This window comes from Parasteatoda tepidariorum, chromosome 11 (assembly GCF_982258835.1).
Source record: "Parasteatoda tepidariorum strain Cologne lab strain chromosome 11, Ptep-v5.0, whole genome shotgun sequence".
Classification (NCBI taxonomy): Eukaryota; Metazoa; Arthropoda; class Arachnida; order Araneae; family Theridiidae; genus Parasteatoda; species Parasteatoda tepidariorum.
In genome coordinates this window covers 56,097,068-56,673,546 of record NC_141765.1, presented here as the reverse complement: position 1 = coordinate 56,673,546, position 576,479 = coordinate 56,097,068, and the positions used below count along the sequence as shown (strand labels likewise).

Genomic DNA, 576,479 nt, shown 5'->3' with positions numbered 1-576,479 from the left:
TCAAGAAATCGGATACAGTTAGAAAAAGTACAATCTTGATCTGCTTCGATTTATGCAGGAACTGGAAACAAATGTAAAATTAGTACACTCTGTGTAGTAAACATTTTGAAGAAAAACTGCACAAATCTATTGTCTTTTCAAATATCATTTTACTCTTCATCATAATTTTTGAATCTGAACTCAGGGGGTGTAACCAAATGGGGGATACGGGGGTCGTAACTTTTCTCCTCTGTGGAGTTTTGTAGTCTCCGAAATTTTAGCAAGCATATTTTTGTAATTAAAAAGAACTTATTTTCATGCTTGCTTATATATTTCTAACAAAATACAAGAAATATTTTCTATATAATAATTTAAATGTATATAAATAATCTCCAAAAGTTCAAGTGCTGCTCAAAATGAGGACAAAAAAACTGGAAAAATTACCATCTCAGCTATTGCGAATTAAAAAATTATTTCTCGCACTTATTGTTTCGTTCTCTATAATTTAAAGCAAAAAAATTTTATTACTTAAAATATGATGGGAACAAAATTGTTTCACGTTTTTGGAATGCTATAAATTTGCATAACTAGCAACTTTTCTCAATAGTGGACAAAGCTAGAAATAAAAAAAAAAAAAAAAAAAAAAAAATTAAAAAAAAAAAAAAAAAAAAAAAAAAATTGGTCATTACTTAAAAATTAGAAGCAGAAAAGCTGGTTTTCATAGTTAACACAAGTAACTGTGCTTAAGGCAATTCAAGAGAAAAAAAATTAAGATTAACTGAGGTATTTTTGAAGGAAGATAAAAACACTAATTATAGCGATTGTAAGATATATGGTTTAGTTATCTAATCTACCTTCTTTTCCACCGCCTTTGTGAAACTTTTCTGGGCTTCAACTAGCTAAATTTAACAAAACTATGTTAAAATACTCATATTTTAAAAAACAAATTTAAATTCTTAAAAAACTGCATATCATATTATCAATATCAAAAGGTATCGTATATAATTGCATATAATTGTATTATAATAGTATTATAAGAGGTATTGTATTATAATTTAGGTTAGAAAAGACAATGACTTACGATATTTTTTGGAGTATCATTATTTTCACTCATTGTTGTAGACATTATACTGTTATTTTAATAAATCAATAAATATGGCACACCAAAAACAGAAAGTATTAGTTCCAAAAATATGACTATGTTTCTTTGTTAGATCGATAATTGTTTTCTTGCGCACTTTTTCTTCAGACTCGACTTTTTAAGAAACTTTTTTCTCTTCCTTAATAGAATTATCGTACATTAATGAATTATTCTTATATTAGGAAACAGTTTGAAGGATGTTTAATTTCCGTCAATTATGTGATCAATATTTCTTTCAGTTCCTTCCGCTGTACCGAAATAAAGTAGTTTCATAAGCAATAATATAGGCCACAAAATTTGTTTTCATTTTGATTTTATCTCATAGTGTGTCTCGTTGAAAAGTAAACAATAATACAAATGTTTGTATTTTAAAGATAACTTTATAAACGTTAATGTATCCAAATTAAAGCAGAACTCAAAGAGGGAAACAATATTAACATTTTAAGGGCTTTCAGCCTTAACCAGTTCCGGTGCAATATGTTGCCACGCAGGCAATACTCATTCAATATATATTACTACCCACTAAAAACTTGAACCGTTTCTTAAAACCATTATTTTTTAACAACCTTAACCAATTTTTAAGCAACATGGAGATCAAGTACGTTTCTTAAGAGTTCGTAGTCAACGATCACAGTTGCTTATGTTGCACAGTTGCCTATCTAAAATGTTCAATCAAAATTTGCTGAGCAGGAAAGGATCAAAGTTTGAAGAGTTTTGCATTTGCAAATAACGATTCTTCTACAGAACACCAAGCAAGAATTAAGAACCTGAAACTCTGGAAACTTAAAATTAAAAACCAAAAATGGAACATTCTGAGAACCTGAAAATTTTTACGATAAAATAAATAAATAAGCTACCAAATGTGAATCATCAAGCACTAATACATTCTTTAAGTGCTTTGAGAACACTTTTAAGAATAAGGAACTTCTTATAAAAAATACAAAAATAGTTTAGTATTTTTAATTATTTTTTATCATTTTATTAAGTCACAAAATTGTGTGTTGTAAGTTATTCAAATTTAACAAGATTTTTACCAATCTAACTTTAAATGGTAAAATTCAAAATTTGAACATATTTGGTGTTTCGTAAGAGCTTAACATTTAAACATTCTGTTTTATATATGAGTTATTCACTGCAGGCATTGAATAACTCCACTTTTTGAAATATCTTTCATCCGAACACTTGTTTCTGTCAATTTTTATCATTTCAATAAATTTCCCAAACGTCGAAACAACAAAATTTTTATTAAAAATTTATATTCTATAGGGAATAAGAAATTAACTTTATTTCACCGAATTTCTCATTTTTCTATTTTATAGAATTAGTGCAGTGAATAGTTTTTATTTAAGATTATTTTTCACGCCGGATTAGCATTTAGTACATATATTTTTTTTTTCTTTTGTAGTTCTGATATATGTGAGAGTCAAGATTCAGCGCTGCCTTTCCGCAGGCTGGTTGACCCGAGTGCTTTCGATTAGCGCCAACCACAATGCTGACATAAAATATCTCCAATGATTGACGGATCATACATTAGAATCCCCATTGCAGTTGGGCTGACCTAGGGAGGTTTTCAAGGGTTTCCTTTTCATTTAACGCAAAAGTGGATCAGCCCACGAGAGTTAGTTTGTCCCCATGCTTAACCCAAGAGTTACCTTGTCTTCTGGGTTGAATTCAAAATTACAAGATTACGGAGTTGAAACCTATAGCCGCAAACCTCAAACTGGGTCAACTGTACAAAAGAAAAATTGCATAAACTATATTTTAGTCTTTTTCACTTTATGATGATTTCAATACTTTCTAATATACATAACTTTGCTTGTAAGAAAATATTTTAGTTCCTTAAAAATGTAGAAGTGCAATAGCTTTCAATTACATTTTCTTTAAAATCAAAAGTTTGAAAAATCAGTTCTTACTCGTATTTCTTTGAGAATAATATCTAGCTGTCTATTTAGGAAAATAAATGTTTTTCATAAGAGAAATATTTTGCCTGAAGAAATTCTTTATTCTATTTTATAAAGACTAAGTTTCAATTTTCTTCCCAATGAAAGAAAGCAAGAAAACCGGAAAAAGAACGCCAAAACTAATTTTCGTTGGTAATAATATTTGAATTTGTCTGATTATTTTATTATTAAAAAAGATTTGACGGTAAGTGGTTCCTTTATTTATTCAGTCTAAATGCAAATGGAAATTTTTCAGAACTGTAATTTAGAATTACATCAAAGCACATAAGAAGATTTCTCTGCTCAGAATTCAAATTACACGTTTATAAATATTTTCTTTTAATAGTTTTTTAATCATATTTCTGTCTCTGCAAAAGCTTACCTTTTGAGTTATTGTAATATGCCGGAATTAACTCGTTTTTACAGAACTCGTGAAAAGTAATAGCTAATTTACATCTAAGACTAGTGGAAATTCTCATGTTATGTAATTTACTTCACATTTATTTTATTTCCGGAGTTGAACTGCCGAACCAATTCTGAGTTTATGACTATCAATGTACAACTTCGTAGTCTTGTAATTTTGAACCCGACCAGAAGACAAGGGAACTCCTTGACTAAGCATTGGGACAAATCCGTTTTTGTGGAAGACTTTGCGATGGAACTAACCAGTTATTTGCGTTATATGGAGAGGAAAACTTTGAAACCCTTCCACGGTTAGCCGGATGGCAAGGGATTCTAACCCATGATCCGTCTATCACTGAGGAAATATAACGTCAGCGCTGTGGTTGGGGAGAGCCGGTAACAGAATCCACCTCTGGAATTCGAACCTGCTTCTCCTCATTGGGGGGTGAACGCTCTATTGCACCGCCGCTCTATTGCACTACATATTTAAAATTTTTACACTATGTCTACTACAATACACATTTAAAATTTCTTACTCTTTCACTATAAAAACTTTTGGTGCATAGTTGCCACCATTTTTGGTGTTGAGGTGAGCTAAACTTTTTTTACAGTGCAGGCAGACATATTTTTTTTATTTGCTTTTCATTTTTATAATCTTATTTATTTATTCATTTACTTATTTTTTGTTTGTTTATTGACTGACAGCACATATTTTCATGTGCATTCAATTTAATTTATGGCTTTATAGCAAAAACATTTCATTTAAAAAACAAGCACATTTTCATTAATATATTCACACTAATTCCTTAAAAAATTATTATTTTGTAAATTTTTATTAATTTTTGGCACGGTAACTGCAGATCTGTACTTAAAAATGTATTTAGTTTACATCAATAACAAAAATGGTGGAAACTAAACTTTTTTACAGCGTGATTATTATACGTCAAAGAATATGTTTTATAAATTATTCAAATATTGTTGAGCATATTCTTCTTCCCAGAAAAATGCTAACAATTATATAAATGTACCACTATATTTCAGATTTCATTTGTGGAGAAAAAGAGTAACAAACTTAAAAGTAAGCTATTTAGTCATTAAAAAAATTTATTTGCTTTGTTGAAAAAATTCAGAATAAATTATGGAATTTCATAATTCACTGATTTTGCTTTACGTTCAAATTTGATTGTGGGAGGAAACAAAGAGAAGTTGAATGATGATTATGAGAAACACCTTCAAGTTTCAATGTTCAATTAAAGCTGTTTTGATGTTTATTGCATTCGCCTTCCTGAACTGTGACTTTTCAGATTTAAACTGTATGTTTGGTCTTTGCTCCGCTAAAATATTAATTTGCTACTCTCAATATATTTTTGTTCTCAACTCTTATAAGGATTCTAAATATGCATATTAACGGCAGCTTTTACGGAACATCATGTATATATTAAAGGCAATGTATGAAACTTTCATATTCTATCGAATATCTAGACATTTAATAGAATGCCCCTGGAACATTAAACTGAAGCATGAAGTATATTTTGTTAATAGTACATAAAGAATGCAATTGCTGGCCTTTTTTCAGAAAGAGGTTTGCAGTTACATATAGTAATCATTACTTTATAGGTTTCAGGTTTCTTTTGAGCGAAACAATGGTAGCGGGCTTAAATAAATAAAAAAGATTGAATTTCATGGTTTATCTATATATGTTAACCATGTTAAAGACTATCTATATAAGTTAACTGTGATGTAGAAAATCTTGGCATTTAATAGAACGCCTGGCCATTTAACAGATTACCCGACACTTTCAGTCAAAGTATGAAAATATACTACGCTTATAATAAAGCATGTAACTATTAGCCACTTCCCAAAAAGTGACTAGCAATTACATAAATTAAATACTACATTTCAGGCTCCTCTTGAAGAAAAAAATTGTAAGGCGCTTAAAACTAAACTAGTTACTCTCATTAAAATGTGTCTACTTTGTTACATAACTACCCAATAAATTATTGAATTTCCCGATTTACTGACTTTCTTTTATATATACAGTCGGACCTTTATTTAACGAAGTCGCCAAATCCGGATAAAAAGTTCGTTACATGGAAAATTCGTTGAGATAATTAAAATAGCAATTGTTACCCCATTGTCAAATTATTACCTACTATGAAATTTTTTCAAATGATTTTAACATTTTATCATATGAAGGTGTGGTGATTTCTTCATCATTTCCGTCTTCATATTCCTCGTCTTCCTCACAATTTATGGCTAATTGTTTTTATTTTCACACTGTCCAAAATACCCAGTTCAGTTGATGTTTCTGTGGTTGCAGTTTCAGAATCGATAAAAAGAAAACCATTAATCAGTACATCATCATTAATTTCGTGGCTCTCTCTTAGCTATACCCGCATTTTTTTAAGTTCTTCTAAAGCAGTGTTTCCCAAACTTATGACTTTTGTGTACCCTTTCTAAATTTTTCGTAACGCTGAGTACCCCTAATAAAAAAATGAATGAATTTTTTACTATAAAAAATCGCACAAAAAGTAAAAATCACAACTGGCTGTTGACACCACTAATTATTAACTGTTAACTCTGCAAAAAACATCCAATAGAAAAATACGTAATCGTAAATTTTCATGGCTAGCTTTGTTTTTAAATAAAATTTTTTGTAATTTTCGTTTGTTGCAAGATATTTCGCATAAGAACGCGTACCCCTGCTAAACTGTTCCCGTACCCTAGGGGGTATGCGTACCGCACTTTGGGAAACACTGATTTAAAGGAATGTCATCCTCGTCTTCCTCACTTTCCAAATACTCCGCGCTGACTAAGAGTCCAACTTCAGCAAAACTGTTACGAATAGTACGATTTGTAACATCATAATTCCATGCTTTTTAAATTTCTGTTATGCTTTCTCGTAAATTGATTTTTGGTAGGTTCCTGTGTGAAATGCAAATAAAAGGGGAAAGGGATTTTACCGCTTTCTCTAAAAGTTAAGTGGCTGCGAAAATCAATTCAAGGCATTTCCGTTACGTCTACGTTGAACAGCCGACACAATTTTGGGTTTACAACTACTAATGTTCAACGCCGTAGCCTTGTAATTTTGAACCAATACAGAAGACAAAGAAACTTCTAGATCAGTACCCCCAGAGGTATTGATTTGTTATGGGAACATGGAGGACTTTGCGACTCGACAGATTTAGCGTGCATCAGTAACCATTTCGACAGTCGTGCATCAGTCGAACCCACGAACTCTTGGTCATGGGCCCAGCTCCCTACGGAGAAGGCTAACAAGTTTGAAATGTTCCGAAATATTTTGGGAAATAGGGAAAGTGGATCTTTAAGAAAAGTTCGTTAAATAGAAAATTCCCTTCGCTATTTGGAAGTTATTTCTGGGAGAAATTTTCAAAATGTTCTTGATTCCTCGAAAAATTCGCACAATAGAGAAATTCGCAAAATGGAAGTTCGTTAAATAGAAGCCCGACTGTATATATGTTTCCGACAATGCATGAAAACGTGTGTACGTGTAAACGTGTATGTATGAAAACGGGTATTCTATAAAATACCTGGACATTTTATATAATTACGCTTTTAGTCAAAATATGAAAGATATTATGTTGATAGTAAATAAAATATATATTATACTAATAAAATTACTCACCCAGGCATTGGATGCAACGTTTTATTACCTAGGCATAAAATGTAACGTCAAAGCAATCTATTAAAGTGCAAATGGCAAAGTATATAAATAAAAGATTATAATAAAGATACTATTTAAAAAGACGTTCATTCCTCAAAAATACAAATGTTTTTTTTTTTTTTTTTAAATGGGACCTCTTAATAGTAGTCTCTCAATATTTTAAAAATAAAAAAGATAGCTATATGGAAAGCTTATTATCATATAAATGTTACTGACAATTTAAGAAACGCTGGCATTGTATTTAATGACATATTTCATACTTTGTTGACATGTATTTTGGCAATGTGTGGAATTTTTTATCTTTTCATACTTTGCTAGCAAGTTTTTTGACATTTTATCTAACTTCTATGTGTTCTATATAAGGTCAGATTTCAAAATTTACTGGTAACCTATATATTTGAAAATGTAACATTTCCTATTTCATATTTTCTTGTATCGCAAAATTTTATCAGAAATATAGATCTATATAAAACTTCTAAAGTCAGCATTTTTCTGATATTAGACAAAAGATTATTCTTTCCTAATATTATACAAATATACTAAATCGAAGAAAATAATAAAATTTATTTAAAGCTTAAAAACAGAACAAATGGAGCATAAAATTATAAAATATTTAGATTAATGATAACTGACTGGCCATTGGCAATTATGACTTTACACTTCAATGTCTTTTTGATTTTTTATTATCTTTCAGATTTTTGTTTTGTAAACTTGTTTATTAAAATTCCACACAAGTAATTCGATTATATTTGAATCAGTACATGCGGATTTTTCAATTTTATTTAAATGTAAGATTTTTGCCTCATCGAACACTATTTTTAAGAACGTAAGAAGCCTCTGAATTCTATAAGTCCAGAAGTAAACATATGTTTTTATGAAAATAGAAAAGAAACTTAAAAATAAATTAAAAACTTTATTAAAATAATAACACAAAATCAATTCTATATTTTCTTTACTCGAGTACACTCTAATATGAAAAGTTCAACTTACAATCTCTGAATAAATTTTTAAGAAAAAGTTATAAACTTGTTCCAGAAACACATTTATAAAGATTATTTAGAAAATTTTACATAATTTCGGGCTTCCAAATAAAAAGGGTGTTTTTCCAATGATGCTTTTCTGAGAAAACAGAATGTGAAGAAAATATTTGAAAAGAAAAAAAAAGTTAAGATGGATTATTTCCCAAGTCCTGTCAGCATCCATCCAGGATCATACATGTTCTTTTGTCTCCCACTACCATATAAACCAATCTTGTGGAATCTATGATCACCGGAATCTAAAGCAGAAATCCCATTCGAACCAATCATTCCTTCTCCTTTTTTTACAGGCTCTTTATCTGGATTTTCCAAACCTTCTCTCAAGGCATTAAAAAATTCAAAATTAATTAATGTTGAAATTCCCCATAAAGGATTCACATTTTTTGGTGAAGGACCAGCTCCATTAGAATTTGCAAAATCCTGATACAAAGGTCTTTTTCCCAAGCCAATAAACTTCCAGCCTGGATCATACTTTGGTTTGAAGTCTGATTTCTTGTTCTGGTTTTGGAGATCATAATCTTGATAAAATGATAATATATCCTTATCGTCAAAGGTAGGTTCCTTTTGAAGGGATGAACCCAAATCTTCTAAAGCGTTGAACTCCTCTTCTTTTATTTTGGTCGGATTCTGTATGTCGTAGAATGTATGAGGAAATTTATAGTCAATACCTGGAATAGAAAAGAAAATATTGTTTAAATAATTATATTTTATTCAAAGAACGAAGACTCACAGCTACAGTGTAGCCATTATTAAAGTAGGGCCCAAGTGCTTTCTTTAAAGCTATTTATACAATAGGATTTTTGATTTAAGTTTGATTTCAGTTTTTCGTCTTCGGGGATTAAAAAAAAGGCTACAAGGTCTGGGATAAAAAAAAGAGACTACAGGGTGTGGGATAAAAAAAAAAGACTACAAGGTCTAGGATAAAAAAAAAGCGTTTTTGGTGGGGGGAAAAAGTAGTCATTTCAAGTACAGAACGTAAAAATTTCAGATGCAGTTTGATATTGGATTTACATTCACAATTTCATTATAACACTTTTACAAAAAAAATAATTTCTGATCAGAGCAATACCATATTGCATACGATATTTTAAATGTAAATGTTTTACTTCAATTAATAAATTGTTTTACTCCAATTAATAAATACTATTCACTAATAAGCAATGAATTTTTTCAATGAAATCGGACAAACTTCAAATATTTTGCTGCTTCGTGAAAATTCACACACATTAAGCAAATGTAGACAAAAAAGAAGAAAAAAAAAAAGAAACATCCTGAATAGCTTATCAAATGATCGGATTTACACGAAATAGGATTCAATCCTAATGGTTGGGGTAACTTGCAATAAGCTAATTAATTAGTACAAACGATATTTTAGGTTACATAATCAGGCACAAAAACGTACTTTCTCTGAATAAACATACCTTTTTTTTCGTCAAATTTGGATTCCTTACCCTGAAAATAAAGGATCTAGCCGCAATCTGGAAAATATGGTCTGAATAGTTTAGTCAGGAAAGCGGTCCAAAATTTTGAAATAGTAAAGGAATAAAAAATTTCATATCATTTTAAAAAAGATGATTTTATATGGCAAACTACGATACTGAGAAATCGAATTTTAAACATTACACTTTCTTAAATTCGATTTCTCAAAAACTATTATATCGAATTCATTCAAATTTAAAATGGAAGCCAAATCCGTCATAAGAAAAAAGGTATGTTTATTCAGAGAAAGTCGTTTTTGTGCCTGTTTTTTTTTAATTTAAAATATCACCTGCGCTTATTAATCAGCATGTTTGAGGTCATCCCCACGTATCATATAGATTGAGTACGTCAAAATCAAAACATTAAGTTAAAAGTTTAAATTTTTCATTTTTTTTTTATTTATTTATTATTTTTCTTTAGCATTGCTGAGTGCGCCAAAAAAACGGACCACCTTGAATAACTTCTGATCTAATGATCGGATCTTCCCTTTCTGGGACTTATTTTTAATGGTTCGAGGGGGTAACTTCAAATATGCTAATTAATAAGTGAGGACGATATTTAAAGCTACGAAATCAGACAAAAAACGTACTTTCTCCGAATAAACATGCTTTTTTTCGATGGATTTGGATTTCTGAATCTAAAATATAAAGGATGAGCCGCAATCTGGAAAATTGGGTCCCAATAGTTTGATCAGGTGTGCGGTCTAAAGTTTGGACCATTTAATGTTAATTTTATTTTTTGCGTATTTCACCATATCTCGAGAGCTTTTTCAGCGAATTTAAAAAAATTTCCTCACAATAATAATTTTATGTAAAATATAACTTCTAGTAAATATTTATTTATTTTTTTATTATTTTATTTAGTAATAGTCAAAAAAATTTTGAATTGTAAGGTTAACAATTTTTTTATATTATTTTAAAGAATGCAATTTTAATAGGAAATATACAAAAATCGGTCGAATAGCTCCTGAGAAATCTTGAGTTATATGGGTGAAAAGTTTTAGAACATGAAGAGTAGTAACAAAGAGGGTGACATTAAGGGATTTCTCTTAATGTGACGAGATTTCCTCTTGATTAGTGTATAACCCCTTATCATTTTAAGTTTCCTTTAAAAAGTACAAAAACTACTTAGAAAGTTGCTTGAAACTTTTTAAATTTTTTAGATATTCAAATAAAATACTTTTCATTAGTTGCCAAATACGATTTATTACGAAATTATAAAAGGACTTTCCTAAATATTTTCAACGCATGCGCAATATAAAAGAACTACCTTGAATACTTATATCTTGCGCTGTTTTTAACGAATTTTTTTAAAACTTAAAATAAATAATTTTGTAATTAATTTTAAATTGCTCCAAAGATTTTTGCTTGGTTGTTTTGTTATATTTATAAAGTTGCAACAGAAAAACGTAAGGCATAAAAATTATTTTTTATAAAAAATGTCCATATCTCCATTAATATTTACTTTAGGCTTACGCAATTTTATGTAGTTATTAAAAATATCAAAAAAAATCTATACAAGTAACAAGCTTATTTTGGCATAGAGTGCTCCAAAGTACTTGTTTTCTTCCGTAATTTATTGTAGGTCTCACATATATTATATATATACATTATGTATGTAATTATATAATGTAATTATATATTTAATTACATAATGTATATATATATACATTATGTATGTAATTCAATAATTCAAGTTTAAACTTTTATTTGCATATATTTTCTTAGTATAATTTCTGTTTTAAAAAATTTTCAATCCAACAATTTATTTCATGAAACGTGTACATCATAATAATATATATCTGTTCTCGGAATAAAACAATATTCAACTCCTACACCATAAACAAAATTTGACTTTCAAAATTTAAAACAAAAGTATTTTTAAAGAGTTCTTCTGTTTCGTTTTCAAGGATCTCAAATTTTTCAATTTTCAAAATGGCATCCCATTTCTATTTTCTTTTCTTTAACAAATATCCAAGTATTCGATATTCGCATTGTACGTATAGTGTTGGGTTCTATTGTGGTTGTTCTATTTATGCTATGACGGGGAAAACAAGAAATCAATGAAACAAAAAAAAATCGAGATTTCCCTCAACAAACTTGCTCAAAGTTGAAGGACATTTGACGTTTTCACTTATATTTGATTTTATGGACTTAGAAAACCAAGTACTTTTTATTGATTTAAAATATTTTTCGACCTATGAAACAAAACACCTGACATGAAATTTGAAATTCAAATTACCTTGCAGATGCATAAGAATAAAAGGAAAACTGGGACGAAAATTATTTAATCCCTTTTTTATAAAAATATATTCATTTGATAACTTTTTTGTATTTACTCCTGTTCTACTAGAATAATTGCTCGAGTTTTTCATTATAATTATTATTATCTCACTTTTTTTTTCCAATTTGTGCTATGTTTTTTCCAATTTTTAGTAGATCGAAACTGGTTTTAAAGCACAAACATAAACTATGAGTAAAACAAGAGAGGGAAAGAGAGAAGAAGTCAGAGAGGCAAAGAGAGAGAAAAGGAGATAGACAGAGTGTGAATAAAAGGAGAGAGACAGAGAGTGAGAAAAAGAGAGATAAAGAAAGAGAAATATGATTAAAAAAAATCTAGCAATCATTTTAGTAGAAAGGGAGTAAATACAAAAATTTCTTTACATAAATATTTCCATAAAAAGTATTAGATAATTTTAGTACCATATTTCCTTGTTTAACTTATCTGCTAAGTAAATTGAAATTTAAATTTTAAATGGGTGTTTTGTTTTATAGGTCGAAAAGCTATTTTATCGTAATTTAATGATCTTGAAATTAATTTAGCAATATCGCAAAGCCGTCACCAATCGATTAAATTACAATAAAATAGTCATGTCTGAGCTTATTTGAATGAAATTTTGACAGTAATTACTAGAAAACATAAAACTAGCATAAAATTACGATAATTTAGACAAATAACAGTAGACAAATAACACTAAGGCACTTGATCAGCTAGACCATAACAGTAAAGTCTCTTTATGGCATACAATGACTTATCTGCGATGAGTTGCTAAGCGATTCTCAGTCCTCGTGATATGCTCTACCTTTCCTCCAAATTTGTACCAATATTTATAGAACATCCTGAGTTAAGTCGCAAAAAACAAATGAAATAGCAAACTGATTGATCATGGAGCGTTGATTGATCATAATAATTTTACTAAATAATCTTTTTGTAACACTCAGAATAATAATTAAGGGTATAATTTATTCAAAGGTTATTTTCAATTTCATTTTCGTAAAAATCAACCCAGCTTAATCATCAGCTGATTACTGATTACTGTAGCTGGGGATAAAATAATTATTAAAAAAAAGAATTATTTGTTCGTCAGAAAACAAGCTTATTTATAAATAAAAATTCAAATATGAATTAAAATAATTCTGATTTTTTTCCAAATTAAAATTCCTTCATGCCCAGATTTAAAAAAATTTTTTTTTATTTATTTATCTTTTTGTTATTTATTTTGAAAATAATTGTTCATCGTTCAGCACAGAATGAGGGACAAATAAAAGAGATTTAATCTATTCTTCAATGTATTATATTTCATGATTGTTATTTAGTATTTCAAAACTTTTGGTTTTATTTATGCTTCACAAACATTTTTATCCTTTACTTTTATTTCTGCGGAACTACATCTTCTACGTGAAATTAGACAAAAAGCTTATATTAAATGAGACTAAATTTATCAATTTAAAGAACCACTTAGGAGGAGGGTTAATTGATTGAATTATTCTAAGTGATTGATAAAACTAAAATTCGTTTTTTGCCGAATTTAAGTGATGTAGATCTTTTATCGGTCTACCGATTCGGAAACATTCGGTCGAATTAATCGGGAAATAAAATTTTATTCGAACATTTCATTGTACTGCTCAAGTTGTTTCATGAAAATAAATCTTCATTTACTAGCGTGAGAAGTATTCTTTTTTGTTGAATTAAAAAGATTTTTAAAGATATTTCAAAGGAATTTCTGTTTGACACAAGTAGTTTCGATGACTTTTGATCGTTTTTCAGTGTTGAACATTAAATATCAAATAGTACTTGGAACTTAAAGCAAATAATTTTTGACGCAATTTATTCCTTTTGCAGTATCTATCAATTAGCATTTTTTGCCAATCTTAGTAGATGTACTAGTTAAGATTGAAAAGGAATTTTAATTTTAATAAAAGTAGTAACATTTAAATTCTACCTTATAGTATTGAATGGTATATTTTCCAACATTAGACCAATTTTAGAAATTTTTTTTTCTAAAGATTAATAAAAAACAGCATATATTTTCTTAGGTAATTCTACCAATTAACTATTCAGTAGGTAATTCTACCAATTAACAATTTTTGTTTATAAACATGCTAAAAGTATATTTTCGTTTCATTTTCTCTTAACAACTTTGAAAAAGTGTCAAACTTGTTATAAGTGTTCTTATGTCAACAGAAAATAATAAAATACCATTTTTCATTATAATATCCTACTGTAATATCTACAATTTCCATTATGATGTCTAGAATATTCCATTTGTTGCTATAAATGAACAGTTTAAATAAAATGAATTATAAAAGTGATAATTATAATTATATAATATGTAATTATATTAATATATAATTATAAAATTATATTAATGATTTCCTTCACACCCAGTCACTTCACTCTCTCCGTCTCACTTCATGTTTCACTTCATACTATTTATATATGCTTTTTCACTAAAAAATATCGGATCAACATTTAACCATATTCGCATGCAAATTTACAGCAGTTTTAATATGATGTTAAATTTACACATGTTACAAATATTATTAAAAATATGACTATTATGTATACAAATGTGACAAAAAATTTTAAAAAGAATTAATTTACCTGATAATGAGCTTCAACTTGGCACTATACTACGTTTACAGTAAATTTGAATGATATTGGGGCTCTTCAAAATTTCCCACAATTTAATACATTCACACTACATTAATATAGCAGAATCATGCACAAGCATCGAAGTTACATTAAGAAGAATAGTATGGTTAAAACTACCAGGATATGGTAAAATTTACAGTGTTGATAGCTCTTGGGGAACACCAAAAATCTCGATAATTTTTACCGAAGCCCTTTGATAAAATTTGCAATATAATATGGTTTCATAATATGTGATAAAATTTGGCAAATGAGGTAAAATTTGATAATTTTATCATGCTACCTTAGCACATGGCATAAAATCTACTTATTCGATTAAATTTGCTTATCAGCTTTATATTTTTTATTAAATGTGGGGTAAAAAGAACTATAATTTTGAAAAATAGAATTTATGATAAACCTTTACAATATGGATGGAAAAGTTTCCAAATGAATGGCTTAAATACCGTATATTTTGGTTTTTAATACCAGAAGTATGTTGTTTTTTTTTTTTTTTTATGAAAAATTCTTTTATTATACAGTACAGTAATTTTAACATAAATATTTTTCCCTCTTAAATTTAGTTAAATTAGTATTTAAGTGTAACTTTTATTATCGTGTCAAGGGCATCCCGCATTTAGCAAAAACAAATCTAGTCAAAATTAATGAAATTTGTCTATGAATCTAAGTTCAGTGCCCTGGCCTTACTGAGATGAATTGTCTTATCCCGTATCACCCACATCAACTCTGAAAAAATGTATTTTTCTAGAAATCTAATCCAGGTGATTCTGGTTAACTTTATATCAAACATATTCCTCTATAACTGAGTATAATTTCTATCTGATAATCAAAAATTTCTGCTTGATTGAAATGTTTGATGTTTATAATATAAAGAACTTTGAACTGTTTAAAATTTTCTGAAAACATAAGAGAGTATTAAATCTAAGGATCCCTTGTTGATTACTCTTACTGCATGATGATAATTTTGAACAGAACATGGCTTGACTTAATATCTTACAAAATTTCAGCAATTTAAAGCAATGTTATAGTTAAGCAAAAAAAGACATATCGATTTCAATATTGCTAAAGCTTTTGGTGATAATCGATATATTGTTAAATGTCAATTTTTTTAATATCGCGCAAGGGATAATTTTTAAAAAAATTCGCAATATTTCTTGAATACCAGGTCTTATGATAAATATCGAATATAAAGATAATTATCGATATTGATAATATCGTGATTATTATCGACAACCATGAATATTGAATACAATATTATTGGCAGTGTTATCTATAACGATAATTATTGAATACAATATTAGCTTGAATGTTGATAAAATTTATTAAGGCAACAGATATATTTACCCATGTAAAAATGATTCAAATTAATTAACGGTGAAAATACAACAATAAACCCTTAAATATTAATATTTTCAGACGATGCATCGCTATATTAAAATTCCTCAATCACCAATCACTAATAATAACTATTGCTATAGCTAAAAAGAATGATAAAGATTAATTTTTTATTAAAGATTTTTTATATATAAAAATGATTTAAAAATTAATTTTTTAATAAAATTTTTTTTACATAAAAATGATTTAAAAATTAATTTTTTTAAAAAAATTAATTTTTATTAATCAAAACTTATAAATTAAATAATTTCGAATTTAAATAAAGTAGAAAATTTTGATTCTCGTATTGAATCAGGAAAATAATTTTCAGCTAAATAGAAATTAATAATTTTTCATCATATAACTAAAAAAATTAGGATTTATTCTGTAATTATTAAAAAAAACTAAGAACGACAGTGATATAAATAATGAGTTTTCAAATTTAAGAAAATGGTAATTAATATAGAAATCAGCAAAAAAAAAAAGAATAAAAAAAATTATAATAATGATAGCGATACAGATTGCGCGTTTTTAAATTTAAGAAATGTCGTGACCATTACTAGGTCTCTCAATCTCCTTCTTTTTTTCTTTCTTTTTTTTGAGGCCCAAAATTCTTTTTAGGTCTAAAAGTCTAATATTAGATACCAGTGTTCATGTTTTGTTTTATAAAAGAAAAGGCTATCAGAATAAGCATTTTACCACCAGAAGAAAATGTGTTTTTCGTACTAGCTGCTCAAAAGTTTCTCCAAATGTTCGTGAAGGTTTGTGAAGGGCTCCAAAGTTAAGTGTAGATCATATGGTGGGAAAGAAATTCCAACAAAACGCACTTTAAATGTCGACGTAAATGCATCGAAATGTATTACTGTTGTCTCATTCGTTATCCTTTACTCTATTTTTGGAATTGAATTTGAGGAAAGTATAGAGAATTGAAGCACCTCTTCTTGAAAATGTAAAACTCTCCTTCAACGAAATTCTATTCTATATTTCACACCACCTGCGTTCTCAATGATATGGAAAATTGACTTCTTGTTCACATGAAGTAATTCTTCACTATATGAAACTGAACATTAAATTGTTCTCGTAGACGACATTCAATGTAGACAGAACTTAAAAGTTGGTGATCTTTACAATTCTCAACTCTTAAGTTTTTTTTTCACTTATGAAAAAACTTTATCTATTCGTGAAATTAAATCTATTATAAAAAATAAGAAATGGTAAAAACTATATGCGTGCTATCATTTGCTTTTTATTCTCATAATATCAGTTTAAAGAGTTTTGTATAAATGATTATGGTAACTTATACTTCATATAATGTTTTAAAAAAAGTTTAAAAACATAAATTTTAATTTTTTTAAAAGCATAAATTAAAAGAAATTGGATTTCAGGTGCAAAATTCTTAAATCTAGTATTTAAAACGTCCGCAGAAAATCAAGTAAGGTATGTAACATTTAGGTCAACCGAAAACTTAAAATAACTCGGAATCTTATAACATATCTTAAGGAGTGTGTTGAAAATTTAAAATTGATAATATGGATATTCTAAAAGAAAATTAAGGCTTTCGTGTATATTCCAAGAAACCTAAATTTCACATTTTATTATAATTTTTTTTTGTTAATTTGCATTATAAACTTACGATTTTTCAACTTGATAACAAAAACTTGTTATATATTAATGTTATAAAAAATTTAAATTTAAATTTTACCCAAAAATTGAAACTTTAAATCCATATCTGGAGTTTGAAATATTTTTCAGATTGATTAAAAATATTTTTGGTTGAAAAAAAAGTTTTTATCATATTCCGTAGTGAGTTTTGTTGCGTAATGGTTCTTAATATAAGACAATCTTTTTAAAATTAGGATAAGAACATAGCAATTATTGTTACTTTCATTCTTTTTATATCTAATGTCAATGCCATCAGTGTAAATTAAAAAGGATCGGAAAGGAATTTGTGAAACTTAAATGAATAAATAAAATAAGAAAAACAGCAATGTTAGCTCCGAAAATAAAAATGCTAACAAATTTGCAAAATCTAGAAAAGGTGTCTTAATGAGATAGTACCAATAAAGTACCATGTTCTAATTGTTATAATCTTAAACCATAGCTTTCTATAGACAATTTTATGAAGAAAAAAAAGATGTATATGGAAACATAACAATTTTTCTTCACATTTGACTAAAAATAATAAATTTTAAGAACGAACCTAAACACTTTCACCATCCATGCTTATTCTGCAGATAATAGTTCAGCTTTCTCATTGTCATTTTCACATTAATGTCACATGGGTTTTAAACTGTTTTTGGTGGCATCTACAATCTCTATCGACATAATATGAGTGACGTATGTAAGGAAACTATAGCATATGAGTCCCGAAAGTAGCAGATTATTTACTTACGAATTAAATACTTTATAAAATCACAAATTGAATGACATGTTTCAATTGTTTATATATTTAGAATGAAACAATTTTATTCCCTCTTTTTTGATTTTTGGAAATATGAAAATGACGATTTAAAATACTGTCTGAAAGTAGAGGATTAGAATAAAACCATTGTTAAAATTATTGTAGTTTTCATAAATACCATATGTTTTAACGATAACTAATAATGGCGATTGTAACAGCCACTAAAACTTAATATGGGTGACGTATACATGTTAGGAAACTAAAGCATATTAGTCCCGAAAGTAACAGACAATTTACTTACGAATTAAATACTTTATAAAATCACAAATTGAATGATGTTTCAATTGATTGTATATTTAGAATGAAACAATTTTATTCCCTCTTTTTTGATTTTTGGAAATATGAAAATGACGATTTAAAATACTGTCTGAAAGTAGAGGATTAGAATAAAACCATTGTTAAAATTATTGTAGTTTTCATAAATACCATATGTTTTAACGATAACTAATAATGACGATTGTAACAGCCACTAAAACTTAATATGGGTGACGTATACATGTAAGGAAACTATAGCATATTAGTCCCGAAAGTAACAGACAATTTACTTACGAATTAAATACTTTATAAAATCACAAATTGAATGATGTTTCAATTGTTTATATATTTAGAATGAAACAATTTTATTCCCTCTTTTTTGATTTTCGGAAATATGAAAATGACGATTTAAAATACTGTCTGAAAATAGAGGATTAGAATAAAACCATTGTTAAAATTATTGTAGTTTTCATAAATACCATATGTTTTAACGATAACTAATAATGACGATTGATTGTAACAGCCATTAAAACTTAATTTAAGCTTTAGGATTTCAGAATGACAGGAAAACTTTACTGAATCAAGATTTAAAGCTTAAAGTCACTCAAATGTTTAAATCTTCCAAAAGATTAATTGTCACAAATGATTGCTACTTCATTTACATTTCAAAATGATTGTTAAACTTACTATTAAGACCACTCAAGATCTTTGAAACATGAAATGTTTGCAAAGTATCTATTTCTTTCAAAGCAGACATTTTAAATAAAAACAAAATTTGTTAGTTTAAGTTAGAAAATATCACACACATTAAGAAAAATAATAACAGAAATTCTTAATTTATAACATCATAACTTTCTAAATCCTGTGTAGCATTTCTTTGAATTTTTAAGTTAAAACTCAGAATTTAATTCATGAATTTTTTATCGTATAGATAAATAATACAGGGGATGGACAAAATAATGGAAACACTTCTATACTAATACATTTTTTTCATATTTCTCAAGAAAAACTAAAAAAAAAATCATTTTATAACTTCAGAAGTGTTTAGATTATGCGATTTCTTCTAAATAATTAATGAAGTTTAAAGCTTTTAGAGGTGGAGGGACCGACCATAAATTAGAAGCGGAAAATAGTGTTTTGTAACATCCTATGCCAATAAATGTAGTAATAAATTTGTAACTTGTAGCATTTATTTTGGTTATTGTATGAAATAATTGCACAAAATTTAGTTAGCCTAGCTAAATTATAAAAGTATAGACATTTTTATAAAAAAACTACGTTTTTTACTTATGTTTTTTTTGTTGCTATAACTATAAAAATATGTAAAAAAAATCATACGAAAATTTCAGAGCAATTTAAATCTAGTTTAAAAAAACAATTGCTTTAAAATTTAAGAAAATTTTTTTTGAAATTGCTCAAGATATACGTAATAAAAGTAGTTCTGCTATAATGCGCATGCTTGGAAAAAATTTGAAATTTTTTTTTCTTTTCATTTTGTAGAGAATTTTATTTGGCAACTAATAAAAAAATTCTAATTTGAATACATAAAAAATGTAAAAAGTTTTAAGCAATTAAGTAGTATTTGTACTTTTTGAAAGAAACTCAAAATGATAATGGGTTTTCTACAAATATTATTTTGTATCATAAAACAAAATTAAATAACAAGTGATACTGCCTTACAAAAAACGTTCATACGTAGAATCATGATTGTATGAGAAAAGAAAACAGGCAAAAGAAAAGATACTTTTATGGGCATGGTTCCCAACATGGTGTCATTTTTAATAAATCTTATTTAATAGTACAAAATGAAATTTGTACTTCGCTACAACAGGAACTATCCTTGGTCCTTGGCAGAGTTCGCCAATAAGCATCTAAACACGTATTTTACGCATCGGAAATGAGTTTTACTCCTCAAACATTTTAATGGGGTTAAAATCTTCTCATAAAATTTTATTAAAATTGCTATTGGCGGTGAGCATTTAGATGATCTTTCCAGATTGTCTTGTAAAATTTCCTCTTTTCATGCTACGAATGAAGATGTCAATTATGGCACGATTTTCAAACTTACTGCCAAATGATAAAAACAAAGAAAATTGCATAATATATTTAAATATATTCTGCGAATAATTTTTATTTAGATACTTTCGTCTAATTAATCCATAAGCAGTGAAAAAATGTTTTCTGGTGAATAATTAAATCAATACTTCTGTGTATACTTTGTTTAATTTATCTGTTAGCTATAATATAATACACACCCATAAAAGTGCGGTTGTTCACAAATGCAATCCTTGTTTTGAAATTTACTCATCTATTTTAAATTTCACTTAATCTTTTTTAGATAATGCTGGTTCTTGTTGTAGTGAAACACCAATCTGTGGTGTTTTACTCCACTTTAGTTAGTTGAATGACACCCGGTGGTTGAGTGGTAGAGCTTCGCGCTCCCGTCCCGCAGGTCCTGGATTCGATCCTCGAGCCGGGCAAGGTTGACTCTGCCTTTCATCCCTTCAGTTAATTGTTTATTGGTACAACATACATTTGCGGGCTTGTGTGCTCAATTAAGGCTTATAAACCTTTGTCAAGTAGAAGGACAGATAGCATAATACGGAGAGGAACATCACGAAGAATACAGCCAGGGTTGCGGCGGGACTCGAACCCGCCACCTCCACGCTTAACAGAACGTTTGGCAGGCGATACCGCTCGGCCAGGGAGGCCCCATCCCTTCAGTGGATCGATAAATGAGTACCAAGCATTGTTGGGAGCTAAACACTGGGGGTTTCGTGTTTGGCTGATCACTGAACCGGAACATCTGCTCCTGCACCCCAGAGGCCAAGGTCAAGAAAACTGAGATGGACACAGTAGGCCTTGGCTCTCTATGGGCTGTCACGCCACTGAGTTTGTAGTTAGTTAGTTGAATACGCTTGCGCCTGAACCTCTAGAAAACAAGGTACAGATGTTAAACCTTGTAACTTTGGTGAGGCAAGCCCACCACTCTGGTATAAAGTAGTAGTAAAGATACACAATTTTGTTTTCGGTGTATACTACTAGAGAAAAATTCAGGATTGTTTAAATTATTACTCACCAATCAAAGCATGCTGTTCTTTCGAGTAGAACTCTTTTTTTTAATAACCCTGAACTTTCAGGAATCACCTTATTATTTTTTTTTATCAAAAGCATTGGATTGCACAAAATTCATTGAAAAAACTATAAAAAGCATGTTTAAAAGAAAGTGTTACAGAATAAAATATGATGTAAATTTAAAATAGTGTAATATAAATATATAATCAAATAATTTTTAAATTGTTAAGATTTTTTTTTCTAACAACAACCCAGTTAATGAAAAAAAAATTTATTTTATGGCCAAATTATGACCTCTTTTCACATATTAGCTTTTTTAATAAGAGTTATTTTATGCCAACAATTATTAAAAAATAATTCCCACAACGATTTTGTTTCCCTACTTTTAATTGACTCAATAAAAACTCTTAACGATTCATTTTAATGAACAAAAACATTTAATTTATTACCATCTAACTCTTGCGGATTACTTGAAAAACTCGTAAGAGAATATCTTTCTCAAAGTACAGTTTTTAATTAGCCTGGAGATACCATTTGGATATGAAAAAGCCCTTAAATTATCTTGGTTCCGCTGTTTCCTAGCAATTCTAATATTAATACAAGAAGCATATCCTTCTCATTATAATTTTTTTATAAAAAATAAGGTAAAGAATATCTAAAAAAATTATACGCAAGCTTTTTTTTCTTTAGGCAACACTCAATTAGTTACCTTGAAATTTAAGAATGCATTTACTGAAATATAAAGAATGTTTCTAAATACAAAAGTGAAAGTAAATGTAAGGCAAAAGAACATTTGGAATTTTAATATAACAAAAAATAAATTGATCTTTAATACTAATACATTTCAAGTATAAACAGTGCTATGCTGCACAATGTCCACAGCTAAAATAGAAAGAGCAAAAAACACGAAATAAAAATAAAAAACACGACAAAAAAAACTATGTCACGAAATAAAAAAAACTATCAATTTTTGAAGGCCAGGATAGCCTGGTCGGTAGGGCGCTGGGTCCATGTCCGAGAGTTCGTGGGTTCGAACCCCGTCTGTCGAAGATTCCCCGTGTAGTAAATGGTGACTGATGCACGTTAAATCTGTCAAGTCGCAAAGTCCTCCATGTTCCCATAACAAATCAAAACCTCTGGGGGTACTGGATTGGAGATCGATCGTTCTCTGATTCAGGTCAAAATTACGATCTGTGGATGAATGAATGGATGTATGAATGGATCCGCCCTATAAACGGGTGTGGCAAATCTGTGTGGCAGAAGTCGAATTCTTGGCCATAGATGGCGCCACTGGAAAACAAGAACAACCGCACCCCTCTGCCTTAACAGGCATACGTCAACAACAACATCAATTTTTGAAATTCTTCGCAAAAGGCAAAATTTCACAATTTTTAATGATTGATTTTTTCCCGTAAAAAACTTCAAATAAAAATACAAATTTACTATAAATTGAATTATTTTATAAAATGCAAATTCAAATCAAGAATCAATATGCAGTTAGGGATGAGTAATTGAGCATTGAAAGGGAAGGAAATAGGAATAGGTTGGGGTTCATTTTTGATTACTTTTTAGACTAGCAGTAAATGAGGATAAAACCTACAGCAAAATTATGCTGTTGTCGCTGGTCACCTTATTTTGATCTAATAATTGAATCTTCACGTTCTTAATGGCTCAAGAGGGTGACCTCAAATATGCTAATTAATTGATGCAGATAACAATAATTACGAAATCAGATATAAAAATTTGCTTTCTCTGAATAACCATTCCCTTTTTAAGACGGAGACGGATTCAGATTTCTGACCCTTAAACTACAAAGGATAGTCGCAATCTGTGAAATATGGTTCCATTAGTTGGATCAAGAGAGAGGTCCAAAAATTGGTTCCCTTAATGTTAATTTAACTTTTTGTGAATTTTCACCATATCTCAAGAAACTTGTAAGTGAATTGAAAAATTTTTGCACGCCATTATAAAATTCGTTTATCCGAAGATAATTCTAGGAAATCTACGAAAATCACATGAAATAATATTAAGTTAATTTTATTTCAAGATTTATTAATTAAATTTGAGAAAAATATTATCATTTTTAAATATAAAGGGTTCTAAAGAAGCACTTTGAAGAAAATAAATAGGAATGAGATAAAATGTTGTACTATTCCCCACAAAACTGTAAAAAATTCCGGATCAAATTACTGTAGAAAGTACTCTCAACCTGAGTGTAGCATTCAAAAAATCCATTCTACTGTAAAATCCATTTTTATCGTAATTTTTTTTACTGTCAACTTTACAGTAATATTTAATTACAGTGATTCAGGGATTTAATAGTAAATATCACTGCAAAAATTACGAATTATTAGATTTTTTGTTTTGTAAAACTAGACGATAAAAATAGATTTTACGGTAAAAAGTAATGCCACTCTGAGTGCCGGTACTTTTTGTCAAGATTTCATCTGCAATTTTTTACAATGTATGCAAATGCACCCAAACAGCATCGGTGGATTTAAATTATTCTCGTATGCAACTTAATACCAAAAACTCTGAGAACTCCAAAAGGAATTCCAAACCACTGAATTTCCAAACCACGTTGTTAGAATAATGTGGTTCAAGCATAAAGCATATCTAGACAGAAATTTAAAAATATTTCAAATATTTAAAAGCTTACTTTTGAGATTGCCTTTGGAAAAATGCTATATAATGACTCTCAGCAGAAAGAAATTTTTTTTGTATGCATGCATTTAGGGAAACACTTATTGACATTGCTTTTTATTTGCAAAAAAAAAAAAAATGTCAAAAGTACGATTAGAATTTGCTTTGCGATACAACAAGCATCGAATTCATTCCGTACCCCCCCCCCCTTACCTCACTTTCCCTACTTTTTTATTAAGTAAGTATAAAACAAAAATAGATTTTTGGAAATAGAATCAAAAATGCTACAACTGAAAAATTAAGTGTGTCATTTTCAGATGGTAATTTTGCTTGATTAATAAAATTAGCATCATTTTAGTTTTTTCTTCCGAATTTTTAGGTAAAAAAATAATTATACATTGAATTAGAGCTTTTATTAAAAAATTATAAATTATTACTTCTAAATAAATAATTGTCTTTTTGCTAAAATTAACAATTAACAGTTAATTTTTTTTCTTATTGAAGAAAAGCTAAGGATTAATAGTGAAACTAATTGTAGCAGAAGTTTTACTAAGTCTACCATTATTTTACATTTTGTGTCGATTTTATTTTATTTATTTATTTTTATACTATTATAATTTTTTTTTTGCAGTTTAGGAGGAAATGAACGGGAAAGTACCAGAAGCAATATAGCTCTGGCATTGTATGATTTTTAGTTTTTTGAGTTTGAGTTCATAACGCAACAGCCGCTAAAAAAAGTTTTTAGAATGTTTATCCAAGTCCATTGTACGTCCGCAAATAGTTTTTTTTTTAAAGTAGATTTCTGAACAACCAGATCAGGAAGGCCAACCAGGAAAAAAATATTGATTTGGAGTGGTTGGTATTGCCCCGTACTCGCTTAATATTGCGCTATTGCTACAACGTTTTCTAAGGAGCAAAACATTTAAGAATTTGAATGATAATCAAAAACACCAAGTGATTTCAATCAATTACGCACTTATATACATAACAAGTTCGCGTTGATAACAAGTTTGATTTCATCATTAAAGCTAATTAATAAATAATTTGTTTAAGTTTAATATTAAAAAAACGATGTTACCTTTTTCCCCCCTAATACCTACACTTCCTCACGAGCAGGTCGTTGAGTTGCAAAAGCCGGGGAGTCATCCCAAAACTGTGATGGTATGTCTTCGGATAGACTTAAGTCTGATAGATAGTCTTCAATAGCACATTGTGCAGTACAAGACGATGCAAATAAAGTACTATTACACTTCCAGAAAAGTGAGTTCTACGTTGAACCATAAAATTAACCCTATCACTAATATCGTGCAAATAAGATGATTGAACCATGTTTCTGTTTTGAGATGAACCGTAGCATTGCAATCACTTTTAAGCAGGCTTAACTTGTAAGTTTCAGCTTGACACCACCAAAATTATATTATATTATGATTCAAAGTATTTCTTCACTAATAAGCAGGGCAGTCATAAATTACTTTATGGCTATGGGTAGCTAAAATTATTTTATTCAAATTAAAATAACCTTGTAAAGCAGTGATAAAAAAAAATTTGAATAAGTCACCATATCCTATTTTTAGATTTTGAAATTAAGATGTTTAACAAGAACGTAAAATGTATGGGAATTGAGCTTACAGAAACTAATCAAACCATATTTTACCCCCTTGAGTTACGTAAAACGAACGAACGTTTTGGTTTTTGATTTTAAATCTTTTTATTTATGTCAACAAATTATTTCAATAAATGATTTCTTCCATTCTAACTATAAGTTATTTGTTATAAAACAGTTTTAAAAAAGATGTAGTTTATTAAAAAATGAAGATTTTTGGTAGACCTTAAAACTATTTCATTTTTTGCAGAGAGAAAACTATTCTAGAGCAGCATGGTATTGACATTTCTGGCTTAAAAAAACAGCAACATAATTCTGGTGATAATAGCCTAAATATACGATACTTAAACCATTAATTTGGTAATTTTCCGCTTCATATGCTAATAGTTTACCGGAAATTTTGGTTTTCAAAAAATAGTTCTTATCACGCAATAAGTGAAAAATACAAATCTAAAAAGTAAATTAGGGATAAATGGTTTAATGTCATGCTCTAAGGTATAATGATAAAATTATTAAATTTTCTCACAATTACCAAGTTTTATTATTTATTATAAAACCATATTTTATTGTTAATTTTATCAAAATCATTACCAAAGTTCTTCGGTCAAAACTACTGAGTTTTTTCGTATTTCCTTAAAGCCGGAAACACGTTAAATTTTACTATATTCTGGCCGTTTTGATAAATTTTCTCAGTACTCCACTTGTCTCAAAATAAATTTAAGACCATGCATCTTCAATCGCATACATATTTCACAAATCTAGTTCATATATTTTATAAGAATTGAATACGAAAATTAAATTATGTCTGGTGCATAGTTTGAACTTCAATTTCTTTCACTGAAATTTATTGAAAACTTTAATGTATTTCTACATTTATTAAAAATACCGACTTAGTCAATTTCATTACAGAAAAGTGAGATTAATGTTAGACATTAGGAATGAAAAATATTTGTTGTTTAAATTATCCGTCTGTAATCATTCGCAACGCATTATTTGATAAAGATCCATTAAGTGCTTTATGTTAGGAATTGGGCCTTTTAAAATTTGGAAGAAATATTATCTAAGCACTAATGATGGTTTATAGAATTATTCAATGATTAATTGAAGTAGTTATAAAATGAGGGTTATTTTGAATTAAATATGCGAGCATTGACAACAAATATGTAGTTTCATTTTTAACTTCATACTACCTAAGTGAGAACATTGCTGAACATTTGAAAAATAAACAATAAATAAATAAATAATCAAAAATAAATAAATAATCATAAATAAATAAATAATCATAAATAAATAATTAATCATAAATAAATAAATAATCATTAATAAAAAAACTGGTTTTATTATTTTTCATAATTTGACTGAATTATAGTTTAAAAAAAATTTGAAAGAATCAGTTAAAACTCATCTAAATAAGAAAAAATGTATTTTATATTGACGTATGTATGAAATAAGATGCAAACTGTAAATAGTGCTTATTTTTTTAAATCGTTTTTTTAATGTTCATAATCTCGATAATAGCCTCAATTCTTATTCGATTTACTTGTAAATTTTATTTAATATCATTATATGTAAATATCAATGCATGAAATCAATACAATCTAAAAATACATAGCATAGAATACCTGGCGTTACTTTACTGTTTTACAGTACTTACTATAATTTACAGTTTTACCGAAATTACTGTACTTTACAGTTTTACAGCACTTCAATACTTAAATTGCCTTACTATTTGTCATTACTTTAATGATGCTTTAGAATTATCATATACTTTGCCTACTCAATAAATAGAAAAAGACTTTTGATTTTTTCCAATCGTCTTAGACATTTTATATAATTCTAGACATTTTATATAATGACTATGCATTCTATACTCTGACTCGGCATTCTAAAGAATACCAGATTTTGCTCATTGACATTTACATATTCTAAAAATACAGTAAAGAAATAACGCTAACCGACGGTGACCTAACTCCTGAATACACGTAGGATATTTTAATTCCATTTAAAATCTTTAAATGATTGAATATCAACCCTTGATTTTAAGGAGGTTTCAATTCAATATAACGCAAACTACATTAATGTTATCAAAAAAATCTGTAATATTAACTTTCAATAACTGCAAAATAAATTTCTCTTTTTTTCTCCAGAAAATTTGATTAAACTGTTCAAAAACTGTTTCATCAACTTAACTGTTTTTCAACTTAAGCATTCTTTATATGACTAGGCATTTTTTTGCAATTGCTATGACTAGGCATTCTGCAGAATGCCAAATTTCATACGTCAACATAGTCAATTAATATAGTTAACGTCACATGTAGGATATTTGAATTCCATTTAAAGTTTTTAAATGATTAAATATCAATTCTTGATTTTAAGGAAGTTTTATTTCAGTACAACGTAAACTGCATAAATGGTATCAAATTATTTTTTATAATATTAACTTTTAATAAGTACTGAATAAATTTCTCATTTTTTTTTTCAAAACCTTTAATTCAACTGCTTAAAAACTATATTGTTTTATGAAATTTATAATAATGCAAACACTTTTTGCATTGGAAGGGGCTTTATCTATTTTTTACTTACAAAAATGAAGAAAAAATGTGACCTCGCACTAGAAAAAAAGTTTTTTTTTAAAAAATTGAAGTTGAAATGTAAACTTTACTGTTTACATACATTAGCAGACGACAAACACTCTAAATATTCAACAATATTTGAACCACTATAAATTTAACCAAACAATTTATTAATGCTCAAGTCTATTCTACTACTATAGTTCGGCCCAGACAGTATGTAATACTTTGTTTACCAAAAATAAGGCATTATCATTCTTAAAATTCTTTAGTTTGTTGTGGTCGTTGTCATTTCATTAAGACAGCGCAACGCCTCAGTCTCTGCTTTACACATTCACTCACAAACTATTGTAGAAAAATGATTTATTATCTCAGGTAATAAATTATTCGTTGGCTTTATATACTTTATTTTATTAAATACAATATAAAGTAGAAAGCAGCAATTTTTATTTATATTTTAGCAAGTCATTTAATGAATAAAACATTTTTAAAATGCTAAGTTCAGTTTTTAAGAAAGAAAATAAGGCACATGAAATCCCTTTTGAAGTAACAAAAATTTATTTGATAAAAAAAAAATGTCTGATTTCGTTGTCACTAATTAATAGGTATATTTAAAGTCTATTCTTTCACAATTATGATTGTATGTTAGTAAGTGAAAATTCGGCAAATTGATCAAAAGTTATTTAGGTGTTCCGTCTTATTTCATTTTTATCAGGCAAATGTAAACCATTGCTTCAAAGCAACTTTTATTGTAAAAAACAATTTAGCTCTTATGCAAATTACATAAATATTTTAAACTGAACTAGTATTATTACAAGAGACTGTCTTTTTACACATTTCTGAAGACAAAAATAATCAAAGATAGCCACTTTATTTTGTCTCTGAGCTGACAGAAATAACTTACACCTGTAAGTTTTTTTAAAGAAATTTTTTTGACATGCTATAATCAAAACAATAAAAAAATGTAAAATCTATTTTTTGGTTGAAATAATTAAAAATTGTAGTAAATAGGAATGGTTTGGATTTAACGCAAACCCCAAAACGGAAAAGTTAAAGACAGTTGACGAAATAATCACAAAAGAAAAAGAGCTTTTGTTAAAACAACACGTCGCATTTCTAGGGCTGTAACAAAAACACATTGGACTGGGAAAATTAAATATATATATATATATATATATATATATATATAATATATATATATAGTATATATATATATATAATATATATATATATATATACATATACATATACATATACATATAAGTATATATATATATATATATATATATATATATATATATATATATATATATATATATATATATATATATATATATATATATATTATATATATACATATACATATATATATATATATGTATATATATATTATATATATATATATATATATATATATATATATATATATATATATATATATATATATATATATATATATATAATATATATATATATATATATATATATATATATATACTATATATATATATATATATATAATATATATATATATATATATATATATATATATATATATATATATATATATATATATATATATATATATATATATATATATATATATATATAAAATAATACAACGCTTAAATTTGGGAAAATTATATTGTGAAATCTAACTAAATATTTAACACGTCAATAAAAAGCTAATGGAAACGATTATGGTAATGTGGTAATGTAGTATATTATCCTGATTTACTTTGAGCCTGGAGAAAAGGCAGCTGATTTTGTCAATATTTTGATTAATTGGGTTTCAGTAAAAGTGTCTGAGGTAAATAAAGAAAGTAAGATCAACGTGCAGTTGATAAGAAGTTTTTCGAAGTTAATAGGGAAGTGTAGAAAATGGAGTTGCTTTCAGTAAATCCAAACTAGTGGAAAAAGTTATTAAAAGCAAAACTGTTTAACAATAACAGTTAATAAACTATTTCTAAATATATAACTTACTAATTACCATAAAAAATTCCATTTATAAAAATTTTGGAGAACATAGTTGAGTAAGCGAGTGTTTTCAATTAGAAGTTTTTATTTATTTATTTATCTATCTATCTACATCTATATACAGAGAGAGAAATTTTAGTGAAAAGAAACCGATTTTGGAAGTAACACTAAGATTTATTTTTTAATATTTATGGTGTACTTAATTAAATACTCTGTACATTTATTGTTCTTTTATAAATTAATAAAAATTATTACCAGAAACACTTCACTCATATTTTAAATAATACTTTAATTATTTACTCAATAATGTATTTAATGAATTTCTTTGTCTTAAAGTTGAGAATTAAACAATAGATATATTTAATCGTCTTGAACTCTATTTACTTTCGTTTTTTAATTAGTGTCAAAATTCGTTTCAATTGCAATCTAAAATCTTTCATACAAAGGAAATTATTACAGTTCAATTTGCTTAAATTAAATTTCCTGTTTGTAATTAGGAATAAACAAACAGTAGATAAACTGCAAAAAATGAATGAAAATATTTTAAAGTAAGTAGTTTTAATTCAACTATATAAATGAATATAATAAAATATTTACTGAACTTTATTACTCAAAAGAATTATATATTTCAACATATAAATTCAATTTCGTTTCAACTGTAATCTAACGAAATTCCTTTCGGTTAAATTATTTTTCAATTACTCTTTTAAAATGGATTCCATTTCTACGGAAATTAGGAGTTACGATGGAAGATATGTTTTTTCTAGAACAATCTGAAGTCATATATAGATTGAACCAAAAAATAAAAGTTGAATAAATGCTGAAGTTTATTTTATTTTTTAATATCTCATTAATTTCTATTTTTATTCAGAGCTAACAAAATGACAAATAAAAATTATCATTACATGTTATTGACATTATCATTAAATCACTGTCATTAAATTATTATCATTATATCATTACAGGTTATAACTAAGACAATAAATTCAAATATTTTATTATTATAAGAAATTAAAAAAAGGGGAAAGTGTCATTTTCCAAAATCAGAAGAGTATTATAACCGAAATTTAAAGAATGATATAATATAAAACATTTGAACTCAATTTAATCGAGTTTAACTTCTATAAATGTTCTTATGTTCTTAAAAGGCCTTTGTAGTAGATAAACAGAAATTTGACTGTAAAACTGAAAAGATATTTATAAAATAAATAGCGATTCTTTAATTTACTAAATTACCAACTAAATATTATTAAAATGCATAATACGCAAAGTTTATCTATTTATATGGATATGGTGTATTTATTTATAATAACTAATTAGATATTCTTACATATATGGTCATAGTATGTATAATGCACATATTAAGTCACATGTTTGGGTACATTAAAATTGAAGGGCTTTAAGCAATGTAAGGATAAACCACACGTTTGTTTTAAGATCATTTTTGGTTAAAAACAACATGATTTCCAAGTAAGCTATAAGATTTTCTGGTATATTTTGCTTTTACCTTGTGAAAATTTCGGAAACTTTTAAAGTGCCTATCAGGAAAAAATAATACGAAACAATTTGGGGTAAACATATAATTTTTGAAAAAAGTGTGGCGTAGCACTTTATTGCCTTACTTACTACAATTATGCAATAGCTGTAGAAAATATAAATTTTGGGCACAGAATTTTATTAATTATAATTAAGCAGCAAAAATTAATTTAATAACATCATAACATTTAAGTAACCTACTGAAGTTTAAATAATTATTCAAGATGTAACAATATTTTCATTTTACGAACAAGAAAGAAAAGAAACTATTTTTGTAAATCTAGTATGGTAGTAAATACACTGAGGAAAAAGTATGGTAACTACTGAAATATGGTAAAATTTACTGTATTTTTGGTCCTATGGGAATTCCAGAAAGCTCGACAATTTTTACCGAAATACTTTGGTAATTACTTTGATAAAATGAACAATAATATGTTTTATTATATGCGATGAAATTTGGTAAATGTGGTAAAGTTTGGTAATTTAATTATAATACATTAGAGAATGGCATGAAAATCATTGGTTCTCGTAAATTTACTTTTCAGTTTTGTATTTTTTACTGAATGTGTGGTAATAAGAATATTAATTTTGAAATCTAGAAATTTTGGTAAACCATTACCATATGAAAAGAAAAATAAAAAGAATTATGTTCTTTTTTCCCTGTAACGTTATTAACATATAGTACTGTCATTTTACCAGAATTTTTTTCTCCATGAACAAGTATTGAATTTGAAATGTGGTACGAACATTGGAAATATAGTACTGGCACTTAATATAATCATTGTACTATACTTTCACTGCAGATCAACCAGTATGGTCTATGTCATAAAAAGTCATTTACTCATGTTCGGTATCGTTGATGATTAAGCATTTTAAAGTAATGTTTATTAAAGCAGGATTTGGATATTTTTTTAATTAATTACATACCTTATTTTGTAACTAATTAGAGAAACTACAGCTTTTACGTCTAATTCTAAAGGTTGGTATAACAATGACTTGGCTAATTAATTTAATAAATTTTTTTGCCGATTTCCAAAATATTATAATCAATTATTTATGCACTAATGTTAATCAAACACATACTAATAACACATGTATAATCAGACACATAATTATTATAATATAAATATATAAATATATATAATTACATAAAATCAAAACAACAGGGACAATTTTAAAAAAAATGATGAGAATATATTTATTTAACGAATCTAATTTTGTCCGTCAAACAAGCTTGTATTTGTTAAGCAAGCTTGTAAAAACAATTTCACTTCTTAAAAGAGTTATTTTTTTACACATGAATGAAGCTTTAAATAATGAAAAAAATCTCAAGTTATCTTTTTTACAGTTTTGCAGATCCCATTTTCTACTTATGACTTCCTTATTTGTTGAAAGTTTTTCCGCAATTTTCTTTTCTGAATAAAGAATGAAAAAAATACTTATTTCCTATTTATTGTGTTCGTTGTATTTTTGAGTATTTTCAACAAAAATAATTATAATCGATATCTGTTAAAACCTTAATGGCACTAAACATTGCTTAATTAGAAATAATTCCATGCATTTAGAAAATGAGGGCTACATATCTTAATTTGCTATGTGTATTGACTTTCATTTAAAATGTGGTCATTTATTTAATATTTGTGATATTTTTAACTGTGAAAATGAAAAAGAGCAAGCCATAAAGGTGGTATTTATTTAAATTAAGATACAAGATGGAATTTTGAATTATTAAGTAAAAAGGGTCAAACAATAGAATTATATCATTTCCGAAACATGAAAAGTGAAAAGGATCTCTTTCATGAAATTCTTTGCAATGGAAAACAGCATTCTACACTAAGGCTAAACCTTTTTTTTTAAAAATAAATAAATAAAGATTTTAGAGCTTGTATGAAGGAAGATCATTTAAATTGAGCAACTATGTAAATACTGAAAGCTTATTTTTTAAAACAAATGATTCGATAGTTTTATTGGAATACTGAGTTGTTGGTGGATATTCATGGAAGTTTTTATTTATTTTGATAGATATGATTGATGCATTATTTTTTTTCCAATTATTTTTTTAGGATACTTATGAGATAATATTAGGTTTTTCTTTAAGGATATATGAATTCGCAAGTCGGAAAAAGTGCGTATTTTTTAATTCAAAAAATTAAAGAAAGGAATTAATGATATTTTTTTAACTGAATTTAGTATACTTTACAAGCATTAAAAATTACTTTTCTTTGTAAGTAAAAAGAAGTATTAGTCGGTGTGCTTACAAAAAGGAAGTGACGCTGCGTTTAATCACTTGATACTCTACCAATCTGGAAAGTTTTTCACAAAATTAAAGCTATTTTTTTAGAGTAATAATACAATTTTAAAAAAAACTGATTTCGAACAGAAATGGTGTGTACCTGATTAAAAACTTCACTCGCTACAAAAATGTATGAAAAGGAAATAACAGTCGACTTGCTTCAAGCTCTTAAAAACAGTCTCCCATTTTCAAGACTTTCCAAATGTAAATGAGAAGAAACATAAGTGAATTGAAATATAAAATGAAAAGTTGCCAACGAAGAAAGAAAAATATAGGTGAGAAGCATAACTGAAACAGATTTAACCCTCTCGGTCATTGTGGTTTTTCTTGTTTTATTTCTCAACTTCATTTTTCCATTTTTCGTAGGCAACTTTTCGTTTTATATTTCAAATCACTTTTGATTTTTCTCACTCATGTCTGGCAAAGTCTTGAAAACAGGCACCTGTTTTTGAGCTCTTGAAGCCTGTCGACTGTTATTTTCTATTTATATGTTTTTGAAACGAATTAAGTTTTTAATCAGGTACTATCCTACCTCTTCAGTTTCTTGGTATTATTAATAATTTAATAGGAAATTGTGGTTGTTCAAATTTTATATCTCTCGATTTTTTGCAAGATATTTCAAACTTTGGCTTTACCTCAGTACTCAAAATTTTATTTGTATATGATAATTTTTTAATATCCAAAAATATGTGCAGTAGACCAAGAAGTCGAACAAATACTCTCGAAAAAAGTAGTTTTGAGCATGTAGTAAGAGTTTGTTGAAATTGTTCGAAAATCTCCAATTTCAAAATTATAATGTGAGATCTACAAATTCAATTTTATAACGAGGCACTTTTTTAAGTGACGTAAATCTGCAATTTGAAAAATTATCACATATTCTTCAAATGCTTAGCTTTTTAAAAAAAATGCTATAAACAATATTGATTTTCAGAACTTTCCAGGCAATGAGATCTTAATTCAACACGATGTTCAAAACCTGTAGCTTAAATAGATTTAGTTAGTAATCGTAAGAAGACCTTCTAATAAGGAAGGCTTCTGATATGGCTTCTTCTTAGAGAGGAAAGTACTTTTAATACAGAATTAATTAGAATTAATATTTCAATTAAATTAATAACATATTCCAGCCAGCTATTATGTTTGAAATTTTTTTTATTTATTTCCAAAATGATATAAATGAAATAAATTTTTTTTCTATAAGTCATGGAAATATTGTATCATAAGTATGTAAATATTGTAAAAAAAGGTTGTAAATATTGTATAATAATAATAAGTATGTACTCAAGGTTTTCCGTAATGATCGCCCAGAATACGATTTTTATAATCATTATCAAACAAAAAATTATTTACATGTGGGGTTACAAATTACTATTTTACCATAGGAAAAAACACAAAACGCTATGAAAATCTGATAAATTACAGTAAAGAAGAGCAGATTTAATCAACTAGATAGGTTTTTTCGCGGAAAAAAAAAACAGAACAAATTCGAAAGATGATTCAAATTTCAACCTCCTGCCTCATGTTTCTTACATACATCATTCACTACTGTAATTTGTCAGATCTCGATAGAATTTTTTTCTTGCGTGAATATTAATTTGTGGACTCCAACGTGAATAATTTTTCGTTTTTCTTTTAGATAAGAATTCTAAGAACACACATTAAGGATAGTCTTTACGGAACATCATGCATAGTTTCAAAGCTTTTGCATTGATACTTGAAATGAAATACTAAATTTTAGGTTTGCAAGGATTGAGATCGAAATCAAGTTGACGTTGAGGTCAAAATTAAGTATAAAAATACCGAGCATCTAATACTGTGTAATATCTTGAAAGCCTACCTACTTTTCTTTTTATTACAACTATTGTGTAGTATACAAAATTAAAATTTTATCTAGTTACAATAAAATTAAGCAGTTTTTATCGATTTATAATTTGTCCAAGAAATCTGAATAGTTTTTAACAATTGCATGGGGAAAAAATTAGTAAAAATCATTCCGAAATCTCCCTTAATAATTTTTCACCCACAATAGGCAATCAATTTATGCCTTAGAATTTAGGCATTCATGTGTGTTTCGTATTTTTGATATTACATTTCACTCAAAAGACAAGTAAACTCCTGCATCCACAAGACAAATTTGCTTTTGTGGGAGAATTTTTGAGGGCGATTCCCTTTCCCTCTCAATGCTTAGAAACGAAAATCGCTTACATTAAATGCCCGACAACAACTGAACTTATTATCCAACTATTTCTGGAGACATTTAATGCCAACTCTGTGCTTTTGTAAAGTATAATGGAAACCGTTAGTAGCGTGAAAAAGTCTCTAACCAGAATATTTCGTATAACTTCTTTTATATTTTGGTGGTCAATATACATAACTTTAAAAAGATGCAGACATCTTTTGAAAGACGTTGAAGAAACTGCTCTGTATTGAAAACCCAATGTTTCCTTTTTAAGCAAATAATTTTCACTTTAAATTTCGTATTTTAAATGGTAATAAACTGGTTGAAAACTTTTAAACATTACCGTTCCTGAAACAGTAGGGATTCCGGCGAGAGTTGCCTGTGTTGGAAACATAAAGCTGTGATACAATCTCAATTTTCATTAATGTTTTATACATTTTAATCAGCATTGTAATATTAAAAAATAAATTGAGAATAATACATTTTTTTATTTTAAACATTGCATTCATAATATTAAATAATGATAATACATAAAATTAAATTGCAAAAAACTTGAGTTATGTCACTTTATCTACACGTAACAATTTTAATTTACTATTTTAAGTGAAACTAAATTGTTAGGGATTTTAAAACAAGATCTATCATTTAGAATTCTTACAAATTCAAATTCTTGAATCAAAGTAATTAAAATAATCCTTAAGCCTTCGTGGCAGTAGTTACTCGCTGACCTCATTTAAGATGATTAGCAATTTCATTGTCACAACTTATTGTCATTTTAAAGGATTAGCAACTTCGTTCGCTATGAGTTTATAAACTTGTTGCGAAATTTAAATTATTTAATTTATTATATTAGTGGCTATTAAGAACAGAATCCTGAGACAGGGAAATAAAACATTCATTTTAAGTAATTTATTGATAATACTGATAAAATTCATGATATAGAAAAGCAATTTTAAGGTTATGAGCGTTGTTCAAAATCTTAATATTTCACCCAATAATGTCCTGCCACAAAACGTGGTCTATAAATGGAAAACAAAAATTGGTGGTACATATTTCTTTCTAATTCCTGTGTTATGATTTAAAATTCACATATAAATATTTGTATTATTAATTGATGACAGATAAGACTTCCTTGTTTTCGCATTATAAATTCGATTAATAAAACATTTGTGCTACGACATTTTTCTTTTTTGCTTACAGAAATCAGATTTTTGTAATGTTACTACAACTAGCTTGATACAGCCTGCTTTTTTAGTCAAATTTTACCACTAATCTTAGATAAATTTTTTTCTGGCTGTATTGCTATATCAAAACCAAATAATGCAGTTTCTTTTCCATGAGTCTCTGCCTTTCTCTTTCTGCCTTGGAAGTCAGTTTGAGATGACCTCTTTAAAAAAAAAAGTAGCCGACAAGTACTGCCTTAAAAAAAAAAAAAAAAAAAAAAAAAAAAAAAAAAAAAGAGGCAATCTCAAACTGACATCTAGCAGCAGCGCTACACTTTTAAATAGACGCTGAGTTAATGAGTTAAGAAACTATAATATGTGTTAGGTTTGATGTTGCAAAAGGAAATTTTGGTGCACATGTTTAGATGCTATACACAACAAAAAATTTCGGCAAAAAGTAGTAAAATCCGTTTTTACTGAAACATGTAACGAAGCAAAAAATATGATATGTCATAATTTTTACAGTAATAATTATGCACCGAAAGTGGCGGTATTTAATACAATAATTTGATCCGAAACTTTCGCAGCTTATAGCTTACAAATCGATACAATTCGGAATATTTTTGATCCTAAAACAAATTTAAAACATAATGTTGAATTATAAAAAACTACAAGTACATCATAAAGCACGCAATCGAATTTGAAACTGTACAAATCGAAATCCATAGCCTAAATAAGCTGAAAGTATATTTTTCAGAAGATGAAAATCTTCGGTTGTAAGAATTTTTTAATCCGAATACCGTTTTAATCCAAATACCTTTCTAATCAAAATCTGATTTAAAGTTTCTGTTGTTCTTTTTAAAAAAAAATTTTTTTTTCACCGCTGCTTAATTTTTCTTTTTTTCTTTCTCAATTTTAATAATATGCTATCATAGCACAGCTATATAAGAGAACTTCAATAAAAACAATACTAAATAAAATTTTTGTATTGCATGACTACATAAAATTAATAATTTTATGCGAGTAATAAAGAAGCGTTTTGTTAGTTGGTGATGTTGGTTGCTTTGGTTTTTCTAAAGATATATGAAAGTTTTAATTTTCGTTGTTTCATCAATCTTTTTATTATTAACAGTGTAGTTTAGTTTAACCATCATGGTTTACATTTTTATTAAAAGGGAGCGCTTTATATTATCTGTGCCTGAAGTATGTAAGATAGTAGTTTTGCTAAAGAAGCATGAAAGTTTTAATTTTCGCTGTTTCATCAATCTTTTCGTTATTAACAGTGTAGTTTAGTTTAGACATCATGGTTTCCATTGTTACTAAAAGGGAGAGTTCTATGTTATATGTGCAAGAAATATGTCAAATCGTAGTTTTGTTAAAGAATCATGAAAAATTTAATTTTCTTTGATTCATCAATCTTTTTATTATCAACAGTATGGTTTAGTTTAACAACCATTTCGGCGAAAACGTAGTGTGTTATGTTATCTGTACAAGAAATATATAATATCGTATTTCGAATGGAATTAGGAAAAAACCTTGCAAAGCTTGTAAAGGAAAATAAATCAATGAAATCCACTAACGATTCAGAATCAGATGCTGGTTTGTTCAAAAACAAAGCGAAAGAGTACTACTGTGTGAGGGAATAGCGCAAGTGAATTTTTAAAGAAATATTTTTATATCTTTGGTAAAAATTATAAAAAGAAGAAATTTATTAAATATTCATTTTAAGTTTGAATACTAAATTGCATTATTATTAAAGCAGAATCTTGTTTTTGAGAATTTGTTGATAAAATCAGATTAAAAATGAAAATACCTTTATGATCTGAATGTTACGATTACCTAAGTAGATTCGATCCCAGTTACTTATTATCGATACTTAATTACATTCAATTACTTACAATCGGGCAATCAAAGTTTATTCATAAAACATTTAACTAATACAAATTGCTTTGTTCAAATTCATATTTTGAATGCTTGCTTGTTTTTTAGAATACATAACAAATAAAGTTTTTTTTTATTAAATTCTTATTTCGTTTGTAGAGTTTATTTGGAAGCTGTGAAATTATGTAAGTTTTTGTGTTTTGGCTCATTTCTCCAAAAAATTACATTTTAGACTTCTAAACTAAATTAATATGCTTCTTTAAGATAGGAGCGTCCCCCTCCCCTACATTTATTTTTTGACTCAACCTATAACTTATTTTATCCTTCAAAATGTTTATATACAGGTGTTCCATAATCCCTACCATTAATATATCTTTCAACGCTTTTGTCAAAGCTAAAGGAAAAGCCCACACTAATAAATATTAACAAATTAATATTAAAGGGTGAAAAAAAATGTTATGAAAATCTGACGAATCATAGCATACATTAACAATGAAGATGAAATTAAAAATATTAAAATCTGTTTGATTTCTGAAGAAAGTGAAAAGTGATTATTAGAAGCATTTTAAAGTTTCATTTGGCAATTAAACTGGTTTTAATGCTTGGAATCCCGTATTTCGCAATCAGATTTTATTAACGCTTCTTTTTTTGCTTTGTTTGTTTACTTAAATATTATACATTTTACCTTTCGTTTCTTAACCCTTAATAGCCTTACGTAAATATTATCCTTACCGTAATACCCTTACTCAAATATTCATAAAAGCGGTGAATACGGAGCACCCTGTATGCATTTAGCTAGTTATTAAAAAGAATTTTATAATTTGAAACCCATTCAATTTATTTCTAACTTAGCGTACTATTAATATTTTAAATTTTGCACTTCAAAATTTTCTCTGACGAAAACTTGGTAAGAATCAGCTACGTATCATAAATCTAGAATTAGATACATATGAAATAATTTTTGTCAATAATAATTAGTGTTATTATTTAATAACAAGATAAATTATTCTTTTTACTGCAGTTTAAATTCAAAGCATAGAATGAACTAATAAAAAGAGAATAAAGTAATATTACTTTAGCAGGAAATAATATATAATTACTTTTAAGGAAGAAATAAAGTAATACTTCAAAGGGCTTTTTAAGTAATAATAAACTTATTGACAATGTAACTTTCGAGGCTACATATTTTATGCGATTCAAAATTAATAATTATTCAATGTTCAACCAAGATTTGTAAATTAAAATATAATACAATTCTAAAGGATTCTGTTCATTTTCCGTTGGGAAAGTATAAAGATTAATTATTTCATGAAGCGCAATGATGCATAACGGTTTAAACAGATATTAAAGATTAAATTTTATTTTCCTACTATGAATTTTTGTTTTCAAACTAATATCAATTTATATCACCTAATGAATTTTATTAACAAATAGTTAGATTTGAAATTAAAAGTTGGAATTTATTTCATATTTGTTGAGCTGACTTTGAAATTAAAATCACTAACATGGTTTAAATTAAACATTACACATTATTAAAATTTGGTTATATTAGAATAAAATATAAAATATACAGTTTAAAATTAATTAATAAGATATTTTCATTGTTTGTTAATTATACTAGTTTATCCATTTTTAACTTCGAATTCCTAGTATATATTTTTTTAAACTTTTTTCCAACTTAATTTAAAAACAATAGCACAAATTTTTTTTAATCAAACTGTATTGACCTGTAATTAAATTGAGTCGATATATAAATAAGATAGAAACGACCTTAGAAAGAATAAATTGTTTCAATAAAATTTTGTCAATGTTTTTAATACATATATTTCTTCGATAAGCTTATTTTGTAAGTTGGATAAAAGTAATATTTCAAACATTTAATGTGCATTAATACTTAAAAATAAATAACAAGCAAACTTGCGCACTTTAAAATATAATAATGAAAAGTATATAATGTTTTTAATTATTTTTTTAAATTCATGTTAACATCGTTCAGGATAAAGAATATAGAAGTTACTGCGATGATTATTTAAATTGAGTGAATGCTTTTTTCAATCATTTAAAATTAAATAAGAAATCTTGAAGGTAAGTTTCAGTGATTAATTATTTAGATTTTTAAGAATTTCTTAATTTCCTGTCCTCCTTTACTAATTCTGCTTATTTATTTTTCCCTTCGAAGATTTATCCATTATGCTTACAACTATTGGAGATTATATAATATTATTTTATCCATTTCATATTGTTCATGTTATTATATACATTACTCACATATATATTTTACCAAATATACACGTTTTAAACTGAAAATGAATTTTTTCTTTGAAGATTTATCCATTATACTTTACAAGTCTTCGAGATTATATTATGCTATTTTACCCATTTCATATTATTAACAGATATATTTAGGCAAATATACAAGTTTTGAATTAAAAATAAAAATTATAACTTGGAAAAAAGTCAAAGTATAAATTATTAAAAAATTCTAATGAATTGTTATGCCAGAAATATTTCGAAACGTTTTTCTTTTAAAAAGTTAATTTTTAATGTTCATTAAAAAGTTAAATTCATTTTATTTAAGAGGAAATAATATTAATAAAATGAATATTCTCACCATAGACAAAAGCTGCTAGAAGAAGATGAATGTATAACAAATGTAGTACAACCATTGTGATCCACAGGTTGACAACTATAGCTTTGGTAAACGAAATGCAAGTTAAGAAATCATCTTTTAGATTCATACGAGCCCCCGTCTTCTATGACGTCACCTACCCTCTAACATCTGATTCGTCCCTTATTTTTCAGGTGCTCCGCTTCGGATGGTGATGCGAAAGATGAAGTAAAATACTCTCTGAAATATTATTAAAACTTTTCTGGAAAAAAAAGTATTCGCAAAGTGTTCGAATTTGCTGCGTAAAAAAAATGTTGAATATCAGATATCGGAGCAATTATGGCATCATTTTGTTAGCTTTTTAAACTGCGAGCCATTATTTTCCTGTTTATTAACAGCTTTTTGATGTTTAAATCGAATAATTTCAGAAAATGGTTTATTATAGCTTTTAGCTCTGGAGTCAATTGCAGGGGGGCCTGGGTACATGTCCCCCACAATATTTTGAAATCTCCAAAAGTCATTCATCCAAATATTTCAGACAAATGAAAAAAAAAATTCATGAATTATCATTGATTTAAATTCAACAAAATTAAAGGCTAGCTAAAAAATTTAAAAATATATAGCATAATTATCATTTGACAAATATTTAATGGATGGAAGAAAATTCTCTTGATTTTTTTTTCTAAGTGAAATTTAAGGAACTATTACAACTGAGTATTTTAACAATAAACTCTACCTAAAAAAGACAAAGGAAAAAAAACTAGTCGTTACTAAAACGAACTGTTAACTGACTATCAATAAAATTGATAGAATCGTATAAAAAATTCTTGTAATTAGTAAATAATTATTAAAATGCAGTACATTAATGTCTTTTTCGTACTAAAAATTAATAGTTTTTGTGAAAAATAAAGTAATTTAAATGACTGAAACTCGCAGATAAATTGATCAATATTGGTAATAATAGAGCTGAAATTATTTAAATTCAGAATGCTTTGTTTAAACGTAAAATACAAAATATCGCTGTATATGTAAGATTAAGTAATATTAGATTTGTATATTACAACATATTGATAAACACGATGATAGATGTTTTGAGAAACAAAAAAGTATCAAGTTGTTTTTCCAGACAAATAAAGATCCAAAATTTAAACAAAAATTCGTTAATTAAAACTTCCTCTGTTTACCAATTTAAAATTAAATGTAAGTAATATGATTTCTGCCAATTTGATGGTCTAAAAATAATGATCTAAAACTGGGAAAAAAACACAATAATATGAGCAAACGATTTTATAAATGGCACAATTTGTAATCGTTTTCTAAATTTAAAATTTTTGTGTTTGCATAAATTATTATATTTTAAGTATAAGTTGTTATTTGCATAATTTATTTATTTTATTAAATTTATTTATTGCATTAAATTTATTTATTGTATTAAATGTATTTACTATATTGTAAATAATTGGATTGCAAAGGATTTTATTTAGTGTTTGTAAGTTGCTTAAAAATTAAACGTTCGTTTCAAAATAGTTTTTAGAAAAAAAGAATTTAGAGTAAAAAAAATAGAATTCTCGCACAAGAACTTCCCCCGTTCAATGAGTTTTAATGAGGCATGGTAGTTTTTAGGACTGGCAAAGAAAGCGTGTTTAGAATTTACTGAAAAGTTTAACACCTAAGAATAAGAATCGATAATCATTTTTAGAATTTCGCAGCTGATGCAGCTCTTTAAAAAGAACAAATGTAATACATTGGTTATCCAAACATTAAAATCATTTATTCCAATCATTATTCCAAACATTAAAATAATTTTTACTCGAAACCACGTTTGCGAATTCCGTGCCTTCTTGGCACCGAATTCGCAACTGAAATTGAATTTTTTTCTAATAATTTAAGCGAATCACATTCTCAAGTACTCAATAGATATTTTTTTAAAGAAAATAATGTTTATGAACTTTTTTTACTTTTAAAATTCAAATTTAAAGCTAATTTCAGTGCCTAACGTTAAAATGCTAAACGTTAGGCACTAGTGTTAAAGTGCCTAAATTTTTTACGGACTCTTGGCTACACTTTTGACTGTTTTAGCTAGATTGCAAGTATTACAAATATTTTGGCAGGATAAAATTCAAATCAAATTGGGTTCAAATTTATTTTGAAATTTTTTAAACATCAAAAACAGTCTAATAGTTACTGAAAAAATCTGTTAGATGATCGGAATTATCTTTGTACTAAAATCCAAAAAATGTAGAGCGTAAATTTTTTTTTTATTGGTATTCAAAAATTTACCAATATTTGATTTCCTAAATTAATGAAATTTTAATGATGAATAACTGTTTCTCTTAGATCTAAATAACTGCAAATTTGAAAAACTGTTTGGAACTGTTTGGAAAATTTCACCTTTTACGCAGGAAAAAAAAATACCCGGTATTTCATGATTTCATAACCATAATTTAATAAAATGCTAAATATAATATTTTTAACTTATTTTGACCTAAATTAATACGAACTAATGAAAAAAATATGAAAAATAGGTTTGATAAAATTTTTGCATTAAAGGATTAAAGAGTAATAACAATTGTAATGTGAATGAAAAAAGAATCGCATAATTCATTAAATTTGAGTTTATAACATAAATACTTCTTCTTAAAAAAATTAGTTTCTTTTAAAAACTTTTTTATTAATAAATAAACCTATTTTCAGTTTATTACTATTTAAGAAGTTATATTAAGAGAAAGTGATTTAAGTGTGTGAATTAAGACTCTAATTCTATTGAAACTGTTATCTATAAAAGAAAGATCTTTTAAAGAAAGTGGCACTAAATTGTAGCATTTATACTCCAATTAAAAGAATTTTCTGCGGTATAATAATGCGCCTGCAGCACATTAAGTTCTACTTAATAATATAGAAAATAAAATGAAGATAGGAAATGTAATTCTAATACAAATACAGTAAAATTCGTCGAGATTCACTATATACTCTGATTAAGGACTAGTCAGAAAGAGAGAATATCTATATTTTAAATGAACTTTTTTCTTTTAAAAATTTTTAAAATCCAAATTTGAAATTGTTTAGATACTCTTGTATTAAAACCATTACGATCTCAAGTAAATATTAACTAATGTGAAACAAAATACGATGCTTATTTTAAGTAATACAACTTAAATTCGAAAGTCAAACTGAGTGTTAGTATCACCCATAACTTTTTTTAAAAATATCCTATCAACATGGCAACAACAAATCCATGATAGAACAATGAATAAATAAATAAAAATAAATTTAAGAAACTAATAATAATATGAAGTGCGTCGTAACAGTCGTTGTCTTCTCGAGCAATTGCTACCAAACATGGTTCAATGATTGAACAATTTCAATAATTACTATTCAATGATTTTTAGGTGTGGATTACAGAAATCTTTAAAATCTTTTTTTCCTACTTAAAACATTATAAAATTATATCTCAAACTATAGAAAATTAGATCTTTATCTCACTTACAAAGTAAAACAAATCATACATAATTTCTTTTTTCATCACACTGAATTTCAAGTGATGCTAAAACTAGAAAGTTTTTCCTGGCATGATAATTTTTTCGTGGTTTTTTCTATTTTTTTAAACCTATCAAAGATAACTGCATGAAATTTGAAGTGTTTGTATTGTAATTAATTTACTTTAATTCATTTTTAAGAAAATTTTAAGACATTCCTAGATTTTTTTCATATTTTTTAAAATAAGTAATGAAAAGGGAAAGTATCAGATTAAACCAAAAATATTAAAGCAGACCAGCCTTATTCAAAATGAAGCAAAAATTTCTATTTCGAATTCTAATATTTATTATAATATTTATTATAATATATATATATAATAATATCAGAAATTAGAAATATTAATGGCTTAATAATTTCAAATTTCGCATTTTTTGAAGAAAAAAAATTAATCATAGAAGATTTGAGAGAATTTAATACGTTTTGTATGGTACAGCAGTATATAAAAAGATCCAAAACAATACACGCAGCTTTAAAATAATTTCAAAAATGCATTACGATGCATTATAATTTTAAAATGTCTTAAAAGGAATTATAAATACATTTAAAAATGCATTTTAAAATCATTTTAAAAATGTGTCCTGGACTAAAGGGTGCAAGCGATAGTGCATGCGAGAGAAATAAAGAAATGAATAATACACAAGTTCTGCATGACAACACGCCTTTCCATTCATATAAGTTTTAAAAAGTGGTTTTCTATGCATATTGTTAATGATTTTGGTTGTCTACATAAATCTCTAAACATCATTATTATCGAAAATACGTTAAGTCACCTACCTGGGAGAGGTTAACAGAAATAGCTATCATAAAATTATGCTTTTGCATAATTAATATTTAATATCGTAATTATTTGTTTCAAGTTTGACATTTAAGCTGGGAACTGTATATAATATCGTAGTTATATAATACTTTAACTAGATAACTATGCAAAAAGCGATTGTTTTGAAATGGTCAATATTTTACTGTTTTATCATATTGTATAAGTTTTCAAGTTCTAACACCTATTGCAAGGTTCTAGCTGTTGCTATTTGAAGAATTATTTAGTTAGTCAAGTTTTTTTTAATCACTTTTTTAATTTTTAAGCATAATTCAGAAGCTTATTTTATTAAAAATGCTTAAATTTGTGGTAATCGAAGTATTAAATTTATTAAAAAAGCTTAAATTTGCGACAATTTAGAAATATAATTTTTATTAATAACACTTGGATTTTTGAAAATCGGGAAATATAATTTTTATTTTAAACACGTTACTGGCTTGAGCCTTGTAGAAACCTTTAAAACTTAATCATTAATTGGAAATCATAGCAAACAAATATTAAACGCATCTCATAAATTTACATTACTTAAAAAACTTCTTTTAAACAAAAATAGGATATATTATTTTCTATGAGATAATATAATTTTCAATGGAAATATTGTTTATAAATTCTTATTTATACCACTGAAATTGATTAAGATTTAGATAAATTTCAAAAGATATTTCAAGTTTTGTAAAAATTAAATGAGCTAAGATCGTTCAATTTACCCGTCAATACTTAAGATAAGTGATAGTTTCTATCATTTGTTGAGAATGAGATTTCCCGTTTCAGTGTGAGTAATTCTGATTTATTTACTAGAAAGTTTTGACAGTTTCACTACTTGGACTTACATTACACATCAGTAATATTCACTCGACATTTATGTAATTATTTAATGATACGAGCAGCTTTCGAAGATGACAGAATAAAGTTACAAAGTTAGAAATTTATCGATTCTAGTCGTTTCTCTAGGCTCTCTTTATCCAGATATTGTTTAGGACTGTGTTGTATATTTTCAGACGTTTAAAGCCTCTATATGTGTTCGGTAACAATAACTCTTATTTATATTTTTAGAAACCAATTTCATTGTTCAAGTGACAGTACTAAATGATTTAAGAATGGTTGAAGAGCAGCTTGATTATATCATGCAACACTGCTCTCAGTCATTGATCTAGATTTCTGGGAATCGTGGGCCATGTTTTCAAAAGTTTTAATAGTTTAGTTAATGTCTTTTCTAACATTCCATTCTTTCCAAATGTTTGGAGATCTGTTTTCTTTTAATTTCTGTATCTTGCATCATCAGTGGTTCTCACCTAATTCCACCACTCCTGTTTCTTATCTTTCTTGGTCAAAACTCTTTTCTTCTGGCGAGCAACTTGTTTGAAATTTTCTTTTGCATCTGCGTGTTTCCCCCTTTTATTTTCTGTTTCAATTCGACGCTGAAATCGGCTTTTCATTTTAGGACAGAAATCATAGAATGCCCATCTCTTTGCCATTGATGGTGCTTTTTAAACGTTGTTAACCTTTATTCATAATTTAGTAGTTTAATTCATAAGTTTTAAATAAATACGTTAAAATACTAGATGACGAGAAATTTAAAAATAAGGAATACTCACCATCGCTTTTTGTTACTAAATAATCTCTAAATATATATTTTAAAATGTATGCTTGTTATAGAATAACATAATGAAAAAAAAATAGTTAACAGATAAGAAGTATTACCATGTAAGTTAAAAAATGAAATAAATCAAAAACTAAATAAAAGTTAAATTTAGAAGAAACTTTGCTATAGAAACAAATATAGGTGAGATATGGTTTTCTTTTAAATATTTTTTCTGGTATTTTGAACATAAAATTAAAAAATAAAAAATAATGTCATTTCCTTTATACAATAAGTATTTAAACACGCAAAAATACGTTTAGAAATTTAACTCTCTTGTTTTACAACTTATTAAATGCAATAATGCGTCTTTATTATGATAGATAATCGGATTAAGGTGATGGAATAAAATGCACATTGTTGTCTAGAACAATTTTTTAACAATTTTAATTTTTTAACTCAATGTGAGAAATATTTTTAGCATTTTCTGTTTAAATCATTTTAACAAAGTAAAAGTTATTAAGAAAAAAAAAACTATGGAGCTGTTGACAATTTATGTCACGCTTGGATGAGAGGAAGGGAATAACAAAAACTATGACAACTTTAATTTTGGTTAAAATAAAAATAGATAAAATATTTTTTTATTATCAAAAGATATAATATTTTATATTGCTTAAATTTTTTTTCTTCATCAAAATGAGTATGCATGATATCATTACTATAGTAATGCTCACAAATGACATTAAAACATAAAGTTAAAAGTTTGAAAAATATCTATATATACATTTGATATATTATTTAGAAATGTATTTTGTTTCTGAACTGCTGGTATATCTTTATACAATCTAGCGTGACGTGTGTGCAAGGGGGTATAGTGAAGTGTGACACTGTGACAAAAGGGAAGAGAAGTGTCTAAAATATTGAAAAAGAAAGGTGACACCATTATTTTATAAATAGCCCCTATGCCATAAATTGGGTAAAAGATGGAAATAAGCTTTCTCTTATGTGGGACTACTAAGTTAAGCTACAACGGGCTTAATTGAATCTAGCATGTATTTTAGAAAACAGTTTACTGGGAATATGTTAGTACAGTTTGTTTTTTAGTAGTATTTAATATTCCCCCTTCTATTATCATACCAGTTTCACTCGTTTTGTCATAGATTCAAACGGGTTTTTATAGTTTTCGACATATTCTTCATTATTATACCATTCTTAAATCTATGAATAAATTATAAGTTAATATGATCTATGAATTATTATCTAAGTATTATAATCTAATTATAATTATAAACTATGAATAAATTATAAGTCCATCTTTTGATGAAAACATTTTGTTTAATTCTGGCCTAATATTTTTTATGCTGGTCGCTGCATAATGAATAGTTCTCTTTAAAAGGAACTAGTAGTCCTAAACGCTTTTGTGCGAAAAAAAACTTACAAAGCCCTTATAAGATTTTTAAAAATGTCTCATGTTTCTCTCTGGACTTTCTGGAAAAAGCACTTGAAACAATACAACTTAATTTTTATTAAATTTATACTCTTATTATCATACAAGCACAAATACATATGTCTCTAGATGAAGAATATATAAAAATTAATATATCTGCAGATGAAGAATATGGTACAGAACTTTTAAGACAAGTCTTGTCTGAAGGCTTTGAATTATTTTGGAATATATGTACAGGGCGTTTCTAAATTAACTCAAAAAAGGAGTTTTAATAGAAATCACGGGTTTTTAATTAAAAATCGGGATTTTTTTAAATTTCTTCATTCATAAGTTGTACTACAATATAGAGTTTATGTATGGAATTGCCTTTCGGGGAAACGGATTCCAAAATTTTGTCGAAAGTTTCAACAACCGTTTTGCATATATAGAACTAAATTTCGTTAATACCTCACTTAATTTCCTTCTTTAATGCAAAGGTGGTTATGGATTTGTTAGCATAAACATTTGAGTTAGAAAGAAAAAACTAAAGAAAAAAGATTCTATGGTGGTTCCTGGACAAGGCTGGCCCATTCTGACCACCAAAGTGGGAAATAACACAACCGGAGAAGATTTAAAATTGCTTAAATTATTTCTCGATATTTAAAACTCGTTGTTCCTTCAGCGATCAATTTTTGATAACCATAAACTGTGATCCTGTTATTTTTTATAATGATTTATTGCACGAATGGCTTAAAATTCAAAATGGGGAAAGTAAAGATTATTTAAAGCTTAAATAAATTCATAATATAATAACATAATATAATATAATAACATAATATAAAATATTACATAAGAACTAATACAGTAACATATAATTAATGACTAACGTTTGTAGTAAGTTGTTTAAATTTTTGACAATACAATGCTGACAATAGATCCTCAGCGAATTCTTTTTACAAAATGTTTTAAAGTTTTGGGATCAATTATGGTAGTGCCATTAACATTTTCGGTTAAGCAACTTAATACTCAGTTCATTTTATTTTTAGATTTTTGAAATAAATCTTTGTTTTTTATGAAAATGACAAAGATAATCTTTTTGTGAAAAATATACTTTTTTCAACTGTGAAAAAAAAAAAAATAAAACCTCCATATCCATTTTTAGTCCATTTAAAAAAAAAAAAAAAAAAAAAAAAAAAATTTCAACGAAAAAGACTTACTGTGCTGAATAACTCATCTAAAACTATAAAGTGTGTGAAACAATTAATAATAATAAAAAACTGGAGTGAAAAATATATTAAAATATTACTTTTTTCAACTGAAAAAAAAAAAATAAATAAAACCTCCATATCCATTTTTAGTCCATATATGATCCATTTTTAGTTCATATATGATTTAAAATTTCATTATATAAATCGAAAATAGGTCGTTATATCTCGAATGCCCAAAAGAAGGCATCCCTTGTCACAAATGTATCGTTCTGATATATACGGTCATAATAATAATAAAAGATTTCATCATGGAGCAATTTTACCCCATCTATAACATTCGCATTAGTTTCAATTTTTTTTTATTAACTATATTAAACAAAGTATTAACGAGTAAAATAATACTTGGAAAATTTATGCATGTTTCTATCGATTCAAAAATTTGGTTAGAAAATTACTAAACAATCATTTTTGAGTTGTTTTCTTTAAGAAGGAAAAAAAAAGTTATCCATTATCATTTTAATTTTCAGAATTTCTGCATTTCGGTAATTTATGTAGGTTGCTCCTCAATCACCGTCTTTAAAAAGTACTTTTAAAATACTTGTTAAAAATGAATAAAAAAAAGAATATACAAATTAGGGGCCGCAAATTATTGTTTCAAAATGGTCAATTGTCGAGAAAAGCGAGAATAAAAACATGAAAACCTGTTTGATTTTTTTTTTGGGGGGGGGGACGAGGAGTAAACAAAATGTGATTATAAAAAAACTCCTTCAAATTGCATCAGGCAATCCAACTGCTTTTGATGTTTAAAATACCGCCTTCTTCAATAGTGAAACGACAGATGGTGACAACTTTTTTGTTTTTGCTTCCTTAAATATTACCTAAATTTGCTTTGTCCTTGCACCAAGCTCATCAAATAAATTAAATTATTTATTAAAATCTGCTTTTATGTCTTAAATTATTCATTAAAAGTTGTTTATTAAAATTTGTAAAAATTACAATTCTTGGAAAAACTCGGTTCAGTTTTAAAATGATCGTATAAAATATCCGTTAATTAATTTATTATTTTTTTTGTTGTTATTTTTTATTTATTTTATTTTTTAGTGTATTTATATTTTACCCATTTCGCTTATCAGCTTTGATGTTCTCATTTGCCTATAATTATTTCGTAAAGGCGTAATTGTTTTTTTAAACTTCCTAAATTATCCTAAATGCTCCATTTCTGGCGCATTTAGGAAAGACGAATACCGAAAAAGATCTAAAAAGCATTTACAAAAATAAATGTAAAATAAACTGTAGGATTACTTAAGAAGAAATTGCAGAATGGGGTGAAAAGAGTAAAATTATTGAAAGGTGAGAGATATTTTGTTGAATGAAAAGAAATAAATAAATCAGACAAAAATTTTTGTTAATGCATGTGCCAATAAAATACAATATATGTTTCAGTTTAATAATATTGTTTAATTCATTGTTTATTATTTAAAAAAATAAAAAAAATTTAAAAAACTAGAATTACACACGCATCATTTAAATCACTTTTGAAAAAAAAATTCAACATCTTGTTTATCCATGATCCCATCGTCATCAACCGATTTTTGTTTTTTTATTAAATTAATGAAATCATTTTTAAAAGTAATTATTAGATAATTTAGAAGGATAAATAATTTATTTATAAATGTGATATTAAAAGTTTCTAAAAAATATAAATAAATATAAAGCAATATGTATAATTTTAATCCTGTAAGTGACCTTGGCCGAATGTGAGTTTGAACTAAAATCCAGTTGCTTTCTCTCACAACAAACTAACTTCTCGTTATGTTTAAAATGGAAAAAGATTCTCAGTAGGGAAATTTAGTATGCATATTACACAAATAACTATATGGATAGATAATAAACAGTGCAAAATAAATAAACAAAAAAGGAAATAAATAAAAAATAAAATAAATCATGATAATTTTTATTAAAATTCGTTTCATGATAATATGCCCTGGTGAATCAATATTGATTACTTACTCTGGTTTCTGATTTCCTTATTTTTATTATCTGAAGAAAATAACACTCTTGATTTTTCGTTTTAAGTGTTAGTTAAGCATTGAAATTAGTTTTATGTTTTAGTTTAGAAGTGCTAAATATAATTTACTGTAATTCCATAATTATTCGAAATCCGAGAGTCAAAAGTTTTAAGCATACAATTGCATTTCGTAAACTGCGGTGGTCTCTTTTTTTTTTTTTTTTTGTTGCACGTTTTGGAAATTTTCGTTTTGTTCTGGTTTTCAATGACATACGATATACGCTATATCTGCATTCATTAATAACAGAAATGTGGATCCTCACTCAATCATTACATACAAGAGTCAAAAAGAGATAAAAATTCAATACTCTAGCATCAATGTATTTTGTTTTCATTTTATTTTTATTGAATAATAGCATAATAGCAAGTAAAAACGAATCTTTCAAAGTAATTCTAGTGATCATTACGATGTGTACACAAAGATGGCGACACTAGCATTTTCTGGATGTTAATTAGGAAAATTTTTTGTTTACTTTAAAAGATTTAACTTACTGTGATTTAATAAAATTTATTTATGTTTTATTATCAAAACATTAATCTTTATTTAATTAATCGTGAATAAAATTAAAAAAGAAAATTTCGAAACAGGAACAATGTTACTAGATCTTCTTGATAAGCTCTAAAGGCGTTTTTAGATGATACTTTTATAGTTCTTTTTTTTATTAACTTTCGATTGAGAATTTTTCATTCATAAATATGTGTTGCTACGATTTTGTCTTAGAAATAGGTCTTTCTCTTCTTGTCATATTGACAACTGCTTTTATTTTGTTTGGAATCAAATATGACTTGTGGACTATTTTGACAGCGCCAGAGGTAGGAAACTAATTTTGCAAAACAAATATAAAAAAAAGTTCCTAAATTACGTGAACTGTTGCGTAATCATTAGTACCGTACTCTAAAATGTTTTTTTTTTTTTTTTTTTTACACCTGTTGATAAGATTCGTGTGTTTTGAATTTGTTTTAATTTAATCTTCGAGCACGATGCATCTTTTATTTTCTAGATGCAGATTGTTACGAAACTCGCAACTATCTGTTTTAAGAAACTTTCAAAATAGGCAATATTTTAAGGTTCTTTTTGATAATTTTTTCCTGTTTTCTATTGTGCGATAATGTTTTAATAAGTTTTAATATAAAATCCATCGAAGCATCATGAATTATTTTTATTGGCTATTCGAAGTGTGATAACTGATTAAATATATATTGTTATAAAATTAAATTTTTAATTTCAATTCTTTTAAAGGTACAAAAATTTTTAAAAAAATTATGTTAACTTCGTGTAAGCAATTATGATTATTTTATGATTTCTAAATGATTATTTTATGATATCTACTATCCTCGCCCTCCCTCTAAGTAAAAGCTTAATAGTATGAAAATGAAAATTAATAAGTTTTCAAGTAACATCTACTGTGGTTTTTATTTTACATTATTTGTTTACATTATTGGTGGCAATTTTTAAAAAAAATTTTGTTATTGTTTAAAAAAAATTTTTGTTTATATTTTATTTTGTTTCAAGAAACTATTGGTATAAATTATTTTCTTTAATTTTACGATTTATATTTTCATTCAATAAATTTGTCCACTTATTCAATCCCTAATTTGTATAATTTTATTTAAGTAATTTGAAATAACTAAATGAAAATACTGTATATTCCTGGTGTATAAGACAATCCTCTATTTTTAATTACATGATAGCAAATTTCTGGTATATCAGGTGTATACATTGACTACTGAAAATATTTATGAAATACTCTGAAATATACTGATTTATATTTGTTATATACTCTTGAATAAATTATATTAACTTTCTTTATTCTAAATTTTATTGAACACCATTCAAAGAATTTTTTTCTACAAAAAAAAAACAAAAAAAACCTCTGTTTGTAAAAATAATTGTATATAACTTATTAGAAATAGTTTTTAAAGTTTGGAATATAATCTCATGTATATCTCATTCTTTATAATGAATTAATATTTCGAGATCAACCTTTTAACTTTATTACCTGTGTATAAGTCGACCCCTGATTTTCATAAAATTTTGGGAGTTTTAAACATTGACATATACAATGGGATATAGGGTTGTTTACAAATACTTGTACTTATAGAAATATTAAATTTAATTGGTAATTGCATGGTATATATTTTTTATTGCATACCATGTATACCTGTATCTACTTTACTTGTTATATATTTTTATATATTTATTTTTACTATATTTATGTATAAATGACCATGTAAAGCTAGGCACAGGGGTGCTAGAGGTTCATGATTAATTTTTCAGGTTACTACTTCCAATTTATTTTAACGCCTAAGCGCTTCAGCCAATACTACTAAAATTGTGATGTTTACAATAAAACACGTTCTTTCATTTTAACTTTATTTTAATCTGTTTAATTTTTGAAGAACAAAAATTTTGGAAGATTTTACAAGCATGCTACAATGTTACCCGATAAATAACAAAGTAATACTTAACACAAATTTAGCCAAATAGGGACTAACGCTCAAAACATAGCACACCTCACAGTTTATTTGTGTTGTGATGTTAATATTTGGTAAATTTATTTTCTCATCACCTTTTAAAATTTATAAATAACAGAAAACTCATATGAATGATAAAATTATTCGTAAATTTTATTACAAATCGCAATAATAAAACTTCCCAGAATATCAAGCTTGTACCAACATTCCCTCATAAATGTATCATAAGTGGAGGAATGCAATAAAAGTTTTCTATATTTCTTCCAGTTTTAGGATGCAAGCTTGTTTTTAGTTACATTTAGTCACTTATCCATAATATTTATCTGTTTCATAAAAGGTAAATATTTAGCTATAGCAAAATATTTTTATTAATAATAAAATATGATTTTGAAACAGTATCATTTCTACTTCCATTTTATTTAAACAGTTAGTAATTTAGATTTTTATTAATACATATCTTTTTTTTTTCTTATTATTTTTTGCTCACTTTTGTAGGTTGTGCAACTATTTATATAGGCTCACCAAGGATTGTACTTGACATCCTTACAGATCTTCACATCACTGTCTAAATCTCTAATTTGTTAGACTTCATGGGTTGTCTCAGGTCTCCAATTTTTAAGGGAGGCAGAATTAAAATAAATTGGTTTTACTAGTTCTCAAAAAATCCTCAAATTTAAAAAAATTGAAAAGATTAATTCCATTGCTAAATCTTTGCAAAATGATTAATGTTTACTATTTGTTGGCTTGTTTTTAACCTAGCTTAGTTTAAATTGATGGTAAATTTTTATATTTATATGAAATATTAGGGACATTTTTTAAAAATATTTATAAATATTGAGGGGATGACTTGATCTCCCATCAACAACACTCATGTTAGAGTTGTAAGATTTTAAGTTCAAATCACAACTTTCATGAACAGTAGAACACAATTATTGGTGGAACTTTTTTTTACAAAATATATGTTTTTTTAACTTTGTTAAATTTTTTTATTTGTTTATTTTTTTGAGGAGGAGCTTGAGTTGAGATTATTAGTTTATGCCTTGGTTCATTAATCCTCTGGTATAAAATCACATTTTAGGCTACATTATTCTTCACTTATTAAATAGGGAAGGGTTTCCCAAGCTTAGAAGATTTAAATTGTCTCATGGCATCCCAGTCATAAAACATTTGTCTGCTGTATAACATTCTATACATATAATTGGTAAGATTGTGGGATAGAAACTATTGAAGTAAGTGGTAAGAATGCAAAGATAGTTAACACAACTCGTATTTAAATCCAGTCAAGTGTTTTCATTGTAATTGATTAGAAGGTATTAATCATAATCAAGAATGTGCAACCATTTTTGGGCTGTGGGCCACAAAACCAATAAAATACAGTGTTAGCAGCCAACAATAACTCAATGCTGTAATTATAAAAAATATAGGTAATATTTAGATTCTGTTTGAAAGAAATATGAATAAGTTACAAATGTATAATTAATCTTTTACTTCCATGCAAATAATAAAAATAATTAATTTTAATGCATTTAATTAAACATACTTATTAGATTACAAAGCAAATTAAATTAAAATTATAGGTATACAACAAAAAAGGTAACTTAAATTTATCCTGAAAATAACATTCACTATTAATTAGAAATTGAAATCTGTTACTAATACAGTATCAGATTAATGTTATGACTAGCTAGAATTTTGAAATTTAAAATTATTTAATTTTTATCTTTGCAAATCTGTAAGTAATTGCATTTTATTATAAATTTTGAATCCATTCCATCAATCAAACTTTCATAATGAAATAGTTAATTCTGATACTTTGAGAAAGACTCTGAACTAGATCAATAACTTTTTACTTTTATATATTTTTTTAATAATTCAGACAGTTCAGGAACATAGTTAAAAGTCTTTGTGGGCCATTTTTGTCTTGCAGGCTATAGGCTCTGCATCCCTACCATTATATTATATAATATATGTGTTTATAATTATGAAAAAACAGTAAATGAAGAAAGATTTCAATCTTTCTCGAACAGGTTGTGAACTCATTTAATGCCATGAGAATTGAAAACATTTTGGTTAACAATCTTGTTACTTTTACCTTTTAAATAGCAACAAATTATTAAAAGATTAATATTATATTTGAAACCTCACAGCTACTTTCATCGTACTCCTTGCTGTTTCAGGGTGCCAGGGCAAATCTTTTAGAAATCTCTATGGATGCATGGGGATTACATATTCTCTCATATGGTTTTATTTCTATAATAATTTTTATATCTATACAGAGTGTTGTGAATTATTTTCTTTCTTGACTCTTCCTTTTTAAAAATTAAAAAAAAATCTTGTTTTTTTAGGTTGATATTGAATCTGAGAATCATGGGGGAACTCTTGTTGCACAGGTTCTTAAGGTATATACTTAATTTTGTTTATCAATAAAACACATCATATTTGTTATATTGAAAATTTTCTTTTTTTTTTTTATGAAATACTTGACTTTTTAATTTTCTTGGATTTTAAATTTTTTTTTAAATAGTTACTAAAAAAATATAACATTGAGCATATGTTTTCAGAATTAATTTTTCTTTATCAATTTTTTTGGGTTCACCAGTTTTGAAATTTTTTTTTTAAATATCTCTAATAAACATTAACTTACTAACTCAGTGGCACGGCAGCAAATAGAGGGCCAAGGCCTACTGTGCCCATCTTAGTTTTCTTGACCTTGGGCTCAGAGGTGCAAGAGCAGATGTTCTGGGTAAGTGGTCAGCCAAACGCGGAACCCCCAGTGTTTAGTTCCCAAGCATGCTTGGTATTCATTTATCAACCCACTGAAGGGATGAAAGGCTGAATCAACCTTGCCCGGCCCAAGGATCAAACCGAGGACCTGTGGCATGGGAGCACGAAGCACTACCGCTCAGCCACCGGGTGTCCTAATAAATATTAGATAAAATAAAATCTATAAATCAATACTAGGACTGGGCTATAAATCGATATATCGCGACATATCGATTTAACGCCTATATCGGCAAACCGATACAGCAACTTTCATTCCAAGCGATGCATCAGAAATCTGATTTAAGCCGTCGAGTGAAGAAGACGATGTAGCGATACACGCAAGGACTTTCTCTTACGTTCCGATGCCAACTCACGCTGTGGAAGACGATATTGTTTCGTTATGTTGAGACGGCCTTGACTGATGAGCGGTAGAATCAGAATCACTTTTGAGACCTTATATCGTTATATCACATGTTCGTTTTCGCACCTTCGCGATTTGAAATCGTTTCTTGTAGATTATTTTCTATGGGATTAACTTCGTGATCGCCGTCGTAACCTTGTTCTGAACGCAATCTATTATTGAAAAGAATTTATAAAGAAAAGTTTCTTCATTAATTAGGTAAGTTTTTTATTTATTTTCTGACAAAACTTTTTTTATATTTTTAAATGTGAAAATTATCGGAAATCTAATTTAAGGCACCCATAAGGAATTAAATTACAAAGTAAATAAATTTGTTAGGTTATTTTTTTACTTTCTTTTAATTTATTAAAAACCTTTCGGATAAAACTTCTAATAATTTAATGGGCTTCTATTACTGATCTTAAATTTATAAATCTTGAGTTGTTTTTATTTTTAGAAATAAAGTTAAAACAAAACTTATTTTTTGGACATAAGTCAATAAACTTTATTTGTTCAAAAGAATTTGAAAAGTTTGCGAATTTTATTCATTTTTTTTATTTTTTTTTATCAATTACTACTTCGTTTTATTAGAGAGTAAAATCATGATTTTTTTTTAATTTTCGTTTTATATTATTAGTTAATTAGCTAAATATATTACCGAATATCACAATTCTTTTTTTATTTTTAAGAATTTAATTAAGAAACTTTGCCTTACTTTGTTTTTCGTTCATAATTCGGTCATTATTTAATTTAATTTAATTATTTATATGAAATAATAATAAAAATAGTGTTTAAGAAGCATTTTTTTTTCTTAAATTTATTTAGCTCTTTGCTTTAAGCATACAAATAATTTTTTAACAAACTTATTTTTTAAATTTTGTTCCTATGCTGTTAGGTAAATATATTGATAAATTTCACTTTTATTTATTTTTTTATTTTTAAACTAAGAAATCTTTTGTTATTTGCGTGATCATTTTTAGAAAATATAACAAAACTTGTGTTTACTTCTTCATTAAGAATTTGAACATTACGATCGAACTTAATAATTCTGTAATTATTTACGCATAATAGTACAAGCAAATATTGATTTGTTAAAAAAAGTTTCTTTTTTTTAAAAAAAAAAATATATTTTTAACACTTTGTTTTAAGTGCATAATGAATTTCTTAACAAACTTTTTTTTTTAATTTTTTAAATTTTCTTTCAATAATTTCAGCTAGATATCTTTATAAAATTCCCTTTTTATTTTTAAACTGAGAAATCTTTCAGAGATCGAAAATTTTAAGAAATTATTACAAGTCTTATGTTTACTTTTTAGTTTAAAATTCGAACATTTTTAATTTTAAACTTCAACTTTTAGTCAATCTAACTTTTATTTTAATTAAAATATATTTTGAAATTTTAAAATCAGCTTTTGTTTAATAACAATATTTTTTTTCATTAAGGGTGTTTTAGGGGTTAACTTAAATTAAGACTGCTTATACCTTATAAACGATAAAGAAGTGCAAATATTTCATTCTGTATCTACACACATTTTTTCAATAAATATTTTAAGTAAGATTTGTACATCTTAGTCAATTTATTTAATATCTTTCTTTAGCAAAACATATATATTTTCAAATTTATAAATTGATTTAAATCAATATGCGTATGAAGTCTTGATAAAAATCTGACTTTTTGTGCCTTAAAGTAAATGAAATTCAAAAATACTATATCGCGATACATCGCTATATCGCGATGCAAAACTGACGATATATCACGATATATAATTTCTAATATCGCCCAGTCCTAATCAATACCTAATCACCTACATGTCTACCCATTACAATGACGATAGGGGTTACTGTACTTTGTGATACCTGTATTTAACAAATTCATTTAAGAAATACAAATTGTAATTTTATGACAATATTGTGGAGTATATATGGGAGAAATTCATTGTTTTAAAAGTCATGGGACATTCAATTGTTTTGTTGTATCATATATTTAAGATTTTTAGTTCTTTAAATTGTACCTCATTATTCAGCCAGCTATTTTCATTAACTGTATTAATAGATTATATTAGTCGAGAAAATTTCTGAGAGGTTAAGATGTGCCTTTCAGTTTTTCCTATGGAATCTAACTTTATTGCAGGAAAAGTTTCATTTGTTGCTTAACCAATTGATGCCGAAGTCACAATTTGTCAATTATATGCATTTGCATTGTTATGAATTCAACAGACTTGCTTGAAAACTTTTTATTTGATTTGAGAAAAAAAAAGTGCATTAGAGTTATAAATTAAAATTAGAGATATAAATTAAAAATTTTTTCCCTTCAAAAATCCTTTCTTTAATTTAACACTTTACACTAACACCTTGTATCCTAGTAAAACTGACAATAATTTAAATATTTATTTTATTGTACTGAAACATTAGGAATATTTATTGTTTTAAATTTATATTTTATTTGTTTTAGAGCCATGGAGTTTCACACATTTTTACTTTGATTGGAGGACATATCTCACCTATCCTTATTGCTGCTGAGAAATTGGGGATTAAGGTCATAGATACGAGACATGAGGTTAATAACATTATTTTCTAGCTCTCAAAATTTTATTTCTCTAACTTCACTTTTAAAGCCAATAAATTTTTTTATCATCTGCTTAGAATAATAATTGTAGGAAATGATAAATGTTAAACCTTTTAGCATTATCCTAAACTTTTTAAAACTTTAAACTAATGGATTTCTTGCACCAAGAAACAGTTTTCCTAATGTAATTTAGAGGAAAAGTAGTGCAAAGCATAAAAACTTCAGCAATATTTTTCCTGGAGGCTGAAGACCTAGGGAATTTAATTTTTTAATTTTTGGCTTCACCAAATACGAAATAAGATTTAAAAGTATGTTAGATATAAAAAATGTGTTTGAGAAAGTATTGAAGTATAAAGACATTTAGGAACTTATTTGAACTGATTCAATAGTTTAACTATATATATATATATATAATTAGTTTAAACATTCTTTGTACAATCTTAACATCTTGACTTTTTCATAGACCCATTAAAAGCAGCAGTATTTGCTGCTTCTGCTAAGTTGGCTTGTGTGCTTGGCTTGATTCGTCAGCATTCAGGGTCTTATTATTGCACGGGACTGGGCTGTGCTCCCTTTCTGATAGGGCACTAAATACTCGTGATAAAAAATATGAAAAGTATTTTTTCATTCTTTCTGTACTTATCAGTTAATATTTGAGATGCATTTTGCTACATTTTGAGAAACATTATTTGTGTGATTTATTAATAATTACATTAATAATTAACTGAAATCTTTCATTTTCCATGCTTATGACATATTTATGTGAACAATGTGATTAGTATTCACTGTTCTTATATACTTTCAAGAAATACCATTAGTATTTTATACAAGATTTTCAATTTAAAAACTCTTTATTGTACAAACTCTTTATTGTTAAAAAAGTAATAATTTAAAAAATTATATAGATTTTACTTACATTTCGGATTTTTTTACGTTTAAAAATAGTGACATTTTTAATTGAGGTCTTTTAACTTCGAAAACGAAAAATAGTACAGTAGAGAACCAATTATCCGGGATGCTCGGGACCATCGCTATCCCGGATATCTGAATTTCCCGGTTTTCTGGATCGACCAAAAAGTGTCGTTAATCGATGTTTTATCGAACCCGAAGTACAAGGAAAAAGTGTAATGCATAAAGTAAGAGAAAAAAGAAAGGTACTCCTAACTTTAAAAAGAAAAAAAAATGGTAGATATATAACATTTAAAAGAATAAAAAAAATTGCAAGTTTAGACAAGAAAATCAAGTTTAAAAAATACAAAATTCACATATTTATTTTTTAAAAATAATTACAATTCCTAAATTAAATAATATAAACAAAACCAATGATTAAATAACGCAATATATATCATACCTAATTATACCGGAGGAAACGATAAAATAAAAGGAAAACTTATTAATCTAAATAAAAACACTTGAAAATTATCGAACCAAAACGATAGTTAAAAAAGGCACTAGCATAAATATTAAAACCCGGAACAAGGCAAGATCAACGGAATTCAAAAAAAAAAAAAAAAAAAAAAAAAAACCTAGTGATAAAATTTATGAATAAAAGGAATTAATTTATTGAGTGCGAAGTTTATCGTGAAAAGAAAAAAAATCAAGCGTAGTGGAATCAGAAAAACAAAACTGCAATCTGCTTCATAAAATAATCCTATGTTTAGATTAATAAACAATTCTCCTTTTATTTTATTTTTTTGTTGATAAAAACAAGATTTTTTATTACAGCAGATGTGATTCCACACCAAGAAAAACTTGCAATTGATACCGCACTTCCAAAGAATGAGAATTTATTCAAAAGAAAAAGATTTTATTTTTATTAGTCGATGTCAAATAAATATATTTTTCTCTTTTCTTTTTCTGCTCACTGATATGCATGCAATGCATTTCCCCCCCCCTCGTAAATCAAGCAGAAAACGAAATCAGCATGCCACACCCTTGAGTTTGATTGACGGCCTAAAGGAAAAAATAAAACAATCCTCTCTTCCCTGCCTTCAAGGTCACGGAGGAAATGATGTTTCTCTGGGTAAACGGGGAAATTTTTTTTCCCCTTCCTTAAATTTTCCTCTCTTCAACTTCAAGGATGAGTTCAATTTCTGCTTTTTTCATTCTAGTTCAAAATGGCGGGAAAATCGAGCAAAATTTTCCCCGGTTTTCTGGTTTCCCGGTTTTCTGGATACCGGATAAATGGTTCTCTACTGTACATTCTTTTAAAGAGAGTCCTGAACTGAAGTTCTGATCCTGGGCCCAAGTTTACCACAGCTCTCATCTACTTCTAAATAGTATTAACATTTTATTAAATTTGTTTAAAAGAGCTCTTTTAATTGTTTTAGTTTATCTAATTAAATTGTCATCATACATATACAGTAAAACTACGCACACTGGCCAGTGAATTAATGATGACCTTAGATTAATGTTTTTTGGTTCTCCTTTTGCAAGGATAACAGCCCATATTCACAAGAACATCAATTCTATAGAATATCATTCTAATTAGTTTGAAGAGAAGAGTGATGTTGAATGAGCCTTTCCAACATGTTCCGAACTTTTTTTTAGATTAAGATCCGGATAGTTGCGATTTCCAAAAAAGGTGTTGGAAGTCAGATTGATGTTCATTGAACCAATTTTGTACACTTCTGGCATGATGTGCAGTTGCATTATTGCATTATTAAGATGTATCCTTCACCTTTGCAGCAAAAATGTAACATTGCAACACGAACTTGATTTGCCATTGTGTCCAGATGTTGCATGGCTTTTTGTTTCCCCTTGAGAAATACCAAGGCACCACTACCATACCAACATAACATGTTTGACGTCATGATAGTCCCCCAGACCCTTGAACAGTGCGAACAAGGCAAGAGAAAATATCTCAAGTTTCAAATTCATTGACCAGTGCGTGTAGTAAAAAACTCTTGCAATCAGATTAAACACAATTTACGGTTCACAAAAAAATTTAAAAATTGCCGTATCAAATTTTTTTTATCCAGTACATTTTATTAACTAAATATTTTTGCTCATGCAAGTTTTAAACTTTTATGTGTGCCATCACTGAATTATAGACTATAATTTTGAAAATCTTATTAAAGATATTTTAAATGTTGTTGCTTTACCAATTCTGAAAGCTCATAGTAGTTATTGTTTTTATATCAGGTTACATGTGTTTTTGCTGCTGATGCATTTTCTCGCCTTTCGGGGAAAATGGGAGTGGCTGCTGTTACTGCTGGGCCTGGTATGCTTGCAAATAATTAGTTTTTATTTATTGTTTTTTTTTTACTTTATTGTATTTAATATTGCAAATAATATTTTACATCTTTTTAAAGAAATTTATAACAGTGGCATTTCATTTTAAAACCAGTTGAATCTAGATTTTTAACTAAAATGTTTCAGTTTTATTCCAGTTCTTGAACCACTTTAATGGATTCTGATTATAAAAATAACTTTTATTCTTTTAGTCAAATGTTTGGATCAAATATATTTTATTAATTTCTCCTTATTAAATCCTGAAAATGTGTTGAACTGATTTTGGAACAAAAGCCTTCAAATGAAGTTTCAGTGTCATTCCTAAATAATAAACCTTTTTAGGTGTGACAAATACTATAACTGCTCTAAAAAATGCCCAGATGGCTGAAACACCATTACTTTTGCTAGGAGGAGCTGCAGCAACTTTATTAAAAGTGAGTGTGTTGGTAGATTAAATTTTATGTTTTATATTCTCAACTACTGTTTTCATTTAAAAATATGGTTTATTAAATAGGGTCGTGGTGCCTTACAAGATATTGACCAGATTAGTTTAGTGAAATCTATTTGTAAATATCATAAATCTGTAACTTCTTTGAGGCAGATAGTTCCTGTTTTACGTGAAGCTATGAAAGAAGCTGTATCCAATACTCCAGGTATATTGAGTTTTTTTTGAAATTATTTTTCTGACCTATATTCTTAAATATTTTTTTAAATTAGGTATTTGTTTGAATTGATTGCTTAAACAAAATATTGTTACTGATTTTGCTTTACAGTTAAGTACATTTGTATCTAAAATTTTATTATTTCATGTTTTAATAGTTCTATGAAAAGAAAAATATAAAACAGTAACCATGCTATAAAAGAGTTAAATATATAAATTTTAACTTTTTCTAAGCTATGTTGTATTTTGTTTAAGTTATTTCCCTTTCCCTTAAAGTGTGTGTATTCTAAAAACAATGAATAAAAAAAAATGTGATAATTGTTTAAATCTGGTTTGTATTTGATTTAAAATTAATATATATTATAATCCAATTCAAGCCATTCCAAAAAAAGAAAGCTACATACTATTAATATCAATTTAATTTCTAAACTTCAATATTTATTATTATATGTCATACCTTAAATCTATATAAATTTTCTTTAAGGGCCAGTATTTGTAGAACTTCCTTTAAATGTTCTTTATCCGTATAAAGTTGTTATGCAGGAAATGCAAATTAAAGAAAATCCTAAAGGATTTGTTCAAAACATCACAAGTATGTAAGTATCTGAATCAGTTTTAATTTATTTCAATCTATGATGCATCTATTTCATATTTTTAGTTTAGTGCACAGAATTGATTTAGGTCTTTTTTATAATATTCAAGATATTCTCCTTCTTCATTGACTTTGCAGCCCTAGGTGGCCCTTGGCCTTGCGTAGTTTTCTCCAGACATCATTTATTGCAGTAGTCTTCAAGTTTTTGATTTATAAAATGATCATGTATATTTTAGACTGCCTTTAGGAAGAGCAAGTACTCATAAGCTTAGCCAAAAAATAATTTTTGTATTACTTTTCCCTTTTTATATGTATTATGTGTCTAGAACAAGTGACATGAATTTAGAGTTTTTGTCTTTTGTTTATTATATCTTTTAAAGATACAATATAGTGCTAATTTAAAAGACATAGAAATAATAAAGTTAGGCTATAATATTAATAAAGGTAGGTAATAATAATAATAAGGCTAGGTAATAATAATAAAGGATGATTCTGGCATTCAATTAAGTTATGGTATACTTGATATAATATGGTGTAACAACTTTTGTAAATGATTTTAATATTAAATTAATGATTATTGAGTTTGAAATTTTGTCCTACCTTTATTTTGGAAAGAAATTATTTTTGTGAAAATAGCCAGTGTGGTCACTAGCTCTGGAGAAACCTGGAATTCTCAAGATATATGAAAATACTACAATAAAACTTGAAATTATCATTGAAATTTAATCTGAACTCTATGGAAATTTTAACAATTGACAGTTTTGTTAATCATCTTCATTTTTCTGAATATGACATTACTATATTTACACACAACTATATCATCGCTATATCTCAATATGTTATTAGGCACTTTCATGTGACCAATCTCATAAAATTTATCCAGTCACATTTTAATCTTTCTCTTCATTAGTCCTATTTTAACAAAGTCAGTTCTTAACATTTTAAAAGATCATGTTTTTGTTTAATGTAAAAATTTTAGATATGAAACAATGATAAATTTTAGTTTTAAAAATCAACTATTTTAATGTAAATCTTCTCTTTTTCTATATTAGATATTAATATGTAATGCACATAGATACATTTATAAACTTTTAAATTACTTTTTAAATTATTTTGATTTAAATCATGACGATTTCCAAAACTTTTCTAATTTTACTCTGCAAATCTGAAGAATTTGGTTTTGTCTGGAGAGTGTCCAATTTGATAGTTTACATCATATCATTTGTTATTTAATTGAATTTATATATATATATATATATATATATATATATATATATATATATATATATATATATATATATATATATATATATATAAAGAGCGAGATTTATGTGTCTGTATTTTATATGCATGGTGTAGCACTCTAACACAGAAGCGCCGCCTCTTAGCGACAGCAGCTAGCTCTTAGCGACTCATCCCCTGGAGATTTGTTGGAGATGTACCACACAGTGAGTCTGGTGGAACAACCTGCCTCATAACGGCCTTGCTACAATACTCAATTAAAACAGTTTTAACTTTAATTGTATTATCCTTTAACAACCCCTAGACACCACCTTACACCAACATTATATTCAATATAAATATTTAATATACATATATATATATATATGTAAATATATATATATATATATATATATATATATATAAAGTTCAAAATGACGATAAAACAAAGGAAAATTACAGACATATGAAAAAAGGTTGGAAAGAAAAATAATAATTTTAAAAAAAAATAACAAACAACTGGGGGGGAAAAAAGGATAAATTGTTTTTTAAAAATCCGGAAAATAAAAGATATAATTTTTTCATCAGCCCACACGACTATATATTTATGTTATATATATATATATATATATATATATATATATATATATATATATATATATATATATATTATATATATATATATATATATATATATAAAATAAAAAGCTTCAACTAATCTTTTTATGTTATTCCTTTATCTCAATATTTTCTTAATTTATTATTCTAAACTAAACGCTCTTTCTCACACTTTCTTGTTCACATCCTGTCTTTTAATCTATATTTGGCTTCAAGTTATGAATTAATTAACATTTTTGATATTTCTCCTTATTTGAACCATGAAAATGACTTTTTCCCTCACCTATTTATAGACCAATTATAATTATTAAGTTTTCCCTTATTCCCTAAAATGAAACATTTTACAGATTTATTTTGCAGGATTTTCCCTAACTTTTATGGAGGAGTGAATAGATTTTGGGTCACTTCTATTAAAAACATAAATAAAAATAAATAAAAAAAAAACTATTTCGACTCAATTTCATGGTTCTCTTCAGGTTGTCTCCCTTTAAATATATATATATATATATATATATATATATATATATATATATATATATATATATATATATATATATATATATATTCATATATATATATATATAAATCCTATAATGCCTAAATATTATCAATATAAAAATAATGGATTTTCATATCAGTTATAAGTAATAAACCACTATATATCCATAAATGAACATGAGTTTTAGTATTTTACATATTTATATTTGTATAAATGAAATGTTTGTTTTTTTAATTTAAGAGGTAATTTGTAATCAAAGATCATGACCTTTTTTTTTTAATAAATACCTCATCTGATTATAAATTTTTTCTGAGCAGAAGTTTTGAATAAATATTTTCTTCTTCTTCAGCACGACAGCCTCTTATAGGCCTTGGCTGCCTCAACCACGCGTAGCCTCCAACGCCTCCTATCCATGGCGACTTTTTTCCAGTTGTTAATTTTCTAGATGTATCAAATGTGTTACTTTTTAGAGCATGTTGTGTTTATTTTAAGAAAACTTTTTCCATCATTATTTTATTATCTTAATGTCAATATTATCTTTCTGAAAGTTTTTATTGTGCATTCTTAGGTTTTTAAAAACATACCTACGCTATCAATTTGCTGGAGCTTTTGACGAACAAGATACTTCTCCTCTACCTGTAAGTTATCCTAAAGCATCTGATAACGATAGTAAGTACCAGTCATATTTTACATTTGTTATTGATATAAAATTTATTTTTCAAGCCCTTTTTTACTTTACAAAACATAGTAATTTTTAGTAAGATTTCTTTTAAATATTATTAAAGTATAAGTAATAAATTTTGTAGTAAGTTAGAGTATTTATGATTAGTTCAAATAATTTAAAATTCTGTTGTAAATTAAAATTATTACTCATCATATTAATGTATGGTGTAAAACTTAATTATAGACCAATTTAAATGAAAATAGTTGTTCAGTACTACTAAGTTGCACATGCAAAATATTACCTATATTTTAAAGTAAGGAGTTGATTGCATTTCAGCTCGAGAATCACGGACTTGTACAATTTAATTTTAGCTTTTTCCATCATAATTTGTATTTTTTTCTCCTTTAATTTCCATTCCATATAACTTACATATGAATCATTCCTTGATATTTTTACAGTTGAATAACAAGCACAATTTAATAATTTTGCAATTTATATAGGTGATTAAGTTATAAAATTGTCATAGTATAACCAAAATGTTATGTTCATATTATTATGTTCACCAAAATGTAATCCTAAATTACACAATCTAACTAAATGTTGTTTATAAAGATATCTTATACATTTTCATTGACTTTGAGGATATTTCAATGTACTCTTTAATGTATATTTATTTCGCTGACTTTTATTTTTTATCACTTAACCAAAAAATTCCTCGTAGACACGGTTAGTATAATAAAATGGAAAATAATGTGAAAAGCTCAAATAAAACAATCAAAAAAGCCAGACATGGTTGGTTGGTCTTTAAACTATATAGTTGTGCTTTATATTTTATTTTTTTAACCTTAAACTCCAGCAAAAGAGAGATCCTCCTTTTTTTCATACTGAAAGTATAAGAATGCCGTAAAATTCTAAAAAGTACATTGAGCACAATGTTTTGTGAAAGGGGGTTATTAACCTATCTACATCTTCAATTCTAGTGAAGTAAAGCAAAACTGTTTATTTCTTTATTTATATTCATTCATTGTAATTCATAGGAAGAAAATGAAAAAAGCTGATCAAAATGAGCATTATGGAACCATTAAAAATATTTATGTTTGTTTCTTTAGATCACTTTGTTCTAGCAATACATTTGATCCATCTTTTTCAAACTGAATTACAATGATTAAAATAGCATGAAATGTATTCTTTGTGAGAAATGAAAAAAAAATATATTGTGAACATAACCTTTAAATTAATTTAAAAAAAGTAACTTCAAAATAAAAGCTCTAGTCAGTTGTCGCAAAACTTTATTGAGAATGGTAATATAAAAAATGCATGTTTAAGATTGCGTTTGAATAGTTTTCATAACACAAAAAGCAACAACAAAGATACTCTTGGTCTAGTAGAAAAGGGTATATTTTTCTATGAGTCATTGACATATTCTTGTAAAAATACCTTGTTTTGTTATTATGCTATGTATTTTGCATATTGTTTACGAATAAAGTATATTTGAAAGCTTTGATGATGATCTGTAAAACTTGCTTTTGTGTAATATCGAATATTCTTTTTCTCATGGGTTAAATTATGGAAGAAAAAAAAAAGAATATATTTTAATTTACCAATGTATAAATATTTGTTGCCATTTTTATAGTATAAGTACTTCAGTTAAATGTTGTTTAATTATTATACAGTCAATAAATGTATGGAACTAATTGCAAAATCTGAACGACCTTTAATCTTACTTGGAAGTCAAGCAATGATTCCACCAACTTTGTCTACATCATTGAAAGAGTCTTTAGAAGTAAGTTTCATTTTATAATAAGTACAATTTCTATCATAGTGTAGTTCATAGACAGTTATAGTATTTTTTTCAACTGTTGTTGTATAAGCATACATTGTGATTAAATTTTTAAAAGTTGCTTAAATAATTTTTAATTATGTTATTTATGTAATACAAAAATATTTGCTTTTAATCTTGAACTTAGTTTGTGGTAGGAATTTAAGTTTTCCTGCTATTTGAACAAATTTTTTGCTAACGTTACTCAATGAAAAGATTTGAATAATTTTTTTCTCTGTATATATATATACATATAGAAAATTTAAGATAATTTTTAAAGACAAATCTTTAAAACTAAGATACAAAAGAATTTAAATGATATTTGTAAGGAAATATTTATTGTCGTTTTATGTTAACCAGTATTTTTATGTAAGGTGCATATTTAGCATCACCTAACAGCCTTTAAGATTTCAGCTCAACAGTTGTAATATCTAAATATGTTTCCTTTTGCTTGGAAATTTTTTTTTCTTCAATTCATCCAGCTTTTACAACATTGTTCTAAAATTTTTTTTTATTATAGTTAACTGTGTAGTGTTATATCAGTTAATTATGTCAGTTATCTAGTTTTCCTCTTATATCAGTTAATTGTGTAGTCTTATATCAGTTAATTGTCAGTTATCTAGTTTATCTCTTATTATATCAGTTAATTGTGTAGTCTTATATCAGTTAATTGTCAGTTATCTAGTTTATCTCTTATTATATCAGTTAAATGTGTAGTATAATATATTAATTTGATACTTTTTTGGTAACTTACATCAGAATAGTAATGTTTATTGACAATGACCAACATTAGTAGTTTATTAAGTTAAAGAATAGATAGGTTTTTGAATGTTTCACAGTTGGGCCTTGAAAATTTTTTCTTCGGAGAAAACTACCAATAAACAAATTTTTTCTTCATAATGCTGTTTTAAAGACAGATTCAAATTTCCAATTTAATTATAGGGCAAGCCTATACATTTTGCTAAAGAAACTGCGACAATAGTGCTTAAAAAATATAATCTTTATCAAAGCATCTATCCCTAAACTATCGAACGACTGAACTGTAAAATTAATTATTGTTTATTATATATGCAATTTTAAAATCAAAACTTAATTCAATAACATAGATTCATTTTGGTAAAAGTTAGTTGCGTTAAAATAAAATAATACTTCACTTTTTATGTCACTGCTTATATTGTTAACTGTATTTGTAAAATAATAATAATCTGATTTGTATGAGTGGGCAATTTCTATCAACTGTTCACTGTAATCATGAACAGATATGTCGTATTTTTGATGACTAACTGCGACAAATGGAGTGGTACTAAGCTGTAAATAATGTTCTGAGAATCTGAAATAAAAAGTTATATTCATTTTGAAATAATACATCCAGGCATGTTTTAGAAGAAAAAAAATATTTTACTGAGTGTAATTAACAGGATTTTTAAGTTGTTTAAACATCATTGACAATTTTCCTCAAATTGTAAATACAGAAATTGAGTGAAATGTGTTTTTTGCTCATGCTGAAAATTTACTGTTAGTCAATATTGCAAATAATGAGAAATACTTTCAAAAAATGGGTGTACAAGAATTTAGAAAGTAAAACTATCAGCCTCTGGATGAAAAACTATGAGATGCATGACATCTAAAATAAATTTTCATGCTATTGATTAAACTAAAATAGTTTTATTAGGTAATTTCTTGTTGTATTATCTCTCCCAGTGGAACTATATGAGGATGATATAATATCATTTAATAATTCAGATTTTTATATAATATACATACATATACTAAGTTTAATCATCAGAAGCTTTATGAAATATGATAAATGTGTCAAACTGCTTAAAGAAGCCCCAAAAAGGAAACCACTTTTATTTTAAACACATCTAGTTTCTGCTTAAATGACCCTCTATCTTTATCACAATTGTACAGATTCAGTACAAAAATAACAGTACACAGTTACAAAAAAGAATCATCATATATTTTTTGAAATATTTATATCCAACACTTTTTATAGAAACTATTCCACATCTATAAAATGATTATGATTTAAGCTCTAATATATATAAATTTCATTTTTACTTTCTTGGATTTTGATGTATTTAATAATTTAATTAGATGAATAATGAGAAGACTTAATTTTGATTGTTATTGAAATATTGATCTGGTATTGAAAATGATAAAATGTAACAACAGAATTAATTTTAAAGCAATGCATTTCTAAAATAAAGAATCAAACGAGATGAACTTAGCTTTTTATTTTACTGAAAAGTTTTTATAAATCACAAACATTGTGATATTCTCCATGTTATAACTCTATTGCATTTAATTGAGTAAAATCAGTGCAATTTTGAAAGTTTTATCTAATACATTGATTACATGTCACATAAATTTTTTTTTTCGAAGCACCTGAATATCCCATGCTTTCTTGGTGGAATGTCTCGTGGCTTACTTGGACATAAAGGAAATCTACATATGAGACAGAAAAGAAGAGAAGCTCTAAAAGAAGCAGATTTAGTAATTTTAGCAGGTGTGCTCTTTGAGTGTCAAAATTTAATTATATAAAAACTTTAGACACATTTATGATATTGTATGTATATTTGTGCATCACTTATCTTATGTCATCTTGTAGATTATAAGTTAAGCATTTTTACAACACATTTTTAATAATAAATGGTGTGAGTTATACATTTTATATGATATTACATTTTAATGACGAATATACATTTTCAATCGTAAAATGCATTTTTAATAGTAAGAATTAGCATTTAAATATTTATTATCTCTTTTTCAATGCAACAAAATGTCCTACAAAAGTTAAACTTGTTTTGTAAATTATCATATAAAGCAAACAGTATAAGTTTTTTAAGTAACATGACTGTGAAAGAAGTTGTAAAGTGTATGCAAATCATTATATTTTATTATCATTTACGGTAAAAATTGTACTTCTCAGTTTTACTTTTCTTATTTTGAACATTAACTAAAGAATCAAAAATTGTTACATAATATAAATAAATTTTTAAAAAAATCTGTCATTTTTCTTTTTGAAAAAATGTTTTGGTACTTTTAAGTTCAAGATTGTGAACAAAGGACCAAAATAAACTTTGGCACTACTTCTGAACTGCGATCTTATTAACAATTAGCGTTTCTAAATTCGAGTATAATTCTATAATAGTTTTGTAACTAATGTTTCTCTTGAAGCAGGAGAATTCTGAATTATAATAAATATAAAATAAACTATGAAATTTTGCTTCAAAATATTAAGATTATCAAACTGTTGCAAAAATTTTGTGAAATATATATGGCAAAATTCTTCTATTAAAAGTTTTGTACGCAAGTTTTTTTTTTCATAAAAAGCCATGCTCTACTGAAAATTGATGTTTTGCAATTAATATCAAAATTATTTTCAGTAAATTGTCTTAAAATATTCAGATTTATGACTAACTAATTTAAAAATCGTTTTAAGCCATTTATATGTTAATCATATACAAAATAGGATATAATGAATCTCCCACTAGTGCTAATGTAACAGAAGAAACAAGATTATTTTATAATATTTGTTAATACTTGATTTTTTTTTTAAAGTTTTTGTAAACAATATGTCATTTCTTTACTGAATTGGACTGTCTTTATTTCTTTTAAAGTAATAGAGCTGTTAAAATCTGCTTGAGAAGTTTCAACTTTGGTTTAATAATATGCACTAATAAAACATAATTCAATATTTATTGATTCATTCCCTTAGTTGGAACTAAATTTTAAACATAACTATAGAAAATCTATTGACATTTTAGAAGGCTTATTTTCTAATTTTTTTTCTGAAATGTTATTATCAAGTTAACATTCATGTTAAACATAATATAGTTAGTATGTGTGTTAAGTTACTGAAAAGTATTGTTTATTTTTTTGTAGGTACTGTCTGTGATTTCCGACTATCATATGGAAGAGTCCTTAGTTCTAAATCAAAAATTATTTCTGTAAATAGAGATGCTCAACAATTAAAGAAGGTATTCTTTTTTTTTTTTTTTTACTTGGAATTATTTTTTTATTCATTAAAGAAATTCTGCTAGCCTTTCCTTTGTAGAAATTACTTCATTGTATTTCATGCTTATTCAAATAGAAGTTATAATTAAATTTTGCAATAAAAATTAAATAAAAAGTGTTTATGAAATTCATGCAAATTTTTAAAATATTTTAGAATTCTGGTGTGTTTTGGAATCCTGATGTAGCAATTCAAGGTAGTGCTCCTGAATTTTTAATAAAACTTGCATCTAAATATTCTTGGGGATCAGCTCAAAATTCTTGGATTTCTAAACTCCGAGAAAGAGATGAAGCTACTGAAAGGCAGAATGAGTATGTTTTTTTTCCAATACTGTTTATATTGTTATAACAGAGAGTTTAATATTGACATGGCCATCCATAGTAGCTCCACAACCATCCATCCACACCATGATGTTATTTAAGCTTAATCAGTTTAATGAAAAAAGAGGCATATCAAAAGTTAATATTTTAGTATGTTATTAGCTTGTTCACATAAAGTATCATAGCTCCAATAATTAAAAACAGTGTTTTAAATTAGTGTTAATTGACAATTTAAAATCAAATTAAGAATTTACTTTTCCTCCCAGAGTACCTTGTTTTCTGATAGTTTAATAATAGTTCTTAATTTTTTTTTGCTGCTTGATAATCAAGTGTATTGTTATGCAACTGCATATGAAAGCCTTAACAGTTTTGCTACAGTGGAAATTTAACAAAGTTTTGATTAATAAGTAAAAGAAATATTTAGCTGCTCACATTAGCCCCTTTTTCACACTAGCCCCTTTTCCACACTAGCCCCCTTTCCCCTATATATTTTTTTTCTGGAATAAAAATTTGTTTGCAATCTATAATGAGATAGTAATCATCTCTTTAAATGTCTCAAGCCACATACTTTTGATTTTTTTTAAAATTAAATCTAAGCATTGGGCTAAAAACAATCTCCTATTCTTAAGAAATTTAATAGACTGGTAAAATTTTGTTATCAACATAGATCTTTAAAAGCGGCTCAGGTTTTAGGCACTTAAATAATAACAGTTGCATACCATCTGTGGCATAAATTTAGCAAATGTTTAAAACACATAGTTTTGCAAATATAACTTTTAAAATGAAAAAATTAGTCTCACTATATATCTTTCTATATTTTTAGCTAATTTTCTTTAATATTGTTTCAAATTGTATCATTAGGACTGTTTTCCAAATCATTTTCCTATTATTACAGGGAAAAAATAGTTCAATCTGACTCTAAATATCTGGATCCTATTTATCTTATAAACCAGTTAGAAGAGGTTTTGCCTGATAATACAATCCTTGTTGCTGATGGGGGAGATTTTGTTGCTACGGCTTCATACATATTAAGGTTGTCTGGTACCCGTTTTGATCTTTTCGTTAAAATTATATTGATTAATTATTAGTTATGATCATGATTTATATGAAAATATATGTATTGAACTTTTTTCTGTAGTTAATGTAAAATTCCTATTAAAAAGTTAAGCACTCAACAAAAGGAAATTATTTATAATTCAAGTGCTTTAAAACATAAATGAAATCTTTAAACGATATTAATTTTCTTATTTAGTTTGTTATTGTATTATTTTTTAAATTAGTTAATACTCCTATAATGGTATCACTAGAAAAGGAAGTTGTTATGGCTGAATTTTTAAAATTAAAAGCCACTGTTATCCTTTAAAAATCAACAACTGTGCTTTGAAGTTTTTTTTAAAAAAAATTTTGACTTTCAGCAGAAACAAGAAAAATGAATGTGAACAATTTTTTAAAATCTTATTTTCGTTTTTTTATATTTTGAAATATAGACCTCGTGGTCCTTTGAAATGGCTTGATCCTGGTGCATTTGGGACTTTAGGAGTAGGTGCTGGCTTTGCTTTAGGAGCTAAAGCATGTAACCCTGATTCAAATGTTGTCATTCTTTATGGTGATGGTTCTTGTGGATACAGTATTGTTGAATATGATACCTTTGCTCGTCACAAGGTACAAATTATTTTAAATCATTCCTTTTAATCATCCTTCTTACTAAAAATGATAATTTAGAGAAAATTTTGTTAAAAACTTCTGTAACTTATTTTACGAATCTTTTTATATTAACTTATAAAACAATCTTAAAGCTAGGATTTTGTTTTTAAAAGAAAATTTTTTATAACATTTTATAAACAGAAATAAGCTGAAAAAAGAACTGAATTAATGTATATGTCAAGTCCAAAAGTATAAATAAATAAATGTATAAGAATATTTTAAAATGCCTCTTTTGTGCTCTCCTATAACACATGTTGCTCTTCTCTTCTTTTTTATACTTAAAACTAACTAAATTGAGTGTCTTTTTTTCAGTTATCATGTAAATTTAGTAAACTTCAAATCAAAAACTGTGAAGCCCACTTTTTAGAATTAGCATTTCTTGAAAATAGAAACACCAACTCTTATTAAAAAAAATTTCCATTGCACACATTATAATATATTTCATTAAAAGGATGTAAATAAACATCTGATGAAAATGCTTATATTTTTGAAAAGTAATAGTGGCCTATTTTAAGCATGTTTTCTTTAATTAATTGTGTGTAGTATTAAAAAGTTTTGATGAACAAAATATACAAATCTTTCAAAGAATAATTGCCTTTCAACATTTATTTTTGCATTAATACAAAAAAAAAATCATACAGTTTACAAAACTTATACACTCATTTTGTTACAAAATTAGTTCACTATCTTGTCTCTAAACATCATTAGGTTCATATCAAAAGCTAAGAAGTTTTAAGTCCCAAACTTTCAATTTAGCATAAAACTTACTGTCTTTATGTCTAGAATCATGAACTATTTTCAAGTTTTTAAGATTTTTTTAATTAACTTGTTTTTCATAATTATATCAAATTTTTATTATGTTAATTTGGCAAAGTTTAATGTGCAGTGTCTCAAACTTTATTTTACTTTTTTAAGTTCAACATATTGAATAACCCTTTTCAAACAATTTTACAGATTTATCTAGCTGCCTTATTGTAATAAGGACACATTTTAGTCTTATTGGTTTTCATTTTGCTCCTTAACTATCATTTTTAAATTAATGTTTAATAAAAAGTTTACTTAAGTTTACTTAGAACTTAAAAAGTTTCATTTTGATGTCTCATTAATCAAAAAATGAGTTTTATGCCTTTTTTTTAAATAAAAAAATCTTAAGTTAATATTTGAACAAATTTCTTTGCCAGTTGCTCACATTAAAGTTATATAGTCCCCCACCCATTGGGGCATAAATCCTTCAATATAATCAATCTGGTTTTGATAAATGTTTTCAAATTATTTAATAACAAGAATAAAACTATATTAATTTGTACTAAAAATATTCCATTTTATCATAAAATATACTAGCCAGACAATAAAATTTTCTAATTACTGACACTTCTTATGTTAAGACACTAAACACAGATAATTTAATATGAATTAAAAATGTATAGAATAACTAAAATATGAAGTTCTATTGTTACCCACTAATAACTCTCATGGCTAAATTTAATATAGTAAACTTAATAACTCATGCTGTACCACATGGTACCCTAATATTAGACCAGTAACTACAAAAACACTACTGCACATGGTGGCAAAAAAAATTAATTACTACAAATTTAGATGACACTGTTTACTGAAAACTTAGAACACTTTTAATAAATTATATTATCATTACACGTGCGTATGAAAGATTACTAACACTTAAATTGTATAGTAGAATGCGAATATCGAATTCTCTAGAATAATAATCATTTTTAAATATAGTTGAAAAAATTAATTAAATAAGATGATATAGAAGGAGACTGAAACACGAAAAATATACTCACAACATTTATTGAGCTGCTCAAATATCAAAGGGAATAAATCCTTCAAAAAATAATTTAAAATAGGTCAAAATTTATAACATGGTGAAGCCAGATGAAACAAACTTCTGTAAAAGAAGTAGGGAGAAAAATTGCAAATGGATCGAAAGCGATCCTTGTTTTGTCAAAAACTCTAAAATATTGCACCATCTTCATCAACATACAGTAAGGCTGGAATCATCAGCCTGGGGACAAAAACAGACTGCCAAAAAAACCACATTCTTCATATTTTTTTTTTTTTTTTTTGCATTGCCACACTAGGAATCAAAAGGAGAGGTCTGCTAATGCAATTTATTTACTGCTGATCTTTAACCCCTCGCTGATGTGATATATCCTCCGAATGGGTGGGCACTCTTCTGTCTTCATGCAGCCTTAATCCACATGTATAGCTCAGTGCTTATGTGACATAATTGAGGCTTTTAAAGCATGTTACAATGAGTTGTAACACCCACCTTGCAACTTGTTGAGGACTCACAACCAAAATTACAATTATTTGATTTATTTTATAAAACTTGTAATGTTCTTTTAGTATGCTTGGAAGAAAATATTTAATAATTGAGACTTTTATTTGTTATAGTTACCTATTGCAGCAATAGTTGGAAATGATGCTTGCTGGACTCAAATAGCTAGGGAACAAGTGCCTCGTTTTAAAAGTGATGTAGCATGCAATTTATCAGTAAGTAACAGTTTTTTTTAAAAATAAATCAAATTACTTTAGATGCAGTTACTCTTAAGCATGCTAAATTGTTGATATTAAAAAGTTTTTCCTTATTTGTTGAATTTTATTAAATTTGCAATTATTTCATAGAAATATAAAATGAAAAAAAAATGTGTACAGATAAATGAAATAAAATTTTAGAAATATAAGTAATTTTTACGTTTAAGTAACTTTCTCAGGTCAATATATGCTAGCACATAAATATGGAGTGATTCTATGAGCTTTATCATTTGAAATTCTTATAATTTGTTAATACTTTATTTAAATTTGGTCAAGTAATTTTCTCTTTTTGTCTCCACTTTTTTATTTTGTGTTATAGTTAGATAGTTAAAGAGTTTTTCTGCCATTTTTATCCTTTTTCCTTTTAGTACACAGACTATCATAAAGTGGTTGAACCATTTGGTGCCAAAGGATTCTTGTTATCAGGTGAAAATAAAAGCACAATAAAAGATACAATTAAGACTGCTTTGCAACTGACTGAAAAGGGTCAAAGTGTTTTAATAAATGTATTGATTGGCAAAACAAATTTTAGAGATGGTAGTATTTCTGTGTAAATGTTTTTCTGTTCAAATCAAAGTTGTGAAGAAATTGAAAATCTATGGCGATTGTCTCTGTGATTTTTTTGAATTATGTTATCTTTTAGAATTTTTATTTCAGTTATATTTATAGAACTGCAATTTACTTTTAGCCCTTTGAGTTGTGCCAATGAAAATGTTAAAAATAAATTTTCCGGTTATCAAAGTGCCATTTTTATAAAAAAAAAATTTACTTTTCACTCAGAAAGATGTAAGTTTCAACACCAATACAATGAAGTAAAATTTGAAAGACTGCCATAAAAACTGATTAGTTTATTGCAGCTACTGGTATTTACACTAAATATATTTTGAGAAGATTTTAAATACATTTTTCTCTAAATTTATAATTTAGCACTTATTAATTTTTGTTATTCTATGAAAACAAACCATAGTAATATTAATGCTTTAAAATTTTATAGTAATTACACTATTGTGTGTAAGGAGCATTGTTTTACAGCTTGTTATTACAATTGCATTTAAATTGTTCAATCAGCAAAAACAGTTCTAAAAGAAAAGAAAAAATTTTATTCATCCATTGAAAAATTTTTTTTTTTTGAAAAAATATGTGTGACATGACTCATAGTGTTATTTAATATTTTATTATAGTGTCATTTGGATTTACTTACCTGCATAAATTATATTACTTTATTTTGTTTTTTGCAATCTTCATGGTGATAATTTAGTAAACTGAATTAATTATTTATGAAGTTAAATTAATTGTATTTTTTTATTTTATATTTTTAATGCAACTTTTGTAGTTGTTTAATGAGATGTACATTAAATTGACTTATACTATAGTAAATTGAGTTATAACGATGTTCACATAAATGATGTATTCCTTGTAATATTTTGAATGGTTATGAATAAGCTCTTACATTGTTCTGTACTTTCTGTTATCCTTTTTTTGAAGAAGAAAAAAACTATGTAACATTAAATTGCATTATTTAATACAGTTTTGTTTCTTAGTTTACTATTCTTTTTACAAATATCATTATTTATACTAGTTTAAGTACAAAATTTTAGCTTACTTTGTACAAATTAGAAATCGTAATCTCCTTTTAAAAAGATCCATTTGCAACAATTAGTTACGCATTATGTTAGATCATTTTCTTTGAATGTCTTACTTTTTTTGTTGCAATGACATAATTGATAGTTTTCGTTAATTATGTTTAATTTCAAATTTTCGTTTTAATACTACGATACATAAATTATTCATGGTTTTGAACTTTATTTTAATTCTATTAATAGGCAATATGAAAATCTTGTATGAAAGATATTTATTTATTCAGTAACTGTACTTAAATACAGTTCTAACTAATACAGACATTCACATGTACTTATAGTCACAAGAAATTTTTTTAAAATTTAATAAACTGTATAGTTATATTTTTAATTCTACTTATTTCAGCAAGGCACAGTGTAGGATAATTAAACTTTTGTGGAGCAAATTTGTGAGAAATTTAGATATACTTTTCTCTATAATAGTCAATGTTCAAAAAAGTGAGAAACAATATGCAGTACTTTAAAGGTTTTTGTAATATTTTTATATACACTAAAGAATTACATAAAACTTATAAAATTTTCATGTCAAGAGGTTTTCTATATAAATACAATTCAATAATGGCAGCATATATCATTATCACTTTAACAGTCAATTTTCATAAAACTTTAGTTTTTGCATTGAGTTTTTTAAATTTGTATAGTTCTAACTCAGTGCAACATAGCATTACATAGATGTCCGAAGGGAGTCACTTTTCAGCCTTCCAGATTTTGCATCACTTATGGCTCCCCAAAGATCAAACACAAAATCATCTGTAAATCCAAATGCTTCCAAATCTGAGCTGTCTATTGCAGTAACAAATTCATGAGGATTACCTTTCTCACGACCAAGATCCCAAATTTGAGTAGCTGCAAAGAATATAAGTAAATTTAAAAAACATGAACTTAAGTATTTTTTATAATAATTTTTGTTTAATATAATTTATTGTTTAACATAACTATTAAACACATCAAAACCTGTTTGATTGCCAATGGAAATAGAGATAGCTCGAAAAGTGATAAGCCGAAGTATTCATCAGGTAATTAAACTGGGTATGCTGTTTTTAATCTTGCCTTCTTCAATAATGATTTACCAAATTTTCAAAATCTTTTATTTATTTCTCACTTCATTATTTATTTGGAAATACTACTTATTTGGAATATACACTTTTTAAACTTCGTTTTTAGAAGGATTCTGATAATAGTATATATTAAAGGTGATAGTATAAACTATTATTTGAGTTTTGAAACCAGACACAAAAATGTATTTTTTCAGAATAAACATTCCTTTTTTTTTTCAAAAGATTTGGATGCTTGATTTTTTTTAAATATGGGGGTAGTCAAGATCTAGCAGATATGAATTCGATTAAGCATCTTATGTTAATTTCACTTTTACCTATTTTTCCTTGTCTTAGAAGATTTTAAGTGAATCGAAGAAATTTTGTAACATTTATAAAACTAGTTTTTCTAAAGATAAGTATAAATACGTGCAAAAATAATTTTTAATAATAATTTATTATTTTATTTAGTAATGTTCAAGAAATTATGAATTCTAAGATATGGTAAATTTTATATCATTTTAAAATTTGCGTGCGTTTTTTAAAAATAATGACCAAGTTCTAATAGTTCTTGAGAAATACATATTTAAAAATCTGAACTTTGTTCTAGTTTGTTGCTAAACTTTTAAATTCAGAAACTGTTTGATCGATTTGACTATAATTTTGTATTTTAAATAATTGTGTTTTTATTCTTTTAAATCATACAGAAAAAAATTTGTATTGATATATATTGTAATTACTGATGTTTTTTAATACTCATGATCAATATTTTTAGAGTGAAAATTTATTGTGTATGATTTAAAAGAAAAGCTTATATATTTCTCATAGTGTATTGAGAAATGCAATATAAATTTATTTATTTTTGAAGTAAGCAAATTATCTGAATGTTATTTATAGGAAATAGATCTAGCATGTTTTTTGTACATTTAATATTAATTTTTAATCTAAGTTGTCTGTTACAATTATAAATTAATAAATGAAAGGCAAAAAGTTTACCAAGTTCAGAATCATTGATTCCCATAAAGGATTCTAAGAGACTGTTGATTTTTTCAACTGCAGCTTGTACGACATCATTGGGCTAAATAATAAATTTAACAGTTTAACATATGAAACTGTAAAAGCACCTAATGTTGCAGACAATCATTATTAGAATAGTGTATAATCATTATATTACTGTCAAGAAAACAAATCCAATAAATACTCTGAAAAATTATTATATAAAATTTTAGCCTTTGAAAAAGTCATATCATAAATGTCACATCTTATATTTTTATACAAAATCATTACTACTTTTTTTATGTTTTTTTTTTTTTAGAAATAAAATATTGAAATTGCACAAAATCATTATAGGAAAAGAGCTAAATATCAATATCTTAAATGCACACTCACACACATATTAACATCTTATTACAAAGAGATTTCTTAGTGAATATTCATGAAAGCGACAAATAGTACAACTACTGAGAATGATAGATTAAGATAAATGCATATCTTATTAATTAACTTTTCAACTTAGCTAAATAAATTTATTTTTTGAATTTATGAATCAAAATATAACTTATTAATAATTCATTGTTCAACCAACTATGGGCTTATTAATGTTCAAATGTGAAAAATTAAGTTTGTGATAATCTAAATAATCTAGTTATAATCTAAATAATTTTCATTCATTTGATTAATATTTTAACTCATATAATTATAAATAGTTAATAAATTTCAAAAATTTATAATTGTGTGCGTAAAAGTATACTGGATAACACTATAAAATACTAGATAAATTTCATAAATCGAAAAGAAAAAAAAAACCTTTAACCTACCGTACTTAACTTTTAAATAAGTAGACAGATTCCATAAATTTTTTTGACTACAACTTCTGCAAAAAAAAAATTCTGTTCCGACTCAACAGCCAGATGAATTTCATTTTGGGGGTGCTGCATGGGTAAGTACTTTAAATACATTTTTTTCAAAACTAGTGTTTTCATTCTTAAATTTGTAGTGGAATAATACTCTACGTTTTAAATAGAAAAAAAAGAGGTAACTTTAAAGCTTATTTAATTATACAAATTTTCAACTTTCACGTTAAGAAACATCAATGTAGCCTTCTTCCACATTTTCTTAGACATTGTCAATTTTTAGTGATTTGTTCACATATAAACGAAAATATTTTTACTCACTGCTTTTTCAATAGTTGCTGGACCTTTAGCTCGAAGTCGTAATGTTTCTTTGCCTGTTCCAAACCCTCCCTTTTTGTTGCTTCCTCCAGACACTGTTCCACTTCTTGGTCCGATATGAGCTATTTTTATACACAAAAAAGAAATGTACTTAGTAGTAATACAAAATCCAATATTTTAATATTGTTTAAAATTTTAATTCATCTTTATTTTGGAATATTTAAGTTAAAATATTCTAAAGTAAAAGTGCTATTTTGTTGATTAAAATGTATTCGTTTTAACCGTGAAAACTAAAGCCATTTTGTATAGAAGAAAATCACAAAAGCCTTTTTTTTTTCGAAATTCAAACTGCTGATAAAAAGTTTTCACTGTTCATGTTTTTACTAAGCATTTTTTAGTCAAATTGAAAAATATTGTGGATTTTTAATTTTTAAAAATAAATACTATAATGCAAATTTTTGTTTTAAATTCAAAAGTGTGCAGCTTCAGACATTTAGTAACAGTAAAATAATTATACATGAAATGTTAATATTGGGCCTCCTAGAATCTACATGAAGACTATAACTTTTAATAACTAATTCACATATTTACAGTTTTAAACTCAATTAGGTTTCATGTAGATTCTTAGTTAGATTAAGGTTTTCATGTAGGTTCTAGGAGACCTAACTGTTAAATTTAATTTTTTTAAATACAATTTTGTTACTGCTTCTTTACATTCTAAATTTTACATCTTCGAACTTGAAAACTAATTTTTGTGTACTAGTTCATAAAGTTCGTTTCGTAAATAAGAGACACTCTGATTTAAAATTGAGAAATATTTATTACATTACCACTTCTTATTTAGCAGATTATAGCAAACGTATAACTTAGGTTCTTACCCCCAAAATCGGGAGATTAACTTTCCCTTGCTTCCACTGACTTTCAAATCAGTAAAAAAAAATTTTAATTTGCGAAATTTGAAATTTCAGGTCCATATCGTGTGACCTAAATAGTTTTCAATTAAAAAACACAGTGAGAGCTTTTTGTCGAATTAAAATTTGTATTTCGGAAAAAAGTTTTTCATAATGCACTCATATTGAGTAGTTCTTACTTTGCTTGAATAAACAAAGGCAGTAATAGCGAGCGAATTACTTACAGAATCCTGCTCTCAATGGTTCAATTAATCGAAGTGTAAAATTAGCTCCTTTGGAGATATCTTTTAATTGTTTGGCCACTTCAAAATGTCGACAACCAACCATCGAAACACCGTTTATTTTTTCAATATGATCTCCAACCTGAAATATAAAAAACGAAAGAAAGATTAAAGCGCTGGAAGACGCAGCAAAGAGAGAGAAAGGGAAAAAAAAAAGTTTTTATGAACTTTTTAAAACTTTTAGGCTTGACGTTATTAAAACTTTTTGATTAGTACAGAATAACTTTTGAAAAATTTTGGTTTCGCTGGGCCATATTATAGTACAAATTAACCCTTCTAAAACTTGATTACTCGATGTTATGTTTCAAGCTAAATTGAAACATGGTTCATTTTAACAATGCAATGCAGAAAGTCGGTATTATGGTTCTAAGATACCGATATTATGGTTCAACGTTGATCCGATTTATTTAAGAGTGTAGAACCAAAATTGAACATTTTAAGAACATGGAACCCCTTAGAAAATGAACAATTGAAAATAAGTTCTTAACTTTTTAAGGATTTTGAAAACAGTTTTATAAATCAAGTACTTTTTAAGGATTCCGAAAACGCTTACGTATCCTATAATAAACAGATTTTCACGCATGAAATCCTCAGGGTTAGAGGAAAGCATAAAAAATGAGGTAATTTATTAATTAGGATTAATTACGTTACGGAATCATATAAAAACACGCTTTAACAATTAATTTTTCTGCAATTTTCTTCGAACGTCGCAATAGTTTGATGTGAAAAAGTGAGAATCTGAGCCATCATCAACAACAAAGCACGAATATGTTCGAAATAAACCGAAGGCTTATGGCGGACAATTTTCAATAAATTCTAGACTTTTTTTTTCCGACTTTCAAAAAATTTCTTGTGAAAATTTTAAAATTGGTTGTTGCATAAGTGTTTTTCCCATATTGAATCCGTAATCCGATTTCCGAAGGATTTAATCACTTATTTGCGAAACGAGAATAAATACGGAGACGTACCTAGAAGTTGTAGCGTATCTACCACTACAAAATTACAACTACAATTCACTAGTATATAAGACATGTTAACTCGACTCTATGTCGGGGTACCTTTTCATAGATGAAGGTTGACATGGTCTGTAACTACTCTCCCCACATTGGTGACCCGGACGTGATGTGAACACGCCTACCTTGGCAAAAAAAACGCCCACTTTGATCTGGATACGCCTACATCGGCAGTAACGCCTACTTCGTTGGATGGTCCACATTGAACAGTTGACTTGCTACTTGTGACTGCATCATTATCCACCTCCTTACGCAGTTGCTACTCAGTCTCATCTCGATCACACACAACGCCGGCTTGCATATACTCGACTGCTAACGGCAACAGAGGAGCGACTACGACCGTGAAGTTAATACACCTCTCACATTCAGCACTCAAAAAATACAGTGATCTTAATACAGCTCTCCCGGCTTCGCACAAAACAGCAATGAATCAACTAGTGGCATCCATTCATCGAATTCTATCATAGCTATAATTCTGGTGGGGGAGTACTGTAGCGTATCTACCACTACAAAATTACAACTACAATTCACTAGTATATAAGACATGTTAACTCGACTCTATGTCGGGGTACCTTTTCATAGATGAAGGTTGACATGGTCTGTAACTACTCTCCCCACAGAAGTTTCTTCATTTGAGAATCGATTCTGCACCAATGTTTCATTCTCACATAGAATATAGATTTAAAATATTTTTTTTTAAATAATTATTATTTGTCGAATCAATTATGATTGTAAAACAATATCAAACCCATAATGAAGACATTTTGCTTTTAAATCTTTAATTTCAAATGTATTTTAGTTAAGTGAAAGCTATCTTTATTCTTTAGGTCAATTGAGAGCTTTCTTTACATTAATCATGATCGTTATAGATTAAAATAACCATTATCTTCAGCGGAATAAATCATTTATATTCTGGAATTCTAATCCATCGTGTCACCAGGTAAAGTATTAGAAAAATATTCCGCAACGAAGCGTTAAGTGCTGAAGCGCATCTTTAGTATCGTATGATTAGTCGATTTGTATGCATTCCAGCGAAAAAACAATTGGTATTTTTCGAGAGCTTACGTTACAGAGTTAATATATTTCAAAGCAATTTAATTTTTACTATTGTCGTATAATAAAGTATTATGAAAATTCCGCAAATTTTTCTAGTGTCAGTGAATTTACAAAACTAATTTAAATATTTTATAGTGATAAGAACGCCATTGAAAAAAATATTGTGAAAGAAGTTTTCATTGCTTTGAGAAAGTGAGGATTTTTAATATAGATGACTTATTATATGAAATTTTATTTATTTTATAGATAAGAAACTAAAATATGCGACATCATTTATTGCATGTGTTTGGGATGCGAAAAGAAAAATTATTTTGAAATTAATTGCGTAGTTGCAAATTAAAACTGATGCTTCAAATACAGTGCTTTATTTTCAAATTTATACATTAATAAGTGATTCTATTTTAATTAAATAAATGATTTAATATAATAAATGATTCTATTTTAATTTAATAAACTCCTGGCACAAATTTTTAATGATTTTTTTTATTAGGCAAATTGATGCAAAATTATCTAACTGCTGAGAAAAAAAATTTCGCAAAATTTATTTAAATATTTCTGATCAACAAAAAATCAGAAAGTTATTAAAAATAGTTCTGTGAAGGAAAATTTTTTATTTCCATAAGAAAATGATAGCTTTTTTTTTTTTTTTTTTTTTTTTTTACAAAAGTATAAAATAGGGATTTTAAAGATAAAAATTGAAATATACCAATTCATTTAGTGCACTAGCCACATTTGTTTCTGTTGGTGGAGAATAGCCGTTGGTCACAAAATCACCTTAACATTCATGATTCCCCTGGCCCACAACAGGCTGTAGCGGGAATATTTTATTTTGCATGTGTTCTAGTTTTGTTTAGTTTATATTTAATTTTGCAGCTAAAAATTAAGATTGATGCTTCAAAAGAAGAGTTTAATGATCAAATTTATGCATTCACTTTTTTACTTGTTTAAAATTTTGAATTTTGCACATTTAAAATAATAAATAATAATAAACACTTCTACATTAGTTTAAATTCGGACGAAAAATCTTTATTAAATTTTATGCCCACTTTTCTTACTGAGCTGAATAACTCAATTCGTAAAACTAGTTTATTTTCGAGTGATAAAAAATTATTGCGCCATTAAAAATCTTGTGAAAGAAAGGTTTTTATCTTTCTGAGAAATTGATGGTTTTTAATACAGATGACATAAAATAGGGAGTTTTATTTGTTTTATAGATAAACAAGAAAAATACGACATCATTTATTCCACGAACTACATGTATTTGGGTTGGGGGATTTATTTTATTTTGTATTTTAATTCCGTTGAGTTGCAAATTAAAAGGGATGCTTCCAATTAAATGTTTCACGCTTAATATTTCAGTTCAATATATTCAATTTATTTAAATTTTTGCAAATTTAAAATGGTAACTGGTTCCATTTAAATTTTGAACGCGAAATTTTAATGTTTTATGATTAACATAGAAGATTGTGTTCGTTTTTATAACTTTAATGCAATTCGCGATTTCTACTTCCATTGATTTAAATAATGTTTATAATTTTGTATATTTATGTATAATCGACATTTTATTAAGATCATAAAATATATATATTTTCTTTAAATTGAAAGTTTCAAATATTTTAAGAAGAAAGGTACATACTATTTACCAAAACTATTGTTCTCTTAAAGTATTTTAAGTGCTAAAAATAAAAACAACAAAAAATTGCTTTTGTAGATTATATCTGATAAATTTTTATCATCATTTTTATTTAAAAATGTAGTGTATGAGTTAAATATGTGATATTGTCTGGTTTTCGAAAGTCAACTTGGATGTCAATTTAAACACCATCACTTTGTTTTTATCCTAACTACTTATAATAATCATTCGGTGGTTAGTTAAAACTTTCAAATACACTTTAAGTTTTTAAATTTTAATAATAAGTTTATACTATTATAATTAAATAATGAGTTTATAATATTTAAAGCTATCAATTTTTTTTGTTCATGATTTAAAAATGTAGAAATATTTTTTTGCTGTTTGTAAGTTTTTTGCGAAGCTAAATGCTGTCGCTTTGTTTTTCAATCAATAATCCTAAGTGCCTTTGACAGTATTTTTTCTTTATTTAAAAATACAAATGTATTTGAAACCAGTACAATTTTTTACCAGCCTATACTGACATAGCCTTTTTTGCTCAAATAACTAATATAGTTTAACATTCTCAAAGTCGCGTAAAATTAAAATTTGAAAAAGAAGACTATACCTGAATAAATCCAAGTTGGTGTATTAAACTACCCTCTTTGACTCTTTTAATAAAAGCATATCCAGCTCCATTATCTGTTATTGTTAGTCCTAGTGCATCTTCATTTTTGGTAATTTCCACTTCTTTTGCTTGTCCCTTACGATGTACAAATATGAAATCATCTAAACCTATTTGTCCACCAAGCAGTTTTGACATGTCCACTTTATGTGTATTCAGAGTGCAAAATAGAATCTAAAATAAAAAAAAGAAATTTTATTTAATATTGCTACTGATATTCAATATTCATGAATGCTGAATTATTTTATTATTAGGTTGGGGAGCATTACATTGAATTGAAATCTTACAATTTCTATCCAAAAAATGACTGAGTGACGCTTCACTTTTAGGATAACATATCTGATTTGATATGTTGTTGTTGTTGTTTCTAATGCAACTTGCCACACGGGCAAGCCTGCTTGCTGAAACCGAGCAAATTTAAGGCAGAGTGTGCGTTTCTTGTTTCTCAGTGGCGCCATCTATTGCCAAGAATTCGACTTCTGCCACACCATATGTCGCACCCGTTTATAGGGCGGATCCATTCATACATCCATTCATTCATCCACAGATCGTAATTTTGACCTGAATCAGAGAACAATCTATCTCGAATCCAGTACCCCCAGAGGTATTGATTTGTAAAGGGAACATGGAGGACTTTTGCGACTCGACAGATTTAACGTGCATCACTCACTTTACTACACGGGGAGTCTTCGGCCGGCTGGGTTCGAACCCACGAACTCTCGGACATGGGCCCAGCGTCCTACCGACCAGGCTATCCCGGCCATCTGATTTGATATAGATAATAAAATGCAGAATTTAAGTATCAAAGGAAAGTATCGATACTCGGCATAGTAAAAGTATTAAAAGTAAAGAATCAATACCATCGATTCTATCGAGACAAAGTATCGATGCTCCTCTATACTTCATAGTATCGACACCAAATTTCAACTTATATGATTTAGTTTATTGAATGTGAAAATAATATTTTAATTATATTGATATTCAATTGTGTTTTAGTATACCTGATTTATAAGCAACTGCCATTGTCAAATTAAGTAATAGTTCAAACTAAATATCTCTTAAAAAACTTGAATTTAGCTTATTGTTGTGCCATCAGGAGTATGTAGTGGTCAGAAAGCTGACTTCACTTCAGAAAGGTCCTGGTTTCGAATCCCGTTCTTTCGTTCTCTATACTATCTGTCCTTACTGTAGGAACAACGTTAGCCTACCTAATATTGAGCCCCTGATGGAGTGGCCAACAAATCTGCCCTACTGATGCCTGAATAACGTGTCTCAATCGGATGGGTAATGGGAGAAAAAGAATTTTTTTTTCACTGTTTGGATAAGTCAGAATTCGAGTACTGAATTGGAGGATGAATTAATGTTATCAACTACACTAAACTTAAAAACAAGAGAAATGGAAAATTATTAAAAGTTATTGTCGAATCTTTCCTTGGTATTGTTTCTATGTAGATAGTTTATAACAGGGGTTTCCAACTGGCTGCCCGGGGGCCGTATCCGGCCCGCGAAGTCTTTTTTTTGTGGCCCACGAACTAAAATATATTAGTTGTCATTTTTTTGCGGACAATTTTCGTAAAAAATCTACATGGGTTTAAAATACTTTTCTCGTTAATAAAAACCTAATTTCTTCGTTTCTGTGAAATTTAACATACCAACGGTACAAAGAAATTTATTTTTCAGGTTTTGCATCCAAGAAAATATTTATTCAAATACAAAAATAATCGTGTACGTTGCTCTTTATTAACATTTTTTTTTTTTTTTTTTTTTTTTTTTTTTTTTTGTATTTTGTGATTATAATTAGCATGTGCGCATCAGAAAATTTCTCGAAGAAATTCTCCGATTTAACTTTTTGAAACCACTCATTTTTGACGAAAATATTTACAAACACATTTGTAAATTTTAAATTTAAAATGAAAAAATATCTATTCTCTGGTAGTTGCAACAGTCAAACCTCAATTTTCTCATAGAATATTTTGTGTGCTACTATGTTATGTAAGTTTGAATACCTTAACAATTAGATATCTGTTGCACATTAATTGTTTAATACATAGGTGCACATTAAAGTTATTGTAGCCCGAATTTTTATCATTTATTTAATATTTTTAAAAATATTATTATTAACAATTAAATATTTTTAAAAATCTACTTCTTATTTTAATTTGTAATTCAATACTTTTGTTTTGTACAACTGGGTAAAACTCTGACAGTAATATTTAATGTTCCTTCAAACATAAAAGAGTCCTACAAATAATTTTGATAAAGTTGCGGCCCGCCATTTGATTTGTGTTTTTAATTGTGACCCCGGCCTCATGTAAGTTGGAAACCCCTGGTTTATAATATGGCGGAATTTCAACTAAATAACAGGTAAATGTATGAAAAAATCTTTTTTTTGGGAGGGAAATCGCCGCGTCTTTCACCAAAAACAATCTCAAGAAACACTGTCTACTACAATTTAAAAATGCGACTTATAATTATAAAACAACATAAAATAACCGCGAACAATGAACTTTATTTTACATATAGCTAGTTTCAAATTCCTTTTTTTTATGTCTATAAAAGATATTTGTTATAGTTTTCATTAACTTTCAAGGAAATCCATTACATTGACCTCTTCAAAATTCTGTGAGTAATACCGCCTTTTTTAAAAAGTTCACACAACATCTCGCCTCAAACAGATAATGAATAGTCGCTATTGCATTCCGTACATCAGTTTATTCCGTCCTTGTCATTAATTTAAAATAAAAATGAAATAAATTACCAAATTCGATGGTCGGTGCGATAATAGAACTATTTTATTTTCGAAACTCATATACACGGTCATTAAACTTTAAAAAACTTAAAAACCAGTCAATTTCATCGGCTATTATTGAAAAAGTTTGAACTTTAATTTCACAAAATTCAATCATATTACAGTCCAACAATCGTTTCCGGTTCTTTTTTATATTCCCGACTGTTTTAATTCACTTTTCATTCTTTTTCAATATTTTCCCGCTGTTTGAAGAATCGCCCACTCAGTAATTATGCAGTTTTTCGCAGCTAATAGTAATCGTGAGAACTATTTTCTCCAACATTTTTTGTTTTTATTTATATGAATCAAATGAAACTATTATTTACTTTTCATTGTAATGATTTATATTTAATATAAAATTTAATTAATTAATTAAGAACTGTTTTATTTTCATTACATATCTTAAATGTATATTTAAAAATTAATTTTTTAATGTCAAAATGCTAATTATGAATGATTCTTGATATACCGACAAACTACAGAAATAAAAGGATGTAGTTAAAAAAAGCAGATTTTTTAATCTTCCAATAAGTTAATTAATACAGAATTTTAATGAGCTAGAAATTTAGTTAAAAAGTGGGTAGATGTATCTGTTTAAAAACGAATCAATAAATCATCAGTGAATTAGTGAGTAATAGTTAAATCAAATAAATCCCTGAAAAGCACATTTTTTAATTGAACTTGATCTGCTTCTTAATTTTTTTACAGCTACATACCCTATAATATTATTAAATAATTTTAAAAAATATGCTATTAAAATGAAACTAGTTATAAAAACAAACAAAACAAGTAAAAACATTCCAAATATATCAGCTCAATCAGAAAATATACATTCCTCAAAATTGATAGTTTTTAATTGGCTTTACAACCTTTTCCTACTACTTTAATTCTCGTTAATTTAATGTATTGCAATGGAAAATATAACGAAACAGTTTTCTGAAAAAATAAATAAAAAAGGAAACAGATATTTTGAATTTTGCTTGGATTTACTTTTTAATTTGCATACTTTTTTAATCAATTATTAAAGTCATATAAATTTTTCCAGTTTAATTTTTCAATCTTGAAAAATTTTTAATCTATAATTTAAGTTAGAACTTAAATCTTTGAAAAAGATTTTTAAACATGATAAAAAAAAAAATAAGGATACATATTTTAACATTGATTGAATTTACTCTAATAATAACAATAACAATAAAAACAATAACTTCTAATAATTGTAATATTTACAATTATTAGAACTCTCTTTAACCCGAGGACTGTGTGTTGCGCAAAACCCACAGATTTTTGGGAAGAGAAGTAATAAATGTAAATATATAATATAGATGAATGGAACATATTTGTACTATGTTATTATCAAAAAAATTACGAGTTTTACGATCGATACAAATTTTTCAAACAGCAAGCTTTTCGATAGTTACAAAGAAAATATCGATCGATACCAAATGAGACTGTCGAAAAAAATATCGATATTATGATAGTATTGATACTTTTTCAATGTCTTTCGGTAAGGATCTAAAAACGTAAAATAATTTCATATTTTTTCTCCTCTTTCCAACAAACTGTGTACTAAAGAATGACTTAACAATTTATCTATTAATAAATGTTTTTAACTAACATATATTCTAATCTAATATTTTTTTAAAATATTTTTTAAAATTTTTATTAATGCTTTTTTTTAAAATTTGTATTAATGATTCGTAATAAAACTAAAATATGTTTTGAGTTCCTGTTGCGTGACTGTAAAGTTTAAAAAATTCTCCTTAAACCTTTCATCAAACTACAATTGATAACGGATTAAATTTTTTTTACCGACCTAATATTTTAATTTCTAACTAAACTAAACTCAACGGCGCAACAGCCCATGGAGGGCCAAGGACTACTGTGCCTAATTCAAATTTCGTGACCTTAGGCTCTGAGGTGTGGGAGTAGATGTTTCAGTTGGGTGGTCAGCCAAATGCGGAACCCCCTGCGTTTAGTCCCATAGCACGCTTGGTACCGATTTTATCGACCCATTGAAGGGATGAAAGGCTGAGTCAACATTGCCCGGTCCGTGAATTGAACTCCAGACCTACGGTATAAGAGCGCGAGGCGCTACCACTCAGTCACTGGGCCTTTATTAATTTATTTTATAAGATTAAATGTCATAAACTTCATTGATAAGATTAAATATCATAAACATATCAATTAACACTATCTATAATGATTCACTTTAATTTTACGCCGGATGATTTCCTATTTAGTTTTCTGTTACAACAATTGAAAAAGTCTTATCTTAATGCGATCTAGTTAGAACAATTACTTATGAATTCCAGTTAAAAGCATTTCTCAAATTTTATTTTTACCTTTATATACCTCACCTTTTTGTTACTAATTTTTTTATTTCTCACTGAAAATTTTTAATTTAATTAGAATATCTGTTAAATTGTTTATAGTTCAAATTTCAAAATGAGTTGTTGTTTTAAGCGTTTTTTAGTGTAAATTTGAAGACTAAATTCGTGCAAAATTAACTCTGAAATTTTAAATTGGAAATTTGTTAATTAATTCTCTTTAAATTTTTTTAAATAAAGGATTTTAAAGAGAGTATTTTTATAAACATTTTCTTTGCCTGGTTTTAGATTGAGAGCCCAAAATCCGAATCCGCCGGGGAAATTTTGCCAATTTTCGTAACCTAAACATCATCTGCACTAATTAATTAGATCATTTTCTTTTTATCCGCTAAGTTTACATTTTAGAACGTCAAATTCTAATCATTGGATGTTTTTTTTTTCTTGCACGCAGTAGCTACACACAATCGAATCATATAACAATAAAAAAAAAATCGTTTTTGAAAAGCTTCTTATTGACTTAATGATGCCTCCAATACGACCCTTGAAAAACACATGCATCTTTCGGTTTATTTAGTCTTCTGCATTGAATATTCTTAAAAATATAATGCTGTGTATAATACCCAAATTTAGATCAAATAGAAACAGAATTATGTAACGATTAACTGTATGAAGTGATATAGATAATAAGAATCATTGAATAACTTAGAAAGCTTACTTAAACATAAAGTATAAAATCATAGAAAGAGATCACTTCAAACAATAGGTTATGCGATCTAGTTCTTGTTACTAGATTCTTTAAAAAACTCGTTTATTGTTCTGATGTAAGAAAACGCGTTCCTGAATATTACAAAAGAGGTCACATTCGTGAAATACGAAGAGAATAGCTACAAAGATGAGCATTTATAGACCTAAAGAAAATACAATCATCAGAAGACGGTATCTTACATTTTCTTCCCACACATACTGCAAGAATAACTTGCTTGCTAGCATCTAAGTATATCTGTTCTCTTAATATGTTTCATTGAATATGCATTTTGAGTTGGAATAAGTGAGATCATTTTAAGAAGGCCTAGACCTTGAAGACCTCTTAGAAGTGGTTGACCTTTCAAAAAAACAATAGTCCTGACTAGTCATACTTCCTTGAAAATTATTTCCTTATAAATGCGAGAAAGTCAGGACATGATGTCATGTTTGGATTTGAGAAAAAAAATGATCAGTAAAAGGTGGTTTATCAGGCCAAGGAAATATTCAACATGTGAATACAAAGAATCGATATAAGTTTTCTTGGTTTTCTCTTTGTTATAAAAATCAGCATTTCTTCAACTAGCTGAAATTTCATCATTTTAGCTTCATTTTTTCACAATTTTGTAGTATTAAGGTGTGTAGTATTAAGGTTTTTTAGGCAACATTTACATGTGAATTATATAACAGAAAATTAAAAAAAACTCAGTGATAGGTTATGTCAGAGTGACTTAATGCAATGGGCATTTGTTAAGAAGGCCATATCACGAGAGAAACTTTTCGTCGCAAATTCACTTTCACTTTTATAGGTGATTTAAAGTTTAAAGTGCAGAAAAAGTGAATTCAGACAAACCTAGAATAAGCCATGAAGTTTCAAATACTGAAAAGAAAATTTTAAAATATCAAAATGAAAATAGATTATGAGAGCATAATTTAGGATTACGTAATTAGGGGTCTGTCCAGACATTTTGTGAAAGGTCCGGTTTTTGTCAAAATGTGAAAAAATTACTCACATTCTTTCAACCAGGGGCCTGCTTTTATGAATTTGTGCAAATAGGGTCCTGTTATTGCAAAAAACTTTTTCAATGAGTTTTTAAATTGTAAATAGATACAAGATTATACTCAATACTGTAAAATTAAAATTAAAAAAAATTAAATTTTCAGAAATAAACAGCAATTGCTGTTTCTAAATTAGAGATGCAACATACAAATATTTGGTATTTAGCCTATACTGCTGAACGCAGAATATTCATTTCGGACGAATAATGGAAGAAGCGTCTGCCGAAGACAAAAACTTAATTCGTTTACATCCATCTTTCTTTCTTTTTTCTCCCTGGGAAAGGTTTATTCGATTAACAAAACAGTAATAAAGATAAACAAATTTGTGAAGGGTCCGATTAAAAGAAAAATCATTTCGTGAAGGGTCCGTTTTTAAGTTAAAATATTTTTTGAAGGGTCCGTTTTTATGAAAAGATATTTTGTGAAGGGTCCGTTAACGGACTTAAATTTCTTCTAAACAGACCCCTGGTAATGGAGAAGTTCTCTTCCAATAGTTTGTTTGCATTTTAAAATTTTGAAGAAAAAAAATTTCAGCAATTTCAATTTGGTGTCTTAATCAAAGTTTGCTTGAACTCGATTTTTCTTTCTTTCAAATTTTTAAATTAGTCACGGAGATGAAAGAATTTGCACAGAAAAATTTATCCCTTGGTATGGCGTCCTCTTAGAAGTTTTGGTGCGTGGTATTAAGGTTCAAGGATGCTTAAATTCTTCTTAAAGCATTTTCGTGTAAGATTTTTTAAATACTTTTCTAAATGATCTCTCTAAACTAAGTAACATATAAAATATTGCTAGAAATGTGACTTGGAATTGGTAAAAATTGAACCAAAATACGAGAAAGAATTAGCTTTAGCATAAACAAATTACTTCTAGTCGCTACTTCAAATATTTTCTTCTTTTTTTTCAAAAAAAAAAAAAAAAAAATACGTAATAAAAAATTCATGTTAAAAAAGGATTTAAATAAACATATGTTTGAATAAATTCGAGGAACGGCTCTGGTCATTCAAAACTAAAAAGTGCGTTCAAGGCTAATTTAGAAAGTAAGTCGTAGAAAGGATTTAGAAACAACCACAAGTTTGGAAACACTGAAAGTTAATAAAGCTGAATAAATAGAGAAAAATGTAGTATAATCTGAGGAATCCTTTTTGTGTGACATGCTGCTTGCATTTTTATAAAAAAGAAGGTCATGAATCGAAAAGAAACAAAGATTTATCATAATTCGCGTGGCTATTGTAAAAATAAAAAGTACAGTACAAATTCGCGCAACATTTCGATTAATATTTTAATATCAACCATTCGTTGAAGAGAACTCAAAATCTCAGTTTGCAATGTTTTCAAAATTCGTCCTTATTTTCGTGGCTCTTATAAAAATGGAAATAAAACAAAATATTGTAATATTTTTGTAGAAAATATTATTAAAGAAAGCATGCAAACGTAATTAATTTTTTTTTCTTTTTTATTACACCCTGATTCACGTTGACATTAGTAGTTCGAATTCGAAACATTTAAGCCACCTTAGATTAAATGCGTTTCATACAAACTTCATTAATCTTCTCAAACTTTAAGTATTTAAAATACATAGCAAGTTTGCACAAATTAGAAAAATGAAATATAAAAACTTCAAAATGTTTCTAGAGTAACCGAAAATCGTCCACTGAGAAATAAAATACGGACAAAACTAGCAGAATATGAAAAAAGTTACAGTGTTTTTGCCTTGATGGGAACATCAAAAAGTTTAGTCATTTTTATCGAAACGATTTGGTAATGATTTTGGCAAAATTAATGAAAAAACATAGTTTTATAATCTGTGACAAAATTTGTTAATTTTATTATGATACCTCAGAGCATGACATGCATAAACACAATTTGTTCGGTTGAATTTACTTTTCAGCTTTGTATTTTTTACTAAATGTGTGGTAAGAAGAACTATAATTTTGAAAACCATAATTTTCTATTAACCGTTCACCAAATGAACGAAAATATTATTACCATATAAATGGTTTAAATACCTCATATTAAGGTTTTATTAATCAGAATTATAGTTTTTTACCAGAAATGACATTATCATATAGTACCGTAATTTAGCAGAATTTTTTTCTCCATTTACAATTAACAATAATCAATTTGTATGTAGAATTAATTTAAGTATCTTTTTCGTGAAGAATAATACTTATGCTTCTATGAAATTTTATTGACGGCTTAAGAGTTTTATTTATCTTAGTTTTTGTAAACTTCATAAAAATTTTATAAACTTTGACTGTATCTTTTTCATCTGAAATGTCAAAATTTTTTATACCTTTTTTCCATGTTAAAATTGATAAGAGAACACAGAATTAAATTATATACAGCATTAATTTTTTTAAAGATAAAAGTTTGAAGATTTAATAAATGTAAAATTAAGTAGAAAAATAAGTGAATATCTGGAAGAAAGGCGTGAAAATTTTACTGTATTTTTGTATTTACACAAATTTTAAGTTCAATTTTAAGTTTAAATTTTAAGTTAAATAATTTAGAATTAAGAAACATCGAATGTGATTTTTTTTTTAATTTTTTAACAAAAGTATATTAAAAACAAAATGGAAATGACTCAAGAGTTCGAGCGAGGAATAAAATACAAAAATGAGATTATTTAACACATTTCTAGTCATGATTAGAGCGAATAGAAGAATGTCTTTTAACGTCAAAGACTTGTGTCTATCATTGTTTTTTGATGATGACATAGTCACTGCTGAATAATCAGTCAAAAGCAGGTCATTTTCGGCGAAAATCATTTGATAATGAACAGCTCATCAAAGATATGCCTTCAAAACAACAACAAGTAGTGTTCAAAACAAAGCAGAACACAAAACTTTATTGCTATTTTCATTAAAAGAGTTTTTGGAAAACACGTATAAAATTAAAAGAAAAGCTATCATGAGGTGGAAAAAAACAAGTATTAGGCCACGTGAAGAACACAAAACAGACTAATGACGTATTGCTTACAATGTTTCAATACTCACTTTAAAACTTTTAACTGTCTTTCAATATTGGTAACCAACAAAGAATTTAAAAACACAATGATTTCTTTTTTGATATTGTAACAAGAATTTCACTCGAAACATAGCTTTTTACATAGATACAATACATAGTATCGGTACGCAGATGCACGTACTTGTACCAGCACTTACAGAGAAATTAGTTAATCATAATGAACGTTTTATAACGCTAACGTTTTTAAAGCATAAAATGGTGATACTTTTTTTTAATGCGATTTAAAAACAAGACCATGTTTCCTCTAAATTTGAACCATAATCGTATATCAATTTTGGTCATGGTAAATTTGCTTGATATCGATTAATTTAGCAACTTATAAACTGTTAGAAATTTTAGAGTATAATATGTCAAGTTTGCTGCAACCCATTATGGTACTAAGGTTTACCATATTATTATATTTCTACATATTGATTAAGCTATACTATGGTTCCGCTTTAAAGGAAGCATGGTTCAACTTAACACCTTAATAAAAGTTGAAAAAATTGAGAACCACATTATAGCTTAAAGTACAGATAATATAGTTCAATGTAGAAACGATTTTTCTAAGGAGTGTTATACGGTTGCATCAAATTTGTTGGTTATTATAATTCAACTTGCTTTAATATTTTTAACAGGGTAGCATCCCATACTGAGAAAAAAAGTATGATCAAAACTACCAGAATATGGTAACATTTACCGTGTTTCTGTCTTTATGGGAACACTAAATAAGTTCGGTAATTTTTACCGAAGCACTTTGGTAATGATTTTGGGTTTTTTTCTCTCCGCGAAATCTGAAAATTTGTTTTTGAAATTGATAAGGCGGTACACTCGATGGATCCTTTACTAGATGCTAATGCTATCTAGCAGAAAAATCGAAAACACGGAATTAACCAAAATACAACCATATACAAGAAGGCATTTAGTTACTGTTAAATAAATAAAAAAAATTATTAAAAATTTTCAAAATTAAAAAAAAAAACTTTTAACAAAAAATTGTTTCTTAGTTTCATTGTATACTCCATTGCAATCATCCCCATTGCAAAACTTTATATTCTGAATCGTTGAATTAATGGTTAAGCATAATGTGTAAAAAAACTGTCAAGGCAAGACTTCATTTTAATTTCTCTTATTTATAGACTTGCGTGAAGGACAATAACAATATGGATACAAATCATATGGCTTTAAAAATGGTCGATGACCCCATAAAGTAGCTTCTAAAGAGGTTTCCGACAACAAATAAAAAAGAAACATAAATGTACGGCATAAAAATTCCGATTCTAAGAGCAATTGAAATCTAACAGTAACGGAAACAACGAGAAAGCCATTAAATTAGAAATAGGGAAAAAACCAAACAAAAATGAAAATTTCTAGGAACTATTTCCTGTTCTGGACTTCAGGATTTGTTTGATTCAGCAACAACTTCCGTTCTGAACGCTTCATTTTTTTTTTCCATGTGCCTTGTGTTATGAGCATGCATATGCTTCCATTTAGGTAAAATTATACTGGTTTGATACATAATCAATTTTATTCAAAATGGATAAAACTTAAAACATTTTAGATATTCGATTGCATAATGAACTCTGAGAAGGAAAAAAATGATTTTAAAGGAATAAAGAGTACATATTGTGTTATGACTATGTATTTGCTTTCATTAAAGTAAAATTGTACTGGTTTGATGCATTGTTAATCTCATTCAAAATGGATTAAACTTTAAACATTTTAGATATTCGATTGCATAAGAAACTCTATATAAGGAAGAAGCAAAAATTCTAATTTGAAGGAAACAAAAAAATGTTTACCTATAAAATTAAATCAAACTGAAGTTTAGATTTGATGTTCTTTGCTTCACACAAAATTTGTGATGTGAGGTTTTAATTATGTAAAATATTTGGTGGCAAAGGAAAATATGAATAAGAACCAAATGACATGATTTTAAATTATTAAAAATGCAATGAAGACATACGTTTTTTTTTTTTAAAAAAAAAAGGAAATCTACATTAAATTAACCTGTTATTGTAAGAACTTTAATTATAAAGTAAAAGTGATAAAATAATTTATCTCAATTCTAAACTGAGGGATTTGTATTGTAAATAATTTTAAACATTTCGATCTTGTTAGATACCTCTTTGAGATAGTGAGATTTGGAAATATGTTCAGTTCCATGTTTAGTTAGTATAGGAAAAACATATAATCTGGATTATAATGTTAAATAAATACCAATAAGTGATTCGTAATTTTAACATTAAAATTGTCCTGATGGTTTAATAAACCATTTCATTCAAAATGTTAGATTTAGAATTTAAATCACTTAAAACATTAAATATGGTAAAGAAGTAATGAAAAAACAATATGATTATACATGATTAAATAAAAACATAATTTATTGAAAAAATTACGCATTTAAAAATAAATTTAACTATATTTTTTGTATAATTTTTTGAAGTCATCAGTAAACTTATTTATCAAATGTATGCATTCTATATTTTGATTGATAAATAATTTCTATATCAACTTCTTACTTTTGAGAAATATATTTTTTTCTTATGCAAAATAAGAGTTATTGAGTATACAAGGATGCTATTTTTGTAAACTTGAAAAAGAACTGTACTTTTATAAATGTTATTATTGAAAACATAAAAAATTTGAAAGTTGAAATTAAATTTTTTAATCTTAAATTAACTAATTAAAATTAACTAACTTTAAGAGCTTTGAAACTATAGTTATGATAAGTTAGAAAGCATTTTTCATAATCATTTTCAGTCATATTGAGACTAAAACTGAAATTGAATTTAAAATTTTAAAACAGAAGTAATTGTTGAAATTATAAATTGTTGTTATAAATAATACTCATTTTACCTTAAGATCAATCTTTTACTTACACGCATAGCACTTATTATCCATGAACGGAATAAATCAGTTGGATTTAAAACCATTAAAATACAATTTGTGATGACATATGCTACGTGTATTTTAACAAAACTGAATATAAAAGCGCTATTCTAAAAAAAAAGTGCCACAAATACATTTTATATTTTCCATATAGCTCTTATTCTATAATACTTTTCATACGTTTAATTCTACTAATTACATTTTGTTTGATTATAAATATTTTATTTGCAATCAAACATTTAAAATTATCAGTATAACTTCTAGATTAAAATATTTCTTACAATGAAATAGTTTTGCTTACATATCTTCTGCAAATACTTTGAACAAATATTTAAGTTTTTAAATGGAATTTTGTTGTGTTTTTTTTTCCAATTATTTTTTTCAAATTCTATGAAGAAAGCTTTAAAAGCTCGCAAATCACAGTAGAAGGAGCAATACGAATACTTTATTTTAATCTTCTCACAAAATCAATAAACTTAATTAGTACTAAATATTTTCAATACTTTCTAATAAAAGACAAATCAGTATATAAAAAAATACTATTTGTATTATTTCACCAAAATGTAAACAATATTCGGTAATTTTATTGCAAGAATTATATTTATTCAGCTTCTCATGATACAATAAAAGAACGTCAATTTGAAAAACGCATTAGTTTTAAAATAATAATCTCATACAAATTTCTTTTACATAAAACAACATGAAGATTTTTAGTCTAGACATTTTTACTAATTCATTTCGGGTAATTAGGTTATGTATTTCTTTTCGAACCATTTGAAACACCCTAACTTAAAAAGTAAAATTTTTCGTGTATAAATATTTCGCCATTTGTACTACAAACTACATGTTCAGGAATCGAAAACAAAAACGAAAATATAGGGGATTATGTTGTACCCTGAACTGATTTTGATTTTTTTTTTTTTTTTTTTTTTTTGCATACAAAGCGTAATATTTCAAATTACTTAAAAATTTTGAGAGAAATATATTATACATTAGCTTATTAATGCAAATATTTTTTAAAGATTACACTGCTAGGCCTTTCAGGAAAAAAATATTTTTTTGAAACAAAAAAAATCATTTCAAGATACAGCAAACATTGCTTCGTAGCTTAAGTCCACCAAGATACGAGGTTTTTTAATTCGATAAATTGTGCAATTACTTAAAATAAAAAAATTTTGTAAAGTTTCATTCTTTTCTTAAAAAAAAGAATAAAAAATATAATTTTTTAGAAGTGAAATATAAAAATACAAAACTTTTTATCAATAATTAGACAGAGTGATAAAAATGTGGAGTTACATGAAACTTATATAAAAAGATCCATCAATATTCATCGAATTAAATAACCCTTATGCATCTTTATTTATTTTACATGACAATTTTATTACACGGAAAGTACTTTATTATATGCACGATAATTTGTCACTGATATTAACCCTAGATTAATAGGAAAATGCATGTTATGTTGCTCCAATTAAAAAAAGAACAGGTATGCGATATGCTTTTAATGTATATCGCATACCTGTTCTTTTTTAGTCAATACCTATATTAACTATAAACACCAAAAACTAAGTGAATTGAAGTGACACAGTGGTTAAGGTACTAAACTGTCATTACAAAGAGCCGGACTCTATCCCCGGTGGTGACTTGAAACCCACCTAGTTGCAGATACCTCAGTACCGGCTTGTTGAAAAGTTACAGCTCCCGGTGGTCAATACTGACCACATTGGCACCATTATGCCGTTGACCTAGACATTGTGGAGTCTTAAAACCCCCACTATTCACTTGGCAATAAACTGATTGCTACAGAAGCCCTTTGAAACCAAAACATACTACCGAGTTATCAGTTAATAAAATGTTTAAGTTCATTAAACTACAAATTCTTTAATATATCGAACAGAGTCGTAGTGACTCAGAGGATAGAGTGATCGCCTCCAATGAGGTGAGTTGGGTTCGAATCCCAGCGATGGTTGGTCGATACGAATTCCGCACCCGGCTCGCGCCGACCACAGTGCTGATGTAAAATATCCTGAGTGGTCGATGAATCATGGGGTAGAGTCCCTCTGCCGTCAGTCTAACCGTGGTATTCCTCTTCATGTAACGCAAATGTGGCTTAGTTCCATCAAAAAAGTCTTCTAAGAAGGAAATTTCTCCCAATACTTGATCCAGAAAATCCCTTGTCTTCCGGATTGGGTTCAAAATTTCAAAGCTACACAGTTAAACATTAGTAGTCGTAAACCCAAAATTGGGTCGGTTGTTCAACTAAGGTTATAAAATAAAATTTTAAAAAAATGTAAAATAAAATATAAAATAAAATATGAAATATAAGATAAAACATAAAATAAAATATTTTCAATAAGAGCCGTGGTGGCTCAGGGGATAGAATGTTCGCCTCCCAATGAGGTGACCCAGGTTTGAATCCCATATGGTAGCTGGTTATTCATATTTTGCTCCCAGTTCGAGCCCTCCACAGTGCATAGGTTAGAAATTTCGTGCTGCCCCGTTAACCGTGAAAAGTTTTCGTGGTTTTTCCTTCCATGTAACGCAAAGGCGGGTTAGTTTTCAGGAAAGTTTTTAAGGAAAGCTAGTTTGCTTCGATGATTGATCTAGGAGTTCCCTTTTCTTCTTGGTTGGATTTAAAATCATAAGGCTACGGAGTTGAAAATTGATAGTCGTAAACTTAGAATTAAGGAAGGTCCTACGAACCATCTTTGGCCCTATACACGATAACGACAACTGGAGGAAAAGATATAATTTTGAAATATATAGGATCTTTGATGGAGATGATATCATTAAATCTATTAAATTAAGTAGAATGAGATGGGCCAGGCATGTAGTGAGAATGAGCCCAGAACGAATAGCATTGCTAACGAACGAACGAACGAACAGCATCTCTAATACAACCCCCTCCAATAAAAGGCCAAGAGGAAGGCCCAAAAAGAGATGGAAGGACTGTGTAGATGAGGATTTTGCCATCCTAAAAGTAAAGAACTGGAAAACAATTGCTGGGAGAAGGGCAGAACGGGAAAAGCTTCTGAGGAAGGCCCAGGCTCACAAAGGGCTGTCGTGCCAATGCTGATGAAACTCAGAATTGTGTCAGCTTTTCAATGCCGGTTATAAAATAAAATATCTCGAACAACGTAATTTACTTAAAAACATTTTAATGTTTGGGTTCCTAATTAAAAATATTAAAACAATTCGGTAAAAATTAGCTGCTTTATTTTCTTATTAATTTTAATCATTTTTAGTATTAAAGAATGTACACACATATTCGCAGATATGTGCGTAGATACATTTATAATAAAAACGATTAATCCGATAACGATAATACCGCGGGATTTTAAAATATTTGAAAACATAGGACTTAAAATTAAGTTTAGTAATTCATTTTTAAAATTTTTTTAAACCAGTTTATGTGGTTATTACAACAAAAAAAAAATTCGAAAGTTATTTTTCTTGCTTGGAGATCTGAAATAATTTCTTTATCTCTTATAACAATTGTTATCACATATTTTATTTAACAATTCTTTTTAAGGCAGAAAGAAGAGAAAAAATCGAAGTACATAATGATGACCTCACCAGCATTAGGTATTTGTTGGTTTGTGCTTGCAGATAATAGTGAAATAAAGATAAGAAAAAAATGTTTTTTTCTTCTTCTATGAACTTTAATATGAAAGAAAACGAGGGTTCAGTGCCTTATCTTTCAATTCAATCAAAGTCAAGGTCACATTTTCTTCCCAAACTAATACAACAGACTAAATAAATAAATAAAATGAACATTTAGCATATACAGGTATTTTTATTGGAAGTAAAATAAATGAAACAATTGAAACGTTTTTCCGACATCATTATAATAAAGGAAATGGGAGGGACACTAGAGAAAATAGTTTTTTTTATTTTATTTATTTTTTATTTTTATACGGAGCAAAAGAATTCTAACATGCAAGTTACAATTACAAATTACAAAAACTACAAAGCTTCATTGTATGATGTTAAAGACAGGATTAAGCAGGATAAAGGCAGGATGCAATAATTATATTCAAAAAGAAAAATCTATCTCATTGGAACTAATAATAGTCTTGTCTTTGTTCATTAAATCTATTTAACTCTCCGTAACGGATGGAACTTGTAGACAGTTATTTAGAATATTTTTCCAAAAAAATTTTTTATGATGAAAAACTTTTTTCGATTCATGACCTTGTATTTTTTTAACATACTTTTTAACCCTAGCACTTTTTTTCTGGATTTTTATAAAAATCATTATTTGTAATTTGTATTAGTGTACATAATCATAGAGCTTTTAAAATACAAATATCAAAAATTCGTTGTTAATATTCATACATATTCTGAATATTGCAAAAAAATCTGCATCAAATTACAGTATAAAATACCGGCATTTTAGGTGCATTATCTGTAAAATTCATTTTTACCGTAAAATGTTATTTTGTAATGTTTATTTAATTGGAGTGATTCGGTGACTTTACGTTAATTATTACATTAAAAAGGTTTTTTGTTCTGTACCATGTTCCTGTAAAAAGGGATTTTGTAATAAAAGATACCGGTACCTAGAGTATTGCTACTCTTTACCGTATTTTTTTTACAGCTTATATAATGTCATTATTTAAATTATGGGACAACTCAACTGAAAAATATGCAATTAACCTTACTTCATCTTAATGCAAGTCCTATTTTAAATCTAGTACACTTCCAGCTTCCTTTTGCCCTTAAACAAAGGGAAAAGACATGGAAGAAAAAAACAAAACAAATTAAAGCTCAGAGAGTTTGTGCGTAATTCACCAAAATAATTTAATAAATAATAAACATTAATTATTTACTGAACTAACCATTAATATTGGCCAGGATAGCCTGGTTAGAAGGGCGTTGGACCCATGTCCAAGAGGTCGCGAGTCCGATCCCTGCCCTTCCGAAGACTCCCCGTGAAGTGAATTGTGACTGATGCACGTTGTTTCTGTCGGGTTACATAGCCCTCCATGTTCCCTCAACAAATCAGTCCTCTGAGGGTACTGAATTGGAGATTGATCGTTCTCTGGTTCATGTCAAAATTACGATCTGTGGACGAATGAATGGATGTAAGAATGAATTCACCCTGTAAAGGGGCTATGATGTATGTGTGTGACAGAAGTCGAATTTGATGCCATAGATGGCGCCACTTTGAAACTAGAAAACTAGAACACACTCCCCTTTGCCTTAATGGCATATGACAACAACAACCCTTAATCATGTTGACTACACATATTTTTTATACATTTTCATTATTAATTATTTTAAACACCAGCTCTAAAAACCCAATGTAGTTCTTTCGCGCAATCTATCTTTGTGAAGCAGGGGAGATTGTTTTTAATGATAACTACAATTAAATCGATAATGATAATAATTGCGCTTAAATAAAATTTCGGTAAGGTTTTTATGAACAAAATCATAATTGACGTAATCATTTCTCATTAATGATTGAAGAACTAGAAAAATGTAAGAATTTTAATTATAATAAAAAAAATAAATAAATAAAGAATCAGAAAAATTTACTTTTGCTAAAATAAATTGTGAAGCCTTGAAAAGTTGCCGTACTTCGTCAGACTTATTTTGACAGCTTACGGATAACAATACTCCGTTAAGAACAATACTCAAGTTCCTTGACGCAAGTAGCGCTCAACTTGCTCAGTCAAATACACAACTGTACACTGTAGTACTGCTTTAGTACAAATTCCTGGAATCGTAGCGAGCGTATCTTCTCCCGATCTTCCAAGTGCGAGACCTGTTACTTAACACCAAGGACCGCGGGAACAGGAAGACAAAGGGGGCTTTAGCCCCTCATGTCATTTAAATGAAGGGACACAGCCCCTTTTAAGATTAAAATTTTTCACTCAATATTTATGTAACTAAAATTACAATAAAAAAGTAGATATTGTTTTTGTGTCTGAATTCAAAAAGGGAATTTTTCTATTTCAAGCGAGCTTTAATATTTTCTTGGTTCAATTCAAATACATTTTTCATTCATTTAGTTTTTATAAAGGACAAGTTAGCTTTCAATAAGTTTTCCCTACTAAAAAATAAATGGACCAAAAAGTTCATAGAAATCAAAAATACCCATATTTTAAAATGAAAAAAAAAAAGTCGAAAAGAAACAATTTTTCAGCTAGCAATAATGGGCTTCAAATGTTTTTAACTTGTATCTTTAAAGTTCAATTTTAAATATGAAAACAATTTACAGCCCAAATATTATTCGAATTATACATTGAGAAAAAAATTCTGGTAAAACTGCCATACTATATGATAATAACATTTTTAATAAAAAAGCATAATTCTGGGTGGTGGGACCCATAATTCTAGTTTCAAAAGCCAAAATAAACAGTATTTAAACCCTTCATCTGGTAATTTTTCCATTTGTATGGTAACGGTTCACCAGAAAATTTGGTTTTCTCAATAATAGTTCTCTTTAACACGCATGCAGCGAAAGATACAAAACTGAAAAGTAAATTTGACCGAATAAATGAATTTTACGCTATGCTCTAATGTATCGTGATAAAATTACCAAATTTTATCACATTTACCAAAGCTTATCACATATTATAAAACCATATTCTATTGTTAATTTTACCAAAATCATTAGCAAAGTGCTTCAATAAAAATTACCAAGCTTTTTGGTGTTCCTTAGAGCCAGAAACAAAGTAAAATTTTTCTTATTCTAGTAGTTATAACCATGCTTTTTTTTTCTCCGAGTAGTAATTTATTTTCATTTTGCTTCTTTAATTTTTTGACATCTGAAAATGCTAGATACAATAGGTTGTTCCAAAACGTTGTTAAAAGTTCTTTATTTGTATTAAAAACATCATTACATTTAATTTTAATAATTAATGAAATTTGTTAACATTTATGCAGATACTTTTTTTTATGGAAATTGTAAACAAATTATTTCTGAATCGAGTTTTGAATTATGATACATCATTTGAATAAATTACTGAACCATTTTTTATGAATACGAAAACATTCACCTTTGATATTTTTATATCCTTGCTTATCATTTGGAAAACAACGATAAAACTTACTCTAAATGTTTATTCAGTTTCTACCTCTGCGCTTGAAATTGCGATAAGACAAAACAAATTTTACTAACAAACTTTATATAAATGCTTATAATAATTCTTGAGAAAATAATTACGAGATTTGATTTTGTTATCAGGTGTATCGAGATCAAATAAAAAATTTGCTTAATGAGACTCAATTTAAGCAAAGTTTTAAATTGTCTTTGAAATCAGCTGTGTTTTCAAAAAATTCTAGCATAATTGCAGCTGTATTTTAATATGAGTTCTATATCAGTTTGCGTTCTAAAAAAATTGACCAAACATCACGATTAATAAGATTACAAAAAAAAAAATTGATTTTTAAATTAACTACCGTAAAGAAATAGTAAATCATCATGCTGTTTTTCCTGAATTACAAAATATTTTTATGAAAATAAATGGGAAATAAAAAAAGTCATCAAATTCATTTGCTAAATAAAAATGCTTACGTAAACTCTTGTTGCAATAATGTTAAATTATCTTTATAACAAGTCATAAGTAATAAATATACATTACCCCATAGCAGTTACATAATATTAACTGCAAGAATATGGTACTGCAAACTTATATTGTAATTAATCATTAATATTCTTTGAAAATAAAAATATTTAGAGAGGTATCTAAGGATAAGCAAATACCTTCTTAACACGGGAATAGTGAAGACTGTAAAAAACACAATAATTTACTTATTTTTATGGTAGTTCAGTTAAAAATCTAAATTTATTTATCTTTTTATATCTACTAACCGCGAAGATTGGAGCCGAGGTACTTCACAGTAAGGCACACTGATCACCTGGCCTCCGCGAGAATAAAAAACGCTATTTTAAAATACTGTAACTTGAAAATGTCATTTCTCGCTTACCAATGCAAAAAGCGTTACATCTTTTAATGAGATTAAAATTATACGTTGAGCATAATTTTAAATGTTTAGTGCGCAAAATGAAAAACTAAACGCCTTAATAACATTTGATCTAACTAACGGATTATCACGTACTTAGATACGAACGAAAGATTTACCATACATGTAATTCGGGAAAATGGTATTTTAAATTACGAGATCAAACAAAAAAGAAAAAATTGAAATTTACTTGAATCAATCAGCACTGTTAGAATTTTCATCCTAATTATGGTAAAATAGCCGGCAGCAGTTTTTCCATCCAATTAACAATTAATTAGTTTACGGTAAAAAAGATCTTTTACCTTTAAGGTTTTCAAATCCTTCACAACTAGTATAGTTATTAAAGCATAAATACAAAACTATACGTTTTTTTTAACCATTTACAACTAGCGTGTTTTCAAAACCATAAAAAAGAAATATAACTGGACATTGGAGCTAGACTTTTCGTTAAGTAATGAGCATTAGAGAGTTCTGTCCCCCGTTCTGTCTCTCAGGAGACTGGCAGATTAACCCTCTCGGCTATAATATGCACTCAGCTGAAAGGAGCTAAGTAGCTTCATTAGGTGGGCTTAGTTGGGGCGATAAAAATCTGGTTGTTTAACCGTATTAGGTGAAAGCAGTTAATAAACAGTTTTTCTCACAGCTAACAGTTTGAACACCATTTTATTTACGGTTATTTGGCTGTTTTGTTTGAATATGGTAAAATAACAATTAAATCAATTGTTATTTAACCATTTTTTTCTGCGAAATTTCTAACAGTGAAACAGTCAAGACAATTAACTTATTAGCTAGAAATTTATCTATCTATCTATCTATATATATATATATATATATATATATATATATATATATATATATATATATATATATATATATATATATATATATATATATATATATATATATATATATATATATATATATATATATATATATATATATATATATATATATATATATATATATATATATATATATATATATATATATATATATATATATATATATATATATATTAAAAAAACTACTTTATTTAGTTTTCTGTTTTCATAGTTTGACAACCAAATTTACATGCTACAATTTTTTACACTACTCGCATTTTATTACTTTTGAAACTTACAAGCAGAACAAGCAGAGAATTTACACAGAGAGTGAAGGATGGAGTTAAGTGATGTGTATAACCACACATAAGAGTTTACTTTTTTTTTCCTCGTTTATATTTACATTTCCAACTGAATGCCTCAGAGGGAAATATTTTTTTCGTAAGGTCTCGATATTTCTATTGTTTCTGAAAGAAATCATTTCTATTATACGAGCGAGTAAAACCTAGGTCGTTGTCAAACAAATTCGATGAATTGCACAAAAAGAAAGAAAAATCCCTCTTTGACCTTTTCAAATTACAGCAGCTCTTTGGCAAACAAGGAAACTGGTTCACTGGTGATTGTAATAACGTTAAAAAGAGATATCTCGTGAAGTGAATCTTTTCAAACAATTATTTTTACATGATTGGTAGACATTTATTACGAAAGCAAGGTCACGCAGCATAGGTGTGTACCGCAAATGGTCATTTCTATTCGAGAATCTAGTTCGATGTTATATTCATCGAAGTTTCATATCCATTATAACTGATTTTCTAGCTTGACCACTCTTCAAAGAATGACGTTTATTTCCGGCAAGGATTTTCCATTAAATGCTCGTAAAAGGTGAAAAAAATCGAATGCGGCAGTTCAAATATAATACGGCCAACGGGTTTTTTTCCATCAGTAGATCGACCTTGTTGAAGGTTTACTTCATTTCACAATTTCATGGATGAACGCTCGATAAGCCCATCAAAAGCGTTGGAGTCACACGAGCGCAGCGTTGCGCTTAACAGTAGTTAGATGTAAAATCACATGCATTGAAATCTCTCTTTCAAAACAATGGTAATTTTATTTAATTATAAAAGTTTATTTATTACAGAATTGATTAGGAAAATATTTTGCAGTTTTAATGAGGCTGATTCGTCGCACACCATTTTAAAAAATGTTCTTCGTGTTGGCCAGTGTTGTATTTCCACATATGTACTTAAGCATGTTGCAGCATACGATGCAAATAGAGACTAACTCAAGACTCTGAAATTGTTGTTTGAAATTGCTTATACTTTTGTTACAACCTTTGCAACTTTTACAACAAAGTACAGTTTAAATAACTTTTCATGTGTATACCACGTTATCTGGATATTTCGGGCTGGATTTGGAATCCTTCAAAGCTTCTGAGTTGGTTCTGAAATCTAACTCCATGCATACATTTGTGTACTTAAAATGTGAACTAAAACCATAATTTTTTCCCCTTTTATAACTGATTCAATTTCTCAAATTTAATTGCTACTACCTCTATTGTTTTTCATAACTATAAAATTAAGTGACAAATTAACAATACTATTTAATGCAAAATTATTAATTTTACTGCGAATTTCTATTAATTATTGGGTAATTTTCAGTTATATGACTTTTCTTTACACTTCGATTTACATTGGTCCCATGAAAGACTCATAAACGGTGCTTTACTGTATATATTCGTGCAATAAATGAGAAGTTGACAATAACCGAAATGTTTAAATCCAGTCATGATACTTTTAATTCATAAATATTTTCTATTTTTGCATAGAACAATATTTTTCTGATCAAAAATTTAATTTTGTTCTGTAGTTAAATAGTATCTCTGTATTATCTTGTAATAGTAGCTCCGTTATAAATTATCTTGTTATTCTGCCGAAAGGAAACGAAAACGTCGTAAACATACGTCTATGTAAAAGAGAAAAAAATTTAAAAACTCCGAGGATTAAAAATAAACACATTATACAAATAACAAGAATACAATCTCTTATTATGGTTGATTTTTCAATAGAAAAATTATAAAAAAATAAGCTATTTAATTTTGAGTTATTATACTTAATTTTGCGTAGTTTAATGAGTTATTTAATTTTGAATTGAGTTATTTGCATCTTGATTTTTTCATTCAAAATTGAGTAGTTGAAAAATATGTAAATTTTTTTATAGCTTTATGAGTGCGTTACATCACTTAGTACCAGAGATATAACGAAAAATGCAAAAAAGCGAAAATAACATTTAGGGATTGAATAATGACATTCGACGGTACTTCTGACTAAATTGTAATTTTTGGGGAAAATATAATAATGAAATAAGAATCAACGTTTACAATTTAATATTTTGAAATTTATCATTATTATATTTTCCAAAAAAAAAAGTTTAAATTGTTATAATCAGTTATGAAATAATATTATCGAGAAATATTAAATTTTAATTTATTTTAATTAAAAAATTTTCATATCATATTATAATTACACTAAAATTCATTATAATTGCTGAAGAATCATTAAATTCTGAAAAAAAACCTTTTTTTTTTATTTGACAATAACTTCGTCAAAAAACATGTTTTTTTGGAATTTTTTTTTAAAAATGAAAGCTAAAAGTCCAAATTTTTTAATGGTATAATAAAAATTAACAATATCTAACCTCTTTGTGTTCGTACATCGCGTCAAACTTTACAAAAAATTAATACAATTTTCTATGATTGTTTAGAGTGTAATTGCACATAGTTTCAAAATATATTAATTAAAAACAATTAAGATACATAAAAGTAGAGATTTTAAGTTTCAAAATGAGCTAAAGCAGAAGCATTTCTGATCTTTTTTAAAGAAGTTATGACACTTTGAATTTTGCCATTTTTTTATAAGTTTCTAGGTATACTGATACTTTTGAGCGGTACTGTATGTCCATTTTCTTTAAAAATGAATATTGGATCACCATATGCCACATTATGAGGATTAATAAGTTTTGACAAATCAATAACATGGAAAATTGGTTCACCCTGAGAGTATTAGACGGCGAAGATGGGTCGCGTTGAAGAAAAACCGTTTCTGCACTGAGAAAAAATAAAAGCATGTTTAAAACAACTAGAATATGGCAAAATTTACGGTGCTTCTGGCTCTATGGAAACACCAAAAAGCTCGGTAAATTTTACCAAAGCTCTTTGGTGATAATTTTGGTAAAATTAACAATAAAATATGCTTTGATAATAAGCGATAAAATTTGGTAAATGGGGTACTTTTATCATGAGATCTTAGAGCATTATATAAAAAAATATTTATTCAGCAAAATTTATTTTTCAGTTTTGTATTTTTTACTGAATGTGTGGTAATAAGAACTAATATTTAGAAAACCATAATTCCCGGTTAATCATTAATCATATGAACGGAAAAATTATATAACAAATGGTTTAAATATAGCATATTTTGGTTTATTCCCCTGAATTATAATTTTTTTTTTTTTTTTTTTTTTGACGAGGAATGGTATTACTATTCTTCAGTACGGTAAGTTTACGAGAATTTTTTTTTATCTTCTCTGTTCCCGCAAAAAATTGTTTCTTCCCAGAATCAGCTTTCATGGACATAAGCGTAATATCTTAGGTCGATTCTTCAAACTAATATTGCATTCAGTACGTAAAATCTTATTAGTAAAAAATTAAAAGTTATTCCAGATGTAACCTTTGATTATTTTGCATACTGTACATAAAACAGATACACACGATTTTTTTATACAAAAAAAAAAAAAAAAAAAAAAAATATGAAACACATGTCAATTCACAAGATGCAGCACATGTAACAACTAAAAAAACTTTATTTCTGTTGCTTCGTGTAAAAGCAACGTATTTTAGCTATCTTATTTCTTTCCTATTTTATTACGTACCAAAGTTATGAAAAAAAAATTCTCATACATCATAAACTAAATAGAAAGTCCCATAAATTTATCTGAAAAAGATTTGGGCAATTACATGACACGCGCTGAACAATCAGACATTATTCTTTGTTAGACAGCGAAGGTTTTTATAAATATGAATACAACTATTTTTATCAATTCACATTTTGTACAAAGATATTTCAGGCATAAATAAGTCTTGAAAAATGTTTTTTTTCTTCTTTTTTTTTAGCAGTTAATTTACACGCGTCATGTGCGGAACTTAACAGTAAAATTACTCTCGCATTTAAATTTTAAATCTGAAAAAATATATAGAGAGAAAATGTTTGCAAATGAAACAAGAAAAGATCATATAAAAAAGTTTCACAATAACAGAGATAGTTAAAGAAAATTTATTTTAACAAAAGCATGATAAAATAAGTTCTTGAGAATTGAAATAAGCAATTAGAAACGAGAACTAGTTAAAAGATTCTCTATTCTGCTAATCATCATAATTTCGTCAAGGATCCATTATTATCAATAGGTAACGAATGAATTTTTTTACTTTAGAATATAAATTTAAAATCTGAAAAAAATTTTACAGAAATTGTTTTCAAATTAGTTTTAAAAAAATAATATCAATAAAGAAGCTTCGTGAATACTAGAAACAGTTTAAGAAATTCCATTAAAACAATTTCCAGGACACAAAGGCTCGATAAAAAAATTTCCCTGGAATTAAAATATATTATTAAATTAGCCAGTTAAAAGATTCTACATTCTACAATCATCATAATTATGTTATTATTACACCAAGTCATTTTTAACAATGGGTAACGAATGAATTGTTACTCTTGCATTCAAATTTAAAATCTGGCAAAAATGTATAGAAAAGGTTTTCAAATTAGTAAAAGAAAGAAAGAAAGAAAAGAAAAAAAGAATAGTATTAAAGAAGTTAGTGAATATTAGAAACAGTTTATGAAATTTCATTAAAACAATTTCATGGATTTGAAGACAAGATAAAAGAGATTCCCTAAATTAAATAGGTTATTAGATGAGCTAGTTAAAATATTCTCTATTCTACTAATCATCATAACTTTGTCATTAGGACACATATTGAAGCCACTAAATACAAACGTCACAGTTGAAATCTTCATGTAGATTAATGAAAAAAGTCACGTTTGTTGATAATATATGATAAAGTTATAGTAAGGCCGGAAATAGGCCTCGCAAAGAATATTCTAGAACAAAAATTCCGCCACGCCGTAACAGTTATTGTTCTTTAACAAAAGCTTTAGGCGTTGCCAGTTTTTTTTTTACATCCGACCAGCAAATCATGTTTCTGCTTCTATAAGCACCCAGTGACCGTATGTGAAGAACCCTAAATCCAAAAAACATTTTTGCGAAAGATTATTTGTTATTGGATATTACCGCGCGAATTTATGTTTTACAAGACTTTAGCCTCATTTTGAAATATCAGTTTTATACGCCTTTCTTTCACAAAAATTTATCTTGCTATTGTGTAAAGGATATGATATTTATTGGTCTAGTTGTCAACCGGCTATTCATAAAAATATTTTCCAGTGGCTGAGATTACCTCGATTCGATAAAAATAAAGCCCTTGTGCATTTCTCAGAAAAATCTTTTCAACGTTGAATTCATTTTATTCACACTTTCAGTTTGAATTTTGAAATAATGAACGGAAATTTCTGCCAATTGTGCATAATATGCCACAACGATGAACATAAATTTTGCAAATTTTTAAGCTTATGAATATAATTTAATAAGTTGATTTACTGGACTTTATTGAATAATTTAATAATACTGGACCTTCGAAAAAAAAAGCTTTTACTTTCAGAAAACGTTTTATAATTATTTCTGAATTGAATTATGAGAGTCAACTTGACGCAAACAGGTAAAAATGATAGAAATACGAAGCTTGTTAATATAAGTACTATAATTTTTAATAAGGTAGTTAATTGATTTGCAAATCAATAATTTGTGTAAAACGGTACAACAAGATTCAATTACATTTTTCATTATCTTCAAGAAGGACAGTAAAAAAAATTTATAATGAAACTCTAAATGAACGATACAAAAAAAAGATTGGTTAAAAATAAATAAATAGCGCAATTAATTTATTTTTAGCATTATTAATCCTTTATTTATATATAGAAAGTTGGTTATCAAAATATAGAGCAAAAATGAAGACCAGGGGTAAAAAACGTCCATGAAAATTGATTTGAAAGAAAGGAATTTTAAAGTTTGAAAATTTTCTTTATATTGAAGTCGTAAAAATATGAATGTCTGAAGCGCTTATTTACATCCGCCAAAATTGTAAGGAAAAAAATTTAAAAATATATATAAATAAAGAAAAAGAAATACAATTTTTGACGTTGAGAAAGAATAAAATATGAAAATCTGATTGGAAAAAAACCATTTTAGAATCAAAATTCATCCCCAATCATTATTCTTCCCGTCCTCTTCTCACTATACTTTTTTTCGTTTTTCTTGTCCACGCGTTTCCACGCAGACACCGCTTATCCACGCAGGTGCCGTTTTTCCCTAGCACGGCCCATCTTCAATGTGTAATAACTCTCGGGGAGAGTTACGTTATACATTTGGTCTTCCACGTTATACATTTAGTCAAACATAGTAATCTTTAAAATGCGCAAGATGACGATCTAATAGTCATTTTTGTTAAAATTGTCATAAATTGCTACAAATATATCTGATTATCAAATGGAGAGAATTACAGTTAATAAAATGATTATAATCATGATTATAAGTTATCAACTTCTTATAATCATGACGACAAGTAATCAAAATATTGATAACAACTGCATTGATAGGGATTACAAGTAACCATATGACCTATATTACAAATATTCATAAGTAATCAAAATATCGCGATTACGCTTAAACTGATCGCTTATCATTACAATAATTAGACGTATATTTAATAAAATTTTGTCTACATTTTTTCCAATATAACATAAAATATAATTTTTTGTCGAAATGAACATTCTCCGCCAATATCTTAAATCACAATGATAAGTAATCAACGTTATTATACGTGTATATTTATTACCGTGATAACATGTAAGCGTAGTTAGTAATCACGCAATCAGGTAATTGATTATAATGTAGTAATTGTCAGTAATCAGTTACGATTACAATCAAATTAATTAAACGACACTTTACTCTTGACTGGAGATACAACATCTGTAATAAAAAATAACAGATATTTAGTGCTATATTTTTAGAGCTTTTATCCTCTAGTAAAATGTTACAAACAATATAATGCATCTTGTTACATCCCTTAAGCATTAGATTGCTAACGCACACGTAATGAAACGTAACTAATGATTCTAGTTGTTTTTTTTCTTTCTGAAATTCATTCTCAGAAACTTAAAAATTCGTATTAACAAATTTTAGAAATAACAAAGTAAAGGATTTATAACCAGTTGATAGTTTCTAAAAATAATGGTACGGATTGCTTAACACTGTACTTATTATCTACTTTTGTTTAAAGTTTCCTTTGTTGCTGGAAAAGACTTCATAAAATTCAAGGGCATGCAAATCTTGTTTTATTTTGCAATATAAGGAAGTCTGAAAAGTAAAAAAAAAAAAAAAAAAAAGTTAACTTTTCAATTTTTTTCCCACTATCTAATATAAAGGTCATTTTCGAAACAAGCATGCATAGTTTAAAAACAGTATTGATAAAATTATATAAATATCTTCAAAGAAAAAAAATACTCTTCCAAAATGTTACTGGGATGTATTGGCAATGTTATTGGATAATATTATTTACTTTAAAAGAATAATATTCAATCGGCGTAAAAAGCAATATATAGATTACTCCTTTTGTTTTATATGGTTTTTTCTAGTAATTAGTCCAATTTCTGTAAATTAATCTAATATTTTTAGGTTAAAAAATCCCTCGCAAAAAAAGGTTCGTATATTCAGAGAAAGTATGTTTTTATGTCTGATTTCATATCTTAAGATAACGTTTGCATAAATCAATAACCATATCTAAGGTTAACCTTTATAAGCAATAAGATTATATGACAATCCGATCAAAAGTTATTTAGATTTTTATTTTTTTATTTTTCGCTTTGTACACCAAGGCGACTATGTGAATGTCAATATTAAATGAAAAAAAAAGTATCTTATATAGATTTTGGATTTTTATGGTAATATAGATAAGGATAAACATCCCTTTCTACTACTGAAAAAAACTAAATATTTCTCATAAACTACTGCATAATCTGAAATATTTCAAAATAGTTCTCTTACAAATTTAAATTACTAAATAGATATTAATATGTAGTTTGGACAATTAAAAATAATCAACATAAACATTTTAGAGAATTTTTTCGAGACTTAATTTTCAAAAAACAACAAGTCAAAATATAAAAATTTTAGTAAATCTTTTGATAAACTTTACCTTAGTTCGCTTGCAACTATTTAGAATATTGTAAAAGTTTTAAAAAGTAGAGTCTTAAAATTCCCCTTAGAAATTGAAAATTGATTTCTAGTCAGTAACGAATTTTAAGAATGAAATGGAAATATTTGTCAGAATCAAAGTGAGAAAAAAGAGGTTTTAAGTTCATTGTCAGCATCAGTTTGAATGAGATCAGAGAAATGTTAAAATAAATAAAAAATTAATTACTGTCCGAATCTGTAATTACTTGATAAAAAAAATACCAGACAATGGCTTTAAAATGAATATAATTCTTGGAAAAGTTTTTCATTAGGCCAATGAACTGAAAATACAAATTTAACTGGGAATTTAATTTTTCTTAATAAAAGAAAAATGAAAATAGTTTTTTCCCACATTGAGGAGTTGAACAGTTGATCAAAAATTATTCAATAATAATTCATTTTTTCTAGAGCTTTTGAAATATGTGAAAAAATAATTAAAATAATTTATCAGTATTTACAGTAAGAATGATTATAAGTTTCTTACTTATAAAAGCAATTCTGAAGCATATAAATGTTAAACGAAGGAAAATATTGAGACATTGGTTTCTAAAATCATTGTAAAAATATTATACTGAAATAGTTTTTGTATTCTTAACATTAATGAAAAATCAGGTAATTATACCTCATTCATGTTATTTTCCTCTAACTTTAAACCCTAACATAAAGCAAAAACCTTCCTCCAACATCTCATTGCGGGCCAGGAGTTTATGGAAGTTAATTTCGTGACCAATGACATGTTGTGCAATGTGCTCAGCACTGAGCAATGGTAGCCTTTATTTCCCAGACAAGCTTGTGCCCATCGGTCTGAAGCTGGGTGGAGTTTAAGCCGCAACTTGGAATCGAATTCTACTTTTTCACAATAAAGACAGTCCAGTACCTTAACCACTGACCCATTGCGGCTCAAATTTTGTTCCATATTTCACACTATTTTTCATTTGCTTTCTTTAAAATACTTTACTTTTCATAAGTAATTTTTAATTTATGATTTATGGTATTTTAAACACAAATATGTATTAAAAAAATAAAAAGAAATATTCTTTGAGTTGAATAATATTTTTAGGCAGATATATTTCAAATACATAAATTTAATTCAAAGAGCTTATATATTAGAAATAAATTTTCCAAAAATTCGTTCTAATAACCCATACATTTGTGAGAAAAATGTTCTTAATGCTAAAAAACTTAAAATAGAAAATTCACATCCTGGTCATTTTTGAGTCATACATGGGTCAGAGTAAAATGTATTATTTTTAAATATGTGATGCAAATTTGAATTGCTAACAATTTATATGATGGAAAAAGAAACGTTATAATTTCTTTTTTTGTTAGGGTATTAAATGAAACATAATAATTTCTTAATTCCATAAAAGCTTCTTTTTACGATTTGAGCATTTTTCTATAATCAAATGTCTTGTCCGATATCTTTAAAATATTTTATCAAATTGAATATTTTTTTTATCTGATACGATTCTTAAAGTAAATCATAAATAAATAGTTTAAAGTGAATATCACTAACAACACATAAAAAATGCATTTGCCGACTGTTATGGGTGGGAAAAATTTGACGAAAACTGCATTTTAAACGTGCTCAGAAAGTGGAGAAATAATCTCCTTTCTACATGACTGACTTAAAGAGTTGAAAGAGAGTGAAAAGGAATAATGAAAGAAAAACAGAATAAATGGTAACAAGAAAATAGGGGCATTAGCCGATCAGCTTTGCTTAAATCGTTAGGAAAGAAGGAAGAAAAAACAATCCGGTTCTTCTCCAGTATCATCTCTTGAAGTAGAACGTCTTCCTCATTTTCCACAAGAGTTGAATGATACTTTTTAGAAAGATTTCCTGTATTATTTTCATGAAGGTTTCACGTATTACCATCATAAAGGTTATGTATTGTGAATCCACCAAAGTTTCATGTTTTATATTAAGATTCTTTCTCATTGAAGGATTTCGGATGAACCTACGCATCGCAAATGATTTCATGAACATATAAAAAGATGTATCATTGTTATGTTTTAAAATGTTTAAGATGATTCAATAAGTCTTTGGGATGTTTTGAAGGGTAAAATGTCTGCATTTTTACACCCATAAGCGAAAATTGCATTGATGTGTCAATGATGAAACGATGCTGGGATTAAAAAAAATTATGATACATGTTTCTAATATATTAGAGACGTTACAAACTTTTGTTACATTTCCTCATCGTTGATTACTTTTAGAAACATACATAGCTGTATGTTCCAATGGTGAAACGATGTAGTAATTAAAACTATAAGAGCTATTAAATAAATGCCTTGCATATATTTACAGATTAAATGGTATTGAATAGCATTTTGAAAAGGTTAAAAATCCTTTTAATTAAAACGCTTGTAATATTCATGCTTTGAAATATTGATATGATTTAAAAACATACTTGAAGCAGTCTTTTTTGTTATATAAAAGCGAAAGTTTCGTTACTACAGAAGAATATTAGTTTCTGAGACATTTGAAACACATAGAAATAAATGTAACTATTTAAAACGCTTTATTATTTCACCTGTATGCAGGAATAAGCATTTTTTAAAATCTGCTTTTTTTTAAATGCAATTAGGATTTAATAATAATAATGTTAAAAGTCAGAAAATAAATAATATATTCTTAAGTAAATATATTCTAACAATTTTCTAATACTATCAAGACTTCAAAGACATATACTTATACAATACAATTAGTTTTATGTTCTTCTAATTGTTTTCCAGGCATGCATAATTAAGCTTCAATTAAAATTAAATTAATTTAATATAATAAACTAAAAACATTTTCCAAACATTCTTTATCTATGAAAGTTATATCTTCCAATCGTCATTAAAAGTATCATTATTATATTATCTGAATCTACCTTTTAATTAAAGTTTGTATGAACTGATTGAAATGTAGTGTTTTGAGAATGTATGAAAAAAAGTTTACTTAATATAGATGCTTTTGCTTAAAGAAAAAAAAACTTTTTGCGAACAAAAATAAGAATTGAACAACTTTTTAGGTCATGTTTATCATCCTGAATACGATTTTTGTTAATCATTCTTCACTGCTTGTAAGCTCATTATGCATTCCAATCATTTAAATTTTGTTCCGAAATAAATAATTAAACACTCTTAATATGCATTAAATCAGTAGTAAACCTTGATCTAAATTTAAAAAGAAGTTTTAGTAGAAAATGTCAGTAGAAAAACGAATATCTCATATTTTTTTTTTATAACTTAAAGGAAAATAAAACAATAAAATTAATTAAAGAAAAATCTAAAACGGGATATAGCGGATAATGTATGAAGCAATGATTTTCAACACGTTTACGTAAATCATTTATAAGCGAGTTTTGATGTCCTCGGAATTTAAAAATGTGAGCTATGCAACTAAACACTTTAAATTAGAAGCAACTTTTTTATATTTTGGGGTAGTGGGGATATGAATTTGATAACATTACATAGAAATTTATGAAAAAAATGTATTTCTAAGCATTTTGCAAACATAATTTTTTTCAGTAGTTGATACCTAATAAGTATAAGTATTGTATTCACAAAATTTTTTCGAACGTTGAACCATAACACTAGTGCCTTGAACTATCATATCGTGCAAAATTTGCTGCAACCATAATACGGTATCATATTCAAGTTGAACGATAAGATCGTGTAATCAAGCTTAAAAAAGATAAATTTGAATAATTATGTCTTTTAACTTGGCGTCGTATTTAGAATGGAGCAATTTTGATTACTTGATTTTGATTAATGAGCGAAAAGTTGGGAAAATAATTTTCCTTTATCCTGCATATCTTTTTGGGGTTTTTTAAGCCGAGTCTTTTTATCTGCTATCATGCTTTAACAGTTACTTTTCTTTCAGTATAATAACTTTCCATCTGCTTACTATTAGACATGCCTCACTTGCCTCGAACACCTGGTATATTATTTATTTATACAACGTATCCTTTAAAGGTGGTGAAAAATTTGCAATCGTCATTAAATATTTTTGAGATGACAGTGTACATTGTTTCATAGCAGTCTTTCACTCTTTACGTATTTTATTTTTTATTAACGTTCGCTAAATATTCTTAAAAAGCTATATTTTCAACAACGACTGTTTACATATAAAAATAAGATTACATTATAGATCTCAAAAGACTCACATATCTTAATTTTCATAGTTTTTGAATTATTTTACATGTAAATCAAAATTTTCTGAAGAGTTGCATGAAGTAAAATATTTTATTTGTAAAGAAATTAAATATAAAACTGTTTCTTCAAGTTAGAAAAAAAACGACATGGTCATGACTTAGCATAAGTTTCTAATATTTTCTGAAATTAAGAAATAAGTATGAAACTAAGTGGAATTTTAATTGTAAATTAAATATATTTTTTGCAATTGATTTTCAATGCTCATTGCTTTGCAAATATTTCTAATACCTTGTGGAAATAGCTGATAACTGCAATTAAATATTAAATATATTTTTGGAATTTCTTTACTTATATTACTCTACAAAAGATTCCATTTTCTACAGGAAATAGTAGATTTGAAAATCATAAGAATTTTTAAAGTAGTAAAATAGGAATATAAAAACTGGTGAATAAAATTTCTTATAGAACATTTGCTTCGTTATTTTTTTTTCGGTAATTCAACATTTGGATTGCTTTTATTCATCTCATTAAACATCTTTTTGTGTGAGTAAAAAACGCAACAGTAAATAACTCATTCGGTCAAAAAAATAATTCTTTAGAAAACAAAACATTCTATTATAATTAAAATAAAATGTATTGCTTAATTTCATCGACAAAAAATGACTAGCACAGCAAATTTTATATTCGAGTGCACAGTTTTTGTTGGTTATTTTTCTCATTGAAGTAGAAAATCGAAAGTATTGCAGATTTTCCCAATACTTTTGATTTTACTATCTCAATCAAAATATTAACATATTTACCTTCAAACTTTTTAAATAATGAAAACTTGATAATTAAATGATACTTTAAAAATTAATTTGAAATACACGTGGCCCCGAGTTTTAAAAATATTGACAGGTGAACAACTATCAATAGCTAAAGAAAGAAATGCAATACCCGACATGTTTTCTTCTATAATGCATGAGAAAAAGTATTTATGGTTTCAAAAAAGCAAAAAATTATAATGAATTGCAGTCAAGAAGCAGTAAATATTTAATTTTGTATTATAAATTGGGATATTTTGATTCAAACATACATTTTTTAATATTTTTATTCAATGCTATTAGTAATTTTATTCCTAAATTTTCCTATTACATTATTACAAGTTGTAAAATGAATGTATAACAACTTAATATCAGTTCTTAACAAGAGTTCAGCTTTGGCAGTTTTTTTTTCCATTCTTACAATGCGAAATAAATTCACGTGAGCATAAAATTATTTTGACTCTCAAAATGCGAAGAATGATTAAAAATAGAGGGCAAATTCAGAACAAAAAAAATAAGAAAATATTTCAATTTTTGTTATGGTCACTTTCTGAACTATATGCGGTCCAATTATTGCAAACATAATCAATTTACATTTAGTGATGGAGAAAAATACATAGAAATATGCAGTCCAGTAAGAAATTTAATTTCATGTATACAAAGATATTAAACAACTTGGAAAAAAAATTCACGTTGAAAATTTCGATGTTAAATCTGGAAATTATGATTTTAATAGAAATTTGACATTCTGTGGAGACCAATAATAAAAGAATCCTAAAGAAAGTTTCAAAATTTTTCTGAAGAGGAAAAAATTCTGAAACCTTTATAAATATTTAAAAAAAAGTTACATAACATAAATAATCCCTAAAATGAATAATAGTAATAATAATAATTACATGTTGCGTGCTATATCGCTGCTTCAAAACTAAAACGACACATCTGCAGGCATAATACGTTTGCAGATGTGTCGTTTTAGTTTTGAACCAGCGATATGTATGAAAAAACTGAAATATTTAGCTACAAGTCTAAATTCAAAAATACTTTAATGTACTTAATTTAATTGCTAATATCAAAAGGAGCAAGTTCACTTATTATTTTTTTTTACATAGTAATTACTTTAATGTTTATAAATGTTACTGGACTTAGAAAAATGGTGAAACTAAAGCTTTTATTCAAAAATTTATGCTATTTACTCATATTTAATGAGCGTCTCTTGGCACGCAACAGTTTTATGACATGCTCAACTGAATATTTTGCAACAAACTTATTTTCTTAGTAAAATTTCGCTTTATAAGTTGTTTAAAGCAATGCCAAATTGTACAGAGAGATAATAGTTGTGTTTATTCGTCAGAAAATTTAATCAAACTATTTAAATAAAAATATTCCTTTAATAACGCAATTTTGACATTCAAAAGTCTTTCCCTATTTTTGTAGATGAAGTTTCCCATTTACAAAAAATAATTGATGAATACTTTTTTCATAATGAATAAGAATTGAAAAACAATAAATATCTAATTCCGAATTACAAAGAAAGAGATTTTGATTTGTAAATTCATTGAATATATAAAGAATATATATTGAATATATTGAATTTATTAAATGAGTTTCTTGTAATGAAAAAATTATTATCTCATTCACACATTATCTGACAAAGCTGTTATTAACACATATGAAATTTAAAAAAAAATTTTAACGCCAGGTTTTATCCATAATTTTTTCCGAATTCAATTTATGTGCGTATATGCTCATTTAAGGTTTGATAATTTCAAATTATCTGGATTTTCTTCGTTATCAGTGAAAAAAAAGTTATAAGCATGTTGTTATGAATGTATGTTTCAAATTACATTTTAAAATATGCGTGATTTTATTTAAACAAGAATAGTAATTATGAATAATAATTATAACTAAGAAATAATACTTAGTTTGGAAAGATTAATGAAGTTCATTTGATTTATTATACATTATACATTCAATAAATTTCTTATAATGAAATAATAATTTTATTCCCGCATTTTTTGATTAAATATATATATTTCAAAAATTTTATCTAAAACTATTTAATGTAAGTTTTTATTAATAGTCTCTTTTTAAGCTAAGTTTGTTATTCCGATAAACTGATTTATGTTTTGATAACTTCCAAAATTTCCGGATTTTCTCTATTATCAGTCGAAATAATACGTCATGAGCCTGTTAAAATGATAATGGGTAAATAATATTGAGAAAACTGATAATTAATTTGGAAATATAAATGGAGTTATTTTGATTCCTGAGTGTATTTAATACGCATATATGCATTCAATGAATTTATTATAATGGAATTATAATTTTATTCCGGCATTTTTTGATTAAATATACATATTTTAAATTTTTTATCTAAAACGATTTAATGCAAGTTTTTATTAATAGTCTCTTTTTAAGCTAAGTTTGTTATTCCGATAAACTGATTTATGTTTTGATAACTTCCAAAATTTCCGGATTTTCTCTATTATCAGTCGAAATAATACGTCATGAGCCTGTTAAAATGATAATGAGTAAATAATATTGAGAAAACTGATAATTAATTTGGAAATATAAAGGGAGTTATTTCGATTCCTGAGTGTATTTAATACGCATATATACATTCAATGAATTTATTATAATGGAATTATAATTTTATTCAGGCATTTTTTGATTAAATATACATATTTTAAAATTTTTATCTAAAACGATTTAATGTAAGTTTTTATTAATAGTCTCTTTTTAAGCTAAGTTTGTTATTCCGATAAACTGATTTATGTTTTGATAACTTCCAAAATTTCCGGATTTTCTCTATTATCAGTCGAAATAATACGTCATGAGCCTGTTAAAATGATGATGGGTAAATAATATTGAGAAAACTGATAATTAATTTGGAAATATAAATGGAGTTATTTTGATTTCTGAGTGTATTTAATACGCATATATACTTTCAATGAATTTATTATAATGGAATTATAATTTTATTCCGTCATTTTTTGATTAAATATACATATTTTAAAATTTTTATCTAAAACGATTTAATGCAAGTTTTTATTAATAGTTTATTATTAATCTAAGTTCGTTAATCTGATTGAAAATTTCCGGATTTTCTCTATTATCAATCGAAATAATATGTTACGAGCCTGTTCATATGAGATTGTGTAAATAAGATTGAGAATACTAAAATTTGAGATAATTTTATAAGAATGGTATTTTTAGTAAAGCGAAAACTCAAAAACGTTTAGCACTTCTAAATCACTTGTAAATCATTAATTTATTATCATACGATTTGTAAACTTCTCATTTATTCAGGGAATGCTATTTTCAGTGTGATAAGTGGCTAATAACTATTTTTCCAAACATGGCAAACTTTTTTTTGTCATTTATTGAAGTTAAAGAAGGGAACTGTACAAACTTTTTGTGAAGGATCCTGTTTTTGTGAATTAGGAAAAAATCTACCCATAGTTTTGTGAATCTTAAATTAGGATTAAAGTACTTTCAGCCAGATTCCTATTCTTATGAATGTATGAAATTTAAAAGCCCTGATTTTGTGGGGACAGGAAAACCTATTTTTGTGATTTTATAAGAAATCCTGAAAACCATTTGCATTCCAGGAAGTTGAAGCTTTTAAGTTGTAAATAAATACAAGATGATATCTGACACTGTAAAATTATAATAAAAACAAGAATGTAAAAATATATTCAATATTTCCAAAAATAAATTTCAATTGCTTATACACTGGACTAAAAAGCACCATTTAGACGAGTTTTAAACACGTCAAAATCCAATTAATGACGTCATCATCTTCTTTTTTTAAACGGAAGATTTTTGTGAAAAGTCTGTTTTTAAAATAAAAAAATATTGTAAAGGGTCCATTTAAAAAAAAAAAATTCTGAAGACTCCGTTAAAGGGTCCAAATTTCTCCTAAGCAGAACCATGCTTAATTTTACAGACATAAATCTGAAATTTCAAGAAAGTTATAAAAACAAAATAAAATTAAAATTCATAAATATTTTTTACAACGGTTTTTCCCAGATATACAGCACAGTTACAAAGTATTTCGTGCAAATCGTCAGCTAAGTGGAGCATGATGTTACAATGCGTGAGCTATTTAACACCATTGCTGTCTGATGAGTTATATTTACATTAAGGTAGTTTTGCACTCGTGTGCACGCAAGTAAATTATAATTCACGCGTCCCTTAACCTAGCAATAATCACACAGCATTAGAAGTCTAATCACACAGCATTAGAAGCTATTGCATATAACTCGCTTAAAATTGCACATTACATTATTGTTTCTTTAAAATCTGCAAAAATTCTTTTAATTGTATTGAAAATACCACGCCACTTTTGAGAAAAAACGTTATGACTTGCTGCAACATATATGTCGTAAGATTTTAACCTTAACAAGTTAACAAATTTTGCCACTGTTAAATGAACAGAAGGTGGTAACATTTATTGATAAAAAAAACATTAAAATTGGGAGTAAATAAAATTTTAAAAAAGCAGAGCTTGTAGTTACAATTCTGGTGCATTTGAAAGCCTAAACAATTTTGCAGTTAAATAAGACAAAAACATTTTAAATAACAATTGCTATATAATTGTAATATAAACGCTTATTAAGCGTTGAAAAATTTAAACCATTGTAAATAACTTTTAACGTTCCTTATCTCTTCTTTGAAAATCATAGAAAATCTGAAATAAAATCAGAAATGTAATATGCTTTATTTTAATTAAATTAAATGTTATATTTAATCATTAAATCATAAGAAAACATAAGAAATGTATTTCATTGACTATGTGTGAGATAATAATGTCGACGATTATTCAAACCGCTAACGAATATAAAATATTGGTAACGAAACTAACGAAGTAAACTGGTAAAGAAAAGAAGGATATTAAAATGAAGAAAAAATTGTACGAAATTTGAAAGAAGTATTAAGATAGAAGAATAAAAAAGGAAAAGTAGAAAGAATATTGATAAAACGTCAAATGTCATTCTAACGTAATGAATCTGATACATTGGATTCAGCAATTACTCAAGCACTGTGAAAATTATTGAAATTTGAAACCATTTCCGTGGCTTCAATGTAAGAACAACCTATTTTAAAATCGTGAAAACTACGTTTTTCAATTCACAGAAAATTATTAGAATGAATGTTTTCTCGTTCATTACAATGAAATAATTATTGTTACAAAATCAGATTTTAATTATTTATTATTTTTAATTTAATTTGTTTTATATTTTAATAATCAGATTAATTAGACCCCCTATTAGATAAGATCATTCTAAAATATAATGAAGTATCATAATTAAGACGTTGGGCTCTCTCTCTGATAAAAGTTAGCACAATTTTAATCAATTACGTAATATTTCATAAAATATTGACATTGGAGTTGCTAAGTTAAACTGCAGTTCTTAATGCTTATGTGATTTCTCATGTGGGTTTGATTTGGTTCGGTTTCTTATTTTAATAATCACAATTATAAACTGCACTGTAAAAAATTCCGATCAAATTATGATACAAAGTACCGGCACTTTGGGTGCATCATCTGTAAAATCCATTTTACCGTAAAATCTATTTTTACCGTAAAATATTATACCTTGATTTTTACAGTTATATTTATTTAATAAGAGTGATTCAGTGATTTTACTGTAAAAATTATGGCGTAACAGATTTTTTGTTCAGTAACATGTTCCGGATTCAGTAACATGTTCCGGATGATAAAAAGTACCGGCGCGCTAAATGCCGGTACTTTTTACTATAATTTGATCGGGAAGTTTCTCAGCGTAACTCATAGCAAAAGGTCATTTTGAAACTAAGTTAAGATTTAAAATGTACGTTGGGTTTCCATTCTAATGAAGTTAACACATTACTAGTAAATTATTTTACCTTATGTAAAAATCCGTTCTAGAGTTTAGCCACACATTTTATTTTATTATAAATTATTGCTTTTAAATTTTCCTTTAATTTAGTTCGTTTTTTTTTATTTTAATGGTCACAAATATTAACTAGCTCATTGCAAATGATCATTCTAAAGCTAAGTCAACCGTGATGAGAGGAAACTAATTAACGCTTTTTCTGAAAAAAATTTATATATAATTGTACTTTAGGATAGTTTTCGTGATTTGCATGGGTAAAAAGAAAAAAAGATTTTTTTTTCTCTATTTCCTGTTGTTGGGCGTTTATATTTTGCGTGTGATGCAGTAGAAGCTTAGTTTCTAGTTATGAATCTGAACCGGACGCCCAATGAGGTCAAAAATGCGTGTCCCAAAAAGTAGATGTTATGTTTAAGTTTAGAGGCATATCCACAATTCTCACAACTAAGATGACCCTGTTAAGAATGTGTTTTCACTAAAGTATCTGAATTAAGAATACAATAAGTGAAAATGAAAAATAAACACGTGCTTGGTGCATTGTTTTTAACCGCATTACAAATGACTTAGAATCGGACGTTTATGAGAAATGAGATCAAGGAAAGTATGCAAAGTGATTCTTTATTGTTTTTAAATTAAGAGAAAGTATGGGTCAAAATTTGAAAGCAGGTGAGCTTGGATATCAATATTCACGATTTTGGCTTACATTATTACGAAATAGGAGTGGCAACGGACTGTTTAAAAGTTTACTAACCTTGATAGGTTTGCTCTCAACACAGAAATATAATTTAGAAACATCAGAGCACAGTGTATAAAAAACCGTCACTCAGGGTGCCGGTACTTTTTACCGTAAAATCCATTTTTACCGGAACATGTTACGGAACAAAATATCTTATATACCATAATTTTACATTAATAATTACCACAAAATCACTGAATTCCTCTAGTTAAATAAATATTCATGCGAAAATTACGATATAATATTTTACGGTGAAATTGGATTTTACGAATGATGCACCCAAAGTACTTTATACTTGAATATGATCCAGAATTTTCAACATTGAAGTAATATTTTAGTGAGTTTAGAGACATCAGCTTGAAATATAACAATAGCGTGAAAGTGTAATAAGAAACTCAATATCTCATTAAAAATCATATTATTTAATGGCCTCACAGAAAAATAAATTTAATTCTAAAACACACTTGCACTCTAATACATCATGTTTTTAATCATAAACTTTGGCGCATTTTTCTGAAGTTTCTCGGTACAGTCTTCTATTAAACTTTTCAATACTTATAAGGAAAATTTAATATTTAATTATGTGTCGTAATTTCAGAGATTCATCTGTCATAATTTTATAGATTCATCTGTTGTAATTTTATACCCTTAGCCTCGTAATTGCGTATAAGCGTTTGAAGAATGTATCTCGCATTAAATATGAAATAAGGCGATAAAAATTCAAAGGATTATTTAGAAAATTTTCCGGACGTTCCAGACAGCAGAGCCGCTTGAAGTTAATTTTAGCATTGAAAATTGTAAGCCTAATTTCTAGTCTCATATAAATGAAATAGGTAGGAGGCAGTAGTCACAACATCTCTAAAGACCCCTAACACACAAAAAAAAAATAGAATTAAAAAATAAGATTTATTTAGATATCTTTAAACTATTATTAAAGGTGAACTATTAAATGCGAAATTCCTTACTCAAGAACCATGAATACTGTGAGTGTAAAGTATAAAAATAAAATGATTGTGTAAATTTTTAAAAAAGAAAATAGACAAAATGTTAAGTTATTTTGTTTTTTGAAATGAATTAAGGAAAAAAAATCAAATTTATTTCAGTAATTTATTTATTTCAATTACATAAAATGATAGTGTAAATTTTTTTAAAAGAAAGATAGACAAAAAATGTAAAAATATTTATTTTTAGGAATAAAAGTAGGAAAAAAAAATGATGCTTATTTCAATAATATAAGTAAAAATTCTAGGGCTCTAAATGTTTAATTTTTCTTATGTCTTCATAATAAGAGGTATTAAAAGGGCCCCGTAAAAGTTAAAATATATATACTGAAGACGGCCTTCACGACAAATCCTGCATATTTAACTCTGATTTATTTTCTAAGAAAAAAATTATTATTATCGTTGAAGAAAATAAAATTATTTATGTATATTTTCTTAAACCTCGTGTTAACCTTAACGGTTCTGTGTTTCACAGTTTTATTTATCACAAATGAGAGTTCTATGAGAAAAGGAGGATAAAAGTGAAATTTTAGCAGAAAAATTTCTGGAAATTAATTTAAAAATTAAAAAAAAAAACAATTTTGCAGGGTTTCTTTTATAAACAACAGAGCAGACTAAAGATTTATACGGAGTACATAGTTTTTTATATAGCATTGCTTCTAAGTTTCCAAATAATATATTCTAAAAGTACAATTTTTATGGTTCAATAATAAAAAAAAATATTTGTAATTATGTTATCAAGGTAATTGAACCACGAATTAAAATATTTTAGTTAACAATATCATATTTAGATTCATAATTTTTGAGGTAGTTGCTTTAAAAATTTCTATTTTTTTGTAATTTATTTAATCAGTTAGTATAAAAAAGTAATTCCTACGACATGCGTTTCCCTTAAAGAAAAATATGTACCCTTATAAAATATATTCAATTCCTTCATCGGTGAGATTTAAACTGAGTTTTAGATTTATTAAGAAAAGCAAAAATACTTATTCAGGTTATTGAAATATTATTTTTTATCCCTTTCAGAACCACAAAGTAGTCATTTGACTATACAAGCAGCGGCATTGCGAACGTTATTTAATAAAATTCAGTTAACTAAACCTATCATGGAAAGTAAAACAAATGAGAAAGAATGAATGAGGAAGATATTCATCGAGTCAAGCAGCCCATCAGCAATTTTATTAACATCGAATATTCTGTGCCTGTTTTGTTTTTCTTCTTTTTATTTGCATGAAAAAGCAAAAATTTTTAAAACCTTTTCTTTTCGTATAAATTAATTTAATTTAAAAACAAGTTTTTTGGCCAGTTAGAAAAATTTAACAAAAGCAATTTATAGGGTGTTCCGTAAAGATTCCCTTTAATATGTATTTTTTTTAGTCCTTATAAAAATAAAAACAAAAAAGTAATAAATTTGGGGATTGCAATTTAATGTTTCAACGAGAAAGAAACATAACGCTATTGAAATCTGCAAGTCATAAAACAGAAAGGCGAATGTAATAAACAACACAAGTTTGAAGAATCGGAGGAATTAAAAGACTATTTTTAGAAGCACTTTTAAGTTTCAATCTCCAATTACCCAATTGGTCTTTCCGAAGCAACCTGTATATAATAAATTTCAAAAAAAAATTTATTTTACTTATTGTTTTTCTAGCTTTTCTTTCCTTTTCTAATACGTGTTTAGTGCATTTCTAAGCAAAACATCAATTATAAAGATTCGTAATTAAGGATATCCGTAATAGAATCAGCTTCAAAGATTAATAGATGCAGTTATTTCAATTTAGTTTAATTTTTTATTACAATCAATTTTTCAAAGGAGTTCCTTGAATTATTGAATGATTGTAATTTACTTGGAAATTTTAACTTGTCTTGCAAGTTTACTTGTCCCGTTTTTGACTGAAAAAAAAAAACTAATATTGCCAGAATGATGATCCCACCGGTTTTCCTTGCCCAATTCTACTTCCGTGTCGTCCGATTTAATGTTTTCTTCACGAAATGTAGGGCTATTGGACAAGCAAAAAAGTAAGAAAATGACTTGATTTATTATTACATGCAGGTCAAAAAATTTAGGTACATCGTTAGCAATAATGACAGTAAAACAGAAAAAAACAATTTGAAACTCATTTCCTTTGAAAAGAAATAAATGAACCTTTAAATTGCACACTTCTTTTAAAAAGAAAATATAGCGAAAACAAAAGGGTGCCAACATCGACTAGGCTTAAAGTTATTTGTCATTCGGACTTAAAATTTAATAAAAATTTATATTTGTGAAAATAAATTCAAAAGTACACATTTTTGTTCATGGTCTGTTAATATATTTTTTATAGAAGTTCCTTATTTATTTTTGCAAAGTTCTAAATTTGAATATAAGCAATAGAAACTAAAACTATTTAATAACCAGTTGTCCGTCCATTAAAAATCTACAACTGTGAAATGTTAACAATTTTATAACAGATTTATTTTACATGCCATTATATTTATTTCATATATTTTCATTGAATTTATCCAATAAATGAAAAGAAAATTTTTGGCAAAATTTATTTTCAATTTCACAATTTTTTTAAAGAGTTCAAAACAGTTTTGGAATTAAGAATAAAAGTACAAATAGTTATATTTTCATACATCCATTCCATACACTTTAATTTTTCATTAATAAGTTCAAGGAATCTGCTATGAATGAAAGAAAATTAAATTTATATTCTTGATTCTTATATTTTTCATAGGCTGTTCGTTCAAGTTATAACTGAATATTTAGTCCCAACATTTTATTTTACTTCAGCACTTTGATGACATTCAAATTAGGAGGCATAACAAAAGTGTGTATTAAAAACCCACTGAGAAAAAAAAAGTATTGTCAAAACTACCAGAATGTGATAAAATTTCCTCCATTTCTGACTCTATGGGAACACCGAGCAGCTCTTATTATTGTTTCCGAAGAGTTTCGGTTATGATTTTGGTAAATTTAACAATAAAATATGGTTTTAAAACGCGTGATAAAAGTTGGTAAATGTGGTTAAATTTGGTAATTTTATCATGATACCTAAGAGCATGGCATAAAATCATTTATTCAGTTAAATTTATTTTTCATTTTTGTATTTTGTACTAGATGTGTGGTAATAAGAACTATAATTTTGATAATCAGAATTTCCGGTAAACCGTTACCATATGAATAGAAAAATTAACAAATGAATGGTTTAAATACCGCGTAATTTGAATTTTACAACCAGAATTATGCTTGCTTGTTTTTTTTTAAATTTATTTTTTATCAGAAATGTCATTACACGGTACTTTTACCAGAATTTTTTTCTCCGTGCATCGTGATCAATTGATAACCTATCAAATTGCTAAATTAATTGCCATATTCGTTTATATTGAAATCGTTTATAATGAAATTCGTTATTCCCTTGCCTTTGATGTTATGTAGAGAAATACACGAAGAAATATAATATAATTAACTTATAAGAAATATACATATATTAATGTATAAAAATATATATTAACTTATCTGACATACAATTAAGTTTCTTTGAAATTCACTTATATCATAAATTGTAGCTTCTGTCAATAAATTATTAATTTAAAATTAAAATCAAGGAACAAAAAGAAAAATTCTGGAACATTACGCAATTAGCTTAAAACTTGCACGACATCTAAATGAGAGAAAGATGCAAACAATAGATATAAAATGCTTGAAAAATCAGTATTGACGAAGTACGTCTGGAAAAAATATAGAACAGCTGAGAGATTATGTTCATTAAGTTTATAAAAATTAATATACTCATTATACACTACAAAATATGTCTGCCTAATAATATGATCATTAATTAAAAATAATTAATAAGATAACTAAAATTTACAACCATCTATAATTAGGGAAAAAATAAGCATTTATAAACATGAAACTATATAATATAAATTACATAATGCATAGCTTGAATAGCTTTGCTCCAACAACGCATAACAACGTTGCTCTTTGCTCTCACTTCGCATAACAACTTAACATATAGCTAAATAATATATAGCTATACAATATATAGATATGACATATAGCTACGTAGGATATATTGAGATTACCGCGGCAAAAATTTAAGTGTAATCTGCGAACTTCTCTACACCTTCGAACTTTTAGTGAGTATGTGTGATAGAACCGCTCTTCCATTATTTTTTTTTTGTATTTAAGGTATAATTTTTGATTTTATAAAAAAAAAAAATTTTTTTTACTTACATCAGATACAGGAAAATCGTAACACTCTGATATTTTCTGGTATAGCTCCTTAATATTAGTGAATCCAGATATTATTCCTGTTGGACTTCCTTGCGCTTGTTGACAATGGAAAACCAATTTTGGTTTATGAACTGGAAGTTCACGTACTTGTTCAGGACTCACCGGACTATGTTGTCCATTTTGATGATAATTATTAGGTGTATTAGATCGCTCCGGAGTACTTGGAGAGTTCGGAGATGAAGATCCTGAGCCATTTGTGTGATTATTGCTTCTAAACTCTTCTTTCTTTTTTCTTGCACTAAATAGCGGCATGATGAAAACTTTTTGTAAGTGAGACTAGAAAACGTATAACTTTATCATGGAATTAATCATGCTATTAGTAAATTAATAAGAATAATGATGCATATCGTTTTCACATTTTAATTCTAAATATTCAATTTTTAAAAGAGTAGATAAATAATTGAATAAATATATTTATCTAAGTAAGTGCTACAGTAATGACGTAGAACAAAATATAATTTTCACAATAACTTAACCAATCAACCAAACTAAATGATTTCAAACGATAATTTGAAAGTTCTTTAACAATCGTTTTCTTTTACTTCCGATCGAAATCTATTTTTTCATCAATCAGTTTTGAGTAGCGATCAAATCCGTATCCCTCGAGGAAATTTTCAACACATCTAATAAATAGATATTGAATAAAATATTTATTCACTATTCACAGTCACAGAGAAAGTATTCCACGCATCTCAGGTATTCGAATAAAAAACTAGCTGATAGGCAAGTAGAGGTAAATAGTAGATATTCTCGTACGCAAAACGAATCAAATCGTGAAATAAGAGCGGAACCAATATGTTCCGAGACCTCGTGTTTTCATCAGCCGCGCCGTTGAAGGCACATGTAAGCAAAGAAAAGCGCCAAACGATATGTTTCGATGTGTCCAAACTTTTTCGTTCTGATGCTGATCCGCAAAGGAAGCGGTCATCTCATTCAACGGTCCGTGAAGAGCAACCACCTGATAGTGTCTGTTTAGGAATAGGAAAGAGAAGTCTCTTCTGATTGGTTGTTCGGTTTCACAGGTGACACAGCAAGTTATCTATCTTTTCGTCTGGTTGCGGTGTGTAAAAAAGAAAAAAATAATAATTGTTTAAGCGTTTATCATGCTATTTTTTTTCGGAAAAATAAAATAGTGTTCGTAACTCCTACAATGATATGACATGTATTTGGAAATCGGTACTCAACAATACAAATTTCGTTCAGGTCAACTTGCGTGAGTCCTTATAGACTTTTCCAGGGACAAGAGCTATTACACGCTCTATTGCAGTGGTCTAGTCTAGGCAGCAGTTACATTTATAAACTTTTTCCACATTAAAAATCGTTTTTAATCAACATATAGCAAGAAAATCAAATTTTATTATGGATATAAATATTTTTTACAGGAGCTTAAATCCGATTCTCGTTTTTCGAGAACTTAAAAGGAAAAGCATATTAGCAATAAGCAATAAAAATTTTGAGACTTCCTACTAACTACCACAATTTCTTAAGAAAAGAAATCTAGTATCTTAACGTTGTTACTAGTTATCCTTTTTGTGTGTGTGTCATAGTGCTCTAAAGATTAAAAGAAAGAAATTAAAATACTTTATTTCATATAAAACATCGAACTCTTCACGCTTTCACATTAAAGTAAGTCAGACGTACCCGAGAGCAAAAATTTGCTTTTCTTATCACAAGAAAATGGGATTTTTTTTGCTGATAAATATATTTTAATACTTTCACTGTTATAGTTATAAAATCTTCATATTATACTGTTGTTCAATAAAAGTCAAAGTTTACTTCAAACGTTTGACTTTTTAATACTTATGAGTATTTTAAATTGCAATAAATATCGTCATTTGTTTAATAATAATATATCTTTCGATACACAACAATTCTACTTGATAAAAATGACAGAAAAAAAGCATACATTTGTGTCAGTATATTTAAATAATCAAGTGAAATAATATGTTTCCAGATACTTAAATAATATGTTCCCTCAAAGCAAAATAAGTAGAGAACTTCTAAACTTTTTTTTTTTTAAGAAATCAGCTATTTTTAACACAATTTAGTTTAAAATAAAAATATAATGAAAAAAAAATTAAATTTCAACTTGCTTTCAGTGAAACTGCTCAAGGTGTTTACACCAGCATTAAAGTTTTTGTATAAGTGGAATTTTGTACACTAATACCAAAAGATGTAAATAAGTACTTATACACATAAAAATATTCATAAAAAATAAATGCCTCATAATTTGAAATAAAATTTATAGCTCATTGAAGAAAATTAATTTGTATTTTTTATAAGTACAGTATTTTTATTTTATTTAAATGATTGAAAATTTCTCATGCTCCACAAAGTATAGCATGAGGTTTACATAAGTAAGTAGAAAACAAAAACAAGAAAATTTACAAATTTGCATTCAAAACAAAATTCCGCAAGGAAGCAAAACTTTCGATACTTTTGATCAGTTCTGAAAAAACAGGAGGTCGACAAATAGAATGACGCCTCAAATCAGTCTTTAATTTAATTCGGGCACTCGCATACAGATTGCAATGAAGAAGAATGTGCTCAGCATCTTCATCATCATAAATACAGTATTAAATACAGTATTAAATACAGTATTTCCAGCTGAAATTTTAAAAAAATTACAGTTCAAAATAAACAATAATATTAGTTATCCTTTTTTACATGAGTATTCTTTTATTTAATTTTCATTCCAGTTGATTTTTGCTTATTTATATTATCTTCTAACAGGTAGTTAAAAGAGAGGTTAACGTGAAAACTGTGGGCTACTGCGAGCAACTGGAATTATTCTGTTATTGAACGCTCAAAATTATGAAGTTTTGAAGGTTTTAATGGTAAAAAAGTAAATTCTTTATTTGCTTTTTAATTGCAACTTTCGACAACTTTTAATAATAGGAAAATATTAACTATTATTGTTATTAAATATTTTAATATTCATATTTCCTTTGCCTTTTATTTTTAATTAACGGATAATGAGCTTAAATAAACTCACACATCTCCTCACCGAGAAAAAATTCCGGTAAAACTACTGTGCTGTATGGTAAAGATATTTATGGTAAAAAAAAAACATAATTTTGTTTAAAAAAACAGAAAGAAAAAAAACAAAATGTAAGGTACTTAAATCACTCATCTGGTAATTTTACCGTTCATATGGAAATTCAGATTTGCAAAATATTTCAAAATAATAATTAAAAAAAAAATTCAAAAATATTTTCCACGATAACTTCCCTCGTACCCATAAATTAGCTGCCCCTAACTTTGCACCAATATCAAGTGTAAAAACATTATTAGTGCATTAAACATTAGTAATGAGTAAATTTAGTAACAGCAAATTAGTAAAGAAACACGTTGTTTTTTTCTGCCAATCAATCTAGTGACATAATAACATATGGTGGAACAAGGTGACAGATTTGACTGATACTTTGTTGTAATGTAAACAAGATGTTTTAACACATCTGAAAACCACTCAGCCGATAACTCATCACTTCTTCCAGTTTGGAGACGCCATAAGAAAAAGACAGTTTCATTTATTTATTTTTTTATCGAATGTTATTTTTATTTTTATTTGAATTTATTCTTAACAAGTAATTCCGTATTAAAAAAGGGTTACTAAAAAAAAGCCTTCACTGATAGAAATTTTCGGAGAGTTTTGAACCATAATATGGGTCAGTGCAATTTCAAAAATGTGCTAAGTTGAACCATATTATTGTACCTTTTAAACTTGATTACGCGAATGTTCAGCTTGAAAAAAAAACATGGTTCAATTTAAAAAATCGTTAAAGTTGCAGAAAATATAGAACATATTAAGGATCAAGTCAGCGATATTATCGTTCAACGATGAATCGATTTATCTGTAAGTGCAGATAAAGTTTGCAAACAAACCGTGTAGCTGGAAAAAGTTTGTAAGCATGCTACGTAAAAAGGAATTGCACAAAACATTTGAGTCTTAAAAATACTTAGAAAGTAAAATACTGAATTTTATATTTCTTCCAAATATGTAGAAAGTAAGGTACCGTTGAAAATTTTATGTTTGAAGTATAAGAATACATTTAATATATGAAGAACATAGAGAAAAGCACCAAGTGATAATCCAAAAAAGTTTAAACTTTTAAGTTATATGGACAGCTGTATTTATAGTACTAATTTTTTTCTGCCGGGTCATTAAATAAGATATTTTTCAATGTGTAAATGTGTGTTGTAGACAAATTCCTGATATTGCTACATTTTAAAAAGCTGATGTTCTCAAATTCACGAAAATGTCTCATAGAATCTCTTAAGCTCCTCACATATCATCTTCACATATCATCTCATAAAATTATTTCATATCAATGAAATAATTTTATGAGAAGCAATATGGTGGCTCAAAGGATAGAGAGCTCGCCTTCCAATGAGGTGACCCTGGTTCGAATCCTAGCGACGGCTGGTCGATAAGAATTCAGCACCCAGTTCACACCTACCGCAGTACTGACGTAAAATATCCTCAATGGTAGGCGGATCATGAGCTAGAGTCTCCTTGCCGTGAGGCTATCTATGGGATATTTTCGTGGTTTTCTTCTCCGTTGAAAGCAAACGCTGGTTAGCTCCATTATTAAGTCCTTCACTCAGGCAAATTTCTTTCAATACTTATCTAGGAGTTCCCTTGTTTTCTGAATTGGGTTCAAAATTTCAAGGCTTCAAGATTTCAAGGAGTTGAAAATTGGTAGTCATAAACTCAAAATTAGGTCGGCTGCTCAAAGACGATTATAAAACTACATAAAGCGAAGCAATTAAGAAAAAATTAAAAGAAATGAATTGCGTATATGGTACATTCTTTGAAAATTTCATACTGATGTCACAAAAATTAAAGTTTTTTTATGATTCTTAATGGAAATATAGTTGGCGACTTTTTCCATCCTTTTTTTAAAATTACGTAATTTTGACACCTGGTTTTTAAAATTTCAGAAAGGTACACATCCGAATTGGTTCCTTTTTCAGAGCTTCAATTGTAATTCAACAAGTAAGTCCTTCCATGTCATTCAGTGAAATTTGAACGGCATTATTTAAATAATAAGCTAATCTGATTTTAGGACCCACTATCAAAATGACGAAATAATATTATTGGTCATGATTTGTACTTTTAAAATACTAAGATGAACAAAATCATTCAAGTATGAAATAGTTAATTTTGTAAAATTTTAAAAAAGTAAATGATTTTCAGATTAAATTTAAAAATGTTATAGTGATATTCCGAACGGACATGAAAACTTTTCTAAAAAAATGCAGTAAAAAAGTTTTGTTGTTAAGGCAAAATCTAAACAGTGTCTGTAAGTTTTTAAAATTTTTTAGAAAACCACATTCATCATATTAAGAAATTAGAAATAATTAAAAATTGCAATTAAAAATAATTCTGATAACAAAAAATTATCAAAATCATAAAAATGATAAATTTTCGTTACGCACTATTAGAATTCTTATTCTAAAATTACGGTAAAATGACCAGCAGTCAGCCCATCCTATTAACCTTAAAGTTTACGTTTAGGAACATTCTTTTACCTTTACGGTTTTGATACCATTTACAACTGGCACTGGAAACTATCAGTAAAAACTGTGCGATTTTGTAATTATTTACATCTAGCATGGTTTCAAAGGTTAAAAATATATAAAAAATTTATCTGGACATTGGAGTTAGGTTGTAGTTGAGCTGTGTTTTGTCAAATAAACAATAGAATATGTTCTTAAGTAGTTTTTCTGGTAGTTTCATCTATCGTGAGAGATGGGAAATACTAGAGTTTGTTGTGTTAGGCAGCTCTGTGGTGCTGCCATCTGTGCATGGATGAAAATTTCGTATTTTAAAAGTCCATGGTCACCAATTGGGAAATGCAGGATACTGGAAGCTCATGCATGTGTTGAAGATATGTTGTGGTGTCAACGCTGGGATTCGAACCCCGTTCAGCCGGTCATGAGATTGAAAGATTAGCCCTCTTTGCTATAATATGTACCCAGCTGCTAGAACTATGAGTAGCTTCATTAGGTGGACCTTATTAGATGAAAACAGTCAATAAACGATTTTTCATATAGTTAACAGCTTGAATATCCTCTTTTTAATGATTATTTGACTATTTTAGTTGAATATGATAAAATAAAAATTAAATAAATTGTTATTTAACCAATTTTCCTAGAAATTTTAAACTGTGTACTGTGAACTACGCATAAGATTGCAACTACCATACATGTACTGGATAGAAATATTTTTCAATTTACCTCAATTTAAATAAACGAATCAAGCATTATCATCAGTTTCTAGAAGTTTCGCAAGTAAGCTGCTTAGGCATCTTAAGAAGTTATTGAATTTGCGGCATTAGCCAACTTCTTTAAGTATATAAGATTCATCGAACTCAAAGTCTTACCTCAGTATTTATATATCGGCCGAGATGGTTCTGCCGAATAGCAGCAATAGACGTTGGATTCAAATATGTAGTTCCTGGCTCACACTGGACACAGAACTGACTTAAAAAAGGCAACAGTTGTAGATGATTCGTGGGTTAGAATTCCCTAACCATTGGTTTAAGAGTAGGAAGTTTTTATGATTCCGCTCACTATGAAACAAATGCAAATTAGTTTAATCAAAAAGTACCAAAAAGTGAAGGCAAATTTGCTCCAATGATATCATTACTCCCAAGAGTTTCTTTGTCTTCTACGTTGGGTTCAAAATTACAAGGCTACGGATCTGAACATTGTTAGCCACGAACCCTAAATAGGTCGATTGTTCAACGTTGTTTCAAAAATAAAGTATTTATTTATCTGATCTATTTATATCTAGTGTTTGACAAAGAAGTGAAAAAAATCAATCTTATTCTCCAACAAAATAAAGTTCAATGTGTATAGTCGCTAACCTGGAGTCTAAATAAAACTCGAAAACACAAAACAGCAGTTTCTGAAAAGAAGGTTCTGAGAAGCATTTTTGGTGGTATGAAAGATAATGATCTTTGGGGAAGAAATTTTAACGCAGAAATCGATAGAATTTTTAAAAAGCCCGATATCATCAAGACTATAATTCCAGACTATGAGACCAGTTTATTCGTTTAAGATTAAAAGAATGAACTGGTCTGTTCACATTACCAGAGTAAATAAGAAAAGGTCCAGTAAAGAAAATTTTTACATCAATTCTTAGATCTTCACTAATCGAAAAACAGGAAGGCCAAAATAATGATAGCTCGATTCTGTGAAATCAGATTTTAAAGTAATTGAGATAAAAGACAGGCAGTCCAGGTTAAAAACTTGGTTGTCCTGGAGGAATCTTTAACTAAAGGCCTTAGCCCACCTTGAGCTGTCGTGCCAAATATGATGATAATGATGATGTATATGATGATAATGATGATGTATGTATGTATATCATTTAAATTTTTATTGTTTTAAAACGCTTCCCTGTAAAACTTAGATAATTTGCAAATCAGTTTACTTAAAGTAGCATGCTTGCATAACGAGTTTTAGAGATTTTCATTTTTGAGAGGTGTCGACATAATTTCGTATTCAACACAAAAGAGCACTACAACATTTTGAAGAATGTAATTATTTTTAACGTTGCATTTAAATTTAAAAACTTCAGAAAAATTGCCTTCTATTTTTCTATAAGCTAATTTAAACGATGGAAACAACCGTTAAACATAAAAGAAAACCACTCATTAAAAAACTATTTATTATTGTACAAATTTCCTTTGAGTTAAATTTACATCAGTGAATAAAAAATTCTAAATTCTAATTTAAAATAGATACATTAAAATACATTGACACTGTTAGCATTAATTATTTAAAAAAGAAATGCTTTATTTCTATTTGTCTCATGTAATTTCGATCCATCAGTTTCTCTTGACTAACCTTCAAAAAGAATAAAATAGTCTTCTTAGTTCTCTCAAGTAGAAAGAACGACTCAGAGAATAACATTTCTTCCGCATAGTTTGTTTTGTCTTTTAATTAGCTTTGTGCTTGAAAAGAATGTGAGTGCATAGTTTTGAGATTATATGAAAGAAAACAGATTGAATCTCGTTAATTATTGAAAAATGTAACGAGTTTATACTTATTCGTTTTTTTAAACAATTAGAGAGCAAGCCATTCAATAAAAAAAATATAATTTATTGGTAGTAGTAGAGCGCAATACTGATTAACCACTTAAAGGCGTGGCACGCCCGTCAAGATGCTTTGGTCACAAAGTCGTCAGCAACTAGTTGCACATGTCGGCAGACAATTATCAGAGATATTTACCGGTTCAAATCCCAGCAATGGCTGGTCGATACGAATTCTGCACCCGGCTTGCACCGACCTCAGTGCTGACGTAAAATATCCTCAGTAGTGGACGGATACTGGGTTCGAGTCCTCATGCCGTCAGTCTAACCATAGAGGGTTTTTCGTGGTGGGGGATCCTCTCCATGTAATGCAAATTAGGTTCAGTGACAGCAAATTTAGTGGGCAATGATCCAAAAAAGCGTAGGTTCCCAACCTTTTTTGGATCATTGCCCACTTTGCAAAACAGATGCTTTTCGATTTTCCTTGAATAAAAGCTTTTTTTGAGTTGCTTAACACTTTTAATTATATGAAAATGAAATTTTCATCCTGCTCTAAATAATTAAAATAATTATTCAAAGTATTCATATCAAACTTAATTTGGCAATTTTCCTGAAAGTATTTCATGTTTGAAAGTGTTCGCATAAAATACGTTCAATATATTACCTTGAAATTTAAACTAAATAAAGCAAAGAAAAAAAGAAAGAAACGCAAATAAAGCTCAAATGAAAGTACAGATATGGGCATACTATAGTTTCGATTCTATAAACAAGAACCTTCCTCACAAGTACTACAGAGGAAGGTTCCTCAGCGTCAAACACTGAGGAAGGTAAGAAAACGCTTAAACAAATTAGTATACAAATTGTAAACTATCGTACCACAACGATGAATATAAAGGAAACAATTTGATAAAAAATTCACAAATGATAGTTTGTATTTTAAAAAGCAAGAGAAAAATTGCCTCAGATTTTTAGAGCTTTTGTATATAGAACAGCAAGCAATTTTAGATGAAAATTACATGGCACTATTGAATTGCAATTAATATTTTTATATTCTTTGAACTGCAACATTCATAGCTGTTAAAAATGTAAAAGATATTTCCAAATAAGAAATATATTAATTTCAAAATACTTATTATTTATAATAATTTCTTCTGAAAGTTGCTGCCTCCAGAAATTCCGTGCTCTGGAGGCTGTGGCACATACATCGGGAACCTAGATTACAGTTTCAATCAACTCTTAAACATAGTCATTGCAATAAACTTAAATTCTAACCTTGTGAACCAACACTGTATAAATAATTTTAATTATTAATGAATAACATGGCATCGGAAAAGTATTTTCCAACGTTTTAATAATGAAGCACTCATTCCTTGTGTGAGTTAATCAAAAAAGTTCTAAAGGTCCTTACAACAAACATATTTTAAACGAACTCTTAGAAGCAATTCAAACACAAACTCTCAATAACTCTTATTATATCATGTATAATATCTCAATAACTCTTAATATCTCAAGTTTTAATGAAATGATTAGCCCTTTTAATGTTTTTAGTAGTGAGACTAAAGTGAAAACTAGATTATAAAATTCATTCCTTGGGTCAAAATTTACTCCTTGGGTTAAAACTAAAACAAGAAACAATTTACTTTTTTTAACAGTTTAAGTCTGGTTATAATTGCATTTTTGAAAAGTATTAAGTTTTTACATTTTGTTTTTAGAAAAGTCCATAAGAATATATATCTTGTTTTTCGATACTGCAATCTTGGAGGATCTCATCATAATGTTTTATTCTTTAGGGGAAATTTTGAAAATAGATTAGAAAAAACAATTATCCCTCAAAGTTATTTTATCAAAAATGTATGATTTATTCTAATATATTTAGATTTGACATAACTCAAAATTCTTTCATGAACAACATAAATCGATTTATAATTCGTCGCTGAAAATCATGAATCATAATAGCTTTATTTTGATGATCATTCGACACGCAACATGGGGATTAGTATCCTTTCATTAAATATCTATTAATTGTAGTTATTTGAATGAAACAGTTATTAAGGTACACAAATATCTTCAGAGACAACATTGAAATTTTTTTAATTTGGATTTATGTGTGTATCATATACTAAAACATGATATAAATACAACGAAACAAAATAAATAAATAAGTAAAATGGAGAAAACGCCAAAAAAAAAGACCAAAATTCTACTTTTTTTTTCAAAATCACATAACTTTGCTCAAATTTATAATTTTTTATTATTATTGCTATATAATGCTAACAAAAACTCAAATTTGGGAATAGACAAAGCATTAGACAAAATATGAATATTTATATACTTCACACTTTATATCAAAGCTTGTGAAAAGAAATGCAATTAATTATTTTTATTTCAACTGTAAAAATACAAAATAGTAGTTTAATTAACTGTAGTTAATAGTAGTTTAAATAGTAGTTAATAGTAGTTTAATTATCTGTCCTGAGTTCGTCAATCGTAAAGGAAAAGTGTTATATCATGACAACGCGAGATCACATACATCTTTGGGGCCGGTCAAAAATTATTGGAGCTTGGATGGGATGTGTTGCCGCTACCACCATACTCCTCTGACCTTGCGTCGACAGACTTCCCATTGTTTCGCTCTCCTCAAAACTTCTTGCGAGGAATAACGTTAAATTCAGCTGATGCTTTATCCAGTTTTCGCGAATAAAGTTAGGCTTTTTTTATGTACGAAGAATTACGAAGCTCACCGAACAATGGCAAGAGGTCATAGAATAAAAAGGAATATATATCATTGATTAACCTTTATATAAATATGTGATTTTAAAAAATGTGAAAAAATATGTAATGAATTTTTACTCAACCCAATATAGACATGCGTGGTATATATAAACGGAACTCATATGTTAAGGATAGAACCCACAAAAAAAATAAGTTAAGATGTATGCTCTTTTTATGATTCCTCAATTTACAGAAGAGTGCGATAGTTAGTGTATTTTTATAACTTCTGTCAGCTTTTGGCTGTTGGTGCATTTAACTTAAAAAGGATGCATAAGAAAATATGCTGTATTGAAAACATTAGACTGTTTTAAAAGAATGAGTCAAATATCGGAACAAACAGCCATTGTACCAGATTTTTATTTTATTATTATTTTTTTAAAAATGAAACTGGCCCGCAATTGCATTATATAGTAAAAGCGAAAATCTTCCATTGCTAGCCCGACGAATATTGGACTATAAAGGCATAATCAATATGGATGGCCTGCTGCCTCAAATATATGAATCGCATTTGCCATTGCTAGGATTCGAACCTGGGTGCTATAACCACTGACCCATTTATGTATTTTATGGTCCTATACTCATTCGCACTATATGGAATAAAACTTCAAACTACACATTTATCCCCCCGACAATAAATCTATTCATATTTAAAATAATTTTAATTTCTTAACTGAAAGACAGCATATTTTTCACTCAGAAAATTCTACAAAATATCTAAGTTTACTCTTTAGAAATATGTGTAGAATTTTCTTCGAACAATTTATGAAGCCAGAAGACTTTAATAGTTTTCTGAATTAAAAGCTGAAATCAGTTAATTCGAAATTATTTTTTATAAAGCACATGCTCTCAATCTTATTTATAAATAAAAGCGTAGATACAATTGTTCTAGCTATATTAACTTTAATTAAATGCTTCATTTAACAAATCAATTTCCTTGGGAATGAAAATAGAATATCGAAAATTAAATAATGATTATTTTTATCTGATTGAATAAAAAAGTATTTCATAAGCTATTGAAAATAAATGTTTTTAATACTCGTTCTATTGTTAATATTTAATAGCATATATAAGCATAATTGAAGATAATACAGTCGAATTAAGCTAAAGAAAAAATAGCCATACCCAGTTATTCAAAATAATAAGCCGAGACTCATTGGGAATCGTTCATAGGAATCTCTGGTTGCATTTATTTATTTTAAATTTTCATCTGAGACAAAACAAGTTTCAATAAATTACATCTTGTTATATTGAATTTAAATGTCGACTTCGGACTCTAATTTGACTATATTATAAGGAGTATTATAAATTTTTTTGTCACAATCAATTAAGAGTTTGTGTTTGAAACTTAATAGCTTTTAATAAGATCCCCCCATTTCCAAATCAGTTAATAATCTCGATAATACTGGAATGTATTGTTCGCTCGAAAAAATGTGATCGCGTGGAAAAAGTTTATTATTTCCGATCAAGGGCATAAAGAATGAAGTCCTACAACTGATATGTAAAAATATCTCATAAAGCTACCGAGAAATGTCGAAAACATTTTCACTTTTTTTTCCATAAAAATATATGGTAGATTCGGAAGTGTGGTAAAAGTTCATTGAGATCTACAGAATATCATACAGTTCCGCATTGCAAGCCGACTATTAGAAATTTCGGAGCGTAGTAAACCTTAATATCGTTTAAATTTGGTGAAACCTTAATATGGTGCTTAGTTGACCATTTTACAGTACATTTTTTTTTTTTTTAAACTTCATTACCTGTTACTATTATTCAACTTTAAAGGGAATATGGTTCTGTTTAGTATCTTTGTAATGTAACAGCAAATTTGCATCGTATTTAAAGTTAACGTTGGACCATTATTTCTGAAAGTGTATTTTAATTTTTGAAATGAACTTTAGTCATTTTCCTTTATAATGGAAAACTAGATATAAGTTACTTGTTAATTTCAAACATTTTTCGCGATCAAGGTATTTCGTACTGACCAACTTTAATGTATATTTCTAGAATACCTATCAAAAATCAGTTAAAAGAAGCATATATGATACGGTCTCAAATTAAGCGAGAGAGAAAAAAAAACAGTACACTATTGAAGAGAGATAGGGACTGAAAACTGTTCGATTGCTGTAAGGAAACAGAGAGAAGTTGAAAGGCGACTGTTTGAAACACCTCCAAGTTTCATTAGTAAATTTTGATGCTTTTCATCCCGTTGAAATAATAAGCACATAAAAAAGGCTCAGTTTTTAGATTGACGCTAAAAAACAACAGATAAGTGATGTTTATCTTTCTGATCAGCGATGCGGTCACTGCATTGTAGACAATGCCGTTACAATTGTTTACGCTATCTTAAAGAATTTAATTTTAAATAGCAAAATACAATATTTGAGCTAAATTAGTCGAATGATTTTTGAGTTACGAAATTTTAAATACGTCATTAACATTCTTTAAACTGATGTAAAAATTTTCATACGTTACAATTCAAAGTTTTTTTAAATATTATCAAATAAAATAATAAAAAATAATTTTGTGTATAAATTTTTGGATTCGATCAAAAAGTTCCTGATATGTGGTTGTTATAGTTCATTTTACGTCGCACTAGAGCTGCACAATGGGCTATTGGCGACGGTCTGGGAAACATCCCTGAGGATGATCCGAAGACATGCCATCACAATTTTGATCCTCTGCAGAGGGGATGGCAACCCCGCTTCGGTAGCCCGACGACCTGCATGCGAAGTCGAGCACTTTACGGTAGAACAGTTTAACGAGGACCAATACCGCACACCCTCGATCCCTACGCAAACTAATCTAAGTGGTCACCCACCCGCACATTAACCGCTGCCAGTGATCTGCTGGGAACCGTGACTTAACGATCAATCCATTGCGGGACCTGGATATGTGGGGAAATAAATACCCAATAAGTAATTAACTTTCGACCGCTCTCCTGACTAAACTATTTGCACCATATTTCACAAATTAATAAATGTATCCTTATTACATGATTTGGATCTTTGCCCCACAATATCGGAGATAGGTAGAAATATAGAAGATATAGTCCCTATAGTTTAGAAAGAACTTTTATTTTAACTTAATGCACATTTTTCAATATCGCCAAGAATAATGGTGCAAATTAAAATGTTATCCATTTTTGATAGTACTCAGCCAATTATTCATATGCAAACATTATTATTTTATATATAATGATGAAACAATTTTAAACTTTAATTTCATAATAATGTTTTTAATTTTCTTTAATAATGTCATTTTAAATTATTAATTGAAAATTTTCAGTTAATTACTTTATGAGATATAAAAATTTTAAATTTTATTTCTGAAATATAAAATAAATTTTTTTTTAAATTTTTGATTTTGGTATATCAAATTTCATAGTTTGAGATGACATAAAAATTCAATCACTGCCACTTTTTATTTAAAATTAATAAATTATTATGAAAGTATATTTTTTGCTCAAAAGCTATCTTTGAATGCAAAGATAATTTGAAAAGCGTTAATAATTCTAGAGATACAAAAAAAAAAAAAAAAAAAATTAAACAAATCAATAACAGTGGCTTAAACTTTTGATCAGTTTTCTGACTTAACTATTGGAACTATATTTCTTAAATACAGCAGACATTACAGATTGTCAGAAATTCAAGTTTTTTCTTTAAAAAAAATGAAAAAATTGGGTATGGTATGATATGGTTGCTTATGATGATTTCTTTAAGCAAGAGAGATTTAACTTTTCTACAAAAGAAAATGTAGTAAATTTTAAGCCAGTGTCAAAAAATAAACAGCTAAAGTTGACATATGCAATCTACAAGTTTCTTCCTTGACAACCTAATATAATTGTAATGAATTTTTTTTATCAATATAGAGTAAGACACCCTTTTTTAAAGTCAAAAGTCTTATGGCATTCATTTTCATTTCATAACAGAAAACAATTTTCAGTATACATAGAACTTGAGATTTTTGTTATGATTTGTTTCAAGCATAAATTTTTTGACAAAATTTGATAAACTAGCTATGTTTAATATTCTTATAATTTTTAACCAATAAATTCCATTTTTTTAATATGTACTAATTAATTTCAAATGTAACATAAGATTTTTTGACACATCAATTAAATGTGTTCTAAAGGATGTTATTTGATTAATATAACATCTTAAGATTTGATACTGAACTTGGAAGACCACACTACACCAAATGCATAAACATATTTAAAAGTGGCAGATAATTGCGGACTTATGTCCGTATAGGAGATTTTTTTTTTTTTGTACATCCTTTTTCTTAGCCATTAATTTTAAATAAAATCTACAAACCATAATCAATTTCCGAAAATTAAATATCTACATTTATACCTTTAGCATTAAAGATTGTCTCAAATTCAAGATTTATTTCGATATTTATCTTGTTCAACTGTCAAATTTCTTGTTCTCTTATATTTTATTTTTATGCATGACCCTTCACTTTCAATTATCTTATCACCCATTTCTAATTCTAGGCTTTCTTGTGTTACAAATTGTGTCTATTATTGTTATGGGTATTTGTTTCATTTCTCTTTGGAAACATCTCTAAATTGTGCTAAATGATATATTTATATTTGGATATACCATATCATTGTCTTATTTATCTTTTAATCTTTGATTTTGATTAATTTTAGTTTTCAACCCTTATTCCAAATTTGGTGATACCAATTTATCCAATTTGAAACCTCACACTTTGTGACCATTTGAACCTATTGGGTTATTGTAATCCCACAATAGCATTGTACTACCACTTTTCCTTAATGATCATATACCCCTCAATTTAATGACTATTGATCCTATTTTCGGCCTTTATTTGTTAACTTTGAAATCCATAATTGCCTGTTTTTTTCACTCAATGACTATATCCGAATACAAGTACATATACATATTTTAATCCATTATTTTAATATGTAAATAAATTTATTTACTACCATAGATTATTATTAATTTTTTAAATTGTAACATCAATATTAATTTTCTTAAATGTAACAATTTCCTATTATAGTTCAAGAAATGATTAAAACTTGTATTGTTGTCAGGAAAAGAGATTTCAGAACTCTAAATCTTTTTTCGAAAACAGAATTTTGATTGACAATGGATTCTGGTTGTAATAAAGAAACAATTTAAGTTTGACACCAAACTATCTGACACCGATCTCCGGTCATTAGAGTGCTATAGCTTGTGGGTGAAACTCTCACAGTAAAATGCACAAAACTTTGAAACATGGGAATATACCTAGACTAAAATTATTTGCTAAACTATAGCATTCAATCTTATTTTCTAAAGCAGTTAATTTGTTTACAATGAATTTTTTGTCAACATTTCATACATATTTCTTTCTCTTACATAAATATATGTGATGATTTTAAAAATTTCAGACATTTTAAATAAAATAGTTCATGTTAATTTAAATAAACAAGATACGAGTTAAAATTTTGAGTAAAGAACATAAAAATGCTAATTTTACTCTTGAATTATTTCCTTATAATAAAAAAAACTAATTTGAAACTAGTGAACCAAATTATGAAAAATTAAGATTAGATTGAAATTCCCTTATTTATGAAACTTTTCAAAGTTCTAAAAATTTGACAACAAGTTCAAATAATCAAAACTATTTAAACTGGTTTTTGTCCCTCTTTCCTGGCAAGTCACTTGTCTGATATCAGGCCTCTTAAAATGAATTAGAGAATACTCTATAATTTTATAGAAAAATTGTAAAGTAAATCCATTGTTTAAAATCCAAGTAGAAAATCTGGTTTCATTCAGACAATGCTCATAAATTTTCAACTCAATAATGATTTATGCAACAGAATTTCCTAGTAACATCTATACATGTTTTATGGTATGCATATTTAATCATTTTGCATTTCGCTTTAACATTAAAATAGGTACAATTATCCTATTAACGTTTGTTCAATAAATATTTTCAGACATTTAAAAGTAAAGCATTCCCGCAACAATCCATTGTGAGTCAGGGGGGTCATAGAGATTAAGGCTCTACAATTTTGAGACCAACGGCATGAGTGTGGAAATGTCGTCAGCACTGCGCACAAGCAGCCTTTACTTAACAGACAAACTGGCATCCATTGATGTGAAGCTGGCTGGGCTTCAAGCCGCCACCGGGTATCGAACTCCAGTTTGTCACAATGACAGTTCAGAGCTTTAACCACTAAGCCATCCCTGGACATTTTCAAACATGTAAGTTATTAAAATTGAAATCCACTTGTAATAGAACTGCAAATTTGTTCCCAATTAAGATTAATGCTTATATATGAGTATAAATATATATCATATTTTTCACACCACTTTAAGATTACACACTAAGATGTTTAATAATAAATCGTAAATTTATGTGAAGTTATTAAAGATTACCTCAAAAACAAACTAATAACAATGTAATTTTAATAAAAATTATTATACACAGATTAAAATCTTACAAAGCAGATGATATAAAAGAAACAGTCAACAAATGAGATTTTTTTAAAAAATGAATGAAAGATATACTATCAAGCTCAAACATTGTCTATGATGAAGAAACAGTACATAACAGTATAAAATTAATAAACTGTGGTTTTCAATAAAAAGAGGGGGGAAAAAATAGCATGGTAAATGAAGGCAATGGATGTTAAAATCATGTGAATAAAAAAAAAAAAATTTTTAAAATCTTATGAATGTGAAAGTAAAGCAGATATAAAAATGCAAAGAGATTATTGCCAACAAATTCTATATCATGTGAATAAATTTTGAAATAATTTTTTGTTTGTTTTGTTTTTAAGATTATTGATGAAAAACAGTTTCAAATTCCATAGTTAATGATTCAGTAAAAAAGTGGCATTTTCCAACATAAACAAATGAAGTATCCGGAAACTTATGAAGAAACATTAGATTTCAGTTTCAGGATATTTTCTTTTGCTTCTGCAAGCCTTGTTTTCAATTCATCAATTTCTTGTTTCACTTTTTTCTTAGCTGTTAATACTTTTTGTAAATCTTGAACCTTTTTCCCCTCATAATCAGTATTATGTTGTTGTTCTGGAGTACTTAGTTTAGGGTGACTTAATAATCTGTGCATTTTAACAGTAGGATCACAAAACACAAGCTCATCGTAAAATTCTGAATTTACAGGCACTGTCGTATTTTTGACATTACCATCCTTTTCCCTATCAAAAAGCTTCAGGAAGTGATAAATAGTTACGGGTCTTTCATTGCTGTCTTGAAAGAATATTTTGATCACAACTTCAAATTCTCCCCAACCAGTTTCTGTCACTCCATAGGGTGGAGCATGACAAACTCGGTTTGGATCAGCATAGCTCTCATGCAATTTAAAATGAACACGTTTTACATACACTGACATGTCCTCATGATCATAAGCTTTCAAATAAACATTCCATTGATGAGTATGTCCATCTTCCTGCCGTTTTTCACCCAAATACCAAGCAACGTTGCCGTACACAATAGGTTTTACGACTTGAACACCTTTCAATCGTCCACCGGCTTCTTGTTCAGCATTAAGCTTACTGTTTTGTCCACTAGCTTTTGCAGCTGGAGTTTTTTGATGGACAGTAAGTGGCACAGTTGGTTTACTTTCCATTGTTTTATTCTATAAAGTTAAATTTTACACTATGACTAGAGTTCATACGGTACTTCCAGTATTTGTTTACAATGAAAAATCTCGATAGATTGATTTTGCCTATTTCTGCCCAATCGGAAATCTCGCTCATCAAGGGTATTGAGGAAGTTTGAAGGTTCTTCGTTGTCCTGCTCTGCTTCAATGCTTTATTGATTAAGTTAATTCTTAAGAATAAAAGAATAGCATTTTTTATAATAAAATAACAATATTTTTCTTTCTGATTATTTTTCTTTTTCATTCACTGGTGGGCATGACGTCATGGTCCTTATTTACATTTTTGGAGCCGGAGTGCTAGTTTTGATTTTATGTTTGTAGGAAAACTCAACAGGAGACGTAAAGATTTTCCATATATATTTTTCTAATAATTTGCTGCTATGTTATTACTTTTTAAGTAAAAGCATGAAATATCGTGCGAACTAGTGAAAATATTTCTACATTTTGCACTGCGTCATTTCTTTATTATTATTTATTAAAAATTTTTTAAGTGTATCCTTTTAAATAATATTTATTATCATTTTTATGTTAAACAGGGAATTATAATTTTCTGATGAAAGTAATGATTTTGTTTTTATATGTAAATAATAAGATTTTTTAACATCGAATTCTAGGTATTAGCTATAGAGTGAATACCCATAATGATGGAGTCAAAGTTTGAAATTAAAAAAGAAAAGAAGCAAATCAATGAAGAAAAAGAATTACTTAACGACAAAGCCTTATGCTTAGGTATGATAATCTTTTTTTCATAAGATTTTAAATCGCAGATAAAAGTATTATATACAGATATGCCTCAATCATGGTAACTCTTGGATTTTGATGATTCTAAAAAGAATAGTTAAATGAAATGGAAATGCAATCTTTTTTAATGAAATGGAAATGTTACTCTCTTTAATTACGTATAAAACAAATTAAAGTGAAATTAAGTCATTAAAATATATTGCATTTTATGAAGCTTGCTTTTCATCTTCATTATTTTCCAAAATTATTATGATTGCAACGTCAATTAGCGAGAAAGTAAACATTCTTTAATAAAAATTAAACACGAAGAACCAAAAAATTCAATTTGAATATATTTATTTACAACCATATCTAATTGAGAGAGAATACTTTTTAAACCACTCCTAATGATGCGTATAAAATCGCGTGAATACGAATCTAGATGTTTGATTTTGAAATCGCATGAAAACGAATCGAAATGTTGGATTTTAAATACGACAGAATATGAATTGAGATGTTTGATTTTAAAATCGAGTTAATACGAATCGCGATGTTTGAGTTTAAAATTACGTGAATACGATTCACAATATTAAAATTTAAAGAAGTGTGAATACAAATCCTGACATTGAACATTAAAGGCACGTGAATACGAATGATTCCGTTTGATTTTTAAATCTCGCGAATTCGAATCCTGATATTTAATTTTTTAATCGTGTGAATACAAGTTGCAATGTGTAACTTTTAAGTTTCGTAAATCGTTGTTTGATATCAAAATCGTGTGAATTTGAATCTCAATATTATATTTTAAAACTGCATGAATACAAATTGTGATTTCGGATTTTTAATTTCGTGATTTCGATGTTTGATTTTAAAATTACGTAAATACGAATCGCGATCTTTGATTTTAAAATCGCTTGAAGAATCGTGATATTGAATTTTAATGAAGCGTGAATATGAATCGCGACTTTTGATTTTTGAATCACTCTTATTTGAGTCGGGATATTTGTTTTCCTTAATCCTATGGTCACTCCTGTTAATTTAAAAGAGTATCTGCAAAGTTTAAGAATTTCCATGGTTGTATTTGCTCTCTGTGTGCATGCATATTTCTGTATTATTTAACTCTGTATGTGGGAGATGGATGGGTACTTATTTTATTATTATTCTATTTATTATGCTTATTCTATGAGAGGGATGGGTTGTATGAAACTGTAGGTAAATCAAATCTGGGGGCTTGTTCAAGTGTTTTACAGTAATGTAATCTCTGAATTGAGCTAAAAAAAAAAGACAATTTAATTTTTAAAAAAAAGTATTGCCTATTCATAAACCTATTCATTAAAGTTTAAATTTAATTTTACTCATATGTATGTAAATGCAGAGTTCTTCCTAAGAATAAAAAGAGATGGGTGCTTCGTCTCAGGAAAGGGCACTTTGGGTTGTGAAAGTTAACTCACCACTGTTAAAATTTATCAAAATATGTAATGTTTTGTCATAACTGAATTTGATCCTCAATTTTTAAATTGCCTTCTTATGCTATTTTATGTGTATATTTCACAAAATAATTTTCACTCATTATCAAAATAACAAAAAGTTTGGAAGCTTTTGAAAAATAATCAAAGTCAAGCTAAAAGACATTCTCTGTGTTTGAATTCTCTTCAAAAAATTATGCTAAAAAAGGACTAATCGCTTAAAGCATTTTATTTATATTTTAAGCTGAAAATTATGATAAAATACACATTTAAAGGTGCATTTTTAGATAAAAGGTATTTGTTCAAAAAAATAATGACAACTTAAATTATTAATACTCCCTCCCCCAAATAAAAGATGTGAATATCCCTGGGGCCATATTATGCAAATTTTAACTATGCAACTAGACAACATAAGAAAAATCTTACTGAAATGAAGGAAACAAGTTAAAATTAAAATTATATAACTGTCAACCACAAAATAAATCAGAAGTGGACTTTTCATTAAAATTAATGGTTACGAAAATAATATTTTCCTGAAAAAATCGAATAAAAAGGTTGCATTTTTAAGAAATGGCGGCTTATTTTTACAAAAAGGGCAAAGAGGGTGCATTTACAGAGATTAAAGGGCAAGTGGCGCGGGCAGAGCTGGATTATACATTTCGTAGGCCCTAGGCACAGAGCCGGATTATACCTTTCGTAGGCCCTAGGCATAGCCGTTTTTGGGCCCTCCCCTCCTTCCCCCACTCCTCCCCTCTTTTCAAGATATATGCTGAAATTTTCTTGCATATTTTTCGTTTTAGACTTTTATTAATATGGATTTTAATTTACGAATTTGTTTATCGTACTTTATCTGCAATACCGACAAGTGTAATGCATAAAGTAAGAGAAAATAGAAAGGTACTCCTAACTTTAAAGAGAAAAAAAAAATGGTAGAAATATAACATTTGAAAGAATAAAAAATTTACAAGTTTAGACAAGAAAAACAAGTTTAAAAAATACAAAATTCTCATATTTATAATTTAAAAATAATTACAATTCCTAAATTAACTTATATAAACAAAACCAATGATTAAATAACGCAATATATTTCATACCTAATTAAACGGGGGGGGGGGGGGGCAATAAAATAAAAGGAAAACTTATTAATCTAAATCAAAACACTTGAAAATTATCGAACCGAAACGATAGTTAAAAAAGGCACTAGCATAAATATTAAAACCCGGAACAAGGCAAGATCAATGGAATTTAAAAAAAAAAAAACTAATGATAAAATTTAGGAATAAAAAGAATTTATTGAGTGCGAAATTTATCGTGAAAAGAAAAAAAAATCAAACGCAGTCGAATCAGAAAAACAAAACTGTTTTTCTGATTCCACTACGTTTGATTTTTTTAAAAAATTTTTTTCTCCCAAGTTTTTCGTAGGCCCCTGAATTTCGTAGGCCCTAGGCACGTGCCTAGTGTGCCTATAGGTTAATCCGGCCATGGGCGCGGGCTGCCCTTTTAAAAACGCTTAAGGAGAACACTGGTAAATACAAGTAGAAATTCTTATAGTAATTGTTTTGTTTTATGACTAGCATTGAAGAGCCGAGCCAATTTGGACTTCATTATTCAACTATCTTATAATTTTTAATCTCCATCCAGAAGACAAGGAAACTCCTGGATCAAGCATCGAGACTAACTAGCCCTTGAGGTAGAGTTTGGTGGGGACAAACTGTCATTTGCATTACATAAATAGGAAAACCACACAAATCTCCCATAGCTCGCCTGCCAAAAAGGGTATTCTAACCCATTTTCTGTCTGCCATATCAACCAATCATGACTGGGATTTGAACATGGGCCACCTTATTGAGAGGCTCAGTCCCTGAACCACTTTGATCTCTCTTATCTTAATTGTTTTTTATTTTTATGGTAAAAAATATGTTATTTTCAACAAAGTATTTTAAGTTTTCCTTAAACATAAAGAATACTCAAATTTCATTTGCCTAATGCCTAAGTTTTAAATTTATTTGAAAAATTTGTCATAAAAAATTTTGTTTGGGTCAGATATTTATCTGTTAAAAACTTGATTTTATTTCTATTATGTTACAAATTTGGGCAGATTTTTTAGATTAAGTAAAGATAAAATTTTTAGATTAAGTGCTTTTACCAATAATTATCTGATCTCAATGTATAATTTTTTTAATTGATTCTCAATCTTTGTAGTTATTAACTATATTCAGAAGAGCAGACTATGTCTGACTGTGCGAATAAGGCTTTAGAGGATATTCAGGCAGCTATTGGGCAGTTATTTTTGGTGTAAAACAATTCCTACTAAATATTGTGTTCAAAAATGTGTTGCTTTTTGTCGAATTTTCTTGTTAAAAATACACTACCGGTCAAAAGTTTGCGAAAATTTTTAAATCTGCAAAGAAAAGGCCTAAATTCAAATGTTCATAGAACTGAGAAAAATCATTCAAATGGCATGAAAATTTGATATGTTCTGAAGTGAACCCTCTACTGTTAGTTACATATGATCAAATTGCAATACTTTGTTTTTTGCGAACTGAATCCAGCTTTTCATCACGGATTGTTTTTATGGTGAAAAAAGTTGTTAAGTTTGAACACTTGCCAAACTTGCAAAAAATATTTTTTGTACTTTCTGTTAATAGAAAATAGTTATTTGAACAGTTCTATGTAAGCCCTCAAAATTTCAAATCGATTCGATTTTTTTTGACGAAGTTATAGAATTTTGAAAAACATGTGTACTTCTCTCGATTTTTGAGCATTCCACATATGCAGTCTTCTGGTCTATACATCTTCTATCAAAGAACTTTTTAATTTTTATGTTTCTATATTTTCAAATAATTAATATTTATCATAAAACAAATACTCTTATTCATTATTGTAATTATTATTGTTTATATTTATTGTTTATATTTATTGCTTACCTGTATTAGTTTTGTTGTGATATTTTTACTTTATATTAAATTAAATTAAAAAGTTATAACAATAATTTCATAAATAATTCTAAAAAAATAATAACAATAGTATAAAAAATTTGCATTTTTATTAAACTATTTTATTTACAACAGGTCAAATATTTAACATATTCTTATTCGTATTTTGTAATTAAATAAATTAACATTTAAATCTTAGATTCCTCGAACCATCCACCTTTTGCTTTTATTATAGCCTTACATATGCATAGCATTCGTTCTAATAAACCATTAATCACTTCAAGTGATATAGAATTCCATTCCTGTTGTAAAATGTCCCATAACTGACTTCGATTCAAATATCAGAGCATCGTTTGCAAGAACAAACAAATTTTAGATGAAATGTGACATCTATGAGATATTGTTTTAATTATATTCATAATAAGTTCCTTGTAGTAACAATAATTACAATAATAAATAAGAATATTTGTTTTATAATCAATATTAATTATTTGAAAATATAGAAAACATTAAATTTAAAAAGTTCTTTGGTCGAAGATGTATAGACCAAAGGACCGCAAATGTGGAATGCTTAAAAATCGAGAAAAGTACACATGTTTTTCAAAATTCTATAACTTCGTCAAAAAAAATTAAATCGATTTGAAATTTTGAGGACTTACATAGAACTGTTCAAATAACTATTTTCTATTAACAGAAAGTACAAAAAAATTTTTTTGCAAGTTTGGCAAGTGTTCAAACTTAACAACTTTTTTCACCATAGAAACAACTCATGATGAAAAGGTGGATTCAGTTCGCAAAAAACAAAGTATTGCAATTTGATCATATGTAACTAACTGTAAAGAGTTCACATTAGAACATATCAAATTTTCATGCCATTTGAATGATTTTTCGCAGTTCTATGAACATTTGAATTTAGAACTTTTTTTTGTAGATTTCAAAATTTTCGCAAACTTTTGACCGGTAGTGTATATATATATCAATTTGTGTATTTTTTAGTTTGAATTCCTTAAATTTATAAGTCTGAACTTAAATTTAATTCAAATAATTATTTATTATTATTTCAATATAATTTGAGTTCTATAATTTTATTACACACATGCTCATTTATTCAAGAATTGTGTAAATTCTAAGGAATTTTTTTCTTACATAAACTTTATTTTAAAAAACTTATTGTACTAATATTGTACTAAAAAAAAAACTAACACTTTGGATGAACTTTTGATCCAAAAAGAAGCTTTTTTTAAAATTATTTTTTGAAGTACATGACATGGTATTTATTCTAGGATAAAAACTGGGTTCTGAGGAATTGACCTAACAAATTTTCAGAAGTTTGTTCGAAATTTTTATTTTAAATTACAAAGAATTAATGAGAACATTTTTTTTCATTAAAAATAAAGTCTGAGCTTGTCAGAATTCATTGAACTAGAACTTTTGTCAAATCTCTTTAAAAATTTAAAATTTATTCTGTCTTTGAATAAATATCCGTCAGAATGTTTTGAAATCATTCACTTCATTTAAATTAAAATTTAGATTAGCTGCAGTCAATACACAGATATTTCCAGTTTGCCTTAGTTATATTCCTGCAGATTATTTAATTTTTTATGTTGAGATTTTAAGATTCATTTGACAGTTGAGGAAGCCCTACTTATATAAATAGTCAGTTTTTTCCTACCTCTTTACGTTAAATGATTTTATTAGCTTTAAAAAAATTTCATTAATTTTCTTTTTCTTTCAATAAATAAAATCTAAGCTTAATACTATTAATCCTTTGTTTCATTTTAGTTTAGATTTACCATTTTTCTTTTTCTGTGGATTTCTCTCAATGTAGCTTAAGGGTTTTCATTTGAAGCAATGTTAAAGATGTTTAAAAAAAAAATGGTGGTAGTGCTTGAAGGGATTACTTTGTATGAAAAGATACTAAATTAGTAATGAGCATGATAAGAGAAAGCTTGTTGAGCAACAAAAAAAAATGTATGGGGAAGATGAATTTGCAAATGATAATATTGCCGAGCAATTGAAAAACTTCGTTTTTCAATCTGGATTTTAAAAAAAACAGCTTGACAACTATTTTCTTTCCATTTCTAATGCTACGAGTGCTAGAATAGATTTTTAGAAAAATGATAAAATAGAATAAGTTTTAGAACTTTTTTTTGTAATATATAGTTTATGTATAATGCAGCGTGGTCATGTGCAATATGTAGCATTGTATATAAAAATGTCAAATGTATAAAAATCTCAATTTTGAATTTCTTTTCTCTTACGTTTTTCATCTATTGAACAGCAGAATATTGAATTGAAATTTTTTATTCCAATTATCATTTGCTAGTTCAATTAAAAAGATAAAATTTCTAAGAATGCATTTGATGGCATTTTGATTTATGCTTATTTAATAATGACCAGGCAGAATTAATGAATGTTTTAAAGCAAAAATGTTACAAGTGTAACAAACAAATATTAAGTAAAAAGGAATTATGAATAGATCTTATGTGTAAATATATGTATAAAAACTATTTTGCATCTTTGTCATGTATATTTTGTTAAAGAGTTTTAGCAGATGATAATTACTGAGAGTTAGCAGTTTTATTTTCTTAAAATTTATCTTTATTATTTTTATAGTAATAATTTATATTTACTAGTTGACATTTTATGGATAACTATAATAATTTTTCTAAACATTTTTATTATAGTGTGGCACTGTTTCTTGAAAATATTGTGTATGGAAAACAGATTTTTTACACTTAACTATTATTGGTTATTTAGCAGTTTGATTGAAATTTGTAGTGAAAAATAAGTAGTGCTAGTTTTGAAATTCAGTGCCTTTTGTGTGGGCCAATACATATACATCTTCTATTTATTTGTGTATTATGAAACACAGTTTCAGCATGGAATATGTTTTTAATGTAATGCATTTCTTTTGTAACCATCAGGTTTCTTATGTTATTTTTAGTGGAATTTTCTAATGCTTGTTTGAGGAAAACTCTGAGTTCTGTTAACTTTGAGATGTATAAAGGAAATACTGTGAACCAGAAGTGTAGACGCATTCTTGTAAGTTATTTTGAATTGTCAAACTGGACGGTCAGATTCTTGGAAATAATTATATTATATCTTTTTGTTTATAATTATAATACATTTATAGTTCTATACTCTAAATTAATTTGTGAATTAAGTACTTAGTTTATACATGAGATTGATATTATAGCATGTTTTTCAAATACATTTATAATTTAGCTTCTCATTTTTGTTTTTCATACGTTTCATGTAAAATCAAAGTTAGGGTTTAAAAATATTTGGAATTTTATATTCAGTGATACATGTATTAGTTAGTGCCTTCTAACAGAAATAACATATAAAATCATCATCAACCGAATATGTTATCAGCATATGATCATCAAATAAGAATAGTCCAACTGTCGACTGATTGTAAGACACTCTTTTTAGTAGATAACGCAAATCAAGCATCACTGACAGTAGTCAGTGTGTTGGTGAATGACCACTTTGATCCGCCTGTGAAAGTAACCAAAGGTGTGTGGTATCGGTTTTTGCTAAAATATTCTACCATAAAGTGCTCAACTAAACGTCTACAGTTCCTCTGGCTAGCAAGGTGAAGGAGACATCCTCTCTGAAAATTTATAATCGTATGTCTTTGGATTAACCTCAGGGTTGTTTTCCAGATTGACGTCAATAGTCCATTGTGCATCTTTAGTGTGATGTAAATAAATTTGTCCTTCTACTAAAATAAGAATAAAATACTAACATTTTACATTATGATAATAGTACATTGTATCTGTTCTGTTGTTAAGCAGGTACTTAAATACATTTTTCAATGCCAATTCACTTTTTGTTAAAATATCTAAATTTTGCTGATTATATTTCTCCTCAGCAGTATTTTTAGCACTTCTTAAGGACATTTATAATGCAGTTTTTCATAATTAATTTTTAAAACTTAATAATTTTTGATTTAAAAATGTTATTTTTATTCAGATTGTTGTTTTCTTTAATACTAACTGTCTGTGATATATTTCTTAATTACTAACTATCTGTGATGCTGTGATTGTGTAAACATTTTGTCAAAGAGCCATCTATTTGGAATTTTTTTTTTATCATGTAATGGAGCAAAGTTTAGTAAAAATTTTCTTGAATTTCCACACATATGGCAAATTTTTTCTATTCTTGCTAAGCCACAGACTTGTCTAAAGAGAAATTTTCCTGGGTGCTGCAGAAAGATCCCTTGCGAATAGCAGGTGCAATAGAAAATGTTTAAAATTCTGTCTAAGTAAATTTTAGGAAAATATTTTCATGAAGGGTTGAAAATACTTTTATCAGAGATATTAAAGCTTTTCCCACCACTAGTGAGTTCCGCACCTGCTTCTCACTAGTGGTAGAAATAGAAAACCTTACAAAAGAAAACAATTCTGTTTTTGTAAACAACATATATGACAGCACGTCTTTCAATGTTGCATCTTTCATAATTGTCATCAACGTTTTTTTTTCCTCTTTAAGCAAGCTTTTTTTTTATTAAATCCTTAAAATGCATAACAGTTCAGTTAATACTCATTTTCCAATGAATAATGAATAAAATTATGATTATTGAACCTGCATAAGTAAATTTAAAACATAACATAGAACACTTAGTTTGCTGACATGAGGTGTACTCTTTTAACCTTTCTATTCTAACCAACTTAAAACTCTGTTTGTTTTAGCTTTTCATAGTTCATGTGAGAAAAGAATTTTCATTCAAAAATTTACATTTACACTTTCATGCTTATGACAGCTTACACTTGAAATTTCAATTCTTAGTTGCCAACTCAAAAGAGAAAAATGGACTTTCTTTGTTGCTGAGTAAGAGAAATGCATATACAGATGCATTTTCAGGAATCGTAATAAATGAATATATATAATATTAAAATGAAATATTGATAGAGTATCTTATTTCTTATTCCACTGTCATTGTGGTAAAACCCTGAAAATTTCTTTAGTGACTAATTAGAAGTCTCATGTTGAAGTTGAAGATTTGGAACATCAGAAATTATTTAAAAAAAAACTAAATGTAATTTCCGCTTCAGCTTTTTATTTTTATCACACTTATTATATTAGAAGTGATAATTATCTATTAAAATATTTACATAGTTTATTACAAATATACCTATTGCTGTGTTATTTATTTTTAAACTGTCAAAATACAGCATCTACTCTTTTTTAAAAAATTATTTAGAGATTTATTTATTTTAAAATAATGCTTGCAATTTTTTTTTAATGCTGCCTAAATTATTTATATTTAAACATTTACAGATTTCATTATTATCTGACTTTTTAACATTTTTATTCCATTCATAATTTATCCTTATCCCTAAAGTTATTTTTCTTTCACTGTTGTCTTTTCAACAACTCTTTTAATGTGGTTATTGAGGCAGAATAAGCGTTTTAGCTAACTAAGAAGCAACAAGAAGAAAAAAATTCTAATAATTTTTAATTAGATCACAAGCATAAATATATATATACAAAAATACTCTTCACAAATATATGAAAATTTAAAGGTCTACTCAAGGTCTGAGAAAATGTTTTTACATTGTTATAGTTTTAAAAACAATCCCTATGCACAAAAAGTCTTGATACAGTACAATTTTTTTCTGTGTTCTTAGCACAGTTTTTTTATTTATTATTATTTTTAAATAAAATGTTACTTTCTTTGAATAAAATTACTAACTGACTGAGTGTCTGTTGCACCTAAAGATGTCCTTTCACCTCGTGTTTTTAAAACAAAAAAAGTTTTCATCTTCGTTATTCAAGAAGGATGCTATGTATTGAGAAGAAATTTTGCTATAACTTTATGCAATTGTAAAATACTTGATTGATTAAAGTGCTATTAAGATGTATGCAACTATGATGAATCAAAACTTTTTTACTACCAGGTTTTAAATTAGACTTTTAGCAAAAATTTATTACTGTAGAATGGTTAAGGAGACGAAAACAATTTTTACAGCAAATTCGTGTGACAGGGCATAAATTTTATTTCCAGCGTTTTTGATTTTAAACCTTTAAACAGAAGAAAACTAATTAAAAATTACATCAATATGTTTCAAAATCTATTAGGAATAAAAATGAAAAAAAAATTTTTTTTAAATGTTCATTATTAGATGTAATCATTTGTTGAATCCAAGGATGAAATTAGTAAAGAACAGTAAAAGGGAATAGCAGTGTTTGAAATTTTTTAATATTAAAATCAAAAGCTCTGGGGAAAAAATTTATGTGCCGTCACATGAATTCACTGCCAGCATAGTGTTTTAAGCTCAAATGTTTTCTTGTTATAAATTTTTCAAATAAGTTAACGTAATTTAGAACATCCTGTATCTGTAATAACTAAAGTGGGTGTCACTTAGGTTGCTTCAACTGATCATCTGATGTATTCTGGAACCAACTATGATCGAAGCATGTTTCAAGTCACCTCTTCTGTGTAAGTTTTTTATGTAAAGCTTTGGTTACTTGACGCACGGTGGCTGAGCGGTAGCGCTTCGCGCTGTCGTGCCACAGGTCCCTGGTTCTATCCTCGAGCCGGGCGAGGTTGACTCAGCCGTTCATCCATTCAGTGGGTCGATAAATCAGTACCAAGCATGCTTGGGAACTAAACACTGGGGGTTTCACGTTTGGCTGACCACCTAACCGGAACATCTGCTCCTGCACCCCAGAGCCCAAAGGTCAAGAAAACTGAGATGGGCACAGTAGACCTTGGCCCTCTTTGGGCTGTCGCGCCGCTGAGTTTTAGTTTTTGGTTACTTAGTTACTTATTAAAAGTATCTTAGAGAAATTGCATTATACTTACTAATCCTTTTTGTACCCTTGAGCTCATATGTCCGACCACATATATCTCCAAAATGTCTTGTTTTCTCATGCTTTCAATATCAATCAACCTGCCTTTCATTTTAGATGGTTTCAAAATTATTTGTTTGTAGGAAATTGACTTTCAGAGAGCAAAATGCTGTATTTTTTATTAAAACTTTTTTTTTTTCAATTCGTTCAGTGTCTTAGCAGATTTACTTACTCTTACTACTTAAACATATTATGACCTCTATTTAACTAATAATTAACTTCCTTAACCTAATGCAACAAGTATGAAAAGCTAGTTTTCATCTCCTGTAAGAACATGTAATGTTGAATCTGTTAAAGAAACTTGCTGTTGCATGGAATATATAAATCCCCTAATGAGGTCCTACCCTAATGTAGTTTTACTTTATAAAACTTTGAACTTTCCTACTGACTCTAAATTATTATTATCATTCAGTAATGTAGTCTGTATTCCAGTTTTTTAAAAAATTTATTTTTGCTTTTGCTGTTTGTTTTCAAAGCTAACTAAATTCATACAAATAAATGAATAAGTTGCACATTATATGTTCTAGAAATTCATTTCAATATATGCTCACTGCTTTTTTGGACCAAACATTTTTTGAAGATTTCAGAATAATTAAAAAGACTAAGTAATGCTCATTCTTAACATGATGATGTTAACAGGTTTTCACATTTGTCTTAAAACTTCTTCGAAGAAATTGATCTGGTCTTGAAGTTAAACCCTTGGAAAAAACATGCTTTATTACAAAGCTTACTAAAATTAAAATAGACCAAGTTCTTACATATATTGTACAGCTTATCATGATTTAAATATATATATATACAGTCAGACCTCGATATAAGGTCACCCTAAGGGACGTCGCAAAAGTGACCTTCTAAGCGGGGTGACCTTTTAACCAATTCATTGACAGTTCGTAAATAAGCACGTAAATAGTACACATTATGACTTTTTAAAAATGGTATTACAAGCGAAAACGATAAATTAAATATTTAAGTCAATAAATTTTAACAGAATTAGTAAAGAATTAACGAAAGTTAGATTTCTTTTAAAAAATGTACTTAAAGTAAAGCAAATTTCCTCAAAGTGTACATACATACATTACATCTTACCTTATTTAAAATAATCATTCATGCAGGTCTGTCTCGCTTTTGGTTTCATTATTCGAACAATGTTTTCTAGATTTTTTAGCTTCTCAATATGTTTCCCAGCTCCCTCATGGTTTGTAAAAAAAATTCGTATGACATTTATTGCATTGAAGGCTTCCACTTGGTTTACAGCTACAGTCTCAAGACCACTGTCCACAACTTGTGAAACAATTTCAGAAATTGTAGCTTGTTCGTTGGCTGCAACATTTTCCTAGAATTCGAGAGGGGTAATTGAATAAAAATGACCTTATATGCGATAATAATTTTTAAAACTTGACCATATATCCGATAATCTATAACAAAGAATTCCTATTCAGTGAGCCAGGACTTTGGAAAAGTGACCTTATATGCGGGGTGACCTTATATGCGGGGATGACCTTATATCGAGATCTGATTGTATACATATATATATTCTCTTCTCACCTTCCTTTATCTTTGCAAAGAAAGGAAAGAAAATGATACTGCTCATGTGAAATATTTCAGACTGTGACATCTTTTGATCTTTTCATCTGGATAATACTTGGTTATGAGGTCCCACAAGCTGATGTGCCTTAAATGCTCTCAATTTCTTCCCCCATGGAAAATTGCTTTTTACTTATTATCAATTTGGGGATTATATTCAACACAGCTGGGTCTAAAAAAAGATAACAGAAATCTAGTCATTGAGGTGTTCATATAAATGAAACATTTCTTCAGACATCTGACAGATTATCAATTGTGAATGTCAGCTCCACAGAGTCTCATGTCTTATGCATTGCTGTTTTTCTTTCTGTGCTTAGTGGGGGGTTTACTTTCAAGGAGGTATTACCATGTTTCCCATCTAGAGATAGGGAGGTGTTAGGAGGAGTAAACTTAACAATCGAACCATCTGAAAAAGTGAGGTAGGACTAAGAGCACCTATTTTGAATCATATGACTACTTGAATGTCTCTGTAAAAAGGAAAAACATACTCATTTTTCTGTAGCTACATTTAGAATTATGTATACATTGTATATCAAATGTTTTCATATTTTTTTTTATATTGGAAGAAAGTATTTTTTAAAGTTTAAATAAATATAATTGTAACTAGCTTTTGTAGATTATTTAATTTTTTCAATATCATTGCAATTATTCTAAAAAATACACACGGCATTAAACCTTGTTATTAGGGTATCCTTATATATATATATATATATATATATATATATATATATATATATATATATATATATATATATATATATATATATATATATAGTAGAAAAGAAATAAGAAAAGCTAGATCAATCATTGTCAATACCTTATTCAGAAAGTTAAGTGTATCATGGTTATTGCTAAATCTGTGTTGGTAAAAAGAATTCTTGCAGAATCATTTTAAATTTTTTCATTTTACACTAAACCTCATCACTATTTCCCTATTCCTCATCCTTTTCATCATTAGCCATTGTTCACACGCATTATGTGCTTTTTTAAACTTCATAAGCTTCTGAAGAAGAGCAAATTCTTTCCCTTTTGCAGAGTTCTGTCTATAATAATTTCAACTTTATTATTTTGATTTAAAAAGACTGGTATTTTAATAGCAGTGTCATTAATACGCTTAATTTCTTTGTTAAATAATAAAAGTTGAATAAAAGGACTGTAAAAAATCATCATAAAAACTGATTTAAAAAAACTTACCGACAATTTTAAAGAAATGAAGCCTTGTGATTTATCCTACATTACAATTTCATTTTTTTAAAATGAAATTTTAAAAAAAAATCTGTAATTATGTACTTGGTAAACTCGAAAATAAGCCTAATATAAAAACTAAATACTGCTGTATTGATTTGTTGTGTCTCCCATCCTAGAAAACATGGTAACTTTATTTATTTATTGTCTATTATAAATTAACTATTATTTTATATATAAAATTATTTGTAAATAAAGTTGTTTGTAGGATTTCAGTGTTGTTGGCTTAAGACTTTTGTTAGCATAGAAATAACTGTGAGTTAATTTGGTTTCATTTATTGTACTATAGTTTCCCTATGTTTTTATGACAAAAACAAATTTAAAGTTCATTGCAAATTTATTTTTTTTGTTGTTGTTGATCCGAGGCGCAAAATTATACCATTTTTAGAAATCAATTTTCACCAATTTGTTATCATAATTTTTAATTCTAGAACACTATATATTGCCTATGTTTTTTTTCTTAGTTGCAGTCAAAGAAATATGCTGTGCAAAATGAAATTTATAGAGCATTGGATTGAATTATTTTTAGCTCTTTCCCCCCCCCCCTTTCTTGAAATTTACCAGTATGCCAAAAAATGACCTGATTCTTTTTGTAAAATGTTGTTCTGATTTTTATTTTGAAACAATACAAGGCCCATGAATGCCAAAGGTTCACTTTAGTTTCAGCCATCATATCGTTTGTTTGTATTAAACTGAAGTCAGAAGATAATGACATTGAGAAATATTTCACTATTTGTTTTTTCTAAAGGACGGGAAAAATTTATAAAAGTTAGTCTGCATTTTAAAGGATACCATTTAAAAATTTTCATGTCTGAATTTTTATTTTTTATATTCAATTGCAGAATTTTCACTTAATATTGTTTCGAAAATCAAGAAGAAGTGTACTATGTCCCTCTTTCTTTTTATTATACTTCACTCTGTTCCTTATTGTGTTTCTCTGCTATATTTCATGTAAACTATAATTAAAAATGTGTTGTTTTATGTTTTATTTATAAATATTGAAATTTACTTATTTTTAAAAATAGACATATTTCTCAATTCAAATTTAGGGATGCTACTTGAGTGCAAGATGTTTTTTTTTATTATTTCATTAAATATTATTTTTTTTATTTGCTTCCCTTATTTTTCGAAGTACAATATTTAAATATTCTAAAAAGGGAGTTTTACTTTGTGCAACTGAAAGCAGCATTTCTTTAGAAGAGGGAAATTTTATTCATAATTATATTAGTTTTACTCAGCAAACTTCCATTGCTATGTAAAAATCTGTACTAAAGAATGTTAAAAAGTGAAACTGTGTGTTATAGGTTTACTATGTCTAATATATATTCAATAACTTTGAGATAATATCACTTAGTTTAGACCTAGTTTGCATTTGAAACTGTAGCATTATTATGAATTTAAATCACAATTGTTTTTACTATAGATTGAAAATTGCAGTTTTAAACAAAAGAACCCAGAGATTTAAATTATATGATGTGGACTATTTTGTATTGAAACCTATATTAAAATGTAAGTAATATTTTTACCTATAAAGCTTTTAAAATTATTTTTGAAATTTATACTAAATGTAGTTTCTTAAATATATAGCCTAGGCTTATTAAAAGAGTTCCCATTACGACTCTTCCATTGCAATGCCTGATACAGGAATTTTTTTTTTTTTGCTATTCCATAGATGCAATGTTATTTTAATGTAAATTAGAATGTCAGAACTGAATCGTTCATTCCAATATAGTGAACAAAATTTTGCTTAATTTTCTTTTAGGTCTAAGAAATCCCTCCAAAAGCTGGTTTATTTTCAAAACAATCATTTTTTTCATTCACAATAAAAAATTGCATTGCAAAAGTCTTGAGAAAAGGATTTAAACCACTATTTCTTGTATTATTGGTAAACAAACTTGAAACATCTGAATATTTTTATGAATGATGAACGAGTGACAGAACGAACTATTCTTACACTAGATTGTCCTAAGCATAACTTTTGGTCAAAAAGATGGTGAAATTTTGATTATTATTCATTTTTGAGAATTAGAAGCATGCAATGCATCTTCATGTGGAAACCAAAAATTTGTAAATTTCTCTGTGTGTCAAAACCTCTGTGTGTCAAGGGAATCAATAAATTCATTAAACCTATTTTTCTTGTTTGAAAACTGCATATTTTCTATCTATGTTGTAATAGGCGATTTATTTTGGAGTTAAAATGTGTGGAATTTATATTCCTGTTGATTTTATTTATTTAAATGTAATAAAAATTTCAAAATTAAGGTTTCTAATAAGCGGTGCTTGTTTCTTCGTTTGATCTTGCTGAGCTCTTTTCATTTACATCGAAATGCTCTTTTCATCAAAATGAAAATCAAAGAGTGAAGGCATTTCACACATTTGTTTTTATATATACAGGGTGTTTTATAAATTCCCGGACCCATTTTGATCTTTAATAACTCATAAAATAATGAAGATATAAACAAACTTATGGCATTTATTGATGGAATAACTCATATATTTTCCTTTTCAGGTTTGAATATCTTTACTTTTGTTAATATCGTCTGCGCATGCGGTTAATTTCAGATAATTTCATTTTCCAGTCTAAATATCATCTGCTTATTAATTGCATTTTTCTCTCCTTTGTTTTTGGCAACTATTGCAATGTTATGTTTACTTTTGATGTGTTTGTTCTATGTAGTACTTTTCTATGTGATGTTTTATTCGAGTGGATATTAAGGAGAATGCATACACCACAAGAGAATGCTCAGATTTTATGGTGATTCATAGAAACGAAATCGACAGTGCAAGCACAGAGAAATTGCAGAAGAATTTACCAAAAAGATCTTCCATCCAGAAGCAGCATTTTGCGGTGAGAAAAGAATTTTCTGGAAACTGGAAGTATCGCAGATAAGAAACGTTCCAAACGTCCCTGCGCAAGTGGTTTTGACGTTGAGCGTGTCAGACAGACATTTCTAGACAATCCTAGAAGATTTATGAGATCAGCGGCAAGAGAATTGGATATGCCAATTTCGACGGGGTACAAGGTTATTAAGAAACAATTAAGACTGTATGCATACAAAATTCAAATTGTTCAAGGTTTGGAACCGTACGATAGGCCTAGGGGGATGGCGTTTGCAACAGATATGGTAGGGAAGGATAGAAGATGCTGCTGATTTTCTGAAGCGCATAATGTTCTCTGACGAAGAATCCTTTCATGTTTCTGGCATTGTTAATTGCCGTAATGGGAATCTGAAAACCCCCATGAATACCATGAGACACAAAGGGATTCCCCAAAGGCTAATGTGTGGTGTGGACTAATGCATGACCGAGTCATTGGGCCTTTCTTTTTTACAGAAAAGACGGTTTCATTAGTCGTATACTTAGACATGTTGGAAAACTTCGTATTTCCTCAACTAGAAGAGCTTCAGCCACATGTCTTTTTGCAACAAGATGGTGCCCCACCTCATTGGGGTATCATCGTTCGTAGTTCTTTGAATGACCATTTTCCAGGAAGATGGATTGGGCGAGGAGGTCCAATTCCTTGGCCACTCAGATCACCTGATATAACGCCGCTGGACTTTTTTCTTTGGGAATTCATGAAGGACAATGTTTACAGGAGGATCGTGTCGAACATTGATGACCTAAAAGCCAGAATTACAACCGCAATAGCCTCTGTGGATGCTTGCTGCTACCTGGCGTGAAATTGACTATCGACTTGATATTCTTCATGCGACAAAGGGGGCACCCGTGGAAGTTTATTGACAAGGGTCATGAAACTTTTTGAGTCTACCTAACCATTTATGTTATTAATTTCAATCTATCTTTAATATTTTATTAGTTATTAAACATCAAAATGGGTCCAGGACTTTATAAACACCCTGTATAATGTATTATGTTTTTTCCTTTTAAATGAAATTGCATTTTGTTTTATTTGGAAATCATATCCCATTTACAGTGAAACCTGCCAAGTTGACCACCCTTGCAAGTTGGACACCTGCATAAGTTGACCTCAATTATCAAGAACGGAATTTTTCCTATATAATATAAAGAATCAAAACCTTTGTAACTTGACCACTGAAATAAGTCAATTTTATCTAGGAGTATTATGAAACTCTATTCTAAAGTCCTCATAAGTTGAATAGAAAAAAAAAATTCAGAAAATTTTCTGTCATTTTTGCAATGTATGTTAAAATTTCACTTGCTTGATGAAATATGTAAAAAGCTAATCTAAACCCTTTTAGTGAGTTGACCATTTAGGGAAACTGTAGGGGGTCAGCATTTGACCATTTCTTTCATTCAAAACATTGGGCTGATGTAAAGTCTAAACAACAGTGCCAAACAACAATGAGGGAATATTTTTGTAATAAATAGGTTTGTAAGTGTAGTAATAACAGAATAAATTTTAAAGTGTTCAAATAATTTTGTTTTGTTAAAGTTTTCAAATTACATGTTTTCGTGTTCTGATATTTTAAGAAATTATTTTTATTAAACACTTCACACGCTTAACTAACGAAATAACTTTTTTAAAAACGTTAGTTAAATATTAGAATTATAAGTAACAACTTGAAGTTCACTCAAGTTTAAACACATTTTTTAAGATATTCATTAGGCTACTTGCTAAATAAAATTTTTAAGTCAAGTAAAAAAAATTTTTTAAATATGTAGCAACATGATATAGGACACGAAAAAGTAAACAATGACCCACCCCCTCTATAAGTTGCCCACTTCTCTAACTTGACCACTAAAACATTGCACCACAAGTGGTCAACTTACACAAGTTTTACTGTATGATGTTTTGATTTGTCTCTATTTTTTGGGGGGGGGGTAATAAAGTAAATTAAATAAATAGATAATAAATAAATAGACTCTTAAATAAAAGTGTCTTGATACATTCAAATATATTACTCAACTGATTTTTTTTCCAGGTGATATTTTTGCTGACACTTTTTTGAAAAGTAAAATTGAACAGGTTAGTGGAAATCAATTTTAACTGAAATAAATCCTATTTTTAATGACCAGATTTTAAAAGCACTTTTGACATTTATACTGTCACAAAAGATAAGTAATACAGTACAGAACCCGTTATCCGGAAATCAGAAAACCGGAAAACCAAAAAACCGGAACGAAATTCGATAAATTTTCTCGCCATTTTTTTAAAAAAATTTTTTTTTCTTCATAAGATTTTACGATTTTTCTTTCTTTTTTTAACGATGTTTACCTTACCATCATTTGGGAATAATCATTAGTGTATTACTTCAGCGTTTTTTCTTATTTTTAAGATTATTTCCAAATTTTTTTTTCTTTAGTTGGGTTTAACAATAAAAAAAACGGCTTTTTGTAGCGATTCAGAAAACCGGAAAAATCAGTTATCCGGAATAGCGATGGTCCCGACCGTTCCGGATAATCGGTTCCCTACTGTACTATAACCATTAGTTATAAAAGAAAGTGACATCTCTTTTTCTTATGGGAGCATAAACAAAAATCTTTTATTATTAACAAAAGCTTCTTAATTTGTCAAATTGATAGTTTTCTTCAATATGCAAGTAAAATGACAAATAAATGTAAATTTTTTTGTATTTCAATCTTTTATTATAAAAAGAATTAAAAATTCATACAGAACTGTGATGCCAGAATTGGCATACACATATTTATTTTCTATCTTTTAAAATATCCTTCATTACTTAAGCTTATTTTTATTAATAGAATTACTTTTAAAATAAATCAAAAACTTAATCTTTTTAAGCGAACATAAAATATTTATTTCTTCTCTTCCAGATCAATGTAACGGATACTTTCTTTTTATTTCATTATTATGCAGACATATAAATTCATTGTCGCCTCTAATCGAAAACAAAAATCTATTTATAACTTTTTATTTTAATTTTCCAACGGCTAAAATGTTTCGGTTGCATGGTTATAAGAATTCACATAAATTTGTTGGCGACTCGTCATCGCCAAGGTGTTCTTTTTAACCCATGTGGATATGCTAGTTGGCTTTGTTTTTGGCTGTGATATATTATGATAAATCGCCAAATTTTGGATCTCCTACCCATACTCTTTCGCTGTCCGTTGAGAATAAATATATTTACTTGGAATTTTTAAATTGGTTAGACTGGGACCCCTTTTTGGGGGGCCTCCCAGTCTTAATTTTCTAACGGTCAGAAATGTGGTTCTGCCTTTATGATCTCTCAATAGAGAGTATTCTTATTTCATCCCTTTAAGGGATTTCCTTTTTTTTGAAGAAATGGCCATTTTATAATTTACAAATTATGCTTAATAAAATCTAAATTTACATTCAACGATTTGTACATCATTTCCTGGAAACGTTATTGTTTTTATTCATTCAATATTGGCCAAAATGAACATTCATATATACCACTATCAAATACGGCTAATGAAGGAAGCAGCAAAGCTTTTTTCATCATTATAAAAATGGTGCCTAATGACGGGGAAACGTATCCTGTAAGAATATTTACGTCCATCATGTATCATTCCTATTTGCATCCTGTTTGAAACTACAGCCGATGTCAAAATCTTCAAGATCCTGATAAAAATTTCCGAATGTCATCAGCAGCATACCAGTGCGTTTGAAAAAAAACGAGTCATCTGTGTTTCTCATAAAACTGTCTGAAATCAATTTCTACGGTGTTTCTAACATCTTCAAAAGTGTTCGGGTCTGTTTCAAAAGAATTCCAGCAAATGTGTCTGTTTCAAAAGAATTTCTTGAAAATGTGTTTCTCAAGAAAAGCTAACGGAAATGGTCAACTGTGTGTGTGTCTCTCTCCACAGTGAATTTTTTTTCTCTCTCTCTTTCATCAAAATCGGAGAGAAATTTTTTTACACAAACTGCAGTGCCTTTTTTTTTTGCAGTAAAATTTTTTTTAAATTAACACAATTAGATTATTGCATTTAGTGCTTTTCAATTTCTAACTGATTATTTTACAGATTCAGTACTTAATATTTTCAATGCATAACATTTTTTTAAAGCAATTATTTCTTATTCTCATTAAGTATTTTTGGAATTAATTTTCATTTAATATGAATATCTTATATTCTATTTATTTTAATGTTTACAATTTATTATTGCTGTTATATTTTCATTTTTAAAAATGATTATTATTTTTCTTAACTTGATATTTTAATTGGTATAACTATTTTTCATTTATATATATCTATATATAATTTTAAGTTATCTGATTATTAAATATGTCTAAACGTAAAAACAATATAAACTTTCATATTCAACCCTTTGCTGGTGATCCAACCACATCAAAGTTTTTCTTTCTTCAATTAGAAGATTATGTTAAGATTAATTCTTTAGATGAAGAACAAGCTATTGCAACTTTTAGATCTTTAATCTCAGGCAATGCTTTAAAATTTTATATTGAGGAACCTTCATTGGTTAAAATGAAAACACTGAATGAAATAAAACATAAATTTTTGGATTTTTTTAGACAAGATGATAATTCATCTATTTTTGCTTTGAATAATATTTTGTTGAAACCTCAGGAAACAATAAGATCCTTAGCTCATAGGATAAACATAACTTTCCATAAAGTGTATCCTAACTTAAATGATTCAGATGCAATTGATACTTTAAAGTACACGCATCTAATGGGAGCTCTTCCTCATGATATTAAGGTCACAATTTTGAAAGAAAATATTAAAAGTTATGAGAATGCTGTTGAAAGAGCACAACAACTTCAGAATATAGACTCGGCTATTAACAATCAATTTAAAGGTAATGATGAGATCTTAAATCTAAATTCGGAAATTTCAAATTTAAAAGAGCAGATAAACAATATTGTTTCAATTAATAATGATAATAAAAATAAATGTGATGGAAATAAGAGACAATTTCAAAACAAAAATAGAAATTTTAAATCGAAAACTTATTCGAATAGTAGTAATTATCGTAAAGCCCCTTATCATAATAACCAACATACCTTTCGGCAGAATTTTTGTGTTTTCTGTGGCAAACATGGTCACATTATGAAATTTTGTAGAGAATTTTTGAATATTTCTCAATCGGATGTGCAGATTAATCAACATAATAGAAATTTTCAATCTCGAAGGAACTTTAGAAGCAATAGATTCTACCCCAATAGAAGTTACCAAAATAATAGAGATCACTCGTATAATAATCCTAATTATAATAATGACAGTAGACAACAAACTTATCCAAATCCTAATGCCACCACTTTTAACCCCAATTTAAACTAAATTTTAGCTCAAATAAGGCTGATGCATTTGAGCTATCACCTAATATTGTGTCATCAGCTAATATTAAGTCAAGCATTAATGAAAAGAAAGATAATTTTACCCAAACAGTTAATAAAATAAAAATGCAAAATGAATGTTTTACTCAAACTAATGAATTTAATGAAATTATTGGAAATGTACACAACGAAATACCTAAACTACCCCTCATTAATGTACAACTTAAAGATTATTCTGTCCCATTTCTGATTGATTCAGGCTCTTCTCTTTCAATAATTTCTAATGAAACATTTAATAAACTTAAACATAACATTAAATATAAATATATTTCTCGTTCAGTTTCAATTAGTACTATAAACTCTAAGATTTCATTTTTAAGTTGTATTCAAATCTCATTTAAAATTAACAACAAGCTATACAAACATACACTTTTTGTTACACATTTAGATAATTCAGTTTTTGAAGGGATATTGGGATATGATTTTATGCTAATGCATAACATTCAATTGTCACCTAAGGGCAATTTTATAACAATTAATGGCGAAAAAGTACCATTAATAGGACAAAAACAATGTACGGATAATGTAGACATTGATTTTGATGGAGATATTGTGTCGGATATTTGTGGAGAGATTCATAATGTAAATAAACAAAATGTAAACAAACAAAATTTGGACACTAAACAAAATGGACAAGCTGTACTAAATCATAAAATTTTGTTGAATCCTGAAGAATATATTTATGCTAAAGTAATAGTTAAGAATCCTTTGAATACTAACGTAATTTTTGAACCAAGTATAGACTATAAAAATATTGAAATATATTCTTCAATACATAATTTAGAACAAGTTAAAAATTTTCATGGATTCTATAACAAAAAGAATAAGTACTATGTTTGTAATATTTTTCTTAAAAATAAATCTGAAGAGACTTTGCATTTAAATAAAGGACAAGCTATCAGCCAAATGTATCCTATAGATACTATCCAAGATTATGACTATTCAAAATTAAATTTAAATGATTCTATTGCCAATAATCAAGAACTAGACCAAACTAAAAGACAGGAATTTTTAAATTTAATTGTACCAACAAAAGATATTGTGGACTTAAGAAAAAGGGAATTGAAAGAAGATGATTTCCAGCTAGGTCATCTTGATGAAGCAAAACAAAAGCAATTAAAACATTTATTGTTAGAAAATTATCAAGTCTTTTCAAAATCTTTAAAGACACTCGGGCACACAGATAAAGTAATACCTGAAATTTCTTTTATTCATGATTATCCTATTCGCACTTTGCCATTTCCTGTGCCTCAAGCTCTTCAACAAGATACACTTAAGCAATTGCATGAAATGGTCGAAGCAGGATTGATCGAAAGGAGTGCAACACAGTGGTCTTGCCCAATGCTTTTGGTTAAGAAAAAGAATACTAATGACCCCAAACAAAAACAAAAATTTAGATTAGCTTTAGACTTACGATTAATTAACAGCATTGTTAAACATTCGGCTTACCCACTTCCTAAGATTCAAAATATCATTCTAAATTTATCTAATTATAAATTCTTTTCATCATATGATCTTCCTAGTGCTTTTTGGCAATTGAACCTCCCTGAAGAATACCAAAATAAACTAGCATTTACAACCCCTTGGGGAACTTTTAAAAATAAAAGATTAGTTTTTGGCTTAAAAACAGCTTCTGCAACTTTTCAGGCCCTTATGGATTCAATAATTGAGGAAACTCGACTGGAGGGAATTTTCGCGTATCAGGATGATATAGTCATTGCAAGTAATTCTTTTGAGGAAACGGTAGAAAAACTAAAGGTTCTCATTTCTGTTTTAACTAAATATAATATAACTCTTTCACCAAGTAAATGTAAATTTCACCTTCAAGAAATTGATTATTTAGGATTTAAAATATCAGAACAAAAAGTTTTACCAATTGAATCAAACATCATTAAAATTACATCTTTTCCTATTCCAAAAACTAAAAGACAACTTAAGAAATTCATTGGTGTTTGTGGATATTATAGAAATTTAATACCATGTTATGCTAAGCAAATTCAACCGCTAATTGATTTGACCTCCCCTAAAGTTAAATTCAAATGGACTCAAGAACATCAGAATGTTTTTAATTCTCTACAAGAGATATTTTTCAATAAACCATTTATAAGACTCCCACAATGGGATAAAGATTTTATTTTAAATACAGGTGGTTCAAATTTTGCTATTTCTGGTGTACTTTTACAGGAATTTGATGGTAAACTGTCTCCTGTGTCATATTTTTCCAAAACACTTAAAAATGCAGAAAGAAAGTACCCTGCCATCAAAATCGAATTAATGGCTATAGTAAAATCAGTTTTGGCTTTTAAACATTATCTGTATAATAGACATTTTATTATTTTATCTGATAGTAAACCCCTTAAACATTATAAGAAAACTTCTTCTCCCATGGACTTAACAACTAGATGGTTAATTCAGTTAAGCGAATATTCTTTTACTTTTAAGCACATTTCTGGAGTCAAAAATGTTTTAGCAGATTATTTTAGTAGATTAGAACAAGAACCTCCCCAACAGGACATATGTAGTAATCCTCAATTACTTCGAGTGAATGATGAAATATTTCCTTTTATTGAAAACTCTAATGATGATGAACAAAATTATATAAATAATACCAATGTAAACAAAGACCCCCTTTTGGAAATTTCTAATCATACATTTTTAATTGAACAAAAATTGGATAAAAATATCAAGAAAATTTATAGCAATATTGAAAACAAACAATTTACTAAATCCAATCAACATTACTTTATTGATTCTGACACTAAATTATTAATGTATGTACATATGGAAAATGATAGAGAATTTCCTGTCATTGTTGTTCCTAAATCCTTAATATCTAAAGTTCTTGCAATAATTCATCTTCCACATTTTGGAATTAAGAAAACTTACCAATTTTTAAAATGTAGATATTTTTGGTATGGTATGTATTCAGATACAGAAAATTTTGTTAAATCTTGCCCCAAATGTATGGAAAACAAACATCATAGAATACCTCACGCTCCTTTACAAAATAATTTTATTCCCAAAAGACCATCTGAATTTGTTTCTTTAGACATAGTAGGACCTTTTTCTAATCAACAATATATTTTAACTCTTATTGATCATTTCAGCAAACATTTAGAACTTTTTACATTAACAAAAATTACTACCGAAGCTGTCACTGATTGTCTTTTTGCATATATTTGCACTTATGGCAGACCTGATATGATCTTAACAGATTTAGGTACCCAATTTACATCTGAAATATTTGAATATTTTTCAAAATCATTAGGAATTAAAATGAATCACACTACTTGTGCACATCCTGCCGCTAATTCTGTTAGTGAACGGATTAATACCAGCATAAAATCAACAATAAATTCTTTAATGAAAGATGGCATAAATTTTAAAAATGCAGCAAGAATTCATAAAAACTTGTATAATGGTGCTAAGCATAGCACAACTGGATATTCACCTAATGTAATACATTTCGGTCGAAATTTATCATTAATTTTTGATACTTATAATCCCGATATTCAAGTACAACAAATAGATAAAGGTTATTATTTGGATAAAATTCTTTCAGATTTAAATAAAATGTATGATAAAACTTATGAAAATATTGCAGACGCCCAATGTAAACAAAACAAAAGTAATAATGAAAAATCGAAACTCAGATGCTTAAAACCTAATGATATTGTGTATATTAAATCAAGGGATAAATATAACAAAAAGTTTTCTGGTCCTTACAAGGTTATTAAAAAGCATACTGATGTAACATATTCAATTCAAATGTTAGATAATCATCATGGTAGGATTTTTAAAATACATATTGATAGATTATTATTAATGAATAAAAGAAAGGAACATTTAAATGATAACGATAATGTCTCTAGGAATAATGATAATTATAAATCTCATTACAATTTAAGGAATAGAATCGTTTAGAAAATTTTTTTTTGGTTTTGTGAATGAAAGATATATGATTTTTCGAGTCTTTCCTGCTGTACAGGCAGTAACATTTTGTTTACAAATATAAAGTAAAGCATTTTTTTTCCATTCATATAAATATCTTTTTATTTCAAGTGTATTTTCAATTTATATATTTACTATTTTTGCATTTCAAGTTATATATATTTTTTTAGTTTTCATATGTGATAATGAAAACAGACTTTAACAAGTTGCAATCACAGTAAAATTTTGGTGTAAAGATATTTTGTGCAGTTTAAATATGAAGAACTGTATAATTGATTAAAAGTTCAAGCAATATAAACATTTACATGAAAGAAATCGTTTACTCTAAGGACTCTTCAAATTCTTATAGTTCAATCTTTAACCCTTATGCACAATGGATGCTAACACAAAGCATTCTAGGATTAGTTGGTAAACAATGAATATTTTATAAGATATGGAATTCATAAATAATACTTGTATTTATATATTTAATTGAATTTCAACCACATGCTCACATTTAACAAGTACTATAGTGCAGTGAAAATAAATTTTGATATCTATTGATTAAACTCTATCTCATTGTTGCTGTTGTTTTGCATGGAGGCATCTGTGCGGAATGATTTATGGTGATTTTCTTTACTTAGGCGCCAGGTAATTAAATTCATTAAGTGACGTAGAGATAAGATTTTTTATTACAATGTAAATAAACATGAATAATTAATTCAATGGTAATATTTTTTTTAAATTTAGAACAACTGTAAAGATTACGTGGATTATAAGTTGTAATAATGTAACAACAAGAATTTTTATTAACAATATTGGACATGTTACTCAGTCCTAAATTTTTTTTAAACGTGAATTGAAATAAGATAATATATTTATACTTTCCTGTGCAAAAGAAAAGGGTTATTTAATACAAGTAATACACACCAAAATACTACGTTTTGATTTAAATACTTTTACTGTGAAAAGCTAATGCAACTTTTAGTGAATGTTTTTAAATGAGCTATTTAATAATTGTTTAAAATAAAGATAAGAATTCTTTCTGCTGAGTATAAATATTTAGATGAACATAATAAAATGTTCAGATTTTTTTTCATGCTGAAATATATAAGTTTGAAATAATGGAGGCAAACAAAACTGAAGTAAATTATTTTTCTCAAGAAAAGGACTTGTACGAAAAGGTAGAAATAATAATATTGTAAGTTTGCTCTTCTCTCTGAGTTGAGAGAAATTAAAAATATCCTGGCCAGGTCATGACAATGCTAAGCAAATGTAGCATTTTAAATACTCAGCAAATTTTTCATGTATAGCTCAGAACATTTACATATGATATTTAGTAACTTGAGTGTTAAAAGTATATCTTAGAACTACAACTGTATGTTCTAAAATTTTTTCGAATAATAATTTTACTTTGATATTTAATTATACATAAGTGTATATTTCATATTTTGTTCCTTGAATATATTATGTTTCAATGCATAAAAAAAAAATTTTTGTAACTTGGGAGGAGATCCAATTTAAAAAAAAAAAAAAAAAAAAAATATATATGTATATATATTTTTTTTCTGTTTCCAGCGGGGATATATGTGATGCCAGAATTGGCATACACATATTTATTTTCTATCTTTTAAAATATCCTTCATTACTTAAGCTTATTTTTATTAATAGAATTACTTTTAAAATAAATCAAAAACTTAATCTTTTTAAGCGAACATAAAATATTTATTTCTTCTCTTCCAGATCAATGTAACGGATACTTTCTTTTTATTTCATTATTATGCAGACATATAAATTCATTGTCGCCTCTAATCGAAAACAAAAATCTATTTATAACTTTTTATTTTAATTTTCCAACGGCTAAAATGTTTCGGTTGCATGGTTATAAGAATTCACATAAATTTGTTGGCGACTCGTCATCGCCAAGGTGTTCTTTTTAACCCATGTGGATATGCTAGTTGGCTTTGTTTTTGGCTGTGATATATTATGATAAATCGCCAAATTTTGGATCTCCTACCCATACTCTTTCGCTGTCCGTTGAGAATAAATATATTTACTTGGAATTTTTAAATTGGTTAGACTGGGACCCCTTTTTGGGGGGCCTCCCAGTCTTAATTTTCTAACGGTCAGAAATGTGGTTCTGCCTTTATGATCTCTCAATAGAGAGTATTCTTATTTCATCCCTTTAAGGGATTTCTTTTTTTTTGAAGAAATGGCCATTTTATAATTTACAAATTATGCTTAATAAAATCTAAATTTACATTCAACGATTTGTACATCATTTCCTGGAAACGTTATTGTTTTTATTCATTCAATATTGGCCAAAATGAACATTCATATATACCACTATCAAATACGGCTAATGAAGGAAGCAGCAAAGCTTTTTTCATCATTATAAGAACATAGTTTATTTTATAAAATGAAGTTTAAAAATAATTACTCCAGCTTGTAGTTTGAGTTATATTCAGGGCTATAACTTGTTTGATAAATGTAAAAAAAACTGGGTATTATGAATACTTCCTGCCCACCTTTTTTCGCGATACGTAAACTACCAGCTACTAGCTCTACTTATTAAGAGTTAAAGCATAAATAATTTGTGAAATTTCTTTAATTGTGTATAAGTAAATGCAGCTGTAAAAACATATCACAAGTAAATATTCTGCTAATGGGTAGCAGTTGTCAAGCTCAGTTTACTATTCCCAAGAAAAAACTTAATGTTTTTGCTAATAGTATTTTTTTAAAAATCTTTTCTGAATAAGTTGCAGCTCTTACTAATTGATGTTTTTTTCCTCAAGGAACTGAGAATAAATGGTCATACAAATTGTTGTTTCCTTAAATTAAATATATTTTTACCTTACTATTCATTCATAAGATTTAATCTTGGTATTAGTCAAGAGAAAAGGTGGCAACAGCAATAAAAATGTTCCTTAAAAAAGACTGAAAATCCATTTTAGAAATTGAGAAAATCATTAAAAACAATATTTTTAAAAATGTTTAATTATTAGTGAAAATTTTCCAGAAACAAAACTTTGTTTGCTTTTTAAATGGTTCCTTTTTTCCAAAGAATTAAAAAATATTTTAAATTTTTAGAACTATCCACAATGTTTGTCTTAACTCTTTGCTACAAATGGTATTTTAAAAGCAACAGTTTTGTTGCTTGTAAAATATAATTTGGAGACTGATTGGGGCTACCAGAACAACTTATGGTGCTGTTTTAAAAATGGAACCAATAATTACAAATTGGAATCGTTCTTTACTTTTTTATTAATTTTACCAATTTTTAATGCTGATACTGAATTCCTGTAGTTTCAAATGTGTTATATTGGTTTAAAAAAATTTCAGTTATAAACCCAATCTCCCAAGGCAGTGGTTCCCTAAGTTCTGCAAGTTACACTTTTTTTAGTTAAATTTTTCTGTAATTCTTACTCTTAAATAAAAGTGTAATTGAAATGAAACTCTTGTATCTATTATGGAACAATTGAATTCATTTGTTATGAATTTTATCAACAATAATTAGGATATTGATGCTTCCTATGAGTTGTGGCATAAACTTTGGAAATAACTATCTTAACATTAGCTAGTGTTTCTCTTTTAGAATCAAAGTTTAACTCTAGAGTTTGGAGGAAAAACTAAAAAAAGAAGCCTTGTTTCAAAGCTAAAATTTCAGTCTGGAGAAAATAATATGACATTGGATGAAAGTGTTTTACAAAAAATTTCTGAAATGCCATCAACCTCACTTGATAGTAAGTTTCTGAACAAGATACTATAATTTTCATACTAACAAATAAATAATCTTATTTGAATTTTTAATTATAATTTAATTAATTTTAATGATAATTTTTCTAAATTTTAATAATCTTATTTTTTATCTTGAGTTAGCTTTATTCATGGGAAGATAAAGATTTACTTACAGAATGAACGAATTGCGGCTTTTGCTATTTATGATTTATTAAGCATACATATGTTCACTTGGAGAAACATGCCAGTTTTTATTATTTTCACAAAATGTTTGTTACTAAGAAAAGCAAATTGTTTTAATTTGAAAAATTATAAACCAATCTTTTGGGGAGAGTAGTAAAATTATTATAAGTTTAATCGTAATTTAAAAATTGAACAAGCACTTTTGCTTAGTTTTTAAAACAAAGTTTTTTGGGATTTTCATCAAATTTATTGAATGTAAAAATATTAAAAGCAAAAACGCAGTTTTTATTGATCTTTTTGCTATAAATTAAACTATAACAGATTATCAGTGAAAAAAGATCTATCATTTGCTTTGAAAATTTGTTTACATTACTCAATGCGGTAAGTATTATGTACATATATATGTCTGTCCATTGACATCTTATTTCAATCAATTTTCTATATCATTATGATATTTGCATTGCTTAAAATAAACCTTTATCAATTCAGGCAATTTTTGGTTTTGTGATAGTGGCTTTCACAATCCCTTATTAAATAATAAATTTTAACATTTAGCTTATAAATTTTTACATTAATGTTAAACTTATATGTAATAAAAGTTACATGTATGCAATAGAAGTTAATAATGTGTAATAAAAGTTATCTTATCTGTAGTTAACTTATATGTAATTAAAGTTAAAATTCTTTAAAATATTTTTCAATAAAAGTATATTTTAGTCTAGTTCTATCATTTTAAAATGACATTTTAGTGTTCTTTTATTAAAACAAAAACTATACATTTTAATTAGTGAAATCAACTATTTTCTTTTATCAAATCATAAAAAAAAATTGTAATTACTAAGTAATTTTTGTGGTTCTATCTCAGTGAGATGCAGTTAAACTAGATACTAACTCTCGAACTTAAAATTCTGTTGAAGGGTATTTTTTAAATTTTTTTTTATTTAAAAATTGGTTTTACAAGTTTCTTAATAACTAGACTTTAGTAAATTGATATTAATTTCATTAAACAGTTATATATTGTTATTTTAGAATGCTATATAATACTCCTTTTTAAAATGAGTTTTCTTTTTCTTTGTTTAGTTAAGCCTACAGTTCTGTCCACATCTGATGATATCATTCCTCCTGTAAATAAGACTGCTTTGAGTCCAGCAGAAGTTTATAGCATCATTGATAGTATCTTTCTATATATATTTTAGAAATTATGCAAGGTGGTAAAGGAAATCACAATATACTTACTCAACTTTTAATTGATGACAGCTACAATCAGAAATTGTGTACATAAAGTGAGCTGGTTTTATCTAATTAATAAAACTTGTTACAGAACCACCTAACCTCTGAATTCTAACTTAATGTCTCTCTATGAGGGATTCAAATTCTAGGAAAAATTTAAATTGAAAAATTGTTACATAATCAATTTATGACAAAAGTATACAGTTGCTCTTTTTTGTTAAGTGTATAATATGTGAAACACTGATTCCCAACACCAGACTTACAAAATATTAAAACAAGACTTAATGTATACAAGGCCATTTTTAGGTTATTTTAAAGATAGTGTATATTTTATAAAAATTTCATTACAAGTGGATTAGTGAACAGTGTATTAACAATAAGTCAGTAATAAATAGCAATGAATTTGCTTAATGACAAATCTTTGGAAGACATTTTAGAGAATGAGTTTCTAAAAATTTTTATAAACCTATAAATTGTGTTATGGCAGTTGACAACAATTTTTAATTTTTTAAAGTACTTTTTATCAAAATGGCATACATTGAATGAAAAATACCTTTAAAATATTGTTTAAACATGTTATCTCATAATGTTCATTCATTACAAACTTAAAAGATATTTTTTCAAATCTGTGGATAAGTTGAAGAATTTTTTTATCAATCCCACAATCTGTAGCAAGTGGTGAACGTTCTTTTAGCAAATCAAAAGCTATAAAATCATATTTAAGATCAATAATGACATAAAAGAGACTTAATTCTTTGGCAATAATTTCTATTGAAAATGAAATCGCAAAAGCAATTGATTTTGAAAAGTCTATAAAACTGTTTGCGTCTTCTAAAGCACGAAAAATTAAATTTTAATGTTTATATATTTTGTAAGTCATGAAAGATTATGCTCATTAAAAATATCACTTATCTTAGATATTTATTCTAGAATACTTGAGGAGGTATTCTTATTAATTAAACTATGTCTTTGTTTTTTAAACTTGAAATTGTTATTTGTCTTCTTCATTTGTTTCTTAAATCAAAATTTAAGGTTGATATAAATTTTGTAGAAGAAATCTTAAAATTTTAAACATAAAAAGCTATTTTATAGAACGTTATAGCTATACCAGTGAGACAGTTCATGGAGAAAAATAAGTTTTAATTATTATTATTATTTATATTTAATTCAGATTCCTTTTTCAAATTGAGGTAAGGGTGTTGTTTTAAGTATCACCAGCTGCGAGAAAATTCTTCCAACACTGTATATATATATATTTCTAATAATTAAATTTTTATCCTCCATGCATATCTTTAAAATAGAGATTTATATTATTTTTAAGAGGCACCCATTCTCTTGGCAAAAAAAAGACCCTAAAATTTAGAATTCTTGGATCCTAAAGACCTGTATTCTCTGAAGTCTAGCTAAATCTATGGATTTAAAACTAAAAAAGTTTTATTATGAAAGCCTCAAAAAAATCAAGAAATTGCAAAATATATAACATTTTAATTAAGAGATATGGGTTAATCAGTTGCAAAACTTTTTAAGTTCCATCAAGATTCTTTTATAAAGTAAAAACAAATTCTGTAACAGAAGTTATTTTTACTTCATTAAAAAAAAAAAAAAAAAAAAAAAAATACAGAATTTTAGTAATTATAATTTTGTAACAGAGCCTGTCTATATAAAGTCAATAACAAAAAGTATATTAATTTAAAGAAAAGAATCAGAATGGAGCTTACTGAATTTTTCAATTGAGTGACTTATATATAATACAGTGAAACCTTCAGGAAAGACCATCTCTGTGTGGCAACCTCCACTATATATGACCATTTTTGGGAAACTCAGACTTTTTTTATAGACTTTGTGTTGAAGAAAAACCTTTTCCCACTTGGATCAAAACCTCTCCCAGCAAAATAAAGAAACAAAAAAATATAAAAAAAAAATATTAACAAATAAGTTGATTTAAATTCATTCAAAAAGTTTGTGAGTGGCTCTTATTTGGAGAGCTCTTTTTGACGATTGCTAAAAGAGATTGACAACTTCATGTTACAGTCTGATGCTATCAATGATTTAGTCAAATTAGAAAAAAAAAGTAATTTTAGAAAAAGCTAAGCATCTTAAACAGACAAATCTCATATTTTTTTTTAAAAATAAAATATTTTTTTCATGATATAAAATTAAATGCAAACTTTAACAAAAAAACATGATTGTTTATTTATTTAAAATAGTTCTATCATTCATATTTGATAAATTTATTTTTACACATAATTACATTAGCAGAGGTCATTTTTATTGACACTAAATTTTATTTGACACCAACACAAGTGATATTTCCGCACCAAGAAAATAAAGCTGAGTAAAATTTAAATTGCTTGCGAAAAATAAAGTACCTTCAATAACATTATTTAAGAACGTCCAACCTCCAATAACGACCAATTTATTGAGAAAAAAGAGTGGTTGCTCCCTAAAGGTTTCACTGTACTACTTTCTCATAATTAAGGTCTGTAGTAAAGCGTAGTTAAGGCTTCAGATTCTGAATAAACTTACTATAAAAGTTTAAAATTGAAATTTAGTCTGTTGATTTAAATTATGAAAATTTTAAATGGATTTAATATTCAAGCAATGTTTTATGCATAATTCTAAACTATTTTCTGCTTAACGAGAAAGTTTTAGAAATATTGCAATAAAAAATTATAAATAATATTATCTAGACTTAATGCATTTTTTTTCTTCAAAAAAATTAATGATTGCTGAGTATCTTCAAAGCTTAGATTCCTGTGTTGTGAAAGACTTAATTAAAATTAGTCATACCTGAAGATCTATACTCTGCTTTGGAATCTGAAATTGGAAAATTCAAAGATATTACTTATGAGACATTACAAGCATGGAAGAAGGAATCAAAGTAAAATTTACTATTTATCAGATCAGTACTATTTTTTAGAAGAAATAAGTAGAAATTTTTATTTATACAATTTTGATAACTGTAGATTTATAAATTTCTTTTTTAAATTTGTGTATTGATCCAGACTTGACTTCAACTTCATCCAGATTCATTCTTGTTTTTCTTAATCAAAACCAATATACACTGATGGAAAAAAAATCCCTACACCAAGAAAAATTTATTGTAGAGTAATGAAATTTCAGCAATGCATTTGCCGGAGTAATATATTCAATTGATTAAAGTTTCAAGATCACAGGTTAATGCAATTAAAAGAAAAATCATTTCAAACGTGAAATACTAGTATATTAATAAACAGTGTAACCACCACAATTTTGAATGTAAGCATGCAATTGGGCATGCATTGTGTTACACAGATGCTGTATGCCATCTTGTGGGTGGAGTTCCATGCCTGTTGCTCCATGCTCTGTATTGGTCAGTCAATATGGAGATAGTTAATGCTAGTTGAGGATGACGCTGAAGTTGTCACCTAATGATGTCTGATACATGCTCGATTAGTGAAGGATCTGATCTAGCTGGCCAAGACAACATGCTGACATTCTATAGACTATGTTGGGTTACAACAGCAGTATGAGGGCGAGCATTATCCTGTTGGAAAATGCCCCCTTGAGTGCTGCTTATAAATGGCAACAAAACAGTTTGAATCACCAGGTTGACATACAAATTCGCTGTCAAAGTGTGCGGAATAACAACGAAATTGCTTCCCAGACCATTACTTCAGGTGTAGGTCAAGTGTTCCCAGGCCGGAAAAAGGTCAATAGCAGGCATTCACCTGTCTTCCTTCTAACCAATATAGGGTTATCAGTAGCACCAAAGCAGAACAGACTTTCATCAGAAAGCACAATAGATCTGCGCTCTGTCTTCCAGTGAATTCTAGCTTGATACGATCGGCAGTGGTTTGGAGTAAGTGGAATACAAGCTGCAGGGCGTCTCGCTTAAAGCTGTACTTGAAGTAGCTGATATAACAGTTCGTTGTGTCACTGCAGTGCCAACTGCATTCGTATTTCTGATGCAGAGGCGGTACAGTGTGCCATAGCCATACACGGCGGTCTTGAGTAGTGCGGCGTGACAGCCCAGAACCCAGTATTCATAAAGCAGTACCTTTCCTTAATCACTGCTGCCAACAATCATGGATAGTGGATACATTTCTTCCCAGTCTTTCTGCAATATCTGGCGGGGGGGGGGGGTAATCCACCTTCACTGAGCCCCATTATACGACCGCAATCGAAGTCAGTGAACTGTTGATTATGGCTTCTTCGTCTTTTTAAATGTATTCTTAACTAACAGCAACTCACTATGTCAAAATTTAACAAAAAGTAATGCTTATGAACTGTAGAACACTTATTTAAAACAACACTGATTTGCATGTTTGCAGTGGCTCAAAACTTATGCGCCAAGTACTAAATTTGAATAGACATTATCTCTTGGTTGTATAAATAAGCCTACTAAATTCTGTTTATCTAGCACAACTCCTTCTTGGTGTTGGGATTTTTTTGCCATCAGTGTATGTTGTACACTACTTTGGCTGAGCATAATACTGTTGCTGTTAAGTTATTCTTTTTGGACAGCTATTTTTTTTCTTTTTCACAAACGTAAATGAACATTAAGATTAAGGATGTTTATTAAAGAATGAATATTGATTTTATTAATTTAGAATCATATTTGTAGAGAAACCTATTTATGTTCTTTCTCATAAAATATAAAATAAGCCGACTTTGCAAATATTTATCAGATATGACCTAAGATTTCTACATGTAGTCAGGCAGTAGTCAATTTTTAATACCACTCTATCTGTCTTCGTACAAAATAATAAGTATGAAAATTATGTACCATAGTTTTTATATTAAACTTTCTATATTCTACCAGACTTTTTTTAACCAAATATTTTAGTTCATTTTCTTTATTCTTTTAGTTTACAGTTTAGTTTTACCTTAATCATTTCCTCTTGAGTAGATCTTTTAATTATCATGATGAACTAGTTTTAAGTTATCAGGGGTCTGTCTAGGTTTTTCTGAAAGGTACCTATTTTGTGAAAATTTTGACATAATTTGTAAAAAATTAAAAATTATATTAAAAAGTCAACACAAAAACATGGTAAAAATATAGATTTATCGATTCTTAAGGAATACAAAAATAAAATTTTAAGAAGAAGTATTTTGTGAAACTACCGTTTTAACTAAAATTGAATTTGTGAAGGTACCGCTAAACGGTAGTAAATTCGGCCTGGACAGATCCCTGGTTATAATCAGTTAAATTTTTTTAAAAAGATTATAGCTCTGGGACTCATAAAATATGTTAAATTACATGCTAAAGTATCATAAATATTTATATTTCATTTTAATGTTGCAATGAGCAAGCAAAGTGATTTGAAAACAACTGTGGTGCAAGCAGTTTCAAGGGCGTAGCCCTAAATATAATTTGAATAAATATATTTGAGTTATTTTATGTCAAAGTTGAAATACTTACTTCTTGAGATGTTGTTTAAGATTTAATGTTGGGGTTAAGAAAAGTATTGTTAAAGAAAAGATTTATTGTTAGAAAGAGCTTTTATGAATTTCTGGATCCTAAGGTATATCCATAGATACTTATCAGAGGGAATGGAGGCAGCACTTTTGCATGTCTGTGAGAAAGTTATGCAAGGAATAGAGTTTTTTATATACAAGAACAGGCAGAAATTGCTGGGACCTGCAGAAGTTTTGTTGCTGAAGCAGAATTTAGACTATAGATAGATGGTGAAATGCCCGATGAAACTTCTGCGAGTACTACATCAAAACTTCTATAGCTGCAATGATAAACCTACTCCCACCTGTTCTCACATATTAAAAAAAACTTTGTCTGAACATCATTTTTCCACAGAGATGCAAACAGCTGAAACACCCTTGCCTCATTCCCATATATCAGACTTCTATGATTCCGGACAATAAGTGCTTATTCTATAGTATTACAAATTTTACAATTCCAGTGGCTTTTATGTTAAGTAGTGTCTGAAATATTGCTTTATATTTTGCAATAAATCTTTTAAGATAATTATGTTTGGTTCCATTTTATGGGCTTGCCATAAGAAACGTACTATAAATACAATATATATATATATATATATATATTCCCCTTTAAATCTCACTATAAGTTCTTTTTCAATGTATTGTGCAACTTATGAATCTCAGATGTGTTTGAATATTATGAAATACAGATACATTGATAACATTGCAGGTTTTCAGATATCATTATTCATTACCTGGAAACGAATTATCATAGTTTGTCCATTGAAAATACTAAGTTATTGTACTATATACAATTTTTGATAATCTTTGTAAACGTCAAGTACACAGACTTGAGGAAGAAAGGTATTGGTTTTATTGTTGGGTATGTTTTTAAAAATTGATTAATCAAGTAATTAACTTCTATTAAATTTGAAAAAGTTATGTTGAATTGTTATAAACTTTTAAGTAAGTTCTTTTATATTTCTGTGTTACTTAAAGTTTACATATTTTTCCTAAAATAAAAAAAATTACTGTTAATCTGAAAGTCTAATAAATTTAAAATTTTTTGAATGTTTTGTTCATAAATATACATTCGAAAAAGTACTACCATAAGAGCCAGTTTGCTGGCCAGGAGATAATTGAGGTTAAGTCTCCACAATTTCAAGACCAACAGCAGGATGGCTACAATGTGGTCAGCATTTAATATCAACCTTAGCTTCCCAGACAAGCTAATACCAATCAATCTAAAACTGGAAAAGCTTCAAGCTGTCACCTGAGTTATATATACATGTTTATTCATAATTTCCTCCGGGCAGGAATTGGACTATTGCATTGATGTATGCCGTGTGACCAAGGGTTCACACATAGAACACCTGTAATGTATGTAAGTAAAACTTGAATAGTTTCGGAATAATTTCAAATGTTTCTTTTTTTATATTAGTCTTCTTTTTTTTTACTATAATGCTTCGAAACCCTGGAGGGAATTATGAATAACCCTGTATATATCTTGATATAGTTTTTATACTTTATTTACTAAATTATTTTTTTAAAATTGAAGAAAACATAGATTTCACTTAAGTGTGTGTTTTCATGAAAAAAAAAGTTTTTTTTGGGGGGAAATTATATGAATTATAAGTTATACATCAGAGGATAATTTATATTTAATCTTGAGGCAGCCATTACATGTAACTTTCATTACAAACAATTTTGAAATAACAAAAGTTATCTGATAGTAATAGAGTTCAATTAATATTCTCAAAAACATTTAACTTTTCAATTTCTTTTCTCTTCCATGAAAAGGCTTAAATTACCTTTTATTTCCTGACAGTTCTTTTCTCTTTAAATTCTTATACCAGCAAACCAGATTTTCCCTTGAATTATATCAGTTATTGATAGTAATTTGGATAAAAAGTTAAGAACTCTGAATCTTAATATACTAAATCAACTAGTCATTAACTGGTGTTAATTGATAAAATGTTTTTGACAAATTCTAGAAGTTGATAAATTTAGTTGAAATTTTAAAAAAATTGAAATATCATAATAGGGTAATTTTTAAAAGTTTTCTTTTTATCATTATTATAAATATTCTCGTAGCAAAATTTTACTGAACATTATAAAGTATATATTTATAATTCCATAGATCCACTTCCTGAAATACCACAACCTTACAGGCAAGGCATGATGAAAAGATACCTGCTAAATAGGTAAAATACTTTTAATTTTTTATATACATTTTGTACAGTGTGCCAAAAAAGGGTCACTTTGAATAAATTTTGATCTAATGATTGGATCTTCATGTTCTAGGACTCAATCTTCATGGTTTCAGGGGGTGACCTCAAATATGGTAATTATTTAGTTGCAGATGATGTTTTAAGTTACAAGATCAGACACTAAAATGTTCTTTCTCTAAATAAGCATAAATGTTTCAGATTTTTGACTCAGAAAATATGGTCCTAACAGGAGAGTAGTCTAAAGTTTTTAACCCTTAAATGCTAATTTTACTTTTTGTGTAATTCGATATATCTCTCAAGAACTTTTTAAGCAAATTGAAAAAATTTTTAAATTATAAAATTCATTTTTCCAAATATAATTCCATGCCAAAGATAGACTTTAGTAAATATTTATTATTTTATTTAATAATAGTTTAAAAAATAATCAACACCTAACCCAAAATTTTCCTGTCATTGAAGGCTTGTTGACAGCTTCACATAGGTAATCTCATCTAAAATTAACAAAAACAGGTAAAAAAATAACTGAAATTATGATGTTATTAACAAATAAAAAATTAATGACGTATGAGATGTATTTACTGAAAGTATGAAAGCATTTACTAAGAATAGCAAACTTTACCTTAATGTAAAAGACTTATACTTATATACCCTTTAATACATTGATTCTAAAATATTTTTGATTTTAACAGTTAGTAGAAAAAGAGGGTTAGTGTAGACATTTTTACAAATTTGTCAAAAAACCATATTTAGTATAATTTTTAACTCGTGAAGTATTTTTTAAACAATAATTTTAACGTTTACCTTCATCCTGGTTTATATTTGAAATTACAAAGTTTAATTTTTTTAGAATAATCTTTAAAAAAAAGTTTGTTTTTGTTCCCACTACACTGGCTAGTGTGGACAAGCTTGATAACTTATTAAGTAATCATTTATTACAACTCAGAAAGGTATATTTAAAGCCAAAATGGAATCAATTTCAATCTTAGCCTTATATGAGAGTAAATACTGACATGTTTATTCTCAAATAAGGAAAATACTAATTTGTAATAGAGCATTTCACTATAATAAGAAAGATATATTAAATCAATACATTTGAAAATCATTAACCAATCTGCTTTATTTGAAAGCACATAACTAATTTTAAGTTGATGAAATGGTCTGAATGAGCAACACATGCATGGTGCATTGCTTAGTGATATTTTCATCCCTGGAGCAATGGAAAAACTCACTAAAGAGAAGACTGGACTATTCACTGATATTCTGTTTTATTTTGATGTATGGTAAAAAATTTTATTTAATTCAATAAAAGTGAATTAATGTAATGATTTCATGCTATATGTTTTACTTAATATTGAAACCACTAATTATAAAAACACATCATCCAACTAAATCATTCTGATTTAGAATATAAATAACATCAAATGTGTTATAACTGATAGATGTATTATATTTATAACCGGTATATGTGTTATATATATATCTGGTATTATACAGTATCTTTCTTCCATTGGAAGTTGAATGGGGTCACTGTGAATATGTCCACACAAGTCCCACCACCATGTGTTTATACTAGCTCCATGAAAACATGTTTGTTTATGCTTAAAGCTGGTAAAATATGCAAAGCAAAAGTAAATATTAAGTTTGATTACACAACTACAAATGTAAGATCTATGATATGCCTATCTACTATATCTCAAAGATGAAATTTGACTAATAGGTAAAAAAGTTATTCAAGATGTTCAATCTAGCCCCTCCTCCTCTAAGATTTACTCTGAATAAAATGTTTGCTGTTTTGTATAACTATATTTGAATATCTTGGTTTACAGTCCAATGTTTTATATCAATGATCATAATATTTGAAATAAAATAAAAATATTATTCATAAATTTATAATTATTTTGTCAATTTAATATCTGTTTAGTTTTAAAAAAATCATTATTTATGGTTTCATAATTTAATCATATTGCAATAATTACCAATTGAATGCAAATTTTCTTTATCCCGTGGGGTTAGAAAAATACCCTGTTATCTGTTTGATAAAGATGTTTCAATTATAAAAATTAAAGCTAAATGCATTTTCTTGAAAATGATCCATATGGAGTTTATAGCAGAAAATATACTATTTTTTGAGAAATTTTTTTTTCAAACTTTGATGTTCTGGTGGGTGGAGTCTAAATAAGTTTGAGCTGAAGCTTTCCTTTCAGATTATTGGTTTTATGCCAAATGGTAACTTTTTAGAGGGCAACGTCCATAAAATTTGAATTTGTGACAATTCAACTGTATAAGCTAAAGTGAATATTTTAAACATACAGATTTTAAGGAAAGTGTGTCAAATTTTTGTATCATGTTTTGTCTTTCTATGAAGGTTATATATATATATATATATATATATAACAAAAAAAGCTTCAATTAATCTTTTTATGTTATACCTTTTCTGTAAATCCTTTTCTTAATTTATTATTCAAAACAAAACGCTTTCTCACACTTTTAAATTCACATCCTGTCCTTTAATCTACTTTTGGTTCAAGTATGCATTAATTAAAAGTAAGACATTTTCCCCTTTGCTCTTTGTGGGAATCGCGCGACCTATTTAATAAACCAATATCAATTACTAAGTTTTCCCTTATTCCCTAGAATGAAACATTTTATGCAAGATTTTTGCAAGATTTTCCTTAACTTTTATTGAGGAACACAACGATTTTGTGTCCACTTTGATAACTGTTCTCTGTCTAATAATTAATAAATAAATTTCGTTTCCTTTTTCCCTGCCTAAGACCTGTTTTTTTCCTTCCACTCGGCAACGGCGTTATATATAGGGTAAACGAACCAGAGAAGGAACACTACCCAGTGAAGGAACATTTCATATATATTGATTTAAAAATAAGAATTTGAAAGTTTTTCTTTAGATTGATTGGTAACAATAGCTTACTGCCAAACAATAGGAAGTCATCAGCAATATTTTGAATTACCTGGTCAAATAGACTTCTCTGGAAAAAATTTTGAATTTGTTATTATCTCTGCAACACCTTGTTTCGTTGAAAAAATTATAAGATGAGTGTTTGTATTTATATGTTTGAAGTGGAATTAATTGCATGTAATAGTTTTATTTTTCTCACTGTGAAAAAGAGAATTCAAAATATAGTTATTGAAGTTACGTTTTATTTTTTTAAGCATCATAGCATAATAAAGTACTGAGATAAGGGGGTGTTTATTCACTAGATCACCAAACGATGAAAAACCAGTGAAGGAACAAGTGTTCCTTTACTGGTTTTTTTTCTAAGTTAATGAAAATAAAAGATAAACTTTAATTTTCGTGTACCTTTATTGATGTTCCGCATCAAAAGTATGTTAAAAATACGAAAAACAACTACTAACCAGTGAGGGAACAGGCATGTTCCTTTACTGGGTATAGATTTCCCAGTGAATGAACAATATGTGTTAATATGTTGACACTTTACTTTTCAATTCATGATTACAAAAAAAAGTTAACATTTTCCAAGTATTTGTATGTTATAATTTCAAGAATAGGCTTGTTTTTAGATATTTGTATGGCATATAAATTTGTAAAGAGCATTAAAAAATAACCAAAATTAAGTGTTCCTTCACTGGTAAGAGCTGTTCCTTCACTTGGTCTTCTTACTACTTGTTTTTTTTAACCTCCAAAACTTTAAAACATTATTATGTAAGTTCTTGACAATTTTTTTACATAATTTGCAATTAGTAACAAATATATTGACACTGTCATTTAACTAAAATTACGAATTTTGAAATTAATATGATTTTTTTAAAAGGCAAGCGAAGCTTAAGTGTTCCTTCACTGGTTAGTTTACCCTACATAGCATTCATTAATGAATTTAGTATACTGAGTTAATCATTATTTTGAAATATATGCCACAATATTTTTATGGAAATGTGATAATTTTTTTTAGATCATTCCCACAAAGGATGAAAGATAAGTTAGTGGCAGATTTAATTATTTTATGTTTGCATCTGAATCATTTTAATGTTGATGGAACACTTCTTGCTTTAAGCACTAAAATTAGCATAAAAAGGTACTTGCATCAAATTTTTTTCTATTTAGTTTGTGAACGCTGTTTCATATTCTTATTGTTTATAATTTGATAAATCTTTCATGCTTGATTTAGCCACAAATTTTATCAGGATGTTTTCTTCTTCATTCAAGATAACTTTTAAAAAAAATTTTATAATATGTTTATGCTGTTGTTTTAAAATAAAATTAATTTTTTTCTCATAATTTATGAATTTTAAAATGTATTATAGAGAAGTTATTAATTTTTTAAATTTAGTTGTATTTAAAAGGTTTCATTAAAATAAATATGAAATTTTTTTTTAAAATCCTGTCATTAGTTAATTCTAAAAAACTAACTACCACTAAGCACACAAGAAAATACAGGTTACTTCAAAAATCGATTACTACGTATTGACGTCATTTATGTGTAAGCAAGTTTTGAAAGAGAAGCAAAAAAATCCTTGCTCAATTGTTTCTACTTGAAGATTTTAGTATTACATCGAGTGGTGAAGGGTAAGAATAATAAAATATGGTATTTGTATTGCATTTTTAATTAACAATGTAAGCATTCTATTAAAAGGTTACATTAATGTACCTTAAAGCTACGATATAAGGTCTAAAACTTGTAATAAAAGGGACATTGCGTCTTTTAAGCTGAGCTTATCTTATGATGAAGATGGCAGGTTAGCCATATTTTTCTTCGCATGGTCTAAGATTATACGCTGTTAGAAATGTAGGAATCTTTTCAATAACTAAAAAGTCAATGTTCAATTTTCATGAAACAATTTTTAAAAAAATTAAAATGTATAATAAAAACAATTTACAGCAGAGAATAGGCAATTGATAGTTTTGCCCATCTAATCTCAAGAACTGTCCCATAAATAATATTAATTGTTATAATGAGGGATTGTTATAATAATGAAATGGATTATTTATAAACAATCAAAACATTAAGGTTAAATAATAGGTTACTTCCCTATTATCTTTATTTATAATAAGTGATAAACATTGATTCAAAACAGTTGCTGAAGTTTATTTTTTTGTTTAAATTGTTCAATTTGGTAGATTTAGTTTTGATAATTGTTTATATTGTTATAGATTGTAACTATGAAATTAAAATAAAATTTACTAAACTATTTCTTTTGACTTTTAAGTACCTGTGAGTTTTTTGTAAGTCTAAAAGAATAATTTTAAATTATACCCTGTTACCCACAAATTTCTATTGATTATTAAACCTTTTAACTACTTCTAAGAGTAGCCATAACTTGCAAAAAATATTGTGTGGCTTTTAAACTTCTATTATAAATAATAATTTTTTTTCTGAGAACATTTATATTTTTGTTTATTTCAAACTTTATACTACTGTGTTTCCAGTTTATAATCAACCCAAGGTTTTAAACCCTTTAGTTTGCAAGTTCCTATGTTTTCTTAAACTTTAATCTAGTATTTATCTTGCAAAAAAAATATTTTTTCACACCTTTCACTGAAAAAAAAAAATACATCAAAAATTCTGTACAATCTTGCCCAAATATAAGCTTCTGTTAAAAGATTAATGAAAATAGATGTTAATTACTTTAACAAACGTTTTTAAATTGTATTTAATTTATTTTATTTCTAAAATTGAAAAATGCTTTATTGTAAAAATTTTTTCTTTCAGATTAATAAATATAGCTTATGCTTTGGGATGCTATGTTCATTCAGTCAAAGGTAATACAAACAAGAGGTTTGAGCTTAAATTACCATTATATAAGTATGAACCTATAAGAATGAAACGAAAATAATATGTAAGACATAATTAAAATAAAAGCATAACTGAGAAAAATAATCAAAATTATTTTTCTACTTTCATCATATGACCGTAAACGTTTGCATATCAAAATTTTTTTGAAAGTACATTTATTTTGTAAATAAAGAATTTCACAAAAGGAAGGCAACTTTACTCATATTTTATTAACAAATAAAAGAAATCGCTTTGATATTAAATTAAAAAAGAAATTGTGATTTTTGAAAGATCAGGCTTTTTTTTTTTATTAAAGACATTTTTTTTTGTCATTTACAATATGAAAAAAATAAAATATATAAAAAAAATTTATATTTTGCTATCTATAAAAATGTCCTGCTTTCTTTCATTAATTTAATTTGGTTAAGAAAAAAAATTAAAATTCTATACATCTTTTAATATATAGGTTGCAGCAATTGGATAATTTCTAACTTAATGACTTACAAGTAATCAAAAGTATATAACGAAGAATATTTTAAAAAATATGCCATATTTTTTTAATGAATTATTTGTTTCTGTTGAGTGTGAAACAACGTCACAGTTTTAAATTAAGACTTTCTTCTGAAAAAAATTAAATTAAAATTCAAGTTTTGTTATACGAAAGACATTTAAATCTTTGAAAGTGGTAGAGAGCAAAAAGGTTAAAGAACAATGAAATATTGCAAAAAGTAAGTTAAAACCAGAATGAAAATAGCCAATTTAAGCATTTGTTTTCTTAATACTAAAGGAAATTATCAGCATAGGGTGTTCTGTAGTTTCTACTTTTAACGCACATTTTCAAAATTCTTGCCGCAAGTGTTTGAAGATTAGAATCTCAGCTTCATTGCAATTCATCTTGATAATGATTCTTCAGACTTTTGTAATGTTTTTTGTATTTTTTTGCTTGAATATCTTTTTGCAACCTTAACATTTATTCATTAAACTAGTGATGCAGCGGCTGTATTTATTTACACAACTCAAAGTTACGATGTGGAGTAGAAATTATTATGTTTGTTTAATGTTTACGATTAATAAACCAACCTTTATTGAAAGAAAAGCTTTCTAATTGACTTTTGTTAACAGAGGTATTTTGACTGAACAGCCGTATTTACTAAATAAGTTAAATATATACATTCAACAAAAAACATCCAGATGAGATCTGAATTAAAAAAAAGAATTTTAATTAGGTTCTAAATTTACAGTTTAATGCACATTTTCTGTACACTTTTGTTGGAATAATTTGCAAAATGTATAAAGTTTTAAAGAGTAGTAAATAATCTTTCTGAGGAACTATAAAAAATTCATTTTGATTAATTGTAGTAAACAATATGCAACTAAACATTTCAATCTTAGGTAAGTAATATTTCTTTAGCAACAAGGCATGTAGTAACAATTTAAACTTTTATTGAACAAAATGCAACAAAAAGCATTTGTGTTGGTACCAGGCTAAAATTATTGCCAAAGAACTATTACTGGACAGTGAAATACAAAGTTTTCTTACATTACATAAAAATTAACAAAATTACATTAAAAATACTCTCTGCAACCCATGCAAGGATGTATTGTTAAAGAATTAATACAGAAAAATATATATCACATATTGGTTTGTTAATGTTATTTATATGTTTTGTACATGGCAGTAACTGTTTAACATTTTTTTAAATACCTATTGTTATGACTTTTAAATTTCTCTCTTCTGTTTATTGACAACAAATATAGTTAAAAAAAATAAATGTTGACAAAGATAAATTATTTGTAATTTAAGAAATAGCTCAACAGTAATAATTATTCAATTTAAATTTTAATTAAAATTATTGCTCTTAAATGTGCATTGTGAATAGGAAACTAGTACTTTGACAATATAACAAATACATACAGAGAAATGTCTGCAAAGTTTTATCTAAATAAGTATGACAGTAAAATAAATACATAAATTGATAGAAGAAATTACATTAATATTTATTGAAATTTTTTAATTCTTAATTGATTCAAGCTAGATATAAGGTTGGGCACCCCTTTCTCAATGTATATGCAGAATTTCCTAAAACTTTGTGTACAACTATGGAGAGGATTTAGAAAATACAGTTTGGAACCATAACTAGATAAGAAAGCATAAGTGGGAAACTCCATAACGCCATAGTGAAACACACACACACAAAATAAACAAAAAATAAGGCCACAATACAGAAAAATCATCAAATGCTTTATAAAAACAAAGGAATATAATGTATGGCTCATAAGTAGGAAGAAATACAAATTGCATTTGTTGACATGGATGCACACATCTATAAGACATGGATTGGCAAATCTTTTAAAGATACTTGGAGCTTTGTTGATCATAGCAGCAAAGATTTGTGTCAGCAAGTCCACTTCAGAATTTAAATCAGGTACACAATGAGAAATCTAGACTTGCCTAACTTAAGAGTTTGCACACAGCTGCTACTTATTGATTCCCACCCTACTTTCCCATCTATACTTTCCATACACATTTTCTAAGTTATGGGAAACTCTGTATATGCAAACTAAACAGTCAAATTTGTTTAGCTTTAACTAATAAAGACTAGACCTAAAAGTATAAGGAGGATATCATCTTACTATCTAGCTGACAAGCAAATATCCAGATTACAAATTTTCATTTAGTTTACATTTTAAGACTTGAAAAAATCAACAAATACAGATGAAAACAGACATAGACTTGCGATCTTCCATGATTTGAATCAATGAATGATTTATTTTCATCCCACATCTAGTTCTCAAAACTTAAATTATAATTTAATAAAAATATCAGAATACATTGTATTGATTTTTCCAAATATATATATATATATTAACAAAAATTACTAATAGAGAAAAAAATTAATAATATAATACACAAATGAAAATAAAATTTATTTCACAGATTATTCACAGATCATTGGTTCAAATTATTAAAAACTGATTTGATGAGTGTTTTCTTCTTTTAACTTATGCTTCATACAAGTAAAAATAATTGGGTGCCAACTCAAAACTTATTTAACAGCTGAGATAATTAACTTGTTAGTGTTGAGTTAGCCATTCAGAAGCTCGCTTTAGTTTAATTTTAACTGATCAGAGCTCAGTATAATATGGACTGGAAAGTCTGTGGTGGGGAGTAATGTGGCATAACTACCACTATAAATATTAAATACCAATTCACTAGTATATAAGACATGCCAACTTGATTCTATCTTGAGGTATCTTTTGATAGATGAAGGTTGACATAGACCTTAATTATAACCTTTCAAGTCTCTAGCATTAAAATGACATGTAACATCAAAACTATTCAGCAATTGTAAGATACAAGTAGTTTTTTTCAATTTGGCACTTTTGTTTTAAGTCAGAGGGTAGAAGAAGTAAAATCTACTTGGTACACTTACCACAAAGAAAATAAACAGTCTTAAGTAGAAATATGTGTTTTTTTTTCTTAACATTAATATATGAGGGTAATTTCACAGATAAATGATATTTGTGCATTTAGGATAAAAATTTAATCTAAAGAATTTTTTTTGTTCTTATAGTGTATTTTTAAATGAATTTAAATAAGCTTATTAGGTTAGTTATATAACCTAATAAGCTTATTTATATGATATATTATTATATAACTGATTTTTTAAAAGAGACATACTTAAATTTTAATTTTGAAAAATGTTAATTACGTCTAAATAATTTCGATAAATAAGTTGCAAAACTTGTTAAAACAATAATTGTGCAATTTAAAAAAAGCTTAAAATGACCTTTAATTTAAAACTGCACGCGACTTACATCACCCTTTTTACAGTAGTTATATTTTAAAGGGATATATCATAGGCACCAAACCAAAAGTTGGTCAATTTTGCAAGTTCTAGTTCTGTATACAAGCTTATATCGATTTTAAAAGTAAGCCAAATATAAGAATTTACTCTTATAAAAGTGCTACCTTGATACAAATGTTATAGGAATTGAACGATATTGGTTTAAATATACCCCTGGACAGTGGCGTAGCGAGCTTAACTCGCGCCCGGGGCACAATACCCTTTTAGCGCCCCCCCCCCCCATTCGAAAACCATATAATATTATATGTAAAATATATATGGTTTATATATAGGCGACTTGGATTATAGCAAATTAATAAATAAATAAAGTAAAATAAATAAAGTCATAGACTCAAGCTAGGCTTTAAATTTGAGACAAAAAATGTAGTTGAGAGAACAAGACTAGATTTTGAAATGTATATGATCATCTAGAATTAGTTCAAAAGATACCTATTATTTATTTTGCATATTTATAAAGAAATATTTTAAAAACACGCAATTTTTAAACAATAAAAAAGTAAATATTTATTATCTCTAAGGAGATACATATATTTAATAATCATATGATTATAATACATTAATATAACTATTACTATGTCTAAATTTTCCGTGCTTTTGATGAAGCAAATGTATCAATAATATCATCAAAATTGATCATTTAAAATTTTTCTCTTTCCACTCTTAAAAATGCTAGGTCACTTAGGCTTTTCAAAATTAATTTTAATTTGCTGAATGAACGTTCGCAGCTAGCAATTGATACTGAGATAGTCAGGAGTATTTGAAATGCCGCTCTCAGATTTGGAAAAACATCTTCTCCATTCGAGATTGATTATAAAAGTAAGAAATTCTAATGGAGTTTTAGGTTTAATTTCTTTTCCACTGCGGAGTAACATTTTGCTGTCACATATTTTGATAAAAAGTTCTATTACATTGAAATCTGTATTATAAAATTCACCCAGATTTTTACAATTTTTTTTCAAGGTTGTTATCAACATTATCCTTGTTTAATAAATTTTCAACGTCTAGTAGAAATTCAAATTTGAAATTAAGGTCACTTAATCGTGTAAATCGTGTACACATTTCTTGGAGACGATCAAGAGTGCTTTTCATAACGCGAGAAATTTCACTTTCTGCGGAAAGACCACCATAGCCAATTCTCCAGGCACGTATTGTTGTATCCATATCCCATTTTTCACAAAGAGACTCTGCTTTTTCTATTACCTCTTTACAGAGCTTGTCTCAAATTTCGGCTAGTTCAGTCGCTAATGATTCAAGATCATGGAACACTTCTCTAAAATTCATTCTAGGATCTTGTAATCTGAGCTGCACACGATCAATCCTTGTTAAGATTTCATACCAGAAATGAAGTAAAGTTATAAAACTAAAGGTTAGTATATTTTGCAACAGAATTATAGCTTCACTTCTGTTGTCACTTGTAGTGGTAGTGTGCTCTGCTAACTTTTCTATTAGTTCTTTTATATTCTCTAGCTCATAGATGATAACGATAACTGCTTGTATTCTACCGCTCCATCGCGTTTCAGATGTGTGACCTGCCATCACGGCAGCATTATCGTAACATTGTGATCTGCAGTTTGTTAATGAAATTTCATCGTAATTTAATTTCTTTAAAATTGTATTTTCGATCGAGGCTGCATCTTTAGCATGTATTTCAATGAAACTCAAAAAATATTCTTTGATGGAAACTTTTTTATTGATAAAATCAGCATCTACATACCTAGCGACTTGGGACATTTGTTCTCGATGAGAGATATCAGGAGTTGAATCAAACAAAAGTTCATAATATTTATTTCTTTTGATATCGTTTATTAGTTGATTTCGAACTGTAAATGCCAGAAGATGAATGAATTGATTTTGAATCTGTGGTGACAAATATGAGAACAACAAATTTTTCTGTTAACAAATTTTTTCATACTCTATTCACTTAATAATAGAAGCGTCGAGTAGATGTAGTAAGTAATCTTATTTGATTTATTACTTACCAAGAATGTCTTGAACTTGAAAGGTAGTAACATAGTGAAATGTACAATATAATTTATGCTGACATTAAACTTATTTATAATATTTAATATTTAATAACATTTCATTTTTATTCTAAGCAGAGCGCGATCACAAGGACGTGAATTAAATATTGAAATATATTTAATATGAATATGAATTTAATATAATATTTAATATGAATTAGATATTAAATATTATGAATAATATTTATGAATTAACATTTATTATATTTCCCTGGCACTAATTTAAAATATATTTTCCAGAAATCAATTATAATAAAAAAAAATTATCCAGCAATTTTTTGTTTTGCGGACCATTTAGCGCCCCTTTGTGAGTAGCGCCCGGGGCATGATGCCCCCCCTTGCCCACCCCTCGCTACGCCACTGCCCCTGGATAAACAACTAGACTTACAGTTATATTTCTCTAAAAATCATGATGTGTCATCGATTGCTTTTAATGGTCCACCTCACTAACTTAAAGAATTCATGATTAAAGTTTACCATAATGACCCCCTCCCATTTTTTTCCCAATTATTTTTGCTTTTGTAACTTGGTTAGTTGCGTAATGTAGATGATATTTTAAAACTTAGGAGGTCATTAAGCATATTTTGGAAAAATATATAAATTGATTCCTGGTTAATATTTTCCTCTCAAAAATATTATTATAATAAAAATTGATAATCGTAAAACTATAATAAAATAGTAAAGTTTTCGAGTAAAATTCCATAGTGGTTGCTTTATTAGTTGCAGATATAATCCATATTATTCAAAAAAAAAACATAATAATTTAATATCTCAGAATAAAGGTAGGATAACAGATATTTTTAAACATAACTTTATACAACTTTACATTTCTTTATGCTGTTTCACAACAACACGTTTTTTTTGTGTATTATACTTTGAATACAAAAACATTAAAAGTGAAAAAGATCCATGGATACATCGATAAATCACAAAATCATGTTGTATGTATGGGGAGTTTGAAATGTCTCATAAACAAAGTGGAGGTGGTTTATTTATACATAGGCAATTTTGTAAATAGGCTAGTACGCATACAAGAATGTTTCTTCCCTATGCACTGTGTTCTTATCTAATAACATATGGGAAAATTTAAGGTATTAATAGTAATAAATTAAGTAAATATTTCAATTTGAAATGCCAATTTCTGTGAGCAGGATCATCAGCAGGGGCCACGATGCGCCCACTTAAAGCTTGGGGGGGGGGGGAATTTTTACACTAAATAAAACGAATAGTTTGGGGGGGGAATTTAGACGTTTTAAGTACATAAATAAAAGGAGCATTGTCATATTATGAGTAGAATGCAAGCAAAGTAGCACTATTTCGAACAAGCTAACATGGAAGGGGGAAGTTGTGCCCAAGACCTTGGGGGGGGGGCACTGATCATCAGAAGGTTATGAGAAAACTTTTACATTTTAAAACGAAAAGAAATTTAAATTAATAGGCAATGGAATCCCTTATAAATACTGTTATATAATGACATTAAATAAAAAATAGTACAGCTATTATGATAGTATTAAATTAAATATAAGAGATTGTCATTAGGGAAATATAGCTTTTTTTTTAACAATATATGTGAATGTTTTTTTTTTTAGTCGTGGTTAAGCAGATTTTTAAAAAAAATGTGTTATCTGAATAAAAATGAGTAGTTCAGTCATATTGCTCATTTTTATTCCGGGGAACACTATACTTTAATTTTCTCAAAAGGACCTGCATTTCGTACAAAAGCTACAATTTTAGTTTTTATCCAAGTTACTTAACAGCTTTCATATAATTGATATCATTACCATTGCATTTAGGAGTTATTCAATAATTTTTTAAAACAAAATGGCATTATGAACGAAAAATTTTTCCGAAATCAAGGTTTTACATCTATTAATTAAAAATTAAATATAATACAAAAATCTTATGTTAATAGGATTGTAATGTTCAAAAACTAGGTATTAGATATTAAACTAGGTATCAAACTAGTTGCTACACACATGTTGATTTTTTTAAAATGTAAATTAAAATAAGATGAAAAGAGTTATTGATTTCACGAGTAGCAGATTTTATAAATTTTGTTTTTGTCAATTCCATTCACACAGACTTCAGAGAAAAATTTGCTGTATCTTTCTCATTTCTGAGCTTCAGCATGCATGCTAAAATATGTTGAATAATGCATAAATAAAAACAAATATTTTTAAAAAGTTTTTGACAGTGGTGTTCCCCTATAATAAATAATATTGATAAAATATCAGTTCGATTGTCCTGAAATGATTGACACTCCTGGTTACAACCTTTCTGAAGGTCCAATTGAAATAGCTATTTTCCTCAAGGTTTAAAATTCAATCTAATAAATACAGTGAAACCTGTTTAAGAAGTTCCACTTTATGCTTTTCTATAAAGATAATTTATTATTGTCATTTTGTACCTTATTTCTTCTATATTATTTCACCTTTTGAAGAAATTTTGTTTTTAACTTTCTCTTAGCAAAAAAGTTTTTGTAGACTGCTAAGTTTTCTTTTAAAACATGGAAAATCAACAGAAGTACATAAAAGTCTATAGAAATTAAATTCATTAAAGCAAAAACTTTTAAATTCTTAAAAAAACTTTAGGCTACCTTGAAATATCCTTCACATTTTTAAAAGAGGAATTTTTTGCCTTTAATTATAAGGTGCTAGCGTATCTACTTGTCTTATGCCTACATGGTTAAAAAGTTTTACCGTTTAAGAAATTTTTCTTTCTTTTTCTATGTAGAACATCTTAAACAGATTTTACTGTATATGTTTTTAGTTCAAAATATTTAATTAAAAACTTCTTAAACATTTGGTAGTAGAGTGGATTAAAAATCTAAAGATAATGATTGTTTTTCACAAATGATTTCTAAAATTGAGTTAAAATGTATAATTTTCTCACTCCATTAAATGAGATTTCGATTGTCAAAGATAACAGTTATTGTTCAATACATGGAAATAATCTGAATATTTTTCAGTGTTTCATTTTAATCAAAGGTAGAGTAAAAGCTTACTTCATATTTTATATATTTATCTTAAAGATAACAATATCAGTTGAATTCGCACAGAAATAATAAAGTACAGTAAATAATGTTGAAAGTGAAAAAAAGTGGACTTCAAAAATTAAAAATACATGAGGATATGTATTAATAATATAATGTACTGACTCTAAAAATTTACTGTATAGCATACAGATGAGCTCAAGATAGCAACAATAAGATGTCAAGCTATATTTATTCACAGTATTACACAATATCATGGGTCATTTATTAATATTATGTGCTTCTTGGATGATTAATGTTGCACACAGTTATCCTAATAATTACTAATATTTATAAAAAATAAAAATTTATACTTTTAATTATTTATTAAAAAATTTATATTTCCATTTTCTTTTTTTTCTCATCATAAAAATAACCCACCATCCTTTTTATAAGGTTAAAAATACTAAATAATAAGACATTATTTATTACATAAACTTTTAATTAGCAAAATGTCTTAAGTTCAGAATTTCAACAAGAAAATACTTTGACTTGAGATATTACTTTAAAAGGAAAGCTATTATAAAACTTGAAATACTGTTATAGTGTGCTTTTTATATCACAATATTGGAAGAAACTATGGTAGGTTATAAAATGTTACAACACAGTTGAATATAATGCAGCTTATAACTTGACATAGATTTTATTATCTTATTTTATTATAAATTATTTGAAATAATTTTCTAGAACATCTAACTAGTGGGGATATTAATCGGCAAAAAAATAAATGTGTTAGTTTGAGAGCAAAATTCAGTTCATTTCAAAATTCTATAAATATTTATCACTTTATGGTTTCAGTAATAAAATTTTGATCATAATATTATTAAGTAACTTTCAATTACTGTTCTCATTGACAGAAGTAGTTCTAATACATCATTCAACTTTTAAAGATTTTTGCAGCCACAATTTTATTAATTCCCAAAGCATTGTGTTAACAATTTACTTTTGCAATGTGGCTCACAGGCTAGGAGATATTTAATGAAGCTGCGACACCTCTTAAATGGGTAAATGCGAAATAAATACTCTTGACTTGAAAAATACATATTTCAGAGTGCTAATATATTTTCAGAAAAAGGAAAGAATTACCATTTTTTAAAATTTGCTTATAAATATGTACTCATTAAAAATATTTTAATAAACAATTTCTATTTATTATTAAACAAGCACGTTTTGAGGTGTAGATGAAGAATAAGTTATAATACATTTGTATAAAGAAATTTTTAAATTCACAATCCCTTCAAAAATAAATCCTGGCCACCTCCCTACCATTGGCAAAGGACCACAATCCTTAAACTGTCTTACCTCTGAATTAGATATTAAACTGAATCACTGCATTTTATATTACATAATGAAAAAATGTAGAATAGTATATTTTAAGAACTATGCTAAATATTGAAGATGTGCAATAGTACTTAACTGGTAATTAGAAATCTTTTAAATATTTATTTAAAACTACTATTTTAAAATACTGAAAGTCTATTCTAATTAATAAACATGTATGCATCTATGCCTAATAGTCAACAGCTAAAAATGATATTTTAAGAATGAAAGTGCAAAAATCTGAAATTTAAATTATCTGGGCTAGTCAATACAACACTCAATGAACTATAGATATTTTAAAAATAACTAAGCATAAAATATATAATGAGTGCTAACATTTAAACAACTTATTGAATGTTTATAAATTAAGATAAAAACTATTACTTTAAAGACTATTATGAAAAACTGCTATAATTTGTTTCTTAATGTATAATAGATTTTAATTTAGAGACATGTTTTTATTACCTCTCAAGTAAATTATTGCTATAAGTATAATATGTTGTAAAAATATATGTTTATAAATATAAAGAATTTTATTATGGTAACTTTGTCTCTTAAAACAATTTTTTTTTCTCAAATAAACTACTTTTTTTAAAGATTTACAAACATGCATATCAACAATTTTACATAAAACACTTTAAAAAATAACATGAAGATAATGAAATCTATTAACAGGCATGTGATTCTTCTGCTAACTCGTGGATTTCCGCGAATCTCCAGATCGATAAATGGCGGATTTCTGTGAATTAATAATTTACATTCAGATAAAATTTTCTCCAAATTCTGACAGTCTAAAATTTAAATTTTGTTACTAGCATAAAATCTCCCAAGTTCTCATTCACGCATGATAACTTTAGTGTACAGATTTATTAGAGAAAAACGCAGAACATATGCTAGAGAGAACTCGAGACTGGGAACAAAAATTCAACAATAACTTAAATTGAAATTAATGAACTACTAAGGCAAACATAAAAGTATAAAATTGATAATCTAAAATGTAATTCGGAAATTCTAAACATTTAAACGATTATTCGCTTGAAAAAAATTGCGTTTTTTTCACATATTTTTTAAACTTATACTTTAAAGAGTAGCATTTTTGTTGCAAATTTTGATTTGCAACAGAAGAATTATTTAATCAATGTGATACATTTGCTCTATTTTTTGTTTGGAGGCAGTTAGATTGACTTAATTTTTAATATGATATTACAACATGCGAATTTCAAATTCCGAATTTTAGAAATCACTTTTCAACGCAGTCCATACCATCGTAAATTCGTGGTTTGATTTTTTTCTCACTTTTTGATGTGTTCTTTTAGCGTCAATACTATTATAAATCTTTGTGGTGTTTTGATTGTTTTCTCAGCATTTTTTGAATCCCTATATTTTTTTAATATAATATAATTAAATTAGTGCATTCATAATTACATTTTGACGCAATGATATTGTTTTTTCCATCGACTTTTTCACAGTTATAGTTACTGACATACATATAATTTTAAAAAACCTGATGTTTTCATACAGTATTACTAAGAACGAGAAATTTTGTTCGCATATTTCTGTAATTACTTTTTGATACACTCGATTTTTGTTTAAATCCCTGGGGTGATTTTATTACTTATTTTTATTGAGGCAGTTATCACTATTAATTTTCTCAGGAATTTTTTTAAATGCCCATATTATAAAGATACAGGAAATTTGAATCACATTGCTGAGTATTCACAATTTTAAGAGATAATTCTATCGTTTTTTTTTCAATAAAATTTGTATCAGTTATCATTACTGATTTTTTAAAAATCTTTATATTTTTAAGACTTTATTTATAACAAAACCTGTATCTCGAAATGTACATTTTTACCCTCTTTTTGACATGTCTGATTTGTGTGACACATCTGATTGTTCATCACATAAATCATTTTCTTTATTTAGTTGTTGATTTCAGGGTTTTTCATTTACTTATTTATTTTTTTGATGTGATGACAACTCATAAAATTAGAAAAGGGAGAAACATGTAATTTTTTTCTATGTATACCTTCTTTTATGGGTTGATGAGAAAAAAATAAGATTTATAAGATAAGAGAGAATTTTATAAGATAAGAAAAAAATAAGATTAGATAGTTCTTTTTCCTTTAATTAAAAAATTTTATAAATGTTACTTTTTTCATAAAAATGACAGTCTTATATTTCTATTCTGTGCACAAAAAAATAGTTACAAAAAAAATTGCACATTAAGAAAAAAAAATTTCAGATAATTTTTTGTCCAGCAATCACATGTCTGTATTAAGAATATCAAAAAATTGCACATTGATAAGTGTATAAAGTATAGTACTCAATGGAACATTCTCAATAGCATAGCAATAACCAACTCATTAGATTCCATCTCAAAAAACCAAGTCAGGTACTCTGGTACCAAGTCAGGTCAACTCCAATGTCCAGAGAGTCACTGCATGTTCCTTGTAATTTGAATTAATGGTTGCTTTGAGATGACCCAAAATTTTATAATTTGAGTTTTCTTTTCTTGAGTTGCCTTTAATGTTTGTCCCTCCCCCATTGATGACATTGCTCAGTTGTCTGATTTTGAGCACAGGTACCAATACGAAAATCATCCCCATAAAACTTTATAAATTAATTTAAAAATATGTAATACTTCTTAAATTGAATTTAAAAATTTTTTCTAAATTTATATATAACAATCAATCACTTTTTAGTGACCATTCAAGTCTTCATTTTAGTCGAATTGATATCAGAAATTTTATAGCAGGAGAGCCAAGTATTTCTGAGAATAGAACACTATAAAGACTGTTAAAATTAACTGATTCATTTTGTTACTTTTTTAATTGAAATACATCTTTGCTATTTTAAACAATATTTCTTTTTATGAGAGTCTAATCTTTTACAGATTATTGGGCATATACAATACTCTCCTGCTAGACTTATTTCTGTATTTTGTTAAACTAACATATAATTTGATATTGTACAATTTTCCATGAACTGTTTTAACTATAATTTATGCTTGAATTATAAAATAATCAAACACTTATTGAATATCATTACAATTTTAAAAGGAAAATATAAAAATTGATTAAAATATAACCATATTTATGAACACAACTTTCTTTTAAATAAAATGATTCATATTTATAACATTGTATATAAATAACTGCAACTTAGAATGAAAAGTAATAAATGACTAGATTTAATAAACTTAATGCAATAAATATTACTAAAACCAAAAATTTTTAGGAAATAAAAAAAGTAACCCCAGAAAATATGAGAAAGCCCAACATCAAGAACAACACTTTTAAAATCCTATCTTTTCTATTTGAAAACTCAGATGGAAGAAAGTCTTGAAAAGTAACATACAAAAATATACCAGCCGATGTACCTTGAAGCAAAGCTGATGCTATTTCTCCAGCAGTTCCAGGTGCATGACCAACTCCAATACCGATACCAACACCAAGAGGTATTGCTACACCCAAAACAATTGCAAACTTAAAATAAGTGCAAAAAGAGTATCTCAGCCTTGTTGAATTCATACCTAAAGCAGCTGCAGTCAAACACTCGTGAATAGTCATAGCTACAAATAAATGAACAGCTTTAGTTTTATTGACTTGTAGTCCTAATGTTATTCCTTCAAATACTGAATGAAAACCTGCAGCTAAAGCGACTGCAAAAAAAGTTATTCCTTTGCCACCTCGAACTAAAAGGGATATTTGGCTATGTCCTCGGCTATGATCAATGCGGTTAGTGATTGATAAATTATCACTGCTTTGATCGATTTCGTCTGAACACTTTGAGTGGTGTAATGGTTTGCACTGCATGCCATTTACTAATTCTTGTTCTTCTCTAAGACCATCTAAAATTTCTTGCAATTCACATTCTTCTAAAAGTCCTTGATTTTGTTCAAAATCATCTTGCTCATTCATTTCTCTTCTTTCCCTCAAAGTTAAAATAGTCTGTTCGATTAAAAGAACAAGAATAAACCCAACTATAACAGTACATTCTGAAACTGGAAATTTGGTGCTGCTTTCGAATTTATGAAATAATACTTGAAACACTTCTCGCACATTCGGTAAAATACTCAAAAAACACATTCCTAAAAATATTCCAAGAGCGGTACAATTAAACCAACTGATCATACGATAGCATAATTGTTTTCTACGTATTGCTCTATTTGGGGAAGTTATTTGTTGAATCTGAGAGCCCCAATATTTAGTTATAAATATAGGTGTTAAATAAGAAGTTAGAGTAAGAAAATATAGACAGAAAACAAAAGCCGCACGGTACAGTTCCAATATGAAATAATCATCCATATTTTTACATTTCAAAGGTTGCGAAACTTCTGAATGTCAAAAAATAGCTAGCAAACATGAAGTACATATTGCATTGGTTTATTTTTTGATAAATTCACCACCGTTGAAAAGCCGATACATATTTCTGATACATTAATAAAATTTATTTAAAAATAAATTATTGAGAAAAAATCGCGTTTTAAATGCACATAAACAATCGACATGCTTATAGTGATTGCAGTAAATAATTTATTTTAAAAAGAACAATACAAAAATAATACTATAAAGAAAAATGGAAAAAGCAACTATTTGGTTTCGTTTTTAATTTACTAAAGTTTGATTTGTTTTCGTTTATCTGACAGTTGCAGTTAGGATTTCTATTAATAATGGCGGCCGAGAAATCGCAAAGAGTGGTATGTTGCTCTACCTGTAGTTGTAAAAGTGTTCGAGATTTCATGTCTTATTTTTATTTGGATTGCACGCATTGGTCGAGACAGCTGTTTTTCCATTCGTTCATCCAGAAATGCACAGCGCGCGCAAAAAAAAAACGGACTACCATGATTAACTTTTGATCTAATAATCTGATCTTCACGTTGTAGGGCACAATCTTAATGGTTCGAGATTGTGACCGCAAATATGCTAATTAATTAATGCAGACAACATTTAAGTCACGAAGTAGGACACATAAACGTACTTTCTTTGAACAGACACCTTTTTTTCCCCCGACAGATTCGGATTTTTAATAAATTCTTTCTTATTTTCTAAAGATGTTTTTTTAATTTAAAAAAGGTGAAGCTTTAAAATCACAAGCACATAAAATTGTGCATAATGTGTAATAATTTTTTGAAGAACTTTTCCGAAATCTTTGATGTTGTTGTTGTTGTTGTTAATTTACGTCGCACTAAAGCTGCACAATGGGCTATTGGCGACGGTCTGGGAAACATTCCGGAGGATGATCCGAAGACATGCCATCACAATTTTGATCCTCTGCGGAGGGGATAGCACCCCCGCTTCGGTAGCCCAACGACCCCGAAATCTTTGAAAAAGTGAAAAAAGGAATTGAATACTCTAAACAATGTTTCAGGCTCGAATGTCACGCTAGAGCTAACACAATAGGCCGAAGAAAAAGATCCCCTTTCTTTCGCCGACCCTAGTCAAAACCTGTCCTAAACAGTGAGCTCACACCCCTACTTGAAATACTTATTCCTCGTTGCCATAGTCACCACCACTAGTCCAGACGAATGATTAGGGGAGTTCTTACTTTAGACAAACTATAGATCAGGTATTTTGTTTACGTTGCACTAGAGCTGCACAATGGGCTATTGGTGACGGTCTGGGAAACATCCCTGAGAATGATCCGAAGTCATACCATCGCAATGTTTGATCCCTTGCAGAGGGGATTTCATTTACAAGGCCACTTCCTCAATTTGGACATAGATCTGAAGTGGAAGGAATTTTTCGTCAAAGCCCTGTACCCATGGTACTTATAGCTCAGTGACCGACCACAGAACTTTCAACTCCATAGATTTTGCGAGCACGTACGTCGCATTTACTCAGCGGATCTTAGCGAACGAACCCTGGCCCCTCCTGACCGGAGTCCGATTCTGTAACCATTAAGCTACCACTGGCTTGATAAAATTTGAGGAAGAAAGAGAGAAGCTGGAAAATAAGTTAAATTTTTTATGCAAAGTTTAATTTAAGTTGACTTTTTTTAATATTGAGAAAAGGGCAGGGTATCTAAGATGTTTTATTACTTAAGTTGAAATGTATTATTTGGGGGAAAAGTACTAATAATTGGATACATTATGCCACGCTTTTAAAAGTAGTAGCCCTTTTTGACAATGTTCATTTGAATGTATAAATGATTGATGTTCATGTTGTTCATTTACGTCGCACTAGAGCTACGTAATGGGCTATTGACGACATTCTGGGAAACATCCCTGAGGATGATGCGAAGACATGCCATCACAATTTGGATCCTCTGCAGAGGGGGTGGCACCCCCGCTTCGGTAGCCTGACGACCTGCACACGAAGTCGAGCACTTTACAGTAGAATAGTTTAACGAGGACCAATACCGCACACCCTCGGTCCCTACGCAGGCTGATCCAAGTGGTCACCCACCCGCACATTGACTGCAGCCAGTGATGCTTGACTTCGGTGATTTGCAGGGAACCGTGTCTTAATGATCAGTCCACTGCGGGACTGAATATATAAATGAAGAACTCGTATAGTAATTGTAGCAACGATGATGTTACAAAAAATTGAATATTTCAAAAAAGTGATAACTTTTGATGAAAGTTGTATTTAAATGTGAGGAAGCTTAGATCCTTTTATGGTTTGGTTGAAAGCAATTGCGTTTTTTTCCTTCTGAAAAGTGTTAAATATTTCAAGCCTGTTATTGTAAGAAGTTTAGAACTTTCGTAGTGGTTATTTCAAAACCAGATCGTGATTTTTCAACTTTGCAAGTTCCATTTCATTCGGGGAAGCAACAAAAAGTGTAATTTCATATGAAAAGGGTGAGTCCTACTGATTTTATTTTCTTGCATATTAGAGAATAAATTAGTATTTATGATTTTAGGTTAATATGAATAAGTTAGTGTTTTAAGATTGATAATTAAAGAAAATTGATATGTTTTGAGTTCACTTTCATTGTTTACTTTCGATTTTCTAATGTCCAATTAATTTTTTTTGTTTAGTTTAAAGGTTCCTTCGTTTTCAAATACTGATTGGGTGTTTATTTTTGATTGATTTTAATTACTTTTGATTTCGATTGATTCCTTTTTTATAATAATGCCCCCCAATTAAAATTTTTCTATGGTTTTTATTTTCTAGTTTCGATTGATTGATTTTGTTTCAGTAATTATTTTTTTTGCACATTTTTTTTAATATTTTAGTTTTTTTTTTTACTGAATATCTAAATTTTTGAACAGATAAGGAATTAGATAATTCTAAGCTTTATTTTAATTCCAAATATTAATTGTTTAATAGCAAATGTATACCGGGTCCTTCCAAAATTATTCTACTGGTTTAATATGCAATTTCCCTAAAAACAATTATTTATTTAATACTATTATAAATTTTTGGCATTATTATTGCTGATTTTTCAAAATGAATTAGACTCATTAGAATAGGTGTACCTAATCGACATAATTTTAAAATATTGTAAGCCTATCTGTCCCTATTAAAGCAAATAACTGTTTGAAATTTGCATTTTTTTACAAGTGGTTTTTAGAAAGTAAAATATGGCACAGTTTTATAAATACTAGTTTCTTGTCCAAATTTATTAGTATTTTTTTATTTTATTCTGTATCATGATGTTTACTGATGTTTTAGTAAGTTACGCACTATATTTCAGCAATAAGTATGTATAGCAACAAATTAAAGCAATTGAAAATAAAAAACTTAATTTTAGATTTTGAACTTTAAACATTAATTCTTAAAATACGTTCAAGTTGGCACAGAATATTTTTAAAATAAAATTTTAAAATTAGTTATACAGGGAATATTCAATATTCGGCTCAAAATCGAATAGTTCAAGACAAAGATTACTAACATTATTTACATTTACTATAGGTGATCGCAACGCTCGAATACGCCACCTGGGGAAAAGACTGGTTCCATGGCCCTTCCACCTTCCCTCTCCTCCTCTTTTTGGTTGTATGGATGGGTGGTCTAATGTAAACAATAACAAGCGTCCTGAAACCGGAAGAAATTTAGAAAATTTCCGGTGTATCCCTCCGCTTATGTTATGACTACGAGGCGATGTGTGAACAAGCCTAATATTCTACGCAGTTTTGTTATTGTAATTTGGATTCAAATCTAAACATAATTGTACCATTCATAAGAGCTTTCTGAAATGTATTGTTTCTCAGAGGTCGTAAGGCCGAAAAAAATTTTGGAAAGATCTCATTGTGAATAATTCTTAAGGTTTGCCATGTTTTGTATTTTATGGCTACATTTCAATAAAATGTCGCCAAAAATATCTTTAAAAATATCTTTTTAAGTTAGCCTAATTAGAAAATATTCTAATGATTATAATATTAATATGATAATGCTGAAGTTTAAAGGCTGAAAGAAAGAACTCGGTACATGTGAAATACTGCAAAAGATATGATGCAATAATATGATGGCGCGTTTTTTCAATCTGCGGCGTAAAAATATATCGGAAGCAGTAACCCGGAAGTCTGGAAAGAGCAATTTTACCACTAGCGCCACCCTCCTTAGCTTTACACGATCACCCATCCATAGGACTGTACTACGATATTGGCCATCGAAATGGGCTACAGGTGGCGTAGAGCAGAACTCTTTACCTATGACAACACTTCGCATGCTTTCACCATTAGCGTGTGGAGAGTCATAGAAGAAGGAATTACATTAGTTTCTGTCTTGATTTTTATACAGATTAAAATCTTTTAAGTTGCGAAACTATATGGAACTGAAAATTAAATTAAACATAGTTCTAAAAGAAAGGATCATGAAAATTTTAAAAACATTTTCATTAATTAAAAACGAAAAATATTAAGAAAAGGAAAAATATCGTTGTACATTCCTATGGATGGTGTTTTCAATAGGAATGTTAACAATAACAATCTCGAGCTCGGCACTTACTCTAGTTCCGGTTAAAACGTTTGCAGCTGCTTATTACATGTTATTCTGATAGGCGATGTTTTCAAACGGATAATTTTGTTTTCAATTAAAGAAATAAATTTGATAATTTCTGAGCTCAAATCTGCCGTATTTGTTGTTGTTGTTAATTTACGTCGCACTAGAGCTGCACAATGGGCTATTGGCGACGGTCTGGGAAACATCCCGGAGGATGATCCAAAGACATGCCATCTAAATTTTGATCCTCTGCGAAGGGGATGGCACCCCAGCTTCGGTAGCCCGACGACCTGCGCGCGAAGTCGAGCACTTTACGGTAGCACAGTTTAACGAGGACCAATACCGCACACCCTCGGTCCCTGCGCAGACTGATCCAAGTGGTCACCCACCCGCACACTGACCGCAGCCAGTGATGCTTGACTTCGATGATCTGCTGGGAACCGTGTCTTAACGATCAGTTCACTGCGGGACCTGCCATATTTCATAAGATATTAATGTTATTATGTAATTCTGGGGAGCTTGGAGTGAAAATTTGTTTTAGTTATTTTGTTATTTATTATTAAAAAAGGTGACATGGTTTCTAGATTTTGAATATCTCGCTTTTTTGGCAGTCTTGATTTGGCCTCTTTCCATTTGTTTATTACTGTTTGTTCGTGTTGCAAGCTGTGCACCATCTTACGTTGGTGTTAACACTCTTAGTATTGTAAACACAAGTATTGTTAGCATTGTAAACATAAGTAATAAGTAATCAAATACATTGTTTGTAAGAATCTCAAAACACAATGATGCCAAATGCCTTTAAAATACAACTGAAATAGTAACCCGGAAATTTAGGCAGTCCCGAGCTTGCAGCTTTCCCTAGTGTAGAAAACACCATCCATACAATTGAAAAGAGGAGGAGAGGGAAGGGAGAAGGGCCAAAGGCATGGAACCGGTCTTTTCCCCAGATGGCGTTTTCGAGCGTTACTATCGCCTATTTCTCCAGAAGTCACATGTGACTTTACAAATGAGTCTCCGTGACTGTTGCATTTTTGTTGCTATCCGGTAACGATGCTATCTGGGTTATAATTTTTTAATAAATATTTTTTAATATGCTTGATAATTTTAATACTTAGTAAATCAAAACCTAAGAAAATATTTTAGAAATATATTTGAGATTAAATTATTCAAGACTTTCATCACGAGTATCCATAGTTTTCAAAATTCTTTATTAAAGTTCAACTTGACTGAGTTTTATTTTGAAATTTCCAATTTTTTTCTTATAGTTGAGTCAGAATATTTTTCTAATCTAGTACAGATATTTATCTTTTAATCCGTTTTTCTTAAAGACACAAACCTACCTTTCTTTCGAGTTCTTTTAATTCTTAGTACTCGAAGTTTAGATTATTATATTATCTCACTATATAGAATCTTTATAAATCTAAACACTAAATTAATTTCTGTAGCTGACTCAGTTGATCGTGTTTTACTGCATCATTTTAGAACCATAAACGTTTAGCGATGTGAAAAACAAGATACAAATGTCAGTACTTACTAAATTCACTTATTTTTTTACTTCGTTGTATAAGTCATTTTACCATACATAAACACTATGTAGGGTTAGTCATACTGCATGCTTTTAGAAGGCTATTAACTTGTTAAAGTAAGTGGGAATATAGATCCTTCATACAAAATTTGTAAAATGGTTGTGAAATTCACATTTTTCTTTAAATAAAATCACAATAACAATTTTTCAAAATAATTTTATTATAATCAAAAGAGTTTTTTTATATACGTTTTTCTTTTCAAAATAGATCAAATTTTATTTAACAAATCACACATATTGTAAAACAATATACAAACTGTTTTCTATATTTATGAATTTTTTATCAGGGCTGGAACTAAAACACATTTATCATGACAAAATATACAAAAATTATTAAGAATATCGTTGGGTAAGTAAATTGAAAAAAAAAAAATTATCAATATTTTAATATGCATTACCTTTGCGTAATTTACTTCGATAAGCATGTAAAAAGTTTTGCTTTATGATGTGAATTTATTATAGATTGAAATAGTATAATGATAATTAGAAGTTGGCAACAGCTTGGAAAAATTTTAATGGTGTTGACAAATATTTCACGAGGCTGTAAGGTTTGAACTTCACTTTAATTTTAAGAATTCATTTTGTCTGTTTAACATCTGGATACATCGAATTATCTTTACAATTTCATACATTGATATAGATGCAATTGAATAATAGTTTTTATTAGGTGGAAAATGGTTCCATTAAAAAAAATTTTTTGAATAAAAAGTTTAAAGGAAATTTTTAAATTTTTTAACAGGGTAAAGTGCTGAATATTTTTTTTATGGTTTAGGGTGCTCTTTCTGAACGAAATGAATTAAAAATGTATGCAATATTTTTTTATTGCAGTGTATTATATGTGTAGTTATCGATCATAAAAAAATCGATTAAAAATATTACAAAACAGAACTATAGATATCTTTAAAAAATGAAATAAATGTAAAAGAGGTAGCTAAAAAGGGTTTTATGTATATTTAAACATAGAAAGGTAAAAAATTCAAGTGTTCCGAATTTTACATAAAAAAATTAAAATAACATTTTGAACGGACATTAAAAATATATATATTAACAAATGGTTAAAAATAATAAATCGATTATATATAAAAGTGCAAGGATTATATGTTGCTATTTATTCATATCGTCAATTAGTTGGAGATCTAGTAATGTAAAATTAATATTCAAAAATAAATCCACGTTAAAAATCATAAATTTTTTTGAAAACCAAAATTATAGGTTATTGCTAACAACAATAAGAAAGAAACTTGCATTTTTCTCTGAGGAGACAAAAGAATTAATCTTGAACAAAATTTCTAATTATTAAATTTTCAATGATTAATGCAAGATATGATAATTAATACGTAGTTCATAGTTTATTTAAACAGAAAAAGATTTACATAAGGCATACAAGAAGATATATTCCATTTTATAATTATTCATTTAATTGCGTACAAAGCATTTTTGATTCAAGCTTTGTAATAAAATACTTTCCGAGAAAATGAAAGATACGAGACTAATTTTAAAGGAACTTATCAATTTTCATATCATGAAACTATAATTTCTAGTTGATAAACTATTATATTAAAATTTCTGTAACTTATCAATTTTATATATTCAAATTACCTTTTCCAACTGACAAATTATAAAAATGTAAGCAATTTTAGCATTTCCATAATAATAATGTATGATTTCTTGTTGACAAACTATAAAATAAAAGCAAATTACTAATTTTTATATCATTGAACTATGAATTATAAATGATACACTACCAAATCTAGTTCACAAGCTATTGAAATCAGTGTACTTATTTATTTCAATATTACTATTAAATTCGGATTGTATTTACTAAATAATAAAATGTTTGAACAGACAATACCTAGCGTAATTTTTTTATTACTATGTACACAGGGTAAGCGCAATGACCGTTCTTAATATTTATGTTTAGAATCTATATCGAAAATGTAGCAAAACAGATGCACATTTGGTATCAGAAAATAATATTTAATAATCAAAAAAGAAACATAGAAGAACGATAAAAAAATTTATGAATTACTAACGAAGAAAGTGAGATTAAAAATTGTCAAAATCTCTTTGATTACCGGAAGAGCATAAACTTATTAAGTAGCGTAAGTCCATACTTTTTTGTTTAACTTTACAGTATAGCTGCTCACTGTGAGGATTTTTTTTCAAGAAAGGTATTTTTAAGTTCGGCTGATTTCTTTTTCGAAGAAGGGAGCAGGTTTTTTTTAGTTTAATGACCAACTCTACTAATTTTGTTGAAATTTGTTTAATTATGGATAGTGAGCTTTTTTTTTTCTCAAAGGAAGGAGCTGGTCGTGTAAATTAACTTTCCGAATTTCACGGAAGTTTCACTGAGTATAAAAATCCATGTACCAAAACGAAAATTATTTAGAGGAGTTATTATTTGTTTGTTAGCCAAAGTGTTTATACAGACATCTAAACATTAAAATTCTTTTCTAAAAAATATATACAACATATTATAGAATTTTATAAAATAAATGCATTTAAGTAGAGGAATTCCTTAAAAAGGTATTATGAGCCTGTAAAGGGCTTTATAAAATATTCTAAAAGAAATAAATATAGGAAATAAATGTTAAAATAACCAAAATGAATGAAAATAACTGAGAACAGATTGACAATAGATAAAGTTGTGATAAAATTTAAAATAAAAAAATACACAGAAAAAAGTTTCAAATATTGCTTTGGAAAATAAAATTACTTCAGCAATTTGAAAAGTCCGAGTGTCTAAAAAATGACCATTCTGAATAAGAAACCAGATAATTTCTTATCTTCAAATTTTAAAATTAGTCAAAAGAGGTCACAGAAGAAACCTTAAAACATTACTTTCTGTTGCATGTTGGACCTGGGTTGAATCAACTAAAATTAGCATGGGCATCTGTTAATTTTGATTTTAGACTGCACCAGGCTTGTTGCTGCAAATGATGGGTGTTTCGAAAATATTTTTTTAATAGTTTTCAATTAGTGGCGCCACCTGTTCGAAATATTCGCAACTAATTTAGAATTTAGAGAGAAGAAATGTCTGGTTTCCTGAGCAAAACATAAAAAACTGTACATTTTTATCTCCTTCAATTTGTCTTTAATTTATAGCAGATTATCTTTAGGACAACTGGTATCTACTTATGAGAGGAACGCCACATTGATTGTCTTAAAACAAACTCGTTTTTATAAGCACATTTATATTTATCGTTTATGAAATAAGGTAAAAGGAATAGGCATATTTAAAACTCTTTTACATCTCTTTAGCCACATTTGAAATAATTAATAACATAAATTTTGTGGAACAAAATTTGCGTATGTTTGCAGAACGTAAAATTCACCTATTTTCTGCAACTTCTGCAATTTTCATCTCCGTTAAAAACAATAGGTTATTTTGAAAAAATAATAAAAAATTTATAAAAAAACCTATAAATACAACGAAAAAAAAATCTCAACGCAAACTACATTAATTATATCTGGAACGAAATCTTTCTATAATTAAGGTAAAAATTGAAAAAAAAAATGACAGTGCTCGTCAAATGTCTGAAACGCTATTTTGAGGACACAATATAAATTTTAACCCTCCAAGTGTTGAGCCTCTAGGTGAAACTGTACGAAAATTTCTCTGCAATGCTTTACTCTCTTATTGAAAAACATGTGGGATATCGGTTTTTTGATGCAGGAAAGCTTGCTGCCAAGAATTTAGAAAAAAAGCTGGAACTAACACCCAGAGAGTTAAAGATTATTTATTAAAAAACACACTGAGACATTATAGGCTGTAATTTTGTCTTGTATTTAAATTTTAGATTGTAAAATAAATTTTTTCCTTTCAATTTCTGCAATGGTTTCTTCCTGAACAAAATAACAACCTTTTCTGAACAAATCTTTTTGTCAATAAACTATATTCGATTCCAGCCCTGATGTTTTGAATTACAATAATACTGGAAAAATGAAATAAATATCATGAAACAAGTAACAAGTTTAGTATAAACATAAACGTAATTACGTTCAACATTATCACAATAAAAAGAATCGGACTAGGAACATAATGCATAAATTTTTAAGTATACTTATTTGATTAACTTTTTATCAAGATAGTAACAAAACTCACAACAGATATGAAGTAATAATATCCTCTACTCAAAATAAATTATTTTGTATGTTTTTGTTAAGCAACAAATACAGTTTTTTTTAAAAAGTACTATCTGGTATTTAGAACATTATTACCAGAAAAATATTAAAACAAATACTACACAGTTCGAAATTAAATTGATCAGACATTGGTAACAGCAATATTTTTCTAAAAATATACAAGCTATAAAATTAGAGAGAACAGCATAGTTTATGAGAAATTTAAAAAAAGGATGTGGGATGTTCCGTAGTTGTCGCCCTTTATATATTTTTAGAATTCTTATCGAGAATGAAATTAATAAATAATACACATAAACTGTCTCAAACTTATATGTAAGCTAGGAGAGCACAAAATTTGTATCTAAATCTTACGAACCATCACTGTGGAAAACGGTACTGAAAGCATCAAAATTGGTTTTGATGATGCCAGTTTCGTCTTCCTTAGTAGTGGTTGATTAGACTTCGAAAGCGTTTTTATTTTTTCGTTGCTTAAATAGCAATATGCAAGTTCTAATGTATATGCTTTTTACTTTATTTTGGGCAAAGATTCTAAAACTATACAAAAGGTGGACATTACTGAATACCCTGTATATCTACCAGAATTTTATGTCACAAAACTAAATACTTACTTAATTTAATAGTTTTCTTGGAATAAGAACTTAAAAAAAAATTGACGTTCTTTTTTTTATTCATTTATTATTATTATTGTTATTTAAAAAAAATAAACATACCATCACTTTAGATACCAATATTATATTAAAAATAGAACAATACACGCTCATTTATTGCTTATATTAAGGTTCAATTTTGCAATAAATTATTTTACTTGCTTACTAATCTAAAGTTTGAGATATTTTGTCATATACTGATTATTTTACCCTTAGCATTTGAAAGTTTTTTTTTTTAATCTACAAGCTACAACAGTAGCGTGTTGTAGCTGAATCTCTCAAGTTTTTAGGGTTAAAGTATATTAGAAATATCAGAAACAAAATGAATTTTCCCTTTTGTCATATATATATATAAAAAAAAAGAAAGATGCGTATATGCCTTAATATTCTTAATAACATATTGTTGTCTAGAAAAAAGGACACTATAAGCTTATGAAGCTTTTATGTAAAACTATTGCTGTAGAAAAGTCTAAAGACTATTACGATTAGTTTAACAACATTTTACTAACTACCATCAGTTTATTATTACTTTATCCGCGAATCTACATCATTACTAACTCTTTTGAAATGAGAAAAATTAGAATAGTAAAAGTTGGTACATATTATTTTAAGTGGTTTCACTATTTTTTTATTATTTATGTTCATAAAACTAATCATAACAATATTTTTCGAATTATATGAAAAATAAAACTTTTCTTGCCTTTGTATAAAATAAGTTTGATTATCTAAATTCTTTCACAATATTTAAATTAAGTTCTTTTAACTCTCCATAGTCGTGTGCATTTTCTTCCTTTTTCTTTTAATTGACGCCTGATATATATTTCAAATCTTTTTCAATAAAATGATTGATGAAATTAATTCAATTTTTATTGTTTATAAAGGAATATCAAATAGAAATACAAACAAAATTTGGAACTCAATTGCATCTAGAAAGACAGAAACATAATTTTTCTCTAGTATTTTAATTGAATAGTAGTTGATTATTATTTGAAGTACATAATTTAAAATAAAAATGTATTTAATGTTTCTGCGCTATTTCCCCCCCTTTTTTTAAACTACGCTCGATATAGGTCTTAAATGTTTTTCAAGAAAATGATCGATACAATTAATTCAATTTTCAATTTTCATAAAAGAATGCATTTGATTAAATGAAAATAAAAACATAATCTAAAATTCAAATAGCAACTAGTAAGATAGGAACATAATTTTTTCCCCGGCATTTTAATTGAAGAGTAATCTTTTTGATTCTTATTTGAAGTATATGGTGTAAAAAAAAATGTATTCAATGATTTTGATTAATTTTTTTTTCATTTTTCTTTTAAATACCGCTTGACACGTATCTCAAATGTTTTTCATCAAAGTGATTGACACAATTAATTAAATTTTTCAATGTTTATAAAACAATATCATGTATAAAATGAAAATAAAAACGCCATCTGGAATTCAAATGGCATCGAGAGAGATAGGAATATACTTTTTTCAGGTATTATAATTGAAAAGTAGTTGCTTTGATTCTTGTTTAAACTTAACTTTAACTTGAACCTTTAAACTTAAGAAAAAAATCTATATAATATTTAAAAAAAAAAAAAGTTGATGTAAGAAGCTTGAAATAATGATGCTTTATGATGCTTTTAAACAAATTTCAAGGATTAAATAAAAATACAAACACAATCTGAGATTCAAATGGCAATGAGGCAAATAGGAACATAATTTTTTTTCGATATTTATAATTGAACAGTAATCACTTTGATTTTTGTTTGAAATATAAATCTTAAGAGAAGAACGTCTGCGTTGTAAATCTTAAACATAGTCAATAAAATAAAAATGAATAGTAATTGTGTATTGTAAATGTATCTTAATGTATAAATAATTTTCATAATTCGGTGGCGTTTGATGTCTGGGTGAAATGTATTTTTTTTATAAATTGATGACTTTACATGATTTCCTTCATAAAATAAGATTTAGTAAACACTTTCAAGTACTAAAAATATTAAACATCATTTAGGAAATAGTAATATTTTTAAGAAATTAAAACACAGAGAAAAAAAACTCTGGTAAAATTACTGTATTGTATGACATTTCTTGTAAAAAGAAAAGAAAAAAAAAATCGTAATTTTGGTTAGTAAAACCGAAATATAATGTATTTAAACCATTAATTTGGTGACTTTTTCCGTTCATATGGCAACGGTTTACTGGAAAAACCGGTTTTTAAAATTATAAAAGTACTGGCTTTCAGTGCCAAACATTTAGTAAAAAATACAAAACTGAAAACTAAATTTAACCGAATAAAAAGTTTTTAAAAGGGAAGCTTGATAAAATTACCAAATTTTACTACATTTACCAAATTTTATCGCATGTTATAAAACCATATTCTATTGCTAATTTTATCAAAATCATTACCAAAGCGCTTCGGTAAAAATTCTCGCGATAATTGGTGTTTACATAGAATCACGGTAAATTTTACCGAATTCTGGTTATTTTGACCACACTGTTTTCTTGAATTGATTCCAGAAAGAAACAAATAACTATTCTGTCCTATTTTATATTTGTGTTGAATACGAGCATTATAAGTAACATTATAAAGAGATTATACAAAAAAAATTAATAAAAATATTAGCTTTTGTATAGCTAAATATCTCTCTTCGTAAATTGATGTTATGTTAGTTACCATACACTTATTCACATTTTTTAAACTACACAATTGAAATTTTCGTATTACTACTCTGGTTTATCATTAAAGATTGCTAACAAAAAACAACAAAAACATAAGCAGCTATTTTGAACGTTTATTAAGTTAATTTTATTGAATGTTCATTTGGTTGAAGAAAAAAACAGAATGTTTTTAATGAAGAGAGCTTTTTTACCATGCCCTATCTGTTACTTCAATTAGTTGTATAAAAAATTAGTTATTTATTCAACTGGATCCTTCAGTGAAGTAAATTTTTATTTTAACAATTCAAATCCAATCAAAATGGTCTAATGTAATCAAATTGAAATCTAAACCTTTTAGAAATTTGATATATTTCTTAGAAATATTTAGTTTCCTGAATTTTTGTTTCTTAATATGTTAAACCAGTTACCTTATCTGGTAATTAATAGATGTGATATTATTTACAAAATTTTCTTTTAAAAATTTAAATTTGCATACTATTAATAATACTAAAAGCTATATGAAGTATCTTTGTCTAAAAAATGCGAAAAAAATAAGGATTATGGCAACGGCTATGACAATTATCATTGTATTTGGCTTAAAAAGAATAAATTAAAAATAATTAATAATAATTAATAATCGTATAAAAAACATTCAAAAAGTGTTGAAGAATTATGTGTATTTAATCATTTTTAAAACTACTCTCAATATTATAGCATTTTTTAAAAAGTATTTTTAACTTCCAAATGACATCGAATTATGAAAATAACCCGTATATCAGTTTAACCTTTCCTTTAACCTTTGTGAATTAAGAAAAAAAAAACTCTCTACGCAGTTTTGTTAATTATTTAAAAGATAAAGAGAATCAGTAAAATTAAGCTAAAGAGAGCAGTTAACATTTCTTTAATTCTATTTTCAAAGGTTTAAAGAATATTATTATATTTCCATATGAACCATTTAAATTTTATATATTACTTTCATTTCATGCTATAGTCATTACTTATTTAAATTATTACTTAATAAAATACTATTTTAAATCATTACGTTAATTAGGAATATTTAAAGTTTAGGTAAGAAAAAATTGTAAATTAACTTAAAAAAATACTTCAATTATGAAATTAATACTCATTGAAGCAATTCTATCATACAACAAAAACCATTTAGACTAAATGAAAATAAGCATTTCATGAAATGCAGTTTTCTAAAATTACTAAATTCTCTAAATTACACCATCAGGATTACGCTTATGCTCAAAAATTAAACAGTTTGATATAACCATCTAAAAGCTTTTCGGTACTTAAAAGCATTTTAAATGAATAAATTGCAACATTAAAGAGCTATAAAACGACTAATTACCTAATAATTTCTGTTTCATATTAGCCCCGATTGACTCTATGTTTAAGACTGAGCATTATGAGATATATATATTTCAAAGTGATTATTGTAATAAATATTTATGAAATTTAAATACTATTCATTGTTTCTAAGCTATTGGCACAATTCATTCTAAAATCTTAAAACCCAGCCACATTTTACACAAGTCTAGAACAATTCAGGCTAGTTTCAAGATATGTTAGCAAGATTTTAACAGGTGTTTTTTTTTTTTAATAATGTGTATTCCTTGAGTGGAGAACGTATATTCAATTATCATGCATTTACAGTGGTCGGAATGTCCATTCAGTACAAAATGACAGCAAAATATTGCCTTTCTATGTCATTCTTTAACTGGTCCCATTACGATGTAACCCAGATATGGTTGATTTAAAAGGCTTTTTCAATAAAAAAGGAAGACAAGTATCGATGTTTCAACCCTATCGGAGAAACTGGTTAGTATGGCCTTCGAACATTATGTTCCACAAGCTAGTGTACTGGCTCCATTGCGCAACGAATCAAGTTGCTCATTATGATGAAAAATCAATAATGAAATCACTGTCATTATTTTAAGATGATGCGCAAAATTGTGGTTTATTTCCTAAGATATTTTCTACGCTTAAATTTAGTGTACTATTTACTGTTTTATAAGCTAATTTTTCTAAAACAACCTGACATTTTTGTTGAACTTTTTGAATGTCCTTTAATTTCATTTTGCGGCACCATTCTAAAGCCGCTTGCGTAGAATTTCTTACAGTTCTGTATGGAGGTTGGAGAAATGACGTAGTACTGACGTAAGGTCCACCTTGAGTGTGGGTTTCTAAGAACTGAGCAACTTCACTGGGTACAGGACCTATGTCCAAAAATTTAAAAAGTTTTTCCGTAGCTTGAGGTGGGTCAAGAGCTAGATCTTCGTATCGAATTAAGGTATACCTATCAGGGAACCGCTTTTGTAGTTCGCAAGCATGTTTTAGGTCATCATTAACCAGTTCACAGAAAGTTTGTGGCGATGCACACGCCTTGTACTTTCCACACCATGCAGCAATATCTTTATGCTGTCTTGAATTCATTGTACCTCTTGGATCTCTTACCAAATGGACAATTTTTAAATTCAGATCTTTGTATTCTTGTAAAAGTTTTCCTGCTTCAGAAGCAGCCATTCGAATAGTTTTTATAATTTGGACTGGTGAGTTACGACACGCTACTGCGAGGTAACAGACGTTATAACACAACATACGTGAGCTGTCTTTATGCGTGCACATTTGCCAGTATCGTTTATTTCTTCTGAATGTTAAATAATCACTGTTGAACCATGCCCATTCTGGAAATGACCCCCAATCACTATAATCACATGTAAATAAATCATGCATTAATTTCCTAGCTGAGTCCAGTTGATTATGAGCAACAACATTTCCAAAATAGTGGAGTGGTTCAAAATGATAAAATGCTCCACTATAGCTTTGGAGCAAATCACCAAGAAAGGAAGATCCACTTCTAGGATATGACAGCAGAAGAACGTGGAGTTTAGGAAGTCTTGCTGTTTTCATCCATGTTCTTAGTTCAGTTGGGCAATCTAAAAAAGACATTGGAAAAATCAATTAAGATTTGAAACATGTTTCAACATAGAGTACTGTTAGAGATTTTCGAGAGCATGCTGATCTATAATATTGCTCAACTTTACAGCAACTTTAATGTGGTGCCTACTTGAACCATATTATCATCGTTTTAAAACGTGCTTACTCAAGGGTAGGGTTCAACTTGAACCGAAACATGGCTGAATTTAATACCTCATTAAGTTTGCAACAAATTTAGACGATACTACGGTTCAAGACACCGACGACATGATTAAAGATATCAATATTTTTGTTTAACTTTGAATCGATTTTTCTGAGAGTGTAGAGGGGGACAAAAGTTCGAACGGTTAAATGTTCGCTTGAAATAAATTCGGCATTACCATAATTTACGGATGATCGTACTGATCGCGTTAAAAATTCCAATTAGATATTTCAATGTCGGGTAATTTAGCTTTAGATGCCACATATTTTCGAAATAAGTGTACTGAGTCCTGTGATGCATTTAAAATGCAACTAAGTTATTGACAAGTTAAAATGTAACTAAGTTATATGACAAACAGCACTGTTTATGATATAACAGAGTGTCCAACAGCCCATCTAACGAACGCAAAAATCAAAAGTTCTATTGTCAAATAATTTATGATATAGAATTTCATGAAGTATTCCAAGCCTTTGCAAATGCATACAAAGCTTTTGAAAGATCATAAATGCCAGAATTCACTCATGTCATTCCAGAGAAGGTTTGGTCTTTTTTAGATGCTAAACGCTTTGTTCTGGAACAACCTCCTTATTCCCCTTAAAATAAATGATCGTGGTCAATATCGATTCAAGACATATGTTACACGTTAAAAAATTGTTGCATAGATTTCAATTTCAAACAGCATCTACAATAATATAGTGAGGAGTTTTTTCAAAGAGAGAAAAACTTTCGTTGGTTTTCATTGTTAAAAGGGGGTTAAAATTTGTACTTAAGTCTGAAAAAAGAGTTTTTGTAAAAAGATCTTTTGCCAAATCTTACAAATTTACGCAAATTAATATTATTACTATCATCAAAATGGCACTTCTTTGCATACTGCGAATACTGTCCAACATTGGTGAAGACAATATCTGATTTTCTGTTAAAAGATGAATGCCCCTGCTCTCTGCTAAATGTCATGGATTATTTTAGGGATATATCGCATCGAACATTAATGGTGTAAAATACACTAATTTGTACGACTTTCGTTATTTTAAATTCAGAGGTTATGGATTTGAATTTCTATGGATATTGTGTCGTGCTGCTGGCATTAGTTTCGAGAAAACTTAAAATAATAATAATTATAAAAGCTGAAATCATGCTAACCCACTTGTTATAGTCGTTTCGCTTATAAAATTGTTTCCTTAGCTGTAAATGATAACTTACTACTTTTAAATACACCTTGAAATTTTTCACTTGCAGCTATTAGAGCATCTATTGGATACCCTCTGAAATCCAAAGCATTTATATCTTTTATCATTTAATTAATATTTATAACCGGCGTCGAACGGCTATCAATCTTCAACACCATTGACTTAATTTTGAACCTAACCCTGAAGATAAGGAAATTCCTGGGTAAAACATTGGGTCAAACTACCATTTCGAATAACTTTTGTTGGAACTGATCCGCATTTGTGTTACATAGAGGGAAAAATCACGAAAACCTCCGACAGTTAACCCTATAGTAAAAGGATTTTAATCCATGATTCACCTATCATCGATGATATTTTTACGCCAGCACTGAGGTAGGTACTAGTCGTGAGGAGAATTTGAATTGACCAGCCATTGAACGCTTAGAAATGTTTATTCGAACCTTTAGAAACTTTTTTTTTTTTTTTTGCAACGTAACGCGTTTTTGCAAATGCTAGTCTCTCCCGCATGTTCTATTTCCTAGTAACAAGCCGCACTTATACTTAAATTCGTTCCATATCATATAACAATTAATTAAAACACAATTCTGAATGTTTCAAACAACTGGTACTTTATTATTTTAAAATTCACTTTTGATCATAACAACCCCACTGGGAAAAAAAGTATGGACAAAATTTCCCGAATATGGTAAACTTTACGGTGTTTGTGGCTCTGTGGGAACACTAAAGAGCTTGTTAAGTTTTACCGAAGATGGTTGGTTGTTTCTTTTGCTGTAAATAAAAATATACTACATTTCAAAACACCTCGCAATTTCTTGTTTGAAACTGCATATGAAAACCATAGCATTAGTTACTATTTTTTATCATTTAATTTTCAAACTTTTTTGTGATGCATAACTGTGCAAGTCTCTCTTGCATGTTTCAGGTAACACGACAAAGTATAAATAACCATAATAAATAACAACAAATTGAAACTTATTTCTGAATGTTGCGATTGATTTTTAGAACATCTTTTGCCACTAAATTTTTTTAGCAAAGTAAGATCGCGCATTACTTTACATTTTACATGTCTTAATTACAAAATCGCAAATATTTTCTTTGTAAAAACCACAATTAATGTCAGTGAGGAATAGGTGAAATTAAAATAATCAAAAACCAGCTTATTTGTCAAACAAAACCTCACAGTTTTATATTTAAAAAATTGATTATTTTAAATTTCACTTTGGATCATAACGACCACGATTATTGTCAGATTTTGATAGAAGTTTTTGACCATTTTATGTGTAATTTATATAAATGTATGTAATAATGAAATGCATCAAAGATTTTGACAAGATGTAAAATAGTTATTTTCAAAAACTAATTTTTATTTTAAATTGAACATTCTTAGTGATAAAATTTTTTTTTCACTTATTTTTTTCTCTTCTAAATTTACAGTAAAAATTTATCAAAATTTCTCTTACCTTCATTGGCATTTCCGATTATTTCTTGAAACTATTTTAGACAAATTTATTACAGAATATCAAAGCAAAAAATCATGTAAACAAATGTTGCTGCTGTTTTCTTGTCTCAGCTATTGTTTGATTCTTGTAATAAATAATGAGTAAAATTTATTAGAGATCTTTTTTGGAAAAACTTACTTATCGGGTGCGGAAAACGTGGCTGGCGTCCAACATTGGAAGAAAGATAGCTAATCCCAAACAATGCAGTGCATCCCATTATTATCATTAAAATTCTATGGCCAAATTTTGATCTGTTACTTTGCAGCCAGCTAAAAGAAAAAAAAAGGCAATTTAAGTTTTCTGCAATCAAAACAAGTTTTTAGAAAAATAATGTAATAGTACTACACAATAAAAGCAATAAATAATGCTGCAGCGTGTTTTTAGATTTCTTTTTCTAGAAAAGTTACCACGCTTTCTTATTTCTGTATTACTTATATCTTATTTCAGTTTATGTTTTTAACCATAAGCATTTGCGAAGAGCTTTATTTTAAAACGATAGTTCATTTTGGTAAAAAAAAAACACATCACAATTGTTTTCAATTATTCATAACAAAGAATTGAAGCCATGTATTTTTTCTAAAGTAACATTTTCGACCAAATAACTGCAGAATTTTCACTAGATAACAACACAGTATCTTATTGCCTATATGGGAATCATGGTGTTTTTCATTTTTCATTAAAAAAGCTTTTTTTAATAATTTGAAAATGTGGCCGCAAGATTTTCATTTATATTTATAATACCGCTCATTATAATACCACAAGATTTTCATTTATATTTGTGAGATCGCTTTAAAATGTTTTGCATGGAAAGGAAACACGAGCTCATTAAAATATGCGACGCTCTGTTCTACTCAACAATTTTCAATCAAGTACTTCACTTGTTTTTTTTCCCTTTTTAAAAAAGCAGAAGAATATTTATTCATGAAATGCTAGCATAATAAAAACTAGCATTATAAAAACTTAACTCAAGTTTCTCTTTAACGTAAAAAAATAAAAATGAAATATCAAACTGAATTTATTTTTTCTTTAGAAGTTAAACATTTATATTAAATTTCTTTCCCAATTTATTTCGTCGAAGTATCCTAAAAATCCGGAGCAATTCCTTACTTTTTCTTAAGTCATACGGCTCTTATGACCTATAGGACTTCGCCAAGAGATCATGTTTTCGGTAAAAATAAATTAATTTCCCGATGTAGGTTTGCTCTATTTGATAGTTGAGATCCCCAAGAACTATACTTGTGTGTGTTATTGGAGACTGTCTGAGATTTATTCTTAGTTAGAAAACAAGATCCTAAGACAATATTGGTTCTCAGTGCAGCAATTTAGATCGGAAGGCAGATTGTTGCACCATTCACAAAACCGTACATGAATTTTTCTAGCTCTGAAACTGTTGAGAGCACAATCAGAGAAAGTACAATCAGAGAAAGTACAATCTGATAAGACATCATTGAATTACAATACATTGAATTCCAAACGAATAAAAATTCGACCCATCGAATTCCGAACGAATGGAATTCCGACCCATCGAATTTCGATCAAATCGAATTCCGACCCACGTCGTGAAAGCGAAGACTCCTACTCACTTTCCCAACTGTTTTCGTTGTTGGTCGCAATTTAAATCTGTGACAAACAAATTGGCAAACAAATTTAAATCTGTGACAAAGTATAAATGTTAAAAAAAAACATATAACTTGTTTATTATTAATGACTTAACATATTACTTCCTAAATGGTCATTCTCTAATTATTTTATTGAGGACGGCTTTTAACGCTCATGCTCATAGATAACAAGACTCTTTAGAAAATTTGGCACCATGGAAGACATTTATAATAAAACAAAGAATGTAATTGAGAAGAAAGTACACGTTCTTGGCATGCGACTCGTAACCGTTGAAGCAGAAGCGTGACGCTTTCTATCAGAATTCTTGAAGCGCATAAATCAATTAATAGGCATGTATGTAACAAGGACATAAACTGCGAAGGTCATAGGGATCAAACGATCACCTGGAGATAAGGTTTACACCATATAAAGCAGCTGCAGCCTATTTAAATCTGACAAGTCGGGAAAGCAGAACAACTCGTGCATCATAATTGCATTGTTTCAAGAATTGTTCTGCCATAAACATAGATTATAATATAATACGCTCAATAAGATCTATGTGGAATATCTTCAGAATTAAATAAAGAATCTGAAGCTTATTCTTAAACAACAGATTCTACTGTTCTGAAGTTTATTCTTAAACAACAGATTATTGTTTACATATAAACGTAAACTAGGAATAAACCCTTTATGTATATACATATATAAAGGGTTTATTCCTAGTTTACGTTTATATGTAAAGCTCTACAAATATTACCAATTTAAATGTTTCCTTTTTTTAATGATTTTACTACTTAAATACTTTCTTTCATGTTTTTATTAAACTTATTTTCCTATTTTGAGTTTTGTTGCCTAAATTTCCAGATTATTATTATTATTAAAGAGCTTTTTTTTTACAACTGGCAGCACTAAAATGTAATTTGCTAAATGTATTTTTCACCAATTATTTTGTTATATTCCCATTTTAACTCTTTTGTTCTTATGTCAAAATATAAGTTCATCTATAATCACTTTTCAAAAAGCAAACTAGGCTAATCAGGTTGTAAAAAAGAGTTCTTTTTAGTAAAAACTAGAATTTGCAATGTTTTTTGCAATTTATTTCTTTTAAATTATTATCATTGCGTATGAACTTGATTTACTTGATTTGTTTTTTTGATAATGAAATTTTTGTTATCATTATAAAAAGTTGATTTTTTATAATTCTGCTAAAAGAAATTTTGAATAAAATAGGATATATCATATCAACACTCCTTTTAATATCACATTATTTTAACAGCAATAATTCTAAGTTGAGCAAAATGAGAGAATAATTTTAACATATTTCAAACACTAGAAAATATGAATGTAGAATTTTTGAATAAAATAACAATAAGAAAAGACATTAAAGTGGTTTTAGAATAGCAGTTTACATAACTGATGTATGCTTCACTTTTTAAAAATAATAACAAGTAACAATAACAAGGTAATATACTTATCACTAAGAAACCTTGTATTATTAATTTAGTTATTTACTTTTAATGCAGTCTATCAACTAATTTTTGTTTTTCTCCCTGAAATATTCGTTATCAGAGTAAAAAGATAATTTTTTTTTTACATTTTCTTAACATAGAGTCATTTTCAAAACAAATAATTGTCAATTTCTATTTAAACAAATTATTCCTATTATATTCCAACTGAAAAATGTTATGGTAAGTAATTTTTTTGACCTATTTTTATAATTTAAAAGGTGTAGTCACTTTTAATGTTTCGCCCTTAGAAACGATTTTATTTTGTCTTTCCTAGCAGGAGATAAATTCTAATAAAGCTGTGTAACAATAGAATGTAGGGCGTGTATTATTTAATGTTTACTCACTGAATCAAGAGAGTAATTTACATTAAGTATTATCGAAAATTTCCTTAGGGATAGTTTTAAAGAGTTATTTAAAATGCATTTGTAGTTAACTTTAAAAAAAAAATTTGAACTCAATAGCTTCTAAAATACTGCATTAATTGACATGAATTTTAAAAGTCTAGTTTTGGTGAAGTTTAAATCAAAATTATTTTTATTCATATGAATTTGTCGGTCATTATAAAAAATAAGGTTATAAATAGTATACTGGTTAATAATGATATTAATGTAAATAAGTCTGATAATTTCAATCTGTAAGTAAGGGTAGAAATCGACCTTTAACATGCATTGCTGAAATAAAAAGTGAATATATTTGAATTTATTAAAAACATTAATTTATAGTTGGAAAAGTTTTCTCTGAACTATACTTTAACCTTTGAATAGTTTAGTTAGTTTTGATTTGAGGCTTAAAATGTTTGAAAAAAAAAGTGTTTTTCTTTAAACTCGGTTGTTTTTCCTTTTTTTAAGTATTTTGCAATTTAAAAGAGGTAGTTCATCATCTATTGTCAGAATTGGTAATATAATAGATCAATATAAATAAAAAGGTCCATAAAAGATTATAAGTAGAATTCAAAGTGTTTTATTTTAGTTAGTTTGCTTTTCATAAATTGATAAAGATAAGTTATTAGCCTTTTATAGGTCTATAATTAACAGACTAAGTTGATTACAGCTATAAAAATATCCCCAAATTAGCTTCTTTCAGCTTAATTTTGACGAAGAATTTTTTTGATAATTTTTTTTAGAGTTTAAATTGCAAAAGAATTTTTACTTTAATTCTAGTGCGTACCTTTTTAAGAAGAAAATGATTCAAAATAATTAAAAAGAAAAGATTGAAATTTACCTTATTTTTAACATTTTTAACAAATAAATACAAATAAATTATATAAATATTATTTAAATGTTATATCATATTATATAACACGGAAAAACTGGTAAAATTACCATACTGTTTGGTAATGACATTTCTGGTAAAAAGCAACAACATAATTCTGGTTAATAAAACGAAATGATACGGTATTTAAGCCATTCATTTAGTTATTTTTCTATTCATGTGGCAGCGGTCTACCTGATATTCTGATTTTTAAAATTATAATTCACATTACCATACATTTAGTAAAAAATACAAAATCGAAAAGAAAATTTTAACGAATAAATGGTCTTTATGCTATGCTCTAAGGTATCATGCTAAAACTACCAAATTTTACCAAATTTACCAAATTTTATCCCATATTATAAAACCATGTTTTATTTTTAAATTCACCATAATGGTTACCTAAACACTTTGGTAAAAATTACCGAGCTTTTTGGTGTTCCCGTAGAGTCAGAAACACGGTAAATTTTACCATATTCTGGTAGTTTTAATCAAATTTTTTTTCTCAGTGTGCGAAATTTTAAAATTTTTCAAATAGAAATGAATGAAATTATAAATATTTTAGGTTTCGTCATACTCAACACAGTAGTTTTAAAGAACATGTCTCTGAAAGTTATAAAGTTTAGTTTTATTTATTTTTGTTGTGAACCTTTAATGACAAAATTTAGTTAATAATAAAACCTTCTGTCTGTCTTTTAAAAGATGCCGTTTATACAGTTGCGCATTAACAGGAATAGATAAACGGAAATAGTAAAACCTCCCTCGATGAAATGAGAAGAACAGGAAATCAAATGAAAGTACTCGAGATATTAATATCGAATAGTTAGACAAGTCAATGGCCTTATGTAATAAAGCTTTCTTAAAGAAATGAATGCGTTGATTATAGTATTAGAACTACAAATGTGGAAATGATAAGTCATATTAAAATTATTAGATTTTTGTAATAAGCTTAGGCCATTTCATTAGAGTATTTTGGAAATTACGTAGTTGAAATTATTTTCGCATTTTTCTTTGGGGCTATAAAAATGTTACTTAGGTATTTTTTTTGTTGTCACTTTTGGGTCCCATTGCTCCTATTCTAAAACTGTTATTATATAAAAATTATATTGTCTGTTATTATAACTCTTATTATATGAAAGTTATGTTATATAAATATACAGTCATATAACTGTTAATAATAACTCTGAATTATATAACTTGCTGTTATATAACTGTTAAAACAGACCACAATAAATATCGCTAGTTCTCATTTCAGATCATGAAAATGAGTTTCTGAAGTGATCAAATATCAAAGTAATTTTTCTAACAAAATTATCATTTCACTTATGATTTTTTTAAAAATCATAATTATCGAAAAATTAATTAACATTTTTAAACAAATTTTCTATAAATGAAAAATAAAAATTCTAGTTCAACACTAGAAAGATTAACGATTGTAATTTTGAACTGAACCCTGAATACAAAGGAACACCCGAATCAAGCATTCGGACAAACTCGCCTTCGTGGAAGACTCTTTGATCGAATTAATCTGCATTTTCGTTACACGAAGAGGAAAACCACGTGTATCTCCCAAAGGTCCGACGGCAAGAGGATCCTAAACTATGATCCGTCTACCACTGAGGATATCTTCATAACAGCACTGTTTTCGGTGTGCAAGAATTTATTGTTCTTTCTTTTCAGGTATTAATTTAAAGATAAAAATGAGGTTGTTGTAATTTATTTATGTATTTTATGCATAGAAATAAAAAAAAACTTTTATTCCCAAATTAATAGTCTAATTTTACTTCTATTTTTATTAAAATTTAGTTTTTATACTTCGAAAAAAGAGATCTGATTGAATATTAGCCGTTAAAGATTAAGCTAATCTAACACAATAAAAAAAAAAAAACTTGTAATTCTAAAATGATTTCTGCAATTTAATATTATAAATAAAGAAAAAATTAAATATTTTGTTTTTTACAACTTTTTTAGGACATCAGTTTGCATTTTAAACCAAATGAAACTATTCTTTTTCCAGTGACGGTAGTATTTTTTGAAGTTTTAAAAAACATTTTCTTGAATTAATTAGCATATTTGAGGTCACCTCTTCAAACTATTAAGATTGAGTCCTAGAACGTGAAGATCCGATCATTAGAATAAAAGTTGCTTAGTTTCATCCGTTTATTTTGTTCAGCACTGTACATTTTTCAACTAGAGTCCATATATTCAACAAGAATCCAAATCCATATATTCATTTGCAAATTTTAATTTCACTGCTAACGATTTGAATATCGATTAAGGAATAATGCATCGAGAACTATTATGATAAATTAAAAAGCTTTTAAGCAATGAAGCTACTATTTAAACTAATAAAGATATATTCATCTGAAAAGAATAAACTTTCCCTATCTAAATCTTTGACCGGAACCTTTGAAAGAAAAATAAACAATTCTTCGATATCAGATATTTCACCTAATTTTTTAAGAAGAATTAATGTTTCTAAAGGAAATAGCAATTTCGTTACAAGCAATTTGGAGACGTCATTGAGTTGAAACATTATCTTGAAGCTTCTGTTTTCTTTGTATGCGACATGATCCTGTCTATCGAATGACAAGGAATAAAAAAAAAAAAAGAGAAAATCGAATCAAATATGATCATCAATCATCATTTCATAGGTTATGAAAGCTGAGCTCAAGTTTTCAGAGAATCTAGTTGTCAGGGTTTTATTAGTTTCAATTTATTTTTGAGAAGTTTCATGAAAAAGTTAAGGATTCTAAGAAGCTAAAAAATATTTAAACGATATAAAGATATGAATTTTTTTTTTTTTACAATTTAAAATAACGCATTACTTACGCCGAATTAAGGAAAATTAAGCTAATCATTTTGAATTATCATAAGGTAAAATGAATTAAATATATTATTTAGTTGCTGGTAGCGCTATTAATGACTATTACAACCTTTACATTATATTTAAGAAATGTGTTAAAATTAGATTTTAAAATTTACGAAACTTACAAATTATTGTTATACTATAACTTATAACGTCAGAAGTATTTCGGTACATATTTTATTTAAAAAAAAACAATTATGAAGTTCAGAATGAATATTTTTTACAATCAATTAAGAGCCGTCATTGAATTAAAACATTATCTTAGAGCTTCTGCTTTCTTTGTGGATGATATGATCCCGTCTATCGAATGACAAGGAATAAAAAGAAGGGAAAATGGAATGAAATACGATCATCAATCATCATTTCATGGGAGATGAAAGCTGAATTCAATGTGTCATGTCTACTTGTCATGGTTTTGTTAGGTTCAGTTTATATTTGAGAAGTTTCATGAAATAAGTTAAGTATTGTACACTGAGAAATAAAGTATGGTCAAAACTACCAGAATATGATAAAATTTACCGTGATTCTGACTCTACGGGAACGCCAAAAAGCTCGGTAATTTTTACCGAAGCGCTTTGGTAAAATTAACCATAAAATAAGGCTTGATGGTTTGTTATAAAATATGGTTAATGTGGTAAAATTTGGTAACTCTTTCATAATACTTAAGAGCAGGGAATAAAAACCATTTATTCTGTTAAATATATTTTTTAGTTTCGTATTTTTTTTCTAAATATGTGGTAATAATAGTCGAAAAAATTTTGAATTATAAGGTATAAAATGTTTTATATAATTTCAAAGAATTTAATTTTACATGGCAAAATTTGAGGGAAATCGCCCGAATAGTTCCTGAGGAATCGAATTTTTAAAATACGTCTTTTTTTTAAAAATTTCAATCAAAAATTATTCAGGGCAATCTATTTTTTTTTCGCACTGTATATTCTAACCAATGTGAAGTTAAAAAGATATCGAATCACCGGTATGACATTAAACATAATATAAATAATATACATATGCTTTTGAGAAATATTTGAAAGGAAGCCTCTATTGAAATTAAACCTAAGATGCAGGTGAATAAATTAATCATAAATAGAATAGCAGTCCTAGTTATTACATCTACCATCATATCAATAACCTTTCTTAATTTATGTGCATAGTTGTGACGACAGATGTCACGATATGTGAGGAAAATTAGTTAAATGTAAATAAAAGATAGAGTAGTCCTTACGATAAAAGTCTATCTATAAACGAAGTCACACTTTTCTCTGTATTTTTGACACTCTCTTCCCTTTTGTCACAAAGTAACAAATTTCACCACATTGCCACATGTCACACTATACTATAACATAAACGTATAGTGCTTGCAGTTTAGTTACAAAATGTGAAGTCAGGTTAAGATTTACAACAAAAAAACATAATTAATGGGCAATAGTAAAGTAAATATTTACATAAAAGAGTAATCTAATATAGTAGTATTTTGGAATTCGAAATGGAATTTGCATTACTTTATCATTTTCATTTCTCAATTATTGTTAGATATTAAATGAGATTGACTCATGTTACTGTTTCAAAAGTGTAAATTTTAAACCTGTAACTAGAACTAATTTAAAATTCAATTAGTATCGATTTCTTTTTATACAAAATAAAATCAATGAGAATACAAAATAAATCACTGGAGAAAATGAAGAAAATGTAGATTTTCTAGGAAAAGAGAAAATGAGGAAAAACAAATGAAATAAAATATTCAATCTTTTGATTTTTAATGTTTTTTGTTCCTTTTTGTTTTTTATCTAAAACATGGGATATTAACCTTCTTGTTAACCTCTGCCTCACCCTTGTCGCAAATTGTCCCATTTCACGTCCACACTCCATTTTTATAATATATTTGAGGCTCCGAAAAGTTATTTAATGTTTATTTGTTTGATAAAGTTAATACTTAACTTGTTGTAAGTACTTAACTTGTTATACACTGTTGTACGTATTAGCTTTGTTCATAGACATTTGTTCAATTTTAACCTTCCATCTATAATATGATGTTCAAAAATTTTATAGTTGCTCTTTAAGGAGCCTTTTAAAACATTTTTTTAATTTTGCTTATAAATTAGGTTTTTGACGCAGATAAAAAGTGTTCATTCCTGATATATGAACAATGCATTAGAGCTCTTCAACAAATATTGTTCAGAAGTTCTTATACAAATGAATTTAGTCCCGAAATGGAAGAAAATTGAAATTTTTTTGCCATTTGTTTATTTTAAGCAATTTGAAACTACAACTTGGGAAATTTTTTATATAATTTTGCGCATAGTCAGAATAGATCCGTTTTCTATTCTGCAAAATAAAATTTAAGTGCAAAACGGAAGAAAATGGCCTATTGTGGGAGCTAAGAATTCACAAGAAGTTTTTTTTTCATAATATTTTGAGGTTCACGGCCATACCATAAAAACTTCCATGAAAAAAAAAGAAACAATACTCAAATTTAAAAACAAAGGGATTTGCTCGGAAAAAAACTGGCTTTTTAAAAAATCTTTAACAGGGAAAATTTTTTGTATGATTATCATTTCCTTTTTTAAAAAAGTGTTTAGTACGGGTCTATTGTGTTATTCTGTAAAAAAGTGTTGTCTGAAATTACAATAAAAAGTGCTGGCACCCCGATTATTTTTTACTGTAAGTCCATTTACCATACCAACCTTAAAATCCCTTTACTGTAAAACCCAATTTTACCTTAAAATTTTAAACCGTAATTTTTACAGTAATACTTATTTGATTACAGTAATTCAAGGATTTTACAATAACTATGTTCTATAAGAACTACGGTATATAAGATTTTTTGTTTCACGAAGTTTTACAATAAAAGCGGATTTTACGGTTAAATGTACTGATACCCAAAGTGCCGGTACTTTTTACCGTAATTTGATCTGGAATTATTATTGCGATATCCCTTTAAAATACAAATCAAATTCTTTGTTATAAAATGCCGTTATTAATGCAGCTGGAAATTATATTTTCATTTCAAATTTCAATTTGTATGTAAAATTTTTATTTTTAAGTTTAAAAACCAACTTTTTTCTTTCCAATAAGATAAAAAATATTTACATTATATCTTAATAAGCATAGTTTCAAAAAGTTAAAAAAAATCAGTTTCTACATTTTTCACGCAATTTATATGTATAATTCGTATAATATGTATACTAAAAAATGCAAAACTGTAAAATAAAAATATTCTATAAACCTATATGCCTTTTGGGAATCATTTACTATATTTACAATTTTCAATAAATCATCAGAATAGACCTGGAAGCAGCTGGAAGGTAAAAAAAAGAGGTAACGCCTGACTGTGCCAAGACATTTTACACATGCACATTACATATTTTATTAATATATTTATTAAAAATATACATATTTAATAAAACATTTGTAATAAATATTTTTTTTATTATATGATATACTTATCGTAAAGTCAGATTTTTAAATTTTTTTTTCTCTTTACGAGTATTTCTATAATCAAGTTAAGTCATAAACTGATAAAAAATACATTACGTCGAATTTTAGTTAAGCAAAACACTTAACAGGCTTAAATTACTATTACTGAAATGTGCAAAAGGAAATCTTCTTAACAAAATCCCTTAGAAGCCTTAAACAATCATTAGTGTCTCGCCAAGAAATTTTTTTAGAAACCTTTCTACATCTTGAAGCTTTAGAATTAAAGATAAGTAAAATCTTTGACAGTGTTAAAAATATTAAACGTAAAGTTTTATTTATTTTGTATGATAATACTAATTCACTGTTTTCTCTCTTTTGAAGAGGAGTAGGATACATTTTTATCGAATAATTTAAAAATAAGACTAATTAATTAATAAAAGTGCGAATTTATTAGCATTTCAGAAAAGCTAGTTGACTTTAAGAACCAATATTCATTATACTTTAAGATTTTAGAGCTTTCTAACACATGGGTTGTAACTTGGGTTGTCGAAACTTCTAAAAAAGCAAGTAATATTGATACTTAATTTTTTGTCTAAGCACGGTTCATAACACAAACCTGCAACAAAAAAAGTGAACCGAAACTAAAATTTGATTCTGCACTGTAAAAAATTCCGGATCAATTTAGGGTAAAAAGTACTGGCACCCTGGGTGCATCTTTCGTAAGATCTATTTTTACCGTAAAATTGTTTACCATAATTTTCACAGTAACATTTACTTAATTACAGTGACTTAGTGATTTTATAGTAAATACTGCTGTAAAAATTACAGTATATCAAATTTTTGTTCCCTAAAATGTTACCGTAATTTGATCCGAAATTTTTTATTCCGGAATTTTTTCAGTGTGATAGATTTTTGAGTAGTGATTTCAGATACAATAATGAAAAAAGAAAATCCATCACGTACCATTTTTTCACAGATTGCAAATTTAAATTTAAGCGGCCACCAATCCCTCGTATTGTATTTTAAAGAAAGTGATAAACATTTAATGCCATAAAATATGCGTTTAAAATTTCCTTCTTTTCTTTGGGGCATCATATGTATTCAAAATTTTAAATATCCTTTGGTCTTCAAGAACCAGAAAATGTGTTTCACTAATCCTTTCAACATTGTTGATATTATTACTACACTATTTATCATAATATTGTTAAAATATTCTATTTGTTTAGTATAGAATTATGAAAAATCTTTTCACTTAGAAAACCTTTTTTTTATCCTTGCTTTTGATTAATTGATCAAACTTGGTTGCAGAGCTTTAATACCTGACTAACTTTGCAAGTAAAGTTCGCTTGCAGATTATTTTTTCCTATATGCTAGACTGTGTCTAAAGCAAAAAAAAAAAAAAAAAAAAAAAAAAGGGAATACCCGAGTAACTTTTCATTTAATGATTGGATTATCATGCACTTAGATCCAATCTTAATGGTTCGAAAAACTGATTTTAAATATGCTACTTTTCTAGTGCAGACGATATTTCGGGTTTCGAATCAGACATAAAAACGTATTTTTTCTGACCGTAATACCTACTTTTTAACGACAGATTCGAATCACTGGGTTGATTCGAATCATTCGTATTTTTGTTCTTCAAAATAAAAGAACCGTAATCTGGGAAATATGTTCTAAACACTTAACGCAGGAGAGCGGCCGAAGTATTTGCGTATTTCGCCATATCTCGAGAGTTTGAAGTTATATAAATATTTGTCCACTTTGATATTTAAAACTTCTACGACAATTTCTAAATAATCAATAAAAATAATAAATAAAATCCAAATAATTATTTTTTTTACATTGAATTATCTTTGGATAAACGAGTTTTACTACTGGAATAATATTTTTTTCAAATTGCGGCTACACTCTATATTTTTTAGATCAAAAATCCAAATCAATCGAAAAAAAGTATGTTAATTCAGAGAAAATATTTTGTTGTGTCTGATTTTGTACCTAAAAACATCGTTTGCTTCAGAAGAATATCATTCTTATAGTTAATACATTGAATAATCGAGATGGTATCTTAGTGCATAACGATTTGATCACCACACTGAGAAAAAGATTATGGTCGAAACTACCAGAATATAGTAAAATTTACCGTGTTTCTGGCTCTATGAGAGCACCAAAAAGCTCGGTGATTCTTACTGAAGCTCTTCGGTAATGATTTGGGTAAAATTAACAATAAAATATAGTTTATAATCTATGCTAAAATGTTAAAATTTGATAAATGTGGTGAAATTTGGCAGTTTTATCATGGTATCTTAGAGCACAGCATGAAAACCATTTATTCGGTTAAATTTAATTTTCAGTTTTGTATTTTTTACTAAATGTATGGTAACATGAACTATAATTTTAAAAATCAGAATATAACGTATACCGTAGCCACACGAATAGAAAAATAACTAAATGGTTCAAATACCGTATTCTTTCGTTTTATTAACCAGAATAATTATGTCTTTTTTTTCTTTTTCTTTTTGTTACCAGAAATGTCATTACCAAACAGTATGGTAATTTTACCAGTTTATCCATGCAATATAATATGATATAACATTTCAATAATATTTATATAATTTATTTGCATTTATTTGTTTAAAATGCTAAAAATAAGGTAAATTTCAATCTTTTCTTATTAATTATTTTGAATCATTTTCTTTCTCAGTTTTGTGATTTTTACTAAATGTAGGGTAATAAGAGGTGTAATTTTGAAAAACAGAATTCCCGGTAAACTGTTACCATACGAACAGATAAATTACCAAATGAATAGTTTAAATACAGTATATTTTGTTTTTATTACCAGAATTATAGTTTTCGTTAACCAGAAATGTCATTAAGATACAGTACGGTAATTTTACCAAAGGGTTTTTCTCAGTGCAGAATTCCGTTTTATATTTTTTGAATATGCAATGATTTATTAAATCCATTTGTTAATGTAAATGGTTTCATTAATTTCGAAACATAATTTTTTTAAATGTAAAATAAATGCTTTCAGAAGATATTTGTCATTGAGTATCGAGGCTTAGGAGGTTGTTGAATTTTGGTCACAACTATTGAAGTTAAGAGCACCTGTATTTTATTAATCTTCATTTTTTTGTAGCACAGTATAAAAATTGTTTTAAAATTAAGTTTTTGGCATTCTTTTAAATTTTTTACATTTAATGCATTAAACATTTTATTCCTTCTTTCGTACTTAATTTCATGAATATGTAATTAATTTTTTATTCTTAAGACTATAGAGGTCATAAAATTGACGCACGTGGCAAAACATACCCCTTGGAGATGACTGAAGCATTAGTGTGAATGGAATATATATCAAGTATTACATTATATTAAGTACATAATATTTTTGAAAACAAAAAAATTTTAAAACAAGAAATTTGCAAAAAGATGTTTGACGATCGCTAAAGGATAATGAGTTTGACAATTAATTTGGCTTGCATAAAAAAAAAGAAGGAAAAAAAAGAAAAAGAAAAGCATTTCTCATTCCATTTTATATAAACTAAACTACATAAAGATGACAAATAATCCTTGTAAGGGAAGAATTCATAGTTCACTAACTCTTCTTTCAGGTATCTAAACAGGCGGTATATAGCGACACTAATGAATACAAATGGCTAGAAAACTTCTCTTCTTCTTCAGTTGATGGTTAAATTACTTTCGCTTTCAAGAAATCAGGTAGAGGGATCGTGCTATAAGTGTGAAAGTGGTTTGAAGTAAAAAGAAGTAAGGGAAAAGAATGAGGGAACAAAGAAGTGACCTTCGAAATCTTCTTGAAGAAGAATAAGAAGATAGATGCTAAGATCGATTGTCGCATCCAAAATTTAGTTCTGAAGTAGAAATACATTGGGATAGTTGCTTTTCCACTTAGGTACCTAGGTAGTTGGTTGAGGACCGGTCATGATCACTTTTTTTTTTAAGTTGGTTGTAGATTTCTGAACTAGATAAGAATACAATTGAAACACTCAACTTCAAGAAAAAAAAATATTTATCTCCACCTAAATTCCGAGAAAATAATAATTGCAGAACTGGTGATTGTTACTAAGAAATGTACATATCTAAAGAAAATATCATATAAACGAAAATAATCACAATCAATTTAATTAAAATTTTTTAATTATACTTAAAAAGTTAATGCATTTTAATAGTTTATGCTACATTTTTATTGTAATTTCAGTTTTCTGTTTTTTAATTTAATTTATTATTATTTTCTGACATATTGTACTAAAGTCTCGTCAGTCGCATTGGCTAATGTTGCTTCTTAGTTCAGGTAACAAATTTTAAAAGAATCAAAAGTTTGCATCATAATTGCGACCAACTGCAACCAAGGGAAAAATCTCCTAAACAAAAGAAGAAATAAAAAAAAAGAAAGAAAGTCTTTAAAGACCGTTGGATTGTAAATTAGCCACTAGGGTTGTAACATTGGCCGCGATTTGAAGATTTTGTAGAAATTAGCAATATTTCTCCCTCCATCCTAACGGCAGGTGGTGCTACATACAGTGTAAGTATTTAAGTAATCAAAAATTAAACGAGCAATTGAATTAATTTAATAACGAAGTGCTTGTAAAGTTGCGATGTGATGTGTAAATTTTTTATTAAATTTTTGCTATTGCTATATAATTAATGCGTGTTCCAGCAACCTTCTTGTGTATAGCGCTTTTTTAATTATTTTGGGTTTTTTTCTGAACCCATTTAGTTTTTCAAACAGTTTTTCCAGCTTCAGTTCTATGAGTAAAAGCTTGTTTGGGAAGTAAAGGTGGCTAGAGCGCAATGCTGAGTGCATTGCTATTCTTATGCCCTTGGTTTCGTATTTGAGGAGCCTTAGTTCTCGTAACTCTCTTTGGAAACTACCATCTGCAGCGGAGGAGCTTCTTTTTTTTCTATTGAATATTTTTATTGTTTATTTCTGCACATTTTGGTCTCTAAAACTAAAAATAAAGGATATTTGTAAGTAACATAACTGACTTTCGTTCAAATTTTACTTAAATCATATATCTTACTTTTTTATTACTTATTATTGTTATTAGAAATTTAGATCAACTAACGTAAAACCAATAACACTCTGTTGTTGTTATTGTTTCTAATGAGACTTGGACAAGCTCAGCATGACAGCCATTTGCCTTTTGCGAATTAAGTCGGGAAGGTACGCCTCTCGTTTGGCAAGAGAGCACCTCAAAGGTAAAAGTACGTCTTGGCTCAGACGTACCTCACGAATAAATGGCAGCACCACTCATTTGTGAGGCCACTTCCTCAATTTAGACATAGACCAAAAGGGAAAGGAAATTTTTTCCTGATCGTATCCATGGTACTGCTTAGTGACCGACCACAGGACTTTCGCGTGCATTCAGTGGGTCTTAGCGGAGTCGAGGATCGAACCCAGAGTTCGAACCTCTAACCACAGGGCTATCCCAGTCCCCAATAAAATTTTTACACAGACAATCACTTTGTAAAGGTATTAAAACAGAAAAACATAGCCTAAAATATTAGGTGATAGAATTACATGATTAGGTGTGATTAGGAATGATTAGGTGATAAAATTACAGTAAATATTGCCCAACCTAATGGACGCCTTTAAAAAAAGCTTAATCTTCAAAAATAGTTAGAGTCCCAAAAGAAGTATGTATTAGCAAATTTCATTTGAGTTAAATTTTGATGTAGATAAAATATGTTTGGATGAATTTTTTGTGCGACAAATAAGTCAAAATAAAAAAAATTCCTATCAAATTATGCCAAAGAGTACAAATTATACCCTAAGTGCAGTATCCGTAAAACTCATTTTTACCCTATAATTTTATACCGTAATTTTTGCAGGGAAATTTTTATTTAATTACATTGATTCAATGTTTTTAATGTAAATATTACTGTATAAAATCATACTATATAATATATATTGTATAGTTAATAAAATCATGTTGCATATATACTGTATAGAATTGACTTATTGTTTTAATTTACAGTATAGTTAATTTCATAAAACAATTAGTCAACAAAAAAAATCGAATGGTATATTAACTCTAAGAACTAAGGGGTTCCCTTGAGTAATTCCTGAAAAACAGAGATAAGGGGAGTTTCAATTAAACAATGCATTTTAGTTAAAATTTTCTCAATCATGTTTACATTTTTTTTTCAAAGTAACAAAAAGGAGTTCGTATTTTCATTTTCTGCTTGATTATATTCCCGGTTTTGGGAGAAAAAAAAGCCACCCGAAAGATTTTATGACATTATTCTAACAAAAGCTTTTAGAATGTTTTTAGAAGAGTTTAATCTGAGTAATCGAATATATATCTAATCTAAGAATCTTGCTTATAACTCGACAATTTTTATTATCATTCTTGAAGGTTAAAAGTCTTTCAATAATTTAATTATAAATATTATGGTATAGTTTTATATATATTATTTCCTCGTAAAATGAGTTGGGTTGAGCAACTTTCTTATTCTCATTTATGGATGACAAAAAACGTAAAAAATATTAATATTTCTGTAATAATTAGTGACTCTATTTTGTAATATAAGCATATGCATTCATTTTACGGAAAATATTTTTCATTTAAATTTGCATTTAAATAATCGAGTGCAAAAGGATACTTTTTCAGAAAACAGAAGTATTCTATTCATTGTAAACAATTGAATAGAATTTGGATTGCTTAAAATAAAAAACAGAATTAACACTGTAAACAATTAAGCAATTAAGCAGAATTTGGATTGCTTTGCACAATTTTATTACAAATAGGAAATCGTCAGTGAGTTTTTTATTCTGGACATAGTTCAAAACGTTTATGTAAGAATGGATGCATTAAACAAGAAAATTAAAGAAAATGGAGAATTTGAAAAAAAGGGTGAACTATTTAAAAAAAAAACGGACATAGAATTTGTTTTCAAACTAAGTAAAAAAGTATTCGCAAAACTACAAGAACATGGTAAAATTTATCCTGTTTATAGCTCTATTAGAACATCAAAAAGCTCGGATATTTTTATGGAAGCGTTTTTGTAATGATTTTGGTAAAATTAACAAAAAAATATCGTTTTATAATACATGATAAAATTTGATAAATGTATTAAAATTTGGTAAGTGTGGTTAAATTTAGTAATTTTAGTATAACACTTTAGAGCAAACACCACAAAATCATTTATTTAGCTAAATTTACTCTTTATTACTCTTTTTCTCTTTACTCTTTACTCTTTATTTAGCTAAATTTACTCTTTAGTTTTGTATTTCTTACTAAATGTGTGGTAATAAGAAATATAATTTTGCAAACTAGAATTTCTGGTAAACCGTTACCATATGAACGGAAATACTTACCGGAACTGTTTAAATACCTTGTACTTTGGTTTTATTAACCATAATTATGTTTTTTTCTTTTTTTTTTTCACTCGAAATGTCATTATCATACAGTACGGTAATTTTACCAGAATTTTTTTCTCTGCGAGCCTTTCAAACTCTTTTATAAGTACTGTTCATTTTTCAAGAATTAATTTATGAATCCAAATAAAATTCGTTATGCTATATTATCCATTTGCATAAATTACTTAGTAGATTATTTTTTAACTTAGAATTTTTTGAAAAGATTTCAAACTTATTTTTACAAGGTTGCTGCAGGTTCTGTAAATTTATAATAATGGTAATAAGTTCATGTTGTCGGAATTACCACATTATTAGTAGAGATCTGAATACAAAGAAAAGGATCACCTGAAACTTACATCTGTGATATACTTAATGATTATACTTTATGTTTAAAAAAAGTAAGCAAAATTATCGATTAAGTTGTTAAAATCTGGGCTGAACTTTGAAAAGACGCATTATGTGCGGTGTCCATTTTCTTAAATCCTCACTCTAAGCCTTGCTCATTTTCTTAAATATATATTTTAAGTTATGCCCATTTTCTTAGACGCGTATTTTGAGCTATGTCCAGATAAAATGCCCACTGTCGAAATGCTGTATAAATTAAGAATAAAAAGATGTTGATTGTTTCAAGTTTTAATTTTTTATAACTAAAATTTTTAATAGAATGCAATAACTTTTAATAGAATACAACAACTTTTAATAGAATAATTGAAAAATAAATCAATTTTAATCAAAATCTTTTTCTTATTGCAAAACACTCTTAAAGCAGTATTTCTCTTTTCTCATATTTTAAAAAAATTTGAAAAAAAAAAATATAAATTTAAGCGGCATTGTTCGATGTTTTTAATTACTCAAAAAATAATTTTTTTTTTTAAGATTAATATTTAAATTTCTAGAATATGAAGCATGACAAAATATACCAACTTAAAAAAAAAAAAATATATTAAAATACTGAAACCTTAATCTTTAGCTTTTAAATATAGTATTTTGTAATCTAGGCATTATGAGGAAAGTAATCGCTTACATTTATTCAATATATTTAGCATTTCAAAAAAATATATGAGCTGTCGTAAAACTATTATTTAAAAAAAAAGTTGAACAGAAAGGCTTTCAGCTGAATTTAATATTTTTTGCGCATTTTTTTCAAGTTGATTTCTAGAAACGATATCGATGGTTTCTATTTATGCGAAGAGAGAAAAAAATCTACATGTTTAAAGCACTATGAGAAATTCCTGAATAAATTCTTACATGGGTAATAAAAATTGCCCAGAGAAATCGACATTACTGGCCAAAGCATCTTTAGGGTATTTTCTAGTACATCATAACCTACTGAAGATGCAGTTTCCGTCCCTAGTTAAACACCAGAATCATAAGAGATGGGCACCTTCCAATCACTTCTGCAGCAAATATTTTATGAGTTAGAAGTCTAGGATCTATTGATCGTTTTTATGGCATTGAACCCTTCGAAGGCATAAATCTTTTTATTAGAAGATAAATAAAATACGATGTCACATTCTTTGACTATCATGCTAGAACATTCATTCGACATCTCAAAATAATTTTATTCTTACGATTTATCGTTTTGAAAAATATGTTTCTAATTATTGCAGAATTATTACATTTCAATCTTTTCAACATTGTTTTCTCCTAGAGCTAAGGATGTTCATAATTTTTCAGTAAAAAACATGTTATGAGCATTTAAATTTTTGCAACTCATAACTTAATCCAGCAAAATAATTTTTTATCGAAAAAAGTGTCTTAATTTGCTCAAAAAATAAAAGTTTAAAATTGGAATTAGAAAACGATTTCAAAAAAATCCCTTTTAAAATTAAAATCTTATATATTTTTACATAAAAGAACACTATTATCACTATTAACTTTATTATCCCTAAATGCAAAAGTGTGAGCAAACTTTACACTCATATTTTTTTTAAAGAAAATTTTTAAAAACTGAAATTTCAAACCTTCACAGTTCATAATTTATAGCTGTATTTCGCCCAAAAATGTGACTCAATTTATTCACCACTTAAAATTTTGAAAAATATGTCTCTAATTATTGTAGAATTATTACATTTCAAACTTTTCATCATTATTATCTACTAGAGCTGAAGACATTCATTCTTTTTCAGTAAAAAACTTGTTAAATCAGTAAATCTAATCAATCCAATCAATCAAATTTTCGCAACTCATAATTTATTACTCAAAAATAAATTTCATCGAAAAAAGTGTTTTATATTATTCAACAATAGAAGTTCGAAATTGGAATTAAAAACGATTAGAATAAGATTTTTTTTAAAATTAAAATCTTAAAGTATATTTTCTCATTATAAAACACTATTACCACTATTAAATCTAATATCCTTAAATGCAAAAGTGTGAGAAAACTTTAAATTAGTATTTTTGTAAAAAAATATCTTTAACTGAACTTTCAAACTTTCACAGCACGTAGTTTATAGAAGTATTTTACCCAAAATTAAATCACCAAAAAAAATTTAAAATCCTGCGTTAGAAAATGATTGTTAAACGATCGTTTTAATTTTTTTTTTCTTAAAATATGTTTTTCTAAGTCAACAAATTACTTTAAAAAATTATCACTCTCAATATTATGTTCTCTTAATTCAAAAGTATTGGAAACCATTTGGCAAAAGGATTGGAAAACATTTATATTTTTCTAAAAAGAAATATCATAAAATTATCTTTCAAATCTTCACAAGTCTTAGCTTATTACGGTAGAACATTTTCCTTTTTAAAAAGTATCGTAATTTATTCAACAGTAAAACAGTGAGCTTTTTCTCAATTAAAGATACTTTTGAATGTAACAGGCATATCAAATCACTCATAAAAAATTTTAATATTAAATTTAATGTGACATTTTAATTTCCTTTCATTCATGAGGTGAAACGGACTTAACTCGAACCCGATACTGGTTCGTTTTTTATTTTATTTTATAACCGTCGTTGAACAGCAGACCCAATTTTATGGGTTTACGACTACTAATGTTCAACTCCGTGATCTTGTACTTTTGAACCCAATCCAGAAGATAAGGGAACTCCGGGATCGAGTATTAGGAGAAATTTGCCTTCGCGGAGGACTTTTTGATGGAGCTAACCCGCATTTGCGTTACATGGAGAGGAAGGCCACGAGTACCTCCCACGGTTAGCCTGACGGCAAGGGGATTCTAACCCATGATCCGTCTACCACAGAGGATATTTCACGTCAGCACTGTGGTCGGCGCAATATTGGTTCGTTATTTGAAAGTAATCATCGGTTGGGTTTATGATAAATTTTTCATTTACTTTCTTAACATTGCTTTTCGAAAGTTGTATTCTCTGTCGCCAAGGAAAATGAAAAAGCCACATTTGAAGCAAAGCGATGATTTTCACGGCATATCATCTTACTGTGAAGAATTGTCTGCCCCTTAGAACGGGCAAATAACTTAAATATTTTAATAGTTTCTAAACTTTTTTTAAAAAATTGTCAATTTGGCGATATTTTTTCTCCTCGATGAAAATTATCAAAATCACTGTCTTATTCTCAGTTTTTGCAAATTTTTATTAGCCCAACTTATGCAGCATTGGAGTAAGTTTTTAAATATTAAAAATTATTATTTTTACAGAATTGCGGCTTTTCTCCACATTGATGCTTCGAGACATTTTTAAAATAAGCATTGACAACGCTGGCTTTTGTTAGGCTAAACTTGAGATAACAGTCATGAGTAACTGTTGAAAACTCGAAACAGCTATGAAAATAGCATATTATTCGCCCAAAAGCACCATTTCATAAGACGAAGGAGCCTGCAAAAAACAGTCTTAATGCATTCAAACTAAACAAATATTCAAAACCCGATTTAGTTCAGTTATCTTAAGAAAATGTAAAAACTATTGTGGAAAAAATTTATAAATATTAAATCCGTAAATTATAATCTCAAGGATATATTTTTTAAGACCAAGGAAAAAATTAATGAAGATATAAAACCAAATATATCTTATTTATTTCGCCTATCTAATTTATATTGCCTTATTTATTTCTGGCGGGCTTTCAACTCTAAACGCGAGTACTCATTATTATATTGTACTCGTGTTTTGTTGTTAAACTATTAATATTTCATAAATTTGTAACTCCTACTATTTTACAATTTTTTTTTGTTAAATTTAAATTTTCTATGTTTTAGGGTTTTTGAGAAAACTTTTCAAGTTAGCAATTCTTTTAGTATGATTTCAATATGAGTTAAAAAAAGAAAAAAGAATTAAATAATTTTGTTAAGTCACCAAAACTATAAACCACAATTGAAAAAAAGTCAATATTAACACGAATTGAAAAAAAAAATCGAAGAATAAAACTCAAAGATAGTACAACCCCTAAATTAAATTACGCTTAACATTGGTTAAACCTTGTGATAAAATTAGGTTCCTTTCCTTATTCATAAAAGTTGCTTTATATTCATCGTAACAACTTTAGAACAAATAAAAATACTCCACAAGATAAATTTAGCCTATTTAAAGAGAATAATTATTTTGGAGACAATCCCTTTAAACGAAAATATTTCGCACACAAAGGTGATCGTCATACATACGGTTAGTAACGCATCTTTTTAGCTAAGAAATCCATTCATTACACTCATAATGTGTAATCCATTTTAACTGAGTAAATTTCGCAATTCTTTAACAGTCAAATTAAATTTCTTTTAATAAGTTTTCCAATAAAATGAGAATTCGTGAGGTATTTATCGGCTATTTAATCGGATATTTTTCAAGTTTTTGAAAATATTATGTATAAACTGCACATAAAGTTAAGAAATCAATAGTGTAAAATATTTTAGCAATTACCAAAAGAAGGAAGCAGGGGGAGTATATTGTCTGTGTATAAGTTTAACAGTTAAACGATTTTTTGGTAAAATTAATTAAACAGCTGTTAATTTTCTTAGAGACAGTAAAGATAATTTCAGCAAATATTAGGTCAACTTTCTGGGGAGTAAGCAAACTTTCAATTTCCGAGGCTTGAGATTTCTTTTTAATGAGTGACTGTGAAATTTAAATCAAGTAATTCAAGAAACAGAATTTTAATTTTTATCGTCTAATTGCATGTTCATTCAATAGCTTTTTATTAGTGTTAAAAATTATATTAATTGTGATGTTGTTGTCATTGTCGTCAGCCATTAAGGCAGAGAGGGTGAGATTGTTCTTGCTTTCCAGTGGCGCCATCTATGACCAAGGGTTTAACTCTACATTCATACGTCACAACGGTTTATAGGGAGGACCCATTTATACATCCATTCACTCGTTCACAGATCGTAATTTTGACCTGAAACAGAGAACGATCAATCTCCAATTCAGTATCTCCAGAGGTATTGATTTGTTATGGGAACCTGGAGAACTTTGTGACCTGACAGATTTAACGTGCACCAGTCACTATTTACTATACGGTGAGCCTTCGGCCAACTGGATTCGAACCCCCGTTCTTATAGACGTGAGTCCATCATCCTGCCAAAAAGGCTATCCCGGCTATTAATTTGTGATAAAATTGTTTTCCTATTATTTTATTTATAAAAAATAACAATATTGGACCAATATTTGTTCAATACTATAAATTGAAAATCAATGCAAGAAAAGTTTTTATTTGCATTAACAGTTTTTTTAAAATTATGATTGGATCGATATGTTTGAACGAATGTTTTTTGAAGCGAATAAGATGAAACTTCTTTTAACTATTTAAGTTTAAAAACCTACACTGAAAAAACAGTATGGTAAAAACTACAAGAATAAGGTAAAATCTACAATATTTTTGAAGCACCAAAATGCTGGGTAATTTTAACCGAAGCGGTTTGGTAAAGATTTTGGTAAAATTAAGACTAAATATGATTTTATAATATGTGAAAAATTTGGCAAAACTTGGTAGTTTTATCAGATACCTTAAAGCATGGCATTAAAACCATTTATTCGGTTAAATTTACTTTTCAGTTGTATATTTTTTACTATTTGTTCGAATATAAAAACAGTTACCATATGAAGCTACCGCATGAATGGTTTAAATACCGTATATTTTGGTTTTATTAACCAATACTATGGCTTTCTTTTTCTTTTTTCTTTTTTTTTACGAGGAATGTCATCATCATACATCATATGTTACGGTGGTTTTAACACAATTTTTTTCCGTTTGAGATAAAAACTGTTACTCATCTACTTTTTTAGGTATCCACGAACTTCATGGTTGCATATCGTAGAATGAAATGCAAATCAGACAAAATCAGAAATTAAAAAATTAATATATTTATGTAAAATACTGGATATTTTGCTACATTATTATAAAGTTTGTTTGAAAGGAATTTATTTTTAAATATAGGAGAAGGACTATAGCTTAACAGCCAGCTCTGAGATGCAAAACCGAAAAAATAAAAATTAAGAAAATATTATGAAAATTAAAAAGTATGAAATATGATTATGCTTATTTATTTTTAAAAAATAACATCTATTTGAAAAAAAAATTATTTTTGAGTTGAAACTTTCTTATTTTAACTGTATGGATATATTTTATATTAATATTTAAAATGATTATGTTAAAATACCCATGATACTGTTAAAGTTAAATAGAAGGAAGTTTAAGATAGTCACTTTATTGTTCCGTTCGTATATCCGTATGTGTAATAATAATAATAATAATAATAATAAAAACGTATTAAAAGTAAGAGAACATAATGTAGGACGGCACAGGAAAACACGAAATTTTGAAGTAAAATAGTTTTCACTAATAAATACAGGAATATTGCTATTATTTACATTAAATTAATGCACACTGTTAAAGCAAAATATCACAATATGAGTACTTCTTATGTAAAGGTGACATTGGAAGTATGTGCTTTGTGTTAGAATACACATTCTAATAGCCTGTTATGGAATCTACGGATGAAATTTTTAAAAGATGGGGCAGTTTGTGACATTTTGTTATGTACATGAAAAAATAAATAGCATACTGTGTAGATGTATTTTCATCTATAAAGAAAACACAAAATCAAGCAATGTAGAGTTCTCATATAACAGGCCATTAGAATATTGATGCGGCCGGGCGATTCCACGGTTTTGTTTGGGACGCTACAAATTAAATTATTTAATATGTTTGGCAAAAGCATTTTGCAAATATGTGTTTATGCCTGAAATATCTTAGTATCATATATGAATGAATAAAAATAATTTTATTAATATTAATAGAAAAATGTGTGTAAAATTATAGCTTCTAGTTGTTCCACCGCTCATCTGTATCATCCTTAAAAAGTAAACAATTTGTGATATTTTGTTAAAACATTGAATTTTTTAAAATCGATTTTGTAATATTTTGTTAAAGCATAAATGGCACACTGTTTACATAAATAAAAGAAAATTTTGTTCCAGTTTCATTTTTACAAGTTACGTTATTTCAAAATTTTTGGTTTTTTTGTGTCAACTTGTATAGTTAAGCTCAATACAGATTTCGACAATATTATAATTTAGTTTGTAATTTATTTATGCCATTTCATAGCATGCTTCCTTTCTACCGTAACTTTAATGCACCAAATAAATTAATAAATAAACAACAAATATGTTTTTAACCAATTACGTTACATGACTTCTTAATATATCAAAATTTTTTTTGTTCGTGCTATTATTTTGGAGTTGTTTTTTTTTAAGCATAAAGTAGACTGATCTTGTTAACTAAATTTAAGAATGAATTATTGAACAAATTTTCTATAACCTGAAAATCTAAATTTATATTCAACCCCTTTGCGAGACAACATACATCTGGAATATTTTTGTTGGAATCGGAGATTTTGTTAAAAATTTTGACACTTCTCTCAAATATTTAGCTTTGCGATCAATAGTAGAATAACCACTTCAGTATTCTATTTTAAACTTTATACGAATATTCTTTTAAACATGAATATTTCACAGATGTTTTCCTGCCGCCTTTTGGAAAAGTAGGAGATATTTTTTCATTTAACTTCGCAAAAATAAAAATGCAGAGCAGGAAAAGAAGTGAAAAGAAAATCAATGCAGGTAAATCTACAATCAGTTCTAAGAATCACGAAGTTCTAAGAATTCTAAGAATCACATACATGATCTGTGGAGAATAAATACGAAATAAATAAGTAGATATATGTACTGCCCTTTTTTTTATACATAGTGTTATATTGATCTTCAGGTACTATTTCGCGATAAACACACATTTTATGTTTATTTTTTCTTTTTAAAAATTATTCAATTTGAAATATCATATAAGAAATATCACTCCCAATTCTGACCTCTTGGATATTGAAAATTCTTGGATGATATGTTTTTTTTTTATTCTTTCCGAAGAATCAAGAGGGACATTTTTTTTCTATTTCAGTACAGTATCTTTTTTTTCTTTCTTTTTTTTTTAGCAAAAGTAGCATAGTAATCAATAATTTTAAGATTAAGTGGCTGTGCACTGTAAAAAAATTCTGGATCAAATTACGGTAAAAAGAACGGCACTCAGGTTGCCGTATTTTTTTTATTATGTATTCCGTTTTTACCTTAACATGTTACGAAACAAAAAAAATCTAATATCCTTACGTTTTACAGTAATAATAACAGTAAAATCTCTAAATCACTTAAATTAAATAAATATTACTGTAAAAATTACGGTATAATATATCACGTTAAAAATGCATTTTATGGTAAAAATTGATTTTATGGATAATACTCAAAGTTTATAGTAAGGTCCCACCAGAGGCCCAAAATTTAAAGCAGTGAAACTGGTTTCTGTCATTTTGTTTTAGATTTATAATAAAACATTCTATATTTTGAATAAAAATTTTACAAAAAAAGAGAAGTATATTTGATCATGTTTAGTTTAATGCACGACCTCTCGATGATGTTTTTGGTAAATTTTGCGATCATTAAGCTGAAAAATACTAAATTACTCCTTCCAATATTCTAATTTTAACGATTATTATCAGTTGCTGCTAATCACTGAAGTTGGGTCTCTCTAATTAACTACCAATGAAACATTTAAAATTTTTTGAGGTTTCTGGATTTGTAACACTATAACAAAATTAGTAAAAAGTTGAGAAAACCATTTTTCACTTTTGATTTCATTCATATGATTTTCACTTTGACCACTGACATACCATTCTTTCAAAAGTTTTCCATTTTTGATAGTTACTAAAAACATTGCAAATTCTTTAAAGCATATTTTCTTTTTCTTTCAAACGTTAATAGTTAAAATTCAAATAAAACTGTGCATATGTGTGTGCGTTTTAGGTCTTTAATAAATTTAAAAGTAAAATTTAAGAAGTATAATATGTAAAAATAGTCTTTACTGGTCAGAAAGTACTTTATTTGCAGTTAATACAAAGGTTCTTTTCTCTGCTATTATAAAAATTAAATAGTTTGATAATAAATGCATTTAAGTAATACAGGGCCATTAACATTCAACCAACATTTTTAAAAATTTTCTTTTTGAAAAATTTTTAAACTTCAAGAATCAGTGTCTTCTTTTAACAGGAATTTAATATATAAAAGAAAACTTGCATTATGATGGACGGGATATGTGATCAAGTTAGGTTAATTTGTAATAAAAGAACATAAGGTTACCCATAAGCCACGGACCCATTTACTCCTTTATACAGATCAGTCTTAAGATGTAATATATTTTTGTTTAATTGATTTTTGAAATTAATTTTGTTGCCTTCTGAATTATGAGATTCATTTTTATTTTACATTGAACCAATTTTAACGTTTTTTTTATGACGAAAGTAACAAATCAAATGGATTAGAAACTTTGTGGGTAATACTATTACATTTGTTTACTATTACTTTATTGTACTTCGGATCACCATGTGTTGTACGTTGAACTAAGGGGTGCCACAATATTCCAATAGTTTTGTTTTCAAATTATCTTTTTGAATATTTTTCATTAAATGTAATTCAGAGTGAGACATAAAAAAATTACATGACTGTGACATAAAAAATTCAATTCTACAGAAATTGATAATTTTGCCTCACACTGTAGAACAACAGAGCTATTTAATTTAATCTTAACCTCATATCTAATTAAGTTACAAAAAACGTAAAGACAATGGATTTTAAAATCAAATGACAAAGAGAAAAATAAGATTGACTCATTACTTTTAATTATACGTTGTACTAAGAGCGTTTTATACATGTGCTTATTTACAGAACTTGAAAAATGTATTTCGGAAATAAGTCAATATTTTCTCTTAACAATATCATTCAAGTTTTGCAGAAAATTACTGATAAAGTATACTTAGATAAGCGATAACGATAGCCACTGTAACTTTCAGTTCTTACTAACAGTGCCTAATTACTGCATTAGCAAAAGGTGTCTAGGCCTTGGACATATTATTATGAAAGCTTTAAAATTCCCATATGATTACTCCTTTCTTATAAGTATCTATCTGCTACTTAATAAATATTTACATGAATATATTAAAAAATAGACCAAACTTCAAATAATCACAATTAAATTTTTGCAGTAAGTTATACGGTAAAAGTTAAGCCTAAGTAAGCAAAACTGCTCTGGGAATGCGGCACCACTTATAACAACGTAATGCATTCATAGATTTTCAACCTATCCATTCCATTCATCATCCCCTTCCTTCTCGCTCCCGTGAAAATGACGGGGTGAGGTTTCGTCCTCTATTTCTCGCTCCCGTGATATTCGCGGTCTGGAGTATTCAGTAGTAACGTGCCAATAAGAATAAAACTAATTCATTTCTTTTGCCAGGAAAACATTTTATTTCTCCTTTTATATACCAGATGGCAGTACCAGGATATTTTTAAGGTAATTGTAGATAGTTTATTTTAAACTAGATTTCAGCAACCAATCAAATACGTATAACAAATACAAAAGCCAAAAAAATAGGCACTTTTATGACCGTTTTCTTGAAAATTAACCGATCGTTAAGGGGTAAGAAGGGTATATCTCAAATATACACGATTCTGGTGTTCACTTTAGTCGAGAGATCTAAGCTGCTTGTCGACTGACTGGCAAGTTCAGTGTCCTGCCAGTCCCTGATTCACCATTCTGAGACAACTTAAACTATTGGAATTTGTCATAATCCTTATAAAAAGGAAGTTTGAAAATGTTTATTTCCTAGCGGAAGGGGAATTCAATCAGAATAAAATTGAACTTCGAATGAGCAGCATCCTACTTGAATCGATGATTCCGATTTACATATATATTGGTAATTAATGAAAAATTAATTGGAAACTTAATATTTTTATGCAGTTTGTTTGTTGTAGTTGTGATAAATAAGCTTGTAATTGTGAATTGTGTAAAATCACTGCATATGGTAATTGTAACAAAGCATATACATCTATACAGTATACGACGATACTTAGCGCTTAACAAAGCATAAACATCCAATTATCTATATGGAATAATTATTTAATCTTTTAATCACTCGGGCTTGAAGCATTGTCATTTTAAATGGAGCAGAATTTTTTTTGGACACAAAAGATTTAGGAATATTTTTGAACAAACATTGAATTGTACAAAACAAACAGTTTTGATGAAAATATTGTTAGATAATGAAATGCTAAATCTTGAGGTATGTCCATGGTACAGATTGGGGTAGAATAAAAAATTTGTAGTTATTTGTAACAACAGAGATAAATTTAAGTAAAAATCTATCCTCATCAGAAAAAACAGATTTTGGAATCGTTTGAACAGAATAAGTTCGCATCCAATCAAAATATACGAAATTCGATTTTTATAAAAGGCAGATAATAAAGAATTAAATAATAATTGTGAAATTTCAAAACGTCATTTGTTCAGTTTAAGTAAAACATTCGAGAAAAAATAAGGAATTATGTATTAAGTACGATGAGATCATTTATGAATACATTCGGAATGGAATTGTTGAAAGGGTAGAAACTTAGAATATTAACACAAGGTATTTTCTCCCACATTAAGCTGCAGTACACGAACAAAAGGATTGTAGAAAGGTCAGGATAACCTTCCATGCATCTTCAAAGGGAAAGGAATAATTGTCATTAAAAGATTGTTTAGGTAGTTCTCCAAACTTAAACCTTAAATACAGATTTACTAAAAACTATTTCACTGTTCAGTTTCTGCAGTCGCTGCAGGCCTTCACCTCTTAAACTACCCTACAGAAGAAGATTTATATTCATTTAATGCCATAGAGATAGCAAAGACTATTCAAGCACACCACTATTCAAGTTCAGTTTACACAAAAAAGGCAATTTTCGCAGATATTCGCGTATATTTCCGGAAGTGGGAATCACTGAGCAAGATGAGGAATATTCAAAATTTTTGTGTATAAAAGATCCTTATCATGATCTCAGCATTACAATGTCTAAACTCTTCAATACAAAAGAGTACATACGGCGTTAAGTGCAATTCATTTTTGATGTCCGCAACAATAAGGCTGCATTTAAAGAAACATCGCAAAAGAATATGGCGAAACATGTGAAATGCTCTAGAAACTCTATATCCATGACATGATCAACAGAACTTAAGACGTACAGGATGCTTTACTTTCAAGCAAAGAGATGGTATTCATTTCGGACAAGCTATAGTGTGAATCTACGTAGATGGACGCATCAAATTCTCAGATTCTTAGCGCAAGATGGAAACAGGACAGTGGCGTAGCGAGGGGTGGGCAAGGGGGGGCATCATGCCCCGGGCGCTACTCACAAAGGGGCGCTAAATGGTCCGCAAAACAAAAAATTGCTGGATAATTTTTTTTTATTATAATTGATTTCTGGAAAATATATTTTAAATTAGTGCCAGGGAAATATAATAAATGTTAATTCATAAATATTATTCATAATATTTAATATCTAATTCATATTAAATATTATATTAAATTCATATTCATATTAAATATATTTCAATATTTAATTCACGTCCTTGTGATCGCGCTCTGCTTAGAATAAAAATGAAATGTTATTAAATATTAAATATTATAAATAAGTTTAATGTCAGCATAAATTATATTGTACATTTCACTATGTTACTACCTTTCAAGTTCAAGACATTCTTGGTAAGTAATAAATCAAATAAGATTACTTACTACATCTACTCGACGCTTCTATTATTAAGTGAATAGAGTATGAAAAAATTTGTTAACAGAAAAATTTGTTGTTCTCATATTTGTCACCACAGATTCAAAATCAATTCATTCATCTTCTGGCATTTACAGTTCGAAATCAACTAATAAACGATATCAAAAGAAATAAATATTATGAACTTTTGTTTGATTCAACTCCTGATATCTCTCATCGAGAACAAATGTCCCAAGTCGCTAGGTATGTAGATGCTGATTTTATCAATAAAAAAGTTTCCATCAAAGAATATTTTTTGAGTTTCATTGAAATACATGCTAAAGATGCAGCCTCGATCGAAAATACAATTTTAAAGAAATTAAATTACGATGAAATTTCATTAACAAACTGCAGATCACAATGTTACGATAATGCTGCCGTGATGGCAGGTCACACATCTGAAACGCGATGGAGCGGTAGAATACAAGCAGTTATCGTTATCATCTATGAGCTAGAGAATATAAAAGAACTAATAGAAAAGTTAGCAGAGCACACTACCACTACAAGTGACAACAGAAGTGAAGCTATAATTCTGTTGCAAAATATACTAACCTTTAGTTTTATAACTTTACTTCATTTCTGGTATGAAATCTTAACAAGGATTGATCGTGTGCAGCTCAGATTACAAGATCCTAGAATGAATTTTAGAGAAGTGTTCCATGATCTTGAATCATTAGCGACTGAACTAGCCGAAATTTGAGACAAGCTCTGTAAAGAGGTAATAGAAAAAGCAGAGTCTCTTTGTGAAAAATGGGATATGGATACAACAATACGTGCCTGGAGAATTGGCTATGGTGGTCTTTCCGCAGAAAGTGAAATTTCTCGCGTTATGAAAAGCACTCTTGATCGTCTCCAAGAAATGTGTACACGATTTACACGATTAAGTGACCTTAATTTCAAATTTGAATTTCTACTAGACGTTGAAAATTTATTAAACAAGGATAATGTTGATAACAACCTTGAAAAAAAATTGTAAAAATCTGGGTGAATTTTATAATACAGATTTCAATGTAATAGAACTTTTTATCAAAATATGTGACAGCAAAATGTTACTCCGCAGTGGAAAAGAAATTAAACCTAAAACTCCATTAGAATTTCTTACTTTTATAATCAATCTCGAATGGAGAAGATGTTTTTCCAAATCTGAGAGCGGCATTTCAAATACTCCTGACTATCTCAGTATCAATTGCTAGCTGCGAACGTTCATTCAGCAAATTAAAATTAATTTTGAAAAGCCTAAGTGACCTAGCATTTTTAAGAGTGGAAAGAGAAAAATTTTAAATGATCAATTTTGATGATATTATTGATACATTTGCTTCATCAAAAGCACGGAAAATTTAGACATAGTAATAGTTATATTAATGTATTATAATCATATGATTATTAAATATATGTATCTCCTTAGAGATAATAAATATTTACTTTTTTATTGTTTAAAAATTGCGTGTTTTTAAAATATTTCTTTATAAATATGCAAAATAAATAATAGGTATCTTTTGAACTAATTCTAGATGATCATATACATTTCAAAATCTAGTCTTGTTCTCTCAACTACATTTTTTGTCTCAAATTTAAAGCCTAGCTTGAGTCTATGACTTTATTTATTTTACTTTATTTATTTATTAATTTGCTATAATCCAAGTCGCCTATATATAAACCATATATATTTTACATATAATATTATATGGTTTTCGAATGGGGGGGGGGCGCTAAAAGGGTATTGTGCCCCGGGCGCGAGTTAAGCTCGCTACGCCACTGAAACAGGATAATACAGATTGCCAAGAAACGTCTCAAAAACTAAACACTTACTAACGAACACAAACTGCATAGAATACAAGTTTTTTAAAAAAAGTACCTGATTTGATTTGATTGTTCTCGAAAGAGAAATCACAAAGACCTGAATTTAAAGTCTTGCTTAAAGACTAACAATTTAATATTTTTTAAGTATAATTCAATAATTGGCAATAATGAGAAGATCAAGTTTAAGTTCCCGTCAAACATGTATCAAGAAGGTGATTTTAACGAAAATGAATTTGCATTTTAATTCATACCATATAAATTTATAAAAAAAGACAAATTAATTCTGTTTTTGTTCAGAGGGTAAGGTTTAAGTTTACATCAAAAATACGTTCAAATAGGCTTGATGAAAAATGCATTTGTACTTTAACTTAATAATTGGTGAAAATAAACTATTTTATTTTGAGAAGATAAAATAATTTCATATCAACCAACTAAGTATGCTCGAAAATACATTTAGAGTTTTTAGTTTAATAATTGTTAAAAATAAATTTTACTTTCCTTTAATTCCATTTATATTGAGAGGGTCAAGTTACCAAGTTGCCGCTTCAGACAATATTTTTGAGTTGTTGTTTTGTGCATTTAACCAACCTTTATATTCCTTTTCTTTCATTAAATTTTATCGATCTAAAACGCTTTGGTTAAGAAAAATAAACCAGTTAAAGCTATTGCGACAAAAAAAGAGACTAGCCTTCAATTTAGAAAAATGTAAAAAGAAAGAATAAAATTCAGTGTTTTTATTTGAGAAAGATTTCTTTAAACGGGCTGCGGAAAAAACTAAGAAATAAATTAAGTTTTTCTTAACTGCAAATTTTTTTTTAATCGAGAACTTTTAATGGAAACAAAAGATATTTTTTTTGCAGTGCAAATAATTTGAAAAATGTGATCGCGATCAATTCATTCATGTTATGTTTTATTCCTCAGTTTATGAGACACTCTTATAATTTATCAAGTATCGGTTAACTAATAAATAACTCAAGTTCAGCAGATGATATTGACATGACATAAACTACTGCTACTACTGTTAAGTATTGTTTCAGTTAGCATTATCAATCATGATGCAAATGGCACAACTTGACTCAAGGTTTATTTTAAAAAAATAAGCCAATGAGAAAATTTGATATAAAAAATAATCAGCCTTGTTAAAATGCATTAATGTTACGGAAATTAGTTTCAAAAGCAGCTGGATTCAAATCGAAATCAGTTGGAAATAATGTTTTCTTTTTTTTGGGGGGGGGGAGGAGAAATAAGAAAAACAACGAAAGAAAAAAGAAAAATCCTCTGTAATTCAGGTATTCGAATTCAAGTAAATGTTTTCATTATTTTTTAAAAGAACTGAGAATTCACGATTGTTTTATGATAATTTTAATTATGAAAAGAGTTTTTCTTTTGGAGTAAACTAAAAGAAAGATAGCTTTTTTTTGTATTAAAAGATAAATAAAGCAATTAGAAAAATTGTCTTTTTTAGGAAAAAAACAAAAAAAAAAACAAATGTAAATGTTTTTTTTTTAAATATTTTATGAGAAAATGGAAAATTTAAAAGTAAGATCATGGCAGTTACGAAGTAAAATCGACTAACAAAACATTTGTTTCAGTTAGAAAAATTTTGCAATTAAGGGCTCCGATCAAAAAACTATCTAAATTTTTTCAAATATATCGTATTTTCTAATTATCTAATTTTGATTCATAAAGTTTTTTCCCTAGACATGTGGATACTATTTCCTTCTTTCCCATTTCATCGTTATCATAAAACAAAAAGTTTCTTGAATTATGGATACAGCGCAATTTTTAAAAACTAAAATTATTTAGTTATTATTTGTTTATCTATTTATTTTTAAATATTACCAGCGTGAAGCCTCATAGTACCCTGCGTAGATGCCCACTTTCCCATACTCTCCAACATGACTCTCCATACTAAAATTAAAATTTCTAGTTCCATGGAATACTATTTAAAATAGGAAATAAATCCTTTCTATTTATTTCTAAGTAGAATTAAGTCTTTTAAGAAACGCTACGCTGCCTGTATATTTTCTGGTAAATAATTTCAAATACACGCTCTTTTTGTTTTAACCGATTAAATATCTTGTTTAATAAAGATGTAGGTACTATCTGATCAACTTTTTCCATTGTAATTTTTATTAAATATTTCTTAACTTTTTTTCGTCTCTCATTTTTTTAATATAATGAAATTGAAACTTAGGTAGCAGACGATTTTATTTTAAATGAATGATGTTTTTTTATTTCATAAGCGTGAACAAATTTTTGAAGAATTTTATTTTGATATATTTAGCAAGAGTGTTTTCTTTAGTTGAATGTGAATGCGAGATTTCGCAAGTTGGTGAAACATTTCATTCTCTTTTGATTAAGAATATTTTTTACTTGAATTCTTTTGATAAACGAGTTATATAAATGTGCTAGGGAGTTTTAGATTCCAGCTAGAACTACGGCAAAAACATAAATCTTAAAATTCTAACTTTCATCAAACCGATAGGTCTTTCATAATTTTTATTGTATTATAAAAGATAACAATTTACAAAAGATAACTGTTACTAATTTTATGGCAGTTTAGAAGAATTTAACTTTCGAGATCTTTTCTATTGCTTTAAAAATTAAATTAAAATGTAATGATACCATAATATTTTATTAATGCTCCAACATATTACGTTAAAGGCTATTTTTATTATGTCTAAAAATCTATGTTGAATACAATGATTATGATATCAAATTGTTCATTATAAACAAAAAAGTGCCATTTTGTTTGGAACTTGTATATTTTGTAGCTTATTTGCCTTAATTAATTGCATTCATTTATTTGCTTTTAATTTTTGTCCCATTATTCTTATTTTGTTGTATTACTTTTAATGTAATGATAATTCTAAAAAATGAAAAAAAGGTAAAAAAATCTAACCAACAAAATATAGCATATGTTTACGGTTTCTTTCAAACGATCTCAAAAATTATATTGAAACGATATTTACAATTATTTTAAAACGATATTTACAATTATTTTAAAACGATATTTAAAATTATTTTAAAACGATATTTAAAATTATTTTAAAACGATATTTAAAATTATTTTAAAACGATATTTAAAATTATTTTAAAACGATATTTAAAATTATTTTAAAACGATATTTAAAATTATTTTTCAAATGATACAGAGTTAATGAGCATACTATCACTATCTTTCTCAAATACATATCGAACAGCTAGATAAGTTGTTGACACCCATTTCCTTCAATTTATTTCCACCCTCATCTCGCTTCATGAATAAAATATCCACTATAACTACTGTCTGCTCGCGTGATATTGCCAGTTATTAAATTTCTCAATCCATCTAGAAAGAGCAAATGATTCGAAGTTGATTAAATTGGATATTCATTTATGAGTTCGACTCCTTCTCTGCTTATTTTGAAAGATCCAAAAGTGGATAAAAATGGTCTGACCGCAAATGCAATTTGATTACAAATATTGGAGAGGACTAATAGAATATATTGGAGATGGAGTGTTCGCTAGTAACTTGATTACAGTCGCCTTCTTCGAAAGCAATTTTCGATTGTAAGAGTTATTGAAAGAATTCTATTACCATATTTAATATTGAATTTTGCCAATGATTCTTTCACTTTGTTTTAGCGTCATAATTACACTGAAATATTATATGTTGCAAGCGATTCAAGCTATTGCTTAAATTTATGATTCTATAAATTATTCGAAATAACCTGATCGGATAGTTTGAAATAAGATTGGAGTAAGAATTACTTAATTATATGAAAGAATGTTATCTAAGGAAATTATTTATTAAATAAGTTGCAAGTTGGATATGATTAAACATATTAAATTAAGACATACACTTTAAATACTAAATATACTCATTATTGTTACCTTTTTTTTACCAAAATCAGTTTTTGTATTGGAATACTTATACGAACTTAATTTCTGTTTGTCTTATTGAAGAGAAACACTCACTTTAAATATTAAATAAATATTGACTTAACTTTTTAAAAAAAAGAATAAATTATTTTTTTGTATTACTTAGTAGGTCGAAACGTAAGATCTTAATGCCCAAAGAAAAAGTTGCAATAATGATTCTTTTACACTTATTTTTCTAATTTAACGAAAAAATATGCTGTTGTATTACTTATTTATTAGGTCTTTTAAAAAGTTTCTACCTTAATCAAAATATATCAATAAGAATTCAATAAAATAAGAAAGTTAAAAATCGGATTTCTATTTTCAAATATTAGGAGCCTGCCTCTCTATCGGAAAAATTCAGGAGGTTTGTTCCAAAAATAATCGACTATAACTTTTATTGGAAATATAAAAAAAATATATGTATAAAAAAAACTTGTGTTGCTGAGCTTAGCAACTATTATCCAGGGAGTGCATGATAAAATTTTATTTTCATTACTTTCATTACATTTTATTTTCATTACATTTTATTTTCATTTCCATTTCACTCACTGGAGATCGACACCACACCATTAACGCTTTGGAGCAGCATTTTTATTAAACATATTTTTCAAACTTTTTTACTTATTTTGCATTTATTTAGGTCAAAATAAGTGAAAATATTAGATTTAATGCTTTAATAATTTATGGTTATGAAATACAGTATTAAACACCAGTGTTTTTTTCTGTGTTAAAAGCAAAATCTACGAAACACGGCTCTCTTCCAAACAATATTTCTTCAAATTTGTAATTATTTAGAACTGAGAGAAACAGTTTTTCTAAGAGAAATTTCCTTAATTTACATAATAAATTATTGATAAATTTTTTAATATAAATGAGAAAAAAATTCAAACTACTTTTTTTTTGTGTTTCATATTATAGTACAAATATAATTCTGATAATCTAACGGATTTTTTTCAGTAATTATTAGACTGTTTTTTTATCATCAAAAAGTACAACAATCTATCTTTGCTTATAGTTAAGAGTGTCAGAAAAAAAATATGTAAAAGGTGCATCGGCGACCCATCTGCGTCAAAGGGTTAAATAACAAGCACGTGTAAATGTGAGTCGCGTGTTTCATTTTGGGACACAATAATAGAAAACGTTGAACAACACTAGTGTATAATATTTTGCTTAAGCCTTAAGGATTCTCAAATGGAAAAATCTCTTGAGAATAACTAAGCTTTAGAAAAAAATTGACGCAGTCACAGCAAAATAAAATCCGGCGACTCTTTTTCAAAAGTTGACCATGCACATTAGTTTAAACTTACCATTAGCTACTAAGCCCCCGCATGCGATTTTTCATGAACGACCCGCTCTCTCGTTTGGCAATTTCTTAAATAAAAAATAACAAAAACAAACATGATTCTTAATTTTTTTTCACAAATTTTAAAGGAAATTATAATTTTAATTAACTACAATCAAAGGAAACATCTCTAAAAAAGAAGAGATCAAGTCGTCTTAGGCCGCTTTATTGCGCCCCGCATCTCGAACCGTTTTTCATGTAGCCAATAAGAATTATGGTTGAATACCTTTTGAACATACAACGTATATTCTCGAAAAAACACACCCGTTTTTCTGAATAAAATTGTGTATATTTTACTTGGTTCTGATTGTCAAATGTAAATTTTATTTGATTAAGTAGACACAATATAAATTTGCATAATTGCAGTAAAGAAAATACGACAAAATTTTTTTCAAGAACCCATTCATTAATCAAGAAATTTAAACACAAACAAACTTTTAAAATAAACTTATATTTTTCAAAATTGTATTATTACTGAGTTTTAATTACTGAGACGAATTTAAATGCGCTTTTAGTTAGAGTTGTCGATTAAGATTAGCTTCGTTTAGAAAGTTCTTAAAGCAGGTAGTAAGCTACATTGGGTAGTGAAAAAAAAGCTTTTATAAACCTAACATTTACACCACCCACGTGGCAGGCTTCCACAAAGAAAATAAATCAAAATATTTAAAAAACCAGTTTCAAAATAAATTTTAAATTGAAATGTTTTTTAAAAGGGCATTATTTAGAAACGTCTTGGGTACAGCAACACCTGCAAGTTTGGCATTGACTCATAACTAATTCGTAGGTTAATTGAAGAACGTCTGGATGCAAAACGAGTTTCTGGAAACAAAATAGTATCTTTGAACAGGAAATTGAAATGCGTAAACAAAATTAATTTTTTGTTGGAGTAATGTAACTTGAAAAAATAGAAGTTAAACAGCTTCATTGAAAAATCGAAAAGTCTTAGTAAATCGGATTTTTTGAAGATAATTCTCTAACTCCATAATCTAGTTAGAGTAACTTGAAATTAGTTTTTAGCTAATCTTTGTATAATAATTAGCAAAGTTCATTTAAAAATTTACTGTTACTTGAATTGTAAAAGCAATTAAATTTTTTATTTAATGTGTTTTTACCTCTTTCATAAAAATTTAAAAAAAAATTCATAAAGAAAATGTTTATTTATACCAATTATTAAGAAAGTGCACCGAAATGTAAATTGTAAAATCTGATGACATAATCAAGAAGAGGTCGAACGAACAAAAGAAAAAACTTTTTACCTAAAATCTAAGTTGGCGAAGAAATCTGACTTTTAAAACTATTTTAATAGACATATTCTTTTGAAACATTGAAGAAAAATCGAACGAGTTGAATAAAAATTATTATTCCGAAACGATTAATGCTGATAAAATCAGTAACTATATCAATCAAAAACTTAAAATTGCTTTTTATTTTATAGTTTATCGGCATATTGTATGAAAAAAAGATCTCCAAACTTCTGCCATCCGCAATGTAGCAATCAGATCTGACATGCCAAGAATTTGGCCTGGTCACCTTTTATTTTTATTAAATTTTAAAACGAAAGCATGAGTAAATTTTACAAAATAATAATATAAAACACAAATATACAAAATGAGATTTAATATTTTAAAGGTAATTTATGATATGAAACTTTTCCTAAAAACTTAAAATAAGAAATTTGCTTACACGACTCATATATCTCGTTCATTTAGCTCAAAAAAAAATTTTGAAATCAATTCAAAATTGAGAATTTGGTGCAGATATTTCAGAATACTTCACCAGAGGGGAGGCCGTGGAAGTAGGTAGGAAAAAGCTTCAAACAGTTTAACAAAACGGTGAAAAATAAGCAGTTCTTCCTAAATTTCTAAAGCTGGGAGGTATAGTTCTTCCTGTTTTAAATTAATTTCTTGCTGACTAGGTCTTGGTTCTCAAGACTAAAGGGAGGAGTCAGCGTGGCTAGAAAATTTTGAAGACTAAAGTCATTATCTTTATAATTTCCTGTTCCTTTAAATTGCGTAAATATTTTCAGCATAAATGAAGATGTACCGTCTTTTCTTGCTACGATAAGTTGTGATTTGACTGGTTTAGCTAAACGATTTCTACGATAAATTCAGTCAGCCAGAGATTTTAGACCCCAGAAAAATTTTAGTACCAATTTCGAATATATTTTTAAGTATCAAACTTTATCACTGAATTACTGAGGAAACATATATTATTTTTTAGCTGTTAGTATTGCTTATCCTTAATCTTTTTATATTTAGTGTAGGTTCAAGTTCGTGCAGCCGAAATAGATACTCATAATTATCTTTTTTTTTTTTGATTTGAGGGTGATTATTTTGTTTGAACATAGAAGAACATTTTATTAACGTCAGTTTTTTAGAGCTGATTTGCTGATAAACAAATAAATTTTTTCAACACTAGCTGCTTTTAGAAGTTGGTTAGTTATGCAAGGCTTTTACTTATTTTAATTTTTAATCTTGTGGTTAGGGATTATTGGTTATTCGTAAACACGAGAAAAACGTTATAATTGTTAATTCTTTCAGAAACAATAATTCAAATGAAAATAAAAAACTGTAAATAAAAAAAAATCTTTTTTACTCAAACAAGACAAAAAGTTTTTTTCTCTTTCAAAAATTTATTGCAATTTTTGAGACTGTAAATAAAAATTTTTTTTACTCAAACAAGACTAACAGTTGTTTTCTCTTTAAGAAATTATCTAAAAAACTTAAGTCTAAAAAGGTATATTTGATTCATATCAATTAAAAAGTTTCAATTTTAAATATTAAATAACTTATATAACTCTTTTTGCTTTGTAAATTTGTTCTATGCATTTTCTGGAATGGCTATTTCACGTGCTTTTAAGACTTTTTTACGCAACCATTAAAATTCGAGCGTGATTTAATGAGGGAATATTATTAAGCGTCATGAAATTCGAGCTCTGAAATGTACTTACAAAGAAAGTATTATTATTCACTTGAATAAGAAAGAGAGAAAATGACCTTCAATTTTTTTTCCCAACGCAAAGTGTACCAAGTTCACTTCCTGCTACTTTAATTTCCTTTGTCCCGATGTTTTTCTTTATTATTATTTTTTGTTAATATAACAGCTGTTATTAAATAAATTCAAAGACTACCTTCGCCGTTTGAATGTTAGTAGACAATGAAATAGAAAAAAGAAAAAAAAAGATCGAGGCTTCAGAGTAAATATAGAACAGTAATGTCATTGTAGCAAATTGCGAGATACAATTTTCGATTGTTTATAGCATGATTATAAATTGTTTATAGAGCCGTAAAATTAAGTGAAAAAACTTCCAAACTTCAGAAATATCAGTTTACATTTTTTTATTATCTATTTTAACAAAGTTTAATCTTTTATAATACTTAGGTAACTTTATGAAAAATCATTTGAAGGAATTTAAGTGAGAAATAGAAAAAGTAATTTTAGGTAATCTCCTCCAATAATATGCAAAAACATTCAACAAAAATTTATCTATGTTTTCCTTTGCTTCATTTTACAGCTCTAAGTAATTTAAGTTTATTTTTAATATTTAAGTTTTAATTTTCATACGTCTTTATTTATACTATATTTACATAGTAAAAATAAAGCATGCAAAAAAAAATTTAATTTATTTTAACGCTAGTATTTAAGCTCACTTTTACGTCTTTCTAAAAATTATTTCAGATAAATTAAATTAATTTATATTTCACGAATAACTTTGAAAATTGTAACCAACAGCGGCTTTGACATACTATTATAAACTGCTACCAACTTTGGGCTTTAAACATACTATTCATAAAATTATAAATTTTTAGAAAAATAGAGAAACATTAATATTAGTGTGATGGTGACATTGTAGGCGACATGGGAGTTGTGAAACAGCATTTTCGATTCGCCATTTTAAATGCTAACGTTTAATTATGAACTTCCGATAAATAGCAATGACAGAAATTTTTTTCCTTAATTTTTATGAGGAGATATTGACCAAAATCAGAAAAGCTCAACCAGAAAGTTTTAAACGCATTTTTCTTATAACTATTTCTTTTAAAGAAACAGTTTTGAAAATATTTCAAAAACATCTTTGACTGACTGCAATCAAATTATAACTAAGGATTCTTAAATAAAACCAAAATTAAGAAAAGCTGCAACGGCACAGACGTGAGCCATTTGCAATGTAGGTTTCAGACTCGCCTTGCCTTTTTAAATCTCAGGTATTGGTAGGGGTCATTAAAAAGATCATTCCAAATTGCATATTTTTGTATTGAATAGCAATAATTCACGAAATCCAAAAGGTGAAAATACATTATCATTTATTTCTTTGTTTAAACAATTAATACAAGAGTTTAAGCTAGAAAAGCTTTTAAATGCACTTGTTTCACAATGATAGGTAAATTAATTTCACAGCTAATATCAATTCAACAATTTAATATAAATATTTAATAATACTAATAATAAATATTTAATTAATTTAGAAATACACTGTAAAAAATCCCGGCTCAAATTGCTGTAAAAAGTTCCAGTACTCAGCCTGACAGTAGTTTTTACCGTAAAATGTTATGGAATAAAAAATCTGATATACCGTAATTTTTACTGTAAAATCACTTGAAATTTGATCAATGTTACTGTAAGAAATTAAGGTATAATATTCTATGTTAAAATGGATTTTATGCATGCTGCACTCAGAAAATTTTGCAGTTTATGTTGTGAAAACAGTAGCTGTTTTCAAATTAGTTACATAACTATTAAATAGATTTGAACCCACGTAAGAAAAATCTGATAAAATTTCTGTACTTGTATGATAACTAAATTTCTGGTAAAGGGATCATAATTCTGCTAAAAAAATACCATTGAAACCATTTATTTGGTAAATATTTATTATAAACCATTTATTTGATAATTTAATAACCATAACCATAACCAGGGAACCATTCATTTCGTAATTTTTTCGCTCGATTTACCGAAAATTCTGGTTTTTAAAATTATAGTTATTATTACAGCACACAGTAAGAAATTTCTCGTAAACATGATTAAAAAACAATTTATTCAAATGTTATTTTGCCATATATAAACAAATACGTCCAATAACCATAAATGAGATGGTTCTGAAACTGTTAATTGTGAAAAAAAAACAGTTTATTAATTGCTTTCACCTAATATGGTTAAGCAACCAGAATTTTATCTCACCAACTATGCCCACCTACTAAAGCCAATTAGTTCCTTCCAGTTGGTTACATGTTATAGCAGAGTGAACTAATTTATGAGTCTCATGACCGACCGAATTTTGGTTCGAGTTCAAATGCTGACACCACAATATTTCCTCTATTCCTTTCAACGCATGAAGAGTTTTCAGCGTCTTACAGTCTCCAATTTGTGACCCTGCGCTATTAGAACACGTTACTCTCATTCAGTCATAGAAGACAGCACCAAAAAGTTACTGAACTGTCTCCAATGTCCAGTTAAATTTCTTTTTTATGGTTTTGAAACCATGTTAGTCGTATATGGTTAAAAAACCGTATAATTTTGTAATACTCTTTTTTTTAACTATAGTAGTTGCAAGCAGTTTCGCAACCATAAAGATTAAAACTGTTCTTTGCACTAAATTTCACGGTTAATTGGATGGACCGACTGCTGCCTGTTATTTTATCGCCATTTTAAAATGAAAATTCTAACAATGCTGGATATTTTGAGAAAATTCAAAATTTAAATTTAAATTTATCCGAATAAATGGTTTTAACGCCATGCTTTAATGTATCATGATAAAATTACCTAATTTTGCCACTTTTACTACCAAACACCATGCAATGAAACTATATTTTATTGTTAATTTTACCAAAAGTCATTACCAAAGCGCTTCGGTAAAAAATTACTGTGCTTTTTGGTGTTCCCATAGAGTCAGAACAACGGTACATATTACTCTTTTCTGGTAATTTTGACTATATTTTTATCTCAATGCATGCGTATCAATTTAAAATAAATATGTATTTGAAAGCAATTAGCAATTTTCAAAACTTTTATATGGGCACTTATCACTAATGTCCTAACCTTAGTAATTGCAGATATTATGACGATTTATTTCAGAAACGTAACATAAAACCATAATTTTTAACAATATTTTAAGCATTTTCTTAGATTTGATACACAATTAGTAATGCATTAAAAATATAAACATGAGACAGTAAGAAAAATATAAAAAATTATAGCAGAATAATCGGAAAACTGATCAATTGCAACTAACCTATTCTGTTATTCATGGAAGTAAAGTTAAATTTAGAATTTTTAGTATTAATGATCAAGAAAATTATATTGCAACGTCAATCACTTGGCAAACAATATGATCTGATAATCATTAAAATAATGAACAGAAGACAGAAAAGGAATAATAATAAATGTCTAAATATCATATACTTGGAATTTAGCCAATACTTCAGTAATATATAAAAATAGCTGAAGTGCCATAAAAAAGAGACAAATTTATTATTAGAAAATGAAGTTTTTATTCATGTACTAGTGATTAGTTTATGGTTCAAAATTACTATTTTAGAAGCATACCTGGATAATTTTTTTTTTCATTTTAAATTTATCGAATTATTACACGAAAGCTTGTTCAAGATTTAAACTAAATTGGTAGTTAGTTCATAAGATAATTATTAAAACTTTAAGTTTTAAATATTAGTAAAAATAATTTTTCGTTACTATAATAACGTATTATTATATTCACTAATGTGTAACACCTAATACGGGATCTGGTTAGAAAAATGTTCCAAATTTCTTCGATGAATTTCTATACATCCTAACTGTAAAAAACAATTACTGTGATATAAAACTTATATTATGTTACAAAGAGGAAGCATAAGATCTTTTAAACTTATTTTTAAACATTCAATTTTGGAGCCATAAAACTTAAACATACTAAATTCAGCATTCAAAATTGTTCTAAAATTCGATCTATTCAGAGGGATTATAAAAGGCACGAAGAGTATGAAAACTTACCATAGAAACTTGAGGTGACGAATCGCGTTGAGAGGCTGAAAAACGCATGTAGACTCTGAATTTGGAGTATACTAAAGGTGGTGGTCAGTTGAGGTTAGTTCTAAGTTAAGCGCTTGTATGCGATTCGCTCAGTGTTTTATGCATGATGGTACTTTTGCGCACTATGACCTACAAGAGCATAATCACTAAATTTAACATACTCAAGGAGGTGGGCTGAAAGCGTGGGACCCGTTGCAGAACTTCCGTATTCACCAGATCTTAATTCGTGTGATTTTTTCTATGGGGTGACCTAAATTACTAGTTTATGCAATCAATGCCTATGATCAACTGGGGATCTCATAGCGTGGATTATTGTCGCTTAGGCAGTTATCAAAAACACACATAGAATCATAGAGCGCATCCGGGAGTCGTGTTTACGTCGTTGTAAAATGTTCAATAATGTAAGCAAGCACCACTTAGAATAACTCTATTAATAATTAATGAAATAAATCTTTTTTAGTTAGAAAACTTGTAGTATCTTTTGTGGTTGTTTTCTAGCTTGACGTCAAAACCTGATGGACCTGTTTTCGTGATTTTTATCCTCTCAATATTGTTTGTGACCTCAAGTTCTATGGTAAGTTTTCATCCTCTATTGAATTTCGGACTACTCTATATACGATTCTGGTAATACTCGTAGAATGCAAATAGTGTTTTAACAGCCTTAGAATTTTGTCAAGCATTTCATAAAATACTCCAATTTAATTTTAATCGCGCTTTTCATGGGAAAAGCTACTTTACTTGGTATATATTTGTACTTTTATAAAATTTCACTTGAATAATTTTTGAAAAATGTTCAATTTCATTTTTTTTGTGCTGTGTCTTTCTATATTTGAAAAAGCTTCTTAACTCAGCAAATATTTTTACTTTCATTTAGATTTTATTAGAATAATTTTTAAAAAATATTCCATTTTATTTATTTTCTTGGGTTGTGTCTTCTTATATTGGATAAATTTAAATCTATTTTTCCCTTTGTTTTTTCATAGTCTTAATTTACGGGAGGTAAATTTTATAAATCTATAACTTTTTAAATGAATAATAAAGCTTTCGATTTAAAATGGTAAGAAACAGTTCTCTAGCCTTTTTTTCGACATTTAGCAATGGAACATACTTCAAAGTAAAATATTCATTGGAAAAGGTTAAAAGTTAAAGTTGAAGATGTAAAATTGTAACGCTTTCAAGGTCACAAGCGCGTTAAACATAATTTAATTCATCAATGAAATAGTTTTTTTAATTGTTCACGACGACTTAAATTGTGTCATTAAAATATTATCTTTTATAATTAAAAAATATAAAAATAAAAAGTGAAACAAATGTAAACAAGGGTTTTACTCATAAAAAGACTAGCACATTTTATAAAGAAAACAAAATGCCTCATAATTTCTATTTTATGGACAATAAAATGTTCTCCAACCATGGTTTGCATTTTACTATATTTCTTATTCTAAAAATATGACTGCATAATTTTCTTAAAAAAATTTGTAAGGAATAGAAACATAGCATGAATTATAACAAACTGTTTTGTTACTGGAATTTTTACTTTTTTAAAAATTTAATTTGAATAATTATTAAAAAATATTTAATATTATTTTTTGTGTTCTTTTCATATTGAAAAAGGGCTATTTAGAACATATTTTTATTTTTATAAAAATTTCACTTAAACAATTAAAAAATATGACCGTGTAATTTTCTTAAAGAAATTAATAAGGAACAGAAACATAACATGAGTTATAATAAAATGTATTTTTTTAAAGTGAAAGTTAGGATATAATTTTAATCTTTAAATCACCACTTATTCATATCTTAACTTTAATCCCATCTAAACTTCCGCCAAATGTTAAACAGTTGCCGCAAAGTTGCATTTCAGTAGGGGATTATTCATGCTTAACGGAATGGTTAATGGTGTGACCTAAGACATATGGCGGGTTTATCCGTTACTAAGAACGGCACAGTAAGTGCCTAGAAATATATTCTCTGATGGAACGTAGGGATTGCGAGATACAAAATCATGTATACAGATTAGCGTAAACTAAAATATATAAATTTGGCAATTGTATGCTTAATTTTTTTGGTTATTTAATATTAAATTAGGGAGTATATTACGAGCTTCATGCGAGTGATACAAGTGTAGAATTAAACATGTTTAACCTTTAAATAAACTGTAACCAATTTTTACTGCACTATTAAAAATAGAAACTAAAAACTCACAAAATTTTCTTCATTATTAACGAAAGAGTAATCTGGGAAATGATCCGAGTGAATGTTTCTTCGAATTGAGGAAATTGCCTCCTTCATTTGTTTGACCTTACGTAACTTAATCAAAGCTTTATGCTTAATGCAAATTATATAACTTAACATAGTTGATTTAGATATGCAACACAAAATGAAAGGAGTATGAGTGCTTAATCATTGCTAGGACTTTTATTCGAGTACTCTACCTGCTCAACTAGCTAGTGTATTAAGTCCTGTTCTGTACCGTAATGAAGAGTAAACGGTTTTAATATTAAATAAAAAATTCTTAAGAGAACTATCCGAAAGCAATGAGATAACTTTATATAAGTGAGGAAAAAGTTTCGTCAAATTTGTGAGATTTCGTTTTCATTAAAAGTCATGTGATTTGAGACGACTGTAAAAAATAACGTAATTGAGTTCAAATATTACGGAATCATTAAATAATGAGAGTTTTATTTCACAATTTATGTTTTGAACAAAATCTAATTAATACTAAGTTTATGAAATTGCAAAATACTGTTTATAAAGCTAATTTTGATCTCCAAAATATATTATTTGAAATAGCTGACAATTTATTTGTCAAATGAATTGTTAAACTATGTTTAAATTTGCTTCCTGAAATTTCGAACAGTTGATATAATAAAAATAAAAGTTTTTTTTATTCGAAGAAGTAAAATGCTAATATAAACAAAATGTTTCTCATAAAAATACCATAACTTTTAAAAATATTTCTAAAATTGGAATGAAACTGATATGAAACTGTTAAAAAAAGCACTCACTTTGAAGATGAAGACAAAAAAAAAAAACATATAGAGTAAGTTTTAATTATAAACATATCCTTACAATATTGTCACGGTATAATTAATATATAGTATAATTAGTATAATTATAGTATAATTAGTATAATTAATCAAGGTTACTGTTTGATTAATTTTTCCTTCTATTTCAATATGTTTTTATAAATATTTTATATAATGTCTATTTAAGAGAGTTCGGCCTTCACTGTAAAAAATTCCGGATCAAACATTAAGAAATGAATGAAATTTTACACGTAAGCCTCAATTATAACTAGATATAAAAGTAGTTTTCTTAAAATATTTTTAGTTTCTTGCAAAAAACTTTTAGTTAAAGCCTCATTAATCAAAGATTTACTGTTACCCTCATAGGATAAGCTACCCTCATATTGCAGCCTTTACAGTAACTGTTGACATTTACAGTAATCCCTGGAAGAAAAAGTTCTTTTCGAACAAGACGAAGAAAATGAGTTGTTTGCTCAGTCCTTTGAGTACCAATATCTTAAGAAGAAAAACAGAGCACTAAATTGTTCTCGAAAAGGACATTATGTTCATTTGATAGCACTCTTTTATAAGATAGTCTTTCATTGCCTAATCCTGATTGTTCGACTTCGAAAGAAATGTAATTGTGGACTCAAGTGATTTGATTTGTTATCCCTTTGTAATATTTGAAAACTTGCATTTTATGTTTTGGAAAAAAAAAGAAATATTTGTTTCAGTAACTTTTGAAAAAATCAAATTTACGACACATTCAGTAAGATTAAGTATAAATTCTTTTTTTACATTTTATATACTTTTTATCAGAATAAATTTTCCTGAGAACAAAAAATATGCTAATACCGCCCGTTGAATTCGTAAAAACCGAAAATATCAACAAATTTCGATTTTTTCGGTGTTGGTTTGAAAATGCTCCGAAGATAGTGAATTTTAAACTATTTTGTGAATTTCTAGTATATCCAACAAAGTGTTGAAGATCGATTTCAACAAAAAGAGATCCGATATAAAGTTGTTTGATCTGTATTTTATGTCATTAAAATAAAGTAAGGAATTAAATAAAGTAGAACACAACGAATATAAGCACAATTATGAAATTATTTAGTAAATTATAACTACATTATCTATGCTCATGTATGTTGTTGATTTAATTTAATTATAACTAAAACGTGATGTTATTTGATTTAAAAAAACAATAAATATTTTTGATTATCTCAAAGATAAAAGTGTGATCAAAACTACTAGAATATAGTAATATTAACTCGATGGAAACACCAAAAATGCTCGGTAACTTTTATAAAAGCACTTAAGTAATGATTTCGATAAAATTAACTATAAAATATAGTCTTATAACATGCGATAAAATTTGGTAAATGTGTTAAAATTTCGTAATTTTATCTTGATACCTTAGAGCATGACATAAAAATGATTTATTCGATTAAATTTATTTTTCAGTTTTGCATTTTTTACAAAATGTGTTGTAATAGGAACTATAGTTTTGAAAACCGGAATATTACGTAAACTGTTATCATATGAATTCAAAAATTACCAAATGAATGATTTAAATACCATATATTTTGGTTTTCATTAACAAAACTATTTTTTTAATAGAAATGTCATAACTATACATTTCTACAGTTCGATAATTTTAGCAGAACTTTGTGGAATTCGTAATTTTACTCATAAATTAAAAATCTAAGATGCAAAATGTACAGTGCACAAAAAACGAAAAAAAAATAAAGAAAAAAAACCCGGCCAACACTGAATATTTTTTGATCTAATGATTTTTTGAGCGCTTGATCTAAGGATCTAATTAGTTTTTGATCTTTTGATCTAATGATCTGATGATCTAGTTATTTTTCGATCTTTTGATCTAATGATCTTCACTTTCTAAAACTTATTTTCAATGGTTCGAGGGATAACCACAAATTAGCTAATTATTTAGGGCAGACAATATTTTAAGTTACGAAATCAGACACGAAAACGTATTTCCTCAGAATTAACATACCTTTTTTTAACACATTCGGATTTCTAACCCCCAACACAATATAGAAGATAGCCGTAATCTGGGAAATACCTCTAAGGGAAATACAGTTCCCATAGTTTTGTCAGAAGAGCTATCCAAATTTCGGACGCCTTGATGTTAATTTTACTTTTTGCGTGTTTGCCATATCACGAGAGCTTTCTAAGAGAATTGAAAGACTTTTGCACACAATTATAAAATTCGTTTAAAAGATAATTCCATGCAAAAAATAAATTTTGTTAAATATTTACTATTTTATTAAATAATAGTCGAAAAAAGTTTGGAATTGTCAGATATACAATTTTTTACATAATTTTTCACTAAATAAAGTAAAAATATTTACTTAAATTTATTTTTTGAATGGAATTATCTTTGGATAAACAAATTTTATAATTGAGGGTCAAAATTGCGTCTCTAAGCTTAAAAAGATCGCTTAAAAAGTGTTCGAGATATGGTGAAATACGGAAAAAGGAAAATTAACATTAAGAGGTCCGAAATGCGGATCGCTCTCCTGACCAAACTATGGGCATCATATTTCCCAGATAGCGGCTATCCCCTACATTTAGGGGGTCAAAAATCAGAATTCGTTAAAAAAAGGTCTGTTTATTCTGAGAAAGTACGTCTTTTTTGCCTGATTTCGTAACTTAAAACATTGTCTACAACTAATTAATTAGCATATTTGAGTTCCCGCCTTCGATCCATTAAGAATCAGTCCTATAACATGAAGATCCGATCATTAGATCAAAAGTTATTCAGGGTTGTCCGTTATATATATATATATATATATAAACTGCTGTTTGTAGAAAATGCAACACCATGAAAGAATCATCAGAATCAAGTGAAATTTAATGCAGAAACGACTTGTACTGATACAAATAAATGATGAAATTTTCAAAACAAAAGAAACAAATTAAGCGTCCGAAATCAGTATTTGGTGCAGCCACCACGCGCTGCAATAAGTGCTGCTATACGACGTGGCATGGAGTCAAACAGATGTTGAATATCTGCTTGAGGAAGAGAATTCCATATCGCTTGTATGCGCAACCAAAGTTCGTCTTTGGAAACTGCAGGACGCGGATCACGAGTGAGACGCCGACCAACCATATCCCACACGTGCTCAATAGGCGACATATCCGGCGAATAAGCAGGCCAAGGAAGAAGTTGCATGCGTTGTGCTGAACAGAAGTCTCTAACAGTCCGCGCAACATGTGGGCGTGCATTATCCTGCTGAAAGATAGCTCCAGGGATGCCTTGAAGGAAAGGAACGACTTCGGGCTGTAGCACTTCACGGACGTATCTGTTGCTATTGAGATTACCCTCAATTCGTATCAAATTGGATCGTCCATGATACGAAATCGCACCCCAGACCATAACTCCGGGTGTTCGACCACTATGTCGTTCAATAATACACTCAGGAAGGCAGCGTTGACCGGCATAACGTCTAACACGAACACGGCCATCATGGGTCCACAAATTGAAGCGTGATTCATCTGAAAAGGCAACTTGGTGCCAATCAGCTCGCCAGTCTCTGTGCTCAAGAGCCCACTGCCGACGCAGCCGTCGATGATCCGCCGTGAGGGGAATCCTGTATAATGGCACCCTTGCACGCAATCCACGGCGCAGCAGACGACGACGAATTGACGAAGCCGACAATTGTACACCTGTAGCAGTAGACCAATGTGCTGCCAGCTGCCTGGAGGAAGCTGTGCGATCATTCACCGCCATGCGGAGCAGGTGTCGATCATCGCGCTCTGACGTCACCTTCTGTCGTCCAGTGCCTGTTTTTCGAGTTGTTCGGTGCTCGTCGGTCCACTGCTTCCAAACTCGCATCACTATGGAACTGTTCCGCTGCATACGAGCTGCTATTGCGCGATAGGAAAATCCTCCTTCTCGAAGGCCGATTATCCTCCCTCGTTCAAACTCCGTAAGTTGCTTGAATTTCTTATTCTTCCGTCGTGGAGGCATACTCAGGTCTCACTAAACGTTTGCCACTAACAAATAATCATAGACTATTTTCAACGTCCCGCTACAGCACTTTATTTATACGCTTTCAGCATCAATTCAGAGGGCGCTGCGCGCGCCACGCACGCGCGATGGCTCTGAAACTTTATTAATTTGCATAATATCCTATAATTGACATTTGCTGCGAATTTCATTTGATTCTGATGATTCCTTCATGGTGTTGCATTTTCTACAAACAGCAGTTTATATACATATCATTCATATTTCACAACAGCTTTTAGCTTTAATTGCGGCTTGCTGCTAAATGATTATTAAACTTTAAAATCCATTTAAAATCTAAAAAAACATCAAAAATATTTCAGAAATTCAAAAAAAAAAACTTACATTAATATTAAGTTATTCAGTGAATATGTTTTCGCGAAGTTTAAAGTCATGTTTCAAAGAATACTTTCGCGTGATTAAGTCGGAATAAATTCGAGTGTCTTCAAAAACTACTTCAACATGCAAATAGTAACAGAATTTTAAACCTATTACTTACTTACAAGTTGAACAAATATTTAAAGCGGATTTTGTACTAAAAATATATTATTTCCGAGAGGATGTAGTTTTATTTTATTTTCCCCAGAAGATTAAGTTATTTAAAAATAAAAACAGTAATCGCGCAGTCATTAGTTAAAAGGTAATGAGAAATCAATTTTAAAAAGTAGAGTGCTTAATATAAAATAATAGTTTTTACTCGCGATATTGTAGATATATTTTAACTCTTTTTAATCATAAAATGATGTAAGAGAGATTTTTTTCGTATTAAGTTCGTAAGTATAAAAAAATGCATTAATTTACTTTTTAAACTAAAAGCATGAAAATAATTATGGCTGTTTTGGAGGTAAAATTATAGAGTTTTACTCGGAGAAAAAATTTATTCCATTCATTCCGCAATTCTTCTGTTCGCATGATAGCTGTAAACTGGAAAATTTTGGTTTTAAAAATTATAGTTCTTTTTAGCAGAAATTTAGTAAAAAATACATAACTGAATAGTAAATTTAACCGAATAAATGGTTTTTATACCTTGTTCCAAGGCATCATGATAAAATTACCACATTTTATCTCATTTACCAAGTTTTATCACATATTATGAAACCATATTTTATTATAACTCATACCAAAATCACTACTAAGGCACTTCGTTAAAAATTACTGAACCTTTTGGTGTTCCCATAGACTTACCTGTATTCAATGCAACTTAGGAAAATATTTTTGAATTATATATTTTTACACTTTCAAAATTGAGCCCTGCCTAGTTATTAACTTAAAAAACTAGTTTTCCTTAAAGAGTCTGTAACGTTTCTCAAAGTTTAAGGAAAACAAAATTCAAAAACAAACTCTAAAGTATTGAATGAGCTTTCGTATAAGTAGGTCAATTTACGTCAAAAAATATAATTGGTACTGCTAATGATGCATCAGTTTTCTTGTAAAAGATAGTGGAGCTCTTTAAACGAGGGTTGAGATTTCTATATTTTAATTTGTATAAATTTCTAAACTTGTACCTGAAAAATTACCTAATTAATGCATTTTCTATAATTTGAAGAAAGGTTTCTGTTCGTATGATAACGTACAGTAATTTAAAGAAAAAAAGAAAGTATAGTAATTTTTCATCTTTGTTTCAATAATGATTTTAAAGCAAGTGTTTTTAGGATATAGTAAAAAGAAAAATGTACTTTGTGCTTATGAAGAAATAAAAACCTCAATTAGAAATTTTAAAAAGAAATATGATGTGAGTAAAAAGAATTCTACTTTATATGGAAAGGGTGTGTTAAATCTTTAATTAAATCGTAAAAAAATTGAAAATATAATTAAAAATATAATATAACTCTCCATTTTTTCTTGGGGGGGGGGGGTAAAGGGTCTCCGAAGGACGAAAGAAAAGATTCAGCCTGTTTGAATTAACGCAATTTATTTCATAAACTATTTCGAATTTAGTTAAAAACATTTAACATGAAACTGTAAAAAATTTCGGATCAAATTAAGGTATAAAGTGCCGTCACTTTCGGTGCATCATCCATAAAATGCATTTTACTGTAAAAGTCATTTTAGGATTTCTACCGTAAAATATGAGATCGTAATTTTTACAGTGATATTTATTTAAGGAGAGAGATTCAGTGATTTTTACGGTATTTATTATTGTAGAAATTACGGTAAGTCAAATTTTTTATTCCGCAACATTTTCCGGTAAAAATTGATTTTGCGGTAAAAGTTCCGATACCCTGAATTACGGTACTTTTTACCGTAATTTGATCCGGAATTTTTACAGTATAGAATAATACAAAACTAAACATGCTTTTTTCATTTATTATACGATCCTTAAATTTATTTAGAAAAACAAAACATTTTTTTTTGAGGAAATCAAAATGTTGGTCTGCTGTGAAGGTAGAAAAATGTAAGGCTGCTTTAAAATAAAACAAAGTGAAATTGTAATTTAAATTGAATAGCAAATTATTAAAAAAACATTCTTATTAATTTATTGGAACATCTCATACTTTACCTAAGATACATTTAACTACGATAAGGCGACTAATATCATACAAGTGTATGAATCATAACTAGTATACAAAGCAATTAGAGAATTTTTTTTTTGAATCTCAGTTAGATCATAGGAAAAACATTAACAAACTGAATTTGTTCCAAATGAAACGTACAAACATGGCTATCTTACGACAAAATTGTAATGAAAATTCAGGCATTTGAGACATAATGGAGTTTTATAATCTTTTCTTCACAGAGCCTTGAAGACCAATGTGAGCTATGTCCATCATTGTGGATATTAGCAATCTCTTCCTCTAGCAATGTTAGAAAAATTAGAAGGTCAATGTTTAGGCCTATGTCATGTCACTGTCAGAAAAACGAAGTTCTCAATATAGAGAGTGTGACTTCTCACAGGTTTGATGCAAAGGTTAAAGTTATCAGATCAACGAAGAGCTCTAGATTCAATTATGGTCAACTTATACCATCGATGGCAACCTTTTTTATACCATTGATGGCAGTTATATCATTATGGCATATGGCAATTACACTATTATGGTTAGATACCATGATGGCCATACTTTAACCATATGTCAAATGTTTAGATGTTTATGGCATTTATGCCAAAAAGTAACGATGTTTGCATGTATCATTTCGTGTAGTTATTTTTTGATATTTTTTTTAATATTCCAGCGATGGTTGAAAACAAAACATCAATTTTTTACTATATTAATAAAAAAAACTTACTTTTTATTTACTTACTTTTTATCCGGACATATTGTAGATAAAACTAGGATTTATTAAAAGTACTGAGCATGATAAATTCATTTATTTCAAACTTACCCCATTTATGAATTTTTAACTTCCACGATTCAATAAAATTAAGCCCAGCTGATAGCAACCTCAGAAATAATGTTGAAAACAGTATAAGATGAATTCCTAAATAAATGATTCCTTAAGTCAGCCATTTTGATATTAGTAAAAAAATGTTTAATTTATGTTTACAATTACATTTTGAAAAATATCTATAATTATTGCTGTTAATCTAAATACTAAATTGCGCTAATTACCTCAGTTAAAAATTGTATGAAACAGTACTCGTAAATTATCATAGTTATTTTTCATTAAATGCAATTGTGGTTGGTCAAATAAGTCATAAGAATACATTAGATAATAATATTCGAACAAAAATTAAAATATTTTAATTAATATTTCTCATTATTTATATCTGAACGATTATATAGTATGTTTGATAATATATGCTTTAAAAGCTTGTCAAAAATTAACATAAAAAGATGTGTAATTTCGAAACCAGAAATGCATACTTGTGGGGAATATAAAAATGGTCGTAAAATATTTGATGAATCACACTGAATTTGGGATTAAAAAACATCTAAATGAGTTTATTTCTCAGATAGGAAGAAAAAGGTGAAATTTGATTATTTAAAATGCTTTTTGTTTTATCTGATAAATAAATTGGTTTTTAAGCTAATAATAGCGTCATTACTGTGTGATCGACTTCCATTCTGATTCACCAGATTTTGTGAATAACATTAAGCACTTGAATTTTTTAAAACGAATAAAAAAAATATTAAATATTTGACAATATCAATCTTGTTAAGTATAATATAAATTTTAAAATGTGCACATAGACCAAAATTTTGGTAAAATTACCGTAATGTATTGTTATGGCATTTCTAGTGAAAAAACCCATAATTCTGATTAATAAAACCAAAATATGCCGTAATTAAACCATTCATTCTGTAATTTTTCCGTTCTTATATTAATGGTTTCACCGAAATTCTAGTTTTCAATATTTTAGCTCTTATTGCCACACATTTAGTAAAAAATACAAAGCTGAAAAGTAAATTTAACCAAACAAACGGTTTTCATGCCATGCTCTAAGGTATTTCGATAAAATTACCAATTTTTTTAGATATTATGAAACTATATTTTATTGTTTATTTGATCAATATAATTACCAAAGGGCTTCGGTAAAAATTACCTAGCTCTTTGGTGTTCCCATAGAGATTCTGGTTGTTTTTACCATACTTTTTTTTCCAGTGGGATAATCTGCATTGAAATATTTCTAGTGTTTATTAAATAGGGGTAGCTAACAAAATTGAAAATTGGTATTTTGGATTGTTCTTGAGTATAGCGTACAGCATTAGTCCACTATAGCACTAATGACGCTTAATTCCAATTCCCTATATCTTTTTTTTTATCTAGATTGGAGAAATTTTTTTAAGGGGAATTTTAATGGATTGTATTTGGCCATCCGCACAAATTCCCTGTTTTGATTATCTAATTCAGCCCTTGCTATCCTCGGTAGAATTTTTTTCTATTCACATATTGTTTCAAGTTTGAATTGGAGGGATAAATCTTTCACAGACTCACCGCTCAGCGGCTCCCTAAAATATTACACAGATTGATTGAAAATCCTCTACTTGTCGCTTTCCTTCTCCGACAATAATATCTAATTCAAATACAATTCATTTTATTTTTTTTTCCATCAAAATTTGATAGAAAGAAAGAGATAGACCGAGCTGAGCTTTTTACACAAAATTTTATTCTTTCAGCTGTATTATTGCTTAGTTTCTAAAATTTTTCAATTCCTATATACATTTACGAAATGAAACTTTGAATTTTAAACTTTAGAAACACAGATTTTGTAAAAATAAACTTTTTAAAATATAATTTAAAAAAACGGTGTCCAAAATTTGAAAATATTAAATAACGGAGAAAGATTGAATGCAGAAGCAAAATTTTTAAATTCCAGGGTATTTTCAATAATCTGGTTTAACTTTAATAATTTTACTTCTATAACTTTAATAATTTACTGAACTTTTATAATTTTTTGCTTAAGAAAGGAATTCATAAATATGTTCAAAATGTTCACTAAAAATAAAACAAAGTAAGAAAATCCACAAAAATAAGGTTATTTAAAATATTATTAAAAATAAACGCTTTTTTATTTAAAAAAATAAAGTTATAATTAATATTCTTGTTGAAATAAAAAGCCTTTTTGGTGTTTAAGAAAAAGTTGCTAACACTGTGAGAAAAAACATATCTTAAAATCTATATTCTCAATTTTTTTGTCGGCAGTGTAGGCGAGCTTTTTCATAATTGCTATCGTGATTGTAGTTTTTATTAGTTCATAACATTACACATCGCATAATATAGCCAATTATGTAATTATTTATTCAGATTAAAATGCAGTTTCATTTGTAATCGAAAAGTTGCTCTCTTACAAAACAGTTAAGTTATTTTGACAAAGAAAAAAAAAGCAACTTTCCTGAACTAACTATGCAACTTTTAGCAAAAGCACTCAAATGGGTTTTAAACTATTGACCTATTTTCAGCTTTTAAATAAACATTCTTTACAAGAACAAAAACACAAAGAATTATTTTTAGATTTACAAAGAAGATATATTTCTTAACCATAAAATTATATTACTTACATTTATTGTTCTTACATTTTAAAGATGTAAAATTAAAGAATTTTTATTCAGTTACTTTTTGCATTTAATAGATTTTTTAAACTGTTTTGTTAATTTATTTAATTAATTACATTAATTTAGTGTCTCATAAAACTATACAATATCCGGTTTAAGGCAAAAAGGTTCGAATCTATTAACTGAATTATATTATTTTATTGTTTTATTAAAAAAAAATTGAAAACATGGATCCACATTTAAGAAGTAAAGGTTTTCCACAACAGCACGCTGTGGGCCAAGAGGGTCATGGAGGTTGAGGCTCCAAAATTTCATGAAAAACGCCATGATTGCTGCAATGTGGTTAGAATTGCGCACAGGCCGTCTTTACTTCCCAGACAAGCTAGTATCCATCTATATGAAGCTAGATGGGCTTCAATCCCCCTAGGGATTAAACCCAGTGACTCAACCCCTGAACCATCGTAGCTGAAATCGACATTTAATAGTAGTTTAAAAATATAAATTTTTCACAATAGTTTATTGCGAATGTATTAATTTTTCAGTATTGTTTGATTAAAATTTCGAAAAAATCTAAATATGAACCAATGAGTTCTTGATTTTTGACAGAAGGCTATTTTAAGACAGTTTTGTGCAAAAAGGTTTTGAGTGGGTTCACAACCCACTCAATATTTAAATTAAATGAAATTTTTAAATTAAATAATGTGTCTATAACACAATGCGAAGTATATATATTTCATGCTGTTTGGCCTTAAAGTGTGCATATTTGAATTTATAAGTTTGAAGTATGTTTTAAATCTTAAACAATTTTTCTCGCCAACGAAATTTCTAGTAATCAAATGACAATCGTTCAGTAAGTCAGATCAACGAATCAATCTGTAATAATTAATAAAACAGTGAACATATATACTACAAAAATATTAATAGATAGCTAAAATATCAAATTACAAATATTTCATCATATAATTTGAAAAACAAAGGCAATTGGGAACAAACTTTTTATTCTAACACAACGATATTTTTATGTAAACTAAAAGAAACAATGAATAGATCATTGAATACAAAAGAATATGCAAGCCCATAAAACGAACCGATAAACATATTTTTAAGCTTGTGAGGAAAATAGTGTAAGGAATGCGAAATTATTCCGCGTTTTTTCTTTCCTCTTCTTTTTTCAATCTCTAATAAATATCCCAGTATTATGTCTTGTCAGGAGTTTGAAAATTACGTAAAAAATGAATATATTATCTGCATGCTTGGCTATTAAATGCTCTATTTGCAACCTGATATCTCCATTATAATGTTTTATTTCTTCTTTGTGTTTTATTTTCCTCGTGCTGATAAGAAATAATGAGGATAAAATTTGAGAAAAAAATATTTTGAAAAAAAAAGAAAAAGAAAAAAAAATTCTCTTTTTTTTGCCACAATAATAGTTACGCATAAAAGAGAGTCGAAAAAATGAGTTTTTCCTCGCTGATTGCACTGTAAAATGTTCTGGATTAAATTAAGGTAAAAAGTACCGGATCTCAGGGTGCCAGTACTTTTTACCGTTAAATCCCTTTCTACCAGAACATGTTACGAAACAAAAAAATATTACATACCGTAATTTTTATTGGAATAATTACCGTGAAATCAGTGAATCACTCTAATGAAATAAATATCACTGTAAAAATTATTACGATATAATATTTTACGGTAAAAAGGAATTTTTAGGTAAAATGCATTTTACGGATGAAGGCACCTAAAGTCCTTATACTTTATACCGTAATTGAACTGGAATTTCTTACAGTGTTGCACAATACGAAAATAGTTCTTTGGGATAAAGAAAGGAAAAATTTTACCAAAATTTTCGATTTGTAATTTTCTCTTCAGACACAAATTTTTAAAAAATTTAAAATTTATTCCTTTTTGTTAGTATTTCAACAAGAGCACGAGAAAAACTGAGAGGTAGTTTTTGTTAGTGACAATCAGCGTTCACGTATTGACATGAATTTTTTTTATTTGTTTAGCGTTTATCATTTTACTTCGTCGCAGTACATCAGAAAGCTTTAAAAGGTACACATTTTACATGTAATAATGCTACAAATAAACAAAACTATATATGTAGGGGAGAGAGGGCTAGCTTGAACAGGTTTTACAAATTTGCTAAGAGAGCTTAATAATCATTATTTTGTAAGTATTTTGTAATTTTTTAATTAAAGTCTAAACGATTATTTTCTTTTTAAATGATAGGTTAGATAATTTGGATTTATAGTTTCTTAATAATGGATTTTTTTTAAAAAAGGGTTGTTTAATATAAAAGTTAATATTAGAGAATAATAAACACTTCAATTCCTACTTCAGGGCTTTCCCTTGACTATTTTAGGTTGTAGCAAATGTTACTATTTAATATTTAATTTTTGATATAATAAAGTTAATTCACAGTGATGTAGCCACATTGATAATTAAACAGCTAAACAAATCCATAAGACCTGATGTTAAAGCTAGAAAGTTTTTAAGTGATGACCAAATTAACCAAACTTAGCAAACCTTAATTGTTATTACATTAGCACAATAAATATTGGTAAAATCTAAAATTTCTACTTCTGTAAACATGTAAATATTGTTTTAGGGTTCACAACAGTTCTTTGAAAACTTTTAATAGTGGTAAGAAAAGCAAGACAAAACTCGATCATTTAATAAATTTGTGATCACCACTATAAGTTATTTTGCAAAGAAAATATGTCTACATGAGAAATGAGGGCTGATAGATTTGTAAACATTAGAGTGATATCTTAAAAAATTACTGCTGGCTTTCACTACCATCGCTACCTTCACTAAATTCACTACCATCAAAAAGCTCTTTTAATATTGATATTGTCCACTCTAACTCCACACTGTAAAAATTCCGGCATAAATTAACGGCACTTTTCAATTAGAGTGATTCAGTGTTTTTAAAAATTATGGTATGTCAGATGTTTTGCTTCGTAACATGTTCCGGAAAAAATGGATTTTACGGTAAAAAGTATCGGCATCCTGAGTGCCGGTACTTTTTTGCTAAAATTTGATCCGGATATTTTAGCAGTGCATCACTGTATGTTGTTACTAGTCCCGTGTATTCATTAGTTATTTTAAATTCATTATTCGTCAGTAGTATAGAATAAGAAACCCTAAAAATATGTGATACGCATATTTATTCATAACATAAAAATTAATGTTTTAAAAAACGGTTAATAAAACAAAATAGCATAAAGTTGCAATTACAGCAAAAACTAAGAAGCAGAAATTATTTATTGATTTGTTACATAATTATTTAGTGCTTTGATTTGAAACTACATATGAAAGTGTAACACAATTATGCTAATCTGCCATAATTTGTAGAGATGTTTTGAATAATGAATGACAGGTATATTCCATTTGTTTACTCTAACCCCTATCTCCTCTACAGTCTAAATTTTTCCTTGTTTTACCCATTAGACGCAAACAAGCCTTATTAGCAAGTGCCGGGATACAGAACGAAGATAAAATTTTTTCTTAATTTCTGCTCATCATGTCATTCTAGAGTTAGGTTGATAAAAATATGCTTAATGTATAATATGTTTAACATGTTAAATTGTATCTCCTTCAAATAAAAAAAAAACTGAGCAAAAAAAAATGATTTTAAATGCCCTTTTTTGAATAAAAACCTTATTTAAGCACGTCTTTTGAGCAAATAAGTTTCTGAAATTATATTTCTGATTTTTTAAAAATATTAATTAATATTTGTACGATTTCAAATTTACGCTTCATAATACTTAAATTTACTTCAAGCCTATTCGAGAACAATAAATGCGTATTTTATACTGTTGATAAATTTCTCGGAGTAACTAATAGAATTCTATTTTTTTCAGTCGAATACTCTTGTCCTTTAGAAAAAATTGTCCCAAAGCTATTTTTAAATAGAACGATCGTCATTCGCCTCTAAAGGAAATCTAAGAGATGTCATTAACAGGATAATATTTCCTATCACCACCAGATGCGGTTGAAGTCGGATTTTAAATGAATTTGACTTTATAATCAGATGAGTAAATTGAAATTCTGGCTTTAAAGGACAACCTGTTAACTCTGGAATGTGGAAAGGGACGAAAATTGTTCTTTCAAATAAATTTTTTTTATATACTTAAGTCTAGAAAAGCTGCATGATTTTTCTGTTTTTACTATCAATATTATGAACAGATGCGGCAATAACAATAAATAATAAATACAATAATAAGAAATTAACAAAATAAGTAAATTTTTTTGAAGTTTGAAACAAAGCACGATTTTCTTTCCGAAATGACCACATTTCTAGTTGTCACTCAGACTACGGTTGAGTGAATGCGAATTATTTCACTTTGTGCGATAAATTTTAAATAAAACTAATGCGATATCCATTATATATTTCAAGTTAATTTTTAATATGTATGAAAACTTCTTGAAACACCTTACACTGTAGCTGTATTTTTAGGAATTTTCATAAATATTTTAATGTTGCTATATATATATATATATATATATAAATGCAAGAAAACACGAAGAAAGTAGATCTGATTTCGCTACTCGCTTTAAAGTCCATTTTTTACACTGATTTTTCTTTTTATTTTATTTTATTTTCTGTTTTTACATATTATTTTTACTTATTTTTACTTTTTGTGTTCTATTTCATTTGTTGTCATCACACACTACTTTTGTAAAAATCACACTATTGTATTAATATATTTTGCTTTGGCTTTACTTACGCAATATCAGAAAGCACTCTGTTTTGCGGATATAATCGTGTGGGCTGATGAAAAGATAATATTTTTTTTCCGGTTTTTGGAAATAAAATTTCATCCTTTTTTTTTAAACTGTTGTTTGTTATTTTTTTACTTATTATTCCCCCCCCCTTTTTTTTAATATGTCTAAAATTTTTCTTTTTTTTATCTTCATTTTGAATTTATATATATATATACATAATATTTTTGTAAATAATTGACTAAACTTAAAGGAAGCAAGAAAGCAATTTATTTTAAATATTGTTTTTAAAAAAAAACATTAAATAAATAAATAAATAAAAAATGAATTCTCTATTTGCCGAAATTCTTTCACTGCCAGTTCAAGTGTTTTTCGAAGCTCGTTGTTTCAGAAAAATTAAAAAGCTACAGTTAAGTGCATAGTATTTGAGGTAAAGCTATAATTTAAAACTCTATACATAATTTTTTTTAAAAAAAATCTGAGCATTAGAACGGACAAATAACTTAAATATTTTAAAATATACTAAACATTTTTTTAAAATAAAATTGAGCGAGATGTTTCAATTTCGATGAATATTATCAAAATCAATGAATGATCCTCAAATTTTTCAAATTTTTACGATCCTAGAAAATGCAGTGTTAGAGTAACTTTTTAGATATTGAGAAATAAAATTACAGATGCTTTTTATTTCCACACGATTGTGATTTATTTTATATTGACATTTCATGCCATTTTCTGAATTAGAATCAGGGCTCATTGGCTGAAGATATGCTTATCTTAAGTTAACGATCAGGAATAACTGTTGCAAACTCACGGCAGTTAGTAAAATAACATATAATTCATAAAAAAATTAATGTCATTTCATTTGATGATTGCCTTTGAACAACAAACTATAAAATTCATGAATAATTCTAAATTTTTTTTCTGTCTAAACAATACAGCACCTTACGTACCATTCAAAAACTCTAAATGCGATTTAAAAATACTTTATTTCATGTAATTAATAAGTAACACTGTTATCTGTTTTTCTTTCTGAAAAAATAAAATAATTAAATTGATTTCTAGACGATATCAGAACTTAAAAATAATAGAACAAAAGAAATCTTATGTAATGGAAAACAATTTCCATTCGTTTTAAATATTCATTAAATTAAGAAGAACTAAATTATCGAAAAATAAATCTAATAGAATGCAGTGTTAAAATATTTCCTTAACTGCCTGCTGTTCGATTTACATAGTTAAATCTGAAAACGGACAAAAGGAAAAAAAAAGGCTTTAATTTGACATGAGTTAATCATAATTTACAAAAGCACCCAAATTGCTAAAATAAATATTTAATAATCCATCAAGGATATTGGATTTCTCTCTTGTTTTAATGAATTACTCTTTTAACCTGTCATCCATAAACTACATTTACGCTTGAAGGAGTCTTTACGTTGTAAGACTACAAAAGGAATTTAATAGCTTTTCTATTAAAGATGTACGCTTGAGATTTTTCAAGAGTCAATGTTTAGCAAAATAAAAAGCTCCGTTATTTAAACTATTAAATAAGCGAAGTAATCTAGATAAATTTATTATGAACCACATAATGATTACTGAATTTCAAAAGTGCAATTTTTAAAAAAAATATTTTTTCGTGATTTATTTTTTAAAATTTCTAAATATGCTGTAAAAACTACATAATGATTTCTAAATTGCAAAAAGGCAATTTTTTTAAGACTATTCCTGAACTATTTTTAAACATCTCTATAGATGCTGTGAAAACCACATGAGCCGGGATAGCCTGGTCGGTAGGGCGCTGGGCCCATGTCCGAGAGTTCGTGGGTTCGAACCCCACCGGCCGAAGACTCCCCGTGTAGTAAAGTGACTGATGCACGTTAAATCTGTCGAGTCGCAAAAGTCCTCCATGTTCCCATAACAAATCAATATCTCTGGGCGTACTGGATTGGAGATCGATCGTTCTCTGATTCAGGTCAAAATTACGATATGTGGAAGAATGAATGGGTCTTCCCTATAAACGGGTGCGACGTGTGGTGTGGCAGAAGTCGAATTCTTGGCCAAAGATGGCGCCACTGAAAAACAAGAAACGCACACTCTGCCTTAAATTTGCTAGGTTTCACCAAGCAGGCTTGCTAGTAGGGCAAGAGCATTAGAAACAACAACAACAAGAAAAACCACATACTGATCTCATAAATAATTGCGCGAACTACATAATGATTTCTAAATTGTAAAAAAGCGATTTTAAAAAAAAACTATTATTGATTTATTTTTAAACATTTCAATATAAGCTGTAAAAAATTTCTGTGAAAATGGTGAAAAGTATTCTCAAAGAAGTGAGAAGACTCAAGTTTCTTGTCAACAAAATTACAGAAGACATATTTTTTTCATGTACAGTTATATAAAAGACACTTTCTTCATTTTTAGACATTTCTCTCTTGGTTGTAGTTGGTCACAAATGTAATGCAAACTTTTATTTCTTTTAAAATTTTTCATCCGAGCTGGAAAAAAAGTCATGAATCAAATTTTTTATTTAAAAAAAGTCAAAAATTAGAGTTGGTCGTTAAACGCCGCTGGATTGGAAAATGGCAGTCGGGGATCGGTTCCCAATACTCAAAACTGGTACTTTTGTGGTATGGGATCTATCCCTAATGTAACGTCTCCGGTAGTTTCAAAGGCGGAAAAGACTTTATGTTTAATTAATTTATAGCGTTTCACTTACTTTAATTTTATAAATTATTGGGTACAAGTAGAAAAAGTTCTGGCAAAATTATTGTGCTGTATGGTAATAACATTTCTGGAAGAAAAAATAAATAAAACAACATAATTCTAGGAATAAAACCCAAAATATACGATATTTTAACCATTTATTTGTTATTTTTTCCGCTCATATAGTAATGATTTAGTGGAAATTCTAGTTTTCCGTGCTAAAAACTGAGTTTTTGATCGATTTTCATTTTCATTAATCATGTTTTTGAGGTTTGGATTTATCCCTTAAGTAATGTCACAAGCGGTTTCAAAGGTGGAAAAGACTTAATAATTGATATTTAATTAATAGAGTTTTATTACTTTACTTTTATAAATTACTGGATAATATTTATTTTAAAGCATTTTTATAAAAACTTTTTTGCCTTTAATTCTCAGTAATTTTTCTTGACACTCTTGATAGATATTTTCTTGCAGATTCTCTTCTAAAATTTTTTGCAGACGCGATTCAATCAAATACACTAATGCACTATAAACCACTAAAAAGTATGATCGTTAGCTATTATTGCTTCTTTATTACTAAGAAAATGATAATTAATGTATTAGGGAATTACGGTAATGTTTTTAAGAAAAGTGCTTAAGTTAGGCGTGGCCAAATCATAGCGCATTTGATGATTACACTGTGAGAATTTTCATTATAAAATTACGGTAAAATAATCGGCAGCAGTCTGTACATCCAATTAACTGTAAAGTTTACGGTAAAGAAAGTTTACCATTACGGTTTCGAAACCGCTTACAGCTGGTATGGTTAAAAAACCATGAATACAAAGCTATACGGTTTTTTAATAATTTACTATATTTGTTTCAAAGTTGCGGTTGAGTTGCTTATATCAAATAAACCATGGAATGTGATTTAAATAGTTTATCTCGTTATTTCACCTATCATAATATATGGGAAATACTGTATTTTTTGGTATTAATCAGATTTATGTTGCTGCAATCTGAGCGTGAATGAGAGCATTGTATCTTAATAGTCCAGGGTCACAAATTGAGGAGTACAGAACACTAAAAACAATTCATGTACTTTATTTTTTAACCATCGTTGAACAGCTGACCCAATATTTTGGGTTTACGACTACAAATGTTCAACTCAGTAGCCTTGTAATTTTTAACCCAATCCATAAGAGAAGGAAACTTGTGGATCAAGTATTGGGAGAAATTTGCCTTCGTGGAGGAGTTTTTGATGGAACTAACCCGCATTTGTGTTACATGGAGAGGAAAACCTCGAAAATTTTCCATGGTTAGCCTAACGCCAAGAAGAGTCTAACCCATGATCCGTCTACCTCTAAGGATATATTTTGCGCCAGCACTGTGGTTGCTGCAAGTTGGATGCGGAATTCGTATGGACCAACCATTGCTGGGATTTGAACCCGGGTCACCTCATTGAGAGGCGAACGCGCTATCCCCTCAGCCATCACAGCTTACTCTTCATACATGGAGGAAATATTGTGGTTTGAGCACTCGAACCCTATTTTAGTCATGAGTTTGACATATTGCCCTCTCAGCTATAATATGTACCTATCTGCAAGGAACCAAGTAGCTTCATTAAGTGGGTCTAGTTGGTGCGATAAAAATCTGGTTCTTCAACCGTATTAAGTAAAAATAGTTAATAGATGGTTTTTAATACCATCTTATTCATGGTTATTTGACTATTTGGTTTGAATATGGTAAAATAACAATTAAATAAATATTTATTTATTCATTTTTTCCGAGAAATTTTTAACCGTTTACAAGTGGCCACAAGTTACCGGAAGCTACAGGTTATCTTTTGTTTCTATTAACTTTATTTTATTTCTTCTTAATAGGAATTCATCTCATAAATAAGACTGATAAAGATTTGTCTCAACTTGAAGTTTTTAATCTGATTTAATTTTTAAGAAATAATTTAAACAAAGAAAATGAAAAATAATCGTTTTTTTTAAATCGATAGAGAAGTTTTATCTTTTAATTCAATCATATTTGAGATTAACTCTATAAACCTACTTTTAAAAATACGAAATAAAATACGGAAAAAAATAGAGAGGCAGACAGTAGGAAATGTTAAATCTTATTTTCATTATCTCAGCAACGTCACGTGTGAAATAAAATGAAGGCCAAGGCGATGTTGGCATCAATAGTCAGCTACCTCATTTAAATTCTTCTGCCTAGTAATTTTCTCTGGGTTTAAATTTAAAAAGTATGATCTAAGAGCATTGGCACGAAAATGAATTGCCGTTAAGTTAATGACCAACAATTTGTGGCTTTTTTTATGCCGAAGTTTTGACAGTGTATTAATGAAAAGACATTTTAACTCTCAATTTCAATGTCATATTCCAAGGTCATCAATTAAGTTTCCTCACAGTCACATAATTTTTTTTTTCAATATATTTTCAATTTGTACGTCTGCATGAGTACGTCTGCAAAATTCTTACACTTTTTTTAATTCACTCTCACCTTGCACTAAGAAAGATTTTTTTTTTCCATTTAAATAAAAAAAATTTCAGATACGGGAAGTTGTCTTCTCTTGTTTTTAGATGGTTTTATCTTTCTATTTGTTATTTATAAATCTGCAAAGCATCTGGAATATTTTTTTAAACCTAACATCAATTAGAACTAAAATAGAATTATGCTTTATTTATTTATTTTTTAAAAAAAGATTTTTTTTTTCAAATTAAGTGAATTGGGAAGTTTTTTTTTGACTCGTATTCATTTGCTTCCGTTTTTAAATATACTTATGGTTTATATTTAAAATATAATATTGGCGAAGTGATCGTGTTGCCGAAGTGATCGTGTTGGCAAAACGGTGTCTGCAATATGAAGTAATTGTTAGCGATATGAACCAACACCTCCATGAAGAGAGAAGGCCTTCGCACCATAACCATACCATAAACGAGGAATCCGATATTTAGTAGTCCGAATGTATTGACATCTTTAAAAAACTCCCACTGCGCAGTTTAGTAGTCTGAACGTTGTGAAATATTTCTTATATTTCCCCCTCAGAGCAGTTTATGTTTGTTCCTTTGAACTACTAAAGTGATCCGAGCGAAGGCCTTCTCTTTTCTAGGAGGTGTTGTGTGAACAATATCCCGTTTGTTCTATCTTGTATAAGCAATCGACATTGCATGGCCCGAGCACACTTATTAAACATTTTAGTTCATTAATTCGCACTTCTGTTGTGGCACTACAACAAGTGGGGGAAATTCTCAGTTCCCTCTTCTCCAACTATTAAAAAATTCTCTGCAAGGTTACGGAACAGAAAATAAAAAATTCCGAAATCTAGTTGTTTATGAAGGACGGTTAGCACTCTCAATAATTGAATGATTTTCAATTGGTGTATTACTTCTTCACGGAGGGAGAGATCAGAAAGGGATTTAAGAGATTAAGGGATCAGGATTAAATTTGCATAGGAGCTCATGCCCGGAAATGTCGTTGGAAGCGGCTAGGTGCTTTTCCTTATTATGACCTGTTTATAGGCACGAGAAGAAGTATTTCTTAATGGGGAATCTCCCCTAGCTGCGTATACCGACAATTCCGAGAGTAGGTTCCTATGCAGTTTTAAGCATAATGATGCGCCCTAACTCCTCTAGAAGTTTGTGTCAACATTTATGCGACCCCCTGTTACATATCACAAACTTGTACATGTCAACGAAAAATAGACTAAAAATGTCATTTAAAAAAACTGTAGCTTGGAAAGAGACAGAAACCGATTGCAGATTTCAAAAAAAGTGACACCAAACTATCCATGATCTGTTAAAAAATATTATGCAACAGAATTTTTTTTACGAGTGTTATTAAATTAATTCTGTGTTATTATTTTTCTCAACGCCAACTAGGTTTTAAAATTTTACTTATTAATGCATCAGAAAATATGTTGTGCAAACTATATATATTTTATTAACATTTAAGAAACCCAACAGATTTAGCTATTACTTACATTTAAATCAATGCAAAAACTCGAAATAAGTGGGTATACACAGATCAATAAGAATAAGTGTCGGAAAGCTATGGAGTTGAGTATAAATCGCACTTCGATCTTATACATCGCTAATTTTGATAGTTGCCTGTTTTCCTCCCTGTTATTTGTTAGAGCAGATAATGATTGTAAAAAAAAATTTAAAAAGTTTGCGTCTGTACAGCAATACTTATTAATGCATGCAAAATATGTTATTCAAACTGTCGATATTTAATTGTCAGATTTCGCCAACCAACAAATTTGGCTGGCCCAACAGATCCCAACCAAACCCAACAGATTTGGCTGTTACTTGCAGTTAAATCACTGCAAAACCTCGAATTAAGTAGGTGCACACAGATCAGTAGGAATAAATATCAGAAGAAAACAGCGTTGAGTATAAACTACACATTTATCTTATGCATCGCTTTTCAAAGCTGGTGATTGAAAATATAATAATAATAAAGCAGATACCGTAAATACATAATAAAAGCAATTCATTACAGAAGAAACTATAAATAAAAATAAAACAGATTTGAAAATACTATAAATCATGTTCAACGATGCATTTTGATATTCCATAAGTATATAATTCTATTTATGATAAATCAAAACTTAATGAATGTCTTTAATAACCTTTACATTTGTAAACAATTACTTTAACGTAACAATTGTTTTCAGAGAGGGCGAAACTAACATAAATAAAAGCATCTATACTATCAGTCGTGAAGGTTAGAAAAAATTGTTGACATCGGAATAGCACTTATTATTATTTAGAACCGCATTATCTTAAATGACTACTGTTTACTGTTTTAAAATAAATTTAAAATAATAAAAGCAGTTAAATGAATGAAAGGTCTTTAAATATGAATTGTCCATTCTTTTTTGTCTTGCAGATATAGTTAAATGTGTTTTCCTTTAGAAGAAAAATAGTCGTGATATTACCACAACGAGTTGAATTAAGTTTATTGTTAGTGATAACACTCGTAAGGTTTTTCGAGTAGTTTATTTGATATGTTGTTGTCAAATGAACTTGCAACTCAAAACAATAGCTGTTTTTTTTAAATCATTCGTTTAACTAACTGAATAAGTTTTTTTTTCTCATGGCAATTAGTCAAAGTGGGTAAAAAACTTAGTTTTTTAAAAAAATTAGGTGCCTTCGACCTTTGCTCGCTATCGTACCCCCGAAACTGCGTACGCAGTTCCTTTCAGATCACTGCGTGATCTCATCCCACTTCTTTTTAGATCTTGTTTAATATTTCAGTTTTCCGGTAAGAGTTTGTCATTTTCTTTTGCCATTAGAAATTAAAAAAAATATTTCAGTTTTACTACCTCAATACCTTTAATAGTTTATTTTAATTATATTAGAGGTTACACTCTCTGCTCGTTATTGCTGCATAATTATCGGAATTGCTGGCGCTGTTATTTTCAGATCCCTTCGCATGCTCTTTAAACGGCAAATAAATCAAGATATCAGAGATGGTTGTCCTTTGTTTTTTTAAAAAAAGAAACCACTAATTCTTACATCCAAAATGAGTTTGAAATTTAAAACAAAGTTAGAAGCATTGTTTATCATTATATATTAGAGTAAGAGAATTAAAAAAAAAAGTTATAATGCCCGTAATAAGAGTTTTCAGTAGTATAAATATTTTTTCAAACAATAAAAAAAATTCTTCAACTTTGATCCAAAATAATTCCGAAATTAATATTTTCTTGTTTGAATTAGATTAGTAGCTTCGTCTCCTGCTCACTGCTGCTCGCCAACCCTCGGAAATATTTGCGCAGTTTTTTTAAGATGTTTCGATATCTGAAAAAGCATCGCTCGTTCATTTCACCTATTCTAAAATTTAAAACAATATTTATATGTTAAACTCACTGTTGCTCGCCAACCCTCGGAAATATATGCACAGTTTTTTTCAAATATCTCGATATCTGAAAAAGCAGTGCTCGTTCATCTCACCTATTCTAAAATTTAAAACAATATTTAGATGTTAAGAAATTCGAAATATAATTATAATTTATGTGGGTTTAGGTACCAAAAAGGAATATTGAAATAAAGAAGTATTATTTCCTTTTCGTTTATTTAATCTTTTCATATCCCCGACATGAACTATGTTTAAATTATTTCATGCAACATAAAATAAAATGAAATTTACAACTACAAAAGCTCAGAATAAAAAATAAAAAAAAAATTTCAATTTAAAATCCAAGTTTAGCTTTTCAGATTTTTTTAACATAGTTTTAATGTGGTTAAGGAAACTTTTTGTTAATTTCTTTATAATTATTTAAGTTGAGCGGTATTATTTCATGAATAAAAATTTTTTTTGCTTGAGAAATCAGATCTCACCAATATTCCGAGTTAGTGGTAAAGTTATCAATAGATGGCGCTGTTAACTGAAGCAATCAATTTAACATTTTTTTCAAAAAGACCACAATTTGCCGCGACAATGCTGTGCAATTTGAGAATACATTTAAGAGGCACCCGTGCCAATAATTCAGTTGGAACGCACTAATATCTCAGTTTTTATGCCTTAATACTATTAATAGTTTTTTTAATTATATTAGAAAACATTATTTTATTGTTTTTTTCCCAATTAGTAGCATCATGCGCTGTTGAACTTTATCACTAATTATTAAATTAGAGAGAAAGAATCGGGTTTCTTAGGGAAAACGTAGCAAACCGTATATTTGTATCTCCCACCATTTTTTCTTTTCTTTTTTATTTAAATCGTAAGCCATTTTGGAGCACTCAGTAGATAGAGATACCTCAAATTCTAATGATTTAAACTACGACATTAAATTTTAAAAAGAACTGTTAAACCATTTAATAATGAATGATTTGAGTCAAAATTGCACATGAGGGGGTTTAATATATCTTTAATGAGGTCTAGGAAAGTTACTGAAGATTATGTTGGGTAGATGCCAAATTTCACTCCAATAAAATAAAAATTTAACAAAGTTCAGTCACGAAAACTGTAAGAGCTATAAATTATTCGTATTACATCGTTAACTGATATATTTATAATAAATAAGTTTTCGAAAATTTTATTGAAGCTTTTGTTAGTTAAAGTCAATTATAGATAAGGGAACATTAAATTTTCAAACCTATTTAGATACATTTTCGATAAGAATCAGACTAATGTTATTATAGTAGTATTGTATACTTAATTTTAGTGTATTTTTACCATTTGTACGTTTTTTGATTTTCAGGTAAAAATGTTTATACAATTTCGAATAAAATTATAATATTATTCGCATGATTTTTGAACTTATCATGAAAATTAATTACAATCTCTTATTGTCTAGTATAATTTAGTAGAATTAGTAGAATTTAGTAGGCATGTTTATAATGACCTATAACATTCATTAAAATTAGAGCTGTAAAATAAATTTAATTTAAATTAAGGTCAACAGAAATGTTTTATTTATAACACATATGCAGTACAAAATATTTGAACCATTGTATCTTGCATTTTTTACACATATCATGATTGATTTTCTTAAGTAGAAAAGTTTGGTTTCTATCATGGAGAAAAATGGTCTGGCAAATTTAACGTATTGTACATTAACAACGTTTCTAGTAAAAAAACAATAACATATTTTGTTTAATAAAACCAAAATATACGGTATGTAAACAATTAATGTTTAATTTTTCTGGCCACATGGTAATGGTGTACCAGAAATTCCGTTTTTCAAATTTATATTTCTGATTACCACACATTAAGTTGGAAATATAAAACTGTAAAGTAAATATAACCGAATAACTGGTTTTTATGCCATGCTCTAAGGTATCATGATAAAATTACAAAATAATACTACATTTCCTAAATTTTATAATGTATTATAAAACTATATTTTATTGTTAATTTTACTAAATTCATTACCAAAGCACTTTGGTAAAAATTTCCGGGAATTTTGGTTGTTAAATAGGAGCCAGAAAGACAGTAAATGTTACCAAATTCTGGTAGTTTTGATCAATTTTTTTTCTCAGTGTAATGTTCATTTTAACACATTTTTACAAAAACCAGTAATTTTGCATGACCACTCCCGATAAATGATTTCTTAAAGATTCCCATAAAGCCTGGAAAACGTTAAATTTTGCAATTTTCTGGTTCTTTCTACCATACTTTTTCAGTGTAGTTTCAAATCTTTTAAAAATATTGAAATAATTTATAAAGTAAGTAATAATTTAAAAATGTTTTAATATATCATTAGAAGGAAATATATTTATTTGGTTGCAAAATACTTAGATTCAATTTGGAGAAAAATATAGTTTGAAATAACTATTCAATAGTTATTGGATTATTTAATTCTCAACGCGGTTACAAGTTTTTGTAAGGAGCTTGCATATAATGAACTAAGTGCATGTTTGAGAGTTAAATTTAGCACTTAATTTTTATAACTGAAATTTGTTAATGATATTTGTTTAGGATATTATGCTTTAACATGTGATTTTATTTTTCTCAGTGTTCTAGCGTAAAACTTGCACAGAAATACGTTTAACGATATTAAATTACAGCAGGTAACAATATTTTTAATAGTGTTAGGTAGCGTAAAACAGTACCATATTTTGACTTAAAAGCCTAATTATGGTTGGAAAAAATCTTAACGATATAGAAGTTACTGCATAAAGTGGTTTTTTAAGTGCTGTGTAGTACAATTGGAACAGAGACATACTTACATTTAAGAACTTATTTTTGATTGTAGAAAATCTTAATATTATAAATTGCAGCTCGCAGCAGTATTTTAAACTGAGTTATAAAGTTTAATTTGTGCAGAAATACATTTAACTTTAAGATCCTAAACATAGTAGTTGGAAATTTTAACGTTATTAAGTTTCAACAAACAGTTTTGTTTTTTAACAGTGTATAATGGTATAACTGGAAAGGAAAGTTTAACTTAACTCAAGGACCTGATATTAGTTGCAGAAAATGTTAACAATATTGCGTTTCAACATGCAGTCATATTTTCTTAAACAAATGTTACATATTTTTGAAATCGTTTTTAAACATATTTAACATATTTTTGCCGTAATATTTTTTACAACGGAAACAAGAAAAATTAAGCAACGGAAAAGTTGAACGGAAACAAGCTTAAAAACTTGCATTTGATTAAAGTTGTAAAAATTTTTAAGATAAATTTTATGTTTCTAAATAACTTAGTATATCAACGTCTCTCATGAACCAATATTTTTGACAACAAAACAGTTTAACTAATTATGTAATTATATCTATCATATTTAGAACTATTCAAATTAATTTCTATTCCGTATTCAGTGATATTTTTACAGTTTATGTCCTTCAGAAAACTCTTTTACACATTGTCGAAAAGGAATAAGTAAATATTGTCAGCTTTTATATTTTTAAATGATTTTTTGTAATGATCAGGAAAGTGGTGTCTAAAAACGAAGTGATTAACATAAAACTATAATTAACATTGTTTACTGATCGAGTCCATTAGCAGCAATGATTATTTCAGGCATACTTGAAATGTTCAATAAAACCTTTAAGTATTAGAATAGGTTTTAGACTTAAAGTGAAATCATTAGTTGATAGCTTTTTTAAAAAGGTATGGTTTTCTCGACATCGTTTTTAAGACATTTATTTTCCTCTTTAACACTAATGAGTTTGAAAATAAGTGAGAAAATATAATTAAATACGCACGTTACAATTTCTTTTTAAAAATAATATTTTTAAAAGAAAACCTAATATTTTTTCTTATTGTGTTATTTTCCACTATTAGAAATGAGTTAAAAATTTTAAAACTAATGGGCAGAGGTCAATGAGGAATATATCTTAATATATACCAGACTTTTATATATTTTTTTAAAATTTTTTCAATAAAAATTTTTTCAATTCAAATTTAAAGGAAAACTTAAGCTCACTATATTTTTGATAAAAAAAGTTACGGTCAAGAATTTCACTAAGAAAGAATTATTTTAGTTCACAAAATACGGACTAGACTACTCTAGAATTATTTAGGAAAGTATCTACACTGTAAAAAATTTCGTACAAAATTACGGTAAAAAGTACCGGCTCTAAGGGTGCTGGTAAAAAAAGGAAAAAATAAAGGTAAAGTTTAAGGACTAAATGGAAAAGAATTATCGTGTTCATCATGTCAATCGTGTGATAAAATAAAAATCAATTTTAAGATATTTAAGAACACGTGATTAGCATAATTTATTTCAGCAGAGAGATGTTAATTCTTTTTCAGTTAAAATAGCGTATTTTTAAATAAATAATTCGCTATTGAAATAAATAATTCTTTTTGGTAAAATAAAATGTATTTTTGCATGAGAATTAGAGAGCCACTTCAAATAGCGTTTATTTATTTTTTACATTTTAAAATATGAGTATTCTTAAACATGGCATATAATGAAAAATTTTGAGGTAAAAATAATTTTATCGTAATACATAAAAATAAATAAAAAATTGAAACTTACTGAATTAAAATATTTTATAACAATTATTTTTTATCTTTCGAAATTTGTAAGTTGAAAAATATAATTAAATTAAAGTAACTTCTTATAGCCAAGACCTCTTTTCCATCTGCCAATAAATGATAACTAGAAAATGACGTCCTTTATAGGTTACAAATAACAAGAAAAGAAAATTTAAATGGATATGTGATGAGTTTATATCTTTTAAACTATTTAAACTTATCATTCAATAAATAAAAAACTACCTTAAAACCCGAATTTTAACTGCTATTTTTTTCCTAAATTTGAATCCGGTCCGGAAGATTTGTTTCTTACGTTATTATGAGATAATAAAGTTGCAATTTAGATTATTATAATTCATACAGTATTTCTTTTTTCTTTTCTTTTTGTTTTATTATATCCTCATCGGTATAAATGTAAAAAATTAAAAATATTTGTAGTTGAAAATAATATATCATGGGAAAGTTTAATCTTAATATAATATAGTTTAATCTTAATAATATAGTTTATTCTTAATATAGTTCAATCTTAATATTAAAAAAAAATCTATTTCATGAACAATCATTTTTCTTTAATATGCATCCATTCATCATATCAATTTAATATTTATCAAAGCGATTTTTAATTAAATCTGCTGTAATAATAATGCTAATTTTCATTTCAAAGGAAAATTATTTATCGCGTATTTTTATTTTTTTTTAAACAATTGAAAACTTCTCATACACCACAAAGTATATCATGAGGCTTACAGAAGTAAATAGAAAACAAAAACAAGAAAATTTACAAATTTACATTAAAAACAAAATTCCGCAAGACAGCAAGACTTTCGATACTTTTGACCAGTTCTGATAAAACAGGAGGCCAACAAATAGAAAGACGCCTCAAATCAGTCTTTAATTTAATTCGGGCACTCGCATACAGATTGCAATGAAGGAGAATGTGCTCAGCATCTTCATCAGCATCGCCGCAAGCACAAATTCCACTGGTCCCCAGATGGAAACGAAATAAATATCTCTCAAAATTTCCATGGTTTGTTAAAATTTGGTTTATCATGTATTGGAAGTACAAAAATTAGTCAAGGTTAGCAGCATTCAAACTAAACAAACTTTTGAAATTTTTTAAGAAGTATATTACTATCGGTTTTCAGTTTTTTCTTTTATTTGAAGAGATAATGAAGCCAAAAACTTAAAATATTATTTTGATTACATCGGATTAACTCAAAGTGTTTTTTCAGTTAGGGTGACAAACAATCAATATGTTACGAAAAACCCTAGGGAAATAAATTATTCATATTTTATTACTAATTTTTCAAACCAATAAGTTAGACTTTATAAAACTAAAACATAGAAAAACCATATGTAATGTTGCGCTAAAATATTCGTTTTTCATTCTAAAATATTAAATTAACTTACATAAAAAGGTTAATTTCCTGTATAAATCAGTGTGGTAACACTAAATTAGTTTGATTCAAATTATAAGTATTTTAATAACTTAATAATTTGATAAAATAGAATTGCATGATCAATTATTATACATATAGAATAATAATAGAATAATAGCATAATCAATATAGATTACATTGGATTAACTCCAAGTTTTTTTTTCTCGTTAGGATGACAAAAAATTCCTTTAATATGTCACGAAAAACCCTAGAGAAATCCAGTATATAAATTAGTGGGGTAACACTAAATTAGTTTATATCAAATTACAAGTAATATAATAACTTGATTATTTAAAAAAATAGAATTGCATAATCAATTATCAATATTAGAGTACGAATTTACGCGGAATAAAAAATATTGTAAAAAAAAGCCTAGAATTCAGAAGTAAGTCTGTAGTTTAACTATCTGTCTATTTAGTTTTCATTTAAAATCCATATCAACTATGAGTTGAGATTTCTGTTTTTCCCACTCAATAATGGTGCCCTCTAATGTTTTTCCGATGAAATGTTTTTCTAAACAAAAATTGGGTGGGGGGATTTGTGATATATACCATATGCGGCCATTTTCGAAAACATAGTGAATAACTTATATTAGTAACTTATATTACTGCTTGGGAAAAACTTTTAATAACAATTCCTATCATAATCAATGAATCTGCGAAAGAATAGCTTAAAAAGTCTGGCTTTTGATTTTAGTTATCTTCATAATTAATTAATTAAATGAAAGTAAAAGTTACTGTCACTTTTACCGCTGCTTCAGAAATTTTTCGAAGAACGTGGAACGTGCTTCTCACTGTCATAACTCAAACACTATTAGATAAAACAAGATGCAATTTCGAACATTTCTAACAATTTCGAACTTTCTTTTGAGACGTGTTTAAAGAATATTTTGATATCAAAATAGCATTGGTGTGGTCATCATTTTTTGAGTTATTTTGAGCAAAACGAAGATATTATTAGCAAAATGAAGATTTTTTTAGTGACAAATTCAGTTCAGCGAAAACTATTAAAAGAAGAATTATGATTTTTTTTAAAAACAAGCCTATTCTTGAAATTATAACTTATAAATGCTTGGAAAATGGAAACTTTTTTTTTGTAATCATGAATTTAAAATTAAAGTGTCACCATATTAACACATACTGTTCATTCACTGGGAAATCTATACCCAGTAAAGGAACATGCCTGTTCCCTCACTGGTTAGAAGTTGTTTTTCGTTTTTTTAACATACTTTTGATGCAGAACATCACTAAAGGTACAAGAAAATTAAAGTTTATCTTCTATTTTCATCAACTTAGAAAAAAAAACCAGTAAAGGAACACTTGTTTCTTCACTGGTTTTTCATCGTTTGGTGATCCAGTGAATAAACACTCCCTTATCTCAGTACTTTATTATGCTATGATGCTTAAAAAAAATAAAACGTAACTTCAATAACTATATTTTTAATTCTCTTTTTCACAGTGAGAAAAATAAAACTATTACATGCAATTAATTCCACTTCCAACATATAAATACAAACACTCACCTTATAATATTTTCAACCAAACAAGGTGTTGCAGAGATAATAACAAATTCAAAATTTTTTCCAGAGAAGTCTATTTGACCTGGGAATCCAAAGCATTGCTAGATGACTTTCGATTGTTTGGCAGTAACCTATTGTTACCAATCAATCGAAAAAAAAACTTTCAAATTCTTATTTTTAATCAATATATATGAAATGCTCCTTCACTGGGTAGTGTTCCTTCACTGGTTGGTTTACCCTATATATATTTATCTAGGCATTTTTAGAATGGACGCATAACTTAATTATTATAAAAGTTATTAAACGTTTTTAAAAATCACCAATTCAGCGATATTTTCCCTCCTAAAAGAAAATAATCAAAATGACTGCCTTATTCTCAGTTTTTACACATTTTTATGAGCTCAAATGATCCGGCATTAGAATAAGTTTCTAAATATATTATAAGTCTTTAAATATTATAAGTCTTTAAATATTATAAGTCTTTAAATAGTATAAGTCTTTAAATATATTATAAGTCTTTAAATATTATATGTCTTTAAATATATAATAATATTCTCTTAATAATATTGTAACTTTTTCCATATTTGCGTTTTGTGCCATCTTCAGAATAAACATAGAGGCTATAGATAGGCTAATCATGTCCTAACAATCATGAGTATCTGTTGTAAACTTACAACAATTATTAAAATAGCCTATTATTCACAAAAAAGCATCATTTCATATGACGATGGAGCTTTCGAAAAGTGTTGCGTGAATGTGTGATTGACTTAAGTATTACTCCTTCCTCCTTTCGATTTTTTTATTTTAATTTCCGATGAAATTATTTGTCAATTTCAATCCTTTATGAATTTTTAAACGTATGAAAGTTATTAAATTTTTTTCATGTTGGAATTTTCTAATTTAAGCGTATTTAATAAAATGATTACTTCGTTACTGATTAATTAGTGAAATGATTATTTTGTTTGAAATTAAATTGTTTCTTTAAAAACTTTTTAATGTTTTGGTTCTTCGATTTGAATTTTCGTGCAGTTTTTAATTTTATTGGCTCACGGTAATTAGCGAGTGTTAACTAGCAGGAGGTGCAGCCCCCTAGTCAATTAAAAAAGTGTAATCCATACACATCTTTCAATTACCGATGTGAATCTTTTTGTCCTTCATACAGTTCCGGTTCTGATCTTGTTATAGACGGGAATATTATTTCTTTTGTGAATAAAAGAGGTTTTGTTTTTAATCATGAACCATGAAATAGTCAGTGAAAATAAAAATTCAAGGACTTTTCAAACTTCTTCTTCAACACCTAACATAAATAATTTGAAAACTGACTTTCGACCTACCAATATATTTGCGGTTAAGATATTTTTTTATTTTTTATTTATTTATTTTTTGTGTGGTTGTGAAAATATCACAACAGTTTAAGTTAAAGTGACTTTATGTTTTTCCTGCAAGGAAGAAAATAAGATTTTACAATTTCTTCAGCACTGCAGTTTTTATGACAGTTAAAATATTAAAAACACTCTTCATTACAATGCAGAGATAATAGCTTTTAGCAACGAGTAAAACAAATGGTTATGAAACAACACTCAGAAATGATTAATTTTTATAAAAAATTTATTAAAATCTATTAAATATTTGCTACATTAACAGTTTTAGACTTAATTCGCCATTTTAGATATAGACTTATTTAACAATATTCCTTTGATCTTACTTTCGCATGTCATCAAAATTACTGCGAGGAAGAAAATAAGATTTTACAATTTCCTCAACACTGCAGTTTTTATGACAGTTAAAATATTAAAAACATTCTTCATTACAATGCAGAGATAATAAGACGAGGAGTAAAACGAATGGTTTTATGAAACAAAACTCAGAAATGATTAATTTTTATAAACAAATTATTAAAATCTATTAAATATTCGTTACATTAACAGTTTTGGACTTAATTCGCCATTTTAGATATACACTTATTTAATAATATTCCTTTGATCTTACTTTCGCATGTCATCAAAATTACTTAAAATATCTTATTGTGCTTAATTTTATTATAATTAATCGTACTTCTCCTCTTGTTGTATTCTAAGTTGTTATTATTATTTGTAAATAGCGTTAGAATTTTGCTCGGAAAAAACCTATTTCCTCCACGACATTGGGAGAAACTGGACCAAACTGAAGAAACTAAAAATGACTAATACAATATTTCTTCGTAAGAAATATTGTAAGATTAAATAAAATTTAAACAAATTAAATGCAATGTGCAGTAAAAAAATCCGAATGAAATTCCGGTAAAAAGTACCGTCACTCAGATTGCTTATACTTCTTACCGTAAAATATATTTTTACTGTAAAAATTTTACGGAACAGATAATCTGATACACTGTAATTTTTACAGTAATATTTATTTTGCTATCACCATAGTTAAATAAATATTGCTGTAATTAATTACGGCATAATAAAAATTATATACATAATAATACGCAATTATAGGCATAATAATACGGTAATAAAAATTACGGCATAAAATTTTACAATGATATGGATTTTATGGATGCTGCAATCAAGGAGCCTTTGCTTTTTACACTAATTTGATCTGGAATTTTTTACAGTGTATAGTACCAGAAAGTTAAAGGTTCTTCCCATTCTCTTAATCCTTACCGTGAACTTGGTGTTAATTTACCATTTTTTCACCCCTTCGCTAGAATATTGCTAATATTCTCTCTCGTTTTAGTTTTAAGATCAATTTTATGCCTCTGTTAAAAAATTAAGTTTAAGTCTCTAAATAAGCTACCAGTATCGAAAATAGCTGGGGCATTTACCACATATCTTGGCAAAGTGAACTTTGCTACATTGGACAAACCAAACAACCTTTAAAGTTTAGATTTGTGAAACACGATAATCCGTTATCAAGAATTTGATGAATCATCAATTGCTGCCCATTGTTGCAATCTAGGGCATAAAATCAAATTTGACTGTGCCAAAATGTTTTATAACCTAGTCACATCAGCTCATCTTGCTGCTTTGGAATCTTGTTTCATTCATATGAATGGTGATTCCCGTGTTAACGACAATGGTTTCCCCCTACCGCTCCATAACACGTGGAAATGCATTTTACCCTGATTTGCCCTTCTCGTCCACAGTATTTTTTCTTGTTCCGTTTTTCATCCTTATTTTCATTTATTTAATCTTTTTTGCACTCTTGGCTACTGCAGTTTTTCTAGTTTTGTTTTCCACTTTCATTTTGAAATTTTCGTTGGCAACTTTGTGTTTTATGTTTCATATAACCTTTGTTTCTTCTTATTTACGCCTGGAAATTCGAGGAAAATGGAGCCAATTTTTGAACACTACATGGATAAAAAAAATTCTGTTAAAATCACCATACGTGTATGGTAAGAACATTTTCGAGGAATGAAACCACAATTCTAAAAATTAAACCAAAATATACGGTATTTAAACCATTCATGTGGTAATTTTACTGCTCGTTGTTACGGGTTAAGGGTAAGTCAGCTTTTTAAAATTATAGTTCTTATTATAATAATTTACTAACAAATACAAATCTCAAAAGTAAATGTAACCAAATAAATGTTTTTTATTCCAGGCTCCAAAGTATCACGATAAAATTACCAAAATGATATTCAGAACTGTCATTTTATCTCTTATTTGGTAATTTCAACCTTTTAATGTTTTTCGTCTTTTCAGGTAGAACAATAATAATCTGCGGTTTATTTAAAATGACAGTTTATTAAAATAGTTGATAAGATTTAGATGACTGTTAATTATTTCTTATTCAAACATAATTTCTCAATTATAACAATGGTCAAAAGGGTCAAGAATGAGGGTTTTAAATGTTTATATAAAGTGTTTTAGAGATAATAAACTCAGATATACCATACTAAGGTGACTGTTTTATCCAGCTTTTATAAGGTAGTGTAATTTATTTATTTATGTACATGTGTCGGATTGGCTGGGATAACCTAGCTGGTAGGGCTTTGGGACCATGTCCAAGAGGTCGTGAGTTCGATTCCCTCAGGCCGAAGACTCCACGTGTACAAAATGATGTCTGGTGCACGCTAAATTTGCCGGGGTCACAAAGTCCTCCAAGTTCCCATAAAAAATCAATGCTTCTGGGGGTACTGCATCGGAGATAGATCTTGCTTTGGTTCAGGTCAAAATTACGATTTGCGGATGGAAGGATGATGTGTGAATGCCTCTTATCTATAAAACAGGATGCGATGCATGAATGCTATCTCCGGATCATCCTCAGGGATATTTTCCAGACCTTCGCTGATAGCCCATTGCGCAGCTCTAGTGCGACGTAAATAAAAGTACTTTGCCTTATCGTACATGTGAGGGTTTCTTTTTGAATGTTGTTCTTTTGAATGGCTTAAAAACTCTTTTCAGTTTGAAAAACAAATAGCACAATTTTGCGAAAGACAGCAAGAATATACATCGAAAGTTCAAACAGAATTCGAACCCATTCAATATACGTGCCAGAGCGGTAAGCGGAATAGCGATACTGCACGGTGAGGTTTAAGTGAAACATCCATATATTATTGGTGTCCCTCATTGCCGCGGGAGGTTGGCCTTCTGCCAAACGCTCAGATGCGTAGAGGTAGTGGGTTCAATATCTTTCTCTGTCTTTCTCTTTTTTTAAGCTATCTGTTCTGCAATTTCACAAGAGAATTGCATTTATTTGCATTAAGCACATTACCCTGTATATGTATCTAAACCAAACCTATTTACTTACTGTTACATATCTATGGTTACGTTTTGATTCGAACCCGCTACCTCCCTACCTTCATTTTACTTTTATTTCCACTATCATTAATAAGCCCTACTCAAATTAAAGAGAGGATTGCTCAAATTTGAGAAAAACATTACAAAGATGTATTTATTGCAACGTAGAAGTAGCTAGTTTGAGTTCGAATCTCACTCTGTTCCAGGCTATATGTGTGTGCTGCCTTTCTCTATCTTATGCAATTTGTATATCTACTTAAAAACGGCATATTAGTGGAGCTTTGCAATGAGCACACAAGCTTGCACACGTGTGCATAACAATAAATAAACATAAACCAATACATGTTGTTGTTGTAGTTTATTTACGTCGCACTAGAGCTACACAATGGGCTATTGGCTACTGTCTGGGAAACATCCTTGAGGATGATCCGAAGACATGCCCTCGCAATTTTATCCTCTGCGGAGGGGATGGCACCCCCGCATCAGTAGCCCGACGACCTCCACGCGAAGTCGAGCACTTTACGGTAGAACAGTTTAACGAGGACCAATGCCGCACACCCTAGGTCCCTACGCCGACTAATCCAAGTGGTCACCCACCCTCCCACTGACCACAGCTAGTGATGCTTGACTTCGGTGATCTGCTGGGAACCGTGTCTTAACGATCAGTCCACTGCGGGACATTTATTAAGTAACAGGCTATTAATTTAGTTCAGCCTTCTTCGTGTATTTATACATTGACAAATGCATAATTTTTATAATTTAAAATTTTGGTAGACGCTAACTAACAGCTTGAATAGGAAGAAGAAAAAAACTGACTCGAAACAAAATTAACAAGTGTTTGCTAAATAAAATGGAGTTAATCAAATTTAAGGTTGAAAATGAATTGGAGGCGGTACTACTTCGTGCTGTCTCTCCTATTGTGCTATCTGTCCTCTTCTACTTGACGAAGATTTATAAGCCTATTTTGAGCACACAAGCCTGAAAATTTATGTAATTGCAATAACCAATAACCAATCAAATTTAACATTTCTGCGTCATCTTACTTTATACTACAGTTAGATTTACCGGCTTTTGCATAAAATTACCTAATTTTACCACATGTACTACCAAACAGCATGGTAATAAAAATCATATTTTATTATTTATTTTACTAAAAAGACATTACCGAAGCGCTTCTGTGAAAATTACCTTGTTTTTTGGTGCTACCATAAAGTCAGAAACACTGTAAATTTGACGATATTCTGTTAGTTTTGACCATAATTTTTTCTCAGTGTAGAAACATGTCAACTTTTATCTCCATCTGCATATTTTTGAAACCAATGAAGTTTTTTAATCAAGTAATATTTTCATATTATTTGTTTCAGTTTTATACAAAATTTTAAAATCCATCTATCATGTCATTTAAATAACAGCTTTTGAATACGAAAATTTGCATGCTATTTACAATTATGAATTTAATATATACTTTGTAGTACTGTATATGTTTAGTATGTGATTAGTTAATTTAGATGCATTATTTGTTAAGGGAATTTTAATAGTTTTTTTTATATAATTATAAAATTAGCTTTTATTATTCTCATTTTCGAAAAATAGAGTTTCAATTTATTTTTTTAGAAATTTATTACATTTACTGTCCTTTCTTTTTAGCTTTAATTATAAATTATACATAAAAAATTATTAAAAATTATACATTAACCTCTTAACTTGCGTGCTCGAGTTAATTTGAGCACGCTAAACAGGCCAAACTGTGCCCACTCGAGATAATTCGAGCGGCATTGTATTTTATGCTGCTATAATTTTTCACACTCGAATATAATCGAGAATTAAAAATGCGTTTTTTCTGTGTTCTAAAGTGTGTTTTTTACAGTAAAAAAATAGATTTTTTTCGGCCGGTTTTTTTCAAAACATCTGTGCGTTAAGGGGTAAATAGCTTCGAAATTAATGCAATTATTTAAACTAGATTGCAGTTTTAAATTGTTAAAATTTGTTCTAACATTTGATATTTCTTGTTGAAAAAGATGTACTTCTATTTCTTACAGTTGTCTTGAAAAATACCTATTTCTTCGTATGAAAAAATTGCATAAAACTGATTTTTTATACTTCTCTTACATAACTTCATAAAAGATTGTCAATGAAAAATGAAATTTTGTCAATTTCAAATGATGTAGATCATTGCTTATTAGAGGTGTAGGAAAATATTTGTAATAAAAAGTTTTAATATCCTTTCGAAATAGGATTTTTAGAGTGAAGTAGTTATATGATTCAAGAACTTTTTGATTTCAAAACTACACAATAATTAAATAAATTTTAAAATACCTAGACATTTCATTATAAATAGAGCAACATAACAAGTTCGAATTGTTTATGAAGACTATAAAACAAGACAAGAATGTGATGAATTTCATTTTTAATTGTATAGAGGGAAGTTAAAAGCAAAAAAGAAAGTTAAACAATTGACGTGTTTCTTTTCATTTATATAATTTCTTTAAATACGAAGCATTTTATTGAAATGTGCTTATAAAAATATTTTATTTATAAAAATTGCTTATTTCCTTTAAAAAGCATTCCCACTAAAAATGCGGTGGTCCAGGAGGTTAAAGCTCTAAAATCTTATAAGGCATCTAGATTTGTTTTTGCTAAATTTTAAATTTTTTGAAAAAAATATGTTAGGATCTATGTTGTTCTGAGCAGTTTGACACTAAGTATAAAATAATACTAAAAACTTCCATAATTACATCATATATTCTAAAACCCAGTCATTTAAATCAGAAAATAATACTTCCTTTTTCGTAATTAGAATCGGCTGCAAACTCATTATTACTCTATTTATTTTACGTTTTCTTAATCTGTTTTTCTGAATTCAAGTTTATTCAACTGACGAGCAAGATTTCACGACTTCTAATAAACCTTGTTAGTTAAAACTCGGAAATTTGTTTGAGTACTGCATGTTCCTCAAACTTATGCTAGCATTTGGATATTAGCAAATATTTTATATTTTGGAGGGGATCATAATAAATATTTTTTTACATAAACATTCAAAAAATTAAGTTTTTTTTCAACTTAAAAAATATTTTTTATTTTTCAATTTCTTTGAGTAAGCATGGTTTTAAAAGGAGTACATATGCATGCCTATTAAAAAAATTTTCAAGTCATTAGCATGATTTTTATTGTGAGTGCGAAACATCATAGTATCTCTTCCTTCACTCAAATTTAGCCCTTAAGGAAATAAAATTTCAATTTTTTTTTTGCATCTTTTCATAAATTTTTACGGTTAAATTAAGTCTGTGCAAATGTTAAACTTCTGTAAAAAATATAGAATTCTAAGTCACATATTGAGTTATAGAAAATCAAAAAAAGTTATGCATTTATGCTTCTTCCATGAAATCGAAACTATCTAGACCCCTTGATACAAATTTTTCAAATTAGAATCAGTTTTCTGACTTACTAATTTTTATACATATATATTTTTTATTAAAACACCTGAACTAGTTTTTGAGAAAAATACCCTCTGTGTAATTATTTAGTCATACATAATGAAAACATTTCCAATTTTGAATATTATTTTAATAACTGTGTTTTTAAATACTCATACGTACTAAAGCGCATTTAATATATTGTGTCTGAAAAGTTAAACGCAAATACTATTGGCATAATTTTCGAACTTTCCTGATTAAATTATTCCTAGTTACTTAGTATTGTTCCACAAAAATGTTTTCTGTTAAAATTCTATTACAATATTATTTGTAATTTTTAATCGAAAAGGAATTGCAGTTGTTAAAATAAGCCCACTTCCTAATGGAAATCAAATTTACAACTCAGTCCTCTTACGTTAGAGTTAATTGAAGTGCATCACTGCTTTTAAAGTTACAAGCATTTTAAAAGACTTATTAATTAATGTAATTTAGTGAATACCTAATAAGAATTACGCAGAAGCCTTAAAAGTATTTTGTTATTTGACTACTGATTCTCTATAATGTTCGTAAACAGAAGATTAAACTTTAGAAATTCAGGATGAACTAAATTTTTTAAATGGTTTCTGAATTTCCAAATTATTTTAGACAGTTCTCAATAAAATTAGTATTTATTTTGAGGGAATAAGTCAAGAATTTAAATTTATTAAAATTGACATTACAATAAGAAGTTGAATAATAAAGGATTTAATTTAGAGGTAAAATAATTAAAAACGATTTTCATAATAATTTGTAGTAAAGTAATAAATGATAAAATATTTTAAAATATAACCATAGATATAATTGAAATGGGAGCACATAGAATGACGTGGAGTGTTTAAAATCCCAAGGCCTGTGATCACTGGGCAGAAAGTAGGAATTTGGCCTGCATGCGCTACAAACTATGCTGTCTGAATTTATAAATAAATAAATAGACAAAACTGTTTAGTATCAATAGCCGCTGATGCGGAGAGGTTTAGAGTCTTAAAAATCTACGCAATAAATAAACACACATGTGTTAACTGAAAAAATAAGAGACAGATTTTTTTTATAAACTATTAATTTTCTTCTTAGTCAGTAACTTTTAGAGCTATTTGTTTTGTATATTTCTTATTATATTTATTTTTTAAGGTAATTTTAATTTTTTTTGTTATGAATTGAAATTAAATATTCGGTTGAACATGTTAACCAATTTGTTATATATATATATATATATATATATATATATATATATATATATATTAATCTGTAAAAATTTTTACCTCTATTTTTGGTGGAGGTAAACTAAATACATTTTTAAGTAAGGCAGTATAGTTATCATGCAAAAATATTATATAAAATTGACAAAATAACAATTGTTTGAAAGAATTAGTGTGAATATATTACTAAAAATGTGCTCCTTTTTTAAATGAAATGTTTTTGCAATGAAGCCATAATTGAGACTAATGCGCATTGAAATATATGTTATAAGTAAACAAATAAACGAAAAACAATAAATAAATAAATAAAAATCTATTCGTAAATAAGGAGAGCGGAAGAAACACGTCTTCTCCCCTGGCGGGCGGTGTAGGGACCATATATATATATTAAACTATTACAGTGAAAATGTAAAAAAAATGAACTGTATGCTCTGTAGAAAATTGAATTTACCTTACATACAAAATGGAGGAAACTATACACCAAAATGTTTTACTTTGTTCTAAGAATGACTTAGGCAAATGTCAATTGGCAAATGTCAATATTTAGTATGCATTTATGGTAAAAATTAAATAAAATATTTTTGTTAGTTATCAGTATTTATCACTTATGCTGGCAAATGTCGAAAGATACTAATTATCTGGATAATATGGACCTAGTTGTTAAGGCATTAAGTTAAACATTAAGCTAAAGTCAGGGATAGTGCTAGTTTTAAATTTTGTTTCGCTACGTCATTTCTTTTTAAACAAATCAAAAATGTTCTGCACGCAATTATAAAATTCGTTTATCAAAAAATTATTCAATATAAAAAATAATTTTTAATAATTATTTGCATTTTTTAAAAGTTTTATTTCATAATAGACTAAAAATCTTGAGTTGTAAGGTATGCCAAGTTTTCATCTTTTTAAACTAGGCAATTTTAAATAAAATAAAATACAAAATTTAAGCTAAACAATTCTTGAGAAATGAAACTTTATGAATAAGACATTTTTAAATTTCATTAATCAGAAACTAATCGACCGATTTCATTCATATTTATAAGAAATAATTAACAGTCATATTCATATAAAACTACCGAGTTAAAAATTATTGGAAATTTATGCATCCAACAGTTCAAATTTTTTCCAAAAATTATCAAATAAAAAATTAATTATATATTAAAAATTATTTTTACATGGTTAAAGCTAATTGAGAAATGAAACTTTAGGAATATGACTTTCTGAAATTTCATTAATCAGAAATTAATCGATTCATAAGAAAGAAATAATTAACAAGATAATATTAACTGAAATAATTAACATTATAAGAAATAATTAACAATCATATTCATATAAAACTACCGAGTTAGAAATTATTGAAAATTTATACACCCAACAATTCAAATTGTTTCCAAAAATTATCAAATAAGAAATTAATTACATATAAAAAAATTTTTTTACATGGTTAAAGCTAATTTTTTTTATCTCTTTAAAATATGGCGAATTTAAAATAACATTACGGGGCCCAAATTTTTATCCTTTTCGGCTGAAAAATTTGAAACCATATTTTTTAGACCATGACTACTCAAATTTTGTTGATCAAGAATTAAAATTTATTAACTTTAAAAATTAATTTGGAGCAATCTAAATTTTTTTAATAACATTTTAAGTGAATTGAATGTAATCTTAAAGCCAGTTTACAACATAACCATAACAACATAATTAACAACATAACAATCATAAAACAGACATTATTTTTATAGACAAAACATTCGCTTTGTGACTGAAAATATTCTCGACAAAATTATGTTGGTGGAACTATGCTCTTACATTACCTTACCTTAAATTGCTTTGAGCAAATAATAACATGTTATTTAGTATAAAATAGATGAAAAGGAAAACTAAATTTTCAAGAAAATGCTTTTTGAAACATAAAAAAAATTCTACCGTTATTGAAATAGTTTTCATTTCCCTTAAAATACAAACTGATGCCCTATAAAAGTTTTAAATAACGAAATACTTCTCTTTATTATTAATATTAAATTAATATTCTGAGAATAGATTGTTAGTATTCTAGTTTTATTTAGATTATCTTCCATTTGAGGATTTTTTAGATGACATTTATTCAAATAAAAAAATCAATTGTTGTTTTTTATTTATTCAGAATCTTAAAAATTGAATTTAAATTCATATAGTTTTCTGGATTAAAGTTTAAAGAAAATAAGATCGAAATGGACTTTTTTTGAGATCAATAATATTCTAAGAAGCTTGTTGTGGAAGCATATCCTTGTTTAGACATAATAGAATCTTTTCAGGAGAAGAAATTGAAAGAAAGTAGTCTCCTATTTTGTATATTCGGTCAATAAACAGTAAACAAAATAATTATACAAAAGTTGTCCTTGTACCTTTAATAACCTTTAATCATTGAATTTTTACGTGGTAAGATGTACAGTGAGCAAAATAAAACCCTTTAATAATTTTTGATTTAATAATAGGAATTTACGTACTAGGGCTCAAACTTAATGGTTCCAGGGGGCGATTTCGAACATGCTACTTAGTTAGTGCAGACGGTATTTTAAATTACGGAATCTGGTTCAAAACCGCACCTTCTCTGAATAAACATACCTTTTTTTGTGCGAATTTACATTTCTTACCCTCAAAATATAAGAGGTAGCTACAATTTGCATAATTTGGGAATTTTTAGCCCCGAAAGTTTAGTTAGGTGAACGGTCCCCGGTATGAACCCCTTAATGTTAATTTTACTTTTTGCTTATTTTGCGATGTCTCGAAAACTTTTTAAGTGAATTGAAAAAGTTATTGTAAATAAATATCAAATTTCATTAATCCAAAATAACTCCATACAAAAAATTATTATATAAAACTTAAAATTTTTTATAATTATTTATTATTTTATTGTTATTTATTATTTTATTGTTATTTATTATTTTATTGTTATTTATTATTTTATTGTTATTTTATTATTATTCATTATTTTATCATTATTTATTATTTTACTTAATAAAAGTCAAGAAAAACTTTGAAAGTTGAAGTATATGCAATTGTATATGACAAAATACAAAATTTGAGCGAATTTAGAGGAGTAGTTCTTGAGAAATCGAATTTTAAATACACAACTTAGTATTTAAAATTTGATTTTTTTACAAGAACTATGCGACAGATTTCGGTTCAAATTTTGTAATTTTCTATTTAAAACTATATTATTTATCGAAATGTAAAAAATTTCCTACCTTACAACTCGAAATTATCATTAGATAAATAAATTTTATAATTGTGCACAAAAATTTGGTAATTCACTTAAATTTTTTAGGGATATACTGAAATACTGAAAAATTAAAATTAACATTAAGGGCTCCAAGCTTTAGACCGTTCTCCTGACCAAACTATTGGGACCATATTTCCCAGATTACAGCTACCCCATATGGTGAAAACTGAACATTTGACGAAAAATGGTATGCTTATTCGGAGAGAGTACGTTTTTGTCTTATTTCGTCTGTTGAAATTAATTAGCATATTTGAGATCACCCCATCAAAAGATTAAGTTTTAGTCCTAGCATGAGAAAATCCGATGATTAAATCAAAAGTTATTCAGAGGGACTCATTTTTTTCTGCTCATTGTACAGTAGCCAAGATATGCTTATAAATTTGTACAGACGCTAAGTAAAGTAACACAAGAAGACATAAGAACGTATTTATTTAGAAGAAGCATGCCGTATTTCAGACGGAAAACAAATTGGTTGAATAGTTTCTGATATAAAATTTGAAAAATATTTATTTTTGAATATTAATATTTATTTTGCCCAAATATTAGCTTTCGTCATTTAAAATTATATCTAGTTAAAGAGGATGTAAAATGCTCTAAACCTTACAATTCAAAATAACTTTATATTCTTTCTGAAATAAATAACAATCAAATAATGTGCAAGAAATTATTTTCTGATAATTTTTTTTTCTTCAGTAAGCATGTTTGTTAAGTTTCATAGTTTAGCGCAATTAGTTTCAAAGAGAAAGCGAAATAAGCCAAAAAAAGTAAAAATAACATTAAGGGATACGGATAATCTTGCGATGGCTGCGTTATCCGAACTAGTATACTATTTTAGATTGTGGTTTACCTCAAACTCTTGGTGACAAGAACTCCGATAGAAAAAAATCTTGGTGACAAGAACTCCGATAAAAAAAATCTTGGTGACAAGAACTCCGATAGAAAAAAATCTTGGTGACAAGAACTGCGATAGAAAAAAAATCTTGGTGACAAGAACTCCGATAGAAAAAAATCTTGGTGACAAGAACTCCGACGGAAAAAAAAGCTTACTGATTTAGACATAGCATATTTTTCTGTTTGTTTTGGCTGCTGAAATTATCGTAAAGAAATACGCATCATTAAGATAGGACCGTTTAACCTTTCAAATTGCAACATTATGCGTAAAATTCTAATTATTAGGCCAAAAGCTATTCAAAGAATACCTTTTTTTGTTTTCCCCCATTCATCATAACATTCTTGTTTTTTATTCCTATAAAAATCATTAAGTTTGGTGTTGTTACTGAGTAATTAATAATAATTAATACGACAATATTTTTTTTGAAAAGTCAAAAGGGAAAAAAATAAAAAGAGTTAAACTTTTTGAAAAAAATATTCACACAGAATAAATTAATGAATGAATTGCTTTTATTAATTAACGAATTTTTTTAATTAATTATTGAATTGTTTTAATTATTTAACTCATTAATTTGTCAAATTAAAACTTCGCGTTAACATTTTTGAGGTGGTCTCTTCGAATTCGAAACAAAACTACAATACTTCTTGATTCAGATCTTTAAGTCAAATGCACTTCTTGCAAAAAATAAGGAAACTTTAATTATAATTAATCTTCGCCTTCAGTTTCAAGAAAAATAACTCATTCTCTCTGATAATGTGACCCTGAATGCAAAATTCAATAAAGATGTCTTACTAATTATCTCAAGTAAAAGAAAATGAGTACTTTACATTTCCTTTTAATTATGTAATCAACAGTAAAACCCAGACGAATGCTCTAAATGTAAAGATGCATTTTTCAAATCTGTTTAAATTGTTGCCTCTTAATGTTCCCTCTAATGGTGTTCTTCGAAATTCTTTCTCTGGGGAAACTAAAAAAGAAAACAGTTTGAGTGGCGAGAACTGTAAACAAAGCTTGAATTTTAAACAATATATACTTCACGCTTAAAAATAATCCTCTGAAGCTAAAAATTGAAAATTTTTAAAAACGATATCACATTTTATTAAATAGTTTCCGATTTGGTTATATTCTTCTTCATAGATAAAAATCATTAAAATCTATAAATAATTCTTAATTTTTTCAAACAGGTAGTTTATTTTTAAATAATTTAAATTGATCGGAAAAAATGCGCATTGACAATTTAACTTTTTAAATAAAAAAACTCTCATTTGTCGCATTTTCAGTACTAATTATTGAATTAATTTATGTAATTTTTTTATTGATTTTAACATGCAATTCTTACGCATAAAAGTACCTTATTTAGTATGACATTCTATCTTATTATTCTCAAACGGTTCAAATAAAATTAAAGGAAAATGTAATAATAATAATAAGTAATTTGTGATAATCTTTTTTTTTCAAAATTATTTTTAAAAACAAATCTTTTAAAATATAAACAATAACGAATCCAACTTTCATCCAACCACTTGACAGAACGATCACAGCTGTATTTTTCAGATTACAGCTGAACCAATATTTTAAGAGTAAAAATCTGTAAAAGTTATGTTTCTTCAATAAAAATACGATTTAATTATCAAATTTAATTACCAGAACTTATTACTGAGCATACCTGACATTTTACCACCAATATAGTCTTACATAATATAATTTAATATATCTATTCTAGCTTTATTTAATAGTATCTTAACTAGCATGTGTGAAAAATTTTAAGGGTAAAGGCCACTGCAGGAAATTTTGAAATATTATTAAATGATGAATGATGATGATATTTTAAATGATGAATGATGCGCAATATAAACTGCTGTTTGTTGAAAATGCAACACCATGAAGGAATCATCAGAATCAAATGAAATTCGCAGCAAATGTCAATTATAGGATATTATGCAAATTAATAAAGTTTCAGAGCCATCGCGCGTGCGTGGCGCGCGCAGCGCCCTCTGAATTGATGCTGAAAGCGTATAAATAATGTGCTGTAGCGGGACGTTGAAAATAGTCTATGATTATTTGTTAGTGGCAAACGTTTAGTGAGACCTGAGTATGCCTCCACGACGGAAGAATAAGAAATTCAAGCAACTTACGGAGTTTGAACGAGGGAGGATAATCGGCCTTCGAGAAGGAGGATTTTCCTATCGCGCAATAGCAGCTCGTATGCAGCGGAACAGTTCCACAGTGATGCGAGTTTGGAAGCAGTGGACCGACGAGCACCGAACAACTCGAAAAACAGGCACTGGACGACAGAAGGTGACGTCAGAGCGCGATGATCGACACCTGCTCCGCATGGCGGTGAATGATCGCACAGCTTCCTCCAGGCAGCTGGCAGCACATTGGTCTACTGCTACAGGTGTACAATTGTCGGCTTCGTCAATTCGTCGTCGTCTGCTGCGCCGTGGATTGCGTGCAAGGGTGCCATTATACAGGATTCCCCTCACGGTGGATCATCGACGGCTGCGTCGGCAGTGGGCTCTTGAGCACAGAGACTGGCGAGCTGATTGGCACCAAGTTGTCTTTTCAGATGAATCACGCTTCAATTTGTGGACCCATGATGGCCGTGTTCGTGTTAGACGTTATGCCGGTCAACGCTGCCTTCCTGAGTGTATTATTGAACGACATAGTGGTCGAACACCCGGAGTTATGGTCTGGGGTGCGATTTCGTATCATGGACGATCCAATTTGATACGAATTGAGGGTAATCTCAATAGCAACAGATACGTCCGTGAAGTGCTACAGCCCGAAGTCGTTCCTTTCCTTCAAGGCATCCCTGGAGCTATCTTTCAGCAGGATAATGCACGCCCACATGTTGCGCGGACTGTTAGAGACTTCTGTTCAGCACAACGCATGCAACTTCTTCCTTGGCCTGCTTATTCGCCGGATATGTCGCCTATTGAGCACGTGTGGGATATGGTTGGTCGGCGTCTCACTCGTGATCCGCGTCCTGCAGTTTCCAAAGACGAACTTTGGTTGCGCATACAAGCGATATGGAATTCTCTTCCTCAAGCAGATATTCAACATCTGTTTGACTCCATGCCACGTCGTATAGCAGCACTTATTGCAGCGCGTGGTGGCTGCACCAAATACTGATTTCGGACGCTTAATTTGTTTCTTTTGTTTTGAAAATTTCATCATTTATTTGTATCAGTACAAGTCGTTTCTGCATTAAATTTCATTTGATTCTGATGATTCTTTCATGGTGTTGCATTTTCTACAAACAGCAGTTTATATATTTTTTTTTGAAGGATTCAGATTCTGGATCCATAAAATATGAGGTGTAGTCGCAACTTGAAAAATACTGTACCAATAGTTTGGTCAGGAGAGCGATTGAAAGTTCGGGCAACTTAATGTTGATTTTTCTTCTTGCGTATATCTCCATAACTTGAGAGCTTTTTAAATTAATTGAAAAATTTTTGCACACAATCATAAAATTCGTTTATCCGAACATAATTCCTTGCAAAATAAAATTTTACTGTAAATATATTTGCATTTTTGTATTATTTAATTTAATAACATTAGCAAAAATTTCGATTTGTAAGGTATTCAAACTAATACATCATTTTAAAGAATGTAATTTTAAGTGGCTAAAGAAAATTGAGCACAATCGGCCGAATAGTTCTGAGTTATCAAATTTTTAAAAAATCATATATTTAAAGTTTGATTTCTCAAAAACTACTCGTCCGATTTTGCTTAAATTTCGTCTTTTGATACTTAAAAAATTATTCAAAATCGTGTAAATATTTTTTATATCTTATTACTATTTGAAACTTTTCCAACCATTTTTAAAAATGAAAAATACTAGTACCATATGCGGCTATTTTTTCCTTATTTTGAGGGTCAAGAATCCTAATGAGTTGAAAAAAAAGACACTTTAATCAGAGGAAGTACGTTTTTCCTGATTTTCTATCTTAAAATATAGTCTGCCTTAATTAATTAGCATATTTTAGGTCAAACCTTTGAACCATTGAGAATAATTTCTGGTACGAGAAAATCTGATTATTAGATCAAAGGTTATTCAAAGTGTTTCGTTTTTTCTTTTGCTTACTGTACATAAAAATATCTAAGAATTCTCAATTTCTGCTCAGCCCCTCACCAGTAGCTACATTTTTTTTCATGACTGCCGAATTCATAACTTGAACAAATTTTCATCGATGAGCTTACAGTTTAAAATGATTATTTAAAAATTTCATGACAACAATGGCGCGCCTTTGTCCCACCATCTGTGCTAATAGGGCCCCAGCAGCACTAGCACTGAAATAAACAAAAAAAGCTAATTCCTTTAAAATATATTTATTTTATTTCAAAAAAATAATAACCAATTGTAATCAATTACAACGCTCATTCTAATGACTTATCCGTGCTTATAGACATGAAAATAATAATAGTAATAAAATAAAAATGATAAAATAGAAATGAAATAAAAATGATAAAATAATAATGAAATAAAAATGATAAAATAATAATGAAATAAAAATGACAAAATAACAATGAAATAAAAATGATAAAATAATAATGAAATAAAAATGATAAGCTAAAATAGTAAAATAAAAAATATTAAAATAAAAAAGATTGAAATAAAAGTATTAAAATAAGAAATATTAAAATAAAAAGTATTAAAATAAAAAATATTAAAATAAAAAATATTAAAATAAAAAATATTAAAATAAAAAGTATTAAAATAAAAAATATTAAAATGAAAAATATTAAAATAAAAAGTATTAAAATAAAAAATATTAAAATAAATAAAAAGCTAATAACTTCACACGCTACAATAACGCAGATAAACCTTGTGTAGATGACGAGTTATCTCGTTTCAAAAGCAAATATTCTCAGAAGACGAGTATTCTCCTCCATCACGAGGAAAGAGCTAAAATCCTATTTAATCCAAGTCCGTAAGATTATTTTATTTTATTCAATTATGTTTTTACTTCATTTAATTTTTGTTGTTAAAGGAATTTTTGGAAATGTTCTGAAAAGATGCCTCAATTTTTCTCTAAAGAAGTGAGCGATTTTTTGTAAAAATTGGTAAAGTAATCATTCGTACTTCTGAAACTATTTGAATATAAACTTAAAAAAATATTGCTATCCCAACTTTAAAAATTGCAGGCGTTACAAGCTCTGCCAAATATACTTCAAAAAAAACTTTACCAAGGGAAATCTGCACTGTTGCCGTTATCTTTTGTAAGGCTTTAAAAAAAAATTATTTTTTTGAAGTTGAGTACTTGTATCACATGGGACTTTTTTTTAGAATTCTGACTAATTAAATTTTTTCGCTCAAGAAATAAATTTCAAAATATGCTTACTTTTTTAGCTGTAAGAGTACGTAACCCCTTCCTTTTTTTAATGAATTTTATTTAATAAAGTTAAATAGTGCATGATATGAGCAATCGGAAATGACGCAGGAGAAAATAAACTAACAAGCGAAAAAAAGAGAGAAAAACTCCATAAAACGAAAAAATATTAAACAGCTGTAATCGATTCTTAAGATAAAAAAAAAGCATTTCCTTCCTGTGAGGGTAAGGAATCGTAGAAAATGTCTTGATATATATTGAGTAAAATATTATCTCATTTACGGATATTCGTTCATATCTCTATTATAGATCAAATATTAATTAGTTGTTATCTTCAAAAACTAGCGTATTCAAGAAATTAAGGAGATTTAAGTTTGTTCGATATATTCGAACAAAAACTTATACTTTTTTTTATTAAGTAAAATTAAAGTAACGTAGTGAAATGCCGTGCATCTTTTCTTTTGTTTAAGAAACACTATTTTTTTTCGGAATTTTTCAAAATTAAAGGTATTTATAAATTTCATAGCAAAACAAAAATTTTCACTTGTATCGTTTTTGCACTCTTGTATCATGTAAATGTTAAATTATGAAGATTGTACACAAAATATCATTTTAAAATAATGAAAATGTAATTTAAATATTTAAATAATTTCAATAAATTAGAACGCAAGTTTTAACAGAAAAATCAAGCTGAGTATATCAAAAGCTTTTTTATCTCCGAGTTTTATCAATTTTATATGCAAAACATTTGAAGAAAATAATTCTATGTTAATTTATAACAACTTCTTAGTAACTCTACGGTTTCTTATTTATATATATGTGTATTAATAACATATAAACCTTTTCACTATAAATCAATGAAAAAAAAAAATCAGTACCTGATTAAACACATAAAAACCAGTTTCTTCTTACTTTTTTTAATGAAGTTTAACATGAAACTAGTTTTTTTTAAAGAAAACAACACTGTAAAATATTCAAAAAATCGATTCCTTATTACATAATTTGGTAATATGCATATTCAGAAACATTGTTCAAAAGTGTTACGTTGAAATTCTTATGAATAAGAAAGATGTAGTTCATTTTGACTTGTTTTTTTAAATTTTTAATATCACAAATTGTCATTAAACTAACTGAATTGGATAAGTAAATGTTTGTTACCATATTAACTAAAAATATATACGCAATAAAAATTGTTTTTACGTGCAGTAGAAACTACATTAATAATAAAAATAGTAAATTTTCAATCAATCCCGGTTAAATATTGAACTCAAGAAGAACTATCACGCAGTTTCGAGAAAATCCCATTTAGAATTTGAAAAAGCGCATAGACACAAAAATAACGGTATATTTCTTGACTATGTAAATTTCAACTTTGTCCCCTTATAGTAATGGCCACTTATAGCATGTCCACTTATAGTTTGGTGAAATGAGTGAAAAAATATATAACGGTATTTAATCATATTTTGCATATTTTTATTTTAAACGCAATGTATGATGCTACGCTTCTTGTTACAACCTCCTACAACCAATTTCCCTAGTTCTCTCCCCTTCTAGCGTGATATCATTTAAGGACGACCCCAAGACGTGCTTTTAAATCAAGTGAGGAAAAAAAAATCAATATGGACAAAATTTCCAAGTGGTTCTCGCATATAGTCCAAACATTCGTCAATTTATTCATTAAGAAATTGATTAACATATGTAATAAAGGTTTTCTTAAATCTGACCCTATTATTGAGATAAAAGAGGCGAAATATTACTTTAACGGACCTAGTATAGATTGTCCCTTATTCACAACCCTTTATATATAAAAAGATTTACAAATATTAAAAACTGAATTCATTAATTTATAGTTATTAGGAATTTATGATTAATTTTTAAGAAAGACAAAAAACTTTATTATCATAATCCACCGAATCATTATCGAATTTAATCTGAATAATAGAGAAATTAAATTAGAAATTATTGTAATATAGATCTAGCTTCGTTAAATTTTGCTTTACCTGTGCAACTCAATATTGCCATTCAACAAAAAAAGAGCGAAAAAAGAAACGTTTTTAAATAAATTTATTTCTTTGCTTTGCTTGATTCAACCTTGATATTGTTAATCGTGACCAAATTCATATTACTGCTTGATGGAATATATTACAGAATACCTGCTGCTCTTCTTTTTTATATGAATCACCTATTTTTTTTAAGTGCACTTGCGTTATTCGCTAATTAAACATTCATTTATTTATCCAGAACTTGTTTTTTTTTGTAGTTTATTGTTTGACTTGAATCCGGTTATAAGAATTTTTCAAAAATATGATTTTATTATTGAACTAAACAAACATGAATTTCGCTGTTGATCCTGTACAGATATTACATATAGTTATTTACAAATATTTATTTACATATATTTATTTACATATATTTATTTACATACATTTATTTACATATATTTATTTGCATATATTTATTTGCATATATTTATTTGCATATATTTATTTACATATATTTATTTACATTAATATTATTAGACATTACTATAGAGTGTTTTGTAATTAGTTCCTTGTGTTTCAATAATATTTAAAATGAGCGAAATTAAGAAAGTATACTCATTAGAAGTCGGGGATTAATTTTTAGAAATAAATTAAAAAAGGTATCAAAATCTGGGACAATCATTATCGAGATCGATTAGGTTCAGCAAAATTTTACGAGGCATAATGTTTAGTAAGAAATGAAATGAAGTACAACTTTATAAACTAGGTTTTGGTGAATTTCATTCCTTCTATAATATGATCAATAATCATTCTACAATCATTCGTGAAGACTCAAGGGATAGGGCACTCGCTTACCAATGAGGTTGAATGAGATCCCAATGAGGTTCAAATCCCAGCAATGGTTAGTCCATACGAATTCCACACCTCACTTTCTCTGACCGCAGTGCTGATATAAAATATCCTCAGTGGTAGACGGATCATGGGTTAGAGTCCCCTTTCCAACAGGCTAACCTTGGGCAGTTTTGGTGGTTTTCCTCTCAATGTAACGCAAATGCGGGCTAGTTCCATCAAAAAGTTTTCCAAGAAGACAAATTTCTCCCAATATTTGATCCAGGAGTTCCCTTGTCTTCTGGATTGAGTCTGAAATTACAAGGCAACTGAGTTGAACATTGATAGTCGTGAACTTAAAATTAGGTCGGCTGTTCAGCGACAGTTATTAAAAAAAAGGATAATCATTCATCGAGCCCCAGAGGCACGGAGGATGACGCATTCACCTCCCGATGAGGTGACTAGGTTCAAATCCCAGCGATGGCTGGTTGATGCAAATTATATTCCTGACTGGCACTGGCAATAGGGCTAACGTAAAATATTTTCAGTGGTGGATGGATCATGAGTTAAAAGCGCTTGCTGTCAGACTAACCTGGGGAGGTTTTCGTGATTTTCTGCTTTATGCAACGCAAATGCGGTTAATTCCATCAAAAAATCATCCACGTTTGTTTGTCACTATACATGATTGAGGAGTTCCTTTGTCTTCTTGATTTTGTTCAAAATTACAAGGCTACAGAGTTGAACCTTGATAGTCGTAAACTCAGAATTGGGTCAGCTGTTCAGCGCCGGTTATAAAAAAAATGATCATTCGTCTTATTTTCACAACATTTTTCTTTTTAAATATCAGTTTGCGAATATATATTTTCTTCCTTTTTTAAATAAAGATTCTAAAAATATATATAAAAGGTGGTGATTTTACAGGACTTGATTATACAGCTGTAGAAATATATAAAACAATATGTTCTGCACTTTCTAGACTATCATATTTTTTATAGGTGCACACCATTTGATCTGGTTATCAAGCATTCATAAACCATTCTGGAACTTAAAAGCTTTTTTTGTGCAGATTATGTAATTGTGATTAGAATCCTTAAAACGGTATTATAAAAATCAGTTAATGAAAATGGACACGGTTAATGCGGGCTTGCATAATCAAACTTCTGGGGTATCAGGCAATTATTATGAAAGAAAAATAGGTCAGATACAGTCTTGGCACTTCTTTCCTTCGAAATGAATATTTAAGTGGCTACGTTCGAAAAGTTGGCCTTTATCCCAACGACAATAAATATAATTGATATTCGTATAAAAATTATATTACGCACCACCCTACAATTTTGTTCAAATATTCATTTTTGTTAGTTACATGCATTCGTTGTAATAATTTATTTCACATCTAGCTGTAAATAATAACTCACTTTTAGGCATGTAAGCTCCATTAAAGGACGAATAATTACTTTCCGTTTTTCAACTTTTCATTTCGTGAGTAGAAAACTTTTCATATTGAAAAAAAAAATTGTTTATTAAAATAAATGAATAAATCTCTGAGGATATTTGCAGCGGTTCAAAAGATTATTTTCTCTATTACTGTCACGAAAGGAGAATCCTCTTACGGAATAGCTTTCATTTAAAATAAATCGAAAAAAATAATGAACACTTATCTTTTCTGTTAACATTTTAAATTAAGGTTTTCTTTCTAAAGTTGAAAAAAGTAATTACTTTTACTATAGTTCATTATTAAGTAGTGTAAATAAATATTTGATGCTAATTATTTCTAATGGACGTAAATAATTCTTTTAAAAATATTGCTGATATAAAATGCTTAGATAAAATTATATATTCTATTATATGCCAATTATCTGATGTAATTTAAATATATCCAATTAAAGTAAATAATTTTAAACAAATAATTACCAATTGACATGACTATTTTTAAGTATTAATAATTTTGAAATTATTAATTATCAATTAGCACAAATAATTTCATATTAATAATTATCAAATGATATATATAGTTTTGTGTAAATTATTAATAATTAGCATAAATAGTTTGATATGAATAATTACCAATTAGCATGAATATTTTTAAATATATAGTTATAATTGACATGAATAATTTCAAATAAATATTTACCTGAATAACATAAATAATTTTTATAATTACAAATCAGCATAAATATTTGTTTTAAAAAAATACCTATTGAATGAAATAGTTTTATATAAACTATTACGAATTGTTATAAATAATTAAGTATCAGTTTTTTAATCCAAACAATTATAATATAAATAATGATCAGTTATCAAGAAAACGTTTATACAATTAATTACCAATAATTTAATGTTAATTAATTTTATATGAATAACTATCAATTGAGATAAATAATTTTGATATAAATTATTGACTAAATAATTCAATTCAAATTATTATACATAACTAATGCATAAATAATTATCAATTACAATAAGTGATTTTAACTTTTTTAATCTTATATTCATTATTCAATATACATGGGACTTTATCAGAAATGAACACTATAAAACTTGCTTTTTTTTTTTTTATATGGAGTACTGGAAAAGATAGAGTTTAAGACAGATGTTTCAAAGTTGGATATGGGCCTATTCAGAACTTTTTTTAGGATCTCTGCTCCCTACAAGGACCCCTCCTACGACCCCCATGAGAGGAACAAAAAAAATCTTACGTGATTTTTTAAAATGCTTTGTTAACAGAATTTCAACTCCCTTCTTTTAATTAAAATATAATAAAATGTGTAAAAAGTAAGCGTGACGTAGTGCATAAGCGTAGATCTTTATAGGAAACGATACGGTCTTTATAGGAAATGCATTAGATATCGAATTTTTTTTTATTTAATTAACCAAAAACTATAAAACTAAACAAGAAAAACCAATACACATCGAAAATTTGTTATAGACATTGTTAAACTTTTAAGCAAATAGATAAGAAATTCAAAAGTTGCTACACCCATACGTGCGTTATACATGAGCTCTATCATTCATCCATGTGTTCTATCTTTCTCATTTATATATGTTTCATTATATTTATTAGGATAAAATTTATTTTAATGAATTTTATCGGTTATGAAAAAATAAAAGCATAGCTTTTAGAAAAAATTTAACTGTTATTTTAACTGAAATATTACATATGCATTTTTATTAGATACTATCCAAGCAAATGATTTTTTGCATCTGATATGTCCAGTTGAAACTGGCAATAGAAATAATTAAAGCTTACGGAAACATTAAAACTTATTTGTTGATAATGACAAAGGAAATCTTCTCAATTAAGTTTAAAAATAAACTATCGATATCTATGTTTACTCTAACGCCAGTTGAGAGTAGAGTAAACATAGAACTGAACAAATTGAGCAAACATAGTAAACTGAACTATCTGAAGAAAAATTCAATTACTCAATTTTTTCTTTGTTTCTTACTTTTCCTCTACACTGTAAAAAATTCCGGATTTACGGTAAAATTTATTTGTATTGGAACATGCGACGGTACAAAAAATCTAATTATCTGTAATTTTTACAGTAATAATTACAGTAAAATCACTGAATCCTTTTAGGTAAATGGATTTTTGGGTAAAATGATTTTTATAGCCATCCCTCTTGATTTCGCACACGGAGAAAGAAAATTCTGGTAAAATTATCATTATATATGGTATTAACATTTCTGGTAAAAAAAACACCATTCTGGTAATAAAACAAATATATGGTATTTAAACCATTAATTTGACTTATCGGCTTACCGGAAATTCTGGCCTCCAAAATTATAGTTCTTATTATCACTAAAAATTAAGAAAAACTGAAAAGTAAATTTAATTGAATCAATGATTTTTATGCACAGTGCTTTCATACCCCCCGGACTTTCCCAAAGAACAGGAACATAAAATTATTTCCCTTTTATTTACTGTGGTGTATTTCTTTCTGGGTTTGCACGGCTTTCCATGGACGATAGATTAAACTGGAGCTGAAAGGCGTCATCAAGAGCAACACCAATCTCTCGCATGCAATTGTATTTTATTTTAAAGACAAGTTAAAATACTATAAAATAAAAATTATTAAATTAAAAGAATATATAATATAAACAATCAACAATTCCCCTCCCCCTCAGCCGGGCGCGGTAAAATTATCAAACGTTGATCGGTCCGCTGTGATTAAAGAAGTTGAGGAGCACTGCTCTAAGGTATGATAAAATTACCAAATTTTATCACACATTATAAAAACATATTTTATTGTTAATTTTTCCAAAACTATCACCAAGGCACTTCGGTAAAAATTATTGGGCTTTTTGATCTTGTCAAAGAGCTAGAAACACGGTAAAAGCTACCATATTTTCGAAGTTTTGCCATACTTTTTTCTCAGTGTACGATTGGTCGAAGCTCCAAGAATATCCATTTTGTAAAAAAAATAATAAATAAACAAATAAAAAAAGTATAAAAACTTATTAAAAATAAAGTTTATTATTTTTCTAGAATAAAATAATATCAATAACACTTGATTTCACCTTAATTTTACTCGCAAATGTGATGATAAACAGAAACATGTGATTCCGCTTGATCCCATTCTACAATAAAATGCCAATCCCCTAAATAAAAGTTTAAATATAAAAAAGAGAGGTTAGTCAAGCCTTCCATGTTCCCTTTATACATTGTAACATTTTATTTAATATTTTAAAACGCTCCCAAGTGTTTTAAAATATTAAAAAAAATTTATACTGTAAAAATTTCGGATCAAATTATGTCAATGAAAATTTTCACATTTAATCACTGTAACTTTTTAATGACAGTGTAATTTTGGGTGAGTAAATTAAAATGTTGATTTTTTTTAAAATTCATAACACAAAAAAAATGATCTTGGTTCTCTACTAGGGCGTATGCAATTGGGATCAAGAAGATATACTTGCAGCCTTTTGAAAATCCAATAAATTAAAAATTTAGTTTTATTTTTTCATTGTTGGTATTTTTAATTGTGTGAGATTTCTTTTATTTCAATTAATTATAGTTATATTTATTTTGAATAGTTATATTTTTATTAATAATAATATAGCATGGGATGCTGAAATTCACATAGTCAGAAACGGAACGCACGAAATTTTATTTAAAATTTAATGATATGATGAACTAATAATAAGTTTATAAAGTAATAAAATACAAGAGCTATTTGTTTGTATTTTTATTTTCATTTTGCGCTAATACTATATTTAATTCAAATAAACCGTAGTTTTAGATTATTTCTTTTATTATTTAAAATTAAAATGTTAAAAATGTAAATTTTGTACCAATCATGTACCAAAAATGTAAATTTTGTACCGCATTCAGCCACATTAAAGTAATTATTGAAATTATTTGTGAAAATTTCTCATGTACGTGCGTAGAAAGATATTTCAGAGTTATAACAATTGGTGTTTGAAATATTTTCTGGATTCTATATCTTCCTCAGGAAATGTTTGTAGTTACCATTATCATTTTTGATTGTAAAACAAAAATGTATTTTGTACATGAATAAAAATGATGAATTTTGTAGATGAATAAAAATAAACCAATGAATAAAAATAAGCCACTGAATGAAAATAAACCAGTGAGTAATTCCAATCTACCGAATGCGATTTCTCATTTTAAATTTAAAGATCGGTAAGAAGTAATTATAACTAAACTCAAAAACTTCCGGAAAATTCTAGATAAGATTTTTTTTTCTATATCCAAAATTTATTTCCCGTGATACTTTAGTTTAGTTTATGCATTTCCGTCACCTTGAACAAAATTCCGAAGATATGTTAGAACTAAAAATGGAATTTCTTATAAGGCAAAACTCCCCTGATAAGTATTAATTCCAGAATTTTTTTGCTTCATTGCATATTCCCTAAGGAATGTCTTAAAAGACGACAGATGAGAGTGGGGGTTTAATTATTAACACACCATTGAAATAGGACGTGTTAATAACTAAGCAGGTTTCGGTTTCAAACATTAAGTGTAATTTTTTTATCAATCGATTTTTTTGCATCTTAATGAATTTTAAAATATACACTAGAATTTTGCTAATTTCAAGATATTGGAAATTTATTAATTTTTTATTTTTGACCAAAAGTTTATTTCCTGTGACACTTCAGTTTATTTTATCCATTTTTGTCACTCTGAATAGAATTCCAAAGATCTGTTATAACTCAAAATGAAATTTTTTATAAGATGAAGCTCTACAGATTCTAGAATTTAATTCCAGGATTTTTTTGTTTTATGTATTTTCAAGGGAATGTCCAAAAATAGCGACAGATGAGGTTGCGGGGATCATTGAAATATTATGCGTGGATACTTCAAGTTCCGATCATTACATGTAGTTTTTTATCAATCTATTTCTTTTGTATTTTAATGAATTTAACTATATGTGCTTGAATTTCACTAATTCCAACTCATTAGGACCGTTACTGGTACGGTACACCGAAAAGTCGGATTATTCAAAATTCTTATTATAGTTCTTGTTCCTCATGAGTTTTTAATTACATAATCGAAGACAAAACTGAATCATCAAATTTTGCAACAAGGTTTTCAGCAATTATTTTTTAAATGCTTTACAAAAAATTACGGTACAAAGTATAGGCAATTTGGGTGCATTATCCGCAAAATTCATTTTTACCGTAAAATATTATACCGTAATTTTTACACTATTATTCATTTAATTAGAGTGATTTAGTGATTTTACTCAAACTTTTACAGTAAAATTTTGATGTATCAGATTCTTTATTCAGCGACATATTCTGTTAAAAATAGATTTTACGGTAAAAGTATTGGCTCTTATGGTGAAGGTACTTTTTACGGTAAAATACATACTTTTTACCGTAATTTGTTCTGGAATTTTTTACAGTATACAATAAGATGTTCATCACCTAAATAAGTGTTTAAATATAAAATAAGAGATGGTTGTACCATGTTTCCCGTATGTATTGTTACATTTTATTTAATATTTTCAAACGCTCCAAGCATTTTTAAATATTAAATAAAATGAAGCTTTTCCTCTGAGCGAAATTGAAACGATTTTATTCGGCTACGCATTATTTTCTCAAAGAATATATGAAAAATCGGAGATGTATGATAAATCGGTTTTTTGTTGTAGGAAAGCCACCAGCTATACATTTGGATAAAGCTGAGATAAATCCTTAGAGGGTTAAAATTCCTGTCCATAAATATTAAATTTTATTTAATATTTTCAAACGCTCCAAGCGTTTTTAAATATTAAATAAAATGAAGCTTTTCCTCTGAGCAAAATTGAAACGATTTTATTCGGCTATGCATTATTTTCTCAAAGAATATATGAAAAATCGGAGATATATGATAAATCTGTTTTTTGTTGTAGGAAAGCCACCAGCTATACATTTGGATAAAGCTGAGATAAATCCTTAGAGGGTTAAAAATCTTGTCCATAAATATTACATTTTATTTAATATTTTCAAACGCTCCAAGCATTTTTAAATATTAAATAAAATGAAGCTTTTCCTCTGAGCAAAATTGAAACGATTTTATTCGGCTATGCATTATTTTCTCAAAGAATATATGAAAAATCGGAGATATATGATAAATCGGTTTTTTGTTGTAGGAAAGCCACCAGCTATACATTTGGATAAAGCTGAGATAAATCCTTAGAGGGTTAAAATTCCTGTCCATAAATATTACATTTTATTTAATATTTTCAAACGCTCCAAGCATTTTTAAATATTAAATAAAATGAAGCTTTTCCTCTGAGCGAAATTGAAACGATTTTATTCCGCTATGCATTATTTTCTCAAAGAATATATGAAAAATCGGAGATATATGATAAATCGGTTTTTTGTTGTAGGAAAGCCACCAGCTATACATTTGGATAAAGCTGAGATAAATCCTTAGAGGGTTAAAATTCCCGTCCATTCATGTTTTTTTACGCCAACATTATCGATAATAAGACACTACAGTTATATTTATATATTATATTATTGGCTATTTCCATAATTGGGGTGAAAAACTTTATTTTATTGTTTTAAAATAAAGAATTCCTTAACAGTTTTATTTAATGAAAAACATTGGCAGTTAGATATTGGCAAAACAAACTCATAACAGTGTTATTAGATTCTATATTATTGATAGAACAATTTGAAAAATAGTGTCGAAAAAAATTTGTTTTATTTTGAGTAGGATTGTTTTAAACATTTTAATATTTTAATTACATTAGAAAGTATAATATAGAAATAAAGATAAATATTTCTATATTAATATTTAGGTAGAAGGTAAATGGAAAACGTCAAACATAGTAGTAATGTTTTTTCTCAACTTAACTTTGATTTTGAAAACTCTTTTAATCACTTAAAAGACGAATTCGGAGTATGTGTTTTTTTCGCAAATTTAAATTTATCAAGCATTTTAAGAATTAGTTGGCACTCTGAAAAAGAAGAATATGGTCACATTTGCCGTGTTTCTGGCTCTATGGTAACACTACGAAACTCGGCGCTTTTTACCGATATGTTTTGGTTATAGTTTGGTAAAATTAAAAATAAATTATGATTTGTATTATGAGGAAAATTTTGACAATTTTATCATACCTCAGAGTGTGGCATAAATACCATTTATTCAGTTAAATTTACTTTTCAGTTTTGTATTTTTAACTGAATGTGTGGTAACAAGAACTAAACCAGTATTTCCGATAAGCCGTTACCAAATGAACGGAAAAATTACCAAATGAATAGTTAAAATAAAGTATATTTTGATTTTATTAACCAAAGTTATGGTAAAAAGTTCTCCACGAAAGCAAATTTCTCCCAATACTTGATCCAAGAGTTCACTTGTCTTCTGGATTGGGATCAAAATTACAAGGCTACGGAGTTGAACACGAGAATTTTTTTCAGTCTCTTTTTCTTTTTTTTAAAAATTGACGGGAATCAGCGTGGTAAGTAATTGAATTTCTGCATCAGCTACCAAATATTTCAAACTTTAGCAATCTAAAAATATTGGTTTCACCTTAATTTAGAGACATTAAAAAAAAACAGGCATTTTTAACAAAACTTAATGTTTCAGCGGATGGAGCGTTTGCCTCCCAATAAGGTGAACCGGGTTCGAATTCCAGCCATGGATGGTCGATACGAATTTCGTACCCGGATTGCATCGACCACAGTGCTGACATAAAATAGTTAAATATCCTCAGGGGTAGATGGATCATGGGTTAGAGTCATCTTGCCATGAGGCTTACCGTGGGAGGTTTTTGCAGTTTTCATGAAGTGCATCTTGACTACAAAACTGGTGGCAACTACTTTACACCAAAGCGGTGTTGAACCAAAGACAGTTCCTGGCGTAGCAAAACGTAAGATTGCTGTTTTAAACTACTCTGTGTAAATTGGCTGCTACTAATTTTGGTATGCAGTAACACAAATATTTCTAATTACAGTAAGATGAGCCGTGGTGGCTCAGGGGATAGAGTGTTCTCTTTCCAATGAGGTGAACTGGGTTCGAATTCCAGAAATTCCATACGAATTCCACTCCCAGCTCGTACCGATCACAGTGCTGACGTAAAATATCCTCAGTAGTAGATGGATCATGGGTTAGAGTCCCCTTGCTGTCAGGCTAACTGGGGGAGGTTTGTGGTTTTCCTCTCCTTGTAACGCAAATGAGGGTTAGTTTCATCAAAATGTCCCCTACGAAGGCAAATTTCTCCTAATACTTTATTTACGAGTTCCCTTGTCTTCTGGATTGGGTTCAAAATCACAAGGCTACGGAGTTGAACATTAGCAGTCGTAAACCCCAAAAATATGGTCGGCTGTTCAACGATGGTTATAAGAAAAGAAAACAAAACAAAACTGAATGTTACAAATAAAGGAAGGATATTAGTAATAATAAGTTTTAAAAAATATTATGTCGATCTGAATTTTCACAATTTTAAAAATAAACCACTTTAATAATAAAATTTTAAATTGATCAATTTAACAGAAAGAACTGAACCCATTTAAAATTTACTTGGCCAATCAAGCATTTTAAAGTTAGAATATAAAATGTTTCATCTATTTTTAAAAGAGTAGAATTTATTAAAAAAAATTAGAAACTGTTGTTTTTTTTTGTCGATTCGTTTAAGTTAAAAGTAGATAACAAGAAAAGGAATTTGTAATATTTGAAGTGGTAATAAATTCGTTTAATTTCTACTACAAGAATTGATAATTTTTGAAACTAAAATCCAAATATCTTAAATGTATTTTTATTAGCAAAATCCTTCCTATTAAATTTCTCCTATCAAAATCTTATCAGTTATTACGTATACACGTAAAAGGTCATAAATCTAATAAGAATACTTAATGTTTTTACGTCTGATGTCATAGAGGAAGAAAGAGTGAGATATATTTAAAAAAAATAAACATTTTATCTTATGAAAAATATAAACAGGAGAGTTTTCAGCGTATAAAGTTCTACACTGATGCGACTCATCGCCTTTAGTAGAATAACAGAAATCTTTCTATCACAATAAACATAATAAGAAACATTTAAGTTCTGCATAAATAAAGAAGCAGTTAAAAAATTAGTTGGAAAAAATTCCATATTTAAAGTAAAAATAACTGAATTTATTTAGGAGGAAAAAAAACATTTTTAATGGGGGAAAAAGTATATATGAGTATGACATAGGCGTTGAAGATATTTGTGATAGTTAATATAACTTTGTGAAAATTAGTAGGACAACCAAGCCATACAGATTTTATGTATGAAAGTTGCAGGTTTTTAAGTAACTTAATTTTTACTTGTATAAAATTACGTGATTTCAAAATCTACTATAACTAAAACTTTCTTAAACTAACTAACTATTCCAAAAATTAAGATAAAAATAACTAGTTTCACTTATTTGTTGGATTACTTTGTTTATTTATTTAATTAAAATAGTTCATTTTCACTCTGTTTTGCATAAGTTAAAGTATTTCACCCCAAGACTTAAGAATATTTCAAATATATTAAGTTTATAACATATAAAAGTGCATCGCGGATTTTAAAAATTATAGATTTTTTCTAAGTATCTTCAGTTAAATGTTCAGTAAAATACCGAATGACTACCATTCGGCTGTCGAATAGCCAGGAAAATTTATTATTCGGCCAAAATCATCATTTGGTGAATAGCTAGTGACAATCAATTTCCATTTGTAATAGTTAGTATTCTAGCAATAAAACCATTTCTATCATATTAAATTTATCAAACATTGTTTGAAATTTATCGTAAAATGTTGCATGCGATTAGTTTTTATTTTTGATAATTATTGCGATGATGAAGGTATAATCCACAATTTCAAAAGTTTGTTATAAAAATATTTAATTATAATAAAAATCAACATTTGCTCTTTCGATGGTAAAAAGTATTATATAGAAGTATTAAATGGAGAATTTTGTGACAAATAGTTTAACATCAATCATTAATTTTAAGGAGAGTACATGCTCTTCGAATACTTTGTTTACTTCTTGAATATAAATACTTTATTTCTCCAGAATTTCGCATATAATAAAGTATTTCACCTCAAGACTTAATAGTGCTTCAAACTTATTGAGTACATATCATTTAAAAGATACAGTGTATTTTAAAAGAGTTAGATTTTTTTATTATCATAAGTTTAATGTTCATCAAAATACAGAATAATTAGCATTCCGCGGCCGAATAGTCAGGAATATTTGTTATTCAGCCAAAATTATCATCGTGAATTTCTTGTGATAATTAGTTTCCATTTGTTATTGCTGGTATTCTAATAATAAAGACATTTTTATCTTATTAATCAATCATTGTTTGAAATTTATTGTTCAAAATTGTTGGTGATTAGTTTAAATTTTTGATAATTATTATGATGTTAAAGCATAATGCACTATTTCAAAAGCTTATTATAAGAACATTTAAATACAATAAAAATCAATACTTGCTCTTTCGAAGGTATAGAGCATTATGTGGCAGGTTTTTAAACTGCAATAATTAATAGCAGAACGTGCATGACATATCTACATTTGATGTAGTAAGCTTGTTGTGTTGTTTATAAACTGCAAAAAGAAATTTTGCATTTGAAATCAAATCAGAACATTATCCCCCAATATCAAATGTAGAATGGCTTTTAATAGACTGGACTGCTTTTTATCCACAATGTAAAACCAGAAATAACTTAATTTAAGAAAAAATAATAAAAGAGTTAAAAGATAGCGAAAGAAACGCCTTCGATTGTCCAAACTATCATAAAATCGCGAAAGATGAATGTTCTAAAAGGCGTGTTTCAATTGATACTGACCTTTTTTTTCTTCTTTCTCCCAACTTCATTCATCCTTTCCATCAACCACCCCGGTGTCAGAACGCGAGATTTGTGCAGGTAACGATCCAATTTTACAGAGACACGTTTTGATATACAGTTCTCTGCTAAGCACGTGGTCTCATATTAAATAATGTTTGAATATATATTCTCGAATAGCTCTGCTAACGCATTATAAGTAGTAAAAAGAAATGGCAGTTGGGAAAACCACGCAAAAAATAACGTTGTCTTTATAATTTAAATAATTTTTATCGATGGAATTGAAAATGTTCACATCGACGACTAAATTGCTTGATATTTATGAACTCTTATTGTAAAATTGAGATTAAATTATTTAGTCCTACATTGATATATATTTATTTCGTGCATTGGAATTTAACTTTATTTTTGAAAATTTTGTTTAAATGTTTCGAGTAAATAAATAAATAAATAAAAATAGTATACTAAAACTCTTTGAATTATATAATTTAAAACTTATAAATAAATGGAATTATAGATTTAAGATTTACAGATTTAAGAGTTATTGATTTAAAAATATAGATATGAAGTATGATGGATTTTGTACTAACAATGATTTAAGGAATTTCAGCAATTTAATATTCTGAAGATAATTAAGTAGATGATAAAAAAAAACTTAAACATAATTAAACAAACATGGAATAAAAAAAAAATTTCTCCTTTTTTTATCAATATCAAATAAATGATACTTTTTGAATACGGAAAAAAATGTGAAATGAAAATATGCAAATGTTCTGGAAAGATTCATTGTATAAAATGTTTAAAGATACTGCAGGATTATCACTTACCCAGCCATGATCCTTTCTTTGGCGATGAGTCAAATCTGTACAATGAGAAGAAGATACAAAGCGGCGAGAAACTCCGCGTTCTGCGGCGAGTCTCTTTCGCCGCCGTGCTTTGAATAGTGGCTGCTACCTATGCGGTATCTGGCATTTTATAGATCGCCACATTTGGCTACTTATCACCTTTTCATCCAAAAACTTTCAATCGATTAAACGAGGTAAACTTACTCCCTTTTATCTTTTTCTTCCTCTTCGTGGAGGAATTTCACGAGGAGTATTATCACTTGGCTACAATTTGAAATGAATGGCAGATTGTTCTGTTACATTTGCCTCTCCCAATCATTTGTTGGCGAGAAATAATGAAGAATATTCAAATTTAGAGAAGAATAATAAAGTTTAACAAGAAGTAACAGCCTAAGCCTGTGAACATTCAATTTAGTTAAATGTTGTATACAACATAATAATATTCCATTTAATAAAGTGATAGGCGATAGAAAATGATCTAATTAAAAAATATCACCGATAATGTTATATCTTAAAGATAAGAATACGGAATTATTGTAATGTCAATGACTCATGTATGTTATAGTTTTTAGGATTTATTCTTATATTACTTAAATTTTATGTTTTTACACATCTTATCAGTAATAATAATTGATACGACATTTTAATTATACTACTACTAAATTTATCAAGAGAAAAATTTGAAAAATTTTTCATATCGTAATTGGACAATTTATTGATAACTATTTTCTCAAAGATGAAGTTTTAAAAATACATGTATGTATACACAGGGAAAGTATGTAATTCGGTAAGAAAAAATATCTACACTCTGAAAAACTGAAAAAAATTTAAAAAATGAAGCAAGAAAATAAATTGATAAAAAGGCAAAAAAAAAATGCAGAGAGGAAATTAAATAGATTCTTATTAAACAAAAATAGACTATTTTGAATAGAATACTTCATTTAAATACTTTAAAAAGATTCTTAATTAAACTGAAGCTGACAACTCATCTCAAAGTTTGTACTAAAGTTAATACCGAGAATTAAGCTACGAATAAAGCAACTCAATTTAGTACAAAAGCTCACTTATTTTCTTTCTTGCATTTTGCGAGTGTGTGATTTTTTTTTAAATAATAAGTGTTCTTATAATTGCTTACCTAGTGTGTGTTTTAACATGGAATTATTTTAATGTCAATGACTTACGTTAATTTTAATTTTGGAGACAGTATTTTCATTATTGGATTACGATGCTATGGTATTATAAATAAATGTCTTAAGGCAGAAGTTCCCAAAAAGCGTTCCAAGGAACTCTTGTGTTCCAAGTAAGAATCACAGGACAATTTTTTTTTTAACTAGGTAAGATTTTTGAAACCTGCAATGATATTTATATCTAAATGATAATACACTATTTATATTAAATATTTTGGTTATTTTTAAGAAATTACTTTAATAAACTCTAAGTGAAAGAAAATAGTTAATTTTAAAAATATTCATTTATTCTAATAACAATGCATTAAATAAATTATGAAGGGAATACGCATTTATATAATAACAAATTGCATTAGCATTTCTAATGGAACTTTTCAAATCAAAATAAAATAACTAAACTCAACAAAGAAATACGTTTAATCAATGGCAATTCTCAACAAAAATTCTTTTTCACGTTCTCTATAAAATTTCTTTTTCAATGGAAACCATAATTCATCTTGTTTTACTCATTTTTACTTATGTATGCACCAAAAATTTATTCAGAACTACAATAGATGCCACTCCACGCCTGGAATACCTTCAGTCTAGCATAAAATCAAATTTTAAATCCGTTAATGATAAAACTGTAAAAAAAACCATTCTTTATATTACATATTTTTACAATAATAACTAGTTTCTCTTTGGGTAATATGCTCATAATTTTCAAAATAATTAGCAGTCTCTCCTCGGCTAATATATTCTCAATTGCAAATAAACTTTATTTATAATATCTGGGTTCCGTCAAAGAAGGAACTATCATTTAGGGGGCCATTGTTGAAAACAATGAGAACCGATGACTTAAGGTATGCCAAGACAAGCCAAATTTTCATTTTATTCCCAGGATCGTTTTTGTAAAATGCTTTTTGTGGACGTTAAGATGATTTTGTGTATTGCTGTTATATTTGGAAATATCAGAAACATAACAACCAATCTGGAAACAATACTAAGAAGTATTTTGATGCAAATATCACGATCGTAAAAAATTTTTACTTAATACAATACTGCCCAAAAAACTTCATTTATTTCGTTTTGGATTTCATAAGTTAAACCTCAACAGTAATAAGGTTATTCCATAGTGACTAACGTAACATTTACAGAATTTTGACATAATTATTTATTGAAATATAAATAAGTAAATATAATATCGTCCTGTTCATGAACATTTATGATGTACACAATTAATATATTCTGGAAGAAACTAAAAGTTGCTATCTATTTACCAGTTAATAATAATTGTTTCCTTACCTTGTTGAAACATACATAACAGTTTTGGAAATATGGCAAGTAACATCGCTTTTTTTTCAACAGTATTTATCTGAGAAGCTAAAGACGTACTTGAATTGTATTAACATACTGTATCATAGTAATTTTTTGTATTAATAATTGTATAATAGTAAAGGTTATGTAATTTACTTTTTAAACTTTTTAAAAAATACGTCAAAAAATATTTTTGCTAAATTCAAACTTTAGAAAAAAAGAAAAAAAAAAGAAACTAGTTCGACTAACATAAAAAAAACCATGAGCAATTCAATCTTAGAAATAATGCATTTATTTTAAATTTTCAAAATGAAGAACAGCATATTTAGAATATTAATTCCTTAACTTTTTTTACATTTAACTCACGCAAAATAAACTTTATTTCAAGAAATTAAGTCTTCCCGTTCGAGACAGAGAAATCCATAATTATTTTCATGATGAAAATTATCCTTTTTGTCCTTTTCTGCGAATTTTTCATCAATAGTTTAGATGTTTCTGTCTCTTTTTTTTCTCTCTTTGTTTCTGTCTTCTCCATTTGTGTTATGTAGCAGTTAAAAGATCATTTTAGATATTTGTTCACCTGAATCAGAATAACATACATTTATACATCCTTAAAATAACATATACACACTGGCCGATGAATTAGAAACCTGTGTCGCACTATACAACAGCCTGGTGGCTAATTTACAATTCAGTGGCGTTTTTTAACTTGCTTTATGTTCGGAGATTTTCCTCTTTGCTACAGTTGATCGTAATTATAAGGCAAGCTTTCATTTTTTATTCCTTTTAAAATTTGTTACCTGAACTAAAAAAAAGTCCAGAATCAAGTTTTTTTTTATTTAAAAAAATGGTCAAATAGGAGAACTGGTCGTTTAAGGCATCTGGAATGGAAAATCGCGGCTCGGTGGGAATAGCATGATGTGGGACATGTTCTGTTGCTATGGAAGCGGTGCCCTGGTATTTTTCGATCAATTGGATCCCACATTGTTATATTTTTGCATCGAAGTTGACGGGTGTTTCATGAATGATAATGCAACTATGCATTGGCCACATGCTTTCCAAATTAGTTGACTGAACATAAATTTGAATTCCAATACCCTTCCTGGCCACCGCAAGCCTGGATCTTAATTCATTTTAACTGTGGTTACTATTTAAATTGTTGTTAACTGTTTAAATGTATGTTGGAAAGGCACATCCAACAACTATCTCCTTTTCCATCTAATTTTCTTAATCTTTAAGATTTCGTAGCCAGAGGGTGGTGATATTCTCTGGAGATAAATGTACTCCAAAAACCTTCAGAGTCGATGTCACACGAATGCAGGCTGTTATACATGCAAAAGGAAGTATAATAAAATATTAATTTAAGGTTTCTTATTCGTTAGACAGTGTGTGCTTAAGGAATAAAAATATAATTCTACAGTAAAATATAAATATCTTATAAAACATAATTAAAATGAGATTTTCTTAGGTACCTAATCTAAGTAACGACAGTCACAATCTAATTTATCCCATTATAGTCACGCAAACATCTCTGCTTCAAATATGATAAAATAATTTTTTTATTCATTTAATAGCTAACCATCAAAGAAATTTTTTTTCCAATGCCCGATTGACCCTCATCATTCAAGTATTAGTAGGGCATATTTTTTGACCACTCTTTCAGGGGCACCATATCAGAAAGATCAACGTTGCTGCTGCTCCCACAGAAAGGACAGATAGTACAGAGAATGAAAGAATATCCGTGTCTTGCCCGGGATTCGAACCCAGGATCTTTCTGCTGTAAGGCTCCCTGTCCACTATGGTCCTATGGTTGCCTCAAAGAAAGAATTAGAAGGTTAAAAAATTCTTAAATACTTTTTCTTGATTTTTTAAATAGACAATATAGTATTTTTATTGGCGATCACATGAATATCTACAATTGTTTTTCAACATAATTATAGTTCATGAATTTATTTAAAATTGCTAAAAAAATATTGACAAGATAAAGGATAAGGGCGTAATAAGGGTGGGTGACTCCATAATATTTATACATACAGCTGAACATAACATATTTATAAAAACCAAATTTCGTGCATTTTTAATAATGTCCCTTTGTACATACTTCTATTAATCATGCAATTATAATGATGCTTCGAAATAATCTCTTTTAATATGTACTTTTAGACTCCTTGCTGAAAGAGAAACAAAATCCACTTGATGTCACACATAAATATTTCTACGAGGAAAACACAAAAACTATTTTGAAAATTAACGAAATGCTAAGATAGAAAGCGAGATTGAAAATAGAAACTTCTTTGATTGCCGGAGAAAGCATTAAGGAGTTTTAAAGGTGAATATTAGAAACACTTTCAATTTTCATCAGATAATCAAACAAAGTACAGATGATTTCTGTTCCGCCTAACTTCAAGGGATTTGTCAGCTTTTATTAGTATCCTTGTTTTTTGCTTCGTTTAAATATTATTTTGCAACCCTTAATGCTTCCTTGACTTCGTTTTTGTCAAAGATTTTAAAAATATTTATCAAAAATTGTTATTGCAAAACACCTTAGATTTGAATATTTCGAATAGCTTTCGTGGTATAAATTTTTCACTCGCATATTTAAAAAAATATTCATCATTTTTTTAAACACTCTTTGTTAAGAATAGATTAAATACATTATAATACAAAATTTTTGTCTAAACTATTTAAGTCAATCTTTAACTTAGTGGGACAGAATCTAAGTTATGTTCCCGTTTGACTTTACCTAATAGGACTCGATCAAAACATCTTGCTTAAGAGCATACCATGATCTGCTAGCAAAGCATGAAATCATCTGTCAACGAAGTGATGAAGTAATTGTCGCCGAATGACGAAAGCTGACTCTTACGAGAGCTGCTTTGAACCAAATTCATGCAAGTCAAACAGGAATATAACCAGAGACATTATGTACACATTTCAAAGACATAATCATTCATTTTTCTACATTCTTTTATGGTTTTGGTCACCAAAAATATAGAGAAAATACGGAAAATAATTAACATTAATGAGAAGAGAAGAAGAAAAAATATTAAAGTAAAATAATTTAAAAAAATAATATTATCATTCAAGGAATTTTAACTTTATATAAGAGGTTAAAAATTAAAATTATCAATACATAATTTCCTTACTTAAATATCAGTCCAAAATTTCATAAAATTCCTACGAAACATGTGGATCTAATACTTAATTATTAACAATATTATTAAAGACAGTTTTTCTTGGATTATTATTAATAATTAACCGATATTAGAATTTATTAAGCAAAATAAAATTAAGTCTGTTGCGACTTTTGATTTCCTGCATCTTTTCAATATCATTCCCCTTTCTAAACTAATTCAAAAGATTTTCTTTTGAGTTATTATTATGATTTTAAAAATGTCCTTAATTGCGATTTTGATAATTGGGAAATTCTAATTAATTTTCGTCTTTTTAATAATTATTTTTACAATGGAAAATATATTTTTATTCAAACTGATGGAATACCACAAGGATCTAATTTTACATCTCTCTTAGCTAACTCTTTTAATTTTCAAGATTATACAATTTTGTTAAATATGTACCCCGAAGAAATAATCTTGCTTCGTAATCATGATGATAATATTAATTTTAGTTTTTTTTCAATTTGGGTATTGAAAAAGAAGAAAATACTCATATCTGCTTTGCTGATTTATACGATAAAAGAAATGACTAGTTTTTATCTAAATAAACTAATTATTTTGAATTCTAATGTTTCTAAAAACATTTATGTAAAAACCATTTCTAATCAAATGAATAGAATTAAAAGAATATATATATTGATGCATTTATTTATCATCATAAACAATAATCAGCCTTTGAATTCGACAAATCTTCAGCGTACATTAATTTAGTATTTCAAAGATAAATTTTCATACAAGTAATCTTTTTCAAACATAATAACTTTTTATCTAAATAGTTCGCAAGAACTGCCGAAATGAAATTGTACTCAATGTACCAGCAATTAAAATGGTCCCAGAAAAATAAATAAACTATCAACGATGCTAGTAGTTGCGTTCGGAAACGAGAAAATAGTTTTGGTAAAATTTAAAGAAAAACATTAAGCAAAGGTTGCCACATAAAAAGATATGAGGTTTTAGACATACGATGTAGATCTACATCAATATGCATTTAAATAATGATACTAAAGTCATGATCGGCTACACTGCACCAAACGTAATTAATATTACATACTGTGAGGAAGGTGTGCAAATTAAGTGTAACGGAAAAAGAGGAACAATTACTTTGTTATCCGTATTTACCTAAAAAAATGCAGATGGGGTTAGGAAATTATTATGGTTTGGAATTTGGAGCTTGGACGTTATTTTTTTATCTGGTTTCTATGAAAGAAAACTATTTAGAAAACTAAGATACAAAATTTTGACCTAGTTGGATGTACACTGTAAAAACTGTGGTGTACTATCTCTCCAAATTTGATGTTAAACTGCCCAAAACATTGTGTAATCACTCCCGCCCCCCATTTAATACTCAATTGAGCTCTCATATACAATTTATAGGGTGTAAATGAATCTAAAATTAGTATTATGGGAAAATTTACACCAATCACTTGCGCTTTCACACGATACGTTAAATATTTTCGTTTCTCAAAACTCCAGTGTTGGCGCACTTTAACTATCGTTTCTGGATTGTTTACATTTGAATGCAAGTTGGCGAGAGTTTGTTATGGTTTTCAATTTTGCTATATATTTATTGGTACAAAAGTTCGTCGTTGAAATATTTATGCATGTTTTAGCTGCGTAGTAAGGATATTGATATTTTCGTTTTTATGTATCTGTAAACTATATCTGTTTCATAATGTATAATATCCATCTGCTTCTGTTCTATTAAGCCTAGTTAATATTCGTCTGAAAATTCTCTCTGTATTTTTTATTTACATGTCTCCAATCGTATGTTTTATTATGTGTCCATGCGTATGCTTTATTTACAAACTAATTGTATAACCAGAATTAGTCTACATAATAAGGTATCCTAAATTGTAACTATTAATTATAACTATCATGCGTACGTAAAAATAACTTTACCAACCCGATTGTGGCTTTACGACTACTTATGTTCAACTCCGTAGCTTTGCAATTAACCCAATCCAGACAAGGGAACTCCAGGATCAAACATTGGGAGAAATTTTCCTTCGTTGAGGCCTTTTTTTGGTGGAACTAACACATACTTGTGCTACATGGTTGAGGAAAACCAAGAAAACCTCCCACTCTTAGCCAGACGGCAAGGGGACTCTAACCCATTATCCATCTACCACTAAAGATATTTTACGCCAGCACTGTGGTCAGTGCGAGCTGAGTGCAGAATTCGTATCAACCAGTCATCCCTGGGATTCGAACCAGTGTTACCTCATTCGAAGGCGAACACTATATCCCCTGAGCCACCACGTCTCATCTAACTGTAATTATAAATATTTTTGCTACTGCATACGAAAATTGGTTGTAGTCAATTTACACTAAATAGTTAAAAAGAGCAATCATGCGTTTTGGCACGCCAGGAACTGTCCTTGGTTCAACACCGCTTTGGTGTAAAGTAGTTGCCACCATTTTTGCTTCAATTTTTTATTGTAATTGAATAAATTTTTTTTGAAGATCTGTTATCTTTTGTAGATGTTTTGCAGTACAAATTAAACAACCACTTTGATCGCTTAATAATAATTTCAAAATAAATTTTCTGTCCCATTAAGATTATAATTTGTGTTTGTTGTTCTCGAAGTCTAAAAAAGGGGGAAATGTACTCGCATCAATTTTTCATTTACGGAATTACAAAGCGTGCTACATGATCCTTAATATTTGCATAAAAAGCCAATTATAGATAATTATAATATATTTTGATTTTTTTTTTCTTATTTTAAGATGATTTTGATAGGTTTTAGGTTACAAGTGCTTTTAGAACATGATTTCCCCCTAGGCACAAGCACGTGCACGACACAAATAGCAATTACTGCGGAAACTAAATTATATTTTCTGTTATAAATTGTATGGAAGTAATAGCCTAAGTGAGCTCTTTCACTTGAGAAAATTTGCATGGAACTTTCACTTCTCTAGGCATTATTTATTTACTTTTATTAAAATGTTTAAAATTGAGTTTCATAAGATTATGAACTCATCACTATTAGAGAATTTAAGAACTACTAAAAGAAAGGAAAAAGAATATGTTTGGCTGAAAAAATAACTATTTTACAAATATTTCTGTTTTAAAAATAGCGCAATAGTCAATTTTTTTTTCTTTTTATTGTTCTAAATTTACGCTCGCTTAATGCACTTTTAGTATATTAAACAAATGTAAGGTCAACATTAGCGACATAAAATCGCTGAATAAGTTTATAAACTTGAAAGTAAAATTGGCAAATTCAAGAAATTTTTTTTCGATTAATAATAAAGGAAATCGTTGAAACCGTTTTAAAGTCTTTATATAAAAAATTTTTTTAAAATTTATATATATATATATATATATATATATATATATATATATATATATATATATATATATATATATATATATATATATATATATATATATATATATATATATATATATATATATATATATATATATATATATATATATAGCTTGTGCATTTTATACTGTTATAAGAAGTGTGCAAAAAAAAAAACAAGAAAAACGGATCACCCTGAATAACTTTTGATCTAATGATCGGATTTTCGCGTTCTAGGACTCAATTTAAATAACTCAAAGGGGTGATCTCAAATAAGTTAAGACGATATTTTAAATTACGAAATCTGACGCAAAAAAGTACTTTCTCCAAATATACAATCTGAATACTTTTTTTGTTGTTGATCGATTCAGATTTCTGACCCCCAAGATATAGGGGTTAGCCGCAATCTGGGAAATATGGTCCCAATAGTTTAGCAATCTAAAGTCAGGGCAATGTAATGTTAATTTCAATTTTTGGGTATATCGCTATGTCTCGAAAACTTCTTAGCGAATTAAATTTTTTTACACCCAATTTTAAAATTCGTTTATCCAAAGATAATGCCATGCAAAAAATAACTTTAAGTAAATATTTATTATTTTTTATTATTTTATTTGTTAATGATCGAAAAAATTTTGAATCTAAGGTAAACAATTTCTTACATTCCTTTAAAGATTGTAATTTTACATGGAAAAATACAAAATTTGAGCGAAATCGGTTCAACAGTTCCTGAGAAATTGAACTTCAAAAAAGTAGATTTCTCAGCAACTATTAGACCAATTTTGCTTAAATTTTGCATTTCGCCAAGTAAAATTGCATTCTTTGAAATGATGAAAAAATATTTTATACCATACAATTAAAAATTTTTCGATCATTTATTGAAAAAAAAAAAAAGTTTGTTCTGAAAGTCGTTTTTTGCATGGAATTATATTTAGATAAACGGATTTAATAATTGTGTGCAAATTTTTTTTCATTTCGCTTAAAAAGTTCCTAAAATACGGTGAAATACGCAAAATGTAAAATTAACATTAAGGGGTCAAAACTTTGGGGTGCTCTCCTGACCAAACTATGGGGACTATATTTCTCAGATTATTGCTACCAGCTATATTTTGGGGGTCAGAAATCTGAATCAGCAGAAAAGAAAGTCTTTCTTTTTTAAATTGTCTTTTAGCACTGTACATAGTCATGTATTTTATCATAAATTACGTAAAAGTAAAAATGACAGCTAAATAAAACAGCTTTTTTCCAAATGTTACTCCATTAAGGGAGAAAATCAGAGTGACTTTTTCAGAAACTTGTTTTTTCTCTCCTTATAATATTAACAAGCGAGAAAAATTGCCTTGAAAGTTTAGACTAAAAAATTGTCTACATGGTGTTCGTAGTGTTTTGTACCAAAGAACTTAATGGTAGGGTGCAGTTATTGCATTCACAAAAATATGCTTAAAAGCATGTCTGAAATTGAAGCAGAATATTATTAAGTTATATAGATTGAACATAGACTGCTTATAATTTGAAAACAAATCTTTTCCCACAACATTCCTTTAAAATATTCGGTGATTTTTGTTAAAAAAATAAAAAAAAAATAATAAAGAAAGTAATAATAAAATAAAATAAAATTAAGTAAAAAAGAAACATTCAATTAAATTAAAATCCCTTGCAAGTTTTTCTTTGTCAAATTCCTTCTTGTATATATATGTTTATCTTTTTCAAAAATAAATAAAGAAATGAAATAAAATAAAAATAAATAAGAAAAAGCTTCTTTTAAAAAAAGAAGTATAATTTAATACACATAATATTAAAGTATGGTTTTATATTTTAACTTTTAGGCGAGATACATTTCAAAACAGTATACATTTCAAACGCGATTAATTCAAAATTTCTCTATTCAGACTATGGATTCAGAAACGCAATACTGTGGTATTTAATCAAGGATAATGGGCATGTATTATTTTTTTAAACACAGTCCATACATTATGAAATAAAATATTTAAAAAAAAAATGTAATGATTTTAAAAATGCTAGATCGCCTACATTTTACCATTAAAAAAATAAAATTTTAGTTAGACTAAACACATTTTAAGCTTTCCTCTTTTAAACTTTTTATAAATATATTATAAACTAATTGTTTGATTGTATTCACTGTTGGTAGAATCCTTTGTAATGTTTTAAAATGTAAATGTAATGTTTTAAAAGGAAAAAGTTTCCATTGCAGCCCTGATTATAGAAAAGGTTTAAACTGACAAAGATCTAAAATTACCAAAAAACGTGATTTGTCCAAAAAATGACGGATGATTTGAAAGAAAATGATGAAAGAAATGAGAAGAAGAAAAACTAAAGTAGATAGAAAAGCATGTTTTTGTTGCTTTCTGCTTAGGAAACTAGGTCCTATATTCTCATCACAAGCTTCATGGTTCGTTAAGAAATGGTGTAGCTAAATTAAAAACCCATAAACCATTCGTAACTGCTACTTAACGCAGTCATAGGGAAAAACTCACAGATTCCCAAGTAAATATTACAATTGGAATGGTCTTTGCAGCAAAAAAAAAACTTTGTCTTACAGTTTTTTTCCCATTCTGTAGCGCAATCTGTTCATAAACTTTATAACTAGCTTCGAAACTTGTGGAGAATTAATACTTAGTTTAGCTCGATGCTTAACCCGATTTAGAACGTCAAAAGATGAACACACTAAATCAGGCATTTCTACCATGTTCCTTTTTCCTTAACTATATTTTGAAAACCTGTTTTTTTAATTATTTTTTCATAGAATTAGTAAACGGCTTATTACCTTGGCCTACACTATACTTCCAAATCACGTATAATTAAGTCCTTAACTTTACTTACAATAAAACAATTAAAGAAACGTACTTGAAACTAGAAAGTTGAAAAAATGAAATATTTTTTAATGGCGTTTTATTTTTTTTCTTCCTTTAAACTTTTACTATAATCCTGAAAACAATATAATTCAGCGTTCTAAAATGAACTGAATAAAACAACTTTGGTCAAAATACAATCTGCAACCACTGAAAAGTACTCCAAGTTAAACTTAAACTTTTTCTTTTCAGTTGAAAATTCCTTTATTTTTCATCTTTTGTGGATGGTACAAAAGCATACTTAGGAAATAGAGATTGTATGAATCTTACCTAAGGAAGAAGTAATACGCCGGAAGCGGTTTAAGTGTCTATTTTCTATGAAATGGAACTCTATTTTACTTCAAAAGATTATACTTCTTTCAACTGTTCTAAAGTCAGATCTTATTTTAAAAAAAAAAAAACATAAAATAACTGGTTTTTACAAATAAATAGAAGTTTTATCTGGATGTTTAAAACTGTATTATCTTTCAAAAACCTTTAATTTTAGTGCTATTTCTTACTTTTACCAAACTGCCAGTAACTAAATTAAATTATGTTCTTGACAGTTAAAAAAAAGTTAGGGAAAAATCTGATTTTTTTTTTCTTTATACATTAATTTGTTCATTTAATATTATTTGTGAAGCAAATTGTTTGAATACATATTCTGTAAAGATTTCTTTGAGAAAGCGCAATGTTTTGTCATAGATTTCTTCAGAGTTGTTAAATTTTATCACGGCCAAAAAATATCTATCGGTTTATTTCAGACCACTTAAAAGAACTCGACTTAGACAAAAAGAAAGCTGTTTTTTATTAAATATTTTTCTAAAGGGAACATAATGTTATACAGCGGTCATGTATGTTATCTAGCAATGTATTAATCTAGTTAAAACTTTAATTCTAAATTTTTTAGGCACAATAAATTTTTAAATTTACACAATTCAACAAAATTATCGGTTTCCTTATATTTGCCAAAAAAATGTAATATTTTGAGAACAATTTTATTTACAGAAAATGCTTCATTTACAATGGGTAATCGAGTACAATTTTTGAAAAATGTTTATTTTTGAGTGATTTGAAGCTCTGTTGGAACAAATTGAAACACCTTTGTGCAAAAATATCTGGCATAGAGCCTCCTCCTATAAGATCAAAATTTGTACACTATAATATCACTATCATGAATTGCTTCAACCTTTACGTGAACTAATTTTCCGCTTAGGTTGAAGAATATTTTGGTCCAACGCGCTCCAATATTCAATTTAATACCCTCCGATTCCAATCCGGTTCCACACGCCCCTGGGCAACCACCTACAATTAATTAAAAGTATTAAAAAATGTTTTGATGTTTCTTGTAATTTTTTTTAAAGGGTGCAATAAATTAATTAATTAAACTTCTTTTGTACGAATTTTTTTTACTCTTTTTGTGAAATGTTGTGAAATGCCAAAATGGCTTCCTGGAACCAGATAATCGTTTTTAATGTATTTTTTACCTTTAATGTACTATTTCAACCAGCACTTTTTCTCCACAGATTACATTAAAAACAAGTTGCGTTATTATCAATGATTGGTTTACTTTTCTTTCCTTTTACTGAGTTAATATTATTTTTCTTGAATAATTTATTCATTATTTATTTTTCTCTTTCCAGGGGAAGTAACATGTTTCTTTTTAGATGTTGTGATAAATTTAAACTACATTAATAATAACTAAAAGGCTGACGGAGCAACGAAAATTATATTTTTTAGATTTCTTAAGCAAAATCAAGAAAAATAATTTCACCAATTTACATAAAATGATCAATGCTATGTAGCACAGCAGTGAAAGGAAAAAATAAGTACACGGGTATAAGTAAAACATTTTAGAATAGTTTTCGGTTAACGGAGGTATTCGGATTAAAGAGGTTAGGATAATTGAGGTTCTACTGCATAAGACAAATATCCATAAATTCATTTATTTACGTTTTTTTTTTCGGATCGTATGTAGTTGTGCAGTAAAAAAAAAAAAAAAAAGAAAAAAAAAAACTAAGCGAGCGGGTTAAAGTAAAACTGTTCAGTAACGTATCCGGTTAACAGAGGTTTTATGATTAAAGAGATTCGGATAATCGAGGTTCTACTGCATAAGACAAACTGATACATTAATAGAGTGTTTCTTAGATCTTAAGCTATCAATATAAACAAGATTTTTTTATTAACATACGTACTAGCATGTACCAACCTATTTGTGTAATTATGATTTAAAATATATGTTTATTTCTTCTGCTTATCATGACGCTAACCAGACTCTTATCTTCAAAAAATAATAGTTCTATGTAACCTTCTTTCTCTTTTGATAAGAACACATGATGGGCTGATTTGTTATTAAACCCGCATCTCATACTATCTTCAACTATTTCCTATTATTTATCAAGACTGTCTAAAAGAACCAAGCCCCTGGATTAGGAAAAAGACATTGATCTCAATCCAAATAACTTTGTTTTCTGTTTATTTCCTCCTACCAAGCTTATAGGCTTATATGAATCAATTCTTACATTATTACGTGCTTTCCCCTCTTCAATTTTGATCTAAAACATTGATATATTGAAATAGAAAAAAAAAAAAACATTGAAATAGAAAAAAAAGACAAATATTGAAATAGAAAAAAAAAAAAAAAAAATATAGAAATAGAAAAGAAAAAAAAACAAATATTGAAATATTGGATTATTCATAATTATTGGATTATTCATAATTGTTTTACAAGATAATTTCAGTCGGTTTAAATAAATTGATACCTTTTTTTAAAAAATTGTATAAATTATAAATTATAATAAAAAATACTAATAAATTATAATAAAAAATTATCTCTTTCTTTAAGTTACACAACTGTTTTGAAATAAAGGACATTTATAATTGCATACAATTACCAAGTTTTTCTAAATTTATCCAAGTTTTTTTATATTTTTTTTTTTTACTTTCTTCACAAATATTTATTATACTTTACAAATAATAAGTCTCTTTGGCTTAACGAGGGGTAGAAAATACATTTGACTTGCAACTTGTAATTTTTTATGCATTTTGAGTTCCGAATCAAATTATGTTAAGAAGTAACAGCACTTAAGGTGTCAGTACTTTTGACAGTAAATTCCATTTTACAGTAAGGTTTTAATGAGAAAAAAATATGTTGTAACGTAATTTTTATACAGTAATATTTACTATAAAGTCACTGAACTGTAATTTAATGAACATTACTGTAAAAATTACGGTAAAAATGAACTTTACGTTACACTCAGGGTACCAGTATCTTTTACCGTAATTCGATCCAGAATTTCTTACATTGTAAACCGGATATTTGTTTTCTTCGTTATGTGTGTAAACACAAAGTGGCCTCTAACCACTGCCCGTGTCCCTTAACATACATTTTTTGAATCTTTGTCGAAACAAAATCTGAAAAATATCTCATCAGCACAAATGTATCTTTAAATTAGAAAACAAAACACGATTTATTTTTAATATCAGATGAATCACTATTGAGCAAAGCGGGGTTAAAAAAAAACAAAATATGTTTGATCGTTGAAGGTGACGGGAATGAAAGAAAATTAATCAAAACGAAAATTATTCAAACATATTTTAATGTCTTCAACTTCCAAATTTTTGGGTGAAATAGCAATCAACTGAAAAGGTTTTTTTATCAACAAATTTGGTTAAATTATTTGGTAAAATAACTTATCTGATTTGATAAAAACTGTAATAATAGAGATTTGAAATTTAAATAACTTTTCGATACAACTGCCAGAAACTTAATAATTGAAAAGTATTTATGTTATTGATAAATATTTCTCCTGCAAGTTGTAATAGTTCCCTATTAAATCTGAATAGCTCACAATGATTGAAATGTGACCTATATATAATATGCATTCAGCATTTTGCGTGAAGGAAACACAAATAAGTACATCTTTTCTACAAAAAGGGAGAAGGTTAAAAAAAAACTGATAGATGTCTTTGTTTCTCAATATTCTAGAATTAGAATTTTACAAATCATTATCGAAAATATATTCCCCAAATATATCTCCTGTTCAAAATGTAATTTCTAGATATCTTCCGCTCGAAATATTAGTGTTATATTTGGCTCATTTGCAAGATATTTCATGACGACCAACAATTATATTTATTATTTTAGGATCTTTGTCAAAAAGGAAAAAAATAAATAAAAATGAGTTTATGTATTAAGGGGGCGCAAAGTACAATTTAAACGAAAAAGTCAATATCAAATTCTATCAAGTAAAAAAAAAAGAAAAAAAAAACAATATTAAAACATTGAAACAAGTTCGGTTGCCTGAGGATATTTGAAGGAGTTTCTGATAATTTATTTTCATTTTATCTCTGTCTCTGCCAACAATCTTACAAGTTTTGATTTTTTGCTGCCCCGCTTTTCTCAATAGTGATTCGTTGGAATTCTATTGCGTTGCAAAAAATCTCCGAGTAAATATTAATTTACGACCAATGAGCTGTATCTTTTCATAGTTTATATTTGACAAGAATTTTCTAAAAATATATATTAAGGATGGTCATTATAATACACTTAATATGCACACTGTGAACCTTGTTAGAAAGAACTGGAATACACTCAGAGGCGAGGATTTTGGCATCACTTCTTCAATACTGTGAAATCTGTAAAGTTGTCAACCCTAAGTTGACCACCGGTCCAAATTGACCTCGATTATCTCAAGAACATAATTTTATCTATATTATAAAACAGTTAAATCTTTGTAACTTGATCTCTTGTCTATGTTGTATAGTACTGAATACTGAAATTAGTCAAATTTGTCCTGGAGTGTTTTCGAATGTATTTTGACCGAGAAATTATTTTTAGGAAATGAACAATACTATTACGGTATATTTTAACATTGAATTGAATTAATAAAATAGTAAAACTGACTTACTTTGTGAGTTGATTTTACTGAAAAACTTTTAAGGACATTTATAGGAACATTTGGTTTGTAAGTATGTGTAACTGAATTAATTCAAAAATATTGAACTGTATGTAATGTCAAGTTTCCTAATGCCATGCATGCAAAGATGTGCTGATGTTATCAAATCGAAATGCGAGTTTAAGGAAATGGAAGCAACTCGAAATGTATGTTTTAGAAAATGGACACAGCTCAAAACGTGTGATTAAGAAAATGAACTCACCCAAAACTGCTTGATTAAAAAAATGGACACATTCAAAACTGTGTGATTAAGAAAATGGACACATTCTAAATTGCGTGATTAAGAAAATGTACACAGCTCAAAATGCGTGTTTAAGAACAGGGACACAACAAAAAATCCTCCTTTTCAATGTTCAACCAAAATTTAATAACTAAGTGGTTCTGGAAAATTTAGTACCACTGTTATAAATTTATAGGACCCGTGATAATCTAGTAAAAAGAACTGTTGAGTTTTAATATCGTCCTCTTCTACCTTTTCTTTAATCCATCTAGTTCTAGGTGAGGTCTTGCTCTAGATCTTGCCCCTCGTTATAGATTTACTGTAAATTACTTTATTTGTTCTGATCCTCTAATGTATATCCTCACATATTGTGCCGAAAAACTTCTGCAGAATTTTCCATTTTTCCTATTCTTAAAAGATCGGAATTTCTTTTAGCTAATGTCCATGTCTCGGATCCATAACAGAATTTGTGGAATTATACCTATATAATAAAAAATGTAAATTTAATGTTTGCATATCTATGATCTCAACAATTTTTGTAGAGTGTAATAACAATTATTTCCAGCTTATAAAGTATTAGAGTATATTTGGTCAGTAATTAATTCAATTTGTTTTTAAACTTGCTCCCAAAGAAGTTATGCCAGACACTGGTTTCAACAACTTTGGTCTCCTAAAATTGAGTTGGGCGAAATGAATCAATAAGTTAAACGAAATAAAACAAATGACTTAAACTTATTGAATCAAAAGTAATTTTTTAAAAATGATCAAATGGCCAATCAATCAGATTATTTTTTAAAACAGAAATTACTTTTATAAAAACCACTTATCGCTTTAAATTTATTTTTAAAATTTTAAGGTAGTTTAAATGCTGAAGTAAAATACGAAATTCTATTCGAAAATTTCGTTTGCCCTTCATTAGTTAAATCTGCTTACAAAAAATAAAAAAAATAAAATAGATATTTTTATTTTTAAAGAAACATATTTTTATCATTTTTTTTAAAAAATTACATGATTAAAGCGTCGTGATTCTGAATATTCTTTCATAGTTTACTCTTTCTTTCATAGAATATTCTCTCATAGTTCGAGGGAAAACTTGCAATGCTTAGGGGAAATTTTTTTTCAAACAAGCTGCCCTATGTTAGTCTGGAACGTCACAGTGAACTTTGGCATCACAGGTTTATTCACTAATTGTTACTCTATATCTACGCCATCTAGTGGCCGTATAGGTAAAATCAGTTTGTTTGATAGGTCAAAACATTTTATACCAGTAGAAATTGCCTGTATGACTGGTTCTGTAATTTAAACAACATTCTAAACGTATTAATCAATACTCTTAAATTTAATGATTCTATAAGAAATTATATTAATTTACTAAATAAGTTTTATAGAAATTGCGACAAAAGGCATTTCGACAGAGAAAAACAAAATAGTCATTGGGTAGCATTTCTTTAAAGCTATAAGTAATTTTAAAATTTTTTTCAATGTGCGGAATAATTACTCTCGATAATAAGTCTTACTACGAATCTCCGCCAAGAAAATCGGAATTTTATGGATTCTGAATAAGAAAAACTTACTAAAACATTTTAGCTGATATTATTTTCCTTTTCAAATGTAAATTTTATTGGGCAATAATTCTTTGAAACTAAAGCGTTTTAATCTAAAACTTCTACATTTCAGACCCTAAAATCATTAAGATTACTCCAATGTCCGTGCTGAGAGCCGCGATGGCTCAGGGGAAAGAGCGTTCGCCTCCCAATGAGGTGAACCGGGGTTCAATCCCGGCGAAGGCTGGTCGATATTAATTCCGCATCCGGCTTGCACTGACCACAGTGCTGACGTGAAATATTCTCAGTGGTAGACGGATCATGGGTTAGAGTCTCGTTGCCGTCAGGCTAACCGTGGGAGGTTCTAGTGGTTTTCCTCTTCATGTAACGCAAATGCGGGTAAGTTCCATCAAAAAGTCAGCCACGAAGGCAAATTTCTCCCAATACTTGATCCAGGAGTTACCTTGTCTTCTGGATTGGGTTCAAACTTACAAGGCTACGGAGTTGAACATTAGTAGTCGTAAACCCATTAGTAACTTACGAACATTAGTAGCTTTACGTGGTCAAGCATCCATTACAATTCTATATCGGAGAAATGGACAATTCTATATGGGGCCAATGTTGGCAGAATAATGGATATAAAATATTAGGTTAATCTAACAATTCTATATAGGGCCAATATCGGAAAAATATTGGTCCCTTATTGCCTTATTGAGTAAAGATTAATGAATATTGGTCCAACTAGGGGTGCAGCTAGGGGAACTTTGATCCGCTTTTGCTTCTCTTAATTATTCCAGATAATAGAAACCAGGGACTGAATTTGGAATTTCCCCCAGCAAATTATGTATATATATATATATATATAAATTTATTTTTGTTCCAGTTTTTTCTTTTTTCGTTTCACTTTTTGAAAATTAATTTATTTAATGACTTGTAAATACTGATATTTTAGTAAGATAGCAATTACAAATCGTTCAAAACTTTAATTTATTACTTAATATTCCTTATTAAAATGGGTTGCTTCCATTTCTTCCTACCAAGGTTGACAAAAATCTTTTTCTTTCTTGGTGGTGTCTTCCTTTGCGGAAGAAACTTGCCATTCCTGAATGATTATAAAAGGACAATAGAATGCTATTAAAATTTAAAAGGTTTTAGTCTCGTATTTGTTACGTTAAATGCTCACAGTACTATTCTTTAGATTTTGTAATTTATAGTTAAAATAAGCATTTAAACTTTAGTTACAATGAAAAAAGATGTCTTTAAGACAAATAACTATATTTGAATAACCAAATATTCTTCTTTGGTTGCGTAATTTGAGTGATCTCAGAATTTTAAACGTTCACTGAGCAATATCTTACAAGCAATATAACGAACATTTTTAAGCAATATGCAAAATCGTATTTTGGTTTTCTGAAATAAAAAAAAATCATATTTAAAATTAAATTATATTTTAATAGTCAACACTGATTACGCTACGCGCAATGTTTATCAATAGCTTAGATGGCAGAAATTAATACTTCCGATATTCCGAAGTTGCGAGCGCCGCGAGTTGCGATTTATAAGCCTGCTTCTTAGCAAAATCCTCCCCCCCCCCTCTCTCCTCTCCAGAAAAGTAAAAAGTCCTTATTCTCTATATTAGTTGCTGTGATCTCCATTTAGCAATCAATGGGGAACCAGTGTACATGCATTGGGAATTGCCTACATAAAATTTCCCTTGCACAGTGGATTTTTCAAAATAATTTCTTATAAATACAGGAAAGTGTGGTATTTTACAGAAATAGAAAGAAGTGATTTTTAAAAAGAAATAATAATTGAGCTGAAAAACCCACCATCACTAAATATGACTAAATCAAAAATATAGATTTAAGTCTGAAATTTATCTACTATGCGATGTTTTAAACGTCTCTTTTACTATGATGCTTTAAGTCTTGGTTAAAATATTGACGAAAATTTATGAAGTTTTTTACGTAACCTGCTAGAACTCCGTTTAAGAGGGGTGGATATTGAATATTGATTCTTTAACTCTGTGGGCAAAATTTTAATTATTTAGAGCAAGATAAACTTAAGAAAACGTTTATACTTTAAATTGTTCATACCTATTAAAAGCAAAAATGTTATCAATTTGATTATATTGCAGCAAGAATAATTAAAAGATGAGGATTTTTTTTAAAATTAAAAACTAAAATACGAGCTAACTTTTTCAAATGTCTTTAAAAAAATTAATCACCATTTTTTTTAAAAAAAAAAAGTCTCGGTTATCCTGTATTTGGAGCTGTACACAAATGATTGTGTCGGTTTATTTTTTAGAAAATAACGAATATATGTAAGAATCTAAATAACGATATATTTAGTACAACTCTTAAAATACTCTATTCTATTTTTAATACATAACGATTACAGAAAGATTTATTTTTTCAAATAAGATATTTTTATAAAATATAGATGGCGCCCTGTTCTACTTTCTGTAGTAACTTCTTAAATTTTTTTTTCTAATTTTGTTTTTCTTACATCAGGACGTTAAGTATTTCTACACTAATTTATGTCACACAGAAAATTACAAAACTTCCGCCGTCAAAACAGATTTAGCAAACAATATTTTAATTGCTAAACTTTCCAATATATTTTTAAAAAAATGCAAATTATCACTAGTTTAAAAATTTATTTGTTAGATGGCGCCATGAGCTAGTGATAAACAGAAAATTCACAAGCTTATATAACATTACATGCAGTTTTAATTTCCCCACGAATTTTGAATTTCAAATATTTACATTAGGTAAGGTAGCACTCTCCCCATTTTACCAAATTGGTAAAGGAAATTATCCAACATTCCTCTAGAAAATGTAATTAAGAATGAAATACGTTTCTTAGACTTTAAAATTATGTAATTAAGAACAAATCTTTTGCACGTGATCTGTCTTATAAGTGCTAATAATCAAAAATGTATATTAAAAAATGTACTACTTTATTGAAAGCTTAAGAAATATATATTGCTAAGTAATTGCACCATAATTAAATTTATTGATAACAATTTAGAAAACCCTGATAAAAGTGCAGGAATCTTGAATGGTAAAGTTAGAATATCTGGCCTTGACTTTCCTTTGAATAACGAAATATTTTTGAAAAAAGAAGCTTAAAATCGTTAATATTTTTCGAAGTTTAATTTTTTTAATGTATTTAAAAAAAAGTGATAATGACTTTAGGTGCTAAAAATTATATTACTTGACAGACATGCCTAAGTAAAAATTCTGATAACGCAAAGTATTTTTTACTTTTACATGCCCAACCGAGAATAAAAACATTGAATTATACATAACTATGAAATACTGATTAAGGGCGTGGTGGTGAATTAAGTGGATTGCTGAGTTCCGTTTAAAAATATAAAATTCTACTTAAAAAAAAAAAAAAATGGTCACACACTGCTGTGCTTTTGGAGATGGATAAATAATTAAGAAGGAAGAACCTTTTACATTTCAAGCATGATTTTTGTTCTTTTACTCTCTAGACATTTTATTGTAATTCGTATGTTATCATGAGCCGCTTTAAAATGAATTTATTAACTTTTTAACTAGTAAAATTGCTATTTATTTTTTCATATTTTTATTTAAGTTTATATATTATAATGGCGTTGCATATTTGAGAGCATTTTCTAACATTATATTAGTATCTGAGACTTTTTACTGCTCTTTCCATAAAGCACGTGATTTGGATTTGGCATATTATTTTCCCGCCAATATTTTGTGAACAAATTGGGTTTTATTTTCGCTCTATATTTTATAATTATAAGTAAACAAGTAGCTCTGCAATTTATTTATCAATTTATTTGGACGGTTTTAAATGACATTTTTTTCACAGAAATTTCGAGCCGAACGTAATCGGAAATTTTAATTTGTACTTATCAAAAATTTAATTATCTTTTAATAAACTTTGCAAATCAAATACATAAAATTTACAAGTAGAAAAATAGTTTTATATTAGTTAGGAAAGTATTTTATTATTTAGGAAAAATTATTTGGATATATATATTTAGTTAGGAAATTTTTTATTGTATATTTATTATTTAGGAAAAATTATTTGGATATATATATTTAGTTAGGAAATTTTTTATTGTATATTTATTATTTAGGAAAAATATTAACTGACTAAAACTAAATTTTCTTGACTGTAGAATTTTAAATAAAAAAATTGCTCTATAATTAATTAATTGATTAATTTTAATGCTTTAAAATAAAATGTTTTCTTTTTTTAAAAATAATTTCAGAGCTAATTTAACTACAAACGTCAATGTTTACTTTTACTTATACAAAAAATTTGTTGGATCAAGAAATTAAATTAGTTTTTACTAAATTTATTAATATATTAAATTTATAAGCAGATTTTTTTTTTATTTAGAAAATGTTTTTGTTTTGAAAAAATTATTTGGATATAGATATTTTTTAGGAAATTTTACATTTATTACTTAAGAAAAATATTAATCGATTAAAACTATATCTGCATGACTGAGTTTGTTTAAATTTATAATTTCATGGCCTTAATTTACAGGAGGTGTGGCTATTTATTATTATAAATATTTTATTTTAATTTTTGAAAATAAAAAGAAAACATTTTTACCATTTTTTATTTATACAATTGTTATGTTATACCATTATTTAATAAAACCATATTTAACTAATATAAAACGAAGTCTTGGTTTTTTTTGTAATTAAGCAATCGAAAGTAGTGCGCATATTATAATGTATTTTGATTCGAAAATTTATATTTTACATTTGCTAATGAAATTGGGAAAACATTCGAAATGAAAAAAGAAAAAAAGAAAGAGACATTTTTTAGGTACTCTTAAAAATTTTTTGTACGATCCTACTGTCAGCTAGGAATTTTTCTCCGAAAAGGTACCTCTCCTACCAATTAATCTTTGAGCACGTTTTCAGAGCCTGAAAATAGATCAGCTATTTACCTAAATCTCTCCTCTCAGAATATTAGGTAAACCAAACACATGGAACAACGTATTAGCAAAATTGAGAGTAGAACCTTATAAATATGGAGCTACGCAACTTTTTACTACCCACGTCATATAAAGCTGCCAAATTTTACCTTTTTTACGCAATTTATTTAATTTTTTTTTTAAAGTTTTTAAGATTAATGGATCAGCACTATGCATTAATGAAGGATTTGATAATTTATGGTTATATTTTCAAAATCAGGAAAAATAAGTTAAATTTTTTGATTGTTGCATCGCACTTATTTGCATTTCTCTTCTACTGGAAATTTTTTTTTTTAAGACAGATTCTAAACTGGCACCAAGTAACTTCACTCCTGTGCCTGCCAATCTGATGGATAGTTAGACTTCCATATAATTCGCATAATCCATAATATGATAAAAAGATCCTTCATGATCTATTAACACGCTATTAAATATAATAACTAATGAACAATTAAATACAACAGCGAAATATTTTCTACAGTTTTGTTAATGCTATAATAACAAGTTATTAAACGTAATAAATATTAAATTCTTCGAAAGTAAAAAAGAAATAAAAATATTTATTTTTTTCATCAAAAAAATTTTTTTTACCTGTTAAAAGCAACCTTCAAACTTCTAAGAGTCAGTATAGTGAATTATTATTCTTTAATAATTCAATATAGTGAATTATTATTCTTAATTTAAACAAAATATACAGTTAAATATAATTCACTTAGAGATAAAACTAACCAGATTTCCTATTTATTAATTAGAGATGTATTTGACATTTATGCTCCCTTACAGTAATGGAAGCGACATTTTAGGTTTTCGAGATTTTTTCAAATTTCTCTAGAAGTACTCGAAGAAATATTTTATAATTTTAAAGACCTTTAAGTCATGCGATTTCTTATACGAGGGTTGCTATTTATATTTCTGGCCTAATAATGAAAAAACAAATATGTAGGATCGAAATTGGTCTTATTGTTTTTCAAAATATTCTCCATGATGATCAATACACTTTTGCATGCGTTTGAACAAATTTTCAAAGTACTTTTTCCAGTCTGATTGAGGTAACTCCAAAACATGCGTTTTGAATGCATCAACCGCTTCTTCGGGGGTCGAAAATCGTTGTCCACGTAATTTATTTTTGATGTGTGGGAATAAGAAGAAGTCATTGGGTGCCAAATCAGGGCTGTACGGCGGATGACCTATCAGTTCGATCTTTCGCTCCGTCAGAAATGCCTTTGTTTGAGTCGATGTGTGAGAGCTCGCATTGTCATGATGAAGAATGATTCGCCTGTTCTTCTGCTTTTTTCGAATTTCTCCGATGACTTCTGGCAAACAAATGGTCGTGTACCATTCAGAATTGACTGTCCTGCGTTGCTCTAACGCCACTGTTGCCACATGACCGTTAATGCCGAAGAAACAGGCAATCATTTGTTTCGATGTGCTTCTTCCTCATACAAATTTTGTTGGTTTTGCCTCGTCTTGGAAGACCCATACAGTTGATTGCTGTTTTGTTTCCGGCTCATATGCATAGATCCATGATTCGTCACCTGTGTTGATGTTATACACAGCCTTTGATGTACATTGAACGTATTTTTCCAACATTTCCTTGCACCAATCGACACGAGCCTTTTTTTGAGCGTTTGTCAGATTATGTGGGATCCAACTCGAGCAAATTTTTTTTACGCTCAAATGTTCATGCAATATTTCATTGATGCTAGTCATACTAATGTCCAAAGACACCTCTATCTCACGGTATGTCACATGACGATCTTGCTTTATCAGTTCACGCACAGCATCGATCTTTTCTGGCACAACAACGGATTTTGGACGACCTGCACGGGATTCGTCCTGGATCGAACATCGACCACGATTAAATTCGTTATACCAATTTTTTACAGTGCTGTAGGATGGCGCTTTATCGCTGAATAAAGAATTAAGTTCATCGAAGCACTCTTGTCTTGACAATCCACGTCGAAAGTTATGAAAAATAATGGCACAAAAATGTTCACGATTCAATTCCATTTTTTGATAGAGAAGAACTTTTCAATTTACTGTCAACAACACAAATGAAGCTATAATGGTAAATCGTCTGCTGAATTTATGTTTAAAAATATCAAACTTTCGATTAAAACCGTCTGCGGTCGCCTAGCAACACTTACTGTTGCCAAAGCCAGAAATATAAATAGCAACCCTCGTAAGTATCTAGAAAGTTTCAAGTTTTTAGAGTTTTGAGGAACCGGCAATAAATTATGAGCAAAAAAGAGTCTTTTTTAAAAATCCTACTCCCAAAATTATAGCAAGTTGCTTGTAACTTGTATCAATTACTTTGGCTATCATATGAAATGGATGCACGAAATTAAATATACCTAGTTTAAATATTTATGAAGATATCGACATTTTTAAACTTTTTTTTCAAACGTTTTCTTACAACAATTGTAGAAATATTTTTAAAAAAATGCGAAGGATTTTTTAATTAACAACAAAAATATCCTTTTAAAATTTGCATGCGCGAAAACCTTTAAAATTTTTTTCTTCATATTTTTCTTCTGAGTCGTATACGATCACTTATGAAAAAAATCCGACTTGAATACCCTGAAAGTTTAGATAGTTTTAAGCAATTTTCTAAATTAAATTTTGGAAAAATTATCTGAATGGTCAGGAGTTTTGCACTATTAAAAAAACTTTATTAAAAAGGACACCTCATTATAGAGGATCATTGATCCCCTTTTGAAGTATGTTTTATTTCACATGTTTTCTTCTTTTACATTATCGCAATTTACTGTCTAAATAATCATTTAAATGTATTACAATATGTTATTAAATTTTGTTTCATGATGCAAAATGAAATTTGTGGTAAACACCATATCATTTAGAACTTTTTTTAAAAACGCACAAAAGCGATTTAGAAATTGCTTGAAACAGTTTAAATTTACGAAATATTCGAATCGGACTTATTTCTTACGTCACCAAATACGATTCAGAACAAAATAATGATTTTTTTTTTAAAAATAATTTCCATGCATGTGTATTATGTACAAAACATTTCTCCTTTTTGTGAAAATTCCAACAAACTAATCCATTTTCTAGAATTTTTTTATTGTAGTGTTTCATCAAGAAATAGGTATTTAATTTTTACTCTAATATACTCTAGTATGCATTATGCAAAAGCATAATGCATACTAGAGTATATTATTATCTATGACGAAAACAAACTATGACAATTTCTATAAACGATAAGATCAATATCTAGGAAATGTAATTTAAAGCAAATAAAAAGCATGTTATAAATTCACTCAGAATTATTGATTAAGGCAAGGACTGAAGCAGTAGATTCATATGAACACTTTTACTGTAAAACGAGCAAAAAGACAAACATAACGCTCTTAGTCAGCTAAAACGGCTGATTATTTTCCCTTTTTTATTTATTTAAAGCAATCAAAGCTTTAAGGAAGAAAATTAAAAAATTTACCTGTCTGATTTTTAAATATCAAAAATATAATATGTTTGTTCAGATGCTTCAGGCGTGTGATTTTCCTTAACTTCCTCCCCTTTATTCGAAAAATGGTTCAAAAAAATATTGACTTTTCTTTTTAAAATTATAAAAGAGGTAAGGATAAAAAATATATATAAAAAAAAAATCTTAAAATTAGAGCTGGTTGACACACTTTTTTTACATCCCTTTGACTCGGATGGGACACCGGTGTCATTTCTATATACATTTTTTCTGACATTTTAATTACAAGCAAAAATATATTTTGGTACTTTTTAATTCGAAAAAGCAATCTAATAGTTACTGTAAAAATCTTTTAGAAAAGCGGAATTATTTTTGTACTAAGATATAAAATCGAAACCAAGTGGTGGGAAAAATTTCCTTTCTTTTCACATTAAAAAATTTATCATCGATTGATTTTGTAAATTAAAAAAAATTTAATCATGAAGAACTGTTTCTCTTTGATCTAAATAGATCTTAGATCAAATAAGTATAAAATTTTTAAAGTTATTGTTTAGAAATTAGCCGTGTTTGGAAGATTCAATCTTTAGCACAGAAAAAAGACACCAGTGTTTCATGCTGTATTTCATAACCATAAATTTTGAAATGCTAAATAAAATATTTTTCACCTATTTTGACCTAAATTAATACAAAACAATGAAAAAAAATTAAAATATATTTAATAAAAATTCTGCGTCAAAGGGTTAGTGCATAAAAATGCCAGAAACAATCTTGAAAATGCTTGTTAACTTAATTTATCTCATATAACGTATAAACTTTTATAAACATGACTGATTTTTGTGGTGAATGCGTTCATACTTTTACGAAAAAGATAATCAAATGTATAAAAAAATACGTTAAGAGGCATATTTATCAAACCAAAAACATAGCTTTCGATGTTTTATAAATTCCAGACTTATTTAATGATTTTTTTAAAACAATGATGTAACATTAATTGATTAAAAGCTAGGTGATATATTTTGTCTAATCTGATTATTTGACGCAAGTTTATAAACTTTATTTTACAGAAGTTTATAAATTTCAAAAATATTAATGATTTTTGTGAAGAATATGACTAATAAAGACTAATGGGCGAATTTGATCACAGATATCTGTAACATTATCGCTTACTATAAATAAAAAAAAATTAAATTATATGATATGTAAAAACAGATGATTAAATTATTTTTTTCCGATAGATAATGAAAATCATTTGAATAAAAATATAATAAAAATGAATTAAACTATAAATATAATTTTTTAATAATTTAAAAATAAAACTCGAATCGTATATTGTTCAATGCTATTATTAAAATATTGTATTCTTTTATTTAAAGGAACAAAGCAATATTTGTTAAATATATTTCCTTCATTATGAAATTTTTCTTCTAAATGTCAACTTCTCTGTATTTGAAATAGCGAAATATGTGCTGGTAGGACCATTTCAAAAAGTATTGTTAGAATGTTTCAAGTTTTGCAAAATTGAAACAAGAATAGATTTAAAGACAAACATTTTTAAATTACATTCATTTGTAATTGAAATCTTTGCATTATATCAATGATTTTTTCTTGTAATTGCACAAGATTTAACATCAGATTTCTTTCTTTTAAAAAATGCTCTGACAGTATTCGGAACTTGACTTTTTTGAGAAAACATAACAGTATTATTTGGAATGCATGATTATTATAAGCTACGTGAATGTAAGCGATGGATATTCTACAAAATTATTCAATAAAAAAGTCTTTATAAAAAATTCAACTACAATGCTTCTCAAGTGTGGAATCAAACAGTAACTTTACAGTCCTTGTAACATATATACGTTTATTTAAATATTATACAAATACAAGCTTATTAAAATATATCAAGACCATTTCTACATTTTCCTTTTCATCATATCCTAATCTTAACTATTTATTTTTACAGTAAAAAATGTGGAAAAAATAACGTCTTCAAAGTTATAACCAAATTAGGTTTTATTAACCAAAATTTAAGGAAAAAAAACTGTATTATTAGAGTTCTCCAAATGTAACTAATAAACCAGTAAAACTGGCCAATTGTTGTTTAAACTTTTTACAACTAGTTAATTTTACTAGTTGCAACAAATTGTATGCTGATCAATGTGATTCTACGTGCTCCAATATTTCTAACAGTGTATTTCTATTAGGTCCTTTTGCAATTTGAAGATGTCGTGTTACTTCTTCTGCAGAATGAAACTTTGAGCACTTGAAGATTTCCAGGGATATAAAGGAAAAGAAATTTCCATGTTAACTTGCCTTGTAAATTCTTCTAAGTTCGATGAGTATACTTGAGTCACTTCAGAGTCATTATAATTTTTAATCACTGAATCAATAACTAAAAGCAAGGCCCCACTCCTCATTCCTGAAATAATTTTCTGAAAGAAAAAAAAAAAAAAACAATTTGAGCAAAAAGTAGAAGAGGCAAAACGAATTTTAGGGAAAAGGGAATAGGGAAAAGGGAAAAAAAGGGATTTTAGAGAGAAAATACCCCCGAATTCTCTCTCTTTACTAACGTTCTAGAACTGCTCACCTCTTCATCCCTCATAAGAAATTAAAGGTCAAAAATAATAATTTGTCCTACCTCTTAATATATTTTATAGCCCTGAAATTATCGAAAAATGATAAACATGGGAAAGGGGCGGTTTCCAGAAAACGGTGGGTGATTTGGAAATATAGAGGGTCATGTTTGGATTTAGGAGATCATTTTGTGGGGAAATTAGAAGCTTGGGGAGGGAGCTTGGACAAAACAAATTTTTTTTTCCTGGTCAATGTAATTTTTTTTTTGGTCACAAATGTACAGTACGCAAAAATAAGAACCTTCAATATTTTTTGGATTTTTGAATGAACAGATTTTCAAGTGCTAGGACTCAATCTAATAGTTCGAGGGATTAACCATTAATATGCTAATTAATTAGTGCAGACTTTCATTTAAATTCCCGAATCTGATGCAAAATCGTATTGTCTCTAAATAAAGAAATTTTTCGATTGATTTGGATTTCTGACCCTCAAAATATGACCCTCATGACCTTAACATGATTTCTGACCCTCATATTTGGTTTGGTCTCAATAATTTGGTCCGGAGAGCGGTCGAAATTTTGAGCCCCTTAATGTTAAATTTTACTTTTGTGTGTTTCCCCACATCTCAAAAACTTTTTAGCGATGCGAAACTTGGGTTTTTTTCGCATGCCATCATAAAATTTGTTTATTTAAAAATTGAAAAAAAAAGATTAAGAATTACATATTATTTTTTATTATTTTATTTAATGCTAATCGAAAACACTTTAATTTGCAAGGTGTTCAAGTTATTACATCATTTAAGAACGTAATTTTCGACTAAATACAGAATTTGAGTTCAATCCGTCAAATATCTTCAGAGCTATCAAATTTTAAAAAAGTCGTATAGTTAAAATTTGATTTTACAAGAACTATTCGACCGACTTCGTTCAAATTTTGTGCTTTGCCACTACAGATAATTTATAAACCACTTTTAAGTTTGATACAAATAAATAAGAATTAATGTGTTTTAATGACATAAGCCTTAACGTGTCCAAAAATTTACACAAGAAATAATTTTGATAGAAAACACAGGTTTTGCATTAAAAAGTATGTCTTTTTACTGTATCATAAATTGTACAATATTGAGTTATGTATGGAGTAGTGTTTTGTTAGCATTATTTATTGTTAAAACTTTAATGATCATTTTGCATAAACGTGACCAACTTTTGTTGATACAGCAAGTAGATTACCTCCGTGAAATAGGTTGATAAGGGCTTGTTGGGATAAACTAAAATAAAATAAATAATAATAATTGCATGACCTTGCCGGCCAGTTCTCATCACCAAAACGGGAAATTACACTACCAGTAAAGGGCTCAACAACGCTCAAAATATTGCGCAACAATAAAAAGGAGCTCCATTTTTAATTAGCCAAAATTTATTAGAAACTCAGGTTTTGCATTAAAAAGTACATCTTTTACTGTATCATAAATCATAATATCATTATACAATATTGAGTTATGTATGGAGTATGGTTTTGTTAGCGTTATTTATTGTTAAAACTTTAACGACCATTTCGCACAAAGTGACCAAATTTTGTTGATACAACTCCATTTTTAATAAGCCTAAATTGCAATCTATTTCGCTGTCTCATTCCTTTCGCTGAAATAAAATACTTATGAAGTAAAATGCTAATCTTGCTTGAAGAGATTTGAGATTTGGATATGCTTAACAAATTGCAATTCACTATGAAATAAAAATTGTAGCAACTATTATATTATAGTTTCATATATATATATCCTGTGTAATGTCGCAATATAAATTTGAAATGAATATTTTTAAGGAACTATATTAATCATATAAATATAGCTGCAATTTAGTTGTTTAGCAAACTATTCAAGCAGTTTGAAATATCATTAATATGTTAGAGTTCGAGACCCGTTTTTGAAATTTTTTTTAAATGCATACTTTTCAACTTTTTGTGTTTTTTAATTATCCAGTGTACCAATACTGTACAAATATCTTATATGTTTCAATTTTTTTCATATATATGAAAATATTCTGCTTTAATATTAACATATTTTATTTATTTGGAATAAATATATACATACTTTAATTTTTCTTCAGAAGTTTATGGCTATAGTTGTTTTTTAAAAATATTACATTTAAAATTAATTTATAAAATTAAATTTAACCTTTTTAATACAATTTCCTATATTTCAAAAAAAAAAGCAAAAGAATGAAAACAGGTTTAAAAAAAAGCTATTCGATTAGTAAAGGTTAGTAATATTAAGTTAACATTCTAAAATAACTAAATCTGATCATGTAAAAAACATTTTTATAATACAACAGCAAACATTAAGCACTTTGGTGGTGAATTAAAAATCAGCAACTTGAAGTTTTTTTTTTAATAAAGTATGTAAGTAATAAAACTGACTTTTAAAATTGCATTTAATTAAATTCAACCAAAGGAGTAAGTTCAAAAGAATATTACTTACCTTAATTAAGTTTTCTGGTTTTGTTTCTTGAAAGTTAAGTATATCCAGCACTCGCACTAGAAGCACTATATCAGCTGTTCCTAAGTCATAAGTATATTTACATGGCTGTTCTTCGCTTACTAAATCAACTGTCATAAATGATGAGCTAACAATTTTGCTTTTAAAAAGAGACGAGACGTTCCCATAACAGCCTTCTCTAATAAGAAACTCAATAACATTATAAAACGAAGCCCAACGTTTAAATATATCAGCTACAGAAATATTGATTGTGCTACAATAATTTTTAACTTCTTGAGTAAGAAACTCTTGTAAGGCGCTGCAAAATCCTATTATGTCTGTACCTGGTCCTCCACCTAAGCTAATAATATTTAAATTTTGTTTTTTAACTGTTTCTTGAAGCTGTTTACAATTTTTAAAGGCATCAAGAAATCTATTATATGTTAATTTTGTATTAAATGCAGCATAGATAGAAAAATAGGTGAGTAAATAATCAGAGTTATTAAAATTCAATTTTGTAAACTGACTTGACTTGAAAGCTGTTTTTATTTCATTGTAGGCTTTTTCTACAGCTGTATTTTCCACCTCAATTTCTTTCCGAACAATATTCAAAGCATCACTTAATAACTTTTCAATAAAAAATTCACCTGCTTTACTTTGTTCTGTACTATTTTCTCTTGCTGCTTCTGAACTTCCTTCTTTGCCATGTTCTAATTTTGAACTATCTTCTTTACCTGGTTCTGAATTTTCTTTATCTTTTGCCTCTGTTTTTGAACTAGCTTTTTCTTTCACTGAATTGTCTATATCGTCTTTAGGTTTTTTCAATTCTAATTCGTCCTTTTCTAAATCGAGAGATCTTTTTCTCTTACCAATAATTTTATCTTCACTTTTAGAGATTTCCATACTTTCTTCCTAATAAACTACCTAAAATATACAGGAAAAGATTCACTTCTCACTCTGTATTTGCTGTAAGTGAATTGATTTGCTAACTGATTCTATGAATTATCAGTTGCTGACTCAAACTAGTTTTACCATTCATAATCTATTCAATTTATTATCTTAACTTTATATTATCTAAAAGGAACAAGTTATTTTTTTTCTTTAAAAATGGCAACGAATGTATTGTACAAGCTATTTCTTTTACGATTAGATAAAGAATGATATTTCGAGATTTCTTCTTTATCTTATACTGCCAGTAATCCTGGTAACTCATGCATATGTTAATTGATATAATGTTGCTATTGAAAAGAGAAAAATAAATATATTTGAAATGTGTCTTATTTTTAGTTAGATGTTGAAAGATAAGATTAAGGTATTGTAAAAGATGTATATGATTAATAGATTCTGAGGTTACCTTTTAACTCTTGTTTTGTACCTTTAAATCTGTTTTTCCCTCTTAAAAGAAATATGTTTTTTATTAATAAATATATTTCAGTATTTCATTTTTAAAAAGTACATACTATTGCCATTTAATAAAAATCCCATTTTATTTAAAATGTTTTGGCGTTTATTTTTCATTAATGCTTAAATACGTAAGGTTTATCAGCATTTGTCTTCCATTCACGTTAAAAATTTTAAGTGCGAAAAAAGAAACAGAAAGTAGCATAATATTAAGTGAATATGCATAAAAAAATAAGTAAAGTATTTAGTTTCATGATTTATGAAAATATATTGCATAAAGGTAAAAGGGCAATTCCAAAATTTACAAATGCCATGTTTGAACACATGAAATGAATATAACTGTGCTAAAAAATATCAAACAATTCTATTAATTTTTGTTAAAGTAACTCGGGGAACCATTTACACTTATAATAATAAGTGATATGCATAAAAAAAATAAGTAAAGTATTTAGTTTCATGATTTATGAAAATATATTGCATAAAGGTAAAAGGGCAATTCCAAAATTTACAAATGCCATGTTTGAACACATGAAAGGAATATAACTGTGCTGAAAAATATCAAACAATTCTATTAATTTTTGTTAAAGTAACTCGGGGAACCATTTACACTTATAATAATAAGTGATATGCATAAAAAAATAAGTAAAGTATTTAGTTTCATGATTTATGAAAATATATTGCATAAAGGTAAAAGGGCAATTCCAAAATTTACAAATGCCATGTTTGAACACATGAAATGAATATAACTGTGCTAAAAAATATCAAACAATTCTATTAATTTTTGTTAAAGTAACTTGTGGAACCATTTACACTTATTCAGATTCTCAGTAACTTTCAAAGGCTTGCAGTTTTTTCTTTCTTTCTTTTTTTGTTTTTGAATAAAAAAATTTATTCTGGATGCTACGGAAATAACACGATACGTTACTTCCGTAATATATATTACAGGAGTAACATATATTACGCCAGTATATATGTATAATGGCCAGTTTCAAAAGAAATTTATATTCTCAAATTTAAGTAAGCTTAAATGGCACCAAGACAAGGACTACCGAGCCAAGAGGGGCACAGGGGGCTTTACCTTCTCATATTTTATAAATGAAAGGACGCAGTCAATTCTAAGATTAAAATTTTTTTCGTTAATTTAATATTCAGCTTTATATTTCCTTGGTGAAAACTGCTACCTCATCATCTTGAAAAAAATATACACGTTAAATGAGAAGTAAATAATTTACAGCTTAACAATTCCTTTTATTAGTTTTATTTAAAATCTGGTTATTAGCTTTATTTGTGATATATTTATAATTAATTGTATTTATATTATAACATATAAATATAATTAATTATAATAATTAATTTATAATTAATATAAATACATATATAATCCGGTTTCTCTCTTGATTTTCAAATAGATTAAGAACTTTTACGTTAGGGAACTATAATTTGAAAAGGAAGAGTCGTGAAAATTTTAAAAAAATAATTGTAACTATTAAATAAGAAAAATGTTAAGAGAGGGGGAAATATAACGTATTTCATTCCTATACAACTAAGAACATGGGGAGAGGGAAAGGGAGGCGTCAAGACATGGAACCGGTCTTATCCCAGATGACGTATTCCAGCGATGCGATCCCGAATAATAGTAAGCCTAATTTGTTTAACTTTGAAAACACTTAAAAATATCACTGCACTTTTAAGTCTTGTCAATTTCTTTAAGCTGTTTATATATAACTGTGGCCAAAATCAATGTAAATCAAATTTATTTAATCTAAAATCAAAGGGAAATGAGTGCTATTAGCTACCGTTTTATTTATTTTAATACGGAAGAAAAAGGAGAAAAAACATTTTATGAACAGGAGAAATTCGCATTTATGCTAATACTTGTATCGCAATTCTCAACTGTATGAAATAAGTTTGTAACACTTAATTTAATAAATTAACATCTATGTCAATAACAAATAACATTAAATATTAAAATGTTTTCAATAATACTTTATGTCATATTATTTATGTAAGAAATGAATGTAAACAAATTTATGTTTACCCCAAAGTATAGTGATAACAAGAAACAAGCTTCCTACTTCAGAGGGCGCCAGAATGGATTCTGTTGGTTTGTTATTTGAGCTCTTTTTCTCTTTAACTAACCAGGAAGCTTTATGTTTTAACAGGCGGTTTTACCTCTCTTAGCATGTAACTAGGTCATAGTTACGTGCATTAGTTAAAATGTTACGAATGAAAATGAATTCAGATGGCATATTCTCATTGAATTTTATCTCGCTATTTGTAGCATAAATTAGTATAGGGTATGTAAAATTAAAAAATTTTTTGTATATATAACTGGAAATTGGGTTTTAGAAGGTTTTTTTTTCCTGTCATATACTTTTTTAATAAAAACCATATATATATATATATATATATATATATACTCTATAACAAAAAAATCGACGCACCAAGAAGCAATCATCTGATTGCTTTGAAATTTCGTATGCATGAATGTTTTGAACAGATATAGCTGGAAGGATGTCGTCTGGGGACCTATAGTCTTTAGCGACGAATCCCGCTTCCAACTGTGTCCTGACGATCGTCGAAGACGTGTTTGGAGACGCACAGGGCAGAGGGGGGATCTTGCCTTCACTATTGCACGCCACACCGGCCCTCAACAAGGCATTATGGTCTGGGGTGCCATTCCCTTTGACAGCCGGACCCCTTTGGTTGTCATTAGAGGTACACTTACTGTACAGCGGTACGTCGACGACATCCTAAGACCTGTTTTTCTACTGTTCCTTTTGCCGCGCCCCGGACTGGTTTTTCAGCAGGACAATGCCAGGCCACATACGGCACGTGTTGCTATGAACTGTCTGCAAGCTTGTCAAACTCTTCCTTGACCTGCCAGATCACCAGATCTCTCTCCCATCGAGCATGTCTGGAATATGATGGGAAGGCGATTGCATCTGGCACGGAATGTTGATGACCTCGTTCGACAATTAGATCGAATTCAGCTGGAAATACTGCAAGAAATCATCCGGGAGCTTTATCGGTGTATGCCACCCCGTGTGGCATCTTGTATTCTGGCTAGAGGCGGGTCAACACCTTATTGAACTTGTTACTGTAACTCTGCAATAAATTATTCAATTGTTCTGAAATTTTAATCATTTACTATTCTGTACATTATCTTCCTATCCACCAATTTTCGTCTCAATCGGGCAACTCCTTCTTGGGGCGTCGATTTTTTTTGTTATATATATATATATATATATATATATATATATATATATATATATATATATATATATATATATATATATATATATATATATATATATATATATATATATGTGTGTGTGTGTGTGTGTGTGTGTGTTACGGCCGAAGTCCGGCTGCTTCGCGAAGTGGCCACGATGTTCCGGCCAAAACGCGATGTGTTCATCACGCGATGTAGGCGGCGCATCTGCAATTCAGGCGGGAATGCGCAATTTCTAATAAATTGTAGTGGTATGTTTTTTCACATACTGGGTTTTACGGTGGGACCTCAATTTTTTAATATTTGTTTTATTAAAAAGTTAATTTGCTAATATTACCCCCTTTGTTTTTGTTTTTAATTTAAAAATATAAATCTATATATAGTAAAATCTATATAATCTATATTAATCTATATATATAAATCTATATATATATAATATAAAAAATAGACAAGTTTCTAAATTAAAATTTAAAAAATTTAATTTTTTACTTTGTCTCAAATGGCCACAACCCACCGCAGTTAGCTGCGGGTACCGCAGCTAGTAATTTTTAAAGAATGAAGTTATGGTTATACAGAGCCAATAATACGTGCCAATGATTTTTTCTTCCAACTTTGGCTGATCCTCCCTTGCCACTTCGCTATCTGGCCGGCCAATTCCCGAAATCAAGAAAAGATCGGACATTGGTCAGCCAATTTACACCGTTCTTAGCTGTTTCACGATTTGGCCAGCCAATTCGCGAAGTGGCCGAATTCGGGCTTTGACCGTAATATATATATATAAACTGCTGTTTGTAGAAAATGCAACACCATGAAAGAATCATCAGAATCAAATGAAATTTAATGCAGAAACGACTTGTACTGATACAAATAAATGATGAAATTTTCAAAACAAAAGAAACAAATTAAGCGCCCGAAATCAGTATTTGGTGCAGCCACCACGCGCTGCAATAAGTGCTGCTATACGACGTGGCATGGAGTCAAACAGATGTTGAATATCTGCTTGAGAAAGAGAATTCCATATCGCTTGTATGCGCAACCAAAGTTCGTCTTTGGAAACTGCAGGACGCGGATCACGAGTGAGACGCCGACCAACCATATCCCACACGTGCTCAATAGGCGACATATCCGGCGAATAAGCAGGCCAAGGAAGAAGTTGCATGCGTTGTGCTGAACAGAAGTCTCTAACAGTCCGCGCAACATGTGGGCGTGCATTATCCTGCTGAAAGATAGCTCCAGGGATGCCTTGAAGGAAAGGAACGACTTCGGGCTGTAGCACTTCACGGACGTATCTGTTGCTATTGAGATTACCCTCAATTCGTATCAAATTGGATCGTCCATGATACGAAATCGCACCCCAGACCATAACTCCGGGTGTTCGACCACTATGTCGTTCAATAATACACTCAGGAAGGCAGCGTTGACCGGCATAACGTCTAACACGAACACGGCCATCATGGGTCCACAAATTGAAGCGTGATTCTTCTGAAAAGACAACTTGGTGCCAATCAGCTCGCCAGTCTCTGTGCTCAAGAGCCCACTGCCGACGCAGACGTCGATGATCCACCGTGAGGGGAATCCTGTATAATGGCACCCTTGCACGCAATCCACGGCGCAGCAGACGACGACGAATTGACGAAGCCGACAATTGTACACCTGTAGCAGTAGACCAATGTGCTGCCAGCTGCCTGGAGGAAGCTGTGCGATCATTCACCGCCATGCGGAGCAGGTGTCGATCATCGCGCTCTGACGTCACCTTCTGTCGTCCAGTGCCTGTTTTTCGAGTTGTTCGGTGCTCGTCGGTCCACTGCTTCCAAACTCGCATCACTGTGGAACTGTTCCGCTGCATACGAGCTGCTATTGCGCGATAGGAAAATCCTCCTTCTCGAAGGCTGATTATCCTCCCTCGTTCAAACTCCGTAAGTTGCTTGAATTTCTTATTCTTCCGTCGTGGAGGCATACTCAGGTCTCACTAAACGTTTGCCACTAACAAATAATCATAGACTATTTTCAACGTCCCGCTACAGCACTTTATTTATACGCTTTCAGCATCAATTCAGAGGGCGCTGCGCGCGCCACGCACGCGCGATGGCTCTGAAACTTTATTAATTTGCATAATATCCTATAATTGACATTTGCTGCGAATTTCATTTGATTCTGATGATTCCTTCATGGTGTTGCATTTTCTACAAACAGCAGTTTATATAAACTAGTTTCTCTTTAAGAAGAAATATTTTTGTCCCATCTAGGATCATGACTAGAGGCTAGTATGGGAAGTAATGGAGATAGTAAGAACAGATCTTAAAATTAATTATTTTATAGTTACCAATAGAAAAGAAAGTAAAATAAAAATGGAACTAGCTTAAGTTTAAAAGTACTGTCTCAGATAAATAGATTTAAGAATTTTTATTTTAATTAATGTTAAAGCTTAATAAATAATTAAATACTAATATTTCCTGTTTTAGCGGTGATTTTTCTTGAATATTAAAAGTTGTAACTGCTTAAACATTTGATTTTTGATTCAATAAATTCGATATAAACTAATTTTAACAGTCATGACCCATAAACAATTTATACAAATATATAAGGCATGGTAATTTGATTTTTATGATTGAAAATCAAATTATCAAAATGAGAAATGAGGCAAAACGAGAAAAACTTTACTTTCCGTGATTGTTATTACACTATCACTTTAAATATTGTAGAAATCTATAATTTGTAGATTTGAACATTATAGGAATTATTGGAGTTTTGTCATTGATACCACAATATAATAATATGAGAAACACATCATTTATTGAACACATGACATCAATCATAAAATAGGCTTGAATGCTGAAGCATATTATTTGTTTTATCAAAAACTGTCTCCTTCATTGTTACCACGGAATACTGTGTATCGGTGACAGCGATAAAGAAGAGTTTTTAACCATTGGTATTAATTTTTCTATCATTAGCAGCGTAAATTTCAAATTTCGCAACTTGAATTAGTAAATTTGGCTCTGGAAAAATGCTTGTATCAGTGACGGGAATTATTAAATAATGCTGATTGGTTTGATCGAGTAGAAATAGGTAAAATTTTTAAAAAAAATATAGTTTATAGTTTTTTGACTGACTCATTAGCAGTGAATGAATACTCTGTTACATATTTCTCATCATTATTTTTTTAAATTATAATCCTATAGATGGTGCTGCATTAGAATGTAAAAAAAAATTATTTGGCTGGCAAGGCTATGACCATGGCTTTGGATAGGTGTGTCCTGGAAAATGAGAAGACCTTAGCCCCTATTTAGTCTGTAGCCGTGACAATGCGCAAGACAGAACTTGGAACATTTTGAGCAAATCAGAAAGTTTATGCACAAAATTATAAAATGCGAATCCAAAGATCCAAAGATAATTTCTTACGGAAAATAACTCTCAATGATTATTTTCATCTAATAACAGTCGAAATTTTTTCAAGTTGTTAGGTGTAAAATTTTTTTGTATCATTTTAAAGAATGTAATTTTATATAGCAACAATGCGATTAAATGTATAACAATACGATAAATAAAAATACGATATAATGAATTAAAATTTTTATTCTTCAATTATATATTTTATGAAACATACATTTTATGAATAAAACCATTGTTACATTAAGTTTAACAAGTACATAGCTTATAAATCATATTAAAACACTGAGTAGCATTAATAACTGCTGTTATTAAAGAAAATATATTAAATAATTAAAATAACAGTATGATACATTAAAAATTAATCACATAAATGAGATTTTTTAAATAGTTATCACAGTCACCTAAGCATAAATACATAATTCTCAATATTTCGAGAAGAGATGATACTGTTTCCTCGGACAATTAAGCAGGTTTTAAAGATTTTGATCTCGCTTACCTCAATTGTGATTCATTATATTCCGAAAATAATATTTCCTCATATCTAAATACTAATTTGAGACTCTAATTGAACACGTTTTTTTTCTTTTATGAGGGTAGTAACTACGAATATCTAGCATATGTATTTTCGAACAGACATTCGATTACCTGCAGTAAGCTGAAAGGGACGATTTGCTTGTTAAACGTTTTATGATTATAGCTAACGTTACTGCTAAGTAAATAATCGCAAAAAACTGAAGCTGTGAGATGTTACTTGATTAAAAACTTCATTCACTTCAAAAAAATACGAATAGGAAATAGCAATCGACATGTTTCAAGCGCTCAAAAACAGGTGCCCATTTTCAAGACTTGCCAGATGTGAATGAGAAGAAGCAAAAGTGATTTAAAATATAAAACGTAAAGTTGCCAACAAAAATGGAAAAATAAAGGTGAGAAGCAAGACTAGAAAAACCCCAGTAGCCAAGTGAGAAAAAAAGATGAAAGACAGAACAAGAAAAACCACAGTGGCAGCTATGAAAAGGCAGCGAAAAAGTAAAGTCATTAACAAGGGAATCAGCATTCATATGAATAAAGCATTCCCTCGTTAAAGGTTTCTCAATATCTCTTCATAGCTCGTGGCAATGTATTTTACCCTGATTTGCTTCTCCCGGTACTGAGGTTTTTCTTGTTCTGCTTGTCATCTTTTTTCTCTCTCGGCTACTGTGATTTTTCTAGTTTTGTTTCTCTTTTTTATTTTTTCCTTTTCGTGGGCAACCTTACATTTTATATTTCAAAACACTTTTGTTTCTTTCTCATTCACGTTTGACAAGTCTTGAAAATGGGCATCTGTTTTTGAGCGCATGAAACATTTCGACTGTTATTTCCTATTTATATGTTTTTGCAGCAAATTAAGTTTTTAATCAAGAATTATCGTTACTTTTATTGTTACTTTGTTGAAAAGCATTCTATTTTTTTCAAAAATGGTTTATACCTTTTTACTGTGGTCAAGCCTTTTTGAAAAAAAGAGGTTTGAGCCGGTATTTATTTATATCAAAAATATTTTTTAAAAAAGCGAATTAAATGCTTTATAAATTAAAAAAATATAAGCCAAAGTGTGTGTTATCAAATGGTATTAACACAGGAAATTCATTTTGTTTTTGTTAAAAAAAAGTTTTTCTCAAAAATTACTCTAAGATCTAAGGTCTCTATTTTACGATGCATGTTTTTTTTTAAAATTAAGTTTATATCTTAGTACTTAAATTTAAACAATCAAAGTCGGAAAATATTTTCTTAGTAATATTTGTGTGCAAATACCTGGCATTTCTATAACCACAGTTCTTGAAATATATTTTTAGAATCTTTGTGGAAGTCAAAATAAAGACCTACACATTAAGGGTCCAATAAAGCAAGCAAAAAACTAAAATCGTTATAAATGTATCGAATATCTATGTCGAAAGGTGGGTTTAAAATGGTTAAGAACAGTTGGAAGGCTGTTTGATACATGAGGAACTATGTAATTAATATTTTCTCATATCCAATTTCCTCAGGTAATCAAATAAGTTTTGATTTTTTTGAAATTCCGACTTTCTCGTTAACGTTTTATTGTTACTTACGTTTCCTAATGTGTAAAGCTTTCTAACTTCAGATTTTTGCAAAGAGTCTAAAAATATTTATAAGGGGCAGTGATTACGGAACACCTTGTACATGACGTTTCAAATACAAATCAAACATTAAAAACAGTTTTTTTTTTATTAAAAACATTTTTTAATAAAAGATTAATTAAAATATTGCAACGAAATTTTTTATGAGTTAAAGTTACTTTACACTTACTTTTACTTTTAGTTGTTATCTGCTTACTGCTTTATCTGCTTTAGTTACTGCTTTAGTTAGTTGCTTACTGCCTTATCTGCTTACTCTGTTATCTGCTTAAGTTGTTATCTTACAGTTTTATTTGGTATCATTTTTATTTTAGTAATGTAAGAATCTATCTAAAGTAGTACTTTAGTAACCTTTTTGGTAAGAATCTATCCCCGTTTTAAAATTAAATTTATTACTGAAAGGGATTCATTATTTTATTGTTTTGTAAGGAAATGCCTTAAATTTTATAACGTTAAAACACATTAATGAACTCAAGCAATTAGTGTAACAAGTGTAAACTTCAATAATAAACCTACTTCTAATGAATTTAATTTCAGTTCCATGTTCGATTTGAATTGCAATATTAAAGATATTTGAATGCGATATGAAAATATTGCAATCTTTGTCTCTAAAATTGTTCGAAGCTCGTCATCTTTTCTCGAATTAAATATGCATATATATCATAAAAAGTGATTAAAAAGGAATTTGATTAATTCAATTAAATTCGTAGTAGAATATCACAGGCACCATTTAAAAGTAAGAAATGACTAGTGTAAGTAGTGTCAAAATAAGTATTTTTTGGTTAGATAAGCAGTTAAACATGTTTTTACATTTAAGAATAATGCATAACATTCACAGGTACAGGAAATATATAACGTTCAGTAAAACTACATGTTTAGTAAATAAATTAATATATATAAATATATAAAACCGAAAAAGGTTTATAAACGAGAAATAAATAAATACATAAATTAAATGCATTGAAATATAATGTTAGAGATTCAATTTGATATACATTTTTATGATGTATATATAGATAAATATTGTAAGATGTATACATTTACGTATACAAATCTCAAAACTTTTTACTTTATGTAATAGAGAAAAAAAAGAGTGAAAATATCACCTGCACTAATTATAACTAGCATATTTGAAGTCACCCTCGTGAACCGTTAAGATCATTAAATCATAAGTTATTCAGGGTAGTACGTTTTTTTTTATTGCGCACTGCATGGTTCATTCTACTTTTTAAAATTACTGTTATTTGAATCGCAGTTACAGGGTGAGTTTAAAGTGACTCGCTATGAAGTCTAACACCCTTTAATTTTGCAAAAACTTTTTTTCCTTTTGGTAGATGGTTATTTATATTATTTCAAATCTATTTCTATCGCTTTCGGCGATAACCCGATTAAATTATTTAAGAAATGTTTGTTGCTAGAGACGACATGCTGTTTTACTAGAAACAACAGATATCAATATGTTTTACCACTAAAAGCGATTATTTGGCTGTTTTACCAGAAACATCAGATTCATTATTTGAAAAGTATTTGATTTACAAGACGGTGAAATGCTTTTACTAGAATCTGGAATCTGGTAGAACATCAGGTAGTTTTACCCGAAACAGCAGGTATTAGGATGTTTTACCAGAAACAGTGGATTCATTATTCGAGAAGCGTTTGTCTTTCCGGACTGCAACACACTGTTTTGCCAGAAACAGCGGGTGTCATTTATTTTGTTAAAGTGTTACTTTGCTTAAGTGCCATATTCTCACGTCATTGAAGAGTTTCGCAAGAAGTATATTGATGTATCAGTTTTCAGTAATTCAAAGGTGGCCTGGAAAAACTGGAAGAATTTGAAACGAAGTGTCTACGTTCGCTTACAAAAAGCATAAAAAAAGGACAATAGAGTTTAAGAAAGGTGGCATTCCGGATTTGAACCAGAAGAATGGCCTTTCGAACGTATATTGTATTGTAGCTCCCAAAGGTTATTTTAAAAAATTATGTACAAAAAACACGTTCTGGTATTCACGAAAGATCAATATTTTGAACATTTATTTTACCACGCCTAAGTTAAAAATCAAAATAAAAGCCAGCAGCTGAACTCTGTGATATTTAATTTTAATTTAAATTCTTATCTGTTAATTTTAAGTATCATAATATTTTGATGCACACGACTTTAAACTCACCAGTGTAATGAACATATGATAGATATTTCAAAAAAATTGTTTAAAAAAATTACCTTTTAGGATTTATCATAAAATATGATAAAGTTTTGGACTTAAATATACGAAAATCATGTTCATTTAACACATTTTCTTAAGCACAAATAAAATTTAACAAATTTAACGTATTTCTAAATTCTGAACACAATACTGTTTGTTATTGGAATTCTTATTACAAAAAATCGGAGATCCTATATAATAACATATGAAGTCTTATTAAGTAATCGGTAAATAAGAAACAAAAAAGACAAAATAACTTTTTGAGGAAAGATTTCTCCTTTGTACAGTCATACTCGTTTGCATTCTTGGTACATACTTGTTACTTATTTTCCTACTTGTTTACATTTATTCGGTCGTCGTAAATTTTAATCAGTCTTGTGATCCACCTTTGAAAGTTGTATTGATCTGAAAATAAATCGAAATGCATTTTATTCTTGCTTGTATTTTATTTTCATTACATCAATTCAAATTCATTATTTTCATTACTATTGCAATGCTCGCAACATAATTAGAAGCAGCATAATTTTTAGGGAATTTAAATTGGAATCAAGTTGTAATAATTCATAAATAAATTCTTTTTTTATCACCTTATTTCTAAGAAGATATCATTGTATTATAACTGCACACTAATCGTTGATTCACTGAACTTTATTCATTAATAAGTCATATGATCGAAGATCACTAATGTTATAAAACTGTATTTTGATATTTATATCCTATAACTCAGTTAAAAGGGTTTTTTTTTTATAGAATTTTTTTTAATTGTGTCAATTCTGCTAGAAAAAGTGAGAAAATGTCATACTGGGTGTTGTTATTCACTATTAATAACTGATAGTTATGTGTAGTTTTCATTCATATAATTCTGCTTAAACTATTTTTATATTTTCATTTTTAGTTAGACAGCAGAGAACGCAGTTAAAATCAGGAGAAACATTATCTTAGGTCTTTAAATATAAACATAAAAGAGAATCTGGAACAAATAGATTTTTTTTTATAAATGAAACAAAAAGCTTTTAGGTTTGACATTAAAACTGATAAGAGAAAATTTAACGTTTGTATCCTAACCAATTACAAGCATGAACTATAAAAAGTAATAAATACAAAGTAATATTAAAGATATTAATCCTAATTTAAAAATAAATAGGTAAATTGCAAATCTCTCTTTGTGCACTGAAAGTAGGTAAAATGTAGGAAAAAGACATTTTCAAATAATTTGAGGCATTTTCTATGAAAAAAATTGAAAAAAACTATGAAGAAAAAAGAAATCCGCTGATTCGAAACAATAGGTTTGAATGATGAAGTTATAGAAATTTAAAAACAATCACTGGATGTAAAGTTTTAGAAATTTAAATGATTACTATTTTTCAGCATATTGCTTGCTGTTCACATGAAAATAGACTGCCCTACATTGAAAAAGAACCTTAATAAAAATGTTCCATAATTTATAATTTTGATTTTCAATTGTTTAATAAACTTTTGTTTAAGAACTTTTATGAAACGGGAGCAGCATTAAAAAGCTTTTGACCTGAAAATTGGTAGGTGAGCTAAAAAAAGGTTAAAACCCTATGCTTTAAACTTTCAAAATTTGCAAAATTCTAAGTGAAGCAAATTAAATTTCACTTAGCTAAGATATGTAATCGTAGCTAAGATATGTAGCGAAAGGTTTCGGAAACAACTTTTCAAAATTAAAAAATAAAGATGAATTATCCGCTATATTTAGCAAACTCTAAATTCTCTAAATATATTTTAATATTTGCATCCAATCATTCTGAAAAAGGTTTTTTTTTCTTCAGATTTTTGTTTGTTAATCGTATCAATTCTACTTGGGAAAGTTGAATAATTTTATTAATGATTATTGTTATTCACTATTAGATTACCGTAACTGATAGTCATGCAGTTTTCATGATAGTTTTTATTAATATTATTCTGTGTAAGGCTTTCACACAATGTTTTTTTAGTTTGACAGCAGTAAATCCGTAATAGCATGAGAGACATTTTCCTAGCTCTTTGAATGTAAATATAATAGAGAATGTCGAACGAATATTTTTTTCTTTATTAATGAAACAAAAATTTCAAGATTTTGATATTAAACCTGAAGAGGCAAAAATTTAATGTGCCTCCTAACCAATTTCAAGCTTAAACAATAAAAATTAATAAAAAATACAAAGCAATAGTAAAAATATTATTAAGTCTGAATTAAAAATAAGTACTTAGATTACAAATCGTTCTTTGTATACTGAAGGTAGGTAAAATATAGGAAAAAGACATTATCAGATAATTTGAGGCATTTTCTATTTCGATTTGAGGCCTTTTCTGTAATAATTGATAAAGAGCAATCTACTGATCATAAACAATAGGAATAACAGAATAATTGATAAAGCTTTGGAATTTAAAAAAAAAACAATATTAGAAGTAAAGTTTTCGAAATTCAAATGATGATAATTGACTTCAGCTCACATGAAAATACATTATTGAAGAGAATCTTTCAGTTTTTGGTTTCAGATTTTTTTCTCAAGGAATACTAAGAGAATATTTTTTATAACTTCAGAAGTGTTTAGATCAGTGATTCTCAACCATTCTTTTTGGTTGCGAAATCTTTTAACGATTTCAAAATTTGACGGCACACAATGAAAAACACTGTGTTAAATAGTTTGCGATAATAATTTTGAATGTGAAATAAAATAATATGTACTACAAAAGCACATTTATTAAGGGATTAATTATTTCTTTCGACCAATTTTTTATTAGTTAGTAACAGTTATTTATTTTTTTGCTAGTTATTAATTGTTAGTTTGCTTTCTATAACTATTAACTGTTATTTTTTATGATTTCTTGTTAACTAGTTTATTTGCTAATTATGAATTGCTAGCCTAATTTTTGTTAGTTATCCTTTGTTAGTTTGTTTTTTATATATTTGTTTTTTTTAGTTATCCTTTGTTAATTTGTTTATTTATTGCATAGCTTACTTTAATGATTAGCTGATTTAAACACTTCCATCTTATTTAATGATTGTCAGAGACAATACAATCACCGACAAAGATGTTCACGCGGTTAATATAATGTATATATGGGTCATTCTCACAAAAAGGTCATTTTTTAAGTCCCTTAGTAATAAATATTAGGAAATACAGCAGATTTCCTAATATTTTTCCTCATCATTTTTCGCAAAGTTCTAACTAACAAATCATATACATTTCTGCTAATTGTATTTAATATTTCATTCTTATTTTTTAATAAACATGGCTTCAAAATCCCCTCCGTGGACGTCCCTACGTCTGTGAAACAGAATAATTTTTAATGGCTGTTAAACAATTTAAATGTTATTTTAATGGTTTCTGTAGTTTTACCTAGTTAAATGTTTATAGTAACTTTTTATTTAATATTTTTTTTAAAAATAAATATTTTTATAAAATAAATGACAAGTAAACTTTGTCCATCAAATATGAAGTCTCCCTTCGTGGACAATTAATATAGTTCGGTAAATATGCAATAAAGGGCAGAATATGCGAAATCTCTATAAGACAGCTGCTGAGAAAGGTAACTATTCTATTTTCTAATGTTAACTATCAGTTGTTTTTGTTCTCTTTGGTGTCAAATTGGATTGTTGTGTTCAAATGGGGTTTGACAAAGTTATCACCGTATACTCCGTGGACATCATAAAGAAGGTAAGAGAGAATTATTTTATTTTTGATAGATGAATTTTAGATTGCAAAAATAGTATATTTAATAAAAAGAACTGCGCCATATTTGTAACTTTAAAATCAAAAATCAGTAAAATTAAAGAACTAGTTTTTGTCTCCTCCGTGGACATAACAAGTCCACGGATGAGAAGACACAGCCAATGGAAGAGACAATGTGTTAGATAACCATAATATAATTTTAATAATTAAAAAACTATTTTCTTTTAATTGATATTTTTTAAAATTGAACAAATGAGTTAATTTGTTTGTATTTTTAAAGAAAAACAATTAAGTTTAATTATTTTCTTATCGGAGAAGTAAATATTGGCAATTTTTCTAAATAATTTCTGTGACGTTTAACATTTTTTTTATCTTCAAATTTTAGGAAAAAAATGGCAAAACCAAAACATAAAAAAAGAAGGCAATCAAATGTTTAAATGCAAAAGAGAAGGGAGCAGAAAAAACTTAGTATGAGACAAGCTAGACAGAAATTAAAAGAAAACCCTATGTTGTTTGAAGAAAGTAAAAAATAAGAGAAATAAAAAGAGAAATAAAAAGAGCAAGAAACTTTAAGATCTGTATCAGAAAAATATTTAACAGAAAAATCGTGATTAAATGTACTTAAATTTCTAGAAATTGATAGAGCAAGCCGTTTGTGCCCAGAGAAAAAGAAACAATAACAAGAAGAAAAGAGAAAAAACAAAAACGTTATTTGGATGACGGTATGTTTAACTTGCATAAAATGTTCATAGAAGAGTACCCTCAGCACTCAACTTTCATGTGGAGTCTGAATTTTTATTTCAATAGTCTTTACATTTCAATTTATTAATATACAGTAAGAGTTACTTAAAAAATTGTACACCTAGGTTAAAAATGGATGTTTCCTTTCATAGCAGCATGATTAATCGGAAGTAGCTCTATCTCTGATAATGAAATATTTTATTATTTACTTATTAATGTTAAACTCATATCAGTTATACCCAATAATTAATGAATTAATTGACATTTTATAACATAAAATGTCTCCTCCGTTGACTATTACATCTCCTCCGTGGACAAGGCAGAATTTAAAATATTTTAAATCTTGTAAAAAATAAAATAGAAAACTTGATCATTATTATAAGGACATATAACAAAAATAAATAAAGGCATTTATGTAATTTTTATCACTTTTTTAATTACTTTAATTTAAGAAAATTTTTCAGTCTATTTATACCTTTTCATATGACCCATATATATATATATATATATATATATATATATATATATATATATATATATATATATATATATATATATATATATATATATATATATATATATATATATATATATATATATATACACTTTTCTTTAATTTAAACTTGAATCATAATAAAAAAAAGCATTATAATTTTTATTGTATCATTTCTAATATTTGGCGGCACACTAAAGTGCCGCGTCACAGTGGTTGAGAATCACTGGTTTAGATCATGCAAATTCTCACACTTATCAATAAAGTTTAAAGCCTTTGAATGTTCCGGACTGATAATAAATGTGTAACTAAAAAAAGTGTTTTTGATCATCCTACGTCGGAATGCGCTTGTATCTTGTATCGATTATATATTTAGTTATTATATAATAATTGAGCAAAATTTAATAAGCCTAGTATAAATATCTGTAGAGATTTTTTTTTTTTTAAAAATTGTCCTTCACTTTTTTTCTATAATTTTAAAAATATTAAGCTTCAACACAGATTTTGGAACAACTTTGTTGATTACATACTCCTCAAAATTTGTAATATATTACTATTTTAGACCATAGAAATTTTAAAATATTGAACTTACACTGCACTTCCCCTTGAGTTGAATTTCTTTTCTTTATTGACACTTTCACTTAAAATATTCTTATTTGTTGGGATCGTTTGAAACGTCGGGGGTATCCTTCTCTCTTTACCATTGTCTGTATCTTGTTTAGAATATTGCCTGGTTGTCCAGTTATGCCAAGTATGAATTGTTGTTCTATTATTGGCTTGCTTGTGCGAGTTTTCAAAGGCAAAAGTAGGACCTCTGTTTATCGCCGGCTTATTTTCTGAGTTTGAGTTCAATCTATCTAACCTCTTTAAGTGTGTTGTCACGTGATCCAAACTACCCATGTAGCTATAGTTTCCTTTTTGTGATAACTTAGAAAATCTATTTCCATCAGATACCTGCAAAGATATAATTTAGTCCAAATGATTTTTTTACACCAATTTTCAAAGTTTGACTTGAATTTTCAATGATTTTAAGTCAAATAGTGAAAAGTTTAAATTATATCACGCAAGACCTCCTAATTTTCGTTTCTTTTTTTGAATATGTGATGCATATTTTCTTACGTATTATATTCATTACGCATTGTACTACGCATTGGTAAAAAAAAAATAAACCAAATAGTTTTGCAGGCTTTCTTTTTATCTGTTGCAGCTGAAACATATTCAATTTCTAGCAATTTAATTCCTTCAATAGCTATTTCTAATTGAAATTATAAATAAATCTAATTTTTATAAACATGGCGACTTTTTCCACCGTATTAATTTTTGAAGTTTTAACATCATTTAATAAATATACTTAATGTTTCCTTATTCTCAGTTCTTTAAACTATATTTAAACCAGTTAAGCGTAATAATTTTTATAAAACGAATGTATGATGATTACGTAAAAATCAAATTTTCATAAATCACTTTATAACTCAGTACTTTACTAAGTACAAAGTACTTTATAACTCAGTACTTTACAAAGTACTAAGTACAAAGTACTTTATAACTCAGTGCTAGTCATGTGGGGGAGTGTTATCGACAATGTCAACCTTCATCTATGAAAACGTACTTCAACATCGAGTTAACATGTCTTATATACTAGTGAATTGGAATTAAGCAGTTGTAGTGGTAGACAAGCTACAATACTCCCTCAGCAAAATTTTATATGCGATCGAATTTGATGAATGGATGCACTAGTTAATTCATTGATAAGAAAAAACCTGATAAGAAAAACCTTATTTGAAATTGGAATTGAATTATGATAAACACGCTATTCGGGTTTTTACCAAATCGGATGAAAAATAAAGAAGATATTAAGCCACTGAGCATGGGAAATGCTGATTTGAGAAAGCGCCATTTAAAGTTTGCTAAGCTAATTCTATTTATTCATTTGTGAATGCTACTCATTCCGAGAATGTTGCTCAATTTGCATCTTTTCCTTGTTTGTAGTTGCTTCAACTCAAATTTTTAGAAAATTTTCTAAAAAGTACATACTGATTAATTCCGCCGAATTAAAATACTACTACTAATAATAATAATAAGGTTTATATTCGCATTGCTGCATTTCCTTCATTGTGCATTTGCTAGAACTTCATTGACCAGTATGATTCTTATTGATCAGTAAGCAAAGATCTTCTTTTTACTTTTAATATACAGCGTGTATTTTTCATTATTTAGTGACACAGAAAATCGACTTTTTAAATCTGTAATCGACTTTATAATTAAAACTTAAATATTTGTCACAATTTTGTTCAACATCAAAAGAAATAGTAGTGACTGAAATTTTTTTCCTCTCATGCGGACCAAGAATTATCGTTAAGCAATATAATAATTTGAATTTATCAAAGTTTGAGGCGATTGTAAACGAAACAGGTAAGAAGCTCAGCCTATCACTCGTTGTCTAATAAAGTTTCAAAAGAAAACAAAATCTAATGTAAGCAGTGCTGTATTTACTCTTATTTGTTCTTGAATATTACGAGCAGTTAAAATTCATCATATTGCCAATTTTTATCAAGTTATAACTGACTGCAGTAACATAATTTTTTGCAAAACAAAATATTTTCATATTAAAAATGGTAGATGGTGTTGAACTCCATTAGTGACGCTGCTGAAATAAATAAACATTCAATTAAACAAACAGTATTCTCTATGAATGATAAATGTTTTGCCTTTTTTGTCTTTACTAAAAAAATAATGTTTTTTTAGTAAAGACAAAAAAGGCAAAACATTTTTATTCACCTCAAAATTTAAAATTTTTTTTAATTTTATTTATTGATAGATTCTTGTCACGCTATATTGGTACATATAGCGTGAAACTTTGATAAAATTTCAAGCCAAATATTTTTATCCACCACCAAAATTTTAATTTTTTTTATCAAGTATCGATTGATACTTGTTACACTATATACATAGATATAGTACATGTAGCGTGACAAGAAATAAATTCAAGAAAGTTTCAAGTTTAATATTTTTATCTACTACCAAAATTTAAAATTTTTTTCTGTTAAATGTTGATTCAAGCATAAATTGAAACATGTGTATCGAAATTGTTCGAGTTATTCATTATTCTGTTCTCGAGAATGGTGCCTTAAGGAACATTTTCCTAACTTTTTCATTGCATAAGATTGACCATCTTATTCACCAGACTTGAAACTTTAGTCCATCTTGGAGATAAGAGTTAATGCTAGACATAAGGGCTTATCATCCCTGAAAATCTCTCTGCGTAAGAAATGGGTCATTAGTAAATAAGTTGTGGCCCCTAGCAGAAAACTTACGTGCTCGTTTAGATTTCGCATTAAGGAAAAAGTTTTCACTTAGAAAATATTTAGAACAATCTGTCTGGTAGAATTGTTTTTGCATTTAATTGAAAATTTGATAGTGATACTTAACTAAGTGTCCATAAAGTATCTTGTTAAGATGCATTTATTTTACCTGTGTAATATAACATTAAAATTAGAAAATATTTGACTTTTCATTGAAGATGTCTTTAAAAATATGAAATGTGTAAATTTAACTGAATGTGAATATTTTTTACGTTGACAAACAGTAGGGGTAAGTCAATATAAATCGACACTAAATAAAAAAGCATTGCTTGAAATATAAGTAACTTATTACCATACAATAATTGCAACTAAGATTTTGAATAAAAAATGAATTTTAAATATGAATTTAGATTTTCATACATTCCTCTAATATTTTTTTTTAAAAATTGAAAAGGGTTTTCTTGCTACCTCTGTAGTAATTACCCTTTTTCAGGGCCCAAATTCCCAACACAGGGAATTTGTTCTGGATAGAATTTGTCAATTCCTCTGAGCATCCATGAAAGATAATTTTTAATTAGTGGGTTATAACTTCAATTCTACTGCTCATTTTATGGTAATATTGAGGTATACGTATTTTTTACCTTTAAATCAATTTTTACCTGAAAATGTAGAGAACAAAAAATCTGATATACTGTAATTTTTACAGTAATGATTACCACAAAGTCACTGAATCACTCCAATTAAATAATATTACTGCAAAAATAACAGTACAATATTGTACTTTAAAAATAGATTTTACTGCCGAACTGGCGGTACTTCAGAGTGCCAAAATTTGATCCGGATTTTTTTTTTTTTTTTGCAGTGCATAAATAAGCATGTTAGATAAAAAGTTCAATATTACCTGGTAAGGGCTGTCTTTTCTTTGTGCTTCAGTTTCTTGAAAAAGGGTATTGTCAGGAATTTCTTGAAGTATTGAAGGCATTTTAGCTTTGATAATATCGCTCCTTTCTGCACTCCAAGGTAGACCATAATAATGCTGAGACAGTAAATGTTGTGGTACTGCAACAGGCTCAACGACGAATATCATAAGATAAATACCCGCCAATAGCGCCAAAATATGAAGTCCAGACATTATTCGCTGAAGATAAAATAAGCCAAGTGCCCTTGCTGATCCTAGTTTAAGGACAGTATTTTTAATAAACTTCTTGTGTTGGAATTTTGATTGGTTAGTAGGGTTAGCTCTCTGCTTCTTTTTCAGATGCTTTAAGTTTTTTACGTTAAACATGGAACTTTCTAAGAAAAGAGCGATATATTTCACGTACAACGAATCTTGCCTTGGTATCTGATTTTCTGGTATGTTTCAATGCATAAATATGGGGGGATGTGAAGAGATTTCAGATATGCCAACTTGATCCACCCTTTTGGGCAATTTTTTCTTAGTGGGGAAAAAAATTCAAAATTCAGTGGTACAAAGTTATTTTGATCCCACCACTACACATACATGAATTATAAGTTCATAAAAAGTAGCGTGACTTTGTTTCTATTATCTTGTGATAAGCCTTTTAAACCAAATATTAAAATAAGACTTTATTAAAATTTGATTTTTTTCAAGAACTATTAAACGGATTTCGCTCAAATTTTGTATTTAGCATTGCAAAATTACATTCTTTACATTGATGTAAAAAATTGTGTGCCTTACAATTATTTTTCTTCTATTATTAAATAAAATAATAAATATTTACTTAAAGTTATTTTTTGCATAGAATTATCTTTGTATAAACGAATTTACTAATTGTATGCAAAATTTTTTCTATTCTCTTAAAAAGGCCTCGAAATATGGGGAAAAACGTAAAAAGTAAAATTAACATTAAGAATTCGAAACTTTTGACAGCTCTCCTGACCGAACTATTGAGACCATATTTCCTAGATTGCGGCTACTCCTTATATTTTGGGTTTCAAATAAAGAAGGAAAGGTATGTTTATTCATAGAAAGTACGTTTTTCTTCTGATTTCGTAACTTAAGATATCGTCTGCACTAATTAATTAGCGTATTTTTTCGCAGCATACATATTTAAAATTTTCATTTATCCTTTCAAAAAAATATCCAACTTGCCGAGATTTTCATACTTTAAATTGATGAAAGTTGTTAAAATCAATGAATTAACAAATTGTAAAAATCAATGAATTCAAAAATTGAGAATAGATTGTTAGAATCAATTCTCAATTTTTGCATATTTTCAAATAATGCTACGTTAGAGTAACTGAAATCCTCAAAAATGTAATCACAAATGTTTTTCACTGTTAAAAAATTTTAGCTTCATATTGAAAGATTACGAAAGCTGCATCATTTAGATGATATAGGCAACAAATGGATAAAACATAAACCTAAGAAACATGACTAAACAGCAGTTACGTGACAGTTTTCGAAGAATAGCCTAAAAACATAAGTTAACGATTAAGGCTTTAATTTATTTTTGTAACTGTATTGTAATAATTTTATATTTAAATATTCAGCAGTTAAAGAATGTCGTTGACATAAAATAGGTAATTGTTTTGCATAGAAACTTTTGGGTAGAAATTAATTTCTATCAATGATAAATACGTAAACACATGCAGTAAATTTTAATAAAATTTAAATAATTACTACCCAACATTTAAATATTTTGCTATTAACTATTTTTTAGGTTGTAGAAGCATTGCATTAGATTATAGTACAGCGAAATAAAATATACTATATACTTACTTCTTACATGTACTAAACCATTATCAAATCTGAGATAATGCATTTTTTCATATTCAAATTAAACATTGGAAGATAACTTTAACATCCACATTCATTTTTATCACAATAAAGCTTGTTATAATTATATTTAATCAAAATTGTTATTACATATATATATAAAAAGCCTAAAATATTTTTGTTAAAACATTAGCATGAATTATTTAGTTAATGGAGTTAATTTTAGCTGTTATATACATTTAACGGATCATAGTTCATTAAGTCAGTGAGTCATGAAAAAATAAAAAATAAATAGAGAGAAAAAATGCCTTGTTTTTGTTTAGCTTTGAAAACAAGTTAAGACGGGAGACAATTTTTTAAAAAATTTGGTACTAAAAGAACTGTGAAATGACGTGTTAGGTAATAGTTTTTTTTAAAAATCAAAATATAAAAAATCAAGCACAAAAATACCTTCTGCATCGCTTTGAATTTCGGAATTCGAAAAATGTGAACTTTGAGCGAACACTACTATTTCAAGTAAGTCAAGAATTTGTAAACAAATTAAGTTAATTATTAAAGATTATTTTATCTCCAAGGGATTAAATATTTTTTCAGTACACATGTTTAAGTTTATTCTGAAATTAATTATTTTTTGAATAAAAATTCGTTTCTAAGGAATTTGCATTCATTTACATCGGATAATTAGTTAACGAAAAAAAAATAGTTTGTATTTAAATACGTTTTAATGATTTATTGACAAATTAAAAAATATGTTTTCTCGCCTTTTTAGTACAATGCTTTCAATGGTTCATTATGAGCTATTTGAAATTTTAAACTCAAAAAATTATTAGCAACAATTTAAATGGCATCAAAAGTGCAATAAAATTAATTTGTATTTCATTTATAAAAATAAATTAAAGTTTGTTCTAGCACAGTCAACGCAATGGAAAAATGTTTGCAATTAAGTATATAAAAAATAGATTTTGTTTAATTTTTTGGAGTTTACTGTTTTTCTATTTTTTAAGAGAAACTATTTAAATATGTATAATTTTGCAAAGAATATTCAGATAAGGAATATGTATTAAATTTTTTTTTGAATTTTGGATTTATCTTTTTTTTTTTGGCAAATGCTTATTAAAAAATATCACGTTATTTTATAGCAATTCACTGTTTCAAAGAGGTGTAAAATTTTTACACAGGAAGCAATACACTTCATAATTAAAAATAAATTTAAAAAATTGCAAGGAAACTTATTTAAAATGACATTTATTTGACTAAAAGATTAAATAAATAATACAATTATGTTATAGAAAAAGTTGTAACACAAAGATACGAAGATGCAAAACATAAAAATTATTTTTGTCAATAAATAGACACAGACGCACACACATTGATAATAATGAATAAAAAATAGATTGTATGCCAGGAAGTATCACCCAAACTTGAGTAGAAAAATTTGAGGAAAAATAATACTGAATATTTGTACAAAGATTTTTCACAGTTCCCCAAATGTAACGACAAGTATATTGCACTAATATTTCCAATTTCATATCTGTTATGACATATTTATGATTACATTTATATCGTTAATTAATTATTTTTGAACTGATTCCCTGGCGGAATTGTCATTCTGAAATTGCAGTAAAATAACCGGTAGCAGCCTGTCCAACCGATTAATCATAAACTTTATGGTTAGGAACATTTCTTTACCTTTGTAGTTTTGAAATCGTTTACAACTGGTATAGTTGAAAAACCGTGAATGCAAAACTGTACGGTTTTGTAAACATAACTAGCGTAATTTACAAACCATAAAAATAAAACTTAAGTGTGTGGACATTGGAACTCTGTGGGTTCTGCGCCATTTATGCTTGAATGTTGGTTTTATATTCGAATAGACTAAGATCACTGATTTAAGAATGCAAGACGCTAGAAATTTTTCATGTATTGAAGGAATGGAAGAAATATTGTACTATCCTCACTGGGATTCGAATCCCTGTGTCATGAGATTGACCAATTAGCCCTCTCAGCTGCAGTATGTATCCGGCTTAAATGGAACAAAATAGCTTCATGAGGTGGACCTAGTTGACGCGGATAGAATTCTGGTTGCTAAACCGTATTAGGTAAAAACAATCAATAAACGTTTTTTCTCTCACTTCACTGTTTGAAAATCAGCTTTTTTATGGTTACTTGACTGTTTTGGTTGAATATAGTAAAATAACAATGAAATAAATTGCTATTTAACCATTTTTACCTAGAAATTTTTAACTGTGTACTTGTTAAAAAAATATTCCACTATTGTTCTATTTTGCTAGTTCTGTCTTGTGGACATAGACAGTATCCGTTTCTCTTAAAAAGAGTCCCGTCTAGAATCTTCCCATAAAAAGAGTCCCGTCTAGATACTTCACAAATATCTATTTTTACAGTAGAAGTAATTTTCGATTAATGATTCAATGGCAAGTCAAATAAAATTTTAAATATTTCTTCATAAATCAATTAACTAATCATAAGTTTCAATGTTGAAAAATATGTGTCTCCAAATTTCCACCTTCACCAAATAAGATTTTTCCAACCCTGTCTCATTAAAAACAACAACGACATCGAGTTTTTTACAATTGAATAATTGTAATTATTTTGGATGCAAAGAAGAATCGAATATTTGGTACATATTTTTCAAAAATTCTTCATCAGACGTAAGCTTCCTGTAAATAGAGAAATATTATAATCAGTTTTTATATAACAATCATAATACATCAAAACAATTCTGATTTAATTTCATTAAAAAATTTTAAATTTTGTTTTTGGAAAAAAAAAATTTATTTTAGTGTGTTATTTGAAAATATGATAACTATAAAAAGTATTTAATTTTGGAAATAAAAGACTGTCATTATTTAGGAATTTCTAAACTTATAATAAAAGCATTCGGTACCAGAAAACAACATTACTTTGTTGAATAACCACCTTTCTTATAATACGTTTTTCAAAACAGAGTCAAGATTTTCCCAACTACCTCTGAATTTATCTCTTAAAACGTTTTCTTTTTATGTTGTTCAGGACCGTTATGTCAGGACCATGGTGTATATACGTGATTCTTCTTTCACAGCTCACGGTATCATAGATGCGACGAACCTTTTCGACTCCTGCATCCCATAATCACGTGGACGTGATTTCTATTTGGAACGTTTATTTAAATTTTTAAACAACGTTAGATGGTGGTTGTTATAATTTCAAACAATGTCACTCATAGGTTTGATTTTAAATATGATTTTTCAATTCCAAATCAATGGAGGGAGAAAAGGATAGAATGCTTATTGGTTCATGTGGGTGTAGACTTGTTTGCAGTTTGGGGTTTGCTAGATAGTATTTTATATGTTCTGGGTCAGTTTCGCAATTGTGCTTTCAAATATCTTGAAATTTTTATTACAGTATAATCAGAAATTATCAATAATAATCAATTGTGATTTTTAGCAAATTTAATTGGAGTAATGATTATATGTGAATTTTTAAATGAAATCAAGGTTAAAGGGAAAAATCCCGGCTTGCACGTACGTATACTCTCGGAGCGTGCGAGCCTGGGGAAGCGTTTCTTTATTTCTTTAGCCGCTACTGAACTTGATAAGAAACATTTGAGACCAAAAGGTATCTGTTTAAGTAAAAACTTTTTCAGATAAACTTTAAATTTATATTTATTTTCTTCACCGAAGTTGTTAAAAACAATAAGGTTGAAATTCTACATTTTTTTTTTAACAAGAAGTAGATTAATTAAAAGTAAGTAATTTTAGTATGAACTGCGTGTTTATTGTCATTCAATATACATTGTCATTTATCAATATATTCAATTTCTATTGTCATTCATTAGTATATATTCAGGTATATACTTTTTCCGCTACTTGAATTTGGGATGAATCAGGGCTATATTAAGTCAGAAATACAGTAAAATATCAATTTAGCGCCTTTAATCACTAAAATTCCAGATTGAGGGAATAACCAGCATCTAAGGGTAAGACGAAAAAAAAATTCAAATATATTTAATAAAACTCAAACTTAACCAAATTTAAATACAGATAATTAAGAATTTTATTATGTGAATAAGTAGTTCACAAATTAACCCAGGGTTAGATTATTGTTTGTTTTAAATCTCTTATACTTGCTTGTTTTTTTTTTATAAAAAAAAGTATACTCCAATCACTGTCGTAGGAAAACAGTTAATATGGAAAATAAAATTCAATACTTCTTTGATAATAACGCTTAATACTTACGATTATGCATAAAATGAAAGAGCTGATGTAGATATGTTTTTAATGTGATTTTTGTTCAGCAAATGAATAATAAGTACATTCGTATGTTTTTATTAATATGCAATTTAAAAGGATGTTCGGGCACGTAAGAATTTCTTTCGGGCATGTATATTTTTTGTATGCTCGACAGAGTATAAGCAAATTGTGAGTTTTTTGAACCCTGATGTCCACTATACACTGTTATTTATGCATACGAACTTAAATCTAATAAACTATCTTAATCTTATTTTTTTATATCTTACAATCATGGACACAATCTAGCAAGAAATACGATACTGGTTGACTAAACTTTTGGTTCAATGCTTTTTTCTTTACATATTATTTGAAAAAAAATTCAAATTATACAGAAATGTTTTTATTTGCATTTTATAAAACTGTTGTTATAATTTACAGATTTTAAAATAAGTAGACATTGAAAATCATAAAAGAACAAACAACCATTTTAAATAATCAATAAAATCTACAATGTTATTATTATTATTTTTAGAATAATTAATTGGAAAGAAAGATAAAGTTCTGGCTCAGTAAAATTACAGAATTGAGAAGAATTTCAAGTTAGAAAAATATGTAAAAATATTGATAACTCTTGGTAATCAATATTTGGAAACATTTTTAAATGAATGAGAATAGTATTCTCTGCACCTCAGCAAAGTTAGTAACTGGTAAAGATATTTTTGGAATGTTGATTTTCCCTTGAAAGTACCTAATTAAAGAAATGTGACAATATATCTTCAACTTCATTAGTGTGCCGAAATTATTGATTGAAAATGATTTCTTTTGATTCTAAAGCAATTTAGAAATAGTGTGTGCTATAAGACTATTAGCATGATTATTTCAATCAGATATGTATTTAATAACAGAATGCTCTAAAGCTAAGTAATTTTTCTCAAGCAGTGGTGCTTCTGAAATGAACTTTTTAATTTCTGAAAGATTTAGTATTTTTCCGATTCAATTTCCAAAATAACTCGATATCTAAAAGATTCAGTTTCTAAAAAATTCAGCTTCTAAAAATTTTGGTTTTAAAGATTACTCTTGTATTTAATCTCATTGTTAGAAACTGTAAAATCATATAAAGATTCATTAATTTCTTAACACCATTTTTGTAATTTTTCAAATTTTTTTTTTTCATTAAAAGAGTGCGAAATCTAGTTGTTGTATGCTATATTTACTTCTCCGTTGCTTTTGAAACAAACTGTTTCTCTTTATTTCTCTATCTAAACGTTGATTTTACGTAGGTGGATCAAATCTAAAAGAAACTTTTATAAAAGCAGCAGACGATTTTTATTCTCGTTGTCATGGCAACAATAGAACTTTATCTAGAGTTTGTTTCCCAGTGTTTAGTTTGTTGAGAGTTTTTTTTTCTCTTTTTTTTTTTTTGAGTAGCTTGAATCATGAGTGAGCGTAACGCTTCTAATGCATTTGCATAACACATGCTAATTAAATTTTTCTCAAATTACATGCTCAGTCTGGCAATGATACCCTGTAGAAGTCTCAAGTATGCAAACTACACAATTTATTTAAACAAGGCCGTGAAGAACTTGAAAATTTATCTTTTTCGTCAACCAAGAACGAGTCTTACGACACAGAAAATTGACCATGTTTGTGACTTTATTCATAATGACCGACGAATTAAATTTCGAGAAATTAGCGCTATAACAGAGACGGGTTATGAAAGTGAGCAAAACATAATTTATGGGGATTTGAAATATCGAATAATCTAAGCATGAATGGTAACTAGAATTTGGAATACAAATCAAAAGGATGCAAGAAAAGACGTTTGTGAAAGATTATTGACTCACGATGAAACAGAAGGAGATAAATAGTGGGTGCGGCACTATATCCCTGAAATAAATCGTTTTAGTATGGAATGACTTAAAAAAAAATATCTGCTTCATACAAAGCAAAATCTTGGTTATCTGCTAGTAAGATTATCGCAAATGTTTTCTAAGACTCACAAGATGTACGTCGACTTCCATCAGGAAGAACGAACAATAAATGCAAATTATTTTCATGAACGGAAAGTTGGAAAAAATGTGTAGAAGTTCGCAGAAATTATGTAGAACTATAAAATTTTTCGATTTTTTTTAAGTAGTATTTAGTTATTAAAAAAGCCTCATTTATATTTGATCCACTCTCATAAAAAGGTTTAAAATATCTTTTTGCTCGTTGTTCATAAACAAACATTTTTAGATCAAAGTTTTTATAACGGCATGATTTGCAAAAAATACACGATGTTAGGTGAATAAGTGTATCCGTGATACAAATAAGTGTATCAGATATTGATAAAGGGAACATTTAAGATAAAATGTTGCTGCTTATGCTAAATCATGTTAAAAAAAATGTTTCGTTTGCGCTCTTTTATTTTTTTAGTTAAGAAAAAATTGATACATTGATGAATGAACTGAAGTTAAATGAACTGTGGGACACTTCAAGCATCTTTTTGATCAAGGATTCCCATTTAGAGCTTCTCAAAAGTTATTGATAATTAACTTTTAAAAACAACAATATAAACTTCTCGCACAAAACAAAAACAACAAAAAATTAAAGTGTTCGATTTTTTAAGACAAAAAAAAAATTACTCACTTAAATTCACTGATCAATGAGTCAAAACCTTCTTTCAATAAATCTGGCCACCCATTGATGCTTCGCTCTTTCAAATAACGTTGATTTTCCATTCGAAGAAATTCATTGTTTTCAGTTTTATTCATAAATGATCTCATTTGTCTTGGTATTCTATAACTAGCATGAGCTGCCGATGGGCCGACATATCCCATACCATAATGGTTTCTCGGAGGAGGAATTCCATATGGGTACATATTTGTGGGTGGATAAGGACCAACTGGTGAATGAGGAAGTGGTGGCACAGGAAGTGGTGATAATGGTGATTCCATAATGACGAACATAAAGAATATTCCAAGAATTGTAGATAATACTGTTAACATTGGACTAAGATCGCTCCATATTCCTCGTAAACTGGACAGCACTGTTGTATCCCCTGCAACACGAGAAAATGTAGGACCCAAATGTATCGCGCGATTTGATCGATATGGTGAAATGAAATCTGTACTTTGAACCATTGAAAATTTCCCACCAGGTGTCACTACAAGAGGAACAAAATCGCATGAAATCGTAAATGATGTTTCTGATTAAAGCACAAAACGTGAATAAAGCACAAATAAAGATCAGAAATTGACATACTACAGTTTTGGTTCCATAAACAAGAATGTGTCTGATGCGTCTTCCTCAATGATAACTTTAAAGAAAGTTCTTGTTTATAGAATCCAAACTGTACTATGTCTACTTCAGTGCTTTATTCACCTAGTTTTTTGCTTTCATTGCCGTCGCACAAAGTATACCTTATTCTCTTTTTAGATGTTTTTGATGCTGCTCTGTAGCCTTAAATTAATTTTTCATTCACTTATTATTGTAAAGTAATTTATAATTATAGTGTCATCTGGAGAGAAATTTTAAATAGTGTACAAGATAATTCGATCTTTTTATTTAAATAAATTTCTGAATTTATATTTTATCCTTCATTAACAAATTTAAATTTAATTCTTTCTGCATAAATTTTAATGACGCAACAATCGTTTGCTTACATTGTTCTGTATGATAAAGCCTGCTACTCTGGTCTATGTACTGTATTTCTCAAATTTTTAAAAAATACGTTTTAATCAACAACAAATTAAACAATTAAATCATTGTAAAAAAATTATGTAATAAAATTTGCTGTAAAAAATTAAACTGCTGTACCGAAAACAACTGTAAACAAATAAAGTATGAGTAATTTTATCCAAAATATGTAATGAATTTGCCTTAACTGAAACGTAATATTTTATGGTGTATCAAAAATTAGAAATTTATTAAGGTTTTTAAATGTAATTTTTTTTTAAAAAAAAGATGTGTCAATAATTTTTGTACACTCATTAAATGGTAATGCACTTTCATTAAATGGTAATTAGAGCCGTAACTATAATATATCCATTTCTGTACTTAATTTGTGATTTAGTCACGTAATTTTTTGCTTTCGTCTACGCAGCACAAAGTTTACCCTGTTTCCCTCGTAGATGTTTTGATGTTGTTCTGTAGTTTTAAATTAATTTTCTGTCAATCATTTATTTAATGAAATTTATAATTACAGTGTGATCTGGAGAGAAATTTTAATTAGTGTACAACGATTAGATTTTTTATTTAAATAAATTTATCAATTTCTGAATTTCTATTTTATCCACCATTAGCAAATTTAATTCCTTCTGCATAAAATTTTAATGATGTAACAATCGTTTGCTTACAATGTTCTGCATGCTAAAGCCTAATACTTTGGTCTAAATACTGTATTATTCACTTTTTAAAAATTCTATTTCATCATCAACAAATTAAACTTTTGTAACAAAAATTTCTGTACACAAATTAAACTTCTGCAAAGAAAACAGCTGTAACAAATAAAAGTATAAATAGTTTTTTTTTTCAGAATGACTCCGAATTTTTTAAAACTAAATATTATATTTTATTGTATATCAAGAATAAAAATTAGAAACATCAGTTTATTTAGGCTTATTCAGTGTAATTTTTAAAAAAAATGTTCCATAGAAGATGTGAGAATAATTTTTGTCCGACTATTAAATGGTATAAGAGCAGAAAAATAATCGAAAAATACCCGCATTTAAAAAAATGAAAAGGAAAAAAGGCAGAAAGAGGGGAAAAAAAGGTGTCTAGGATTCTTTTAAAGGCAATAAAAACCTTTAGGCTTGCTGAATACAGTGTCACTTACTCTTCAATACAAAGGAACAAATCAAAAATAAATTCCTCTTACAAATCAAAAATAGTATTTCTTTTCCTTTCTTTTTTATAAACTATTAGTTTTGTAATTAACTTATAAAGAAACAATGAAAAGAATACCCTTCCGGATGCTACACATTAACGTGGGAATTATTATTAATAATACATACCTTACTGTGCTTCCCACACTTTTTTCACCAAGTAACGGGTACAGGTTTTTTAATCTTACATCTGACCCTCAAATCGGTTTTTGTATCTTATTAGGTCACTGCAGCTAATGAATGTTTGTTTTGAAAAAGACGATTAAATCAAACCTATTGATACTATTTTCTATCTGAGATTTCCTTCTTACTTGATTTAACAGAGGGATTGTTAACAGATGAGTTTTACTTAATATTTCCATTTAGTATACAAAGGAAAAAAATATGGTCATAACTACCAGAATATGATAAAATGTACCGTGTTTCTGGCTCTATGGGAACACCAAAAAGCTCGGTTATTTTTACCAAAGAGCTTTGGAAATGATTTTGGCGAAATTAGCATAAAATACTGTTTATAACGTGTGATAAAATTTGGTAAATGTTGAAAGATTTGGTAATTTTATCATGATACATTGGAGCATGGAATAAAAGCCATTTATTCGATTAAATTTACTTTTCAGTTTTTGATTTTATTTTAAATATGGGATAATAGGAACTATAATTTTCAAAGCTAGAATTTTAGGTTTACTATTGTCATATGAATGGAGAAATTATCAACAGAATGGTTTAAATATCACATATTTTGGCTCTATTAACCAGAATTATGAGCAGCATCCATAAAATCCATTTTGCATTATATATATATATATATATATATATATATATATATATATATATATATATATATATATATATATATATATATATATATATATATATATATATATATATATATATATATATATATATATATATATATATATATATATATATATATATATATATATATATATATATATATATATATATATATATATATATATATATATATATATAATTGCAGTGATTAAGTGCTTTTACAGTAAATATTTCTGTAAAAAATAGGGTATATTAGATATTTTCCTTCGTAAAGTTTTATAGTACAAAATGGATTTTACTGTAAAAAGTATCGGCACTTTTTTCTGTATTTAGACCTGAGATTTTTTACAGTGTATAGATATTTTTTTAATTATTAATTATTTGTGTAGTTTTGCCAAAAATTGAACCATTCCAAGCTATGATCATCATTTTATTTTTGTACTATAAAATAATAATGCATTTTGCAAATTGGCTCGTTTTAACTTTTTAATACGTTAACAATTGTATGCTTAACAGTTAATATATTCAAAACTTAAATACATGTTTGATGGTATGCGAAAATTATTATGCGAGTATTCTAAGGTCTGCAGTTCATTCATAAAATCTAATTCTATATTATGAAGAATTTAAAGTACAACGGTCATGGAATCATATTTTTAAACATAAATTTGTAGTATATTTGTTTTACAGTGATTACATTAAAGTTTTTGCACAAATATAAAGATTAGGACGCATGAAAAATAACATTTAGTCCGTTATAAAAATTAAGTTAATGTAAAAATCTGTATTCTGATTCTTTTCTATTTTTAATGAAACTGTCTCATTTATTCACAAATGATAAATATTTCATGAGATTATAATAAAATAAATAATATGACGAGCAGTTTTTTTTTTTATCTGAAGCAAGAAGAAGTATGAAAATAGATAGTTAATAAAATGTTTTCGATTCGTTAATGTACCCCTTTATACATATATAATTTACTACATGATATTTATTTAAATTTGAAACACAAACAATTTTCAACCTTTTTTTTGTTCCAGTATAGGACATGTAATTCCTCAATTTAATTGTATTATATGCCAAAATGTCCATAAAATGAAAAGATATAAAATTAAGGCCGATTAAGGCTAGGAAACAGGTGCTGTCGACTGTCATCAAGTATGACCCTAAACCATATAATCTTGATCTTGAAAACGCAGCATATATGCTTGGCAATTGCAAAAAAAGTCAATCGAATAATTATATCTTACGTAACATATTTACTTAAAATTTATATTTTACCATAAGATTATATTATATTATATTTAGTATATTTTACAATATTATATTACATTATTTAGTTTATTTTACAATATGATGTAATATTATATTTATTGTATTTTGCAATAAGATACTATAAATTATATTTATTATATTATATTTTACAATAAGATTTACATTCAGGAAAAAGAATAATTTTTGTGTTGGATTGAACAGCGACAACGAAAATATTTTAAAGACATATCGCTGTTTCAATACAGTAAAAAGTATTTGATAAGCATACAGAAGGTGAAAAGATATTTTGGAATAATTCGAGCTAAACCCTAAGTTATACTAGAAAATTAACCAGTACTCAGTTTTCTACACTCTGAGAAAAAAAAGTATGGTCAAAACAACCAGAATATGAATAAAGTTACCGTAATTCTGCCTCTATGATGGGCATTCGATAATTTCTACCGGAGCGCTTTTGTAATGATTTTGGTGAAATAAACAATAAAATATGGTTTTACAAAATGTGATAAAATTTGGTAAATGTGGTAAATTTTTTTAATTTTGTCATAATGCCTTAAAGTATGACATAGAAACCGTTTATTTGGTTAAATTTACTTTTAAGTTTTGTATTTGTTACTAAATGTGGGGTAATACGAACTATAATTTTGAAAAGTAGAAATTCCATAAAACCGTTACCGTATGAACTGAAAAATTACTAAATGATTGGTTTATAGACCGTACATTTTGGTTTTATTACCAGAGTTATGGTATGGTTTGGTTTGCTAGGCATGTTATGTCTAGGCAGTTGGGTAATTTTATCAGAATTTTTTTTTCTGCGAGCACGATAACTTTGGTTTGAATATCGAATGAATCTTGGAGAACTAATAGGATGAATGATTTCGGGGACATATTTGTGAATTTAAGTAAATTAACTTATAAGTTCATACGTTACTCACTTTTGTTGCTTTGCCCAGCCTCAATGGTTTTAGCTTTTGTGAAGAGGTAATACCATAAACTTTTGGGGAACATCAGTTCGACCATAACTCTTATCGGAGAGAATTTTTAATGAGTGTTTTACCACGAATTCATTCGAATTACCCACGTTGTGGTTACCCACGGTGTAGATCTTTGGAATTAAGAACTTAGCAAAGCAAATAAACGTTGCAAATTTAAATATGTAAAAAAAAAAAATTTTTTTTTCCTTCCAAACGATTTATTTTTTTCTAAAAATGTCACTTAGATCTTTCTTCCACTCAGTTTTTCATTTCCTCTCATATGGCGAAATGGCTATGATGATGTTGATATTTGTTTATAGTATCGAAACAGCTGCAGGTATTTCAATTGTTTTATTTGAACTTATCACGTTGTTTTTCAACGATACTTTGTAAACAAATAGTTCAGTCGTTCTTGTGCGGTTTTAGAACCTCCGCATTTCGTGTTAGATGGAGATAATCATTGATACAAGAAAGAAAGAAGGAAAAGAAAAATTCCAATTTTTTTAATTCTTATGGAGCCAACGGCTCACAATTGGGGTGGAAGTAGTTTGATTTTTTTTCTAAAAAACATCACAATAAACATTTAAGAAACTAAGTGAAATAAGGATTTGAAAGCTGAAAAAAAATTTCTTTTATTTTAAATTCCTAATCTATACGACGAGTACTTAATAAATTATTTGATAAAAGTTTTACAAGTTAATCATAACGCATTACCCATTTTAGGCCTATGTATGTTGCATAATATCATATTCTAGATAGTTTAGTGAATTTTTATAGTAAAAGTTTATCATAGTTAAAAAAATAACTTCTAAAATAACTAAGAAGAACTAATAGATTTCCCTTTTATTTATTAATTACTTTGATGCAATATTGAAAAAAAAAGCATTCCCAAGGAATGTTGGATATCTTTTACAATGGAAAGTAGCTGTTTCCCCCACACATGATGAGATCGAAAAGATTAACCCATAATTTTTATTAAAATGAAAATGTTTCGTCAGAAAAATGAAGCGAGAACGTGAGAAAGAAATGTTTAACGAGAATATTAATCAATAATTTGTGTTAAAGAATGCAGCTTTCTCATTTATTGAATTTTTTAGAATACACCGTAAATAACGAATTATTGAAAGTTATAGTTTTTTTCTGCTTTACTATACTACCACAATATTTTAGTTCTTTAATGACATAACATTTTACCAATTTAAGTAGTAAAAAAATATCATTTTGTTTTTATTGCTCTTCTTTTAATTCACGTAACTGTATTCGATGATATACAGAAATTGGCAACTGCAAGCTTTAGTCTATATTTTAACAACAAACAATATTTCATATATTTGGAATATCAAAACAATTTAATACTCAATATGCGATTTCGAGGCTAAGTTTTCTAAATATTTTTTCAGAGATAAGTCTTTGACATAAAAATGTTGCTATTAAGTTAACAATGATAGTTTTATTAAAATCATACTATTTTCTTAACATTGTCCAACTATTGATTTTTTCACCTGAGAAACCTATTTCAAATTTAATTTTGAGAGAGAATTATATAAATGTGCATAATTTTTCCGATCTTATTTCTGCGTGTAGTGAATTTCTCTCTCTATTTTTTTAAAAATAATTTAAGAATAAGCATATATGAGTCTATATTAATAAGAAACACTTTGCTAAATTTTACTATTAGTTAATTGTTAGCTTGTTAATGCATGGTTTATGAATTATTATTAAAAGTATTAAGATATTTTGCGTAATAAAGTCGATATAAATGATTTACTTACTTGTTGTCAAATTTGTATTCGATGTCTGTTCTCCATCATTATTTTTAATTTCTTCATCTTTTTTAATTTCTTCTACTTTTTTATTTTCTTCTACTTTTTCCTCGTCATTTTTTCTATGAACCGTGAGCGACACAGGCTTTGAATCAAGGCCAGAATGATTACTTATATTCCTTGGATTAAAAACACTAATCCATCTCTGAGAGGGGATCGTAATATTTCCAGCTTTCGGCCGACCATTATATACTTCTGTACCATTAAGATACACGATCTTTCCTTCAGATTTTTTTAATAAGATGTAAACAACAAACAGGCATAAACTTGATAACAACTTCATCGCGCTGTATCTGGAATAACTCTAATCGCATAAAACATGGAAAGTGGTGTCTGTATTTTAATTTAACTTCAGAGAAGGCGAGTATGAACAAATGTGAACCCAAGACCAAGTTCCGGTTAGTTTAGTGTTGAGTAGTAAAGGGCATAAGAGGTGGATTCTTATTATGACGTAATGAGACGTCACTTGCCCACTCTTTCTCCATGCTCTTATAGCGGAAATAAACAGAAGATTCTTGAGGTTAAACCACGTGGGATACGGAGCGGAGGCGCGAGAGGAAAGCATCCCGGAGGCTTATTATCTTGACAGGTGCACTTGTTAATGAATTCTTCGATGCATTTGAAGGCATTAACACGCTCCAACGCGTATATAATTATGTTATTACATTTTATTTAATGCAAAGTCTTTATTTGCATTATGTGTTTATTTAATGTATAGTCTTTATTTTAATTCTGCGTTCATTATTTAATGTATAGTTCTTCATTATTTAATGTAGAGTAGTACTTTTAATTTTTACTATCTAATACATAGTTTTTACTTTTATTTAATATCCCTTATTTAAAAATAACATTTCATTTTCAAGTAATTTTCAGTAGTTATTTTCATTCAATATTCATTGTTTACTGCATTGTCTTTAATTTCTGCCTTTCCAGTTTTTAATGAATGAGCAATCTTTTAAAGAAAACATAAATTAAATTCTGTATTCAAATAAATGAAAAAATAATCTTGAAATAAATTATAATATCATTGACTAATTTGTATCCGATTCTTTTCAGAAATTGACAAAGAAGTTATACAGAATTGTATTTGAAAGTGAATGAATTGATGTAGAATTTTTCTACAAGGAAGCTTCGTTTACACGAAATAGCATAAACCTTGAATCCCAGTAACAGTTAATAATCAGTTATTTTTACTGGAAAAAGCAGTTACTTAAAAAAATTAAGCAAGATATTAAATTTTAAGTAAATAGTATAAATAAATTAAATATTACGTAATAAATAAAATAGTCTTTATTTATATCTAAGACAATATTTAAAAAATGATATTTTAAAGAAAAAAAATATTGAAACTCTCGTATAAATAAATAACATCCATTTCATGGGTGATAAAATCACTCGTTTCTTTCTTTGTATCCAAATTTTATTTTATAGCTGGTGGTTAAAAAAATAAAGAATTATAATTGTAGGTGTAAAAAGTATTCTTTACCATTTTCCACAAAAAACCTTTAAAGTCTTCTAGTTTTTGATTATCATCGTTTATTAGAAAAATGATTAACATTCAATCAACTTAAGTATTTATAAAAAAAACAGTAAAAAAGTAAATTTAAATAACATTATGTAAAAAAATTCTATAGAATATAAGTAAAATATAAACCACTTATTTTTTTTAAGTTTGCAGTATATTTAGTTGAATTTAAATGCTAAATTTCTATTTTATTCCTGTAATTTCCTTTAGACTAAATAAAAATATAAAGAACAGTTAAGAAATATAATTAAAAATAGATTTTATTGTAAAATTAGTGTCATTACTTTTTACCGTAATTTTTCAGAATTTTTATTTTTTATTGTGCATCGATAAGAAACATTTGTTTCATGATGTTTTAAATTATGAAATCAAACGCAAAACGTACTTTATCTGCAAAAACATGCCTTTTTTAAACGGAAAAAGATTCTTGATTGTCAAAATATAAAAGAAATATGTAATATGGAAAATATGGTCCCAATAGTTTAGGAAAGAAAGTGGTCGAAAGTTTGGGCCACGTAATGTTAATTTTCCTCTTCGTATATATCACCATATATCTAAAACTATTTAAAATAATCAAATAATTTTCATACACAATTGTTGTCGTCGTCACCCATTAAGGCAGAGGGGGAGCGAATGTTCTTGTTTTCCAGTGGTGCCATCTATAGCCAAGAATTTGACTTCTGTCACACCCATACGTCACATTCGTTTATAGAGCGGACCCATTCATACATCCATTCAATCGTCCACAGATCGTAATTTTGACCGAGAATAGCCTAATTTTGACGATCAATGTCTAAATCAGTACCCCCAGAAGTATTGATTTGTTATGAGAACATGGGGAACTTTGTGACCCGACAGATTTAGCGTATACCATTCACCATTTACTACACGGGAAGTCTTCGGCCGGCTGGATTTAAACTCGCGTTCTCACAGACATGAGTCAAGCGCCCTGCCAACCAGGCCACCCCGGCATTCATACACAATTATAAAACTTATTTATCAAAAGAGAATTCCACGTAACAAAATGTCTTTTTGAGTGTTCAATATCTTCTTATTTTAATAGTAGTACAAATTTTTTTAAATTATGAGGTACTTAAATTTTTTCATGATTTTTAACAATGTAGGGAAAAGTGGGTCAGTGTAGACATCTTGAATAACTTTTTTATTTATAATTCAAATCTCTTCTGTGAGATATCGTAAACTGGCAACATTAGTATACACTTGAATGTACAGTTGCATAATCACACGGGGAACAATTTACTAGAAATTTGTAAAAAAGGTTTTTAAGATGCAAATATCTTTCAAATTATATTAACATATTTTATATTAGCTCTTATATTAACATATTTAATTTTCAGAATTTCAACTGAAGGTGATAATATGTAATAGATGATATGTTTTTTTTTTACCCATTTTAATATTAACTTTTGCTCTATATGTTTTTCAATTACTCAATATGACGCATAAACAAACATACGTTTTCGAGGGGTTAATGTAGACACATGTTGATGGCGCTTAAACATGCTTTAAGTCGATTACTTTCATTTAAAAGTTATCAACTTTAGCTTTTTTTTTTTTTCATTTTTAAATCTCAGTGATAGCAGATCGATCAAATTAAATTGAAACTTCTTGACAAGACTGACTCAAAAAGAGTTAACGACCTCCTGCAAGTTAAGTTTATTTTTTTTAATATAAAAAACAGTGTTGTACATGCATTATGTTGATAGAGTGGAAGTTGGAGTTTATGATGTTTTCTTAAGAAAAAAAGAAGGATATAGCTTTTTTAATCATGAGTCTTTCCTTTTTTTCAGAAAAAAAGCGTTTCTCAAATTTCAAGAGAAGATTGTTACCAAACTTCCCTTACTAGTGACTGCTAAAACCACAAGGACTCCATAACAATACACTTTTAAAGTTGGCAATTTTATTTTTTTGATACAATAAAAAATAATTTCAGAATATTTATTAAATTAAATATGTAGCAAATTAAAAATGGTTTTCAAATGTATTGATGCCGACCGGCCTGTGTAGGGGGCAGGGAACTGTCCTTGATTCAGAAAGGTTCTGGGTTCGAATCCCGGGCAAGGCATGGATGTTTCTTTCTCTCTCTCTCTCTGTGTTCTACGTCCTTTCTCATTTGTGTGCGTGAATGTGACCCGCCCTATAAACGGGTTTGTGGTTGTGTGAATGGTGAGGCAGGAGTCGAATTCTTGGCCATAGATGGCGCTACTGAAAAACAAGAACAATTGCACCCCCTCTGCCTTAACAAGCATACGAGAAAAAAAATGTATTGATTTGCGTTCAAGATGTCTTTAGTATAGTGAAATACTCTATCACATTTTAGTATTTCAATTAATACGTATATGTCAAAATTTATCCTCCTGTAAGATTTAGATGGTAATTAATTTAGCTTCAGATATAGCTTTCTAAGTTGTAATAGTTGACTACTTAACAAGTTATCAAGATTGACCACACTAGGCCCACAGTCTGTTCACACTAACCCCGTGTGGGACAAGTACGGAGAAAAACAACCTTTTTTAAAAATAATTATAAAAAACTTAAACAACTTTTTAAGTCTACATTTAAACATTCAAATTATTGTTAAACAAAAATACTTCAAAAGTTCAAAATTTCAATTAATTAGTTTTTTTGATAAACTAGTAAAAAATATATCCAAATTATCCCCTCTCTTAAGTTGAAATAAATGAATCCAAAATTTCAACGAAATTATTCAAAAAAATTTTAGATATTAAAATTTATAAAATGCGTCTTTTTTAGCGTTCGTTGTGAAAAGTAACATTAACATTAAGGAGCCCAAAGATTCGAACATTCTCCTGATTCTTTTGACACCATATTTTCCAAAGGGTAGCTAATCCCTTATCATGAGGGTCAAGAATTTAAATCCACTCAATATAAAGTATAATTAGAGAAAGTAAACTTTTGTATTTGATTTCGTATTTTAAAATATCGTCAGCCCCGCAGAATAATTAAACATCAATATTCATCTCGTTCGGCAAAATCCGATCTCTAGATCAAAAGTTATTAGTGTTTTCCTTTTTTAATTTTTCGCACTATACATAAATGAAATAGTAATTTGCAAGCATTTTTTATATCCATTATATTTATAATCCTAATTTATTTTCCTTTTCTTATAAAAAGAATAATTATAAAAATACTTAATGTGTTATCTAACCTTTGTATTTAACTCTTTCATTCACATGCAGCTTGTTATGTGACAAGAATTCAGTTATCCAACTGCGCGCCTATTGCCTTAGGTTTACTAATGTAGGATCAAGAATTCCACGCAATTCCCAGTAGGCCTCTTTACACTCAATATCGACCGCAAATGAGTAAGATAGACCATGACCTTGTTAGGTCATTGCCTTACAAGTTCGCCTTGCCTACATATGAAATAAGTTTATTTTTAAAAAAAAATGTACACCTTGCTTGGCCTACAGACATGCAGACTTCATTAATGAAACTATAGATACGTGTGCGTTTTTGCTACTAGTTTTGCTGAATAATAAGGGGGCAACCAGTAAACCATACATTTATCAGCAAAACCAAGAATAATTCTTAATATTTCTTAGTGAATTTCTCTTTTCTTTACTGTATATATATATATATATATATATATATATATATATATATATATATATATATATATATATATATATATATATATATATATATATATATATATATATATATATATATATATATATATATATATATATATATATATATATATATATATACAATATTCCAAAAAATTTAGATTTTTCGCGCATGTGCAGAAGTACTATTTTAAAAAACTACTAAATTCTGCATAAAAGAGCTACTTTACTTGCTCATATCTTGCGCAGTAATTTTATAATTAATTTTAAATTGCTCCAAAATCTTTGTTTAATTTTACAGCAAAAACATGTAAGGCAATTTTTTTTTTTATAAAAATGTCTAAAGCTCTATAAATATTTTAGCGAGGTTTACGAAATTTTGTGCAATTATAGCATATAATAACCATTTATTGCCACGTTTATTAGCATAGGGTGTTCAAAAACACTGTTTTCTCTTTGTTAATTATTGTCTGTTCCTCAAACCTCTAAAAGCTTTAAATGTCGTCTATAAATATGAGAAATCGCATGATCTAAACACTTCTGAAGTTATTAAGTGATTCTTGAAAAATATGAAAAAATGTATCAGTATAGAAGTGTTTAGATATTTATACATGAACCCATTAATGTATAAGTCGCTATTTTTAAGTAATATGTATTTTATTTGTTAACATTAGATGACGTGAATTTAGCTGGAAAGTTAATTAAAATCTTTTTTTCTTTGTCTAAAATGATTTTCTTCTTTTATTTGTTAATTTACATAAATTAGATGGAAAAAGTCGAAAAATTGTGAAAATTTGAAGGCTGAGGCGAATTGTTAGTAAACTGTCAAAAACTAAATTAATGTAAAATATATAAAAGAAAGCAATCTTACAATCTCAAGCTTTGAGGAAATTAAATGATAAGCCACACTTTTTTCAAGGAGAAAGTATGTATATCCAATTATTATTTCCAGATAGGCACTTTAAATGTTTCTGTAAATTTCCACTAAATATAACAGCACAAAACACTAAAACGTTTCAATGCTTACAGAGTGGCTTTTTCACCAAAAGCGCTTCTCTGAGCAATTTAAAAATGTGACTTATTATTTTGAGGACCCAGGTAGTTTGTATTTAACAAAATATGGGCTGAATACAAATCTATTTATTAATGTAAAATCAAACGAATTCAAATTCTTTTCCTGTGGCAGACTACTTTTGAGTGTGGCTAAAAAATTTAAAAGGCTACATTGTACTCCAAACACTTGAATAGTAATAGTTGAATAGAATAAAATTTAAAAGGAAAATGGTACGTACAAATAATTTATGAAGTACAGATAATATATATATATTATCTGTACAGCTGCGTACAAATAATATATATATTGCAACATATTCAGACCTTTGCATTGTAATTAAAACGAAATAACAAAAAAAGTGTCTGGAAATACGCTTGCTTTACGGTATTTAACAAAAGTTATTACCATCTTCATTGATTAATGCATAAAATAAAATTCAATTGAAATTGGTTTCAAAGATACACACAAAAAACACTTAATTATTGAATTCAATAAACTTTTCGCAAGGGAACTTGGGATACCTAGAAATCTAATTAAAATCCGTGCAAATTAGGGAATGTGGCTGGAAATACGGGAATTTCTTACATAACCAAGATGCCGAATTTTGAATAGAAAGCATATTTGATTGTGGCATAATTTTTTTAAGGAACACAGTGACAGTGAGTTTTTTATTCTGGACACAGCTCGAAATGCGTATTTACGAAAATGTACACAGCTCGAATAGCGTGTTTAAAAGAAAGAACATAGCTCGAAATGAGTGAAGAAAATGGTCACAGCTCGAAATACGTGTTTAAGAAAATGGACACAGCTTGAATAGCGTGTTTAAGATAAGGTACACAGCTCGAAGTAAGTGAAGATGGCCACAGTTCGAATAACGTGGTTAAAATAAAGAACACAGCTCGAAATGATTGAAGAAAATGGTCACAGATCGGAAAAGTGCATTTAGGAAAATGGACACAGCAGGAAATGCTCCTTATCAATGTTCAAAACAAATTTGACAACTGAAATAGGAATTGTGTTCTCTATTTTTTTAAAAAAAAATCACTTGGTTAAAAAAACTTCATTGTCTCAAAAATATGCAGATGGAAATAAAAGTCAACATGCTTCAAGCTGTCAAAAATAGACACCCATTCTCAAGATTTAATAAAAGGAATGAATAAAAAAATGAATAAAAGGAAACAAAAGTGATTTTATTTATTTATTATTATGATTTATTTTATTTTTCAAATCAAGTGCTTGAAGCATACCCACTTTCATTTCTATCTGCATATTTCTGAAGCCAATAGAGTTTTTTAATCAAGTAATATTTTACCGCTTCAGTTTCTTTAAGATTATTTATCTAATAGTAAGCATAATAATTACGGGTAACAGTCTCAGACATTAAAGTCGAATTGGTTAGGTATATTACAAATGTAACTTTTGAAGCATCTCTTTGGATTCGGTGCAGTAAATGATAAAGTGGACAGTAATAAAACTGAAAAAATAATCTAAATAATTAATGCCAATAGTTAAATAATCTAAATAATCTAAATTCGGGCAACCTCCATTTAATCTCACTATTGTTAATTCATAGGATCCGTGATAACCTTGTTAAAAGAACTGTTGACTTTTAATATATTTTCAAAAAATACTAGTCTTAAAAAAATGAACTAAATGATTTTGGCAAATGGACAACATCACACTACTAATTTATTTAGACCCATTAGTTTATTCTTTAAAAGGAAAAAGCAATTTTTGCAAGAGAAACGTAAAAAAGGAAATAAATTTCAAAATCCATTTCTTTTAAACACGCAATTTGAGCTGTGCCCAGAAAAAAAAGGTCACAGACAACATTTACCTTTATGAATATGCATAGAGAAATTTCTTCCTCATAATAGTTAAAATCAAACGAATTTTTAAGTTTTCTACATGATAAATAGAGTTCATCATTTTATTTTATTTACAAAATAGATTCATCTGTTACTTTAGCTTGTTTGCCATACTCACTAAATTCTAAAATCCCATCTTCTGTGTATAAATAAACCAGAAAGCAAACTTACTCATTCTTTAAATTGACATTTAAAAATAATTACTTTACTACTCAAGTGGAACTGGCCCATAAAAAATACTTCAGTAATTATTTATTTTACTTTTACGCATTCTTACTTTTAAGATTGATAGAATGCTGCCATAATAGATAGTGACCCGTGAAATCAGAGGGAAAGTAATAGGGAATGTAGATCATTTTTATTAATATAAAAACTTTCTTTGGTTTATTTACCTCCTACTGTTTGTTCCTAATCGTCCAATGGCATTTAATCTTTTGAATTGTTTGCTTATCCAATTTGCACTTTTCAAGACTCAAATACTATAAGATATTAGTTTTGCTTTCAAAGGTTTCCTGAACTCCATTTGCAGTTCTTTATTTATTTATTTAATTTTAATTTGTTTTTCTTGTATAAATAGTTTCAGTTTTTAAAGAGCTAGTGATTATTCCTTGCTTTTAAAGAGAAATTATGTGATAATAGTTAAAAATTATATGGGGTTAAACAAATTAATTATTTCCTTAAGCGTTTGGATCGACAATCATTTTCTTTCACATTTCAATCCACTTACATAAAAAAATTAAATAATTAACTTTATGTGAATCAAAACTGTATAATGAAAATACTTGATTCTGAATCCCGAAAACTGCTCATGGGATTTTGCGAAAAAAGAAGCATTAAATATTTAATACCAATAGATTGTAGTATTGGTCGTATTATTATAATAACTAATTATTTTTCTTTCTAATTTCAAGCTTTTAATGACACTTTCTAGGAAATAATACTATTGGAAGCTAAAGTGTTCATGTACAGCACATAAAAAAATTTAAAAAAATTAGCCACCCTAAATTACTTTTGAACTAATGACCGAATTTTCACGTCTTAGTTATCGAATTTCAAAAGAGTCAGATAATTAAAATTTAATTTCTCTGGAACTATTCTACCAATTTTGCTAAAATTTGTATTTTGTTTACATCAATGTTTGAGTACAATATAAAATTTAAGAAAATTTCCAAAGGTGCTGGCAATGTACTAGAGCTTTGTTGTTGAATATAATTCTGTTCTGAAAAATAGGTCAATAAATAGTGACAATAAATGCTGATATAGGATTTTCCCGAGCTCTAATTTTTAATTTTAATATGAATTACGAAATTAGTAAAAAAAAATGTGTATCTTGAAGAAATACCGACTCGAACAAGGACCTGATAACAATTACTCTATAAAAAACTTAATTTTTATAAAAAAAACTTTATTTTATTTTTATTTATTTACTTATTTGTCTATTCATTTTACAAATATATCCGAAAGAAAAAAAAAATGGGATAAGCAATGTTTGAAAAAATATGCGTGAAATTATTTTTAAGTAAACGCGTTTCTTAAATTGGCTTAATTTTCTTTTCTTTTTTTTTTTTTTTTTTCCTCTGTCAGTTTTAAAGGTAAGAAAACAAAAAAAGATGAGGGCAAAACTGAAAAATAAAATTAGGAATCTATAATTTTGACCAGCTACCCGATTGAAATATTGGAGCATTAATGTAAAAATTGAATCCTATCTTTAGGGTCGTAAATTCAAATCTGTTTTAAAAACTGTGTAAGATTTTCTTACAGAGGGTATGCTTTAGTGTTTGATTTTGTAAATTAATTCATAAACGTTATAAATAATTTACATATTTGATTCATGTCCTTTAAACTATTAATACAAATTCAATCGCTAAGTAGAATAAGAGTTTTATAAGGTATTATTTAATTCAATTATATTTTTTTTACATATTAGTACTTAGAATGTAATTTTCCTCAAGTCAAGTCTTAGTGTGCTTTATCACCAATAGATGGAAGCACTACGATTTAAAAGACGTGATTTTAATTTCGGAGTTGCATGTTTCAAATATGTAAAATAAGGGAAAATATTTTAAAATTAACTAGGACAATTAACTAGAAACTAGTGAAATTAACGGAGTGATATCTAAGCAAAAATTTTTTTAGGCAAGTTTGTTGTTTAGAAAACATTAGGAATAATCTAGCTTCTGTTCCTGAAAGGCACAGACTGCTCAACTTCTCATGCAAGAGATAAACTGCAGCTGAAATTAGTACTAAAATTGCAATTCAAGCTATAAAGAGTTATGATGCTTTTAATTTAAATAAAAAATTTTTATACTTAAACTTTCATTTTAAGAACTTAAATTTAACGTCTTTTATACATCTTTTTTTCGTTTTTTCTTGTCTTCGTTCTTTCTTTCTTCGCATATTTCTTTCATATTTCGTTCTTAATAGAATAATATATCTGCTTAAAAAGTATAATCAAAATTTAAGACGCAGTTTAATTTTTATGACCTTCACAGCATATGAAGATTTAACCAGAATATTTTCATTTTTAAAGTAAATATAATAAATGCGAGCAATGCATATTTTTTTTAATAAATGTTCGCTTAATTGAAATGGTTAAATTAATATTCTTACATGTTTTTAAAATCACAACTAAAATCTAAAAATTCCTTATTGTACATTCTCATAATATTCAACTGTTAAACAGTTATTATATATTTTATAAGTATTTATAATTAGTTTTATCAATTAGTTTTATGAATTGTAGAAAAATTAAAATAATAAAAGTCAATTGGCATACACTATCAAAGAATCTACCAATTAAGACAGAATAGGCTATTAGTATTTCAAAAATTAAATAATATGTTGGACAGTTTTCATAACCTAATTTGGATTTTTCTTTCCTTATTGCAATACTTTGAAAGAAGCTTGAAAACTAAATTTCAAACATATGATACACTTTAGAATATATTGAGTTCATTACAGGGATTACTTTTACACAGATAGGGATTACCTTATTGTAGTGTATATTTATTACAGGGATTAACTTTGCCGCAGATGTGACACCGGTGCCCTTTTCATTTTTTTCTGACGTTCTAATTACAAGCACAAATATATTTTGGTATTTTTTAATTATAAAGTTAAAAAAAAAAACAGTCTAATAGTTACTAAAAAGTTTGTTAGATTATCGGAATTACAATAGTACTAAAATATAAAATCCTGGAAAAAGTAGTTTGAAATTTTTTTTTTGTCATTCATATTCAAGATAATTAATTAGATTACAAGATCATTATAGATAATTAATTTTTTATGTTAAAGAAATTTCAATAATAAATAACTGTTTTTTCAGATTAAACAAAACTGCATAAATTGGAAAAATTATTGTTTGGAAGATTTTACCTTTAACGCAGAAAAAAGACACCAGTGTTTCACGCTGTACACCATAATCATATATTATTAAAATGCTAAATATAATATTTTTCACTAAATTAATACAAAATATTGAACAAATTATGAAAAATATGTTTATTAAAAATTCTGCGTCAAAAGTAAGTTCAAATTCTTATTTTGATTTCACGCATTGTAGTAACAGCGATGTATAGTGAGCATATATGGCAGTACTTTTACTTTCGTTACTTGTACCGCCGGTACAAGTAAAAAGTACGTACTTTTACTTGTACTTCGTTACTTTTTAAATTTAGTACTTTTACTTGTACTTTCGTTACTTTTTTAGGGAAAAAGTACAAGTATTTGTAACGGAAATGTCGAATGAAATCGTTACTTTTTTCTAAAACTCAGTAAGCTTTCTAAAAAATTTTAATATCTAATTATTCATAAAAATTTTATATTTCACATAAATTTTAATATCTAATTTTCTTTTTATAAAATAACATTTTATATTTATTTGAAACATTTTTCATTAATTTAAATATGTTAATTAAAAATTTTGTTAACAATGTGTGCGCATTGGATGCTTTTTTAAATAATTTAAATAACTAATTTCATATTACTATTACAAAACATTTTGACACAAGTTTTACATTTTTTAACGTTAAAGTATTAAATTATAAAAACAATGCTTTATTTAAAGGAGATGTAGAATGCATTAAAAAAAATCTAAAATATTATAATTTTTTTAATTTAGCAACAAAATATTTTTTTTGAATTATATTAAACGTAACATATATACTATTACGTAAACGTATTAGCTATTCATTTCATAAAATTTTAAAATGAAACATTTGTTTATAATTTTTGGATTTAGTATTGCACATCGTGGATAATTAGTTATTTATTTCATAAAATTTTAAAATAAAACATTTGTTCATAATTTGCACATCATTACAAATCCAAAAATTACCATTATGAAATATTTTAAAATAAAAAAAATTTATAGTTAAAAACAAAATATAATTTGTAGTTTATTGGATTTATAGGGGTTTCCTGTATATGAATGTATTTTTTTTAAATTTATTTTCTAACATAAGTTGTAATGTTTATCAAATTTGTCGAACAAGGTAATTTATTTATAAAATAAAGCTTCCGAAAATAAAAACAAAATTAAAAAAAAAATTTGTAGTTCTAATATTAACATAAATCTAAGCTCCTTTTTATATGTAAACAGATAATTTTGATTTCTGGTTTGGCTCCTGGGTATTTCAAATGTTCACTATTGCAGGAGCTTTTTAACAATCGAATTGGATTTTATTCCGTAATAATATGATTTCTACCACTTTCATCTTTTTTTTCATTTAAATAAGTTAACAAATATTTATTTTGAATTAGCAAATATAAATTTTTATTTAAATAAAAAAAGACTCTCTTTAAGTTAATATAAACTAGGGAAAGAAGAAAGAGCTGTCGTTTTCGTAAATTTTGATATTCGTTTCTCATTAATCAACTATATTGAGGTTTATTAATTATAATTGTGTACTATAAGTCGCGCCAATGATATTTTAAAGTTATAGGGACTTGCTTACTCGTAAATATTTAATCAGTTTATTTCTTTTCTTTGAACCAGTTTTCAAATTTCAGATAAAATTTCTTTTTCGTGCAAATCCATAAAAAGTTTGATATTAAAATTATATTTGATTTTAAAATTATATTATACGATTATATTATAAAATTATATTATAATATTCTTCCGAATTTAAAAATAAGTTAATGTCCATAACTTTCAAAATTAAAAATAATTAAATAAATAACAACAATTTTGCAAAAACATTAAAGAACATAGGAATATTATTCAATAAAATTTTAGGTTACTTTGAATTTTCGATTTCCCAGAAATGTACTTTTAAATCGTTACTTTTTTTGTTTAGTACTTGTACTTTTACTTGTACGTTTTACTCGTTACTTTTTAAAATAAGAACTTTTTACTTTTTACTCGTTACTTTTTTTAAAAATACTTGTACTTTTACTCGTTACTTTTTAAAAGTAACGTTGCCATATATGATAGTGAGCAAAAAAATGAGAATAAAATAAATACATAAATTGACCACCCTCAGTAACTTCCGATCTAATGATCGGATCTTCGCGTTCTAGAACTCAATCTAACGGCTTGAAGAGGTGACCTCAAATATGCTAATTAATTAGTGTTGACGATATTTTAAGTTGTGAAATCAGGCACAAACGCGTACTTTCTCTGATAAACATACCTTTTTTTCGACGGATTTGGATTTGTAACCCCGAAAATAGGGGGGGGGTAGCTTCAATCTGAGAAATATGGTCCACATAGTTTCGTCAGGAGAGTGGACCAAAATTTGGACTCCGTAATGTTAGTTTTACTTTTTGCGTATTTCGTCATATCTCGAGAACTTTCAAACAAATTGAAAAATTTTTGCCAACAATTATAAAATGCATTTATCCAAAGATAATTCCATGCAAAAAAAAATTTTGGTGAGCATTTATTACTTTTTGTTATTTAATTTTTCACTTGTCGAAAAAATTTTGAATTGTAAGGTATAAAATTTTTTATATCATTTTACAGTATCTAATTTCACATGGCAAAATACAAAATTTGAGCAAAATAGTTCGACATGCTCTTGATAAATCGAATTTTTTAACAGTCGTATTTTTAAAATTCGATTTCTCAGGAACTATTTGACCGATTATGCTCAAACTTTGTATTTCGCAATGTAGAAATGCATTCCTTAAAATGATGTGAAAATTGTATACCTTACAATTCAAAACCTTTTTTACTAGTATAAAATAAAATAATGAAAAATAATAAATACTCACTGAAATTTTTTTTGCATGGAATAAATTGTGGCTAAACGAATTTTATAATTGCGTGCAAACCATTTTCAATTCGTTTAAAAATTTCTCTAAATATGACAAAATATGCAAAAAGTAAAATTAACATGAAGGGATCCAAACTATGGAGAGCTCTTTGGACCAAACTATATAGACCATATTTTCCAGATTGCGGCTACCCCTATATTTTGGGGGTCAGAAATCCGAATTCTTCGAAAAGCAGGTTATAGAGAGAAAGTGAATGTTTGTGTCGAATTTTGTAACTTAAAATATCGTCTGCTCTGATTAACTAGCATATTTGAAGCCACCCCTCGAAACATTAAGATTGAGTGCTAGAAAGACCATTTCATCAAAAGTTATTGAAGGTGGTCTGTTTTTTATATTGTGCATTTTGTGTAGATGATCACTATAATGAAGGTATAGCTCTTATAATGTACTTTGTAAAAATTATTTTCTGGCGAATTCGAATCCAAAACTCAGAAGATGAATAAACTTTTGCCACAAACATCTAGACATATATATCTTCTTAGGAAATTATTTCAGTGAACTAATCCAGAATTGGCAATAATTAAACGGAATTCCTGGAAATGTCTCTTAGTTTCTCCGAAAGCAAGCAGAAATGTAATTAAACCAATGATTGATTATTTATCAAGGAGTTATATATGCTTGAAAATCATATGAACCTGTTGCATTGCAGAGGCTCATGATCACATTTTTATTCGTAATTTATGTTTATAAATCTGATCACTTAACTTTATTGACTGAAAGTCGCAATCATATTAAATTCGAAATTACTTATGTTTTGCCATTTTAAAACGCTTATATGTCTTTCCGAGCAGGAAAATCATTAAATATAATTTAATTCTCTTAGCAAATATTAGAGTTGGGAAAAGCTACCTTTTTTTCATATCCTGTTTAATTTGTTTAAATTGGATAAGATCAGGTACTAGCATACTTCCAGTTAATATTTAATTTACTCTCCAAAATATAGGTATTTTACATTAAATAATATTTATTTTTGTTGTTGTTGTTGTTAATTTACGTCGCTCTAGAGCTGCACAATGGGCTATTGGCGACGGTCTGGGAAACATCCCGGAGGATGATCCGAAGACATGCCATCACAATTTTGATCCTCTGCGGAGGGGATGGCACCCCCACTTCAGTAGCCCGACGACCTGCGCGCGAAGTAGAGCACTTTACGGCAGAACAGTTTAACGAGGACCAATACCGCACACCCTCGGTCCCTACGCAGACTGATCCAAGTGGTCACCCACCCGCACACTGACCGCAGCCAGTGATGCTTGACTTCTGTGATCTGCTGGGAACCGTGTCTTAACGATCAGTCCACTGCGGGACAGATTTATTTTTGGAACTAAAAGGATAATTTATTATTCAAATAAATGTTTAAGAAATTCTATTAACACAGCTGATTATTTGAAAAAGAGAAAATTTAGCGACTCGGTTTTGTTTAACTTTCCCCAATTTATGAAAAATATTCTCAAATATTACAAATTTTGATTAAAATTTCCAAAAGCATATTTCAATCAGACCTATAAGATCGTTAAATCTTGCCCATATCGCTAGTTCAAAACTAAAACGACACATCTGCAGGTATAATACGTTTGCAGATGTGTCGTTTTAGTTTTGAACCAGCGATATGTTCGGTGTGTCTAATTCTCATTTCTGTGAATCTCAACCGAATTTCTTCGGAAAACGTTCTTAAATATGCATATACTTTGGTTATTATGCAAAAATTAAAAAAGAAAAAATTATTGTAAATGTCATTGTTCTTTTTGTTTGAAAAAAATGTAATTTTCGATGCATTATGAAAGTAAAAAATTGCTCAAAATATACAGAAGGTCATTTAAGGTCATTGCTTCAGATGGATTGCATTATACTGCAGTGCAACAGAGAAATCTACGTAAGAGACAAAAAATTCAAAATTGAGATTTGAATAACTTTGGCATTTTTGTATTAATAAGATGCATATAGCAAATAAACGTGTGTGTTTTTTTTAAGAAAAAAAATATATCAGTTTTTAGAAATTTATTTTAACATTGATAGTGTTTAGCAATGGAAAGAGAATAGTTAAGTCGCTTTTCTCAAAATCTATCGTAAAGTACTTATATTTTTTTTAATAGCTCAGCAGTTAAACTATTCTAGTTTTGTACAGTTTAACGAATTTCATCTCTTTTGCTATTGGAATTTATGCATTTATTTCTATACAATACCTTGTTCTTATCAACGCTTATTTTTATTGGAGACACTGGTATAAATTTTTGTTTTAATACCTCAAGTAAACGGCAAGTTGATACTACGCAAAATGGGAGGCATTTTATTATTTTTATGTTTTGCCAGTATAATGTGCTTGCTAAAACATAACTATTTATCAACCTATTTCATTACGGTATGTTAAAAATTAAAACCCAACATTAAAAATCTTAACGGCAGACCAAATGCAAAATCACATGTAGTCAATAAAAATTAATCCCCCCCCCCGAATTACGCACTCTGGGACAAAGACACTTTTGCAAACAAAAGTAAAATTGAATTTTAATCAAATAATTCTGTTTATTTTTAATTTAATGTCATGCGAGTGAACAATTTAATTTATCATACTTAACTTTTTAACATTTGCACTTGGGTCCGCCACCTATCCATTTCGAAAACATGTAGCAATTTATTTAATTTATGTTACAAACAAATCCAAATTTTATGGAGAATCCATCAAATGGATCATGAAAATAAAACTTGCGACTTTTTGACGTTTTATTGCTCAGAAATTATTTTACCGATTTTCTTATTATCACTTAAAATTAGAATTAAAGTCTAAAAATTGTTATTTCAAATCTGAAATAAGTTAGTGAATTCTTCGCCATAGATCATTTACAGTAATTAAATGTACTTTTGACGACTTTTTGACGTTTTATTGCTTAGAAATTATTTCACCGATTTCTTTATTGTCACTTAAAATTAAAATTAAAGTCTAAAAAATGTTATTTCAAATCTTAAAAAAGTTAGTGAATTCTTCGCCATAGATCATTTACAAAAATTAAATCCACTTTCGACGACTTTTTGACGTTTTATTGCTTAGAAATTATTTCACCGATTTCCTTATTGTCACTTAAAATTAGAATTAAAGTCTAAAAAATGTTATTTCAAATCTAAAAAAAGTTAGTGAATTCCTCGCCATAGATCATTTGCAATAATTAAAACTACATCAACAATAATTATTCTTAAATTAGCTTTGATTTAATGCTCTATTATAATTTACCAGCTGTTCTGATATCTTACGATTTGTTTTAACTTTAACATTTCTCTTTGTACAGATTTTATGCGTTACATCAATGACAGCCTTAAATTTCTCTCAAATTTTATAGTTATTTTTGTAAATTGCTTTCTTGAGAGACTTTTTAAAATCCAAAAATAACATCGACTATTTTAAACGCTTAGGAAAATTTTAAAAAATTCATGATTTCTAAGCAACAAGTTTCGTATTAGACTGATCATAAAGACACGGCTCCCATAAGAACTCCGAAGTCATACGGTCAGTAAGCAGGTGGGTGACCACGACCACTTTGATCCGCCTGATTAGGGGCAGAGGGTAAGTGGTATCGGTCCTAGTTAACCTTCTACAGTTAAGTGCTCGCTTTTTCTCGCAGGTCATTGCGCTACCAAAGTGGGTGAGCGATTCCCTCTGCAGAGGATCAAAATTGTGTTGGCATGTCGTAAAATTAACCTTAGGGACATTTCCCAGACCGAAGTCCTAATACTACCACATAACTAACATTTTTTTTTTCTAATGCTCCCCAAGACAAATTTTATGATGGTTTTTCTTTGATGGACCAACATGAATATGATGGTAACCATCATGAATTTCCATCAAAAACCATCATATTTTATGATGGTACCAACAAGACTGACCATCACCTCATATTAGGAATTGGAACAAATTTATGTTGGACCAACATGAACAAAACCACCATAGCATGATGGTATTTTCCGTTAGTCCAACAAATAAATCCATCAAGAACCAACATGGTTTGATGGTAGTTTTTGATAGCCCAACCTAAAAATTAATCAGGAACCAACATATGTTGTTGGTCTCAACTTATATTCCATCTTAATTCCTGATGGTACCAACAAGACTGACCATCACCTCATATTAGGAATTGGAACAAATTTATGTTGGGCCAACATAGACAAAACCAACATAGTTTGATGGTGTTTTTCAATGGTCCAACAAAAAATCCATTAAGAACCAACATAGTTTGATGGTATTTTTTGATGGTCCGACAAAAAAATTTATCAGGAACCAACATATTTTGATGGAATTTTTCAATGGTCCAACAAAAAAAAATCCATCAAAAACCAACATGGTTTGATGGTATTTTTTGATGGTCCAACAAAAAAATTTATCAGGAACCAACATATTTTGATGGTATTTTTCAATAATCCAACAAAACAATCCATCAAAAACCAACATGGTTTGATGGTATTTTTTGATGGTCCAACACAAAAAATAATCAGGAACCAACATATTTTGTTGGTTTCCAACTTACATTCCATCAAAAACCAGCTTAATTTCTGCTGCCACCATCAAGACTGACCATCCCCCCATGTTAGAAAACCTACGTGTGTTGATGGTTTCCAACTTAATGTCACAAAAAAACCATTTTATTCTTTGGTACCATCAATATAGACCATCACTTCATATTAGAATTTGGAACAACCTATATTGAACAGATATGAGCTAATCCAACTTTGCTCCATGGTTTAACAAAACACAAATGAACGAATTCCAACAACAATCATACTAATTCTTGATGATCATACTATTCTACTAATTCTTGAAGACTAGCCATTACCCATATTTTAGCTTGTTTGTTGGTACATAAAAAACCAATATATATTGCTGTTTTCATTATGGTGAACCACTAAGTACATCGTAAACAAAATTGGCTGGTTACAACCATAACTTTTCGCCACAATCCATGTATTTTTTAATAAGCATGATTCGAACATCTTTATGTTAGTCCAATTTACATTTGAAAATAATATATAAAAAATTTTTTTTGTATGGAATACTATGTCAATATCGGCTATGATTATGTAGAAGTTTCATTATAATATTGAAATTAAATTAAGCAAAATTAAAGCTTGAGACTCTAATCATTTGGCGGACCCTAACTTACAGAAAGTTTTTTCCTACATTTAAAACAAGATAGCATTCCATAATTTATTTTTAATTTAACATTAAGATTGAAGAGGAAAAAAAATTTCCTATAGTTTATAAGTACAATTTACAAAAAATATATAATAGATTTCAAAAAATAGAATTTTGATAAATAAAGACAAACATGTAAATTGAAAACATTTATTTAAATACATTTAATACATTTATAGTACTTTTAATAATTTTTTTTACACATATAATCTACAAAAGTATTTGACATACATAAATGTTGAATTTCAATATACAATATTGATGAACTTTATTCCCATAAATTCTCGAATTATAACTGCAAAATAAAAAAATCAAATTAAAACACATTAGATAAACAAATGACAGTAGCTGTTTGCTTATTTTTATGCTGAAAATAATAACAGGTCTGCCAGCTTATACGCATTCTAAAAAATATTTTATAAAGTGGTGGACATTCAAAAATCAAAGCTTTAAAAATTTTTGTTAAATTTGCCAACAGCCTTAAAACAAAAGACCTAGAACAAAATCTCATTGCAAATGAATGAATTTATGAGAATTGGCATGGAAAATTGGCTAAAATAAATAGAAAATAATATCCTAAAACATAAACTTATGTAGCACTAGAATAAATATTTGAAAAAAAGCGTAGAAAGTTGACAGTCCTGTAATAATAATGAAAACATATAAAATAAATATAGTCCTGGGAGAAAATATTGCATAATTTTTAACACTAAAAAAACTGAACATTGCTGTATACCTTAAAAAGACTGAGGGGGTTAGTGATTAGACATCCAAAATCTTAATATAATTATTTAATAAAAATATATTATAGGCTTGATCATTGAAATTCTGTGGTATTTCATTCTAATTAGTTAATGAAAATATTTGATTAAACTAAACACTGTATTCTTAACATGTTTCTATATTGCTAAGGCATGAATGATTAAATAAGCACTTAAATTGGAACAATTTATGGAAGGTCAGAAATACTCAGCACTTTCAGTAAGTTAGTGTTTGAATGAACAAGTACAGCATCTCTTTAATTTTTTTTCAATCCTAACTTATTGGAAATTCTCTCCTAAAACCAAAAGTAAAATTGTTTTCTTTTGCCAAATGTTTACTTATTTAGTTATTAAACATTTTAACTCAAAAAAGGCCTCTGTAAGTAATGCAATCAAAAACGATTCCTGATTCGTTATGAGGCCACATGTGCTGCCTCCATTTGCTAAGGCTATTTTAGTTTTGATATCACTTACATCATACCATTCTAACACCTTTTTTTTACTGAACTAAAAAATCTTAAATATTCAGAACTAGAAAATTTTGTCAACTATTAACAATGTTTCAGTGGGTACCATTGAATTTTAACATTATAAAAATACATTATATCAAACCCACATTTTCATTCAGCTACATAAGGGCAAAATTTATAATACAGATAGTTATTGATCATGTGAAATAGTAGGATTTAATCACAAAAAATCAAATGAAAGCTAGAATGTATTGGCTTTCATAGCACAGCTATTGTAAATGAACGGCAGATGGACAAGTGTGGTATAATAAAATTATGTTTACGGAAAGTACATGTTTTTTGCGCAAAAAAAACTTTACAAATGGTACAAGTAAAGTAATAAGATGTTTTTTGGGAGTTTCAAGGAATTCTGAATGCATGAAGAATTAAATTATAAAAAAAAAGACTGTAATTGTCTATTATAGAGAAACCAAAAAAAAAAAAAAGAGAAAGGGGTTAATTTGGCTTCTTTTGTCTTTCTAGTGTTAAATTTATAAGGGAAAATTGTTTTAAGGCAAAGAAGTAATCAGTAAACAAAACAATTAGAAGTTTAACAGTAGAAAAATATGATTTCTCTCTTATTCAAAAATAAATAAATAAAATTACTACAAAATAAATTATACATTAACTATTCTTCAATAAATATTAGCAATTAGGAAAAATTATTTTCGATGGAAAAAATAAAATATAATATTTAAGCTTTTACAACTGTGTAAACCTTTAAATATTTTATACTTGTAAGCAATTGAAAACTATAATAAAAATAAACTAAATAATGAAGAATTTAAATGTAGTACCTTATTACAGTTTATTGGAATGTGTTTTAAAGAATAAAAAATTAATAATATAAAGATTTGAAGTCAATTGTCCTATTTTAAATAAGATAGAAATTTAACGGACGAAATGTAATCTTAAAACACATTTCTTAAAAGTTGTTGAATATATGAAAATAATTGGTATAATTATTGCTATTGCTTGGAAGAAAGTTAAAGATTAAACATCAATAAATTACAATTCTACATCTGTTTAATAAAACTGTTGCCCTGCATTAAAATGCCATATACAGTGAAACCTCCAGGAAAGATCACCTCTATGTAGCGATCTCTATTTACAACCACTTTAGGGAGGAAAGGTATTTTTTCCATGGACTTTAGCAGAGACCATAAAAACCTCTCCCAGCAATTAGGCAAAATCTCTGCACAAGATGAGGAAAAGGTCAAGTAAGGAAACACAATAAAATATCAAAACAAATAAGTAGTTTAAAATGTATTCTAAATATTTGCTTGGTTTTTATTTAAAGAATTATTTCTGATGATCTCTCAGATATCTACAACTTCATGTTGTAGTCAAATTGCACTAAAGACGATAATTTAGTAATCAGAGTTGAATGATTTATTTTTGATTAATCAGTAATTTTTGTTGGATTACTTTTAGTTATTTTAAGTATATAAAAAAAAGTCAATTGGAAAAAACTCAGCATCTCAAACAAACAAATCCCTTCTGATCTTTTACAGCTGATTTTTATGAAGAAAAAAAAAATTAAATGCTAACTTAAAAACATAATTTTTTATTTATTTAAAAAAACTACACCATACATAGTTGGTACATTTCGTTTCACACATAATTATATTAGAAGGGATTATTTCTATTAACGTAAAATTTTATTCACCCATCCAGTTTTCACGACATCAACACAAGGAACATTTCAATACCAAGAGAATGACAGTCTATAATTAAAATTGTTTGCGAAAAATCATGTAACTTTGAGTCGATGAAGGTAACACCACTAAGAACGACCAACCTCCATTCCCAAGTCCATTTTATCGAGGAACAGAGAATGGTCTCTCCTGAGAGGTTTTCATTGTATAATTATGTCCATTATGTGAGATGCAATTCTTACTAAGTTTGTTAATTTTTGCAAGATTAAATTTCTAACAAATTATGAAGTCTTAGAAATACAAATTCTTAAGTCCAGAACAGTAAGCCGGAAAAATGACTTCAATGCTACAAAAATTATTAGTAATAAAATAATAATGTTGTCCTAAACGAAGACTCTAACAAAAAAGCAAACGATCAGTTAACTAAATACAAAATATTCAACTAATTATCTGGTGACAAAATTGTCACTACATTCGACTTTTTCAAGAAAATTTTAAAAGACAAAATAAGTAAAGAAAACTAAAAGCAGTGGGAGTGACAACAGCAAGAAAAAATAGGACACATTAAAAATATTTATTTCCAAAAGAAATGTCAAGCGTTTGACTCAGCTTATAATTTCTTTAACAGAATTTTCTTTTTGTTTCTAATGCTACAAAAAACGCACAACATTTTTTTAAAAATCTTAGTTCAAAAATCATTTTGAATACTGAGAAACAAAAACATAATAATTCATTTCTAATAAATTATTAGAAATGAAATGAGGCTTCAGTAACGCTACAGCTTTGGCTCGAACCACTATGTGACTGTGATTTGCAATTTTTTGAAAATTTTCCAATAACTCTTAATGCTATGCAAAAACTCAAATTAATACTTATGTCAGATATCGAAATTCTGATTCACAAGTACGATGGCGACAAGAAAATTGGAAACCTTATTTTTAAACCTTAATTACTTCAGGTTTTTTTAATTTTTGTAAATAAAGTGCTTTCCAGGATCTAGTATATTTTAGAAAGTTTCGAGTTTGATATTTTTAGATACACAGAAATCACTCCAGATTATGAAATAAAAATAGTTATGAAATAAAAGTTAGACATTATAAAAAGAAGTTTACACATTTAATTGAAGAAAAATTAAAAAAGCTTCTTAATTCTAACTAAATTTTAAAATGAAAATGATTATTTTTTGCACTAACAAAACTTACCCATCCTCTCAAACAGATGAATGGAAACGAAATCCTAATGATCAACAGATTCTACGTTCAAATGTTCCTTTTAACTCATCCAAAGTAATGAACTGAAAAGAAAGTCAATTTATAGAAAAAAATAAATTGCATTTTGTTGCCCTAAATACGAAATACCTTGTTTAGAATGGAATGAACATTTTAAAAGAAATATTTATGTTTACAACAATTTTCAGCAAATTACGCTCGTATAAGGATAATAAAATGGTAATAAATAATCTTAAAATTGTAGTAAATTTTCAGTCACTTTACAGAATATAAACAAAAATGTGAATATGGGTATCGCTATCAGAACATTTGTCCTTCATACAATTGATAAAATAGCAGGAGTGAATTTAAAGTAGTTTAATTGTTAGATACTTTATCTTTAACTGCTTTACATAATATAGATGTGTGCATTGTGGATAACAAAAAAGCTCACATCAAACTATCAAAAAAGATTGGGAAAACAGAAGATCATAACAATAAAATGAAAGAAAAACAAAATTGCTTATTAATGTATAGAGCATCACTAGTGTTGTAGGATACCAGTCTTAAAATTTAGTCTCAAAAGTTACGTGCTCAGCGACTTAATTCTAAGATTCGGGACACAAAGCCTTATTGCAACACTTTGGGCTACCTAAACCCCTTTCGAATCTCAATCTCAGAAGAGATTATCTCGTGAGATTCAGTCAGACGCATAAACATATGTCTTTCCATGCGACGGAGGTTCAGGATTTTGGAACTTTGCCATATGCACCGAGTGTTTGCGTACGGCAATTGCATTCGCTTCTGAGTGACGATCTTACACCAGAGACTAAATTCAAAAGACTTTCAACAGCATTAATCACAATTATTTTATCCATCATTTTCTATGTTACAAATATCTTTAAGATAGCATCAATAAAAATTTTTTTTATTTTAATTCCCACTGTTTATGTTAAAGACCAAGGGACTGTCTAGGTTTTTCTGAGAGGTACCTGTTTCGTGAAAATTTAGATATATTTAGTGAAAATTACAAATTATATTAAAAAATCAACATAAAAATATGGATTATCATTTCGTATGAGACACAAAAACAAAATTTTAAGAAAAAGTATTTTGTGAAACTACTGTTTTTAAGTTGAATTGTTGAAGGTACCCCTGAACGGTAATAAATTTGGCTTGGACAGACCTCTGAAGACAGATAATTTTATCAATGTTTAATTAATATTTATTTTAAACAATGAATCAATTGTTTTCGAAATTGAATCTGAATAAATTAGGGAATAGATAGCGGTTAGATAGAATCTGAATAGATACCGGTTTATTTTTATGAAAAGGGGTTGATTTATTGGTATCAAAGTTCAGGCAGAGCCTTCAAAAAACGATTAGGGAGAATACTGATGGTAGATGAAATAATAATAGAATTTATGATTTGTCCCCAGCCAATTTATAGCTCGAGTTCCACATAATTTTTTAATAAACATTGCACTTTTACACGAGGTAAAGAATAAAAATAAATGGAGATTTCCGTACCATGATCTGTGGGTATAATCGCCAAGTCTTGAAATTTCCGGGCAGTGTCCCGAGAGAAACAAAAAAAAACATCACTGAAAGGGACCAACTCGAAAGGTATAACTCATAGCTAGGACTGGGCCATTAATCGATATATCGCGACATCTTGATTTAACGCCTGTATCGACAGGCCGATACAGCGACTTTCGTTCCAGGCGATGCATCAGAAATCCGATTTAAGCGTCGAGTAAAGAAGACGAACGATATAGCGATACAAGACACGCAAGGATCTCTTACGTTTCGATGACAACTCGCGCTGGGAAAGACGATGTACGTATCGTTATATTGAAACGGCCTTGATTGCTGAGCGGTAGAATCAGAATCAGTTTTGAGAACATATATCGTGATCTCACATGTTCTTTTCCGCACCTCTTACTTTTTTTTTCTTCTTTGCCGTGATTTGATCGTTTCTTGTAGATTATTTCAAACTTGGTAATCGCCGTCGTTACCTTGTTCTGAACGTAATCTATTATTGAAAAGAATATATAAAGAAGTGTTTCTGTATTAATTAGGTAAATTTTTTTTTTAAACAAAACTCTTTTTTATTTTTAAATGTGAAAATTAATTTTGATATTATATGTTTAAGTATTATTTTACATTATTAAATTTATTACAAACGGAAATCTAATTTAAGGTGCCCATAAAGAATTAAATTAAAAAGTAGTCAAATTTGTTAGGCTATTTTTTACTTTATTTTAATTTATTAAAGACTTTTTGGATAAAATAATAATTTAATGGGTTTTTATTACTGATTTTAAACTTATAAATCTTTAGTTGTTTTCATTTTTATAAATAAAATTATAACAAAACTTATTCTTCCACGACTTCTTTTTTTTAAATCATTTAGCACTTCGTTTTATTAAAGAGTATAATCATGTTTTTTAATTTTCTTTCAATATTGTCAGTTGAATATATTATCGAATATCATAATTCTTTTGTTTTTATTTTTAAGAAATTAATCCTTACTTTGTTTTTTAGTTCAGAATTCGGTAATTATTCAATTTAACTTTATTATTTATGTGAAATAATAATGACAAAAAATAGTGTTTTAAAAGTGCTTTTTTTGTGTAATTTATTTAGCACTTTGTTTTAAGCATACAAATAATTTTTCACGAACTTATTTTTTGAATTTTCTTTCTATATTGTTAGGTAAATATATTGATAAATTTCAATTTTATTTATATTTTTATTATTTATTTTTAAACTAAGAAATCTTTCGTTATTTGTGCGATCATTTTTAGAAAATATAACATTAATATCTCTCTTAAGTAAAACATATACATCAAATTCATAAATTGATTTAAATCAATCTGAGTATGAAGTTTTGATAGAAATCCGACTTTCTGCGCCTTACAAGTAAATGAATTTCAAAAATACTATATCGCGATGCAAAACTGACGATGCATCACGATATAAAATTTCTTTATCGCCCAGTCCTTGGCGAACAAAGAACACGGGGCGCGCTCAAAAGAGCAGAAAATCAGGGTCATGAATCGTGGTTGCCGGGAGAAAAGTGTTGCACCAAGCAGACTCCTCAATTCTGCTTTTAACATGTAAAGTCTATGGCGGGCTTGTCATACTTTGAATCGATTTTTCTTGTTCAAGAATCGGAGTGATCAATTAAAAAAAAATACTAATAATTTTTTCAATCTTTCCTATCCACGAAAATGTAGGTTAATTTTTTTTATCTTTATTACTTTTTGTAATATTGCCTTTGAAACACAAGTCACTTTCTACCTTTGAGTAAGGGAGGAAGGCAACTTCCACCCCCAAGTTCACTAATCTTCTCGGTGGGAGGTCTTGCCCCCTTTTGAAAATCTTTTTCTCTCTCTCTGTCCTTCTGAAGAACTGATATGGGGAACGCTTTAAAAACCGATAGCTTTCTCTTTAGTTATAAGCTTGTAATTTATTATGAAAATTATATTTGCTGATAATTCGTTCATTCTATATACATTTTATTTATTTAGTAGTAATAATTTTCTTGTTTTTATTCATTTTGAGAATGGAATTTATTTTTTAAATACATTATTCCCCTTTTTTAAACTTTGTTTCTTGTTTTTTAAAGATGTTTCAGAATTAAAAAAATTAGCTGCTGAATAAAGTGAGATTAATTAAAATCGAATAAATGACGTAAAGATCTTCCAATATGCTATAAAGCATCACAAAACCGCCGTTTTCCTTTTTTTTTAAAAAAATATATCGTACACTCATTTGTAGGTTTAAAAAAACATTTACATTAAAAAAATTTAAAAGGTTCCAATTTTTTCATTCCGTAAATAGTTTTAATTACTCCAATAGCTGGGATAGTATGTTTTTTCACGGTAAGGAAAAAAAAAATAGCTAGTACACAAGACCACGCATCATCCAGACATGAACAAGCACTTAACCCTGTTTTTAGGGCTTTAATGTAAATACACAAGAACACTAAAGTATTATGAAATTTTCATTTTAATCAGCAAATGAAGAAAAATATGAAAATACACGCATGTATTTTAAAATTCTTTAAAAAAAAAAAAGGGAAGTAAAAGAACATTAGTGGTCATAATTAATATTCACGAGAGAAAAATACAAACGGTATCAAAATATAATGAATCGATGCTTAGGAACGCAACATTGAAAATATTGAAACCAGTTTGATTGCCAGATGAAATAAAAAGAATGAGAAATGTGATTATTATAAACACCACGAAATTTCATCACGATAAATTAAAAAATTAAAATAAGCTGTAATACTTAGAGTTAAGTTACTCTTTGTTACTTCAGACAGTCAAACTGGTTTTGATGTTTTCAGACCTGATTCCTTAGTTGATTCCCTAATCGGTAATTCCTAATTAATACACTTTTTAAAACTTTTTTTCGCAATATTCTAAAAATATATATTAAGAGTAGTAATTATGCAATATCTTATGTATTTAATAATGAGAAATTTTTCGAATTCATATTAAAAGTGTATAATGTAACTTTTATTCATAATTTTTTGCTAGAACAAAGTATGTAATCAATGTGTTATTTTAATTTCTCTTCCCTGACCCTCTTTTGCCATTCATGGAGAAGAGTTTTAGTAGAAATTTCTATACTGCAAACTTTAATTAGTGTAATTATAGTTAATTAAAATATAAGAAAACTAACCGTCATTAGCATTACATAAAGAGGAAAAACACGAAAACTTCCCAGGGTTAGCCAGCATGCCATCTATATGAATATATCTCCCAGATAACCATAATTTTCTGTATTTTTGTATTTAATAAAATTTTGTAAAGTAAACTTGTCTCAATCTGTTGTTATGTTGTAAGTTTTAATGAAAACCAATAAATGCCTTTTCTTTCAAAAATTTCGTTATCGTACTTTTTTATAAATTAATTTCGATTATTTTGATAAATCTTTATATTAATTACAGTGAGCAGTCTCACAAATCTATGTACTAAAATGTAAAATAACATAGAATTGTTTTATTTTGTTATTTTTAATGATCCATCGAAATGATCTATTAGAAAAATAAATTTAAACTGTCACTTCAGCTTATTAGTCGAAAATGTTATAATTTATTTTTACGACAGAAATGATGCTATTTTTTATGAATCCTCAAAACTGAAATGAAAGAGTTACATCAATTTTCTTATAATATTACTTCTACGTTTAGAAAATTATAAAGCTTATCAAAGATAGTTTTTAAGGAATTTCTTAGAAATAAGTTATACTTTTGTAAGTTATTTATTTGTCCTTTTATTTACGACATTTACAAATAAAATGCGTTCATTACCCACTTTTACCATCATTCTTTGTTATTAGGGTTATAATAATTTTAAGTTAAAGGCCTAAAATTAAAAATGAAGTTCCTTTATTAAAGTAATCACAAGATATTACTTGATAAAAATTATTTGATAAAATATAAATACCTTTTAACAAGCAAAAGCTGATAAATAAAATATTTTCGCTTTTTAATAAGTTATGTTTTCCTTTATTCCTTTAAAATAAACTTCATATAAAACTGCGCTTTCAAAATGTGCAGTTTAATAAATTTATACTAAATAACTGCTTTAGATCAATAAGGAATTTCTTTTGTATTATTGTTAAATAATATCTTTGGCGATAAGTTTTTAAAGTAACTATAACTGAGTAGAAATAATGTAAGTAAAAATGATGAATATGAGTTTGTGGGTGAAGTTTTAAATGTATCCGAGCTAAATTATTTGAATAAGTTAAGTGATATAATCGGAATTTAGATCTGTCTTAATATGATTTAAAATTTTGTGATAATTAAATCGAATAATTTTCAATTTTGATGTTTCAATTTGTTTGTGACAAATAACAAATAACCCCGTGTTTATTTGTTAAGAATCAAATCAAAATAATAAACAATTCAAGATATAATTAGAAAAAGTGCATGTTAAATAAAATGATAAAACTATTTTGAAAATAAATAAAGTCGTTTTAGAGTTAAAAAAAATATTTTTTAAGTTTATCTTTGAAAGAGAAAAAGCATAATATAAGATGAAGAGTGAGTTTCTTCTGATATCTTTTGAAAGCTAGTTGACCCCCGCAGGTTGCAATTCCCCTTCAGTGACAGTGATTAGTTTCGGGTTACTTAACACACGCACCCCCACAAAAAATGTAGGGGAGACAGTGAAACGGGTTTTGGAGGTGCAATATATTTCGTCCCTTTTCGAACCTATCCTTACTGAAGGTTGGAATTGAAATGAAAAGGCCTCCTTAGGTATTCTTTGGCCAAGGCCCAGTCCTACTAATAGACATCCCCGGGCAAACATCTACGTGTTATTTTTAAAAACATTAACAAGTTTAAAATCTACTTGGTACCTTGGCAATTGCAGTTGGTACGACAGATCACTATACGGAACTATCCCCGATAAATTATCTAGAAGAAAAGGTACTGAAAATATAATAATTAAAAGAATAAACAATTTTATAAAAACTTACGTGATTGCAACCTAACAAACAATAAGAAGTTGAGCTGATATTTTGCTGCTCACCCCAAACGCAAAATTTGAAAAGAACACTTAAGTACCATTCACACTGCACTCCTGATTGCGATTGACGCAGGGTCGAATGTATATTGTGAGAAATTAAAGTATACTCTGGAATTTTAACAAAGCAATATAAAGTGTTTTTTTTTTAATTCATTTTCTATTAAAATGTCTTTCGGGGTTCGATCCTTGACTCAGCCAAGACCCTCCGAGAGTACATGCCATGTACAATCTCGTAAAATCGGAGGAATCGAAAGTCTTGTATTCGGTCTCTTAGCTATACCATGGGTACAGGGATATAGAGAAAGTTTATAATCTGAAAATCCTATCATTAGATCGAAAGTTATTCAGAGTTATTTTGTGTGTTTACATCACCATCAAAATACTTAAATAATAAATTTAATAAGTATTTTTTAAGTTTTTACCTACTCCTTAGCAACTTTAAAATTCAATATATTAATCATTGCAATTACTAAATATTATTTCATTTATATAATAGTTCGGGATAGCCTAGTTGGCAAGGTGCTGGACTCACGGTCGTGAGAACAGGAATTTGAATCCATCCTTCGAAGACTCCCCGTGTAATAAATGGTGACAGTTGAAAGTTAAATCTGTTGGGTCACAAAGTTCTCCATGATCTCATAACAGATTAAATCTCTGGGGTGGGGGGGGTACTGGAATTGAGATAGATCGCTCTCTGGTTCAGGTCAAAATTAGGATCCGTGAATGAATGATTGGATTTATGAATGGGTTCCGCCATATAAATGGGTGTGATGTATGGGTGTGGCAGAAGTTAAATTCTAGGCCCTAGATTGTGTGACTGGAAAACAAGAACAATCACACAGCCCTTACTTTAATGACCTACGACAACCAAAGCAATATATATAATAATTTTTATTTATTATAATAGTAAATTTCCACGCCGTTGTAAAATATTACTAGAATATGCACGATTTAAGAAAAAGTACAAATAACGGCTTTTGTTCCTCTCATTTAATCTATCACTCGTTTACTTAAATCCACGAATCGTTCTAATTTCTGTGAATACGTATAATTTTTTCTAAATTGAAGATCTACCTCAATGTTATTATATTTAATAACTATTTATTTTTAACCTTAAATAGAACTTTTATACAAATTGCAGAATTTCTAAAAAAATTTATCTTATTTAAATCCTCTAAATTTAATTATTTCTGATATGTTGCTTTACTGTTTTGTATTTTTTAAAAACGCCATAATGTTATTAATTGCAATAACCACATGTTAAATAATTTAAATCACAAGTCTTAACCTTTCAGTAACCAGACAATGCTGAAGTAGTGCACGTGTACATAAAAATTTAATCTATCACTAGTGTACCTATATGAATGAATCTTTCTTAACTTAATCCTGACATGTAGCTTTATTATTTTCTGCATTTAAACCTCACCTTTACGATATTAATTGCAGTTACTATCAATTTTTAACCTTTAGCAACATATTACTACATTTTTAGCATTTAAAAGTACAACTTTCAACCCCATTGTTAAGTATCATAAGAATATGTTCGAATATACCGCACGTGTGAATAAAACTAACGCACGTGTGAATCTTTTTTAACTTAATTAATCCTGATATATAGCCTCCTTGATTTGTGTTTCTAAAATTCACCATAATGTTTTGAATTGCAATTACCATTTATGCAAATGGTAATTAAATTGCAATTACCAAACCATGCTCATAATTTAATCTCGCAGTCGTATTCGCGATCGCAACACTCGAATACGCCATCTGGGGAGAGACCGGTTTCATGCCTTTAGCCCTTCTCCCTTCCCTCTCCTCCTCTTTTCAGTTGTATAGGAATGTACTACGATAATTTCCCTTTTCTTAATATTTTTCCTTTTTACTTAATAAAAATATTTTTTAAAATTTCTATAATACTTTTCTTTAGAACTATGTTTAATGTAGTTTTCAGTTCCATATAGTTTTTCAAGTTAAAAGATTTTAATCTATGTGAAAATCAAGAGAGAAACTAACGTACTTCCTTCCTCTATGACTTTCCACACGCTAATGGGGAAAGCATGTGAAGTGTTGCCATAGGAAAAGAGTTCTGCTCTACGCCACCTGCAGCCCATTTCGATCGCCAATACCCATATGAATAAATCTTTTTTGATCATATTAATACTAATATGTATCCTTATTGTTTTTCTGAATTTAAATTTACCTTATAGATATTAATTGCAGTTAATATAAATTTTAAACCCTTAACAACATATTACTATGATTTTTGCCATTAAAATTACAACTTTCGACCCTATCGTGAAGTTTCATAAAAATATGTTCGACTATACCGCACGTGTGAATAAAAACTTTATCTTCTTTGAATCTCTGTTAATTTAATTAATCCTGATATGTAGCCTTCTTGTTTGGTGTTTCTAATATTCTCCATAATGTTATGAATTGCAATAACCATTTATTTTAAACCCTTCGTTATAATTTCACCACATGTTTGATCATTTAAACCACAACCTTTAAGCATTCAATAAAATGCCGCGAGACGATGCTCAAATACTACACGTGCTCATAATTTCTCAGTCGTGTACCCATATGAGTGAATCTTTTTTAATCTCATCAATATTGATATGAAGCCTTATTATTTTCTGAATTTAAAATTCAAATTAATGTTATCAATTGCAGTTACTATTAATTTTTAACCTTTAACAACATATTACTACATTTTTTGCAATTAAAACCACAAATTTCTACCATATTGCAAAATATCACAAGACTATATTCGACTATAACTCACGCGAATAAAAATTTTATCTTATTTAAATTTTTCTTAATTAAGTTAAACCCGACGTGTGCCTCATTGTTTTGTGTTTCTAAATAGCAATAACCATTTATTTTTTAACTTTCATAAGAATACTTTCACCACATATTTAGTAATTTAAATAACAACTTTAAACCTTTCAGTAAAATGTCACACACAAAGCTCAAGCAGTTCACGTGCACATAAAAATTTTATGAATGAATATTTCTTAACTTTATTAGTCCTGATATAAGGTCTAATTGTTCTATATTTCTCAAATTCACCTTAATGAAAATAATTATTGCTATTATTTGCAATAACTATTTTTTACCAACAATTTCCATCATATTTCGATGGCTGTTGTTGGTTCATCATTAGTAAACATACCATGCTGATTTACCATCATAAGGGAAATACAACATATTCCATCATAATATGATGGTTATTGTAGGGCCAACATTAATATACGTAACTTGTTGGTTGACCATCATAAATATAAACCAACAATTTCCATCGTATTTTGATGGCTCTTGTTGGTCCATCAATAATAAACGTAACATGTTGGTTGACCATCATAAAGGGAATACAACATATTCCATCTTAGTATGATGGTTATTGTTGGGGCAACATTAACATACATAACATGTTGGTTGACCATCATAAATATAAACCAACAATTTCCATCATATTTTGATGGATCTTGTTGGTCCATCAATAATAAACGTTACATGTTGGTTGACCATCATAAAGGGAATACAGCACATTCCATCAAAATATGATGGTTATTGTTGGGCCAACATTAACATACATAACATGTTGGTTGACCATCATAAATATAAACCAACAATTTCCATCATATTTTGATGGTGCTGTTGGTCCATCAATAGTAAACATACCATGTTGGTTGACCATCATAAAGGGAGTACAACATATTCCATCATAATATGATGGTTATTGTTGGGCCAACATTAATATACATAACTTGTTGGTAGACCATCATAAATGTAAACCAACAATTTCCATCATATTTTGATTACTGTTGTTGGTCCATCAATAGTAAACATACCATGTTGGTTGACCATCATAAAGGGAATACAACATATTCCATCATAATATGATGGTTACTGTTGATCCATGAAAAATCCAACATTACTTGATGGTTTACCATCATAGCAATACAGCAACATTTTCCATCTTGCTATGTTGGAATTTGTTGGTCCATCAAAAACCAACAAACCATGATGGAAATTGTTGTATGATGGTGCCCATCAGAACATGTTGGACCATCAAGAATCTTGTTGAAACCAACATAAACCATCAAAATCCTTTGATGGTACCATCATAAATTTTGTCTTGGGTCACCTGGATAATGACCTAGGTCATACACGCACCTGAAGGGCAGATTTGTTGGCCACTCTTTCAGGGGCACCATATTAGGTGGTCCAACGTTGCTCCCACAGTAAGGACAGATAGTACAGAGAAGGAAAGAACATCCATGCCTTGCCCGGGATTCGAACCCAGAATCTTTCTGACGCAAGAGCAGTTCCCTAACCCCTACACAGGCCAGTCGGCTACATAGCTAACATAATGGCATTAATTAAATTGTAACGTGTTTAGTTCGTGGATACAACATTATGTATTAGAACATTTTAAGAATTATCTAAGATACTAGGTCCCACAGTGAACTGATCGTAAGACACAGTTCCCAGTAGATAACCGATGTCAAGCATAATTGACTGCGGTCAGTGAGCTGGTGGGTGTGCGTGGTATTGTTATACTGTCTACTGTAAAGAGCTCGACCGTAAGGCGTAGTTAGTAGTACCATGAGGTATGTAGTGAGGAAGCCATCCCTTCTGCAGAAGATCAAAATAGTGACGGCATATCTTCATCCTTTGGGATGTTTTCCAGATCGTCACCAATTGCTCGTTATGTAGCTCAATGCAACGTGAATAAAGTGCTACAACTATTACTGCTAAAATATTAGGCTTTCGTCTAATAAGATAAAATCTTGTTTGACGTAAATCATGGAATTGCGATGTTCAATTGATTAAATGAAATTAAAAATTATGAACCATTTTCAGAGAAAGTAATTTTATATTTTTCGATTAAAATTTAAACATATAAAAACTATTTACAACCATTTGATTAAAAGTGCTCAATGAAATAATATTGCGCCATTAATAATTTTTTTTCTTTGCTAGATCCATTATTTTTTAAGCAATAGAAATGACCTAGATCGACACACAAGGTCGCATGTTTGTACCTTGACCTTGATATCGATAAAGAATTTTGACACTTACGAGGAAATATTAGACAGGAATATTTGTAAAATCTGTGAGCTTCAAATGTGACTTTCGTGGCTTCGGTGCACTGACCTTTCTCCAATCACATTTCCGTATGGGAGACAGCAGGCTCGAATTTTGTTGTCATTCCAGAAATGTCATTTGAAACTTTCTTGTTTAATTTATTTTCAATAGCTCTTTCCTTTAAGTATTTGAACAAGGGTTTAATAGGAAAATTTAAGTAGAATAATTTTGTGCTTCATGTAAGAAATTAGAAAATGAATGTTATCTAAATCTTTAGGTTCGGGTCAAGAAGATATTTCAGAATCTCAGCTCTCTCAAGCGAACAGCTACAACAATTTGGATAAGCTGACTAGCTTATCCAAAATACAAATAATTTCAATATATAGATAAAATACCAATATATTGACAAAGTATAGCTTATCCAAATTTTGAATAATCTGACTAGCTTATTTCGGGAAAACTAGATAGGTGTGGTAGTAACTTTTCTAAAAGAATATTCGACCCTTTCAATTTAATATTCTGAAAATTGAAATCCCTGACAGAGTTTCTCTAATAAAAATAATCTTTTTTTTAAATATTGGAAAGGTAAAGGGGTCAGATTTCGAATGTTCTTCTAGAAATTTCGCTATCAGTATTTATAGTTCTCGCGAAAACCTAGACAGCTCAAAGTTGGAAAATCTAATGAGAATGCATAGCTGCATCGAAAATAGCATCAAATCAAAGTTAGAGAAACTGAAAAGCTGAGATAGTCGATAGAATATATTCCACTGCCATAAACGAAAAAAAAAAAAAAATTCGTGATCCGAAATCTTTAAGAAACTCGTTGCTCAATCGTGAATAATTTACAAGGGCTTGTAACAGAGTGGGTCTCAGGTTTAAACTTCAAAGACACTGAAAATCTTAGTGCACCACAGGGAATAGAAAACAAATTAGAGAGTTGTATAAAAGTATATTTGCGTGGAGAATAACATTAGATCCAAGTTGGAGAAACTGGTAGATTGAGATTATCAATAAATAAAATTTCTGTACTATAACTGAAAAAAATTGCATATTCATGATCCAAAATCACTGAAGATTCGTTGTGATTGAACATGAATAACACATAAGCACATATGACAGAGAAGGTATTAGGTTCGAGCCACGAAGTCAATCAGTTCTTTACAAGAGGAGAGCATATAAGTGCTTAATCGAAGTAAGACAAGCAGAAAAACCGAAATAGATTATGGTTGCTGTTTGCTTACATCGCAATAGAGCTGGACAATGGGCTATCGGTGACCGTCTAGGAAACATCCCTGACGATGATCCGAAGACGTGCCATCACAATTTCGATCCTCTACTGAGGAGATCGCTCCTCTGCTTCGGTAGCCCACCGACCTGCGCGTGAAGCCGAGCACTTCACGGTAGAACAGTATTACAAAGACAGATACCGCACATCCTCGGTCGCTTTGTAAGCTGATCAAAGAGGTCACCCACACGCACACTGACCGCAGCTAATGATGCTTGACTTCGGCGTTCTACTGGGGATTGCGTCTTAACGATCAGTCCACTGCTGGACTAAGCCCCCTTGTCTATAACTGAGAAAGTCACAGATTCGAGTTCTGAAATCACTGAAGAACCTCCGTACTTAAATACGAATGGCACACAAGCATTTAATTGCATTCTAGGCAGCTTGATCTTTTTTTTAGCTCGGAATGTCCAAGAAACAAAGATAATTGACGCAAATGGTAAAGATTGAAACAAGTTCACACCGATAAAATTAGTATTTCAAAGTAAATAACACGCACGTGACTATTTATGTAACTTATGAGATTGATATATGTTTAAATATTTAAAAACACAAATATAATTTTTTATTTCAAGCAAGCAAATATACATGCAGGATAACATATTAGTACTTCATACTACATTTCAAAATGTTAGATAAACAGTAGGCCAGCTACGGTCTTGAAAGATCGATTTGGCAACAGTCTTTAGAAGACCGATGTTTGTATAGGAAGATTTGGCTGGGGAAGAAAAAGCCGAACCTTAAAATGTTGGTGTGTTCAAGTTAGCCAAACAAGTGGCGTTTGAACCGCAGAGAAGCCTTTGGAAAGGTCTTTGACGGAAAAGTCTAGTCATCAGTTTTATAAACAAAGCAGTTATTCGATCTCGTCGCTTGGTTCCTTCAGCGGCTGCTGCTCCACCTTGCTGCTGCTTATCACCTGCAGAAAAAACACAGGTATTTAGTATATCGTCATAAATATATTTACAATATTTTGTAAAAAATGTTTGCTTTTTTAATGCACTGATCACAGTATTGATGATGAGTATAACAACAAAAAGTACCCGTTATAATACGTAATTGAATGGTTAAAAAAATATTTTCTTTCAGAAGAGTGTTTATTTCATGTCCCCATCAATAAACAATTCAAGTTTTAAAACTTCATACTTTGAGTTTTTATTTTAGACTTCAGAAATTTTGACAATTTTCTCACAGCTAGTTAAATTTAATGTTTGTGTTGCTGTTAGACAAGTGCTATTTTTAATGTTTGATCTCTCTAGTTATAAATTAAATTTTGATGGCCAGTAACATTTAAATAAAGCAACATGTTCAAAGATATCTTATGTGACTGTTGTATAAATGTTATTCTTTCAACTTCCGGCAGCTTCTAAAAAAGCTATGTAATTAGTGAAGTTCAATTACAAAAATTTCTAGATTTGATCTATAAACGTGTTATATACAATAATATACATTGAAATCTTATCTGATATATATTTAAAATAAGGTATATTTATTTGTCTGTTTATTCTTGAGGCATATTAAAATAGTATTTTATGCAAATATTTGTCACACCGCCTCTTAAGTAATCAAAATTACATTTTCCTGATAAACGATGTTAATCAGGACATCTTGGTTAGGAATCTTGATCTAGTCTTGATTAAGTCTTAATTAAAATTCTTAAAATCTTCATAAAGAAATTTTGTTAATCGTGATTAACGATATTCTTTTCGATTATTTTCTTTATAAGTTGTTTTGATTAGACATTTAAAATTATGTTCTCACCAAGTACTGTAAATACTTCGATTATTTACTGTAAAGATTTTTTTAAGTAAACAAAAATTGAAATTTTAGTTCTGCGATTTTTCTTTTTCTTTTACAAAATTGAACATAATTTTTAAAAACATATTAGTTTTTTTTTGTAGAAAATTTAACTTAAATTATATATTTTCATAACTGGACTTACAGTGGTTCTCAAAATATTTCTGGAATGTAATTCCTATGAAACCTGTTAGTTTCCTTTTCTTATCACTTAATCTGAGATTACATTAATGAGATAGAAAATTTGAAGTTTAAGCTTATTATTTTGGTTTAAAAAATGTGTATTTATTTTTTGCATGAAAACAAAATTTTTGTAATCATTAATTTTCAATGTTCTGTATGTATTTCGGATTTTTAAGCTTATTAGAGCAACAAATTAAATATAAGAGTAAAAACGTCGCAATTTCTGAAATAGATGATAATTTTTCAAATTTTGATACTAAGTTTGTATAGTTCAGACAATTCGAAAAATATTAAAAACATTTATTTGCAAATGAAAACTTCTTTAAAACGTGCTTAATGTCTATTTATTTGTTTTACATAAGCGTCTTTTATCTAACTTTATTCGAAATCTAAATTATCTGTATCACTTATATTTGTATTGAATGAATTTTATTATAGCTTTTCATGATTTAAAATAATATAATTGCTCCTTTTAGAGTAATTTTTAATGTTAACACTTATGGTATGTAATACCGATAAAATATAAATAAAGTAATATGACTTTAACAGATGAATGAGGTAATAGATATTTAGTATTTTTACCATAAATATCTTCCACAACTGAAATCTACATTTGTGATCAATTCCTTATTTTTTTTTCTTTTAAAAAAATCCTTGTTTTCTCTAAATGTCTGACATTGGTATGAAAAATGTAAAGAATAAGTACAGATTTGCTTACTTTTAATTTATTGTCGAAAATATATATAAACGGTAAAAAGCTTGATAATTCAAGGTTTAATTTACTGAAAACTTTTATTAAAAATATTTTTACTGTTATTTTCTAATTATTTAATGAAACATAAATTTAACTGTTGTTTTTAATACAAACCAGTATTATTAACTGTCTAGTTCCAGCGATTTCTCAACAAAAAATAATTATTGCAATTTCTCCTGAACTAAGAATATTTTTCATTCATAAGGATTATTTTGTTTTACTGTGATTGCTGCAAATTAGGAAAAAAAATATACCTACAGTCAAATTATTTATTAAACTATTCATTAAATTAACCTCAAATATTAAATGTGTTATCCTCTATTTTATTCGAAAGAAAATACCCCCAAATAAATTATTCGATAAATGAAATCTTTAGTCATATCATGATCTACATTCTATTAATCTTTTCAAAATCTACAGAGGTTTTATTTTAAATAAGCTCAGATTCAATGACTTCCACGAAACCTGGAGTTTTTTTCTTTTTCTTTCCTTTTTTCAAATATTGCAGTGCTAGACTTAGTTCATGACTTTATTCTCGCTTTTGCTTTTAGTACTTGAATTTTAGAATTAGAAAACATTTCCAATATAGAAAAGCAATTTACATTGCCATCCTGACTGATAGTAATTTTCAAAGATTTATACTCAAAGAATCCTTAATTAAAGCATTATTATTTTTTATTTAATAACCCGTTGAACAGACAACCCAATTCTTAGTTTATAACTATCAATGTTCAACTCCGTAGCCCTGTAATTTTGAATCTACCCAGAAGACAAGGGAGCTCCTGAATCAAACAATTTGGGACCAACTAGATTTCGCGTACGACTTTTGGATGGAACATACCCGCATTTTCGTTATACGGAGAGGAAAACCAAAATATAATATTTGGTGATTCAGAAACCCTTATAAATATTTAAGTAAATCACTAGAATTGCTTTTAACGGTGCAAGGAAATGCGTGAAACAACCAGGTATAACAGAGGACAAGACAGTAAAAAAAAAAAAAAAACTGCTGATATGAAAAACTGTTGTTTTCTAAAAAACAGTTTCTTTGCAACCTTTTTGGGAAAACATGCGTTCCACGATACTAAACCAAACATAATTTATTGCATCATTTACGTTTGTCTCGCTGACGTAAATTCGTTTTAGTTGGGAGTATTTTTATTGTTTCGGGCTCTTGCGCCATTAAATGTTGTATTCTAACTTTTTTTGGATATGAAATTGATTTGACGCTTTACTTTATTCTCTGATTATGTCACATAATCATTAATTGGAAGATTGTTACTTTATTAGGTCATTAAACTTTTGTCTTGGATAAGAATTTACTTATCACATAATTTTTATTATATATTTTTATCTTATATAAATATATATTAGCAATTGAGTTGTGAGATTAATATTCAGTTTTTAATTGTAAACTTATTAGCAATAGTGAAAGGATTACAACAGTTAAATAACACAGTGTAAAAAGTAATTTGATGCAATCTCAATAAATAATTCTTTAAAGAATGATTTTTAATAATGAACTCGGGCACCTTCCTTTCAAAGAATGTTAATAATTCATTTTTCAAAAAAATGTTTTAATATAAAAGCATTGATCAAGATCATTGACACTTACAAAACGAAGTATTTTTTTGTATTTTTTCTGCAAACTTGATATTAAAATTATCTTTAAGCATATAAAAATCCGAATATTTAACAGCAATTTAAGTTAAATATTCCGATCATTACTTGGTACTCATACATCATCCACTATGTGGGTTGGCTGTTTATTATTGATGTAAAATATGATTCTGTTTATTTACGAAAGGAAAAATATACAATTTATGATTTATTTTCGATAAATGGTGAAGCACTGAGAACTTTCTGTAGTTCCAAGGTGCAAATTAACTCTAAAGAAAAGTTAACAACCAATCATCTTTTCTCTCATCTCATCCCTAATTTGATGAAATTGTTGCAAATTGGCGCATGCTCAAATACGTAATAAATTTTCGGGTAGAAAAATATATAGTAAAAGTGCTATCCATAAACATAGTCGATATATTTGAGGGGGGGGGGTATTATGAAAACGTGCGTTTAATCAAAGAAAGTGAAAAAGAAGATAAACAATATATTGTATAGTTATCTTTAAACATTCATTAAAACGTAGTTTGACAATTTTTAGAGTTTAGAAAAGAATGATTTTTTCAGTTAACAAAACGCACCAACTTATTTTGTCATAATTTCACAAGCAATGAAATAAATTGTTTTAATTTTAGGTGATTTCTAATGTCGAATATTTCCTTAATAAGAGGAAAGGATTGATGAATTAGAGATTTTGTTTATATTAATACAAATACTTAATAAGTTAATAGCGAAATAAGTTTAAGTCTGAAACATTTTGATTTTCTTTTACATTATCAACACTCTGACACGTCAAATCAAACATGCTAGCACAATAATCTTCAAACAATGTGGCATGCTAAATATCTAAGCAAACAATAGCTCTCTTTCATTTGAATTATGCAAAGTGGAAATTTTTGTGATACTCCATCAAGTATCCTGGTTCGATCGAAAATTTAAATACTTATATTTCAGTAATCATAACAATTAAACGACCAAATATAAAATTTTCAGCTTAAATTCTCATAAATAATCCTTAAAGAAAAAGAACGTTACTCCTAATAAAGCTTCATAATAGAGGGTTAAAATATTCCGACCGCAACATGTCATCAGACTTATTATTCTTTCCTTAGTGTCATTACGAAATAATACACTTGTGCCATCAACAAGTGTCCCGTTGAAAAAGATAAGATCTAGAAATGACAACTATAACGAAGTAAATCATATTTTACTTCATCTCAGGTAGATATAGTCAGTCACCTGGAAAAGAAGAAATTATAGGGAAGTAGAAATAAATAGCACGATATGACATGATTTGCAACTTCTGAAAAAAAAACTCCACTTACCTCCGTAGAAGTTCTTATAATGGACCCATTTAGAGCAAAAGAAGTATTATAAATATACTCAAATGAGCTTACTTCTTCATGCTATTCTTGTATTGTATGACTACTTTATTCTATGATCAATAATTTGGTACAGTGTAGGCAGAATGCAATTGTCAAAAGAAGTTGAGAAAATTCTAATTTTCTCAACCTATTTATGTATTTGAATACAATTTAAGTATTTGAATTACATTATTTGGAAATAAAATTTTAATATTTGAATATTCCAGACATTGTTTAAAAAATTGTTCGTCCATCTGTGAATTTTTTATTTTGGACATAGCTCGAGATGTATGTTTGAAAAATGAATATAACTCAACATCCACGTTTGAACTCAAAATGCGCTATCACCTACATGTATTTTGTTAACATATGCATAGTTTTCACAGAGCACGGAATTTCGTTGGAAAAACATAATATGTAAAATATTGAAGAAAAAATCTTTTTTTTTTAAGAAGCGAAAATGCTTTTCAATTAAACACAATGTGGTTAATTGAAATCAACTTTGGTAGTCGAAAGTAGACATATGACCAGCAAGGATTAACGAAACTATGTCCAATTTCTTTTTCAAACGCACGTTTCTAAGTATGTCCATTTTCTTCAATGCGTAGTTAAAGGTATTTTCCCCTTTTTTAACGAGCACATCGAACTATGTCCATTCTCTAAAACACGCTTTTTGAGATCTATATTTTTTTTCCAAATGTGCTTTTCTAGTTCCAAAGTCAGTTTTCTCAAACGCCCATATAGAGTTATGGATAAGATAAAAAGATCACCGACTATATGTGAATTTATTTTAAAGATTCATTATACAAAATTTAGTTAAAGTTAGTTGAATTCATAACTTTATGTAGAAAGATAAAGCCTCAATGCGCTACAGTTTTGTAAGCAAGCAAGCAAGTCTAAAATTTTGACTCATGCATTCTGACTAATTAAATAATGTTTAACAGGGATTAAAATACTTTTTCTTACCTGTTAATGTATTGAAAAACTGTGTTTTCAAGTCTCTTGCTAATCTCACATAGTTTATCGCTTGACCAGGAGGCCAACCTAAAAAATATATTATTTTTATTAAACATGCTTAAGCACATGTAGTTAAATATATAAGTAAATAATGCTTTTGCAAACTCTTAAACCCTATTATGACAAACAATAAGTGTCAATTTTTAAGGACTGTCGCGGCATTTTCAAAATAATTAGAAAGTTAAATGATCTTTTATACTTTAATTCGTTAAACTTTGTGGCGAATTCAGAGATTTAGTATTTCGTAATCACTGCCCTTAAGTCTTTGTAAAAAATGAAGTCTGAATTATTTACACATTAAAGATAGGAAATTAATTGAAACAGTCGAATCAATCTGACGTAACGTTACAAAATTGACGAATCACTATGGAAGGAAGCGAAAGTAGAAATATCAAAATCCGATTGCTGGAGCAAAATGAAAGGATAAGAAAGACACTAGATGGCAGGCATTATCAACAAAACTTTCAAATTCCCCAAAAATTAAACTAGTATACTAGTCCAGTCCTTCTCAATAATAATTCATCAGAATTTGACATTGTTTTTTTCTTATTTTGAATTGCGAAGAATCTTATACCATTCAAATTTTTACAAGTGTGTTTAATATTAAAAACTTTAAAATAACTCAATGCAGGTTTTACTTTATTTTTAGGTCATGATTGCTTCAGAGTTTAGGGAGTTAGTAATCAGTATCTAAACTTATGAAATTTAAAATATCTTTGTTGGATTAAACTATAGATTATTTACTTTACAATACATAAAATAGCTACATTAATAAGTAAAATTGTAAACAATGCCAAACAATTGTAAACAATGTTGCGATTTCATTCGGCTCAATCAACAAATTACTATTCAGCTCCAAAGAAGTTCAATGTGAAAAATGAATTGTATATATCAGTCAACTTTTAAATTTACAAAACAGTTGCATGATTTTTTTATAGAAAAATTCGAGTTAATATTCTCATGAAAAAATTATTTTTCATAAAATAATATAAAAGTAAATTTTTTTTATTAATTTAGTAAAAGTTTTGTAAATGATATAATGCAAAACAACAGGGGAAAGATGTTTCATCAAATATTTAGTTTAGGAACTTTATAATAAATTATTTTTCTTTAATCCATTGAACTATTAGCTTCACAAAAAAGGAGGTATAGATTGTTCTATTTCTTGTTTTTTGTTTTCTCTCAATAAATAGTAATTTTTGTTATTCAAAATGCGAATCTAAGGTATAAACTATTATCAAGTGCATTTGTGAATAATTAAATGAATAATTCCAAAGGATTGAAGCGGAAAGATTTACTTGATTACATAAAAACTCTATTTGCTTCAAAAATTATAAAATTTGAAAAAGTCGACATGTTTTAAGCGCTCAAAAACAGGCGTCTATTCTCAAGACTCGCCCGATGTGAATGAGGTAATCTACAACAAAGACTTGAAGAATAAAACGTTGCCAACGTAAAAGGGGAAAATAAAAGTGAAAAACCAAAGTATGAAAATAAGCTCAGTATTTTGGAAGAATTTGCGAGTTTAGCAATAAAATTCGAAAAATAAACTCTCGGATACGGTGATTTTCAAGCTTTGATTTTTACTTTTATTCATTTTCAATTTTTAATTTTATTTAACGGATTTATCTCATTTAGTGGAGATCTCGAAAACTTGCAAATCACGAATCTGGAAACAATAATGTAAAAATGTCACCTTCAAAAAATGTGATTTATCGCTATATTACCCCAAGCTAATCATTAAGCCTATTCTCAAACATTTTCATGTTTTTAAAAGTTTTAACCATTTTTTTCGGAGGTATATATTTAAAGTATATTTTGTGTTACATGAGTTAAAAAGTTAATTTTAACTGAAGGCACTAATTTAAGTCATCCAACTCTCATTGGAAGATCGTTTCTTTTGAAAGGGAAGCCTCTGAGTCCTTTTTTTGAAAAACTTTAAAAATCGAACACTGAAAACAAAATGTTAAATTAATTTTGGAAAATTTTGAAGACCAATCTAACTCAATTTCAAAAAAATTCAAAGCACTAAATTGCGAGTTTTAGTGATTCTAGGATTATTGTGAGAGTTTACTAACTAGTTCTATGCCTACAATTTTTGCCATCCTTTAAGAATAAATTATTACATAATGTTGAAATTTTACTACTTTTTTAAACTTTTGTATGCTTAATTGAAGCGATTAAATTGTGTTTAAATTTGAGAATTTTATGCTTTTAAGACAATTCAATTGTAAAATTGTAGCGATTGTTTAGCACAGAATAATCCTACAAGTTTATCTTCTTCAAAACTCATTGGTTATCTGCTTAGAATTGCATATTCCAGTAATGTATTTTTAACTGAAATTCTTATGCATTTATGTCATTAATATTTTAATTACAAGAGTATTTAAGTAATTTGGCATGTTTGCGATTAATCAATTATAAATTGATTATTCACATTTAAAAAAATTTTCTTTTAACCCCTATAGCAAAATTCAGCTTTTTTCTGGATTACCAGGAAGTATTTGTAGCCGATGAACCATTATGCAAATTTCAATATTCAACCGCAAGAATTCCAACCTATAAAACTGCAGCTATCAATATAATCAATTTAATGATGCAAACTTACAGTAACAAACTGTAGTAGCTAGGTTAATGCCCAACCCAAAAATCATCCTTTTATCAATAGATCAGAATCTCATTAGATGAGTTTTTTTTTTTTAAATAACTATCTCTTCAGTATGCCAGACATCTTCTCATCATAACCTCAAATATTTCTTTTTTTATTTTACATATACCAATTTTATTTTTTCCCTTCGGTAGGTCAAGTGCACGAATGCTGAAACATAAAACTAAAACTGAGGAAGGGGGAAAAAGTTACCATCCAACTTTTCTCAGACAGTATACGGATCTTCTTTTGGTTCCACATCATTAATTTTTTGAATAATGCTTTACAAATTACTTTTTTATTCTACGTTTGGTTTTCGAGTCTTAGTAATTTAACTCCACTAGACTGAAAAGTCTATTTTAATGAAAATAGAAAAAGTTTTACTCATAAAAGCTATAATAAACTATGTATTCTGCGTGAGCAATTTTTTTTCAGTAGCGAAAGCAGGTTAATTTCTTTACTCGAATTTATGAAAAAAATATTAACGAAACAAAGTTTACATTGTTGGCAGAAAATAGATTTAGTAAGTTGTAAAAAAATTTGATGTACTGTTGCCATCATTTTTGGTGTTGAGGTAAATTAAAATTTTTTACGGTGCATGTAGTAGGATTTTTTATTTACTTTTTCACTGTTTTAGTTTTATTTATTAATTTTTTGTTTGTTCATTGACAACACATTGTCGTGCGCATTAGAATCAATTTAATGACTTAAAAAACAAGTACATTTTTATTAATATATTTACACTTATTCTTTCAGACATTTATTATTTTATTAATTTCCTGTATTTTTTAACGATAGCAGCTGTACTTCTGTACTTAATGTAATTTAGTTTATCTCAACACAAAATTAGTGGAAACTGTACAACATTTTTTACAATGTAGAGAAATGTATGTTTTAAAGGACGGGAATCATTGTATGATTTTTATTTCTGAGGTTGCGTAATTTTTACCTTATTAATAGGGTGATCTAAAATAACATAGTCAAAGTAAAAGTTAAAGCAGGCTAACAAAAATCTCAAAGGAGCGTGGAGTCGTAAGTGATATCAAAGTGGGCTGATTGTATGGCCATCACGTTCACTAGATTTGTCTCCAATAGTTTTTTTTTATCCTATAAAATTTCTAAAAGGATTTAATTGCAAAATGGATAGTCATCATAAGAGGACATCATAAGAAGACTTAGGGAGAATTATTGCGGCAGCAGGCTGAATCGGAAATACACATGGTTTACTTGAAAGGATTCGCAATCTATATCAAATTCTCTGACGCCTAGCTAAAAACTTAACTTAAACATGTTATATTTGTAGAAATACGAGATAAATAAAATTATGTAGAATAATTTTTTTTTTTGTTTTTCTTGTATATTAAGCATAATTTATTAATTCTTCTAACGGTTCCAGATAGCATTTGCTGCTCATGCTCCTATGTGATTTTTTTCCTTTGTCCTTGTTTTGTCTATCATTCTGACAATGTTATTTTAAATTACCCTGTATATGCAAATTTTAAAACTTCTATTTAAACTATAAATTAGCAGCACAAGATAGAAATTCACACTCATTACGCTAATAGAAAATGCACAATTAAGTAATGCAAACCAATTTCATCCATAAGATAAAATAGATATAAAACCCAAATTATAACATAATCTATGTTATAATTACCAAATTTTCTTATTATAAATTGAAATATATTTTATAAAAATTTAGATCTAGTTATTGAGACTGCTTTATTAATCATATATTTAGAAACAGATGCCTAGTTTCTTTGTATAAATATAATTTTACTTCAAAACAATCTTTTTTATCGCATTTGATATATATGGAAATAAACCTGAAACTGCATTTTAAGTTTAGAGAGATTTTATAACAAATGATTGGGTTTAAAAATTCATAGGGTTATTTTGAACTTAAAAAGTTCCAGCCAATAGCATCAAATTTATAGGAAAAAAATAGCTTTTGATTTTGTAACTAAGTAATGAATATAAACTAACAATAATTTTATGATTTGAAAATTGTAAACTAGTTTTACATAATGTTCGACATACTTCTTGCCTAAATTGAATACGTTATAGCCGCATTTTAAAATTATTATTGCAGGGAAACTGTTTCAATTTTTAAAGATAGTTAGACATGAACTTTACAGAGTTAAAAACAAATAAACGAGAGTTCTGCAGATAAAGTTACCCTAATTTTCTTTAACTTGTCCGTATTAATTTCCCTTCCCATTTGGTTTTGCAGTTGATTTAGTTAGTAATTTTGTTTTAGTTACTGTGAATATTTATTGTTATTTAAGTTAGTGCAGAATAGCCACTAAACCTTAGTCAGTCCATTTATTTCATATGATATAAACTTCATGATACATTTCATGAAATTTCACTTTTGACGCGAAACTTTCAGTCAAGTAGTTAAGAAAAGTGATATTAAATTTTATAAATTTTGTATTTAAAATAGATTTCAACTGAATTTAAATAAAAAAATTTAAAATACCACAAATTAAACTTTAAACGCTATAATATTTAGGTCTGCAAGGCTTAAAATTGTTTCCATGCGTATATATAACGAACTTCTAATTCCGTTTAACTTCTTCCTTACTCTCAATTAGGGTCCCACTCCATAAGAGAAAAGTAATTACTGGCCGGTTGGAGATTGCGCAGTAGTGATCTCTGTTGACGGTATATAGATGGGCCGAAAGCAGTGCAAAATCTCTCTATTGCTTCATAGCAAAGCCGCCATTTGTCCCTTTCTTTCAAAATTGGCTGTACGGTTATCTTTTTGAGATCGTTTATTCAAATATTTAGCGAATTTCTCTTCGGAAAAATAAAAAATTCAAAAATTATTTTCAAATTTTATTTTATTTATTTTTTTGTTCAATAGATAGTAATATTAAATTCATGTACCTAAATATACATCCTGAATGAAAAGTTGCAAGGTTAATGAGTTATAAGTTGTAAAAAATGAGTCATTCTTTCTTTTCGCTATATCAGTTTTAAAATCAGACATTCAGTTTGAATTCAGTATATTTTTTCAATATACTATGGAAACCCGCAAGGAAAAGATTTGTAAATTTAATCGCTTATTGTAATCTTACTGTTTAATTGTTCGTGCTTGCATTCGCGCCGTAATGTTCAAAATGAGGCAGCAATTTTTTCTACTGTTATCGGAATATTTCGCTTGTAGTATGTTTTTTTTTGCATTCTTTTTTTTTGTATTCATTTTGAACATTTCTTGGATGTATATCGTATTCAGACTTTCAGGTTTTGTACAGTATTCAGTATAATTTACACGATTCAAAAGTAGTTAACGTTTTTTAATATTCCACATGCTAACATTTTTTGGCACATAAATAATTAAAATGCTAATGAGTTCTTTATTATAATTTTTCTCGGTGGTCAGTAAAAAGTAATATCTTTCTAAACATTAAGCAATGTTTCAGCAACTATTATCATTATTATGAATGAAAAAAAAGAACATAAATTTAAAAGTTGTGCATATATATTAAATTGCTTTGCGAACTACTAGCGCCATATTTCCCCTACAGGTGACTTTCAGAACTACATTTTTGCCAGAGATTTGTTTTTATCATGTCTGCATTTGTCAACTGATAGAATTTGCCGAAACTTTTAAATTTATGTTCAGATGGCTCTGAGTAATGTTAGTAGTAAAAAATAACCTTCTGTATTTATAATAATACACGTTTTAAAAATTATCACAGTCAAAATTTTCAGTATCGCACTTTTACCTGAAAATAAAAACATACAATTGTAAAAGCTTTTTTTAGCAACATTGTTTTTAAAGTATTTTACGTTTCACTTAACGTAATTTTAATCATGATGGAAATGTTGAGATTATACAATACATGTTTTTTTTCTAATAAATTTTCTCCTTACAATAAATATTTTATATAACTTGCTTTTGCTAACGTTCTAGCTTAAAATTGCTAAAAAAAATATGAATTGTTAATAATTTCTTTAACTATAACACACAAATAAGTGAATTACTGATATCGCTTTTTAGAATAATCGAAAGTAGCATTTTTATAGTAACCAAAATTGTTTCATTAAAACTTCATTGTTTAAAGCCTTAAATATTCATAAATTAATATTGTTTCAAACGTAAATAGAATTAAGTAATCAATACAAACAGAATCAAAGGTACTTCGTTTTAATATATTTAACATATTTGCATAAAATTTAATTGAAATAAATTTATTGTTCTTAGAGGTATAATAAAATGTATTAATGCCAATATAAAAAAAGCATTTACGTTAATCACAGTTATTTATTTTAAATACCGTAGAAATAAAAAATTTTCTGAAATACTATGCTTTTGCTTAAATTAAAGTTGATGATTTATTTTTTATATCTTAAAATTCGTTCCTTTAAAATAATTCGACATACACAACGCTTTAGATGGATGAAAACTTCAGAAAAGTTTAAACTTAATATAAATTAAAGCATATACATATAATATATAATAAAAATCTAGTTTTTCTGAAATAGGGCTTTTGTTTAAATGAAACTTAATTATTTCTTATCTGTCAAAACTCGTCTTTTAATTGAATTTTACATACATAAAGCTGAAGATAGATGAAAACTTCAGAAAAGTTCAAACTATTAGGAGTTAAAACTTCTTCAATAAAGTGAGCTCTTATGAAGAAAAGCATTACCACTACTTTCCAATTAATAATTCTTTTTTTTAATTTTCAAACTAATATTTAGTTTTACAATTAAAAATGTCAACTTTAACAAGAATCACTACATTGAAAAATGCTGAAAGATTGTGTCAGCTTTTAAAAAATGTCTAAAGTAATTACTGTGTTTTAAGCAATAGATTTCGCAGAATATTTGTAAGTTTAGAACATACCTGAATCATAGTTAAGTCCTTGATCATCAAAGTTTAGTCCTTGATCTCCTTGTATTAAGTCCATAAATTGCATTTGTGACCACGATCTTTGCAAACAAACTACAAAAAGCACAAGACACAGCATCCAGCACGCTCTAGCCATTTTTTTTTGTGGATAAAGTAAGTCCCAACGCTAAGTAAACGAAAGTTTTAAAATCTAATTTCACTAGCACTTTTTTCTTGAAATTAAGAATCCCGCCTCTTTTAGAGAAACAAAAACCGCGCCCGAGCGATAACTCGCAGACGCGTTTCTTTAAGATGAAGAAGTGATGAAGGAAGATGCTGAGATGAGGAAGTGAGGGTTTTGTGTCCTGGATCACTTGTTATATGCAGCATCTGACTTCCTTGAGGCAATCAGGCCCAATAACACACTAACCTTCCAGAGTTAGTGAACGAAATAACTGGCCTTGTGTTTCTACAGGCATCATCAGGTGCTTTTCGCTTCTTCAGAGGCTTTTTCTCTCTTAGATATTTCGACAAATTGCAAATTTTAATTTTTAGGCCACTTTTCATTGAGATTCCAATTCTGTTTCTTCGTACTGCCGTAAGAGAGAGATATGGTTATTTATAACAGGGTTGTTCGTTATCAAACTGAAAGTATTTTATTATGCTTGAGTAGGTTGTTTATTAAATGATCACGTACTTAAACTTGGAGAAAGCCTTTTGCAAAACTTTATAAATAAATTGCGATTTAATTGAAAGATAATTCCGAAAACTATTTTAAATAAAGAAGCAACATTAGGATTCCAATTTTGTTTCTTCGTAGTACCATAAGAGACATTTATCTTTTTAAATTTTTTATTTTTTTAAATTTTGAACTATTGATTGTCCGCTATTGATCTGAAAGTATTTTATTATCATTTTAGTGAACAAAATAGCTGGTCTTGTGCTTCCATAGGCTTATCGGGTGCTTTTTGCTTCTTCAGAGGCTTTTTCTCTCTTAGATATTTTGACAAATTGCAAATTTTAATTTTTAGGCCACTTTTCATTGAGATTATAATTCTGTTTCATCGTAAGACCATAAGAGAGATATGGTTATTTTTAACAGGGATGTTCTTTATCAAACCGAAATTATGATCTTATGTTTCTGCAGGTTGTTTATTATATGATCATGTACTTTAATTTGGAGAATGTTTTTAATAAATCTTTAGAAATAAATTAGAATTTAGTTTCAGGACTATTCCGAAAATTATTAAGAAGTAACTTGTTGGAGATTTAAATTTTGTTTTTTCGTAGTACTATAAGAGATATTGTTATTTTTAACAGAGTTGTTCGTTTTCAAACCTAGTATTTTCTTATGCTTGAGTAGGTTTATTACATTATCACGTACATTAATTTGGAGAAAACCTTTTACAAAACTTTATAAATCAGAATTTAATTGAAAGATAGCTAGAAACTATTTTAAGTATGAACTTTAAAGTTTAAATCTTGTTTCTTAGTAGTACAATTAAGTTTTTTTTTCTTCTTTTAAACAGAATTGACAGCTATTGAGCAGAAAATATTTTTAGCTTCAATAAGTTTATTTCAGTGTCGCATATTTTACTTTAGAGAAAGCCTTGAAAGAACTTTATAAATAAATAAGAATTTAATTGAGAGAAAATTCCGAAACTCTTTTTTAAATCTAGAAATAACTTTGGTTTTTCAAAAAGAAGAAAAAAATAATATTTGAGGATTTGAAATTCATATATAACAAAATACGGTGAAGCAATTTAAATTTTCAAAGATGTAGTATCTTTACAAAAATGTGTTGGTTATAATTAGTGTTTATGGGGATAAATAAAAGTGTCAAAAATAAATTTTTGAACTAACTGGTAAAGAAAAAGTTGGTGTCATTTGAATTTTGATAGTTCTGCATATTATTTCGATTGCTAAATTAATGTTCACTCATGGAACTAGAGGCTCATTAATTGCCAATTTATCAAATTGAAATTCGAATAAAAAGTAACTTTCAATCTTTCTAATGCAAATTTATGTTTACCTTTAAGGATATGAAATGTAAAGTATCTTTTACCATTAAAAATTGCTTTTCCAGGAATCGCAATTTAGATAAATTTGAAATTTTCGAACTTAAACGCAAGCAATGTCATTAAAAAGTATTACTAAATTACTTTAACATGGTTATATGTTGTATTAAAAGCAAATATTTAGTTTGAAAAAAAAATCTCTTCGTAAAGAACTATGAAAAAATAACCTTTATTTAATATGTGTACCTTTCTCAAAAATGTACCGTTTTAAATTTTTTTTCTTACATAAGTCTAATGCTCTCTTTTGTTACTGTGTTGTAAAATTCTCAGTTTATCGAGGCTATAAAATTTGATTGGAAGTTTTATCATAGTTAAAAACTACCTATTTATAAGAAATACAATATATTATGAGCAATAAGAAAACCATTGACGAAATAATGTATGAATGAAAAGAAAAAAGCTATGAGAAAAGAGATTTTTCTGGTCATGAACTGCTCAAAAAATAGGCATTTTGTGTAGACTTAAGTATTTCAGCTAACAACCGATGGAACTTATTTCGCATTTTATAGAATGTCTCCTAAAGACTGAAAGTTTTAAAAGAATATTTAAGAAAATAGATCCCCAAGAATTTCAGCCACTTTTCAAATTATCTAGGGTGCTTATAATCCAACAGAAACTCAGCCGAATAAAAATAGTTTCCATCGTTTCCTGACCGCTACATGCAGATTTTATTGCAATTTTCTTACCAAATGGTATTTATCGTCGAGCATAATTTCGATCGTTTGCCTACAAGACTAACAGACGCATATCTAAAATGAAGAGAAAAAGAATTGAAAACTACTTATTTAAAAGGACTTAAAAGAAAAATGTAAATTCTCTTTTTGTCGTACCTAAAACGAAAAACAATAGAAGCGCACTTTCGGTAATGCCTCTACAATTATTTTAAATTCCCCCGACTACTTCAAAAGCAATGAACTTCATTTTTTCATGTTTCAGGTGAGATTAAAAATATTTTTTCTTTTTTTATGTAGTCTACTCGGCATTTTGAAACTTGGCATTTAAAAACGTATTTAAAAATGTGGCATTTTAAAACTTGGCATTTAAAAACGTATTTAAAAATGCGGCATTTTGAAACTTATATTTTTCTACGCTTCTATTAGACCTTGAAAATTAAAGCTAAAAAAGCTTTTTTTTCGCGTTATTAATAAAGAATATTTTAATTTAATGATTCTTTTTTCTATTTAAATATGATACATTGCAAAGTTTAGTAATCTACATTGTGTCTATAATACAAAATTTTAACTATGACTGAAAATTGACGCGATTTTCAGGCATAAGACATTCAGTATATTAAAAGACAGAGTACATAAGAGTACAAGAGTACATAAGACATTCAGTAGTGGTTTAGTAAAAATGAAATTCTTTTTTTTTCCTACTCAAATAATTAAATTCTCCGATTTTAAAAATGTTCTAAAATTAATAAGAATGGTGTGTAATAGAATAAGGATAAGATGCTTAAGAATGAAATAGATATCCATACTTAAAATTAAGTCTGACTTTATGTACCATGCATAACCTAAATCATGAACATGAACAACTAAATTACTTGTTTCATCATCCGGTATTTTTTAAGGATTATGTACCCCTTGCAAGATAACGAAAACAGGTACAAAAAATGTGGTCATTTTTTAAACAAAAATATGTAAGATTTTTTCAAAATTATTTTAGGTATGTTTTGGAAGTTAAAATATCTTTCACTCCGAATTGCTGATAAAGTGGTTAAAAAAATCAAGATAATAGATTTAAGAAGATTTTGCATAGCATTTGATGTATGTTAATCGTAATGAAAACCTTATCTTCTAGCATTTTGCAATTTGTGGGAAATTTTCATGTAAGCGTCATGAATCTAAAATAACTTTAGCGGAAAACCGTAAAGCTAGGCAAAATCTAATGAAATGGTATTCACACTTTCCCCTCAAATTTCTCACATGAGTCAAAATAGCTATATTTGTTTATATGGCTTGAATTTTCTATTTTTAGCCATTCTATAGCCATTTCATTTAGCCATGGTTTAATCTATCGCAAATGACCAAAGATATAGCTTATAAATAAATATTATAAAAATTGTTCAAATAAGAATTGATTTTACAGAATTTTGGAAATAACAACAGATGGTGTTTATTTACGTTTTACTTACATAAATTATGTACGATGTTCTGATCGAATTTTTCTTACATATGGTCTTTTATAGTCCTGATTAAAGATACGATTTTAATTCTTAGTTTCAGCCGACCAGAATGTATAGTGGTCAGGGAGCTGACCTGGGTTCGAATCCCGGACAATGCATGGATATTCTTTCATTCTCTGTACTACCTGTCCTTACTGTGGGAACAATGTTGGCCAACAAATCAGTCGCATTGATACCTGAATGACGAGTGTCAATCGGGTGGGTATTGGAAAAAAAATTCTTAGAATGGAATTATTTAAATGGACATTGTTTTAAGATATACAGCGATAGTGTTATTTGACATTCAGAAATATTTGTGGTGGGGGAATTATTGCTTTGGCAGTTTTAATTTGACTTGAACCTTTCGTCCAAATAAACAGTAATCTCAAAGCAGACACTTAGTATACGATTTCGGATGATAGTGTGCTTCCTACATCATGTCAGTTTTGCAAGTTGGATCCATGTTACTTTCAAAAAGACAACGCCAGCTGACATGAAGCGAAATCTACCATAGATTATTATGGTAACAATGGGATTAACCACCGAATAAACTGGTCATCTTAGATTTGAACCCTATAGATTGAACCTTTTATTAATTTGTTTTTCGATAATTTATTTTCATTTGTATGATTTTTGTTGATATAAGCATTTAGTGTATAAGAAATGTATAGAACATATAAAAAATAAATTTTCTTAAGTTTGGCTTAAAATTGAGAGCTAAAGAATAGTTTAAGAATTTTAACTAACACATATGTAAATATCTGTATTCAGTGACATAAAAATTGCTTATTACCTTTCTATTCTGTTTAAGAATATTTTTTTTCTTATGTATAGATGGGTAATAATCGAATACGTAATCATAAGCAAGGTATTTTTACGGGGATGTCGAATGTGAAATCTTATTGTTAAACAACCTCTGAAGTCTTCAAAAAAAATTTAATTATTGCTCAATATAACAGTAAACACATAAGGAAACAATTTCAAAAAAATGTAAATTTAGGTTTATAAAAAATGACAGATACAGCGAATTTTTTTTTTTTTTAACTTTTGCATTGGCACATTAAGGGGAAAATCCATTCACAAACTTTAATTAGCTCTTTCAGAAAGCAACTGTTTTTACTCTGAGATTCTACGAGATTTTAATTTCGAATTATTTAATACTATGCAGTACATAATTAATGTTGCGTTTTTATTGCTTACATAGGTTGATTAATTCAATGTTAAATCTTGATTAAGTTCCTTGCTGAATATGCTGCTTTTGTGAACAAAAGGTTCATTACTGCCAGGTTTATTTCCTTAAGGTACATTTTCAATCAATAAAACACAGATTTAAAAAAAATAGATAATTCGGAAAAACTTTTTTTTTTCGAACCAAGAAATCAAACCACACTACAGTTACGTGATACATTTTTAAATAAATTGTTTCAAATAAATATTTTTATAAAAAATTTGGTATTCAGAAAATTTTTGCGGTACGCACTGAATGTATAAAATTACTTAAACTGTCTTAATTCAATGCATCATTAAAAAAAATATTTTTGATATAAATTTAAATTGTTGATTTTAATAAATCATTAAGTTTAATTTTAGAAACAGCACGTGTCCTATTAATTATATAAGTTAAGGAAACAATTACTCATCGCAGTAAGAAAAAATTTTCAATTTAAACAAATACTGCAAGTTTTCTATTTTAATAAAAGTAGACTATCATAAACATTATTTAAGATTAAAAAAAAAATTGAATTTCTTTATTTTTAGCTACCTCCTTTAAAAAAGATCCACTTTCTTCAATAACAAAAAAATAAAAAATTGTATGTTAGATAAACAAGTTGTATATTTGAGTAGGATAATATTTCGTTCCATTTAGCTCCGCTGTTTTTGCAAGTTCAATCGTTCTACTTTTTTCGTGAAGAATGTCCATTTGAGAGAGAAAGCTAAAGAGCAATGACCTTTATCAAATCTTTTTTCTTTCTCTCTCGCTTTTACATAATGATAAGAAAACCATAAGCAAATCTTTTTGAATCTTCAATTGTCCTTCATGAATGCAAAGATTGCTTAATACTGCTCTCTAAATAGATCGGGGCTAGACCATAGTCTCAACATGTTATTACATAACTAGAATCACATTGAAGAGCAATCATTTGGTAATAATTGAGAATGGAAAATATCACAGTGCTCAATATGATCTAGTTTAGAGAGCGTGGAAAAGTGCATAATATCTTCCTGAATGATAATGATTATAATCGAGTGATTTGACGACTATTTGACTTTTTATTTTCTTCTATCTTTTAGGTCAATTTATATATAAAAATAGTTTTATTGCTTTTATATTTACCTCTTCACGCGATTGTGAATATAGACGTGACAGATTTATAGCCAACAGCTCTTTAATTTTAAAATTGTACTTTTCAAAAAAATGGTTATGCTTCAGAACTTTTATTGATTTAGAAGTTACACACTTGAATCATAAGAATTTGGAAATGCTACTAAATGGGATATTAGAAACTGTTTATTTTGAATTTATTTAAATAAATTTGATCGCATTTTTTATTACTGGATATATATTTATTTAGTAGAAAATAGGATCGTTTATTCTTTTGGAATCAAAAATACGCTTTTTCTCGGATGCTGAGTAATAAGTAGCAAAATTTAATGAAAGTATCAAATCATACTTATTAAGGTTACTTCAATTTTATAAAAAAATACATTATTTTTAGAAACTTATCGTTTAATGTTTTTATTATTATATTTGGTGATATATTACCTTTTCATGACGAAGGATTTATTTCATTAAATAGATTTTTTAACATTCTTCCATTTTACTAATAAATTTCAAAGAAATTTTCTAAATTTCAGTATTAAAAGGTTCCATTTTATAAATTTAATTTCGTAATTTTAGTTTATATAGAACGACAGTGTCAACAAAATGTCAGTTTTTTTTCCTCAAAATTTTTCATAATATTTATTTATATATAGTACGCAAAATAACAAACGGAACATATTAACTTTTGATCTTATGGTCGGATGCCATCTAAAAGGTTATATTTTTTTTTTACAAATGTAATTTTTTTTTTTAATTTTATTTTTTTATTTATTTATTTATTTTTTTTTAAGAATTGTGGCTCAGACTTATAACCCCCGTTTTCAAATCAGAAAATTTCGCTGTGATGGGTCATTTTTTCCCTATGAAATTATAGATAGGTATATGTTTTAACTCATAAAAATCGGAGGCTTTTTCTAAATGTAGGTAGAAAATTAATTTATTTTTATTTTTTCTTTCAATGAAATCAATATCAACTTATAACAATTTTGATATTTTTATCAAGATTTTTATTCTAATTATATCAATTTATTTTTGAAATACCGCTGAGTTTTACATGTTTTTAAATTCATTATATTTTGCATTATTTTCTTATAAACTATTTTATATTATATTTTATGAACATCAAATTCATTCAGGTTAATGTGAATAAAAAATAAAACTAATGAAGGTTATAAGTGAATAATAACTAACTAGACTTTCAACAACATCATTAACACATTATTACATTATTAATAACTATGTTGATTTATCGGATCAGTAACCTCTTTGGTTTGAAATTTGCCCTAAATATTGATTCATTAGACGTAGTATTAATGAAGAATTATTTTAGAATGATTAAATCTAGAGTTAAAATTGGACATATAATATTTTATACAGAAAAATTTAAAGATAACGTCACTGATTTATGAAAGCTGATTTTCGTGATTGTTAATAAAGATAAATTTGATCAGTTTCGGATTTATAATTATTTAAACTATCATTCTTTTCTTTTCAACAATTTCTTATTTCACTTTAGAAAAGAAATTAGGAATTTTTTTTAAATTAGGAATTTTTTTAAATTAGGAATTTTTTTTAAATTAGGAATTTTTTTTAAATTAGGAATTTTTTTTAAATTAGGAATTTTTTTGAAATTAGGAAATTTTTTTTGAAATTAGGAAATTTTTTTTGAAATTAGGAATATTTTTTTTGAAATTAGGAATTTTTTTTTGAAATTAGAAATTTTTTTTTTGAAATTAGGAATTTTTTTTTTAAATTAGGAATTTTTTTTTTTTTTAAATTATGAAATTTTTTTTTTTAAATTAGGAAATTTTTTTTAAATTAGGAAATTTGTTTAAATTAGGAAATTTTAGCAGAAAATTCTGAACTTGTTTCATTATAAACATTTTTAGGGTTTTTATCTTTATTTTCAAGCATAAGGAGAGTTCGGAAACTTTCGCTCTTCGAATGAAAAATAAATAAAACCCCAACCAGGTTCAGCAATTTTCAACATCCTCCATTTTTCAGCATGGTAATATTCAACGCTTTTCATTTTACTAACTTTTACCAATTTATTCTACATAAAACTCAATCGCCTTAAAATTGAATCAACTTGTCGCAGTGGTTTGAAATACCACATCATCAGTGAAGTTCTTAGCTTTGTGTATGGCTGTGAACAGATAAAAATCAGATGAAGCCAAATCTGGAGGGTGTTTATTTAACACATCCTTTTGGAATTGGTGCAAACAATCTTGTGATTGGTGCAAGCGATCTGTGAATGTGAGCGTAATGTAGCAACATAATCCCAGAAGTTAGTAAGTCCAGATGTTGTCCTAGATGGCTTTTTTCAGTGTCATCAGTGTTGCATTAAACATAATTCACACATTTAGGGGAATTTTTTGGGGCGAAGCACATTGATTGATTTAATAACTGGAGAAAACCTGGTAGTAAGATGCTCTTTTTAAGAACATTGGGAAGCTTACTAAATAACAGATTACTTGATGTAACAATGCCCATTACCACTAACTCCATCTTACAACGGATCACATCTTAAATGCAATACCTACTACGGCTTCTTAATGACCTTTCCTTTCTTAATTTTTTTTGTTATTTTTCTCGTTTTTAGTTTTTAATACCTTTTTGATCTTATTATCTCAAGCATTTTGTCAATATATATATTTATAGCTTCGTTTGATTTCTTACCTTCAGAATGAAATGTTAATGTTTTTCAGAGTATAGCTAATTCTAATCTAACAGAAGAACTCAATACAATAGTTAGTTAAATTTAAAAAAATTTACTCTTAACTTTAATGGAAATTTATTTTTAAATTATCTGTAAGTATAACCAACACTTTAGCATTTAAAGTAATAAGATTGCTTTCTTAATTATTACAGACTATTATTTAAGTTGAAAAATTAGACAGAAAATGCAAATTTTCTGAGTTAAGGAGAATTTTATGTTTCCAGGATACTGAAAACTTATAAATTGAGGGGAGTAGGGAAGAGATCACTGTTTAATAGGGGAGGAGGAATAAACAGAAAACAGATCTAGAAGTATCCAATAAAGCAAGCATAATTACATAACGATAGATATATTTTTCTTTTGATTGAAATAGTTTGCCCAGAAGGAAGAAAGATTTCGGTAAAATTCTGTAAATAACGAAAACAAAATTCTTCATTGAATTTTTTTTTCTCAAAACGATCATGCTATCACGCAACAGTCGATTCGGGTACCGTATTATTTACGCGCGCATTGGAGCATATTTAATTTAAACAACTAACAAATTTTCATATTTTATTTTGCTCTAAAACCATTTAAGTACAGTTTTTAACATAATTGAAAATAGGATTTAGGCTTACAGTCATCACGGAATATTTTAAAATTGGAGTTAGTTCCTTTTTAATTGTGAATTCGGTTTATATTCTTTCATACTATTATATCTATTTTTAAATAAGCGGTTAATGATAGTTCTGTGTTTATACATGACATAAATATGAAGGCCTTCTGCAATCTGAAAATTTTCACTATCGGTGGATTGCAGAATTTTACACCTGATATAAAACCAAAGGGAACATTAAGCATTTTCGTAAAAATAGCGATCTTTATTGATAATTCTTCATTATTTTCTAACTGCCTGCATGTTCCGAGAATTTAATCTCAACCACATTTTCCGCTTTAGATGGCATAATTAATGAACCTCAGAATATCAAAACTCGGGTCTACCCAGTCAATGTGGAGGAATTATGGGTTTTATCTTCGCCTACCACGTTTCAGGGCCGGGGTTCGACTTCGGGTTGCGTATTATTTATTAAGGTATTAATTTAGTTCTAAACTTTTCATCACAAATTTTTTTTTTTACATTTAAAATCATATACAGAGGAATATATCATCAGTTTTGTCAAAATATATATTCACAATTAAGTTTTAATTTTTATCCCCTAGTTTAGAGACTTGTTTTTGAATTCTTGTGAAGAAAAACCCAGACTTTGAATTCTCTTTCAAATTGAAACAGTAAAAACATGATTGTCAATATCAGTTCAATTAAGAACTCAAATTTTTAAGATGTTTTCATTTCCTATAGGAAACAGTTCCTCTGCTCCATTATTAATTGTTCCACACGTATAAGATCCGCTTACAATTTTTTCTAAAATTTCGAATTCAGGAGATTGACCACATCAGGACCAGAAGAAATCAAAAAATTTATAGTTGAATCATGTGGGTCAAATGACACTATTGCCCCTTTTTTACCCTTCTTGGGGGACACAGCAGATAAGATGTCTTGCAATGTTCCGTGACCTATTAACAGACTGTTCAAAACACTTCGTGTTTTTGGGGTCATATCATCAGAAAAAAAAATAATTGCAGTCCAATCTTGAGTAAAAGTCACGAAATCCATTCCCTTTCGGTAATGTGGATTCACCTAATTGGTATTACTGAGTCTTCGCATTAAAATTACTTTAATGAATGTCAATAAAAGCATTGTTTTATATCATTTACAAAGTGCTGAAATTCCTAAAAGGATTATCTTTGAATCATTTTAATGACATTGACATAGTTGTTAAACAAATGCGTTGAAAATACTATAATGAACTTCAATGTCACGAGCATAGTGTGAATAAGGATGCGAGTAATTTTAGAAGGCAGCTTAATTGAAGTGGCATTAGTTTCGGTTCTACTGAAGTTTGACTTATTTTTTTATATTTTACATTTATTACATTACTTGATATCTTGAATGTTTTTGTATTTAGAACATTTCTTTCATCTATGACATTACAATTACAAGAATTACAAAAATGAAAATCAATTTGAAGCTTTTATGACTGCCACATGTGATAGGTTACAATAACTAAACACAAAAATGACATGTCATAACTTATAATAAATAGACACTTGTACAGGCTACATACAACTTTATATATCGAGTTAGTAGATATTGTTTGTACAAGATAGTAGGAGTATATACTCGCCCTAAAGAACCTGTAACATATCTTAAAGAACCATACAACATATGGGTTATCCCATAGTGACTTGAGTATTATTTTCAGATTTTCTCACATGTTTATCCAAAAAAGTATAAATACCCTTGTCTCATTTTTGAACATTTATGATGCAAACAATGATTATGTATGCAACTGAAGTAAATTTTTTTTAATTTCTTAACATTCTTAAATAAATTCTCCATAACTAGTATTGTAACTAACGTCATATTTTTTGTGCAAAACTGTTACATTAGTCACAATATTAACTGAGAAAAAATAGTTCCCAATATCTGATTTAAAAAAAATTGCATATTTTTGTTTCAGTGGCAAACAATAATTGTTTTCCTCAGACATACTCAAAAATTTTATTTTATAACCTACGCTGAACAGTCTCATCAATTCTGAGTTTACAACCATCAATGTTTAACTTCGTAGCCTTGTAATCTTGAATCCAACCCAAAAGACAAAAGAACCTCTGGATCTAGCATTGAGACAAACTAATCTTCGTGGAGGACTTTTTGATGAACTAACTCGCATTTGCATTACATGGCGAGAAAAACCTACCACGGTTACTCTGAAGGTAAGGGGATTCTAACCCATGATCCGTCTACCACTTTAGAATATATTTTAAGTCAGCACTGTGAGAGTCGGGAGCAGAATTCCCACCAACGAGCCACCAGTAGGATTCCAACCTCGGCCACCTTATTGGGAGGTAAACGCTCAATCCCCTGAACCACAGTGGCTCTACTCAAAAATCAGACAGAATAATTTTTGTTTACTAATATTTTAATGAACAAAATGGCAAAAATTCTGAAAATGTTAAGTAAGTCACTATGGTTTGACTCTCATATGATGACATGAAACCAAAAAAAAGAGTAAGAATAGAATTTCAAAATGGACTTACAAGGTTATTGGGAAGGTGAATGAATGATATCAAAATCAGCATTATCTGATTTATTGATCATGCACATTGATAGCATGATCTGATTCATTGTGAAAACTCGCAGTGGGTGCTCCCGCGAGTTACTAAACCGTCCACGTGGCGAAAGTAGAACTGGTACAGCCTCGCGAGGATTTCTGAAATTTCGTTTGCGGAAACAACCATTCTCGATATGAAATCTTTAGCTGCATTTACACGCTTCCCGTATATTAACGATTTCATATGCCACAAAAAAAAATCAATAGGTTGAGGTCCGGTGAACGATGAGGCCAAGTCAAAATCCACCGTATCCAATTCGAGGTTAAAGGCTATTAAGACCAGCTAGTGGTCCAGACGTTTCGACTTCACTTTTTTTCTTCCTCTCTGTGTTAAATGCGACGCTATTATCAATGGTAAATGTTGCTCGCCTAATTGACATCTATGAAGCCTCTCATTTTGTAAAAGCAGTTAGACTCACACTAAATACAGGAAAAAACACACAATATATGAAACACAATAAAATAAAAAATACTGGAAAATTTCAAGTTAAGAACTATTAGCCGAAACTTGAAAATGTGAAGCGAAACAAAGGTACTGGAGGAAACACTCAGTGACAGGTAATAATAACTAAAGAAATACTTAATGAATTTAAATGAAATTTCATATATTGCTGATACTTGCCCCACCAACAGAACTTAACTGCTGAATCTATTTTAAATGTAATCACGTGTAATTATGTATAAATTCCAATAAAACTATAAAACTTATCTAATTTAAAAATCTTTCGAGACGTAAAAAGATTATTTTTTCAAATTTAAAAAGTAATCAAGTCAAATTTAGACGCCAAATTTTATTACCTACCTATTTTCTAAACGTCTGTAAATATTGGCAACGATATACAGAATCATTCTCTTAAATTTTTTGCTCTTTTAAACTAATAGTAAACTACAAAAAAATACAAAAAAAAAGTACAAAAGTCGTATAAATGGCATTACGTCAAAGTGATTTAGATTTTATTGCACTTAGTAAATGGTTCTACTAAGAAATGTGTGCCAGATTATATTCACTTTACGAAAATAAAAATGCACGAAGATAAAAATTACGAAAATAACGTAATGGTTTGAGAATTGAAGACTCTTGTTGAATTTTTGTAATTTGCGCTCTACTACGAATCAGTTTATAGTCAGGGAAAAATGGAGGTAGACCATCCATTTGAATATCACATAAGTTGAGGTAAACGTTGTGGTTATGAATATAAATTATGAAATTCTAGTGAAATCATTCATAGTTTTTGATTCATAAAATTTCAAAAAAAGTTTTATTTGTAAACTTTCAAACTATTCAACCGATTTCGACAAGATTTGTATTTTTTTAAAATCTAAAATGACACAGTTTAAAATGTGATAAAAAAACAGCATACTTTGCAATTCAAAAATTTTCGACCATTTTTCAATTAAATAGTAATAAATAAATTCTAAAAAAATTTCAAATGAAATTACTTCAGGAACGCTTTTATATATTACAAGCTTTTATATTTGTGTGGATAAGATTTTCGATTTGCTTGTAAAGTTTTGGTTTCTTTTGCCGCTCTTACAGAAGTTACTAGTTATTTATATTTATATAACAATATTTTCCTGTTTAAAATTCATTTATTATTATTTAAAAATTCATTTTTTATTATACAGTTAAAATATTTAGCCATTTGAAATCTGTTCCTTGAATCACTGAAATAACAATATTACTGTAAAATTACGATAATTTGATTGAATTATGGGGTTTTATTTAATTTTGTATTTATTGAAATTTTATTTTTTGGGAGAATCAGCATAGTTTACTATCAAAGACACAAGCCTCCGAAAAGTAAAACTCGATTATAAAGAGTTAGATCATGTAAACCGATATGCCATCATTTTTCTTTTTGTTAAAAAATCTAATTTTCACATTTTCTGGTAGTGTTATTTTAATTATTAGTGTATTTTGAATGAAAATAAGCAATAAATTTCGTCAAAAAATGAAATTATAAGTTTTATTGCAAACCTAAATTGTTGGTGGAGAAATTTTGAACTTAAAATATTTATTGTAAAGGATGAAAATTAAAACTTGCCTAAAGTATTAGGGCAACAATTTTTTACGATTGCCCTACATCAGAACTCGATAGATGAGATACCCGTGAGTAATGTTACCCCTTTTAAAGGCCTCTCAAACTCTCTTAATTTGACTTTAGTAAGATTGCAAAAAAAAAAGGAAAGAGCAGAATTGTTCTTAACAATGAAATTTTTTTAAAATTTCATTTAGTTTTATAGGTTTTTTTCCTTAAATTTGACTTTTATATGTTTACATGTGTCCTAATTTACATTTATATAATTATGTTTAAATTTTAATGTTAGGAATATTTTTTCAGATAATATCCTTTTTCTTTTAAATGTTTATTTAAAATACTCATAAATAAAAAAACTTCATTCTTTTTTTAATTCCAAATCGAGTTAAAATTGAGCAATTTTACTGAGTTAATTTTAACAACAAAAGTTGTTTTCAGAGATAGAGATCTAATAGCTAAAGAAAACATTTTATATCATAAGCGCTAGAAATTTCTTAAAATTAGATCGATTACAATAACTTAAGAACCATGGGTTACTTGTAGTCAATTTTTTAATTTAATATCAAGATGTTGAGCTGTATTATACTCTCTATGGTAAGTAAAATGCTCTAAATATTCCCACATATCTACAAAGAAGACAAAAATAAATTTTCAAGTTCCTCTAGTATAATACTAACCCCTCCTCTCCAATGCAATACTTGTAACTTCTCACTTTTCCTTCATCATTGCCCTTGTTTTAACCAGCATAGTATTACCTTTTTTTGGTAGCTACATTTTATGCACAATAGTCTTGTTAGAAGAAAACCATCATCCTAAAATCTTTGCTTTTCTACACGCTATTGCTATTTTAAATCTTGCATAACTTTTATGGTATTTACCATTTTATCATATTTTACTCATTTTTTGTACGTCTTTATCTATGCTGCGTTCTATAAGTATTGACCATTTTATCTGATTATTATGTATTTCATGAACATTTGACGCATGCACTTTCTAAACTGTTTTAAAACCGTGTGTTTGGCGCAGCATGTATTTTTTGGACCTTATACCATAAAATCGCAGTTTCAATTCCATAGCACAATATTAGTGAAATAAATTAAGGAAACTTTCTTTCCAACTCAAGAGTTTATAAAATTTTAACCAACGTAGCTTTATAATTTGTGAATGCATAATTACAGAAGTTAGAGTATCAAATCAATAAAAAAACTACAAAAGTAATTCTATAGTAGCATACAAAGAGTGAAACATATAAAATAGATCATGCCTGAGCTGCTTTTTTATTACAAACTTTTTGAAGTTGTATTATTATTTAGGTTTATCTGAAAGTTAATTATTTGTTTCGTAAAATAGTTCCAATTATTAGACACAGGAATGAAAATGTATTTTTAAACTTGATGGTTTGAAAACTAATGGACAATTCCAAAATAATATTGCCATTTTTGGTATTTTAATTTTTATAAAAATATGCATTGAGTGCTGGGTGTTCGTCGGATTTTCACATGAGAATTTATCTCGAACTCTAGATTTTATTGTGATATTTATCTATATAATGCAAGGCCAATATCAGTTGTAATATGTACAAAACGAATGTGGTGCAAAATTGTTTTTCCTGATTGTTTTTACATATCTTTTCTTTTTAATTGTAGTTGCAATTACATATTATGAAAGTAATATTTATTAATTCTCAGCAAATAAAATTCACTATTTTTGCAGAAAAATTTGCATATTTAATAGGTTAAAGGCATTAAAAAAACTAATTTATGATCGTTACCACATTTTTCTAACCTATTTATTTTAAGAATTTCTTTTATTAACACGTTGAATGGCACGCTAATTTTACATGACTTGCCCGTCTGGTCAAAAGGATTTTCTCAGTATGCGTTGCATATTTTGATGAAATATTATTTACAACAAAACAGTTAATTTTTGTAATCATTTGTGTAATCAAAATTTACTCGAATTACGTGTTTTTAATGATCTTGGCCTCGACGGTCACCAGTGACTCCCGTGGTGCTACGAACAAACTCAGTGCCGGTCACCGGTGACCCCCGTGGCGCTACGAACAAACTCAGTGCCGGTCACCGGTGATCCCCCATGGCATTCAACGTGTTAATTATTAATACAAATTTCTTTTAAGTATGGTTTCTAAGGTCACATACTTAATATAGCCAGAATAGAATTATTTTTTATGAATGCTTAACAATTTACTCTCATTATTTCTTTTCATCTACAATTGTACTGCCACTAATTGTAATTATTACTAACGTTAAAAAAAGAAATTATTTTCTTTTTCAAATTTATTTAAATTAATAAAAATTTTTTTCTGTACGATGCTATATTTTAGATTCAATAAGTATATGCGAGCAAGTATATACTAAGTATATACAAAGTATAAGCAGGGAAGTCTTAAAGAAGTAAAATAGTAAGCCACATTTTTAAATAATTCAGTGGAGCATTTTTGATTTAAAAAAACAAACACCGCTATTTTTGTAGCCAATAAGATATTTCCGTTCAATGAGAGATTATTTAGTTCAAAGTTCGGAACCTTTCGAAGTACCAATCTAGAAACAATACCAAGGAACAGTTTGATCTAAAAATTTACTCTTTGGAAAAAGTGTGATCTATCACATAAGCCTTCTATGTATACTATCATCTACCAAAATGTACAATCAATTCATTAAGCAGTTTTCGACAAAAATTACCCACAAAAAGTTAAAATTTATATTATACAGCAAGCGACAAAAAACACAGCATTATTGTCATTGAAATTTCTCCTGCTTTATTATATTTTTAACATCAATTCAATACTAAGATTCATCATACTAGATATATCAATCAAATTTGATTACTTTATCGTAAATTTTTTTTTTTAAAATTTAGTCTATATCTTAAAGTTGGTGCCCTTAAGTCTTTTTATTCAAAAAATAAATAAGTAAAATAAAATAATCTGTAAATATAAAGCCTCAATACAAAATATATAAGGCTAAATGCAACGTTTAGTTGGCATATTTGGCGGATAGACTGAAGAATTGTTTGAATAGGTGGAAAACAGAAATTCACTAAAAATTGGAGTTTTGGTCTTGCCTTTTTACCTGGCGAAATGTGCATTAATACCTTTGGGCTTAAAAAATAACCTGCAATAATTTTATAATATAATAGGTTTTCAGCATAATAAATTAAATTAGCTCGTATTGGATTGTCGAAGAAATTTTTTACGGGGATTAGAGAATTTTTCAGTTACTGAATAAATATTACAAATTTTTTAATATGTGACGTGTTAAAAAGCAAATAATATGATAATAATTTAATTAATAATGAAGCAAATACCGATTCTAAATTTATTAAAACCAGTAATTTTTTTTGTATAAAAATAAAATGCTCAAACAACAATTCTTCATTATAGAATTAAAAAAAACAACGATTTTACATTGCTTTGCCATGTTATGTAATATTTTTACAAATGTTTCAATTTTGAGATTTAACTAAAAATGGATTCCAGCATATTTTCTTTCATTTGAAATTCTCTTTTAATGAATTGAATTGTTGTCGCATTTCAATTCAATGCAATTTTTGATGTTTGATGTCTGCATATTTGGAATCATAGCCCCTTTTTGGCCTTTATTGCTGTTTATCGCACAGCTCAAAATCTTGTCTGCAGGATATGAAGCAATTAACAGTTAATTCTTCTGCCACTCCTAAACAAGTTGAAGAGATTTGCATCATCTGTTAATCTTTTACTCTCTTTTAATGTTCCAACTAATTCAAACTCTCAATTGTGTTTTTCTTCAAACGTCTAATATATGTAACCTGCAATTGCATTTTTTTTTTTTTTGCAAGAGAATGACATATTTGTTTCAAGGAAGCAAATTCTTTGTTATATGAAGAGTATGTTATTAACGTTCTGATAAAAAATGCCATTATAGAGGGAAATTTGATGCGGGGAGGCTTCGTTGTAGAGAATATTTACTGTTTTTACAAAAAAAAGATGTAAAAAAAAGAATGGTAAATTTGATTTTATTCGTGAAAGCTTAATTTTTAGAGAATAACTCTTGGTGGCCTAATCTGCAATATCAGGACATACCTTGAATTCTAAGAAATGCCATTAAATCTGCGTTGCTTGACCTTGCCTAAATCTCTTAGACACTCTTATTCAATTCTATTCTTGGCATTTCTTTATGGTTAAAAGGTCGAAATAAAAGAATAAGTAATCTTATTTAACTGTGATACTTTTTTGTAATAATTTTTAAGGGCATATGTCAAACGAGGCTAAAAAATCTACTTTTTTTTAGTTGTATTGCATTAAAGAAATCTCTAGACAAGCACATAGCACTTAACTTGAATTTCATTCAAGTAAAAAAAATTAATGTGTGGTATATTTCTCTTTCAAATTAACCTAAATTCTAATATTTATCATTTTACTCTTACTAAAATTATTTTTAGATTTGATGAATACATTAATTCATTAATATTTTTAAATTGTTTGCTTTTTTGATAGACTTGTCAGTCACAAATAAAATTAGAAAAGAAATCCTGTTAAATTTCAGAAAATAATTTCAATGAACTTTCCTAACTACATAAGTTTTACAGAACAAGGAATTTTAAAAATGTTTCTAAAGCAGTAAAAAAACAAGCTTATTTGCATCTAAAAGGATTTTATTTAAGTAAATATATACCGAAGAGCCATTACATTATGACCACCCTGCTAATAACATGTAGGACCACCTTTAGCCCTCAAAACTACTAGCACCCGCCATGGCATTGATTCCACAAGGTGCTGATAAGTAGTTTGAGGTATCTGGTACCAAGCTCTCACCAATTGGTCCTGCTATTCCCTCACATTGCGAGGGGGTAGCGTGGCAGCATGAATTTGGTATTCCAAGCAGGACCACAAATGTTCTATTGGATAAAGGTCAGGTGAATTTGGGGGCCAAGACCTGACTTGAAAGTCACTGGAATGTTCCTCGACGATACGACCCTTATGACATGGTGCATTATCCTGTTGGTAAACACCATCCCCCGCAGGAAAAACTGTTGCCATGAATGGGTGAACCTCGTCTGCAACTATATTCAAGTAGCTAACAGACGTCAGGGATTGTTCTATGAGGATTATGGGTCCTAATGTGCCCCATGAAAACATTGCTCCTGGGCGAGAAACCATTAAAATCTGGGCGAGACCATTGTTATAGATGGAGGGTGGTTATAATGTAATGGCTCTTCGGTGTATAGCCAAAGAAAAAGAGGAAAAAAATCAAATTATCTTATATATTTATAAGTGTAAAAATTCCAAATATATTTTCTTTTAAACAGCGAGAATTTTTTGGAAATTTAGAGTATCATTTGTATAATCTGAGAGTAAGAGCAACTCCCACCTTCTCATAAAAAAAGTAAAATAAAATACTGCATAACTTGCATGCAAAAATGCATTGATATTCTAATTAGTTCCTTACTTAGAGAGTTCTGTACTCTTTCTCCATCTTTTTAATTTTTGAAACAAATGAATTTTTATTTAAAAGTATATTACTAGCTTTTTGGGATTATTCATTTAACAGGTGTTTAATAGGAATAATGGACAAAATAGAAATTATCTCCTTAAATAACTTCTGTTCTTGTAATCAGACTTGGGCCAATATTAAGGGTTCAATTACGTGACCTCAAAATAGTGCAAAGTATTAATTTTTATAAACAGACATAAAAATGTACTTACTCTAAACAAACATGCCTTTTTCGTGATGGATTCAGCTTTTTTACCATTGAATATAGAGGTGGTTAACTGTGGAAAATATGGTCCAAATAGTTTCTACAAGAAAGCTGTCTGTCAAAAATTAAGGCCCTTTAATACTTATTTAGCCTTATCGCTTGAACGTTTCCAGCAAATCGAAAAATTTTACGCACAATTGTAAAATTCCTTTCTCCAAAGATAATTCAATATAAAAAAATAATTCACAGTAATTTTTTATTTTATTTAATAAAGAGTTCAAAGAAAATTGAATAGTAAGATGGATAAATTTATACATGGTAGTAATTTGTTTTAAATGATAAAATGCAGAATCTGAGCAAAATCGTCGGAATAGATTGAGTTATAAAATTTCAAAAATTACTTTTTTTTTTTTAAATTAATTTCTCAAGAATCGCTCAACCAATTTCGTTTAAATTCTGCATTTTGTCATTAGATCTTGCAGAGTGGTGTAATAAGGAAGATAAAATGGCGTGAACGTTTGCGTACCTTATAATTCAAACTTTTTCGACTCTTATGAAATAATAAAAAATAAACTATTAAAATACTTTAATATAATTCCTTAGGATAAAATAAGTTTATAAATCTCTTACGAAATGCAAAACTTGTTGAAATGCACCTGGTTCGAAGAGCACCTGGATAAGATTACTATACTTCCTGAGCCACAAAACTTCCCGGACTTAAACCTAATCAAGAATCTGTGGTACCAACTCGATCGGGATGTTCATGCCATGGTTCATTAACCTCGCAACCTAGTGCAGCTGGCCACAGCACTAGAGTCGGCATGACTCAACATTACAGTGAAAACCTTCAAAATTCCAATCTGCTGTCTACCTGCCCGCCTCGCAGAGGTTCTTCTGCGAATCGGTGGTAATTCTGGCTTTTGATAGGTTGTCACATTAACATGAGTATACTGTTTATAAGATTGTTCTTGGTATTATGCCGTTATACCGAAAAAAATGAAAGCAATGTTGAGTTTGGGTGAGTGGTATTTTCCATTTGCTTACTTAAGTGCAACAACAAGCAAATATTAATGAAGCAAATTGAAATGAAGATATTAAGTAAGCAAATATTAATGAAAATATTTGCTTTTTATATATAATTTTAACTTATATTGTTGCTTTTAATATATAATTAACTTAAATTAATTATATACTAATTAAATCAAGAAAATAAAATTAAGAAAAATGAAATTTTTTAGATACTATGCCACATTACAGAAACTATGGGAATACATTAAGCAAAAATCTATCAAAATAGTAGTTTATTGTAAAAAGTAATTATTTACTTTTTTAAATGAATTGTGAAATAAGGAATATTTAACTAATTTATGTAAAGGAAATCAAATGTAAGTATTCACATATAGGATGCATCGATGTGCTTTTAACGCTATTATTGGACAAATATCGTACTAGTATACCATACAATACCGTACAACGCCGTAAGCAAATATCTAATTAAATATGGAATTAAAAACCATCTCTTACATAATATCTCAAATCACTTTCAAGGGGTGGTATTTCTCAACACATTCTTCTTTATTTTTTCTTCTCTTCTCGTGGCTGATCGTGATTCCTTATTTTGTGAATGGACACACGAACAACGGGAAAATGTTTTTAGTTTCAAGTTGAAGACGACGCTGTTCACGGACATTGCCCCAAAGGTATCCGCAAAGGGTCATCCATTTGACTCGATGACCGAATTTTAAGATAGGAGCTGTCTTTAGAACGTGCGACTTCAAATGGGTTAGGGCTTCTAACACTGCATTGGGAAGACGAACGAGCACTCCCTATTTTGTATTTGATGAACCGAAAGAAAAAAGATACATAATTAACCCAATATAAAATCCATAACCAGTGATTATAACTGAGACTTCTTTTCCGATTGCCTTTCTTCGAAATCTTTTATCTCACTTCGTATATTTAGAACTACCCAACACGGCAATGAAAGATGGACCTTTCGATTATTGTCATCGAGGTATAATTAACTTTAAGAACTATGAACAGCTCTTTTGTATTTTATTTACTATTGTTTTATTTGGAAATACTTCTTCTTATGCATTAAAATTACTGAAAGACAGCATTTTTGTTTACCATGATAGATTTGGTACCAGAGATATTTCAATCCCGAAAGTTTTTTTCTAAACTGTTTCTAAATATTGCTATTTCTGTCTTTTTTTATGAAAGAGGTGCGGAACGTTTTAAAGGGATATTTCTATGCTTAGCTTATAAAATTTTTTGGGGGACATTTTCTAAATTGTTTAGCTTAATTTTGAAAGCTATGACAACTTAGAGGAATTTATATTGATAAATAGGTACTATACAATTATGTAAACGTATGTAAAAAGAAGAAAGTGCGAAAATTATTTGAGTCCCAAATGTCAACATAAAATCTTCGTTTTCTTTTTAAACGCATAATACGAATACAGATTCAAGCATCAGTATTTTTTTAGAGTGTTTGATACAATAAAAAAATTTTTGTAAGCATTTTTATTGCAAAATTATACATTTTGATGTACTACTCAAATCACAACAAAAAATTTTATAGTTAGTATTTCATCAAAATACTGCTTAAAAATAGCAACAATTATTATATAAAGCTTAAGTAGTTATCAAACTAAATAAACAGTACAGTTGAAAAAAAATACGACACGGAATTTAACAGAAAAAATATTTATTTAAACTAACGCAATATTGCCTATTGTTATATCTGGAAAAACTGTTTTTTAAACTAAATTTGAATACCAAATAGCAAACATAGATTTTGTTTTGAATAGTAGACAAATATATTTTTTTCGGAATTTTTATGTTTAAGGTGTAATGTCCCCTTAAGGAGTTTGGGGCCGTTCTAGTTGCGGAGAAATAAAGATGCTTTGGTTCATTAAATGAATAATCTCAACTTGATAAACTTGACAAAAATATTAAAATTTAATTTGCTTTAAAAATTATATAAAATTATAATATTGGAGAAAGTTGGCGTTCGGAGCGCCTATAGGTGTCTATTCTCAAGACTCACCAGACTTGAACAACTAGTGAGCTTTGAAAGACTTTTTTTTAAAACTGATGAAAACCAAATGACCTCTAGCTTTGTTCCATATAGCTTATGTTAGTTCTTCTTTTTTGGATATTGTACAGCGTTTTTGAAACAACAGTAATTCTTAAGTTAAGAGGAGAGAACAAATTTTTCAGGAATATATGCATAAGGTTCCAGAAATACATTTATATAATTTTTAATGAGTCGGTTTTTGTAAAAATGGCACATTACTTTCCTGCAGAAAAAAAAATCTAAATTTGATAAAAATAAAATATTTAAAATTATGAAAACTGTCTTAAAACAATCATGGATGTTCAAAAAATTAGACACTAATAATTTAAATATTAGGATAAGATTTTTTTTGTCTTTCTTACAAAATTTCTGAGAAGGAATCTAGTTGAAATGCGTTTCAAAAATAATAATATATGAGGATTTAATTTTATCCTCGGAAACTTTTATTTAAGATTATTTTGAAACAAAATTTAAGCAAAATGGTTTCTAATGGTATCCAAAAATACCATGTAAATCTTATAACTGTAAAAAAAATCTTACACACTGAATTCCAAATAAAGTACATTCTATTTAATACCATAAAAAGTACTTTTGTACACTTTCAATTGAAGAAAAACGTGGCATTATAAATAGGGGAAAGAATGATATTTCTAAATTGTTCAGCAGATTGGTTTTTAAAAGCGTACATGATTAAGACAAAATAGAAGTTTCATGAGTTTATTAGTAATAATTCCGGAAATGTCTATCAGTAAACTATCAGTCTATCTATCGCAAACTATCGGTAAAAGTACAGGAGTAGTACTAGAAACAATATTAAGGAAAATTTTATGCAGAACTGTCACCTTAGGGAAAAATAATAGTGTCCTAATTCAAACTTTTCAGTTTATTCTCTTTTAATTTCGATATAAATATATTTTTAAGATTGTAAGTGCTCATGAAAAAAAAAATATGTGACACTATGAAACAAACTTCTGAATGACTATAAATTTTTTCTTCCTATTTTAGAAGTACTTATGTATGGAGATGGTAGTTGAGACTAATTACTTTTGCGTTTATTTTATACGAAATAAAAATAAAATACTGTTTCATAATTTTCTTTTTCGGAAAACTGACTAATTTAAATATAAGTTTTTAATAGGAAAAGTTTTTGGTTCAAATAGATTATTGGCTGCACATTGAGAGTAATACAATAGCAAACTATTATTTTTCTTAACTACTACCGCTAAATCTTTTTAGTTCTGCATCTTTCTGGAAAAACTGACGGATGTTTCTATTCGTTAAATTTGTAGACCGATAATAATCGGCTTAGTAAGTAGTTCCTTGAATGGTGTAAATAACTGTCTAAATGAAAGATTAAACAAATCTGGGAAAATGGCAGTAAATATATTGTTTAATTCTTTCCAAAGTCGTTCCAAAGTAATTCTTTTAAAAATAGGTAGTCGGGTCACATATCAACTGCGATTAAAGAAAAAGACTAATGAATTCGATTAAAGAGATTCCGTATCAAAATATTTAAAAAGAAATGACGGATTTTCAGAAATAAGAGTTGAAAACAGTTTGATATGGTAATTTTCGGTATTTTCAACTAAGTAGGACATTTCTATCTTCAATTAGTAAATGATTTTGATTATTGAAATTTATTTTCTTTTTCACAATCTTGTCTGTTTTCATATTCTCTAGAGGGTTTTTATTACGTACAAAAACGTCATTAAAGTTGTATTTTAAAAGTTTGGTAAACATTATAGTATTTGAGTTTAGAATTGACTTCTAAAGCTTTTTAAGGAATATAGATTTTTTTAAATCAAAATATAATGCAATGAAGTTAGAAAGATAAAAAAAGCCTGTGTATCAAGTGTTAAATTATAAACTCGGGGAAAATCGGTTCAAAATTCATAAGAATACTAATAAAAATAACTGAATTTGTTGATTGTTAGTCGCTAACACAAATTAACTAATCTCTTAGGAATATTTTAACCTTTTTTCATTTATTCATTAACCTTTCTTCAGGTAAACATGGGTGTCACCTCTGTGATGTAGCCAAGTGATATTTTTTATTTTTAAGTCAGACTTAGTTAACAGCACCCTTTGACCAGAATACTTTAAGTTTACATTGTCATTTACGTTTGATCAGTGCAACAGTATCTAGTCTGCCTTTTTAAAAACTGTTTTTTAACAACATTATACTCTCACAGGTTACATTTTTCGACACAAATTACTCTTGAGAACTCATTTTTTTTCTAAAATGTATCAAGCTTTTGAGTATTTTGTTCTTTTAAATTTAGTAATTGGAACAGCGGCAATTGGCAATTTTATAATTGGCAGCTTTCATTTTCTCTAAATTTTTAATAGCATTAAGTTCTTTGTTGATAATTGTGTCCTTTTATTTTCACGTTTAGTTTTGTAGTTTCAGTAAGGTTTTATTATTTCAACATGCATTCAACAAATATTTTAATAAATATAATAATTCCTTTTATTTTTTAACTTTGAGAGGGCTGTTTCCTACAGTTTTTAAGGTTTGGATAGTTTTTTACAATTTTGCATAACAAGCCAAAATGTTAGAAATTTAATTTTTTCAAATAAAACTTTAAAAAAAAACATATCACACAAAATTTCAAGTAATTTTTCAGATGATTTGATGACATTTAGTTCTAGCATATAAAATGAAATTATAAAATGCATTTTTGATATTAACAGTTTTGTACAACATTTCTGACATATATATTGATTACTTCATATTACAAAATGAAATATAAGAGAAAAAGTAAGTTAATTGCTCTAATTAATTTGAGCAACTATTCTTTTTCTCATACCAGACAAATTTAGATTATAATAATAGCACGCAATATTTTCAAACAAGAAAATAAAACAAAAATAATTAAACTAAATTATTTTTTATAAAACTTCTTTTGCTTTACTAGTTAAAAAGAGAAATTGATCTAAAATGGGAAAATAGACTATCTTCCTTAATTAAATACTTTAACCTCTTTTTTTGGCTTTGTAATTCATCATGTTCTACCCATACTTCCCTTTATATTAAAACATTGTATATTGCAGAATTTTGTTGCTAAAAGCTAAATTGTCCATAACTGCTTCTTTTTGCCTAGCCAGGTATGCGATGTTCCAATTAATACTATTTAACCCAGATTTCACTCCAAGTTCAAGATTCTGAAATTATCAACCCTCTCGAAGAGCGAGAGTAACACGCTCTATTCACAGACTTCGCTAAATGAGAGAAACTCGCAGGTTATATACCTTTAACCTCTTTAGAGTACATAAGTTTCTCTTCCAGTGCAATTCCGTTGTCACATTAGATAGTTTCGTAAGGAATGCGATTTTGGAATCTAACCTTATTTTATTATTGTTTACAGAAATATTAATTACTTCTTTCTTGTTGGTTGCCTTTATAGCTAAAAATATTGAAAAACATTTGTTCCTACGAGCTCAAATTCCTGGTAATGGCATTCTGATTACCTAATTATAGGAAAACAATTTGCTATTTAGTGCATTTTCTATGAGGAAAAGTGATTAATTAGGGTACATATTGGTTTTTGTAGACTGCTAACATACATTTTAGTTTACATATCGTTTTTTTCGTGGTTCATTCTATTTTTAGTAATTTTCATTTCAAAATAATTTGAATAATATTAATTAATTTACAGTAACAATGAAGTGTTCTTGATTCCATTAGTTTTGTAAGATACTTTCTTTGTTTTTAATCCATTGGCACGATGGTATATATATATATATATATATATATATATATATATATATATATATATATATATATATATATATATATATATATATATATATATATATATATATATATATATATAATATTTTGGTATTTTTTAATTATAAAAAACTGTCTAATAGCTACTAAAAAATCTGTTATGCTATCGGGATTATATTTAGTCTAAAATATAAAATCCAAAGAATGTAGTTAGAAATTATTATTTTCTTCATATTCAAAAATTTATCAATATTTGATTTTGTAAAGTAATAAATGTTAGTTAATAAATGTTTCTCTTAGATCTAAACAACTGATCTAAATAAGTGCATATTTGAAAAAAAATATTGCTTGGAAGTGAGCCGCATTTGGAAAAGTTTACCTTTTAACGTAGAAAAAGATACCAGTGTTTCATGCTGTATTCCTTAACCATAAATTTTAAAAATGCTAAATATAATATTTTAAAATTATTTTGACCTTAATACTAAATAAAGAAAAATATGTACCTATAGTAAAAGTTTTGCGTCAAATGGTTACTTATAGTCTGAATGGCACTCGACTTGAATGCATATGCGATTCCGACCATGAAAAGCACAGACATAGCCTTAATAAATGTATACTATACTAATGCACAACTGAGCCACAATGGCTCAGTGGTTAAGACACTGAGCTGCCATTATGTTGGACTGGGGTTCAATCTCAAGTGGCGGTTTGGAGCCCACTCATCTTTCGAGCTATGGGTACCAGATTTTGTGGGAAGTAAAAGCGGTCTTAGGACATTGCTGATCACATTGCCACAATCGTGCTTTTTTTCTTTGCAAATTGTAGAGCCTTAACCTCCATGACTCCCAGGCCCACAACGGGATGTTGTAGGAATGCTTTAATTTAATTACACAACTAGCTTGTTAATTTTATTGTTCCTTTAGCTTACTAAAAGTATGAAGTAACTCAACATGACGTCGCGTCAGTTCAAGTTAAGAAAGTTTGGTTTAGTTTTAGCTTTGTATGTTTCTTAGAATAATTAATGACATAACTCTGCCATTTTAGTTACTTTGAGGAAAAAAATCTATATGAAGAAAAGAGAAAGCTATTAAAAAAATTACTGGTAGTGATCCTGGTCCTCAGTGTCTATTATGGTGCATAATTTTGGAAACAGAAAGACCAGCTGAATTTTGCTATGTAATTTTAAAAGAAGTTTTATTAAGCTTTAAACTATAAACTTTCGGATTTATTTTCTTTACCGCACATCTTTCAATATTATTTGATTCTTGCTCGGTTTACTTCATTTAGGTTTCTCATGTACAAAGGTACAAAATTTAATGAAGCAAACACATTTTGCAACAAAACATGGGGTCAGAAAAGCATAAAGGGATGGACAAAAGACGTTAGGAATATGATGGGTAATTTAAATTAAACATTGAAGTATTTTGAAAGTGTACCAACACATTAAAAGTAATTTATCCTCACATTTTTATTTTTCATCTGGTATCATTTAAGAACTATTGCAAAAACAAATTAATAACAATATAATTTATTTATTTATAAAATGGCATCTGAATGAATGTGCCAATGTTTTTAGAGCATATTTGTTAACTAAGCACATAGTTCATTTACTCATTAGCCTTATAATACCAGCACAAAACTATTTTAATGGGAGAAAAACTTTTTTGAAGTTATTATTTTTTGCTTACTTTAAAGCTAATTGAAATTTGCAGTGTTTTGATCGTAATTTAAAATTATTTAGTTTGAAGTACCTTGAAAAATGTACACAAAAGCTTTCTTAAATTAAGTTATTTAAATCAAAAATAGTTGGATGTTATCAGGGCCATTACCAACAAAGAGTCAAAGCTATTAATAAATTTTATTTCTCCTTACTAGGATGTTTATAAATGTGTGAACCTACACTTATTCTTTTTTCCCTGCGAAATATTTCACTACAAATAATTTTTTATAAGATCTTCATTTGCATTTTTTAGTGATTTTTAAAATTCATTTTTTTTAAGTTAGAAAGCTCTCAAAGCAACTGAACACTTGTTCAAAAGCTTGCTTCCGTACCATTGAATTACTAAAACTACTAATAATTTTCATAAATCATAAAGTTATTTTTTCAAAATGGAAAAGGGTTTTCTAATATGTATACATAATAAAATTTATTTTTAACGCATATATTTTCTAATATAACGCATATATTAGTTTGTAGAACTAATAAATGAATTAGTAATAAATGGATAGTTTTCTAACACATATATTAGTTTGCAGAAAATGTATCTAAGACATATTTTCAGAAAAATAACAAAAATATTTAAAGAATATTTTATATCAGTATAATGTTTTGGATTTAGTTTATAAGATATGTTGCTGTAAGTAAAATAAAAACTGAACTTATTTTTTAAATTTAGTAGAAAGGTATAAACTTATCGGAAACTCTGACTTTTGCAAGAATTTAATTCACGTATGCATTGTAAAAATTACAAAATTACTCACACAAAAGCGCGCTTAATTCAGTGGTGCGTAATTCAGTGCACTTGTACATTGTGTTCACTGTTCAAATATTACGATTACGTGCTTAAACTTGACAAATCTTTCATTTTTCTAGTGATTACCGAGTCTATTCAACCTTAGCTTATTGTTGAACCTGACATCTTTAAATGCACATTAGTAGATGAGAAAACAAGTAAAGTGACATGAAGCAACAGTTTCCAATATAAAAGTTTAAGTTTGAGCTATTAGAACTTTTTTTTAAAAATAAGTCCATTTGTTATTTTAACCTGAAGCAATCGTAAAAAGAGCGAAAGCTGTTCCTCTAAACTCTTACAGGTCGTGGGAATAGGAAAAGTTTCTGGTTTAAAAATAATTTATTTTCTTTACTTTTTTTGCCCAAATTAAGTAACAGAAAAGGTTAATGCCACGTTGTAATTTAAAAGATGTAGTCCATGGGAGTACATTTTAAATATTTTATTCATGCATAGAAAAATTACTTAAGGCTAGGATTATTCTTTAAAATGAGTTTTTTTTTAAGTGTTTTTGCTAGAAATTAAATTGTGGACTAGTTATGCATGTACAAGTTGCCTTGTGATGTTAAAAGTTAAGCCACGTTCTTCTCTAGATAATTCCTCAAAATTCTACTTCTGATTTTTAAGTTAAAGTTTGAAAGCTAAGTATATGTCACAATTTTACAGATTGATTATTTAGAGGTACACAATTCCGAAATTAATTTTTTGTTTTTTCTCTTTTTTTTTGTTATTCTCTTATAATGTTACAAGTTTAGCCCCGGCAAACACTATTATAACTTGACATTCTAAAGCAAATTCATTTTATTATTAGTAGTCTGCCAGGCTTTTCTCCATGCAACTCAAAAATTTTTTCATCATTTTTTGACTAATTTGCCCTCGTCTGCGCGGTGTAAGGCGCCATACTAAAGAGTGACAGTTTCAACAAAAAAAAAAAAAAAAAATGAACGAAAGACATTAAAATGTAGTCTTCGTGGTGCAAATCTGTTAGATATTTTTTTAAAATGTTCCTTGTAAAGTAAAGCTTAGAAAGAGTTCTATTTTCATAATCGGACATTATATTATATTAAAAAAATTACAGCTATATAACACCATTTTCAAGATTGGTACTTGTAAAAAAAATAAAGAAAGGGAAAAAGTAACATTCCTCCTAAAAAATTGATTTTTGGGGTGCAAATTTGTAAGACTAGTTTTTAGTGTCCGTAATTACATAAAAACTTGAACAAACTTATCTCTATACTAGTTAAGGTTCAATTCCTGTATTTGAAACAGTTTACAACCTAAATTCGAAAAGGACAATCATATATGTCAAAAATACTGATTTTGCGGAGCATATTTGTGAAAATGTTTTAATAATTGTCCTTTCTCATGAGAACTTTTCCCAAGTTTTTCTCTCTCTCTCTCTCTCTCTCTATATATATATATATATATATATATAAACGTTTCTCACCATATTTTAAAACTCTCTTGTAAATTTGAGCAGTAAATTCTAAACTATTTGGATTAGGGGGAATCTTTTCTTTTATATTTGAAGTTTGAATTACAGTTACTTTAGTTTTAAATAATGCAGACTATTGAATAAATTTTCAATGCGCAATATTTTAATTCCATTTTATTTATGATTTTTTTTTCAAATTCATTTAAATTAAATTTTAATAGCGCGATATTGTATCAAAATAGCAGCACTCTTTCTCATCTATGCATCGTTAGTTGTATTTAGAATATAATCTTTGTTACTTAAAAGACCTCTATCCTCTCCATCCTGGATTTTAGGTAAAATTTTTAATTTGTGTTTTCTTGATATTTTTTGTACTTAACAAACTTTTGATTGTACAGTATCAGTAGACAGAGCAATACCTTTCAAAAATAGGAGAAAATAAAGGGGTAGTTTTAATAGATTAGGTGAAATAGCGCTTATAGAACATCTATTAATTTTCCCTCAAAACTTAAAATTCCCTCAAAACAAAACAGTAAGTAATATGAAACTACACGTTTCTAAGTTTTTAGATTTTTTAAAATCTAGATTTATTAAGTTTTAAACTGATAAAAACTACTTTGGACGATGCTAAAAAATTTTTTAAACATTAATTACATAAGAACAAACATACTTATCAAAAATCTGAATAAGCAACTGTTTGCTATTTAACTACCTATCAAAAAGGGTGGATTGCTGAATTCTATTGGTATAATTTTGTATTTTTGCAAGTGTCAAAAGATGCTGCCAAATAGAGTAATGTCCATCATTAGTTTATTTCGTGAAAATTAAATGATGAGGTTTAAATAAGTACTTAGAACTTTCGTACCCCGTCTCTTCCCCTTCGACAATTTAATTCGCTTGGGAGATGAAGGGACTTATAAAAGTTTGATATTCATAAGATTTTATGATAAAGATTCGTCATTAGCCAAATAGGAATAGAATCCCATCTGATTCTTCTAAGACCATTGTCAACAAAGTAGTTCATTCCAATGATAAACCTATTTTTGAAGAATCATTATTATGCTAATTTATCACTCCTTAATCGTCGCTTTTATAGGATGTATTAAATGTCCCCTAAAGTCATCATAAATTCCTTACATCTCTTCAATCCAGGATATATTATTAACTGTTCATTTGAAACATGGGAAATAAACGAGAAGGAAATCATATCTTCGTGAGAAAGATAAGAAGTTTAGCACGCATCGTCTTGCTGTTCCATGGTTTCATGCATGGAATGAATATTTGAGAATATCTATTAATCAGATATCGGTCAATTTTATTAGTTATTCATCATCTAAGGTAACGGTAAAATCTCCCGTTTGAATGAGCAAAAATATTCAACTTTTACGCTGTTGTTTAATCGTTGTCGATGTATTTAGATTGTTTTTCTCAAGAGCTTAATTTCGAATCAAATGATTTTTCTCATATTAAGGTTTCAAAAAGCAGATTTCTATTGAAATCGCGATAATGTGCGATAGATATGAGATTGGCAAAGAATCAGATGCAGTTAATAGCAAATTAAATATATTTAGTGAATTGGTCTAACACCTTGGAGTGTAAAAATCTGAATTTTTTCCTTAGAAATTTTTTTAAAGACTAACATTTGCCAGAATGGCAAACTTTTCTGTAGACTCGGAATTTACAAGAATTGAAAAAATCTCAAAATGATTACGTGTCCCACCAGACATTTCAGTCTACAAAATACAGGCCAGAGAGAAAAACATGCATAGTTAGGAATATTAATGAAAATGTGCATTAATGAAAGCATATTAATGAAAATATATCAATGTACTTATCATACTGTACTACATGAAAAATGTACTTTCGATGAAAGTATGTGCTTCTTTTATACTTTTTAGCGAAAATATCGAATCTGAAATTATGAATTAAAGTTTTATATTGGTGACTTTGCGTATCCCTATATTTTGAGGTTGTATAAGAAAGTTGATTCCAGTAGTTTTGGTATAGAAGAGTACACGAAAGTCTAGAGCTCTTAATAATTTATTTCAAGTTTTGCCCGTTTCGCTATATCATGAGAAATCCAGTGAAACTAGAGCTTTTTGCACTCAATTATAAAATGTATTAATAAAAAGTTAATTTTACGTACAAAATAATTTTTAACTATTTATTTTGTTTAATAATAATCGAAAACATGTTTGAATTTCATGTTTATTAAAATTTTTATAATAAATGTGAAATCCTAAATGACAAAGTACGAAATCGGCTGAATGGTTCTGAACTTTAAAATTTAAAAAAAGCGTATATTTAAAAATTTGATTTCTTGAAAATTTTCGATCGATTTTGTCAAAAAAAAAAATTAAAAAAGAGACATACGGTTTTCCGCGTTCTGCTTAGAAAACGAGATAAGTTTTTTTATTCAAAGTTTCAAAATTAACTGTAAAGTTTGTTAACATCTTATTTATTTTATGACCTTTGTTGAACAGACGACCCAGTTTTGGGTTTAAGACTGCTAATGTTCAACTATGTAGCCTTGTAATTTTGTGCCCAATCCAGAAGACAGGGGAACTCCTGGATCAAGTATTGGGAGAATTTGCCTTCTTGGAGGACTTTTTGATGGAATTAACCCACGTTTGCGTTACATGGAGAGGAAAACCGCGAGAACATCCAATGGTAAGCCAGACGGCAAGGGGACTTTGAGTCATGATCCTTCTACCGCTGAGGATATTTCACGTCAGCACTGTGGTCTGTGCAAGCTGGATGCGGAATTCGTATCGACCAGTCATCGCTGTGATTCAAACCCGGTTCAATTCATTGGAAGGCGACAGCTCTATCCCCTGAGCCATCGTGGCTCTTTGTAAACATTTTGGAAAGAACTATAAAAACAATTTTCCAAAGTAGTAACCATTTTCAACAAGAGCATAGTACTGTCTAAGGACAAAATTAACACAAGCTCATGCAAATATTTTTGCTAAAATGGTCAGTCAGGCAGGCAACAAGAAACTTGATTGTATATCTGTTTCAGTCATCAGCGCCCTCTGTTGACATACTTTGCATCAAATTTTAAAATTTGGTGAAAATAAAACACGCCGTTCTTCCGAAGATATTAGAAGCGAACCATATTTATATCTTCAGTTTTTCTTTCATTTTTTTTAAAAATTCTTTATTGTCTATCATTTTTTGAATGTCTCATTGATTAGATTGAATGCTTTAAAAAAAATTTTTAGTATGAGAGAATGTACTCAGAGCTAAAAAAAACTTTCATTTAATGACTAATAAAAATATAGCTTAAAGTTCAATTAGCATTATTTTTTTTCAGGGAAATGTCATCATCAAACCTATACTCTATGCTTATTATAGCAGCCATTCTGTGCATTTGCCCAGCGAATAAGACAAAGAGCAAGACTCAAAAGTCCACCGAAAATGGAACTTTAGCAACTTATCGAAATTCATGTTTACGTCTTCAAAATATTGCTAAGTGGATGACAGTATTGTTCAAACTGAAAAGTGCTTGGGTTAACACAACAACAAAAATTATGCTTGAAAATCCTCTACTAGGTTCAAATGCTCGAAGTAAGAGAATGTTTTATATCTTTAAATTTTTTTAGCAACTTTTAATGTTTTTAGCAACAAAGCTTTCTTAACAAACCTTCAACAGTTACAAGAAGCTAGTCTGTTAAAAATTATTAATAACATTAGATAAACATTAAAATTGTATTTCATCATAAAAATATAAGACAAGACACGATTTCGATAATTTTTTTTAAAAGATATCATTTCTTCACTTTTTTGAATGTCAGAAACAAAGATAGATTACAGCTGTAACTAACTAGTGATAATGATAAAATAGTAATCTATCTTGCAACAAAGATTAAATGTTATCATAATCTACGATTAGTATTTTAATCGTGATTACAAAATAATTATAATTCTAAGTGAATGCGACCAACAAATTTGAATGATTACCAGTAATACTACATAAAATAAGTCCTTCTATGATCTATCCTTTTCCCTTTTGTATGTGCTTCAGCTTTTGTTTGAAAAACTATTTAATGTCTTGAACTTCATGCTTTAAATTTAACTCAATCCAATTACATTGATCAAACTCACTATGCTGAGTTTTTGCGGATTTTCTTTTCTTTATTTAAACCAAAAGGGAGTAAAAAAAACTTGCTTAGGTGTGAAGTTGCAGAATGTAAATGATCTAAGTTTTCCTATTGTATTCATATTTATTTGGGTAATATAAGGGTAAGTTTATAGCTCAAGTTAGCTTTTTTCATATGCAGAAATAAAAATATATAAAATGTTTATCATTTATTTAATCATAAACTGAAAATAAAATTAAGAAGTCGGAAGGCATATAAAATTCGAAACATTTGATATTATTTAAAAGGTTTACAAATACGCATACCAACTCTGTATAGCGAAAAAATACAATTCAGTGATGTTCTCACTTAAAAAAGTTTATTTAAATTCTAATCATAGCATATTTGTTTAAAAATTTCTTTTCTGAAATAATTGTCCCCGATGTATTTTCAAAGAATAATTCTATTTTAGACAAATATGGGTTTTTCGATTTTCTCCTAACTTCCCCTGTTATTTTTTTTTTCTTCCTTTAAGATAAAATCCTTGCACTGTAAAAAAGTTGCTGTATTTTTTACAGCACTGGTGTAACGGTAAAGAAAGCATTTTTTGCTTTGAAATGTACATTGTTTTTAGTCACGTGCGTCAGATAACCAATCTGTCGAATGAAATAGTTTGCCGCCATTTTCCTTTGTTTCTTAAAGCATTCGATATGCTTAGTTCGATTTTTTTACATAATATTAATTAACTCTGATATTATGGTTGTGGTGCGAGTTGAAAATCTATTGCAATCTTTTGAAGTTAAAGGAATTCTGTGGTTTTGAAGCAAAATATTAAATTACAAATCTGGAAAACTTAAAAAAGAACATCTGTTATTTGAATAGTGCAATAAGAAGAACATGCGAAAGAATAAATTTATCAATTGTGCAAGAAAATTGTACAGATTATAAAGTGAGTTTTTATTTTCATCAATATTTTTTTAAATATTGTGTTAAATTCAGTATTTATATTTACGATGAGTTAAATAAAACTTTAAACTTTCAAAATGATTAAATTTATTTGGAAAAAAATGTGATTAAATAAAAAAACGTTTTCTCTATTTTAATTACAATAATATGTGTTAATGTGAGGAATAAGATTTGAAAGTATTTTATATTTCTATTATATACGCTTATTTTTATTAATTTTGTGTTATAACTTGTTCTTAGATTTTATTTTTAGATTTCTTTCTTAAATATAGATCTTCGCCATATTCTAATTGCAAAGTTTCGAGCTTGAACTCTGTTCTTAATAATTTGTCTTTCATATTACGTATAAGGTATTAGATATATATATCCTATCATCTTCGATATTCAACGATATTTGTCATCGTTACTTGCTTCAAAAATATAAGCTTATTTTTTATGCTGTCTCGTTAGTTAAACTATATAAACATATCTCATTTTCAATATGTAGTTCTTTTATATGTGGAAAGTACAAAGGCTCCACTTTGTAAAGGAGCAGAAAAATTTCACACTAAAATTTTGATAAAGTAGACCCCAATTTACTGGTATTATTGTGAGTTGTTTAGTTTTGGAATATGTATATATAGCATAAAAAGCTTCTATTAATCTTTTTGTTATCCTAATTAATTATTCTAATCGAAATACTTTCTCACACTTTTAAAAGCCACATCCTGTCCTTAAATCTATTTTTGGTACAAGTATGCATTTAATTAAAAGCAGGACACTTTTCCCTTTAATCTTCGTGGGAATCACTCGACCTATTTCATAAACCAATAGTAATTTCTAAGATTTCCCTCTTTTCCCTAAATAGAGACATTTACGGATTTTACTTTGCAAGATTTTCCCTAACATATACCCGAGGAGCGCAACTTTTCGTGTACACTTTCATGACTGCTCTGTCTTATAATTAATAAATTTTGCACCGTCCTTCCCTGCCTAAGACCTGTTTTAATCCTTCCACTCGGCAACGGCGTTATATATATATAATATATATATTCCAATTTTAAATTATTAAATGCTCTCCCGTTATGGTGATACGAAATAAAAATAGTGTTAAATGGGGAACTTATTAATAATTTTAATAACGAAAAACAAAATTGTCTGGCATTTTAAAAGAAAATAATAAGTATTGCTCAATACTTGGTCTTTTGGAAAAAGTGGAGTTTGATATTCCTACTACCCAGAAAATGCAATTTTATTCTTCGGTTATCAAAGTAGCATCCATTGCTTTTCCAATATAATTATCTTTATTTCGAGTTACTATTGTAACCGATTTTAAAAGTGAATTCATAAGAAATAAAACATGTTTGATTGCCTGATGCAGCTTTTGTATGCTTCTTGTAACCGCATTTTAATTACTCACTGTTTCATCCGGTAATTAAACATGCTTGATGTTTTCAGTTTCGCTTTGCTCTGTTGTGATCAGTTAGACTTTGCGTTCTCCTTGTTCTTATTTTAGGACCCATTATATGCATAATTTTTTCCGTTGCTTTCTGATAAGGATTTTTAAAAATATTTTTTAAGGATGGTCCTCACGGAACACCTTGTGTATTAAGACAGGTTAAAGTCCCAACTTCATTTAAATCAAAAAATAAAATGTTTTGTTTTAAAAAATCTATTCTTAAAATTTACAAACATTTTAAACAGGTTTGTAAACATTTTTATCAGAGAACATTTTTGTGATTTGCTTGATAACTGTGAAAAAATACTTATAATCAGCAATATATTAGTTTATGAAGTCAAATAAAAACAATAGCATTTAGATTCAGCTGAACATTTTGATTGTATAAATTTTTTTTAATTAATTACCCATTTAATTTTTTAATCGCTAGTTAAACATGCTGGGCTAGTAAGTAATGATAAATTATTACCGCTTTATAGTGTTATTATCAGATAAATGGAATTTACCTTAGATAAAAATAACTTGTTCATATCTATTAGAAAAATAATTTCATTTTTTCTAAATTTTTCTGATTAAATTATTCAGCAATCTATTATAAACAATTGTATGCAATTAGATTTTCGGATTATATCACTATTGATATGTGTAAATATTAATAAATTATATTTGCTAATAACTTTATATTTACTTCACTTGTGTCTTTCTTTACACAATTATAGACATGACATTATTAATGCTTATATCAATTAATTTGATTACTTCTTTTTATGTATATAACTCTAAAAGTTTAACAATATAGTTTTATATAAGCTATAAAAAAACCATATGTGTTTTACAGCAAAACTTGCTGCCAGCAGCAGATATAAAATTTACCACGTTGCTATATTGAACAATGCTGTAAAACTTTTGTAGACTGATGCAAGTTTCACAACTTGCTGTTACTGACAGTGCACAGCACTGTCTAAGTATAAAATAAGTTATGAAATAATATATATAGTTATAAATGGTCAGAGAATTGGTTCTCCCTTATGAACTCACCGCTTCGCTGCTCCACATTAATTCTGCTGATTTAATAACAATGCTCTACTTCAAAGACTCGCTACACGATATAGTAAAATCATAACGTTGGAAATACGTTTATCTGTCTCTAGTCAGTAACAAATTTTATAAAATTTATTTCAGAAATGCGAAATATTCCGAACTTGCCAAGCATTCGTAATATGAAAGGAATGGAAGCAGAATGTTCGTCTTTGCAAAACCTTCAAATAACACTCAGAGGTTACGTTCATTTTCAAGCCCAACTACTGCAACTGAAAGCAGTATTTGGAAATATAATTTTACAAAGAGCTCTTAATACAATGAACGAGAGCGTAGCTTTAAAGGTAAATATTTTAAATTTTAAAGTATACAAGTAAATAGCATTTGAGTAAGATAAAATCAAGCGAATGTTTAAATTTAAAATTTTCAAATTATACAGTGTTTAGTTCGAACGAATTAAGAGTGTTCAACAAGTGATAGAAAACTTAAGCATCTTCTTTCAGATTGTATACAAAACTCGGCAAGAATGTCATTTTTAAAATTATCATTTTTGAAAACACTAAATATTAAATTAAAAACAAAATAACAACACTGCGAAAGGATTTCTTTTAAATTTAAAATTATAAAATGCTCTCCCGTCATGGTGATACGAAATAAAAATAGAGTTAAATGGGGAACTTAATAATATAATGACAAAAAAAAAAAAAATAATAAGTCTACAATTTTAAAATAAAAAAAATAAGTAAAATGTTTGATTGTTCAATGCTTGGTTTTTTAGAAAAAGTTGGGTTTGATATTCCTATTACCCTTCTTTTAATGATATTCCTATGTGAGGTTTGATATTCCTATTATATATCTTTAAATTACAAAGATGAGTTCAAGAAGTATCTTCACTAAATATAATATGGTAACTTTTATTTTAACCACTTTAAAGTTATACTTCAAAATTCAACTTAAAATATTCAAATCAAATTTTTTTTTTTCTGAGTAAGCCCAGAAATTCAAAAATTTTACGCTTAGGCTTTTTTTTCTTCTTATTTCTTCTCGTTTTTTTAATGAATTTATCTTTTTCCACATGAAACGTTTTTAATATATTCTTTTTATATCGTTATTCTGTTTATACATGCACAATGAGCAAAAAAAAAAAAAAAAAAAAGAAAAAAAAAAAAAGAAAAAAAAAAAAGATACCTGAATAATATTTGATTTAGTGATAGATTTTAACGTACTAGGACTCCATAATTCGAGATGGTGACCTCAAATATGCTAATTAGTTAGTGCTGACGATATTTTAAGTTACAAAATCAGACACAAAAATGTACTTTCTCTGAATAATTTTAGTTTTTTTTTTCTTCCAACAAGTTATAATTCCTGAATCCCAAAATATGGGGAGCAGTCGCAATTTAAGAAGTACGGTCCCAATAGTTTGGACCGGAGATCGGTCGAAAATTAGGATCTTTAACGTTAATTTTACTTTTAGCGTATTTCACCATATCTCGAACTTTTTAAGCGAATTAAAAAGTGTTTTGCACACAATTATAAAATATATTTATTAGAAGATAATTCTAAGCAAAAAATAATTTTAAAGGATTATATATTTTTTAGTATTTAATTTACTAAGTAGCCGACCGGCTTGTGTACTGGCCTTGCATCAGAAAGGTTCTGGGCTCGAATCCTGGGCAAGGCATGGATGTACTTTCTTTCTCTGTACTATCTGTCCTTATTGTGGGAGCAACGTTGGCCCACCTAATATGGTGCCCTGAAAGAGTTGTTAACAAATCTGCCCTTCAGATGCCTGTATGACCTAGGTCATTCTCCAGGTGGGCATTGGAAAAAAAAATTTACTAAGGATCGAAAAAGTTTTAAACTGTAAGGTGTACAAATTTTTACATTGTTTCAAAGAATGCAATTTTATATTGCAAAATACAAACTTTGATCAAAATCAGTTTACCAGAAAAATCCAATTTTAAATATCTGACTTTTATAAAATTCGATTTCTCGGGAACTATTCGACCGATTTCGTTCGAATTTTGTGCTCACCATATAAAAATTACATTATTTAGAATGATGTAAACTTCTGTGTACTTTAAAAATTGTTTCAGCTATTATTAAATAAAATCATAAATAATTATTAAAAATTCTTTTTTTGCATGGAGTTATATTTGGACAAATGAATTTAATAATTGAGAATCAAAAATTTGCTTAAAAAGTTTTTGAGATATGGCGAAATACGAAAAAAGTAAAAATAACGTTAAGGGGTCCAAACTTTTCGCTCTCCTGACCAAACTATTGGGATCATATTTCCCAGATCGCAGCTACCCATTATATTTTGGGAGTCAGGAATCATAGTTCGTCGAAATAAAGTATGTTTATTCAGAGAAGGTATGTTTTTGGATATGTTTTGGTATCTTAAAATATCGTCTGCACTGATTAATTAGCATGTGTGAGGTCACACCCTCGAACCATTAAGTTCTGGTATGTGAAAATCCGATCATTAGATCAGAAGTTATTCAGGGTGTTTTGCTTATTCAGGGTAGGTATCAGTACATTTTTCTTTTCGTCTTTTGATATTTTAGGATTAAATATTTATTTCAAGCTTAAATGAAAACTGCTGGTTATATAATTTGGCGAAAACAGTTTAGAGTTGTCAGATACATTAAACTTTAATTTCTTAAGTATGAAATAATTATTAACAAATACATACGCACATGAAAAGTTTTTTTTCAAAAAACTATTTTTGCTATATTCTATTTGGAGATGAGCACAGTGGTTATTGGTTAAGGTACTGAATTGTCATTGTAAAGACTGAGGTTCCATCTCTGGAATGACCTAAAGCCTCCCAACTTCAGATCTATAGGTGCTAGCGATCGATGGGTACTGAAAAGTAAAGGGGCCGGTCTGTGTACAGTGCGCGAAAAACAAAATCGACCACCCCGCATAATTTTTGACCTAATAATTGGAAATTCACGTTGGTCAGGAGACCGGTCCAAAGTTTTGACCCCCTTAATGTAAATTTTACTTATTGCGTTTTTCGCCATATCACGAGAACTTGTTAAGCAAATAAAAAAAGAAAAACTGCCCCCAGTTATAAAATTCGTTTGTCTAAAAATTAATTCTAAGCAAAAAAATAAATTTTAGCGAATATTTCTCTTATTTAAGAATATTTTGAATTGTAAGGTGCAGAATTTTTGACATCATTTCAAAGTATCGAATTTTACATGGCAAAATACAAAATTCGAGCAAAACCGGTTAAATAGTTCATGAGAAATCAAATTTTAAAAATAAGACTGTTTTAACATTCGATTTCTCAGAAACCATTGCGCTCAAATTTTGTATTTTGCCATATAAAATTAGATACTTTAAAATGATTTAAAAAATTGTATACCTTACAATTCAAAAATTTTTTGCGTTATTAAATAAAATAATAAATATTTGCAAAAATGTATTTTGTGCAGGGAAGTATCATTGGATAAACGAATTTTTTAATTGGGTGCAAAATTTTTATATATATATATAAATTTTTAAACAATAAATCACAAAGTTGTTGTATATTGAATTAAAATTTATATCTTAAATCACCTAATCATAAAAGTGACAAATTAGTAGTAGTTAGAAAACCCACCATATGAGTTAATCTATTATAACAATAGATTGCAAGTTTTGAGAGCAAGTTTGATAAAAATATATTTTAGTGAAAGCAGCCTTTCACATCCAATAATGTCCTGCCGATACATAGAAAATGAAGTAATATTTGGGGTTAATATTGCAGTTTAAGACAGCGTATAACTTTATTACAACTTCCAAGTAAAACCCTTTCATATTCTCAATTTTGCGGAAAAAGTATCAGATAGATTAGAACTACAAATGTCATGACTGATTTTATTTTTACTTTAACTTAATATCTAAACTTCCTAAGAAAAAAATGTACGATAAAAATGTTTTTACACTTTTGCTGATGTATTGAGTTTTACATGAACAGTGCGCAAAAAAGAAAGAAAGAAAAAAAGGACGAACACTATGAATAAATTTTGATTTATGTATGTAACTCGGATTGTACTAAAACTAAATCTTAATCGTTCGAGGCCCTAACTTTAAATATTCTAATTAATAAGCGCAGACGATAATGTAAGTAACGAAATTAGACACTAAGTTGAACTTTTTTTTATTTAAAATACTTTTGGTTCAAAGGAATATGGATTCTGGACCCATAAAATATGAGTGGAGGTAGCCGCGATCGAGAAAATATGGTCTCAATAGTTAAATTCAAAGAGCAGTCAAACGTTTGACCCTCTTAATATCTCATATCAACTGATTAAATAAGAGTTTCAGTTCATATCTAGATGTATATTTATGTAAATTATATCTCGATAGGCTTATGCATATTTTTTAACTATCAGAGCCATCATTAAGGACATCGTATTTTCCTTCTTGAGGTTTCCTTCCATATTTTGATGGTCAAAAATCAAGATGTGTTAAATAAAAGGCATATTTATTTTGATTTAGTAGGTTTTTGTGTAGATTTTATAACTGAGCACTTAGTATTAATTAATTGGCAAGTTTAAAGTTAACACTTCAAATCACTAAGATTGGCATTGAGCGAGTCAAAATTCGATCATTCGAAAGTAAGCTACACAGGTTGATATATTTTTTTTTCTTGTTTTTTTTTTTACTCATTGTATATTACACCAATTTTTCATTTCTATTCGGGAAAACTTTTATTTTAAAATAGATAAAAACTTGATTTCCAAAGCAACTTTATGAACATTTCGTTTTATATCCATCCTAGTTTATTAAATTTTATAAAAAATTTATTAAAAAATGTTTTGTAAAATCAAAGTAATTGTAAATGCCAGTAATAATTTTTTTATTGAATGAAAATATTGAAATTTTGAAAAAATACTGCTTATCCATGAAAAAAATTTTTTTTTTATTGAATACATTTATCTTATTAGGTACTTCTGTTTTTCGTACTACTATTTACCAAACAAATTACTATTTGAAACATTTATCCAAATTTAAATGTATTCTATCTCTCGAGTAAGATTTCTGAAAATAAATCAAGGGGGTTTTGAAACTTAGACTCGAATAATAACTAATTTATTGATGAAATAAACTAAGATGTGTAGAAGTAAATTAAAACTTATGACAAGATTCCTCGATAGCATGGTGCGAAATAATTTGATACTCAATTACCATTTAATTCTTAATTTTGCATAATAATTTTTTTTTTAAACATGAGTTTGATAGTCTCATTTTTTTTTCCAGAGCCAAATCAAAAGTTTTGACCTGTTAAATAAAACTGCTTCAAGTGCCCTAGAAAGGTTGAAAGAATTGAATAAATTCTCAAGTTATGCAATAAGCAATGATGATGCAATTTCTAAAAGTGCTATTAACAATATTCGTAATGCACCAAAGTTACTTTCATATTTTCAAGCACAAACTAATGATATATTTGAAAATTTGCTAAATGTTACCAGGACATCTAATTCACTAAAACAAACTCAAAATCTTATGAAGACAGGGGATTTATTTAAAAGTCTTGGCAGGTCTTTAGATAATTTCTTCTTTCATTAGCTCAATTGATTGAGTGGGTAGTAGTACCATTATGGCTAATGAATGTAAGAACTGTGCTTTACATAAGTTTTTAATTCATCAGGATGCTAATTAGTTTAGAAATTTTTTAAGTGGTAGATGAAATCTCAAATGGATGGAATTGTGAGAATTTAAAAAAAATAAAAGTAAATTAAAATGTTTTTGCAACTTTAAACGAATATATTGCGCCATATATTAAAATAATTTATAGCGATGATGTGAACTTAATGTATTGCAAGTACGCAATATAATAAACTTGCACGTGTTTATATATCTCATCAAAATACATAGTTTTATGAATTATGAGCTTGTGGACAGTTAACTTTCCAGGAATTTGAGAATTTATATAGCTTGTTCTTGATATTAGAAACAAATGAACCATAATACTTTAATCATGGATTAAAAATTGAAAATCAACATTAGATTGGAATGCTGGAAAGTTTACCTTTCAAAACTAGTCAAAATTTTACTTAAAATCAGAAAATTATCATTGTACTTGAATTATTAAGAATATACATATTGAGTTTAGTATAAGAAGTTAAAAGATAACAAAAAAATATTCTATACAATTATACATACATTTTGATTTTTTGGAGTACTGTTTAAAAATAATAATTTAAAAGTGAAAATTTTCCGAGAAATGTCAAACAAATTTGCAATTTCTGAGCAAGTATTATAATGTTGTTTCTTTTGATTTTTGTTTATTCATCTTTCAATTGAATTCAAATTATTACCTAATAGTTTGTTACATGTGTTTGTTGTATTTTAAAGTAATTTTTTTACTGTCTTAACTCTATAAGGACATAATAAAAATACATTTTAAGAACATTCCAGTATTGTTATCTTTTCAGAAATCATTCGTTTAACTAATTTATTGCTTGCATTCTTCGAGATAAATAAATTAGCAAGAAAATGTTAGGTTTATAAAAAAAAAAGTGAAAACTTTTATTGGTTTTGTAACTTTAGGGTCAGCATTTTAAATAATCAGCTTATATAATTTCGATCGTAAGTAAAAAATATAATAAATTTAAAAAAAATTTAGTCATTAGGTTACTTCAAGGATGTATGTAGTTCCCAGAGATTAAGTTTTTTCAGAATCAGTCTTAAGTACTGTTTGATAAACTAGCCTGGATTACATACAACTTTCCTCGTTCGGCATATTAGAGCTAGTTTTGATTGTTGTGCAAACAAACTCAACTCTGATCGGGAAATAGATTATTAACAGAAGTTTTTTTATGACTTCTAATTTTATCAAACAGTACTCCATTAATGATTCTTTATGGACAATGATTATAGGGAGTAAAGAGAAAGAGGGGAAAAGCGTTGTGCAAAATATTCTTTACAAATAAATAAAACTAAAAGCAAAAACATATTTGCAAAATAAATGGCTTAAAAATACTTAATCTTAACAGATCTTTCAAATTTTGAAAAACTAAACATGGTAAGACATAGTTTTTTTTTTTTTTACTACATTGCTTAAGGATTGCTATATGCTTAAGGATTTCCTTGAGGTAGGGTATATCTAAAAATTACACAAAATTCCGAAACAGTAAAGACATACATTTATTTATCAAATGTACACCAGGACAAAACTTTCCAGAAAATAAAAATTGGAATTTTTGTGAAACTTGAGCAATATCAATCAACTACAAGTATACATATATTTATAAAAATAAATAAAATAGTATAATATACATAGAAGTTACAAACAGCATATCGAAGCAATGTCTTTGGTACATCATAGAAAGATAAATATTTTTAAAAGGTTGGAGATGGTTAGAAAATTTCTTAACTATTTTGCTATTAATTCATACGCAAAATAACTTGCATCAAATATCATGAAATTTCATTAAAACAATTTTTCTGGTTTATTTTAAAAAATTGCTTTTAAACTATGACACTTTTTTTTAAATTTAAGTATTAATTTGTTAATATGGAATAACTTTCTGAGGGAAAGGATATTCTATAAAATAATTTTATCATAAATATAAGAAATTTTTTTATGATTCATGATTTTTCGAAGTGTGACAATTTTGATATTTTATATTTTCTTCAATAACAATTAATAATTTCAATCTTGCCAATTTCTAGTTATAATTAATATTAAAGAACAAATAAAATGCAGATAATGATCTTAATTAGTTTAAACTATTATGAAAAGTTTTAATTTTTAAAGCAACTGGATTCAAAGCTACTTTGCTAACTATTATTTCAAAGGATATGCAATCCAAATTATTGCAACAAAAAATTGACAGGAATAACAGCTTAACAGTTATAAAACCAAAAGTCTAAATTTTTGATGACACCAGTAGTTTTGAGACTATAATTATAGTAAAAAGAATATTAAAAAAAGGTGACTAATAAATATTTTGTAAATTGAATATCATTTTTTTATGATATTAAAGAGTAAAATTATATATACACATATACATATTTTGAAAGAGATATTGTGAAACCTAACTTTAGTACAGAGTGTATCAAACTCTTTTTCTCAATATGATTTTAAAGCACTATAGAAACACCTAGAATGTTTCTTTTTTCTTAAAAAAAAACTTACTGTCAGGGTTAGCAAAAGATTTGATACTTTTTAATATTTTCATAAATGCTTTTGCAGAATACTGATTTATCTTATGGCAAGTAAATATTTTTGCTTAATAGAATTTTAATAATTGAGGTAAGAGTTTAAGAATTTATAGAAAAAGCATATTAAATAATTAAATTAAATAAGTAATTAAAGAAATTAAATTTACATACTTTAAAAATTCTTTAATATATTTTTCACAGAGGAATGAATCTAAGTATTTGCTTTCTTTTGGTAAAATATGAGTACCTCAACCTATTAATGTTTTCCTTTATTTTTGCCTCAGATTTTAAATTAGAATGAGTACAGAGTAACGATTGTTCTTGGCACAGTAGAGCTACTTAAATCTCCTGTACCAACAAATTCTACATTCAACAAACTATTTGTTAAACATATTTTTTTTTAATTACATAGTTCTATTTTAACAAAACAAAATCATTTATTAACACTAGAGATTTTTATATTATCAGTAAAATGTGATATTATATTTAAATGGAATTAAAAATAATTAAATTAGGAAATATTGACATTAACAAAATAATGATTTTTCAGAAAACTAAACAATTGTAATTATGTTGACTTGAAGTAAATTTTTTGAAAAAAAAAAAAAAAAACTTTGTACCAATGAACTGATAATAAAAGGACATAAAAGTATATTTTTAAATATTTAAATTATGCCAATCAACCATCAGCTATTCAATTAAAACCAATAAAGAATTGAGACACACTCAAAATAATTTATTTTCACTTTGATTATACTCATCTTATGACATTATTTTAAATTAAAGTGATAATTCTATTGTAAGATTCCTCTTTTCCTTATAAAAATAATTTCATGATTATTTAGACCATTAGTAACTTTAAAATCTCTCCAAAAATTCTAATAATATAAAATGAAATTATCTTGAATGAGTATTTAAGAGTTAGAAAATTATTTGAAGTCTTTTAAATGATCTTCTACTTAACCCACCTCAAATTTTTTAACCTTTTTTCAAATTTTGTCCCTGAAAAAAAATTGCAATATTAAGTAAAAATATCTTGGGGGAAAATTCTCACACAGAAAAAATTTTGAAGAATAAAATGTAATGCAGAGCAAAATAGTGTGGATCAGATTTTCTAAAGGAAAAAATAACATTTATACTATAGCATTTCATAAGAAATGGAGAGCAGATAACTAGCAAAGAAGATAATTTTAAAATAATTAAAAGTTAAGAACATATTGTTTAAGATGAAAAATTTTGTACAATTTTGTTAAGTCACTATTCCTGTAGCGTAAAATACATATTGCAGTTTTTTTTTCATACATATTTGAAGTTTACATAATGAGGTTGTAAATAAAAAAAATTCTATTCTAATTATCATAACTAAAAATCTCTTTGGTAAAAATTGCAATTTGCTGACTTTAATTATTAAATTTAACCCTTTATCTGAAGTTACTTGAGCAAATAAAAATTTTCTTGCTAAGCACACTAATTTTATGGAAAAACATAGGAAAAAAATCAGTTTTGGTGCAGGAAAGCAAACTAGTTTTATCTCAAACTTAGTTTGGGGTTGGTTAAAAAGTTGAATCGTCGACCTCAGAAGAATAATATATAAGTATATTAAAATGGAAAATAACACTAAGGTTAAAAATATTCAAAGAATATCAAAATCAATAATACTAATCAATTATGCACTTTGATATTTACTTTTCACTTTGGCAAATTGTGAAACATAAATATCCTGGAATGTCAGTATCCCAATCACTCATAGAAGTGGAATGTTAAATACTTGATTAAATTCTGCAGAACTAAATTAAATAAGGAAGAACTTTGTCTCTAAAATCAGTTCTAAGATAATCTAATTTTTTGAAATTCTACTTAACACATTTTTTAAAAATTTTAGCATCTTATAGAAAGTATATTAAGCATGTACAATTCAAAATCACATAAGGAAAACACAATGAATCATAAATGCAAGTCACATATGCATAATATTTGATTGTTTTATAAATAAACTGACAACAATGGCAAAATTACCTTAATAAAATTTTAAGCTCCTCACAATATCTAAAGTGGTTGAAAAATAACGGAGCATGTAGAATTTGTCTGATTTCGCCATCACTTAATAACTTCAGAATTATTGTGTTTTATATATAGGTTGGAATTATTTAATTGGTCAAAATAATTGTAAATATAATTTATTAAATAAAAAATCAGATGCTAACGCATGAAGTTTGATACCAATTTAAACATTTTTGAAAAACCTCCAATTAAAAGGGAAAAGATGGTATTCATGAAATGAAGAAAAATTAAGTCTATTTAATATCAAAACATAGAGAAATTTTTTTAAGGTTTTTAAAATAGGGTACTCAATGTTTACTTAATAATTTTTGAAACATCGTAATCATGTTTTTTTTTTTTAGTCCTAGTAAACTGTCTAAATTGTTATAGAAATAAAGCCTCAAAATATCCACACAAGTCGAGACTCTGATAAGTCCTAAGAATAGATTTTTTTCGGAAAATAGGTCTTTAATTTAAAGAAATATTGCTCAAAAAAATCTATTTCTTATGCATAAGACTTTGTAATTGATCGCAACCATGAATATTTTACTTGTAAAAGGAAGAGATTTGTTTATTTTGAATGTTAAAGAGTCTGAAAACAGACTTACAGATATGAGACTTTATATTGTATTTGCAATTATTTTGAGCACTTCAATTAAAAAGTTTGATAATTAACAAAGTATTACTAATAATATTACAAAGTATAGTACCCTCAAAGTGTTACTACACAACTTTGGACTACTCTTAATACTTAGAAACTGTCACCAAGCAAGAATTGTTTCGCATTTTTTTTTTTACTGAGCTAACCATACTTTTAAAATATAAATGCAAAGGTTTAAAACAAATAGAAAATGCATGCATTCAAATCTTGACAAAAACGAAGCTTGTTTATATAAATTCACATGCAAGTAAAATTGTGTAATAAATTCGGCACATCTATAAATTCAGTTGTGCAAGTTGCAAATAATAGCAAAATGCATTACTTTACACCAGTAAGCATTACAAAAGTAGCATTTTCAACACATGCTGGCAGACTTTTGCAATTGAAAATTATCAGACAAAAGTCTTAATTCATTCACATGTTTCTCAAAAATTTTTTTTTTCCATTTAAAAATGTTACAATAGACTTGACTTAAAATACAAGGGTTGGTTAATTAGAATCTGTACTTTTGTTCTAATTGTCTGCAGGTTTGCAGTAGAACTCTATATCCTCAATCACCAAGAAAGTAGTAGTGTTTGCTTCCCTCGGTAAGTTTTAGCATTGTAATCAGATTACTTGTAAAGTAAACAAGATTATGCCACTCTGTTTGCAACAAAAAAGTACATTCAACAGTTTTCTGTGGTCTAAAGATGTAGCAGAATTTTAAATGCAATGAAAGATTTATAAACAATATAGGTATAATGTTTAACAATAACAAAGTGTTAAAAAGATTGGATATATCTTTTTCGTTAAGTATTAAACATCTCTATTATCTTAAATAATTAACAGGAATTAAGTGGAACTCTTAAAAATAAGTGCTGAAATTTAAGTTTAAAAATATGTAAGGGTCTGTTGTTTATATAGAAATTACTGTATTTTTCGGCAAAAGCACCGTGGCGCTATCAAATCGTGAATTGTCACTAGGAATCTCTATTTAGCTCAAAATGTTCTTTATAAAAATGTTACTACATGTGCTACGAAATGTGATAACAGCTAAAGACTAAAGCCCATAAAAAATAAAGGGCAAAAACTGCATATTTATTACAATTGGTACTGCGCAAAACTGCACAGTAACAATTGGTAGTTCTGAACATGGTCAATTAGCGACTATGAATTAAAAAGCCAAATTAAATCCTCTGCGGTAAGCATACCGGCGATAAGTAGACACGCTTAATAGAATCCTTGAAAAATATTACATAAATAGTTGTAATAACAAGACTTAATCCTATAAAATTGTTAATGCATTTAATATTTTAGATTCTTGCACTATTTGTGCCACTTGAATTATCTATCTTTTATAAGTTAAATATTGTGTTAATATACCTTGTCATTATTTTCCTCACAAAACTTTGAAAAATATATGCCACTTTGAATATAATAATCAGTTTAGCAACAAAAAATTTTGAATACATCTTTATTGGAAACTGTAAATGTAGATAAAGTTAAATTATTTTTAAACAAAAGAGCTACAGATTTTTTTATTAGTTTTCCAGCGACAAAAACAATGCAGCTAAGCACAGAGTATTGAAAATTATTCTGAGCTTTAAATTCCATTAGATAATTCCCTAAATTTTTAAAATTATAACATAAAACAGTTAATTTCAAATTTTCACAGAAACGGTTCATAAAATTGATTTCCTTTAATTAAATAGTTTGATAGTACTTATCTATCTAATCTAAAAAACATTAAACACCAAACAAAGTGAAAGATTAAAATATTTCTCTCAATATTTATTCATAGTGCCAATATACCTTTGTGTAGGAAGTAAATGATTGATAAAAAAATTTATAACCTCAGATTGTAATACTGAAATTGATTACTATTTCTTACAATTTATTCACTTCATTGCATCATGAATTTAAGCAGAAACAAATCCATTTTAGTTCTTAAAGTTAAATTTTAATAAATTAAATTTTTAAACTGAATTCTAGAAAATAACAACTTAAAAATTCAATAAAATAGTTTAACAATCTCGATATTTTTTATTTCTCCAGTAATAATATTTCTAGTTTCACTATATGTTTCATCTAAAAATATGGTCTGATTTCCAAACTTTAAAATGTCTCTTAATTTTATTACTTCATTAAATTACCAAAGTTAAGAAAGTTGAATTGAAATACTAACTCTACTTTTATATTTAAACGTTTCATAGTGTTTTTCAACAAAATATCATTTGAAATACTATAATAAAGTTTCAGATATTTTTCAACAATGAAGTTACATCCAGTAAACAAGTTTTTTTTGGTGGTATCATATGCGCAGACTATCAGAAAGAACATCAATAGGGAATAATACAAATTAGTATTGAATGGAAATAGGATGAACCTACCTTACATTGTGAAGAAGAAATTTTGGTTTCATAGAATTACGCACCTTACTGCAAATTAATTACTACAATTGCAAAACTTCACGAGTCGGGTTTTAAATACTATCTCACCTATTCTATTCTCCAGATCTGGCCCTTACAATTTCAATTGTTTTACAGATATGCCTCCAGGGACAGAAATTTAGCAGAATAATCATAGCAATTGAAGATTTTGATTGTTTTATAAATGCATTAAAATATTGAGAGGCTTTTTAATTAAATATATAAGTTTCTAAAAAGACATTTCATTTTGCAAAATTTTTTTTACTGGCCAATCTGGGAGCTTTTTTTAACCCATAAGTTATAACATAACAAATAGCAAACGATGAACAACAATATTATAAAGAAAACATTCAATTAATTTAGGGCCATATATTCTACTAATGAAACATTACCCAAGTATTGTAACATAAGTCTTGTACAGATTTCAGCTTCGTGCACATTCAGACCACATAAGTAAAATTACATAATATAGTTTTCCAGGTGTTGCCTTGTTAGGTAATAGCTAACTGAGGGGATAATACTAAATACCACTAGAAGCAAAGAAATTCATGACAGTTATCACATATATTATTGGAAGAAAATAAGATACTAATCAACTTATGATAATAGATTAAAAATACATATTACATATAAGCTCACACACGAATACATGATTGTTCGTATATTTAAATTTAGAAAACTTGCTTACACTTAATTGCAAATAAAAAAAAAGAAAACTCTAATACCATGCTACTTAAATCTTTGCTGTAATGATTAATGCAATGCTCAGACACAAAACATTTATTCAACACATGCAAAATTCAATATGAAAATTTTGTGTAGTTAATTTAGTTGCATACCATATATTCAAATATGCCATAAACATAAAGAAAAATATTTTTTAGTATTACTGAAACTAATTATTTTATAAAATAAAATGGTTGATTTTTATTTACTTTGATTCATATAAATTAGTTTGATTTCTCATTTTGCGTCACTAATTTAAGAACTAAACAAAGACTGTAAAATGGGGAATCCATACATTTATAAATTTTAATCCTATTGACTTAACAATTACAACATTAGGATTAAGATTTATACAAAATTTATTAATATGTAATTAAATTTTAAAGTTCTAAATTCAATCCATGCAGAATCAATATTGAAAGCCCACAAAAGCAAACTGACAATTAAAAGTATGGCAGTTTGCTTATTTCTATAAATATAAGTTCGTACACATTGCTCACATAAGGCTCTGAAATATTTTTGATTACTTGTGAGCAATATAAATATGAAAAGGACTTAAACACAGAATATATAGTTTCCTAGCTCATATCAATGATGATTTTGTTAACTGGAAATTTTTCATCATTTGTTATGAACAACTTTGTATAGTTATACAATTGCACATTACAATAAATAAATACTTTTGCATTTTGTAACGATATCTTAAATGTAAAAAATTTATAAAATTTCAAAGTTATCACAAGAAATTTAAAAAATCCTTTGGACTTTATGCTATTCGCTCACATGTAGATTTTTCACAACAACAACACACATTCCAGCACGTCCATCTTCAAGCTCTTTAATCTAGAAAAAAAGATATTTCTCTTAATTTTCTATATAATAAAAGATTAAATAAAAATTCTCTACAAAAAGTGAAACAAATAACACAGCCGGTAGATACCCCAGAATTTCAGGAAATTCCATTGTACTCCGAGAACTCTGCAAAGATATCAATTTTACTGAAAAATAAAAACCCCAACAGCTAATTTTCACCCATTTCTACCGATGACGTCACCACATCTGAGATTTCTGTTCGCTTTCTTCTCCCAATGGTAAACCATGTTTTCACACTCAGTGTTCTAGCCGTTGCATGACTTCACTTAACCTGTACATCTAGAACTGGTTGAGTGATGTCACCTCCATAGCTGCGGCCAGTGTAAGAAATGTTTTTTTCTTCCTCCAAGAATAGTTTATCTTAAGCATACAGAGTGCACTCTTTTGTTTGCCTGATGCTAATCCTAGTTGCCGATCAGAGTTTGGATCACGTCTTCTAAAAAACAGTTACAGATGTTTTGGAAAGAATATTCAGTAGAATGGCTGGTATTTACTTGTTTCACTAAGTCATCACATCAAGTATATTATAATATTTACTTATGCAATTTTTCGTTTGTACATGGAAGTCGAAATGACTATTTAAGGCATGTGGAAGAATTACTCCATCAAACGAATGGAGCTGCCTCCATCTCCAGTAAAAGCGTTAAAGACATGTTTTGGGGTACTACAAAAGAAAGCTAAAATGCAATTTGAGTAAAGACTCTTTTTGTGAATTTTTTAATTCAACATGATTTGCTGTTATCTGTTATGGACCAAGGAGGTCCATTGTTAGCTCATGTCCCCATATTTGGCTATTACCGTTAAATTTAAATATGTTAGAAGAAAAAGCACAGAAAGATGCAAAAGATTAGCTAAAACTTACTTTAGCAACAGACGGCCGCAATTCATCTAGTGACAAACTTTTTCCTCTTGTAGTAACATTCTTTGATGATACTAGTGGGGAAATTAAGACCTTTTTCTCCCTCCCAAAGTTGGACAAGGATGATACAGGTGAAAATATTTTTTTACGCATTGAAAGTGTATTATGGAAAAATTAGTGTTCCATGTAAACATTATATTGCCTGTTGCATTGAAAATGTTTCAGTGAGGCTTAGACAGCAGGAGTGGGATCATTTATCAAGAAAATGAATCTTAATGCTATCATTCATAGCTAGCTGTACTTGCCACTTAATCCATCTAGCTCAGTGGTTTCCAACTGGCGGCCCGCAAACTAAAATATATTAGTTGTAATTTTTTTGCAGACAATTTTCGTAAAAAATCTATATGGGATTAAAATACTTTTCTCGTTAATAAAAACCAAATTTCTTCGTTTCCGTGAAATTTATCGAACTAATGGTGCAAAAAAAATTATTTCTCAGGTTTTGTATCCAAGAAAATAATTACTCAAATACAGAAATAGTCGTATATGTTGCTTTTATCTATTTTATTTTTTTGTATTGTATCAGAAATTCTCCGATTTAACTTTTTGAAACCACTCATTTTGGACGAAAATATTTACACACACATTTGTAAATATCTATTCTCATGTGGTTGCAGCAGACAAACCTCAATTTTGTGTGCTACTATGTAAGTTTTAATACCAACCTTTTTAAAGTTTTATAACTTAACAATTAGATATCTGTTGCACATTAATTGTTTAATACATGGGTGCACATTAAAGTTATTGTAACCCGAATTTTTTAATATGCAATTAAATGTTTTTAAAAATCTGCTTCTTATTTTAATTTGTAATTCAATACTTTTGTTTTGTACAACTTGGTAAAAATCAGACAGTAATATTTAGTGTTCCTTCAAACATAAAAGAGTCCTATATAAAATTTTGAAAAAGTTGCGGCCCCCAGCCTCGTGTAAGTTGCAAGCCCCTGATCTAGCTGCTAAACATGCTACAAAAAAATTATTTTTGATTTTGAAAGTTTTTTGATCGATGAATACTACTTATTGGCAATTTTATTTATCAATTAGAAAATTCTATATTAAAGCACATTCTTTTTTTAAAAAAAAAATTCCCCTGTCCACTGAGGTTTATAAACAATGTGAAGTTGCTGATATAACAATTCATGAAGAAGCGAAATTTACTTTGTTGGAATAATTTTTCTCCGTGTTCTATTATAGAGGAACAAAACTTTGTGTGTGTGCTAGCAATTTTCTTTATTAGGTTGTCATCCATGAGTATTAATGGATCTTTCATAAAATTTTAAAAAATATATCCGAGAACTTTCTAAAATATCTTGAAACTATTAGAAAAGAGGCTGTTTAACTGTTAATGCAATACAAAGTTCTCTTTAATTTTTTAAAGCACCTGAAAACAACAAATTTCCTTCCACTCTCCAGAGAGATGAAAGTAAATTCCCAGAGTAAAATTGAAAAAAAAATTTATCAGAAAGATTTAAATTAGAGCATTTAAAAAAAAAAAAATTATACACTTACACAAAAAGGAACTTTCATTAATTTGGCAGAAAAAATTTTGTTCGATAAATATTCATTACTTTTTCGTGCTTTAAAGGACTATGTCTATTAATTTTAAAACTACAAAAAATAAATAAAAATCATTAACTATCACAGGATAAATGTGAATTGACTTATGATTATTTTAATACAAAAAATCCTTGTTTCATAGAAAGTAAAAATTATTAAAATAGCAATAATAACAAGGAATCGTTGATAATACCACTAGATAAGTTTTTTAAGTTAGCCAACAATTGTAATGTGTAAGAATAGAGAGAAACATCACAAGCAGTGAATTTTTATGTGATCATAGCTAGGTGATTCTCCAAAATCTTAACGATTTCAAATCCCGAATACTTAAAACTGAATGTGCTTATAACTGAATTCGAAAAAACTATACTCATTCTTTATAAGGCACTTAACATGAGAAAAATAAAGGAATCTCCTTTTATCAATGTTGGCTTAGAAAATTCCAGGACAATAGAAATACATTTTGTTTTAAATATTATTTCTGCTACAAAGTTCTAAAGACAGATTTAGGTTTAAGAAAGTTCTTCAACTAGAATCATTACACTATTACACATAACATGTATTAGTTTTTAAAGAATGTTTTCTCGTATAATAGACATGCTGTGCATGAGAGTGATAGCAGAAAATGTTGTATGCCTTAATTCAGAGTTTCAAATCTATTATAAGAATGACAGGTGAATCTGATCTTTAAAGCACTTTATCAACCCAATAGAATGGTGAGAATATACAGGGTTCCTATGAGCAAGACTAAAAATTTTCTCTCTTTCCTTTAAATTAAAGAAAAATTTCTTGTGTCACGAAAGTGACATGAAAATCTTAGGACAAATTTTAAATGATACAATATGGTGAGTTAAAAGATTAAACAGTTTTAAAAAACTATATTATTTTACACCTTAAAGTATACAGCTAATTAATATACTTTAAATGTTTGAATGTCGGTGTAAACATTTTTAATAAATTAAATAATAAGAATTTAGGACAGGCTAGAAGAGTGACATATAGATAATTTCAATATATTTTTTAAGAAATTTTAAATGAATAATCTTTTTTAAATGCATGGAAATACATAGGAAAAAATTATGTCTTAAAAGTAACTTTTTATCTCAAGCCAATTTTGTGATATTTTGTTAGAGCATTATAGTGTTGAGTTTTTGGAGAATCACCCACATACAAAACTGCCCATTGCTTGTATTTCAAGAACTTAACAAAGGGAATTGCAAATTCTTCTCAGAACTCCTGGTTTTTCCAGGATTCTAAAGAGAGTGGTAACCATCTACAACAAAATGTATTGAAATTCCTTCATAGATTCCCTGAGACTCATAAGAGTCTGAATCATCAACATACTTATTTTTGTGTCACATACATTTATATTATCCATATAAGTCTTCATTAAGAAAAGTTTTAACAACAGTAAAACAAATAAATTTATAAAGACTGATACTTTTTCAGGAAAATTTCAGTTGCAATAAGGTCTTGTAAAATATATATCTATATACATTTTCTTTCTAATTGTACTTTTATTAGTACTCTAGTTTTAATGTTCTCCAGTTTCTTAGAGCTAGAGTTTACTTGAGTCAATTAATTTCAAACTTCTAAATGTTCATCTGTGGTGTAAGCGGCAAGAAATTTACATACACATCACCCAACCATGGCTAAGCCCCTAGCCCCATTTTTAGGGCTCTATCGTTTAATGGCTATAGTAGGAATGCCAAGCAATTTTGACCAATTGCAGACAACTCGAATATCACCTGACTCTTCTTTTCAAACATCTTCATACCAACGAGAGGACTCATTTGCATAGATGGTATCAAGGACAGAGATGACATCTGAACAAGTAAATATTGACACTGTTGGAAAGCTTTAATATGCACCCAGGTCTTTTATTTATGGAATATTTTTTACTATTTTATAAAATGTAATCCATGTATTGATACAAAATATACAAAGATGTTTTTTAACCCTTAAGTTTTTATTTTTACTCAGGGTATGTCATTTTTCAGAAATCTGTATTTCTTCTTTTAATTGTTTCTGACATTAACTAATCATTTAATATGAAATAGAGAGCAAAGGAGAAGTCTCATTGCTTTCTGCTTTAAATACTAATTATAATTCAGGTATGACAAATTGCAAAAAAAAAAAATAAATAAGAATAATGTAAAAATCTATCCTTAAACAATTGCACTTTAGTACATTGCTTAAACTGAGCTTAAATTTTTGGAAAAAGTTATCGTGAAACCTGGTCATACATAAGATAATTTGTTTCAAAGAAAAATGAATCTCGTACAGTGCTCTAATCTGATTGGTGCCCCTAAGAAAAATTATGCTGGTAAAGAGAAATTCTTGCACTTAAAATTTTGATTTAATTATAAAAAATAGTAGAATTCAGGTCTGAAGAAATATTACAATACTAAATTAAATTACAAAATCAAACATAAAAAGTATTTCCTGTGAATAAATATACCTTATTTTTCAGATTTTAATTCTTGAGTCTTAAATGTTATGCTTTGGAAAATAAAAATGATACTAACATTTTAGTCAGGAAACTAAGCTTAAATTTTGGCCTTCTTATAATTTATTTCATTTTTTATATATAAATTTGCTCACCTCAGTATAACCAAGAGAAAATTATATTAATTATTTAAGTAAGATCGAATAATTTTTACATGATACATAGCATTGGAACAACCATTTTTTCATATCAACTAATAGTTAACAAACAAAATTCTTTTAACTTCTAAACTATTAAAAAGTAAAATTTATGATTTAGACTTATTTATGCAAAAAAATTGTCTTAACTTCAAAATTATTAGTTTAAACAATTTGGTCTCATCATATAAAATACATAGGAAATGTCAATACAATGTCAGATGTGTAAATAAGAACTAGTCGAAAAATTAAACTTACAAAATCCTTGTAACTTCTGAATTATTAGTCTTATCAACTTGAGTTTGGTAGGTAGGTAGGTACTTTATTTATGTTGCACTAGAGCTGCACAATGGGCTATTGGTGACAGTTTGGAAAACAACTCTGAGGATGATCCGACCTGCACCTGAACTAGAACACTTTACAGTGATACTATTGATATTGTGCACCCTCAGTCCTTACGCAGGCTGATCAAAGTGGTCACCCACTCAATTACTAATAGCAACCAGTGATGCTTGTGGAAAGCATGTATTTAATTTAAGATCAATTTACTGCTAGGCAACTTGAGTTTGGCCACATTGGATACAAAGTAAAAATTGCATAAGAAAGAATTCCTCACTAGTCTAGATAGCAAACTTTTCTCTATAAAAGTTTAAGATCATAGCTCAATCTCACCTTTGGAAAGGGAGAAATTACAGATATCTTAAACTGCAACTCATAAAATACCCAGCTTTTTCCTAATTATTTCTGCATACAACTTGTTAGAAATAAGACAGAAAAATTATTAGCAATGTTTCTCAACAAAAAGGTATGCAGTATAATTATAGAAATTTAAAGTAAGAGAAATTATGAATCATAGGAATATATAATAAGCCTAATATTTCAAATACATTACTTCTTCCCATTCATTCGTTTGGGGATCATAAGCTTCAACTATTTTCAAATATGATTGTCCATCATAGCCTCCAACTGCTATTAAACGATCACCAAGAACACCAACACCAATGGCATCACGTCCTATTTTCATTGGAGCCACTAATGTCCACGTGTCAGTTCTGGGATCATACCTAAATTTTATTGAAAAATCTAAGTGTTATTGTACTTAATCAAATTCCAAGAAAAACAACTTTTCATCATTATGTACAAGCACATAAACTATGGTTACAAAAAAAATTACAAGCCACCCTGTAATTAGAATTTTTACATATTTATGCTCCAATTTTCATAAAAGAAGATTATGTATTTTTGAAATGAGCAAAAATTTTAATTGGCTGAAACATTGAAAAAAATAGTATTAATCAAAAATATGAAACATATATTTCTGAAATGAAATAAATGATAAAATTTTTTCATAAGAGAATAGAGGAAGGAATTATTATATAAAAAACAATAAAAACTTAACTATTTATATTTCAATTTTTAAACAACCTTTCTAAAATAATTAATATTGCTGGATAAAATATAACAACAATTTCAATAAATAAATTTTTTAAACATAACTTTTGTCTTTTAAATTACCTTTCAACGCATTCAAATCTTGAAACACCTGGATTTAAAATAGGAGCATCATGACCACCTAAAGCAAACAGATAGTTGTTTATAACACCCACTCCAGCACCACCTCGTCTGATAGACATAGGTGCACAAAAAGTCCATTTATTTCGATGTGGATCAAAGCATTCAACAGATCGTAGACAAGAACTACCATCTCTGCCACCTACAGCATACAACCTATGCATACATTAATAACATTTAATATTATTTTTGGATATACCAATGTTTTCAACAGAATTACTGAAATATCTCACATAAACGCAACACATAATACCAATAAATATTAAATTGGCAGAAACCTTAAAACGTTTTAAGGCAAATAATGTTAAATTCTGGATTATAAAAAAATTATTTCTTTTCTGAAAATTGAAAGAAAAACATAAGACTTTTTTTAGATTTTCAATACTGTTAAGAATAAAATAAAAAGTAATTTTACCTCTCTCAAAAATAATGTATCATGTATTAACCAATTTAAAAAAAATTTTTTTTTTGAAAGATCTGATTAGATATTTAAGTCTATACTATATAGTAACAATATTTTCAATTATATCATTAAGATATTAAACTTTATTAAGTTATTAAACATACTTTTTAATTATGTAATTATTTTTTGCTATGTAATAGATAACTAATGAAACATTTTAAAAAATTTATAGTCATAGCATATTATTTTTCTTCCAAAATGTTGTTATTGTTTTAAAAGTATATATTTGATTATTGTGGTGCGTCCCAAGTCCTAAAAATTAGTTTAAAATATGATATTGAAAAATTAATAAGAATGGAAAAATTTTATAATATAAATTTAATCATTTTTTCATCTAAGACAATTTTACATAAAAATAGATTTTATAATTGATACATTTATATTGTCAGAAAATAAGTTCTTTACATTGTTTAAATTTTTACATAATTCATGAATATACAAATTGTAAGCCAGTTATGTAAAAATCTAACATCTATTGCCATAATATTTAGGTAGAACAGTTATTGATTCAATTCACTTCAACTAATTATTATTTCTAACAGCTGTTAAATTATTGTTCTGCCTCTGAAACTTTAGTTTTAAGGACTCAAAATATACCAGATGTAAAAAAGAAGAAAGAAAAAAGATGTGCTTCAATTTTTGAAAGAAAATTTAATCCCTTTTCAAGTAGCTTAAGAGGTGATCAAAAATAATGTTCATTAGAAACACTCTTTAAAAAATGCTGTATCATAATAAAAAGGCAAAAGAGAGACAAAAAAAAAAAAATTCTCATTTCTTAAAATATAATTTTAAGGTTGAAAATCACAGCATTTTTTGTTACCAGCTATCTGTCTCCCCATACTAGAAAAAATGGAGTAAATTTTGAAGCATGAAAAATATTGCTAAGTTGATATTTCAACTGTTAGGCAATAAATTTCCGTCTAAAAAAAGTGGGTATAAACTAAACTCAGTGGTGCGACAGCCCATAGAGGGCCAAAGCCTACTGTGCCCATCTGTTTTCTTGACCTTGGGCTCTGGGATGCAGGAGCAGATGTTTCGGTCGGGTGGTCAGGCGAACCCCCAGTGTTTAGTTCCCAAGCTTGCTTGGTACTCATTTATCAACCCACTGAAGGGATGAAAGGCTGAGTCAACCTTGCCTGGCCCGAGGATCGAACCCAGGACTCAGCCTTTCATCCCTGTAGTGGGTCAATAAATGAGTACCAAGCAAGTTTGGGAACTAAACACTGGGGGTTTCGCGATCGGCTGACCACCTAACCGAAACATCTGCTCTTGCACCCTAGAGCCCAAGGTCAAGAATACTGAGATGGGCACAGTAGGCATTGGCTCTCTTTTAGCTTTTTTTTATTGTTATATAATAAATTGTATATACCAATGAAATGATTAGTGTATGTTTGCTATTTGAAAGAATTTGAGCATATGCATTCAGAAAAAAATTTTGGTGTGCATACTAAAAAATTATGTTCTTTTTTTAATTTAGAGGAGATAGAGCTCAGTGGATGGAACATTTATCTCCGAATGAGGTGGCCAAGGTTCAAATCCCAATGGTGGTGGGTTGATGGGAATTCTGCTCTTGACTCGAGCTAACAACAGAACTGACATAAAATATCCTCTGTAGTAAATGGGTCAGAATCCCATTGAAGTGGGACTAACCATGGGAAGTTTTAGTTGTTTTTCTCTCCATGTAACGCAAATGCAGGTTAATTCCACCAAAAAGTCCTCCATGAAGACTAGTCTGTCTTCTGGATTGAGTTCAAAATTACAAGGCTACAGAGTTGAACATAGATGGTCATAAACTCAGAATTGGGTCGGCTGTTCAAAGACGGTTGCAAAATAAAATCTCGTACACCTAGTAAAAGTCTAGTGACTAAAATTTCCTTCTAGCAGGCTAGTACAAATTTGCTAAAATGAAATTTTTTTTTTACAGAACAGTGTTTGTCTTGAAGAGCAGAATATCTTAAAAATATAGTCTAAATCTGTAAAATTTTTCTATGAAGAAACAGAAGGAAGTCATTGAAAGGGAAGACAATGATATGATGAAGGCAGTCTTAGTCAAGTACAGAGGTTGTATGGAAAGTAGATGAGTTAGAAACAATAAGTCAAAATAAAAGACATTTAAGTTTTGAAACTTTTCTTCTTTTAAATATATATTACTTTTAAAATTATATGATCGTCTTTGCTGAAAAAATAAAAAAATTTTATATTAAATAATACGAAAGCTCCAAAAAGGAATGTAAAATAATTCTCTCTTAAATATAATTCAAGAAAAGAAAATTACTTAACAAAAAAAAAGGGATACATATAAATATGGCTGTCCATTTTTAATGAAACCATAATTATTAGCATTAATTATGGAAATTGATATTATAAATTTTCAGCAGTAAATTGATGATTTATCAATAGAGATAAATATGTTTCTGTGACTGTCAATAAGTATATGTTATTTGGGAAAGAAGTAATTACCTATCGTTTAAGACAGCAACACCAGCAGTACTTCGCTGTGTGTTCAAAGGAGCAACATAGCTCCATTGTCGAGTACTAGCGTCCCATCTTTCCACGGCACTCAAATAGGTCCAGCCATCATGTCCTCCAACAGCATACATAGGACCTCCCAAAACACCAACACCTAAAAAAAGTAACATAATAATAACAAGGATAAATAAATCATAGGTGTTAAAATTTTGCTTAGAGTTTTATGTAAAGAACCTTTTTTATCCTTTGAAATAGATGTTAAGTTTTTTTAGTCCTAAAATAAATTTTTGGATTTAATTATCAATATAATGCAAATGAAAAAGGAATTGCATAATATCATTAAGGATTGAGGAGTTATTCAGATAATTTTAAAGTAAGATATTACGATAGATTAGATTATCAAACAAATTGTTTTTTTCTAAACTGAAATTTTTTATTTCTTACTTTTTGTCTAATTTAGGGAAAGTTTATTGTAGTATTTCTAAAACCTTAATTGAAATCAATAGGGGAGCACCATAAGCATCAACCAGCCTCCTATCAGAATCACAATAAACTGAATCTAGCACAGCTAAGCATGCTTTGGAAGTAGAAATTAATCTACTACTAAAACTCTAAATAATTCTAATTATTTCTACTCCCCAGCCAACAAAATAGATTCCAATCTTTATTGATGCAATAGCATTCAACGGAATTTGTTATCACAGCTTACAGTACTATTTTTATAAATCTAATTGAAATAATGAAAGTGGATATGAAGAATATTAAACTTTGTCTTGTTTGTTTAATGCATTGAATTTTGTTTGCAAAGCACACAAAAATATTATTAAGTAGCAATTGGCAAGAAGAAGAGAGCAAAGCTCCCTGGTATATAGATTTAATTTAAGAGTTGACTAATTTTCAGAAGAAAACTCATTAGTTTTTTTGAGTAATGGTACTTGTATAAAGCACCTGAATCATATTATCAATGCTTACAAACTTGCAAATTTAGTTTTCAAAATATATTGTATAAAAACACATAATTTTCCTCTAATATGTTAACAAAGAATAAGCACTTATAATATTGAAATCATCTAAGTATTTGAGTCAAATAAAAAAAAGCATAAATATTTCTAGACAGGTTAAATATTTTTAGACTATAGTTTAAAATAACAGACATATATTTTCTGTAACAAATACTTTAATAACAAGGAAAATAGCATTATTCATGATTTTGTAAAAAAATCACTAATAATACAGGTAACAGAAAAAAAAATTCATTTTAGCAAAGAATCTTTCGTTATTAAAGTAAGTTTAGTTACCAAGTCCATGTCGATGAGTTGACATAGATGGCATAGATATCCATCTTTTCAAAGCAAAATCATAACACTCAACAACATTTAATGTTTTTAAACCATCACGTCCACCAACAATATAAAGTTTATTGTCTATCATTGCTGCACCAAACTGCAGTCTTCTTGCTGTCATAGTGCCATAGTCGCACCAAGTATTACTTCTTAAATCATACTTTTCAATTCGGCAAGAGCCTGGAATATACATAACACATTTAAAAAATAATAAATAAGAATGGTTCAGAAAAGAATTTAAAAAATAAAAAAGATATTTCTTCATTTAGTAGAATCAAATAATCTGTCACTAAATGGAAACATTTGTAAAAAACTAGTATGAAAATTAAAATTCAATTCTTAAAAAATGAATTAATATTAGAAATTAATAATTAATAGAAAGAAATTCTTAGATGGACTTTGACATGAATAAACATAGTCTACACTAAAGTTGATGCACATACTTAGGTTTCTTATTTTAAGTATTATAACAATAACAAGTAAAACATGTCTTTTTTTCTTCATAAAAACCTAATTTTCATTGATATTTTGAAATTAATATAAAAAATATGTCCGTAAATAATATTGTGAGATACATACACAGAGACAGGGTGAGATGGATATATAATTATTTACATAATACAAAGATAAAGAAAAAACTTAATATTTCATTGGAGTAGCAAATTGGATAGTTCTTTATAAAATCTCATCCTGATAAAAAAATATGTATGCTTAAAAAAAGGTAAAGCAAAAAGTTTGTGCTATAATAATTCATGAATTCATGAGACTGTCACATTGCTTAATCCTTCAAAATAAGTAAACACAAAAGAATACTTCTTGATAAGCAAATACGAAAGAATATTTTTGAATACTTCTTAAGAAAACATTTTTATAAATGCAATGTTTCAAACACTGCCTAATAAATCAACTGCGTAAAGGGATGAAAATTTTAGAGTGAAACAGTTTAACCCTCTGAGTGTTAGTTTTGGCTTTTTCCACACTTTCAGGCACAGGTTTCCTGCATCAAAAAACCAGTTCCTCCATGGGATTGTATGAAAATATAGTGCATAGCAGGAAAATTTAAGTATCATTTTTCCTTGGGGCTCAACGCTTGGAGAGTTAATGTGTTTTAAAATTACAATATTTCAATTTTTATAATAAACACAATTACTAAATAAATTGTCAAAAACTTCTTGAAAAAAAGAAAAAAAAAGCACTATTTGAAAAACTTAAGTAATAAAACCAATATTCTCTTGTTAAACGTGGATGGGCAAGAGCTTGAGCAATATTTTTCATTTTATAATGAATGTTTATTTCTCTTATACAAAATAAAAAAAAAGCATTGGAGAGTATCCTTCCCCTTTTTTTATGAATGGCAACAAGCAAAGTTTTCTATATTAACCCCTTATATGTTAATAAGGGAAAAATGTGAATTTGGCTCTTATTACTAACAGCTCTTTGTGAACAATAAAAGCTAAGAAAAAAATTTTGAAAATGTAGACAAAAAAGAACAAAATAGCATAAAAAAATGCAATACAAATTCACCTTTTCCTCCATCCATGCCACCTATCATAAATAAAGAGCCAACTGTTGATTTCCGCGGCCTTGTACGAGGAGAATGCAACAAAGATCGTCTTTCTGGTAGAAGATGGTATTTCATAGCTTCGACAAATAAATTGTAACAAGTTGAATTTTCTCTAAATAGAGGATTAGTTTCGATATGATCTGCAAGAAACTATAAAAAGAATATCTTTAAAGAAGATACACTTATGGATAATCCTTTTTCAACAGACTTAGAGATAAAAAAGCGATCAAAATTAGTAAAGCTATGTCTTAAACAAAATGCTAAAAACACTTCATGAATATTTTTAATCCTAACAAAACAAAATACAATAGGCCTTTTTTAACACACATTAAATTTGACCATTGTCATCTTTTCTTATCTGTGTGATTTGAACATCTTTTATTTAAGTAATGAAATAACTTACATTTCATATATAGCAGAGTAAACATAATTATTCCCAATTCTTCCTTTCATTAAAGCAACCACCTTTAGATCAATATTTGGAACTTGGTTCGTTTGTCTCTTGGTTAGGTGATATTAGATCCAAAGTTATTTAATTATGTTGATAAGTACTGTGCTTCATAGAAAATTAAAAAAATACATAAATTAGAGGTAGTATAATTCATGTTTTAAAATTATGCTAGTTTCTACATGAAGAAACCTACAAAACATTGTGAGGATAGAAGCTATCGACAATGTCAACCTTCATCTATGAAAAGGTACCCCAACCAAGGATTGAGTTAACATGTCTTGAATACTAGGGAATTGGAATTGTATATTTGTAGCGGTAGATATAGACTACAAGATGAACAAACACACAAAGAAACACTGGGAAAAAACTAAGTAACAATTTGTTCATAAATGAAACTTCTTGCCTTGCTATTATCATGGCAGAACAATAAATAAATATATTACAAAATTTACCTATCACATACAATTATATAGTCTGTCTAAGGAAAGAACTCCCCATACCATTCATCTGGAGCAGTGACTGTGACTATAGTCGAGGTTCAGGTTAGCAAGAGAAAGGGAATCAAAGGAGAGAGAAACTCCCCTCACTGAAATGCACCGTTTCTTATAGCAGCAGACAGCCTTAGACTTTGTGGCGAGAGGAGTTCTTTTTATAAATAAGCTATATTTATTCTAACATTTATCAATATGATTCTATCTACACACAAAGTAAATGATTAAAAAATCCAAATTCAGAAGAAAACAAATTTCAACAGACTAGATACTTTAAAAAAATGTATACCTTAAAAAAATTATGGTAAACTGAATGAAAAGGCTGTTAAATAAGAGTTTATCATTTACATAATAAAAAGTTTTTAGCTCAAAAAGTCTTTTATTTAATAAGAACTACACTACTAATATTTACACAGTGTCATATTTTTAACCATATAGAATATAAATTAAAAAAATTATTGAGTCAGCAAACCTTAAAAAAGCTGTTTGGAGATTTACATCATCTAAAGTTTACAAATGCACTTAATCATTTTCATTTCAGAAAAATGTTCTAAGATGTAAGAATATATAGAGTGGTGTACCTTCTTAAATGTGCAAACAACATAATTTAGTTATATTTATTTGATATAGGATTGTTTGTCACAAATTAAGTTGTACAATTTTATCAACCATGTATTTTAAATTTTAATGAAAACTACATTGATTACCTGCGGAGATAAAAGAGGAAGTTTAATAGTTTCTAAGAGACTTGGTAGATCCTTCCTTCGGTTTGGTAAATCATAATCCACCCACATCATAAGAGACTGAAATGCTTCTTCTTCACTAGGAACATTCAGCATATCACTAGCCAATAATTTCTTAACTTCATCAGCAGTTAATAGTAAATACTCTTGATTAGGAATAACCTCCATAAAATGATCCTATAAAAATTTGATAACTAAGAATTATATATTTAATAAGTCACATGTAGCTCACTTTAATGAACTAATAATGATAATTCACATAGCCTTCAAAAATTTTAAATGTAGTCATTTAAGATTTCTTCCTTTTTTTAGAGTCGCAATACAGGTATGAAATTTTTCACTATGAAGATAGAAAAATAGACAGAATAACGCAAGAATTTAATTTCCTTCTAAGAAATCAGTGGGAAAAAAAGTATATTTGAATGTTTTCTATTGTTGATGTGTAAAACCATTATCAGCTTTAAAGACGTTCACTGAGGTGCAATATTTTTAAAGAAAAAATTATACAGTAGTATCTCATTATTGTGGACTCTACATTAACATTTCTTAGCTACACTAAATGTTTTTATTAATTTGAAATATCACAAATTCAAAGGATTCGGTATGCAAAAAATATAATTTTTTCAAACTTTTGCATATTTGAGGTCACCCCCTCGAACTAATAAGATTAAATTCCAGGATGTCAAGATCTGATCATTACATCAAAAGTTATTCAGGGTGATCTGTTGAATTTTTTTGTGCACTGTACAATGAGCAAAATAAAAAAAAATATATCACCCTGAATAACTTTCATTCTAATGATCGGATTTTTAAGTATTAAGTGTCACTCTTAATGGTTTCTTCTAATATGCTAATTAATTAGTGCCAGCTATTAATTAAGTTGCAGAATCAGACATAAAATCGCACTTTCTCTGAATAGACACAATTTTTTTTTTACATATTTTGATCTCCGACCGTCAAAATAAGGGGGGGGGGGTAGACAAAATTATGAAAAAATTGGATTAAAATTTAGGGCACTAGGAAGTTTTAAATATTTGGAATCTATCCAAAAAGATGACAAGAACTAACGCCATAGCAGGATTAGAAATTTAATATAACTAAACTCTAGTCACATAATCTACAAGAGAGAAGTACTCTGTAGCTAATCAACCAAGCTGAGAGAATAAAAAGAATGAAATAAAAACTGAAGCTATTCCTTGTTACCTTGGGTCAGAATTTTTTTTCTTTTTTAAATAGTTTAAAAGAAAAATATCTTGAAGTTTCTAGGCAACAGATTTGCTTTTAGTTGATTACCACCCAAAAAAACAAAGATTTCTTTCATTTTTATCTCCTTTAAAAATAAAATTTGAATTGATTTATAAATTAGTTATAATAAGACTCTGATCAAAATAATGATCAAGAAAGATCCATTATATTTGATGGTAAAAACTTGAATGGGCTTCAAAAAATAGGAAGGAAATAAAACGCCCATTCTTAAGACTCGCATGATATGAATGAAGAAAAAAGTGATATATAAAACAAAAATGTAAAGTTGCAATGAGAAAACATAAATAAAAGTAGAAAATAAAACTGAAAGAACCGCAGTACCCCAAAAGGGAAATAGAAAATAAAAAATTAAAAATAAAAACAAAACTAGAAAAACTTCAATAGCCTGGAAAGGCAAATAAGGGCAAAATGCATTTCCACGTTCCATGGTGGGAAACTAATATCTTCAACAAGAGAATTGGCATTCATATGAACAAAACAAGATACCTGGGTATCAAGATGAGCAGATATGGCAGGAGTGGTTAGAATTTTGGCATTATCGGGATTAAATTTATCCCCAAGAAGCAAAGAATGTGTAACAAAAGATTTATTGTATTCTTGAAAAGGTACTTATCTACCATGTTCCTTTAGTCTTTTGAGTGAGCTAAATATTTACTTCATACATTGCCATTCTCAGGGCATGATAGACGTTAATGACTAGTGACATGAATTTTTGAGTGCTCAAAAGATGTCTCCTTTTATTTACATTTTCTTATTTTTTGAAGATAATGAAATTTTTATCTTCCAGCTTTAGTTTTTGGGGATTATTCAGTAAATGACACAGTATATTAAATTAAAATATTTAATGCAGTAATAAAATTAGTTTTATGTAAGATAATGGTTATGGCTCTTAGTTTGAAAAAAAAAAACAAAATATATAATTCATCAAACTTTCTAAAAAATTTAAAGCAGTATGTTTTCATTTATTCTTTTTAATTTTATTTTGTTTCATTTATTTTTTAGCTGCTGCTAAAAAAATACATACTAAACATAACATAATAATAAGCATAATAATAACATGCAAAACATAATATATAATTCATCAAATTTTTTAAAATATTCAAAGCAGTACGTTTTCATTTATTTATTTTTATTTTTTTAACTTATTTTTTAGCTGCTGATCTGAAAAACATTTTTTAGGATGTTTAACAATACCATCTACAAGTGAAATTTAAAAAGTCGAATGAAACAATGGAATGACCCCTCTCCCCTGGAATCAAAATCAAGCAGTTATGAGTCAATTATTTCGAACAAGTTAAAGTCTCTTCCCTATTCAAAATTTTTGGAAAATATATATTTTATTCATTGATCCAAAAATATATTCTAGATATGTTTTAGTGAATAATTAAGGATATATTTCAATAGAATTTGTATTTTACCCTTTATTTAATTTATTTTTTGCTTAAATAACTAAAGTTATATGATTAAATGTATGAACTGAATACTAAGTAAAATATGAGGAAAGGTTTTCACTACCTTTCCTCATTTTTTCCGCCACACTTAACAAAATAAAAGAATAAGTTTAATTTCTAATTGTTTTAATATATTTAATTATTCTAACAGTTGTCAAGCAATTAAATGCTACGTCCAAACAGATTTCAATTATAGGGTTAATTAAATCGTTGTCACATTTCAATTGAGGACATCACATTTCAATAAAGGAAACATTAACATTCTTGTCGTTTTACTGTGAAATAAAATAACAATTTCTATGTATAAATTCTGAAAAAAGTATATTAAAACTATTTGCTTAACATATTACATCTATAAAATAATTTGTTATCCAAAAATCTCTTAACCTTTTGGTTGCGGCTAGTAAGGTGAAAAAATTCTCTTGTTACAGAGCATTTTTGCAGAAATTTTCCCCCACTTAGTCAGTGGGTGGTACCTACTTTAACCAGCTATGAATAGGAAACGTTAATTTGCGTGTCACTTTTCTAGGAGGCAAAAGTAGTAGGGCTGTTATGTACATCGTTATCATAGACATTTTGGCATAGTTATGTATACTTTGGCATTTTTTATTTGTGATGTTTAACACATTATGAGAAAAAATTAAAAAATAACTTTTAATTAATTTTACTTAATAAAGTGATGTTTCTTCTAATGCAAAGAAAACATTCATTTAAAAATGATTTAAATATTTTGCTAATTTAATACAAAATATGCATTTTATTGCATCTGAAAGATTGTTAATAGCCTATTATAAACAAATCTCTTTTAATTTTTTAAAAGAGAATAAAAAAAATATATATAAAATATTTTAATAAAATGCGCATTATAAAATGTGCATTTTATTGCATCTGAAAGATTGTTAGTAAACTTTTATAAACAAATCTCCTTCAATTTTTTCGAATAAATAAAGCATTATTTGAAGTTTTATTCTTATCCTAAAATCTTAAACACACTAATTAGTTTTTATAATTTTGAAAAGCAAATTATTAAAATTTTAAATGATGAACGTTGTATCTCTTACACGTTTTTGTAGGTATTTTAATTTGTTAAAGAAATAGCAAATGTAGATTTTGTTTTGTGAAACATTTTTTATTCATTTTACTTGCTAGTTTCCTACCCCCCCTTAGAGTAGCGTCAATAACATTCAAACAAAATTAAAATATAAATATTCTTTAATTAAAAATTTTCTAAGAACATTTTGCCTTCATTTCTGTTTTGAAAACATAAATGTTACACGCGTATATTAAATAGAAATTCATTAAGATTTTACAAGAATATTTTATAGAAATCTTATTAGAAATATAAAAAATAATTATAAAGACGCTGAAAATATTAAAGAATATGTTTGAAATAAGTTCAAAAAATAAAAAAAAACTCCATTGTTTATCTCTTTTACAGCAAAAATATTAAGCAATAAAAAATTTGCCATGATTCTATTTACCTTATATTTGAGCCCCATATTGAAAGAATAAAGATATTATTCAATTTTGTTTTGAAATATTAGCTAATTTTATAAAATAATAAATACAAAATATGTAATACTAAATAATATTAGTTATCAGTGCAATTTTGGATTGATTGGTTTTCTTTATACATTCCTTATTCTCTTTTTTTTCTAACACAAAAAGGAATATTCTTCTTAATTTCTTACTAATTTTAATTTTTTTAGAAGTAGGAAAGGTTTTGTTCAAGAAAAGTATTCCCTGAGTTATTTCACTGAGAAGTATTTCATGATTTCCATGCCCATATGAAATTTTTAAATCATCAATTATTATAAGACACATCTATACAAGTTCTATTGACACAATGATTGTAAAAAATACATTTCCTTCAGTCATGGTGTGGTCTTTCTTCAGGTGTTTGAAATAACTATTGTTAAGAATTTTAAAAATGACAGAAACCAAAATAAATAATAAGAACCCTCCCAAAACACATTCTGACTGATAACGCAACAATAAGAAGGAAATGCCACCTCGCCTGTGGAAGAGGCAGGAATGATTTTGGCTTCCTTTATCTTTTAGAGAACGTGTAACAATTTAGTTTGTGCCCAGCAAAATAAATTATGAGAAACTGTAAAACTCTCAATAGAAAAACTTCGTCGGAACTTGAAAGAAAATTTTTTCCTTGAGAACTTCAAGCAACAGGTGAGAAAGATATTTTTCTAAAACAGTTCAGTAGTTTATCACATATAAATATTCAAAAAGTAGAGATTGTTTCACTTCGACTAAACTTCCTGCTCAAGGTCACGCATTGAAAACCTTTCCATAGATGCTCCCTCATCTTTCCACAAATATTTAATTTTTTTTTCTTTTCAGTTTTTAACAGCATTTTTTTCCCAAAAAATTAATAATATAAATGTGTTTTTTTTCTTCATTTTTTTAAAAACAAGAAATCTGAAACATTTTCTTAGCGGTTTCAAAAGTTAGGTTCTACAAAATTACCAAAGAAAAAATTTACACATGTTTTCATCCTTTTGTGCACGTTAGATTTAGAGTTTCAAACGTTTGATTAAATTTTCCCTTCAACCCTATGAATATGAAACAGCATATTACTCATGTAAAAAAATAAACAATTCTTTATTTTAATAATAATTTTGTGCCATTTTAATAGAAACATAATTTAAATGCTTAGAAGATAACTATTTTAGACAGGGTAACATGAACTATTTTTGGCCTTAAAATTTTTAAAGAATAAAATTGAAATTGTGTATTTACAGTGGGAGATTGGTTAACGAACATAATCCGTTCCAAGACTAAGTTCGCTATCCGAATTGTTGATTAACCGATCATCGATTCACCATAGACTTCTAAGTGAAATCGATTAATTCGTTCTGGAGACCCTAAAAATTAAAATTTTAAAAATTTATAATTTCTTAGCAAGTTTTTAAAAAAATAATACATAGATATAGTCTTGCATATTAATCAGTCCTTTTCATTTTTTGCTTATGGGGCGTTGAAGAACATGTCCAATGTCGATTGCTTTTCTCTCTTTTTCAGGATTTTCCGGAAGTAATTAATAGCATTGTCGTTGTAAAGGTCCCCAATCCTACTGACATCAGCTGGGTTTGGGTGCCATTCTAAGACCATTGCTCTGACATCCTCCCACTTTTTCAAAAGATCTTTAATGGCAGATGTTGGAATTGGTCCTCTTTCGTCTTCCTCTTGTTCAGAAGGAGACACATTTTGCTGTGTTTCTTGGTGTTCTTCATTCAAAATTTCGTGGAGTTCTTCTGTCGTTAGTTCATCTTTATGTCCCATTATGAGCTCTTCTATGTCATCCTCGTTCACCTCCAATTCCAGATCTCTAGCAGTTGTCAAAATTTCATCCATAATTTCAGGGGTGTCTCCCTGATCACCTTCGTCTCCTTGAACGAATTATGGACACAGCTTCCGCCAAGCAGAAATCAACGGTCGCTGTGTGACTTCTGACCACGCCTTTTGAATGATACGATTAGCTTCTAGAATGTCAAATTTTTCTTTCCAAAACTATTTTAAAGTCATTGTTGAGGAGAATTGGCATGATTCAAAACACCGTCGAAACAGCGCGCGAGTGTACAATTTCTTGAAAGCCGCAATAACCTCCTGATCCATCAGCTGAATCAGAGAAGTTGTATTCGGAGGTAAAAACTGAACTGTCAGCCAGGGAAAGTCTGTCAACAAATTATCTTCAAGATCTTTTGGGTGTCCTGGTGCATTGTCCAATAGCAGCAGTGCTTTCAACGGCAAGTCATTGGTATCAAGGTAGTCCTTGATGCTCGGGGCACAAATTTTAAATAGCCATTTTTTGAAAAGATACTGCGTGACCCATGCCCTCTGATTCGATCTCCACATTACTGGTAGTTTGCTCTTAATTATGGAATTTTTTTGAATGCTCTGGGATTCTCAGAGTGGTAAACGAGAAGTGGTTTAAGCTTCATATTACCACCACTAGCGTTAGCTACCAAAAGTAACGTCAATCAGTCTTTCATAGGCTTATGCGTAGGAACACTTTTCTCATCTTTCGTGATGTAGGTACGGTTCGTCATGCGCTTCCAAAACAAACCAGTTTCATCACAATTAAATATTTGTTGTGGACGATACCCTTCTGTTTCAATGAATTCTTGAAATTTGAGACAGTACTTCTCAGCTGCTTCTTTATCTGCACTAGCAGACTCACCATGCATTAATGCATGTTTAATTCCAGACCTTCTTTTGAAATTTGTAAACCAGCCAGTGGTAGCCTTGAACTCTAAATCCTCGGATGACGAATCTGGAGTTTGTTCTTTCAATTTCTCAAAAATTTCTCTAACCTTCTCTTGAATTATAGGCATACTAGTTACATCTAGTTTCATTTCCCGTTCATTTATCCAAACTAAAAGCAACCTCTCCATTTTATCACGGATGGCACTTCTTTGCTTCGCAGATGTGATTTTCGTTACTCCTTCAGCTGCTTGAGTCTTCTTGATATCTCTCCTAGCTAATATTTTATTTTATAACCGTCGTTGAACAGGCGACCCAATTTCATGGGTTTACGACTACTTACGTTCAACTCCGTAGCCTTGTAATTTTGAACCAATCCAGAAGACAAGGAAACTCCTGGATCAGTACCCCCAGAGGTATTGATTTGTTGTGGGAACATGGAGGACTTTGAGACTCGACAGATTTAACGTGCATCAGTCACCATTTACTACACGGGGAGTCTTCGGCCGGCGAGGATCGAACCCACGACCTCTTGGATATGGGCCCAGCGCCCTACCAACCAGGCTATCCCGGCCCCCTAGCTAATATTGTGCATACTCTAGACCTGTTCAAGCCATACTGTCTCGCAACATCAGCCATTTTCTGTCTACTCTTAACTTTGGCTATCATTTCTCGCTTGGTGTTTATAGTGAGCACAGTCCTTGACACTCCATGCTTTTTGGGACCCATAATATTGCCAGATTTTCAGTTTTTTTTTATAAGGGGTTCAGAAAAGCACACACGAAAATTTTAGAGGAACAGGAACCAACTAGCATACACAATTGACAATATTTCGGCACACACTAGCACCGCACGTGTGTTATTACCACATTCAGGGTTCCCAGTGGCGACTGGCAAGTCTGCCGTCTGGAATTCGTCATTCAAAACAATGAATGGGACGGGGAATGAACGAGGGGGGGGGGGGAATCGCTCAAAACGAAATAATTTTCTGTTTTGAATGAAATCAAAACCGAAACTGATGGTCTAATTTGTATGAATATTCAATTGGAATTTTTTTTTTCAATAGAACTGTGAAGTTTAATAGGTGAGCAATATAACTCAGGGGAGATGAAAACGATTTTTAGCCTGTTTCTCATATTTAACGTATTTTTATGACAGTAGTGCGCAGGGCCGGATTAACCTATAGGCACACTAGGCATGTGTCTAGGGCCTACGAAAAACTTGGGAGAAAAAGATTTGTTGTCAAAAATAGTTTAGCTTTAAAAACAAGTGTATTTTGCACAAAATTATGAAGATACAAATAAAAATATAATATTTTACAGTAATAAATTATTTTGCAGAATCTTATGATCTAATATATTACTTTTTTTGCGATTTTTGGATTCAACGAAATCTTGTATTATGCTGTCGAATTCTAAACTACGCAAAATGTCGGATTGAATAGACATAAGTGCGAGCGATGCCAAACGATCTTGATTCATTGTTGAAAGCAAATAATTTTTTATCAATTTTAATCTGGAGAAAGATCTTTCTCCTTCTGCATTTGATCCAAGAATCGACAAATATATTCTTAATGCAATGTGAAGGTTAGGAAAAGTATTCACAAGTTTATCTTTAAGTTGAGCCTTCAACATTTCTTGTGCAGATTTATGTTCATACAAATTTGAAAATAGTAAAAATTCGTCTACAAAGTTTTCCTCTAAATCGGATGAGTAAATTTTCATCAAATTTTGCGCTTTTAGTTTAATCTCAGATTCTGACAAATTTTTGTGAACAAGAAAACCGAAATTATCGTACAAATCACTGTAAGCTTTATGCCTTTTAGTCATTTCTGAAATTAATACATCTAAAATGGCGTAATACGTTTCCATACGAAGAAAATTTTAGCATATATTTTGAAAAGAGGGGAGGAGTGGGAGAAGGAGGGGAGGGCCTATAAACGGCTGTGCCTAGGGCCTACGAAAAGTATAATCCGGCTCTGGTAGCGCGCCATCGGCATCTTTATATTTTAGTCTGCACTATTTGAAAAAATTAAGAATTAGCTTAATTTATTTGCCATGTCAGGAAATCCACTCACCCATAACTTATCAGCTGTCAGAAAATACTGATATTCATATTGAAATTGAAGTATTCAAATGTGCATTGATTTTAGTCATAATAATAATTATTAAATGACCTTTAAATTCATTATTAATTCAAGTTTCATTTAGTAATTATCAATACTAAGCATGCTTTAAACATTTTACCTTTCAGTGATCTTATTTTGTATGCAATATGATAAAAAATGTTTAATATAAATTTTTTTTTCAGCCTGAGAAGTGTTTGTTAGAATTTGTTTTGTTCATTATCCGAATGTGTGTTCGTTGTCCGAACACAACAAATCTTTTTTGAAAGTGTTCGTTATCCGAACAAAAAAATCTTCCGTGTAAGTGTTCGTTAACCGATCACCCACTGTATATGTTTTTAATAATACGACATTTTTAAAATAAATATTAAAAAATATTGTGATATATCAATATATGGAATTTTTTCAATACTATAAAGTACTTTTTAGCTTACAATACCAAATATTCAACATTACATCCAAAGCCATAGCCAGGATTTTATATCCTTTTCAAGATAGGATTTTGAAATTTTTTTTTTTGTTAATGTTAAGTTCATGCACTACATAATATATTTTATGTAATATAATGACACAATAGTGATCAGATAAAGTTCCAATTCTTGAACTTGGTGCCTAATTCTCTTCTCGGTAGCATACAATAATAAATATAGTCGGAGTTTTGATGACTTAGAAGTGGTCTTAAAAATAAAAAAAAATCTTAAAAATGGCTAATAAATGAACTTTAATAAAAAGATATTTACTTAAACAGGAATACAAAAAATAATTAAACTTCATTTACTCAATCATACTATGTAAAAATTAATATTTCTTTTAATAATTAATTACAAAATATTTCAAAGTTATAACTTTAAAATACATCAACAACATTTATATTTTTGTCTAATTTTATATTATATGATTTGTGCATAAAAAATAGTAATTGTTACCTTAAAATGCTTTGTAAGAAAATTTGCAACTTATATTTTGTCTAGTTATGAGGTAAATGAAGTTACACAAATGGACAATGGTTACCAGTTTATTGGTTTTGAACTTGGAAATTGTGAAATTCCTGGAAACAATTTCTATTGCAACACAAAGCTACATCACAAGTTTTACAAATAATTGTGGAGCGTCGATGTTCTCCTGTCCGTGAACAGTTCGCTCATCTTGGCCTTTTTTTTCTCATTCAAAGGCTTGTGTCCAGAGTTTGATGCTCGGGGTCTTTAATGTATAGATGGAGAAATCGGTTCATATTTATCCTGGCATTTCATCAGTTCTTTAATTAAATTAACTCTAAATGCCTTATGTGTCAGGGTTGACCCTGACACTAAATAAGCATTCAAAACAGATAGATCTAAAAAATGAAAATACAGTTTTTTTGTCTATTTCAAAGTTCTTCTGCTAAAAGAATAGCTATTAGATATTCTGTCACTTTTATCGACGTATCCCATATGTTCGTTGTAGTTAGCTACAATTTTTGGTTCTTCCCCAGACATTTGAGCCTCATTCGGAGAATGGATATTACTCAACATTAACATTTCTCTTTTGTCCTTCTAACATAAGGCAACTAAATCGCTAGAGATCTTAGTGATTTTTTCACCTTTTTTCCTCTTCCTTTTACTGAGTTCTTTAGGAAAAATTTTTCTGTTTTGTCTAACAGTTCCACAACAGTTTATTTTTTTCGTTTCCAGAAGATCGCAAAATAGTTCCAGTGAACAGAAAAAATTGGCCATGTACATCTTATGCCCTTTATCTTTTATACATTCTGTCATTTTGCTCACTACATAGTAGGCGCTGATACCGTAGGAGAGTCTTTGAGCTTATCTTTGCCTAAATATACGCTCATGTCAAGTTTATCAGCAACTTTGTAAATTTTTATTCCCCACTGTTTTCGCTTTTTGGGATGTACTGTCGGAAAAGTACTCTTCCTTTAAATTTTACGATCACATCATCAATTGAAAGCCCTTCTGTTGGATGCTACACAGACTTAAATGAATCGTTTAAAATTACAAATATCAATCTTAGTTTCCATAAGCAATCATAGTTTTCATCATTGTAGTGATTTTTAAATTATTGTCGGAGAAATGCAGAAATATTAATATCAGCATAAACCTATCTCTAGGCATGCACTTCCTCATAAGCGGTGTTGACACTAGTTCGTTTGTTGACCAGTAGTGTAAAATATTATCTAAGTCTACATGGCCCATCAGCATAATTATTCCCTGAAATTTCTTTATTTCACCGGGATTCGTTGGCACCCAACTTGCCTGATGATTCTGGTATTGCATCCATTATTTGTTCGGCATATCTGTTTGTTTCGTTAGATAATATTTTAAACAATTTATCACAAGAGAAAAGTTCAAAGAATTCGACTTCTCTTCTCAAATCTTTATGTTTTTCATTTAGCCCAACGTTTCCAGTAAACGGTAAAACATTTACTTAATCGTCAAGAGATGGTTCTTTCCATTGAAATACTCTTTCTACTGCAATTAAATTGGAATTTACAGAATTCAACTGACAATTATCCTTAAATTCATCCTCACTATCAATTTCATTCACTTCATTCTTTTCCTCTTCCTCCTCACACTCAGATTCTAAATCAGCGTACGTTTCATCATCGAAATCATTCATTATTTTATCGATTTCTTCCTGAGTGAGTGGTCTCCCTCTACGTGGCATCTTAAAAGATGCGAAAAATTCCTTTAATGTAAAAAGCATAAAAAAATACAAAACGAAAGCAACAAATTAAAAAATAAAACGTAAATAAAAATTTTATTACAACATTAGCAAAAGATTGTAAAAAAATTAACAAAAATGTAAACAAGAAAAAAAACGTAACTAACAAAGAAATTAATAGAAAAAAATAAACTAGGATTCGCAAAATATCGCTGAAATGATCACAAATGAAATGAAACTAGTACTTTCAAAGGGAATGAAAGAAATTCTCATACCTTGAAACTCGCCAACTGATAATAAAAGAGAAAATCTTTCAGCCAATTTGAATCGAAAGTGAGCACACCTGAAGTCTTTTTTCAACAATAGGAGCAAATTACAGGGGGTTCCTGAAGAAATGACAGGTGCGATGGCGGTCTAGTAGAAAAAGGGGAAGAGAACCACCGGTACAACTGCTGATCCAGCGACGCAATAAGAGAAGTTTTTTCTACCGGTACATATGCTGTACCGGCCGCAATCAAAAGGTTAATATATCTTATTTTAGTATTATGGAAATTCCAAAAAAATTTTGAGATGATTTTGAAAATAGCATGGTTTTGGAATTTCTATTTTTAGTATTAGCTGTTTAACAAAATAAGGCATGTCAAGCCTTTTCCTGACATAACAATATTTTTTTGAATGGTGCGAAAGATGAGAAATAATATTAACAACTTTTTAAACAAATTTTTTCAACATTAACCTTTTTAAAAGGGCAACTCTCTTAGCGTTAGCAGACGAGAATAAGTTTGCAAGTAAAAATAAAATTGCAGGTCCATAATTTTTTGTTCATTTAAAAAACAAAGCAAACTTTTATATTTTTTGCTGTCCACATATATGCATTTACTTTTCATTAATCAAATAAATAAAAACAATAAAAAAAGACAATCAATAATTTATCTTCATTTTTCAGAAAAACAGTATGCTTCAATAGTCAGCTGTTTTGCATCGAACAATTTTGATCAGCAGAATATTTTTAATTTCTTAACAAGATTTAATTCTCAGCTAACTGGCAATAATTCTAAATTTTCATTTAATAAAAACTAGACAATAATTTGAAAAGGATTTTTATTTTAAAGGAAAATCTAAATTAAAGTACCAAAACAACTGATTAGTATATATTAATGGAAAAATAATACTTGGTTGCGTATTTAATAAATGTTATAAATTTAATTAAATAGTTGGCAAAATAATTCTGTGAAGAGCGCATGGACAGGTAATTAAAAAATTTGATTTAAGATTAAGGCGATATATAAGATGTTGAGAAATTTTAAGATTCTTAAAAATGTTGACTACATAGTACTAATAATTTTAAAATATATATATTTAAGAAATTGTTAAATATATTATTCCAAACCTATGCATACGTTTTTATATTTTTGAAATTGTATAAATTATTGAAAGAACAAACTAAAAAATTAAATAAAAAAAAGCTGATATATAATCACATTCTATCAGAAACATGCTTTTAAAAAACACTACATTCATTGAATAAAATGTTTTACTAAAATCTCTTTATTGAATTACGAATAAATTTTTAGACGACTAAAAAAGAAACACCATATTTTATAAATAAATTAAAAAAAGAATTAGCAATTGATTATTAGCAAAAAAAATATGAATGAAATTTTACGCTATGGGTGCACAAGTCAAGTTTCCCCAAGTTATCTACACTTAAATATTGATTGCCACGTTCAAATATTTCTTCATTGTAGCCAAATTATTTTTTTAAAATAATTAATTTTAATTTTTTTGGCTTCTACTAAATAAAAACTGTTGAAACTTAAGATTTTGCAACAGAAAAAATTTGTACATAGATGAACATGGTTTAAAAAAATTTATACTTTATAATTCAAAAGTTTTTTCATACACATTTAAGTAATAAAAAATAATAAATTATTAAATATTATTTTTTGAATGAAATCATCTTTGGGTAAATGGGTTTTATGAGTGAGTGAAATTTTTTTTTTGGATTGCCTAAATAGTTTTAAAAATATGACTTAAAACGCAAAAATTGAAGTTAACATTAAGGGGTCCGAACTTCGGATCGCTTTCCTGACCAAACTATGGGGATTATATTTCTCAGATTGCTTTTTTTCCCTATTAACCTTAAAAAGTGCAACCAGTATGTCTTCGTTCAATACATAATGAAATGAACACTACTTCATATGCAAATCACCTTCAGGACTATGAACACTGGGACCTTTGAGAGTTTACAGAGAGGATCAAGTAAAACAGAGTAAATTTATGTTTGCCATGCTCAACTTGACAATATCAATTTCAATTAGTAACATACTGGGTCAACAAGGTGATTATGGGTTTACTAGTTCAGACATATAGTCATACTAGCCTATCAGTAAAGGTTTATGCGGTGACCTCTAACTGCTTCTTTACTATGAACAAAGTGCCATCTCACTGACATTTGGACTGGTATCTTTGGGCTATCATATGACAACAACCAAAGTGGTCTGATTAAATTATAAATGCAACAAGTGCCGGCCAGGTGGCCGAGCAGTTAGCGCGCCTGATTGCAAAGTCAATGGCTGCGGGTTTGAATCCCGCTCTGGGCATGGATGTTTCTCTCTCTTGGGTTGTCCTCTGTTGTGTGTGATGTATGAATGTGACTCACCCTATGAATGGGTTTGTGGCAGTGTGGCGTGGGCAATGTTACTCGCCTCCGTGACTTTGGTTCACAGGTGCCCACTGGGTAACGCAAAATGAGTAACAAATCTGGCATCTTCTAAGGCAAAACGAATAAAGTTCAGTGCCTGCCATTGGAAAAAAAAAATAATAAATGCAGCAAGTGCAAATTGGATTGCATTTTAAGCTTTATAGGATTTTAAAAAAAAGATTGATTAAGATCTGCAATATTATTCTTGTTCAAGCATATTTTTCATTCTAATTTATCATAAATGAACTACTATAATAATACAATAATAGTAAATAATCTAATAAGAGATTTGTCAAAAAATTTTAATAAAAAAATTTAAAAATAAAAAAATTAAATTTCACAATGTCAATATTTTTTATAGTGGGTAATCGATCATAACATTTCCTCATTTTAATTTATGGAATGGTGAAATTTCATAATTTATCAAGTCATTTATGTGTTAGTTTAACACAGGTTATTCACATAAACTGTAAATGGCTTCATTCTGTTTTCTTTACTTAAGTAAAATCATGTTTTGGTTATGTCTACCTCCTTACATCTTACAGTGCATGGTCTTCTAGATTTGTTAAGGACACAAAATCGGATTATATAAGATATTATTTTATGTGTGAGTAAGTTAAGCCACTTATCTTAAAGGGTTACAGTTTTAAACTATTGCCCTTTAAGATAAGTGGCAATAGTTTAAGACTATTTTCTTAAAAATAAATGCATTACCTACCATTACATATGTTAAAGCAGCTTGATGCAAGTCCATGCACCCTTGAGATTCAGAAAATAAAGAAAAGCCAATGCAATTCGAAGGATGCAACCGAGATGCCAAAAAATCACAGCATGCTTTCACTACTTCAGATATTTGTAAAACATTTGCAGTTGATAATGTTGTTTCCACATTCTCTTCAGTTAAATGAATTTCACCTAAAAAATAAAATGTAGACATTTAAACTTTAGCAAAATTTGTATATTGTTTTACATTGTTGATAAGTTTATGCCAAAAAGCTATTGTTGTTAAGTTTATGCCAAAAAGTTATTTTTGATAAATTGAATGATTTTGACATACATGTCTCAACTACTATTTAGGTTTCATGCAAACTTATTTGTATTCAAAACTATTTTATTGTATTAGATTCTCAATAAGATTTATGTAGAGATTCTGCATGAGCCAGAGCGAGAAATACAGTAACTTAAGTTAGAGAGTTCTTTTCCAAAAGACCTAAAAACAATGATCTCTCTATAAAAAGTATCTAAAAAGTTTCTCTTTCCCTCTCTCTTTTTTTTTTTAATAGTCATTGTAAGCTTTCTACCAATACCTAAGCTATAATACAATCTTAATTCTCACTAATGTGTTTCAGTTAATTCATGTTTAATAATGCTAATTTAAAGTGAAACTCCAACAAGTAAGTACTTAAGCTATAGAGATTTAATAATCCTCAAGTTAGACTGAATAAATACGATGTGGAGTTGTGAGGGTTGTAATTTATAACTACAGCCTCTGGTAGCATGAAGAAATGATTTTTTTTCCTTATTTGATAGGCTTAATGCTTTCTTCTTCTTTTTCGTCAGCGTAACAGCGTCTTGCAGGCCTTGGCTGACTCAACAGCTGACAAATGCCAGTACCACCTATCCATGGCAACTCTCTTCCAAATTCTAATTTTTAGGGTTTTCAAATAATTTTCGATGTCGTTGAGCGATCCAGTAGGGGGGCTGCCTCTGGAACGCAGCTCCTCGGGATTCTTAAAGGTGAAAATTTTCATGGCGCTATTTTCAGAGTTTCTCCATAGATGGCGCAGCTATCTCAGCCTATTACTGCAGATTATTTGTGAAATTTGGGGCTACTTATAGAGTAGGTAGACCCCGAAGATATATCTGGTCCGCCAGCATCCCCCTTTTTCAAAAATATTTACGGCTTTATATTATTAATAATATTTGTAAACGCATCTTGATGATTAAATTACTAATTCATGTACTTTCCAAAGTGGCCAATTTATTAATTTTGCAGACAATTGTTAATCTTTCATCAACATTTTATGCTATATTTGAGAATTTGTTTTTTCAATTTCAATGTTAATATTATTAATTCTCAAATTTCAATATTGTTAATTTTGTAATAGTTCAAACATGTGAACTGGAGAAAATGAAAAAGTAGGTTACTTTTCAACGCATGTTCAGAAGGGAATAAAGGTAGTCACGCGAAGTATATAATATAAGAAATACATACAGTAATAAATTCAAATTAAATATATATATATATATATATATACATACAGTCAATTCACTATAACTCGAAGTACGATAACTCGAATATTACTATTTCTCGATTACTCGAACTTTACTCCCTTTAATTCGATTTTTTTGGGATCTTTTAAAGAAAAAAAAACCTAGGAGCTGATATCGTGCCCCTTCCTTTGCAACACATACACAATGTCCTTCACACTCTTCATGGAGAAGCTAAAGCTGTCCCTCTTGAAGTATGTGAACAATGGTTAAATGAAACGTTACCAAATTTACTTAAAGGATACGGTTAAAATGATGTTTTCAATATTGATGAAATGGGTTTATTTTTTAAATGTCTTCCAAACAAGACTATGATGTTTAAGGATGAAAACTGCTCAGGGGGTGAAATGAGCAAGGAACGTTTGACTGTCCTAGTTGGAGGAAATGCGTCTGGGACAGAGAAATTGCCCTTAGTTGTTATCGGAAAATACCGAAATCCCCGATGTTTCAAGAATCTAAAAACGTATCCTTTGGATTACAAGTCTAACAAAAAGATTTGGATGACATCAGTTTTATTTGAAGACTATTTAAGAAAATTGGATCGGAAATTCTTCGCTAAAAAAAGAAAAGTGATACTCTTTATGGATAAATGCACAACGCATAGTGATCTACCTAATTTATAAGCAGTAAACTTGCAGTTTCTCCCGCCAAACACAACAGCAAAGTTGCAGCCGATGGACCAGGGTATCATAAAGTGCTTCAAACAGTCGTATCGTAAATGGCTTGTCAGAAAAAGGATCTTAAATATTGTAAGCATTTAGAAGATTTGTAATTAATAAATAAGCATTAATTAAATAATCCGACAATATTTTGAAAGTCCAAAACCCAAATTAACGGTAAGTCGAACTTCCGATATGTCGAAGTCTCCTATCAGATTCGAGTTATCGCGAATTCACTGTATGTATATATATATATATATATATATATATATATATATATATATATATATATATATATATATATATATATATATATATAGATACATACATACATACATAAATACAGAAAATTAGTAATTTACTTGTACTTACAAGTACGGAAATTTTAACACTGGCACAAATTAATAGTTATAAAATTTGAAAATAACGCCTCTGCTTTAATAACTTCACAATCATATTTAGAAACTTTAATAGTTTTATTTTGTGCAATTATTTTTTTCCAATTTAACATGTTTTTGTTGCTATAAATATGCTGTTACGTCACATTTTCCTTCATAGAAGATTGAAAACTCCTGCAGAATTAGTGCAAAATGTATAACTAATTTCCTTTTTAGAAGATATTATACAAGGAAATTCGTTCGAATATTGATTAAAGAAATTAAATACTTCTTATTAACTTTCTTTTCCAACATATCTAACGATCTAAACTGCACATGATACACTTTTTTACTTTTCTTACAGGAACCAATAACGGAATTACTTAATTTCATGATGCTCACAAAAGATTTCTTCTTTCAAGAACGATTCTCTCAGCTGAGACTGATCCATATTGCTTTGGGATCATTCTCACTGCATCTACTTTTCACCACAGTTAAAAATTAAATCAATCGGAAATAAATACACTTTAATAATGTGTTCTGAATTTTTTGTAGCGTACATACGTAAACAGATGATGCACATGTGGGAGAAGACGTCTAATTGAATCCAAATGTGCGTGAAAACAACTCAAATTAAGTTTGACGCAAAAATAAACAAAAATTAATGATTGGAGACCAAGATATCGTATAAAAGTCTGCAGGCAAAATATGGGGCATACTTATAGTCTGACTGGATCTGATTTTTAGTATTGCTAACTTCTACTACAGATACCATCTAGGAATGCCTACCACTGATGAATACAAAACTTCACTTCATGATATAAGTGAAGCATTTGGAAATAAGTGTTTTATTTTAAAAGGGTTATTACATTTCCTCATATTATATTATTTGTACCTCTAATTGGTAAATGGGATAATTAATATTGTAAAAGTATTGGCTAGCGAAAAATATACATTCTTCTTGATCCAGAAAATTACGCCAACATGAATTTTACTAAACAAATTATGTATATTTTTTAATTCGATTACAGTAATTTCCGTTAGATACATTATATAACAAATTAGAATTATATTAGGTCAAAATAATGTAACCAATAAACGAGATTATGTAAGCATGAAACAAACTAATATAAATTGCATATTAGCACCTTCGTTAACCAGGTCATGAGATATCATGCGGCAATCTTTTTATACAGTTTAGGTCAAAAAACAGATTTAGTATAAGCAAGATGCATAATATCATCCAACTATTTTTGCAGAAAATATTCTTTCTCATGACAAATAAATATTCTTTATTAAAACAAACTTATTGTAAAATTTTAAAGTTAAAATGGTTGCTAAAATAAGAAAATCTAATTAATAATCTAAGAAAATAATCTTTATTGATTACTACTCTTCAATGATAGATATATAATATAATAACCCCCTGTACTCGGCTGACAATGAACGTGTTAAACAAAATTTCTAGAAAAAAGCTCAGAGAGTAGTATAAAAATTAATAAAACAAAATTAAGCAGAATCAAATAATATAAACAACCTAATTTCTACCATGATTTTCTCTCCTTGGGTGATTTCAATTAGGTCTTGACCGTAAAAAAAAAAAAAAAAGACTAAAAGAATTAAAGGTTTTATTTAAAACGAAATGTACTTTTTTAAAAGATGTCAGAATAAATAAAAATAAAAAAAATGTCAAATGTTGCTCCAAGTTCATCCTTATATTACTGCTCTACTTTAAAATTCCAACCTATTCCCATTTCTTTTCCTCAAAAACGATAAAACATTGCTCATCATCTCTCCCATTCATTGCTCATTTACTCCTCCCCAACTGCAAAATTACCCTATATTTGAATTTGCATTTCATAAAATAGTTAAATTAACAGTAAATTTGTATTCTGATTTGAAGTTTTCTATAAGAAAAAAATAATCATTAATTGTTAAGATTTGCTTTTAGCTAAGAATTTCACAATTTGGCTAATTTACAGGCTAATAACTTAGAAGTTCCTATTTCGGTCATTGTGTTAGTAAAGATAATCTATTTTTTTCAAGCAAAAGCAACTATTGTACTGAGTGGGAAATAAAGTTTAATTTTTATTGAAGTAATTATCAATTCATAAATAGTACTATTTATAACTTTAAAGGTTGGTTACACAGTTGAGCCTTGTTAACATGAACACGCTTAACATGAATTTCTTTTTACGTGAACTAATTTTCAATTCCCGTCAAATTCTGTTCGAATATAATACTTTAAAGTACGTTTAATATGAAATATCTGTTAAGGTGAACTCAAATTTCATTACCCTAGGGAAAAAATGTACTTTAAATGTGAACAGAAAATTTATTTTCCATCTGATAGACAAGAAAACTGATCACTCGCTGTTCTTAATCTATAAAAGGTTCTTTGAATGCTCAGCATTACAGCACTCAAATGAAAAAGTTGTGTGAATTGAATTTATTGAGGGAGAGGGGCCAATACAGCAAACACCATAAACCCTTTTATACTCTAATATAAATATAGGTGTGAGTGTAAAGAAGAAAAAAAAGTACCAAAAGTTCACTTTTTGAATTTTATCTGAAATGTATTTTTTTCTTCCTTTATAACTTTATTTTATTTTTTAAAGTAACAGGTTGTATTTATTATGAGATACATAGAAGTTATTTAATTAATATAAAGCCCAAAATAAAAACATTTACTGAAATAAAATGTATATATTAATTTATATATTCGCAATAAAAATGTAAGATTATAAAATGCAAATTGATACCAGATATAGATAATAGAAAATATCTGTACATAGTACAATTTTCCTCAAACATATTTCTGAACAGATAACTTGAACTACTTTTAATAAGAACAAATTTTCGGTCCTTCGAGTCGATATTAACGAAGTTTGACTGTATAAGCTTAAAAAATATACTTAAAAGTAAGTTAAAGCAAATCAAGAAGAAATTTTTAAAAAAAAAAATTATAAATAATTATTATATGTAAAGCTAAATCAGAAATGAGATAACAAAATAGTTTGAAAACTCTCTTACATAAAATAATTGAAAAATCTTCTGATTTAAAAGCATCATCTTTATGAAAAATCTATTAGTTCTGTATACAATTTAATATAGAAAAATTAAGTCAGCTGTTCAATCAGAATTTTAAAGGATGACCTGAATTCCAAATTGGAGATTAAAATTGTAAAACTACTGTAAATTACATTTCTTTACAACATTTTCACCCTTGACATTGACATCGTGTTAATAAGATATTGTTAAAAATAAAATTCCATTATGTTAAAATAAATGAAAAAAGTATTTATTCTTTATTTATTATTAAATCATTAGTCTTAAAACATAGCTTTACTACTTTATGTGTGCCAATTCGTAGTTTTTATTCTTTTTCATCATACTATTGTTTTCAACCTTTTTTAATAACAGAAATATAATGCCTTAAACATCTCATTAAAAATTTTCATTGATTTAATAGCTTGGAGGAGAATCACTGTTATAAGGTATTTTAACATGCAATACTAAAATAACAAAGATATTGAGTATTTATTGAAGTTAAGTAATATAAAAGCATATTTAAAATAATCAGTAATGATTCTTCTTTTTATCATGTTAGCATAGTTATGGAACTAAAGAAGATACTAATTTTGAACTTTTAAATGTCAATTGATAAGATTATTCAATAAATAAAAATGGTTCCTGCAAAACTCTTTTGAACGATTTAGTAAAAGTTGAATATTTTACTTAAGCTTAAAGTATTCAACTCTTAGTTTAAAATAAACCAAGAAAAAACTCTGTTTTAAACTGATAAAACCATGTTTATACAAAAAAAAAAAAAAAAAATTGGACTGTGGATTTTGTTTACTTTTTATAAGGAATTTTTACCGAACACTATCCTTTAATAATTTTTAATTCAACCAATATTAAAACATAGTAATATAATTCATCGCTTATTTCTATGTATTAATAAAAAAACATTTAGGTTATTTTTTTTCAAATTAATATGAGACTCTCATATCACTCTCAGAAAGTGATATAAAATAAATCCACCAGTCGGATTAGATGAAGTAGCTAAAGAATATTGACAAAAAAAAATTCACTACTCATTATCAAGTTCATTCTCCTGTCTTAAAATCAACATATAAATGCATGTTTGACCTCACTGTTTGAATATAAAACTTTCTAGTTCTGCACAATAATAACAGACTCATTTAAATATTTTAGTGAGAAAATCATGTTACATAAGAAATTGTTTTTTTTTTCTTCTTGTTCTTAAATTAAAGTAGCTTAAGAAGCTTAATAATCATAAGAATTAAAAAATTACATTCAAAATTAACAAAATATAAAAATAAGAAGCCTGTTTAATTTGCTAAAGAAAAATCAATGAGGTAATAATCAAAAGACAATATAAGTATAGTTACCAGTATAGCAAAATTCAACCAATGCTTGTAAAGCAATAGGATCAGTGCCTTCCATTGGTATGCGACTCAGAGTAGCTTCCATGAGATCACTTGTGAACATTGCATAAAAATAATCACTGGCAGAAGAAAGAACAAGACGATGTGCAGTTATTTCAATATTGGAAACAACAAGGGTGATATCAGTAAGTTTGTCAGCTAAACATAGATCTCTCATTCTGTTTAGACTCTGCTGAGCATGACACTGAGAGACAAATTTCTCATTAGTATTCTGAGATGGTTCTGCCTCTCCCATGATTATCTAAACAATAATGTAAAACATATTTATGAATACTTTTTTAAATACAATGTAAAAATATAAATAAGCAAAATTTGGAACCCATTCTTATTTTAGAGCTTCTAATTTTAATCAAATTCGATGCACAAAAGCCTGTCAAATTAAGTTCTAAAGCATTTCAAAGTGAGAAACTAAGAGTCATAGTAGTAATGATAAGGGCTCTTTTGAGATTGCTTGTATGAACACAACCTGTAATAGGTAAAAGTTGAGATTAATCTCAAGCTAGTGCATCTTTTAAATTAGTAAAGATTTTGGTTGTAAGTTAAAAGTATGTACTTAATATACAGATACTGTTAAAAAATGAAAACTTTAGACCTTTATAGAACATTTAAAAACTATTCTAAACCATTGAAATTGTAAATAGAAAACTCTTCTTATTTTCAAAACTCCTTCCGTTCAGGGTTAGAAATTAGAATGTGACAATCAGGTGTCAATGGCACCTAAATATTCTTTCTTAGTTGTCAAAAAAGGTGTAATTTTTAAAATGATATTTTTAACTATAATATTTATGGATTGTTATGATAGTAGTAAAATTTTTTTTCAGGGTTTAGACCTTAAAATTAACATGGTGCTAAAAACTGAAAAGGATACTGTATACCCCCCAAAAAGGGCTCCATTACAATAATAGGACATAGTAGTATTGATGGATACCACTCTAAAAAAATTTCAAGAGAGAACTTACATTTTAACACATTAACAGTCTAGTGTTATTTAGCAGAATAATTCAGAAATTTGTAGCTCACTTTGCATGAGAATCGCCCAAATATTATATCAATAATTTTATCTTTTTTATAAATTTTGCAGTATCTATTGTAATTTTTTTAATTTTTAAATAAAATAGTCTAAATTGGGAAGATAAAAGAAAATCATATTATTTATAAAATAAAACAAGGAAGGATTCTGAGCAATCTACACTTCTAGTAATTTACTTTTAAACTTTAAGCTTTTATATTATTATCGGTACAAGTAATTCTTGAAAAATTTTAAGTTTCTCTTTATATTATTGTTATGTGTCCTTTAATACAACTTTAGAACTATAGTGCTACTAGAAACATTTGCTAGCATATATTGATCTATATTTAAAGTATTTTTATGCTATAAAAGCTAATTTTCAAGACATTTTTATTTCTACAAATGTTCAATTTCGTAAGAAATTTTTATTTAATATTCTAAGAATTGACTTAAAAGACACGCATAGTGCTATTTGAAACAAAAAAATTATTTTTTATTTGGTCAGGAGAACGGTTGAAAGTTTGGTCTTCTCAATGGTAATTTTACTATTTGCTTATTTTGCCATATCTCGAGATTTTAATTAAATGAATTTTATAATTTTTTTAATTTTTTGTTGATGAATTTTTAAACAAAATTCATTTATTTAAAGATAATTCCAAGCAAAAAATAAATTTTAGCAATTATTCATACAATTTTTGTAGTATCTAATTTTACAAGGCAAAATACAAAATTTGATCAAAATTGATCGAATTGCTCCTGAGCAATCGAATTTTAAAAAAGTCTCATATTTAAAATTTTGCTTTCTCAGGAACTATTCAACCGGTTTTGCTCCAATTATGCATTTTGCAATTTAAAATTACCTACTTTAAAATAATGTAAAAAATTGAATACCTTACAATTCAAAGTATTTCAACAATAATTAGATAAAATAATAAAAAAATTATAAATATTTATTAAAGTTTATATTTTGCATGAAAATATGTTTGGATAAACAAATTTTATAATTGTGTGCAAAAATTTTTAAACTCACTTAAAAAGTTATGGAGATATGGTGAAATATGCAAGAAGTAATATTAACATTAAGGGATTCAAACTTTGGATTGCTCTCCTTACCAAACTATACAGATCATATTTCCTAGATAGCGGCTACCCCCTATGTTTTGGGGGTCAAAAATCTGAATCTGTTGCAAATAAGCAGGGTTCATGATTTTTTAAAAAAAAATCAAAAGAATCAGATTTTTTTTATTTAAATCGGATTTTTTTTATTTAAATCAGATTTTTTTGATTTTTAATCAAATACACTGTAAGAACTTTAATTTATGATTAAAAAAAAGTTATAAATGTTTAATCAAATTAACTTAATATTAAAACTATATTGTAACAATATTTTAGAAGCTCTAACTAAAATAATTTTTTTTTATAATACATGGCTTTGAATGCATAGCAACCATTTTGAAACAAATGCATGGTTAAAATTTAAAGACTAGATGAAATAGAGAATTTAAAAAATACTTCTGGGTTTTTCTGAGAGGTACCTATTTTGTGAAAATTAAAAATTATATTAAAAAATCAACACAAATATAGTAAAAATATGGATTTATCATTTCTTACGAGACACAAAAATAAAATTTTAAGGAAAAGTATTTTGTGTGACTATTCTATCATTTATAATAAAGTTGAATTTGTAAAGGTACCGTTAAACAGTAGTAAATTTGGCTTGGACAGACCCCTGTACTTTAACTATTAAAACAAAGTTTCAGTTAGCAAACCATAACTTTAATTTAAAATTGTGATTTCTTTTTTTTCTCTTGATTTTTAAAATGACAAAATAAATGTAGCAGACTGTGTTTATAAATGCAGTCATTCATCAAAAAATAAATAAATATTTAATCTACATATTTTTATATTAAAATATTCATTTTTAATTCTATATCAAAATAGATAAGTTAAGCTAAAAAAAAATTTAGAAAATTTATGTACTCATTGGAATTTTTTTTCAATCAGATAATGTCAAAGATACTGTAAACATATTATGAGAAAAAAATACCAGTTAATAACCCTACTGCATCAAATAGACTTTGAAAGAGTTTGAAAGGGAAGAATGACACTATATTAGGAAAAAAACATCTGAATTCATCAGCCCTTTTTTTTTCTTTTTCTATTTTTGGCCTATTAGGGTAATTTCTTTTTAATATAACCTCAAGCTTCAGAAATATACATTTTCCACCAATAAAATATGATGTAGATTTTAATTCACGCTTTTTCATTCGAAAGGTAGAATTTAAATTAATATTTGTATTATTTTTTGAAAAAAATTCATGTTTATTAATTACTTTCTACAGCTATGCAAGTCTATATTGAGACAGCATTAAATGTTTACTTTAATCTGTACTTTCAATCTCAAGAATCAAAAGATTTTTAAAAATGTAATTTCAAATGTGTTGGAATTTAACACACACAAAGAAAGTAATTTCGTTAACTAAAATTAATTAATGCAGCAATTTATTTAAATTAAACTTTAATACTAATAAAAGTATCAAAAATTTAAAACACTGTTTTTTAACTTTTAAAATCAATATATATAGATAAAAAAAATTAGTTGATTTAAATCGTGATTTAAATCAACGAACCCTGCAAATAAGGTATGCTTATTCAGAGAAAGTATGGTTTTGTGTCTGATTTTGCAATTTAAACTATCGTCTGCATTAATTAATTAGCCTATCTGAATTCATCTCTTCAAACCAGTAAGATTGACTCCTAAGATATGAAGTGATCATTTGATTAAAAGTTATTCAGGATGGGTGTTTGTTTGTTTTTTAGCACTGTACAGTGCAAAGAAAACCCCGAAAGCCTTTGACTTAATATTCGGATTTTGACATACTCAATCTATATGGTTCGAGAGGTTCTTTTTCCTTAAGAAAATAAGTGAGATTAAGAAAATTAAAAAAGAAAAATAAATAAACATAATAGAACAATATAATTATACCCAGTTCCATACTTACAATTAGAAATTTTTCCTACACTAATGTCATTCTTAAATTTTTACAGGAGAATTCAAGACTATTTGCAGTATTTTGCATTTGATAATTATTCTGCATGTCTTTTCCTGATAATTACTGGCAATCTAAAAAGAATCCAATAATGATACTTTGAAATCCATATCATTTCATCATTAACACAAGAAAAAAAACATTTTAATAAAATATTTTGACCAAATCTAACAAGATGTTTCATTATATCTGCTCAATACATAATTTATGTTTGTGTTGCCCCAAATGTTTTTTGATCTTGCACAAATTTAACAAAAAAAAAAAAAAAAATTGTGGTTTGTCCGAGAGTAGCAATGAGTTATACTGCTTGAGTTGGTCCTCTTTTGTGATGAATTTTTTTTTTTTTTTTTTGTTCTCAAACCTGGCCATTATTTAGGGTCAGTGTTATATTACTAGGCATTACAATTATTTAAAAACCAAAAATCATGGATTATGTAAAATAAGTAATCAGGAGAGAATTTTTTCGAAGGAAAAACGATCAGTTTATTTTAAGTCGTTTTTAAACAATTCACAACCTTCGAAACCAATGTGCACTTGACATTGTGTTGATGAACTGAGTGACAATGCGACTACAACTGTAAATTATGTATTCTACTTTATACAAGCACAACTATGTCTTTTTATTTTAGTTACTCGTTGTTACAAAACTTTTGTAAATGTTACTTAAAATAACATTATATTTGGTTATAACTCAGTTTTTCAAAATTCTAGATGTTACTGTTTCAGCTTAACTTTTATGCTAACTAATTACAAGGTATCTGCTTAATTTTAGATTTTCAAATTCATGATTTTCCATGACTAATTCCGAGAATTTTTCATGACTTAACTAAGTTACTTTTATTTCCGACAAAAACAGAACAATAAATTTAAAAAGGCATTATAATAACATTAATTGAAATGATAGGTATTACCAAAACTGTTATACTCTACATCTTCTTATTTATAGATTTTAAATTGATAAAAAAAAAAAATAATAATAATAATAAAAATTCTGAAATCACAGAATTTTAAAAGACAATTCACTCCAGAAATGATGCTTTTTCTTTCATTTTTTGAAAGAACACCATAATTTTTAAAGAACATGATAAAAACATTTTATATTTTAATAAAATATGACTGTGAGTGGGGATTTTGTTAGAAATTAAGATATTCGAAACACCATGAAATTTGGGGATTCCATTTTAAAAATTAAATTTTTCGGCAACCTAAATCCATGACTTTCCCTGATTTTTTTAAAAAAAATAGTTACAATTATGACATTTCATGACAAATTTAGTTCAATACTGAAATTCACGACTTTCCATGATTTTTCATGACATTCCAGGTACGCAGATACCCTGTAGTTAACCTAGGAATTTTCCTAGACATTGAAGAATTAGACTCCTAGAATTTTCCAAATTATTGCTTCCAGAAGGAGTTCTAGGGAACTCTTCTCCATGAATATGTACAAATTTCCCACCACTGTTCAAGATATGTAATAATGTGATGATGAAGCATTACTTTGTAATAACTTAAACTTTGTAATATTTTTCCATCTGTTGAATTCTACTTTTATACTACTCTCTGTATTATTACAATTGTTGTCTTTGTATACTTGAAAGATCTTAATAAAATTCTTTATTGTCTTCTGGTTGGAGAACTTTGCATGGCTGTGTGGTTACTTCAGTGCATGCGGCACTCAGACTAGTCTTTGCTTTTACACCAGTGCTTTCCTGGGGCCTAAGTCCGCAGACATCCTTCAACCATTGACACAGATGTGCTGCTGTTTTTCGTCGGCAAGTCATCCCTTGAGTGTTGATTTTGTACTTGAGTAGTCACGAGCACTCACTTTGCACACACAGGTAACTACAGTAGGTAACTGGATATGCAAATAAATCTTACACATTAAGTTTTTCTAGTTTCTCATTTATCACTGGTTTATTCTCTACAAATTTTAGGCGACTATTTTACAGTGAATAGTAATATGAAATTTCTGTAATGAAGTTTTAAGTTATCTTTCATATTTAACACATAATATTAAAGTTCATTAAATAAGTAAGATATCTGCCTCTAATTTAGACCATACCTTTCAAAATACAGCAACTTTAAGTGAAATAAATGAAGCCGCTTTTGACATTATTATCTTGAAAAACTGGATGCAAAACTAATTATTTTTTCACAATTGTTTTATTTTTAAATATAAAAATTACAAGTTATCATAATCATCTGTTATTTCACACAAAATTATACTTAAAGTTTATGTATGCTCATTATAGGACCTTAAAGAGCTGGAATTTAAGAGATTAAAATCCTACAGATTTTGTAAAAGAACGCAGCTTAGGACCAAATGACGCTTTTAATAAATGAAATAAATATAAATTTCATTAAACAAAAAATAATTTTCCCATTTTCATACATCTCTTGCACTAAAAAATTTTAATTAATCAGCTTTAAGTTTCCGTTTAATTTATAATAGCAGATATATTTTCTTACTATTCTTTAAAATGAAAACATAAAATACTTACCTTTTAGAAGTATTGGATATCAGTAGAATGAATATAATACTGTTAATTAGATATTACATACGAAGATAACAAAACAAAATTATTGACAAAGATAATTTTTAAAAAAAAGTTAGCGATACAAGTCAATTCTTCCCATTTGACAGTTTCCACAAAAACCATAACAATAAACAGTACAGTACTACAAACAACGAATTGCTAGAAGCTTTTCCGTCTGCTTATTTCTGTCTCATATGAAGTGCTCTGTATTCGCTTATATAGCCCTTATTTATTTGATCATATCCTGAATGTGGTTCACGCACCTTCAATCACCGTATGAAAAATTTGGAGCCTGATTGGTTAATATTTCGGTTGAAAATATTTTTCATCAATCAGGTACTCCTTGCTTCTTCGACGGTGATCAGCAGTGCGTGTACCGTATTTAGTGAGTATTTGTGATCGAAACAGAATGCTTGGCGCCTAGCAGAAGAGATTAATATTCTTCTAGAGATTAATATTCTTCGTACGACTTATTAGAGGAATTGTCCGACTGAAAACGAATTTGGACAACTCCGCAAGCATGTTATGATGCTACTCAAAAAAGTAACAACGTTGATATTTTACATTGATATAGCCAAATAAGGGATATCACTAACAACATGTTTAACCTTACGCTTTATTTAAGTCGTGATATTAATTTTCTTAAATTGATAACTCTCTGATAACAAAACGAAGATTATTGGCAAGGATAATAATTAAAAAAAAAAGTTATAGCTAAATAAGCCATTGATATAGCCAAATAAGGGATACCACTAACAACATGGCTAACCTCACGCTTTATTTATGTCGGGATATTAATTTTCTAAAATTAATTACTCGCTGATTTAAAAAGTCTGAAATTTTCTAAGTCCTTGAAATACTGGAGCAACCAAAAATGTGTAGGCGAACTTCCTTTCCCTCTTTCTCAGCGAGTTATGATTGTCAAAATTGACCTTGACAATGTTTGAAACAGAAACCGTTTCATAGACGAAGGAGGGTTATAATAACAAAAAAAAAAAAAAAAAAATAATAATAATAATAATCGTTACCCTCTGGTTTCTTTATTTTTTGTTTCATTTCGTGTCAAGAAATTACTAAAACTAAAAACAATATTTTTAAAAAAATTTTCTGAAAATTTCGTAATAGTAAATTTTTTTGCAGGGACTATTTTTTTTTGCGAAAAATTATTATTAAATTTGATTTAAGTAAGAAAAGAAAAAAAACTTTTTAAATTAATTCAGTAATAATTTACATAATGTAACATGATTATATAATCTCAATAGTATCATTCCCGGGATTTAAAATTTTAAATTTTTTTTTCTTACTTTATTCATTGTAATATGGAAAATCCTTGTAACATGTATAAATTGAATATATTCAGTTTTTAATTGTTAAAAATATTAAGAATTTAATTAAAAATTAAGCATCATTTGCTCTCAATCTTACGAACGGAAAAATAAAGGTTAAAAAGTATTATTTTAAAAAAATTTATAGTTAAATGAGAATATATTCATGTTATATGAAATCTATGCTATCGTTGTAAATTTTAAAATGAAAGAAAAAGTTTTACAATCGTAAAATTAATTAATTAAATGATAAAGTCAAATATTTATTTCAGTAAGATTGGCTCAATAATTTGATAATTGAAAACTTCAAAATTAATAGCTTTTCTGAGCTGAAGAGTAAAATTAATAATTTAAAAATATTTTTGAAAAATGTAAGATTTTTACAAATTTGAAATATGATAATTATACTGTAATAATTACTATAATTTAAAAGTGCAGGTTGCACTCCTATAGTTTGAAATACTTCGAAAATAGACGACAATCATTTACATTGAGTGAAATTTCATTGATTAACTTGATTGAATAATAAAGTGTCCATATAATTTTTTTCCATGTACATGTCAATCATTAAGTTAGGAATGAGCCGGATGATTTTAAGGATACACATTTAGAATAAAATATTATTTATTAGCCAAATTCGAAATGATTAAATAAAATAAATATCAATTTTGAGTTATATTTTAAAGATATATCTTTAAATATAGTATTTTGAAGTTATATTTATGCTGAAACCTCCAAGAAACAATTAGAAATTTATTTATATTTTTTGTTTAACTTTTGAAGCTCAACAAGATTTAAATTGAATAGTATTGTGAGTGATATTGTGTAGGATAAAAAAAAGCCTTCATCAAAGTTTAAAAATTTCGTTCTTTTTTTAATATATAAATTGTAAAGTGCGATTTTATAAAATCTGTTTTTGCTAAGGAAACTATAAATTTTTATTTTAGGGAACGACTTGTGCTTAAATGAATACTGGTTGAATAAGGGGATCTTCATTTTCATTTTTCTTCCTGAACCATAATTTAAAATTTTTAACGAAGCCGTCATAATTTTATAATTAGATATTACGTTCTATGATATTCAAAATAGCATGCTTTGTGAATCGAGGAAAATAAGCATCAGAAAAAACTAACCTAAAAAGAGCAACGGATCAAATCACCTCATTCCCACTTGCACAAATTTAATGTCCAATTCTATCCATACCATTGGGTTTTGAAAATACTGAATGATTATTCAAACACAGTAAGGGTATAACGATCAGTGAATGGACAAGTAAGCACAGCTTCTCTTTAGAAAGTTCATAATATTTTTAAAATCTGTAATTTTTGGTAAAGGAACATGTTAAAATGCTTGTTATAAAATGCAATTTATGTAAAAAAAAAAAAAAAATGAATAAAGGAAATTTATAAACTATTGTTTTAAAGTTTTGGTGGTTCAAATAATACCTAAAAATGAATAGCTCCTACCAGTAAATGGATACTTGATATTTTGATTATGAATTTTTAACGATTTATAAGTCATACAATTGCCTGGAATTGAGACATACAATACTAAGTATTTTGAAAAATTTTACACTGGGTCATTTAATGTACATGTGCATCAAAATGTAAAAGTCGATTGAAAAAAATTAAAAAAATTTTTTTTTTTTATTTTCTTTCTCATACATTGTTACTTTGGATACAAAGTAAACTTAATTCCGAAAATACCAAATTTGTTCTTTATGTAGAGTCAATTTTTTTTTCTTCCCCGAACTAACCTGTCCATGAATTTCCTGCTTGGAATCGTAATTGCTTATATTAAAATAGTCAATACGGCAAAATTTAAAAAATATGGGTTAGTATAAAAGCGAAATATAGGCCTTTATGTATATGCAGAAAACACAAGAAATCTGCAGAAATTCTTCATACTGTCCCGAAGCTTTCTTTATACAGGGAAATAGAGAGTGAAACTAAAATATTTGAATAAAGTAACCGTACTGTAAAAAAAGGAAATATAAAAATTTTTACTGCAATAAAATATAAAATAATAACAGACCACCCCAAGATTTGAACTCACGCCCATAGGACTAGCTGTTCGGTGCTTCGTCCCATGGGGGTGGTTCTAGATAATGCCGATGTCATTTTTAATAAATCTTGTTTAACAGTGCAAAATGAAATTTGTGCAAAATCTCATACCTTACCAAGCTTTCTTTACAAATTTACAAAACCTACTTAGAAAATTGTTAGAAACTTTTTAAATTTTTAAGATATTCAAATTCATAAGTTACCAAAATTGCGAGTAAAAAAAAATTGTTTCCTGCGCACATATAGGAGAAATCGCATGTCATAAACACTTCTTATGTTATAAAATAATTCTCGAGTATTTCTTGAGAAATATGAAGAAAAAAAAAAAAGAGAGAAGTGTTTCCATAATTTTGTTTAATCCTTGTAGATTTAACTCAAAAAGTTCTCCTTGAATGAGAAATTGTCCTGATGTTTGACTCAGGAGTTTCTTTTGCTCTTTGTATCGGGTAACAATGATATAAACTTAATTTAAAAGGCTATCATGATTAAGTTCATATAATTTGCCTCTGTTTCCTTACTGGGATGGAATATTTATTGAAGTTTATATACAGTAATAATTGAAGGACTTGAGGAACCATAGTGGTAAGCCTTATTTTTTTTCCAAAGGGGACATTTTTACATTAAGTGTTTCCTTAGTAATGCTTCCAGATAGTTAAAAATTTCTGGAATATGCACCAAACATTCCTATAATGTAAAGTAACCACTTACTGCCAACATAAAAACCGTGGTGTTTTCCAAACCGACAATGTTCTCCTGAACAATTTGAAAAATGTGACTTATTGCCTCCAGCCCTTCAAATATAAAACTTTTTCGAAAAAAATGACATAGTATAAAAACAATGAAATAGTAAAATCATTATTTTAGTAATAATTAAAAGGGATAAACAGTAATGAGAGGGGAAAATTGTCTTTTATTATCGAAGCACTTCATCTTCCAATTAAGGATTGCGATCAGAATTTATGACTTAAATTATGCGAACATAAAATTTTTACAAGTCATATTTGACTTGTCTTTTTTTGAAGATTGAGTGCTGAGGAATGTGAATAGCATATTTCAGAGATAATGGCTTTTCTAACCATTAGTCAGTTGCTTCACCAAAGACTTCTTTTATCAGTGCACGCAATCGAATACTCAATGATAATGCTACAAGCTTTTTACAACACAAACATTGTGTTAAAAAGAATCATTATTTACATATAAAAAGTGTTTTGAAAAATATTGCTTCATTTTTTTTGTTGGTACAATGGGAAAAAATTTTACTTTATCTCTAAACAAATAAAATGAGAGGAATGTGAGTGCATTTAAATATTAAAGATATTTTTTATGAAAAATGTATTGTGACTTAAGTGATTGATTTAAACTGCTATAATACTAAATTACTATAACATTACACGATAAGAAATAATTGAAGATCTTTGTTCAAGATTATTTTAAGTGACATTTTTAAGAGATAGATATAAGATTTAATAGGAATAGGCCATTCTAGCAGTGAAGAAAATAAACTTATTTTGGAAATTTATTAGTTAAACAATGGAATAAATAAAAATTCCGAAAAAATTCCGGATTGCGATCAGAATTTATGACTTAAATTATGCGAACATAAAATTTTTACAAGTCATATTTGACTTGTTGTCTTCTTTTGAAGATAGAGTGCTGCGAATGTGAATAGCATATTTCAGAGATAATGACCTTTCTAACCATTAGTCAGTTGCTTCACCAAAGACTTCTTTTATCAGTGCACGCAATCGAATACTCAATGATAATGCTACAAGCTTTTTACAACACAAACATTGTGTTAAAAAGAATCATTATTTACATATAAAAAGTGCTTTGAAAAATATTGCTTCATTTGTTTTTTGTTGGTACAATGGGAAAATATTTTACTTTATCTCTAAACAAATAAAATGAGAGGAATGAACATACTGAAGAGTGCATTTAAATATTAAAGATATTTTTTATGAAAAATGTATTGTGACTTAAGTGATTGATTTAAACTGCTATAATACTAAATTATTATAACATTACACGATAAGAAATAATTGAAGATCTTTTTTCAAGATTATTTTAAGTGACATTTTCAAGAGATAGATATAAGATTTAATAGTATAAGGCAATTCTAGCAGCGAAAAAAATAAATTTATTTTGGAAATTTTATCGGTTAAACAATGGAATGAATAAAAATTCCGGAAAAGGTTCCTTATTATACATTTACTGAAAGGCAAGAAGCAATTTTTCAAAGTGAAAAAAAAAGGTAGCTGAAAATTTGTTCGACTATCTTGTCATCTAGCCTCTAGAAAAACAGTTTTGAATTTTCCTGGACACACGTAGTGGCTTGCGAAGGTAGATATTTAGGTAGATACTTCGATATTTTTCTGCTCACCAACTTTTGGGTGTATATTTTGGGGACATAAGGATTTTTCAAGTATTCTAAAATGACCTAACCCTTAATTTTTCCATGTATAAGAATAAGTTGTAATCAGCTTTAAGTATAAAACATGATGTAATTTTTTAAAAAAGTAATGAAGCACGTGGTTTTAGTACTATATTCAGCAACTTCTTGATGTATCCTTACTAATAAATTACTTGATGTATCTAATAAAGCTAAAATTACTAACGAATTTGTCAATTATTATTTAACATGACTTTTCAACATTATGGTTTCATTCTCTTTTTCTTTAAGCTTATCTTTTAAGTGCCCATAGTATTAAAATATGCAATTCAAAAATTCATTAAAAAAAATTAGCCTCGTGAAAATTAACAATCAAACTTAAAACAGTGATACTAAGATCAGCGACTATATTCTCAGCGAAACTCAACTTTTACCCTGCAAAAATGATCTAAGTTACACAGGCGGCAAAAGTAACTCAAAATTATGGTATAATTTTTTATTTTTAGGGTATGATAACCAAAAAGTTACTAACAAACATTTATAGTGTCAATAATCTTTCTCAGCTATGCCGTTACAATATTCTTAATAAACTAATTAAAATTCTGAAACTATAAGACATATCTAATTGAAAAGTGGTCAAGTTGATACAGTAAGAAATAAGTAATGGTAGCAGCATTACCATTAAGTGTAATAAAAGATCATCAAGGAAGGTTCCAAGATAGCGCAGATTGTCTAAGTGTCATCATAAGAAAGTAAAAAACGGCCACAGCAGTCATTGTCACTGGTGTGACCGTTTTTATTAGTCCTGAAGAGGTCATAATGTGACTTTGTTGCCTTATCTTGTGATAACACATAAAAGTCTGACTATTTATTGTGACTTTTGCCAGTTGTTATTGTCACAATTATACTTACACACATTACATCATTAAATTAATTTCATCATCAACTATAAATAAGCTATACGTCACAACTATATCGTAGAGGTAAATGTCTCTTATTAAAAAGTAAAATACTGAGTTAAAAAATAGTGAAAAAAAATATTAATACATATTATTCGTTTTTCATTGTAGAATTAGGAAAAAAATCTTCAAGTTAAACGCCTCTTGAAAATACTAAGTTTAAAAACATAAGAACAAGATAGGATACTGAGACACTTTTTTACAAAACTAAATTTTGATAAACTTCATACGATCGTCTAAAATCAGCATTTGTTTCATAGGATTTATTGAAAATTTCTACAAGTATATTTATTTCGAAGAAAAAGAGATGTTTAAATAAATATAGTTTTTTATAGTTAAATTTTAATCTTAATGTAAGAGTAAAAAAAAAAATAACAGTGGTGGTGATGTGAGCCCTATACAGATAATATGTAGTATACTTGCAAGAGATACCACATGAAATAGTTATAAATCACTTGTACACATCAGTCAAATTACAGGAACAAAGGACTAGAAAAAAATAATATAAAAAATCAGATGAATTTTTAAAGTTAATTCTACTCGTATTTTTACAATGACGAATTGTATATGTTCTATTACTTTTAAAAACGCAAGTAATTAAATTTCATTAAAAAAAGACTATTCAATCCATGATGTTCCTTAAAAGCTCTGAAATCAACTAGTTTTATTTGCTGAAGTAATTTAATTTTTTATTTTTATGAAAACCATTTGTTTTAGTCAATAAATGATTAATAGATATAATTTAAGAACATTGCATAAAGATGTGGGTATTTTTTGCAGCTCCTTCAACAAAGGAAAAAAAAAATACAATTTAGATGCCTTAAAATCAAAGCAAAACTATAATTTTAAACTATATATGGGAAAAAGTGGGGTGAGACTACGTAGCTAGATTCGAAGGCCAGATGGAACTGAACTGTTTGACCTATAAACTGTCAGATTTAATTAAGATATTCATTGCTGGAGCCGCGATGGCTCTTTCAATGAGGTGGCCCGGGTTCGAGTACCAGCGATGGCCAGTCGATACGAATTCCGCATCCGGATTGCACCGACCACAATGCTGCGTGAAGTATCCTCAGTGGTATACGGATCATGGGTTAGAGTCCCCTTGCCGTCAGGCTAACCTTGGGAGGTTCTCGTGGTCTTCCTCTCCATGCAACGCAAATGTGTGTGTTAGTTCCATCAAAAAAAATCCTCCACGAAAGAAAATTTCTCCCAATACTTGATCCTGGAGTTTATTTGTTGCGGAAAAAATGCGTCCTTTGACAGATTACGATGCAGTTTAGCAGTAAATTTCTGTAGTTTTAGGGAACAGAATTTTTCTGCAGGAAAGTTACCGAATTATTAAGTTTTGAAAGAAAATATTTCACAGCTTAGGGTTGTTTCATATGGCGACAGAACTTTCAAAGAACAATTTTATAATTATTTATAGCATCGTTTGGATTGTTTCACTTTAGTAAGTAATATTCTTTAAGTTTGGTGCATAACACTCTCTTGATATTAGGAACCAAACCAACATTTGATCAATAACAAATTTTCTGTATGCAAAGTCATTTAAATACAATTTATCATTGGACGCTTTAATAGTCTAGTTTGAGAAAAATCTTGCAAACATTTTTTTTTTTGCGAACATAATTGTTTACATATTAAATTCATTAAGACATTCCCCAATTTAATTAATTATAAATACCACGATATTAACTTCAAGAGAAGAATATAGCGGGTGTGAAAGTACGAAATTTACTTTCATTAAGAATTCAACCAAAATTCGTTTCTCCTATATTTTGAAAGTTATAAAGGCATAACATTTTAAAGTGCCTTTTGTAATATTATAAGTTTTTCCATGTTTTTCTCTATAAGACTTTATATTCCATTGCTATTTGTTAAAAAAAAGAAGAAAAAAAATTACTGCTCAAATGCAAAGTTAATGACGCCATTTTCAAGATTGATATCCGTTGAAAAATTTATATCCTAAAAATATATATTTCTGGCGCAAATTAGTGAAATAGATGTCCCCTATAAAAAATAAGACACCATTAGGCGTTAATTTATGTCACGGCCAAAAAACAGCCTCTATAGAAGTTAATTAAGAAATAATTACTCGGAGAAAACAAATCTTGTAAAATTACAGTACTGCATGATAAGGACATTTCTGATTAAAAAAAAACCCCACAATTCTGGTAAATAAAACCAAAATTTACGGTCTTTAAACCATTCATTTTGTAATTTTCCTTTCATATTGTAACGGTTTACCGGATATTTTAATTTTTAAAATTATTGATTTTATTATCACCACACATTTAGTAAACAAAATACAAAATTTAAAATTAAACTTATCCGTATTAATGATTTTTATGCAATTATCTAAGTTATCATGATAAAATAACTAAATTTTACCACATTTACAAAATGTTATAACATTTTATAAAGCCATATTTTATTTCTAATTTTACTAAAATCATTACCAAAGTACTTCGGTTAAAATTATCGAGCTTTTTGGTGTTCCCATAGAGCCAGAAACACGGTAAATTTTATTATATTCTGATAGTTTGACCGTACCTTTTTTTTTCTCAGTGTAGTAGCTAACAATTAAGTTTAGCCAGCAATTAATAATGTCCTCGAAAATTATCAGGTTTTCTATACTTATGATATTTGAACTATTTCATAGTTGTCATGGTTGTTTAATTAATTTTTATTATATTAAGAAACAAATATTGAAGCATAAATTTTCTTACCACTCTAAATATTTTAATGGAAAATCAAAAATAATTCTTACGCTGAACGCGAAGCCGTTCTGATCATAATTACTTTTTGATGTTTATAGAACAATCTACCTACCAAGCAAAAGAAGAAAAAAAAAAAAAAGAAATTGAACTGGTTTTTTTTATACAAAAATATTTTGCTGAAGTTATATTTTTTTATCATCACGACCGAAGGAATATGTCAGCACTTTTGTAAATTCTGACAAGAAAATAAGTATCGATATTTTTTTAATCTTATTTAAATAGTGTGTTCAACAAATGCAAATGTGTAAGTAGAACAAATCTAACTTACATTTTACTTGCAATTTCGGATATTTTAAAAATAATTCAGAGATTTCTGATAACAATTGGGGGGATTTCAAATTGTTGGACACCTAATATAGTTTTAAAATTGTGTGGGTTTTGCAACAAAAACGATTATTCAATTTAAAAAAAATTTGCTTGTGTTTTTCGTAAGTAAAAAAAGGCAAGTAATAAAAATGTAAAAATATTTTGGGTGATTTTGACTCGAAAATTTCATTTGTGTTAGTAACTCCTCTTACAATCAACCCACAAAGGGAGCACAGCGGTCTGAAATGAAAAACAAATGGTAAAATATAGAAATAAATTACTAAAAATGTCCAGAGAACATTATAATCACAAAGGAAAAATTTCGCATTTTTTTTTCTACTTAAGTAACAGACTAATTTTAGATTTTTTATTATCTGAAACTAAGGGTAAAAACAGACATTAACTTTGCTTTAAATTTCAATTTTGACAACAGAATATATAAAAATTGTATTTTCCTAGCTCAATTAGATTTTTTAAAAGCATGTACTTCAATATTTTTTCAAAATATTGGTCGAAATGTTCAAACGTTATGCATTCAAAAATGTTGGTCACCTTTGGTAACTATAAATTGCACTGCTCTTGAAGGAGAAAAGAAAGGTATAAATGCAACAAAAACACAAACAATTAGCTACGAATCTTTGTGACAAAAATCTTAAAAGTAAAAATTTAAAAATATAGTCCGTGCGTTTGCTTCGTTGAATATTCAAAACCAGAGGAGTAAAGTACTAATTTAAATGACCTTGAAGTTGGTAGAAAGCTATAGTTTTGAAACTCAATCTGAAAAAAAAATTTTTTTTGTGTTCATTACAAGTGTGCAACATTTTTCTGCAAAACATGAAGAATGATTTAAAAGCTTTTTAAAAGAACAATATACTAATGCTAATCGAGGATTCAAAACTTATTTGAAAGACTATTTAAGGATAGAAAAATTTGAAAGCGTGTTTCAAATAATATATTGAATAAGGAACTATATTATTATTATTATTTTCTTTTTCATTCAGAAGACAATACGTTGAAATTGCCTAATAAATAGCCTTGAATTGCCTAATAATAGCCTTGAATTGCCTAATAATAGCCTTGAATTGCCTAATAATAGCCTTGAATTGCCTTAAAATAAATAGATAAATAAATAAAAATTAATTTACATTATTAATATTATGTTGAATGTAATTTACGCTACTTTCATTTCGCTTATTTGGGGTGATTTCACAGCTTTATTAAGCGTTTATTGAGAGCTCTTAGATTCGAGTAGTCATATAGTTTCAACTTTTGTCAAGAGATGGCACAAGTTACACTTTTCTGTCTCTTGTCAAAGAGTTGTTACTTTTATCCTTCCCTGAAAGTGGAGAGTCAGGTGAACTCAGGAAAAAATAAGCTTCCTCTTTGAACCGAAACTGATCCACTGGTTTTAGAATGCATTATCTTCTTTTATTTTTTCACGCGCTTGCTTTAAAAGCGCATGTTCTTTTCTCACGAATTCGGTAGATAAAATTCGTTCTATATAAATTGCAATTGATTCCAATTCTGTCCACAGATGAGAGAGAAGAAGAAAATGTTTGATATATTTAATCTCAAACTAATTACAACGCATTGAAATATTGTTAGCAAATAATAAATTAAATATGTAAATAAATGAACAAATGAGAAAATAAAACTTAAAATGCTGTTAAATTAAAACAAGTATAAGGAAGGAGGGTTTAAGGTGCCGTTAATTTTAAAAAGTATCGGAACAACGAAATTTATAAAGCCTAAAAGTTTCATTACGTGTCCTGGTCCAAAACAAATAAATAAATAAATAAATAAACAAATGAAATGAAATAAAATGAATAAATAAAAAATTTAAATAAGTTTTTAAAATTTCCTTTTGGATTTCTAATTTAGCGTATTAAATATTTAAATGTGAAAATGGTGAATTCAATACAGTGTGAAAACTGCAAATAAAACTATTTTTATAACACATGAATCACTAATTCTGGTTTTCTGAAATCCTTTATAAATCGACATAATCCCCTCAAAAATGAAATTGCGAATAAAAAAAAAACGTTGTTGTTGTTTCTAATGCTACTTGCCAATACCAGCAAGCCTGTTTGGTGAAACCAAGTGAATTTCGGGCAGAGGGTGCATTTCTTGTTCTTCAGAGGGCATGATACGACCATCTTTGACCAAGAATATGTCTTCAGCCACACATAC

The 576,479-nt window shown here is 27.9% G+C and overlaps 12 protein-coding genes and 1 long non-coding RNA gene across 24 annotated transcripts; 3 read left to right on the top strand and 10 right to left on the bottom strand.

The window, feature by feature from the left end:
* Positions 1 to 8,047: 8,047 nt before the first annotated feature.
* On the bottom strand, positions 8,048 to 42,369 carry LOC107445915 (uncharacterized). The gene is made up of 2 exons (XM_016060407.4): positions 42,214 to 42,369; positions 8,048 to 8,852 (listed from the first exon to the last, which is right to left on the bottom strand). The coding sequence occupies exons 1-2, from the start codon at positions 42,338 to 42,340 to the stop codon at positions 8,323 to 8,325; spliced, it is 657 nt and encodes a 218-aa protein (XP_015915893.2). The 5' UTR covers positions 42,341 to 42,369; the 3' UTR covers positions 8,048 to 8,322.
* Positions 42,370 to 53,256: 10,887 nt separating this feature from the next.
* On the top strand, positions 53,257 to 80,482 carry LOC107445933 (2-hydroxyacyl-CoA lyase 2). Of its 2 annotated transcripts, none has more exons than XM_087154797.1 (16): positions 53,257 to 53,655; positions 57,663 to 57,716; positions 60,933 to 61,037; positions 64,191 to 64,269; positions 64,623 to 64,714; positions 64,795 to 64,933; positions 65,426 to 65,537; positions 68,440 to 68,540; positions 70,209 to 70,318; positions 72,740 to 72,863; positions 74,243 to 74,337; positions 74,529 to 74,683; positions 75,588 to 75,725; positions 76,180 to 76,354; positions 78,815 to 78,913; positions 79,324 to 80,482. In XM_087154797.1, exons 1-16 carry the CDS (start codon positions 53,539 to 53,541, stop codon positions 79,507 to 79,509), a joined length of 1,881 nt encoding a protein of 626 aa, XP_087010923.1. In that variant the 5' UTR covers positions 53,257 to 53,538; the 3' UTR covers positions 79,510 to 80,482. The 2 variants fall into 2 exon arrangements, with proteins under 2 accessions (XP_087010923.1, XP_087010924.1); XM_087154798.1 differs by having other exon boundaries at positions 53,646 to 53,910.
* Positions 80,483 to 81,051: 569 nt separating this feature from the next.
* kermit (PDZ domain-containing protein GIPC-like protein kermit) lies at positions 81,052 to 137,227 on the bottom strand. The gene is made up of 6 exons (XM_016060443.4): positions 136,145 to 137,227; positions 89,296 to 89,526; positions 84,933 to 85,071; positions 83,801 to 83,919; positions 82,623 to 82,704; positions 81,052 to 81,438 (listed from the first exon to the last, which is right to left on the bottom strand). Exons 1-6 carry the CDS (start codon positions 136,454 to 136,456, stop codon positions 81,257 to 81,259), a joined length of 1,065 nt encoding a protein of 354 aa, XP_015915929.1. The 5' UTR covers positions 136,457 to 137,227; the 3' UTR covers positions 81,052 to 81,256.
* Positions 137,228 to 153,423: 16,196 nt separating this feature from the next.
* LOC107445932 (YEATS domain-containing protein 4) lies at positions 153,424 to 154,738 on the bottom strand. Its single transcript, XM_043050339.3, has one exon. The coding sequence runs from the start codon at positions 154,624 to 154,626 to the stop codon at positions 153,907 to 153,909; it is 720 nt and encodes a 239-aa protein (XP_042906273.1). The 5' UTR covers positions 154,627 to 154,738; the 3' UTR covers positions 153,424 to 153,906.
* Positions 154,739 to 154,762: 24 nt separating this feature from the next.
* Positions 154,763 to 203,077, top strand: LOC107445930 (DNA-directed RNA polymerase I subunit RPA49). Of its 4 annotated transcripts, XR_015430432.1 has the most exons (14): positions 154,876 to 154,998; positions 155,274 to 155,388; positions 162,729 to 162,826; positions 166,159 to 166,232; positions 170,898 to 170,983; positions 174,379 to 174,422; positions 185,258 to 185,405; positions 186,664 to 186,756; positions 189,598 to 189,694; positions 192,962 to 193,095; positions 194,372 to 194,435; positions 194,536 to 194,575; positions 198,392 to 198,514; positions 200,150 to 200,417. XR_015430432.1 is itself a non-coding variant. In XM_071187949.2 (13 exons), the coding sequence occupies exons 2-13, from the start codon at positions 155,301 to 155,303 to the stop codon at positions 200,271 to 200,273; spliced, it is 1,173 nt and encodes a 390-aa protein (XP_071044050.2). In that variant the 5' UTR covers positions 154,763 to 154,998; positions 155,274 to 155,300; the 3' UTR covers positions 200,274 to 203,077. The 4 variants fall into 4 exon arrangements, 3 of the variants coding, with proteins under 3 accessions (XP_071044050.2, XP_071044053.2, XP_087011134.1); XM_071187949.2 differs by lacking the exon at positions 194,536 to 194,575 and having other exon boundaries at positions 154,763 to 154,998; positions 200,150 to 203,077; XM_087155008.1 differs by lacking the exon at positions 194,536 to 194,575 and having other exon boundaries at positions 154,977 to 155,004.
* Positions 203,078 to 211,277: 8,200 nt separating this feature from the next.
* On the bottom strand, positions 211,278 to 215,094 carry LOC107445931 (zinc transporter ZIP3-like). Its single transcript, XM_043050351.3, has one exon. It carries the CDS (start codon positions 214,761 to 214,763, stop codon positions 213,690 to 213,692), a length of 1,074 nt encoding a protein of 357 aa, XP_042906285.1. The 5' UTR covers positions 214,764 to 215,094; the 3' UTR covers positions 211,278 to 213,689.
* Positions 215,095 to 229,966: 14,872 nt separating this feature from the next.
* Positions 229,967 to 348,075, bottom strand: LOC107445909 (carbohydrate sulfotransferase 1-like). 2 transcript variants are annotated; one of them, XM_016060400.4, is made up of 4 exons: positions 347,936 to 348,075; positions 289,746 to 289,841; positions 234,344 to 234,474; positions 229,967 to 231,316 (listed from the first exon to the last, which is right to left on the bottom strand). In XM_016060400.4, the coding sequence occupies exons 2-4, from the start codon at positions 289,748 to 289,750 to the stop codon at positions 230,313 to 230,315; spliced, it is 1,140 nt and encodes a 379-aa protein (XP_015915886.1). In that variant the 5' UTR covers positions 289,751 to 289,841; positions 347,936 to 348,075; the 3' UTR covers positions 229,967 to 230,312. The 2 variants fall into 2 exon arrangements, with proteins under 2 accessions (XP_015915886.1, XP_015915885.1); XM_016060399.4 differs by lacking the exon at positions 289,746 to 289,841 and having other exon boundaries at positions 347,936 to 348,073.
* LOC107445928 (uncharacterized) lies at positions 237,434 to 512,987 on the top strand. 3 transcript variants are annotated; one of them, XM_071187392.2, is made up of 4 exons: positions 237,434 to 237,492; positions 502,363 to 502,616; positions 506,715 to 506,914; positions 511,833 to 512,987. In XM_071187392.2, the coding sequence occupies exons 1-4, from the start codon at positions 237,485 to 237,487 to the stop codon at positions 512,139 to 512,141; spliced, it is 771 nt and encodes a 256-aa protein (XP_071043493.2). In that variant the 5' UTR covers positions 237,434 to 237,484; the 3' UTR covers positions 512,142 to 512,987. The 3 variants fall into 3 exon arrangements, with proteins under 3 accessions (XP_071043493.2, XP_071043494.2, XP_015915919.3); XM_071187393.2 differs by lacking the exon at positions 237,434 to 237,492 and adding an exon at positions 352,743 to 352,765; XM_016060433.4 differs by lacking the exon at positions 237,434 to 237,492 and adding an exon at positions 454,621 to 454,759.
* On the bottom strand, positions 376,749 to 380,979 carry LOC107445924 (uncharacterized). The gene is made up of 2 exons (XM_016060430.5): positions 379,959 to 380,979; positions 376,749 to 377,340 (listed from the first exon to the last, which is right to left on the bottom strand). The coding sequence occupies exons 1-2, from the start codon at positions 380,856 to 380,858 to the stop codon at positions 377,140 to 377,142; spliced, it is 1,101 nt and encodes a 366-aa protein (XP_015915916.2). The 5' UTR covers positions 380,859 to 380,979; the 3' UTR covers positions 376,749 to 377,139.
* Positions 392,460 to 417,732, bottom strand: LOC107445925 (uncharacterized). 2 transcript variants are annotated; one of them, XM_016060431.4, is made up of 4 exons: positions 417,188 to 417,665; positions 401,438 to 401,709; positions 397,827 to 398,188; positions 392,460 to 392,725 (listed from the first exon to the last, which is right to left on the bottom strand). In XM_016060431.4, exons 1-4 carry the CDS (start codon positions 417,519 to 417,521, stop codon positions 392,686 to 392,688), a joined length of 1,008 nt encoding a protein of 335 aa, XP_015915917.3. In that variant the 5' UTR covers positions 417,522 to 417,665; the 3' UTR covers positions 392,460 to 392,685. The 2 variants fall into 2 exon arrangements, with proteins under 2 accessions (XP_015915917.3, XP_015915918.2); XM_016060432.4 differs by lacking the exons at positions 392,460 to 392,725; positions 397,827 to 398,188; positions 401,438 to 401,709 and adding exons at positions 404,509 to 405,954; positions 410,134 to 410,545 and having other exon boundaries at positions 417,188 to 417,732.
* LOC147801810 (uncharacterized) lies at positions 436,894 to 447,452 on the bottom strand. 3 transcript variants are annotated; one of them, XR_015430594.1, is made up of 3 exons: positions 447,398 to 447,452; positions 440,888 to 440,979; positions 436,894 to 437,052 (listed from the first exon to the last, which is right to left on the bottom strand). It is a non-coding gene; the product is annotated as an uncharacterized LOC147801810 (long non-coding RNA). The 3 variants fall into 3 exon arrangements; XR_015430595.1 differs by lacking the exon at positions 447,398 to 447,452 and adding an exon at positions 447,278 to 447,344; XR_015430596.1 differs by lacking the exon at positions 447,398 to 447,452 and adding an exon at positions 442,424 to 443,022.
* Positions 454,567 to 468,399, bottom strand: LOC107445929 (uncharacterized). The gene is made up of 3 exons (XM_016060436.5): positions 468,064 to 468,399; positions 460,508 to 460,585; positions 454,567 to 454,742 (listed from the first exon to the last, which is right to left on the bottom strand). Exons 1-3 carry the CDS (start codon positions 468,203 to 468,205, stop codon positions 454,567 to 454,569), a joined length of 396 nt encoding a protein of 131 aa, XP_015915922.1. The 5' UTR covers positions 468,206 to 468,399.
* A 7,629-nt stretch (positions 512,988 to 520,616) lies between the features above and the next one.
* On the bottom strand, positions 520,617 to 564,617 carry LOC107445923 (kelch-like protein 5). Of its 2 annotated transcripts, none has more exons than XM_043050408.3 (11): positions 564,429 to 564,617; positions 561,877 to 561,998; positions 557,809 to 558,106; positions 550,805 to 551,001; positions 535,632 to 535,844; positions 533,943 to 534,132; positions 532,374 to 532,598; positions 531,067 to 531,229; positions 528,087 to 528,299; positions 527,464 to 527,635; positions 520,617 to 521,420 (listed from the first exon to the last, which is right to left on the bottom strand). In XM_043050408.3, exons 3-11 carry the CDS (start codon positions 558,098 to 558,100, stop codon positions 521,349 to 521,351), a joined length of 1,737 nt encoding a protein of 578 aa, XP_042906342.2. In that variant the 5' UTR covers positions 558,101 to 558,106; positions 561,877 to 561,998; positions 564,429 to 564,617; the 3' UTR covers positions 520,617 to 521,348. The 2 variants fall into 2 exon arrangements, with proteins under 2 accessions (XP_042906342.2, XP_071044070.2); XM_071187969.2 differs by lacking the exon at positions 520,617 to 521,420 and adding an exon at positions 524,025 to 525,751.
* Positions 564,618 to 576,479: the final 11,862 nt, after the last annotated feature.

Excerpts from the sequence above, each read along its gene's own strand:
- LOC107445915 (XM_016060407.4), bottom strand. The coding sequence starts at position 42,340 with ATGAATCTAAAAGATGATTTCTTAACTTGCATTTCGTTTACCAAAGCT. Across the intron at positions 8,853-42,213 it reads TCTAGCAGCTTTTGTCTATG|GTATTGACTATAAATTTCCT; the intron begins GTGAGAATATTC and ends TTTCTATTCCAG.
- LOC107445933 (XM_087154797.1), top strand. The coding sequence starts at position 53,539 with ATGTGTTGCTACGATTTTGTCTTAGAAATAGGTCTTTCTCTTCTTGTC. Across the intron at positions 64,934-65,425 it reads AGCTGTATCCAATACTCCAG|GGCCAGTATTTGTAGAACTT; the intron begins GTATATTGAGTT and ends ATTTTCTTTAAG. Across the intron at positions 70,319-72,739 it reads CATTGAAAGAGTCTTTAGAA|CACCTGAATATCCCATGCTT; the intron begins GTAAGTTTCATT and ends TTTTTTTCGAAG.
- kermit (XM_016060443.4), bottom strand. The coding sequence starts at position 136,456 with ATGCCGCTATTTAGTGCAAGAAAAAAGAAAGAAGAGTTTAGAAGCAAT. Across the intron at positions 85,072-89,295 it reads ACCAACTTGGATTTATTCAG|GTTGGAGATCATATTGAAAA; the intron begins GTATAGTCTTCT and ends TTTATATTTCAG. Across the intron at positions 82,705-83,800 it reads CAGCAACTATTGAAAAAGCA|CCCAATGATGTCGTACAAGC; the intron begins GTGAGTAAAAAT and ends TTTATTATTTAG.
- LOC107445932 (XM_043050339.3), bottom strand. The coding sequence starts at position 154,626 with ATGGAAAGTAAACCAACTGTGCCACTTACTGTCCATCAAAAAACTCCA.
- LOC107445930 (XM_071187949.2), top strand. The coding sequence starts at position 155,301 with ATGATGGAGTCAAAGTTTGAAATTAAAAAAGAAAAGAAGCAAATCAAT. Across the intron at positions 166,233-170,897 it reads TTTCAAGTCACCTCTTCTGT|ATTGAAAATTGCAGTTTTAA; the intron begins GTAAGTTTTTTA and ends TTTTTACTATAG. Across the intron at positions 170,984-174,378 it reads ATTGAAACCTATATTAAAAT|GTGATATTTTTGCTGACACT; the intron begins GTAAGTAATATT and ends TTTTTTTTCCAG.
- LOC107445931 (XM_043050351.3), bottom strand. The coding sequence starts at position 214,763 with ATGGATGATTATTTCATATTGGAACTGTACCGTGCGGCTTTTGTTTTC.
- LOC107445928 (XM_071187392.2), top strand. Across the intron at positions 502,617-506,714 it reads ACTAGGTTCAAATGCTCGAA|AAATGCGAAATATTCCGAAC; the intron begins GTAAGAGAATGT and ends AATTTATTTCAG. Across the intron at positions 506,915-511,832 it reads ACGAGAGCGTAGCTTTAAAG|AGCCAAATCAAAAGTTTTGA; the intron begins GTAAATATTTTA and ends TTTTTTTTCCAG.
- LOC107445909 (XM_016060399.4), bottom strand. Across the intron at positions 231,317-234,343 it reads ACGTTTTCCGCACCCGATAA|ATTGCCCAACTGAACTAAGA; the intron begins GTAAGTTTTTCC and ends TGTCTTTTTTAG.
- LOC107445924 (XM_016060430.5), bottom strand. The coding sequence starts at position 380,858 with ATGGAAATCTCTAAAAGTGAAGATAAAATTATTGGTAAGAGAAAAAGA. Across the intron at positions 377,341-379,958 it reads AACCAGAAAACTTAATTAAG|AAAATTATTTCAGGAATGAG; the intron begins GTAAGTAATATT and ends TTTTTCTTTCAG.
- LOC107445925 (XM_016060431.4), bottom strand. The coding sequence starts at position 417,521 with ATGAAGTTGTTATCAAGTTTATGCCTGTTTGTTGTTTACATCTTATTA. Across the intron at positions 398,189-401,437 it reads GAAAAGACAGCCCTTACCAG|GTATCTGATGGAAATAGATT; the intron begins GTAATATTGAAC and ends ATATCTTTGCAG. Across the intron at positions 392,726-397,826 it reads AACTCAAGGGGAAGTGCAGT|ATCAATACAACTTTCAAAGG; the intron begins GTAAGTTCAATA and ends ATTTATTTTCAG.
- LOC107445929 (XM_016060436.5), bottom strand. The coding sequence starts at position 468,205 with ATGGCTAGAGCGTGCTGGATGCTGTGTCTTGTGCTTTTTGTAGTTTGT. Across the intron at positions 460,586-468,063 it reads AGGACTTAACTATGATTCAG|GTTGGCCTCCTGGTCAAGCG; the intron begins GTATGTTCTAAA and ends TATATTTTTTAG. Across the intron at positions 454,743-460,507 it reads GTTTTTCAATACATTAACAG|GTGATAAGCAGCAGCAAGGT; the intron begins GTAAGAAAAAGT and ends TTTTTTCTGCAG.
- LOC107445923 (XM_071187969.2), bottom strand. The coding sequence starts at position 558,100 with ATGGGAGAGGCAGAACCATCTCAGAATACTAATGAGAAATTTGTCTCT. Across the intron at positions 534,133-535,631 it reads TTCCTCTTTTATCTCCGCAG|TTTCTTGCAGATCATATCGA; the intron begins GTAATCAATGTA and ends TTCTTTTTATAG. Across the intron at positions 531,230-532,373 it reads AACTCATCGACATGGACTTG|GTGTTGGTGTTTTGGGAGGT; the intron begins GTAACTAAACTT and ends TACTTTTTTTAG.